Genomic DNA, 576,716 nt, shown 5'->3' with positions numbered 1-576,716 from the left:
ATGCCTGACACTGGAACAAACTCTGATGCCTAGAAACTGCCTCTACGTGCCTGCTGTGTGCCAGTGGACATTAGTTCACAGACTCTATGTCTAGTCCTAGAAAAGAGCAAGAGTCTGGTAGCACCTTAAGGACTAATAAAATTTATGGCAGGATATGAGCATTTGTGAGTCACTGTTATCTGAAGAATAAATACAAAAGAATTTATATAACATTATGACCAAAGATAGAGATGCAGTTAAAAACCTGTTGTACCAGGTGAATATCCCTTATCAGAAATTTCTGTTTTATCAAAAGGCATTATACATACCACTCTAGTCTCCCTGTTCATATGACTCCTAATTAACCAAAGTTCACTAGATTATAGTAGGCCAGCTGATCATGTAAATTTATATTACAGAAGCATTGTGGAGAAGGCATTAAAAGCAAGTCAAAAGCAGCATTACATCATTTGACGGCTTGCAGACATCTGGTTTATAATGACTTTGTCTCATCTACTAATTATTCATATCTTGCTTTGCAGAACAAACTCCCAAAGAACAGCCTCCAGTATGTGTTCCCTTTCTTTTATTCAAAACAATGTGCTTGATGTAGTAATTGACTTTGGTTTTCTAAGTGATTTCTTGGTTTTGATGAAATGCTATTATGAACCACTTGATGGCAATAAAGCAGTTCAAATAAAAACAGAATGATCAAAAGTCTCATAGGCAAGAGAATTTCATGATGAAAATATTTTTGACATTTAAACTCAGCAGGTGAATCTTAACCTTAAGGAGCCATAAATCATAGTAATACTGGTTAATTTCCATTGGCCAACTCTTAATAAAAAATACTTTTAAAAAACTGCAGACTTCAAAGAATATTGACTACAATGATGTACCTTAGGAAAGAAAAACTGTGTACTTGTCAGAACCATGTTTACATCATCTGAACTATGCAAAATTCAAAATAGATTTTACCTTTAAAACCTTCAATAGCTTTGACAAATCTAAGATGTCACATTATTTCTTAACCAAAATATACATGATTTATTATATGAACTGTGGTCAGGAAAAATCCAGTACTGTTTGACAGATGTAGTGTCATTACGGTTAGATGGGTCTCAGAGAGTATGTTAAAACAGCATTCTATAAAGGTAGACTATTATCCCACCAAATATCATGATGGGCAGCCTTCTCACCCATCCTCAAATTCACCCTGAAATTGGGCCAGTATGTTGGCAAATCTCATGGGTTTTCCTGTTCCAATTCTGATTGCTTGAGTAGGAGTTTGAAATCTCACAGTGTTCCTGATGATGTCACCTGGACCATTATGAGACTCCTACTGCCCTCCCCTTACTTCTCCTTCCCCCAAACCAACTTACTTTCTATTGTTGCATAGGCAGGCAGGAGTGGAATCAGTTGACTGTCCAGTGGATTGAAGAAAAATTATTCTCCCTGGCTTCTCTCCTTTCCTGCAGTATCTCAGATAATGTTTAGACAGTATTTAAGGAGTGCCGGAAAATGTAGATAGATATCTGGCATTACAGATCAGATATCCCTGGGATTTCATTTCCAGGATGCACAGGTTGTACAGTGCCAAAATAGTGTTTAAAATGCTGATGTGAGTTGAAGCACTTCCCATTTTATATTACGTTGCCTTCTCCACTTTGCCTCTCATGGGGGGAAGGAGGATATTATGTAACTACTAATTAATTTTGCAAAAATCAAAGCCAGTTAATTTATACTTACAGAGCTATTGCTATGATCAACACCATGTGATATATCCCTTGACTGATGATAATGATTGATTGATTACTTTATGTGCAGCCAAGGCAGAAAGCTGGAATTTTAGGCCCTGCCATATGGACAAGGGAATCCACCATTATTCAGCATGTCAGCTATGATTGAGCATGTCACCATTATTGAGCACTGTCCCTGTCATGATCTGGCATATCCATGATCTAACATGGCATTTCCCAACCACAACAGAGGACCCTTTCAACATTATCTTAAGGCCCTGGGCATAGCCAAGTGGGCATCATATTTCTGTAGACCCTACAGTAGTGCTGCACAGATGCAGAAAGAACCCATATGCTATTGTTGCTCCCCTTAAATCAATTCTAGAAGATTTTGAGGAAAAAAGGTTATTGCATGGATGACCAGACCACCAGCATGAGTCAATAATAGCCTGGTAATAGCTCAAAAAATATTGATTGCTCAGGTTTTTGTCTAGACCCCAGGGATCTCAAGCAGTTAAGTGACAATATTTCCCGATCCTTACAGTAGGAAATGTATAGAGGAACCTGGCTGGCAAAAAGCTATTCACCACCTTGGATGAGAAAGACAGCTACTGGCAAGTGGCCCTAGATAAAGAGTCTGCCCCTTCAACACCACAGGTGAGAAATATTATGCCTATGGGCTCTCCTTTAGTATTGAATTCCCCAGTGAGACCTTTCAATGGAAAAATCATGAGTGTTTTAGGAAAATCGTAGGCATTAATATAATTGCTGATAGCATGATTATTGAAGCATCCACCAAAGAAGAATACAATGAGGTGCTCCAACAGCTCCTTGAGAGAGCACAAAGAAGGGGAGTCAAGTTCAACAAAGGCAAAATTTGGTGCTCACTGTATAAGTGTATGAGCCATATCTTCTCAAAGGATGGCATGCAACTGTAAGACAGCAAGAGTGGAGGAAATTGCCAAAGGACCTTTCCCTAAAGATAAAAAGGGTCTCCAAAGGGTTCTGAGCATTGGTCCAATATATACCCAGTGAATCCAGTCTAAAAGCACCTCTCAAGGCTCTTTTGTTCAATATCATTTAGCAACGGGGCCTGAACATCAAGTGTCTCTTGATAAACTGGAATCAGGCTGTTATGTATGTGGGCTCAACAGAAGACTTTGGATACTCCCACTGGGCTCATTAAAGCCAGGCAAACTGAGCTTGGGGACCTGGGAAAAAAGGGCTGCAGGATCCAAATCCCTGCGGCCCTAGACCAATCACAAGCCTACACCAGTTTGAATGACCCAGTGATGTGCTAGCGCAGGAATCCAGAGATGTATATAAGTTGGGCCGGTAGGCCCCATCCTCAGTCTTGTATTGTAACCTTTTACTATGTGATTCCTATTAAAGAGCTTGTTATCACTCACTCCGAGACTCTGCCATGCATAGAACCCACTATATTGTATAGGCCATCACAACAGCACCAATGCTACAATATTTGAATCCTGACCACTAGAGGTCAGGCTGATGCATCGAAAAATGGGTTTGGTATGTATCTATTCCAGAAAGGGATACCAATAGTATTTGCATCCTGACCCCTGTCTAAGGCAAACAAAATTATACACAACTAGAAAAAGGGCTTCTGGCAATTGTCTTTGCAATGTCCAAGTTACAGTACTATGCACTTCTGCCCAAGTGGGAATCCAATCTGACCATAAGCTATTACAGTCTATTTTTGCCAAGCTAATGGGAAAGGCCCCAGGAAATTGCAGGGAATGTTATCACAGCTGCAAAAGTATGACATTCAGATTCAGTACAAAAATGGCAAAGACTTGGCCATAGCTGATGCATGCTCAAGGGCCACAATGGACACTGCTCCTCCTAATATGGAACCCTTGACAGAGGAAAGAGTGATGTTTGGCCTGTGAAGCACAATACTCAGGGATCATGTTTAAACTGTTAGGATTACATTGCAGCAAACAAAGAACTGCTAATAAAGACACTACACATAAATGACTGGCTCTGCAAACAGAAGCAGGTCAGGTCTGAGCTCCATCCTGACTGGCCACTCTAAGACAAGGTCAGAATTAAAAATCTCCTATTGATGATAGGTCTCAAAATCATCATTCCATAGGGCACTAGAGAAAGCATGTTGAGACAGCTGCATATATCACACCAAAATTCAAGAAGTCCAAAATGCATGCTAGTGCACTAATGTATTGACCAAGCATGGAAGTAGAGATAGAGCATTGGGGAGGCAACTGCCAGTCATGACAAAGAAGTCTAGCCAGCCAATCTCAGAGAACCTATGATTCTGCTTGATATTTGGAACTGGTGAGGTTGAAGTTAGTGGCTGACATATATGCGATACAGGACACATCAACCTGGTAGCTGTAGACTATTTTCCAAGTTTCCAGAGGTTCTTCACTTGACATACATGACTGCTATGACTGTAGTAGCAAAACTGAAGGCACACTGTGGCATATAAAAAAAAATTGCTTGTGACCATATGCCAGTAAGGTGATGAAAGAATTTGCTACTATCCAGGGGATTGCCTTGATATACTTGAGTCCAGGGTACCCCCAATCAAATGGGCAGGCAGATTTCACTGTTCAAACTATCAAGCACATGATATGGAAGACAAGATGGCATAGATCCTCATCTTGTGCTGTTAAATAAGAGCAATATTCCCAGTACCAGTGGGACATGTTATTAATAGGAAGGCTGTTGAGGAGCACCTTACAGCCATGATGCCTGTCCAGAGAACCACTGGGGTTCCATTCCAGATTTCAAGAAGAAGAAGAGAAGATTGGATTTATACCCCAGCCTTCACTCAGACTAGTTTACAATCTCCTTTCCCTCCCCACAACAGACATCTTGTGAGGTAGGTGGGGATGAGAGAGCTCTCCAAGAACTGCTCAGGGCAGAACAGCTATGAGAGAGTTATGACTGACCCAAGCTTATTCCAGCAGGTGCATGTGGAGGAGTGGTGGATCAAACCCCATTCTCCCAAATAAGAGTTCATGCACTTAATCTCTACAACAAACTGGCTGCCAGTTCAAAGGCAGCAAAAGCATCAGAAAGCCCAGTACAACAGAAACACAACACCAATGGCTTTTCAAGAGGGCGACAGAGTAAGCATACAAACAGCCACAGGATGGATACCAGCATCAGTAATGGAAAAATAAGTGACCCACACTCATATGTGGTGAATATGCCTCAAGGCCACAACTACAGAAAAAACAGAAGGCAGCTTTGGAGAGACTCTTCTTTCCCTGTCAGGAACCCTGTCACAGAAGCTCAAGAGTCTTTATAAATAGACTCTTGCTGTGGCACCACACCCATTAGCAAGGGAACCTCAGCAGGAGCTGGATGCTCCCTCTGCAGTGGCAGAAACAACAGCAGCAATTAAGAAGACAATGAATGGGTTTGAGATTGCCTGAAAAATTCAAGGGCTGTGTTACAGGGTAGCAGTAAAGAGTAATCCCCAACTGTGAGTCAAGTACTAATGACTTCTTTCTCCAAGTTCAGAAGTGCTTGTGATAAGAAGACAGTGTTAGTTTGAAAAGGGGGAATGCAATGTATATATGTATGTATACCTGTAAGTGAGCCTTCAAGAACTAGTTTCTGATTTCATATCTGAGGCCTCACTAGAACAATGGAACAAAACTTTAGCTTAAACGTTGTGGGCAGGAGGCCACTCCCTCTGCCCAGCAGAGACACATAGTGGTGAGGAAGAGGACAGTGAGACCAATTTCTCACTAGGCTTGTTCTGGTCTCAGAGCCCTTTTTCCCCTGGCACTTCTGTCCAATTTAGCACAAGCTGCCGTGAGGCTATAACTTGCCCCGCCTCTTTCCTCTGAAAACTGGTTTCTGCTTGCCATGGGAAAGAGGCAGGGCAAGTCACAGCCCTGCGGCAGCTTGTGCAAAATCGGACAGAAGCACTGGCAGGGAAAGGGCTCTGAGACTGAAACAAGCGTAGTGAGAAATTTGTCTGAGTGTTGCCTCTCTTCTCTGCTCATTGCCTTGATGCTCTTTCTCTACTTGGGTATGGAGGGGAGAGCAGAGAGAGAGAGAGATTTGTTTATATTGTTCTGCACATTTTTATTTCTATTCAGGTTATTGTTGTTATTATTGTTATGCATGTAAGCATATTATTGTTCTTTCAATAAAATTTATTTAAAAGTTTTAAAAAATCACAGTGGGACATTTTAGAAGAAGCTTGCAAAATGTTTGTGTTTGGGAATATGTGTGCGCCTTTAAATTATCAGGATGAAAGCTGTATGGGGAGGGGGTGAGCAGGCAGAGCCACATGGCTATTCCCAGTGACTGTGTGGGAAAGAAAGAGAGCACAGTCCTTCTGCTTGTTTTACATTTGTTTCAGATTTATACCATTGCCCCAGTGAAATCACAAAAGTATGGGCTTGCAAACTGTTTGTTCTTATTCTCTCTCTCTCTCTCTCTCTCTCTCTCTCTCTCTCTCTCTCTCTCTCGTGTGTGTGTGTCCCTTAATAAAGCTATGCTTGGAAATGCTACCAAAGGCTGATATGGGTATATGACAAATTACACTTTAAATTTAGTAGAAGTGCAACTGCTGGGGAATTCTTTGAAGGAAAAAAAGGGGATGAGAAAGTGAAGACTGGATTCAGGAGAACTGTAAGGCTGTATTTTTGTTTATTTTGTTTAGTGAATGGGAAAGTCTCCACCCCCAAAGTCCCCAGCTTTTTCCTGAGTTGGAACAGGCAGCCTTGTCTTCACATCTTTACTTTGTTTTCTTAAAAAACAAACAAACACATAGCTATCAAAAACAGTTTTCTTAATTTGTATAGAGCATTACTATTCCACTTTTCTCTCAAAATGGCTCCAGTGAAAATTGCCATTGTTTTTGTATCTTTTTAAGTCTTCGGTGTAGATACACTTTTAGTACCTGCACAAACCTTATTTTTTATTAGTACTGCAATCAAATGGGTTACCATATATGTAATTCCCCCCTCCTTAGGTCCAAACTTCACATTGTAAAAAAACCAGGAAAAAAGCCACATCCATGGTACAGGAAGTCTAGCCCTCTACCACTACTTTCACCAGCATCCATCAAGTATGGTTGCAGAAAAAGTATTAATGTTCACTTGACGGAAGAGAAGTTGCAAAATTAAAAAAGACACAAACATATAAACAGACAAATTATTCTTGAAATAAAAAACCAGCAACAGCTCCTTTTCAGGCAGATGATTCTAACTTCTGTTGGTGGGGTGAATGGCGCCCGGAGTCACTTCAGATTTATTTTATTTGTTTAGTTAAAATATTTGTATCCCACCTTTCTTTGGAAACTAAACTGAAAGTGGCTTCTCACACACCATCAAGGCTATGAAAACATTCTCATATTCTATTACATGCACAGTTGTTGAAACCTCCTCACCATTTCTAACAGAGAATTTCAAATTTCTGTGGGAGAAGATACAAGTAGCTTCCATTCCATCTGGTGCATGCCTTCCTTGTGTTTTTCTCATACAAAATTATAAAACCACAGACACACCTAGGAAAAAGTTATACCAAACCTAGATTGATATACTACCCAGTTACACATTGGGGAACCTGTCAAGGATTGCAGGAAGCACCTTATTTTTGTCCGCATCTCCTTCCCCATATTATTTCCTCTTTTCCTTCTCCTGGCAATCATCAACTTTCCCTGCTTCCTTCTCTCCTTTCCATCTATCTACCAACCTACCTTTTGTTTGCCCTTCATATAAATAAAATTTTAAATAGTGTGAAGAAAAGCAGGGCATAAATAAAATAATTGTTTACTTCATTTATACCCCATCTTTAAGGTTGCCAGGTCCAACTCAGGAAATATCTGGGGGCTTTGGGGGTTGAGCCAGGAGCAAGGGTGTGATAAGCACAATTGAACTCCAAAGGGAGTTAAGGACATCATATTTTAAGTCACTGTGCTCCTTTTAAATGCCTTCCTTTTGTTGGAAATAATGGTCCAATCTTCTTGAAACTTGGGAATGTTTTGAGGAGAGATACCAGATGCTATGCTGAATACTCACACACATCTTAATATCTCAATTTTTAATCTTGCCTTAATGGCTGTGCTTATTCCAGAGAGCAATTACAAGGAAACTAAATAGTTACATATTTTGTCTGCTACTAGTTCTTTCTATTCCACATGTCCTTCTAGGTTGTGAATTTTCCCATCATCTTTACATGTAGGCTTGGCAGACAATTTCTGAAAGACTGGAGGAGATGAAGACTTATTCATAGTATGGTTTTTACTGTAGTGTTTAGGGGAAATCCCAGATTGTCCTGAAAATCAGTGACATCACTTCCAGTTATGTGGCTGTCAGTGACATTACACTGCAATGGGACACCATTTCATTTCCCCCATTCCCCCCCACTGCCCTATCAAGTGGTAGTAGGTGACCAAGGTAAAGGGAATTATTTCCTCATCACTTACTTTTACTAACCTATTGGCATCTGTGGGACTACTTCAAAGTAAGTAGTTAAAGGATGTTGACTTTAGACTCCCAGTAGCCAAAACAAGCTAAAAATAACAGGAGAGTGTGACAGTGATTATTCTTAGCACAATAGGCTATGTACAAATGGCAGATACTGAATTACAGATGATCTATGTAGATCTCGTTGGCTCTGTGAATGCAAGAGCAGGAAGACAGGATTTTTTTTTACACAAGAATACTGCCACTAGATAATCTATACTTAATTGAACAGTTGGGCCTGCCATTCATAAAAACAGCAAGTTCCTAGAACTGCTTCACAGCAGATTTGTGTTTCTGATGTTTGACATAGCTCATAGACTGTTCTGATCCTTCTGATGTTTATGTTGGTATCTGGAATCCTACTGGCCAAATGTCAGTCTGTATCCTGATTTTTAAACCTGGAGGCTATGATGAATTAGCATTGCCACCAGGAGAAATATTTCGGATAACCAGCTGCTCTGAATGAACCAAGGTTCATTCAGGGGAACTTTATGCTTGTGTGTAAGACTCGAGAGATTTCTCCTCATGTTGCCTGTAATGTCTGTTCATCACATTTAATGTAAACAGGGCTGGATCTACATGTTTTTTGATTGGAGACAAAATAAAAAAATGGCACCCCCACTCAAAAATGGGGGGAGCTGCGGGTGATCAGACTCTCTCCCTCCATTTAAACACCTCAGTGGGGTGTTTAATGGGGGGGGGGGGGAGCTGCCTTGATGCCCCTTATGGAGAGGCAGCAAAGGCAGGAGATCTGACTCCATGGTGGGGTGTTTAAATGGGAGAGGAGCTGTGGGGCTGTCTTTGCTGCCTCTCTGCCTTGTGGAGAAGTGACAATGGCAGGTGATCTGACTACTCTCCCATTTAAAGGCCCTGCTGGCCAACTGGCCAGTGAGGTCTTTAAATAAGGGGGAGCCATGGAGCTGCTTTTGCTACCTCTCTGCAAGGCAATTAGTAGCCGATCTTTCTTCCCCTTCCCACCCTGGGGGCACCCATTAGGCCTCCCTGGTGGCACATGGGCAAGCGCCTACTCTGCCCCAGATATGGCCTTGAATACATGGCCTAGAATAGTTGAAACTTTGAACATTTTCTGTGTTGTTGACTTCACTGCAGGGAGTGCAATGGATTACCACTAACTTAAGCATCAACATGCCAGCCACCTGAGCTGCAGGAGGACCGGTGCATGGCTTGGGAGGCAACTGGGCTGTTTTGTGCATGCCAGTCTGAGGGGAAAAACATCCTGACTTTGGCAGTGACTGTAGGAGCAAAGGGGAAATATTTTGAATTGCTAAAGGGATATTTTATATTTTATTTCTAGAAGCTAAATCCTCAGTAAATCTAGAAGTATTATAATTTTACAAATTAGAAGTTAAGATCACAATTTGGAAGCATCTTTGTTTTGATATTTTTGAATGTACTTTTCTCTCTTCTCCTGCTTTTACATATGTTTGAATATTGGGTAGGCATTGTCCCTAATAATTAAAATTAATTTGAATAGTATTTAAGAGATATGTCTTATTTCTATTGGCTTATAGTAAGTTAGACGAAATTTTAGCCATGTAAAGAATTATTTTAGTGGGGGGGGGGGTTCCTGTTCAAATTTGGTTAAAGCAATTTAGTGGAGGTTATGTCATAATTAAGCATTCTCTCTTTCTTGGGTGATAAACAAGCTTGTATGGTAGATTAAGACTTCTTGTTTTCCTCTCTTCTCTTTATAAGTACTATGGCATTTGGGCATATGTTGTCTCCAAGAATGTTTAATTAATTTTGAATAACTTTTTTAGTGTATGCTTCACTATTATCAATTTATGGTATCCTAGAGATATGCTGCATAACATTGGATATCTGCTTTTCATGTTTTGCTTGAAATTCTCATTACTATAGATAGTCAAAGGTTGTGTTGAGAAGTTACCTTATTTTTGGTAGTAATGAGCTTGTATGACAAACTAAAAATCTTTCCTCACTTTCTCCTTCACATTTTCCTTTTTTCTTGTTTTAATTATTCTGCTTGTTATTTTTCCTTCCTCTTTTAGTTTCCTTCTTCTTATAGGTATTAAGGACAAATGGATATGATCTATAATTTGTTTAACAGAACTGTAAGAAATCATAAAAGGTCACAAAACATTTGTAGAATTTAATAGTAATATTTGGTTAAGGTATGGTAGCTTGCAGGTATAATGAAACTGTAGCGTATATATTTTAATTTTTCTTTGGTATTGTTCCCTCTCTCTGCCTTCTCCCCTTCTGTTTAAACTTAATAAAAAACTTGAAATCTGAAAAAAAAGGGTGAGAACTGGAAGAGTAAGGTTCAGATCCCTCCTCCTACTGAGCCAAGCCTCTGGCATTTGGAAAAGCTGGGGCTGGTTGCTCAGCCTGGCCGACCTCACAGGGTTGGTGACGGGTTGAGGGGGGAGTTCAGTGTGCCTCCTTGAGATTTTCAGAGGTATGACGGGGGAAGAAAGAAAGCAAAGAGTGAAAGACAAATCATAGTCATGCTCAGCTGCTGAGGCTGCTGTATGGGAGTGTGTGCTGGAAAACTTCCTTATCTCTAAAAGAGTTTCATATACAAAAACTAACTACTTTGTATGGAAATGTAAAGTACTCCCCATTTTGTGGTATCCCTTGGGAAAAACCAAGCCTTGTGGATTCCCCAGTAAATCAATTGTTTTCACTGGTAGCAATCAATTGCCTTTTTTTTTTACTTTAAAAAAATTGTTAATTGGGTTGTGTTCTTTATAAAGTTTATATCTCTGGTACCTGACATTACATTTTATGTCACACATGTAGGGTTGTCAGACCCCAAGTTCCAACAAAGGTTTCCCCACTTTTGTGAGCTTCTTTCCACGACTGGCCAGCTGGCTGGTGGGGAAACCCTCCCCAAGCCCCTGTGCCTCTCCTTTTGTCACCCCTGTGCCTCTCCTTTTGTGAGATTTAAAAGGCCTTCCATTTGATCAGGGAGCATGAGGGCCCTGTAAATCTTGCAGGAGGGGAGGGAGAGAGGCAGCAGCTGGCTGCACACCTGAACTGCAAGTGGTGATAACATCTCTTCGAATTTAGGCATGTGCAGCCCCATTCACGGAAAGCATTTAAAGAGTGCTTTTGGCAAATGGGGGCTGGACCTCATGAACTTGCATTCCAAGCGACATCATCACTTGGAATGCAAGCATGCAAAAACCTCACTTGCCAGAAGCATATACAGGGACCCTTTACATGCTTTTGGCAAGTGGGGACCAGACCTCTTGCACTGTATTCCAGGCAACATTACCACTTGAAATTCAGGTGCTGGAAACCTCTGCTAGCCAAACACATGCAAAGGGTCCCTTTATATGGGTTTGGCAAGTGGAGACCAGACCTCACACACCTGTATGGTGCAGCAAACCCCTGCTAGCCAAAAGCATGTAAAGGGTCCCTTTAAGTACTTTTGGTGAGTGGAAGCCAGACCTCACGTGCCTGTATTCCAAGTCAAAGTGCAAAACCCCTGTGTGACAGACTGCAAGGGTTTTAGCTAAGCAGCAAGGAATTAAGAGAGCTGCTAGATCACATGACTAAGCTGTGATGTCAGACTGCTTAGAATTCTGAGGAATGGGGAGGAGCGTGGAAGAATCAGTGAGAGAGTTAGTTGAGAGGGTCAGTCAAAGTGTTCAGACCTAGAGAGTAGATCTGTGAAGAAGAAACCAGTTTGAGGGGAAACTGTTGCTAGAGACCGAATTCTGCTGATTACCTCTAGAGAGAGTGTGTAGTTAAATAAAACGAGCCTCAAACTGGAAAGCTCTTTGGTGTTAAGAGTCACACACACTTCTCAGAGAAAGCTTTTACCCAGTTGAGAAAAAATTAGAAGTCTGGAAAGGCTTGCCAAAGGGCCTGGGTAGAGACAAGAACAGTCTCAGGTCAAGTGAAACTGAGGTAATTCTCATGGTTTATAGAGATTACTGGAAGTCTAGACTAAGAGCATCTTATAAACAACAGGAGATATTAGAAATGGAATAACTTTGTGTGTTCTCAGAGCCACCAACAAAGGACCTGCATAAGTTATACCAGTGTAATGTCTGCCTAAAGTAAATTAAAGTGAAGCATCTTGAACTAAAACAAAAGACCGTCCTGTGTAAATATCCCAACACACACCCCCAACTGTGTTTATGTGAATAAAGATATATTCTGTTTGCTGTTCAAAAACTGTGGTGCCTGAATTTCTGAGGAGAATTTATGAACTAAAGATATGAAACCCCAGAACAGTGTAAGCCCTAAAAGGGTATAAGCCAGCCTGAAGGAGTGTACATTACCAACACATTTTAAAAAACTTTTGTTTTTATTTTGGCAGTGAGCTACCACAATGATATTTAGTTTCATTTATTACAGCAGTGGTACAGTTGAAGGAAAGGAGTGGGGAGATAAAGTGGATGTCACTATAAAAAGGTAATCAGAAAATCAGACAAAGACTGATCAGGTGTGGATTAACATCATATCCCACTTGCCAAAAGCAAGTAAAGCCTCCCTTTACATGCTTTTGTTGAGTGGAGGCCAGACTTCACATGCTGTATTCCAAGCAGCATTGCCTCTTGGAATGCAGGTGCACAAAAAAAAAAAATCACCAAAGGAAAGTAAAGGGTCCATTTACATGCTTTTGGCAAGTGGTGACTGGACCTTTTGTGTCTGAATACCAAGCAGAATCACCGCTTGGAGTTCAGGCTTGTGGCCAGTGGCCACCCTTCTACCTCCCCTACTGCAAGATTTAAAGCTGATCATCAGGCCACATGCTCCCCAGATCAACTGGAGGACTTTGGCAAGAGGGGAAGACATGGTTGGTCTATGTTGGAGGAAGGGTTTAGGTGTGGGGGACATCTGTCAGCATGATGTCATTGTATTGGGGACATCCCCACCCCCTCCAGGAATGCCCCCCAAAGTTCCCCACTGGTGCAAAGCCAGACCTAGCAATATTCATGTCAGATCCAGCCCTCATAACAAATGAGTTCAACACCTAGCCTACTTGTACCCATTGTTGCTAGATACTTCCTATATTCCAGCACTATGGCAAGCCAAGTATGCTTACACTGACAGCAAAAGTCTGGTTCCCATTGTTATTGTGACCTGCCATCCTTTTAAACAAAAGAACATTAGAAGAGCCCTGCTCAGTTAGACATGTAGTCCATCCACCCCAGTGTCCTGTTTCTTGCAGCAGCCAAATAGTTGCCCTAGAGGGCCAACAAACAGTATAGAGACTTCAGCCTTCCACTGATGTTGCCTCCTGGCTTTGGGTTTCAGAGGTTTTGGTGCTTTTGTTCATGGAAGCTCCCTTTACACACCACAGCTAGTAGCCATTGATTGTCTAATCCCCTGTTAAAGGCATCTAGGTGCATGGCCATCACTATAGTGAATGCCACAATGTATTTCCTAGTTAAGTAAAGTATTATCTTTTGTCTGTCCTGAGCCTATTGCAAATCACCTTCATGGAGTGTGCCCCTGTTCTAGTATTATGGAAGAAGTTATACAGGTGAAAGACACAGATTAGAAGGTGGGAGGCACATTAGCATTGCTAAGGAAAGACTGTTATTTAGTTTCTAGTAAGTTTCTAGACAGTCCAGCAGTTCAGCTACCTGGGGTGCATCATCTCCTCAGATGCTAAGATCGACAAGGAGATTGACAACAGGCTGGCAAAGGCAAACCGTGCCTTTGGCCGACTGCACAAAAGAGTGTGGAGCAACAAGCATCTGAAAAAAGGCACAAAGATCAATATTTACAAAGCGGTTGTGATGACAACCCTCATCTACGGCTCCGAATCGTGGGTTTTATACCGTCATCACCTGCGACTCCTTGAGCGCTTTCATCAGCACTGCCTTCGCACCATCCTCAACATCCACTGGAGTGACTTTGTGACCAACACTGAAGTTCTCAAGCGGGCGGAGGTTACCAGCATCGAGGCACTGCTGTTGAAGACGCAGCTGCGCTGGGCAGGGCATATTTCTAGGATGGAAAACCACCGCCTTCCCAAGATTGCCCTGTATGGCGAACTCTCCACCGGCCATCGAAATAGAGGGGCACCAAAGAAGAGGTACAAGGACTCCTTGAAGAAATCCCTTGGCACCTGTCGCATCAACCATCACCAGTGGTCTGACCTAGCCTCAGATCGCAAAGCATGGAAGCACACCATCCACCAGGCTGTTTCTTCTTTTGAGAACGCACGCATAGCTGGTCTTGAGGACAAAAGGAGATTGAGGAAGAATCGCACTGCTACAGCACCAACCCTAAATCAGACTTTTCCCTGCAGCCACTGTGGCCGGACCTGCCTGTCCCGCATTGGTCTTGTCAGCCACCAGCGAGCCTGCAGCAGACGTGGACTATTGCACCCTTCCTAAATCTTTGTTTGCGAAGCCAAGCCGAGAGAAATCCCATTTTCTCACAAAACTCTGTGGTTGATACAGGCTTCCCTTCCTCCATCCAAGCTGTGCTTTATTAACATGGAGGCTTCTTTCAGTTCATTACTCTTTGTCTAGCTTTGCCCTACATTGTAACCAGATACGTTAAATTTTTAAATCCTTAATTCCCTAATCACCTTCTTTTAGAAGTTGTATAATTCATCTAACAGAACTGCATATTAACAACTCTACTGAAGCGAATACAAAAATGTAGCAGGATTATATTGTCAGAGCTAACTAGCAGTGGTGTTTTCCCACCCTTTGTCATCATTTCACTAGAAAGAGCTGTGAAATATTTGCACAGTAAAATATCAACATAATTGCAGTGCAGTACAACATAATGTGCTTATTTCAGTGATATTTCCTACAAACCAAAACCAAAATAAGAAAAACATAAAATGCTGTTTACCTTTGGGGCATTTTATTCCCAGCATTTTCCCCAAGAGTGTAAGCCAAATTGCCCTCAAAAAGAGGTTGGAGAATTTAAAAGGTGGGCAACTATGGCTCAGCGGGATACAGAACCAATGTATACAGATGATGACCTCCAGAAACTCCCTCTTAAATGATGAGGAGACTAATTAAATAAAAATAATTGGTTTTTATTAGAAAAATAGAACACACATACAAGGCAATAAAATCATACAACACTCATACAGACCTAGGAAAATAGACATGAAAATGGATAGGGGTAACACAAAGGTAAAACACAGACAAGGAGATACTTTACCAATCATTGTCTTCATCTGAAGCTCCAATAGCAACAAAAAAAGGGAATGGGATAGCAGGGTATGGCCAGCGTTTCCTGCTATTGGTGGCCCTAAACTGATCAGGTTTAGGGGGTGGATCAGACAGCGGAGTGGCGTAACTGTCCAAAGCACACCAGAGGAAAGGTGTGCTTGACCTTTTAAGGACTACCTGACACCCTCAGGGGGAGCTGGTCAGATGACCTGTGACAAAGGGTCAGGTGGGATGTGACACAGGGTCAGGGGGGCTATGACATGTGGAAAGTGGGATGCTCCAGGATGATGTTTGGAAAGTTATTAAGGGTGAGGGGATTAACATTCCTAGATAAGGTTATCTGAAAGGGTCAATATAGAGCCAAATTATTATCCTAAAGTGACACCCAACAAACATAATGGTGCTGGTCTCCTCTTCTGGAACATCTGTTGTCTTTAACACAGCTGGTATTACACAGTTTTTTGTTTAATGTCTGGCTTAGGATGTCTGGAAGGATGCAGTTTACAACAAACTTGATGGGTTTATGCAAAGTTCGAGGTACACCCTGTGTATGTGGATCTCTCGCTTTGCTCCTATGGCTTCCTAAAGATGCAGGAGGGTGACAGCTGCTGTTGTTAGTCTGAGTAATTGCTTCCCTTGCATCAGGAGGCTGGAACAGCGAGACCGGAGCAGCTATGCTGAAGCCGTGAAGCTGGACAGCTCAAGACAGGTGTGCTTTCCATTTGTGCCATAGCCGGAACTGGAACACGGTATCAGCTGGGAGTCCATGTAGTTGGGATGGTATCCAAGCTGTGTGCTGTCTGCTTGGATGATAGAAACCCCAGAAACAGTTAGCATAGGGCCGGCAAGGCCTATGCCTGGTTCAGACATTTGAGAGTTCTGTGTGCTTAAAGCAGCCTGCCCACTAAGACAGAGATCACAATGTCCGTTTATCGAATTGGAGAGGGCTTTTGCTCACAAGAGTGAGAGGATTCTATTTGCCCTCTTATTGGGGGACACTGAGTCATTTGGCATTTGGATGTGCATTTTACAAATATTCCACAAATAACTGAACATCATGTGTTATATTTAACAGATGAGATTTTTATATATATATTTCTGTGTGGGAGCTGATGAGAGATGATTCAAGGCTGCCATACTCTGACTGGCTTGGTCAGAAGGACATGGTCAGAAAGGCAGGAGACACAGAAGGAAGGGGGATCAGAATCTGATCTGATCTGAATTGTAGAGGGGGGATCAAAATCCCAACCTCAATGACATCATTTTCCAGTGCAACCCAGAAGTAACATCATTGTGTAGGGAAATAATGATCTAGCATTTGCCTAAAATTCTACAGTTAGTTTAGAATGTTGGTCTAAACTCTGGTCATCTTATTTATTTCATACCCCCATATTGAATTTGAGGCTACAAAACTTTAAAATTTTCTCCAGATGGTACCTGACACCACTACAGATTTTCTACGCCAAAAGATCAAAAGATGCCAAATGCTGGAGAGGGTGTGGCTTCCAGGGCTCATTTATTCATTGCTGGTGGGAATGCCCTGTTGTGATGGAATTCTGGAGGAAAATTTTGCCCACTGTTGAACGTATAATTGATCACAAAGTGCCCTTCACCCCCGACTCCATTTTGCTTAACCTTTGGAAAAATGGGGAAATGCCTAAGCATAAACATGAATTGGCTTCAATGCTTATTTTAGCTGCAAAATTATTAATAGCTCACCATTGGAAAGCCCCTGTCTTGCCTTCTAAACGTAATTGGTTTCTAAAAATTTGGGACCTAGTAGTAATGGATAAGCTGGCTACTACCATAAAAAATTCTGAAGCATCCGATAAAGGTCTAGATAAAAACATGTTTGTAGAGAAATGGTTTCACTTTTTTGCTTATGTACAATCTGAACAAAAAACATTGTGTAAATTACCGGATAAGTATTTAACTTTTGCTTTATATTAGAAATACACTCTGCATATTGTATTCATAACAGGATGGCTTGTAAGGTAGATTCTATGGTTATTAGTATTATAGTTGATGTTTGTTGGAATGTATTTTTGTTTTTAATTAATAAAAAGTTTAAACTCCAAAAAAAAAAAAAAACAGAGTTTGAGGTGACTGTAGAATGTCACCCAGCACAATGAAATCACATCTGGATTACCCTGGAAACAATGTCATTTAACACATTGAACTTATCACGTGTTAGCTTTCCTAGGTTACCATTCAGATATACTGCAAATAATACCTTTTGAAGTGCTATGGAAATGTTCTACCATATTGTTTCCTAACTCCCTGGTTTGCTTATAGAATTGCCAGATAGTAAAACTGCTTTTATTTTTAACAGTACAAATGAGATAGATTTCAATGGCTGAAAGTCTCTTCCAGTCCTTCATGAATTTCAGATTATTTCTTTCTCTCTGATACACACATACATCTTGTCTCCTAGGATAGCTTAGTTGATATCCAATAATATGTTTGTACTGGAAGTTTTCAGAATGAAAGTGGAAGACTCATGTTTAAATTTTTAAGTCCATGTTTAAATTAAGTATTTTAAGTCCCCCTCTCTCTCGGCTTGGCTTCGCGAACGAAGATTTAAGAAGGGTGCAATAGTCCACGTCTGCTGCAGGCTCGCTGGTGGCTGACAAGACCAATGCGGGACAGGCAGGTCCGGCCACAGTGGCTGCAGGGAAAAGTCTGATTTAGGGTTGGTGCTGTAGCAATGTGATTCTTCCTCAATCTCCTTTTGTCCTCAAGACCAGCTATGCGTGCGTTCTCAAAAGAAGAAACAGCCTGGTGGATGGTGTGCCTCCATGCTTTGCGATCTGAGGCTAGGTCAGACCACTGGTGATGGTTGATGCGACAGGTGCCAAGGGATTTCTTCAAGGAGTCCTTGTACCTCTTCTTTGGTGCCCCTCTATTTCGATGGCCGGTGGAGAGTTCGCCATACAGGGCAATCTTGGGAAGGCGGTGGTTTTCCATCCTAGAAATATGCCCTGCCCAGCGCAGCTGCGTCTTCAACAGCAGTGCCTCGATGCTGGTAACCTCCGCCCGCTTGAGAACTTCAGTGTTGGTCACAAAGTCACTCCAGTGGATGTTGAGGATGGTGCGAAGGCAGCGCTGATGAAAGCGCTCAAGGAGTCGCAGGTGATGACGGTATAAAACCCACGATTCGGAGCCGTAGATGAGGGTTGTCATCACAACCGCTTTGTAAACATTGATCTTTGTGCCTTTTTTCAGATGCTTGTTGCTCCACACTCTTTTGTGCAGTCGGCCAAAGGCACGGTTTGCCTTTGCCAGCCTGTTGTCAATCTCCTTGTCGATCTTAGCATCTGAGGAGATGATGCACCCCAGGTAGCTGAACTGCTGGACTGTCTTCAGAACTGATTCACCCACAGTGATTCAGGGAGGGTGATAATCTTCCTGGGGTGCAGGCTGGTGGAGAACTTCTGTCTTCTTCAGACTAACTTCTAGGCCGAATAGCTTGGCAGCCTCTGCAAAGCAGGACGTCATATGCTGCAGAGCTGATACCGAGTGGGAGACGAGTGCAGCATCATCAGCAAACAGTAGCTCTCGGATGAGTTTTTCCATCGTCTTGGAGTGGGCCTTTAGTCGCCTCAGGTTGAACAGGCTGCCATCGGTGCGATAGCGGATGTAGACACCATCGTCATCATCTAGATCTACTGCGGCTCTTTGAAGCATCATGCTAAAGAAGATCGTAAAGAGAGTTGGCGCGAGAACGCAGCCTTGCTTTACACCTGTGCCTATTGGGAAGGTCTCCGAGAGGTCGTTGCAGTGTCTGACTTGGCCTCGCTGGTCTTCGTGTAGCTGGATGATCATGCTGAGGAACCTTGGGGGGCATCCTAAACGTTCCAAGATTTGCCATAGGCCTTTCCTGCTAACGGTATCGAAAGCTTTGGTAAGGTCGACAAAAGTCACATATAGACCCTTGTTCTGTTCCCTGCATTTCTCTTGGAGCTGCCTGAGAACAAATACCATGTCGGTGGTGCTCCTGTTAGCTCTGAAGCCGCATTGGCTCTCTGGGAGGAGTTCTTCTGCAATGGTGGGCACCAGTCTGTTCAGGAGTATTCTGGCAAGGATTTTGCCTGCGATGGAGAGCAGGGTTATCCCACGGTAGTTGGAGCAGTCTGACTTTTCCCCTTTGTTCTTGTATAGGGTGATGATGATTGCATCGCGAAAGTCCTGTGGTAATTTGCCTTGTTCCCAGCAGGTGACAAGTACTTTGTGAAGTGAGCTATGTAGTACTGTGCCCCCATGCTTCCAGATCTCTGGTGGAATTCCATCAACTCCTGCTGCCTTGCCACTTTTCAGTTGCTTGATGGCTTTAACAGTCTCTTCTAGAGTGGGGATCTCATCCAACTCTGTTTTCACTGGTTGAAGTGGGGTGAGGTGGATTGCTGAATCTTGAACTACGCGGTTGGCACTGAAGAGAACCTGAAAATACTCCGACCACCGGTTCAATATGGATGCCTTGTCTGTGAGGAGCACTTGGCCATCTGCACTACGCAAGGGACTCTGAGTCTGATATGATGGACCATATACTGCCTTCAGGGCTTCGTAGAACCCTCTTAAATCACCAGTGTCTGCACACAGCTGGGTTCTCTCAGCAAGCTTGGTCCACCACTCGTTCTGAATGTCTCGAAGTTTGCACTGGAGGTTGCTACATACAGCGCGAAAGGTTGCTTTTTTCCCAGGACAGGAGGGCTGAGCAAGATGTGCTTGGTAGGCAGATCTCTTTTTCGCCAGTAAATCTTGGATCTCTTGATTGTTCTCATCAAACCAGTCCTTGTTCTTCCTTGTGGAGAACCCGAGGACTTCTTCAGAGATCTGCAGGACGGTAGTTTTTAGGTGTTCCCAGAGTGCTTCTGGAGAAGGGTCTGTGGGGCAACTGGGGTCCTCAATTCTTGACTGGAGTTTTGCCTGGAAGGCAGCTTTAACTTCGGCTGACTGTAGACTGCCAACCTGAAACTTCCTCTGAGGGATACCTCCTCTCCTGGGTGTGGGTTTAAAGTGAAGACGGAGATTGCAGCGTACAAGACGATGATCCGTATGACATTCTGCACTGGGCATTACTCGGGTGTGTAAGACATCTCAAAGGTCTCTCTGGCGCACCAGAATGTAGTCGATAAGGTGCCAGTGCTTGGACCGTGGGTGCATCCAGGTTGTCTTCAGACTGTTCTTCTGCTGGAAGATAGTGTTGGTGATGGTGAGCTGGTGCTCCATGCAGAATTCTAGCAGGAGGCACCCGTTGTCATTGCAGTTGCCAATGCCGTGTTTGCCAAGTACTCCTTTCCAGACTTAATTTTAAGTCCAAACTAATTGGTTTTATCCTACTTCTAAGGCTTTCTTCCAAAGGATATTTCAAAATAAATGAATCATTAGATGTTACTATGTGTGACCAGAGGCTACTTATATTGTTCTCAACAGTGTAGAAAAATAATGTCAACAAATTCCAGTTGTGTGTTTATTATCAGTATACCAATTTACTGCTGTTTACATGTCTTACCTAATGTGTTGTTCCAGTCTTAGCTGTATTTATTAATCAGTTACTTAGGCATCTTGACTCTTATTTGCTCTTCCTGACAACGAACCCCCGCCACCACCTGTATGCAATATTTGAGGAAATCTGTTCCAATTAATTTGAAGGAGTGTAAATGCTAAATCTCTTAATTCTTGCTGGTACCCAGAATTGAACTTTATTTGAATTGTAGGTGCCACTGGATTCAAATCTCATTCCCACATCTATTTGTTAACTGTTGTATATGTATGCTAATTTACTGCCATTCATGAACCTCTCTTGTTTCCAACCTCAGCTATAATCAATCAGTACTAATGGATCTTGATTCTGTGACCCTTCCTGACAGCAACCCCCCACCGATTCCACCCCCTGTAAGTAAGGCTTGAGAAAACTATTTCAATATATCTGACAAAGCGTGCTTGCACACGAAAGCTTATACCATGAATAAAACTTTGTTGGTCTTAAAAGTGCCACTGGATTTAAACTTTGTTCAGATTCTAACAAAGTGGAATATTTATGACACAGCTATATGTAACACAATCCAAAGTAAGTTTACACAAAAGCAAGCCCTACTGAGCGAGGTTGATAAAACAAACAAGCAACCAGCCTATGGTGCTGTTCGATCCCTCCCAGCAGGTTCCCCACCAGTGTTCATTGGTGTTAGGGGAAATAGGAGGGCATTGCACAAAAAAACCCATGCAAATTGCTAAAAAATGGAAGTGACATTACATACATTCTAGGAATCCCCTCAATCTTTTTTTGGCCATAAATGATATTGTACATCACTTCCTGCATATTCAGCTCCACCATTCTTTAACCAATTGCTTTTCAAGGCTCCACCAATCCCTTTTATGTTCTAGCACAAACAATGGGATTTTTTTTCTTACTAAAACAATGTAAGCTAGTGGAAATGACACAGAGGAAGTGTTCATGTTATTTTTTCTGTTTTCTAATCTATTTATTTAAGAAGCAGCTAGTTTTTCATAAAATCACATAAACCCACCCAGACAAAAATTGAGCTTCTTCTGCCAAAACTAATTTTTACTGTTGCATAAACTGTATCCATCTGCACTTTAGGATAAACTCTGCCACTGATTTCACTGTATGCCTATGTGCCCACAGCCATATTCTAAAAGCATAGAAGTTAGTTCTCTTTTACATCTGGTCACCCCAGATATTGGGTTCATATTTCAGTTGCAGGTTTCTGGGTATTATTATGTCTATCATTCTTCCAAATTGTGTCCAGTGGCTGAGTAGCAATTACACTACATTATTAAAGTCCTAGAGGAAAGAGCATGTCAATTATCAGCTCCAACACTTCTATTTTTACCAAGCATTTCTGGGTGGTGGTGAGTAGCAAAGTTTAAGCAACAGTGAAGGTGGAATTATTTGACACATTTTAGCTGAAAGTGAGGAAATGCCACTAAGCTACATGGAACAGTTTGTAAATCTGTAGCACAGGCTCTGTTTACTGAAATAAGTGTAAGATCTGCTAACACAGGCAATGAGGTTGACAGTGCAACCCTAACAGCACTTTCCTGTGAGTAAACTCCTTTGATTAGAATTGAATGGAATTCAGAGGAGATTTTTTTTAGGATTGCTATCCTAGGACAACATGTAACCAGATTATTGTGCTGCATCTTTTAATAACAATGTGATCCATAGCCATTAGCAGGTCAGAATGCATATGCATATCTCCATGCTTTGAAGATCTTCACCTGGTAATTCTTGCAAAGCAACCTACAGTTAAAAGCATAGAAGCAAGCAGGATATTCGGGAGTCATTTGGCAGAACGTCTGTCCATAGATACAACAAGGACAGGAAACTCATATTCTTTCTTATTAGAAATGACAGTAAAATCTTTTTTATTATGTCTAAAGGGAAGAGACTTCGGATAAGTTGGCAGCAAATATGAATCTATCATCCTCAAATCATTCAATAGGATTTTGTGTGGTTTTGATCGATTTTCTATTATTGAGATCTCCCTGTATGGAATGATGAGAAGCCACTGAGGCATGTTTGGAATGATCAAAAGGATTGCTGTTCGTAATCAGCTTTGTAAAAGTTTTCTTTGGTAGAAAATTCCAAATCAAGTGAAAAAGCATTTTCTGATGAAGAAAGGTGTTTTGTGGACAGGTTTTCAATTTTTTATTTACTTTATATCTCGCTGTCTCTTTACTTTAAACTTATATCCCTAGAATTCATAGGCTGTAATTAGCAAACTGCACTTCTCATTATCAGAGTTCTTTCAGATAACAGTGAATGATAAAAAGGGAGGCAAGCAGAAGTTGTTAACTGGATTAATTAATGTGGATGTCAACCACAGTATTTAAAGATATGCACAGTATGTTCACCAGTATGCAAAAGTATGCAGTCACAGCATGCCATTATTATGAGAGAAGAAAGGTTCCTGGCAGGTGAGATGACAAGCAGGTGTTAGCAAAAAAAAACCCTATGTGTAGCAGTAGGAAAGCTAACAGTGCACAAGCAAAAGGTTTGTCATAACATTTGAAATCTTGGTTGGGAGAAGGAAGAAGGTTAGTTGCCAACTTAATATTCAGAGTTGCATTAACTGATTGGCTAATATCATGTGCCTAAGTGGGATTTCATTATAAAAGTGGCAGCATGTGATGAGCTGTATGGTCCACTGGTATTATTACCAGGAGCAAAAATCCTTAACAGAGATGGTGTTTTCTTTTAAAACAATATCCTCAAAGAAATGGTCTCAGTTGGCATACTTTCCTATTATACCTATACTCAGGCAAGGCCAGTATTGAGGGTGCTTAGCATATAATTGTATTCTGCAAATTGTTTCTTACTTGATCTGCAGTTAATTTAGAATAATTTGCTTGTAATTTGACACATTTTGCTGCTTTACATTGACTGCTATTCTTGTATTATTGCTTTATTTTTGTTAACTGACTAGAATATTTTTTTGTTCAAAAGGTGGCATGTAGATATTAATCAAATAAATAAATGCAATTTGTAAGAAAGGAAGGCCACTTTTCTGCCTCTCCCCTCTCTCTGCAACACCCCCTGAAATAATGGTCCTTTGGATCAGTAAACCCAAACAAACAATTTGGCGGCAAATTAGTATTCTGTTTCAGGAGGGAGAATCAGCAAAAACCCTGTGAGGTAGGTTAGGTTATGAGAGAATGACTGGCCCAAGATTGTGCAGTAAAGTTTATGACAACGGGGGGTGGGGGGGGTGATCTTTTATGTCCTACTCCGAAACTCTAACTTCTACACCACACAGAGAAGTCAGGCCATCTTTGGATACTTAGGTCTGGTGAGTGGTACTGTTAGGCTTCCCAATCCCCAGGTCCCAGCGGGGGATATCCTGGTTTTACAAGTTTCCCCCCACCCCCCAGCCAGCTAGCCGGCGGGGGGAAGCCCCACCCCCCCCCACAGTCCCCACAGCTCTAGATCTCCACAGTTTTAGGGAATAATGGGGAATTGATCTGCGGATATCAGGGGCTCTAGGGGAGCTGTGCTTTGAGGTAGATGCACCAAATTTTCAGTATAGCATCTAGTGCCTCTTCTCAAAATACCTCCCAAGTTTCAAAACGATTGGACCAGGGGGTCCAATTCTACAAGCCCCAAAAGAAGGTGCCCCTATCCTTCATGATTTCCTATGAAAGAAAGGCATTTAAAAAGGTGTGCGGTCCCTTTCTATGTGATGGCCAGAACTCCCTTTGGAGTTCAGTTGTGCATGTCACTGCCTTGATCTTGGCTCCACCCCTAATGTCTCCTGGCTCCACCCCCAAAGTCTCCTGGATCCATCCCCAAAGTCCCCAGATATTTCTTGAATTGGACTTGGCAACCCTGGGTACTGTGAATAGGCACAACAGATTATTCTACAAACCTGAAAAGGGCACCAGGTTTGCAGAAAAATGTGAAATCTTTAAATATATTTTAGGGGGTTTAAAAAATCCAAAAATGATAAAAGGAGTGCATGTAGCTTTAAGCAACAGATGCCCTGAGTGGCCGTTGCTAGGGAACTGGGGGAGGGTGGGGATTGAGGAGGGGAAGGATGTAAAACCATAGACTGTTTCCTCTAAAGCAACCATTTCATCCAGGGAACATAGGGTTGCCAACCTCCAGGTGAGGGCTGGAGATCACTCAGAATTACAACTGTTCTCCATATGATAATCAGTTCCCTTGGAGAAAATGGCTGCTTTGGAGGGTGGATTCTATGACATTATACCCTGCAGAGTTCTCTTCCTTCATCAGTCTTTGATCTTCCAAGGCCCCCAAATCTTCAGGAATTTCCCAACCTGAAGCTGGCAACCTGAAGTGGAACTGAGGTCTGTGGTCGGGAGATCCTTTGAGATTCAAAGTGATCTCAGGTTGGCAACCCTAAAAGGAGAAAAGGAAGCAGGAAAAGGGGAGAGACTGTGAGAGTTTTCAGGAAAGGAAAAAGGAAATAGTGGGGGAGAGGGAAATGAGATACCCCCCACAAGTCTTTGTAGGTTCCCACTTGTTGCCCACTAAATTTTGTAGGTCAATCCACAATAAGATATTCAGTACAAGAGAGAGAGAAAGATTCTTATATAAAATACAGATGCTTATAAGCACTAGATTAAGGCCTAAAAAACCCCAATCCAATAAAACAAAACTATCCATATAGCAATAATTCAGTTGGAAGACAACATATTTGCAACCTTTGCTGGCTACATAGCAAAAGGGTATCAATTGCAATACGGGAACATTTATTATCTGTCAGGTTTTCATTATCTTTGTCCTTTCCAACTATATTTGTCCCTATATCGGTGACTGAATCTTTCCTCCCACCACGAATTTACTTAGATCTAAAGGGCAAATGGGCTTCCTGTCTTATAATGTACCTATTGGAACAGAAGCTATCCATAATAAATTAAGGACAGCGATAAAATTTCTTAAGATTTACCAAATCAATATTGGAGTGCACAGCCACACAGGTAGTAGAATAAATGGCCTTTTAGTTGTGATATATTATGATTTTCCTTGTGTGTGTTTCCCCCCTTTACAGATTGCTCACTGAACTCAAAGACAACAAAAATGGATCTTCTGTGGAAATGCAGTTTGTATATCCACTGTGTAAAAAAATGACCCCCATTAGGAACAAACCTTCTGAGCAAAATCAGCTTTCTGCTCCAGATATATCTGTATGAATTTAAAATATGTTGGAATGTGATCATACCACCAAAGCATTTAAATTTAATGCATATGGAAATGCAGTTTAAAAATACCACTTAACAGCTGAAATAACTACAGAATCTGCAGATTTCACAGCAAACCAATTCAGCAGTCAGAGATAACCTGTTGGACACTCAAGATCAGACCCACGGTCATGATGGCTTGTATCAAGCAACACTGAACAAGCTTACAGTTGCCTCTTGGTCAAAGACTGACTTGCAGCTGATCTGGGAATCAGCTGAGAGTTGGGTTCTGCTTTCCTAGCACTTCCCTGTTTCTTAGCATTGTAGTGCTTGGACACAGGAAAACTCCAGTGAAGAAGAAGTTGGAGTTATACCCCACCCTTCACTACTCAAAGGAATCTCAGTGTGACTTACAATCTCCTTTCCTAAGCTAAGAGAGCTCTGACAGAAACTGCTTTTGAGCAGATCAGCTCTGTGAGAACTTGTGACTGACTCAAGGTCACATCAGCAGGTGCATGTGGAGTAGTGGGGAATAAAACCTAGCTCTCCCATATAAGAGTCTGCACACTTAACCCTTACACCAAACTGGTAAAAGAGAAGCTGCCTCACAGTTGATCAGGGACCAGCTATTGTGACAGCTGGACAAAGGCCCTGCCCTATCACCAATCCCCTGTATGCCATGTTTGATGGTTGTGCAGAACAGCTAACAGCCAATCAGCATCCATGGTATGCTGGAGAAACCAGGTGGTGGGGGGGGGGGAATAGAGGATTGTGAATGCTTAGGAAATAGAGCTTGTGCTTCCAGATTGTTAAATTGAGAAGTTTCCGTTATCAGGAGACTATATAGGTCTCAGATCCTAACTTTTAGGGAAAGCAGATTACCTTAATGTCTTAGAGAGACAGTGTACCCATCTCTGTGCCTAGCTTCTGAGGACAACTGGCTAAAGTTCTGTAGTTCCTAAGAGGACCTCACATACTATTAGAATCTTGAAGTTGTGTAAAAGCCAGAGATTCACCTTAAGAGTTTCAAAAAGCTTGACTGATAACTGCTTTCTGTCTGCTGAAATGTTATAACTGAAGAAGTCCAGCAAATAGTATGCAATACATTTGTAAACAGTTTCACACCTGTTTTCTGAACACTCCTACTCCCACCCCTTTTTTAAGTTTTGAATACAAAGACGGGAGAATGGTATAGTTCCTTTTCTCACTACTCTTCATGATCTGGGAGGGAGGCAGAAGCAATGCTTCTTATATTCCCAGTGTAAAAAGGAGAGAAGAAAGATTGTTTTACCCCTTTTCTCTGCAGCCAGTGATGACAACTTGCAGTGGAGAGAAGTATGTTTCTTCCCCTCATACCACTCTTCTCCACACATATAACTCCTTTTCCAAGTGTAAGATAACTACTTGGGTTGGGAAGAGGAAATGTGAAATCAGCCAGGCTTCTGATCAGTACCACCACCTAGATTTGCTGCATCTCAACTAAGTCTGGGATGAAGAAAAATTTCCAGAGTAGAAAATTAGAAAAACCCAACTACCACCTGAACTCCACAATCAACTGGGAGTCACCTCTACACTCCTGCCACCTGCCAAGGTAAAACTCATCTTAAATATATTTTCCAGTCAGTTCCAGGTAAGTTTACTGTTCTCTGACTCTCTGCAGGTGTTGTCACCCTCATACTGGGATTATTAATCAAGGTCATCCACTTACCTGGCTAATTAGCTCACACAGTTCAGCTTTGGATTTGGTAGGGTAGGGGGAACTCACTATCATCCTCGATGGATACCGCCCAGTGATTGGTAGAGGAGGTTGTGGCTTATAGTTTTCTGTAAGTATAGTCAGAGAGAAGTGTTACCTTTTACCCTTTCCTCCCTATCCCTCTTTGCTGCCAAAAATGTATTATGTCATGAAATCTTTGCTTCAAGAACAACTGTACTGTGTTAAGACTCCTGTAAAAGTAGATAGCTTTATTATTTTTGAGCATTTTACTGCCACTGAACTCTATGCCTTCATACCTTTTCTTGAATTTTTTCAGTTAAGCCTTCTTTTGCTTTGTGGTGTAAGTGGATGTTATTGAGACCATGCCCAGGTACAGCCTGGTTATGTTACTGCACCAAGGCAGTCCCTTGACACCACTTATAAAACCTTTGCTGGATATAGAGCAAAAATTCCCCAGCAGGAGATCATAGACTGTCTCCTAACTGATTCCTCCCGCTGGGAGTCAGTTTACTGTAATTTTTCTGATCTTGCAATTAAATGCCAAAGGGTTATGAACAGCCCATCAATTAATTGGCTGGTTGCTCACCATTGGTGAACAGGATGTGAGATGAACCAGCAGGTGTTCTATCCCTAAAAGCAACCAGTTATCATCTGAAGTTGGATATTATGCATTATCTCCTTTTTGCATTTTGAAAAATACAGCCTTTATGTTTTGAATATATTTTTATTTTAGATAGAGCAATGCTTTTGCTGAACACATGACACAGTAGCTATGTTGAAGAGGTCCCTGGATCTTGTTAAAGGCAAGATAGGAGTACAGTTGAAATGCTCTGATAACATTCAGATTAGACTTGTGCTGTACATTTTACATATGCCTATGAAAACAGTTTGTAAGTTTCAACTGATCCGAAATGCTAGACCGCATTTATGGAAGTATCTTTTAGGAACATACCTTAGCTTTGCACTTATACTGATTTCTCACTAGTGTTACTCTGCCCTCAAGCCTCTGTTTTCCCCCAGCACAAGCAATCAATTTCCTGCCAGTTGCATGGGTGCATTTTGACACACAGCTTCCTCCAGTTCCCCTTGTAGTTTCTTAATCCTTAAAAGACAGCATTACAAAGCCACGAGGCGAACTGGAGGGAGCCGCATGTCAAAATGCACCCATGGAGCAACTGGTGGGAAATTGATCACTTGTGCTGGGGAAAACAAAAGCCTGAATGCAGAGCAATGCTGGTGAGAAATCGACCTGACTGCTGGTTTGGTTCTGAGCCAAATTCAATCTTGCACTGTTGACGATGGTCAACATAATTACTGACAGTGGTTATCATGGTAGTTATTATGGTTATCGACAGTGATTACTATGGCCTGGAACCAGGATATCTCTTTTCTGGTCTGTTTGCCTGACAGAAGCCCTTGTGTGGAGCCTGAACTGAAACTAAGTGGTTGAGGTATATAATTGAACTCTCTGCAGAGACTTAGCTAGCTCTAAATTTACATTCTTTGGAGTGCTAGGCAAAGATATGTTCATTCTCCAAACAATAAGAATATCAGGCCAGTGTCCATCTATTCCAGCATCCTGTCTCACACAGTGGCCAACAAGTTACTCTGGAGAGCATAAAGACTGAAGCTTTCATCTGACACTAACTCCTGCCACTGGTATTTAAAGGGTTATCATCCATGAATCTGTCTAATCCCCTTAATCCCCTTTTACAGTCATCTATGCTTGTGGCCATAGGGTTGCCAGCCTCCAGGTGGTAGCTAGAAATCTCCTGGGATTACAACTGATCCCCAGGAGACAGAAATAAATTCACCTGGAGAAAATGGCTGCTTTGGAAGGTGGGCTCTATAGTATTATACCCCATTGAAGTCCTTTCCCTACCCAAACCCCAGCCAGAGAATTTCCCAACACAGAGCTGGCTACCCTATCTGGTGGTAAATCCCACATTGTAATCACTGACTACAGACATGTTTTCTTTTGTTCTGTCTTGAATCCACTGCCTATTAGGTTTATTGGACTTTCTTGAGTTCTAGTATTTTGGAAGAGGAAGAAAAAGTTCTCTCTGCCCCCTATCTCTACCCCATGAATAATTTTATAAACCCTATTATGTCTCCTTAGTAGGGTTGCCAAGTCCCCCACGGCCTCCGGCAAGAGACTTTTTTCACATGCGTACAGTGCACACAGCACAATGACATCACTTGCAAGTCACATGCCAGCCGCTCAAGGAGCTTCTGGGAAAACTCTATGGTTTCCTCGAACACTCTAGCAATTTGGGAGGAACACTCTAGCAATTTGAGTTTCCCTCCCAAATTGCTAGAGCATCCAGAAATCCATAGAGTTTTCCCAGAAGCTCCTAGAGCAGCCAGCGCACAATGTCACCGGCGTGATGACATCACTTGCAAGTGATGTCATTGCGTCAGCAATGTTGGGAGGGAATCCCACCACTGGCCCACTGTGGGATAGTTGATTGGGAATCTCCAGGGCAGGATCTGGGGATTGGGGATCTCCACGCAGCCCGGGAGCTTGGCAATCCTACTCCTTAGTCATCTCTTTCCTAAAATGAAGAGTCCCAGACTGTTCAGTCTTTCCTCAGAGGAAAGGTGATACAACCCCTTAATCATTATAAACCACCGAAAGATTTAAAAACTTCGCTACCTGATTATTGTTCCAAGTTTTAGTTTTAATACTTGCTCTGTATGCATACATATACAAGTAAACATACATACATAGATACATATACAATTAAAATAAACATAGATGAGAGTGAATTTTGGTCGGTACATCAGGTATACTTTTTTCTGAACACCAGTGCTGGATGGATGGAGTCTGCACAGGCATTCTCCCCCCTCTCTTGACTGAGCATAAGGGTGGGGTAAGCCAATGGTATGCCTTTTTTCTAAAACACCAGAATCTGCTTGTTCACATAAGGCTTGATTTCTGGAAAGCCCTCTATTCAAAATTGATATATTTAGCTATTCCAAGAAGATGGAGTAAGGTTGTACATAGACCCATACTGTTATCCTATTCACCCTGTGTCTAAAAACTAAAGCTATACCATTTGCACCTGGGTATCTGATAGTCCATCTCCTCATATGCAAACTTTGCCTGGCTGTTTCCTGGAGAGGCCTTACACAGCAAGGTTTGCAGTGACCAAGGTTGCAGCCTTCTCAGCGTTGGTGTGGTTGCAACGGAACTCAGTTTTTCTTTAGATATGCCTGGGACCATCTTTGTGTGTAGAGACCACATGTATGTATTGGAGGCTGGGTTGCCAGAACACAGAAAACTCAACTCCATTACTGTAGGGAAGTACATGTATTCTGAATAGGGTTGCCAGGTCTGATTGAGATACTGGTGGAGGATGTTCCGGGAGCAGAAAGTGTTCCCCTTAATGTGTCAATGTCAACAGAAGTGATGTTATGCACCATGCCTACATCATCCAGAAGTGTGTTGTAGGTACATCAGGGATGGCACTCTGGCTTTGGGCATAACTCTATGGTAAAATTGCCCTCAAAGCATAAAGTTTTGCCCAAAGACCAGAGCATTGCCTCCAGTGTACCCACATCACTTTCAGGTTGTGTGACATTGCTGAGGGGGTGGGATTTCTTCCTGCTGGCTAGCTGGCTGGCAGTGGGCAGAAGCCCACAAAATCAAGGGATCCCCCAACCAAGGGAATGACAAGCCTAATTCTGAAGTGGCGCAAAGTGGTAAAAGGAGTTTATTTTTGTATTCCTTTGATTCAACATGATCTCCAAAGCATATGAGGGATTAATAATAATAATAAACTTATTTGTTTTTCTTTAAAACATAAAATGGCAAAGAAGTTCAACTACTCTATGTCTCAAAGGGAGTATAATAGGAATGTGTATAAAGAAAATAATGTATCCATTTAAAAAGCTAAGCTCAAAATAGAATGACTAAAGAAGGAGTATTTTAATAGCATGTTCTACAAATAAATTAAGCCAGTCATGGATTTGATACTGTTTTGTTGAACTCATTGGGATAAAAATCAATGTCAAAAAATATACTTCTACCTGAAGGATTTTTAAAAAAAATTATTTTAGGCAAAGTTTTTAATTACACACAAGGCTAAAAGCCAGCTTAGACCATACATTGCAGACACAGGATTTAACAGTTCATCAACTCTTTCTGAAACTGAGATAAGCCATGGAAAGCTGCCAGTTTGAACAGGGGGAAGGATTGCCATTTTCTGCTTGAAATCTGTTAAACAGCTGAAATGTGACCACTATTACAAAGCACAAAACAATTCTACTTATAACATTACAATTATTTTTCCTCTTAATATGACATTTGTATGAATATACAAATATGGTCTTTTTATACCTAAGTAGGAACTGTGAGGAATTCACTTGTGTTGTTTTTTTGTTTTTGTTTTTTTTTGGGGGGGGGGGGTTAAAAAAACTGAAAGAATATGGCTTCAAATTTTACTGGCTTCCCTAGATATTTTGTATGGAGAATCTCTTTTGTTCAGAATGTAAATTTGACACATTTCAGGAAATGTAGACAACAATGTGGTGGGATTTTGCTAGTTAATACTTTAAATTGACTTTTAGGAAGCTGAAATTGCTTGGAAAAGTTAGATATTTCTTTTGCATTTCATTGCAGATCCCTGTAGGCTCTGTAGGGATATTCTATATGTTATTATTAAGCCTAAATTGAAATCAATAGGCACAGAATCAGTTGGCCCAGAATTACACTGTCAGTGAGTTTAGGGTTGCCAGCTCTTATTTGGGAAATTCTAGGGATTTGAGTGTGATGCCTGAAGAGGCTAAAGTCTGGAGAAGAAAACAGCTTTATACCTAGAATCATGGAGTTGGAAGAGACCTCCAGGGTCATCTAATCCAACCCCCTGCACAATGCAGGAAACTCACAAATACCTTTCCCATAAATTCATAATTACCTGTTTGTAATTATGCTGATATTTATCTCTAATTGTTTTAGTTCTGTAATGTATTGTTGTGACCCACCCTGAGCCCACTTGTGGGAAGGGTGAGATATAAATCTAAGAAAATAAATAAATGAGAATATAATGTCATTCTAGGACATCCATTTCTTTTCCTTAGGTTTACCAAGCTCCAGGCAGGGCCTAGAGCTATCCAGAATTCCATTTGATCTCCAGACTACAGCAATCAGTTCCCCTGGAGGAATCACAGCTATGAAAGGCATACTCTATGTTATCACATCCCTGCTAAACTCCCTCTCCTCCACATACTTTGCTTTTCCAGGCTCTGCCCTCCCAGTCTCCAGGATCTTCCCAAGCCACAATTGGTAGCCTAGTCCTGATTTACCATATAATCTACCCTACAAAATTTCCATTTCCACCAGGAGAAATCTGTTGGTCTGGATAGGGTTGCCAGGTCCTACCTGGCTGCCAGCAGGGGAGCTCTGTTACATGCACTTTGTGTATGCAGCATGATTACATAACCTGGAAGTGATATAATCACACCAGGCACATCATACAAGGACACTCTATCATTTTGGTATAAAACTCTATTGTGCCATAGAGTTTTAAACCAAAATGCTAGAGTGTCCTCATACGATGTGCCAGGTGCAATTACATAATTTCCAGTTGATATAATCATGTCAGGCATGTTGGGCACTGTCAGAACTCTTCAGGGGTAGGGCTCCCCTGCCAGCCAGTCCTATTCAAGTGGGTTGGAGGCCCCAAGATTGGGGGAAAACATGCCCTCAGTGGGAGGTTGAGAACTCTAGGTCTGGAGATAAATTGTAATTCCAGAAGAACTCCAAGCCCCACACAGACATTGGTAACCCTATGAAGTCCTGCCAGAGTTATGTCTTATAGAGTGACATCCATTAGAAGTAATCTGCCCAGTACTGGACAACATCTCCCAGAGTGTTTCTCTGGACTTGTCATCTGCCTCCTTAACATGACCTTTTAAAATCTTCTGTGCCTTTGGAATGAGGTCACAGTTTACAGAAACTGATCTATACTGAAGACTGACCATGCTGCTGCTAGTCTGCTGTTTAATTGATCAGGGATTTTTTTTTGTTTTCACTCTAAATCATTTTCTAAATTAGATAACTGAAACATGAAATACAAATTCAGGGGTGGATTCTATCAGCTTTTCTGTAGTCAAGAAATGAGAGGATCTCTTGTACCTTGGAAAAGGCAGTGCTGGTGATCTTGGGATCCTCATGAACAAAGACCTTTGCAAATGGCACCATTCTTTTTAAAAGCATCTTGGGATCTTCATGGACAAAGACCTTAGCAAGTAGTTGGTGTCACCATTCTTTGTAAAAGCATAACGCAGCTAGAATCCAACCCACAGTAAGTAAGCATTTTTAAATGATTTTGTGAAAAAATCATTAATTTGTTAAATGTTCCCATTTTACACAATGGAGAGTGAAGTATGAGTAAGTTCTGTAGCAAAAGTGATTTGTAGATACAGTGAGAACAGAAGTCTGTGATGAAGCATTTGGCAGCTGTATGAGAAATTGGCTAATAAAATCAAATAATTTTATTCAGTATAAAATCAAGATGACTTGTCCTCTCAGTATGAGATTGAGGAGGATGTCATGAGGAACTGGAAGAAGCCAACTAGATTTCAAAGAAATAGGATGAAAAATGTCTCTGAGTTATAACAGGTTTAAAATAGAACATTCTCTCTTTCATAAACTATAGTTTAAAAAAAAACCCCAACCCTACAGCCTTTCCCCCCTTTTCTTCTTAAATTCCATCATACTAAGAGTATGAGTATGGGAGCCCCACATAAGTTGGTCTTCAAAATGAAAAGAAAACATGTTGTGATTCTTTTTTCAGACTCTGGTACACGGGGATGGAAGAGATCTACCTCTAATATTTAGCTGGTATAACAGAGGCATTTTATATCTGAGCACTATGAAATTTGTAAGCCTTCTTTTTCTCAGCTAATTGATCCTCAGGCAATAAATTGCCTTGATTTGATAAGGAATATAAATATTAGTGCATGCCTGCATTGCCATGAGGTGGCAAGAGTAAGAGAAATGAAATGTCCCACATTTATGAATTAGCATGCATAACTCTGGACTCTGCAACAGATAGATTCTGTTTAATCTTGACTGGCACCCTTTTCAGCTCTTTATGTTTGCCTCACTCCTCTTCCCCCCTGCCCATGAAGTGGCCATCAGTCTGAAACTAGAAAGACTCAGAACTTGCTATCTGACTCTTTTAAATTTGTAGTATTAAAGGTATCTAGTAGTTTTATCTTATATTTGATGTTTTTATTGTTACTACAAATGTGGAGAAGAGAAATCCATATGGAAGGCGTTATGTATTGCATCTCACTGGAGTTTTGTTGCCTGAGTTTGAGACAGGCACTCCTTGCAAACCAGGATCCTGAAGCCTGGAAGAACTGGCCAGTTGGGATGTTAGGCATGTAACAACTTGTAACAAAGGATTCTGGAGTGAACCAATAGGAGTAACTGCAGCCAACTTAAGGGCACGTGTTTAACTCAGTCACAGTGTATATATTGAGTGAGTTGCCTGGGTTGTTTGTGACTGTTTCATCTTTCAATAAAGTGTTCTTTGTTGATTCAGAGCTGGCTGAACTCACTTTATTTCAGAAGGCACAATTTGGATCCATGCAAGCCTCAGAAACAAGAAAGCAAGCACAATTTGTGACAATACATAATGTCTTTACTACTTACATGCTCTTCTCTTAAACCAAAAGGATTTTTAAAAATCCTATCATATTTTTAATAGGCAGGCAGAGGTCAAATGAGAGTTTTATAAACCTTCATTAAAATATGGTTTTTTAAAAATATTTTTTCCCATTGGCAGCACAGGACCAAAATATTTTTGTAAAATATCCTTTATAGAGTGATGAGTAAGAGCTTTTATCAGGAAAATGGAATCTTCTCGTGAATTAATAATGCCATAAAACATGGCTTAGTTGGATCAAAAGAGCATTTTCTTTCAAAAATGTAGTATGCATTGTAAAAGTGATGAGTTATTCCTTATTGATTGACTATTAAGAGGTTGCTGGCAAATCCTGACAGCTGCTGGACAGTCTCAACAATGAAAACCTTCCAAAGTAACTTTTAAGTCCCACATCCCCATATAGTTAATGCTTGTATTCACATGCTGTGGGGAGAAATATTATTGTACTAGTACTGCTTAGAAGGAAAGCCAGGGATACAAGCGGGGGGGGGGGATTTCATTTCCCCTTCCCCCACTATTGCCTATTTCCCTTTCCTGAAAGTCCACACATAGCTTCTCTTCTTTTCTTGCTTCCTGCTGTCTTTCTCAACCACCAGCCAGCTGTCAGATGTTCAGAACCAGGTACTGGCCATCAGAGTTGCCAGGTCTGACTCAGGAAATATCTAGGGACTTTGGGAGTAGAGCCAGGAGACCTTGGGGGTGGTGCCAGGAGCAAGGGTGTGACAAGCATGATTGAACAAAGGGAGTTCTGACTATCAAATTTAAAGAGACTTCATTCCTTTTAAATGCCTTCCCTTCTTTGGAAATAATGGAGCCCCTGCATTTGGGGGTTATAGAATTGGACCCCCTGGTCCAATCTTTTTGAAACTTGGGAGTAGAGGCACCAGATGCTATACTGGAAATTTGGTGCCTCTACCTCAAAAAAAAACAGCCCCCCCCCGGCAGCCCTGAAACTCACAGATCAATTCTCCATTATATCTTATGGGGACAGAGGTGTCAAAATGTGGCTCAGGGGGGTGAATCAGGCCCCCGGAGGGCTACTATCAGGCCCTCGAGCAACTGGCTGTCATCTACTTCCTTCTCCCTATCTCTTGCTTCCTTCCATAACAACTTGCTTTGCAAGACTTGGTCAATTGCACAAGAGCTGCAGAGCAAAACATCTGTTTTCTCCATTGGGCTGGGGAGGAAGGGAAGAAGGCAGAGCTTGTTTTCCCAGGTTCTTTCAATTGCAAAGCCAAGCCACTGAGCCAAGTTTTTCTTCCTTCTATTGGCTGAGGTGCTTCCCCCCCTCATCCCCTGAGGAAAGAAGGAAAGATGCACAACTTCCTTTGCCCAGTTCCCTGGATCCCATGGGAGAAATACAAAGGAAGCACATTTAAGACCAACAAGTGCCAATGTTTTAAGGTTTTTAAATATATATATATTTAATTGTGTTTGTCTGTGTCCTTTATAAAGCTTATATCTCTGCTACCTAATCTTAAATAGTTACACACATGGCCTGGCCCAACATGGCCCAGCCCAACAAGGTTTCGTTTATGTCAGATCCAGCCCTCATAACAAATAAGCTCAACACCCCCACCATATGGTATAATGGAGCACCCAGTGGACATTCAACCCTCCCCCCAACACTTTCTGATAAGCCTGAAGCAGGGGGAGGGCCTCCAAACCAGGGGCTCTCCAGCCCACAACTGGGGATTGGCAACTCTATTAGAACAAACAAGCTGGCCACAAATGTAGCAGTGGAAAAGAATAGACTAGTGACTTCCCTTTTATTATAAGCTGAAACTAAGGAAGAACAGCAGATGTGGGTACTCTGTAACATGACATTGGCTCTGGCTCTACATGATGTCCTATAACAAGAATAATTTGGGCTGTGATTACAGTGCCCTGCATGAATTGCAGCTCCTTTATTCAGATTTTAGTCTACTTGGCAGCAGACAAAACAGAAAACTATTGCATAGCTTTCAGAGGTTCCAACTGATCATACCTAGTTGATGCTCATGCTAGCAGCATTGGTCCTTCAAGAGAGAGAACCAACTGTTTTTGTACTGTTTGTCCTTTCTTGCTTAAAATGGAAGGGTTTTTAATACACTGTTTTGTTGTTCAAACAGTTTCTATTTTAAAGGTATTTTCTAGCCTTCATGTCCCATAAAGCAAAACCCAGATGATTGTAATATGCTTTTAGAGAGTATTATGTGTCTTTAAAAAGGAAATACATTTTATTATGTGTCTTGAGAAATAGCTTTGTGGGAAGATTTATCAGAAGGTGTTTTCTAGGGCTATAATGAAGCACTTTTGTAGACCCAAAGAAACTTTTCACACATGTAACTCCTATGCAGGACAGCTCTGACCATGGTGTAAACATGAACATAAGAAGAATCTGCTGGATCAGTCCAGTGGTGCATCTAGTCCAGCATTCTGTTTCACACATAGGCCCGTCAGGTACCCTAGAGAGCCAACAGCATGGCATAGAGGCCACAGCCTTCCCCTGATACTGCCTCCTACCACTGATATTCAGACATTTACTGCCTCTGTTTATGGAAGTTCCCTTTTCTCACCATGGCTAATATCCATTGATGAACCTCTCATCAATGAACCTGTCTGACCCATATAATGAAAGCCTTCTATGCCTCCAGTTATTACTACATCAACTGGCAGTGACTGGCAGTTTTGTTACTTGTTAAGCAAAAAACTATTTCCTTTAATCTGTCCTGAACCTGTTTCCCATCAATTTGATTTAGTATCTAAGTTCTAGTATTATGGGACAGGGAGAAATGGTTCCTTATATCCACTTTCTCTATTACATGCATGAATCAACATCTTTATCAAGTTTTCAACTGTAATCAAGTTTCAGTCTCAACCAGTTTAGATCCTGTCAGCATATATCTAAAATTAGGATTTTTTGTTCCAGTGTGCATCACTTTACATTTGCGAGCACTGAACTTCTTTAGCCATTGTAATGTACTGAGTGACAAGAAATGTTGAAGACAACATACTTTATTGGCGAGTACATCACAAGAGAGAGAAACGCGGGCTGGGTCCCAATTATATACATGCCCCGGAACAACACTCTGTCTGGCCAGGTCCAATCCTGGCCAGTTAAACTTCCCGCAATAGGTCTTGATTGGCGGAGCATATTAGCGAGCTACATCCGGGGACCAGTGGGTTTCCACTGGTCACCTCTGTAGCATTCGCTGTGTTGTACATGAAGACTTAAATGCAAGACATAACAGCCATGTTGTTGTCCACTCATTCATTTTAAGAATATCCTGCTGTACAACTCCTTGTAGTGGTAGGTAACTATTTTAAATCTATCCTCAATTGAGAGGCATGCTGTTCTAAAGTGTACCTGATTCTGGAACTTTATCTCCGTTTATTTTTTGTATTTATAGCCTGACTTTCTCATTGAGATTCAAGGTGGGTCACATGATATAAAACAATATAATCAAACAAAAAGGAAAGGGCAAAAATTACTTTTATCAAACATTTTAGGAGTCTCAACATATTTTGAAAAAAATGAGATTGACCAATAGAAAAATTTGTATTAGAAAATGTCACTCACTGTACTTGGGTATTTATTTGTAGTTTAATAATCTTAGAGAAACATTTGGATAACTACTTCAATATTAATTGATTAGATAATTATCCTTGTAAATGTATCAGACTTCAGAAAAAGCATACATGAATACTGACTGTTGTGTTTGTGTTTGATAGTATAAGCAAGTATCTTTTAATAAAATCTCTTCATAAATTTAGGCTGACTATGTTAAATTTCCTTAAAAGCTTTTGTTATGTATTGGCTGACTAATGGATGCACATTTACACAATCATTTACCTATATATTTCATTCTATTTAAAACATTTAGTGGTGCGTTTCCACCTAATCTGGATATACAAGAGGTGGTGAACAAAAGAAACATTAAAAACATGTAAACAATTAAAATACAATTAAAATTATAAAATTCAATTGAAATATATCAACAAACTCTGCTGGAAGGAGAGCCAACACCCATTATGGGAGATATGCCAGACAAAACCAAAAAGTCTTCACTGGCAAAAAACACCAACAGAAGGAGACAGACAGATCTCCCTGGGAGAGGCACTCAAAAGTTTCATTGGGGCAAATGAAGCAGGGCCTCCAAAGATGAGTGGTGTGAGTGTATAGATTTGTATGCGGGAAATCCTTAAGGTATTTCAAGGTATACACTTTAAAAATGTTACTTGAAAATGTAACAAGAAGGCATAATATTTGAAACTGTAATCATTTCATGCTAGTAGCAATTCTTGCCCTCTTTTTTTAGGAGCAAAAGACAAGACTTCTGAGCTCTGACATCTAACATGTTCCTTTTCAACTTATTCTTGCTGCTGTGCATGTGGACTAATGTGAATATTATTATGTGTGTTCCTGCCCGGCTCATTGGAGTCTTAAGGACTGAGCTTGGGGGACTCAGGAAAAAATGGGCAGCAGGATCCAAATCCCTGTTGCTCTGCTCCAATCACGGGCCCTCTGCTGGTTTGAATGATCCAATGGCATCCTAGTACGGGAACCTTGAAGTGTATATAGTTGGCCCCGTTAGCCCAGCTGAGCAGTCTTCCAATTCAGCTGTTACCCTTCTGTAATTAATAATGAGAGCTATGATCACTGCAATCGTGTCTCCTCCTTGAATTGAACCCACTATATTATACTTGCTATCAAAGTTTTCATTTTGTAATGAAAAAGTGTAAGCCAAAATGCCCTCAAAATGAGGTAGGGGAATTGACAGGTGGGCACCTGGCTTAAACAGGATCTTTTAATTTATGTATACAGGATACACGTCCAGAAATTATTGTTTAAAATTACCAGGGACACTAATTAAGTAAAAACAATTAAAATTTATTCCAGAAAAATATAGACACACATATAAGATAATAAACTCATAAAACATACATACAGTCCTAAAAAAAATAGAGAGAGATTCAGAGACAACACAAGGATGAACAAATAGGGTGATAATTACCGATCGTAGTCTTCAAGGAAGGCTCCAATGGCGACGAACGAGGACTAGGGGGAGGGGACCCTCAACTGGCCAAGAATCGGGAATGTATCTAGATAGTGGAACTGGGGTACTGCTAGATGCACACCTGTGAGGAGCTAGGTCACAGGTTATAATGACTATCTTGAGCCCTTAGGGGATGGGAGGAACAAGGGCGGATGACAATGATCAGCTGGTACATGACCTCAGAAAAAGGGGGGGCTCTGCAGTGACCATAAGGGCTGGACTTCTACAGTAGCCAATAGCAAGTTAATTGGTGGCACCTAATTGGGTGCCCATAACTGACCAATGAACAATTGGGCCCTGGTTACCTGATTGGACTTTCAGGTAACAATGGGCCAGGTTGGGAGGTTCCAAGATGACCGTTAAGGGAAAGAATGAGAAAAATTGTTAAGATGGGGGGGTACTTAAGTCTATCAAACTTATCTAAAAAGGTGACAATAGATGGCCAAATTGCTACCTAGGTAACACCCGATCTATACAATACCGGTTAATTTTTTTCTGATGTTTTAAATTTTATATCTGGTTTTTAAAATTGAGTTTTATTGTATCTTATTGTATTAAGGCATGAGGTATTCTGTTTTTCTCTCTCTCTCTTCTTGTTTCTTTTGTTTTATTGCTGAATCTGGTTGTTTGATGCTATGGCAATATGTGCTAATGCAATAAATTGAATTGACAATAGAACTTGGCTCTGGGTGAAGATGTTCTTCCTCCTCTTCAATCTTCTATTGGCACCAGTCTTTATCTTGAGTTCCATTGGACAAAGGCTTAGGCGATCTGACAGGATCCACGCCTAAGATAAGCTTGATGGCTCTTATGCATAGGTGACATCTGTTGAGTACGTGAGCCTGTCGCTTCAATGTAATGGAGTCTGGCATGGCAGGAAGGTAGTTGCTTGTGGTGTTAGCCTCCCAAAGTGGATTCTGTGGTCAAGGATGAAAACTGTTTGCCCGGACAGTTCCTGGCTGCACAACTTCTTCCGCTCCAATGGCCACGATGGAGTTCGCATGGAGCGATTGGAAACCTATCTGTTCTCCTGGCTAGCACTCTTCCGGAGGCATGGAGTGCTGCTGCAACATTATAGCTGTTAGTACTCATAAGTCCCTTCCAGTTTGGTATACAGAACCCATGTTATCTGGCAGATGTGTGTGAGTTGAGTCTCCAGACACCCTGGCAACCCAGCGGGTGACTACGATGTTCTGGAAATAGGGGTATTTTCCTCACAAAAGCTACTGTCCTGTGTTTGGAACTGAATGAGAGGACTATAATATAGGAAGCATTACATGAACAGAAAAGAAGTGGAGATTGGATTTATACCTCACTCTTCACTCGAAGCCTCAGAGTGGATTACAGTCTTCTTCGTGTCGGTCCCCTCAACAGACACCTTGTTAGGTAGGTGGAGCTGAGAGGAGGCACAACTCTGGGAGAACTCATGACTGTCTCAAGGTCACATCAGCTGGCGCATGTGGATGAGTGGAAAATCAAACCTGGTCCACACTCCTAACCACTACAACAAACTAGCTTCCCATCCCTATTTAGGAATCATTCGAAGACAATTCTTACACCAAAGGTACCAAGACTGGATAGCCTTCAACGTCAGTTATACTTGTTCTTTGTGTTATTCAACAAGCATGTAACCTAATGGTATTAACTAATCAAACTGAAAGGGATCTATTTCTGCTTAGGTGCTATAAGATACCATATCTTTCTGCATTTTGTGACTGTGTTTTATGATTTCTATCCATATTTTATTGAACAATAGCACAGATAATAATCTTTATGGGAGAAGAGGGAGAAAATGATCTAAATTAGGAACAGGTTAGGGTTCGCAAGGAGGCCTCTTTTCTTCTCCTTGGAATCTTCTGACCTCTTACCACTTTAGCAATAAGACTTCTGCTCTTCACTTGGATCCTTCTTTTTTATACCTTTCTCTTAATTCTAAATATGGTACAACATGACAAAAAGCAGTTTCACTCCCATACTGTGAATAGTGTTATGGGTGATAGTCTATCTTTACCAATTCATAACACAAATTCCAGGTTCAAAAATATATTTCCAATAAGTACTTCTGATCATTATACTTGCAAATTTTTAAGCTAGTGAGAAATGCACAGTTATCTTTAATGGTATAAAACATTATTAACATTCCAACAGGGACTGAAATGCAGTGCTTCAAAAGTGCACCCAGCTGCTTTATTGAGCTCCCTAATGGATATAATCATTCGATAATTAACTCACAGACTTCTTTTAAGGTTTAAATAATTAACATTTGTACCATATTTTGAAGATAAAGGAGATGTGAAACTTCCATATTAGTACCATTTGTAATTTATGCACAAGTAAAAAATTCCAACATGATAGATTGTTAGAAATGATAAATGATGGCATTAATAATCTGTTATCCAGAATTATGGAAAAGGTAGCAGAAATACAACAGACTTTATCAAGTTGAAAGGAATGCAAAATTGAAGTTGAAATCTAAAAGCCAAATTCCTCTGGATGTTTCATCTTTTATTACAGATTATTGTGCCCAGCAAAAGTGTCATTTCATCATGGGGGCATGCCCGAAAAGGCATCATACTGTTATTCATACTTAAAATAGAGTTGAATCTGTGTTAGATTTGTTCTTTAGTTTATGTTCCACCACCTTTTTTTGCCCACAATCATTCAGCAAGTGTCTAGAATCTCCATAAAACCATATTGTAAAATTCTGTGAACTGTAAAGGTTTCTTATACATTGAGCACAGACTAGGAAGCATTGATTATTATTACTGAGATCCGACACTCTAGCCACTTTCTAAGCTGGAAAAAGGAACACATACATATCAAGGTTTATATGTCGAAACTCAGAATATATTCAGCATAAACAGACTTCCCAATTCCTGTATTATTAATTTTGCTGCAGTTATAGCAGACATTAAAAGGCCCACCAGATCTAACTACATTCTTATGGACTTTGCAATAGTAACTATGGTAGGCTTCCCAACCCCGCCCCCCCCCCCCCGCCCTGGCGGGGGATCCTCGAATTTGCAGTCTCCTCCCCTGCTCTCCAAAAATCCGGAAGCGGGGGGGGGGGGGAGAACACGCATGTAGGCATCATGTAGTTGTAGAGCTCCTGATCCGTTTGTAAAATGTGTGCCTTTAAGGCTGTGCAGGAAACAGGAAGGGCTTCACTGGAAAGGGTCAGTAATAGTTTCCATGGAAAAGGGCCCCTCCCTTTCTTTTGCTTTCATTTTCACAGCAAGTAGAGTTCTGCAGGAAGAAGATCTAGTAAGTATTTGTGTGTGTGAGAGAGAGGGAGGGGGCAGGGGATTCCCTGGTTTGGAGGCCCTCCCCCCCTTTAGAAAGTGTGGGGGGAGGGAAATGTCTACTGGGCACTCTATTATTCCCTATGGAGAATGATTCCCATAGGGAATGATAGGGAATTGATCCGTGGGTATTGGGGGCTCTGGGGGGAGGCTATGTTTTGAGGTAGAGGCACCAGATTTTTAATATAGCATCTAGTGCCTCTCCCCAAAATACCCCCCAAGTTTCAAAATGATTGGACCAGAGGGTCCAATTCTATGAGCCCCAAAAGATGGTGCCCCTATCCTTAATTATTTCCTATGGAAGAAAGGCATTTTAAAAGGTGTGCTGTCCCTTTAAATGTGATGGCCAGAACTCCCTTGGAGTTCAATTATGCTTGTCACACCCTTATTCCTGGCTCCACCCCCAATGTCTCCTGGCTTCACCCCCAAAGTCTTGTGGCTCCACCCCCAAAGTCCTGAGATTTTTCTTTAATTGGATTTGGCAACCCTAAACTATGGATGTAATTAGATTCTTCCAGGTTGAGACGGCAGCAGGTGGAAGGATATTATGACCCTCTGCATGCAGAAATGTAATTGGCAATACATTCTTCCAACAAGCAATGGCAAGTTGATGGCTAATTTTCATTCTGTGAAATTATGAATCTCAAAGGAATATTTCTATGACATTTCATTATATGAGAAAATGTATAATAAAAATAAACATGATTAATTTCAATTCTCATAGTTTAGGAAAAATATTTTACAGAATAATCACAAACAATCTATAAAAATGGCAATAGAATAACAAGTGCAATAAGAAGACGCTGCTTTCTTTCCTCCCCAGTTTTTTTATTTACACATACACAGTAATGCAATTGGAAAGCAAATTCTTCCCATGTCTAATTTTCTATTTCAAAATAGCAATTTTTTTCTGGTGCAGGAAATTAATAATAACCAAGTATCACACAGTAGGAGTCTAATTCTCCACCTCTTTCTTTAAAGTTAATTGCCCAGCATGAGCCAGGGTAGCAGACTATAGTGGTCTGATTACTCACAGCTGAAATTGTTGTCTTATGAAACTTAGAGCAACCTGTTCAAACCTGAAAGTACTTTTAGGCTCAGTATTAAAAAGAAAAAGTTCCGTAAAGCCATATATATTTTAATTGTATAAACCATCTCTATGGACAAATTGAGAGAAGTGGATCATAAAATTAAAACAATACTTAGAGGTTGAAATGATAGCTAGTTTAGAAATATAGTCTTCTTGGAATGCTAAAGTACATAAAAGTAAATACTTGGCCTTTTCATTAATTTTTACAGTCCTTACTTGGAGAACTGGAAGGTTTCCACAGAGAATGCTTTTTGTATTAGGAAATTTAAAAGTAACAGTTGACATCCATAGAATTTTAGAAATGACTTCCACGTGTATAAACCTCAGTGAAAGTTAGTTAAATTTTGTCCATCAGAGGTTTTCACCCAACACTGTGTGAGCTGAATTTTAGGCTGTAAGTACATATGACTAATGTAGCTGTCAAGTCACAGTGGACTTAATCCCAGCAAGGACTTTCAAGGCAAGTGAGAAGCAAAGGTGGTTGGCTATTGCCTTCCTCTGCTTAGTCTTCCCTGGTGCTTAACTTCTGAGAATGGATAACCCTGCTTAACTTCTGAGAATGGATGAGATTGAGGTACACCATGCCACCTTCTGTGACGCACCGCAGTTTTTATTACCTGAACAAAACTGTCACCCCAATCCTCCCCATGCAAGTCAGTTTAAATGTTCAGGTACAATGGCCATCACTGAGGGACAGCCCCTTCCCAGTCTCTTTCCCCTCCCTGTCTGGCCAGTCTGAATAGCTCCTATTCTTAGAAGCTGAGGGTGCTTGATGATCTACCCTAAATTATGAGCAATAGTTCACACTAATCCTGCTACCTTAGTAAGGGCCTCAGTCATCTCCAAGACCAGATAACTAAGCACTGGCCCAACTAGAACAATGTGAAGCAGATGAAAATAAGTTTTTGTTAGAGTCAATTAGATAGAAATTCCAAAATTCCTGCTTGGCCCCAAAGTAGTATCTTGTCTGATCCAAGCATTGAAAATAGTCACATTTAGACATCCACACAGTAAACAGTCTGGTTTATTAACATCTCAGAAAGACTTCCACAAAGTCTATACACTAAGCTGAGAAGAACAGGCAGCCTGCTGCCAAGGCAACACTCAGCTAATAAATACTTTACACCTGTGCTGAAAGACTGTTTCTGTTAACTGGACATTACCTCACAGGTTAAAAAAAAAGTTTATGTTAAAGCCAATTAGACAGAAATTCAAAAATTCCTGCTTGGCCTCAAATTGACTTACTATGCCTTTAAATAGAGGATGGGGAGATAATATGCAGTTTGTGTCTCAAGCAAAACCTGTCCCACTTCATCCTCTCATTGGTCACTTATGAGGCCACATGGCTCACCACCCCACACCTCAGTGTCTCCTTTCCTTATGAGGAGGAGCAAAAACATTACCATGCCATTATTATTTTTATTCCTGACCTTTAAAGTTAGTGTTCTACTATTAAAAGTTTTATGTTGTATTTTTTTTATTTTTATAACTTTTTTCATTGTGAATCATTTCCTAGGAAATACCATGTACATTTAATTAATAAGCAAACCATTCATTTCTTACAAGGCTCTACTGCAAATATGTCTGTTGTTGTAGGAAACTTCATTGGTCATGGAAGAGAAGTTTGCTACTCAAGTATACCCAGATCTTGAGCAACCGCAGAAAGGACACACAATTGTGCAAAAGTATATATGGACAGTAGCAACACAGAAGAATTTGGAGAGCTCTCACTTCTGAAACATTTAAAATTTATTTTATTTTATTGATTTACAAAATTTATATTCCATTTTTCTGCCCTCATCAGGGCTACCAAGCCAGCTAACATTAAAAACATACACAATAAAACCATATACATTTAAAACCATTAAAACCAAACAAACCCCCCCTGCATCATTGTAAGAATTAAAATCAAAGCTAAAATACACATATAAAAATAACAAAACAGGGAGGGAGGAGTCTTCACCTGCTGGTAGAAGATGGCAACAGAAGGGGACAGACAATTCTCCCAGGGGACAGGCATTCAGAGTTTTGTGCCATGACTGAGAAGGCATTCTCTCATGTTCCCACCTGCCTAATTTCAGAAGATGGGGTACCTAAAGCAGGTCCTCAGAAGATGAGCATAGGGGTCATGTAGGTTCATAGGAAAATCCTTCAAGTAAATTTGTTCCAAGCACTATAGGGCTTTAAAGGTCAACAGCAGCATCTTGAATTGTGCCAGGACACAGATTGGGATACAGTATGGATGGGCCAAAACTGGAGTGATATAGTCCCTACAACCCATTCTAAAGAGCATTCTGGTTGCAGCATTCTGCACTGAATTGAGTTTACAAACTCTTTTCAAGTGCATTGCACGTAATCTAATTTAGATGCAACCACAGTGGCCAGATCACTTCTGCCCAGGAAAGACCACAGCTGACTAACCAGTCAAAGCTGGTAGAGTTTACTCCTGGCCACAGATGTCACCGAATTATCCAGCACTAGGCCTTGGTGCAAGAGCACCCCCAAACTACAGACCTGTTTCTTCAAAGAAATTGCAGACTCATCCAGAATGAAGAATGGCACAAACAGGCATAAGAAAAGGCCTGCGTGGTTAACAAACAAAGTAATGGAAGCTGTAAAAGGTAAGAAGGACTCCTTTAAGCGGTGGAAAACCAGTCCAAGTGAGATTAGTAAAAGGGAACACAGGCTGTGGCAAATCAAATGCAAGACTGTGATCAGGCAGGCAAAAAGGGAATATGAGGAGCATATTGCAAAAAACATAAAGACCAACAATAAAAATTTCTTCAAATATATAAGAAGTAGGAAACCAGCCAGGGAAGCAGTGGGGCCCTTGGATGACCATGGGGTAAAAGGATTACTGAAGGATAGGGAAATGGCTGAGAAGCTGAATGAATATTTTGCCTCCATCTTCACTGTGGAAGATTTATTTATATTTACATTTATATCCCGCCCTCCCCGCCTAGGCGGCTCAGGGCGGCTAACAACATTTCACATATTTAACAAAGGATAAATTTGTTAAAGATGAGAACTTTTTGCCCGCCCCAGAACCACTAATTTTGGAAGGGGTGTTGAAAGACTTGAGTCAGATTGAGGTGACAAAAGAGGAGGTCCTACAACTGATAGACAACTTAAAAACTAATAAGTCACCGGGTCCGGATGGCATACATCTGAGAGTTCTGAAAAAACTCAAAGTTGAACTTGTGGATCTTCTAACAAAAATCTGTAATCTTTCATTGAAATCTGCCTCCGTTCCTGAGGACTGGAAGGTAGCAAATGTCACCCCCATCTTTAAAAAGGGTTCCAGAGGAGATCCGGGAAATTACAGGCCAGTCAGTCTGACTTCAATACCGGGAAAGTTGGTAGAAACTATTATCAAGGACAGAATGATCCTGAAAGATTCTACAAACCCTAAGGACAGAATGAGTAGGCACATTGATGAACACGGGTTATTGAGGAAGACTCAGCATGGGTTCTGTAAGGGAAGATCTTGCCTCACTAACCTGTTACATTTCTTTGAGGGGGCAAACAAACATGTGGACAAAGGAGACCTGATAGATGTTGTTTACCTTGACTTCCAGAAAGCTTTTGATAAAGTTCCTCATCAAAGGCTCCTTAGAAAGCTTGAGAGTCATGGAGTAAAAGGACAGGTCCTCTTGTGGATCAAAAACTGGCTGAGTAATAGGAAGCAGAGAGTGAGTATAAATGGGCAGTCTTCGCAGTGGAGGACGGTAAGCAGTGGGCTGCCGCAGGGCTCGGTACTGAGTCCCATGCTCTTTAACTTGTTCATAAATGATTTAGAGTTGGGAGTGAGCAGTGAAGTGGCCAAGTTTGCGGATGACACTAAATTATTCAGGGTGGTGAGAACCAGAAAGGATTGTGAGGAACTCCAAAGGGATCTGTTGAGGCTGGGTGAGTGGGCGTCAACGTGGCAGATGCGGTTCAATGTGGCCAAGTGCAAAGTAATGCACATTAGGGCCAAGAATCCCAGCTACAAATACAAGTTGATGGGGTGTGAACTGGCAGAGACTGACCAAGAGAGAGATCTTGGGGTTGTGGTAGATAACTCACTGAAAATGTCAAGACAGTGTTCGTTTGCAATAAAAAAGGCCAACGCCATGCTGGGAATTATTAGGAAGGGAATTGAAAACAAATCAGCCAGTATCATAATGCCCCTGTATAAATCGATGGTGCGGTCTCATTTGGAGTACTGTATGCAGTTCTGGTTGCCGCACTTCAAAAAGGATATTATAGCATTGGAGAAAGTCCAGAAAAGGGCAACGAGAATGATTAAAGGGCTGGAACACTTTCCCTATGAAGAAAGGTTGAAACGCTTGGGGCTCTTTAGCTTGGAGAAACGTCGACTGCAGGGTGACATGATAGAGGTTTACAAGATAATGCATGGGATGGAGAAAGTAGAGAAAGAAGTTCTTTTCTCCCTTTCTCACAATACAAGAACTCGTGGGCATTCGATGAAATTGCTGACCAGACAGGTTAAAACGGATAAAAGGAAGTACTTCTTCACCCAAAGGGTGATTAACATGTGGAATTCACTGCCACAGGAGGTGGTGGCGGCCACAAGCATAGCCACCTTCAAGTGGGGTTTAGATAAAAATATGGAGCACAGGTCCATCAGTGGCTATTAGCCACAGTGTGTGTGTATATATAAAATTTTTGCCACTGTGTGACACAGAGTGTTGGACTGGATGGGCCATTGGCCTGATCCAACATGGCTTTTCTTATGTTCTTATGGCTACAAGTTCAGGGTCAGACTTTCTACTCACTAGTAGAACTTAGTATCTTGTTGAGATTAAGCTTCAGTTTATTAACCCACATCCACTCCAAAAGGTTGCAATGCAAGAAGTTGTCCAGGCACCATCTATCCAATGCAAGAAGTTGTCAAGCTACCATTCATTCAGTCATCTTGGATAATAATTACTCAGATTCCCAGAGTCTACAACTTGTTTCAAGCCTGTGTTGTGTTATTGTTAAGTCTTATTAATTGTATTTATTGTTGTTATTTTATTGCTCTGACCTGCCCTGAGCCTATTTGTGGAGAGGGCAGAATATACATCCAAAGATAAAAAATAAAAGAGTAAAATTGAGCTAGGAGTAATTTGTAGATTGATAACTATCTAGCCCAGATTTGTAGATGACTTCACTCATGTGTTTCATGCAGATACTGAAAAGCATGGGGAATGATGGAGCCTTGCAGGAACCCACAAGCCAAGACCAAGGGGTTGAGCAGCAGTCCGTTTGCCAAACTTTTGAAACCCACTCTTCAAGTAGGATTGGAATAATCAAAAAATGGTGCCTCCTAGTCCCAGCTGGGAAAAACAGTCCAGAAAGATATCATGATTGATGGTATCAAAAGGTCAGGAGAGGTCCAGGAGTCATTCTTCCTACCTTATGGTGCAGTCATTCACCAGGGGTATCAGTGCTGTTTCAGTCCCATAACCAGGTCTGAAACCAGACTGGAAAGGATCCAAACAATGAACTCCATTTAGGAATGCAACAAATTGTCCAGCCAGCATCCACCCAATGCAAAGTTGTCCAGCCAATATCCATTCAATCATCTTTCAGGGGTCATTTTGTAGAAAAAGAGGTGCAGGATCTCATTAGCACAACTCATTTGCATATGCCACACCCTGACATCAGGGGGTGTGGCACATGCAAATTAGTGATGCTAATGAGAAGAGAGAAAGCAAATAGATGGGGGAAGGAGGAAAGGAAGGGAGGGGGAGGGGGAAAAAAGAGAGAAAGTAACAAAGAAAATGAATAGGTGGGAGGGACGCAGAAAGCAAAGAAAAGGAAAAAGACCAAGAAAGAAGATGAGGGGGAGGGAGGGAGGGAGAAACTGCCCTACAAGAGAAGCTGGGACAGGATCTCTGTGCAGAGGGAGTTCTCTCCTTGCTGCATGAAGCCATGCTTACGGCTTCCCTTGCCAGGCAGTTTAAGCTGTCCAGGAAGAGAAGCCACACCTGGGATCTGCGTGCAGCAGAGAGGTCTCTCCCCACTGCACACAGACCCCACCTGGAGGCTTCTCTTGGAGAAGCTGGGCAATGCAGCTGGTGCAGGGCCAGGTTCTCTTCCAGAGCACTGCTCCCGGGAGCTCCATCTCCAAATGAGGTCTGATTTTGCTTTAAAAATATACATTTAAGACTGGATGATAATTACTCAGATTTCCTGGATCTACAACCTGTTTCAAGCCTGGGGCCACCATAGCCAGTTTCAAGACTTCAAGACCTGTTTCAAGGCTTCACAACCACCCCCTCTCTCAAGAGTCATTAACTTCCCTTAGGTTGAAGTGTTCTTTCTTCATCACATTTATATAATAAAAAGGTTCTCTTTGGGCCGACTCAGAGATGGCTCTGAAGTCGGCCAAAAAAATCCCTGTAGACGGCAACATCTGCCGCCTGTCCCCATCCTGCACTCACTCCATCCTCCAGGCCGCTCCACTCGGCTCAAAAAGCTACCACTTTGGAAGTGGTAGCAAATTTTTGGGCCAGCTGCCAGGCGTCTCAACGTCATCCGGAAGGGGAAGGGCGTATAGGAGATAACTTGGCAGTGTGGAAGCGCCAAGCCATCCCACGTTGCTTCCGGCTTTTTTTTCTTTGTACCCAGTGGGAGCGCTTCTGTGCAGGAGCTCACCACCCATTAAGGAAAAAACATAGCGGCAACTTCTGAGGCACCTTCCTGTGTGGGGGTGCCCATCCGCCTCACAAATGGGATGGGCCGCCTCAATGGGGGTCCTGTGGAGGCTCCAAGATGGCTCTTTTTGAGTCGTCCTGATTCGGAACGCCTCCAAACCACCCCAGAATGCCCGTCTGTTCTCAGCCAACGATTTCTCCTCTCAGCCCCAAATTGGTGCAATGGGCAAGGGACAATGTTTATATTAGGAACAACATCAGTGGAGGCAATGATGCCATGCTGTAAACTCACTTTTTTTTTCTGATTGTTCTCCAACATACCATTTTCTTGGTTGCCAGGCAACATGTATTACTAGGCATTTACTTGAAGCATCAGTGCATAGCAGATTTCCTAAGTTTGGAGTTTAAAACAACCAGAGAATGAACTATGGCTGTTAATGGCCAGCAATTAGAAGATGAGTTGGGGGTACATCAGACTGTAATTTATAAAAGCCATTTGTCAACAAAATTATCCACCATTATATATAAAATTCAATAGGTTTTAGTGCTTTACCTTATTTATGTGATGTTATAGCTAATCAGTCTCAAAAACTATCTTTCCATAGTGCAAGATATAGTTTTTAAAAAAGTGAAATGGAGATAGCAAACTATGAATCATGCTTTATTCTCAGGCTTAATCTACAGTGTTGCATGCCAGTGTCAATTTGGAGCATATCTGAAGTCCCTTCATCTTTGTTGGTTAATCTACTGTACATACTGAAATTAGTCTATGTTATTAATGGTTTGGTGCTTGATTGTACTGTATGGAAATGGGGGGTTCTTGTTTCATCTCATGTTTATGTATTTATTTGCTTCATTTATAATCTATCTTTATCTCCAACTTCAATGGAAAACTAAAGAGTCTTACATAATTCTCTCCTCCTCCATTTTATTCTCACAACAACCCTGTGAGGTACGCTAAAAGTATGTGGCTGGCCCAAGGTCACCCAACAAGATTCCATTACAGACTGGGGATTCAGACCTGGGTTTCCCAGATCCTAGTCACTCTTAGATACTCTAACCACTACACCACAGTGGGTCTCATCTAGAAAAATGATTTGGGCAAAATTATATCAGAAATTAGCGAACCATATCTTCACTGTGTTTCCTCTGACCAGAGATTAAACATGGAAGGGTGAATTCTCTTTACCAGTGACCAGAAGCCTTGGGGGCCTGGCTGGGCTGAAAACCTGTTTTTATTTCTTTATATCCTTGAAAATGTTGTGTATGAATAGGACTATAGCTCATGGGACAGTGGCTTTACACTCACTGTCCTGTCATGGAATTCCTTAGGCTCCTCGGACAAATGGTAGATAAAAATGTGATAAAATATTAGCAATTGTTATGGACTTGAATATGAATAGATTAGTGGCAGGAGGGGGGTTAGGGTTAAGGTTAGGGTTATTTCAGTACATGTTATTTCCATACATGTGAAGAGACACAAACATGTATCAAAGACTAAACTAGGATTTCCCCCCTCAGTAACTAATTCTGTCTCCCAGTCTTAGAAGAGAACAGGGCTTTTTTTTTAGCAGGAATCAACAGGAACACAGTTCTGGCTGGCTTGGCATCAGGGGATGTGGCCTAAAATGCAAGTGCTGGGCTTTTCCTACAAAACAATGGTGAAACAATGGTGATGTCAGGGGGTGTGGCCTAACATGCAAATGAGTTCCTGCTGGGCTTTTTCTTTTAAAAAAGCCCTGGAAACTACCATTTTAAAAAAGGATCGGCCCCTTTCCAGCCAAGCCAGCATCGCCGGCATTCAGACTAGGGGCTGTGATTGCTTACCCAGAAGGAGGAGGTGGCTGCAGGAGGTCCCAGGCATCCGGGTCTTCCTTCTGGGCGCAGCGTCGGGACTATGTAAGCCCCGGCCCTACCCAGAAACACGCAGTTCACTTTTGGCACTCTGTGCTCCAGGGTTTGTACGGGATTTGGCCAGGGATATGTTCTTCCTCTTTTGAGGCTGTGCTGTTTCACGCCGCCTCTTTGGTGGCCTTTTTTTGGGCCTTGCGCATCAGTGAGTTGGTGGTGCAGTCCAAGACTGACAGCTCTGGCCGAGCACTGCGCGCTAGGGATATAAAAATTGCTCATGGGCAGATTTGCTTGACAGTTCGGCAGTCCAAGACGGACCAGCTTCAGAAGGGGATGAACATTACAATTGATCAGTGTGCGTTGCCTGAATTGTGCCTGGTTAGGGCTGTGGAGCACTACGTGCGGCTCAGGGGAGAGGGTGAGGGCCCCTTTTTTAGGCATCAGGAAGGTCCCCCTCTTACCAAATATCAATTTTGGGCCATGACGAGTAAGGCCCTGGCAGAGTTGGGGTTAAGGGGCGTCAAGTTTGGAATGCATTCGTTTCGGATTGGGGCCGCCTCCACAGCAGCGATGTTGGGTTACACCCCCTCCACCATACAACGTATTGGACGGTGGCGGTCGGCAGCTTTTAAATCCTATGTGCGTCCGTTGGTCACTTAGGAGGGTTTCTTGGTGTTTCAACTGTGTTGTTGCCTGTTGGCATATTTCTGGGTTGTTGACAATTTTCTGTTTTTCAGGTGCTGTGGCTCATAGGGAGAGGTGTCATATCCTCATCTGCGGGCACAGTATGGTGTTCTGGGCTGCCCATCAAGCTAGGAGGTCTCCAGTGGGCACCCAGCTGGGCCTCAGCAAGTGGGCAACAGTGGAGTGGCTGGGTCGCTGGGCCTGCACTGGCCAGCGATCATGCCATTATTGTTCAGAGAGAGGCGGGCGCCTCCTCCTCACATCCTGGTCATTCACCTGGGTGGTAATGTCTTGGGATTTATGCAAGGAAACGCCCTCTCGTTGCAGGCACTGGCCGATCTTCGGGAAATCAAGCAAAGATGGCCAGGTGTTGTCCTTGTATGGTCGGCAATATTGCCACGCAGGGTTTGGAGGTCTGCCCTTTCCCCTGGGGGGATTGAGCGTGCCAGGCATAAGGCCAACCGGGCCTTGCAGAAGGACATGGAGAAAGGGTTGGGGATTTTCCTCCCACATCCGGCCATACGAGTCCAGGATGTTGACTCGTATAGGCCAGATGGGCTTCATCTTTCGGAGCTGGGGAACCAGGCCTTTTTAGAGGAGCTGCAGCAGGGGTTGCGGTCAGCTCTGGGCCGTCCGGTGGGGCGCTAATGCCTAAGCAGAGGCTTTGCATTGGCGGTGGCTGGAGGATGTATTGGCCACAGTGTTTTCAGGGGAGCACCTATGGCTCAGCACCAGGTGTGCGGGTGGTCTGTATGAACCGCAGATGGGCTGTACAGCTCAGTGCGGGGAATGCAGATCACAAGGAAGCCTCACCTGGGCAGATCTTTTTCATGGGGAATTGATGCTGGCCCAGGTGGAGGATGGCTTTGGGCCTGGCCGCTCAGCACCAGCAAGAATACATCAGCTTGTGCTGGGGGCAGGGTGGCTCGCCCTCCCAGGACAAGGCGGGGTCAGGGGGTTGACCCCAGGACTTGTCCTGTTAGGCAATACCCCTGCCAGTTATAAGTTTCTCAAGTTTGTTTCAATAAAGTGGCCCGGTTTTATACCCAACTTATTGTGTCAGCCTCTTCATTCCGACTGGGTGAGCAAAAAGGAGTACTGTCGAGTAATGACATTTCCAACATGAAAACAGCATATACATTCCCATTTCTAAAACTAAACGTGATTCCAGAAAATTGATTCTGCCATTATTAGAAAGAGAAAACAGCCAGCTCTTCATATAAATCATGAACGAGAGGAACATTGCACTGTACTTTATACAGCCTTGTTAACAGGCAGATTTTGAGGAAGAATGTGGTTATACCTGAATGGATAAGTAATGCAGGAAAAATAATGGGACTCAATAATATCTCCATTAGCTGAAAAATAAAATTTACTAAGGAATTAGATTTTTTTTCAATTGCCTAAATAATTTTAATTTTGAGTGTTTAAATATTAAAAGCCCTGCCTACCCTGTTTTAAGTCTGACTACAGATTTGAAGGAAAGGTCTTAGCAAATAAAAGCTTTTGAATGTATACTTTGCTGTTTTTATTGGTATGTTTCTGACATTAGCAAACCCTATACATTAAAATACATATAGACAATAATGGGCAGCAGGGATATAAATGTTTACCTTGGCAGTGAGGACATCTGATTCCATTCACTTATTTGACTGCCCAATAGGAGATATGGCATCCCCACTTAGAAAGGAAAGTAGGCCACCTTGCTGGCCCTGATGTGGCAAAAAGACAGGATGTAAATGAATAAAATTCCCTTTGCAACATAAATCAGTTAATTTTTTTAATGTCACAGCAAGACAACAAAGGGGGAAAACTGTGTAAAGAGAATGTAGATCAATGTTTCTTTTATATCCATTAATATGTCCATGTTCTTGATGATAAGATAAAATATAATCTACATAAGACATTTCAACACAGAAGAAAATTAGTAAAGCAGAGAAAGATGGCAAATGGAACAACATCTACCAAAAAAGAGATTAATTTTGATGAAGATATTCAAATTATAACTGAGACATCAGAAAAATCCCTTTGCCAACAAATCAAAACTTTAACTGCTGAACTTAAAAAAGAAAATAGGGTATTACTAACTCAACTATAGCAAGATATACAAAAAAAAGGGCTGAGATTTCAACTGGACTGGAAGAAATAAGCCAAAAGATTCGAGAACACAAACAAGAGATTCAAAAAATTAAGACAAAGCAAAAAGAATTTGAAGGAAAGCAAGTTTGAAGTAGTACAACAACATTAAGAACACTCCCTAAGTTCTGGTCTGAGTCTGGCAGCAGCCAATGGTCTCTTTCTCCACTCCAAGATGTAAAATAGATTTTAATTCCTTTTTATTTTATTTGAATTGCTGAAAACTTTTATCTTCCTCCTTTCTACTTTGGAACTGCTCTTCTTCTACAATGTAGCTTGTAAAAAAAACAAGGTTTTTCTCCATCTAATGGAATAATTAGTTGGTGTCTGCAGTGTGTTGAATGGCTGAGTGCCAAAAGGACTTCTTCAGAATCAACTCAAGATATACAAGGCCAGGGGTTTTTTTCAGCAGGAATGCACAGGAATGCAGTTCCAGCTGGCTTGGTGTCAGGGGGTGTAGCCTAGTATGCAAATAGTTCCTGCTGGGTTTTTTCTACTAAAAAGCCCTATGTGAAACAATGGTGATGTCAGGGGGTGTGGCCCAATATGCAAATTAGTTCCTGCTGGGCTTTTTCTGCAAAAAAAAGCCCTGCATAAGGAAAATAACCTACCAAGAGACATACTGGTCTTTCACCCACAAAAAAAAAATCAAAAGACAGAATTCTATCACAACACAAGAAGGAACCTCTCAAAAATGAAGATAAAAAAATGCAAATCATTCAAGATCTTCCACCAGATACAATCAAGTACAGGAAAGAATCTGGAAATCTGACACAAATGCTTGAACAGAAAAGAAAGGGGGAAAAGAAAGACACAAAGACAAAATGAATGAGCTCAAAATAATCTTAATGTATTAAACTTGCCATTCAAATGATCTAGAATTTTTAACCAACTGAAAAAATTTACTGCAGATATCTTGTGCATACTGTCAGACTTTGGAACTTCAAATGAAAACATGAAACATTTTGTTTCAAAATTAATCCATTTATTTGAGAACTAGTGGTCTAAGATAGAAGCAGATTGAGTTTGATACATTCCAAGGCTGTGCCTGGTATTTTGTAGAGTACATGAAAGCAAAACAATAAAACCATTCTCACACCTCGAGAGACAGTTGCCAGTTCCCATACTCCCTTATCTCTTTCCCAAGGAGGGAACCCCACTGGTTACCTTGGGGCATACCAGCTTCAAAGGCTCAAGGCATTTGTTGGCGCCAAGTAAAGAATTCCTCCCCTTGCGGTTAGTGACTGTCCCTTTCTGTTTGAAGTGCAGATCTTTATTCTCAGGGTTAGTAATAGTGTACAAGATGGCATTAATTAGGGCAAGGGAATACATCTACTCATGGCATAGTTAGGTATGAGTTACAATGTCTGACATATACAAGAACCACATATAAAGATGAAGCATGAATATCTCTTCAACTGTAAAAGATTAGCAAAGTTTATACTGCCTCTGCCTACACTAAGAAAAAAGCGCAGCAACTTATGTTAACAATCAAAGTTCAGAAATCCCTAAAGAATTAAAAGATCAGAATGGAAGATACCTTATTCTGAAGATCGGACTACCAGAATGACATATCTGGATAGCAACATCAATATATGCACCAAATGATAACAAAAGTAAATTCTATGAAAACTTCTATCAAACACTATTAGATTTTTATGAAGGTGAAATCCTGATCTTGGGAGATATGAATGGAGTTCTTGATTCTAAAAAAGGCAGATCAAAAAATGTTTGGTGGAAAATTATCAAAGAATGTATTCAAATTTATGAAGATATTAGAATTGGAGAATATTAAGAAGCCCATAAGGCCTATATTAGGGAAACTTAACTGGAGATAGATTCCATGAAAAAAAACCCAGACAAAATAAAGGCATTGGATCAAGAACATAAAAGTACTTATAATAAGAACAAGATAAAAGAGATCAAACATTAAAAAAACCTAGATCTACTAGAAGTTGAAGAAATGCAGAAAAAGTTAATATATTAAAGACAAAAGCACTTCGGATTTACAAACAAAACAGGAAGATACTTAACTAATAGTTTAAGAAAAGAAAGGGGAAAGAGGAGGATACCAGGAATCAGAAAAGGAAGCTAAGTACTTTATTCAGAACAAGGAATGATGGATCAAATAAAAACCTTTCTTACAAAAAAAGAATTCACAAATGAGGATGAAATGGAAAATATTTACAGGAGTCCTCATTTAAAAAATTTACACCAGAACACAGAAAAATATTAAATCATGTGATAACAGTACTGGAAATTAATTAAGCTATCAAAAAAAAATACAGATAAGGCTCCTGATCCAGATGGTCTTATAGCAACATACTATAAATCCTTTGGAGATATTTTAACAATATTGCTCCAAAAAATAATGAATGAGATACAAGAAAAAAAAACAGCTACCACTAACATAGCAACTGGCCAATAATAATCTAATACACAAAGAAGGGAATGATCTGCTACTACTATAGTCTTATAGACCAATTTAATTACTAAACATAGATTACAATATTTTTGCAATAATCATGGCTGAGAAACTAAGAAAATGTATTTCAGAATTAATTTATGAAGATCAAACAGAATTTCTTCAAAAAATATATATGAAGGACAACATCAGATATCTCTAAAACACAATCAAATATTCTAGTAGGAAAGATCAAAAAACAGTGTTTATGTTTTTGGATGCTGAAAAGGATTTTGATAATGTGCTTTGGCCTTTCCTGTTTAAAGTTTATTAAACATGGATTATGGGGGGGAAATTAAATTGGATTAAAAGTATTTATACCCATCAATATGCTAGAATCCTAATGAATGGTTCCTTATCAGGAAAAATTGAGATCGCAAAAGGAACTCTACAAGGATGCCCAAGATCACTGTTGTTATTTATTCTAGCAATAATGGCCAATTCTAGAAATAATGACCAATAAAATCAGACAAGATAATAGGATTACTGGAATAAAGGAAAATAAAGAAGAAGATGCAAAGTTATGCAGATAATATTGTTATAACAGCGACTTCATGCCTCTTTGAGATAAATCATGGAACAAATAACTAGCTTTGGAACTTATTCTGAATACAAACTGAACAAAAAGAAAACCAAGATAATCTTGTTAAATACAACCAATGAAGAACAAGAAGAAATACAGGAACTTGTAACCAATAGAGATGCCTTGTAACCAAAAAATCAATAAATATTTGGACATCAACATTAGAGGACAAAATAAAAATGTGTATAAAGATAATTACCAAAAAGTATGGACAAATGTCATTGAAAATCTGCAAAGATGAGACAAACTGCAAATTTTGTGGATAGACAGAATCACTGCCATCAAAATGAATGTCTTACCAAAACTGACTTTTTTGTTTCAAGTGCTGCCAACTGATATAGAGGAAAACGTTTTTTAAAAAATCTCAGAGTACTATAAACAACTTCATATGGAATGGGAAAAAACCAAGAGTAAGGTTTAAAATGATGCAAATGAGAAAAAGACAGGAGGTTCGGCAGTACCATATATTAGGCTATATTGTCAGGCAGCAGCACTAGTTTAAATATCAGAATGGATCATAAATCCAGATGAGAGGAATATTAAATTGGAAATAGCAGATACTAAGGAAGGAATTCACAATTACTTATAGATCAAGAAGTCCTTAAAAGCTATTCAAAATCACAATGGTAGTCATACAATGAGAGAAAGATTGCTGAGTTTCAATGCAAAAAGAATAAGCCTCTCCAATGACATCTCCAATCAATGTCTATTGTGATGCAAGTACGAGGGGAAAAAATTATTACCTAACACATGATCACATGATGACATGGAAGAATAAAATCTTGGCAAGATATACAAAGTAAAGGAAAGAATATCCAATGACTGACATATCATCAAATGGCATTGAAATATAAATAGTAAAATATAAAGAATAGTAAAAGAAGGAGGTTATCTATGACAGAAACTGGCTTATAAACGAATAATCACATCTATTAGAAGAAAAATACAAAATGCTATTACAATACAACACAGAAACAGAACAAGTGAAGGCCTGTAAGATCAAATGGATGGAGAACTTTGGAGAGAATATTACTATGAGTCAATGGGAAAACTTATGGATAAAACAAATCAAGTTCACTTAATCCCAACCACTAAGGGAGAATTGGTATAAAATGTTCTTTATATGGTTCATCACACCCAAAGAAACTGCAAAAGCAAACAAGAGTTACAATGCCAGGTGTTGGAAATGCAAGAGTACAGATTCAACCTTCTATCATACATGGTGATCTTGCAACATTATATTATAAAGAGATACAAAATATATTAAAAGTTAACTTCCCGATGAATCCCCCCAAAATATGCTTTTAAATATATTACCCTCTAATGTACCAAAAATTCATAATGAACTATTTAAATATATGGTGACAGTGGCAAGAATGGTATACACATCTAAATGGAAAGCTGAAATATGCCCAGAGTTGATTGATTGGAAAAATAAATAAACTGACTTTATGACAATGGCAAAGCTGACATCTTACTAGCATAACAAACCAGAATCTGAGTTTCAAGAAAAATGGAATGTATTTTTTGCATATATTGATCAAAATTAGACTAGAAAGCTTTAAAATAAGAATAAAATTATAAAGCACAAAAGGATTAAGAGACAGAACTGAGCAACTTATGTTTATAATGTTTATGCTTACAATGACCTAAGGTCAAAAACGTTAGGAATAAAAATGCAATTATATGCAGATCAGACCAAAACAAATGTATATAAATAATTTATATTTAGCAACATAAGATCTGCTTAATAATTTTACAGAAAGAAAAATGCAGGGCTTTTTTTGTGCAGGAACACACAGGAATGCAGTTCTGGCTGGCTTGGTGCCAGGGAGTGTGGCCTAATATCCAAATAAGTTCCTGCTGGGCTTTTTCTAAAAAAAAACACAAAATCCTGGAAAAATGTTATTAGTCACAATTTATTAGACATAAAAATAAAATATATACATATATTAAAAAGAAGGCAAATAGTGGCATGCTATTATTCCATGTTATATTTATGTGAATGCTGTGGTTTATCACAGATATTAGATGGTTTTCTGTATGACACTATTTGCCTCCACTGCATTCACATAAATATAACATGGAATAATAGCATCTGTGCCGATGCTCAGTGTGCTTAGAAAGCAGCGAGATAGCCGCCTGAATTTATGTATTGGTTTAAATTAGCATCTCAGGGAGAGAGATTGCTCTAAGGCTGGATCCCTTTCTAGTGCCAATACATGGGAAATATGTGTTGTTCACAAAGTAGGTGAGCAGATGAGGCTCTTACAGGCATAGCTATCCTTTTGCCAGAAAAGCTTTTTGTCTTCGCCAGCTGGTAAAATACAAGCTGACCCAGTTTTTTCATGAAGAGGAATATATTACTTAAAAATAAAACCAGCTTCAGCACTCTCATGTATAGTAACTGGTCTGAAAAACCAGCTCTGTGACTATCTTGTTGATAGTCTCATTACCATTTCATTGATATAAAATATTGCTTCCATCCTATGCTTGAATGCTGATGAAACTATTCTAACAATTTTCTTTCAGATTTCATGGCCTCTTGTTGCACTTTCCAAACACTGCAGTCTGTATCAAAGCATGTTTGTGTTATAATAGGAAAGCTATTCTCAGTGATGACAACCATGAAAAGAAGGAGCAGGTGTATATAAGAGCATTACAGGAAAACAGAACTTGCTTGAAAAACAATCAGAGGCAGCATTTCTTCTTCAATGTAGTAGCAAAACCAACAAAATGTACAAAATGCAAAAGACATTTGTCTAAATGAAATAAAAAGTTAGCCCGAAGCAATCTGTGCCCTTTTAGCTTGTTGCACAATCCACAAGGGTAAGATATCTTTAAATGATTTAATGATTTTTAATGTCTGAATGATGACATTTAAGACCTGCAATATCATTCACGCAGCTGCTGAAGAAAAAAAATCTAAATGATTAATTCAGACTGGAACTTTGCCATGGCAAAGGCCAAGGAATCTTAGGTTCTTGACTGGCCCACAGTTCCCCACAGACTTTAAATGTTAGCTCTTTGTATAGAACATGAACTGTCCCAGAGTACACTTTGTACTTTACTCTAGCATAGTACTGAGAATGTAGTACTAGATGTAGATGCTATGACTAATCTTCAAAATGTAAATGTCCATTTCATCATTTGTATTTCTGGTGGGATGAAGCAAGAAACTGTAGTTTTAACATCTAGCAAAAAAGTTTGTAACAAATCTCTGAAACGCATGGATTTAAATGCTTCTCGGGCTTGCTTTTTCAAGTTGTTTACAAAAAATATTTCAGATCAAATGCCATCACCTCCAAGAAATGAAAATAAATTCTAGGAGAAAAATATTCCCTCAGCAAGTGATACTCACTCAGTGGCTTGGGAGCACTGCCTGACTCTTTGAAGAATCTTCGGCTATTCGGAACACCGTTCCCCAATGTGGCACCCATGCACTGTTCCAGGAAGTGGATAAGGTCCTTGCCCACTGAGTCTTGTAGTTGACAGGTAGTTTCCACCTTCAATAAACACCTTTAAATGCTAAATAGTTTGAAATGTTTATTGTTGTTATGGTTATGTTGCACCCCACCCTGAGCCCGTTCATGGGAAGGGCGGGCTAAAAATCAAATCAATCAAATAAAATAATAAAAAGGGATTAGATAGATTCATGGAAGATAAATCTATCAATGCCGTCTAACCATGGTGACTGAGGGCAACTTCCACATTCAGAGGCACTAATCCTTTAAGTCAGGAGATAACATCAGGGGAAGATGTCAACCAGGGGTCGTTTTGTAGAAAAATAAGTGGTGGAGATCATCCAGGAATTGTTATGTAGCTGCACCTACTATTCAATGGACAAGGAGGTGGAACTCTCGGAGGAGGTGGAACTCTCAGAAAGGTTCAGGAGCTGTGCTCCTGTGAGCTCCCACTGAATCCGAAGCCTGATGTCAACTTCTATGCCCTATTGTTTGCCATCCAGAGGAACTGGTTGGCCATTGTGTGAGACAGGATGCTGGGCTAGATGGACTGTTGGTCTGATCCAGCAGGGTTCTTTTTTTGTTCTTGTGTTAGTAGCTCCTGTGGAAGGAATGGGTAAGCTGCAAGTCTCCTTGAGCTGTAGGCCTCAAGCTAGGGATAGAAGTACGTAAATATGGTTCTTTTGGTTGACGGCGACTGCAAATGCAGCTCTCTGTGTTAGCCATAGAGTCAGCACCATTGTCCTAAATGGTTTGCTTTGCACATTAAAATGAAGCATACCTACACACACCCCACTTCATCATAATCATACAATATTGAAACAAATATAATTTCAGGACACAGATTTTCATGGCCAACCTGCAGATGTTATTTGGGGCTCTGTGATCAGATCAACTCACTTGCAAATTATCTGTTAAAACAGTCATGGTGAAGGGAGGAAATAAGAATTGGAGTTGTGAAGTTGGGAGGAGAGTTTAGTGTGCAAGCCTAAAAACATTACTAGGAGTAAATGCCATTTCAGAAAATGAACATTTAAGAAAATAGTGCTAACTTCTGAATAGTCCTAATTAGGATTGCTCTGTTACTCCTTCTGTCCTATACCATTTCCCTGATCAAAGTTTATTCTACTGGACTGATTTAAGCTCCAGTAAAGAAAAAGACTGACAAAATAGTTGTAAAACATTTTATAAGTCTATACTATTCTGATGGAGCAGTCTAGGGCCAACATATCTATGGGACCATCTTATCCAGTATGTGCCTGGGACAGCCTTGTGTTCCACTGGTAACAACACTCTGGTGATCCATGGCCCTAGAGAGGTCCAACTGTCCTCAACAAAGGTCAGGGCCTTCTTGGTCCTGCCCCTGATCTGGTGGAACTCTCTACCAGATGACATCAGGGCCCTGCAGAATCTTATGCAATTCCGCAGGGTTTTTTAAAGGCAGAGATGTTCTACCAGGCTTTTGGTTGAGGGCAGCAATAGTTTATTATCAAACTGGCGCCTCTCCTTTTTTCCTGTCCACCCAGATACTTCATAAATTTCCTTCTCTCCCCAGCAAGTTGCCCTGGTAGTCCAGGATTTAAAGAAAGCCTGAGTTCTTACAAAATTAGCTAATTTGTGTATTGTTATTAATGTTATGTATTTTAATTATGTGATCTGAAGAGAAACCAGAGATTGTTATGCCATTAAAGGTTTGGGATGGGTGTTTTAATTATGTTGTAAACTACCCAGAGTCTGGCCCACACTGGGATGGGGTGATGATGATGACAACAATGATGCTATCTCTGATGCTGCATCTCAAACCTTAATCAATGCTAAGATGGACACAATACTAAGATGTCATCAATGCTAAGATGGACATAACACAAGAGCAGATTTCCAAATAGACAGCATATAAATAGTCTAAATAATAATCCAATCCAGGATTGGATAGTCTAAATAATACATCTAAATGTTGATCATGTGAGCTGGTGAATATCAATAAGGAGTGTATAGGAGACCTTCATGGTGAACTGTGCCACCAGGTGACACCCTGTTTTAATAGTGGAAACTGCAGTCAAATTGCAACCAATTTATGGAGACCACATGGGGTTTTTAAGACAAGAGGCACTTGGAGGTGGTTTGCCATTGCCTGCTTCTGCTTGGCAACCCTAAACTTCCTTGGTGTTCTCCCATTCAAATACTAACCACGGCTGACTCTGCTTAGCTTTTAAAATATGATAAGACTGGGCTAGCCTGCTCAATCCAGCAGCAGCGACACTATTAGGAACAAACCACATTTTTGTGGTTGGGTTCATGGTTCATGGCTGACCCACAAACAGATATTAGCTGGGAGGTTGTTTTGTGAACCAAACTGGTTCATATCAATTTGTTACCCCTGCTCTCTGACACTTTTTGTGGGAAACAGAACTTGCTTTCTGCGATTCTCAAACTGCTTTAAAATTCATGGAAGTTCATGATAGCTCTTTTGTTTGTGAACATTGCTACATAAACCACACAAACTGACCAAAATTTTGGTGATTTAGGTGATTTTAACTACCCGCAGATTGATTGGGTCAATATGTTTTCTGGTTGAGAGAAAGAGATTGAGTTTCTTGATGCTCTTAATAACTGTGCTATGGAGCAGATGGTCTCAGAACCTACCAGGGGTGGGGCGATCCTGGATTTGGTCCTAAGTAATGCCCAAGACTTGGTGAGAGATGTAAAAGTGATTGCGCCGCTTGGGAGCAGTGACCATAATGTTATTGATTTCACCGTTTGTATAAATAGGGAGTTGTCCAAAAAGACCGCCACAACCACGTTTAACTTTAAAAGGGGTAAATACACTGAGATGAGGAGGCATGTGAGGAGGAAACTGAAAGGAAAGGTACATACGGTCAAAACCCTTGGGGAAACTTGGACACTATTTAAAACTATAATCCTAGAAGCTCAGATAAAATACATACCACAAGTTAGGAAAGGCACAAACAGGCATAAGAAAAGGCCTGCATGGTTAACAAACAAAGTAATGGAAGCTGTAAAAGGTAAGAAGGACTGCTTTAAGCGGTGGAAAACCAGTCCAAGTGAGATTAGTAAAAGGGAACACAGGCTGTGGCAAATCAAATGCAAGACTGTGATCAGGCAGGCAAAAAGGGACTATGAGGAGCATATTGCAAAAAACATAAAGACCAACAATAAAAATTTCTTCAAATATATTAGAAGTAGGAAACCAACCAGGGAGGCAGTGGGGCCCTAGGATGACCATGGGGTAAAAGGATTACTGAAGGAGAATAGGGAAATGGCTGAGAAGGTAAATGAATTTTTTGCCTCCGTCTTCACTGTGGAAGACGAGAACTTTTTGCCCGCCCCAGAACCACTAATTTTGGAAGGGGTGTTGAAAGACCTGAGTCAGATTGAGGTGACAAAAAAGGAGGTCATACAACTGATAGACAAATTAAAAACTAATAAGTCACCGGGTTCGGATGGCATACATCCGAGAGTTCTGAAAGAACTCAAAGTTGAACTTGTGGATCTTCTAACAAAAATCTGTAATCTTTCATTGAAATCTGCCTCCGTTCCTGAGGACTGCAAGGTAGCAAATGTCACCCCCATCTTTAAAAAGGGTTCCAGAGGAGATCCAGGAAATTACAGGCCAGTCAGTCTGACTTCAATACCGGGAAAGTTGGTAGAAAGCATTATCAAGGACAGAATGAGTAGGCACATTGATGAACACGGGTTATTGAAGAAGACTCAGCATGGGTTCTGCAAGGGAAGATCTTGCCTCACTAACCTGTTACATTTCTTTGAGGGGGTGAACAAACATGTGGACAAAGGAGACCCAATAGATGTTGTTTGCCTTGACTTCCAGAAAGCTTTTGATAAAGTTCCTCATCAAAGGCTCCTTAGAAAGCTTGAGAGTCATGGAGTAAAAGGACAGGTCCTCTTGTGGATCAAAAACTGGCTGAGTAATAGGAAGCAGAGAGTGAGTATAAATGGGCAGTCTTCGCAGTGGAGGACGGTAAGCAGTGGGGTGCTGCAGGGCTCGGTACTGGGTCCCATGCTTTTTAACTTGTTCATAAATGATTTAGAGTTGGGAGTGAGCAGTGAAGTGGCCAAGTTTGCAGATGACACTAAATTGTTCAGGGTGGTGAGAACCAGAGAGGATTGTGAGGAACTCCAAAGGGATCTGTTGAGGCTGGGTGAGTGGGCGTCAACGTGGCAGATGCAGTTCAATGTGGCCAAGTGCAAAGTAATGCACATTGGGGCCAAGAATCCCAGCTACAAATACAAGTTGATGGGGTGTGAACTGGCAGAGACTGACCCAAGAGAAAGATCTTGGGGTCGTGGTAGATAACTCACTGAAAATGTCAAGACAGTGTTCGTTTGCAATAAAAAAGGCCAACGCCATGCTGGGAATTATTAGGAAGGGAATTGAAAACAAATCAGCCAGTATCATAATGCCCCTGTATAAATCGATGGTGCGGTCTCATTTGGAGTACTGTGTGCAGTTCTGGTCGCCGCACCTCAAAAAGGATATTATAGCATTGGAGAAAGTCCAGAGAAGGGCAACTAGAATGATTAAAGGGCTGGAGCACTTTCCCTATGAAGAAAGGTTGAAACGCTTGGGACTCTTTAGCTTGGAGAAACGTCGACTGCAGGGTGACATGATAGTGCATGGGATGGAGAAAGTAGAGAAAGAAGTACTTTTCTCCCTTTCTCACAATACAAGAACTCGTGGGCATTCGATGAAATTGCTGAGCAGACAAGTTAAAATGGATAAAAGGAAGTACTTCTTCACCCAAAGGGTGATTAACATGTGGAATTCACTGCCACAGGAGGTGGTGGCAGCCACAAGCATAGCCACCTTCAAGAGGGGTTTAGATAAAAATATGGAGCACAGGTCCATCAGTGGCTATTAGCCACAGTGTGTGTGTATATATAAAAAATTTTGCCACTGTGTGACACCGGGTGTTGGACTGGATGGGCTGTTGGCCTGATCCAACATGGCTTCTCTTATGTTCTTAAAATTTGTCATAAAGTTTTTGTTTGTGAATTGATTTCTGCCCATCCCTAGACACTATGTTTTACTAGCTATCAAAGGAACAGGAAAAAGATTTAACAGATGAAAGAAAAGGAATCAATGACAATAATATCCACCTTAAACTAGACTTCCTTTATTTACATCTAATTCTGAAACTAGAGAGAGAATGAAAATATCCACACATTGAGGCCAGTTTCAGACAGGGTGGTTTTTCTACAAACCCGAGAAAAGTCCAGGTCTGAAGAAAGCTGAAATATTTTTTTAAAAAAATTACATTGTGGGTCTAAAGCCTGAAAAATAATAGAAGCAACATCTTTAGCTTTAAGAGCTGAATGGCTATTGGAACATCACAAGACTATGTTCTGAGTCAGCTACAGCAGGGGTATCAAACTCATTTGTTATGAGGGCCAGATCTGACATAAATGAGACCTTGGTGGGACAGGTCAAGTGAGCCATAAATGTAATGCCAGGTAGGGGAGATATAAACTTTATAAAAGACACAGACAAACAGAAAGATTTTTAAAAGTTTAAAATATAACAGCAGGAACTCATTTGCACATTAGATCGCCCCCCCCCTAATGTCACCATTGTTTTGCAAAAAAGCCCAGCAAGAACTCATTTGTATATTAGGCCACATCCCCTGACACCAAGCCAGCTGGAACTGTGTTCCTGTGTGTTACTGCTCAAAAAAGCCATCTTTGTCATCATCGTTGTGGCCATCATCATCATCATCCTGTTTCATTGCATCATTCCTCTGGTCTGGCAACAGAGGAGAAAACATCAAAATCAGTGTTAAGAAAAGATACTATCAGTTACCTCCATACTTGGAAGGGGATGTGACAACAAAGTCATATAATTACTTTTAGCAACACTCTGAGATATTTATTTCCCTGTTTTTTCCCAGAACTGAATCTAAATTATAATGATCTTATGAACTTAGCTTGTTTGCATCTGTTAAAACATTTCATTATATTGTATGCTTATATGCTAATTTGCTGTTCAAACTCTACCTTATAAATATATGGACAGGCAAGTCTGATTTCATCCTGTTTGACAAAGTGTGCATGCGCACAAAACCTCACTGCCTGAATAAAATTTTGTTGGTCTTGAAGGTGCTATTGGACTCTAATTCTAAAGCCATGTTATCCTGGGTCTGTCTCAGATTTTAAGTATGGTCTAATGATAATCCATGGTTTCCCAAGGTGCCAGCACCAAATAAGCAGTTTCAGATTTAAGCAAGCAGTTTGAGCAGAAGGTTTGATAACCAGAACTCTCTCTTTTTTTGCCCCTAGATAAAATTAAGAAAGCTCAGAAGTCAGATCAAACTTCCCATAAACATCTGAGAAGTAATTTCCAAATAGTCTTCATCAGGGTTGGCAAACTGCAGCTCAGGAGCCACATGCAGCTCTTTCACACATTTTGTGTGGCTCCCAGAGGTCAAGGAGGAACTTAATGCAGGCCTATTCTCAATAAGTATGCTTAGCATCAGGACCTCAGTCAGCCTCTGAGCACTGACCCATAGGTAGGTGACAAGAGCTGAGGGAGCCACGGGAAGGAGGGACAGAATTAAAGAGGGCTGTGCAGGATTCCCCCTTAGTTTCATTGCTCTTGTAGGGGCAAAGAGAGATGCATAATGATGCATATGGTGGTCAGTGATTTATAAAGTACATGTGTGTTTCCTTCTCCCAATGGTGCAAAAAAAAATATTCCCTAACCTTTCCCTATGCTGGTCTTATGGGGACTGTTATTCTCAGCTTTTTTTTTTTAAGTCTCCTTTTAGCATGGTCGTGTTGTAAAGTACATACATATGTATTTTATCTTTCTGTTAAAATAATGTATTAAAAGTTTTAATAAAGATGTTTGTGTAATATTTGTTCAAGTCTTGTGGCTTTCAAGCATCTGAAGTTCATTCTATGTGGCTCTTACATTAAACAAGGTTGGCCAACCCTGTTCTACATAAAACAGAAAGGTTCAGTAAAAGTTCTACGTGTACTGCTTGCAATCTTAGCTTAAATAAATGCTGCATGAAAGATGAAAATTTGAAAGCCAACAGAGGACACAGTAGGGGATTAATCAAAGGGGGAAAATCATTCCCTTCTCAGATTTAGTGATCAGCATAATTAAAATGTTTTTTTTTAATCCCATTTAGAAAGGAAGCTAGGTCAAGATGCCCAGGAAAATCTTGAAGCCTTCATGTACAGAAGAGGCTTCTATAGAGGATTAACAGCAACAGCACTACTTGGCAATCATCTTGTAAATACCCCTGGGATTTGATACTTCTTTCACAAGGAAGGATCGATGTATCTGTGTGTACTCCCTAAAAATAATGTTATGTTCTTCCAGTTCCCTTAGTAATGAGAAGTTCCAGATCTGATGCTGCACGATTAGTGTCCTTCGCACAGGAAAGAATCTCAATAATGTAAGGGGTCTTTATTCTGTTTGCTTTGTTTTTAAATAAACAAGCAGAACTAATTAGAAGCAATAAGAAACAGGCAATGGACACCCAAGGCAGCAATGTGCGCAACCTCTCCAGGCTGCCCCCCCTGCCCTACTTTCCAATCAGCCCCAGCTAGAATTTGTCAAATGTCCATCTCTTTTTGTCTCTATGCCCATCATTGAAGATTCAGTCAGTGAAAAATTATTATTAACAACAACAATAATTTGATTTATAACCTGCCCTCCTCTATGTGCCAGGGCTCAGGGTGGGAAGCAACACTTCCAATATACAACTTCAAATTAAAACAATCTAACAATGCAACACAACTGCATACAGATGGCACATGCAGTCATAGGTGTAAACTACACAGGGGCTCTGACGCTTGAGCCCTTACTGGATTTTCCCAGTGGGGGCTAAGCCCCCTTCGGGCAACCAACATAGGACTTCATGGCTTCCAATTTAAATTTTCAAAGAGGAGAGATCATTATCTTCAAAGGCATGAATGGAGTGGGCTGCAAAGAAGTTAGTGGTGTTAATGACTTTACAACCCCAGATTCTTAGAAATGCTAATTGAACTAAAACTTTGTTTATCTTAAAGGTGTTACTGGACTCAAACTTTGTTCAACTAGTTAATGATTGGGAGGGGGGGGAGGAATAACACTGTATTGCTCTGTTGCATACATATTGCTATAGTATTTGGGGGCTCTTTTGGCAGATAGATATTTTGTGTCTTCTTCAAGCCTGTGATTGTTTATATTCATTTAAGTGGATGCTGAACCAGATCCTTTTGAAAATTAATGACCCTAGCAAGCCTTTTTTTTCTTCTTAAAATGACTACACTCTTAAAGACTTGGTCAAGTAGGTGTGTATTGACAATTGTTCACCACCTAGGCATAGGGTTGCCAATCCCCAGTTGGGGGCAGGGGATCCCTCAGTTTGGAGGCCCTCCCCCTGCTTCAGGGTCATCAGAAAACAGTGGGGGGAAGGGAAATGTCTGCTGGACACTCCATTATTCCCTATGGAGATCAATTCTCATAGGGTATAATGGTGAATTGATCTGTGGGTAACTGGAGCTCTGGAGGGACTGGTTTAGAGGCACCAAATTTTCAGCATAGCATCTTCAAAATACCATCTAAGTTTCAGAACTACTGGACCAGGGGATCCAGTTCTATGAGCACATGATATGTATATTTGCAGATCTTAAAGTGACTATTCTAAAAGTGAATTTCAAAAACAGGACACAGCAAGAGACCTCTGAGATACCACTATAACCACTGGACAACTCCCACCTTTTCCTGGATTTGGCCTGGTCCATGGGCATTGATGGGCGGGTGCTCCCTAAATTTATGAGAAGGGAGCTTCTCCATAAATTCATAGGTAGTGATAGTGGAGGACCCTCCCTGTGATATCACTGGCTCTTCCCTATGATGTCACTGGATCAAATGCCTCTGACTGGACCCCAGCCCCCCCACCCCGGGAAACTGAAAAGTCTACGCCCCTGCATGCAGTACAAATTAGTGTCAATTCCCAGTGGGTTGAGGAGGAAAGAGGGGGAAGCCGGGCTAGATGGAACCTGTTGCTGTACTCAACCATAGGCCTGGTGAAACATTTCTGTCTTGCAGGCCCTGTGAAACTCCATTAAGTCTCACAGGGCAGGAATGTCATTCGGCAAACAGTTCCACCAGGGTGGCACCAGGGCCAAAAAAGCCCTAGCTCTGGTTGAGGACAACTGGATATATTTTGGCCCAGGGATCACCAGCGAATTCTTCTTGCCTGAGCATAGGCTTCCCAATCCCCAGGTCCCAGCGGGGGATCCCCAGTTTTACAGGCTTCCCCCTGCCCCCAGCCAGCTGGCCGGCAGAAGAAGCCCCATCCCCACAGCCACCATGCAGTTCTAGATCTTTGGCAGGTTTAGAAATCTGCAAACAGGTCTGTTTCAAAATGTGTGTGTCTGTGTGCCTTTAAAGTTGAGCAGGAAGTACTTTGTGGGAAGGGTCAGCAATACAGTCCCTTGGTTTGTTTTGCTTTCGTATCAGAGGAACTCTGTGTGTGCGTGTGTGTGTGTGTGTGTGTGTGAGAGAGAGAGAGAGAGAGAGAGAGAGCAGCGTAGTCCCTGTTCTCTTTGGATGTCCTTGTGGAGGAACCAACCGGTAAGTGTGTGTGTGTGTGAGAGAGAGAGGGTTGCCAGTCCCCAGGTTTGGAGGCCCTCCTCCCCCCACGCCCACCTTAGGGTTATCAGAAAGTAGCGGGGGGGGGGGGAAATGTCTACTGGGCAATTATTCCCTATGGAGAATGATTCCCATAGGGAATAATGGGGAATTGATCTACGGGTATCGAGGTCTCGGGGGGGGCTGTTTTTTGAGGTAGAGGCACCAAATTTTCAGTATAGCATCTACTGCCTCTCCCCAAAGTACCCCCCAAGTTTCAAAATGATTGGACCAGGGGTTCAAATTCTATGAGCCTCAAAAGAAGGTGCCCCTATCCTTCATTATTTCCTGTGGAAGGAAGGCATTTAAAAGGTGTGTGATCCCTTTAAATGTGATGAACAGAACTCCCTTGGAGTTCAATTATGCTTGTCACACCCTTGCTCCTGGCTCCACCCCAATGTCTCCTGGCTCCACCCCCAAAGTCCCCAGATATTTCTTGAATTGGACTTGGCAACCCTACCTAAGCATAATGCTCTTTTTGGGATGTACCAGGAGAGGCAGTCCCATAGATACCTAGCCCCAAGATTGTTTAGGGCCTTAAAAGTTAATACCAGAACCTAGAACCTGATCCAATATTCAACCTGGAGCCAGTGCAGCTGACAAAGCACTGGATGAATAAGTGCTGTCAAAGCAGTTCCTTTAGGAACTTACACCACTGCATTCTAGACCAGTTGTAGTTTCTGCGTCAGTCTAAAGGGTAGTCCTGAGTAGGGCGAGTTACACTAGTCCAGAGGAGGTCAAACTGTGGTTCATGAGCCACATGTGGCTCTTTCACACACATTGTGTGGCTCTAGGAACCCCACCAACTCCATCGGCAAACTTTGAGAAGGCATTTGTCTCTCTAAATCACTTCTCCAAGCCAAGCCAGTGGCAGCTTGGGGAATGAATTTAAAATTAAAGTTGCTTTCTTTCTACCTCTCTCCCCCTCCCCCATTTATTTTCCTTCCTCCTTGTCCTGTCCTGTGGTTCTCAAACATCTGATGTTCATGTTTTTCAGCTCTCAAACATCTGCTGTTTATTTTATGTGGATCTTACATTAAGCAAATTTGGACACTCCTGCACTAGTCAACCTGGAGATGTAGGAAGTTTATTTTCTGTCTAACCAGGAAGTTTCTTTTGAAAACTCCCTGACCACTCAATTATAGCCAGCCAAACCCAACATCAAATTCTTTCCAAAATAATGCCTAGACAACTTCACAAGCAATGCTGCAACCTCTCTCTCACACACCATAGCTCAGAAAGCCTGCCAAGCCCAAGTCCTGTTCCATTCTAGAATTAGGGTTGCCAGCCCCCAAGTGGAAGCTGAAGTTCCTGCAGAATTCCAATTGATTTCTAGAGTACAGAGATCTGTTAACAACAACAACCTTTAATGGCATACCACAGCATCACAAACAGGCAAAGAAATACTAGTAATCATTAACACTTGTTAATACTGTCTCTCCGCTTGGAGGCCAGATACAAAAATTCAGCCATCTTTTCCATAGTCACTACATGACAATTAGAAAGTAGAAAAGGTATATTTTGCTCATCAGGTTGATTTTCTTGGTTTCTCAATAAAGACTCCAGATACAAAGTTTGGAGATCACAATAAGTACAGTGCAGGAAGATATGATCCAAGCTTTCTATTTCATTGGCAGCTTGGCTTCATTTTGGGCTGGAGCTCCCAGGAGTGGAGTTCTGCAAGCTCTAAATTTTATTGTGCTCTTCTTTCTTACTCTCTCCCCCAAATACTAGCTTCTGGGCTCCATTGTTCAACCCCCTGTGAGAATTTTGTTGAACTCTAAGATATGACAAACTTTCTAATATTATCCTCCACAAAAAATGGGAAAATAACCAAAACATATAAAGCAGACAGATGGAAATCTTCATCATGCCACTGTAGCCACATAGGAGAAAGTAATTTAAAAAGTATGATGGGTGCAAGGTTTTATTATGGCAATTATAATTCAGGAAGCATTTTAAAGTAGATGCTGAGCTGATATAATTTAGTACACCTTCCGATGAGGTCAGGGATGTGTGGCATATGCAAATAAATTAATGCAAAAAAGTTGTGCTAATGAGTTCCAGCACCTCTTTTTCTATGAAATGACCCCTGCCACAAGCACATAATCTATCAATGTGATTTTATGAAACCTCTCAAACAATACGGCCAAAGGTAACATATTAAAACAGGCTAACATAAAGGCTCTTTGATAATACAGAGCAGTTAAACAAGGAAATATTCTGCTATAGATTCTTGGGGAGAAATCCCTGCCCTCAAGGGACAGCATCTGCCTGAGGTGCAGATAATCAGCTCTTGGTGTTCAATATCCAACAGTCTTTGTTTAATCAAACCAAAGGATGATCTTTCTGGCAGGAGGAGTAATTCCCCAAAACTAACCCCTATTCGAGCAATCTTTCCCTATATAGAGAGAAACCAAGCAGAGGACTGAGACTCGGCAAGCATTTGCAAAATAAGAGAACTGGGACTAGTACTGAAGTGTAATCTGAGCCAAAATTTGATTGTTATAATCCAAGCTTTCATCTTCAGGAGTCTTTGATTAGTCTCCAGACAAATTGCTGCACAGGGCACACAGAGGGGAAGATCTAGTACAGTTTACCTGGGACAAATAGCAACTTCATAGGGTGAGTTCTATGGTGTCATATCCTGAATTCTTTCCCCTCAACAAACTCCACCATCTCAAGGCACCACCACCAAATCTCCAGGAATTGCCCAAACCAGAATAGGCAACCCATTCTGGATTAAAGTTCTTAAATATCTCCTGAAATACTGTCAGAAAAATCCAGCCTCCTTCTACTTAGATCCTCTTTCTACTTTTTACTTAGATGTCTGGATAGATTTTTTTTAAGGGCATAATAGTTCAATATTTCTTTTCCTTGTATATTTTGAATCACTATTTCTTATCATTTTTAATAATTTCTTATCCTGATGGGAATAAATCAAAATCTGAATTATAACTGGGAGCTGCAAATACAAATGCAAGATAGGAAATGCAGGTTATTTCTCAAAATAAGGAAGAAATAACAATTGCATGTTAAAAATATTCAATTGATGCATTTTTACTCCAATATAGCACACTAGTTATTAATATTACTTTTTTGGAACAAAGATAATGCTTAATAAGAACCAGAGACCACCAGGACTTATTTCTGGTGAAAGGTCACAGGCTAGAATGACATGAACTTGAAGGTATGATAATATTAGTCTGCTTTACAGTTGTAAGGGCTTCTAAGAACAATAAAGATTTTTCTTCAGCTATTTTTCTAGTGCTGCATGAACTTTGGATGCCAGGTGAAAACATAATTTATTTAGCCAGACTGTTGGTTAATTTCTGCAGTTGCATACAGCCTAAGAATTTATACTCCACTGATTTTATATATTTTAATACTACATATTTTGATTCCATCTCTGCATGTATGCTGTAAGAACATAAGAACATAAGAGAAGCCATGTTAGATCAGGCCAATGGCCCATCCAGTCCAACATTCTGTGTCACACAGCGGCCAAATATATATATACACACACACACACACACACACACACACACACACTGTGGCTAATAGCCACTGATGGACCTCTGCTCCATATTTTTATCTAACCCCCTCTTGAAGGTGGCCATGCTTGTGGCCGCCACCACCTCCTGTGGCAGTGAATTCCACATGTTAATCACCCTTTGGGTGAAGAAGTACTTTCTTTTATCCGTTTTAACCTGTCTGCTCAGCAATTTCATCGAATGCCCACGAGTTCTCGTATTGTGAGAAAGGGAGAAAAGTACTTCTTTCTCTACTTTCTCCATCCCATGCATTATCTTGTAAACCTCTATCATGTCACCCCTCAGTCGACATTTCTCCAAGCTAAAGAGCCCTAAGCGTTTCAACCTTTCTTCATAGGGAAGGTGTTCCAGCCCTTTAATCATTCTAGTTGCCCTTTTCTGAACTTTCTCCAATGCTATAATATCCTTTTTGAGGTGCGGCGACCAGAACTGCACACAGTACTCCAAATGAGACCGCACCATCGATTTATACAGGGGCATTATGATACTGGCTGATTTGTTTTCAATTCCCTTCCTAATAATTCCCAGCATGGCATTGGCCTTTTTATTGCAAATGCACACTGTCTTGACATTTTCAGAGAATTATCTACCACGACCCCAAGATCTCTCTCTTGGTCAGTCTCTGCCAGTTCACACCCCATCAACTTGTATTTGTAGCTGGGATTCTTGGCCCCAATGTGCATTACTTTGCACTTGGCCACATTGAACCGCATCTGCCACGTTGACGCTCACTCACCCAGCCTCAACAGATCCCTTTGGAGTTCCTCACAATCCTCTCTGGTTCTCACCACCCTGAACAATTTAGTGTCATCCGCAAATTTGGCCACTTCACTGCTCACTCCCAACTCTAAATCATTTATGAACAAGTAAAAGAGCATAGGACCCAGTACCGAGCCCTGCAGCACCCCACTGCTTACCGTCCTCCACTGCGAAGACTGCCCATTTATACTCACTCTCTGCTTCCTATTACTCAGCCAGTTTTTGATCCACAAGAGGACCTGTCCTTTTACTCCATGACTCTCAAGCTTTCTAAGGAGTCTTTGATGAGGAACTTTATCAAAAGCTTTCTGGAAGTCAAGGTAAACAACATCTATCGGGTCTCCTTTGTCCACAAGTTTGTTTACTCCCTCAAAGAAATGTAACAGGTTAGTGAGGCAAGATCTTCCCTTACAGAACCCATGCTGAGTCTTCCTCAATAACCCGTGTTCATCAATGTGCCTACTCATTCTGTCCTTGATAATGGTTTCTACCAACTTTCCCGGTATTGAAGTCAGACTGACTGGCCTGTAATTTCCTGGATCCCCTCTGGAACCCTTTTTAAAGATGGGGGTGACATTTGCTACCTTTCAGTCCTCAGGAACAGAGGCAGATTTCAATGAAAGATTACAGATTTTTGTTAGAAGATCCACAAGTTCAACTTTGAGTTCTTTCAGAACTCTCGGATGTATGCCATCTGGACCCGGTGACTTATTAATTTTTAATTTGTCTATTAGTTGTAGGACCTCCTCTTTTGTCACCTCAATCTGACTCAGGTCTTTCAACACCCCTTCCAATATTAGTGGTTCTGGGGCGGGCAAACACTTCTCATCTTCCACGGTGAAGACGGAGGCAAAAAATGCATTCAGCTTCTCAGCCATTTCCCCATCCTCCTTCAGTAATCCTTTTACCCAATGGTCATCCAAGGGCCCCACTGCTTCCCTGGCTGGTTTCCTACTTCTAATATATTTGAAGAAATTTTTATTGTTGGTCTTTATGTTTTTTGCAATATGCTCCTCATAGTCCCTTTTTGCCTGCCTGATCACAGTCTTGCATTTGATTTGCCACTGCCTGTGTTCCCTTTTATTAATCTCACTTGGACTGGTTTTCCACCGCTTAAAGGAGTCCTTCTTACCTTTTACAGCTTCCATTACTTTGTTTGTTAACCACGCTGGCCTCTTCTTATACCTGTTTGTGCCTTTCCTAACTTGTGGTATGTATTTTATCTGAGCTTCTAGGATTATAGTTTTAAATAGTCTCCAAGCTTCCCCAAGGGTTTTGACCGTATTTACCTTTCCTTTCAGTTTCCTCCTCACATGCCTCCTCATCTCAGAGAATTTACCCCTTTTAAAGTTAAATGTGGTTGTGACGGTCTTTTTGGACAACTCCCTATTTATACAAACGGTGAAATCAATAACATTATGGTCACTGTTCCCAAGCGGCGCAATCACTTTTACGTCTCTCACCAAGTCTTGGGCATTACTTAGGACCAGATCCAGGATCGCCCCACCTCTGGTAGGTTCTGAGACCATCTGCTCCATAGCACAGTCATTGAGAGCATCAAGAAACTCAATCTCTTTCTCTCGACCAGAACACATATTGACCCAATCAATCTGCGGGTAGTTAAAATCACCTATTACGACACAGTTTTTACGTTTAGCCGCTATCTTTAAGTCTTCCATCATATTATAATCGTCCTCTCTCTTTTGATTTGGTGGGCGATAACAAACTCCCATAGTTATATTTCCTTTTGGGCCCTCTATTTCAACCCAAAGCATTTCTAAAAGGGAATCTAATTCTCTGACCTCAGTCTTACTGGACCGTATATCCTCTCTGACATACAGAGCCACCCCACCTCCAACCCTTCCCTCCCTATCCTTCCGATATAACTTATATCCAGGAATCACCGTGTCCCACTGATTCTCCTCATTCCACCAAGTTTCTGAAATTCCCACAATGTCTATGTTTTCTCCCAACACTAAACATTCCAATTCACCAATTTTACTTCGGACACTTCTAGCATTTGCATACAAACATTTATAATTTCCCAGGCAAGCTAGGCCCACCACCTCTGTCCTGCCGCCTCGAGACTCTGGCAGACAGTCCATACTGTTTGTCACCATCACAGTGGACAACTGTATTTTGTTTTGAATTCCTAATTTTGGTGGCTGCTTCCTACTGACAGCAGTAGTCAGGGCCAGTTCTCTGCCCTGCTCACCCAAACAGCTGTTTGATGTAACACAGTAAAATGCCCAAGCCCCCTTTGATGTTCACAAGTAAGTTGGGGGGGGGGGAGTAAAAAGATATATCATGGATGTGATGATTGAATCTAGTCCATGCTCCCCCTGGTGATTCTGACCATTCAATACAAAACTTGTCTCTAGTTCAACAGTTTCTTGACCACATTAGATAACAGAATATTATAAGAACAGGATCTAATGTATGGAAGTGGCTTCATGTATATAAATTAGGGGACCATGAGAAAATCATGAGGGAGGCATAAATTATTTGGAAATACATACTACTATCATATCACCCTTTATTTTACCCTACCACTTAAACTGAGTTTCAAAATTCCAAAGGCAATGAGAATATTTAGTAGATACCATGCTGTACTGTGTTTGGGGTGATCCTCATTTTGGAAGTTCCATGCCTTGGGTGCACAGTGGCCATATTCCAATCACTGGATGTACATTTCCTAGTAGAACAAATAGTAGCTTCTCAAGGCCCAGGGCTGGCAGGTCTCCTGCTATGGTAGGAGGCCTCCCATCTATAGCCCTTAGAAGAATTTTAACAAATAAACAGTGGCTTGGAAGTGATGTAGAATAGCTCTAGGAACCACCAGAATCTCTATGGCTTTCTCCGGAAATGATGTAGTGGCATAGCCAATGTCACACACTGCTCCCTATGTCCCTGTCCCCAGCCTTCCTGCTGGTTGCCAGGACTATTTCAGTTCACAAACAGGGCTTGCCACAATCATAACATGACCTACCACATGCCTAGGATGCACAGAAGGCCTAGTGCACAGAAGACAATGTCCTTGGAATTGATGTCAATCTCTGGAGTCTTAATTTGGCCCAAGGAGCCCAAAGAACCACATCTGTGAGTGGAAGGCTCCTTGGCCAAAGCGAGACTTCAAACTTATCTGGCAGAGTGGCAGGATACAGCACTAGCTGGGATGGATTTAGTAGGTTAAGGCAAAAATTCATATTTTCAATATTACTCCGTTAGCTGTCTAATTGGATTTGGCAGAATCTGTGTTTTATAAAATCAATAAAAAGAGAGATGTAATGCTTTACTCTGACAGTTTGTATAGAGGCCAGGAGATTCAACAGGTTTCTCCACCCCCACCCACCCCAGTAACCCGACCCCCTCAGTTCACCAAAAGATATTCTTTCACGCACAACAAGAACAAGACTTGCAAAAACCAGATGCAAACAGAGGACAGTAATGCGCCTCCAGTGATTATATACATTCCCCCCACCACCACCATCCTGAGGAAGTCAGATTGATGTCTGTCATTGGAAATCAGACTTGCCTGTCAGCCTCAGACTGTCACTATTTGTCCCTCGATGGCTGGAAATACCCTACCCATACCCACTTTTCAGTGCCACTTTTCTTTGCCAAGCGTGTTCAAGAGGTTTTGAACCAGGCAGAAAGTTCAAAGACTTCCTGGTCTGAACATGTGACTTTCAAACCAAACTGTCTAAACCTCGAACAAGGTAAAGTCCAGGCCAGATTTTGTTTGGTGTTTGAGTCTGTGCCCATTCCTAAAAGAAAGGTATGCTGCCCTTGCTAATCATTTAGAACAATTACCAGTAAATCAATGTAAAAGAACAACTTGCTTCCCCTCAGTATAAAGATATTTACTCCTTCTTACTCTCATTTAATGCTAGGATAATAGACATATCTTCTTATATGTGCAGAAGACTTGAAAGTAATGGAAAAAATTATTTGTTGTGATTAACTTTTTGTTTCATTTCCTACTGTACTTTTGCATGCTGATGGCGAAGATGATTCATTACTAGACTTGAATATTCAGCTCTGCTTAACAAAATTAACATTAGCATGGTACATGGCATAATGATGGTTCATCTAGGCAATTTGGAAACAACATTAGACCAACCAATCAGATTGTTCTGATTTCTTGTTAATAATGCTCATGTGAAAAATTCTGTTCTTTCATTGAATTTGGTTTGCCTTACTAGAGATTATCTTGCAGTTCTTCAAGTCATTGGCTTTACTGACAAAGGCATAAGTAGAGAAGTCCTAAAGCAAGTGCAGCTTACATTGAAGTCATTCCAATATAGCTGGCAACCAATGGAAGTCTGAGGACAGCATAATCAGTAATGGCATGGTATCACTTCCAGAGAAAGCCCAGAAGTAATGCCATGCCTCTCTAGGAATCACCAGAATCTCTTAGCTACTTTATCTGCCACTCAGCCATAAGGCGGCAACTAACAGGAACATATATTACACTTTAACAGGCCAACACACAGAAATGGAAGCATATTTTGTCTACTTTTGTTAATTTAGCAGTATTTTCACAGTGACTGAATAGTCCCAAATATAACTGAGTATGTTATTGTAACTACAAACACAATCTTATTATTATACTATAAGTCATGCTTGTAGATTTTAACACAGGCAGTTAAAGTTATTTTTCCAATTACAGTCTATATCTTTCCAATATAGATTTGAGGTCAATGCATTTTAGTCTATTAAAATCTGTAGAAAAATTCTTCCTCAAATGCCTAAAGAAATGGACATAAAGCCTTTTCTGTTTAGAACATTGTGATGTGCACAATAGTAAACAATGTCCCCAAAGTGCAGTTTTTTCATGTAAAGAAAAAGCACTTGGGGCATAAAACAAGCCCCAAGTAACAACTGATTTTTGCAGTTTGAATAGTCTTTTTTATCTAGAAAATGCAGATAGCTGTGGCTGGAGCAGTTTTTTTAGCTTCAGGCAATACAGGCATATTAGGGGTAACAAAATACCCCATGAGATTTTTCCCAAGAACACTGATCCAGAGTAGGGTTGCCAAGTCCAATTCAAGAAATATCTGGGGACTTTGGGGGTGGAGCCAGGAGACTTTGGGGGTGGAGCCAGGAGACATTGGGGCGGAGCCAAGAACAAGGGTGTGACAAGCATAATTGAACTCCAAGAGAGTTCTGGCCATCACATTTAAAGGGACAGCACACTTTTTAAAATGTCTTCCTTCTATAGGAAATAACAAAGAATAGGGGCACCTTCTTTTGGGGCTCATAGAATTGGACCCCCTGGTCCAATCGTTTTGAAACTTGGAGGGTACTTTGGGGAGAGGCACTAGATACTATATTGAAAATTTGGTGCCTCTACCTCAAAAAACAGCTCCCCCAGAGCCCCCAAAACCTCCAGATTAATTCCCCATTATACCCTATGAGAATTGATCTCCACATAGGGAATAATGAAGACGTTTCCCTCTCCTCCTCCCTCCCCCCCCCTTTCTGGCAACTGAAGCGAGGGACTGGCCTTTCTACTCACGAGTTGCTGCCAGCTTCTTTACAGCAGCAGTCACACCATCCCAAAGTGGAGCCTTGCAATCAAGCCTCCGGAGGTGCAAAGGCACATGGTCCTTTGCAGGCGGGGCTTCTCTCCTCCCCCCCCCCAGCCAGCTGACTGGGCGCGGGAAGCAGCTTGCGAAAAGGAAGAACGGCTGCTGCAACGGGGCTGGGTGGGAAGGGAAGGGAGGAGGAGAAGCATCGGGCATTGGAGTCCGTCAAGACCCGCCTGTGTTCGGCAGCCACCTCCACCCGCTCGCTGGCGAGCCAGCCTCCCTTCTCAAGATTCCCTTGCCAGGCTCAGCACCTCCTCCCCGGACGACACAAATGCTCCTTGGTGCCATTCCCCCCTCCTCCCCCCGCTTCCAGAGTTATGGAAAGCGGGAAAAGAGGCTGAAAATCCAGTATTCTCCCGCCAGGGCGGGAGGCTTGGGAAGCCTAATCCAGAGAAGCATTGGTAAATATTCTGGAGAGGTACAGCTTGTCCATCACTTCATAGAAAGATGTATTGAAAACCTTCTTCAGAACTAATAATTAAATATGTAACTAGTAATTAAATATTGTGTGTGTGAAAAGTTTACCAAGGCTTTGCATTTGAAACAGCTTCTAAGAATCGTGAGTTGTGAAATGCAAGGACTTCAGCCAATAAAAACATGCACACATGGGATTTAAATAAATAAATAATTACAAGGATTTGGCTTGGGATGTAAAATGTGTCAGTTTTTTCACTCCATTCCTTTTCCTTTACACTAGTGAGTACTTTTAATATTCCAAATATATGGCTTACAAATGCTATGGAAAAAAGAACGTTTTTATAGAAAATTTGACTAATCCCAGCCTAGGATACAGACAATGAGAAGAATGTAATTGTTTTTACCAGCATGCATTTCTGCATTATCCACTTGCCGTTAATTCACAAAACTTTCTTGGAGTTCTGATTGCAGTATAATTTCCTTATGCACCTCTGTGGCTACTCTAGCACATTTATTTCTGGAGTGATAGTGGTTTGTAGATTATTGAAGTAGCATACTTAGGGTATTATTTAGGTTACTTTTAATAAGGCCCGTGGTAAAGAAAAATACAATGGGCTAGAGAAAGAGGCTCTGGGTGAGTGGCCCCCACCCTTGCTGTCTTTCACCCAACCAAGTGAAGGCATGCACTTCCCCCCACACACACACCTGAAGGGGAGCTGATGTCTATCATCTGGAGAGCAGTTGTAATTCAGAATTCAATCTCCAGCCCTCACCTGGAGATTGAAAACAGAAAAGCACGGTGATCTAATAACGAATGCAATAAATAACAATTACAACAAATTTGTCAAAATTTTAAATACAGTGACATCTCATATATACTCCATTTTACAGGGTAAGGTAATTTTTGTCAAACTATCTTCAGCATCTAAACACATATAAACCTTCATAAGAAAATTAATTCCATTAATAAAGTGCTTTAGTGCAAATAAGTGCTTGTATATTAAAGTGTCATAGCTCAATCTGAAAGTCCATTTCCAGAAGGCTCCACAAGATCCACCTCCGACGAAGCCCAAAGCCGGATGATGTTTGCCACACCATTTCAAATTTCTTTGTCAAAGAGGGGAGTCTGAAGTCCTTCCAAAATTTTCACTGCACAATATTAATCGATATTACAACATGCATCACAGTCCCAAAACAAGAATTAAAATTAGCAACATTATTTTACAGCCAATGCACCTCCAGATATGACTCCAAAAACTCATACCACAAACAGTTCCTTTCAAGGGCGTATTACCGCAACTAATCCAACAATCCATACCATTTTTAAAGATACAATTCCCAAATTACAACCACCTGCTACAAAATCTAAAAGGGACTAGGAAATTACCATACTGCCTAAACATTAGTAATCATTTACAAAAAACATTTACAAAAAACAAGAAAAGTAAATACAATTACATATTTAGCCCCTTTGGCGCTAGTGTTTGTAAGCGAAAAATCCAGAATGTTTCCTCACACAACAAACATTTTTTTAGCATAATCATTATGGCGTGCTGTGTACTTATATTGTACAATGAACTGCATCTAATCTATATGATGATTGGTTTCTAAATAAATAATTTAATTTGTAGTTCACATAATTAATTAAAATATCTCATTTTAATAATTGCAAGTCCTCTTTTGTTGTGTACAACTTTTTGTGTGGATATGGTAAAATTTACATGGAAAAAACAACCCATCCTATTCAAACTCGGGCGGCTGAACACCGGTCACGAATTAAAATGAAAAATCTCAAAGCCCCTCTTACAATTCATTATTTAGAAGACCTTTTGAGAATTGTAACCTATCTGTAAATGAAGAATTGAAATATTGCCGTGCTCTGATAAAATTGAGAAAAGCTGCTCAAAGATTCTAGTGAAACGAGGGAATACAAAGTACAAACTCATCACTGTGTTATGCAGTGTACATTTTACATAATTGGAATTGGAACTATCCAGAAATACTGCAGGGTCTTCTCAAGAGCAAGCAGACCGAGGATTCCTCTTGTTTATGGAAGGACGGATGATCTACGTGGGACTATGCATTATAAATGTTGAGTCCTTCCTTTATTTTCACTTTAGGTGTTCTGTTTATCAGAATATGCTGGTATATTAGGTTGAAGAGAATGTTTAGAGTATTATAATAGTATTTTATATAAATATTTCTAAGTTTGTTTATTTAATTGGAGGCTGGTCATCACAGAACCTTAGGGTAAATTTTTGCCACTCACCTGGAGATTAGCAACAATGGTTCTCCAGACAGAAATGGCTAATTTTGAGAGTGGATTCTATGCCATGGTACCTCTCCAGGCCCCACCCACCAAATCTCCAGGAATTTCCCAACCTGGAGTTGGCAACTGCTAATTTACATTGGCTGTTGTGACAGACTCAGGAATTTAGCCTGAGTAGATGGGGGAACAGGCTTGCAGCAATTGGCTGGAACGTTGCCCTAGCAACGAAAAAGTAACAAAATGAGGCTTGCTTAGCAGTGGAACACCAGTGGAGGTGAAAAGCGGTGGGCAGATAACGCAACAATTGATCTGTCTGCTTAACTATCAACCAAACTCTCAAATAATAAGTCAGTTCTTATATGATGAGTAGCCAGGTTTGAAATCCCACTGAACTCACCTGTTTAGGATGATAGTATTAAATCCACAAAGCATCATAGCTCTTAACCTCCATTTCCTCCCACCAAAATCCCAGGTCTTCCAAAGAGACATATCTTGATTTCTGTGGTTAGAACTTGTTAGGATTTTAGACATCCTTTACTTCTATGTGTTTTGTAAAGTTTGGAAGCTGGAAATTGAATATATGTTTTCTGTGGTCATTTTCAGGTAGCCTTAAAAGTTCTTTGTCAAGTCTCATAATTAAAGAAGCAAATATATAAAAATAGCATGAAAATGTATTTATAGACAGAATCCATGCTATAGTGTATGTGAATTAGATCTGATCAGTTTATGATTTGTCCACAAGTAGAAGCTGGTGAAGGAAATCAGTGATTCTGCTTTAACTTTCTTTATTTGCATAAATGCAAAATACTTCCATTCCAGCTCAGAACTATTTTAAACCTGTTGATGCAAATGATTACACAAGTGATTGAGCAATGAGGAAGCAATTTCAATGAACAGATTCATTTGCTCAATCAAAAGTATAACAGGTGTACTTTATGGTAAGACTTAAATATGCACATCATGGGAGTTATTTTTATTTAGATTAGATTTTGCAGCCATACATTTCTAGTAATATTTTTAAATATTTCACAAATATTTCAGTTGGCAAAATACAGTTCCTACGTGTTCCAGCCCCTATCCTGCCACTTTATGTGGGTTATATAAATTAATCCCTCCCAAATTTGTTGGGTATTAAGTGGCACACAACACCCCAGCAGAGATTTGATCTGCTGCTGAAAGATCTGAGATTATGGTTTCTTGACATTAACAAAGACTAACAAATATGCTTCCTGTGCAACAAAAAGTTGGCAAGACCTGTGACTTGGATACTGATTTCCTCTTCCACTTGCAGAAGACACTTCTGCCCTTAAAAGAAGAGAGACCATTTAGGGCAACTAACAATGTGATGCAATTCTGTCTGGATCTCGATAAATAAATATAATTCTGCAATCATTATATGTATTAAAGGTTATAATAGCAAAACATGTTATATAACCCCTGCCCCAGAGTACTAACTCAAAAAGAAGTTCAGAAGCCCTTTCAGCAAATTCTTTCAACTGCTTCTGAACATATAATAAATGATATCCGGTATCAGGTGTTCATAGGAGCTGTAGTGACTTGAACAATCTTGAGAGCACATTTTCATTGCATAGTGTCCGAGAAGTGTACATATCTGAAGCTGGCAATCCAGAAAAACTTCCTGTTGTAAACATACCGGTGGATTGGTAGCTATGTTTATTCAGAAGTCATTGAGTGAGTTCGGTGAGTTTAGTCATTGTTTGGTGAGTTTAGTCAATGCATACAGGAGGATATTCAGATTTTTCATATCTAAAAAATGATTGGATTAGTTGCAACTTTCTGCTCATGACAGAGATAAGAATATTGGGATGTGAAACATATTTGTTTCAAACAAGACACTGTCCTTTGGTAAGACATATACCCCCAAGGCAATGTAATGCCAGTTTTCTTACAGTATATTCTTTTATTGCTATTATTAGTATTATTTGGCACACAATATTCCAGCAGAGATCTGATATACTGCTGAAAGATCTGAGGTTATGATTACATAAGATTAACAAATTGATTAATTGCTTGATTTTAAGCAGTACCCATTGGGTTCAGTCCAGGTGCTCAAATTATTCAGGAAGCAAAGCAATTCCATAATGCTTAAACATAAAGATTTTCTAGTAGACTTCACTGGATATAATTATGGAAAAAGTGGAAAATCTAATCTACTCATATTTAATATTGTTTATTAGTATCTAGAACATATGAAAGATCAAAAAACACTTCTCTACCTATTGTGTATCAAATGCAAGCTCAGACAGATGCCAAATGTTTCTTCAGTCTTGACTAGATGGTGCAATATTGCATTATAGGCAAGGCTGACTGCCAATAATAACAGGATTGTCATTAGTCTATGTTGTACAGTGTCAGATTCTATTATTTGTAATGGCAGTGGGGTGGGGACTGAGCTACAAAAACAGATTAACTCCTCACCTGTATCATGCTTCACAGGTTTGCAACAGAATTCAATGCAAATTGCCTTTCAATGCATAATCTACTAAAATAGACAAAGCTGTTGACCTGCCTTCCTTTTTTTCACCTTTCCTAACACCATCCCAAGGTAAGCCTTGTAGAAAGCCAGTTTGGTGTAGTGGTTAAGAGCACAGACTCTAATCTGGGAGAACTGAGTCTGATTCCCCACTCCTACACATGCAGCCAGCTGAGTGACCTTTGGTCAGTCACAAGTATTCTCAGAGCTGTTCTTGAAAGAAAAGTTCTTGAAAGAGCTCTCTCAGTCCCACCTACTGCAGAATATCTGTAGTGGGGAAAGGAAGGGAAGGTGATTGTAAGGTGCTTTGAGACTCCAAGGGAAGGGTGGGGTATAAATCCAGTCTTCTTCTAGTTCTCAGAGGTTTCTCTCTTATTTCTATATTTAGGACTTTTCAAATCTCACCTTTCCCATGTTCAAGGTAGCTCACAAAATCTGTAAAACATAATATTTAACCATTTAATTAAACAAACTTTTAAAAACTTCTTACCCTTACAACAGTATTACATTCAGCTCCTATATTCCCAGAATTAGGATGCAAGGCACCCAGCTCTATTTGGATGACAGTAGGCAAATTTGTTTACAAATCGTAACAAAGTATAATTTTTCTCCCTTATTCTTCCTAGATAGCCGAGCAGAGAAAAGCTGTATTACAGATGATAAAGCAGGCATCTTCTCTATAATCTGCTCCTCTGTATTCAAACATTTATATACCACTTTCCCACCCAAACATGGTCCCCAAGGTGGTGAACATCAAGGCATTAATATAATAATAAAAATAATAGATTTTATTTATATCCCGCCCTCCCCGCCTAGGCGGCTCAGGGCGGCTAACAACATTTCACAGTTAACATAAATAGATAAACTTTAAATTTAACAGTTAAAAATTGAACATAAAAACAAGTTAAATATTAAATATTTAGAATATTAAAGCAGCATTTAAAATGTATGTATAAATATTTCACAATACAATACAGAAAAACACAAACACAGTCAGGGTGAAGGGTCAACAGAAATTTACCGAGGGTGCACCAAAGGAGACAAAAAGCCTTCAACTACTGGCAGAAGGCAAGGACAGAGGGAGGCAGATTAATTTCTCAGGGGAAGGAATTCCAAAGTTTAAGTGCCATGACTAAGACATTTTCCTGGGTTGCCATCTGTCTAGCCTCAGACAGAGGGAGCACTTAAACAAAGGCTTCTGAAGATAATTGAAGTGGATGGGTAGATTCATATGGAAAAGGTGGCCCTTAAGGTATGCTGGCCCCAAGCCATATAGCGCATTAAAGGTGAATATCAACACCTTGATTTGGGCCCAGAACTAAATTGGGAGCAAGTGCAGATGGACCAAAATGGAAATGATACAGTAGGAGAAGATAAAGATGGTAAAATGATCTTTCAAAGTTAAGTGTAAGTCAAAGTTATCCAAAACCTGCATTTTAGCCTCAGGTACCCCTTTCATTCAGGCATACTTGCTTTTAATTACTATAATGACAACTGCAATATGTAAGTGCATGGACACCCCTAAGACTGGGATCTGTTGAAGGATTTTTTCTGGTTTAAGAAATATGGTAACCGATAAGAGTTGTCTGCTTTTCATCTAAGATTCCATACTCAACCATTTCTAATATTTGAATTGAGTCAACTTGTGAAAATGAACTGCCTTTGTCATTTTATTGATGTTTGTTCAGTTCAAAGGGGTTTTCTGTTTGGGATCTCTAATTTATGCAAACGATTTCTGCCTTCACAGCACTTTCTATGTGTTCATTTGGTTTTGCCCTGGCTAAGAAAACTTCAGACCCTGTGGAGCAGAACAAAGGAACAAGAATCAATTTCATTTTCTAAAAACAGCCCAAATCCTGAAGGTTGTGGTTCATTTGAAAACAGCATTTTGTCCACAGTTTGTCCTTCCTGGATCTGTAATTTGCTTGTGCTTTTGTCTTCTAACCTTCCATTAATAGAACTGGGAAAGAGAAGTAGCAGAAAACCACACAGCCAGCCTGAAATAATTCACCAAACCACTGACACAGACAATGACTTTACAAAAAACAGAAAGCAGCTATGTCAGAGTATGCAATAGATGTGTGCATTCATTTACTAACAAATGAAAGAAGGTTATTGTTGTTATTGACAAAAAAATTAATAGAAAAAGCTAGTACCATTTGTTAATATTCATTATTCTGGGGCTTATATATCTAGTTTAGAGAGTTCATTCCAAGTCCAGTGTGAGAAGCAACTCATAAAGAGCCAGGGGCTAATGAACTGACAAAATATTGCAGTTCATCACATCTTACAATCTTCTTCCTGAGAAAAATAAGGAAAGGCAACTGGTTGTGAGCTGGGACGTCTGATTTAAGTGGAGACAGTGAGGTTTGCAGATAGAGGAAGAGGGGAAAGAGAAGCGATTGGGGTGCTGTAGTTGAAGATTGGGTTGCTCCCAATTGGCAACACTACAGAAAAAGCGAGGACTGGAATACTTTACTTGGGGCAACTAAAAATTTTAGAAACAGCTGAGTATTTTGATTAAAAAAATGAATGGATGTCCAAAGAGACAAGAGAAATACAACCTCTTTCCTGAGGTTTATGATATTGTGTGGCTAGGGAAGGACCAGAAAACACCCCCCCCCTTTGGGGGTTTAGGGGTCTGGCAGGATCAACCTTTGGGTTGGATGACCCGGAGTGGGAGCATGCAGACTGTCCTTTGGGGCTTACCTGGGGGGTTCATTCAGATGAGACATGCATCTCGTGGACGGACCCTCTGGGCTTGCCTGCTTGCTGAGCTGGCCTGGTGGGAGCTGCGACATACAGCTTCAGCCAGGGGCTGGGTTGCTCAACTGTTGTATGGCAGGAGAGGTGTCTGTTGAGACCCTTGGCCCTGACCAGGCTGCAGTTTTGGTTAGCCCTTGCCATTTATTTCTTAAATAAAGTTGCCCTTAGTTATATCCAATACCCAGTTTCTGACTCTTTATTCCAACTTGGGGGGCAAATACGACCTCCTTCCTGAGGCTTAAAAATGCAAGCTTCTGCGTCTGCTCTGCCATGGTTGCCTATATTTCTTGGGGACTCAGATATGTTTCTGTGCCTGCTTGCCTTCTTGGGGTGCCGAATGCCTACCTTTGCAAGCTCTGAAAGCAAGAAGTTTACTTGTCTATAAAACCTGCATCAATCTGAAATACCGTAGATGGGATCAGTTCTGTGATCCTGAAAAATTTCATTTAAATTCCCAATTGTATTTTGCCTTTAATTCATGGTGAAGCAGAGACACTTTATTCTATTAACCTAAATTTGGCAGGAAGAGTCCCATCGGTGAGTAGTACATTCAGTGAAAATATCATGATAGCTGGATGAAAAACTATGAAGTTAAATCCTTACTGGGTACATTTGCATTGGACTAAGGGGCAGGGAGAGGGGATAAATTCAATAATAAATAATGAATTTGTTGAAATTCAGAAATGTTCTTTAAAATAATATGTTTCTTCGCTGGTTAGGAGAATTACTATATTCCCATAGATTTACTAGAATAACGGAAGGACATTGTTAGTGTTGTGTTCCCACTGAATTATCTGCTCTCACTTAATCTGCAAATACACTGTACTGGAATACTGGTCAGGCACTGTGAGTGTAGCTACTAAAACAGATGGATGGATGGATGGATGGATGGATGGATGGATGGATGGATGGATGGATGGATGGATGGATGGATGGATGATAGACAGACAAATACATAATGTATACACACCTTACAAATGAAACAGTGTGTGTATGCTAAAGTATCACATGAAAAGCCATTGCCCCAAAAACGCATTTGAGAATGTCATATTATTCGCTCTGTGTGTTAGTTTTCTAAATTGAATCACAAATATTGTGTATTTTCTTGCACTTGCCTGGGAACCGTAGGTTAGTTCAGCATGCACCAAAATGAGGAATATTGCTGATTGGTGAATACCAGAACAAAAGCACTTGGAAGTTGGCAGATTTTAAACAATGCATGATAGTGCCCATGACAATCCTGGGACAGATATAATCCCAGCAAACCAGTAACTTGTGAATGTGCACCAATAGCTGCCATGCTAAATGCAAATGCAAAGCAACTCATATTTTGAATTTTAAACAGGTCACTAATGTGAGTATATTGTGCTTAAATGAAGAGAAAATGAGCATTGTAAAGAGGGTAGATTTGATTTCTAAGCACATTTTTATGAAGCTTGCAGCATCGGTGGCTTCACCTGACTCACTTCATATCAAATAATAGCATAAACAATTCATACCAAATAATAGCTTAATGCAAGTTACTCAGGAATGGTCTCTTAAATGTCATTAAGCAGAGTTTTAGTCCTGCTTCCCCTACTTTTATGTACTTGCACACCATTCTAATGTAACCTTGAAAGATTGCTCTCTGAGTGCTTTGAATAGGACTATCACTATGAGATTGACTGAAGTGGTACCTGATGGACAGAAGAACATTAATGGCTGTAACTATTTCTTCAGTGGAATCCAATTGTCAGGAGATGGTCTCAGGACATGAGAACTCATCAGAGCTTGGAGAAGCTGATCACCTCCTCCCAGCTGAGGAAGCTGGCAGATGTATCTGTTTGTTGGGGGGTGGGGCAGAGGAATAAGAAGGTACTTGGATGGTATGACATATGTAGGTACAGGGCCAACACAAGTAGAGGCAAGGTAGACCAAGCAGACTGCCTCCTCTCCATGCTGATTTCTGCATTCTCTTGCTTTGCCTCCACCTACACACTTTCACCTGTTGTGGACGCTGCATCCAGTGCATGTACACTTCATACACATGTAGGCTTCATCCCTGTTATCCAAAGGAATATGCATATGTGTGTAGGCTGAGAGTGGGGCCCGCACACATGGTCATTAACAGAATGTGAGGTTAATGTTCTCTCTCTCTCACACACACACACACACACACACACACAAAATGTATTTTTGTTGTTGTTCAGCTACACAGTTGAGTTCGACTCTTTGTGACCCCATGGACAAAGTCACACCAGGTGCTCCTGTCTTCCACCATCCTCCAAAGTCTGCAATGTATATTGCCCTGCAAATAATAGGTTGCAAGTAATAGCAAGATGCTACAAGTCTGAAACTTCAGTACATAATGATAGATCCCAGTAGGCAGCCACGTTGGTCTGAAGCAATAGAACAAAGCAGTAGACAAGTGCACCTTTAAGACCAACGAAGTTTTATTCAGAATGTAAGTTTTAAGAGCATACGAAAGCTTACATTCTGAATAAAACTTAGTTGGTCTTAAAGGTGTACTTGTCTACTGCTTTGTTTCAGTACATAATGAATGTCCACCAATGCTATACTTTCCAACATTGATCCACAAAACAATATGCCTGCAATTGTGCAACAAGGCCTTTTGAAGATATTTTGAACAAGCTTTTTAAAAGTCCATTGTGAAAACTGAGAAACAGATAGTTGAAAGATGCCGTCTCCTCTCCATCCTTGTTGCCAGGCATGGCCTACAAATGAAGTCTGTTCTACTATCTCTCAGAGATTAGTCTCTCATGGAATGCACAAGGGAGTATCCAGAGCTTCTGTTCCTATTGCAAAGCTTGGCTTAGGACCTCCAATCCTGTTTCCCTGTCTGATTCTTAGGGTACCATGAAAGGGATGGATATACCCAAGAGTGCAAAATGCATACTGTGCCAGAGGTTTTTAGACTCTGATACTCACTCATTACATCACTGGAATGCTATGAACAAGGCTACTGTAGACTAGCATAAGATGGTTCGGTGTTTCCAATATCGGGAGTTTTACAGAATTAGACTGTTAATCCTTTTGACTTAATTTATATTAACTACATTCTTGGCAATGATAACTATCTAAAATAGTTTCAAAGTTTGATCTTATTAGCAAATAGTTTACACAGCAGTTATATACCTAAAGATGGCGACTAGACCACTTGCTAAATTGACTCTGACCAAATTTGAAATAAAACAATCTCACGTTCTTTCCCCGCCTCCCACTTTGATCACTGACTCTGGGAATGTGCAGAATGTCTTTTTCCAGCCTTCTCCCACATTCATAGGATGAAGTAGAGTTATGAACACTGCCTCAGCAAATGCTGGAAATTTTTGAGGGCAGTGTCTGGGGAAAGTAGAGTTTGGGAGGATATGACATCACTTCCAGGTGAGGATCAAGGAGTTTCTTTTAAGCTCTATGTTCTCCCCATAGGGACATGAGGAAATTCCTAGAGCATCGCTATGGAGGCCATTTTCCAGCCATACTTTCTGTGTCCCAAAGGAATGGGATTACGGTCAGGGGGGTGGACAAATAAACAGGCAAGAGTGAGTCCCAGCATCTGTTTCTGTTGAAAATGAGCACTGTGTGTGAATACAGTAGAAAATAAAGTCCAGATGAAGCATGCATAATATATTATTATGTATATGCAATATATTGCACACTGTCAGAATATAGCACATGACCTTTCACAAAATATAAACACTTTGGCTTGAATTCACCAGAGCTTTTCTATGGGCAAAGGATGTCTGTCTGTGGCGCATGAATTTCTTGCCTTTCCCTTCTCACTCCAGCCCAAAGCATCCCCCAAATAGGGTTGCCAAGTCCAATTCAAAAAATATCTGGGGACTTTGGGGGTGGAGCCAGGAGACATTAGGGGTGGAGCCAAGATCAAGGCTGTGACAAGCATCATTGAACTCCAAAGGGAGTTCTGGCCATCACATTTAAAGGGACGGCACACCTTTTCAATTCCTTCCTTCCATAGGAAATAATGAAGGATAGGGGCACCTTCTTTTGAGGCTCATAGAATTGGACCTCTTGGTACAATCTTTTTGAAACTTGGGAGGTATTTTGGGGAGAGGCACTAGATGCTATACTGAAAATTTGGTGCCTCTACCCCAAAAAACAGCTCCCCCAGAGCCCCAGATACCCGCAGATCAATTCTCCATGATTTTCTATGGGAATAAATCTCCATAGGGAATAATAGAGTTCCCAGCAGACATTTCCCTCCCCTCCCCCCACTTTCTGACGACCCTGAAGCGGGGGGAGGGTCTCCAAACCGGGGGATCCCCTGCCCCCACCTGGGGATTGGCAACCCTACCCCAAAAAGATTATTCTTCAGGTCTATTTCCAGAAGAATTTAAAGGATAATTGGAGTTACAGCGTGGGGAGGGAAGGAGTGTGAAAGTGAGAAATATTTTCAGCCATAAAAATACTCTGATGGATCCAAGCAATTAAAACATTTATTGAGAATCCATACCAACAATTATGACATCTGAAAGTGGAAAATATTATAACAGAGCACTCCTATGGGGATTTACAGATAAGGGAACTTAGCTCACTCTGCCTGAACACATTAAAGAGTACACATGAAAAACCTGATGTTGGAGTGGACGTGAGGGACAGCTAGCCAAACCAAACGTCCTATCAGAGAAAAGTAAATTCATGCAACCAGCATTTAGTAGAACTATTGTGCAAACTATATGATGAGGTAAATAACAGGAAGGTCATTTGAAAATATTGAAAACAAGTGGGAAACCACAAGGACTGTCTTGCAGGGATCACTTCATTTTCCCCTATATCCCCTGCATCACACTATTTCCTCTTTCTTCCTGGAAGTCCCCTTCCTTTTTCTGTACTTCCTTCCCAGTCACCTACCAACCTTTTATCTACCTCTATAGTCTTCAGCTTTGTTTATTATTTATTTCATTTATATCCCACAGTCAGTCCTACAGAGACCCAAAACAGCTTACATAATTCTCTTTTCCTCCTTTTTATTCTCACAACAGCTCTGTGAGGTAGGTTAGGATGAGTGTGTGAGACTGACTAAAGGTCACCCAGGAAGCTTCCATGCCAGATTTGAACCTGGCTCTCCCAGACCCTAAACAAGCACTCAAACTACTCCACCATTCTGGCTTCAACTCTTCCCTCCTTCAGGCAGCCTCTCCTTAGGAAAAGTCTGGCGACACTGCAGAAACTATGCCCAGGTAAGTGTTGTTGTGATCACTGCTAGGCCCAGCCAAGTTATGCAAGTTGTATAAAGGCTGCTGTTAAGCACAAGTGAATTGTCCTCCAGCAGCTGCTACCACAGCTGGGGAGACATGGAAAATGCATAGTAGCAATTTGCCAAGTAGGTGCTGCTATCTTTCATCACAGTGAGTCCCTAGCCCTTTCTTTCTTTTCCTCTTTCTCTGTTGCTCTCTCTCCCCTCATGTCTACTGTCATGCCTTCTCCCTTTCGGCTTCCCCCAGGCATCACTTTTCCATTCTTCAGTAGCAGCAGTGGCTCACCTGGCTCTTTGTCTCTGCCCCCACAACAACTTTGCCACCTTGGTGACACTGGTGGCTCACTCCACAGTCCAGCAGGGTCACTGCTTATGTGATGGCAGCACCTCACCTAGCCCCTGGAATCTTTGCTGCCTGAGCTAGTAGCTTGGCTGGACTCCTCAATGCCTTAGTAGCTTGCCTGGCCATTCACTAAGAAGCCCAATTTTTTCACTGCTTGCCTACCTACCTGAACAGATTTACCACCTCAGTAGTACCTCACTTTTCCTTCCCCAGCCTTTTCACTACCTTGGCTGGCAGTTCACCCAGCCTCTTTACCACCTTGGCAACTTGTCTAACAGCTCAAGTAGCTGTCCTGCATCTTGGCTGACACAGTGGTGGCAGCTCACATCCCGACCCAGCAACTTCACTTCCTTGGCAGCAGCTCACTCAAATACCCGCCCCCAGCACATTCACCACCTTGACAGCAGCAACTCCTTCCCCACCTGCTGTGACTGAACCCAGAGCAACACCTAGATGCTGGCATGCCTACAGGATGGGGGAAGTATTATTCTTGGAGGGGGGTGGATTTAAACTATCCAGTTTTTTTTTTTTTAGTTTAAGATTTTCCTGCAAACTTAGGCATCCTCCAGATTTACAGAACAATCTGCATACTGTCAGTGTGGGCCCAATTCACATATCTAGAGATATGCAGGTTGGCTTTTAAATATATAGATATTGAGGATCACAAAGATCTGCTAATCAAATCAGATAAAGGGCCATATAATCAGAGATAATTGTTTTAAAAAATCCTTTTTTGAACTGAGAACAGAGAATGCCTTCAGGAAAATAAGCAATTAAATATACAATAGCAATATACATAGTTCTCGTATTAAACTCTGATTATTATTATTGAAAGATAATGGAAATAAAAACTTAAATTATTTAGGTAAAGGTGGTCCCTTGTGCAAGCACCGAGTTGTTACTGACATAAGGTGATGTCACATCAGGGCATATTTTTGGCAGACTTTTATCTGGTGGTTAGGCAGCTCTCTTTGATACACACACACCTTTTCCACCTTAGCAACACATGGTTATGTTGTCATGCTAATAAAATGTAAACCTGCTTTGTGCCTTTCTGTTTGCATGTTATAATTGTAAATTGCCTGTGCTCATGTGGGACTTTACTAGAATAAGTCCTTTCTATTTGGATGATTATATGTGAAGATCCACACAATAGTGTGACATAATGTGGAATTCTCCATTTTTCAGGATTGAGGGGAAGAACCGGCTAAAGTTGTTTTGGATACATTGTAAAGCAATTCCAAAAGTCAAGGATGTTATTGGTTATGTGGGAAGCACATTCATCTAGTAAATTCTCAAGACAAGCAAAGGTCTAATCCGTTACCAACAGAAAATCAGTGCACTTCATTTCCAAGAATATGTATTTAGGATTGAGCTGTAAGTGATAATTGATGAGTTATGTTTATGTGCGCATAGAAGAAAAGGATGCAAATAATGTGCCTGTGTTTGCAGACTGTGTATTCTTTGGACCTTTTCTATTAGAGGTAAGCTCATATGTAGTATATCTGTGAATAAATTGTATGTTCACCTTGCACATATTAGAATTTTCAGGTTCTGTCAGTGCCATCCAAAGTAGAGTTTCATCCATCTAAGCCTGTTGAACTGTAACACTATCTTAAGGATGCCTCTGTCTAGGATGCCACTGTAAGTCGTAAGAATACTTTCCTGGGAGTAAGCCCTATTAAATAAAATAGGACTTCTGAGTAGACTTGCTTAGGAGTGTTTCCTCTGTCTGTTAATGTTTTAAAAGTGTGCATGCCTAGTTTTAGAAGATTTACAGTGCAATCGTAAGACAACTTTCATAGGAGCAAGCCCCATTGAATATACCTTAGTAGAATTCAGAGTAGACCTGCTTAGGATTGCTCTGTTAAAGCCCAGTCCTACAAATGCTTACTTTAAAATAACTCAATCTGGCTTTAATAAATTAATTTTTCCATATGCCTGAATAATATTATAGTCAGAGGGAAGGTGTTCATATATCTCTGAACAGTACCTGTGAGAGCAGTTTGGGTGGCACTGGCACACTCAGCTCAGTTCTTTTTATAAGTTTAATGTTGCAGGGATGCTTGGAAGCCTTTATCCAGAATCTCCTGTCTCAGTACCGGTTATGATAATTCCCTGTTTAGAGTTTGTTGTTGGATCATAACAAACTGTGGCAAGTCCTTAAATAGATGGGAGTACTAGACCACCTCACATGTCTCCTGAGAAACCTGTATAAGGGTCAAGAAGCAACTGTCAGAACGGGATATGGAACAACGGATTGATTTAAAATAGGAAAAGGAGTTCGACAAGGATGTATATTGTCACCCTGCTTATTTAATTTATATGCAGAGTACATCATGCAGACTGCTGGCCTGGATGAAGCACAAGCCAGAATTAAGACTGCCAGGAAAAACATCAACCTCAGATTTGCAGATGATACCACTATAATGGCAGAAAGTGAGGAGGACCTAAAGAACCTCTTGCTGAGGGTGAAAGAGGAGAGACAAAACTAGGTTTGAAACTCAACATCAAAAAAACTAAGATCATGGCATCCGGCCCCATCACACCTTGGCAAATAGAAGGGGAAGACATGGAAGTAGTGACAGACTTCACATTTCTGGGATCCAAGATCACTGCAGATGGTGACTGTAGCCATGAAATTAAAAGATGTTTGCTCCTTGGGAGGACAGCTAAGGCAAACCTGTTCAGTATAGTAAAAATTAGAGACATCACCCTGCCAACAAAAGACAGTATAGTCAAAGCGATGGTATTCCCAGTAGTAATGTATGGCTGTGAAAGCTGGACCATAAGGAAGGCCGAGCGCAGAAGATGCTTTTGAGATCTGGTGCTGGAGAAGAATCTTGAGAGTCCCTTGGACTGCAAGAAGATCAAATCAGTTAGTCCTAAGGGAAACTAAAGACTGTTCCCTGGAAGGTCAGATGCTGAAGCTGAAGCTCAAATACTTTGGCCACCAAATGAGAAGGGAGCACTCCCTGGAGAAGATCCTGATGCTGGGAAAGACAGAAGGCAAAAGAAGGGGATGGCAAAAGATGAGATGGCTGGACAGCGTTACTGATGTAACTAACACAAATTTGAGCAGACTTTGGAGGATGGTGAAAGACAGGAGGGCCTGGCGTGACTTTGTCCATGGGGTCACAACGAGTCGGACTCGACTGTGCGACTGAACAACAGCAACAACAAAGAGAAAGGCACTCTGCACATGCCCATAACATTATTGTTACAATGGCATTGGGACTGAAAGAAGAAGATGATACTGGATTTATATCCCACCCTCCACTCTGAAGAGTCTCAGAGCGGCTCACAATCTCCTTTACCTTTCTCCCCCACAACAGACACCCTGTGAGGTGGGTGGGGCTGGAGAGGGCTCACACAGCAGCTGCCCTTTCAAGGACAACCTCTGCCAGAGCTATGGCTGACCCAAGGCCATGCTAGCAGGTGCAGGTGGAGGAGTGGGGAATCAAACCCGGTTCTCCCAGATAAGAGTCCACACTCTTAACCACTACACCAAACTGGCTCTCCAGGTTCCAGGAAACCAACCTTAGCAACATTGCTCCACACAACCCGGAATGTGGTGTGTTCTCTCACCATATATATACCTTGGAGGTTCTGGTTACTAAACAGTGAGGGGAAAGCCTTCTACAGGTGCTCAGCAACACTTCACAGGGCTAACACTTAAAGCTCATTCTGACGCGCGGCGAGGGGTTTATGAGGAAAGGGCTAACTCGCCCCGATTTTCCCCATGCGGCGACCGGGCTGTAGCTAACCCTTGGCAAACCTCCCCCACCTCTCCACCCTGCTGGAGAAAGGCCGCCTCAAATCTGCCGCCTCTTTCTGTGGCTGTGGACCTTGTGCTGGTTTCCCTCCAGGGAGCAGGTGTGTTTCCGTCAAAACATTAAACAGTTCACAGCGGTTGTCTTTTGTCCCGTGAGGAGAACAGAGCTCGCGGGCGTCTGTGCCGGTGTTTACACCCCCCCCCCGCCCCCCCCCCCGCGCGGGTGCCCGCGCGCTCCACGCTGTGTGGAAACTGCTGCTGTTCGATTTACACAAGGCATCCATCCGCCCGCAGACACACACACGCGCACCCCAACACCCTCTCGCCGCCGCCAGCGCCACCACATCACATGCAGGCGCGGGGAGATTACGGCGGGGCTGGAGGAGCAGTTCCTCGCCTTGCTCAGTGGGCAAGCCTCGAGCGCTCACCGCGCTGACTGACGGAGAGGATGGCTTCCCCCTTGCCTTGCCTCCCCCAGCCGCCGCCGCCGCCTCTCCCTCCTCCTCCATCCCACAGGAGATGGTGGTGATTGGGAGTCAGGAATCGAGGATAGGGGAAGGCTGGCGGGGAAGCATCAGCCAGGGGCAAGAGCGAACGAGGAGCAACCGAAACAAACCCCGTCGTTTGTCAACAGCTCCTTTGCAAAGGAAACCTGAGAGCAGCCCCTGAAAGACAGCAGAGGATTCCGGAGCCTTTGTGCTTCCCTCGCCGGGGCTTATGCTGAACGTGGTCTATCCGAGTAAGGTAAGGGGGGGGGGGGGCGTTTTTCGACGGTGTTGTGGTGGAGTCCTTTTCTTTTAAACAAAACAAAAACCACGAACTGAATCACCATTGCTTCTGAGGTTTCAAAGGGGCATCTGGCTTTAAGTGGACTCGGAGTGCAGGGATGAGCTTTAAGATATTATTTATAAGCAAGGGGGCGTGCGGGTCTCTCTCTCTCGTATAATGCGCAGAAAAGTGCTTTTCGGAGGCCGAGGCTGTTTCCATGCCTAGAACTGGTTTTATGAATAACCACAGCCTTCTGAATGAGTGTTGTGGATGGGGAGATTTATAATGCAACATGCTCACTTGAACAAATTATGGCATACATATTTATGCCTTTGGAACTGTCAAAAACAGCATTACAGTCCCTAACAGTCAACAGAGGGATGCATTTGAAAACATAGAGCTTTTTTCCACCCCTGCCTCGATTACAGTAATCTGAGGATATAAAAGCTTGAACCACTAGCTGATTTTTCCCCACCCCCATCCCAGTTAAGTCAAGGTGTCTGTTTTTAAAGAGGTGTTATCAGAAGAGTTACATTCACCTTCAAATGTATAAGATACATGCACATCTAGAGTTGGTATAGTTGTTTGAAGCAATGCACATGCTTGTGTTGACACCTGTTCCTGGAGCAGCTTTTATATAAACATATCCAAGATGCCAAGCTGACTGATATATTTAAATGCTGGGTACAAGCAAGTCCATGTATACAGCTTATGTACATCCTGGCCATATTTATAGCACCTCTTGGTTTTCATTCAGATCAAGTTACATAACGATTAAGGTAAAAATAAACTGTGTATTTACAGTTACTGTGTTACTTGGGGCATTTTAACTTATCACCCCAACTCCAGATACCACGTTTGCGATAACATGAGTAAATATTGGTTGTTGCTGAATCCCCCCTGAGTGTACTTTCTAAAGGCAGCATTAATGTTGTCAAGTGACAGTCGTGCCACTGTGCAAACAACCACAGCCGTCAAGCTCTTACTACTAAGAGAAAAAAGATTTCACTCAATAATCCTATCCCGTAATGCTGAAAAGCTTGCCAGCGTCGGTTTAAAAGAAGGAAAACAGCAACAGAGCTGGGTAGGCTTGGGAAGAGTGAGACCTGCAGGACACGCAAGGGAACTTTGCTGTGACAAGAGGTGGACTTTTATCCAAGTTTGTTCAAATTTTCAGAATTCCTGCTGTGCTGCTTGGTGCAAGTCAACAAGGAAAGTCTGTCCAAAACATCTGCTCCAAGCATGGCCCACTCCTGTGCACACTGCATTTGGCTTGTTCACTAAGAGACAGCTAAGTAAAACCATGTGGCCAGATAGTGATGACTGGGAAGATTGGTGTAATTGTAACTCTGACTTTTTAAAAAACTGAAACATCTAGAAAATGTTTTATCAGAAAAGTGAGATGAAACCTAAAACAATTATAGCAAAGCCACTTCCTGCTTTTCTTAAACTAATCCCCTGAGGGTTTCTTCCCCTGCTTCTGGTATGTGTTTCACTACTTTATTAAATGTTTTATAAAGACAACAGTGTTTCCCAGTTCAAGTACCCTTATTACTATATGAATGAAACTGCCCTTGTGTCTTAACATTTTCACATTCAGATCAGGAGGGAAATGGTGTTCAAATTGTATTTCTGCTTCTGAGCGCCTTTCCATTAGGTTACACATTTTAAACCTCTTTTGGCTGGATGCTGCCTAGACATGTATTTATTTATGTTTGCGCTGTTTTTACAAGTTTAATTTACATATTGTGACTTGGCATTCAAAAAGCTTGGAAGAAGAATCTTGTTGAGTGCTAAGTAGTTGTCTTTTGGCCTGTTACTTTAGCATCTTCAATGTGAAGCATACTGAGCAAGCATGCACTCATCCCCACAGCAATAATATTGTGCAAACTTTTCAGACGGGGCAATGGTATATTCTTGCTTTCATTTCCTTCATTGGGGAAGAATACATCTCAATTTAAATGTAGTCAAGAGTTAGGAGAAGACATAAAGTTCTTGAAAAATGATGAAGCTTTGGGGTGCTACAGTTGTCTGATACAGTTCTCCTTAAACCTTTTTTAAAAAGCAATTCTTATGTTATCTATCTGGAGGAAATAAGCAAAAACCAACAACCAGTCTGTGTAGCTATTAACTATTTACTAAATACATGTATCTGTGTAAGTTTATGTACCCCATGTGGCCTACGAACTCAGTAAAATACTTCCTTATAAAAATACTTCCTTATAAAAATAAAAACAAAAGAGATATAAATATATAAAGCTGGACTGATTAGTAGACACACTTGCACCCTTCTGCTACATGATATTCATAACAGACTTGCTTAATTGCCTGATATATATTGAGATGATTTAACATTGATGCTTCATCCAGCACTTTTTGCAGTTTTGAAACAGGAATCACATTGAAAATGCCATTCTTTTTTTTAATAGCCACATATATTGTAGTGATTACTGCAATATTTAAGCTTCTGGAACTTTAATCACATCCGACATTTAAGAGTCAAGGGCCTTACGAAGGTCACTTGTAAACAAACCCCACTTTCTTGGTTCCTTCTATTAAACTTGACAAGCACTTCCAAACTGTTGTAGCCATGACTTTTTTTGTAGAAAAAAACCAGAAAGAACTCATTTGCATATTAGGCCACACCCCTGACACCAAGCCAGCCAAGAACTGTGTTCCTGTGCATTCCTGCTCAAAAAAAATCCCTGGTTGTAGCTATGGGGGCCAAATACAATTGCAGAGCTGTAGCTAACTGGAAAGTGAAAGATTCAGTTGGATTCACAATCCTCTACACTGAAGAGCTATGGGATTCCTAAGCATACCTTTAAAAAGTGTTGTTTTTGACTATATTAGTTTCAAAAGCTTAGTCAGGCCTCTTTTATATGTTGATAAAGAAACTCACATTGCATCACTTCAAAACTTCCTGGAAATGGAATTTATTCAGAGGGGATTTTAGCTCCATATCTCATAATCTTTCCTGCCTCACAGTAGTGATGAAAGCCTGGCGTATATGTAGCCCAGTATCATTCTTAAGAATTGCTTTTTGAAAGTCAGCTAATGGAGACTCTAAATACTATTCATAAAGAATTCCATTAAGAACATAAGAGCCCTTCTGGATTTTACCAGTGTTCCACCAGTCCAGCTTCCTGTCTCACACAGCAGCCATTCAGTTACACTGGAGGCCTTCTCCAGATGTTGTCTCCTGGCCCTGCTATTAATAGATTTATTACCTCTGAGTGTAGCCCTCTAGTCATCATGCCTAGTATCCACTGAGTCTCCCTTTTAAAGCCTTCGATGTCTGGTGCCATCATTACATCTTCTGGCAGCAAATTTCACCTTTTAATCACTTGTTGAGTAAAGAAATATTTCCGTTTGTCCATACTGACATACAGACTGTAATAATTATTTCAGGGTAAAAGCAAATCTATACTGCCAGTAGCCACAGTGTGATATAGCAACATAGTGGTCTGTTCCACTGCAAACAGCAGTGATAAATTCACTGCCTGAGTACATGGAAAATAATAATGTTGGGGGCAAAGCAAGATCCCCTTGATGAACAGATTTTGAATGAATAGATAGCTTTTTAATTAGAGAACATTTAATTCCATTGCACATACACATACCATCCAGTCTGACGTGGAACAGACCAGCAGCAGAAATAATGATATATAGAATTTGGATGCTGGTTGTATGTTGTCTGTAAAGTTTCAGCTTCCCATATTTTTTACAGGCCAGCCAAGTTTTTTAATGACTAATGGTTTTATTGCCTTGTTATTGCTGCTAATAATTCACATAGTATTTCCAACCTAAACAGCATGATCCAACTGTCAAGCTCATTAGACCTATTTTAAATGTCTTCCACTGAAATCCTGGACTTAAAAGTGTATCATGCCCTCAGGGCCAGCCCTGCCACTAGGCAAACTAGAAGATTGCCTAGGGCACCAGCATTCTGGGAGTACCGAATTGAGCTCTCCCAAGTGACTCTGATGTTTTCAGTGTGGGGATGGGCACCAGAAGTTAGCCATGCTTAGGGTGCCCGACAGTCTAGGGCTGGCCTTGCATGCCTATGGCTGAAGCACATAAACTGACGAGATGGGCATGGATGAAAGCCAGATGCATGTCGGATTTTATGCGGTTGTCCAAACATCAGCATCTGGCAATGGTCATTGGCTCGTTCATGTCCCGAACTGCCATGAGTGAGACGCAGACTTTTTTGATAGTACATTAAATCCGGAATAAGAATGCTTCCGACGACTCCCGCACATACTTTTTATGTTTGAACACTTCATTGTAGCCGACTCGTTGCAAGCGCACTTCCGCTTCCCTGCGAGAGCCCACTCCAAATGATATCATTGTGCCAGCAATTATTGACTCAGCCTTCCAACCTTCTGAGGTTGGTAAAATATGTACCCAGCTTGCTGGTGGGGGGGGGGGGAAGTATAGATGACTGGGGAAGGCAATGGCAAACCACCCTATAAAAGGTCTGCCATGAAAACTTTGTGAAAGCAGCTTCACCCCAGAGTAGAAAACGACTGGTGCTTGCACAGGGGACCTTTCCTAAATGGGGGGGAGGCAGATCGCCCACCTTTGCTGTCTCCCTACCAGGGGAGGAAGATGACCAACCTTTGCCGTCTCCCCGCCAGGCGGAGAGACAGCAAAGAGAGTTGCCATCAGCTGCCTTTGGGGGGGGGCGGGTTCCTGCTAGGAGGGACAGGACTCCTCGCTCTCTTTTCCAACCTGAAGCCCCACTCTATGTCCTCCATTAAGAAGAGCCTGGTTACCAGAGACCAATTACAATTTTGGGGCTCCCCTGGAGAAATAGCCACATGCACACAGACTGCTTCCTCCTAAGCTGGGGGCCCCTCTGACACTAGCATGTCCTAGACAGTGGGAGATCTAGGTGGTAAAACGACTGAGAACCAGCTTCCAAAGTTAAAAATATATATATTTATTGAAAAGAAAATATTTACAAGCATCCTTAAGTACAGCACTGGATCAGCAAATGAATTTTAAAAGAAAACTGGTCATAAACACAATTCCCTTTCTCTCTTCTAGACATACCCTAACTGATGTTAAATAGGGCAGGCAGTAATAATCTTAAAAAGTCACAGAGTTCCTGTCTAAATCCCATTACCTGGTAGACCACATGGTCAGAAGAAGATAGCTGACTGCTTGCAGACTAGAGCACAATGTCCTCTTTTAGCCAAACATCCCAAGGAAAAGAACTTTTCTTAACCCAATCTCCACCCGCTTTATATCACTCCTCCGCCCCCTTGATCTGGTCTGCCCAACTCACAGGTGAATCCTGGAAGCCATCCTGGAAAGCATTCTGGGAAATCTGCAGGAATCACCTGGAGATTTCCTAGCATCAAATTCCTTCATTGGTTTTCCTACCAGGTCCATTAGGGCATGTATAGTAGGTCATTGAATTGGCTCCCTGCCTCTTCCAGAGAGAGAGAGAACCCACACTTTTAAAATGTGCATCCCAGAACCCAGGGGGAGAGGCATTTCTCCACACTTCCCTCTCCAAAGATTCTGTGGAGGGACATCCTTGTACAAAGGTTGCTATGAAGCAGAATCCAACAGATCGTTTATGAAAAACGTACAGCTAGCATATTACACATCAAAGAGTACACCTACCAGTCATTTTATATATATTCCTATATGGAAATGCGTCCACCCTAAGAGTTCATGTCCTTCTTGGAAAAGAAGTCTGCAACCACACTGTTGTGCCCTGCAATATGTTCAGTCTTTATATTGAACTCTTCAGTCTTCCAAGACCACCTCTGAAGTTTAGGGTTTGGATTCTTCACAGTTTGCAGCCAGTGATGATGAAGAAGATATTGGATTTATACCCTGCCCTTCACTCTGAATGTCAAGAGTCTCAGAGTGGCTTACAATCTCCTTTACCTTCCTCCCCCATAACAGACACTCTGTGGGGTAAGTGGGACTGAGAGAGCTCTCACAGAAGCTACCCTTTCAAGGACAGCTCTGTGAAAACTATGGCTGACCAAAGCCATTCCAGCAGCTACAAGTGGAGGAGTGAGGAATTAAACCTGGTTCTCACAGATAAGAGTCCATGCACTTAACTACTACACCAAACTGGATGAATAGTCTGTTAAGAGGGTGACCTCTTGCCCCCACAACCAAGGTCTACATGTGTCCCATTTCCATAACATCACTGAACCCAGAAAAAGTCCCATCCTGACTCTTGGTCTTTAGAGGTCCCCAACTCTGGGATGCCTTTACCTTGTCCCTCATTGGTTGCATGTTCCCTCTACCCATTCCGTATCTCCTGAAAACCACCTCTGGGATTCCAAACAGCCATTTTCCTAGCTTGATGCTGCCTCCTGGATGGCTCTTAGCACTTTTGCTAACTGCCCCCAGTACAAACCCAAATCTCTGCAAAAAGCCCTGATGCAATCCATGTAATCCAGAGCAAATTCTGACCTGCTATTCCACACATCATTTGCCAGCTTCAGAAACACTAACCTCAGACAAACCCTCTGGGTGATGAAGGCAGATTTAACTCTGGCTTCTTCCTCCATTTCCAGTTGTCAACAGCCCTTACCATCCATTCTGTAAAGCAGCCTCCTGACAGGCAAGTGATACCCTGCATCTACCCAGGCCTCACCAAATCCACTTCCCCTGGTTTCTTCCTGGAACTCATCTCCCATTGTTGTACAACAGAAAAGATTCTCTCTCTGCCCTGAACTGACCCACTTGCTAGACATTTCTAGCATCCTTGCTAGTCAGTTCAGAACACTGAGCCATGACAACTACTGAACTTCCACCTGGCTCTCCACCTCAACCTTCCTTCTCTGTTGTGCTCAGCACTACCATTCCCCTGTCAAGATCAGGCTTCCATCTATTCATATGAACCTCCTTGGTTCTTTCCCCTAAGCTTTTCAAAGAGACAACACATCTAATACTGCCTATCCAATCCAAAAGCACATGAGGCTCTCCCTATACAGCTAGCAGCCTGCAAGTGCATAAAGACTGAAAATCATTTTGCTACCTAGCTGAAAAGTCAGATACCTATCTGTTTTATCATGCCAGCCATGTGATTCACTTTGGCCTCAGGCAGACCCTCTCTAACACTCACCATCTTTTTCAGCCACTCTGTAAAGTACATTATACAATCTACCATGACTCCCAAGCCTTAAGAATCATTTCTTCCCATCTCTCCCTTCCATGATCCAGCAGCCCCCTGCCAGTCCTCCCAAACTCTCCCAGAATAGGGCGAGACTGCACAGGCACCCTGACCTTGCAGCCACTCTAGCCCACTCCCTCGCAAGTCACATCAGACTCACAACAGTTTCCCCCATCCAGTGTTAACTTGGACCCATGAGAATCCAACAGAAGCCTCAGCCTGGGCTCTATGATCCCACCACTACCACCCCCAATGAGGCAGAATGTGCCAGCTCTGGCCTGCTGGCCACATTCTGCCTTGCCCTCCAGAGGGACTTTTCCTTCTCTTAGGATAGCCTGCCGCCACCACTTGATCAATATAGAAATTTTTCCCGCTGAAGGGATCAGGATCTTCACCTGTCCTTCCACACTTAGAGGCCTTGCCTCAATGTCTCCCACTAGTCCAGTGCCTGGTTACCTTGGGGACAGATTAATGCCTTGTGTACCCCTGGAGGAATAGCCAGTTGCTAACTGCTTGCCTTCCCCTTTAAAATAGCATGTCTGCAACACTGGGGGTCTATGTCTTACAGAGAATCACTTCCAGAATAAAAAGTTTAAAATATTTATGTAAAATAAAATGTTTACAAAAAGAAAAGAAAATGTTTACAAACATACTTCTAGCACCACACCAGGTTGAAACAAGGTAGAACAAAAAAAAAAAATGGGCAGAATGCAAATCTTCCATCCCTCTCTCTAAAACATGCCCTAACTAGATGCTAAAATTAGGACAGGCTCTTTATCATAGGTGTCCTAATTCTTTACAGATCCTCCATTACCTTGAGGGTTAGTCCAGCTCTCTAGCCCAACCAAATGGTGCAAAAATGGCTGCCTGCTCCCATCCTCAGACAAGAGGTCTGTTCAGCTCAGCATCCCAAGGAGAAGAGAGACCACAGTTTTAACAATCCTGTGTCTCTTCACCCTTGAACCTTGGTCTGCCCAGGTCAAAACTTCTTTTCCTGTTGTCTCCAGGAAGGTCCTTGCTGCAACCTGTCTACAAAAAGCCCTCCTAGCCTTTATGTTCCCTGCTTGTAGAAGAGGACTGGTGAATGGACCCATCCCCTTGTCTCTAGCAAGAGCCATTAACATTTCATAAAATATGCATCTGGAAGGCCATTGGCTACTTCCTCCTTCCCAGCCTGTAGAAAAAAAACTTTGAAAACTCCAACTTGCTGTATGCAAGTCTCTCTCCAGGAGAAAATGCATTTCTCCACAGTGCCCTAAATGGTTTACAATATTTCCTTCTTTATTCCAAGAATGCCAGGATTCACTACACTGCATTCCAGAACTGAAAGATGCCCTGCACCAACAGAAGGAACTTGTGCATACACCATTCCACAAGACCCCCAGCATTCCTTGGGTCAAAAGAGCCCTGGAGCTGAGGCAGTTTATGGTCCCCTGATGTGGAAGTGTGATGTGTTGGTTAAAAGGTTAGCCTAGGACATGGCTTCAAATCCGCACTCAGCTGTGAAGCTCACTGCTTTACACTAGGGCTAGGTATACACGGGCAGCTTGGGTTGGCAGCCTCCCAGCTCAGGAAAAAGCTGGCATAGTTAGTGGTGCCCTGCGGTGATCAGACAGCGCATACCCCACTGCCAGAAGAGGGACAGGCTGCCTGTGCCCCAGAGGAGCAGTCACAAAGCTTGTGCGCTTGGGAGGTGCTTCCCTGGAGCTCCCTGGCCATTCAGATGGCCAGGAAAGGCAACAGGGAAGCAGCTCAGAGATTTGTCACTAGTTAGTAACGGTGGCTTTATGGAATAGCATAGAGGCACTCGAGGACAAGGTAAGGGTGAGTGCCAGCCGGGGCCCAGATGTGTGTGTTTTAATCTGGTTGTGAAGAGTGCCTGTGCTGGCCCAGATTGGCCATCTGAATTCAGCCAGTGCCTGTTTCTCTCCCTCCCCCCCTCTCCTCCCCCCACAGAGTTGTAGTGGGCATGGCTTTTTTGAGCAAGAATGCACAGGAATGCAATTCTGGTTGGCTTGACATCAGGGGGTGTGGTCTAATATGCAAATGAGTTCCTGCTAGGCTTTTCTACAAAAAAAATCCTAGTAATGAGTATAAGAAAGGAACAGAGGCCCATGTATGCATTGAAGCTTCTTGGAAATGTGAGATAGATGGAAATTCCCTCTGCTCATAGAAGGAACTCTTTGAATCTATTAGTACATTGCCCAAAGGCTACCCAAGCAACTTCAAGACTGCAGATTTGGGTCTTTCACATTCAGAGTTATTGACTCTATTGATTGTGCCAAATTGATGCAAATTATTTTTAAAGGAAGTTATGCATTATCAGTTTTTAACATGTGAACATATAAAGCAGACGATTGCTCCATCAAGGTCAGTATTATCTGCTCAGACTGGCAGCATCTCTCCATACTTTCAGATAAAAGATTTTCACACCACCTATTACCGGATGCTTTTTTAACTAGAGATAGCGGGGATTGAATTTGGAACCTTCTGTATGCCAAGCAAATGCTGTACAACTGAGCCATAACTCCACCTATGCATGTTGTTCATACCTACTGATGTTATATTTGTTGTAGGGGGAATAAAAAGGCCTTTGTGGTCCAGTGACATTAGGGGTGCCAGCTCTGAGATGGGAAATACCAGGAGATTTGGAGGGTGAAGTCTGAGGAGGGTAGGGTTTGAGGAAGGGAGGGACTGCAACAGAGTCCACCTTCCAAAGCAACCATTTTCTTCATTTGAACTGATCTCTTCACTGGGATATCAGTTATAATCCCAGAAGATCTCTAGCTACCACCTGGAGTAGGCTTCCCAACCCTCCCGCCCTGGCGGGGGACCCCAGGATTTCCACCCTCTTCCCCCGCTCCCCCAAAAAACGGAAGCGGGGGGAGGGGTGGAAACGGCGCCGGGGAGCAAGGCCAGCCGCCGCATCCCGGAGCTGGTGAGGCCGCCATGCCGTGCTGCTGCTCCCCCCTCCCCTCCCACCGCAGCTGCTCCTCCGAGATGGGCCCAGGCTGAGCCCATCTCAGAGCAGCAGCCAAGAGGCGGCAGCAGCGCAGGGGAGGGTGAGGCAGGCCAGGAACATGGTGAGCCGCGAATCCGGGCCCTTCTAGGACCCAGACTCGCCCGCCCCCGGCCTGCCTCCACCCCCCCCTCCGCTTTCACCCCAGAGGCGGAGCGGGCGAGGCAGCAGCGGCGCGGCGGCCTCTTCTCCGCTCGCCGTGGCTGCTCCTCCGAGATGGGCTCAGGCTGAGCCCATCTCGGAGGAGCAGCCACAGCGAGCGGAGAAGAGGCCGCCGCGCCACTGCCGCCTCTTCTCCGCTCGCCGTGGCTGCTCCTCCGAGATGAGCTCAGCCTGAGCCCATCTCGGAGGAGCAGCCACGGCGAGCGGAGAAGAGGCGTCAGCTGCGCAGCGGCGTCGCACGCTCAGAGACGGGGTGGCTCGCCGTTTCCCCCCCTCCCCCTAGCTCCACCCCATTGTCTCCTGGCTCCACCCCCAAAGTCCCCAGATATTTGGGGGGTTGGACTTGGGAACCCAAACCTGGAGGTTGGTATTTTTTTTTTAATTTCCATAGATTTATAGGCCACCCTTTCCCATAGTGGGCTCAGGGCAGCTTCCAACACAATAAAACAATCAAATCAATTAAAACAGTTTAAAATTAAGACAATTAAGCTCACATTAGGTGGGGCGGCAAAGATGGTATTAACAGATCGATTCTTAGGTAAACCTAAGTGATGCCTATGGTTACTTATAAATCCACTTGTCTAGATTTGAAAAAGTTACAAGTTTCTTAGTCCAGCCTAACAGGATTCTCATGCTAATATAGCCCCAGAGTTCCTTGGATTTAAGGTTGGATACAAATAAATACATGCAAGGTCCTGATACAAAGTGGGGTTTTTTGTTTTTTTGTTTTTTTATAAGCATTTTGATTGACTTCAATATCCTTTAACTGTTGACCCTAAAACAGAATGCTGTCTTCAAAATTAAGGGTTTTTTTAAAAAAAAATCTAGCACATACATCTTGTTTTCCCCTCTGACAGGGATCTTCTGTCAATGAAAAGTACAATAGATAAGCAGTTATTTAGCAAGTGTCTCTGTCTAACGTTCCATCTGTTGAATGTCTGCCCATATTATTACCAACCCTGCCAAGCAACTCCCACCATATCTTTCCTAAGGTTAAAAAGCTAAAAGTAGTCCCTTGTGCAAGCACCAGTCATTTCTGACTCTGGGGTGACGCTGTATCACAGTGTTTTCACAGCAGACTTTTTAACGGGGTGGTTTGCCATTGCCTTCCCCAGTCATCTACACTTTACCCCCAGCAAGCTGAGTACTCATTTTACCAACCTCGGAAGGATAAAAGGCTGAGTCAACTTTGAGCCAGCTACCTGAACCCAGCTTCCACTAGGATCGAACTCAGGTTGTGAGCAGAGCTTGGACTGCAGTACTACAGTTTAACACTCTGGTTACACACCTATAATTCCTCTTTACCATCTTTGTTTCATATCTTCCCATTATTTAACCTTTGCCTAATGTAAATAAATGGTGTATATTTTTATATTTTCATTCATTTAGATTATACTACTGAATATGTTTGTCAAGCAAAGATATTAGCTCCATATTTTAAATCTGGCTTGAAGAATTATTCTGTTCTGTAGTATTAATTACTTTGCTTGAAAATATTGGTAAGGAAGTTACCAAGGAGTTCAACAAAAGCAAATGGAGTGTAGGACTAGGATCTGAGAAACCTGGGTTTGAATCCTATTCTACCATGGAAGCTTGCTGGGTGACCTTGGACCAGTCATATATTCTCAACCAAACTGCTTCACAGGGTTATTGTGAAAGACAAGATGGAGAAGGAGATAATGTTGTAAGCTACTTTGGGTCACAATTGTGGAGAAAAGAGAGGGTACAAATGAAGTAAGCTGATGTTTCGTAGTACTTTCTAATGACTTTGTCCAACAGTTTTCCTTTTTGTATTAGTTTACTTTTGATTGAGCTTGTAGTCTTGCAAAGGTTTCAGAAGAATTTATGTTGTATTTTGTTTTAATACAAGAAGCCAAATTCTTAGAAATCATATCTTAGTTACCAACAAAATTGCTTGTGAAATATCAGTGATAGTGAATTTGGCATGAACAAAATATACTTATAAAATCAGATGGCAAAATATTAGAAATATTAGAAGAAAAGATTAGAAGTTCTCTGCTTGAAGCAGGAGGTACTCTAGATCCAGTGTTAAGGGTTTTTTGTTGGCTACTATATTGAAGTAGGTTTGCCAGGTTTTTTCAAAAAGGTCTTTGAATGAAGATTTATGGTATCCCTGCATTTTATGTACCCAAATATGCATGCTATTAGATTTTGTGGTGCTTTTAAGGAGAAGATGGGTAATACCTGGAGAATTTAAAGTTGGACCCTGAGAAAGGTGGAGTTTGCGGAGGGGAGGGGCTTCAGTGGGGTGTATTGCCATAAAGTCCACTTTCCAAAGTAGTCATTTTCTCCAGGTGAACTGATCTGTGTTGCCTGGATATCAGTTGTAATCCCAGGACCAGGGGCCATTTTGTATGACCCAGATACAGGGGGTCATTTTGTAGGAAAAGAGGTGGTGGAGCTCATCCTGGGATTGTTATGCAGCTGCACATACTATTCAATGAACCAGGAGGTGGAACTCTCAGAAAGGTTCAGGAGCTGCACTTCTGTGAGCTCCCATTGAATCTGAGGCCTGCTCAGGACATCTCCAGCTACCACCTGGGGGTTGGCAACCTGATTTCCCTAGCAGAAATAATTTAGTCTGGTATAGTGATATCCTGGTACCCGGTGAGCCTTTATGTTGGTAAAGCACTGACACCCTAAAGGTGAGACGTTGACACAGCAGAGGGAGGAGCAGAGTACGAATCCCATGCTTCTTCAGACCCCATTCTCATCTGTTTTGGTGACATAATGTTGTAGTAAATCAAGATGTATGAAAGTCCCAGAAGATTGCCTCCTACCTCTTCCTTCACTGCCTCACAGTCACAATGGAGGCTTCATTTCTAGCTAAGTTTGCAGTCATTCATGACAGACTAAAATACAGGCCCATAGCTACGAGGGGGCCTGTGAGGGCACAGCCCCCAGGCTTCTGCCCAAGGCCCCCCGACTCCAGGGCCCCAAGCAGCCCCTGAGTCCTCTGAAATGTCCGAGGGGCTGTCTCCAGCCCCACGAGTGATTTGCATGGTGGAGAATTCGCTCACGGGGCAGGCAGCAGAAGCAATTGCGGCTCATGGGGGCCCTTTAACTGGGGGTGAGAGCGGCAGGGAGAATCGCTCTCACCACCGGCCTCCATTCTCGCCACTAAAATAGCATGCGGGGTAGGGGAGAAGCAGCCCCTGGCATCAGTTAAAGGGCCTGCGCAGATCAGCTCGGGCCCCGTGCGCTATTTTAGTGTCAGCTAGGGAAGAAAGGCTGGTAAGAGAGTGGCTCTTGCTGCTGCCCTCCCTTCCCTGCCACTAAAATAGTGTGTGGGGATGGGGGCAGAAGCAGCCTCTGGCACAAAGGGACCACTGATCAGCTGATCGGCGGTCCCTTTAACTGGTGTGGGAGGCTGGGCCTTCTTCTGCCTCTGACCCTACACACTATTTTAGTGACATGGAAGGGAGAGCAGCGGCAAGAGCAGCAGGGAAGGAGAGGAAAGGTTGTGTGGGGTGCTGGGGGGTGTGAGTGCCCCCCAACAAATTTAAATGCCCCCGATCTTCCATATTCTGGCTACGGCCCTGCTAAAATAACTACATAAGACTGATTCTGGGATCTCATGTATCAAGCTGTACAGCGTGAGCCTCTTTTCACATATTCACAGAAGTACACTTTGAATGAACAAAAAAAAATGCCAAGGCTTATAAGAAAGTAGGAAAAGCATAATTGCAAACATGTCTTCCCAGAGCCCTCACAGGTGATGTGCCTCAGAATTTGGATGCAAAGAGCCTCCAGGAATCTCAACTCACTATTGCCACTGGGTCTGCAAGGACAAGGCATCCCACAGAGGTAAGTTAGGAAAAAGGAGCCTGTACATCAAAGTGGAGGTCCTAAGCACCCTCCATACCTGACCCAAGGTGCACTCAAACATTTACAAGTTCTTCACCTCCACTCTTGCAATATAGATTGGTTTGCAATCCTTTTTTACTTTATGGGTTGTGGTTGTATAACATATAGGCAACACAATGTAAGTTTTCAGGTTGCAGACAGAGGAGGTCTGTTTCTCATAAACACCATACAGTTAAAACTCCTACCATGCGCCAATCTAGGCAGTAGCAAACAATCGGAATTGCTAGTGGAAGCTTAACAGTCTATCTGACAATCAGACTGTCATTCTTTCTTGCAGGATCAAAGCCCAGGTATATGGAACCATATGAAAAGAAGCTATAGACAGAATTGTAGTTCAGCTTCCTACATGGGAGAGGTGAGTATTGTCCAGAGGACCACAGTATCTCTCCCCAGACATAGAATTTATAGGAAGTACTAGTGGGGAAATGAGGATCAGGGTTGTGGGATGAAATGATACGTATCTATTCTCAATTGCAGGTACTGTGTTTTCCAGCTTCTGTACTTTTACTCATCACACTTCCAAATCTTTGTTCTCTTTCCAGGCAACATGGTGATTCTCTAACACTTAGGAATGTATCCTATCTTCATTCCATGTAGACTACCAGTGAAGGATGCAACAGCAGCCACAGGGAGAAGTTGAAATCCAGTGGTACATTTCTGTAGTTGCCATGTTGATTCTCTTCTGTGCCCTTCCAACACATAGCAATATCTAGCATGGCAATGCAATGCTATGGAAATCTTCCAACATTAACATGCTGTCTGCCATGCACAGGGACCCTGAGAAAAAAGAAAGATGGCAACCCCATTTCTATGTGTTGGTAGCAGAACTCATTCTATTGATCTTGTTAAATAAAAGTAAAACTCAGTTGCGTTTCTGCACCGTGTTACTCAGCTTAGATGTTTACTTTATGGGGGGATACATGCTGAGAGAGATCCTAACTAGCCATCAGGACCTTAACATTCTGTATGGAGTTCTAAGAAATCAGTGTTCTACATTTCTTAATAAAACAAGCAGTGCTGCCACCATGATGTGTGCACAGGAAGCTGGTGTTAAGGATTGCCAACACAGGTTATCAATCAAAAGAACATGGTCTAGATTTTGCAGAGATGAGATGAATAAAGTATGCAAAGATTGGGTCAATGCTGAATCAATTGGTCTCAATGGTCATTGCACAAATCCCATTTACTAGCTATTCCTCTGCACTGTCTAAGGTGCGAGTATGGCTGTTTCCAGTTCTTTCTCCTTCAAGGCCATGTTTAAAGTATAAATAGATATAGCTGAACTTTTCAGGTTGTTGTTGTTCTTATTGTATAGTATTGTGTGTAGTATAGCCCAGAGATCCTAAGATTGTCTGAGAGGGAAAATTTCTAGTTCTTTTAGCCTTATGCACCAGTAGGTGGTGAGCTAAACTTGTTTTTAAGGCAAGAGACATTTCAGAGGTCCTCTGCATTGCCTGCCTTTGCATCATGACCCTGGAATTCCTTGGAGTTCACCCTTCCAAGTACTAGCCAAGGCTGACCCTGCTTTTAGCTTCCCAGAACTGGGAAGGTCAAGCTAGCCTCTTTGGGCGCTGTGCATCATTGCCTGGGAAAGGGAGTGCAGGTTAGAGTTTATTTCTCATAGGAGCATTCCTTCCAAGTCACCCAGCAGGCAGTTTCTCTGAGCATCCTTTAATAGGTTCTATTCTTCCTTGTGGCCATCTCCCTTACAAAAAGGGTATTCTTCTTCAGCTCTATTGACTTGGCACAGGGATGGGCAAGGAATGCGAAAATGGTGGTTCATATCATTTTGTGCTTCATTGGATTGCCCAAATCGTTGGTTCATTTTGTTTCATGTTTTTTATTATTTTGTTTCATGTTTTTTTTATGATTTCCCAAACAATTTGTGGTTTATTGATTTGTTTAATTTGGAAAGGCGAAGAACAGCCTTTCCAGGAGAGGCGAGCTACAGCCCCCCCCCCCAAAAAAAACCAGGTCTCCTCAATAAACTGTTCTCCTAGGAGCTGGTGAAAGAAAGGGAAGTTGCCCTGCAGCTTTCAGTTGGTTTTATCCCCAGGAAGCTTGGAAAGCAACTAGATGCTGCAGCTCTGCTCTCCCAGCCCTTGTGCTTCTGTTCAGTTTCCTGTAAAAATGACTAGAAGTCACAGGGAGAGTGGAGCTGTTGCTTCTAGTCAGTATCACTGGAAACTGACCAGAAGTGTACATGCCAGTGCCAGGCTGCCTGGAAAAATGAACCAAACATGAACCAAACAAATGAACCAAAGACTGGTTTGTTTCGTGTTCAGATGTGGTGGGATAAGAGGAGCCAGTTTGTAACGAACCAAAAATTGGCTATTTTTAGCACAAATCATGATTCGTGTTTCACTTTATGCCTATCCCTAGTTTGGCACCAAGATGGCCTTTGTTATCCAGAGAATTCAGCTGAAAGCCTGTGTGGATGCTGCATGCAACAGCTGGACTTGAGCCTTTCTATTGGAAATCTGTGGATGCATTCACACACACTAAATAACGCACTTTGCCACTGGATTTTCATTGTGTAAGAATAGTAAAATCCACTTGCAAACAGTTGCCATGTGAAAGCACCTTATGTCTCATCTAAGGTAGTGTACTATGGTTTGGAATTTCATTCTTTCCTTCCTTTACTGTCCCTGCTTGTTTGCCTGGGAAAAGAGCACTTGCTGGCAGAGTATCTGTAATCAGCTTTTCAGGATCCTGACTTCTCCTTGTAGGGAACCCCGGAGTTAAGTATCAGTTTCTGCTCATGCCATCAAAGAGGCCCCTACAGGAATAAAAGCTCTTTCTGGCTGTGTGTGTTGTATATGAAGGATGTGTACTGGGTTGGGTCGTATGGTGGCAACATTCAGCTTCTGTGTATTGGTCACTTCAGTTCTTGTCAAGGCATGATTTAGCAATTTCTTGATGAATGGGCAATGGTGGGATGACCAAGGATGCTCAGAAGTGTGTTCCTATATACTTGTGATCCTATATTGAAATTTGTGTCCACAGATTGTGGTGGAGTTGCATTTACTGCTGGTTCAGTCTAAGAAGCAACTAGATTAGTTGTGTAGATGACTGGGAAAGGCAATGGCAAACCACCCCATAAAAAGTTTGCCGTGAAAATGTCATGATGTGACATCACCCATAGGTTGGTAACAGCCCAGTGCTTGCTTAGGGGACTACCTTTACCTTTTTAGATTAGTTGTAACATAATTAGGGTTTGTAGAATCTTTCGGGCTCAAGCACCGTGTTCTACTGGAGAAAGTTTTCCTTCCAGACGTTTCGTTCTCAGCTGCGGAGAACATCCTCAGTGGCGTTGCAGCTGGAGCAGGCACTCTGACCTTCTTGGCTGCTGTGCATCACTCAATGATCACTCAATGCACAGCAGCCAAGAAGGTCAGAGCGCCTGCTCCGGCTGCAACGCCACTGAGGATGTTCTCCGCAGCTGAGAACGAAACGTCTGGAAGGAAAACTTTCTCCAGTAGAACACGGTGCTTGAGCCCGAAAGATTTTACAAACCCTAATGATGTTACCAGCCGTGAAAACCTGAAATCTTTGATAGTTGTAACATAGATCAACCATACTGGAATTATTGGATTATACTGCTGGTCTCATTGGTTTCAGTGAGATTTAAGCATGTATTCCTCTAGTATGTACCCATAAAATGTTGTAGAAATTTATTCATGATAGGTCCTCAGATTTTTAAAAATTGTGCCTATGTACTATATAGGACAGATATATTTTATTATCAGTAGTGTAACCTCTACATAAGAGGCTTGTAGCAGCAACAGCAGTGAGCATGCTCAATTTATCAGCAGCAATAACATGTCACACATCCAGTGTGGATGTGTTAAGGGTTGCAGTAATGTACAGATATGTAAAATTTGGTCTCTAAAATGTTAAGATTTGCCTGAATATGTGCATTGCTTCATTGTAAGGTTTTCTATTTTATCCAGTCATCAGCCTTATTACTTTAAAGGTGCATAACAGGCAGAAATTAAGCAAATACACCTTTGATGCCACCATCTTCAGACTAGCAACACCTCACCTGTTGTTCTTGCCTGTCATACAGCTGTTAAAAGCATCTGGGCCTCTGTTATTAAAACTGCTAAAACTTTTTTCACCAAGATATTTGAAGGAGGAGAACTCTCTAGGTCTTGGAAGCATATTGTTAAATGAATTACAATGTTTTGTTGTTGTTCATTTATTCATACATGGTAGATAACTAGTACAATGTATTTGGTACTTTGCAGACTGCTATATCTAAAAAAAAGTGCAGGCCTTTGTCCTAAGAAGCTTACCATTTTACAACCCTTAATTAACATAGTCCTACAACACTGAAAGCATAATAATAATAATAATAAATAATATAATAAATTTTATTTATACCCCGCCCTCCCCGCCGAGGCAGGCTCAGGGCGGCTTACAGGACACGGCAAAAGCCGTGTTAAAACAATAAAAGCATGTATGATTTAAAAGATGGGAAGATGGTTCATATGCTAAAGAAAGGGTACATTAGAACTGATTTTTGGCATGATAGCCCACAGTTGTCAGAAGAAGAGACAAATATTAGTAATGAGCTGTGACAGAGAACCAGTTAGCCAAGCAACAAAGAACATTCTACAGCTTTACAAAATCTGACTCACTGTTGTGACAGCATCTAAAACGAGATTACAGCACACCCAATAAATTAAAAACACAAAAATGTCATAGTAGTCCTGTGAGCAAAATGAGAAATAAGACAAAAACTCAAAGAGAAAAAAACTTTACATGTAAGGTAGTGAGTGTATTTTCATATGGCATATTGTCTGCATTTGGGCACATGTACAAAAAAGGATTACAGAAGAAAAATCTGTAGACTTGGTTCAGTGGTGGAGCATATGTTTTGCTTTCAGGTGCAGTCCCTGGCATCTCCATTTAAAGGGATCAGGTAGTAAGTGATGTGAAAGACCTTAGCCAAAACCCTGGAGAGCAGCTGTTGGTCAGAGTGGAGAACAGTGCCCTTCACAGAGCAAAGATCGAATTCTATGTAAGGTAGCATCATGTGTTCCAAGACCTGAAGACTGAGCAATATGATAGCATTTTAATACTTCTGAAAGTGAAAGAAATGCCAAACAAATAAGTGTTATTACTATTTTATATGAATTTATAGTGGAAAAGTTGCCTTTTAAAAAGCTGAGATGAGACAACTCTAGGGGATGTTTTGAGCTAATTTTGGTGGCGGGGGGAAGGATTTCGCATTTTATAGAAGCTGTAGGCTCAGTGTAGGAACAATGTTGGAGATGCAGTCTAATCATCATCTAGTTACCAGTTCTGTGATGTTGTTGTTCAGTTGCACAGTCGAGTCCGACTCTATGCGACCTCATGGACAAAGTCACGCCAGGCCCTCCTGTCTTTCACCATCCTCCAAAGTCTGCTCTGTGTTTGTTACATCAGTAACGCTGTCCAGCCATCTCATCTTTTGCCATCCCCTTCTTTTGCCTTCTGTCTTTCCCAGCATCAGGATCTTCTCCAGGGAGTGCTCCCTTCTCATTTGGTGGCCAAAGTATTTGAGCTTCAGCTTCAGCATCTGACCTTCCAGGGAACAGTCTAAGTTTCCCTTAGGACTGACTGATTTGATCTTCTTGCAGTCCAAGGAATTCTCAAGATTCTTCTCCAGCACCACATCTCAAAAGCTTCTATTCTTCTGCGCTCGGCCTTCCTTATGGTCCACCTCTCACAGCCATACATTACTACTGGGAATACCATCGTTTTGACTATATGGACTTTTGTTGGCAGGGTGATGTCTCTATTTTTTATTATACTGCCCAAGTTTGCCATAGCTGTCCTCCCAAGGAGCAAACGTCTTTTAATTTCATGGCTACAGTCACCATCTGCAGTGATCTTGGATCCCAGAAATGTGAAGTCTGTCTCTACTTCCATGTCTCCCGCCTCTATTTGCCAAGGTGTGATGGGGCCGGATGCCATGATCTTAGTTTTTTTGATGTTGAGTTTCAAGCCTAGTTTTGTACTCTCCTCTTTCACCCTCAACAAGAGGCTCTTTAGATCCTCCTCACTTTCTGCCATTAGAGTGGTATCATCTGCATATCTGAGGTTGTTGATGTTTTTCCCAGCAGTCTTAATTCCGGCTTGTGCTTCATCCAGGCCAGCTTTCTGCATTATGTACTCTGCATGTAAATTAAATAAGCAGGGTGACAATATACATCCTTGTCGAACTCCTTTTCCTATTCTAAACCAGTCAGTTGTTCCATATCCCATTCTGACAGTTGCTTCTTGACCCTTATACAGGTTTCTCAGGAGACATGTGAGATGGTCTGGTACTCCCATCTCTTTAAGGACTCGCCACAGTTTGTTGTGATCCACATAATCAAAGGCTTTAGCGTAGTCAATGAAAGAGAAGTAGACATTTTTCTGATACTCCTGTGCTTTCTCCATAATCCAGCAAATGTTGGCAATTGATCTCTAGTTCCTCTACCCCTCCAAAACCCAGTTTGAACTTCTGGTAGTTCCCGATCTACATACTGCTGAAGCCTAGCTTGTAGGATCTTTTACATGACCTTGCTGGCATGTGAAATGAGTGCAATGGTGTGATAGTTTGAACATTCTTTGGCGCTACCCTTCTTTGGGATTGGAATATAAACTGACCTTTTCCAGTCCTGTGGCTACTGTTGCGTTTTCCAAATCTGTTGTCATAATGTGTGCATCACTTTAAAGTTCTGTGATGTGACCAGTAAAAAGATATCCAACAAACCTGAGTGTGCTGTAGGATTTCAGTTCTTATTGTTTTGAACTCATCTGTGACCCCAGTTTCAGCCTCACATTCACCTTGGAAGAAAAAGCATCACCCTGAAAAAATCACAGATTCACTTGATTAGTCAGTTCCCAGTAGAATGGAAGAGCAGAATCTGTTGAAAAGTATTGGGTTGGAGGTGATATGTCTGAAGCATTTGTATATAATGATATTTCCATGAGACATTATTTAATGCTTCAGGAGAAAAAAAAGGATTTTAATAGGTGTTTCAAAGGAAAAGAGAATAGAAATGAACAGCATGGTAGCTATGGGTTTCTGTGACAGTTATCTTCATAACTTTCTGTTGGCCATAAAAGGCCAGGAAGGAATTTTACAGTATAATGCTGAGTACAAAGTATGAAAAGTATAATCTTTGTGGCTCATGACCTAGCAATTATTATGTAGTTTTATACAGCTGCTAATTATATTTGTATTTGATCACACATACTAAGAAGATAAATGAGTTTTACAGTACCCTTTTATTTCTCAATCTGTCCACAAAAGTTTAATGAATTTATCTGTTCTTCTAGAGAGAAATATTAGATAAATGTGATTAAAGCATTTTCATTTTATTTCCTTGTGGTTATTATTGATTAATTGATGGCAATCCTTGAGTATGCCTTAGAGGGATGAAATTTGTTTCTTCACATGATGAAGCAGAAGAGGCTTATCAAAGGAACAGAAACATTATTAAATCATTGCCTCTAGTAGTAAAGTTCACGGTTGAGTGTCTGTTGCAAATGGAGGTACATATATGCAAGGAAGGAATTTCTGCATATAATACTTGCCAGAAAAAAAATACTTAGCAAATTTTTAAAAAGATCCACCAATAGCCTATTAAAGGTGGAACATTCTGACCTCTAAAATGCTCTGAATGTTCAGTTAAAGAAAAGCAAAGTAAAATAGGAATGAGAGAGAGGTAAATGGGTGTGAGCCTCTAAAGCTACTATCTGTACAAAGAACACACTCAAGTGACCTTATTTACTGATCAACCTAGCTTAAATGTGGTTACCTGCAGCATTTCCTGAACTATGAATCAGAGAATTTTCATGATCATTTTTTAAAAACCCTGTATATAACTGGGTCAAGTATACCATTAGAGGTCTATCACAAAGTAAGTGAAATGTCCATGAACAAAACTGAAATGGTTTGCTTTAACCCATTGTGGTCTCAGAGTCTGTTTGAAAGGCAAATGGTGCAGCATCCTTACAGAAACTAAGTAGGTCTGGGGCTAGTCAGTGCTGCATGGGATACTTCCTGGGAACAGTATAGTAACAGCTTAGAGTTCTGTGATAGAAGAAAGGTGAGATATAAATGGAACAGATTTTTTTAAAAGCCTTCTTCATGCTATTGAAACATTCTGCATTTACTATAATGCTGTCTCGCCATACATTATTCTAAACTGAACTTTTCTATCTTTCAGCTTCAGAAATGGATGAAACTTTCTGAAGAGGGCCCAACCTGACTTTTTACCTAAATTCATTCACCTAAAAACTCTGGCTTTGTTGCTGCGCCCTTTTCAGGATGGCCGAAAAGGCTCCTCCAGGGATAAACAAAAAGTCTTCTAGGTCTACTCAGTCCCTGCCACCAGAACCGGTCGAGATAATCAGGAGCAAATCATGTTCAAGGAGAGTCAAAATCAATGTTGGTGGACTCAACCATGAAGTTCTATGGAGGACTTTAGATAGACTTCCACGGACACGATTAGGGAAACTCAGAGACTGCAATACTCATGAATCCTTACTAGAAGTATGTGATGATTATGATCTCAATGACAATGAATATTTCTTTGATCGACACCCTGGTGCTTTCACGTCTATTTTGAATTTCTACAGGACGGGAAAACTACATATGATGGAGGAAATGTGTGCCCTCTCTTTTGGCCAGGAGCTAGATTACTGGGGGATTGATGAAATATATTTAGAATCTTGTTGCCAGGCAAGATACCATCAGAAGAAAGAACAAATGAATGAAGAATTAAGGCGAGAGGCTGAGACTATGAGAGAAAGAGAAGGGGAAGAGTTTGATAATACCTGCTGCCCAGATAAAAGGAAAAAACTGTGGGACTTGCTGGAGAAACCCAACTCCTCTGTGGCTGCAAAGGTAGGATAAAGGATAAAAAAAATCATACTGTGAGTTTCTGTTGCCTGTACATCAAAAATTAAGCTGAAAACATTTATTATAGACTTTGCAGATTTTTCCTTTGTGAGGGAAAAAAGTGCAGGTCTCAATCCAGACTAGTTGTACAGAGTTTCAAGCATTTTGTGGGGCCCTGTGTTGTACATTAAGCTACCTCTTAACATGAAGAATCTTTGGATATTGCCTTTGGTGCAGTGTGAACAGCTGTGGCCACATAGTGTATGGGGAAGTTGATGTAAGGACTTTGGATCCTGATTATTATTGATTCATGTTGTAATTCTATACAAAATTACTCCAGCCTATTGAAAGTGCTGTAAGACTGGCTAATGTTCATGCCTGACACACACATTTTTAGTTGCTTTTGTTTCTACCCATATATTTATTTATTTAGTTGAGAAATGGTGTGTGAACAGAAGATGTGTTTTTTATAAGTTGTCTACTTATGCTTCTGTTTTATCCCTGTGGTTAATAACAAAATTCCCACTGTTAGCATGAGTAAGTTTAGCATCTGGTTGACATTGTATTTTGTCAGAAACTAAACAAAGCTAGAACTTGTGACTTGACTTGGGTGCCTTTCCCAAACAGCTTGAAAACCCAATTGACAAAGTTGTTCTGAGAAACTTTCTATACAAAGCTGTTTATGGTTTTTAAAATTTTTGTGCTGTCTCTGTCTCTCTCTCTCTGTCTCTCTTTCTCTCTTTATATTTGTTCATAGAGTGCTATGTGTGAAACATAGTAGGCAAACTGGTTTCAGTTAGTAACTAGGTAACATATGTCAAGTTTTAATAATTGAGAGCAATGGGGTTTTTTGTAGAAAAAGCCCAGCAGGAGCTCATTTGCATATTAGGCCACAATGCCTGGCCTGGGAGCATGTGGCTGCTGCATGGCAGGTCGGGCCAGCTGGAGCCTTGGCCAGTCCAGGTGGAGCTCTGCTCCTGTGGGCTCCTGCAGAAAAAAAAAGCCCTGATTGAGAGAGTGGTGGCCAAGCAGCTCCAGGGTTTCTTGGAGGACACATTGGCCCCAGATCTATTCCAGTCTGGTTTCTACCTTGGCCACAGGATAGACTGTGCTGGTCACCCTCAAGAATAATTTCCGCAGGCAGCTGGATCAAGGCAGGTTGCTGCTACTGTTGCTGTTAGATCTGGCGGCAACATTTGACACCATCGACCATGATCAGTTGGCCCACCAGTAGGATTCCATGATCTGTTGGCCCACCAGTAGGATTCCATGATCTGTTGGCCCATGAAGTAGGAATCTGTGAAGTAGCCTTGAAGTGGCTTACTTCATTCCTCCAGGGTTGGGGACAGGGAGTGTAGTTTGGAGGCAGCACCCTTTGGTGTGTGAGATCCTGTAAGGGGCCATCCTCTCCTCTAAATTTTTAACATCTATATGTGACCTCTCACTGAGCTGGTGTGAAATTTATGGCTGGGTTGTCACCAGTACGCTGATGACACCCAGCTATAGCTGATGATGGACAGTTGGCCAGCCACTGGCCCACCTAATTTGGCTGCAGGATTGGAAGCTGTGGCTGGATGATTGAGCAGAGCTGGCTGAGACTGAATCCATCAATGATGGAGATCCTGTGGTGGGGGGCAGGTTGATCCAAGGTTGTAGTGCCAACTTCCAACTCTGGATGGTGTGCCACTAGCACTGGCATTGACTGTTAAGAGTCTGAGTGTGCTCCTGGATTCCCCCTTATCTGTGGAGACCCAGGTAGCGAACATTACCAGGCTGACATTCTTCCAACTGTGCCAAATCAGGCACACCCTCTCTAGCCCTGACCTTGCCACAATAATTCACGAAACCTCAAGACTGGATTATTGCAACTCACTCTGTGTAGAGCAACCCTTGAAGGTGACCCAGAAACTGCAGCTTGTCCAGAACACAGCAGCAAGGGTACTGACAGGTAAATCCGCTTCAGGTTTTTGGTTCTGACGTTTAAGGCCCTTAATGGTCTGGGACCAGTGTACCTCTGGGACTGCCACTCTTGGTATGTCTCCTGTACAGCCTTGTGCTTAGATCAAAACCTGCTGGTGGTGCCTGGCCCAAAAGATATCTGGCTGTCTTTACTAGGAACCTGGTGGGACTCTCTTCCTGGTGATATCCACCCCTTGCAGGACCTTGCTCAGTTCTGCAGGGCATGTAAAACTGAGATGTTCCACCAGGCCTATGGTATTGAACAATGGGGTGGAAGAAAGGGGAAGCATGAAAGCCATAGCAGTTGGTCTGTTCCAGCATGAGATAATTAGATGTACCTTGATGCTGGCACTAGAACATATGAACTGCTCCCTCTAGGGTTGCCAGCTCCAATTCAGGAAATATCTGGGGACTTTAGGGGTGGAGCCAGGAGACTTTAGGGCTGGATTTAGGAGCAAGGCTGTGATAACCACAACTGAACTCCATTCTGACCATCAATTTTAAATGCCTTCCCTCTATTGGAAAAAATGGGGGCACCTTCTTTTGAAACTCATAGAATTGGACCCCTGGTCCAATGTTTTTGAAACTTGGGAGGTTTTTTTAAGGAGACCACCAGATGCTATGCTGGAAATTTGGTGCCATTGCCTCAAAAAACAGCCTCCCGCAGAGCCACAGATACCCACAGGCCAGTCTCCATAGGTATAATGGAGTGCCCAGCAGACATTCCCCCCCCCCTTTCTGATAACTCTGAAGCAGGGAATCCCCTGCCCACAACTGGGTATACACAAAAACAAACACTGTGATGTACTGATTAAGAACATTTATAAAACTTAAAAAAAATTCTTAGAAATCTTTTGTATGCATTATAAAGAAGTACAACTTTACAATTTTACAAAGTAAAGTCCATCCAATGAGAACCGGGATGTAGGCTCATTTCATCAAAAGTCTTCCTCAAACTTTTCTTCAAAGTTATTGGGTACTTGTTACAATTCAGTGTTAGTATTCGAAGCAAGCCAGGTCTTAACCTCTTCTCTAAACGGTTGCAAAAGCCTTCTGAATTTTGATGGCAAAATGCTTTCAATCCATGTATTAATTTAGGAGCAAGCCAGTCCTGAACCTCTTCTCTAACCAGATGCAGAAGGCCTGACTTGGTCCCAATATTAACACTGAATTGTAAAAAGAGGCTGATATAATAACAAGAGGCAGATTTAAATTACTATATCCCAAACTGGGAACTTCCTGTAAACAAAATGTGTTTTTATTCTAAATTTAAAACCTAATGTTTGTTGCAGTTGGTTCACAAAAAAAGTTGTGTTATTGATGTTATAGATGTCCCTAAATTATGTACTAATCTGGCAGCAATTGTCATGATCAGGGTAAATTGAAAAAATGCCATGATTATGGGACTTAATCTGTACTCATGTACAGGGCACATTCACCATGGTATCTGCCATACTGGATATGTGAACATGTGATGAACATGTGATGAAGACGTCTTCTCTGAATGGTCTTATTAACTAATAGTGAAATCATATTAGATGTTGTTAGCCGCCCTGAGCCACCTCGGCGGGGAGGGCAGGATACAAATAAAATTTATTATTATTATTATTATTATTATTATTATTATTATTATTATTATTATTATTATTATTATTATTATTATTATTATTATTATTATTATTATTATTTGTAGAATTATTCCAGTCTCAATCTACTGAAACCAAAAAGCTTAGACTGGAGTAATTTTGCATAAGATTGCTCATAGATGAGTAGGGTTATAAATAATCACTTCAGCTCTTTGCACAAAGGCAGGATTATTTATCCCTTCCCAATAATCATTCTGGATAATCTGGTCTAAAGAGTGTAATTGTCAATGCTGATATGCTACAAAACAGTACTGTCAAAGCAAATAATTTGAAATACTTCAAGATAGGTGATAGTATATAAAATGTAAGCTTTCTAAAATAGATTATTGCTGCTTTAATAATTAAAGGTAAAGGTAGTCCCTTGTATGAGCACCAGTCGTTTCTGACTCTGGGGTGACGTCGCATCATGTTTTCACAGCAGACTTTTTATGGGGTGGTTTGCCCAGTCATCTACACTTTACCTCCACCAACCTCGGAAGGATGGAAGGTTGAGTCAACCTTGAGCCGGTTACCTGAACCCAGCTTCCTTCGGGATCAAACTCAGGTCGTGAGCAGAGCTTGGACTGCAATACTGCAGCTTATACCCTCTGTGCTACAGGGCTATAATTAAGAGGCTATTAATATTATTACATCATTATTTTTGTAAATTATGTTTTCCTCATGTATGAAAAATTCCATAATGTCAGTGATTTTGCAGGTTCAAACAGAAGGAGAAATATGACTCTTCATTTCCTCATAATGTATTGGGAACATTAGGTTTAAATCTTGCTATATTTAGAACTTAAAGGGATGAGAATCTCAAGAGAGTTATGTTTTGCAGAAGGGTGTTGAGGTACCTGCTACTGTTAAAATACTTATATGTATAACATAGGGTGGAATTTATATTGACCTGCAGTCCCAGGACTTAAAAAAAAAAAAACTTGATAACAAAACCCCTAGAGAACTATTGCAATATTATAGTTTTTTACTCCCTTCATTCAGGGCTGGCCCAAGACTGTCTAGCACCCTAAACAAGGGTAACTTTTTGCAAACCCCTCCCCCCACACTGATAATATCACCAAGTCACAAGAGGACATCCAATTTGGGAACCCCATAAGGCTGGCGCTCTAGGCAGTCACCTAGTTTGCCTAATGGCAGAGCTGGAACTCCCCTCCCTGTTTGAAGTTCCCATAATGTTAAATTAATATTATGGAATAATCAAGTCCATTGCTTGTTTTGTAGGTTGTTGGCATCATACATATACTCGGGTGGCTAATTTTTAAAAAGAGTCTCCGGACATTATCTGTCTTAAAATCAAGCCATCTGACATAAACCTTGCCTGATAACTTATAACCTATTATGATGGGCTGTTGTTTTTTTCTCATTGAAGGAATAAAAAATATAAACACATTAAAGCGGTCAGGTCAGACTCAGGAAATATCTGGGGTCTTTGAGAGTGGAGCCAAGAGCAAGGTTGTGACAAGCACGATTGAACTCCTTCTAAATGCCTTCCCTTCATTGGAAATAATGAAGGATAGGGGTACCTTCTTTGGGGTAGGGTTGCCAAGTCCCCTGTGGCCTCCAGTACCATACAGTCTTCCTCCCAAATTGCCAGAGCGTCCCGGAAAACCATAGAGTTTCCCCAGAAATGCTTAGAGTAACTGGCACGCGCCGGCATGATGATGTCACTTGCAAGTGACATCGTCATGACATTGGGAAGGGATCCCCCCGCTGGCCCACTGTGGGCCAGCAGGTTGGGAACCTCCAGGGTGGAAAAACTCCTGTCCCACCTGGGAGCTTGACAGCCTACTTTTGGGGCTCATAGAACTGGACCCCCTGGTCCAATCTTTTTGAAACTAGGGGGGGGGGTTGAACAGAGGCTCCAGATGCTATGCTGAAAATTTGGTGCCTCTGCATCAAAAAACAGCCTCACCCAGAGCCCCAGATAGATTCAGTCTCCATAGAGTATAATAGAGTCTCCCCCCCCCTCCGCGCTTTCTGATAACCCTGAAGCAGAGGGAGGGTCTCCAGACCAGGGGGTCCCCTTCCCCCAGCTGGGGATTAGCAACCCTAGATCACATTCTCAGAGAAGCTAATTTTATTATTATTATGTGTACAATTCCATAGATGAATCCTGGAAGTGAATATAGCACTGAACATAGCAGGAATCTTGATTAGCCAAGATTATAGGATTGCCAAACTCCAGCTGGGAGCCAAACAATTACAACTGAATTCAACTGATATGCAGTCTACAGAGATCAATGATTTTGCGGGTTCAAACAGAAGGAGAAATACAACTCTTCATTTTCTCATAAAGTGTTGGGGGGAAATGGCAGCTGCTGAACCCCTCCTCTCTCCAAACTCTGCCCTACCCAGGCTCCTCCCTGGATCCCATGGAAAAGAAACCGGAAGCTGCAACTAGTGCAGAACGCAGCGGCCAGGCTACTATTAGGACTCCCGAAATGGGAGCATATACAGCCGGGGCTGCGTGAACTGCACTGGCTGCCAGTTACATACCGGGTCCGCTACAAAGTGCTGGTTATCACCTTTAAAGCCCTATATGGCCGAGGACCTGCCTACCTGAGGGACCGTCTCTCCCCATATGAGCCCCAAAGAGCACTGAGGTCAGCAGGGAAGAACATGCTGACTATCCCAGGGCCAAGGGAGGCAAAATTACAGAGCACCCGGGCACGAGCCTTCTCTGTTACAGCCCCGTGTCTCTGGAATCAGCTCCCAGAGGAGGTGCGGGCCCTGCGGAATCTGGACCAATTCCGCAGGGCCTGTAAGACCATTCTTTTCAAGCAGGCCTTTGTAGACCGCTGACAAGATGGCTGTTCAACCCACCAAACGATTTATCTAGTGATCTCTGCCATTATATAAATGCACAGAATAACATCAGGAACATCACCGCCGCCGTTAAATTAAACTATGGAATGGCTTAGACAACCGGAACTGGTTTTAGATATTGTTGTTTTAAATTATTGTATAATTTAAATGCTGTTTTAAACTTACTATATATTGTATAATTTTATTGAACTTGTTGTTAGCCGCCCTGAGCATGCCTAGGCGGGGAGGGCGGGATACAAATAAAATGTATTATTATTATATTATTATTATAAAGATCTCTACACATATAAGGGAGGAAGGATATAGAGGAGCTAGAATGTGTTCAGAGAAGAGCAACAAAGATGGTGAGGGGTCTGGAGACCAGGCTGGACTGGATCTACATGGTTTTTTGAGGGGGGGGGCAAAATAAAAAAATGGTGCTCCCTTATGGGCTATTCTATTTTATGATCCCATACAATGGGCTCCATACCCAATTTGGCGCCCCCCTCTGTTGGCGTCTGGGGCAAGCACCCCCTCTTCCCCCCCTAGATCCGGCCCTGAGATCAGGTCCTATGAGGAAAGGTTGAAGAAGCTGGATATGTTTAGCTTGGAGAGGAGATGACTGAGAGGTGATATGCTCACCATCTTCAAGTACTTGAATGGCTGTCATGTAGAGGATGATGCAGAATTGTTTTCTGTTGCTCCAGAAGGTCAGACCACAACCAATGGTTGAAATGCAATCAAAATAGTTTCTTGCTAAACATTAGGAAGAACTTTCTGACAGTTAGAGCAGTTCCTCAGTGGAGCAGGCTTCTTCGGGAGGTGGTGGGCTCTCCTTCCTTGGAGGTTTCTAAACAGAGATCTAATAGCAATGCTGATTCTGTGAATTAGGCAGATCATGAGAAGGAGGAAAGGGCTGCATCAATGCTTAGTTCTTGTGGCCCTTTCTTATATGCCCAGGTTAATGCTGGTGGCGGGGGTGGGGGAGTCAGTCAGCAATTTTTCTCCATGCCAGTTTGGCCAGGGATCCTGGAGGTTTTTGCCATCTTTTGGGCATGAAGCAGGGGTCACTGGGATATATATGTGTGGGTTAGAGAGGTATTTGCAAATTTCCTGCATTGTGCAGGGGGTTGGACTAGATTACCCTGGAGGTCCCTTCAAACTCTATGATTCTATTGTTTTAATTGAACCCAATATTTACCTGCCAAACCTTCAATGGCAGTGAGTCACAGAATGGAATATCTCTAACTGATCTAAGCAAGCAGGCATGTTCATGTTTGAGAAAGATGGTTTTCTTTCTCATGAGAAAGCATGCAAGGCAAATTCTTGTCCTTTTTCCCATGATAATTCAAAATACATTTGTTAAGCTTAGCTGTCTCAATGCTCTCCTTCAGAATTTCCCACAGAAAGAAAAAGAGAACAGTACAAGTTAGAAAGAACGTGTGATTTAAAGTGAGTGATTTGGGCTTTTTTTCTGGGGGAACACAGTGGAACAAAGTTCTAGAACCTCTTTGTGGAAACAAAATTCTAAAAAAAATGTTTAAAAGTTAATGAGGGTCACCTGTATGTTTCTCCATTTCCCTTTTGAGAGCTCTGGCACCTTTTTTTCCAGAAGAAAAAGTCCTGAATAATAACATTGAGGAGAGATGCTTTGGAAAACAGCCTGCTACTTTCTGACAACACACTCTGAGATATAATTCCTCCCACTGAAAACTTAGGGACAAAGGAACAAATTCTGAAACCCAGGGTGATAATGTCTCCCAAATCCTCTTCAAACAAGTTTTCACTATCTCAATTCATAAGGCGTAATAGAACCTCTACTCAGCTACCTCTGAGACTGAAGCTAAGTTCAGTGTTGTTTACCCTTAATTGTTAAAACATAATGGGAAAAGTATTTTTAATATCAGGAAATGCATGTGAAGTTAGAGTTTTCCCACAGATAATATATTAAGAAATGCAGTACAGCTGCAGATGTTAATTGATTTCATTTTAAAAGGTTCTGCATGTGGTCTAGTGAATCAATAAAATATTATTTACTTTCAGTGGTTTCTGAATAGGTGTCATATAATAAATGATTCTGCATTATTTTCAGATGATGTAATGATGAAAAAAATAATCTCAGTATTTGAACTGTTCTCCTTTGGAAGAATTTTAATGGCTTGGTGAATTATAATAAGGCTTCTTTCTGAGTTACACATAGAGCAACTGGCTACTGCCTTCTAACAATGTTAATGAATTCTGATGTTTGAATAAAACAAGTGAAACACCCACTAAAAGTAACCTGTAAGTTGCTGACAGTTCCTCATAGCTCAAACACTTAGTGAAGATAACACCAGAGACAGAGAGCCAAACTCAGACAATCTATCAATGGTTTCCAACAGCTGCAAAGCGAATATCTCCGTTCATAAAATTCAGAGAGGAAAGCGATCTTTCCTGTCGTGAGCTATGAAAGAGGACTCCGTTGGATTAGCAATGCTTTATGAATAAAGCAACAGACTTGCCCCACTGTCATTAAACTGGAAAATATTAATAGGTATCATTGTGTATAATCTTATTTCTCATGGCAAGCAATGGTACATGCTTGGAGGACTATAAAGCGCTTGATACAAGAGTTTCTTGATGCAAGACACTACAATCTTTGACTTAGTTTTGTAGCCTTGGCCAGACAGCAAATAGTTCAGCAAGCTACATTTGCTTGGTGAGTCACAAATTGTGCAGTTTTGTCATTGGAGAATCAATCATGTTGGATTTAAAAGATTTGCATTTCTCACCCTTGATAATTTCTAACTAGGGATTAATAGTTATTTTATGATGCTGCAGGAGTTCCTGGAGACAGTATGGTGTCCATGTATATATTTCCATCTCAGGCTCTGTTCAGCATCTTCCTGGGAACTTTGCCTAGGAAATCAATGACATCTACATCCCATTATAGATGTACAAAGCCCCCCTGCTCTCCAAAAACATCCAAGTGTAAGCAGCCCATTTAAAAATTGTTGGTTGTGATAGTTGATTTTATACCCTGCCCTTCACTACCCAAAGGAGTCTCAGAGCAACTTATAATAGCCTTCCCTTCCTCTCCCCACAACAGACACCCTGTGAGGTAGGAGGGGGTGAGAGAGCTCTGAGAGAACTGTGACTGACTCAAAGTCACCCAGCTGGCTTTATGTGGAGGAGTGGAGAATCAAACCCAGTTCTCCAGATTATTAGTCTGCCGCTATTAACCACTACACCAAACTAGCTATAATGATAATCATTATAAGTGCTACTTGAATCTATTTATTCACTCATCCATGAATTATAGAGAAGTATTAATAGCTAGCTGGTAAATTAAGTGCTTAAGGTTACCAAAAGTTCACTCTATGCAATACATAGAAGGGAGCTGTTTCATTCTACAGCTTCCTTGGCATTACTCCTGCCCATACACTGTGTGACATGATCTGTAACACATCTAAACTGGAATATTTTGCTTAAATTGATGCTAGTCTCTTGTAATCAACAGATCTTAAACAACACTAAAACCAAATGCTTTAACTTAATTGTATTGTGGATTGACCCATTAGTAGTTTATGGTTTTGTGATCAAAATTTGTTGTGTGTATCAATCAGATCTGCACATCATCCAGCGAGAATTTGCAAAATAAAAATGCATGTTAATGTTCTCCAGAGTGAACCATAGTATGTGCATTGCCTGGCTAAACGTTCTGTAGCATAACACCTTATAAAATGGAATATAGAAATATAGTGAATCCATATAGAAATATGGTGAATCCATATAATATCCTTCTGTGCTGAGTTGGCATGCTGATCTCTGACTTATCTCCATGATGATGTAATACTACACTTAGACTGGTAAATCCCTGGAGAGTGTGTAGCTGTCTGTACAAGCTTGTGTATGTTGTTTATAACAGCAAATTAATGACATTTGTGAATTGTCAGTCCTGTTCCATGGATGTTTTTATTACTGAATATACTTCTTGCTATTATACATTCCACACTCATGTGGTATATTAAATAAACAACAAAGCTATAGGAGACAAGGATATCCTATCAGAAAGATCTGTTTGAAAGGATAATACTGTCTGTTACTTGGTTGGGAATAGGGGTGTGCATTCAGTTATATCTGGGCCAAACACACACGCACACACACACACACACACACACACACACACACACACACACACACACATATATATATATATATATATATATATATATATATATATATATATATATATATATATATATATATATATATATATATAAAGACCATCTTAGTATTTTCTGGATATATCCAGGTCTCTGGATGGTACCTGGGATTTTCCATAATACTAGGAAATGGATCCTGAACAATCTGGAAAATATTCAGGATTTACTAGAAATATCAGGATCCAGCATTTTAAGGCTGTTTTTCCCCCTCTTTATTTTTCTGGCATCTCTGTGTCTTCCCAGAACTTGGTATCTGTTTGCCAGATTGATTTCATTTTGATTCTGTACTTTTAAACTGGTTTTGTTAGTCTTGCTGCATTATATTCTTTGAATGAGTTGTTTACTGCTTGGGTTAGCTCTTTGTGGTAGATTCTTATGTTTTAAACAATTTTATTGATAACATATGGTAATAATTTCCATTAATAACTTCTTTTCATTTATCCCATATGCTTCTTTCTAATCACCCCTCCCCCTGTTACTTGACCCCCGCCAGTGTTATTTACTCAAAATACTAACATTAAAAGGTACCCTTAATTCCTAAGAACTAAAATTAATATTCTTCTTTCTTCTAAAGTTTAATCATTATCAAAAATTGTCCAATGTTCTTCTACTTTCCACTCATCTTCTACATAACTTCTAAATTTTTTCCACTCCCTTTTAAAATCTTCTAAATCGTAATCTCTTAAAGTTCTTGTTAATTTGTCCATCTCACTCCATGTCATAACTTTTAAAATCCAATCCCATTTTTCTGGTATTTTTTCTTGCTTCCATAACTGCGCATATAGTGCCCTAGTAGCTGAAAGCAAGTACTAAATTATAGTTCTATCTTCTTTTAGAAATTTTTCCATTTGTAATCCTAAGAGAAAAGTCTCTGCAGCTTTCTTGAATTCATATCCCAAGATCCTAGAAATTTCTTGTTGGATCATCTGCCAATATTTTTTCGCTCTTTCACAAGTCCACCACATATGGTAGAAAGAACCTTCATGTTTTCTACATTTCCAACATCTGTCCGGAATCTTGTTATTCATCTTTGCCAATTTTTAGGAGTCATATGCTTTCCACTCGTCTTCTACATAACTTCTAAATTTTTTCCACTCCCTTTTAAAATCATCTAAATCATAGTCTCTTAAAGTTCTTGTTAATTTGTCCATCTCACTCCATGTCATAACTTTTAAAATCCAATCCCATGTTTCCCATTACATCATTTTAAAACAGTTCTCTTTAATACACTGACATGTTGAAAGTTTCATAGAGTTCTTCCATAAATATTCCCATGTATCCATCTGTATTTCTTTATTTACATTTATTGCCCATTTAATCATTTGAGATTTCACTACTTCATCTTCTGTAGACCATTTTAAAAGTAACTTATAAGTTTTTGAAATTAATTTTTCATTATCTCCAAGCAGGACTTTTTCCATTTCTGTTTGCTCTTGTCTTATCCTTCAGTTTTAATATCGTTTTCCACCAAACTCTTTATTTGTTGCATTTGAAACCAGTCGTATTTGTTATTCAACTCCACAGCAGTTTTCAATTCTATTTTGCCACTTTGTATTTTTAATAATTGATTGTATGACAGCCATTTTTCCTCACCTGTCTCAGCTGTTATTTTTATCACTTCTGCTGGCACTATCCATAATGGTTTTCTTTCATCACCATATTTCTTATACTTCATCCAGGTATTCAACGTTATTTCTTATATAATGGTGAGAGAAAAAACTATCCATCTTTTTCTTCCCATAATACATATAAGCGTGCCAGCCGAATTTATTTCCATGACCTTCCAACGCTAAAAGTTTTTTATTCAACATTGTCACCCAATCTTTTATCCACACTAAACAAACTGCTTCATGATATAATCTTAAATCTGGTAATTGTAATCCTCCTCTTTCTTTCGCATCTATTAAAACTTTCATTTTAATCCTTGGCTTCTTCCCAGCCCATACAAATTCCGAAATCTTCCTTTGCCATTTGTTAAATTGTTTACTGTCTTTCACGATCAGAATAGTTTGAAACAAATACATTATTCTCGGCAAAATATTCATCTTAATTGCAGCTATCTTCCAAGCAATGACAAGTTAAGCTTATTCCATTTTATCATATCTTCATCCATTTTACGGCATAGCTTTTCATAGTTATTTTTGAACAGGTCAATACTCTTCATTGTTATTTCCACACCCAAATATTTTACTTTAGAGGTAACTTCACATTCTGTTAGTCTCTGCAACTCCTTTTGTTTGTTTCATTGCATATTTTTACATTAAAAAATTGATTTTTCTTTATTAACATAAAATCCCACCAGTTCTGCATATTCTTGTATTTTAGCTAACAACAAAGGTGTTACTTGTGTAGGATTTTCATTTATAAACATTATATCATCTGCAAATGCTCTATATTTGTAAAGAAATCCTTTAACTTTCAACCCTTCTATTTCTTTATCATCTTGTATTTGAATCAATAAAATTTCAAGAGTCATTATAAACAACAAAGGTGAAAGTGGACAACCTTGTCTTGTACCTTTGCTAATTATCTTTTCATCTGTAAGATCTGCATTTATGCATAACCTTGCACGTTGTTCAGTATATATTGCCTTTATCATTCTTGTAACATTTTCCCCCAACTCTATTTTCTCCATTACTGCAAACATAAAGTCCCAGTTCAAATTATCAAAAGCTTTCTCTGCATCCGCAAAGAATAATGCAACTTCCTTTTCTGGATGTCTTTCATAATATTCTACAATATTTACAACAGTTTTAATATTGTCTCTTATTTGCCTTTTAGGGAGAAATCCCGCTTGGTCTTCCTTTATGAAATTTATCAAATATTGATAAATATCAAATATATATCTTATAGTCATTATTTAGTAATGATATTGGTCTATAGTTCTTCACATTCGTGACATCTCTATCTTCCTTAGGAATCAAAGAAATTACAGCTTCCTTCCATGTATTTGGTATTTTCCCTTTTATTCTTATCATATTCATCAATTTTTGAAGTTTCGGTACTAATTCTTTAAAAATTTGAAAAATTTTTCTGTATATCCATCTGGCCCAGGTGCTTTTCCAATTTTCATTGCATTAATCGCTGCTTCAATTTCTATTTTTTCAATTGGATCATTCAATTTTTTTTTCATATATTCAGTTAAGGGTGCTATTTTAATCTTTTGCAAATACGCTTCCATCCTTTCCTTCTTTACTTTAACACCTTTAAATAATTTAGCATAGTACTTGAAAAATTCTCTCTTTATTCCTTCTTGATCTACTATCTCTCTTCCATCAGCCACAATTTTATTAATAATTTTACTTCCTCTCTTTTTCTTCAGTTGCCAAGCCAAATATTTTCCAGGTTTATTCGCTCCATCAAAGGACTTCTGTTGTAATTTTTTCAAATTCCATTCCAATTCCTTATTTAACAAATGTCTCATTTGTGCTTGTAGTATTGTAATCTCTCTTATAATTTTCTTTTTCCCTGACCTTTTCCTCCATTCCCCTTCTTTTCTAGAAATATCAGGATCCAGCATTTTAAGGCTGTTTTTCCCCTCTTTATTTTTCTGGCATCTCTGTGTCTTCCCAGAACTTGGTATCTGTTTGCCAGGTTGATTTCATTTTGATTCTGTACTTTTAAACTGGTTTTGTTAGTCTTGCTGCATTATATTCTTTGAATGAGTTGTTTACTGCTTGGGTTTGCTCTTTGTGGTAGATTCTTGAGTTCACATTGCCTATGATTCTTGGGATGTTCATTGGCTCAGATTTTCGCATTTTACATATATTAGGCTTGCGCAGCAGTCCTATTAAGTTTGGCTTGGAAAATTACATGGCTTGACATTAGTTTAGAGTCTCATTTGTTGTGTTAAGCTTGCCACATTGTTCCACAGTTCTGCTGGGATTCCCTTGTTCTTTGGATTGTTAATTATGTTTGCTTTGAGAGGCTTTTGGCCAGGGGTTGCTTTGCTTGTTCTTGTGTCTTTGGCTATTCTTTGTCCTGGAGAAAGCATGGAATCCCCCCCCCCTGCCCAAATAGCAAACAATGGAGGATCGCTGGGGGCACCTTGTTCAGGAGCTATAGAACTAGACCTCTTGGTCCAATACATTTGAAATGTGGGAACTATTTAAAGGATGGACACTGGCAGCTACACTGCCGTTCAGGTGCAATTTTCTCCCAAAAAAAAGCCCCTCTAGCCCTCAGGGGAATAATGGAGTAAAATGATATTGGAATCCCAAAAAGATCCTGCATCCAAATATCAAATCAGTATTTGGAAACCAGAAAACCAGGGGTATTGATATTTTTTTGTTCCCTGATATCCAGATTGGGGGGGGGGGGAACCTGGGGGGGGGGGCAGTTTGAGCCTCACATCTCTGGTTGGGAAACTACTGTCATGCAAAAAGTTGAAGCAAATAGAGGTTGTATAGGGCCAGTGCTTTCGCAACTTGCAACTAGAAAGCTGATAATTTTGTCTGTTTATGCAGCACATGTGTTATTTAAATGCCAAGATGATACTGCAGAAGTTGCCTAAAGAGCATCATTAGTTCATTTCAGCTGAGAGTCTAGCCATCATGAACTTCTAAATTGAAATTGCTCAGCTAGAAATACGTTGTATTCCATATTGGGAAATAATATCAAATGGATATCAGTTGAACCTGATTGTTATAGCAAATTCAAGTACTTATAGGGTTGCCAACTCTGAGTTAGAAAATTACTGGAAATCTGGCGGTAGAGGCTGGGGCAGATGGAGTTTGGGGAGGAGAAGGAGCTTTGCAAGAATGTCTTGCTATAGAATTCACCCTCCAAAGCTGTCATTTTCTCCAGGGGGAAAGGAATTACAAGGATCCCCAGTGTGGCACCAGTGGACACCATGTTACCAACCAAGAACTTCCTGGTGCCTTCCAAGTGTTTTTTAAAAAGTGGGCAGGGTAAGGTAAGGCTTCTGTCAGGCAGGGCTTCTGATTGGTGGTTGGAGTTCTGATTGGCTGAGCAGATTAAACAAAATTGCTTTGGCAGCAGCTCCCACCTCAGCACCAGTATATTTATTGCATGACTGAAGGTAAGCTACATATAAACAAGAAAATGTGTTTAAACTCTATTCATTTTAAAAGGCATCCTGTTAAGCAGAGTTTCAACCCAAATTTTAAATAATTACTATTTTAGTTACATGTGGCCTCACTCCCTGCAATTTTGTGATTGGCAGCTCTATTGTAATTGACTCCACTACCAATTGCAACCATTTTGTGTTTGCACCCACCACTCTATCAGAATTCTAAAGATGTCCGCAGACTCAAAAAGGTTTGGGATACCTGCTGTATGGCATCACATCCCTACTGGGCTAAGACTCCTAGATCTGCTATAGTATAGGACAAACTTGTGCAAAAACGATCTAGGAGTCTTAGTACATACAATGAACATGGGTCAGCAGTGTGATACGGTAGCCAAAAAGGCAAATGCAATTTGGGGCTGTATCAACAGTAGTGTTTAGATCAAGCGAAGTGATGTCATTGCTTTACTCTACTCTCATTAGATCTTACCTAGACTATTGTAATCACTTTTAGGCACCACAATTTAAGATGAATATAGACCAACTAGAACAGGTCCAGAGGAGGGAGATGAAAATGGTGAGGGGTCTGGAGACCAAGTCCTATGAGGAAAGGCTGAAGGAGATGGGTTTGTTCTGGATAGGAGATGACTGAGAGGTGATGTGATCACCATCCTCAGGTTCTTGAAGGAGTGCCATATAGAGGATGGTGAGGAGCTGTTTTCTGTTGCCCCAGAAGGGTGGACCAGAACCTATGGGCTGAAATTAAATCAAAAGAGTTTTTGGTTAAACATTAGGAAGAACTTCCTGACAGTTAGAGCAGTTCCTTGGTGGAACAGGTTATTGGGAGGTGGTGGGCTCTCCTTCTTTGGAGGTTTTGAAACATTGACTAGATAGCCATCTGACAGCAATGCTGATTCTGTGAATTAGGCAGATCATGAGAAGGGAAGGGTTGCATCAGTGTTTATTTCTTGTGGTTCTTTCTTACATATCTATGGATCACCACTTTGGGGTCAGGCAGCAATTTTTCTCCCTGCCAGTTTGGCCAGGGATCCTGGAGGTTTTTTGTCGTCTTCTCGGCATGGAGCAGAGGTCACTGGTGTTTGTGTAGGGAGGAGATACTTGTGAATTTTCTGCATTGTGCAGAGGGTTGGACTAGATGACCCCCTGGGGTCCTTTCCAATTCTATGATTCTGTGAGCTCCCTCCCTTCCTCATACTCTGTCTTAGTCACCACCTCCAAACCACCAAAGGAAGTTTCCAAGCCAGAGTTATCAATCCTAGTTAATCAAGGGACATTTTTATTCTGAAGAATACTGCTCCCAGCTTCTCCTTGCTTAGCTTTTCTGAGATCTAAAATTTTCTATGATTACCTTACAATAAAACCTAAAGGAACATCAAAAGATGAGTAACTGATGTGATTTCTTAGCTTACAGTGTCAAAACTCATTGACTGACTTCTTTGCTGAAGTTGTAGTTGGTTACTGATTGAAAGCAGATAAACCTTATGCTTTAAAAGGCAATATATCAGATCTGAACATCTTCAGGTATTGAAAAAAGTGTGGCTGAAGATCAAGTGTGAAACCATGGGTGACAACAGACAGGCAGTTTGGGGTGGTTGGGAGGCATCCCAAGCTGGGCCGGCTAAAAAGAGTCATCCCGAAGCCTCCACATGCTCCCCAGCAAAGCACCTGCATCCTGTCTGCCAGGTGGCCAGGTGCTTCCAGAGGCGGAGGTGCCTCAGAAGCCAGACAGCTCTTTCCTCCTCCAACAAGTTAAGTGCTCAAGCGCTCATGCGCTCAAGTGCTCCCAACATTTTTTAAGGAGAAAAAAAGGAAGAAACGTCATGGGGCAGCTTGGCTCTTTCACACAGTCAAGTCGCCCCGCATTAACCCTGCCACTTTCAGACACTGACCGGGCAACTGGATGTCGGCTCAGAAATTTGCTTGCACTTCAGAAGTGGCAGCTTTTTAAGCTGCCCTGTGGAGGCTGGAGGATGGGGTGAGTCCAGGAGAGGGATGGGTGGCAGATGTTTGTGTGTGGAAGGAATTTTTGTATCGATTTAAGAGCCATCTCTGAGTCAGCCCAAAGTACCGGTCTGTAATCACCCCATGATTCCATTGTAGTTAATGAGAATTTTGCGGCTGGCTACATTCAGACAAATACCTTTATGCAACATATGTCATGAATGGTTTTGTACCTTGTTGAACTAATGCATAAACACTCCACTCACCTAAAACCTATGTGGATTATCTAAGATATTATGTTCTTTTTTGCGTGAGGAAAACAAAATACCAGCCTAAACAAGGGAAAGTTCTTCATGAAATGTATCTTAGAATTAATCCTCCTACGGTGGTGAGTTTCACTGCAGAAGGACAGTGCCACTATTTATTCAGTGTTTTAACTTATCTTTCATTGTCTCCCAATTGATGCAACCACAAAGGCTTGACAGAGCTTAAAATAGCAGAGGTATAGGACATGCCAGAACTCTCCCAAGGGCAGCCAAGTAACAATAATACAGTTCCGGATGTCAACAGTCAAATTCAGGATGCTCCTCTGGAAGGGAGCTGTCATTCCTTGCAGTACAATGTGCACTTCAACTTAGCTTTGTTTACTGTAATATTGTCCTCATAAGAATTTTAGAGTATTTTAAATATATTGCCATATAGGAAGAAAATGGCCCTTTAAAATGATCCTTAGCTTTGTGTTTTAGAGGGTTTTTTGTCTGACTCTGTAGGAAGCTGTTTTTTCTGATTCCATTCTATAGCAGCCAACAGAAAATGTTGTCTGCTTTAGAGAACAGTGATAAACTGTTGTGGACACAAAAATGGTTTGCTGGGAATATGTTGATCTTTCATTCCTTTTGATTTCTGTCTTTATATCCATTCCTGACTTGTGTTATTGCAGACTCACAAGAGCAGCAGATTAGTCTGTTATTTTTGTTGAACAGGACATATTTTTTTTTAGAGCATTGTTATGTCATCTTTTCTTAAATGAATTTATTAGACTGATCAATCAACTTTGTTTTAATGATGGAGTGGGGATTATAAATAAGCAGCAGAACATCTGTTTTGCATGCAAAAGGTCCCAGGTTCAATTTCTGACATCTCAAGTTAAGGGGTCAGATGGCAGGTGCTGTAAATACCTCTACCTGAGATGGTAGAGAACGTCTGCCAATCAGAGTTGACAATGATTACCTTTACCAAATCATTATAAGAAAGATGCATATTTCACATGACATACCTTGTTCTGCTGGAAAATAATTCATTTACTTATTCATTTACATCATTTATATCCCAACTTTCTCTCCAATGTGGCTGCAAGGCACCTTACATTATTCCTGTCTCCTCCAGTTTATCTTCACAACAACACTGTGAGGAAGTAAGGTTGAGTGTGTTTGACTGGCCCAAAGACATCCAACAAACTCCATGGCAGAGTGGGGATTTGAACCTGGGTCACCCAGATGCTAGTCTAACACTCTAACCATTGCAGCACACTGGCTGTCAATGATACTTTGGTATGTACAGAGGTGTCAAACTCATTTGTTACAAGGGATGGATCTGACATAAAGGTCACTTTGTTGGGCCAGGCCATGTGTGCCATAAAATGTAACACAAGGTATTAGAGATATAAACTTTATAAAGGTGATTTCAGATGTCAAATGGCAATAGTAGGTAAATGACAATAGCAATCTTGATTGAATTAGGTGTGATTTGCAGAGGAGTAGTAGTCGTGGAGATACCAGTGTTGGTAATGAGACAGGAAACCCAGGTCTCAGTTCCATCCAGGAGGATTCAGTTCAGAAGAATCCAAAGAATAAATGAACCTTGTCTGACATTAGAAACTCACATTCAGTTGCTGACCAAAGAGTAGCAGTGCTCTTACAAAAGAATTTCAAAGGAAGTTTAGAAAGAGAGACTCAGCATATACAAGTTCTTGGGCTTTCCTGAAGTAATTATCAAAATCTGAGATCTTTGATAGGTGAGGTTGGTCTGTCTAATTCCCGTTATCATGCTAGGAATTTCCCAGAAAACAGTGGTTCAAATCTCATTGAATTATTGCTAAACAGACCCAAGTTATGTTCTCATAAAATCTTACAGTAACCACAAAAATCACCAAAGACTATACTTCTTTATGTAGAGCTTTTAGTTATTTATTTTTAGGGTTTTTGATTGGTCATATGAAATTTTAAAATTTTGAAATGTTGAATAGAAAGCTTGGATAAGACTTTCAAGAAACAGTCGAGAAAATAATTTCAGATGTTTTAGGATGCAAGACCTCAGTGAGACTGCACGTTTCTGATATTTATAGCATGTCTTTACAAAGGATTGCCAGAGACATATGAAACATAGTTAACAATTCTGAGTGCAGGCTACAACGTATCTTTTCCAGCTATGTACAGCAGTGACATGGTCAGTATCCTTGTCTGAGCCCATCTTTGTTTAGACAGCAGTAAATGCTGAAAACAGGTGCAACAGCTATAAGCTGTAAGTGATATAAACATCTATTGTACCACATAACCCATGCATTCCGCACTATCATTATATAAGCTCAGACACTAGACCTAACTATGATAATGTTGTACTACTTGTAATTATGTATATTCTTCAGCTTTAAATAACTAGGTGATGTGGAAAGTTACTTACTGCTATGCCTCAATTTGTCAACAGCCCTCTTATACGACACCTTAATCTGGCTTTCAAAGGTGTACTGTCCCTGAACAAAGAATTTTCATTTAGCTGTCGCAGCTAATAGTTATAGATAGGTTGTAATGCCAATGTAGTTTTTGAACCATCTGAAGAGGCATCCATTCTGAAGGCTATTGCCAGTTTCTGTAAAGTGACTTCCAAACTGTTGATTTGTTCTTGAAATAGCAAAAGGCATTTCAGGTTGCCCAGAAAATCTACATTGTTGTTGCTATCTTTTTTCACTTGAGATGCAGGCTCCCACTTATATGCCACACACCATTCTTGAAAGTCCTTGACTCTTAGGAGCACCTTTTGGGGTGGTCTAGTGGTAGGTAAGATGGGAGTGGAGCAAAGCTTATGGATCTTAGGAACCAACCATTGTACAGTCTGAAAAAGTATTTCCTTTTTCTGGTTCTGAACCTACTGCCAACTGGTAAATCAAAGATCTGTCATTATGGAGTGGGGAAGGGGGGGAAATCCTTGAGTTAGATCCTACAATACATCTATATAAGGAGTGTGCATCTTTCCTGTGTTGCCCTCTCACCAGCAGTCATTCCTGTCCCCGGGAAAGTTTAATGGAATGGTTGTGAGACCCACATAATCTAATCTCAATAACTTTTGACATTCTGGCCCTGTTCAGACAGCGTGTTGAGTCCATGTTAAACTGACCAGGTTCTGTTCCAAATATCTTTGTTCCGGATAGTATCGATCAGACTGCCATACTGCAATTCGAATCACTCTGCGGTGAAATCGTCTTCTGCCATCCATACGACGGCACCATGCAGGGTTTTTTTCACCACTATTATGCACATATGCACATTATGCGCATACGCACGCATGCACACATAGGTTAAACAATATGTGGTTATGCGCATATTGCTAAGTAGTAAAAATAAATGGTGACCGTAAACCAGATGTCTGAGGCTCCTTTTGCTCTGGGACTGCCTTCAGACATCCGGAAGTTGGTTAATATCGCAGCAGAACTATCTAGATGGAGAAAACTACAAGGTGAAACTGAAGATCTTAAAAAACACTGCAGAGGAGCAGGTAACAGAATAATCCGGTTCTGAGAAGGATTGGTGGTGGTGGGGGGGGGCTACCATGAGTTAATACCAGGAGGCAGATGTTGCTGTCTGATCAGCCACTTTAAATCCGGAAGGAAACAGCAGTGACATCTGATTACACTGTGCGTCTGAACAGGGCCTCTGAATCATATAGATTTAGGGTTGCCAAGTCCAATTCAAGAAATATCTGGGGACTTTGGGGGTGGAGCCAGGAGACATTGGGGGTGGAGCCAGGAGCAAGGTTGTGACAAGCACAATTGAACTCCAAGGCGAGTTCTGGCCATCACATTTCAAGGGACTGAACACCTTTTAAATGCCTTTCTTCCATAGGAAATAATGAAGGATTTGGAGCTCATAGAATTGGACCCCCTGGTCCAATCTTTTTGAAACTTGGGAGGTATTTTGGGGAGAGGCACTAGATGCTATACTGAAAATTTGGTGCCTTTATCTCAAAAAACAGCCCCCCCAGAGCCCCTGATACCCACGGATCAATTCCCCATCATTCCCTATGAGAATCGTTTATGGAGGTGCATGATGGCTCTGGGGGCGGGGCTTCCCCCGCTGGCCAGCTGGCTGGGGGAGGGGGGAAGCCTGTAAAGCCGGGGGATCCCCCTCTGGGACCTGGGGATTGGGAAGTCTATATAATTGCCCAGATCACATTGATATTTCCAGTGCCCATGAGCCTTGTTCACTGAGCCCACTGGTGCTGGTATAAATTCCAAATTCATGTGTTTTAAATATAGTCCTACTACTAAATTGTACCAACATTCATCAATTTCTTCTTCTCTTCAAAGAAATCTGTGGTATACTAGAGATTTTAGATCTCAGTCCAACTCTGTCACCCACATCACATCATCTCAATCCATACTGTCTCATTTTCTGCCTTTCAAATTAGTTAATTATTTTATAATAATAATATAATAATTTTTTTATTTATACCCACCCTTCCTGTCATATTTCAGCTTAGAAAGCTTTCAGTTACCCTTGCATTTTCATTGGCCTAGCTCCAAATTTGCAGTCCATTATGAATCATACATGCTCATGCCATAGCCCTCTGTAAAGGCACTTACCAACATTCCCACATGTTCCATAATTTACCGTTTGAAGAACTTTGGAAACAATGGACACTTTAATAATTAATGGAACTGATTTCATCTCTCTTGTATAGATATTCTGATGATGTACTGAAATGTTCTCATAATATTTGAATAAGCTGCTTAATATTTTTGTACGTAAGCAGAATGGACTGCTTTGTATGTAAGTGGAATGGCCTTGAATATAGCAAAATGGTCATGACACACTAATTTCTATTATAATATTTGTTGGTGGTATTAGTGACAACTGTAGAAAGGATAAGCAACCTTAAATATTCCTCCCCCTTTTACCTATAGATCAGCACTGCTCTTTAAACAGAGGCAGGTTTGGATGGATCAACATTTTCCTTTCCCTTTTAGCCACATTTGCCTTTAGTTCAACATCAACAGTTTGTTTGATGGGGTATGGAATTGAAAACAGAAGACTGTTCTTGACGGAGACCATTGATACAGTGCACTCCTGATCAAATAAGAACATAAGAACATAAGAGAAGCCATGTTGGATCAGGCCAACGGCCCATCAAGTCCAACACCCTGTGTCACACAGTGGCAAAAAATTTTATATACACACATACACTGTGGCTAATAGCCACTGATGGACCTGTGCTCCATATTTTTATCTAAACCCCTCTTGAAAGTGGCTATACTTGTGGCCGCCACCACCTCCTGTGGCAGTGAATTCCACATGTTAATCACCCTTTGGGTAAAGAAGTACTTCCTTTTATCCGTTTTAACCTGACTGCTCAGCAATTTCATCGAATGCCCATGAGTTCTTGTATTGTAAGAAAGGGAGAAAAGTACTTCTTTCTTTACTTTCTCCTTCCTATAAATTATCTTGTAAAAATCTCTATCATGTCACCCCGCAGTCGATGTTTCTCCAAGCTACTACTACTACTCTCAGGCAATATTAAAATATTAAAATAATGGTATTATATTAAAATAAGGCAGGGCTTTTTCTTTTTATCAGGAACACAGTTCCGTCTGGCTTAGCATCTGGGTATAGCCTATAATGCAAATAAATTCCTGTTGGATGTTTTCTACTAAAAAGTCCTGTGTGAAACAATGGTGATGTCAGGGAGTGTGGCCTCATATGCAAATGAGTTCCTGCTGGGCTTCTTCTACAAAAAAGAAAGTTCTGAGCCAAAGTGTTTTCAAATAAACTGTACATTAGAACATAAGAGAAGCCATGTTGGATCAAGCCAATGGCCCATCCAGTCCAACACTCTGTCCAATATATATATATATATATACACACACACACACACACTGTGGCTAATAGCCACTGATGGACCTCTGCTCCATATTTTTATCTAACCCCTCTTGAAGCTGTCTATGCTTGTAGCCGCCACCACCTCCTGTGGCAGTGAATTCCACATGTTAATCACCCTTTGGGTAAAGAAGTACTTCCTTTTATCCGTTTTAACCTGACTGCTCAGCAATTTCATCGAATGCCCATGAGTTCTTGTATTGTAAGAAAGGGAGAAAAGTACTTCTTTCTTTACTTTCTCCTTCCTATAAATTATCTTGTAAAAATCTCTATCATGTCACCCCGCAGTCGATGTTTCTCCAAGCTAAAGAGCCCCAAGCATTTTAACCTTTCTTCATAGGAAAAGTGTTCCAACACTTTAATCATTCTAGTTGCCCTTTTCTGGACTTTTTCCGATGCTGTAATATCCTTTTTGAGGTGCGGTGACCAGAATTGCACACAGTATTCCAAATGTAGCCTGACTACCATAGTTTTAACTCCAATAAACTGGCTGACTGAAACAATTCCTATTATAATATTTGTTGATGAATGGGAAACAAACATGGAGGACAAAGATGTCTATTTGTGTGTTTCTTTCTTTCTTTTGCTTCCAGCCTTTTTAGAGATGTATCCTCCCTCAGGGCTTTTTCTGGAAAGAGATTCCACATCTGAAAGTTGTACTGTTCAGGCATCAAAGTCTTCAGAGAGTTAAATCAAGCTGAGAGGCAAAATGCAGCCTGAAGGAGATTCTGTTGAAAATAAATGACAAAGTCATCATTCTTCTTACTATCTCTTTTCATTTATACACATACATTTCCTCCTGAAAAAATATAGAAATTACTAGAAAACCTATAAGCCAGCCAGCCTTACACATATTATTTATAAATTAGGTTATGAATCATAACAGAGGGAAAAGACTTTGTCTTTTTAAATCTCTGTGTGTGCTTGTGTGAGTGTGTGTGTGTAGTTGCTCCCCAGGAGACCCTGTGACAATCGATTTGAATGCAGCAATTTACATATTAATGAATTCTTATTCAGAGGTACTGACTTATTGCAAAAGAAAAATAAGTGGATGGGAGGGAAGGAAGTGTTTTCCTTTGCAAAGCAAATAATGTGCACAACACACATTAAAGAAACATAATGAGATGTCTACAACCACAAAAGAGCAATAATAAGATTTCTCTCTCATTATACAAGCTCTATGGTTTGCCTGTGTATATCTCAGGACTTATCTGTTGGGAAATGTCAGTCTGCAAAAAGGGTTTTCGTCTTTTAATGCTTCACTAGTGAAGGTTATTGATGATGATGAAACTTGGGCTCTGCATATCCAAATCAAGGAAAAATTTGAAAGACAGCCTGATGAGACTTCTTTCTAGCAAGACCCCTTACTATAATAGGAACAACTGTAGGTTTTAGCTGATGTCTAGCTGAGAGGGGATGATATACTTTTTCAGCAGAAGAGGAAGGCAATTCTGTTCAATGATAACAGACATTTTAGCATTTATTGTTTGATCACTTTCACAGATAAGGGGGGTTTCATGAGTTTAAGGGTGATATATCAAAACAGTGTCAGAACTTAAGAACTCCAGGCAGATCCCATACTTAGTTTCCAAGCTAGGATTTTATTAGAGAGAACTAAGAACTGTTAGATACAAGGTACAAGATAACAGTGATGGCGAGAGCCAGCACTGGCCCAGTTTTATATAGTAAAACAAACAACCCACAAAGCTTTAATTCACACCGTTACAGGCACATCTGTCTTCCCACCAGTGCTATCAGCAAAGACGTTGCCTCCTTACTCTGAAGGCCACACGATTCGGCTTCAAAGGGTGTCAGTGTGAGAAAGTACAGAGATACAACATTATTCAGTCTACAGCCCCCAAATACTTTGGATACCATCGGGGCAGGGTTAACTACTCCTCAGGCACTTCAGGTTAAGAAAGGTTACAATATGGGGTCGGTCTGGTTCAACGCTCAGGTCCACTCTATGCATACTTGCCAACCATCAATTATACTGGTTCTACATTAAGCTAGCAATAATGAAGTTACAAGTTCTGACATACTGCCCCCCCTAAGCGCCCTCCCCCGGGGGGTGGCGGCTTGGGCTTGTGCGGGTACAGCAGGTGAAACTTTTTTAACAATTGCGGCGCAGCTACGTTCTGAGACTCGACCCATTCATCACAGCTCGGGGGGAAGTGCTTCCACCTGATTAAGTAATACAGTTTCCCCCGTTTGACTTTGGAGTCCAGGATTTCGTGGACTTCATGGTGACTCTGACCCCTCACTGTCGTCGGAGGGGGCGGCGGAGCCCTGGGATGGAAGGACGTGGCACCAGGGTCTTTCCGGAGTAAGCTGCAATGAAAAACAGGATGGATTTTGCTTAGAGACTTGGGCAGCTCTAGTTCTGCAGTCACCTTATTGATTACTCGTTTGATCCTAAAAGGCCCAAGAAACTTCAACGCAAGTTTGCGGCAGGGCTGAGGAAGGGGGAGGTTTTTTGTGGACAAAAAGACAGTGTCTCCCACTCTCAATTCCCATTCAGGAGAGTGTTTTTTATCAAACTGTTTTTTGTAAGCCTTTTTCGCTTCCTCCAGGTTCTCCTGAATTCCCTTCCAGCTCTCCCGAAGGCCTTCCCACCATTGTTGGCACGAGGTGGGTTCTGAGGGGGTGGCAGGGAGGGGAAGCGTTGGGAAAGGCTTGCCCTCATAGCCATTTATGATTTGGAAAGGAGAGGTTTTAGTAGAGCTGTGAAGGCTGTTGTTGTAGCCGTATTCAGCGAATGGGAGTAGGTCCACCCAGTTGGACTGTTGGAAGTTAATGAAACAGCGGAGGTACTGTTCTAGAAGGCTATTAACCCTCTCCGTCTGTCCGTCCGACTGGGGGTGGTAGGCTGAGCTGAGGCCCTGCTCAATACCCGCAAGTTTGCAAAACTCCCGCCAGAAGTTGGCAACGAACTGCGTCCCGCGGTCGCTAATGACCTTGTCTGGGAACGAGTGTAGGCGTACAATGTGTGTAAAGAAAAGTTGGGCAAGTTTTTTAGCCGTGGGGAGCTGCTTGCAGGGGATGAAGTGGGCTTGTTTGGAGAATGTATCGACCACTACCAAAACAACAGTTTTGCCCTGCGACGGCGGGAGCTCCACAATGAAATCCATAGACACTACCGACCAAGGCCGGGTGGCTGTCGGGAGGGGCACTAGGTGGCCGGGAGGTTTACCCCCTCTTCGTTTAGCCATCAGACAGGTGGGACATGAGAGGACAAATTCGGAGACGTCTCTTTTGAGCCTAGGCCACCAAAACTGTCGGGTAAGGAGGTTGAGGGTTTTGACAAACAGTTTCTGTTCAGGAGATTTACTGCATCTAATAAATGGAATGGAGTGAATGGTTTTTTAAAAAAATTAATTAAAAAAAAGAGAATGATGAAACCTCCCTTTGTGGATCCGGTAACTTTCTCTTACTTCAGTTCATCTATGCCAGGGTTCCCCCCCAAAAAAAAAAAAATAACAAGGAAAAGGAAAATTAATAATATAGGTTTCCTCATATCACCCAGCTTTATTGACCTTTCAGAGGAAAATCTCTGGTATGTCTTCCCGCCAGTACCACCTAATTTTTGCCATTTGCAATTGGTAATTCTTTACTAGCATATAATGGAGCACATATGCAAATAGATATACAGCTCCAGTAGGCAAAGCACATTCATACAAGAACTGGCAAATTACACAGATTCAGTTGAACAAATGTTGGTTGCTTCCTAGTGGCTGAATGAATAACAACACCATGCAATTTAGCAAGAGCAGATAGGGCTGCTGCTTCTTTGACCAAAAAGATTTATTTACTTATTTACTTACTTTATACCCTAGTTTTTTCTCCAGGTGTGACCCAGCACAGATTATATTGTTCTTGTCTCTTCCATTTCATCATCACAGAATGCAGATTTCAATCTGGCTGCCCCACATCCTAGTCTGACACTGAGGATTCCACAATGTGGTACCCATGGATGTCATGATACCTGCCAGTACTTCCCTGGTACCTGCTGAGTTTTTTTATAAAGTGGGACATTGTATGGCAGGGCTTGTTATTGGCTGGCCTCATTCAAATGAAAGGGCTTTCCATGACTACAATACCAATTGTAGCCACCTGAGAGGTAAGCACCAGGAGTTTTGTTAGTCAAAGTGCAGTTCCATTCCCCCTTCAGGCTTTCCTTCTTTTTATTCCCTCTTATCTTTTCCCCTCCATTCCTATTGGACTTTCCTTCATTTATCTTTATTCCCCAGGTTTTCTCCCTTCCCTTTATTCTCCCTTCCCACCCAGGATTTCCTTGGTTTCTTTTCATCATACCAGGGATGCCATGCATGGTGACATTGCCCTGCCCCTCCACTCCCAGAAAGCTCCCATCCCACCCCCAGCTGGTGAAAGCCTGGGACCTGACAGGCTTAGTTTGCAGTAGGAGAGAAATGACAATCCAGACAGGAAAGAATTGTAGGACTTAGAATACACGGGAGTCTTGCAATACTTTAAATTTAATTCATGGGGTTTTGCCATTATTTGTTTCTGCCAGTCCAGCAGAATTTTTTTTGTACAGAAATTGGCAGCATCTGAAATTGTTTATTGATTGTTTTATGGTTTTACTGTTGAATTTTTACTGTTTTATTGTGTTTGTGATCGGCACTGAGCCCATTGCGGGGAAAGGCGGACTATAAATCTACTTAAATAAATAAATAAATAATAAAATAAATGGGAAGTTCAGTTTTGGCAACATGCTCATTTTTACTGTGGATGTTCTTCCCATCCATGATAATTTTAGTTTAGACAACTTTGCCAAGTCTTCTTTTATTTTTGCCCTTAAACAGTGTTTTATTTTGTCCAGACAGTTGTATACCTAAATACTTAACTGTCTTTAATGTTATTTCACATCCTGTAATTCTCTTAACAGTATCTTCTTCCCGTTTTTGTAATTATTTTAGGTTTTTCCAGTTAATTCTGTATCCTGAAAAGGACCCAAACTTCCCAATTTGTTCTATTACATATGGCAATGAAGTATGGGGGTCCTTAATTGTTAAGACAACATCATCTGCATATTTTCTAAGTTTAAATTCTTCCCCATCAACTTTCAGTCATACAATGTTTGGAACTTGTCTTATCTTGAAGACCAACACCTCTGTTGAAAGTATAAATAGGAGTGGAGATAACGGGCACCCTTGACATGCACCTTTTTCTATTTCAAAACTGTCTGTTAATAGTCTATTTATTATAATCTTTGCCTCTTTTGAATAAATGCCTTGTATCCAGTTCATGAATTCGAAACCACAGTTCAGGAGTTGTAGCATTTTTTGAAGAAAGGACCATAACAAATTGTCAAAAGCTTTCTCAGCAAACAAAAAATAATAATAAAGACCATTTTTGCATTAACCTTGCTCCTCGGGGCAGCCTGTGATTTGCTGCATGGCAGCGTAAACCTGTTTTTTCAGGTTTACGCTGCCGTGCAGCAAATCACAGGTTGCCCTGGCGCAAAATGGTGGCATGGAGCAGCTGGTGCATAATTGCTAGCTTGCTCCAGAGAGAAACAGAAGCCTGGCCCAGAACAACACTGGAACAAGGATAGTGCAAAAATGGTCAAACATTCTTAGGAAGTTTTCTTCCTTTGGTTCTTTCAGAACTATCTTTTTTGGGATCTAGGACCCCACTCATGTCTCCAACTATCATAATATCTCCTTGAAAAAAAGTCTAATTTTTGCTTCTTAAACCAATTGAAAATCTTAGATCATTTTAAGGGGGGATTAAGTCCATTTATGTTCAGCAATATTATCTTTAATTTGTTCGTTCTATCAATATACTGCAACTTGGTCTCATTTGTCTTGTTCCTTATTTTTTTAAAATCTTTTTCTTTGGATTTTTCAAAGTCCTTAGAACTTTCAGGATCTTCCTGAGTATCCACCATTTTTTAGCTTGTTCAACTGTTGAAATTAGTCTTTTGCCCTTCAGGAGTGAAACTTCTAAGGCACATGGAGTTCTCCAACAGTATCTTATTTCTTTTTCTTGCAGAATTTGCTGTAGAAAATAAAAATGTTTTTGCTGGCAATTTTAAGGGGTGTGACTTTCTGTTTTTTCAATATAGTATCTCAACTTTTTGTGTGTAAATTTAATCAGGATATCATGAGGTAATCTGTTCCTTGATACAAATCTTGAGTGAATTCTACGTATCTGGTCAATGTCTAGGATCTGTATGTAGTCTTGCAGTACTTTGTGGAAACAATCTTCCAGATTTGATTTGCCAAATTTTTCATCAGCTCTTCTGAATTGCAGATTGTTGACTCTCTTTTGGACCTCTAAGATCTCAATTCTCTGATCTGTATTCAGGTGGATATCTTGAGCTTCTTGATGTAGTTCCAGGTCTTTAAGCTTCCTTAACTTTCTCAATGGCTTGAGAATTTTCTTGCAGTTTATTCTGGATATCTGTTAATCCTGCTTTGAGATTTCTTTTTTAATCCTTTGATCAGTGTGTTCCTCACATTGTTTTATTGAATACTTAAGTCTTGCATTTGTTTGGTCAATGATTCTGAAATTTTTATCATACATCTAACACATCTTTATCTTCATCTCTTATCTTTCAGTCTTGTTGACATTCTTAATTTTCTGAGTACTCTTCTCCTTCTAAATGTTTTATACAGTTTTTTCATCAATCACCACCAATAGATCTCAGCCAAAGCTTATTAGTAGTAGTATTCAGTGCAATCAAGAAATCTTCTGTTTCAGTTAACCATATCCCCAGTACACAATCAAAATATTTCAACAATATTTCAACAGTTCCGGTGTAATCAACAGGTATATCTTAATTCATAATATCCTAGCTTCAATTGAGTATTAAAAATCAGTATTTCAGGTTATTTCAAAATGCTTCCAAATACTTCATAAATGCAATCAATTAACAAAATATCAAAATATGTTAACTGGAGGAAAGGGAAGAGTTTATTCCACAAAAATATATAGGCAATCAGAAAGCAAGAACAAAAAAAAATATTTTATTGCTAATGTTAGTAATATGTTCTTATTAAGAGGGGATTGGATAAAAATATGGAGCAGAGGTCCATCAGTTGCTATTAGCCACACTATATATATATATATGTGTGTGTGTGTGTATACACACACTCATATATTGGCAACTATGTGACACAGATTCTTGGACTGGATGGGCCATTGGCCTGATCCAACATGGCTTCTCTTATGTTCTTCTTATGTTCTTATATTGATCTATTAGTAAATTAGTGCATTTAGCACCTACTACTACTAAGCATAAAAAGGTATGTAGTAATTAGTGGCTATTATTTAGTATTGTTATTTAAGTGATAAGAGTCTTATTTAGTCTGTCAGTTCTTTAGATGTTTTTGTATTGTTTCATGTTAACTTCACCAATTCATGAGGCCAGAAACCATAAGTTCCAGAAAGGACTGGGCAGGAATTGTACAAAATAAGGAAAGGGCAGTAGAATAATCAAAGTAAAATTAGGATGGCTCAGAATTGATATACTTACCGTTATGCTCAATTTGATAGTATGTATTGGTTAAATCAGAGGTGAGGAACCTTTTTTCTGCCAAGGGCCATATGGATATTTATAACATCATTCACGGGTCATACAAAATTATAGGGGTCCCAAATCCCCCGCCTGGGCGGGGGTCCCCCGATTTGGGGCCTTCTCCCCCCGCTCGCCAAAAACCCAGAAAGCGGGAGGAAAGGCGGCCCTTCCCACCCAGCCGCGATCCCAGCAGCTTCTCCCCACCTTTGAGGGCAGCCCGGCCAGCAGCTCCAGAGGTGGTGGCGCCGCCGGGCACGCCTCACTTCTGGCTGGCTGCCCGCTGCAGCTGCTTCCAAAAGCGTGGCCGGAGTTAGAGGCGAGCTGCAGCACTTCCCTGGGGCCCTGCCTCCTGCCTTGCCCTTGCCTTTGGTGGCTGAAGGAGCATCTGTGAGGCGTTGCAGGCGCTGTCGGGGAAGGGAAGGCGCGCGGGGGAAGGCGTTGCAGGCGCTGTTGGGGAAGGCGCGCGGGGGAAGGCGTTGCAGGTGCTGTTGGGGAAGGCACGCGGGGACCAAGCGGCGGCCTCCCTGCAGCCTTCGCCGCTCAGGCAGGCCGGGGGGCAGGGACCGGAGAGATCCAAGGCCCCGGGAGTGGAGCAGAGTCCAGCTGGGAAGGCGGCGCTCAGCTGGGCTGGCCGGAAGGCTCTTATGGCGCCGCAGAGGGAAGGCGCGGTGGTCAGTTCTACATCTACACTGGGGAGAAGGTGGCCTCAAGGAGCTGAGCGCCGATCAGCGTCTTCCCTAGTCCCTGATCGGTTTGGCAGCTCCTGTGCCCAGGAGAGCAGAGAAGGAAGCCGCTGAGGGGGGGGCCGCACCCCCCCCACCTTCACACCACCCCCTTAGCCAGGCCTCTGGAGGGAGGCCCGGAAAAGGCCACGGAAGGGGCGCCTTTTTTCCGAGAGCGCGCAGAGCGCACGCCCCACAGAAGAGCTCTGGCAGCTGCAGCCAAAGAAGAGCCGAGCGCTCCCCTTCCCCGCTGCTCCTTTTCGGGGCCTTGAGCCTGCTGCCTTCCACCGCTGGGCCCAGCAGCCCCCCAGCCTCCAACATCAGCTCCGCCCCGACGGTGGTGGTGACCTTGGCTGCGGTGCTGCCCGAGCGCAACGTGCGCTGCGTGTGGGCCTGGCCGTGTGTAAAACCTGCCCTGCGCTTCTGCGCTTGGCCCTGGGGCGCTGAAGCCCTAGCTGCTCCGCAAAGGCCTCGCCCTCCGCATTGTCTTCGCCTCTGCCGACCACCACGGGGACTGCTCCTACAAAGAAGCCGAGCAGAAGGCCCTGAAGCCGCGGGCCTCCCGCGATCCCGACGCGCTGCTGGGCCTTGGCTGCAACTCCCCCACCTTCGTCGCCGGGCACAAGGCCTCGCAGTGGTGCCTGCCGCTTCTAAACACAGGCGACTACTACCAGGAGCCTGGGTTCAAGACCCTTGTGTACTCCGGGCCGTCGGGGCGGGAGCTCAACGTCTTCCTGACCCTCCTGCACCGCCGCTTCAACTGGGCTGCCTGCGCCACCTTGGCCTCCAGCGGCGAGGCCCTGCATTTCCACCGCTATCACGCCCTGTTGCGCATTCAAGGGCGGTGGCTGGGTGCCCCCAACTTCTTCATCAGCGGAGGAGTGCATGATCGCCCCCAGGACACTGTTGAGTTCATCCGAGCCCATGGACGAGGTGAGTCCGGCCAGACCAGGGCTGGATTATCAATTAGGCCAAGTAGGCACCGGTTTATGGGATTCTGTGCCTTTAAGGGCCCCGGGCCAGCTTTTCCTCCATTTCCCAAGTGCAGCCAGTAACTGAATCGCTCTTTGCCCGACTGGAGATGTGGGGGGGGGGAGGCTGTTTTTTGAGGTAGAGGCACCAAATTTTCAGTATAGCATCTAGTGCCTCTCCCCAAAATACACCCCAAGTTTCATAAAGATTGGACCAGGGGGTCCAGTTCTATGAACCTCAAAAGAAGGTGCCCCTATCCTTCATTATTTCCTATGGAAAGAAGACATTGAAAAGGTGTGCCGTCCCTTTAAATGGGATGGCCAGAACTCCCTTTGGAGTTCAATTATGCTTGTCACAGCCTTGATCTTGGCTCCACCCCTAATGTCTCCTGGCTCCACCCCCAAAGTCTCCTGGCTCCACCCCCAAAGTCCCCAGATATTTCTTGAATTGGACTTGGCAACCCTACAAAATTATCATCTTAAAAAACAGGGCTCTGCCAAGGGCGAATGATTCAGGCCAGCAAAATTAATGCAAATAATTGTTTTTCTATTTGAAGTTATGTGGGGAGAGCCTAATCTGGCACACACACACACACACACACACACATGGCCTGCCGCCCTAGGCAAATGCATAGGTCCAGGGCCCAGCAGGAACTCAGTAGCATATTAGACCACATTCCCTAATATTAGCATATTAGGTTACACACTCATTAGCATATTAGGCCACACCATCTGGGATAATCAATAAATAAACGGGAATAAAGGGGCACAAAGAAATGGGAGGAAGAAATTGAAAGAAAGGCAAATAACGAAATGAGGGGGAAACTTACCTGAACTGTGATAGTAACATTTCCAGGCCCTGCAGCAATTCTGGCCAGCCAGCCAGCCAGGCCCCAGGGAGGCTGCTGCACAGTATATCTGGGCCCTTTGATCCCTGCCTTGCCCTGGGGAGGCTGCTGCACAGCACAGCTGGGCTCCACAATCCTCGCTGGCCAGCCACTCTCCACCTCTAGCCAAGGTCTGGCCTCTTGGGAATGATGTGCCAAGTCTCACCCCTCGACTGGAGTCTCTCCTCTCAGCACTTCTGGTGTCTCAGACCCACATCCGCTCCCTCAACCACCTCACTAGATCTTCAGAGTTGTCTATAGGTGTCTGTGACCGGTCAGGTCTTGACTGACTCACACTTGTTCCTCACACACACAGCCCTCTTGGCTGGTTTTGTCGAGCTTGCAGCCTCTGGAAGTCTTTCCCGCCACTGTCTCAAGCTCCTTCACAGGATCAGCTGCCCTCTCAGCCTCGGTCAGGCACGAACTGACCCACTCAGTCTCTGTCAGGCCCCAACACTGACAGACTTCTGACAGGCACCAACTCTGTCAGACACCAACTGACTGAATGACTGCCTCAGCAGTTTCTGTCACTCAACCACTTTCCCTCCCTGAGAGCTCCGAGCACTTTGCCCCCACCCTCAGGTCACCTGACGCAGGCCCTGTGGGTCTTCAGTTTCTGGTTAACCCCTAGCTTTCCGTCATAGGGATAGAGAAGGTAGAGAAAGAAGTACTTTTCTCCCTTTATCACAATACGAGAACTTATGGACATTCAATGAAATTGCTGAGCAGTTGGGTTAGAATGGATAAAAGGAAGTACTTCTTCACCCAAAGGGTGATTAACACATGGAATTCACTGCCACAGGAGATGGTGGGGGCTTCAAGCATAGTCAGCTTCAAGAGGGGATTGGATAAGCATATGGAGCAGAGGTCCATCAGTAGCTATTAGGCACAGCTTATCGTTGGAACTCTGTGTCTGGGGCAGTGATGCTCTGTATTTTTGATGCTTGGGGGGCACAGTGGAAGGGCTTCTAGTGTCCTGGCCTCACTGGTGGACTTCCTGATGGGGTTTTTTGGCCACTGTGTGACACAGAGTGTTGGACTGGATGGGCCATTGGCCTGATCCAACATGGCTTCTCTTATGTTCATAATCTACATCGCAGGGTTGTTGTGAGGAAAAATGGGAAGAAAGAGTATAAAAGAAATAAAATAACAGAAAACAGAAGTTTGCTTCTCTTAAATCGTGTTTGAGAAATTGCATCTTTAACTCACCAAGCTTAGGGCTGTCAGGCCTCCTATTAGCAGCCTTTCTATGCTCACTATTACTCTGAGTGGCAGCAGGAGAACTTTTTTTTTTTTTAAAGTGATGTTGGCTATATTGTAAATTCATATCTGAGGGGGACTATGACACAGACTTGTTATAAGAATTGGCAAAAACTCTGATTTTACCTAGAGCTATTCCTACAGCTACCCTACACTACTAACAGGTTTTCCCCAGCAGTGTTGTCATGACACAACCAGTGTCTCTCACCCCCGTTTCCCTGCACCAACCTCCCACTGCTTGCCAGCCTGGCAACCTTATCCACAATGCTTCATGTAGCTGTTCAGAATAGAAAGCCATATGGTATGTGTCTCATTGTTTGTTCAGTCACAATATCATAATCACTTTTACGTTGTGTTATGTGCTTCTGATCTCTAAGGCTGTGTAATTCCAAATCAGAATCTCAGCACAGTCAGTTGAGAAGCACATGCTGCTTCTTCATTAAAGAAGAACCCCAAGAATACTGGCCACATGTTCATGACCTGACTCTTCACATTGTCTCCAGTACAAAGCTTCAGCTTTGAAATGCATTCAACCTTTGTATAATACTTTCATTATACCTGAAGCCCTTTATCACAATGAGTGTACATAGAGCCCAAAGATATTATCATGAAACAATATATTGTATGTTTTCCTTGCACATGTTTCTTCTTTTCTATGGATTCCCCTTCCCCCCCCCCAATAGATTCAGCCTGCAAATGAAAGGAGAACTCATATAAAAATACAATAAAATATCTGTTCTGCAGCAGGGCTTTTTTTGAGCAGGAATGCACAGGAATGCATGGCATTGTATCAGGAGGCATGTCCTAATATGCAAATGAGTTCCTGATGGGCTTTTTCTACAAAACAAGCCCTGTTTGCAGGTGAGTGAATTTGGCACCACTCCAGATCAGCAAAGTAAGAGTTTAGCTGCTCTTTCCCACCTAAACTGAGTTTTAAATTCAGATAATCCTAGCTGTCATTTGGGGATTGGGGGTGAGCAACAAACTCCACAAACTAATCACTGACTTTGCATACACAAGTGAAGATTACATGGTGCAGGGTGCATTTTGAAAGCACTGTTCAAATGCAAACCCACAATTGTTGGGTTGGGGTTTGTTTGTTTTTGTTGAACCACAAAATATTCTTTTAAGTGTATCGCATAATGGATTAGGAACAGCTAAATGAGTTTTCATAAAATGGTTCTCCTTACAGCCTAAATGTACTTTGGCATTAGCTATGCTGTAAATGTAGGCTAGCATCAGACAACTGGTGCTTTTGAGGGAAATGGAAAAGCTCATTTTTAATCGGTGCAGCAGTGACTCATATGAAAGTTCTTAAAATAACGATAATGATTATCTTCTATCCAATCATAAGGAGATATTTAGTTCACTTGCAAAATTTGGGTGCAAAAAAGAAAAAAGGAAGGTGGCAGCTGGCTGGGGTTTGTTGTGACAAGAAATGTTTCTCATGCCAAGATTTAATTTGTATCCAATAGCTGTGGCAGAATAATAGCTCTTTAAAAATGCTAATGAGAAATGTCTCAAGCACATTCCATTTGTGAATGAGAATACTCCTTCTGTGAGTTGTAAGCAAGTTGTCATTAAGCCTTACTGCCAAGTTTCTTGAATAAAACTGTCCTTTTGATCACACTATTTTGCTTACTCTTTAATTCTTTTACCCTCATAATAGTTTCTTCAAAGCATGTTAGTAGTTCAGTTTTAGATTGGTGTGACAGACTGCACTTGTTATAAAAGCTTAGAAGTTCATGTTATAAAAGCTTAGAAGTTCATGTTATAAAAGCTTAGAAGTTCAGGTTCAAGAGCAAGTTAGTTACTGCTCAGATTCAGAGCGCAGTGCAGCCTAGTGTAGCAGTTAGATGAGCATGCTGCCTCCGGGAGAGGAGGAGGAAGAGGGGAAGACAGTTCTGCTGCTCCCCACAACTGCCTCTCCTTCTGGACAGGGCCTTACCCCTGTTGGGAGGAAATGCTCTTCCAAAAACTTAAAACTCAGAAACAAACAGCAGGAAAATTATCCAATTTGATTGTTCTTGTTGTTCAGTCGCACAGTTGGGTCTGTCTCTTTGTGACAGCTTGGACAAAGTCATGTCAGGCCCTCCTGTCTTCCACCATCCTCCGAAGTCTGCTGAAATTCGTGTTAGTTACGTCAGTAATACTGTCCAGCCATCTCATCTTTTACCGTCCCCTTCTTCTTTTGCCTTCTGTCTTTCCCAGCATCAGGATCTTCTCCAGTGAGTGCTCCCTTCTCATTTAGTGGCCAAAGTATTTGAGCTTCAGCTTCAAATACTTTGGCCACCAAATGAGAAGGAAGCACTCACTGGAGAAGAATTTGACTAGCAACATATAAAATCCACATTCCAAACTGATCAACAGAACCCTAGCTACTGTGTGGTACTAAACAGAGGAAGTGTTGGTGGAGCTTGGCAGAATTCTGCACAAAAAATAAATAAGTACAGTGCCCCCCCCCCCCGAATTGTTCTTGCCATTCTTATCAAAAAACCTCCCCCCAAATATAATTGGAAGAAGAGATAAAGAAATGTTATTTCTTTACATAAAGTGAATCTCATGTATGTCATATTGGTGTTGTCTTTCTGCTTCACAGGGGTAAAAGGGAACAACAATACCAGTGATGAAAGGCAGCTGCAGCTCTTGAAGGTCCTCCTATGAGCCAATGACAGTACAGGCTCTAAAGTGCCAACAGAGGAAAGCTTGGGTGCCCAACCCACCCTTTCCTCACTTTCTGAAGCTTTCAGAAGTGGCACTGTGTGTGTGTGTGTGTGTGTGTGTGTGTGTGTGTGTACTGGTCTTGCCAAGTCTGTCAGGCTGCCTTGGTACTGGCTTACCAGATTGGTTTGGCTTGGATTCTCTGGCATGATATTGGTTCTGTTGGACTTGCTACATTAGCCCTGGATTCTACTTGGCTTCTGTGATTTGACTTTGGTTCTGTTGCCCTTGTAACAGTGTCCTTTACTTAATTGTTTTGACTTGAATTCTTCGGCTTGAAGTTGGTTGTGTTGGGTTTCTACATTCTGGTCTGACATTGGTTTTGTTGGGCTTATTCACTTTGCTTGCACTTGAAGGCTTTGGACTAGTGGTTGCTCTTGTGTGTTTGGCTGTTGGCTTCTTTGAAATAGAGAAAGCATGGAATCACCCCCATAGGAAGCAATGGAGACAAGTAGGATGGCTGGGGTCACTTTGTTCAGGGGCTCATAGAACTGGATCTCTTTATACAAGTCACTTGAAACTCTGGGAATATTCAGTGGGCATGCAGGACTACGTTCCTTGAAATTGAAAAACAGACAATCCAGTTTCCTGGAAACAGTCCACCCTTTGGGAATAAGGGAACCAAAAATTTCAGAATCCCCCCCAAAAAGCCTGGATCAGAATTCCAAAATGATGAGGAGACCTGATTATTCCAGAATACTGATTTCCACCTCCAAGGTGCACACTCCTAGTTGTGAGTATTTTTCTGGAGAACCAACCACTAAATACTTTGAATAATAATAAATTAGGAATTGGATAATCTACTTTAGTTTAATCATTCAGATTTTCAATAGCACTTTTCAATTGGTTTTATTCATGTGTATTTTTCAAGGTTGTGTTATGAATCAAGTAAAGATCTGACAGCATAAATGCTAAATAAGTTCTCTAAGGACAAACCTCTAAAGCACAAATATATGCCTTTGAGAAATTATTTTCTTAATGACCATTCCTTTAGATGCAGCAAAGCAGAAATTATCTATATTCAGTGAACAGAGTGAGCATCCATCCATCATCCTATTTCTCAAATCATTCCTTTATTACCAGGAAATAGTGACAAAAGTAGTATATAACAATGTTAATCAGTATGTAACAAAGCATGGCAAACTTGCACCAAACCCTTGCCATTAATAAAGTATATTCAGCAGCCCCTTCCACAGCTGTACCAAGCATAAACTGAGGGAGAATATGCAGGATGGCATAATATTTATTTATTATATAATTTATATCTATGGTTGACTACTTGGAGTTGGGAAATTACTGGAGCCTTGGGGCAGAGCCTAGGGTGGACATATAGGGCGTTTTCGCACTCACCTTCAGCCGGCGCGACCCCCCTCTTCACCGCGCAGGATCTGCGCGGATTTCGCACTAATTGCCGCGGAGCAGCCGGAAGAGCCGGAAACTCCCGGCGCAAAAGCTGCTCAAACGGAAACCGCCAAAAAAGGAGAGGGACCTCAGCAGGGTACAATGCCATAAAGGCCACCCTCCAAATCTGCAATTTTCTCCTGTGGAACTGATCTCTGTAGTTTGAAAATCAGTTTTTATTTTTGGGAGAATTTCACCCCCTACCAAGACTTCGGCTACTGTATATGCTGCCTTTGTCAGTAATGAGGACCCAAGGTGGCTTATTTTGTTCTCCCCTCCTCATTCCATTGATATATTTATGTTTTAAAATATTGTTTTTGTTTTGTTTTTACTTCTTTTATACCCCACTTTTCTCAGTAAGAACTCAAAGTGGCATACAACTGGAGATGTGAAAGTCCAGGAAAAGAAACCAAGGAAAGGCTTTTTTCCTGAAGACTTTTTTCAGTTTTTCTTACAGAAAAAAACATCATCTAGGGGAGCACTGCAGAAAAAACCCTCCTATATAATGTTTTGTCTTTAGGTTAAGTGAAATGCTTCTTAATACAAGGGTTTTCTCACTCAAAAATGTGCCATAAATAAGTCCTCACACATTTGCAGTTTTTCCTGGAAGTGACATCATCATGCTGGCACGGAGTACTAAGATTCCACCCAAACACTATGATTTTATCATCAGAACATAAGAGAAGCCATGTTGGACCAGGTCAATGGCCTATACAGTCCAATACTCTGTCACAAAGTGACCAATGAAAAACCAGGTGCTATCAGGAAGTCTGCCAGTGGGGCCAGGACACTAGAAGCTCTCCCACTGTTGCCCGCCCCCCCCCCCCGGCAAGCACCAAGAATACAAAGCATTACTTGCCCCAGACAGAGTTCCATCTACACTTTGTGGATAAAAGCCTCTGATGGACCTCTCCTCCATATGTTTATTCAATCCCGTCTTGAAGCCATCAATGCTTGTGGCATCCACCATCTCCTGTGGCAGTGAATTTCATGAGTTAATCACTCTTTGGGTGAAGAAGTACTTCCTTTTATCCATTCTAACCCAACAGCTCAGCAATTTCATTGAGTACTCATGAGTTCCTGTATTGTGAGAAAGGGAGAAAAGTACTTCTTTCTCTGCCTTCTCTATCCCATGCATAATCTTGTAAACCTCTATCATGTCACCCCTTTGTTGTCATTTCTCCATGCTAAAGAGCCCCAAGTGCTTTAAACTTTCTTCATAGGAAAAGTGTTCCAACCCTTTAATCATTCTAGTTGCTCTTTTCTGCATTTTTCTCAATGCTATATTTTTTTGAGGTGTGGTGACCAGAATTGTACACAGTATTCCATTACTGATTTATACACGGGCATTATGATACTGGCTGATTTGTTTTCAATTCCCTTACTAATAATCCCCAGCACAGTGCTGGCCTTTTTTATTGCACTGTCTTTACATTTTCATTGAGTTATCTACCATGACTCCAAGTCCTCTCTTTTGGTTAGTTGCTGCCAGTTCAGACTCCATCAACATGTATTTATAGTTAGGATTTTTGGCCCCAATATGCATTACTTTGCACTTGGCCGCATTGAACCTCATTTGCCACGTTTACGCCCACTCACCCAACCTCGACAGATCCCTTTGGAATGCCTCACGATTCTTCTTGGTTTTTACCCTTAGTGTCATCATATCTGCAAACATAGCCAGTTCACTGCTTACTCCCAACTCCAAATCATTAATGAAAAAAGCATCAGATCCAGTACTGAGCCCTGTGGTACTCTACTGCTTACCACCCTCCACTGTGAAAATTGCCCATTTATACTCACTCTGTTTCCTATTAATTAGCCAGTTTTTGATCCACAAGAGGACTTTTACCCCATGACTCTTGAGTTTATTTAGGAGCCTTTGATGAAGAACTTTATCAAAAGCTTGTTGGAAGTCAAAGTAAACAGTATTTATTGAGTCCCACTTGTCCACATGTTTCTTTACCCCCTCAAAGAACTCTTAAGAGGTTAGTGAGACAAGATCTTCCCTTACAAAACCCATGCTGAGTCTTCCTCAATAGCTTTTGTTCATCAATGTGCCTACTAATTCTCTTTTTTATTTATTTTATTTTTATTTACTTTAAATTTATATCCCACCCTCTCCTCAAGTGGACTGATTTTAATAATGGTTTCCACCAACGTTCCCGGTATTGATGTCAGACTGACTGGCCTGTAATTTCACAGATCTCCTCTGGAACCCTTTTTAAAAATGGGGGTGATATTAGCTACTTTCCAGAGGCAGATTTTAAGGAAAGATTACATATTTTTGTCAGGAGATCCCCAAGTTCATGTTTGAGTTCTTTCAGAACTCTTGGGTGTATGCCACCTGGACCTGGTGATTTATCAGTTTTTAGATTGTCTATCAGTTGTAGGACCTCCTCTCTCATCACCTCAATCTGACTCAGGTATTTCAACACCCCTCCTGAAATCAGTAGTTCTGGAGTGAGCAAGCACTTCTCATCTTCTACAGTGAAGTCAGAGGTAAAAAATGCATTCAGCTTCTCAGTCATTTCTCTATTGTCCTTCAGTAATCCTTTTACCCATGGTCATCCAAGAGCCCCACTGCCTCCCTGGCTGGTTTCCTGCTTCTAATGTTTTTGAAGAAATTTTTATTGTTGATCTTTATGTTTTTTGCAATATGCTCCTCATAGTCCTTTTTTGCCTGCCTGATTACAGACTTGCATTTTATTTACTACAGCCTGTATTCCTTTTTATACCATTCAGGCTTTTTACTATACCCATTTGTGCCTTTCCTAACCTGCTGTATATGTTTTATCTGAGCTTCCAGGATGGTAGTTTTTTATAGTCTCAAAGCTTCCCTAAGGATTTTGAGCCTTTCTACCTTTCCTTTCAGTTTCATCTTCACAGAGAAGTTCCCCTTTTAAGTTAAAAGTGGTTGTGTTGGTCTTTTTGGGCAACTCTATTTATACAAACGTTGAACTCAATAACATGGTCACTGTTCCCAAGCAGTGCAATCATTTTACATCTCTCACCAGATCTTGGGCATTATTTAGGACCAAGTCCAGGATTGCCTCTCACCTGGTAGGTTCTGTGACCATCTGCTCCATAGCACAGTAGTTGAGAGTGTCTAGAAACTCAGTCCCTTTCTCCCAAGTTGAACACATATTGACCCAATCAATATGTGGGTAGTTAAAATCACCTATTACAACACAGTTATTTCGTCTAGCCACTATCTTCAATAGACACTGCAATGTCTATTTTGTCTTTTCTCTGCCACTCTACTAAGCAGCTGCAAACCCCTGGGGATTCAGGGTGATAGGTCTCCTGTTACTGCATCCCCCTGGCTACTGGTAGGGGATGGGAAGTTGGGTTGCCAGTTCCAGGTGGGGAATCTTAAAGATTTGAAGGTGGAACTTGGGAAATACAGGAACCTCAGTGGGGTACAATGCCAAAGAGTCCACCTTCCAAAGCATCCATTTTCTCCAAGGGAACTCATCTCTGTAATCTCAAAATAAGCTGTAATTGCAGGGAATCTCCAAATCCCATCTGGTGGCTGGCATCCCTACCATATTTGCAGGAGACCTTGTTCCCTTAAGTGCATATTTATCTGCATATGTAGGTTTTGAAAGCCTGGCATTGAGTGTAGTCCATTTACTTTGCTGCAGGATTTCTATATCTATTATTTGTACCCTTCACATTTACTCAGTGCATTGTTAGGTATTATACCAGCTAAAAGGATTAGTTGTTTTGAAAAACAAATATAACAATTGTAAACTAGACATCAGATTCTAAAGGTATGGTTTATGTAGAGACAGACTGAATTTTTATGTAATGAGATTGTCATGTGATACTTTATTTTTTTCCCTCCATGCACTTTTCATTTGAAAGTGTCTTTTTGGGAACTCTTTTTGAACAGCCAATGAACATTTCTGTAATACTAGAGTCTGTAAATGATGACAACAAAGCTGGTTCATTTTGAGGCTTGCACACTCCCACTCTGCTCTGTCATGCACTGGCCAAGATTCAACACTTCCTGGTTTAATATATCTTCAATCTAGCCATAATTTATTGTGATAACCATATATGGGTTTGTTTCCAGACCAAAACTGGGATTAAACTGTGGTTTAGAATTAAGGTTGCCAGACTCCCTGGTCTTTGGGGTTCCAATCCGCCAGTCCCTAGCTGGCTGATGAGGGAAACCCCACTCCCAAACAGGGGCATACACGATAATGCCACTCAGATGTAATGTCATTGCACCACCAGCACTGCAAAATGAAGCTCTGGGTTTTGATCAAATTCTGTGATTTTGTAGCAAAAAAAAAAAATAGAGTTTTTGCCCAAAATCTAGAATGTCACATGCAACATCAGTGATGCAATGACATCACTTTCAAGTGACATAATTGTTCTGCACACAAAAAGTACACACAGCAGAAGACTCCCAGATTGGGTCCAGGATTCCTACACCAGCAGTGAGGTAGGACCTGGCAACCCTATTTAGAATTGCGGTTTGCAAACAAGGTAAAAAAACTCAGTTGAAGCACTTGACATCCAACTTCAGAATAACCTAGAAAGTCTTCCATCTTGATTCTGCACATAAGGCGCAGAGTGAAGACATGCAAAGGGCCAAAAATAAATCAGGCTCAATCTAATCATTGTCAGCGAAGGTTCATTGAAGTTCCCAAAATAAGCAGACTTAGTTATTTGAAACAAAGTTGCGTTTATTGTATTCTCCAAAGTTACTTCAGCATGAAAGACATTGGAACTGATGGCTAGCAGTTCGAGTCATTGGTATTTAACATTATACATCAAAGCATTCACAACTATCCCCAATTCCCAAAACAAAGGCAGTCTTTGCATGTGAGACATTTCACACGGGTCCCCCTTATCTTCTACAGTTGGTGGTTACATTTCCCGGCAGCAATGTCCTTGCTGCCTCTAGGGGGGAGGTGTGAATCTGCCATGCACTTTCTACTTCAAAGACTGGCTAACAAGCTTTGATATTCCTGGGAAGCTACTCTTGGGCTAGCCCCTACTTGGCCCCCCCCTCTACTACTCTACTAGTATGGGTTACTAGTATGGGTGTCTGGAATGCTCCTGCGTCCTGCTCGCAGTTCCCCAGGCGCTCTCCGGGCGCCTCCCGGCTTCCCAGATGGCCGGGAGTCACCTCAGAGGCGCTGCAGCGAAAAGGTACCACTTTGAAAGTGCTATCTTTTTGAGTCTGCTCCCGGCCAGCATGGGACGGGACTGGGGCGGGACAGGGACGGCAGGCAGATGTGCGCATGTGGACGCGCTTTTTTGGTCCACCTGCCGCCCGTCTGTTCTCACCCAATTTGTCTCAAATGAATCTTAGAGTAAAATTCTGAATGAGATTATTCATGAATGGACAGTGGTGCAGTGGAATTTAAATGGGGATAGTGCTATAATTTTTAAGATGTGTGTAACCTCAAGTGAGGTTTGTGTTATGCTTTACATGCTTGTTATATAAAAGCAGTTTGTGAATATGTGTAAGCAAGTTGCAGTCTTTATTTATTAATCTGCCTCTTAAGAGATTTTTAGCCTTCATTGTAGATGCTGCCTAAGTCACTTCTATATACATCTAGCATGATAAATCCTGTCTGATGTTGGGTTGAGATAACAGGTAATAAAATAGAAAACATAAACTTGCTGAGCAATGCAGCTATAGCAACCATTAGAAAGCCCATGTATTCAATCTTCTTTCAGATGGCTGCCAAAAGCTGAGGAAAAGACAGTATGAGGGAAATCCATGTTTACAGCCAAGTTTAGATTGTTTAAACACTTAAACATATTTGTTAAAGAACATGAACATAAGACCCTTACGTTTTGCAGTGTTACTGTGTATACCATGCTGCAGGGATCTGCATATGTGGTCACCAGTACTACTGCAGGTTTTTCTCAGAGTTTTCTTTTATATGTAGAAGTAAACACAGCTTTTGAAAATGTAAAATATATGTTAGAATGCCAACATTTGAAAATTAACCCATGAAATATCAAAAGTAAGTAAAAGTCAGTTCAGCCTGTTATTGTCAATAGATAGTCTTCCCATTCCACTGAAGGACAAGAAACCCTGCTCATGAATTTAAGCTTTTTGAGGAACATGTATTAGTCATTTTCTTTTACACAAGCAGGGGTTATTTTTATTTATATGAGTAGAACTGTGGGATCATGGTTTCTGACTTTAACTTCTGTTCATATTAATATCTAAAAGCATGACTAGGGTTGCCAATCCCCAGGTGGGGGCAGGGGATCCTCCGGTTTGGAGACCCTTCCCCCCACGTCACGGTCGTCAGAAAGCGGGGGGAGGGGAGGGAAATGTCTGCTGGGAACTCTATTGTTCCCTATGGAGATTTATTCCCATAGAAAATCATGGAGAATGCATCTGTGGTATCTGGGGCTTGGGGGGGGTGTTTTTTTGGGTAGAGGCACCAAATTTTCCATATAGCATCTAGTGCCTCTCCCCAAAATATCCCCCAAGTTTCAAAAAGATTGGACCAGGTGCCCAATTCTAGAGCCCCAAAAGAAGGTGCCCCTATCCATTATTTCCTATGGAAGGAAGGAATTGAAACGGTGTGCCGTTCCTTTAAATGTGATGGCCAGAACTCCCTTTGGAGTTCAATTATGCTTGTCACAGCCTTGATCTTGGCTCCACCCCTAATGTCTCCTGGCTGCACCCCCAAAGTCCCCAGATATTTCTTGAATTGGACTCGGCAACCCTAAGCATGACTGTTTTCCTAATGTCTACTGGTGATAATTTTATACTGACATTAGAACCATTTGGTGCCCAACATGGCTTATATCCAATTAAAAATTAAAATATACAAATATGCAGTATTAATTTTTAAAAAGTAGATGAGGCTTGGGGAGGGGCGTGGCAACAGCTGGGTAAATCCCTTTCTCCAGAGTCCAGTCAGTCATCTCTGAACTAAATTTTACCTTCCCTGTAGTTACTTCAGAAGGTCAAGGAAGACTTTTTTGTATGGGCAAAAGAGGACAGCAAATTCAGGCTCAGAAGCCAAACAGCAAACTGCCTCTGAGTCCACTTTTTCCATCCATACTGTGATCTCTTTGGAAACAAGTTTCTCCTCTCTCAGCCAATAAAAGTAACCCCTCACCCTGTTTACCTGGGTGCTTTGTATTAGGCTGCCAAATTCCCCTCTCAGAGTCCAAAAGATTGGAGGAAACTGGCATTGTACAACACCATGACATCACTTCCAGTTACAGACCCAGAGGTGATGTCATGGTATCAGGTAACACTCTAAGAATTTCCCAAATAAGTAAAAACCATAGAGAGTAGGTAAATCACTGGCCCCATAATATTAATTCTGGATCCAAAACTAGAAGACATGTTTTCACGTTTGCATGACTGGGTTTTTTTCACTCTATTTTCAGTTATTTTTAAAGATCTCTGCATTATCATTGTTTCCAGGGGTTGCCAGCTGGAAACATATATAGATATAGATATTCTACGTAACTTACATACATGCTACATTTACATCAAAGGGTATTATACACACAGTAAGCTGATTTACTAATACACTGGAAAAGTGCTTTTTAAAAAACAGTAAAACCAGCAGGAAATAAAATAATTCTGGAGAATCCTGGAGAATAGAAAAGCTTAATATGAACATATGAAGCTGCCTTATACTGAATCAGACCCTTGGTCCATCAAAGTCAGTATTGTCTTCTCAGACTGGCAGCGGCTCTCCAGGGTCTCAGGCTGAGGTTTTTCACACCTATTTGCCTTTTTTGGAGATGCCAGGGATTGAACCTGGGACCTTCTGCTTCCCAAGCAGATGCTCTACCACTGAGCCACCGTCCCTCCACCGTGTTCTCCATTTGCATCTTTGATGATATGGTTGTACTTCTAAAATAAAATCCAACTCATGAAACTCATCCACACCTTTTTCATGTAAATGCACTTGAGCTGGATGAAAACTCTGCTATTTTAACCATTTATTAGCTCATAGCTGTGTCATTTAAAGCACTGTAACCAGGGCTTTTTTAGCAGGAATGCACAGGAATGCAGTTTTGGCTGGCTTGGTGTCAGGGGATGTGCCAATGAGTTCCTGCTGGGCTTTTTCTACAAAAATCCCTGTGCAAAACAATGGTGATGTCAAGGGGTGTGTGTAGGGTTGCCAAGTCCAATTCAAGAAATATCTGGAACTTTGGGGGTGGAGCCAGGAGACATGGGGCGGAGCCAGGAGCAAGGGTGTAACAAGCATAATTGAACTTCAAGGGAGTTCTGGCCATCACATTTAAAGGGACCATACATCTTTTAAATCCCTTCCCTCCATAGGAAATAATGAAAGACAGGGGCACCTTCTTTTGGGGCTCATAGAATTAGACCCCCTGGTCCAATCTTTTTGAAACTTGGGGAGTATTTTGGAGAGAGGTACTGGATGCTATGCTGCAAATCTGGTGCCTTAACCTCAAAAAACAGCCCCCCCCAGAGCCCCAGATACCCACGGATCAATTTTCCATTATTTCCTATGAGAATAAGTCTCCATAGGGAATAATAGCGTTCCCTCCCCTCCCCCGCATTTTCTCTCTCTCACTCACACACATGCTTAACTGTCTCTGGTGCAGCCGTGCTGGTCTGAAGCAGTAGAACAAAGCAGGAGTCTCTGGTGCCTCCACAACCAGGTCTGGAAAGTACAGGGGCTACATTGCTTTTTACACACACACACTCACTTGTGGAAAGGAAAGCAAAACAAACAGAGGGGCTGCACTCTCACGTGGTCTGCTGTTGCTAACCCTTCCCCATGAAGTACTTCCTGCTCCAATTTAAAGGCACACAAACATTTTAAAACTGTACCTGTTTTCAGGTCCTGCCCAAGATTTAGCTGGCCAGCTGGCTGGGGAAAGCCTGTAAGGCCCAGGAATCCCCCGCTGGGACCTGGGGATTGGGAAGCCTAAGGGGAAGGGAAGGGGCAAAGAGAAGCTGCTGCGATGGGGCTGAGTGGTAGGGCTGCCAATCCCCAGGTGGGGGCAGGGGATTTCCCGGTTTGGAGGCGCTGCTCCCGCTTCAGGGTCATCAGAAAGGGGGGAGGGAATGTCTGTTGGACACACCATTATTCCCTATGCAGACCCATCCCCATTGGGAATAATGGAAAATTGAACTGCGGATATGGGGGGGGGCTGTTTTTTTCAGCGAGTGGCACCAAATTTGCAGCATCGCATCCAATGCCTCTCTTCAAAAGACCCTCCAAGTTTCCAAAGGATTGGACCAGAGGGTCCAATTCTATGAGCCGCCAAAGAAGGTGCCCCTATCCTTTATTATAGTGGAGGGAAGGCATTTAAAAGGTGTGCAGTTCCTTGAAGCATGATGGCCAGCGCTCCCTTTGGAGTTCAATGATGCTTGCTTCACAACCTTGCTTCTAGTGCCATTTCCAAAGTCTCCTGGTTCCACCCCCAAAGTCCCCAGATATTTCTTGAATTGGACTTGGCAACCCTACTGAGTGGGAAGGGAAGGGGCAAGGAGAAGCTGCTGCCATCAGGGTGGGAAGGGAAGGGGTGAGTTGAAGCTGCTGCCATCGGGGCTGGGTGGGAGGGGAAGGGGCGAGTGGAAGCTGCTGCCATGGGGGCTGTGATGGAAGGGAAAGGGTGAGTTGAAGCTGCTGCCATCGGGGCTGGGTGGGAGGGGAAGGGGCGAGTTGAAGCTGCTGCCATGGGGGCTGGGACGGAAGGGAAGGGGTGAGTTGAAGCTGCTGCCATCGAGCTGGGTGGGAAGGGAAGGGGCGAGCTGAAGCTGCTTCCATCGGGCTAGGTGGGAAGGGAAAGGGCGAGGAGAAGCTGCTGCCATCGGGGTTGGGTGGGAGGGGAAGGGGCGAGTTGAAGCTGCTGCCATTGGGGCTGGGATGGAAAGGAAGGGGTGAGTTGAAGCTGCTGCCATTGGGGCTTGGTGGGAGGGGAAGGGGTGAGTTGAAGCTGCTGCCATCCGGGCTGGGTAGGAAGGGAAGGGGCGAGTTGAAACTGCTGCCATCGGGCTGGGTGGGAAGGGAAGGGGTGAGCTGAAGCTGCTTCCATCAGGCTGGGTGGGAAGGGAACGGGCGAGGAGAAGCTGCTGCCATTGGGGCTGGGATGGAAGGGAAGGGGTGAGTTGAAGCTGCTGCCATCAGGGCTGGATGGGAAGGGAAGGGGCGAGTTGAAGCTGCTGCCATCGGGGCTGGGTGGGAGGGGAAGGGGCAAGTTGAAGCTGCTGCCATCGGGGCTGGGTGGGAAGGGAAGGGCGAGTTGAAGCTGCTGCCATAGGGGCTGGGACAGAAGGGAAGGGGCAAGTTGAAGCTGCTGCCATCGTGGCTGGGTGGGAAAGGAAGGGGCGAGTTGAAGCTGCTGCCATCGTGCCATTGGGGCTGGGTGGGAAGGGAAGGGGCAAGCTGAAGCTGCTGCCATGGGGACTGGGACGGAAGGGAAGGGGCGAGTTGAAGCTGCTGCTATCGGGGCTGGGTGGGAAGGGAAGGGCGAGTTGAAGCTGCTGCCATGGGGGCTGGGACAGAAGGGAAGGGGCAAGTTGAAGCTGCTGCCATCGTGGCTGGGTGGGAAGGGAAGGGGTGAGTTGAAGCTGCTGCCATCGGGGCTGGGTGGGGTGGGAAGGGAAGGGCCGCTTCTGGATTTTGGCAAGCAGGGAGGAGACTCCAAATCAGGGGGTCCCTCGCCTGGGGCGGGGGTTTGGGAAGCCTAGGTGTGTGGCCTAATATGTAAATGAGTTCCTGCTGGGCTTCCTCTACAAAAAAGCCCTGACTGTAACAAATAATTCACAGATATTTAATTCACTGGAATTATTGGCAATGGAGGCTCATCCAGTAGGGCAGCACACCCACCAATTTAGACTGTTTTCCTTCTTGCCCCCTTACTATCATTACCAGACAATCAAGTCAGTCTTTGTCTTGGTTTAACTTAGCACTGTAATTGTTTCCCCTCCCGTATGTTTGCTCAAAGAAACCACGTCTTCAGTCTGTAATCCTATACACACTTGCTTTAGAGAAGATCCCATTAAATGTCAGAGCTTCTGATTAAGCATACATAGAATTTTACTAGTAGTGATAAATTAAAAGCTCTCTTCACATAGTTTTAATCACCTGCTAGCATGGCCTTGGGTCAGCCATAGCTTTGGCAGAGGTTGTCCTTGAAAGGGCAGCTGCTGTGAGAGCCCTCTCCAGCCCCACCCACCTCACAGGGTGTCTGTTGTGGGGGAGGAAGGTAAAGGAGATTGTGAGCCGCTCTGAGACTCTTCGGAGTGGAGGGCGGAATATAAATCCAATATCTTCTCTACTCAGATGCACCAAACCTGCTTAAATGGGTGTTCCCCATAGGAATCAGTGTTCCCCTTTAGTACAATTGGAGAATTGTTTCTAGAATATCTTCTAGGTATGGTTGTCTTCATTTGTAGTATTACAGAGGAAGATGGAACTAAATCAGAATTAGAATGCGCTACCATTGACCACCTTTGTTGAATCATCTGAAAATGTGTTCCAATATTGTCCAAACAAACACACTCCAGACAATTATTGATTGATTGTTTAAAGCAATATATTACTAGGTAGTGTCATGAGCCTTGACGAGGAGGAGCTGGAAGGGTTAACAGACCTGGAAGAGTTGCCAGCCAGTTCCTTGGCTGAACAAACAGCAGCTGGCCCATCAATCAGTCTCCAGGCACCAGTGTCAGCTGTTGACAATCAATCTCCTCCAAGCTCTCCTCCTCCCATCTCAAGAGTTCAAAGCAGGCTCCGGAAAGAACTCTCAGAGTGAAGACATGAGGCACACCGATGCTTCAGATCTCTCAGCCCTGAGTTCTAGCAGAGTCACTGCCACTCAGGGAGCAGGCTGAGAGAGACTCCCATATAGCTCCCACCCAGGACCTGGTAACCTTGTGGAAGCAACAAGTTTATTCTCTGGCTTGCATCCACACCCCTTCCTGATTCCTGATCCTGATCTGCTTGATTTCCTTGGCACCCTGACCTTTTGGCTTTTGGACAGTGACTTCTGATTCTGGTTTGTGATTCTGCATTGGTGAGTTGGCTCCTGCTTGACTTCCTGGACTTTGACCTTGGACTGGCTTTGGACTCCTGCCTGCCTGCACCCTGAGAACATGACAGATTGCTTCCACCCACACACTCACTCCACAAGATGAATGAGGAGGCAAGCGGAGGCTCTGGGCAGCTAGCAGCCTTGCTCACTCAGGTACAGCACCTCACTCAAATGGTGGCTCACCTGCAACAGCAGCAGCCCCACACAAGTGCCCGGTGCTTCCCCCAGAGAAATTCACTGGGAAGGTGGAGGAGTTTCCTGCGTTCCTGGCACAGTGCAAACTGTATATTGAATTATGTGCCAAAGACTTCCCCAACAACAAGACCAAGGTATGCTTCATTGTCAGCCTCTTAAAGGGGCAGGCAGCTAAATGGGCTTGCTTCTAGCCCCATCGCCCCTGCTGACTGACTACCAGGGCTTTCTGGATTATATGGTGGTAGCCTTTGCTAACCCCCAGCAAGCAGCCACCGCCAGTTGGAAGATCCAGACCCTGAAGCAGGATAGGGACTCGGTTTCCAAGTACTCCACCGAGTTCAAGCTTCTGACCCAAGACCTGGCCTGGAATGAGGCTGCCCTCATGGACCAGCATATGTAGGGGCTGGCTGACGAAGTCCTTGATGAGCTGGCACGAGTAGACTGACCAGCCATGCTGCAAGGCCTAATCACGCTGTGTCTCCGCATCGATGGCTGCCTGGAAAGCCACTGCCAAGCGCAAAGCAGCACCCATCCCTCTCAGCTGCCCTGCCACCTAGTGACGGTGACAACCCCGATGCACACCAGTCCCAAGACTGACGACCCTGAACCCATGCAACTCAGGGCTGCATGGCCGTGGCTCACCCCCGAGGAAAAAGCACGGCGTCACTCACAGAATCTCTGCCTGTACTGTGGAGGGGAGGGGCACTTCTCCAGCTGCCCCACCAAGCACACCCAGCCCAGTATCGTGCCACCACCGCCAGTAAAAGACTAGCCCCAAGTCTGAGTGGACCCCCTGACTTGGGGCACCTAGCTGGGTCCCCTGAGTCCTATGTTACCGGTCAAGACCCATTCCTCGTACCGGTCACACTCGGCTTGCCAGATGGGCGCTGGCTGTTCGTCTACGCCATGGTCGATTCCAGGGCCGCCCGCTGCTTTGTCAACATGGCTTTTGTGAAGCGACGCCAGATCCCGGTGCAGGACAAAGACACCCTGACCCTGGTCAAGGCCACCGACAGGCACCTCCTCCACTTCGGTGACCCAGGAGACCCACCCAGTCACACTCCAGATCCAACACCATCATGAGCAAGTACAATTCGATGTTGCTCGCATGCCCCGCTTTCCCCTCATTCTGGGACTCTCCTGGCTCATAAAGCACAACCCCCTCGTGGACTGGGCACAGGGAAAGCTGAGCTTCAAGAACCCTTGTCCTCAACAGACCTGTTCGGCTACCCTGGTCACCGCCACCCCGGCTGCTGGTCCTCTACTTCCCCCAGCCTACACAAACTTTGCTCCCCCTGCACCGGCCTTATGATTGCACCATCAATTTGGTACCAGGGGCACTCCTGCCTATGAGGTTGCTCTACCCCATGTCCAAACCGGAGCTAGCAGCCCTGCAGGAATTCCTCACCAAAAACCTGGAACGGCCATCCATGTCCCCGCTGTCCACCCCTGTTCTCTTTGTCAAGAAGAAAGGCAGCAAGCTCCAGCCCTGCAATGACTACCGGGCCCTGAACAAAATCACCGTCTGGGACTGCTACCCTTTGCCACTGATGCCAGAACTACTGGATCACCTTAAGGGGGCCCAGGTCTATACCAAGCTGGACCTCCGGGGTGCGTACAGCTTGGTGCGGATTCGCGCAGGAGACGAATGGAAGACGGCTTTCGGGACCCACTATGGCCAGCATGAGTATCTCGTGATGCCCTTCGGCCTGATCAACACCCCCTGCTGTCTTCCAAAGGCTGATGAACGACATCTTCTGCGACCTGCTCGACCACTTTGTGATCATCTATTTAGATGACATTTTAATTTATTCCCAAAGCCCCGCCCAGCACGCAGGGTACGTCCACCAGGTCCTGCAACGCCTGCGCAAGCATGGTCTCTATGGCAAGCTAGAGAAGTGTGCCTTTGACTTAACAGCAGTCGAGTTCCTGGGCCACATCGTCTCACCCCATGGGACTCGGATGAACCTGAACAAAGTCAAGGCGGTCCTGACCTGGCAGACGCTGTGGAACCGCAAGGACGTACAGCGGTTCCTTGGCTTTTCCAATTATTACCGCCAGTTCATCCTGCCTATGCCAACGTAACCACGCCTCTGACCCAGCTCCTCCGGCCCAAAGAGCCCTTTCACTGGACTCCAGAGGCAGACCATGACAATCAATCTCCTCCAAGCTCTCCTCCTCCCAGCTCAAGAGTTGGAAGCAACAAGCCTATTCTCTGGCTTGCATCCACGCTCCTTCCTGATTCCTGATCCTGACCTGCTTGATTTCCTTGGCATCCTGACCTTTTGGCTCTTGGACATTGACTTCTGATTCCAGTTTGTGATTCTGCATTGGTGACTTGGCCACTGCTTGACTTCCTGGACTTTGACCTTGGACTGGCTTTGGACTCCTGCCTGCCTGCACCCTGGGAACACGACAGGTAAAAGCCTTTCATCTCAACCTGATTAGCAGACTGTTTACTTGGAGAACCCCTATGTTAACAAATGTCCTAAATGATATGGTCAGTCGTATGGTCAGTTTTTTTCAATGACCTGTCTTAATTTTGGCTATTGTAAAAACAAGAATGGAATCACAGGCTGAATTTGTTGTTCCATCTATTGTTCATTTCCTTATTCACAAATTGTAAGGGAACTCTTCAACTGGAACCAAAATCAAATAGTGTTTTCTTCCAAGACAATTTCCCATAGCTCTCCTCAGCTTTACTGACACTGGCATTATTTATCCAGTTGGTATGAAGATTACCCAGTCATCTCTGATAGCCGATCAACATAAAGTGCATTTCCCTACACGTGTTCATATATCTTTAGTGGATGGTGCTAGCCCAGACAGCAGGAGATGAAGCTAATTAGTAGAAGTGGAGTTCTGAGAAAGCACTCATGGGAAATGTCAAGAAGTCATTCATGCCCTGCAAAATCACTGTAGCTCAGCTTGTTACCTGGGCCAGTGTCTAACAATGCTGCCAAAATCAGTCTCTGTGACAGCTAGTGAGTGTTGGTGCCTCAGTAAGGGCTTTGTACAAGATTTCTTTCTTTTAGTAAGGCAATGATAGCTTTTTGGTTGTGCTTTTTAGTCCTGTTAGTGCTTTTGTTTTGATGACTTCAGAGAAGATCTGTTTATTGGATGCTTTTAAGGTTGTGAAACACTTTTGTAAGAAAGCAAAGGATAAGATGTAAGCCGAAATGCCCTCAAAACGAGGTTGGGGAATTAGTCAGGTGGGCACCTGGCTCACTAGGAATCTTTTCCCAATGTCTACAAGATTAACCAACCAGAGAGTGATGTTTAAATAATAGGGATGCTAATTTAGTAAAACCAATTATAATTTATTGAGAAAAATATAGTCTTCCATACAAGATAAAAATACACATACAATCACACATACAGTCCTAGGATGGATGGATGGATGGATGGATGGATGGATGGATAGATAGATAGATAGATAGATAGATAGATAGATAGATAGATAGATAGATAGATAGATAGATAGATAGATAGATAGATAGATAGATAGATAGATAGATAGATAGATAGATAGATAGATGAACATAAAAGGTAGACACACAGGGTAATATTTACCTATCGTAGTCTTCGAGGAAGGCTCCAATGGGCGACGAGTGAGGAAGGGGGTAAGGGACCCGAAACTGATCAGGAATCTGGGATGGATCTATGCAGCGGAAGGTGGGATACTGATAGAAGCACACCTGTGGGTAGCTAGTCCACAGGTTATAAGGACTCTCTTGAGCCCTCAGGGGATGGGAGGGAGGAGAGAGGGGAGGCTCTGCAGTGACCATAAGGGCTGGACTACTGCAGTAGCCAATAGAAAGTTCCTTGGTGGCACCTAATTGGGTACCTGCTCTTGACCAATGAACTTGCCTGGATCCTGTATACCTGAGAGAACTTTCAGATTGAAACAGGCCCTGGGGCGGCTCCAAAGTGACAGTTGGGAAGAAGAATAGAAGTGACTACTGGGTGGGGGACACTTAAGATTAGATGGGCTTATCTAAAAAGGTGACAATAGAGAATCAAATATTGGCCTAAGTATCACCCAGATTAGACAAAAGACTTGGCTCTGGCAGGAGATGGTCTTCCTCTTTTTCTATCTTCTTCTGGGTATGAGTCTTTGTCCAGGGTTCCGTTGGACAAAGGAAACGACAGTTGAGTTGATGGTCCATTCATTGGGCAGATGGGTTGCTTGCAGGCCAAAGGTGACATCTGGTGTGTACGTGAGCCTTCTATTACGATGAAATGGAGTCAAGCCTGGCGGGAAGATGGCTACGTGTGGTGTTAGCTTTCCACGGTGGATTCCATGGTCAGTGCTTCATAACCATTCGCCTGGATAGCTCCTTGGTGGCGCAGCCTCTTCCGCTCCATGGCTGGCATACGCGACAACAGGAAGACGTCCATTGTGCTAGCAGGCACTCTGTTCCAGTTTAGAGTGCCTGTATAACTTGTGGCTGCTTGTACACATAAGTCCCTTATGTCCCTGGATAGGTTTGCCCACACTCTCTGGCCAGACGTGTGCGAGCTCACTTCTCCAGGCACCCTGGCAACCATACTGGTGACTACGATGTTCGGAAAGGTGGCTTTTCCTCACAAAGAAGTTAGAGGCTATATACCTTGTCCTTACCTCCAGATGTTTCGGCAGCATTTTTAAAGGATACATTTTCATTGCAGCCACTCTCATGAACAAAGGATGAATAGTAGTTGAAATATTGAAAAGTTAACATCTTGCAGAATTATTTACTTGAAAGAAACCAAAATGATCCAGGAAAAGCTTACAGGAAATCTCCCTTGTCACATGACACAGTAGCTTGTGCATTTTTGGACAGCTGCCATTTTCTTTGGGGTTAGACAGAAAAGCAGATGGAATGACAGTTACTCTTCTATTTCCATCTCTCCTGTGTCCCTGGTAAAATACTGGATTAAGGTTGACAAGAATAGAGAACAAATTCAAGATGAAAGAGCACATGTAGGCATTTTTAACACTTCTGTATGGCAATCAAAATCCCTGGATAATATTTCAGATGGGAATGTAAGAGGTTTAAAACAATAAGTTTTAAAGTAGGTTTATTTTTAATTTAAAGTATCTGTGGAATGGTGCTGTGCCATATCTTGCTTGTGAAACTGGTGTTTTATGTGCCTTGTCAGTGCTTAGGTACCTGCCATAGTTGCAGCTGTTTCCAGTCACTTATTTCCCCTACAGTACTTCATCCCAGCAGTAGTCAAGAAGATTGACTGTATAGTACCACAATCAGATCTGCTTATGTAGCACCATCACTGAGGACAAATGAAGAAGTTTTATCCTCACTGGTTGGGTGGAAGGACTTTGAACCCTCACAGCCAAGACAACTATACAACTCTTTGCCCATTTTTGCAACATAGCACCAAAGATTAGAAGCATGGATTGATTGCCTTGGCAATACATTTATTAATTGTAAGCCATCTCAAGCCATCTCTTGGCAAGCCATTTATTAATTGTAAGCCATCTCAAGTTTCTGGAGAGGTGGAATATCATTTTTCTAAATAATTTTTTAAAAATCCTTGTTTTACCATGTTGAAGTATGGCCAATGTAATTGCCCTTTCAGTGAATCATATTCTTTCCTCCCTCACCCAACAACATAGCAGGCCCATACCTTTGCCTCCTTTCTGAACCCTCCCAAAAATTCTTGCAATGTTTTTAACAAAGGGTAAAACATTTTCGCAAATAGTTTTCCTTATTTCAGCTCAACTCAGTTAAACTCTGTGCTAATGTGGTACATTAGATATAGGTACAGTACAGTACTACTGAGCTCTTCACAAGTGGAATTGATGAAAATATATGCCCCCTTATGGTGACAAATTCCAGAATCTATTTTACCAAATCATGAAAAGTGCTGCACCACATTGTGGAACTTCTGTCTTGGCATAGTAGTTCACAGGAAGCTGCAACAATTTCAGGAGCCATTGTTTCCTCATGTGATATGTGAAACAAGATCTTTGGCAGATAGCTTGTGCCAAATATGTGTTCTAAACCAGTTGCTGAAAAGGGGCACTATGATGCCCTGAGAATGGGACTTACTGCTGAGTAAAGATGGGTGACTGGACTGCCAATCAGTCTTAAACAGAGAAAGTAAGTTATATGGCTCCCACGTTCCTGATGGGAGCAGGGAATCATTCATCATCAGGTCTCATTGCTTCTTGGAATAGTGGAGTAATGCAATCTTTTGTACTTAGCAAAATTCTTACTAGAAGTGACAAAAAGGAAGTTATAGGAATAATCAGAAAAAGTATGGTTTTACCATATAATTTCTAGCAGTCCCTAGAGCTACATCTTTTCACTTCCAGTGAGAACTTCTAGTAAGTACATGATTCTGTATTTTTTTTTTTTAAATCTCATGGCACTGCACCTCTTCCAGCCCTGCCACAACCCAGCCATTTGCCAGTTATTGCCTGGCAACCCTATCATGGTGAAATCCATGACATTTATTTACAGTTTTCTTGTTTAATATCATCATGTAAAATTTCATCTTGGAAGGATATTCTTGATAGAAGTTTGTGTTGGTTTTCATTTCTAAAATTTCTAAAATACTGAAATATTTATAACTTTTAAATATTAATAACTTTTAAATTAGTGATTTGATTTTAATATGTATTAGCTATTAAGCATATGTTGTAACTTATTAGAAATTTAGGGAATCTGCTAACAAATTAAAATATTTATACATAGACTAGTGAAATTCCTTTGTTTATTCAGCCTTATATAAATATTGTTTACTGAATTTAAATCATTAAATCGGTAGGAGAAAATAACCATTAATATACTTAAAACAACAAAAAAGCCCTCTGACTATTGAGGAGAATCTTTCATTTTGAATTCTTACATAGTGTAGAATAAGATCCAGTTGGGTAGCCATGTTGGTCTGAATGCAATAGAATAAAGTTAGAGTCCAGGGGCACCTTTAAGACTCTTCTTCAGATAAAATGAGATGAGGAAAAAGCCATTCACTTACAGCCAGGGTTGAAAAGCAAATTAGCATATAACATGATGACATTTTGAGACAAAACAGGAACAACAAGCCAAGTGTACAGGGTCAACAGCTGAATGGATCCAATTAAGGGGGAACAAGGGTTGAATCAATAAATATGTCAGAATAGGAGATAAGAAGATCCCTGGGAATGGAAATCAATGATAGCAATGTTTACAGGGGAAAAAAGCAAATTAAAAAAAAAATCAACAGCTAGTTGCATATTCAGCTTTGCTCACCTTGCTAGTGATAAAATTGTGGCATGTATACAAGGTAGGGTTGCCAATCCCCAGGTGGGGGCAGGGGATCCCCCGGTTTGGAGACCCTCCCCCTGCTTCAGGGTCATCAGAAAGCAGGGGGAGGGGAGGGGAGGGAAATGTCTACTGGGAACTCTGTTATTCCCTATGGAGATTTATTCCCATAGAAAATCATGGAGAATTGATCTGCGGGTATCTGGGGCTCTGGGGGGGGCTGTTTTTTGGGGTAGAGGCACCAAATTTTCAGTACAGCATCTAGTGCCTCTCTCCAAAATATCCCTCAAGTTTCAAAACGATTGGACCAGGGGGTCCAATTCTATGAGCCCCAAAAGAAGGTGCCCCTATCCTTTATTACTTCCTATGGAAGGAAGGCATTTGAAAAGGTGTGCCGTCCCTTTAAATGTGATGGCTAGGACTCCCTTTGGAGTTCAATGATGCTTTCCACAGCCTTGATCTTAGCTCAACCCCCAATGTCTCCTGGCTCCACCCCCAAAGTCTCCTGGCTCCACCCCCAAAGTCCCCAGATATTTCTTAAATTGGACTTGGCAACCCTAATACAAGGTAGGAATATTATAACTGTTTAGTGGTACTGGAGTTATTATAGCTGCAAGTATCAGTGCATAGCAGTATCCTTGCAGAATTGAATTTCCAGCATGCAGCACCAATCAGAGCCAGCTCCACCTTCCATATTGTGCCACTCCCTGTACCTTTTTGTTTCCAGCAGCAGGTCTAGCACTGCACCAAACTGAGAAACTTGTAAGAGAACACTTCATCCTTCCAGGACATTCAGTGGGTGCCCTCAAAGTAGGTGTTTTATTGCAAAGAAACTTCATGAACAGAATGGAAAGGAAAATTGCTGAATTACAAATTATTACAAAGCTTGGAACAAACACCTCAACAGGGATATTGAGTATTCTCACCAAATAGAGCTATACATCCACTGTATTTCTTTTTGTATTCATATATTGTAATACTATGCAACATATTAGCGAGATCTCTCTGACAGAGCACCTCTAAGAAAAAAAAGTTTGTTTAACCCATGTTTGAGAAGAGACAAATGGAGCATGATAACAGGCTGTTTACAATTAAGAAATCTAATGACAGACTCTGACAATCATGGACACAGTCTCCAATTCTACCATATTTATGTCCTTGTGATGTCTCCCCCCACCCCCGACCATTGACCTAACAGGTGATAGCATGAAGGTAGGGTCAGTCAGATGTTTGCTCTTAACACTCCATAATTAAGATGGATACATTGACACATCTGTTGTCAATTCTGACACTGTTATTTGCCTCACTGTTTTCCCCTAGACTTTATTTATTTCTTTTATTCTATTTGTATTCCGACCTGCAACTGGGCTCAGTGTGGGTTCAATCATAAAATTCACAATATTAAACAGAAATTAACAAGTTAAAATACATATAAAATCAGAAAGTTAATATTAACACTAAACTGATGTCACAACAGATGGACAGTCAGTTGGGTCCACTCGGATTGAGGTCACTGGAGGGGAGACCTAAGTGGATGCCCACTGTCTCAACTTAAAGGCTTAATTAAATCTAAACAATTATGACTGTATAATTTTAGCTGGTTATTCCTGTTTGCATCTGTTAAAACATTTCATTATATTGTATGCTTGTATGCTAATTTGCTGTTCAACCTCTGCCTTATATATGGACTAGTATGTTTCATTCCAGTTTGTCTGAGGAAGTGTGCATGCACAGGAGAGCTCACACCCTGAATAAAACTTTGTGGGTCTTAAAGGTGCCAATGGACTCTAACTGCCCAGCAGGTTGATCAGGCAAAGATGGATGGATTTACCATGAAACTGAAAACCAGAATGCAGATGTTGCATTAGAATCTCTCTCACAATGCTGGTTCTCACATTCTTCCTGTAAACGTCTTTCATTGGTGGTAGCCAAGATATAAAGAATGATGCTGGGATCTCTTCCTAAGAAACTGCACATTCTGCTTTGTTTGGTATTTGAGTTGCAGTGTAGTATGAGGGGGGGAGAATTCTGATGCACCACTCACTTAATCTGGCACCTTGTACCTGTGTTGTAACTCCCACTTGACTATGTACACTCTGTGTATGCTTTTATTCATCAATGGACTGCACAGCAGAAGGAAGCAGTTCTGCTGGCTTTCCCAGGGAAAGAAGTACACAGGTCCCAATCTCTTTCAGTACTGGAAATGCATCAAAGATGCAGGGGATCACAGCCTTCCACATATCTCCTCGGATGGCTTCAGAGTACAACAGTAGAAGATAGATTAAAGCAGGGGTGTCAAACTCATTTGTTATGAAGGCCCGATATGGCATAAATGACACCTTGTCGGGCCCAGCCATGTGTGTCATAAAATGTAATGCCAAGTAACAGAGATATAAAACTTATAAAGGACACAAACACAATTAAGGAATTAGCACTCTTACAATATTTTGTTTATTTAACAGTCTCCGATAACTGATGCCTCTTGCTCGGAATTATTGCATCAAAATCTGGTGTTGTTCAAGTGTGTATCTGTAAGTTGCAAATGTACTTTTGGTTTATTGACATTCATTATAGAAATCTCACGGTCAATGATTTGAGCCTAAGACATGGAGGAAAAAATGAAATGGCTAGGCATTTCAAGCTTTTGTACATAAGTTGCTCCATGTGCTGGTCCGCCAATGGAGAAAATAGAGGCTTTGCTCTGTAGCTCCTGTGCAATTGAACAAGCCTGGCAAAGCAAGCTTTGGACACCCCCATATTAAAGAGTATCTAAGTACCCCTCATTTTTAATAGGAAAAGGACAGGCAGTGACACTTGTTCTGTAGCTGATTCTCAGCTGAAAATCAGTTCCAAAGTACACATGTTGCCAGAGCTCAGGAACTGAATATTGAAGTGCATTATTGGCCCTGAAAACCAGCAATCAGGAAAGGAGGTAATTAGGACTGGGTCATGTGCTGGGGATGGAGGTTAAATCTTTCCCACACTCTAGTACCATGATTTAAACATACACACACAATGCAAACTATGTAGGCCAATTTGGGCCCCTATTAGGGAGAAAGGTGGGTGTAAATTAAATAAATATTGCTATGTTACAATGCTTTATTTGCTTCTAACTGAAGAAATACCAATAAAGGTCATCAAATTGAATTGAATTGAAATTAAATAGACATGCATTACGCAGGTACCTTTCTATTTTTCCTATCAAGGCTTGAAGCGCTGGTGGCTCATTTCTGATTAGAGGTTAACCTTCACTTGCCCATCATCATCACTACCCTGATAACTGGCCTTCTTGTTCTCAAGAGCCACTGAGAAGGTTATAAATTAAATTTATATTCACAAAACTCACATACAGCTTGGCCCCATTCGATCTTTTTTCTCCTTCATCCAGTGATTCTTCTCACTTACATGTATTTGCAGTACCCCAAAAGTATGGCAGGCCTGAGTTTTAAGAAAATAACAACAGAGCCAAGGCATGACTGAGAAGGATCTTTTCAGATAATCTAAACTAATTTTCCATACCACATCCAAAAGTTCAACTGAAATTTAAGTTTGTGTGATAGCCCACCAATCTGTATACATCAGCCCTGCTGTCAGCTAGCACATATTTTTAAAAAATCAGACTGTGAATATTGATTCAGGACTGATTCACTCATTCCATTTTCCATGCATAGGAATCTTGCAGGTGATCCTCTGCCTGGATTAACATGGAAAGATAATATATGAGCTTTTTTACAATCAGCTTGTTAGAAGCAATTCATACACCATTTATAACACATCATGGGCATTCTAGCTACATCTCACCAATTTTAGGAAAAGCTGACTAACAATCTGAATAGATAATAAAATCACTTGACCTGTTTTCATAGGGAGTATAGCTCTTGAGGTTATAGCAGAAGGGCTGTTCCCTCATTTTGTTACCTAGTTAGGATTTTGGGGGCTCCTCTCTGCCATAGACTAGCTGGTTGGCAGGGAACACTCCTCTCCAGAGGGACCAGCCAGGGGGATCTCTCCAGAGGGACCAGGGGGTCCAATTCTATGAGCCCCAAAAGTAGGTGCCCCTGTCCTTCATTATTTCCATCGAAGGAAGGGAAGGCATTTAAAAGGTGTGCACTCCCTTTAAATGTGATGGCCAAAACTCCCTTTGGAGTTCAATAATGCTTGTCACAACCTTGCTCCTGGCTCCACTCCCAATGTCTCCTAGCTTCATCCCCAAAGTCTCCTGGCTTCACCCCCAAAGTCCCCAGATATTTCTTGGACTTGGCAACCCTAAGTCTCATTGACCCTTAGCCTTCTTGGATGTTCAAAGCAGCCAAGGGGGCTAGTCATGTGTATGACAGAAATATTTGATGTCTTGCTGGGATGGGTGGGATAACTTAAGGAGCCCACAATATAGCTACTCTGGAAAAAAAAAACCTTCTTGTGATGCCTCTGATGCAACAACTATTAGCTGGTTTTAAATATTTTGTTCTTAGGCAGGGTGATAGAGTATGCCATAATTCTTCAGGTCCAGGCTTCAAAGCTGGTTTTGGCACTGCAATGGCCTTGGAGAACATAGTTGGTGATCTGTTGTGTCTCACAGAATAAACTGGTTCTTTCCCTGAATGATTTTTATTAGCATTCAGTAGCATCAATCATTACATGCTTTTGGATCACCTAACTGGAATGGGATTGGAAAGTACCACAAATCATTGGTTCTGATCTTTCCTAAAGCATAGCATCCAAAAGGTTTTGTAAATAAAGTTTTGATTGACCCAAAGTTCTTATCTTGTTAGATTCTGCAAGTTTCCATTCTTCCTGCCCTGTTCAATATTTAGACAAAAGCCCTGAGGAAAGTCGTAAATAGGCTGTCACCAGTATGTAGATGGCATCCATCTCTACCTCTCTTTTTCATCAGATCTTATGGATAACCAGTGCCTGAGATAACATAGTAAGACATACATCCCAGTTCACTAAATGAAGACCAGTACATCACGGGTAACAGTCAAATCACAGGCAGTGTGAAGGGGCACAAGGTCAGTTTATCCTTCATACAGATGGACTGTGTAGCCCTGGTGCTCTAACTACAGAAGTCCTCAAGTGGGAACATTCAGCTATGCCCGCCTTCATCCCTGAAGATTTGATCCCTGTTCCAGACAGCCACACTAGCAAGGGAGCAGACCAAAGCATATTATAGTTGCTTAGCAACCTCAGGACATAATCTTCAATACAGTGATCAAGAAATGACCTGCAAGAACACAACTGCGAGAAGAAAAGTCTTGAATGAGATGCATATTACTTGAAAGTGGGCATCTGCAATCAAGTATTGTGTTTCAGTTGTATTTTTCTGTGATGCAGCACTCAGTTGTAGAACATCATTAGTTGCATATGTATCACTAGAAATTGCATGATTTTTGTGGAAAGCAATGGGAAGTAAGTAAACATAAAGGAAAATGCACTGGATTTGAAGGCATTTGCACCTTTTGCCCGCCTTCAGATTAATTCAAAGCATATTATAGCCACTGGCAGAAAAGTGAAATTGTTTTTTATTCTGTGGTGATGCAGTGAAGACAGAGCTACCAGTGATGCTTACAAACATGGCAATGGCTGGGAGTTGACAGCTTCTTAAATGATTGCTATGAGTTTGTTCTGTTTCTAGTCACTGTTGCCTTATGGTCAAAATGTGCAGTCTGTCACTAACAGATTCTTCAGACTGCCTGCAATCTAGCTTTGCAAAAGATTCCAGCTAAACCCATATGTCAACACTATGAAACTCATAAAGCTTAAAAAAAAACCCAAGAAAATCAATAAAAAGTCATTACATCTACCAGCACTTTGTCATCTATTAAGTATCAGCCATCCGCTATGTAAGTCTGACTTTTGCTACATCATCCCTTCACCCACATACACAGTAAATGCACATAGTGACTTTGCACTATGTCTTAAGCGATACTATTCAGTCTCTAAATTAACATCATTTCAAAGACCTTCCTAGACAATTGGTAAATATATTTGTGACAGAGGATCCAGATGTGTTTCTGCCTGCTAGTGCAGTGGCTATGGCAACACTCATTTTCTAGTATATAAATTGCAGCATTTTCCCACATGAAAATGCATTGACTGCCCCCTATATTAACATTGGACCTGCATTGCAGAATGTGCATGCAAATGTGTAATGTACATACACTTATCTGCAAATGTCTGCAGTTTCTTTCTCCAAAGTTGCATCATCATGCATTGTCATACCTTGTAGCATCGTAACATTTTTTAAATGAGAAAAAGATGAGGAGCATTACTAAGGTATCTTCATTCATACATACAGCATCTCTGGGTGGAAAAATTCCTAGAAATTTGGGGTAGAGACTGGGAAGTGCAAGATTTGGGAAGGGAAGGACCTCAGTGGGGTATAATACCTTAGAATCTGGCCTTGAAAGCAACAATTTTCTTTGGGGGTACTGTTCTCTGTAGCTGGTAATTCTGGGAGAATTTCAGTCCTCACCAGGAAGCTGGCAACCCTAAGCAAATCTCTAATTATATTCTCTCCCCCCCCCCCCTTTTAATAAAGTTCGGGGTTGTGCTCTTCCCTTTGCAAAAACATTGGCGTTGATTTCTTGTGTGTTTAAATATAATAGTTTCAGTAAACAGGCAATCTCCCATTAAGATCAGTGTCATTCCTTTAGCAATGCTAACCTCTACCCAACCTTCATAGGGGCAAGATATTGCTGCACTCATGTTGGATCAGGACTGCAGCTACTATAGAATTTTCTGGAAAGCCCTATGACTGTGGATTGGGTAAACTGTGATAATTATGTATTTAAAATGCACATATTATGCTTTGTTGCTAGGGGCTTTCTCCTTTTGCTCATAGGATTTTTTTTCCAGTTCATCATAAAAATAAACTCAAAGCTGAAAAAAGGATTTCTGCAGCTGTTGCATTTGTTCACTACAGTCCCCAGTGTAGAAATTATGAGTTGATATATTCCTACACCATTCTTCAGATGATGATGTAATCTTTTTAAGTGTATGCTGTCTGATTTTAGTTGAGCTGCAGCAAAACGGAACATGCACCATGTCCTCTTTCTGCAAGGAGAAAACAAAGCAACAGGGCAAGTACATCTCAGGCAAACTTTTTGCTGACCCAAGGGACCCATGACATCGAGCAGTGCAAAAAGGAGCTCTCATTTCCTTTAGCTAAGGCTTCTCCTCTCTCTGGATTAATTGCTAGATACAGATTATTCCTCTCAAACACAGCTGTGCCCAAGTTAAATTCTGAGAAACAGCTGGGCTTACTAATAACTAATACATTACTGAATACGTACACCTATGTAGATTTAGGAGTAGTGACAAAATGTCAGCATATTGGTTGAACACCTTCTTAAAACCTTCCTTGCATTAACAGGTATTGACACCCTTTGAAATTTGTTATCTGGTAGGAAAAATAGAGTGTTGTATAGTATGGCCTGTATTCAGTTGAAGATTGGGGAACCAACCAAGAAAAGGCACAGTTCCAGTTCTGAGTTTAGTCCATTAAGTTCAGTTATCAATTAGTATGAATATGTATGTTGTGGGACTGATTAATGATTTTTAAAAACCCTAACATTTAACCTGACCTGACCTGACAAGCCCAGGCCAATCTTGTCAGTTCTCAGAAGCTAAGGAGGGTTGGCCCTCATTAATATTTGGATGGGAGACCACCAAAGGTCACTAGGCAGAGGCAAGCAATGCAAACCACCGCTGATCATCTCTTGCCCTGAAAATCCTATGGTGTCACTGTAAGTCAGCTGTGACTTGACAGCACTTTCCACCACCACCATTTAACTTAATCTAACACAAAACTGTTCCAAGCTCCATTTTAAGCGCTAAACCTTGTAGTCACATAGCTTGTGATCAGTTTTGATCATTAAAGTTGGCATAGTATTAACCTATATAAAAGTTACCCATTAATGTGAGTTGATGACATTATAAGTAAAAGTAAAACTAACAGGTGTAAAGGACCCAAAAAAGTGCTTCATTCCAGTAATCTAAAAGTAGGAGCAAAACATATTCTTTGAGGGAACAGAAGCCACAGAGGTGGCTGATCTGGCAGATAAGGTGCTTTTCCTTGCTAAATTAAGCTGAGCAGGGGACTCAGAAGACATGAATACTGTAAGTGGCTATAATCTGCTTTGATGGGTTTAGAAAGTCAACAGCCCAAAATAATACAAGAGATCATTAAACATCAATGTGCAGGAGTTGGTGTCATCAAGATGTCTGATGACATGTGCGGGGTGTCCTGAAGTAGTCACTATCCCCTGGGTCATGAAACCTGAGGCTGCATATCGACAAAGGAGCAAAGCTTGTGCAATCTGGACAGGCTTAGGCACACACAAAGATTTTGCTTGTCATTTGGAAGAGCAATGTCAATGAAGCCAGCCCAGAACAACGCTACTGCTCTAGTTGTTTCAGTGGGCATGTTGATACAAAACCTGACAGACTTGTTTGATGCTCCTTGAAACCAATATTTTTAGGATTAAAGGGACCCTTTTATGACTGCAGCTTTCTTCACATGTTTTTGGCAATTCAAATAAAATGAACTCAGCCACATCAAGATGTATCAACAAAAGCTATGTACTGTTTTCATTTAAATTAGTAGTTATGTTTTTCATATCTGCCATTGGATTGTAAAATGCATTTACTTTGGCTATGCTTTGTATTAGCTTCAGAAGCAATGGTCTATTTTCTTTTCCATATTAACAAACTTAACAAATGATGCATTTCACACTAAAATGTGTTCTTGGTATTTTTATGACTAGTTCTTATCTATCTAAGGCTCCTGTGTGTTTCATATTCAGTTACATTTGTATGAATTGATCTCCTGGTCCTTTTTAGTGCTAACTAATCAGTTGGGAAATCCGTTTAACCCTTTTCCTGTGAACTATTTGTCTGACATCAAATAGCATGCAAGAGCTTATTATAAATTTGATACTACCTTTGTCGTATTGTATCCACGGTGGTTTACGATTCAAAATAAAACCTACCTTGTAAGAGCAAGCAAATTCAGGTTCTGTCATTGTGATAGCTTATCTAATAATTCATTGATGACCTGATAGAATGACTGCTATGTTATGTCACCAATATGGCTAGGAATACAGGAGAACAGTTGCTGATCTTGACTATAAAACACTGTGTGGGGAATTACTGGAAGGTGGCACAGTATAGCCCAAACATGTCACATCTTGGAAGCTAAGCAGGGATGGTACTTGGATGAGAAGCTACCAATGCACTGGCAAACAACCTCTGCTTCCCACTTGCCTTGAAAGTCTCTTCCTGGGGTTGCCATAAGTCACTTTCAACTCTTACTTATGTACATATGGGGAATTACTGAACAACTTCATTAAACATGTACATTATCAGAAGGTACATTGAAAGAGCAATATGAAACACTAAGTGTAGGGAATTATCGGAAGGTGGCATTGTATAGCCTGATAAAGTCAGATCTTGGAAGCTAAACAGAATTGGTACTTGGATGGGAAACCATCAATGCAATGACCGGTTGGTTGTGACTTGATGGCTTTTATGTACATATGGGGAATAAATTAACTGCAAATAACTAGAAAGCACATAAAACTCACACCAGCATATATAAAACTAGCAAGAACAAACAAAACAGAAGATTGCCCCCCTAGTCGGAATAAAGAGGCTGACACAGAATGTTGGGGAAACGGGCCACTTTATTTAATTAACACAATTAACACGGCAAGGGCAACCTGCGGTGGGACAAGCCCTGGGGTCTTCCTCAGAACCCGCCAAGTCCCACGAAGGGCGAGTCACCCTGCCCCCAGCACGAGCCATAAGATTCTGGCTAATGCCAGGCCGGCCAGGCCAAAACCCTCCCCTAAACTTCTGCCCCGATACCCAGAAGGAGGCGAATTTAGGAGGAGGCATCAATACGATCCGCATTATACAGCATTGAGCCGTAAAGCCCATCTGCCGCTCCTGCGTATCGACTGCACGAACAGGTGCAGCTGCCTGGGTGCTCACCTGCAAGGTATAAACCCCTTGCACCTTCTGCCAAGTGACCAAATGAAACCCCACCCTTTAACTGATATCCACACCACTGTTGGTAGTACAAGGTAGGCGAAAAAACACCCCACCACAGGCCAATCAGGTGAGATGAAAAATTCCTACCTGGCCCCTAATAAGACGACCGGTCAAACCTGTACTACCCAGGGTGGGCGGGTGGGCCGAGAGCGGCAACGCGCCTGATTTGGGAGGGCGGGGCCGAGGCTATAACAGCCCCGACGCTCCGCCCACTGCCACTCCCGGATGGAGGGAAGCTCGGACGCAGCCTCCCCTCCTTCCAGGGAGGCAAAAGGCGGCCCCGTGGCGCGCAGCCGCTTTGCGGCGCGGCCTTTGCAGGGCCGAATTGCCCCCCTAGTCGGAATAAAGAGGCTGACACAGAATGTTGGGGAAACGGGCCACTTTATTTAATTAACACAATTAACACGGCAAGGGCAACCTGCGGTGGGACAAGCCCTGGGGTCTTCCTCAGAACCCGCCAAGTCCCACGAAGGGCGAGTCACCCTGCCCCCAGCACGAGCCATAAGATTCTGGCTAATGCCAGGCCGGCCAGGCCAAAACCCTCCCCTAAACTTCTGCCCCGATACCCAGAAGGAGGCGAATTTAGGAGGAGGCATCAATACGATCCGCATTATACAGCATTGAGCCGTAAAGCCCATCTGCCGCTCCTGCGTATCAACTGCACAAACAGGTGCAGCTGCCTGGGTGCTCACCTGCAAGGTATAAACCCCTTGCACCTTCTGCCACCGCCAATGCCAAGCCTCTGCTTAGGCAATGGCGCCCCACCGAGCAGCCAAGGCCGCTCCCCTTGCCAAATGGCCCAATTCCCCAGATCGGCAGATACATCACATCTAGCCGGCACTGCACCCCCCTGCCCTTCCTGCCCGGAGGAAGGTGCCCAGACCTTCGCCAAGGCCGCCACAGGGCCAAATTCGCCTTTCGGAGGAAGGTGCCCAGACCTTCGCCAAGGCCGCCACAGGGCCAAATTCGCCTTTCGTCGGGCCCACTCGACCCCGACGGGTCCCGAGTGTCCAGCCAGACCAGTGTAATAGGCGCCCGGTAAGTCGGACTCCAGGCCACCCCGCACGGTGGCCCGGAGCTCCGCCACTGGTTTTGCTACCAAACAGGGGGGGGCTGCCCCCACCAACCCCAATCATTCCCCAAGGGGAATGCAAACAGAGGAAGGTACCCAGACCATCCCCACAGAGGCCACCACAGAGCCAGGTAAGGCTTCCGCCTGGCACACTCGACCCCAACCGGGCCCAAGCAGACAGCCAGACCCTCAAGTGGTGGCCCGTTACGTCGGACTCCAGGCCACCACCACACGATGGCCCGGAGCTCCACCACCGGCTTAAACAAAACGGGGGGGCCCTCCCACCCCGATCATTCCCGCCAAGGGGAATGCGAACACAGGAAGGTACCCAGACCAACCCCCAAGGCCACCACAGGGCCAAATAACGCTTTCGTCTGGCCCGCTCGACCCAACCAGGCCCAAGCAGCCAGCCAGACCTCCCAATAATTGACGGCCGGAGGGGTAGGACTCAGGGTCCCCCCTGCACGATACCTCAGGGCTCAGCTACCGCTTTAGTAACAGTAGAAGCTGCGGCCAACTCCACCCTAGGCGCCCCAGCGTTCCGCCACCAGCAGCACCCACAGCACCAAGGCTGTCGCTGACGATCTCCTTGCATAATGGGCCGCCCCAAAATCATACAGACCATAAACGAACAGCCCACCTTGGCGGGACACCCACCTAATGATGGTCGGACCTGGAAAGCCCCCTGGTGCAGCAGTGGACGAGGCCCCCCATTTGGTAAATGGTGCCAATCCTATACCCAGTCCATCCATGCTTAGCCGGGGCCAGACCCATGGCCACCCGAAATGACTTAACGCGGAGGGGGTGACTCTGTACCATCCCCCCTCCAGCACATAGCGTTGACGCTTACACCTAACACACCGGCCCCGCTCAGGGACAAATAAACAACAAGCGCCCAATAACCACTGATCCGGTAGATAGGCCTACCGGCAGCCCAAATCTTACGAAATTTGACAACGCCATGTGACGTCCAGGCCGCCAATCGTTCCGGGCAGCCAAACGGCCTCTACCCGAAGAATGTCACAAACAGCAGTAGGCGCGACTGCAGAAAATCGTGCCGTCACCTGGCCTGAGCCATATCAGGCAAACCCGGTTAAACCTCCTAGTATGAACGGCGAGGAGGCTCGCCATGTGCAGCCTGCACACCCAGCTCATGCAACAACCTTTCGACCACTTGGGACTCTAAATCCCCGACTGGATTTGAACGCTAATCGTCTTGCAAGAAGCCACGGTGGCCAACTATGTCAGATAAGCCTAACCTTCAGGCCCAATATTATTCTAAAGCGCACAGAACGACATACAACCACCGCAACATTGGGCCGGCTATACCGGCAGCGCCTCTGTCTCCACGTCCTACCTTGACGAGTGACAAGCTCGGCACCTTCCGTGTACCTGGGGACAAGGTAACACAAATGCCCGGCCACTATCGCCTGGCGAGCTACAATGACTCCCCAGGAATTAGATACAGCATAAAATCTGTCTTCAACCACCGCCATAATGCTCGACCCTTCAGACCCGATTACCCACAATGGCAGCTGGGTCACACCAGGCCGGCACTGCGCCCCCGTGCCCTTCCTGCCAGGAGAAAGAAAGGTGCCCGGACCTTCGCCAAGGCCGCCACAGGGCCAAATGCGCCTTCCGACAAGCCAGCTCGACCCCGCCGGGTCCCGAGCGTCCAGCCAGGCCAGGTGAATCGGACCCCAGGCCACCCCCACACAATGGCCTGGAGCTCCGTCACCGGCTTCAAACAAAAATTGGGGGGGGGGGGAGGCTGTCCCTCCCACCCCGCACATTCCCACTGAGGTGAATGCGACAAAGGAAAAGTGCCCAGGCCGACCATCCAGGCCGCCGCAGGGGAGGTAACGCTTCCGCTGGCCCCCCGACCCAACCATGCCCAAGCAGCCAGCCAGACCTGCTAATACTTGATGGCCAGAGGGGAAGACTCCAGGCCACCTCCACGCGATGGTCCAGAGCTCAACTATCACCTTCAGTAAAGGCGGGAGCTGCGGTCCGCTCATGAAAATGGTTGCTGGCCCAATACCAAGTCAACTTAACCCGGGCCAGACCCATAACCGCCCGAAATGACTTAAAGAGAAGAAGGGGTGACTCTGCACACTCCCCCTTCAGACCATAGAGTTGACGCTTACACCGGCACCCCCGCTCTGGGACGATTAAGCAACAAATGCCCAAATGCTCCGGTGGGTCGCCATACCTGCAGCCCAATTCTTCCAAATTTGACGTCGCCATGTGGTGCCCAGACCACAAAACGCTCCGGGCAGCCAAATTGGCCTCTGCCCGAAGGCTGCCGAAAACAGAATTCGGTGTGACCCAGAAGATCGTGCCGACTCCTGGCCTGATCCGTCTCCGGCAACCCGGTCTGCCATCCTAGCATGGACGGCGAGGGGGCTCACCACGTGCATCGTGTGCACCCAGCTCGCGTAACCAACCTTTCGACCACTTAGGACTCCAAATCCCCGACTGGATTTAAAACACAGTCATTTTGCTAAGAAGATAAGGCGACCCACTGCGCCGTATAATCTTCACCTTTAGGCCCCATATCCTTCAGATGAGCCCAGAACGACATACAGACCATAGCAACATTGACCGACTATCACAAAGTCCCATAGGGACATGAGAGAAACCATGCTAGCACAGACCAATGGCCCGTCCAAACCATCACTCTGTGTCGCCTAAGAACATAAGTGAAACCACTCTGGGGCAGACCAATGGCCCCTCCAATCCATCACTCTGTGCCACACAAGAACATAAGAGAAACCATGCTGGATCAGACCAATGGCCCATCTAATCCATCACTCTGTGTCACACAAGAGCATAAGAGAAACCATGCTGAATCAGACAAATGGACCATCCAAACCATCACTCTGTGTCACATAAGAACATAAGCGAAACCATGCTGGAACAGACCAAAGGCCCGTCCGATCCATCACGCTGTGTCACACAAGAACATAAGAGAAACCATGCTGAAACAAACCAATGGCCCATCCAATCCATCACTCTGTGTCACATAAGAACATAAGCGAAACCATGCTGGATCAGGCCAATGGCCCATCCAATCCATCACTCTGTGTCACACAAGAACATAAGAGAAACTGTGCTGGATCAGACAAATGGCCCAACCAATCCATCGCTCAGCGTCACATAAGAACGTAAGCGAACCCATGCTGGATCAGACGATGGCCCGTCCAACCAGCACTCTGTGTCACCTAAGAACATGAGCGAAACCATGCTGGGTCAGACAAATGGCCCATCCAAACCATCCCTCTGTATCCCAGGAGAACATAAGCGAAACCATGCTGGATCAGACCAATGGCCCATCCACTCCATCACTCTGCGTCACACAGGAACATAAGAGAAACCCTGCTGGATCAGACCGATGGCCCATCCAATCCATCACTCAGCATCACATAGGAACCCAAGCGAAACCATGCTGGATCAGACCAATGGCCCCTCCAAACCATCGCTCTGCGTCACATAAAAACAAAAGCGAAACCCTGTTGGATCAGACCAATGGCCCATCCAATCCGTCACTCTGTGTCACACAAGAACATAAGAAAAACCATGCTGGATCAGACCAATGGCCCCTCCAATCCCTCACCCAGCGTCACATAAGAACGTAAGAGAAACCATGCTGGATCAGACCAATGGCCCATCCAATCTATCCCTCAGCGTCACATAAGAGAAACCATGCTGGATCATACCAATGGCCCATCCAAACCATCACTCTGTTTCACATAAGAATATAAGCGAAGCCATGCTGGATCAGGCAAATGGCCCATCCAATCCATCCCTCTATGTCACAGAAAACTAAGAGACTTCATGTTGGACCAGGCCGCCAGCCCATCCCGTACGACGCCCCGTGTCACAGAACAGAAGAGGAGCCATGTTGGATCAGGCAGACAGCCCGCCCAGTTAAACTCTGTGCCACACTGTGGCCACAAATTCCACATATACACGCCCACTGTGGCCAACAGCCACCGATGAACTCGTGCTCCATATTGCGATTAAACCCCAGTAGCCAGGAACATTCAGCCTGGCTATGGCACCCAGGAGGGTCCGGCCCCTTCCCCCACTAAACTCCCTTTCCCCCAAATTATACACACCTGCAAAGGGAGGGAGGTGGTATTGGTGGTGGGGGGGAGAACCGTTGAAGGAGGGAGGTGGGGGGAGGAACCGTCCCCGACGAGTCGCGGCTCGAAACCGCGGCTACTTGCCTGAGACAATGAGGGGGGAGAAGGGGAGAGGGTAAAACCTCGGCCGACCCCCCTGCAAGCCGACCGCCGATTCAGAGGCCCCCGGCCTTCAGGCCAGAAGCCTCGCCGTCTGCTCCCGCGGGAGCGCGCTGACCCGACCGCTGCGGCCGTCGCGGGGCCGACCAGACCGGCGCGGCCCGCCTCCGCTCCCGGCCTGAGACGCCAGGCAGAAACCCTGTAGCCTGCTCACCCGGGAGCTCGCCAGCCCGACCGCGCCACGGCCGCCGCAGGGCTGGCCGGCCCGACGCGGCCCCACTCCGCTCACGGCCTAAGCCGCCAGGCCGTCCGCCGGTCGGTCTGCTCGCCCAGGAGCTGCCGGCCCGGCCGCGCCGCTGCAGACGCAGAGCCGGCCAGCCCGGCGCGGCCCTCCTCCGCTCTCGGCCTACGAAGCCATGAAACATCCGCCCAGGCCGAGAGCAGCAACGCGCCTGATTTGGGAGGGCGGGGCCGAGGCTATAACAGCCCCGACGCTCCGCCCACTGCCACTCCCGGATGGAGGGAAGCTCGGGCGCAGCCTCCCCTCCTTCCAGGGAGGCAAAAGGCGGCCCCGTGGCGCGCAGCCGCTTTGCGGCGCGGCCTTTGCGGGGCCGAATTCTCAGTGGAAGGTATTCTAGTTACTGTAGATATTCATCCCTATTACTCTTCCAGAAAGTCTGAACCCACCCTCCAAGGTGTCCAGTGTTCCCAATGAGAGAGAAGGTATGAGGCTGGTAGGAGAGCAGAGGATGCCACATCAGTCTAAATAGTGCTTCAGTGAAGGAATGGGATGTAGAAAGGAAGATGAGGAAGAACTTTTAAAAAGCAGAGCAGAACGTTTCATGTGTCACCTAGTCTAGAAGTCCAATGCAGTTGGAAAAGTTTGAAGTAGGGGTGGGGTGACCAGCGGGGAGAGTAAGAGAGTCTCAGTCTAGTGATTTCAATCATCACTAATCATGGCCTAAATTTTGGCAAGCCATCAGAAAGCCAAATAATAGAGCCATTGTAGGGTGGCAAATCCTCAGTTGGAGGCAGGGGATCCCCTGGTTTGGAGGCCCTCCCTCCATTTCAGGGTTATCAGAAAGCAGGGGAGGTGGAGGGAAATGTCTGCTGGGCACTCCATTATACCCTATGTAGACTGATTTCCATAGGATATAATGGAGAATTGATCCATGGATATCTGGGCTCTGGGGGTGTTGTTTTTTGAGGTAGAGGAACCAAATTTTCAGCAGCATCCAGTGCCTTTCCTCAAAACACCCTCCAAGTTTTAAAAAGATTGGACCACGGAGTCCAGTTCTTTGAGCCTCAAAAGAAGGTGCTCCTACCCTTCATTATTTTCAAATGGAGGGAAGTCATTTAAAAGGTAAGCAGTCCCTTTAAATGTGATGGCCAGTTCAATCATGCTTGTCACACCCTTGCTCCTGGGTCAACCCCCAAAGTCTCCTGGCTTCACCCCTAAAGCCCCCAGGTATTTCTTGAGTCAGACCTGGCTACCCTAAGCCATTGAGAGGGGAATGTCTAAACCTCCAGGGGAACCTACCTACTTCCTCATGAGTATCCTGATTGCCTGATCTTAATGTGTCAGCTTCAATATCAAATATGAAGTCTTTGCTTCAGTCTGAGACAGTATGGCCTAAGAAATAATGGAGGCAACCACCAGGTAGGGCCTAGATATCTCCTGGAATTATAAGTGATCTCTAGACTACAAAGATCAGTTCCACTGGAGGAAATTGCTGCTTTGGAGGATAGACTCTGTGGCATTATGCATTACTGAAGTCCCTCCTCTCCTCTCCCTGGGCTCCATCCCCAAATTTCCAGGAATTTCCCAACTCAGAGTTGACAACCCTAACTATGCAAGGGATGGAGAAAGTAGAGAAAGAAGTACTTTTCTCCCTTTCTCACAATACAAGAACTTGTGGGCATTCAATGAAATTGCTTAGCAGATGGGTTAGAACAGGTAAAAGGAAGTACTTCTTCACCCAAAGGGTGATTAACATGTGGAATTCACTGCCACAGAAGGTGGTGGTGGCTACAAGCATAGCCAGCTTCAAGAGGGGATTGAATAAACATATGGAGCAAAGGTCTATCAAGTGTCTATTAGCCACAGTGTATTATTGGAACTCTCTGTCTGGGGCAGTGATGCTCTGTATTCTTGGTGCTTTGGGGTTGAGGGGCAAAGTGGAAGAGCTTCTAGCCCCACTTGTGAACCTCCTGATAGCACTTGTGGGGGGGTTTTGGCCATTGTGTGACACAGAGTGTTGGACTGGATGGGCCATTGGCCTGATCCAACATGGCTTCTCTTATGTTCTTAACTAGAGGTGAGCCAAAAGCATGGCTCTTGACCCAGGGCTGCTGTGGGCGGGTTACATCCCCAGGGAGGGAATTCCATAATTATGGTGCCACAACTGAGAAGGCTCTTTCTCAGGCTACAACACACGTATGATCAGGGCACCTATGGTGGATCTCTAAAACTGCACTCACCTTGGTCTGGGGCAGGCTTCCATTTCCACACAGAGCAAGCTGGCGATTTCGCACCAGTTGCTCTGTGCCATCATTTTGCACAGGGCAAACCTGTGACTTGCCCTGCCGCAGTGTAAACCTGTTTTTTCAGGTTTGCACTGTGGCAGGGTAAATCGCAGGTTTTCCCCGTGCAAAATGGCGGCGCGGAGCAACTGGTGCGAAATCGCCAGCTTGCTCCACACAGAAACAGAAGGCTGCCCCAGACCAAGGTGAGTCTGGAATCAGCCTGAAACCCACCTCTAGCAACCACTGCCACTTGCTTATCCACAGGAGGCCTAGGTCCAGTAGCACCACCAAACAGTTAACCAGAATAGGAGATACTTCAAGTAGTTGCATGAATGCATTTTGTATTTGAGCTATAGGCAATTATAAAATCTCTGTAAACGATTCTGGAACAAGCCTTTGTATAAAGGAGGCTAGAGGCAACAGTTTTTATATGGCTTCTATAAGGGGTCTACTTCAATCTCACACTGCAAATGGTACCAACCTGATTCTATCAGTGAAGTTACCCTGGGACAAAGTGAAAAGGAAACTGCTCAGTACATAGATTGCTTTACAGTAGGCCATATGAAACAAAGAAAAGTGGATGGCATATTATAGGCTGTGATCACACATGCTAAATAATGCCGTTTCAATCCACTTTCAATGCATTTTGAAACTGGGTTTTGCCAGTTCACATAGTAAAATCCAGTTGGAAAATGCACTGAAAGTGAATTGAAACTGCATTATTTAGCATTTGTGATCACAGTCTATGGGTAACAATTTACTCTTGTCCTTTGTTGGTTCAAATTTTCTTTCAGGGATCAGACTTGAAAATATATTCTTAATTTAGAAAGTCATGTTGCAGTAAGATTTGAAAATACTTCATTCTTAGCAAACTGAGATAGTTTGGCTTATTTATTCAAGTGAGATTTTCAGATTTCCAGCCTAGTTTAATCACAGAAAACCCAGCTGTCTTGGCTGATCTGCAGAAGAGTTTTCTCTCCCTCCCCCTTCCATTTATAAATACTTAATCTGTTTAAGTCCTATGTCATAATGAAGATTATATAGATATGTGCTTGGAACATGACAGCCAGTGATCTTATTCCGAACCAGTGAATGATGTAAAGAATGGCATTTGCTTCCATAAGGAATAAGATTGCCTTCTTGGGTTATCCAACCATCCTGGTTCACTGTTGTGCTTATGCTGATAATTTTATGTTTATATAAGCAAAAGCAACATGAAATGAAATGGCATGACATAACGCACTCTGTAAGCAATAGAGGAAAAGGCATACTCACTAGAAGAGGAATGTTTCTGGAAGTGGGGCTCAAGCAGCATGACCAACTAACTACTCCACTAGTTTCTTATCCTGTGACCTAGTAACCTTTGCACTGTGACAAAATTACTTTAGCTTAGATTGGTTAGGGGTTTTTAATATGTATTTTGAAGATGCATACTAAGTTTTGTTGGCTGAATTTATAATAAAAAGTGATTGGGAAAGGACTGAAGTGCAGTATATCTTTTAAATGAATGGTCCCAGTTTAACAGAACCCTTTTAGGTTCTTTGGGGATGAGAAACATGGGTTAGTAATTAAAAATTGACAGTTGGGTGGTAGTACACTTTCACACAAGCTGTATAATACACTTTCAAAATGCTAAGGCTGAAGGATATGGAGTGATGAATGCTGGGGTGTAGAACAGAGGATGTTTTACCATTAAAAGACTGTTCAGAGCAGAAAAGAATGCAATGAACAGTTTGGAGGTTGTTTCTCTTCTTTGGGGAGAAAGGAAAGTATAAATAAAATAAATAAATAATACTTGATACACTTTTTGATGCTATAAAGTCCATAGTATATTATGACTCTCAGCAACACTGCTGTCACAGTATTAGGCAGGCTTGCCAATTCCCAGGTCTGGGCAGAGGATTCCCCCACTTTTGTAGGATCCTATCCCACCAGGCAGAGTGTGTTGTGTCATGGCATTTCATTTCAAGCTGCTTTTGCCTATATAAACATAAAATTATCAGCATAAGCACAACAGTAAACAAGGATGGTTGGATGACCCAAGAAGGCAACCTTATTCCTTATGGAAGCAAATGCCAATCTTTACATCATTCACTGCTTTGGAATAAGATCACTAGTGTCATGTTCCAAGCACATATCTATATAATCGTCATTAAGAGCCCTGAAAATGTTTTGTATATGTGTTTAGTTGTTTGGATACTAAGGAAGAAGACATTGGATTTATATTCCGCCCTGCACCCTGAATCTAAGTCTCAGAGTGGCTCACAATCTCTTTTATTTTCCTCCCCCACAACAAACACCCTGTGAGGTTGGTGGGGCTGAGAGGGCTCTCATAGAAGCTGCCCTTTCATGGACAAGCTCTGCAAAAGCTATAGCTGACCCAAGGCCATTCCAGCAGCTGTAAGTGGGGAAACAAACCTAGTTCTCCCAGATCAGAGTCCACGCACTTAACCGCTACACCAAACTGGCTCTCTTGGGAGGGGGGAGCTCTCCTAGGGTTGCCAAGTCCTCTCATTGCTTCAGCAGGTATTTTTTTTTGGGGGGGGGTGTCCCGGGGTAGGTGGGGATGTTGCACAATTTTGCATGAAGCACTGATGTCACCTGGAAGTGATATCATCACATCAGCAACGTTGCTGTGATTTTTTTGAGCAAAACTCTATGGTAAATTCATCCCCAAACAATAAAGTTTTGCCCAAAAACAGAGCACTGGTCTATTGATTTCTAGTTTGATGATGAATATAGTCTGAGTAAACAATGGTTCATGCTATCCCCAGTAATAAGTGGAGCATTCATGTAATGTCTAATTACTTGGCTCCTCCTCAAGATTAAGCTTCTATTCTGTACATACACAAAGTTGAATCGCCTAGCATTTTAAATTAGGATGTCCCAGTTGCTCATTCACAGTCATTTAAAATGTCTCCTGAACTACCACCACTGCTGTTAGTCATTTTTATTGGTGTCCAAGAAGTGATCTTAGCTAATCACAATAATACAATGAACATAATAGCATAGGGTTGCCAAGTCCCCCACGGCTTCTGGCTAGGGACTTTTTTTGCGCAATGTGGGCTGGCAGGTTGGGAACCTCCAAAGCAGGAGAATTCTTGCCTGGCCTGGGGGCTTGGCAGTCCTATAATAGCATCATGACACCTCACCATCAATACCATTTGACTATGCACTGACAGCACACAATAAAAACTCTAGATGAGTGAATGCTTTTGTCCCTTTTTGTAGTGTTGTTAAAAAAAATTTACAAAACTTTTGTGTCAGCTGTATTGGATTCATATCTCACCAGTTAATATTAGGACTGTACACTGAGACAAGTTTCGCACCAGACTAATCCTGGTTTAGCCCTGTCCCCAGACTGGCATTCTGCACTGGAATCATAGAATCAGATAAACCAATTCTATGACTCTATAATTTTAGTGTAGAATGTCAGCTTGGGGACAGAGATAAACCAGGATTAAAGGTCTGGTACGAAATTGGTCTGCCTTTATTTCTTCTTGTGTCTGTGCCCATAATTTTCACTTTCCAACTATACCCTTCACAGTCCCACCCTCCTATCTTGTTCTCTTAAGTGGTTCTAATAATTTTCCTTCTGCTTCAAATATCATGTTAGAACACATTGCAGATGCTGGCTATCTTCCTTTTATCAAGACCTTTTTCTAAACTCATCTTTCCTCTGAAGCATTTGGCTTAATGCTTTAGTCTTGACCCATAAACTAAAATGAACCCTAAGTATTTGTAAATGCAGGTTCATATATTCATTCAATTATTTTTGTCTTTTCCTTCCTTTTCATTGTTATATTTGATATTGTGGAAATTCATCAGGGCAGGTACTCTTTTGCTTATGTTACACAGCAAAAGCTGTGCACAAAATGCACAAAGCTTTCCATTGCTCCTATTACTGCTGTGTGGGGGAAATGCTAGGATTTTGGGCCAGTGAGAATAAAAAAGAATATTAAAGATTAACTGTTGTCAACCACTGGAGGAATACCTGGATTTCTTTGCTATCTATTCCAGCACAGCAGTTGTGTGGTCATTCCCCCCACCCCCGTTCTTGGATCTGTTTTGATGGGATTTTGAGAAATTAGCTGTCCATTTAATCTGTAAACTCAGTTGCTTGGCTGTTTCATCTAGGGCTTTTTTTGTAGCAGGAACTTCTTTGCATATTAGACCACACTCCCCTCCAAGCCAATCCTCCAAGAGCTTACATTAGGCCCTGTAATAAGAGCCCTGTAAACTCTTGGAGGATTGGATACATCAGGGGTGTGTGGCCTAATATTCAAAGAAGTTCTTGCTACAAAAAAAGCCTGGGTTGCATCACAAAGTAATGTATTTTGCATGCATAGTTTCTTCACCATTTTATTTTGAGGACTTTCCCCCCATCCTGAATCTGTGTAGGTATGGTGTATATTGAGATGTATCTTCTCCTCTGTCAGTTCACCTTGTGTACACATGAACTGAACAGACTGAGAATCTGGGGGCCAACAATTTCATATACTTAGCTTTAAAACTGGGGAAAATAATTTCCTGTAAACAACAAATCTTTTCAAAAAGCTTTATTGTAGCTCTAAAAGCCATTCACAATCTTTCCTGAAGACATTTCTGTAAACATACAAACTGATGTGCATGGCAAAAAATACATTTAGCATACAAAAAGTTAATATGCCAACTGGAGCTATTAAATTCAAGAACAAATACACCTGCTGCCCTTCCCTTCAAATCTCATCTTATTTCTGTTGTTTGACCCCTCAGTTTTATACTATAATATTAATTATTACCTAATTACTCCTGTTGAGAGTATAAATCAGCAATTTCAGCAACTACCTAAAATCATTTGCCAAACTGTAAAATGTTAAAATTATTATCCATAGGTTGGATGCTTTTGCTGATCTGGACTATCACTATAGACTTCACTCAAAGGGTGATTAACATGTGGAATTCACTGCCACAAGAGGTGGTGGTGGCTGCAAGCATAGCCAGCTTCAAGAGGGGAAGGGCTTCTAGCCCCGCTTGTGAACCTCTTGATGGCACTTGGGGTTTTTTTTTGGCCACTGTGTGACACAGAGTGTTGGACTAGATGGGCCATTGGCCTGATCCAACATGGCTTCTCTTATGTTCTTATGAAATTTAAAAGCCAAAAATACCTTTATGTCAGACTATTAATCAATGTGCCAGACACTGTAACATTCATGAAACAAAACACCTGAAACAAAACCATTTTTGGAATCCCCCCAGATACTGGCCAGCTGACCAGCGGTGGGAAACCCTTCCCCAACAGTCCTCCATGGCCCCACAGTCACCATGTGTGCCTGCCCTGCAAGCCACAAATTCACCCACTCCCCCCCCCAAAAAAAAACCATTTTAAAGGAAGATTCCTTTAAATCAGGGGTGTTGAACTCATTTGTTATGAGGGCCAGATCTGATATAATTGAGTCCTTGAGGGGTCGAGCCATGTCGGGTCAGGCCATGTGTTTGCCTATTTAAGATTAAGTAGCAAACATATAATTTTTATAAAGAACACAGACAAACACAAATATATATTTTAATAAACTTAAAACATGCTTAAAATGTTAGCACTCATTGGTCTTAAGGATGCTTTCTTTGTATTTCTCCCATAGGATCCAGGAAACTAGACAAAGGAACTCTGGCTCTTTTCTTCCTTCCCCAGGGGACTGTGGGGGGGGGGGGGAGGAACCTCACCCAATGGAGAAAATAGAGGTTTTGCTCTGTAGTTTCTGAGCAATTGAGCAAGCCTTGCAAAGCAATCTGTTATGCAGAAGGTAGCAAGAGAGAGAGGGAGAAGGAAGCAGATGACAGCCAGTTGCTCAGGGGCCTGATAGGAGCCCTCCAGGGGCCTGATTCGGCCCCTGAACTGCATGTTTGACACCCCTGCTTTAAATGGTTAATGGAAAGCAGAGGAGTGTGTGCATCCTCAACACAATGTTGTCATTCTGCATGACATTGTCATGCCAGGGATGGTCCCACCCCCTCCCAGCATGCCCCCAAAGGCCTCCCCCCCACTGGGAAGAAGATGGGACATAACAATATTCTGCATTAGTCATTGTGAAGGGTTATTTCACGCCAATATTCAACTGACAGAAGAGGAAAGCTAGCTGATTCTAAAGACTTGATCAGGGTACAGGTCATATATCAAGTAGTAAGACAAGGAGGTAATACAGCAAAAGAATTGAACAATACTTTTTTTTTTAAGTAGAGTCTTGGGAATCAGGCCTACACACTTTCATATCTATGCGTGAAATCTTACACAGTGCATGGAGAATGTACACCTACTACTCCATTACTTAAGCAGTATTGACAACCTAGTTAGTATAGGAACTGGCTCACAAACAGGATCAGTGAGTGATAGTATAAAAGCAGCAGCCAAAAATGTTCAGCCGCATTGAATAGAAAGATGTATAGAGCAAATTTTCCTGGTAACATTGGCAGATTGTGAAAAAGGCTGTCAAGGGAAAATCCCTTGGATAGGCAATTTACTGCAAATTTAAAATATATTAAAATGTGCATGAATACCACAGAAATAAATAAGAGCCAGATATGTCCTCTAAAATAATAGTGGAGATTACCTGCAAAAGCTTTATGGGCCTGAATTTCCTCAGGGGTCATAGAATCATAGAGTTGGAAGGGACCTTCAGGGCCATCTAGTTCAACCCCCTGTGCAATGCAGGAAACTCCCAAATACCTCCCCCTAAATTCACAGGATCTTCATTGCTGTCAGATGGCCATCTAGGTCTGTGTGTATATACCAAGCCTCTATCCTTCATTATTATCACATCGAGGAAATACATTTTAAAGGTATGTGGTCCCTTTAAATGTGATGGCCAGAATTCCTTTTGGAGTTCAATCATGCTTGTCACAGCTAGTTCCCAGTTTCACCCCCAAAGTCTCCTGGGTCTACCCCCAAAGTCCACAGATATTTCTTGAGTTGGACCTGGCAACCCTAAAACCAGATGATTTTTGTGATAAATTTAGGTTCATGACTAGGTTTGTCCTCATCCCTAGTTGTAAACATCCTGTATAGCTTTGTACCATTAAAACACCTAAGCTGATTTTTAGTGTTGTTCTTTCTAGCTGAGCTGCTATGTAACATTCAGTAGCAATTGCTGATTATAAAAGTGTACTAGTGTGTGATATCCTGTTGCAATTCAAAGCCTCCCGGAACCAACCCTGTTGATCAGACAAGCTATGCTAGTTGCAGCAGTTTGCCATCACAGTAAGTAGTACTTGCACTATAGTAAATTGTGACCAAATCAGAAAGCTCATTGCAGGAGCCTCTTGTATTCTGAATAATGGCCACAAACAAAGTGAGGCCACTGGGAATAGCAAGTGCTTTCAACAAAGATTTCAAGGCTGCAGGTTGTAGATTATTGCCTTAGGTACAGTATTTAGATGCCAAGTTTTTCAGCAGAGGTACTGTCAACGCAATTGGCATAAAAGGCTTTAAAACAATGATAATATATTATGTTTCTGCATCAAAGCTAATAAAAATGCTAAAGCATACTATCCAACAACAAGAAGCCAGGATCATTCGGCACATCCAAAACCCAAAGCCTCTGAAAGCTAGTCTGCAAATTGCCAGGTTTTTGCCTCTTTCCATAACATTCTGAGCTTTCAGGATGGGTAGCTGTGTTAATCTGTACCAGCAGAAAAGAGAAAGGGTCTAGTAGCACCTTAAAGACTAACAACATTTTTGGCATGTATGAGCTTTTTTGAGAGCCACTGCTCATTTCTTCAGGGAAGGAATTCCATAAGGAACCACAACAATAAGGTAGCAAATGGTTACCTTAAGTATTCAACACATTGGCCATTTTCGCACTAGCGTTTACTCCAGCGTAGCACCCCATTTACCTCCGGATCTTTTCCTGGTTTTCCCACCTGTTGCTCCGGCGCTGCGGTTTGCTCCGGCGCTGCAGGGGTTTCACGCCGGAGTATCTAGATCCACCTCCTTCCGGAGTTTTTGAAAACCTCCGGATCCACTCCGCGGAGTTTTCTGTGTGAAATCCATCCACGCCGGATCGACTGCTGTGTGAGCGGCACCCTCTCCCTTTCCGTCCTCCCACCCCATCCACCCCCTTGGCCAATCATCAGCCTTTCGCGGCGCTTCCCCAAAGTGCCGGCACGGCCATTTTTTTTTTAAACTTCACAGTTTTGCGTAATAGCGATATTTCGAAATTACAAATAGAAAAAAAAAACCTCCTGGAATAGCCTCAATTGCCACTTCAATTGGTTTCGTTAGAATTTTTTTTATTATTATTGACTTTAGTTGCGTTATTTCGCTGTTGCGTTATCTCGATAATGCGAAAACGACCATTGTTGGGGGGGGGGGAATCTAGTGCCGGTGCGGGCCAAAGCGTTCATGTGTGTGTGTTTTAAAAAGGGAATGCCTCCCTCAGCTGTGCCACCAGGATTTCTGGACCTGCACAAAATCGCCATGTATAAAATGGGAAGTTGGAGTCCTGCATTCTTCTCCCTGGCTACATTCCGCTCGGTTAGAAAATAGACGCGAGCTCGCTCTTCACACGCGCCACAGAAGGGGAAGGAGAGAATGGGGCGGGGGGGGAGCTCTGGCAGCAGGAATCAGTCAGGTCCCCGTTGCAAGCACCAGCCGGGGAGGGGAAAGAGAGCGGAGGAAATTTGGGGGGGGGGGAAATCTAGTGCTTCAGAATTTGGGGGGGGAATCTAGTGCTAGGATTCTCCACTGTGAATGCTTCTGTTAATACATAAAGGGCTGTGGAGGATTCTACAGCTGCAGCCAATCCATAAGCAGCAGCAGCACACGTGATGCGGTTTGTCCACGAAAAGAAGGGGAGGGAACAGCTCGATGTTACGTTAGTACGTTAGTACGTCATTACGCAACCAGACTTGCGCTTAAAAAAAAAATGATTGACAGGGCATCGAACTCAAGTCGATGCCAGTGGGAAAACGATTTGAGCCGGGGCTTCAGGGAAGGCGACTCCGCAAAGAGTCACTAGTGGGAAAACGAGAAAAATGATCCGGACATAATTGCGCCGCGGAATAAGGGGAGCAAACGCTAAGTGCGAAAACGACCATTATTCCCATGAAAAGACAATGAGCAGCCCTGTTTAGGACCTTCCTCAGATATTACGACCTTGGGGTCTTAGATACTTATCACTTAGAGCAGGGGTGTCAAACTCATTTGTTATGAGGGATGGATCTGACATAAATGAGACCTTGTTTGGCTGGGCCATGTTGGGCCAGGTCATGTGTGTACCTATACAAGATTAGGTAACAGAGATATAAATTTTATAAAGAACACAAACACACACACACACACACACACACACACACATATATATATATATATATATATATATATATATATATATATATATATATATATATATATATATATATATATATAACATGCTTAAAACGTTAGCACTCATTGGTCTTAAAGATGCTTTCTTTGCATTTCTCCCATATATATATATATATATATATATATATATATATATATATATATATATATATATATATATATATATATATATATATATATATATATATATATATAACATGCTTAAAACGTTAGCACTCATTGGTCTTAAAGATGCTTTCTTTGCATTTCTCCCATGGGATCCAGGGAACTGGGCAAAGGAAGCTCTGGCTCCTTCCTTCCTTCCCCAGGGGAATGGGGGGGGAGTCTCAACCAATAGAAGGAAGAGAGGCTTGGCTCAGTGGCAATTGAAGCAGCCTGGCAAAGCAAACTATTCCACCCCCCCCTCCTCTCCAAGGGAGGAGCCTCAGCCAATGGAGAAAATAGAGGCTTTGCTCTGTAGCTCCTGTGCAATTGAGCAAGCCTTGCAAAGCAAGCTGTTATGCAAATGGAAGCAAGATATAGGAAGAAGGAAGCAGATGACAGCCAGTTGCTCGGGGGCCTGATAGGAACCCTCTGGGGGCCTAATTTGGCCCCCAAACTTCCTGTTTGACACTTTTGACTTAGAGCATATGTACAATTCAGTTTTTATTCCTGAGCTGTGTATTGTGATCCTGTTGGAGTTTGATCTAATGGAGGATTTGTATGAGTAGAAGGCACTTTTGCTAGTACAGGAGCGGAGGTCTGCAATTTAAAATCTAAAATCTAGTTTATTTTTCATTCCATTGCAGAAAGTTCTTGTGGTTGTTTTCAGGTCAAAAAATTAGTTTACTGAAGTGTTGTTTTATGGTGTATTTTGAAGTACTATTTTTAACAATGTTAACCATGATTTCCTTTTCATTATCATTTCAAGTCCTTTTAATGTATTATTTGGGGCTCTTCAGTTAAAAATGTTTCTTCCTTGATCGTGCTAGCAAAAGAGCACTGTGTAGTCTAGTTTATAATGCTTACATACACACAACACACCTTTCCCTTGAATCTCCTTAACACCCTAGCTCCCTTCCTCTTTTTTAAAAACACCACCCACACAGTTTTGTGCAGATGGAGAGATGTGACAGATTAGCAAACTCTAGGCTTTTTTTGCAACATTTTAAATCCATTCCAGTCCTCCCCCCACTTCATAGTCTCTTGATCTACAGTCATGTTCAAACAGAATGAACTACTTAACAAGACATCTGTTCATAGCACGTGGTCGCTTTCAGCCCCATGTTTGACCCTTTCAGTGTTTTGTAGTTATTTCTTCCAAGCAAAGATACCAATGCTAATCATAGCTAGTCAGCTCATATTCTTCTGATTTACATCGTCTAGGTTGTGACAGGCTTAAGTGAAATATCATGTTAGCAGTTATGTCAATGTCTTTGCTTTTCTGTGAATAACTAATATCAACAATTAGTAAAACAGAAATAATTATGGCTGAACGAAATAGACAAAATAGGTAAGGAGAGGTTATAAGCTTTCAGACCTTATCTTTGTATGCACACACATATGAGGGCTGGAGAGGACAAAAATAATAACAATATTTGTCTTTTTTATTCCTTTAAGATCAATATTGCAACAAACACCAAAAGACATTCAGGTTATATGGCATTTTCAACTGAAACACCAGCTGTATGACATTCAGGCTGTGTGGCATTTGCAGCTGAACTGTAAGCCACGTTTGTACACATCTCTACCAATACTCCATCTAAGCTGTGGAGTCTTGTGGGCAAAAATTCTGCTTCATGAACTACTGGCATTAAAATTGTGAGCTGCTGCATAAATTAGTTTAATCTGGGGCCATTTTTCCTGAGCTAAGACAAAAATGTGTGAGCTGGAGGCTTAAAAACTGTGAGCTAGCTCACACTAACTCAGCTTTGAGGGAACACTGATCTTCACAAATAAGATGCACGCCTTGTCAAGTCTCAACTAGGAAGAATGTTCACCAAGAAACCCAGCTGTATATCTTATGCATTTTTTCCCATGGAGTATGCTGAACATCCGGAACAATGGATTTGAGCAACAACATTGTGACTTTGGAAACCATCTTGATTGGGAATCCATTCTTTGTGTTAAATAGTACACTGTCAGACTTCCTTTTCAGATGTTATGATCATGCATACTGGAAAACTGCCAACTACACAGAGACCCTCCTGATATGTGCAGTCACTGTGTTGTTTTACAGGGGCAATATTCTGATTGTCATCGACGGTACATGCACTCCAGACATAATAAAAATTAAAACTTTTGTGTAGCCAGTACAGAGGCCATGAACATGAGTCACAGATTGCCCCTTTCAGGCAACATGGCAATTGTGTATATCAGAAGATTGAAGGTAGCATGCACTGCCAATACAAATAGCTAGTATATTTCACTTATTGAATAATACAGTTTTCAAAAAACTTTCTAGACTGCCTTGTGATAGAACCTGCACTTGTCAACATCTGTAACTCAGGGCTTTTTTTTTGGAGCAAGAACGCACAGGAACGCAGTTCCGGCTGGCTTGGCATCAGGGTGTGTGGCCTAATATGAAAATGAGTTCCTGCTGGGCTTTTTCTACAAAAAAGGCCCTGCTGTAACCTATCATCCCTTTTTAGAATATTTTCACTACTGCTCCTAACTGGAGAGCCAGTTTGGTGCAGTGGTTAAGTGTGCGGACTCTTATCTGGGAGAACCTGGTTTGATTCCCCACTCCTCCACTTGCACCTGCTGGAATGGCCTTGGGTCAGCCATAGCTCTGGCAGAGGTTGTCCTTGAAAGGGCAGCTGCTGTGAGAGCCCTCTCAGCCCCACCCACCTCACAGGGTGTCTGTTGTGGGGGAGGAAGGTAAAGGAGATTGTGAGCCGCTCTGAGACTCTTCGGAGTGGAGGGCGGGATATAAATCCAATATCTTCTTCATCTTCTTCCTATCCTGGTTCAAAGCTAAGGAGTGCATATTCACAATATATATCATTATGAGAGCAGATTCAGTAAAACAGGTCACACAGTTCATGTGGATATCCATCACATTATGATATGATATGATATTGACACACTATCGGCCGGTCTCGAATTTACCCTTTTTGGGTAAACTCATTGAGAGGGCAGTGGCGTTGCAACTACAGAGTTTCCTGGAGGATGCTTCCGTCCTTGACTCCCATCAGTCGGGCTTCCGCCCGGGTCATGGGACGGAGACAGTGCTGGTCGCCCTGGTGGATGATCTCCAGCGGCATCTGGACCGAGGCGGCTCGGCGGTACTGATGTTGTTAGACCTGTCGGCAGCGTTCGACACGGTCGACCATCGGTTGCTGACTTGCCGTCTTGCCGACGTGGGGATTCAGGGGTTGGCTTTACAATGGCTTACCTCTTTCCTCAAAGGTCGGGGACAAAGAGTGGCGATTGGGGGTGAATTGTCCCAGAGATACCCGCTGGATTGCGGGGTCCCTCAGGGAGCAGTTCTATCCCCGATGTTGTTTAACATCTATATGCGCCCTCTTACCCAGATTGCCTGGAGATATGGGCTGGGCTGCCACCAGTACGCTGATGACACCCAGCTCTATCTACTTATGGACGGCCGGCCTGCCTGTGTCCCAGAAAACCTGGACCTGGCATTGCAGGCCGTGTCTAGATGGCTCAGGCTGAGCGGGCTGAAGCTAAATCCGACGAAGACAGAGGTCCTTTGCCTGGGTCGCCGTGGTCCAGGGAGGGAGATTCCCTTACCGGCCCTCGACAGTGTGCCTCTGTCAGCGGCGCACAGGGTTAGGAGCCTGGGGGTGCTAGTGGAGCCTACCCTAATTATGGAGGCCCAGATAGCAGCCACTGCCAAGTCCGCATTTTTTCATCTTAGGCGGGCAAGGCAGTTGGCCCCTTTCCTTGAGGGCGACGACCTGGCAACAGTGATCCATGCAACGGTCACCTCGAGGCTGGATTACTGCAATGCCCTCTACATGGGGCTGCCCTTGTGCCGAACCCGGAAGTTGCAGCTAGTGCAGAATGCCGCTGCCCGGCTGTTGTTAGGAGCACATCCAGCCGGGGCTTCGGGGACTGCACTGGCTGCCGATAACACACCGAGTTCGGTACAAGGTGCTGGTTATGACCTTTAAAGCCCTTTATGGTCTGGGACCTGCCTACCTTAGGGACCGTCTCTCCCCACATGTCCCCCAGAGAGTGCTGAGGTCGGGGTCTCAGAACCTCCTTACAATCCCTGGGCCAAAGGAGGCCCGTCTGAAAGCGACCAGGGACAGGGCCTTCTCGATTGCAGCTCCCTGTTGGTGGAATCAGCTCCCGGAGGAGGTGAGGGCCCTGCGGAACCTTGAACAGTTCCGCAGGGCCTGTAAAACAACCCTCTTCCGGTTGGCATATAATTAACTGTGAGCAGAATGCCTGAATATTAAATCTTAAACATCAGATTACTGAATATTGGAAATTTGAAGGACTGATTTAAGGAATAGTAGCATAGTGTATATCGATCTGAGTTTTATGTATTTTTAGGTTTTTATGTATTTTATTGTATAATTTTAATCGTATTTAAATCGACCTCTGTTAGCTTTTATTGTTGTAAGCCGCCCTGAGCCCACCTCGGTGGGGTAGGGCGGGATATAAATCGAATAAAGTAAAGTATATGAATAGATGTACACAGACATTGTTATTTCCACTAGTTTATCATAGTTTTAGCTTACTTTTTGTATCATAGCTTTGAATCTAGGCATCTATTAGGGTTTATCTAAAAAAAAATGTGTGGATACATTAGATGATAATGTTGCTGTTCACACAGTATGTGGCTTCTGTACATGATCACGAGGCACTGATTCTAGGGAGTAGCTTCAGATGTCCTCAGGTGTCAAGTACAAAACTCTACCTATGGCCCTTTGTCCTGGTTCCCCAGGGCTGATCAGACCTTAGGGCAGAGCTCTGGGCCTTGTGGGTTTGCATGAAGCACTAAATAGAAAGTCCTGAGCAAGAATCCTTTAAATCAGGGGTGTCAAATGTCCATCCCGCAGACCTAATGCAACCCCCACAGGACTCCAATCAGGCCCACCAGCAGCTGGCCATTGTCCGCTTCCTTCTCTCTCGTCGGCTTCCATTAGTCACTATTTTTATTTGTCCCTTGTGAAGGGGCAGCCAAGCCAAGCAGCCTCTCCTCCCTTTTTCCTTCAAAGATGGCGGTTCTGTGGTTGGGGGGAGCAGGGTTGGAGTTGGAGTGTAGACGGCACCCACCATCAAGATTTTAGGAGTAACACTGGACACCTCTCTTTCACTGGAGGCCCAGGTCACACATATTGCCAAAGTGAAATTTGTTCATCTCCACCAAGCCTGGTAACTAGCTCCCCTCTTATCTTGCTCGGACCTAGCCATGGTTATCCATGCGATGGTCACCTCCAGATTAGACTACTGTAACTCATTCTAAACTGGCCTACCCCTGAGTCTGACCTGAAAGCTTCAACAGGTCCAAGATGCGGTAGCTTGAGCCCTGATGGGAACGCCACTGTGCTGCACCAGCTACAGTGGCTTCCAGAATACTGGGTCAGATTCAAGGTTCTGGTCATGAACTTTAAGGCCTTGAGTGGTCTGGGACTGATGTATCTTCAAAACCACCTCCTCCACTATGTCCCTGAAGGGTGTTACGCTCTACTGGTCAGAACTTGCTGGTGATCCCTGGCCCTAAAGTGGTCCGGTTGTACTCGAAAAGGGCCAGGACTTTTTTAGTCCTGACGCCAACTTGGTGGAGCGCTCTGCCAGAAGACACCAGAGCCCTGCAGGATCTTTTATAGATTTGCAGGGCCTGTAAGGAAGATTTTCTGTCAAGACTTTGCATAAGGACAGCAATGGTTGCTATGCTGGCACCTTTCTCCCTGTCCCCCATTGGGGGGATTCCAGCACCCAGATGTAATGCCATACTGGGAATTATTAGGAAGGGAATTGAGAACAAATCAGCCGGTATCATAATGCCCCTGTATAAATCGATGGTGCGGTCTTATTTGGAATACTGTGTACAGTTCTAGTCACCACACCTCAAAAAGGATAGTATAACATTGGAAAAAGTCCAGAAAAGGGCAACTAGAACGATGAAAGGTTTGGAACACTCTCCCTATGAATTAAGGTTAAAATGCTTGGGGCTCTTTAGCTTGGAGAAACGTCAACTGTGGAGTGATGATAGAGATTTACAAGATTATGCATGGGATGGAGAAAGTAGAGAAAGAAGTACTTTTCTCACAATACAAGAACTCATGCGCATTCAATGAAATTGCTGAGCAGTCAGGTTAGAACAGATAAAAGGAAGTACTTCTTCACCCAAAGGGTGATTAACATGTGGAATTCACTGCCACAGGAGGTGGCGGCGGCTACAAGCATAGCCAGCTTCAAGAGGGGATTAGATAAACATGTGGAGCAGAGGTCCATCAGTGGCTATTAGCCACAGCAAATTGTTGGAACTGTCCGGGGCAGTGATGCTCTGTATTCTTGGTGCTTGGGGGGGGGGGCAAAGTGGAAGTGCTTCTAGCCCCACTTGTGAACCTCCTGATGGCATTGGGGGGGGGGGGTGGCTATTGTGTGACACAGAGTGTTGGACTGGATGGGCCATTGACCTGATCCAACATGACTTCTCTTATGTTCTTATGTCAACTGGGAATCTGAACAATAGCACTTTAAGTAAGACACCATTGGGGTTTATAATTAATTTTTATTGTAACTGGTTTTATTGATTCAAATGTATGTATTTTATTCTTGTGTTGTACATCGCCCAGAGCCTGATACTAGCTGGGATAGGGCAATCCATTAAGTTGAATAAGATAAATAAATAAATAAATTTCTGGAGATCTGGAGGGTGGAGCTTCGGGAAGGACTACTTTGGGGTATATTGCCATAGAATACCCCCACCAAAGCAGCCATTTTCTCCAGGAGAACTGATCTATGTCATCTGAAAATCCATTGTAATTACAGGAAATCTCCAGAACCCTACTGGAGGCTGGTAATCTTATCTCACCTTTGTCATCTAAAGTGTTTATTGTTCTTCTAGCTACTTTCCTATTCATGATTTATTTTTTAAAAAAATGTTAGTTGTTTTTATGCCTTTAGAAAAACGTTCCTCAAATTTTATCTTTGCTCTCCATATCATCAGCTTATAATTCTTTTACCTAGTTTTTTGCATTTGTTTTTCTCATTTTGCCTGTTTGTTTTTCTCTCTTGCCTGTTATGGCTTCCTTGAGTGTGCAGTTTACCTCTATCCTTTTGCCCTTCTTTCAGTTACAGTTTAACTAATCTCTCATTTTTGAGAAATTTCTTTGAAAGAGATAGGGTTGCCAAGTCCAATTCAAGAAATATCTGGGGACTTTGGGGGTGGAGCCAGGAGACTTTGGGGGTGGAGCCAGGAGACATTGGGGGCGGAGCCAGGAACAAGGGTATGACAAGCATAATTGAACTCCAAGATGGACAATTATGCCACTGATGGACCTCTGCTCCATATTTTTATCCAATCCCCTCTTAAAGCTGGTGATAAGTCCTCAAGTGACATGTGGATCCACCCCCCAATGCAAATCTGCATTCTGCCATGGTCCTGCATCTGGCTGAAATCCCAAAGGCTTTGATGACCAACCCTTTCCTATTGGCAGCTCTTTACTCAAAGGCTGCCGGGGGGGGGGGGGGGGAGCCTGCAATTTGCGGACGCTAAAGCGGGGAAGCCAAAGCCCAGCGACTGGCGCCCTAGAAAAAGGCTGATGTTTCCCCAGGAGCAGGCATTGCTAAGCGGCAGGCGAGCGGAAAAGGCCGGCGCGTTGAAGGGAGCCAGGCCTGGGAGTGGGAGGGAAGCTGAGGAGAAGCTGCTGGCGATTCCGGCCGGGCGAAAGCAGGCGGGCGCGTGTGAGTGGCAGAAGCGAGGAGGGAGGCGCTAGCGGGAGAGCCGAGCGAAGAGCCCTCGAGCCAATCCGGCCTGTCTGGAGCACCAGCCAGCACGAGAGGGAACGGGGCAGGGAGAAAAGTTGGGCCCTCTTGGCCTCCCTTTGGGCGCCGCCGGGGGTTCCTTCTCCTCTTCCTCAGCCAGGCCTTCTCCCTTCGCTTCCTCCTTCCCCACCTCATCACGCGATCCCCCCTTCCCTGTCGCCGCTCAGCGCCCGCTCTGCCAGGGGTTTCCTGAAGTGGCTCTGCTGCAGCCCCTGGTAGGAAGCGAGGGCACAGGGGGTGGTAATGCGGCTGGAGCCGTCGATGCCTGCGGAGTGGCTGCGGGCGCCAAGCGCGGCCAGCAGCAACGGAGCAGGGGCTTCCCCCTCTGGTCAGCTGACGCGGCGGCGGCGCGGGAAGCAGTTCCCCCCACCCCCCACCCCCGCCTCCAAATGTTGGTGCGGCCCTGGTGTTGCTGCGGCGGCGGCGGCCCGGCACTGTGAGGGGGAAGCATCGTCCCCCCTCCCGCTTCCGAATATTTGCAGACCGGGGGAGGAGGCTCAAAATCCAGTGTTCTCCCGCCAGGGCGGGAGATTTGGGACGCCTAGAAAGAGATCAGTTGGAGACAGCAGTTTAAACATTGGTCTGTGTACAGCCTCCTTTGTGATATTGGCTTGGCTTATTGTTGTTCCTAATGAGTATAAATTTCAAACCAATTTAAAATCTAATGGTAAAATTTTGGCAGGACAACTGGATCAGATCCAGAATTGAGCTTTTAAAATTATAATTCCCATGTTGAATCCAAGAAGATGACAATCATGAAAATGTTCAGAATTTGGAAGGGGTTGGGAATAAAACAATGCATGTGCTGTAACTATTAGCTCTATTCTGTCTCAGAAACAGATTGTGCAGGTTTCAACTACTTAGCAACTCTGTTTGTTACAAATAATTAATAAGCCTATTTCCTGTGAAAAGTTTTATATCAGCAGGTGGGCTGGCTTCCATGGTGCATTCTACTAAATATCACATCCTTAAGCACATAATTACTTTTTATTCTGCCAGGTCTATAATGACAGGGTGAACAGTAAGAACTCTGGGTCTAGGCCAGATATGAGAATATTTTGGGAGCAAGATCATTTAGAAGCACTTAAATTGAAAATAAAACTGTTCATCATGAACGAAGGCCCTACCTGCTCTTGGCTTAGAAGTATCTTGTTTGTTGTTAGTCACTTTTCCGACTGTGATGTCCAAGCAGGAGAAAGGCAACATACAAAAATAGTCCCTCAGTTGTAAGAAAATTGCTTTTCTGACTGGTTTCCAGCCTAATAGACAAGTATGTGGTAATAGATGTATGGGATACAGAGCAAGAAGTATGATGTGCAAAGATTGTGTCTGTTCATCCTTGCGTCTCCCTTATGAGTGGGGGTATCTCTCTTCTTCATTGAGAGATGTCCTGTTTATGTTTGCTTTCTTATTATCTGTTTGGTCTTCCAGTGAAAAAATATATCATACTTACATATTGATTCAATTATATAGATTTTACACAATTTTCAAAAAAAAAAAGACACAAACACCACAAACTATATCACAGCAGATACAACATACAAAATATTCCATACAAAGAATGTCAAATCCCATAATTTATACAAAAATATGTTATCACACAGGCAAATTATGCACAGCACTCATAATATTATAAAGAAGTCCATTCATAAAAAACATATCAAATCATTGGTCACATTCAGTCCATATGGAGAAATGCAATTCCACTGGTGTATCCAGTATGCCTCTTTTTGCAGCAGGATCTTGTGCACGTCTTCATTTCTGTCTGTTTGTTCATATATGTATAAGGTGAAAAAACAAAAATCTTCACAGTCATGATTCTTTTGCATAAAATGGCTGACCATAGGAGCTTCAACCACATGGTTCCTAAGTCTGCTCCTGTGTGCCAGAATACGTACTCTAAGGGCTTGAGTAGTGCTGCAAACATACCTTAGGCCACACCCACAGATGATCAAATACACAACACAGCGGGTAGCACATTCAGAGTAATGATTTAGAGCAAATGGTCTAGTCTTTTCAGCAAAATAATACTCTTTGACATTCATAGATAAATGACAAATTGCACACCTTTTACAAGCAAAGTGCCCTTTAAGAGTATGATTGACCGATTGGTATTCTCTAGATCTTACCAATTTTAGGGATAGATCTTAGGGATAAATTGGTAAGGTCTAGAGAAGAGGGTTGGTGGTGTTTGAATGTCCTTCTGATATTTTTGTATAATATTTTCTTTTGTTAGTGGTCCCAGATCTGATGAAGACTGGAAAGAAACAAGTACTTAATCGATTGGCTTGTCACCACACTACTTTGGGATTTGAATATACATGTTTTGGACATTTGAACTGATTTCTATATACTTCTTAATAAATTGGTCACTAGCTTTCACTTTTTGTTGTGTTATTCATTATAGTGACCTCTCTCGGATTGCATTCTAATCCTCAGATGAGGGCTGGAGATCACTCAGAATTACAACTGCTCTCCAGATAGCAGAGATCAGCTCCCCTTGAGGTGGGGGAGGGGGCTGAATGCTTTCACTAGGGTGGGTGGGAAGACAGCAAGGGGGGCAGTCACCTAGAGACCTTTAGTGATACCTTTCCAGGTTGGTGGGAAATTCCTAAGCTATCACTACAGGCCTCTGAGGGAAAGGTCTTTTTCTCCTGTGGAACCACTGTTGCCAATGTCCAGATGAGGGATGGAGATCACTCAGAATTACAACTGCTCTCCAGATGGCAGTTATCAGCTCCCCTTAAGGTGAGGGGACTCACCCAGAGGCCTTTAGTGATACCTTTCCAGGTTGGTGAAAAATTCCTGGCAGTTCTGTGGTGGACTTTGAGGAGGGCATAGGAGTTGGGGCTTCAGAGTGAGATCTGCCAGACCCAGGTTCTTGCTCTGGAAGTTGACTGGGTATTTTCAGACTAGTTACACTCTTCCAGCTTAACCTGCCTCACAGGGCTATTGTTCAGATCAAAGAAAAATAGAGGAGAATGATGTAAGTTGCTTTGCTCCCCCTGCCCCATTATGGAGAAAGACTGTCCTTTTCCTATGTAAAGGCTGCAGGGAGGGGGAATATCATCTGACCAATATCAGCCATTTAAAAGATGGATCCAACAGTACAACTATAAAGAGCTGATGAACAGCAAGTGTGATTCCATGCTTTATGCAAATTATCCATTACATTACCTTTATAGCTATAAGGCAGGAGTGTCAAATGTGTGCCTCACAGGCCATATCCAGCCCCCAGAGGGTTCCTAATAGGCCTGCCAGCAACTCAGGTGTGTTCACACTACACTACATAATGCATTTTGCAACAGAGTTTTTATGGTGTAAGAATAGCAAAAATCCAGTTGCAAAATGCATTATGTAGTGTAGTATGAATGCATCCATTGTCTCAGCTTCTTTTGCCCTCTCTCTTGCTTTCTTATGCGCTACATTTGTTTCATGAGGCTTACTCAGTCGCACAGGAGCTACAGAGCAAACCCTCTGTTTTCTGCATTGGCCGAGGCTCCTCACTTGGGGAGGAAGGGCTTGCTTTACCAGGCTCTCTCAGCAGAGCTACTGAGCCAAACCTCTTTTCCTTCTATTAGCTGAGGTTCCTTCCCCTCCTTGTTTCCTGAGGAAGGAGGGAAAGAGCCAGTTCTCTTGATCCCATGGGAGAGATACAAAGAAAGCACCTTTAAAACCAACCAAATTTTATTCCATGGGGGGGACTGGGGGGGATGCTGGGGAGGGCAGAAAGAGACTGTGTGTCGGTGTATGCCCAGACCAAATTCACCCAGGACATTTCCTTTGCACATGGAGAATTTGAACATCTACTTCCCAAATTATAGGCTGATACTGACCACTATATATTGCTATGTCTCTATTGTTGCACTGTCTTACAGGAGTTGTAGTTATTTTTTCAGGGAAGACTATAGTTTTGTAAACAAACACATAGCCCTCAGTCTGTGTCATGGTGCCTTCACATCTTCTTGACCAGTACATGAAGCATACAAAAGTTCACAATGCCATTTCATGTTTTCCTCTGGGTATTAGGCATAAAGCATTGACCTTGAGATTTCTGTAATGAATGTCAACAAAACAAAAGTAGGTTTGAAACTTACAGATACATACCTTAATAGCATACTCAAGATTGCTACAGCACAGACATTGTCTCCAGATTTTGATGCAATAATTCAGAGCAAGAGGTGTCAGTTATCAGACTGTTAAATAAAAAAATATTGCAATAGTGCTAATCTTTTAAGCATAGAATCATAAAATCATAGAATTGGAAGGGAACTCCAGGGTCATCTAGTCCAACCCTCTGCACAATGCAGGAAACTCACAAATACCTCCCCCTAAATTCACAGGATCCTCATTGCTGTCAGATGTCCATCTAGCCTCAGTTTAAAAAACTCCAAGGAAGGAGAGCCCATCACGTCCTGTTAAAGCCTGTACAACTGAGGAACTGCTCTAACGGTCAGGAAGTTCTTCCTAATGTTAAGCAGGAAACTCTTTTGATTTAATTTTGACTTATTGGTTCTGGTCCTACCTTCAGGGCCACAGAAAACAATTTCACACCATCCTCTATATGACAGTACTTGAAGATGGTGATCATATCACCTCTCAGCCGCCTCCTCTCCAGGCTAAACATGTCCAGCTTCTTCAACCATTCTTCATAGGACTTGGTCTCCAGATCCCTCACCATCTTTGTTGCCCTCCTCTGGACCTGTTCCAGCTTGTCTGTATCCTTCTTAAAATGTGGTGCCCAAAACTGAACACAATACTCCAGGTGAGGTCTTACCAGAGCAGAGTAAAAAAACACCACCACTTCACGTGATCTGGACATTATACTTCTGTTGATACAGCCCAAAATTGCATTTGCCTTTTTAGCTACCACATCACACTGTTGACTCATATTCAGTGTATGGTCCATTAAGACCCCTAGATCCTTTTTGCACATACTACTGCTAAGACACCGCTTGGGAGCAGTGACTGTAACGTTATTGATTTCACCATTTGTATAAATAGGGAGTTGCCCCAGAAGACCATCACAAGCACATTTAACTTTAAAAGGGCTAAACTCTGAGATGAGGAGGCATGTGAAAAGGAAACTGAAAGGAAAGGTAAATACAGTCAAAACCCTTGGGGAAGCTTGGAGGCTATTTAAAACTACAATCCTAGAAGCTCAGATAAAATATATACCACAAGTTAGGAAAGGCACAAACAGGTATAAGAAAAGGCCTGCCTGGCTAACAAACAAAGTAATGGAAACTGTAAAAGGTAAGAAGGACTCCTTTAAGTGGTGAAAAGCTAGTCCAAGTGAGATTAATAAAAGGGAACACAGGCTGTGGCAAATCAAATGCAAGACTGTGATCAGGCAGGCAAAAGGGGACTATGAGGAGCATATTGCAAAAAACATAAAGACCAACAATAAAAATTTCTTCAAATATATTAGAATCAGGAAACCAGCCAGGAAGGCAGTGGGGCCCTTGGATGACCAAGGGGTCAAAGGATTACTGAAGGAGGATAGGGAAATGACTGAGAAGCTGAATGCATTTTTTGCCCCCGTCTTCAACTGTGGAAGATGAGAAGTGTTTGCCCGCTCCAGAACCACTAATTTTGGAAGGGGTGTTGAAAGACCTGAGTCAAATTGAGGTGACAAGAGAGGAGGTCCTATAACTGATTGACAAATTAAAAACTAAGGTACCAGGTCTGGATGGCATACATCCAAGAGTTCTGAAAGAACTCAAAGTTGAACTTGTGGATCTCTGGACAAAAATTTGTAATCTTTCATTGAAATCTGCCTCCGTCCCTGAGGACTGGAAGGTCGCAAATGTCACCCTCATCTTTAAAAAGGGCTCCAGAGGAGATCCAGGAAATTACAGGCCAGTCAGTCTGACTTCAATACCGGGAAAGTTGGTAGAAAGCATTATCAAGGACAGAATGAGTAGGCACATTGATGAACACAAGTTATTGAGGAATACTCAGCATGGGTTCTGTAAGGGAAGATCTTGCCTCACTAACCTGTTACAGTTCTTTGAGTGGGTGAAAAAACATGTGGACAAAGGGGACCCAATAGATGTTGTTTACCTTGACTCCCAGAAAGCTTTTGATAAAATTCCTCATCAAAAGCTCCTTAGTAAGCTTGAGAGTCATGGAGTAAAAGGACAGGTCCTCTTGTGGATCAAAAACTGGCTAATTAATAGGAAGCAAAGAGTGAGTATAAATGGGCAGTCTTCACAGTAGAGGATGGTAAGCAGTGGGGTGCCGCAGGGCTCAGTACTGGGTCCCATGCTCTTTAACTTGTTCATTAATGATCTGGAGTTGGGAGTAAGCAGTGAAGTGGCCAAGTTTGCAGATAACACTAAATTGTTCAGGGTGGTGAGAACCAGAGAGGATTGTGAGGCACTACAAAGGGATCTGTTGAGGCTGGGTGAGTGGGCGTCAACGTGGCAGATGAGGTTCAATGTGGCCAAGTGCAAAGTAATGCACATTGGGGCCAAGAATCCCAGCTACAAATACAAGTTGATGTGTTGTAAACTGGCAGAGACTGACGTGGGGTCATGGTAGATAATTCACTGAAAATGTCAAGACAGTGTGCAATTGCAATAAAAAAGGCCAACACCATGCTGGGAATTATTAGGAAGGGAATTGAAAATAAATCAGCAAATATCATAATGCCCCTGTATAAATCGATGGTGCGGTCTCATTTGGAATACTGTGTACAATTCTGGTCACCACACCTCAAAAAGGATATTATAGCATTGCAAAAAGTCCAGAAAAGGGCAACTAGAATGATTAAAGGGTTGGAACACTTCCTCTATGAAGAAAGGTTAAAAAGCTTGGGGCTCTTTAGCTTGGAGAAACGTCGACTGCAGGGTGACATGATAGAGGTTTACAAGATTATGCATGGGATGGAGAAAGTAGAGAAAGAAGTACTATTTTCCCTTTCTCACACTACAAGAACTCGCGGGCATTCAATGAAATTGCTGAGCAGTCAAGTTAAAACAGATAAAAGGAAGTACTTCTTCACCCAAAGGGTGATTAACATGTTGAATTCACTGCCACAGGATGTGGTGGCAGCTACAAGCATAGCCAGCTTTAAGAGGGGATTGGATAAAAATATGGAGCAGAGATGCATCAGTAGCCAATATATGTGTGTGTATGTGTGTGTGTGTGTATATATATATATATATATATATATATATATATATATATATATATATATATATATATACACACACATACATACATACACACACACACACATACATATATTGGCCACTGTGTGACGCAGAGTGTTGGACTGGATGGGCCATTGGCCTGATCCAACATGACTTCTCTTATGTTCTTATGTTCTGATGACAAGTCTCCCCCATCCTATAGCCATGCATTGGATTTTTCATACCTAAATGCATAACTTTACATTTATTCCTGTTAAAATAACAAAATATTGTTTTTAACCCAGTTTTCCAGCCTGTCAACATCATCCTGTATCCTTTGTCTGTCTTCTACTGTATTTGCAACCCCTCCCAATTTAGTATCATCTGCAAATTTAATAAGCATTCTCTCTATTCCTTCATCCAAATCATTTATAAAGACGTTGAACAAAACAGGCCCCAGGACAGATCCTTGAGGCACTCCACTTGCCACTTCTCTCCAAGAAGACGAGGAACCATTCACAAGCACTCTTTGGGTGAGATCTGTCAACCAGTTACAGATCCACTTAACAGTAACAGGATCCAAACCACATTTGACCAACTTGTCAATAAGGAAGGTATGTGGAACCTTATCAAAAAGCCTTACTGAAATCAAGATAAACTATGTCTACAGCATTCCCCTGATTCAGCAAGGTAGTCCCTTTCTCAAAAAAAAGAGATCAGGTTAGTCTGACATGACTTGTTCTTGAGAAAACCATGCTGGCTCTTAGTGATCATAGCCATCCTTTCTAAATGTTCCTGAACTGACTACTTGATGATTTGTTCTAAAACTTTTCCGGGCATCGATGTCAAGCTGACAAGTCTAGAGTTACCCGGATCCTCCTTTTCTCCCTTCTTGAAGATGGGGACAACATTCGCCCGCCTCCAATCTTCCGGCACCTCTCCTGTTCTCCAAGAATTCTCCTTCCTAAATGCATAACTTTACATTTATCCCTGTTAAAATTCATTTTATTAGTTTTAGCCCAGTTTTCCATCATGTTTTATTTTAAGTTTTTAAAGTATTTTGAATTGTGTTTGTGTCCTTTATAAAGTTTTTATCTCTGCTATCTGACATTACACTTTATGATGCACATGACCTGGCCTAACAAGATCTCATTTATGTCAGATCTGAGCCTCATAACAAATGAGTTTGACACCCCACTGTAAGGGATACTGCCTATTCTCCATTAAATGAGATGAGTTAGTTAGTGCATGGACTGGGGAAAGCCAGTTGCATGCTGCAAAGACCAAAGTGTAACCTGCAACAGGGGTGGTCTTTCTACATGAGCAGAAACACCCCCAACATCCCAGGAAACCTCTGAACTTCTTGGTACTGCACCTTAGAAAAGCCAGTCCTGACATGAAAGGTGGTTTGCCAGGAGACTAGGAGACAGCATTAAGCATGCAAAAGAGAGATATTGGCTCAATAACAGGGCTGCCACTGCTGCCATACCATTCCATACAGCCCTTCCTCTTCCTCTCTCCTTCTCCAGGACCGACTCGTCCACTAGGCAAACTAGGTGGTTGCCTAGGGCACCAGAAGGGAAGAGGTGCCAAACTGGGCTTCCTCCCCTCCCAGTGCTCAAGACAACTGCCTCCCTCCCCCCCTGCCACCAGCGCCCACCCACCACACTCCCACCCACCCCCCCAGAAGCTTGCCCTGCCACCGCAGCCAGTTCCCTCCCACCCGCCCCCAAAGTGTGCCCTACTGCCGCTGCAGCCAGCTTCCTCTCACTCCCTGAAGCATGCCCTGCTGCTACTGCAGCCAGTTCCCTCCCTCCCACACCCTCGAAGCTTGCCCTGCCGCCACCAGCCAGCTCCCTCCTGCCCCCCTGAAGCTCACCCTGCTGCCACCACATCCAGCTCCCTCCTGCCTGCCTCCCTAAAGCTCACCCTGCTGCCACCAGCCAGCTCCTTCCCCCCCCCAAATCTCCCCCTGCTGCCATTCAGCCAGCTCCCGCCCAGCCCCCGAGAAGCTTGCCGTGAAGACCCCAAGCCATACCAGCTTCGATGTCTGCACATGTTTTGAAGAGACCTTTGGAAGAAGTTTCTTCCCCCTCCTTTCCAGAAGGGAGGGGGGAGAAACTTCCTCCAGAGGTCTCTTCAAAACATGTGCAGACCTTGAAGCCAGTATGGCTGGGGTTCCTTGCAGTGAGCGTGGGGTGGGGGGAAGCGAGCAGAGCATGGGGGGGGGTGCTTGCCTGAGGCACCATGCACCCTTGTGCCAGCGCTGTCCTTCTCTATGGAACAACAGCTGGGCAATCTGTCTATGCCCCCAAGGCTCAAGCAATCATGGCCAAGAAGCTGCCTATTGTCTGTCATCGAACCAGACAAAGGATTACGCATCTGTCCCATCTCCTCTGGTATGAATGGATCGTGATTGTAATCCATTTTTCTTAGGGTTGCCAGGTCCAACAGAAAAAATCTGGGGACTTTGGGGGTGGAGCCAGGAGACTTTCCCATTCCCTCATAGTGTTTGCGGCATCCTATTTAAGTATGTATGTGGAACAAAAAACAGGCAACCTGAGCCATTAAAATAATTTCTATCCGGAGTTTTATATAAAAACAAAATGCACCTTTATGAAAACATTCATCCTTTCTATGGCAAGGCAGCAAAGATGTAAAATAGACTTTTTAAATGACTCCACCACTGTACCTCTACTCCCCTACTTTTGAAAGGTTTATTCCTAGTTTGCTAACTCTTGCAGAACAGCCAGTGTCTCCTAGTCAGACTCATTGTAGTGAATGTGCTGGCACAGCTCAGAGGTATTAGATAAATTATCAGCAAGTAAAGTAGCTTGGTTACCTTTAATCTGTGCTGAAATTAGAGAACTATTTTGAGCACAGTTTCCATTATGTAGTATGGAAGCCCAAGAACTATTGGGCAAGTATCACTTTATCATCTAATTAAGTATAATCCCTTAATTTTGCTTCCGTCACAGGAAAAGGGTTATTCGCTTCATGCCTGTTGTGAGTTTTCTGTCAAGATAAGTGGAATTGTATATTCATCATTTACTACCCTGGCGACAAGGATCTGGCTTCTGAAGCAGCCTCCCTCTTGGTATTGTTTCCAATAACTGAGGGGTTTTTTTTGTTCTGCTCTGGTAATTAATGTTGCATAGAACCAGCATTATAATGAGAACAAATGTTTGTACACAAAACATGGCTGTGCTCTTTCATGCTGGGATCTAAATTTAGGACTGTCACTATTTTAAGTACTTAAGTATTGTTTTAAATGAAACCAGGAATGCAGAAGAGCCTCAAGGCCAACTGTGCAAATACCAAGTTCACTGTGTTGTGAGAGGGATGTCATAGAATTGAGTCTGATGGTAGAAAGTGCCATTATGGTGCAGCAAACTTATGGTGACTCTTTAGGGTCTTCAAGACAGAGGTGGTTTGCCATTGCTCACCTCTGCATAGCAATCTTGGACTTCAATTGGTGGTCTCCCATCAAAGTACTGACCAGGATTGACCCTGCTTAGCTTTCAAGATCAGATGAGATTGAGCTAGGCTGGGCCAGCCAGGTCAGGATGAATCAAGCCTAAACTCTTATTTGTGTTCTCTACTGACATCACATGATATTAGACTATTTCTGTTTTGTATCAGTGAATGGAAAACCTTGGGCAAGCAAGACCTGATCAGTTCTAATCTGAAAATAAGCAATATAAGAGGCCCGCAATGTAAACTTCATCAGAAAAAGACTCTTCCTTGACAGCTGGAAAAAAAGCAAGAACAAAAACAATGGCTTGGTTCAGATGAGAAAAATTTTAGGGGAAATCATAAAACAGTCTTTGAACATTTAGAAAAGATGGCTGTGATTAATAAGAACTAGCATGAGTTTCTCAAGAACAAGTCATGTCAAACTAACCGGATCTCTTTTTTTGAGAAAGTTGCTACCTTGCTGGATCCAGGAGAAGAAGAAGAATTGCAGATTTATACCCCGCCCTTCTCCCTGAATCAGAGACTAAGAGCGGCTTACAATCTCCTATACCTTCTCCCCCCACAACAGACACCCTGTAAGGTGGGTGGGGCTGAGAGGACTCTCACAGCAGCTGCCCTTTCAAGGACAACCTCTGCCAGAGCTATAGCTGACCCAAGGCCATTCCAGCAGGTGCAAGTGGAGGTGTGGGGAATCAAACCCAGTTATCCCAGATAACAGTCCACGCACTTAACCACTACACCAAACTGGCTCCATATCCTCCCCTTCCCCAAGCCCCTCCCTCCACAGGTTGCACCTCCAAAATATCCAGGTATTTCCCATCCCAGAGCTGGCAACTTTAGTTCCATCTCTAAGCTGTGGAACACAAACTGCTGTGTTGCACTGCAAAACCCACCAAAAACTCCTAGACTGGACCCCACATCACCAAAAACACAGTCAGGAATGGCAGTGTAGTAAGTAGAACTGCCAACTCCAAGTTGGGAAATTTCTGGAGATTGGGGGATACAACTTGGGGAGAACAAAGTTTGGGAAGGGGAGCTCAGCAGGGTATAATGTCCAATCTCCAAAACAGCTATTTCCTCTAGGGGAACTGATCTCTGTCATATGGAGATCAGTTATAATTTCAGATGCCCAGTCCCCAACTCGAGGTTGGTAGCCCTTATAGTAAGTCATATTGCTATTTCCTGGCACACCAACACTTCCTTTTCACCACTTTATTATATTATTCAGGATGTGGAAAACAAATTGTACTAATATAAATTATAGCAAATACTTTTAACATCATTCACATCATGTAATGAGAGATTTTCCCCACTGGGTATGATCCATGCCATGAAAAGTTTAAACTGCTTGTTTCCATATATTAGGCCTTTGTTAAAGAAGAAAGACATTTTTCTCCCAGCCAGCAACCTTGCTCTCACCTCTCATTCAACCAGCAGCTGGGAGAAACTTGAAGTTCTGTGGTACATTTGCATTGACAATTTACTCATTGGGCCACCCACAGAATGTGACAAACATTGTCACAGTTTAAGCTACATATATGGTTATGCAAGCAAGTAGTAAATCTCAGTCTGAAGTTTTTTAAAAAATGGAGATTACAGCGGTTCAAGTGTGGTATTCATTAAATCTCTTTTAGGTCTGATGGTTCCCTAACAGTCTCATGCAAGCTCACTGTGACTGGCACAGTCCAAATAATGGCAGCCCCCTTAATAATGCAGTGGAGTTTACATTTATATCAACATGAGTACAAAATAAAGCAAATATTGAAGTAAAGCCCCTGAATAATTAATTAATACCCCCGATAATAATAATAATAATAATAATAATAATAATAATAATTGTCATATCAAGTAAAAATATGCTTTGTCTTCAAACAAATGGGTCTGTTCTAAAACTGCCATTAGAAACTGACTCTACTGCCCAGTAGGTGTGAGCTCCAACTGTAAGATTAGATAAGGGAACAGCCTCCTACAGGCAACTTGCTGTATATAGATAAAGGGGGCCACGTCATGGAAATATACTAGAAGGAGGGACCTTTGAAATCAGATAAGCCTGTGTGCCTGCCTGCTTGTTTTCTGTGTGAATAAAATGGTCTGTATGTAGAATGATTTTAACTCAGTGATTTTGGGGGCCCATGCCCGACTGGGTTCTGCTTATGGTACCATAAAAGTAAACCTCGCTTCAAACCAGTAGAATGATTTTAATTCAGTCATTTTGGGGGCCCAAGCCCAACTGGGTTCTGCTTATGGTACCATAAAAGTTAACCTTGCTTCAAACCAGTAAGTCTGTGCGGACCTCATTATTTCTCTGCTTCATTTTGGTGCGATTGGCCGGGAAATGAATGGGGGTAAGGATATTTCCTTCCCCTTGGCTGGTTGTATAGCCATCCGCCTTCCACCCTCATGGCGGGAAGACCGGACTAGGCGTCACAGTCACATTTTTTATCGAGTCTGGCTCTCTCTGGCCCAGTGGGAGAAGGTGTCCGGTTTCCCAAACCAAGATCCCGTGCCTGGTTGAACCGACGTGTCCAGGGAATCGGAAGATCTTCAGGACTGTGAGTATGAGCTGTCTGGGAAATCTGATTACCTTTCCTTAGGAGAGAAGAGGGATCTGATCACCCCTTAAGCTCTGTCTATTAGGCTCTGCTTTGGAGCTGAAGCACAGAAGCTAGGATCTGGAAGGATTTCTGTGGTGTGTGTGAATGAGAGGAGACGAAGCCTCTAAGCGAGATGGATTTTCTCTTGTGCAGTTCCCAGTAGGGTGACCTCACTGGGTCACAAGAGAGAGGGAGTGAAAACCCCCAGGGCTCTCTGGCTGCCAGACCCCTTAGTGGCAGCTCCTGTTTTCTGTTTTCCCTAGAAGTGTCTTGTCTAAACGACTGGTGCCATGGGGAACTTAAAAGCCAGAATTCTGGGGAATGTCAGAGAATGGTAGTTCTACATGGGCAGGCAAGGTTCCTTCATCCCTAAACCTCCCCCCCAAGAAAAATCTAACTTTTAAATTTGAATGTCTCTTAGAATAGAGAAACCTGGCTTTGTAAGGTAACAAAGACCTCTCTCCCCTTAACAAAATAAAGAAACAGAAAAGCAACGATTTGGACTAAAATTAGATGAGGCCAGTTCTCAAGGGTGAGGCTTGGAGATCTCCTGGAATCACAAAACAAAGTTCCAAGCTGCAGACTCAGTTTTCTCTGCAGGGTAATGGAAGTTTGGTGTGAGTGAGAGCTCAGAGCCTGGTTCCCTTGGGATCTCATCTTTCTTTAGACTTCCATTCTAGATCTCTAGCAATCTGTCCTGCCTGGATATGGCAATGCCATTCAGGAAATAAAACTAACTGCAGAAAATTTGGCCTTGCCCAAAAGATCAGGTCTCTGTTAATGTGACCAAGTCTGCCACCTGTCTGGCCAAGGTGGGTCAGCAGACTTGCCAACTGATAGTCCAACAAAGGTCTAAAGTCTGGTATTTCCCCCAGAAACAGCAGGAAGGTAGGTTGCCACCAGACTGGATAAATCCTTTAGCACAGAGGTCCCAGTCAAGCCTCTGCCTATTAGGAATACTCTAGAGAAAACCAAGCCACACCACTGCAGCAAGGGGTTCCCCAAGTCACAAATTGGTAGTAGGCACTTCCAAAGGCTAGTGGGTAAGTTTGGCTTGGATTGTTGTGGCCCTGAAAGCAAATAACCACAAAAATAATCTTAAAGAAAGTTTATTTTACAAAATAGACATGAAAGCATTGGTTTTAGTGAGCCATACAAAATAACAAAGTTGTTCAATATAACTAGCTAACTGGGTATAAATTCAGAGAGCTAGATATTATCATACAGAGTCCAACTGTCCAGATGGAATCCAATGGTTTCCCCCGAATGGAATCACGTCAGGAGGCTGTTCAGCATAATAGGCTCTAGTCTCAGTTAGGCTAGGCAAAGAAATGCATTCATGATGTTATTTTTATGCCTCCCAGACCCTCGTGGTGTAGCCAATTAAGGCTATTCAGCTATCTCAGCACTAAAATTCAGTTGGTGCATGGCTACTGCATTACAGTTAGCCCAAAGCAACTTAGGTTCAGCCCTCTTAAAATGCAGCCAGGATGCAAACTAAACAAATACAATTCATTGCCATGATTGAGAGAGAGATTCAGAGAGTTGTACCTTTATTTTCACTTTTAAAATGCCAGAACCAAATACCTCAGAGAAAGAGAGATTAAACTAGTTTTGTTAAATATTTACTGCTTCAGTTCTATAAATTTCAGGCTCAAGGAAAGGCCTCTGAGCATGTACAGACAGTGCCTAAGATCAGCCCAAATTGGAGTCTGGCCTAGAGAAGTTAAAGATTGCAAATTTGCAGTCCTTCTGCCCTTCCCCCATTAGGAAAGGAATGCTAATTCTCTCCTCCTTACTCAATCTGAAATCTTTAACAAAACCAGAAAAGGCAAAAGGAATAATAATTTTTTTTTTGAGAATGCAGTACTCTGAGACATTAAGAAGGAAAGAAAATTTTCACTTCAAGTCTCTTAGAGTGAGTATAAATGGGCAGTCTTCGCAGTGGAGGATGGTAAGCAGTGGGGTGCCGCAGGGCTCAGTACTGGGTCCCATGCTCTTTAACTTGTTCATAAATGATTTGGAGTTGGGAGTGAGCAGTGAAGTAGCCAAGTTTGCAGATGACACAAAATTATTCAGGGGGTTAGAATCAGAGAGGATTGTGAGGCACTCCAAAGGGATCTGTTGAGGCTGGGTGAGTGGGCGTATTCATGGCAGATGAGGTTCAGTGTGGCCAAGCGCAAAGTAATGCACATTGGGGCCAAGAATCCCAACTACAAATACAAGTTGATGGGGTGTGAACTGGCAGAGACTGACCAAGAGAGAGATCTTGGGGTCATGGTACATAACCCATGCCTTGTTAGCCACCCTGAGCCCACCTTTGGCGGGGGAGGGCGGGATACAAAAATAAATTTATTATTATTATTATAACTCACTGAAAATGTCAAGACAGTGTGCAATTGCAATAAAAAAGGCCAACGCCATGATGGGAATTATTAGGAAGGGAATTGAAAACAAATTAGTCAGTATCATAATGCCCCTTTATAAATCGATGGTGCGGTCTCATTTGGAATACTGTGTGCAATTCTGGTCACCGCACCTCAAAAAGGATATTATAGCATTGGGAAAAGTCCAGAAAAGGGCAACTAGAATGATTAAAGGGTTGGAACACTTTCCCTATGAAGAAAGGTTAAAACGCTTGGGGCTCTTTAGCTTGGAGAAACGTCAACTGCGGGATGACATGATAGAGGTTTACAAGATTATGCATGGGATGGAGAAAGTAGAGAAAGAGGTCCTTTTCTCCCTTTATCACAATACAAGAACTCGTGGACATTCGATGAAATTGCTGAGCGGTCAGGTTAAAACGGATAAAAGGAAGTACTTCTTCACCCAAAGGGTGATTAATATGTGGAATTCACTGCCACAGGAGGTGGTGGAGGCTACAAGCATAGATAGCTTCAAGAGGGGGTTGGATAAAAATATGGAGCAGAGGTCCATCAGTGGCTATTAGCCACAGTGTGTATATAAGACGCACGTGACCATAAGACGCACCTAGTTTTTAGAGGAGGAAAACAGGGGGGGGGGGAATACTTGCGTGCAGTGAGCCTGCCGGCTGGGCTTTGATTGTAAGGAGTTGCCTTATTTGCATTGATGAGGATGAGCCAGCCCCTATCCTTCATTATTTCCAATGGATGGGAAGGCATTTAAAAGTTGTGTGGTCTCTTTCAATGTGATGGCCAGAACTCCTTTCGAGTCCAATGATGCTTGTCACAACCTTGCTCCTGGCTCCACCACCAAAGTCTCCTGGCTCCACCCCCAAATATTTATTGGATTGACTTAGCGACCCTCTTAAGGACGCTTTTCCCCATCAAGAACATATGGAGGGAGGAACCAGAAGCGACCCTAATTTTGACCTCCTCCCTCCCCAAAATATCAGCACGACTTCAGAGCCACCCTTGCAAAAAGGCCAAGAGAGAGCAAGCCCCCTCCTGCAGTGCATCACGGGAAGCAGGGGTTTAACCTCGCGGCCCCCTTATTCTACACCTCCCTCCTAGGGTCACCAAGTCCAATTTAAGCCATCTTCCGCATGGCCTCCTTCCTCGGGGGGGCGATCCGCTGCCCGTGCCTTCCAGCGCCAAAAAGCCCGGGTGAGGGCAGGGGGAAGGCGCTCCAGGAGGGCAGATGGTGGGCACCAGGGCCGAGCCCCCCCGATGGCTGCTCCCGGCCCGAGCTCTTGGCCCCGGCGGCAGCGGCAGAGGGAGGCAATGGTGACTTCCAGGCCGGCTCCAGCACCCGCCGGGGCTTGTTGCGCGCAGCGGGGTTGCTGCTGCGGCTGCTGCTGCAGCCATCTTCCACACGGCCTCTTTTCTGGAGGGGGATCCACTGCCTGCACCTCCCAGCGCTAAGAAGCCCGGGCGGGGGCGGGGGCGAGGCGCTCCAGGAGGGCAGATGGCGGGCACCAGGGCCGAGCCCTGCGACAGCTGCTCCGGGTTCGAGTCCTTGGCCCTGGTGGCAGTGGCGGGGGGAGGTGGCAGTGGCTTCCGGGCTGGCTCCAGCACTCGGCAGGGCTTGTTGTGCGCGGTGGGGCTGCTGCCGCGGCTGCTGCTGCAGCCATCTTCCGCACAGCCTCCTTCCTCAGGGCGTGGAAAGCGAAGGCGCCTCCCCTTCCTCCTCCTCCTGCTGCTGCCGCTCGCCGGATGGGCGACAGGGCAGCTTGAGGCAGCCGGCGGGCCTGACTTTTTTGCAGTATTCGCTCCATAAGACGCACACACTTTCCCTCCCACTTTTTCTTGGGGGGGGGGGAATACATATATATATATATATATATATATATATATATATATATATATATATATATATATATATATATATATATATATATATATATATATATATATATATATACACACACACACACACACACATTTTTTTTTTGCTACTGTGTGACGCAGAGTGTTGGACTGGATGGGCCATTGGCCTGATCCAACATGGCTTCTCTTATGTTCTCTTAAAGCACAAGCAACCAGGTGTCTTTAGAGAAAGAGACCCATTTTCTTTTATAAATCAGATCCATAACTAGCCAGGGAAGAAGAAATTTGGTCATTTGAAAATCTTAACTATGTGACTAAATTGATGGAAAACTCCAGGTATCATCTTTTTCACATGCAAATAAGGAAACACCCAGAGCTTGAATTTTCTCCTCTCACAATCAGAAAGAAAATCTTGTCTCTGATACAAAACTAATCCAGTCTCCTTAAGAGATGTAAACTGTCAACATCTTTGCAAAGAGTCGAAGTTTTCTCTTTTGCAAAGAACTTTTGTCCTAGCATCTTTCACTGGATTTTGGCTAGGAAAACTTTTGCAGACCCTCTTTAGCTGTTTTAGGAAAGAAAAGACACTTAGCCAAATTTAGTCTTAATTGTAGAAATAAGAAGAGTAAAATCTGAGCCCCCCACCAGGCAAATATCTTATCACCTTCCCCGTCTTGTGTTTAAAAGTTGCTTAACCTGAAAAAAACCTGTATCCTGGAAAATTTATCAAGGTCAGATAAGAGAATACTGGGATTAACTGCCCAGCAAGGTTTTTTATCTTCTCTTTCTATCTTTTGTTAAACCAATTTTCTCTCTCCCAGCCTTAGAGAGAGAAGGCTCTTTTATATATATGCCCCATGGTATCTAAGGGGGGAGGCACAATTGAGATATTTTTCTGAATTTTCATCTTCTCCTGATTTTGGGTCTAAAGGTACAAATTCAAACTTTTGAAATTATGCAAGAATGTCTCCACAAACAAAATGAGTAGTTCTAGAAGACCACTCCCAGCCAGGAAGATGCCTGGAGGGAAGATGTGCATATGTTGAAAGAAGCAAGCCAGTTTGAAAGCTCCTTGGCTTGCTCAAAACACTACTTTGTTTTGCAAGGTTGCCAGTCTCCAGGTGGAACCTGGAGATCACTCCCAAAAATATAATGTAATGCCCAGAACATTAAGGCCAGTGCCTCTGGGAAAGAAAGTGTCCAAGAAAATGGACTGCACGCCTTGTAATCTTCAAATTTAATTCAAATATTCAGAAATCTCCAGCTTGGAGCTGGCATCCCAAAGTTCCACTTACAGCTAATCCTTCTCTGCTAGAGAAAAGGCACTGCCTGTAAACTGCCCAGAGGCTAAGAGTTCTCCTAGATTAGAAGCTTTTCCTCTGATAATTTTTTTTTTTTTGCTTTACCTTCTGAGTCTGAAAATATTTTTCTAGGGGCTGTTATCAGATTCCCCTGTACTTGGATTTTGTAGTTTTAATTTTAAGGGGAACACTTTTAAGATATTCAGCTTGTGATCTCTTTTGTTTTAAAGAAATGGTGCACCTAATAGAAGATCTTTTGTTAATTTTTTTTTAATCTCAGACAATGGGTTAAAAGTTTATATTTGCAATTTTGGGTTTACATGGAACACCTTTTTTTGCTAAAGCAATACAGTATCAAACCTTTTGGAAATTTTATTTCTCTTGTGATTTTTGTTAAGTACATCTCAAACCAGGAACATGTCTTCAAGTGTTACATCTAACACAGTTTTCTATCTTACTTTCAACTGCTTCCCAATTTTTCATTCATTTAAATCTGAAAATTCCTTTTGTTGTTGGTACTGAATTTTTATTTTCTGAAAAGAACAGTGTTTTAAAATTCTACCTCACAAATTTTGGTTCCTACAAGACCTCTTTTGATTTGAAGTTATAGCATGTGTTATAGAAGAACATCTGTACCCTTCCTTGGGTAAAACTACCCTCTCATTGTGCATCTTCTCTCTTAAGTCTTCAGAAACTAATACTTTGTTTTACCAGTGACCCAGTTATTCTCAGTGTCATGTTTCTCATAGAAATACCTTTTCTAGATTTGTTGGTAATTCACTAGGCAGAATTCCTGAAAACTCTTGGTCTTCAGTAGAAATCTGGACTTTAATAATGTTCTGCATTCCTCAAATGCATTTGCTTTCTTAATGTCATTTATAGTTATGTTCCATCTATGAACTGTGCATATCAAACTTCCCATTTAGTTATTTGGTGAACCTCTTACCTGTGGAAAGAGGCATCTACATGTTTATCTATCTTATTTTATGCTTTTGTCTATAGTATCTTGTTAGAGCTTGACCTTTTCTGAGTGTTTTGTTTAGAAAATCCTTTCTATGTTTCATGTTCTTACCATGGTAGGACTCCAATTCTGCTTGATTTTGTATTTCAATCCAGTCTCCAGTCCTGGCCAGGCTTGCTACTGGATAACACATTTCCATTTGTTTGTTTTAAGTTTCTGCCTCTCCGTTATTTCAACCTTCTTCGTCAAGGTGCATGTTTTAGCACCCTGCTTTATGCATCAGTTTTGAATTATATCTTTGCACTGCCCCACACATCTCCTTGGCTGTGCAAGCTGCTTACTAGGTTTTCTCCTAAATTCATATGTATATATTGTATGCTTATTATAAGTAGATTTAAGAATTGTTTTGTGTGTGTGTCAAGGTGTATTAACCAGAATTTGCTTTCCAGGATTGTTTTGTTATATATAAAGGAAACCCGGACCTGCAATTCAAGTTTAGTGCATGCTCATCATTATATAGTAGTTTTAAGAATTGCTGGTATGTCTGCTAAGAATTGTTTGTTTTTTAAGTTTTTCTTATTTTTGACAATTTCATATATTCCAAAGTTATAGCAAAAGCTTTTCTTCCCTTTTTGTGACCATTTTCATAATCCAGGGGAACTCCAACCCTGGTAATCTCTTCTTGGAGCTCCAATTTTGTGCATAGTTTCATGTTTTCTTTTTTTTAAGATTCATATCTGTTGCAACAAAGTAAAAAGCTTCTCATGAACCTCTAGGTGCACGCTTTCTATATGGATGTGCACTAGCCTGAATCATGAGAAGTGATGCATAGGTTTACATTGTAGATTTGTGTTCTGCATAATGTATGGTGTATGAAATCTGCCCTTTAACATTGGAAGGGTAGAAACCTTGTCAAACTGAAACTCCATGTGAGGAGGAGGAAGTCTCCAGTCCAAAGCAAGGGTGATAGTTTAGGTAATGTGTGCAACCCTATCTCAACAGCGTTGGACTCAAGTTAAGGCAATTTGTGGACATCTAAGGAATGTATCTCTAGCCTCCTCTTTCCTCTACCTCCTCCTCAATATCATCCCAAATTTCAGTGATAGTTAGTCTTCAGTACCAAGACACATAGTTCTCTTTTTCCCGATTGGATTGTTTTTAAAATTTTAACGCATGTATAGCCTATTTTTGGTAGTTGACAATCCTAAGCACTTTCCCTTTGTCCCAACTGTGTCTCAACCCTGGTTGTTTGAAGTCTCATCGGCAGCGCATCATGAAATGTGGCACACACCCTGCAAGGATTGAGCGGTGCCAAAGGGGGGGAATTGATACCAGAGTGCTGCCGAATAAAGAGGGTAGCCTTAAAAGACATGGGGGGCCCTCTCAAGCTAGTCTGTGTGCCCAGAAAGGCCCCATGATGGAGACCAGGAAAACTTCATATTGGAAGGCTGGGCTGCATAGCCAAGGCATGCCTCTGAGTGACCTTCCCCCCCACACACATCTTCTCTAGATGGAAAAATACAGGGATGTGCCAGTGTGAATGGATAATCCCATCACTGTCTCTCCTCCTCCTGTGACCCATCTTTACCCCATCTCTGTCAATATACTATTTCGTTACCCCATTGTAGTGTCATTTCAGTCTTTCCTGGGAATGTCGAAACCAAATTGTCACCTAGCTGCCCTTCCTGAGTGGTCATACAGAAATTAATTTGTTTAATGATGATGATGGTCAGTCTCCTTCAGACTAAATAAGTTTTCAGAAGACTGAAAGGGGGGAATGAAGGAGAGCCCCTGAATAAATAATTAATACCTCCAATAATAATAATATTTGTCATATCGAACAAAAAATATGCTTTGTCTTCAAACAAAGGGGTCTGTTGTAAAACTGCCATTAGAAACTGACTACTGCCCAGTCGGTGTCAGCTCCAGCTGTAAAATTAGATAAGGGAACAGCCTTCTATAGGTGCCTTGCTGTATATAGATAAAGAGGGCTACGTCATGGAAATATACTAGAAGGAGTTCTGTGAAGGCGGGACCTTTGAAATCAGATAAGCTGTGCCTGCCTGCTTGTTTTCTGTGTGAATAAAACGGTCTGTATGTAGAATGATTTTAACTCAGTCATTTTGGGGGCCCATGCCCGACTGGGTTCTGCTTATGGTACCATAAAAGTAAACCTCGCTTCAAACCTGTAAGTCTGTGTGGATCTTGTTATTTCTCTGCTTCAATATCTTTAGTAGTCTTTTCAATAGATGCCAAAATAATGAGTCACTCTTTTGGAATACTTTTTATTTTGCATGCTTGAAATAAGGCATGCAAATAATTTAACAGATTGTTATCTGTGCTTGCATGTGCTTTCCATGCACTAGAAGAAAAAAATTATCTGGTGCATTAGCTGCATCTGGGCTAAGTGTATAAGGTTTTTTTCCCCCCTACTGAAGCTGCTTTTATACATGGAACCATATCATTAATACACAATCCTAAACAGGGTTGTACCTTTCTAAGTGGATATAGAAATGTGTTGACTTTGCGGAGGACTGTCTGATAGACATTATTAGAATGTATGTTTATAGTAGCCATCCTTAGCTCAGTGAAGCTTTCAGATAAGATAGAATGTTTCTTGTGCTTATAATAAGCTATGTAATGCAAACATTCTTTATTGCATGGTTTGCACCAATATCTATTAGTGACAGATGCAGTCTTTTGAATCTTCTTATGGAAGAAATGAAGAGTTTATTCACATACCAGGTCACATACATATGCAGAAAATTCTAATGTCTACAGGCATTCTGTGACATAATTTGAATATTATACAGTTTGGAATTTCTTCTTACTTTCATGCTGGAGAAATGGTGTCTTTTTATAACAGGATTCTCAACAGAACGATAAAGTAAACAAAGAAGCCAAATTAGATAGCTCCTTTCTACATTTGTTAATAGTAGTCTAGCACAGTCATGTAAGATTTGATGGGGCACACAAGAAGAAGACGACTGCAGATTTAAACCCCACCCTTCTCTCTGAATCAGAGACTCAGAGCAGCTTACAATGTCCTATATCTTTTTCCCCCACAACAGACACCCTGTGAGGTGGGTGGGGCTGAGAGGGCTCTCACAGCAGCTGCCCTTTCAAGGACAACCTCTGCCAGAGCTATGGCTGACCCAAGGACATTTAAGCAGCTGTAAGTGGAGGAGTGGGGAATCAAACCCTGTTCTCCCAGATAAGAGTCCACACACTTAACCACTACACCAAACTGGCTCTCCATTTGATATCATATTCAACAGATGTGACAACCAAACTACACAGACACATGACGGAGTATGGGAAAAGTTAAATGCTGTGACACTGAAAATCTTGTCATTTTTCCATTTGCTACCACTGTTTTCATATGACCAGAGCCCAATGGAACAAAGTGATGTCTTAAGCTATCTATATTTGTACTGTATTGCCTTTTAGCAGAAGTCACAGAACAATTAGTGAGCTTCTGTTCTCTTAATTACATCTAGCAGTATTGAAAGTTTGGGGCAGGGATTACAGTTTCTGGTGTTTATCATTTTGTCTTCACAACTCAATATATTGTGCGTCTTCACCTTTAGTCAACTGAGGAAAAGTGTAGGAACAAATAATAACCATTTATGATACAGGGAATCATTGGAATGCAACAAGGGTGGGTTGAGGATTATGGCTACCTTTCTTCTTTTTCTTCTCAGGTAGGCATGAATAGAATGAGAGAAGGCCAAGATTGAGAGAGCTCTGTTAATAAGTAATTAACATAAAATTTAACACTAAGTAGGGTTAGTACATGGAAGGGAGACCACTAAAGATGACTCCACAGAGGAAGGCAATGGCAAACCACCTCTGTTTCTCACTTGCCTTGAAACCCCTTGATGACATTTTACACACAATAAAGTGCCCTCCTTGCAGCTGTGATTCAAGATTCCCTCCTCTTGCTTCAGTTTCCTGCACTTGAAACTTGTTTTCAGGAATTCCCAACTCTCTAATTTATGGGCTTCAAAGACTTGCACACAGAAAGACTACAAAGAAAATGAACTACATTTCAACAGTAGTAAAAATATGATCTTTCATAGAGTGGATTTTGCAATTCATGTTTAAATGTCGCTATCACTCTCTACTCCATCATCTTTCTTTTTCTTTTAATCTCACATTTGCTGCTTCCCCTGAGGTTTGCATGTCTTGTATCAAGAGTTCTTGTGAGGGTGTATTGCAGTGGATTTGATTACTTTTAAATTGTTTTACTGAACCATTACACAAGGCTACAACTTGCTAGCCTTTTTCTACCAAAGATCCTGCACTTTATAGAATAACCAGGCTGAAATTAATCTGTAGTTTTCCCTTTCTGTATCTTTATGCTAGGAAAAAGCTTCAGTTTCTGTCCTGAAGCTGTCAAAGTAAAACCACTTAACCTGTACAAGTCCTAGTTCTGCCTGTTAGATCAGGAAGCTTCCACTAAATGTATGTGGGGGGGAATAACATTATTAAGCAGCAACATGAGAATACTAAATAGACTATGATACCGTATCTTCAACATATGCTTAGGGTTGCCAAGTACCATAGAGTTTTACAGCAAATCCTAGAGCGTCCCCAGTGCAACGTGCCCAGTGTGATTATGTCACTTGCAGGTGATGTCATCATGCAGGGCATGTTGTGTGACAATGGGCGCAGTTATGCCCCCAGTGGTCTGCTCCGTTCAGGCAGTTGGACCCCCAAACCAGGGGATCTCCCAGCCCCCGTGAATGTTTGGCAGCCCTACATATGCTTCAGTGTAAATCCTATTAGAATCAATGTAACTTCTGAGTATATATGTTTAGTATCAAAACACGTATGAGGAACTAGGGCTGCCAGGTCCCCTCTGCCCATCAATGGGGGATGGAGGAGAAGGGTTGCCACATCCAGAGTGGGAAACTCCTGGAGATTTGAGGATGGAGCCTGTAAAGGACAGAAACCTCAGTGAGGTACAATGCCATAGAGTCCACCCTCCAAAGTATCAATTTTCTCCAGGGGAATTGTTTTTTCACTGAAATACAGAAACCAATCACAGTCCATTTGAACCCATATGAGATGCACAGTTCCTTGCAGGCTGAGATCAATAGGAAGGTCCTTGTAATCTCTATATTAACAGTGTTTTAGATCAGTGGTTCCCAACCTTTTTGGCACCAGGGACCGGTTTCATGGAAGACAATTTTTCCACGGACCAGGGAGGGAAGGTGGCACTTTGGGTTTTGCGGCCCATGTCTCCATCCCTGCCCTCCTGTGTGGGGGTCTTTAAATGGGGGGAGACTGGGGCTGATTCTGCTGTCTCTGCTGCACTGATGCACCATCCCACCACTCTCAGTCTCCTGAATTTGTGACCAGGAAAGCTGAGAGCATCATGCATGTGCAGCCTGGTTGCTAACAGGCCACGGACCGGTACTGGTCCATGACCCAGGGGTTGGGGACTCCTGTTTTAGATAAATCTAAGCTGGTGCAATAGGCTTGCTAATCCCAAGGTCTCAGCAGGCTCCTTCCTGCCCCCAGTCAGCTGGCCAGCAGGGAAGCCCCACCCTCACAGCTAGGGTGGCCAGACCGTCCCGGGCACCCGGGAAAGTCCCGGTTCTGCCCCCCAATTCCCGGCTCCCGGGCTGGCTATACCGGGACCATTAGAGGTCCCGGTTTAGCCAGCCAGAGAGCCGGTGGGCCGCGCGCGCGGGCGGGGAAGGCGGCGAGTGAGGGAGCGTCCCTGCGCGTGCGCAGGGCGATTGTGGCGGGCTCTGCGCATGCGCGGGGACGCTCCCTCCCTCACTCGCCGCCATCCCCGCCTGCGCGCGGGGCCTGGCAGCGGTGGCGGAGGCCGGGGAGGCGGCGGAGAGGCCGGTGCTGGTCGCTGGAGGCCCTCCAGCGACCAGCGCCAGCCTCTCTGCCACCTCCCCAGGCTCCGCCACCACCGCCGGGCCCCGCGCGCGGGCCTCCAGTGCAGGCGGAGGCCAGGGAGGCGGCGGAGAGGCCGGCGCTGGTCGCTGGAGGCCCTCCAGCGACCAGCGCCGGCCTCTCCGCCGCCTCCCCGGCCTCCACCACCGCCACCGGGCCCTGCACGCGGGCCTCCTCTGCATCGTTGTGGGACCCAGGGGGCCGGCGCAGCGGTCGAGATGCAGGACAGGAACCCGGAAGTGACCGACAGGCTGCTTCAGCGGGCTGCTGCGCTGGCCCCCTGGGTCCCCCAACGATGGGACCGATGCCACAGGGACGGGCTCGAAACACTCTATAACCCCTCAAAAGAACAGCAGTCTAGCTCGCTTCCCCCGAGCCCTGCCACCATAAGCCTCAAGGGGGTTCATTTTGCGGCATCTCCCGGCGGGAGGGTGGCACCCGCACGGGACACATATCAAATGAAAGAGGGGGCGCAGGGCTATCAGAAACAGCTGGCGGAGGGAGTCGGGAGACCACCCCACTGGGGGATCCACACCCCAAAAGTGATGAAGGTGGCGCAGATAGAGCCAACAGAGCAAACAGGACAAAATAAATAGGCTGCATTATGCAGCACAGTCTCACTGGAATCTCACTGGAATCTGACTAGCTTCTCAGCGTGGAACCCGTTCTCTCTAGTCTTCTCACTTTGAAAAAAGTAAAAAAAGAGTTTTATTTAACTTTATTTCCCCCTTTCCCTCTCTATAAATAATCTTGGTGTTTCCGGCGGTGATATTTGGGGGATTTTTGGGGACGTCACAGGAAGTGCTGTGAAGTCACTTCCTCTTTCCGGCAGTGGCATTTGGGGAAAATGATGTCACAGGAAGTGATGTCACTTCCTGCTTCCGACAGGTGTCGTGGGGGAAATGATGTCACAGGAAGTGATGTCACTTCCTGTTTCCGGCAGGTGGTGCGGGGGAAATGATGTCACTGGAAGTGATGTCACTTCCTGTTTCCGGCGGTGGCATGACGTCACCGGAAGTGACGTCACTTCCTGTTTCCGGCGGCGTGGGTGCTCCGTGTGCGCACACACACATTCCTTCCCCCCTCAAGGTGTCCCTTGCTGGCCTGCAGAAATTATGGCCACCCTACAGCTACCATGTGCCTTTCCACTTTCGAAGGCTTACGAAGACACTTGGAAAGGTTTACTTTATAAACGGTGTGTCTGTGCCTTTAAATCTGTAGAGGTCAAGCTGAATGGGGACGGGTTGAGCCAGCAGAACAACATGGCTGCTCCCAGTAGCTGTGAAAGCAGTCCAGACCCTCCATTTATTTTGCAATCTTTTCAGAATTAGTTTGCATAGTAAAGGGTAAACTAGAATCTTTGGTTTCCCTGTGTTAGGCTGAAAAACTTGGAACTTCAGTAATTCATGAGTAGATTGCCCCAGTTAGACCACACAAGTGTGGGACTGCAAACTGTTTATTTTGATTTCTCTCTCTCTCTCAGAGAGAGTGTGTACAGGGGATGTGCAGCTGCTTGGGAGTGAGCAAATGAAGACTGTATTCAGCGGAACTGCACTGCTGTACTTTTACTTATTTATTTCTGGGAATGCGAAAGTTTCCTGGCTCCACACCCAAAGTCTCCTTGCTCCTTACCCAAAGTCTCCTAGTTCCACCCCCAAAGTCCCCAGATATTTTCTGAGTTAGACTTGGCAACCCTGTGATACAACAAGTACTTGAGTCAATTAAAGCCAATTGGGTGGTACACCCACATATCAAGGAAGCCCCCAAGAATTCCCACAGAATGTGGCTGGGGAATGTTTTAAGTTCTCAAGGGGTGGTGTGTTTGTTTATAGCAACATAAAACATAAGTCCAGTGGCACTAGGGTTGCCATTTCTGAGTTGGGAAATACCTGGAGATTTGGGAGGAGGATCCTGAGGAAGATAGAATTTGGAGAGAGGAGGGACATCAATGAGGTGTGATGCTACAAAGCTCACCTTCTAAAGTAAAACTCTGTCGGTCAAAGGTGCCACTGGACTCAAACTTTGTTCTCAGTCTATCTTAGTTATATGACAGACTGATCTATGCCTCAGCATGTAAAATTGCAGTAAAACTGCATTTGAACTAGGATTACAAAAACTAGGAACAATGCAAAAATCAGGCATTATATATTATAAGCACAGCAGCAAATGGAATTACAAAAGTAGAAAACAATGTTGTAAAGGCACACAATACATACAATAAGCAATTTTCCTTTATAAAATCTCTCTCTTGAAGTATTTTATTAACCTACAACTCTATTCCCTGTATAAGAATGTACTCTTGAACAATGCTGTTTTGCCTAGTTTGCAGAATGACAGAGCAGAATGATCAGTCCATTCCACAAGGCGAGAAGTATAGCAGATAATATTGATCTTACCTGTTTGCAGGTGGAACCTTCAGAAAGTATTGCTAAGATCATAATAGGTTGCCAGACCCCTTGGTGGAGGTGGGGATTCCCCACTTCCAGGCCCTGCTTCCCTGCTGCCAATCAGCTGACCAGTGGGGGGGGGGAGAACTTACCCCAAAAAAGAGAACCATCAAATGTGCACTGGCATGCCTACATCACTGCCCATGTGACCTGGAATGACATAATTACATTTGGGATGTCGAGGTGACACTCTGGTATTTGGGCAAAAACTCTATGATAGAAGCCAAATTTATTATAGAGTTTTTGTCCAAATACCAGATCATCACCCTGATGTCTTTGACATGATGATGTCACTTTCAGGTCACGTTATATGTTGACTGGGCCTCCCAGCTCTCAGTAAGTCCCCCCATCCCCCACCAGTTGTCAGGAGGAACCTGGCAACCCTCGATCATGAGCACAGCTGTCAGGACATAGCATATCAGGAGAGGTGATGGTGCAGAGAAGATCCAAGGCTATGATAAGCTTTGTTTGTGATAACCAGGGATGGAATTCTAGCAGGAGCTCCTTTGCATATTAGGCCACACACCCCTGATGTAGCCGGTCCCCGAGAGCTTACAAAAAAGAGCCTTGTAAGCTCCAGGAGAATTGGCTACATCGGGGAGGTGTGGCCTAATATGCAAAGCAGTTCCTGCTAGAATTCCACCCCTGGTGATAATTAATAGTAATAGTAATACCTTTTATTTATATCCCACCCTCCCCATCGAGGCAGGCTCAGGGTGGCTGACAACATCAATCAATATAACAAATGATACAGTACTTTAACAGTAGGTAACAATTAATTAAAATTCTAAAAACAGTAAAACAATAAAATTAATATCTTGGTGCTATTCTGACAGATAACAAAATCATTTAAGCAGTCTCTCAGTGTTTAGTCGGTGAAGGCTTCACTAAAGAGGAAGGTCTTGCAGGCCCTGTGGAAACGGTCAAAGTCCCGCAGGGCCCACACTTCCTCTGGGAGCTGGTTCCACAGGTGTGGGGCCACAACAGAGAAGGCCCGAGTGCGGGTACTCTGCAGTTTTGCTTCCTTCGGCCCAGGGATAGTCAACAGGTCTTTCCCTGCTGACCTCAATGCTCTCTGGGGTTCATATGGGGAAAGACGGTCCCTCAGGTAGGCAGGTCCTCGGCCATATAGGGCTTTAAAGGTAATGACCAGCACTTTGTAACGAATCCGGTGTATAACAGGCAGCCAGTGCAGTCCGCGCAGCCCTGGCTGTATGTGCTCCCGTTTTGGGAGCCCCAATAACAGCCTAGCCGTCGCGTTTTGCACCAGCTGCAGCTTCCGGATTCGGCACAGAGGCAGCCCCAATTATTTCAAACATAATTATTACCTTGAACTGAACCTGGTAACTTTGGTATAAAAGGAGTAAATGCAGAATGGGTGAAATATGCAACTCAGGGACAAACAATGTCAGGAGTTCTGAAAGAGAGATCCCAAGTAGCTTTTTTCCTTTTAAGAAGCAGATTTTGAGAGACCACAACTGGATCAGGATTGTGGTGCAAGCTTTAAATCTTTTTCTTCAGTCCATTTTCCTAGCCTGAGATGACTTCATACTGCTTCTATTTGCTCTATTTGAACACACACACACACTTCAGCATACTCATGGCTGGCAGGAGGAAGTAGGTGAGGTAGGGAGCCACCTTGGGCACCATTTCACCTACAGGGCACCGTCAGCCGCCCTCTCCCACCACTCCACCACTCTTGGTTTCCTGGGAAGCTGAGATTGGTGGGACTGCACGCCAGTGTGTGCTCTCCTCCAAGCCTGGCTTCCTAGCTGTGCTCGGAGGAAAGTGGTCTCACTCTGAGCTGAGTGGATGAAAGAAGCGGTGTGGCCTCACTCCCAGCTTCCTCCTCTGCAAGAGGAGACAGCCTTGGAGCAAGGCACAGCAGCACCATGGCCCCTTTCATCTACCCAGCACCCAGGCAGATAAAGGAGGTGGCACAGGCTCACTTCCAGCTCCCCCCCCCCCTGCAAGGGGAGACAGCCTCAGAGCTAGGCACAGCAATCCCACCACCCCTTTTGCCCGCCTGTACTTGGCTGGAGTCGACTGAAGACTGGAGAACAAGGCCAAACATGATCTAACCCTGGTTAAATGGAGCAAAAATTGTTCTGATCCTACTCTAGTTGTCATCTTATGTACCAAAGACAATTCAGAATTTGTCGTCCATAAGTATTTTCCAGGCAAGGTGAAAGGACAGATATATCAGATTTTTACTCTTAAAAAAACTTTTGATGAACACTAAAGCTTGATTCTTAGAAGTTGTCCTATCAATTTGCTCTGCCATAGATTTTAGAACAGATTTAATTGTCCAATTAAAAATCCTTCTTTTTTAATATAACAAAGCTTCACAATTATCTGTTGGCAATTAAGAATTATATGAAAGAATAATTTCAAACATTGAACAAATGTGAGGAAATAACAATCTGTTCACAGTCAGTTTGTGTGTGCACAAAGTGGTGGATATTCTCCCAAATTAATGAGTTCCCATAAATAATGTGTGTAGCTCTTGCAGAGATTTGCAGTGCAAGGCTTGCTACAGTTAATTGCTCAACTCTGCTTGATAATAATTATTCAGTAATTTCTTACGATACCTGAGCGTAGAACTGAACATTTGCCATTGTTTACTCTACTGTTGTCATCACTATTCACTGTTATTAAACTAAGATACTCAGGCAGGCTTGGCATTTGGAGAATTTCCTGGTAATTTAAAGGATGTCATTAGGGTTTGGGGGTGGTAGACAAAACATTTCACATAGTCTGTGGTGCACCATGGCATGCAGAGCTGATTGCCTAGTTCTCTGGGATATGGCCTTGTTGCTGAAATTCACTGTCCAAATGATTCTTAGTGAGAATACTGAAACTTGATGATTTCTATGATATATTTATGTCATTTATTTTATTTTCTGTTATTTAAAACATTTTAATATAATCTTGTCATCCAGTTCAGTGTTTTCAAGATGGTGAGCAGTAAAAAACATTAAAACCAAGTTTTTAAAATACATAATATAGAAACAATTAAAAACAACAATTAATCTAAATACATGCACAATTAACATGCATACATGGGAAGGAGGATCAGTCAGGGAATACCAGGCAAAATTCATGTCTGTCTCCTGCTGGCAGAAGATAGAAGAGGAGAGATGGATCTCCCTGGGGATGGAAATTCATAATTTTGGGATTCTTATCTATAGACAGCTTTTAAAACATGAAAATCAGTTCAAAGAATTGTAAGAGGAAGAAAATAGTCACTGAAGCAGTTGTACAAGAGAAGTGCTCAAAAATTCACACAATGCTATGATAACCAGTTTCTCCAAGAGTTCTTATGACATGGCACAAACTCTTGCATAAGTGAAAAAAAAAGTTTTAAAATTTAGTTTCACTTTCTAAAATACAATATTCCACCATGATGTGTAAAATATAACAGCTCTTTTGGATACAATCGTAGTCTTCATTGTCATTTACAGATTTCAAACACTGATTTTTTTCCAATTTAATCAGAAACATGTTCCTTTAAAAGATGGACACTTATATTACTAAACATGTATGAAATATAATCTTTGAGGAGTAACATATATCTGTTTCTCTGACCCTGGCCCCTTTTGAAGGACTCCTTGTGTGCTGCTATCCTTGCCCACTATCTTATTACCCTAGGGTTGCCAGGTCCAACTCAGGAAATATGTGGGGACTGTGAGGATGGAGCAAGGAGACTTTCCCATTCCCTAAATATATAAATAAAAATACAGCAGTGCAGTTCCCCTGAATACAGTCTTCATTTCCACTTCCTCTTTTTTTGCCTACCCTGTCAGCTGCACTTCCACCAAATGAAAGTGAAATTTGTCATACTCTCACAAGTCCCCTTGTCAGTCTTTGGAAGCATTTCCAAACATAGCTTTTTTTAAAGGACCATGTGCACACACTCAGCAGCCAAAATAAACAGAGTTTGCAAGCCCACAATTTTGTGATGTCACTGGGGCAATTTACTCATGGGAGTTGCTGAATGTAACAATCTGCTGTGTTTCAACCAGCTTTTTCAAACACAGGAACACAAACAGAAAGAAGCCTAGGGGGTGTTTTCCTCCATCCCATAATCAGGTTCTAGCTAACTCTTTCCTATCCATTTTACTATAAAAACGCTTTCTGAAGAGAGTGCTCTCTGCCCTTCTCACAGCTTCACACACTCATCGCTCTGCCTGCTCACACTGCCCCCTGCTTTCCTGCTGCTGCGATTTAAAGGCACACACATGTTCCAAAACATGAACAGTTGCAAGAATCTTTTAAGCCTGCTGAGGTTTAAAGGCTCATGGTGGCTGTTGGGGCAGGACTTTCCCCCATTGGTTAGCTGGCTGGTAGTGGGGGAAGCCTGCAAAACTGGGGTGTCCCCTGCTGGGACCTGGGACTGGCAAGCCTATATTACCCTGCAGAGCTTTTTTTGTAGCTGGAACGCCTTTGTATTTTAGGCTACAACCCCCCCCCCATCCCGATGTAGCCAATCCTCCAAGCGCTTACAGGGCTCTTCTTACAGGACCTATTGTATGCTCTTGGTGGATTGGCTACATTGGAGGGGTGTTGCTTAATATGCAAAAGAGTTCCTACTACAAAAAAAGTCCTGTTACCCTGATATGGGCTTGGTCAGGGATAGAACAGAAACAAATGGTATTATTCTCCCCAGCAGGACACTTGGTTCACATAAGAATAAAATTGTTAAATATGAGTTAGTGTGTTCTGTGTCTAGGAAATATACCTCTTATGCCAATGTCTTGAATATAATTCTGTCCACTACTCTTCTGACTACAATATATTACTCGGACTATAATCCTGTACACAGTGACTCAAAAGAAAGGTTTGATCTAAAGTGACCATGTCTGAGGCCACACAGCTGCTTTCATGTGTAGAAATCCAATTTAAATAGATGCTGTGCAAATGCAAAGTGCCAGTCCCATGGGAGAGTGCTTTTGCCTCAGCCAGAGACAGATTTAAATCAGACCAAAGTCCCATTGAACAAAGTGGAACTTATTTGCATATTTTCCAACTGCTCTTTCAAATTCTCCTCCTGCTCAAGAACCTCCTAGAGTTAGTATCAGCATACAAAGGAGCTCCTAAATTTTCAGCTCAGCTCCTAAACTTTCATAGTCCAAAATCATGTATTTTAACAATATGGGTGACCTTTGTGCTACTGACAAGCTCAATTTCCACTCCAGTTTCCTGCTTTTCTACAGCATGGCTAAATTGACCTATGCCTGTATTTTATGGTTGCCAGTTCCCTAGTTTGGATTATCAGAAAGAGGGGGGGATGTCTGCTGGGCGGTCCATTATACCCTATGGAGACCGGTTTCCATAGGGTATAATGGAGACTCAATCTGTGGGTATCTGGAGCTTGGGGGGGAGGGTCTGTTTTTTTAGTTAGAGCCACCAAATTTTCAGCATAGCATGTGGTGCCTCTCTTCAACCCTTCCTCCAAGTTTCAAAAAGATTGGACCAGGGGGTCAAAGTCCCCCCAAAAGTGCCCCATTCTCCATTATTTCCAATTGAGCGAAAGCATTTAAAAGGTGTGCAGTCTCTTTAAATGGAATGGTCAGGACTCCCTTTGGAGTTCAATTGTGCTTGTCACACCCTTGCTCCTGACTCCAACCTCAAAGTCTCCTGGCTCCACCCCCAAAGTCCCCAATCCTACTGCTGTTGGCCTCTTTGCTCAGTATTTTTAAATGACTTAATCCAGTGCCAACTGTTATGGAAAGTAAGTCAGAAAGCCTTCAAGTGGCCTTCTCTGCTGTGCTAATTCAACTTCTGGATTATGAATTAGATTTATCCAGTAAAAGCCTTTATTGCATTTTTCATTTGCTTTTATTTTTTTATGAGAATTCAGGCTGTGTGCATGTTTCCTACAAATGCTTCCCTCCCCTTCATCCCTGGTGGTGTATTAGCGAAACAAGTCAGAACAGAATTATATTTGTGGCAATGTGGAAGAGAGGAGTTGAGCAGGGCTCAGATATTATAATTAAATTAAGAACTCCAAAGAAAAGGAAATCTGAATCTGTGTTGCTTTTTAGTAGGGTTGCCAAGTCCAATTCAAGAAATATCTGGGGACTTTGGGGGTGGAGCCAGGAGACATTGGGGGCAGAGCCAGGAGCAAGGGTGTGATAAGCAGAAATGAACTCCAAGGGAGTTCTGACCATCACATTTAAAGGGACAGCACACCTTTTAAAATGCCTTCCTTCCATAGAAAATAATGAAAGATAGGGGCACCTTATTTTGGGGCTCGTAGAATTGGACCCCCTGGTCCAATCCTTTTGAAACTTGGGGGGTATTTTGGGGAGAGGCACTAGATGCTATACTGAAAATTTGGCACCCCTACCTCAAAAAACAGCCCCCCCAGAGCCCCGGATCTCCACAGATCAATTCCCCATAATTCCCTATGGGAATTGTTCATGGAGGTGCATAATGGCTGTGGGGGAGGGGCTTCCCCCGCCGGCCAGCTGGCTGGGGGAGGGGGGAAGCCTGTAAAACCGGGGGATCCCCCGCTGGGACCTGGGGATTGGGAAGCCTACTTTTTAGGGTAATTCAAAATATTCTCTATCCTTGAAAGGACAATTCACCAGTATCTGTTGTAAGTTAATAATATTTTATTCTTTGAATGCAACCGTTGAATAAAATGAAAATGAAACAGCCATCCACCTTGGTTCAGGAAAGTATATTTTCTTCCAGCCTAGACATTATTGTATGTTTTAACACAAACTCAGAACAGCTGCCTTTTAAAGAATTAATTCAAATAACTTTGATGAAGGTTAAACTTGCCATAAACTCTCATGCTCCATGGCTCTTTGGGACCTACTCCAATTCCACAGGGCCTGTAAAACAGAGCTCTTTCACCAGGCTTTCAGCTGAGGCAGCGGACATCACTTATCATTGGCCTCCCCCCTTTCAGTCCATCTCAGTGCTGTAGGACCTGCTGGACCTGGACAATAGGCGATGCCTGTAAGGCAGAATTTTTCATTTTTAGCTTCCAATGTTTAGTCTGTAATTTTAGATTGTATATATTTTAATTTGGTTTTAACTGTTGATTGTCTTCTATATGATGTAACCCGCCTAGGGGTCCCAACCCTCCCGCCCTGGCGGGGGACCCCAGGATTTCCACCCTCTTCCCCCGCTCCCCAAAAAAGCGGAAGCGGGGGGAGGGGGGAAATGGCGAGCCGTCCCATCCCGAAGGGTGCGAGGCCGCCGCGCCGCTGCCGCCCCCTCCCCGCCCAGTGAGGCCGTAGGCAGCGGGCCCGCCAGCGCCCAGCAGCAGGAGGAGGAGGCGACGGCAGCAGAGGAGCTGTCAGCAAAGCGGGCGCAGGCCTCGGGCATGACGTGGTGGCAAGAGCGCAGGTCGATGAGGGAGAGGCGAGGGCAGCGGCGGAAAAGGGGCAGACACTGATCTGTCAGCCGGTTGCACCCTGCGAGGAAAGGACGGAGCAGATGAGTCAAAAGTCTGTGACAGTCATGTAGTGGCAACTGTGATTCACCTCAGAGGGCCCTGTGTTATGTGGAAGGAGATGGTAAGCTCAGCATGAGGGAAGCCCCCGTCCCTCTCCACACAGGCTATCTAAGGCAGGGGTGTCGAACTCATGAGGGCTGAATTTGGCATAAATGAGACCTTGGCGGCGTTGGCGCAGCAGAGGGGCAGCAGGAGCGCGGCGAGGAGAACGGGAGCGCCGGAGCAGCGGAGGCGGCGGAACCAGGCGCGGCCCAGGGCGGTGAGGGACCTCTTGAAGGGGTGCAGCACAGCCCCGCCAGCACCAGCGCGGCAGCGCCAGAGGCCGAGGAGGAGGCCCCGAGCCCCCGGCCCCGCTCTCCATGCCCGCGCCACCGCCCTGCTTCACCTAGGCCTCCAGCCTCAGGCGGCCGTGGAGGGGCAGGGAGGACGAGCGGGAGGAGGAGGGAGGGACAGCTGCTAGTGCGGCTGCGGTGCGGGAACCTGCGGCTGCGGCGCTTGTCACAGCCCTGATATTGGCTCCACCCCTAACATCTCCTGGCTCCACCCCTAACATCTCCTGGCTCCACCCCCAAAGTCTCCTGGCTCCACCCCCAAAGTCCCCAGCTATTTCTTCAATTGGACTTGGCAACCCTAAACCCGCCCTAGCCTGTTCTACAGGAAGGTCAGCCTATAAATCAAATGAAATGAAATAAATAAAACAAATAACAAAACTGATATTCAGCTGCCAGAGATCAGCTCCTCTGGAGAAAATGGCTGCTTTGAAAGGTGGACTCTATGGCCTTGTACCATGCTGAGGCTCGTCCCCTCCCCAAACCCCACCCTCTCCTGGATCTACCCCCAAAGTCTCCAGGTATTTTCCAACACAGACCTGGCAATCCTAGTACAATTTTTCCCATCATATAATTAACAGCCAGTTATATTATACCCTTGTTTGTGATGTGTGCACTTCTGTCAGAACTATTCTGAAATGTTAACAGTAGTTAATTGAAAACCCAAATATTATGGCTCATTTGAAAAGGTAAAAGACTAGAAACTACATGATTGTCAAAAATAGCTTATAAGAACTAAAACTAAAATCAAAACATAAGAAGGTTCTGTTTTACATATTAGGAGGAAAGCCCTTTGCAGTCAGAATATCCTTGAGCACTCATTTTAATCTCATGGGAAAACATGCATTCTAAGAGAGTCTTAAGGAGATTTAAAGGGAGAGAGGAAGATTCAAAGCAAATTACTCAAGGGGTTCCTGATTTGTCTCCTCTACCAGCACACTCAATCCAGGCTGATTTAAAGTATTATGTTTCAACTGAATCCTGTGTATATTTGACGTTGCATTAGTTTTTGAAAAACTAGGCCAGATTTTCCCTTGCAGCAAGTATTAGTTCACACTTTGATATCTAAGAGTATAGTCTCTGGATGCATGTCCTGAATCTGATTCTAGTGTCCTTTATTCTGCTGTAGTACTCTCTTCTGTACATGAATAGTCTCTTCTGTACATAAGAGTGTATAAGTTTCATTATTTCAGCTGAATGCTGTTGCAGTATGTCAGTATTACCAAACTGATTTTATGTCTCTTAGGTGTTGATGAGAAATGATGTTTCTCATTAGAAACGTGAATGATTCCAGTGCTGTCAAATATGATCATCACAATTTCTTTAGGAATTTTGTAAACTCTGTGTTACATTTTCTGCACTCTTTTTCCTTGAGTGCCATCTGCCATTTTCAGACTTTGATTTACATTTAAAATGCATTGTTATCTGTAAAACATAATGAATGCCTTATCCTTTTTTACTTTAGCTGCCAATGGCAAGAGCTATATATTGCTAAGAATGGACAAAAAAATTGTTCAGATTCATCTCAAATATCAACGCCTGGCCTTCTTTCAGTACAATAATTCTAGACTGTGAGTAAGACTCCCCTGGCACTTGTGCTGACCAGTGGAATGCTCAGCACACAGGGTCAGTTCTCTCCCCAAGAGCCCAAGGTGAATCCCTGAGAAGCTGGCAATGCCACTTGGGCTTGGCTTTCTCTGTGTGTGTCGGGCCACAGAAAAGTTTATTTTTTCTTCTTCCATTTGCTTGCTGGCAAATCAACAGTTCAAGAGGTAGACCTTGCAGATCTGGTGCACTCAAGCCCAACAGGTTGCCTATCCCTTAGGGTGGCCATAATTTCTGCAGGCCAGCCAGGGACACCTTGAGGGGGGAAGGAATGTGTGTGATGTCACTTCCGGTAATGTCATGCCACCACCGGAAACAGGAAGTGACATCACTTCCTGTGACATCATTTCCCCCGCGCCACCTGCCGGAAACAGGAAGTGACATCACTTCCTGTGACATCATTTCCCCCGCGCCACCTGCTGGAAGCAGGAAGTGTCATCACTTCCTGTGACATCATTTCCCCCCAAATGACATCATTTCCCCCAAATGTCATTGCCGGAAAGAGGAAGTGACTTCACAGCACTTCCTGTGACGTCCCCAAAAATCCCCCAAATATCACCGCCGGAAACACCAAGATTATTTATAGAGAGGGAAAGGGGGAAATAAAGTTAAATAAAACTCTTTTTTTACTTTTTTCAAAGTGAGAAGACTAGAGAGAACGGGTTCCACGCTGAGAAGCCAGTCAGATTCCAGTGAGATTCCAGTGAGACTGTGCTGCATAATGCGGCCTATTTATTTTGTCCTGTTTGCTCTGTTGGCTCTATCTGCGCCACCTTCATCACTTTCGGGGTGTGGATCCCCCAGTGGGGTGGTCTCCCGACTCCCTCTGCCAGCTGTTTCTGATAGCCCTGCGCCCCCTCTTTCATTTGATATGTGTCCCGTGTGGGTGCCACCCTCCCGCCGGGAGATGCCGCAAAATGAGCCCCCTTGAGGCTTATGGCGGCAGGGCTCGGGGGAAGCGAGCTAGACTGCTGTTCTTTTGAGGGGTTATAGAGTGTTTCGAGCCTGTCCCTGTGGCATTGGTCCCATCGTTGTGGGACCCAGGGGGCCGGCGCAGCGGCACGCCGAAGCAGCCTGTCACTAATAACACAAGTCGAGATGCAGGACAGGAACCCGGAAGTGACCAACAGGGGGATCCACACCCCGAAAGTGATGAAGGTGGCGCAGATAGAGCCAACAGAGCAAACAGGACAAAATAAATAGGCTGCATTATGCAGCACAGTTGAGAAAGTGCCTTATCCCATATACTGATGAAGTAAATACAGGATCTGAGAACAAAATTGTACCAGAAGACACAAACACAAAGCTCCCTTACACTGAATCAGTGCTTGGGTCCACCAAAGTCAGTATTGTCTACTCCAGGGGTGGCCAGAGTTGCTTAACAAAAGAGCAACACAGAATAAAGGTCAGATGTTTGAGAGCCGCAAGACATGAACATCGGATATTTGAGAGCCACGGAAGGAAGGAAGGAAGGAAGGAAGGAAGGAAGGAAGGAAGGAAGGAAGGAAGGAAGGAAGGAAGGAAGGAAGGAAGGAAGGAAGGAAGGAGGGAGGGAGGGAAGGAAGGGAGGAGGGAGGGAGGGAAAGAGGGAAGGAAGAAAGGAGGGAAGGAAGGAAGGCCGCCCCCCTGCCAGCCGCCCCCCCCCCGCAAAATGTGTAGATTATTTATGTCTTGAGAATATGCACTCACATACATATTCAATGACCCCTCAAACACTAACAATACTATAAATAGGCTTCCCAAGCCCCAGGTCCCAGAGGGAGATCCCCTGGTTTTACAGGCTCCCCCCCTCCCCCAGCCAGCTGGCCAGCAGGGGAGGCCCCGCCCCCAGAGCCATCATGCACCTCCATGAACGATTCCCATAGGGATTGATGGGGAATTGAACCGCGGGTATCGGGGGCTCTGGGGGGGCTGTTTTTTGAGATAGAGGCACCAAATTTTCAGAATAGTATCTAGTGCCTCTCCCCAAAATACCTACCAAGTTTCAAAAAGATTGGACCAGGGGGTCCAATTCTGTGAGCCCCAAAAGAAGGTGCCCCTATCCTTCATTATTTCCTATGGAAGGAATGCATTTAAAAAATTGTGCAGTCCCTTTAAATGTGATGGCCAAGACTCCCTTGAAGTTCAGTTATGCTTGTCACACCCTTGTTCTTGGCTCCGCCCCAATGTCTCCTGGCTCCACCCCCAAAGTCCCCAGATATTTCTTAAATTGGACTTGGCAACCCTAAATATAAAATGGACAGTTTGGTGAAAATCTATGAAGAAATGCCATCCCCCCCCCCTTCCACCAGTGAAATTGCTGAGGGGTTGGATTTTGCCCATTACTACTGGTAACAAACAATAAATATGGAAAGTTCATTTTCCTTAGAATTTAAGTGTATCATCACTCCAGCTTAGGTTGGAAGTAGGCATTTCAAGACTTATTAAAACCATTTCTGTTCCTCCCTTCCATTCTAAAATGTATCCCCAGGGTATGTTACAGCAGATTTTTAGCAATATAAATATCAAACAATAATATCACATACACACAAAAATCCATGCTTCCTAAGAAAGCAACAGCCCAAAAAAACAAATCTAAGAAGCTGCGCAGAATTCTAACTGGGTACAATTTTTAAAGATCACTTATGCAAAATATTAATAGTAATAATAATTAGATCTGTGTTTGACACACAGAGAGAAACAGACTTCTTTGAAGATGGTAGTGATGCTTCTGAAGTCCCATTGCAGTTTTTGCTTTCTCCTTGTTTCACTGACTTGCCCTTTGCTGAACAAACAGATGGGCAGACTCCATCTGCTCAAGGAAAAGAAACTATTGCCAGAAACTACCAGGAGCTGAATCAGCTTAGAGACAGACTGAAGCTCCAAAGAGCAGGGAGATTCTATCAGAGATGGATGAATGGGCACCAGGGGGCCAGATGCTGAAAGAGAGTGTTGTACTCTAAATGTCATGGACAGTCCTGGCCACCAGAAAAGAAGCTTCTCAGGGGAATCAGACTTTAGATAAAACTGGTAGAGCTAAAAGTGAACAAAAGCAATTTGTACAGTTGTTTGTATACTCTTCAAAATATGAGTTACTTTCTAAATAGATAAATACCTTACTTTTATGGAAATATCACCTCAACATGGGAATTTCTTTCATGTTAGCAATTAACAAGGTTATTAACATTTCCCCATATAACAATAGTGCATTTGCATTAATATTTATGAATGTATTAATATGTATGTATAATGCATTTGCATTCATATATATATATATAATTTATCTCTTTTACAGTTATACTAGTGGTGGACCCAACATAAGGAGATTGAGACCAGCAACTGAACTCTGACATTTTTTGCTAGGAAATAACCTTTACTTCACTGACAGAAAAGTAAAGACAAATATAGAACAAAGCCGTTCACTATCATCAAACAGGCAGTTCAGTATTAGAAAATATTTTCTTTCTTTTTATGTACTGTATTAGAAATACCAATTTTAAATCTGAGGTTGGGTATTTTGGCATTTGAACAGAACCAAATTCTCTGACTTTTTCAACAAGAATGACACATGACTAGATTAGGCATTCTGAAGGATCATTTATACAAGATGACATTTCATGTTAGATTTGTTATCATCTGTGTACCTCATTCACCTTGCAAATTGCCTTCAGAAACTGCACAGTGGCATGTATCTTGGACTAAATCCTCACTCAGCCACTCACCTCACTCAGCCAAACTGGATTACCTTGGTTCAGGTGGATAGTGGTGTTGATCTGAAGAGGTAGAACAAAGTTTGAGTCCAGTGGCACCTTTACTTTAAGACCAACACTTCTTCAGATACAATGAACTGGAAATTACCAATACATACAGGTATACCATCCACTTAGGTAGAGGGTGAGCAGTAAATTAGCATATAGTATAATGAATGCTTACCATTTGTATCTGAAGAAGTATGTGTGCACACGAAAGTTCATACCCTGAATAAAACTATGTTGGTATTAATGGTTCCACTACACTTAAACTATGTTCTGGATTACCTTGAAGCAGTAACACTCTCAGTCTACTCTAAATCACAGAGTTGTTTGTGAGGATAAAGTGAGGAAGGGAAAATCATGTATGCCACCCTGAGCTCCTTGGAAGAAGTTCCCCCTTGTGAATTTTTGCTTATGAAGGCATACCATTGGTGACAACTGTCACAAGGAGCAATTTAAAGCTATCTTCTTGAGTTGTTGGCTTGTCCTCAGTCTTCTGACAATCAGTCTTCCCCCAGAAAGAGAAATTAGAATTCAGTTGTGACTCTTTCCATACTGCTGTTTGTTGTTTGGAAATCATGTATTCTTATATCTGCATTTCTTCCACACAGTATTGTAATCTTACTTCCAACCACAGTGGGTCAGTAATAGTACTGCCAAGCCATATGGAGGAGTGCAATGAAACTGATACTCTTTGGGAACCTGCCAGACATTTCTGGAAATGTTGATAAATACTGGCAACCCCTTTTCAAAGAAGCATGCAAATGATCACCTACTTATTCTCCGAATAGATGTTTCCCACTAGCTAAGTTTGGATGGCGGTGGATACAGAATACTAAAGCCAGTTTTGTTTGTTTAATGGAGACTTGCATTCTTTTTTTCATAAGAAAAGGATTTGCCTGGTTTAGGGGGTTTGTGCTGTGTCTTGAAACCATTTAACAAGAAATAAAAAGTACATCTAAATAGCTTTCTAGTTGTTTTCAGCACTTTTCTTGCAGTTGTATTGTTACATCCCCCCCCCTCCCCGCCCTGGTCTGCTATGTCTGCAGCAGAACCATATCTTCATTTGACCCAAAGAAGAAACGGTGATCAGTTGATCAATTTACTAACTAGACAACATTGTTCTGTGAACCATCCTAGAAATTGTTGTAATTAGGCATGCTGAAAACTTTGTGAGGAATATGCTCACTGGGCTAACTTACTGTGTCCCAGCTCCTGGATTACAAGCAAGGTGAGCTCCTGATTGGATCACTTCATTGTTCCCTGACAATGTTTGTCTCAAACATAGTACTGTGTCAAGCAGCTGCACAGAAGTAGAACACCTTCATTACCAGACAAGAGGCGCATATTCCCTGGGTCATGATGAAGTCATTAAAGTGAGTAATTTGGTGTAAAGATAAGTATGGAATTGGCCACAGTTCTGCCTATGAAGTCAGATGCATCCTTTACATGGGACATTGGCTAGCTTATATTGTTTTGCTTGTTGTACATGTGTATTCAGTGGCATCTATCTGGTTAGCGATTGCAAGAACTGATGGCAAAATTACCTAAATTCATGGTCAGTCAACGCTTTGAGATGTAAGTAGTCTCAGTTTTAAAAATCTCAAAAGTTATTTTTTTTCTTGTGTGCCATTTAAAATGGGAGGTGCTAGTTGCAAGAAGCAGTAAAATGGGGGAGGTGGCAATTGCAAGAAAGCTGTCTGTTTATGTATAGGAAATGGATCTGTAGAAAACCAGTCCTATCTATGTAATCTGTAATATATCCAGGATAGTAACTCAAGTATAAAAAATTAGTTGAGGTAGTTCTGCTCCTAAGAATGAGCTAAGAATGTAGTATTGGGTGGCTTCTTCTCTGCTCCACTGCACTGACCTGTGGCTTACCTGACCTGTGGCTGACCTGTGGCTGACCTGTGGCTTACCTGACCTGTGGCTGACCTGTGGTTCAAATGCTTTGTAACATCTGTATGTAGACTGGCAAGAGATTGTCTATCAATATGTAGCATGGCATTATCAATATGCTGCTAACAAAAACACTCCCCCCCCCCCCATTTTCATCTGATCTAGCAAGCAGTTCATTGAGTCAGCATCTAACTTAGTTATGGACTTGAGAAATGAGATTGATAGACTCCAAATAGAGCCTGGAGAACTCTTGGAATTACCACTGTTCTTCATATTACAGAGATCAGTTTCCCTACAGAAAATAACTGCTTTATCTCTAGGAATTTCCCATTTCAGAGTTGTCAGCCTTGTGGATAAAGGAGAATAAATTCAGGTTGAATCCAGCCTAGGCAGAAGTGTTTATGACTGAGGGGCATGTAATGCCTGTGGGTTGCATCTTTTTCTGGATGGGCTCATGCTCCCCTGGAATAGTTTGTATCTTGGATGTAATCCAAGACTACTACTTTGTTGCTCAACCCACAGGTAGCAGCAGTAACGAGATCCACTTGCCAGCCCTCTTCACAAACTTGGAATTGTCATGTTCCAGTGATATCTCAGTTTTAATGCATATGGTGTTGTTGTGGTTAACCTTTCAGTTGTGTCCGACTCTTGGCAATTCTATGGGCCAGCTCTCTCCATGTTTTCCTATCTTGTACTGTTTCTTTGCGCTGTTCCATGCACAGGCTGATATCAACTTTTATACTGTCTAGCCACCATGTTCTTTGGTGGCCTGGTTTACTTTTGCCACTAACCAATCCAAACATAATTGTTTTTCTAGTGGGTTTTTCCACATGACATGACTGAAATAAATCAATTTTGTGATTTATAAATCAATTCTGTGATTTTTCCTTCCAATGGCATGTCTTGTTTTTTGCTCACCAATACTTGCTTGTTTGTCACCTTTGTTGTCCATAGAATGCCTTACAAGGCAGTGCAGCCATTGGTGTTGATTCAGAATTCCGAGGCTTACTTTTGTAGCTGCAGGATCTATATTACATCTGTTCTTTCTCTTCTGCACTGGTTGCCAATTGACTTATAGGACCAATGCTTCCACCATAACCTTTTTGCTAGTTGCTTTCAGTAGTGACTCTTTGGAACTCCCTAGCTTACAACATTACTTCTACTCTTGCCATTATTAAATTAAAACTTGCCTGTGTGCTTTTTCTAGCGGTGGCTAGCTGGTTTTGATTTTATATTGGTGTTACTGCTGAGTTTCTTCTGAATTTGGATTATTAGCTTTCTATTTTGTTCTTGTTGATTTGTATATCACATATGTATTTTAATATTAAAGTATTTTTCAAATACATTTTAATTTTTTACTATTGCCACGTGTGAATCTTATGTGTAGAACGTGGCTATTTTGCTTTCCACTTCTGGTATGCATCATTACTTAACGATTTAGTAAGTTGTTACTGTCTGGCAGACCACTTTCTTGTAAGCTGAGAGTAGTTTTATAGTTCTGGAAAATTGACTGCTGTTTCATCCAAGAAAGGAAATGATAGGAGAGGGTTTCTGATATCCTAGAATCTCTCTTGTGTTTTTGGAATGTGATACCATCAGAGCATGGAAAGTTGATAGCCCTTCAACTGAGACAGGAGGTTGTTGGTTTGAATGAATAAAGATGGAGTTCACTGGGAAAACCCTTAAGGAGGCAGCACATCTCTCTCTCTCTCTCTCTCTCTCTCTCTCTCTCTCTCCCCCTCCCTCTCAGAAATCAGTTGTAAAGTTAGGTTGTGTTACTGCTTTTGGGAGTCTGCTTCTTTCTGATAGGCTATGAATATTTATTTATGAATAAAATAAACATAACATTTATGGTGTTCCTTCTTTAACAGAAAACAATACTCTGTAGCACTGGCCATAGAACATCCCTCTGCTCAGTCAGCTGAGCATGTGATAAATTTGTTGTGCTTCCCTATCAACTTCATTAGGGAGAAGAGGGCCGGCCCTAGACTGTATGAAACCATAGGCAAGACTAATTTCTGGCACCCCCCGCACTGATAACATCAATGAGATACATGGGGGTGCCCAGTTCGCTGCCCCTAGAAGGCCAGCACCCTAGGCAGTTGCCTAGTTTGCCTAGTTGGAGAACCAGCCCTGAATGGGGGAAATATTTAAAAAATGAAAATTTGGGCAGCGTGTAGGATTGCCAATCCCCAGGTCCCAGCAGGGGTTCTTCTGCTTTCCTAGGCACCTTCCTGCCCCCAGTCAGCTGGCCGGTAGGGGGAAGCCCCACCCCCAGAGGACCATGTGCCAAATTTTCAGTATAGTATCTAGTGCTTCTCCCCAAAGTACCCCCCAAGTTTCAAAATGATTGGACGAGGGGGTCCAATTCTATGAGACCCAAAAGAATGTTCCCCTATCCTTCATTATTTCCTGTGGAAGGAAGATGTTTAAAAAGGTGTGCTGTCCCTTTAAATGTGATGGCCAGAACTCCCTTGGAGTTCAGTTGTGTTTGTCACACCCTTGTTCCTGGCTCCACCCCAATGTCTCCTGGCTCCACCCCCAAAGTCTCCAGATATTTCTTGATTTGGACTTGGCAACCCTTGCAGTGTGAGAGGCAGAAACCCCTTGAGATATAGGAGTAATGGAAGGGCTACCTAGAGAAAAGGAAGAGTAAGGAGTCTGACATGTAGATCAGAGAGGCATTGTGGGGGGGATTCTGTGCATAGGTGACTCCTAATGCAGCCTGACTTTTTTTTCTTCTAATAGATTTGTCTGAGAAGGCATCCTCACAGTTAACACAACTAGACACCATTGAAGATTTGAGAACTGTGACACTGTTGATAGTGTGGGCTATTGCAATAGCTAGAAAGCATATCATCCCAATGTATTTGCTATTCCTTCTCTTAATGCTGTGTTTAGCATGTCTCGGGCTTGATCTATTATTTGTTACAAGAGGGTGATGAGAAAGCTGTCTAAGGACAATTATTGTTTGTCTCTGTGAAATAAGGATATCTCCCAGCATGTGTCCTCCTAAAGATACTATTGCAACTTGCTTGTTCAGTGATAAAGTTGTGAAAGCACAGTCCTATTGTAATGATGAGAAAAGGGCAGCCGGGAAGTCTTGTCATTTGCCCTTAATTTTGTGGACGCTAACCTATAATTTATGTTGATTAACATGTATCCACTTATTTTCTTCTTTTGTTAAACACCACTGAATTAGAACCCCAATTCTAGCAAGCAAAAAGATACCTACTTATGTTACTTTCTCATGGGTAAACTTGAAAGGTCAAGGGGAGTACCCTTTTTAAAAAAAAAAATAAATCTGATTTTTAGTCTTTCATTGCAGCCTACTGAGGGTGACCTTTGATAGAATTATCCAGAAGTAGTGGTAGGGCAAGAATGTGGCTGTAGCCATTCTGGGAAGAGGATTATTATTATTGAAAAATATACTGAATGAAAACTAGACTTGACTAAGTGCCAGTATATTAGAACACAGTCACCTCTCTCAGACAGGTGTAATGTTGAGGCCTTATCACATTGGTATCCCTATGATTATCAGCAGTTTAAAGATGGTCAGCATTCACCAGCAAAATAGTACTGAGCCTTATAACCATTAAAGTAATAGACCTGATCCAGCTAAAGTTGGTTATTGACAGTCCATTCTTAAAACTTAAAGCCACTTTGAATAACCCTAGGAATACTGAGTGGGATTCTGAGCAGGCTTTGGGATGTCCCTATGAGTAAGAAATGTAGTATACATTAGTAATTAGACTTGCCAGTCCCCAAATCCCAGCAGGGGATCCTCCAGTTTTGCAGGCTCCTCCCCACCACCAGCCAGCTGGCCATGGGAGGAAGCACCATCCCAACAGGCACCATCTGCCTTTATACCTCCAGAGCCTTAGAAGAAGCTTGGAAGCTTAGAAGCTTGGAAACTTGTAAGGCATGTGCCTTTAAATCTCTGTAGAAGCAAGGCTGGATGGGGGGGCAAGCCAGTTTCTCTGTTTGTTTTACATTCCTTTCAGAAGTCATTTGCATAGTAAAGGGTAAACTTCTTCAGACTAACTACCTGTGTTACTCTGAAGAAGTTGGTGGAAATACAGCAGATGGTTACATTCAGCAGTTCCTGTGAGTAAATTGCCCTGGTGAGATCACAAAAGTGTGTGCTTGCAAACGACATTTATTTTGGTTGCTTTGTGAGTGTGTGTGGGTGTTTTTACTTGCATTTAGTAGAAGTGCAGCCAGCTTCTGGGGAACAAGGAAATGAAGACTGTATTCAGGGGAACTGCACTGCTGTATTTTTATTTATTTATTTATTTTAGGGAATGGGAAAGTCTACTGGCTCAGCCTCCAAAGTCCCCAGGTATTTTCTGAGCTGGACCTAGCAACCCTATTAATAATGTTTGTTTATTTGTTTGTTTTGATAAGTCTTGGTCATGGCTAACTAACCATACTGAAGAAGGACAATATCTAGTCTCTGATATTGAAAATAGCACTCACAAACATGACTTGTTGGACTTCCTCTCTGGAAGTCAGTTTTTTTCCGTTAACAGTATCTGAAGTCCAGTTCAGAGCAAGCTTAACAATGTTGGGTTTAATAAATGTAAATATATCTGAACAGAGCACAGTATGAAAAGGATACGCCATACTAGATGTCCGTAAATCAGGGGAAATGGTTTTATTGCCACACAGAAACAATTTCAAGTGACCCATATCATCCATGTCTTGTGAGGTAAATTTTAGGGACACTCTCCACAGAGGGGAAAGGCACTTTTTATGTCTGGTTGAAAGAGTCACTTCTGACTTGACAGCTTCGAAGATAAAAGGGTACTAATGTTGGTGATATATTATCTTAAATATAATGAATTAGAATAAGAGGAGCCTTCGAGACCTTTTCCTACCTTCACAACCTTGAAAGCTTGCAAACAGAAGTAACTGCTGCCAGGTAATGAATCTGATAGGGTTGCCAAGTCCAATTCAAGAAATCTCTGGGGACTTTGGGGATGGAGCCAGGAAACTTTGGGGGTGGGGCCAGGAGACATGGGGGCGGAGCCAGGAGTAAGGGTGTGACAAACATAATTGAACTCCAAGAGAGTTCTGGCCATCACATTTAAAGGAACAGCACATCTTTTAAAATGCCTTCCTTCCATAGAAAATAATGAAGGATAGGGGCACCTTCTTTTGGGGCTCATAGAATTGGACCCCCTGGCCCAATCCTTTTGAAACTTGGGAGGTATTTTGGGGCGAGGCACTAGATGCTATACTGAAAATTTGGCGCCTCTATCTCAAAAAACAGCCCCCCCAGAGCCCCCAATACCCGCAGCTCAATTCCCCATCATTCCCTATGGGACTCGTTCATGGAGGTGCATAATGGCTTTGGGGGCGGGGCTTCCCCCGCCGGCCAGCTGGCTGGGGGAGGGGGGAAGCCTGTAAAACCGGGGGATCCCCCGCTGGGCCCTGGGGATTGGGAAGCCTAGAATCTGAGTAAGTGGAATGTGACTCAAAAAAGCATATGCCACAGTAAATTTGTCCCATAATAAACTTAAAGAACCACAACCAGATAGTTTTGCTATATTTCTCTGCTTTATCACTTCTGCAGTTGGCTACAGGTTTTTCCTTTGGTTTTTATCCCTGCAGTAATTAGGTATGGCAGATGCAGCCAAGAAGATTCATTCTAGTCCTGTAAAGCTGTTGACTCTGACTTGACTCTTCAGCCTGGACTGCTCATAGATTTATTCCTTTCTTGAAGACACCTATTGAATTTCCTGGCCCCCTCCCTCCCCCTCTCTGTTGAACCCATATGACTGCCTACAGGCCAGCAGCCTTTACACTAAGCCACTGATTTTTTTTTTAAGGTAGTGTAAGAAACATCTTTTGAGTTACTTTTATCAGAATGCTAGCAATAAAAGGTTAAAGTGTGACTGAAGTGGCTGTTTTGGATCTCTTTTTAAAAAAATGTATTTATGATAAAATAATAATTTAAAGCAGATTATTGTTGGTGTATCATTTTTAGTTAGAATCTTAGAATAGATGATACTATATTTAATTTGTAATGGAACAATATTGTACAGGGGAGTGCAGAGAGAAAGTGTGTTCCCTCTTCTCAAATTCTTATATCATTGGCAAGTCTGTTGACTGTTTAGCTTGCCCTCAGCAGAAAAGAGACCTGCATTTGAAATGAATGAAATAAATCTCACTTATAGCTTTTGGTGAAACTTATAGTCCAATTCCATCCTTCAGGCTCACAGAGTGACTCAAAAGAAATCTTATCAGTCCCCTTTTCACAAACGTCACCTTTCTTCTTGTGCAATCTGAAGACCACACCCAATGTAAAAGGAAACATAATGAAGTTCAAGTTTATTATACTTAGGCTATATACTTCAACTATTAACCACTATAAACAATCTCTAAAATGTCTTTGTGAAGTCTAATGTGGTAAAAGTTTCTGTAGCTAGTCACAGATTTTAGTTAGTACTGTTAAATTGTTAGAGCAAGGGTAACCAAACTTGCTTAACACAAGAGCCACATAGAATAAACATCAAATGTTTGAGAACTGGAAGGAAGGAAATAGATGGGGATGGAGGAGGAAAGAAGAGATGGAAAGAAAGCAACTTTAACCTTACATGCATTCTCCAAGCTGCCAGCTGCCTTGACTTGGAGAAGTGATTTAAAGAGACAAATGCTATCTCCAAGCCAGCCAACAGTGTGATGGGAGCTTTGAGAGCCACACAATATTTGTGAAAGAGCCACATGTGGCTTCCAAACTGCAGTTTGGCCACCCCTGGATTAAAGTGTCAGACTAGGAATGATGTGGGGGATCCAAGTTCCAATCCCCATTCTACCAGGGAAGCTTGTTGGTGACCTTGGGCCAGTCACATACTCTCAGCCTAAAGTACCTCGCAGGGCTGTTTGAAGTATAAAATGGAGCAAAGAACAATGGAAGCAACTTAGGGTCCCCTTTAGGGAGAAAGGGTATAAAACAAGAAAAATAAATATAACTAACATAAAACTCTGCTTCAAATCTTCCAGCCTAGAATTGGCAACTATAGCACTGATAAGGTAGGAGTCAGCAGCTGATATGTAGTGTAAGAAGAAGACTGCAGATTTATACTCAAAGACTCAGAGCAGTTTATAATCTCCTATATCTTCTTCCCCCCCACACAACCCTGTGAGGTGGGTGGGACTGAGGCTGCCCTTTCAAGGACAACTTCTGCGATAGCTATGGTTAACCTAAGGCCATTACAGCAGGTGCAGGTGGAGCAGTGGGGAATCAAACCCAGTTCTCCCAAATAAGAGTCCACACACTTAACCATTTAAACAGTGGGTTGAATTTTGGACTTCCTGCAAATCCTGCCTGTGTACTGAGAAATGCCTTGAGTCTTTGACAGAGGATATATTTATTTCCTGTGTCTGCACTTTGGATAATTTCTTATACTGGCTGAAATTCATGTTTGATTTGAAAAACCCTTTCTTGTGTTTTGTATCAGAGATGTTAGATTATACTAAAAGATCTCCTGGGTTCCAATGTGACATTTATTTCATTTATTTATTTAGAAAATGTGCTACTTTTTCAGAAGCTGCTGAAGATGGTTAATATCCTTAGATTTCAGTCCCAATTTTGGTAGGATTGCAGATAAATTCAAGGAGATTATTGCCTTTCAATCAAGAGCATACCTTGATTACTAAAAGCATATGATGCAGGAATACTAGCACTCAAGATGTTGAAAGGATGTAGGAAAAACAGGTAGTTTATTGGCTTCTTGAAAGCTAAAAGATACAGGCTGCTCAATATAGGCTTCTTGTGAAGAGAAATACTATTACTAACTGGAGATTATTGGAAGAGGCTATCCCAGGCTAAGGAACCAGAAGCCTTCTGCAAGATTGCTTCTCCAGAGTTGCATATAATCTTATTAGCATACATTCAGTTCTTGGTAGTGTATGCAAAGGATGTGCCACCTTCAAAGACACTCAAAGGACAGAGAAAGGACTACTGTGTAAACAGTAGCACAATGGACATATTCATTATTAATGTAACTCTCTTTTGGCAAATGCATATAGATATCTGAGAGAACAATGCTTGGAATTAGAGTCTGTGAAAAAGACTATATAGTTTGCATTACATTTTTAGAAATGTATGCTGTTTTGTCAAGAACATCTAATTAGGCAAGGCAGGATTTTTTTAAAAAGTCTGTTTTACCTTCAAAGATAAACAGAATATAAATAAATAGAATAGTGTAGTTTAACACTTGTACAACAGTCATAAATGCCAGGAATAATAGAAATAAATGCATGCATGCCCAATTTAATATCCCAGTTTTTGAACCTGTTTGTAAAGATGGCTTTAAATAATTTGGATGTAATGATAAACATCTAAGTTATATGATTGACATCTTGTTGCTGATTTTCAAGTGCCTTGACAGAAAATAAGTATTGATGCCATTTAAGGTAAATGGCAGCATGCCCCAATGTTTATTCTAACATGTAACTGTCCCAAGGTATGGTACATTTCTTATTTCGAAATATAACTCTGTTATAAGTGATCACAACAAACGTTCTTGAAAACATATACTGCTCTACAAAAAAAGCCCAGCAGGAACTCATTTGCATATTAGGCCATGCCCCCTGACATCACCATTGTTTCACACAGGGCTTTTTTCCAGAAAAAGCCAGCAGGAACTTGTTTGCATATTAGGCCACACTCTCTGACAGCAAGACAGCCAGAATTGAAATCCTGTGCATTCCTGCTCAAAAAAAGTGCCCTGCTGTTGTAGGTTTTTTAATATATCTCATAGCAAGATTTTAGACCTTGCTACGATTCTTTCACTTTTCTTGCCTACTGAATTTTTAGATGACACCTATGGAAACAGCAGCAAAGGAATCCTTTCTGAAATCGTTGTGGTGAATTTTGAACATCACTGCATCTGTAAGGAAGTGTCTTAATCTTTCCTACTTTTAATCAGTGGTAGTGATATTTGTTTGAGTAGTTCTGATGCAGCCATGCTCTCTAAAGCAGGGGTGTCAAAACATAAGGCCCAGGGGCTGGAACTGGCCCATCTAGGGTTCTTATCCTTCCCATTAGCAATTTGTGCAAGGGGGGAAACAGAAGGCTGCTTTTGGGGGGCGGGAAGGATCCACTCTGGTTGTGGCTTCACCATGGTGGAACAACCTTGTCTGCAACAGTCAAGCAGAACCCATTTGCTTCAGCAGGAGCCTCACTGGTAAATTGGGAGCCATCATATTTGTACTGGCTCAGGGTTCCAGAGTAAGGCTGCACACTTCTCCACTCAGCCTACAGATCCAGGGATGCTGTTAGATGGCTGTGGGGATTGACACTTGCAGTTGGGGTGTACAGACAGTCTTCTGCCGGGGCCTGCTAGTGGCTGGTGCCAACACATTTGCATCCCCATGTGGTGGCTGTGCTTTAATAATAATAATAATAATAATAATAATAATAATAATAATAAATTTTATTTGTACCCCGCCCTCCCCTGCCGAAGCAGGCTCAGGGCGGCTAACAATACGGTGACCAATGGTGCACCAACAATAAAACAGTTACATTAGAAACATTAAACATTAATTGACCTTAAAAACCTGATTAACTAAAACATATTATAACGCTATCCTTGACGCTCTTCTAGTTGATGCTGATGGCGGATTTTCTTCTTATCAGTATAATTCAGTTATTCATAAGCTAATTTAAAAAGGGTGGTCTTGCAGGCCCTGAGGAACTGATCAAGGTTCCGCGGGGCCCGCACCTCCTCTGGAAGTTGGTTCCAGAGATATGGGGCTGCGGCCGAAAAGGCCCGAGAGCGAGTGTTCTGTAGTTTGATTTGTCTTGGCCCAGGGGTAGTCAGTCTGTTCTTTCCTACTGACCTCAGTGCTCTCTGGGGTTCATACGGGGAGAGACGGTCCTTCAGGTAGGCTGGTCCTCGGCCATATAGGGCTTTAAAGGTGATAACCAGCACTTTGTACTGGACCCGGTATACAATCGGTAACCAGTGCAGTTCGCGTAGCCCCGGCCGTTTCTTCTATGCCAGGGGTGGCCAAACTTGCTTAACTGAAGAGCCACATAGAATAAAGATCAGATGTTTGTAGGCTTCCCAATCCCCAGGTCCCATCGGGGGATCCCCCGATTTTACAGGCTTTCCCCCACCCCCAGAGTCACCATGTATCTCTAGAACTCCAGCAGGTTTAGAAACCTGCAAACAGGTCCATTTTTAAAATGTGCGCCTTTGAAGTTGAGTAGGAAGCAGGAAGCGCTTCATGGGGAAGGGTCAGCAACAGACCCTCCATTTGTTTTGCTTTTGTTTTCAGAGCAAGTAAAGTTGTGGAGGAACCAGACCCAGTAAGTGTGTGTGTGAGAGAGAGAGGGGGGGAGGGGGCAGGGGATTCTCCAATTTGGAGGTCCTTTCCCCGCTTTAGAAAGTGGGAGGGCGGAATGTCTATTGGGCACTCTATTATTCCCTATGGAGAATGATTCCCATAGGGAATAATGGGGAATTGATCCGCGGGTATCTGGGGCTCTGGGGGGGATGTTCTTTGAGGTAGAGGCACCAGATTTGCAGCATAGCATCTGATGCCTTTCCTCAAAACACCCTCCACGTTTCAAAAGGATTTGACCAGGGGGTCCAATTCTTTGAGCCCCCAAAGAAGGTGCCCCTATCCTTCATTATTTCTAATGGAGGGAAGGCATTGAAAAGGTGTGCAGCCCCTTTCAATGTGATGGCCAGAATTCCCTTTGGGGTTCAGTTGTACTTGTTCCAACCTTGCTCATGACTCCACTCCCAATGTCTCCTGGCCCCACCCCCAAAGTCTCCTGGCTCCACCCCCAAAGTCCCCAGATATTTCTTGAATTGGACTTGGCAACTCTAGACATTTGAGAGCCACAAGACACAAACATCATATATTTGAGAGCCATAAGATAGTGAAGGAAGGAAGGAAGGTGGGGGAGAGAGAGGTGGAAAGAAAGCAACTTTAACTTTAAATGTATTCTTCAAGCTGCTGGCTTGGAGAGGTGATTTAAAGAGACAAATGCCTTCTCTAAGCCAGCCAACAAGGTCGTGGGGGCTTTCAGAGCCACACAATATGTGCAAAAGAGCCACATGTGGCTTCTGAGCCACAATTTGGCCACCCCTGCTCCACACATCAGCTGCCTAGTTCTGCCAATAAGCACACGTCAGTCGCTGGGCCTCCCTCCCCATGGACCACCCAACAGCCTTTAGCCATAGACAGCTGCCGCCTTGTGGGGGTAGTGCAGGTGATCTCCAGTTATACTGGTTACTGGGTGGCCTGGGGCCTCTACCACATGCATGGCCTTGTGTGCATGGTACCTACTTCCCCATCAGATGATCTGGCAATCTTTGGTTTAGGCAGCTGCCACCATAAGGAGGTGTTGCAGTTTCCTAATGATCTCTGGTTTAAACCCTCAACATCAATCCCCCACAGATGGCCTTGACTAAAGGTGGCCACTGCCACATGGGCATCTCCAGCTTTCCTTGGCCTGGCTCTTGCCATGAACATGGCCTTAGACCTGAGCCACTGCCCCCCTTCTGCAGACAGGGCTTAGTTGCACTCATCTTCCTAGTCCCCTTCCATGGTGGCTCGGGAGCATTGGGGAGCTTGCAACACTCAGCAGCTTTGCACTTTTAACCTGGGACCTGGGCTCACAGCTTTGGTGGCAGGACTGGGGTGGGGAAGGGGTTGCCCCTCCTCCAGGCATTGTGGGATCATCTACTTAGCACTGCATCACTGGCTCTCCAGTTCCCCCATGCAGTTTTTCTTCTGCATCTCCTCCAGCCCTTGGGGCCTTGCAGTAAAGACGCAACAACTCAAAGTTTACCAGCTTCTTTCCTTTATAAAGGTTATATCTCCAGTACCTGGCATTACACTACCCAGCCTGACAAAGACACATTTATGTCAGAACAGGCCCTCAAAAAAGAGTTTAACACCTCCAAAGTTATGTTGAGTAGAATCACATGGGTAGAATGACAGAACAGGTGAGGTGCTAGAAGACTGCAGGTGGGCAAATGTCGCCCTCATCTTCAAGAAGAGAGAAAGGAGGATTCAGGCAACTATGAACCACCAGCTTGAGATCTATGCCTTAAAAGATTTTAGAGCAAATTCTCAAATAGTTCATTCTTGAGCATTTAAAATGGATTGCTGTGATTACTAGTAGCTGACACTGGTTCCTCAAGTCAGACTAACCTTATCTCCTTTTTTGAGAGAGCAATTACCTTGTTGGATCAGGGGAATGCTGTGGACATAGTTTATCTTGGCTTCAGAAAGGCTTTGAGAAGGCTCCACACAATACCTTTGTATGTAAATATGTAACTGGTTGACAGATTGTAACCACTGAGTGCTTGTTAATGGTTCCTCATCCTCTTGGAGAGCAATGACAAATAGAGTGCCTCAGGGATCTTTCTTGGGCCCTGTGTTGTTTAACATGTTTATAAATAACTTGGATGAAGGAATAGAGAGGCTATGCAGATGATACTACATTGTGAGGGGGAGCAAGTACAGCAGAAGACAGTCAGGACACAGGGATGATCTTGACAGGCTGGAAAACAGGGCTAAAACCAACAGAATGAATTTTAACCAAGATGGATATAAAGTTCTGCATTTAGGTTTTGTTGTTGTTCAGTCGCACAGTCGAGTCCGACTCTTTGCGACCCCATGGACAAAATCACACCAGGTCCTCCTGTCTTCCACCATCCTCTGAAGTCTGCTCAAAGTCATGTTTGTTACAAAGCAACACTGTCCAGCCATCTCATCTTTTGCCATCCCCTTCTTCTTTTGCCTTCTGCCTTCCCAGCATCAGGATCTTTTCCAGGGAGTGCTTCCTTCTCATTTGGTGGCCAAAGTATTTGAGCTTCAGCTTCAGCATCTGACCTTCCAGGGAACAGTCTGGGTTGATTTCTCTTAGGACTGTCTGATTTGATCTTCTTGCAGTCCAAGGGACTCTCAAGATTCTTCTCCAGCACCACAGCTCAAAATCATCTATTCTTCTGAACTTGGCCTTCCTTATGGTCCAGCTCTCACAGCCATACATTACTACTGGGAATACCATCGCTTTGACTATATGGACTTTTGTTGGGTGATGTCTCTACTTTTTATTATGCTGCCCAGGTTCGCCATAGCTGTCCTCCCAAGGAGCAAACGTCTTTTAATTTCATGGCTACAGTCACCATCTGCAGTGATCTTGGATCCCAGAAATGTGAAGTCTGTCACTACTTCCATGTCTTCCCCTTCTATTTGCCGAGGTATGATGGGGCAGGATGCCATGATCTTAGTTTTTTTGATGTTGAGTTTCAAGCCTACTTTTGTGCTCTCCTCTTTCATCCTCAGCAAGAGGTTCTTTAGGTCCTCTTCACTTTCTGCCATTAGAGTGGTATCATCTACATATCTGAGGTTGTTGATGTTTTTCCCAGTAATCTTAATTACGGCTTCTGCTTTATTCAGGCCAGCGTTCCGCATGATGTACTCTGCATATAAATTAAATAAGCAAGGTGACAACATACATCCTTGTCAAACTCCTTTTCCTATTCTAAACCAATCAGTTGTTCCGTATCCCATTCTGACAGTTGCTTCTTGACCCTTATACAGGTTTCTCAGGAGACATGTGAGGTGGTCTGGTACTCCCATCTTTTTAAGGACTTGCCACATTTTGTTGTGATTCACGCAATCAAAGGCTTTAGCGTAGTCAATGAAACAGAAATAGACATTTTTCTGATACTCCTGTGCTTTCTCCATAATCCATCAAATGTTGCCAATTTGATCTCTCTACCTACCTCTCTGAAACGCAGCTTGAACTTCTGGTAGTTCCCGATCTACACACCGCTGAAGCCTAGCTTGTAGGATCTTTAACATGACCTTGCAGGCTTGTGAAATGAGTGCAATGGTGCAGTAGTTTGAAAATTCTTTGGCATTACCCTTCTTTGGGATTGGAATATAAACTGACCTTTTCCAGTCCTATGCCCACTGTTGCATTTTCCAAATTTGTTGACATAATGTGTGCATCACTTTAACAGCATCATCTTTTAGGACTTTGAATAGCTCAACTGGGATACCGTCATCTCCACTCGCTTTGTTGTTAGTAATGCTTTCTAAGGTCCATTTGACTTCACACTCCAGGATGTCTGGCTGGAGGTCAGCTATTTCACCATCATGGTTATCAAGGACATTGAGATCCTTCTTGTATAATTCTTCTGTGTATTCTTGTCATCTCTTCTTGATCTTTTCTGCTTCTTTTAGGTCCCTACCGTTTTTGTCCTTTATCATGGCCATCTTTGCATGAAATGTTCCCTTGATTTCTCCAATTTTCTTGAAGAGATCTCTTAGAATCATAGAATCATAGAGTTGGAAGAGACCTCTAGGGTCATCTAGTCCAACCCCCTCCACAATGCAGGAAACTCACAAACACTTCCCCCTAAATTCACAGGATCTTTATTGCTGTCAGATGGCCATCTAGCTTCTGTTTAAAAATTTCCAAGGAAGGAGAGCCCACCACCTCCCGAGGAAGCCTGTTCCACTGAGGAATCGCTCTAACGGTCAGGAATTTCTTCCTAATGTTGAGCCGGAAACTCTTTTGATTTAATTTCAACCCATTGGTTCTGGTTCTACCTTCCGGGACCAAAAAAAACAATTCTACACTATCCTCTATATGACAGCTCTTCAAGTACTTGAAGATGGTGATCATATCACCTCTCAGCCGCCTCCTCTCCTTTTCGCACATACTACTGCTAAGACAAGTCTACCCCATCCTATAATCATGCATTGAATTTTTCCTACCTAAATGCAGAACTTTACATTTATCTCTGTTAAAATTTATTTTATTGATTTTATCTTAGCTTTCCAGCCTGTCGAGGTCATCCTATATCCTGTTCCTGTCTTCTTCTGTGTTTGCAACCCCTCCCAATTTAGTATCATCTGCAAATTTAATAAGCATTCCCTCTATTCCTTCATCCAAATCATTGATAAAGATGTTGAACAAAACAGGTCCCAGGACAGATCCTTGAGGTACTCCGCTTGTCACTTCTCTCCAAGAGGATGAGGAACCATTCACAAGCACTCTTTGGGTGCGATCTGTCAACCAGTTACAGATCCACTTCACAGTAACAGGACCCAAACCACATTTTACCAACTTGTCAACAAGGATAGTATGTGGAACTTTATCAAAAGCCTTACTGAAATCAAGATAAATGATGTCTACAGCATTCCCCTGATCCAGCAAGGAAGTCACTTTCTCAAAAAAAGAGATCAGGTTAGTCTGACATGACTTGTTCTTGAGAAAACCATGCCGACTCTTAGTAATCACATCCATTCTTTCTAAATGTTCCAGGACTGACTGACTGATGATTTGTTCTAAAGCTTTTCCAGGTATAGACATCTTGTCCTTCCCATTCTGTTATTTTCCTCTATTGCTTTGCATTGTTCCTTCAGGAAGGCCTCCTTATCTCTCCTTGCCGTTCTCTGAAAATCTGCATTCAGTTGGGTGAATTTTTCCTTTTCACCTTGGCCTTTCGCTTTCCTTCTTTCCTCAGCTATTTGTAAAGACAGTCACTTTACTTTCTTGCATTTCTTTTTCTTTGGGATGGTGCTGATTTCTGCCTTCTGTACAATGTCATGAACCTCTGTCCATAGTTCTTCAGGCACTTTATCAACTCTAGTTCCTTAAACCTATTCTTCACCTCCACTGTCTATTCATAAAGGATGTGATCAGTGTCAAACCTGAATGGCCTAATGACTTCCCCAGTTTTCTTTGGTTTAAGCCTGAATTTTGCAATGAGTAGCTCATGATCTGAGCCGCAGTCAGCTCCATGTCTTGTTTTTGCTTCTCCATCTTTGACTGCAGAGTATATAATCAACCTAATTTCTGTGTTGCCCATAAGGTGATGTCCATGTGTAGAGTCGCTTTTTAGGTTGTTGGAAGAGGGTTTTCGTTATGACCAATTTGTTTTCTTGACAAAACTCTATTAGTCTTTGTATTTAGGTAGGAAGAATCAAAAGCATAATTATAGGATGAGGGAGATGTCTTGGCAGTAGTACTTGCAAAAAAGATATATGGATCTTAGAAGACCATACACTAAATATAATTCAGCAGTGTGATACAGTAGCCAAAAAGGCAAATGTGACTTTGGACTGCGTCAACAGAACGCAGAAATATAGGGCGTTTTCGCACTTACCTTAAGCTGGAGCGACGTCCCTCTTCACCGTGCAGCATCTGCACGGTTTTTGCACTAATTGCTGCGGAGCACCTGGAAGAGCCGCAAAGTCCCTCGGCTTTTGTGGCGCAAATGTAAACTGCCAAAAACCGGTTTACATTTGTGCCGCAAAAGCCGCAGAACTTTGCAGCTCTTCCAGGTGCTCCGCAGCAATTAGTGCGAAAACCGTGCAGAAGCTGCGCAGTGAAGAGGGACGTCGCTCCGGCTTAAGGTAAGTGCGAAAACGCCCATAGTGTCCAGATATCATGAAGTATCACTTTGCTCTGGTTAAACCTCATTTGGAGTATTGTGTTCAGTTTTGAGGCACTGCAGTTTAAGTTGTTGACAAGCTGGAATGTGTCTAGAGAAGGGCAGTGAAGATGGTGTGGGGTCTGGAGACCAAGTTGTATGAAGAAAGGCTGAAGAAGCTGGGTATGTTCAGCCTCAAGAGGAGATGATTGAGATATGATAACTATCTTCAAATACTTGAAGGACAGTCATATAGAGGATGGAGCAGAGTTGTTTTCTGTTGCCCCAGGTTGGACCACAACCAATGGATTTAAATTAAATCAAAAAAGTTTTTGGATAAACATTAGCAAGAACTTTCTGACAGAGTGCTTTCTCAGTGGGGCAGGCTTCCATGGGAGGTGGTGGACTCTCCTTCTTTGGAGGTTTTTAAGAAGAGGTTTAGGACCTAGACTGGAAGGTATATATTTGCAATTTACTACTGACATAAGGCTAGATACATTTATGGCCTTCCAAAAAATTATGTCATTCATTTCCAGATTGGAACATTCCATTTTGGGTCCTACAGGCCTTTTTTGGTAGAACTCATTTGCATATTAGGCCACACCCTATTATCACTATTGTTTCATATAGGACTTTCTTGTAAAAAAAGCCCATCAGGAACTCATGCCTGGGGTCCTATATTAATTGGTTATTGACAGGGCTTTTTTTTTTTGTTTTAGGAAAAGCTTGGCACGAATTTATTTGCATGTTAGACTACACCCCCAATACCAATCCAGCCAGAACTGCTTTCCTATGCGTTCCTGTTTAAAAAAAGAAAGAAAAAGACCTGGTTATTGATTTACAAGTGTTGTATGTTGGAATTTGTTCTATTTGACCTCTGAAGAAGGCCTCTGCAAGCCAAAATTCATCAGGTCATATATGGTTCTTCTATGTGTATTTGTCACTTTGATATTTGGACTAGATGACTCTTGAGACCCCTTCCAACTCTATGTTTCTTTTGACCAGATTTTCTTTTGACTGAATTTCCTGGTTGGATATCTTTCAAAATGTTGCTACAACACAATTCTTTGTCCTACATTGTTTAGTTTAGTCATGCTTATTTGCTTTTGCCTGCAAGCCCTCACTCTCTAATTAAGGAATAGCATTGTTATTTTATATCCTACAGCTTTCTTCTGCTCAGTTTCACTTGTTAGTTTAGCTAATTAAGTGCACTTTCAACCAGAATATTAGTAGTAAAATGAAGACTACATTAACTATAATGATTGTTTTCCTTCCTTTTTTAGATTCCTGAATAGCACTGGAGTTACAATGTGGATTAATTTGGTTGAATATTGAGATTTTGAAAATTCTTAACTGGTGTTGTTAGTTGTTAACCTGGTTTGTTTTACACATACCCCAGCTCACTGTACTAGAGTGCTGTGATTTAATTCAGTTTAGTTACTGTAACTAAATGAGTTTAATTGCATTACTCTAGTTTAAGTGATTTGTGAATTGCAGATGTTGATATACTGGGTTGCCATCTCTAGATTGGGGAATTCTAGGGTTGCCAAGTCCAATTCAAGAAATATCTGGGGACTTTGGGGGTGGAGCCAGAAGACACTGGGGTGGAGCCAGGAGCAAGGGTGTGACAAGCATAATTGAACTCCAAGGGAGTTCTGGCCATCACTTTTAAAGGGGCAGAACCCCTTTATAATGCCTTCTTTCCATAGGAAATAATGAAGGATAGGGGCACCTTTTGGGGGGCTCATAGAATTGGATCCCCTGGTCCAATCATTTCAAAACTTGGGGGGTATTTTGGGAAGAGGCACTAGATGCTATATTGAAAATTTGGTGCTTCTACCTCAAAAAACAGGGGTCCCCAGAGCCCCTGAAAACCACGGATCAATTCCCCATTATTCCCTATGGGAATCATTCTCCATAGGGAATAACAGAGTGCCCAGTAGACATTTCCTTCCCCCCGTCACTTTCTGATGACCCTAAAGCGGGGGGAAGACCTCCAAGCCTGGAGATTGGCAACCCTCTCTCTCTCACACACACACACACACACACTTACTGGGTCTGGTTCCTCCACAAGGGCATCTGAAAAGAACAGGGGCTACGCTGCTCTCTCTCTCTGCTCTGAAACGAAAGCAAAACAAATGGAGGGACTGTGCTGCTGACCCTTCCACATGAAGTACTTCCTGCTTAACTTTAAAGGCACACAAACACACACACATTTTGAAACGGACCCATTTGCAAGTCTCTAAACCTGCCGGAGATCTAGAGATGTATGGTGGCTGTGGGGGCGGGGCTTCCTTCACCGGCTGGCTGGCTGGGGGCAGGGGCGGAAGCCTGTAAAACCGGGGGATTCCCTGCTGGGACCTGGGGATTGGGAAGCCTAGAAAATTCCTAGAGATTTGAGGGGTGGAGGCTAGGGAGGGCAAGGTTAGAGAAGTGAAGGGACCTCAGCAGGGTATAATGTCATAGAGTCTACCCTCTGAAACTGCCATTTTCTCCAGGGGGATTGATCTCTGTAACCTAGATCTAATTCCAGGAGATCTCCAGGAGATTGGTATACTACCTAAATCAGCAGAATAATTTGGCATAGTGCCATCTTCTAAAGACATTTAGAATGCCTGCTTTTAAAAGTTTTAATGCTGTCATTGCTATGTAGGCTAATTCCCATCTCCAAAGTCTTATTTATGCATCTTTAGGTTTGAACTGAAAGAGTTCAATACTATATGATCAAAATTTTATTTTATTTTTTAAATTTGATTTGATTTGATTTATACCCCGCCCTCCCCGCCAAAGCAGGCTCAGGGAGGCTTACAACATAAAATCCCAGAAACAATAAAATTAATAGGTATTTAAAATACACATTCGGCAATAAAATAACAATGATTAAAATAGTTGAAACAATTAAAACAGAAAAACAGACCATTAAGCTGGTGCTATTCTGATGGCGACGGCCTTCTTCCACAGCTCTTAAATACCGGTGCCAGTCAATTGTATCTCAGTTGGAAGAGGACAGTCTTTCAGGCCATGCAGAACTGCACCAGGTTCTGCAAGGCCCTCACCTCATCTGGTAGTTGGTTCCACCAGCAGGGGACTATGATTGAGAAGATCCTGTCTCTCATTTATTTCAATCGGGCCTCCTTCAGCCCAGGGATTACTAACAGATTTTGAGATCCCGATCTAAGTACTCTCTGGGGAACATGTGGGGAGAGACGGTCCCTAAGGTAGGCAGATCCTCAGCCATATAGAGCTTTAAAGGTAATAACCAGCACCTTGTAACGAACCCGGTATACTATTGGCCAGTCCAGTTCCCGGGGTCCCAGCTGAATGTGATCCCACCTGGGAAGCCCCAATAACAGCTGGGTGGCCGCGTTCTGCACTAGCCACAACTTCTGGGTTCGGCACAAGGGCAGCCCCATGTAGAGGGTATTACAGTAGTCAAACCTCGAGGTGACCATTGCATGGATCACTGTTGCCAGGTCGCCGTGCTCCAGGAAGGGGACCAACTGCCTTGCCCACCTAAGATGGAAAAATGCGGATTTAGGAGTGGCTGCTATCTGGGCCTCCATTGTCAAGTTAGGCTCCAGTAGCACCCCCAAACTCTTGACCTTGTGCACCATTGCCAGTGGCGCACCACCAAAGGCCGGTAGGGGGATTTCCCTTTTGGGACCACCACAACTCAAGCAAAGGACCTCTGTCTTCGCTGGATTAAGCTTCAATCTACTCAGCCTAAGCCATGGTTTGTAGTGCCAAGTCCAAATTTTCTGGAACACAGTCAGGCCAGCCGTCCATCAGTAGATAGAGCTGGGTGTCATCAGCATACTGGTGACAACCCAACCCATACCTCTGAGCAAGGGGGCGCATGTAGATGTTGAACAACATCAGGGAGAGCACCGCCCCCTGAGGCACCCCACTATCAAGCGCATGTCTCCGGGACAGTTCACCCCCAATCGCCACCCTTTGTCCCCAACCATCAAGGAAAGAGGAAAGCCATTGCAAGGCCAACCCCTGAATCCCTTCATCGGCAAGACAGCGGGTCAGCAACCGATGGTCGACTGTATCGAATGCTGCCGATAGGTCCAACAACATCAGTACTGCCGAGCCACCTCGATCCAGATGCCGCTGGAGGTTATCCACCAGGGCGACCAGCACCATCTCTGTCCCATGGCTTGGGTGAAAGCCGGACTGGTGGGGGTCTAGAACGGAAGCGTCATCCAGAAAGCTTTGTAACTGCAGCGCCACTGCCCTCTCAATAATTTTACCCCAAAAGGGTAAATTTGAGACAGGCCGGTAATGTGCCAATTCGGCTGGGTCTAATGTCGATTTTTTCAGGAGAGAGCAGACCATAGCCTCTTTAAGAGGTGTTGGAAAATGCCCTTCCACAAGGGATCTATTCACAATATCCCGTATAGGATATCTGAGCTCCCTCTGGCAAGCTTTAATAAGCCAGGAGGGCAAGGGTCCTGATCACAAGTTGTAGGTCGTGCAGTAGAGAGAATCCTGTCAACTTCCTCTAGGCTGAGTGTATTGAAGCAATCCAGAACAAAACCAGAAGACAGGCACGTTTAACAAGGCTGTGAAATTTGCAATTTTAGGAAAAATAGGCTTTCCCTCATAGGTCATCTATCTAAGTCTGAACCTGGCCCTTAGCATGCAGACAAAAATCTGTGTAATTGGGCCAGCATTATATAGGGCAATGGATGCTGATAGAAAAATTCAGAGGATTTCTTAGGCCACCACAGCATTCTTATCATTCAATCTAGTTACCATGGCTTCTAAATAAAGATTGTTTTCAATCATTCTTTTCATAGTTCTGAACAATTTAGTTTTGTCTCAGAGAACGTGCTAGCAAGAAGGTAATGCTGCAGCTGTATAATATAGGAATATTTTCACACAGAGATATATTCAGGAAAATAATCCAGAAGTGGCTCTTGAGTCATAGAATCATAGAGTTGGAAGGGACCTCTAGGGTCATCTAGTCCAACCCCTTGCACAATGCAGGAAACTCACAAACACCTCTCCCCTAAATTCACAGGAATTCACCAATCACCAATCACCATTCACCAATCACCATTGAATTCACCAATCTCCATTTCTCCCTAATAACTGCCTATAACTCCCTAATAACTAACTGCATATAACTGTATATAACTCCCTAATCTGCATATATTAGATTCCCAGTTTCTTACATCACAATTCTACAGATCATAAGATATTTTTAAAAGCATAGAAACCCATTGTATCTAACACACACACACACACAGAGTTCTTGTCTAAAAGAAATACAGTGTAGTCCTGGAGTTGAAACACAGCAGAATGGGGAGGGACCGTGGCTCAGTGGTAGAGCATCTGCTTGGGAAGCAGAAGGTCCCAGGTTCAATCCTCGGCATCTCCAACTAAAAAGGGTCCAGGCAAATAGGCATGAAAAATCTCAGCTTGAGACCCTGGAGAGCTGCTGCCAGTCTGAGTAGACAATACTGACTTTGATGGACCAAGGGTCCGATTCAGTAGAAGGCAGCTTCATATGTTCATATGTTCAATCCCTGAGTATGGAGAGTGGGAAGTGCAGGTGATCAATCCAGCTTTATTAGGTCTTTTTCTCAGATATTCCAGCTGCCCTCTCTAACATCCCTTGCTTTCTAGACAGGGCTTTTTTTGAGCAGGAACTCACAGGAATGCAGTTCCAACTGGCTTGGTGTCTAATATGCAAATGATTTCCTGCTGTGGTTTTTTCCTCAAAAAAGCCCTGTATGAAACAATGACGATGTCACGGGTGTGGCCTAATATGCAAATGAGTTCCTGCTGGGCTTTTCAAAAAAAGAGCCCTGTTTCTAGATATGACTTTTAGGACTGCAGAAATCACAGGAGTACAGGCTGTGCTTCAGTGCTGGAGGGGAATTAACTATCACCTTGGCAGAACACTTTCTTCCTATTGCTAGCTTTCCTTTTCATGTGTGCATAAAAGAGAAACGGTGTTCCCTCTTCTCTTGTTACCTTGCACCAGTTATTACCATGTTCTTAAAACCAGAGAGAGAGAGCACTTAGAAGTTTTCATGAGCCAAAAATCAAGAAGAAAATGGCTCAAGTCTTGTTGAGTTCCACAATTTCATTATGTTAGTGATGTAGTTTCTGGTCAATAGCAGGATTAAAAGTTGTAGGGATGGGCAGAAACCGGCTCATGAACTAAAGTTTGTGATGAATTTTAGGCAGTTAGTGCTTCATGAAGCAAAGTTCATGGCAGGCTGACCGGCATAGGTTTTCCACAAACTTCCATGCTGTTTGTGGAGGTTCATGCCAGTTCAAGAGCAAAAACATCTCCAGACAGACTGTCTCCGCTCAATCAAAATGTTTGCAAAACTTCAAAGTAACAACTTGGAAGGCATGTAGAGGAGCATCCAAGGGAGGTGCCCTGCTCTGTACACTCCTGAACCTGTGGCTGTCAAAATGACCATTTTGATAGGTGCAGACTCAGGAGATGCAGGAGTGTATTGAGTGGATCCTGTGCAAGCTAAAGATATCAAACTCACCGGGGACTTCCCCCAGATGTTCTTCTATATGCCCTCTAAGTTTTGTGTCTCTAGCTTGCACAGGATCCATTCTATACACTCCTAAACCTCCTGAGTGCCAGGGGGCCTTTCTAACATCTCATGAACCAGCTAAATTCATGATAGTCCATGGTTCACAAGCAGGGCATGTCATGAGCCACAACCCAAACCACATTTTCCTGGTTCATACCCATCTCTAAATAATTGTGCTGGTTAGCTAGCTGTATTCAGAAGGAGACAAATAACATTTTAGACACAAATATTATTACCGTAATGGATGAAGGATGATTATGTCATTTGAAATTGAACTGAAGTCTGCACTGAAGTCTTTGTTCTGATATAACTAATTAGGGAATCTGATGTTAGATATAACATTATATTGAAGTGGAAAATTAATATGGTTGTATTTGAATTATTTAAAATCATATCTTTATGACTGGGCTTATTCAAAAAAAGTCTCTCTGGCTGCTTTATAGAATACTCAAAGCCTTGCTGGAAAAAGATCAAGTTGAAGATAATGTAGGATGTTCCCCTAAATCAATGACAAGTACTGTGCGCTACTGAAATATTGATTCTTCATAATACTTTAGCAATTACTTTAAATGACCTCTGCCAGTCTGTTAATATTTACAGTGCTTCACACTACAGTTCTCTCATCAAAAATGACTTGCTGAAAAGAGACTATTTCCAGTAAAGTAGAAGTATAGGTTACATTAATAACCATTTTGCCCCACCATCACTTCTCCTATGTAGATATGCATGTAAGTCAATAACTTCTTTTTATCAAGGCACAATAATTTAGGGCTCTTTCCTAGCTGGCAGTTGTGTTATCTGGCTGATGTGGATCTACTAATTCCACTTATGGTGTTGGTTTCCATGTATGAAATCACTTTGAGCATACTGAAAGTTGGATTGCCAGCTTTGCAACATTAAAAGCAGCCCGATGAGCAAACATTAGCATGTTTCTTTGGAAGTAAATCTTGCTGACCCTAGTAAGTGTGTATGATTTCTGCATTAATCAGTTAATGAAATTTAAATAGTATTAGACAACTTTTACATTAGTTTAACTGAATTAATTCAGCTTTCCCACTTAGGGCAATTAACTTAATAAAGGATTACAGTAATGATTGATTAGTTGGTTGGTTGATAGTAAATAAAAGTATTGATCTGCTCTCTTTCACAAAAGAGCTAGAATGTTGTATAATATAATATTTTACATAGAAACACAGTAAAATGTGTGGAACTTTCTTCTGAATTCATAGAAATCAGATACATCCCTGGTGACCTATCCATTATGTCTAAATCTAGACTTATCATATGTCATCCATTCCTTCAGACATAAGACAATTATTTGTTTCTTAAAACATTTATATCCCACCTTTCCTCATAGTTCAAGGTTGTTTACAATAAAAGTTAAAAATATTTGCAGTAAAAGCCAAAATAAAATAACAAACCACAGATCTCTCTTCCCATGTTAGTATAATCATTAAAATGATAAAAATGTCCCAAACCAAATAATAAATAGAAAAATGTGTTTGCACAAAATATGAAAAAACTACTTGTTAAATAAAATATAGCTCATTAATACAAAGTGATAAACAAGAGAATAAAAAGTTAGGCAATACAGCTATGTTTTTCTCCACTGGCACTTTTTGGACTTTTTCTGTGGCTAATGCATTGGCTGGTTGGTGCAGATGTACTTGCATGGCAGCATTACACTGAGCTACACATTTTTGTAGTATTTTTTGGAGTCATCAGGAAAAATAAATTGGCAACAATTGAACTGGTTTGCAAACTGTGTTCTGTTATGTAGCTTTGACTTCAATGATAGCTGGATGTGTTTTTAATGACATTTAAGAATGCTCAGCAGGCAGTTCTTTGTGCCCTCATGGATTTGATCTCATGCACTAAACTATAGCAATTTGTTGTTACTGAATTGTAAGGGAGAAAAAATGTTTATGAAGTTTATGGCAGACTTTGCCATAGAGTAATTTGGATACTTAAAAGTGTTATCCTTTCTGACTGCTATAAAAATACCTGGCTGTGTAAATGGGGCCTATTTCTTATTAGGTAATTAGTTAATTTTTATTTATGTTGTTTATAGTCTGCCTTTCTCAGTGAGAGTCAAGGTAGATTAGGTTCCTTGACAATGTGTTATAATTCTAATGTATTCACGAATCTATCAAACAGGTTTTGTAGTGTCTATCTTGCATGCTTGCTACCAACCATAATAGCCATGGCTATTGCAGGGAGCTGTCTTATCTGGTAGTTATGGCAATGACTTAGAATAGCAACTGAGGGAATGAATTGTAACCTTGAAGACCCAAGGAAGATGTCTTGCACTTTCACCAAAACCTGGAAACCAGGCCTTTAATTCAGCAGGAGCTCACAGGAGCACAGCTCCTGAATCTTTCTGAGGGTTCCACCTCCTTCTCCCCACCTACCTACCTTGTTCATTGAATAGTAGGTGCAGCTGCATAACAATCCCTGGATGAGCTCCACCACCTACCGTATTTTTCGGACCATAAGACGCACTTCCCCCCCCCCAAAAAAAAAAGTGGGGGGAAAAGTGTGTGCGTCTTATGGTCCGAAGGTACGTACCTTCCGGGGGGGATCTGCTGCTTCTTCCTCCGATCCGGCACTTCCCCTGCGCCTGCCTGCCTGGCTCCATCTTCTTCAGGCAAGTGCTGGGATCACTCCACGTAGCCCCACCGCAAACCCAGCGCTTCACAAGCCTGTGTGCCTGGCTTCAGCTGTGATGTTTAAAGCAAGTGCTGGAATCGGAGGGCGGAGGGAGCGATCCCAGCGCTTGCTTTAAACATCACAGCTGAAGCTAGGCACACAGGCAAGGAGGAAGCACGCTGCCCCCTCCACAGCCGGCGCTTGTGAAGCGCTGGGTTTGTGGTGGGGCCACGTGGAGCATCCCAGCGCTTGCCTGAAGAAGATGGAGCCAGGCAGGCAGGCGCGGGGGAAGCGCCGGATTGGAGGCAGAGGCAGCGGATCGCCCCCCAGGAGGAAGGTGCGTCCTATCCTCCGGAGCGCCTTATGGTGCGAAAAATACAATATTTTTCTACAAAATGACTCCTGCTGGGAACTATAATGGACACTGGGGGGAGCTTAACTTTTATGTGCATTTTTCATTTCCTATAATAATCAATAGTTTTTGTATTCAAACCATTATTGGCAATGGCCTTCTGGAAGAGGGTCATTGCTATGTATCTGATTTCCATTAAACTTTGACCATATTCATATGTGCTTGGATATTTTGGGTCAGTAACCGGCAAAACTTCACAGTGTAATGCAGTCAACAGGACTGGAACATCTGATCAAATAGGATTAGGACTGTAAAAATCCAAAACAGAGTTGAAACAAAGCATAAGTATTAACATGACATGTTAACCAATGCAAAAGTTATATAGCAGAACCATACGTTTAGTATATACTATACATAGCAGCATAGTTTACAGCCCCTATTCCTTTATTAAAGCATCTTTCAGAACCATTCCTTTGTAGTATACCCCATTTCCTATATAAAAATACCCTCCTAAATAATTCAGTTTTGTGTAGTTTGTGAAATGGCAGGACAGTGGGAGCCTTCCTGACTTTGTCAACAAGGGCAATTCCATAAGGTGGGAGTACAACAGAGAATGCACATGTGCAGGCAGTTGTTGACTCTGCCCATTTGTAAGGTGGCAACTGCAGAAGACCTTGTTCAGATGGTGGTGGTATAAGGAGGAGGAGAAGGAGGATTTATACCCCACCCTTAGGGTTGCCAAGTATGGCACAGGGAATCCTCTTCTGATGTCACCAGCAAGTGACGTCATCATGCCGGCGACATCACGCGCCAGCTGCTCTAGGAGCTTCCAGAAAAACTCTGTGGTTTTCCTGGACACTTTAGCAATTTCGGAGGGAAACTCTATGGTACCATAGAGGGAAACTTTCCCTCTTTCCCTCCCAAAACCATAGAGTTTTCTCAGAATCTTTTAGAACGGCCAGCACGTGATGTCACCAGCGTGATGACATCACTTGCAAGTGATGTCACTGTGCCGGTGACATCAGGAGGGGATCCCCCTGTTGGCCCAATGCAGGCTGGTGAGTTGGGGACCTCCTGAGCGGGAGAACCCTCACCTGGCCCAGGAGCTTGGCAAGCCTACCCGCCCTTCAGTTGGAGTCTCACAGTGGCTTAAAATCTCCTTCCCTTTCTCTCCCCATGATACCCTGTGAGGTAGGTGGGGATGAGAGAGCTCTGAGAGAACATGCAACTGGCTGCATGTGAAGGAGCGGGGAATCAAACCTGGTTCTACAGATTAGAGTCTGCTGCTCTTAACCACTACAAAATGCTGTCTCTCTTAGTGATTGTATGAATTAATTACTTCCAAAACATCCTGTCATTAACAGCCTTTTTCAGATTTTCAAACTAAAGGCTGTGGCTTTCTTGATTGAGTCAATCCATATTATGTTGAGTCTTTCTCTTTTCCTGCTACCTTCAGCTTTTCCTAGCATTATTGTCTTTGCCAGCAACTTTTGTTTTCTTCATAATGTGACCAAAGTACAATAGCCTCAGTTTGGTCACTGCAGCTTCTAGGGAGAGTTCAGGCTTGAATTGATCTAGAATCCACTTATGTGTCTTGTTGGCTGTCTATAATTCCCATATAGCTCTCTTCCAACAGCAATCAAAATGAATCAACTTTCTTCCTGTCAGCTTTCTTCATTGTCCAATTTTCATATCTATACATGGTAAAGGGGAATACTATGGCATGAATTAACTTGGTCTTGATCATCAGTGACACATTCCTACACTTTTCTAGCTCCTTCATGGCTGCCCCTTCCAATCTCCTTCCGATTTCTTGGTTGCGATTGCTCTTGTAGTTGATAATGAAGCCAAGGAATAGAAAGTCTTGAACAATTTCAGTTTCTTCATTATCGGCCTTAAAGTTATCTAATTCCTCAGTAGTCATTACTTTTGTCTTCTTCATATTCAGCAGTAATCCTGCTTTAGCACTTTCTGCTTTAACTTTCATCAGCAGTTGTTAGAAGTCTTTATTATTTTCTGCCATTAATGTGGTATCATCTGCAGATATCTCAAATTGTTTCTTCCCCCAGTTTTCACTCCACCTTCATCTATAATCCATCTTTCTTTATGATGTGTTCTGCATACAGAGCAGGTAGATAAAATATGTCTGACACCTTTGGCAACTGGAAACCATTCTGTTGCTCCTGCATTCTGTCCTAACAGTAGCCTCTTGTCTAGGGTATAACTTGTGCATCAAAACAATATGATGATGTAGCACATTCATTTTTATTTCATGATCCACACACTTTGTGTTATCTAGGAAACATAAGTTGATTTTCTTTGGCAATTATGTAATACGCTCCAGTAACCAATGCAAATTTGCAATATGATATCTAGTGCCTTTTCCTTTTCTGAATCTAGCTTGAACATATGCATTTCTCATTCTGTATATGGTAGTCTTTGTTGTAAGATATTCACCATCACTTTACTCTTGTGAGAAATTAATGCAATGGTTTCTGCCGTCTTTGGCATCTCCTTTTTTGAAACTGGAATGTAGATTGAATGTTTCCAGTCTGTGGACCATTGTTGTTATAGAATGATGTATTTTTACTTGGATGTTGTTTGTTGCTTGACCTCTTTTTATTTGTTGGTTGTATACTAAGTTTGTAATGGCCTTTGGCCCTGTGCAATAAATCTGAATACAAATACCGTGTCATTTCTGGGGAGAGCTCAGAGGTAGTATGGGTTGGCTCTGGGGATCACTGCAGATTCTATGGTAAAACCATGGGGTTTCTGGCAGTTTCTAGGACTACCCTAAGTCACTCCTGACTTTTCCCCGGAAGTTAACATATCAATTTAGCCAATATCCTACTTGAGTCTGGGAACTCTGAGAATGTTGGAGCTGCCTGTATTTGAGATGACACTTCAACTGGGAACTTCTCAGCTCTGAACATACCCTCTTAGCTGATAATGCCACATGAAGATTTGCACATCAAATATTTGTCTTAATCGTGTAACAGACTTTTAAAATACTCTATTTTTTCTACTCTTTAATGTGTATATAATGTGTAAATTGATTAAAAATCAGATAAGGTGGTATATACAAACCTATTTATACTTGTAGAGGCACCTGGATATTTTCATTATGTATTTTAAGGAAAGGGTTGTTTATCTAAGCAAAACAGCTGCAAATCAGTTGAGAGGTGCTTGAAGATATTGTACTTTGACCCAGACAACTGCAATGATGTTGTTGAGGTGCTTAAACTTACTTTTAATTTGAGATATGAATAGTTGCTAAACAACCTATAAAATATTTTGATTTCCCACCCTCCACCAGGATCTCTTGTGAACTTTGCAACATATTGATTCCACTTCGTGGATAGAGATCATCCAAAAAAAATCCCAACCATATCCCGGTATTGTACAATAAATCAAAGAGCATTCTTGTAGTGGAGGAAACCTTGCTATATCAAAGGAAGATTCTTCTTTCAGTAAAAAGGAATTATTGTTACCAACCTATCTAAATAGATAAACCATTGGTTCATCAGGGAATATCTTCTCTGGAAGCATAAACCACCAAAGGCATCTTTTCCCAACCATATTTACTTAAAATCTTTTTAGTAAAACCTGTTTTTAATGCTTAAAAGGCATGTGCTCTCACACTGACATATGAAGCTTGCCAACAGCAAAAATAGTACATACAGGTAAAAACTGAGTGATTCAAGAAAGGGTTTGTTGAAGATATAGTTTCTCAGGAGAGACTGAAACATTTGAAGTTTTCTTGGCTGCTAGAGAGGGAAGAAGCTGTCTAACAAAACGTGCAGAGTGGAAGAGACTGTGAAAAAGCAAAGGAGGATCATAGGTGAGTTACCTTTAAAAATCTGCAATGATACATAATTAACACCATTCAAAACTACTGTAGTAATACATATGTGACATTTGTAGCTACTTTGTTTACATTGGAGATTATACAAGTAGTATTTTAAGAAAAAATTCTGCTTTGCAACAATTAAGATAATGCAGAGCTTGAGAAATTGTATACCACAGGCTAAATGTAGAGGCTCTGGCCCTACACAATGCATTAGCTGTGTATCATCTTTCATTCTTGGTCACTTTTACTTCTATATCTAACATCTAAATATTTTGGCAGCATTAAAGCAACATATGCTTTATATGAATAATTCATTGGTTGAAGCATTCCAGATAATTTCTGAGTATATTCAATATTAGTGATGATATATACATCAAACTGATGAGAAAATAAAGAATTTAATGGAAAAACAGCACTGTGCGTCATTGTAGACAGTCATTTTATTTTGTTGCATGTGCATAGATATTAATCAGCTGCTCCAAAGGTTCATATCTGTTGCAAGGAAATTACATTTTCCCAGCATTCAAACAGCATTTTTTCCGCATAAGATACACTTTTTCTGTACTATTGTTTGAAGTCCCAAATGAACGTTGGTTGTATGAGTGTTGGATTTAGGGTTGCTAGCTCCTGGTTAGGAAATACCTGGAGATTTGGAGGTGGAGCCTGGGGAGAGTGGGGTTTGGGCAGTGGAGGGGTATAATTCCATAGAGCAGTGATGTCAAACGTCTGGTTTGCAGGCCACAACCGGCCCATCCAAGGCTTTAATCAGGCCTTTGGGGTTCTTTTATTCCCCTTCCTGTCCTCACCCTTTGATGCTCCAAGGCTACCAAAGTTCCCAGCTCCTTCTTCTTTATCTTTGCAGGCTGGAGCAGGAAACAATTCTGGGCTTGCAAAGCTGCAAAGAAAATGTGGAATGGACTTTCCATTAAGGTCTTTGTGCCCAAGTAGACTACTCTGGGAGTAGTCTTTCAGGGCACAGAGACCTTAAAGGAAAATCTATTCCATGTTTGCTTTGCAGCTTTGTCTGTGCTGCAATGTATTTTAATGGAGTGAAACTCACTTTCACTTTTCAACATTTATATGGCCAGTTAGAAGCTGTTCCTTGCTAGAGTTGTTTGACCTTGCAAATAAAGGGTTGATTCTTTAAGCCATCATGTCTCTGCTGAATGGACCTTAGAACTGGTGCCTAGTAAGTACTCTAATCTGGGAACCCGCATCCAAAGGTGGATATTACACTGAAGAGCCATTGCCATCTAAGTAGACCTGGGGGCAGAGGGAGAAGCTTTCAATGTCCAGCTATTTCATGTTTTCCTAAACCCAGAGCATTTTATATTTTTGGTTTATATATCCCAAAGCTTCCACATGTTCACCTGCAGGCCATCCCCATCCCATCCATGGGTGACATGGGCATGATCAGACAGCTGTCATGCACCATTCCCATTGCTCAGTTTCGGTTTTTTTCCAATACATTTTTAGTGGTCATGCTCACATGCACTCATGCACATGCACTCTGAACAGTTTTTTGTTTTAAAAAAGCCAGATGTGGCTTGGCAGTTTCACACTGCCGAGGTGCCTTGCTTGCCTCCTTCCACTTCCAGATGGTGAGGAGGCGACTGGCATTTGGCTCAAACATTTGCTACCACTTTGGAAGTGGTAGCTTTTTGAGCCGCACTGCAGAGGGCAGAGGACAGGGTGAGGTGGTAGATGTTTGTGTGTGGAAGGATTTTTCTGGTAGATTTCTAAGGCTTCTCTGAGTCAGCCCAAAGTGCCAGTCTGCAAGCAGCCTATCTGTACAAACTAGAGTTGCCAAGTCCCCAGCTTCCCATAGCAGGGGACTTTTGTGAGTGCACAATGCAATGACGTCACCTGGAAGTGATGTCATCAAAATGGTGGCACCCATGTGGGGCCGCTCTAGGCATTTCTGGGAAACCTCTATCCATTCTAGCCATTTGTGAAGTAAAAACTCTATGGTACCTATTGTACCATAGAGTTTTCCCTCCCAAATGGCTAAAGCGTCCAGGGAAACCATAGAGTTTTCCCGGAAATGCCTAGAGCGGCCCCACATGGGGCACCACCATTTTGATGATGTCACTTCTAGGTGACATCATCACGCCAGTGATGTAGGGGTAGGTTCCCCCCGGCAGCCCAATGTGGGCCGGCAGGTTGGGAACTTGGGCGGGGGATTTGCAGCCCTAGTACAAACCTTTATGTTGCCACTGTCTAGCCTGAATTGAAATACAGAACAGGCCCCTGTGATACTCACTAAGGTTTTTTTTAAATGTGCACTGATTAACTTGTAAATAAAGGTTGCAAAATGCAACTTTGGAGTGACAGAATTGGCCAGAATGAGTTTGAGTCCAGTGGCATCTTTAAGACCAACAAAGTATAAGCTTTTGCGTACAAGCACAGTTCCTCAGATACAGTTTTGGCCAGAGACTGTATTGACAGAAATATTCACTTAAATTTGCACTGCTTAGCTTTGATTAACTGACTATCAATTTTAAATCATTCAAACAATGGTGACCTAGACAAATCTTTAAAAATGTATATTGTGTGCTTTAAAAATGATTGTGGAGTCTTTGTCATAAGAATTGAAATTGGCAATATGACAGAGGGAGAATTTCCATTCCATTAGGTGCTTTTAATTGCAGTTATTATGAATGGTCTGAATCTTTCATACCTGAGTTGCTGCATACAGGAAGTTATTTTTAGCATTTGTAGCCCAAAGCGACGGTTGCTACCCTACAGAAACATACTCAGAGAGATACTTTCCATCCTGCAGCTTCAGGCTCTGTAGGTAAATTAAGAGCATTACCTGATATGCCATTATTAAAAGAAATGAACAAATATTGCACAAATAGAAAACGGGTGAGAGAAATGCAGACTGCCTAGACTATTTGCTCAAAAGCACATTAGACAAATTAACAGGATCTGTTTAAAAGAGGAGATAACAGACTAAAGCTTTATGCTGTATTTTGGGAGTTGTGTTCCCCGCAGAATGCATACAAGTAACACGCAATTTGCTCTCTCTGTAAAGTGTTCTCAGTATTTGAAAAAGTTAAATGCTGAAATTGGGGCAGTGACGTGCCTCCCTGGGTGTCAGGCAGTTGGTCTAGGTAACAGTCCCTGCTGGAATGAATTATACACTTTTTACTGTGCAAAGTCTTTAGTTGCTAAATTCCTCTTAGTTCCATGATTCATGGTCAAAATTATAGTGACTTCACCATCTTGAGGCCATTTAAGAACAAGGTTTGTATAACACTATTTTGGCATTAACTGGGAACTGGTATGTCTGCTCATATTCCTTTAGCATTCACTGGTACAGCAAGTAATAAAATGCTGAATATTGGATTATATTTTAAATTCATTTTGTGCCAATATATTTTCTTTTTTTTAAATGAATATGTTTCATTTTGTAACGGCTTACTGCTGCTTTACTTCCTGGATAATAGGGGTTTTATTTGTGTTTCTTACAAATATATTCACCATGTGACTAGGAGAGTATGTATGGTAGTATGCTCCTTACCACTTGACAGGATGGCTTGGATGTCAAGTAACCTTGGATTGTTGGTATACGCTGACATGGGAAATCTCTAGGAAAATAACCAGTGGCTTGTATCCCCAACCATGAAGCTCAGCCAAATTTGAAGCAGAAGATTCTCTTTCAGCAGAAGAAGCATTCCAGCCCTGACCTAGATAATGCAGGCAAGTCTAGTCTCATCAGATCTTAGAAACTAAGCCTGGCCAACCCTGGCAAGTGCTTGGATGGGAGACCTCCTTGGAATACCAGGAACAGGAAGCAGAGGCAGGCTATATCAAGCCACTTCTCTGAACATCCTCCATGCCACAGTAGGGATAACTAGAAGTCATCATTCCAGGCTTACATGCATGCACACTCATGCACGCACACACAGAATACAGAAAATACCCCCCAAAAGAAGGTGGCTCCTTAGGCAAAAAAAAGGTTTCAGATTTGGCTGAAAAAATTAAAATTAGGTGGTATGCTACATTTCAAATACTTGGTCTAATACTAGCACATATCACTCCTTTTCTGAGTATAACCAATGAAAAATGAGCACAAGGAGAAGAGAGGATCATGCTCACTGGGCCTACCCCTAACCTCCACATTTTTAGCTGAATCTGTGTACACAGCTGCCTATGTACAACATAGATAGGTTCTCCGGACAGTTTGGGATGACCAAATAGATGTCAGGACAGCAGATACAATGCCAGCCATACATTCCCACTTGCTTGTATTCTGTCTTTCTTTGTCATAGTCTGAAAAGAGTTATTCAGATGTAGAAAAGTATTTTGTGACTTTTCCTGCTGGCTTTATAAGTAAGACTTGCACCCTGGTAATAAGTAAAGTTCTGATATACAGTAAATATTCTTAAAAACGTGCTAATTTCATCCAATATTGTTGACACCTTTGTATGATGTGCATGTGTGGTTACACTATCTCACCTTACCGAACTGCTTGTTTAGTCAGTGTTAATTAAATGCAATTTTAAGGAGAAAAAGACAAGCACATTTTTGCCTACTATTCTTATTTTTTCCTTTTAAAAAACTTTGCTGTTTCTAACAGGACCAAGAATTAGCTCCCTGCTCTCTACTACTCAGTGGGAATGTTGCCTCATAGGACTTTTCTGTGATATGTTCTGTTTTAAAAATGAGAGACTTGATACAAACCAGCATTCAGATGAAAAGGGTTTTGATTTATTACCAATAAAAGATCACAGTAATTTTCAGGGGAGGGGGTGGAAAAAGCCCAGCAGGAACTCACTAGCATATTAGGCCACAACCCCTGATGCCAAGCCAGCCAGAACTGTGTTCCTGTGCATTCCTAATCAAAAAAAGCTCTAGTAACGACAAAGGCCACTTAGAAAGCAAAACTGCAGAAGACTACAAAGGCCTGGAGTAAACACTGCAATATTGACAGAAGTTGGGCTCACATGTAGTTTTTTTTTTTGCACATCCTGATGTTATTCTTATGATAATGCCAATGTTATGTAACTGCTTCATTTAGTGTTGGATACACAGGGCATGGAGATTAAAATGACTCATGCTATCATTTCATGTCATTGTTTTTTCTTGGTGCAGCCTAAAATATTAGACTTGCAGAAGCCTAGCATTGTGCGAGTGATTATAATAATTTAAAGCTTTCTTCAGCAAAGTTTTGTATGAGCCACTTCACACTTGTAGCCACATTCTATGTAGAGGATGCATTCCAAGTAAACATACAGAGAATTGCAGTTTTATCTAAGTAATTTTCCACGTGTACACTACTGTATATTGTTTTTTGTGTTTTTTTAATGTCATGTAAGCTTCAGTTCTGGTCTCTAGTTCATGGGGAGTATTTTCATCACTTAGTCTCTTCGTTGCAACCATATTCCCTTTTGTGTCTTCCATAAATCCTGTAAGAATACTTATACTTATGCCATATCTTTGGATTATTAAAGTTAATAGTTTGAGCTCTTGATTGCTCCTAAAGTGGCGCTTGATAGCACTATTCAGACCTTCAGATTCACGAAAACAACAATGTTGAGAGAAATCATTTTAATTCCTCTTTATCCAGTTTCTCCCTGAAATCCAGTAATTAGGGATGTGCACAAACTGGCTCACAAACTAAAGTTTATGTGCACAAACTGGCTCACAAACTAAAGTTTATGTGCACAAACTGGCTCACAAACTAAAGTTTGCTGGTTCATGTTTCACAGATTCATGACAGGTCAACAGGCATGAACTTTCCATGAAGTTTCAAGCTGGAGGTTCATTGTGGTTCATGAATGGATACATTTCCAGACAGACTGTCTCCACTCAGTCAAGGTACTTACCAAGTTCAAAGCAAGCTTCAAAGGAAAGGGGAGGTCCAGAAGTTTCCCTGTAAGTCTGGTGTCACTGGCTTGTTCCTGAGGCGTTCCATAGACTCCTGTAACTTCAGCAAAGCAACTTAAAGAAGAATAAAGTCAAACCATAGAATCCCTGCAGTACAAACTGAAGGGGAAACAATTTTTCAAGCCAAGAAGAAGAGGAAGAGGAGGAGATTGGGTTTATCTCCTACCCTTCACTACCCAAAGAAGTCTTGGAGTGGCTTACAATCTCCTTTCTCTTCCCCTTCCCACAGCAGACACCTTGTAAGTAGGTGAAACAGAGAGCTCTTACAGAAACTGCTCTTGAGAGGAACAGCTCTGTGCAAACTTGTGATTAACTCAAGGTCACATAAGCAGGTTCATGTGGAGAAGTGGGGAATCAAAACCGGTTCTCCCAGATAAGAGTCCACACACTTAACCACTATACCATTCTGGCTCTCACAGTACAGCCAGTTCAGTGTACAGAATGCCCAGCAGAATCCAGTACCACCATGGCAATGCAAGCTTTACAGGACTGATCAATCTCAAAGCACAGTGAACTAGAAATCCAAGGGGGAGAATTTTACAAGCTCCATGAAAGAAAATTGTAACATGAACTTTTGAACACAAGTAGAGGTCTTCTCACGCTTGACACTGGGCAGAAAACAGAGGACAATTGGTGTACTGGGAGAATTAATTTTAATTCACTCTGAGACCCCTGAGCATTTAACATACACTTAATCAGAGGATTCTCTAAAATATTTGAATTATGTTCAAACACTGTTGCTGTGGAAAGTATTTAAACTGTAATATTTTAAAGATTCCTCTGATGAAGCATATCCAAAATGCAGTTATCTTAGAGTGAATTAAAACTTGTTCTCCCACTGCACCAATTGTCTTTTGTTTTTCGCTTCATGCTTGGTGCTGTCATTTCTTGCCACACATTCCACAGGAGATACAGCCTGAGACAGAAGCTGTTAGTTTACTTTAAGAACAACGTATGAAAAAAATGCATAACCATCTTTAGAATCTTCTTTCACAAATATCTAACAATTATACTGTGGTCAAGATCAACTGCCCAGACCTGGATGGTCTAGGCTAGTCTGATCTCACCATCTCTTAGATGCTAAGTTGGGTCAGACCTGATTAGTAATTGGATGGGAGGTAGCCCAGGGTGCCTACACAGAGGCAAGCAACAGCAAAGCACTTCTGAACATTTCTTGCCTTGATTTCCCTACAGGGTTGCCATAAGTTAGCTGTGACTTGACAGCATTTTTCACCACCAGCACTATGATCAATTGCTGTACAATTTCTCTGTAGTGAAAAAAGTAATATATTAAGGGACAAAAGAAACTGGGGAAGTTCTCCTGAACAAGCCTCTTTGAAATTAATAGGACTGCAAAGAGGATGGTTCAGTATAGGACACATTATGTGCACCAACTTATTAATGGATTGTACTTTACCTGTAGCATTTTTCTTACATATAAATAACATTACGTATTTAGGTTTGGCTGCTCATAAAAGATCCAGAGTACTGGGGAAAGTTCAGGAAAAATGGGGAATAGAATGCAGTTTTCAGTTCTTAAATTATTTAACGTTTTCTCTTTTAAAGCTCTTATTTACACATCAGCTGATTTGTTCAGATCCTGTTTTCATTACCCAAGTGTAGTAGGAGGGATGCAATCAAAGAGAAAAGATTTCATCATTAAAAGGAGAGAAAAAGAGTTAGATTTAAAAAAAAAATCAGGATTAGAATGCAACTGCAGCCATGAGCAGGAAATGCTTACCAAAGACACAAATAAATGTGTTTTATTATATTCTAGGAGTAAGGTTCGTCGTGAAGAAAAATACAACGGGCTCTAGAAGGAGGTTCTGGGTGAGTGCCCACTATTCTTGCTGTCTTCCCACGCACCCAAGTGAAGGCATTGACTTCTTCTCACCTCAAGGGAGCTGATCTCTTCCATCTTAGAGCAATTGTAAATCTGATCTCCGGTGGTTCCCCAGAAGGAAACGGCATTGTACCTGTCTGAGGTCCTATCCTGCCTCAAACCCCACCCTCTCCAGGCCCCACCCCTTAAATCTCCAGGAATTTGCTAACCTAGAATTGGCAACCTATCTCCATCCCTTTATCTGCCCCTTTGACTTCAGATTTCCATCACCTTCCCCCTTCTTGCATCCTCTCCATAGGAAAATGACAGTCTTACTTCATAGGGAGGGGACCACAGTAGTTTACATCACTCTCCTCTCCCTCCGTGTGATCTGAACAACAACCCTGTGAGGCAGGTTAGGCTGGAAGTCTGTGACTGGTCCAAAATCACCCAGTCAGCTTCCACAGCAAGAACCTGGGTCTGGCAGATCCCACTCTGATGTCCTAACTTGTATGCCCTCTTCAAACTCCACCACAGAAATGCCAGAAATTCCCTACCAACCTGGGAAGGTACCACTAAAGGCCTCTGGGCAAATGCCCCTCCAGTCTTGCTGTCTTCCCACCCACCCAAGTGGAAGGCATTCACTCCCCCCCCCACACACACCTCAAGGGGAGCTGATCTCTGCCACTTATCTGGATAGCAGTTGTAATTCTGAGAGATCTCCAGCCCTCAGTTGGAGATTGGCAACTGTGGTTTTTGGGAGGAAAGACCTCTCCCTCAGAGGTCTATATTGATACCTTAGGAATTTCCCACCAACCTGGAAAGGTACCACTAAAGGCCTCTGGGCGAGTGCCCCCCCCCCAGCCTTACTGTCTTTCTACCCAAGTGAAGGCATTAATTCACACACACCTCAAGGGGAGGTGATCTCTGCCATCTGGAATTTCCTAACCTGGAGTTGGCAACCTGGCAGCCTCTACATGGGAAAAGGACAGTCTTTCTTCACAGTGTGTGTGGGGGGGGGTGGTAATCAAGCACCTGAAAGTTGGCAACAGTGGTTCCCTGGGAAGAAATGGCTGGTAGCATCAAGCAGCTGACAATGTGAAGAAAGCCATTGTAAGCCTCCCTTTTGCTTCCTCTGAAGTGCCCTCCCTACTGTGAATGAACATTCCTTGTCAGTTGAAGATATGAAACTGCTACTGTTTGTGTGGATTAAAGAGAGGAATGTAGACAGACAGAAAAAAATAAAAAGACTGAAAGACAGAGATACAGAGAAAGAATGAGAGAAAAAACAGAAGAGGGAGGTAGAAAAAAGAAGGGGAGAAAGGAGTGAGAGAAAGAAAAATTAGAAGAAGGAAGATAGACAGGGCCCTGAAAAGAGGCAGTACTGATCAGTAAGCCCCCAGCAGAGAACTTTGTCCTTAGAGGTCAGTGGCCTTCTGCTGGGGTTCTTGCCTGTCAGAGCTGGTAGTGGGCAGGTGAGAGAAGAATCAGCCAATAGCATGGCAGAGACTAATTGCGAGAATAGTGGGAAGGCTGCAGTAAGCAGGGGACAGAGAGGCTACCCAATGGTAGTGGGAAGTAGTGACAGAGTGTCTGCCAGTACTTGGTGCAATACAGAGTATCTGCCAGTACTTGGTGCAATACAGTCCCAGTGACTGCAACAAATCAGGATGCTGGAAATTGCCACCATGGCTTTAGTTTTATGACTAAAGGATTACTTGAGTGGTGCATTATTCCTCTTTCTTCAGTTATTCCGTAAATTTGTCCTTTGACAATAAACACATAATTGAAATTTGGTGCTGATGGATAAGAAGAACTTAAATAAACATTCTTTGACACACCAGACTCTTGGGTAGTTCACATGCAATTTTAGCATGGCAGCGATTCATAGCTCAGGCTGCCATTGTGTTGGCATGACAGCATTTCACACATACTTGCATTGTACACATAGGGCCAGTCTAGATTATACGGGCCAGAGATGCCTACCAAAAAGGCCCTGGCCCTAATCAAGGCAAGCCGGATGTCTCTGGGGCTAGGAATCACCAGAAGATGTTGGTTAGCTGACCGTAAAGATCACTGGGGCTTGTATAGGGAGAGGTGGTCCCGAAGATATGCTTTATCCATGATACTTCAGAATTGCATTCATAAAGTATAAGACAGAAGAGGACATATGTATTCAGAAATTGAAATTTGGTTGGGCTGGTGCATCGACAGAACTCATTTGCCCTGATAGTGTCTCTGAATATCTGTACATTTGGAAATGGTTGGCTAGTTCTGTCTTCAGAAATGTTAATTTATCTCAGTCTAACCTGTTTTTCCAGGTTGTTATATGGATTTAATGGGATATATGCTGCTCTGAGTTCCAGAAGGTGTAGAAATAACTATCTATAATGATAAAATTAAATTCTGCATCCAGCCACGTATTACATAAGAGCTTCAGTTCCAACTACAGTATGCAGCAAATAGTCATACCCTCTTGAAATCAGAAAAGCGGTTGTATAAACAAAAACTGATATGCTATTATTTTTCCCGTGTTGATAATTTAAAAGTGTCTGCAGTTACTTGATCATGGTTCTGTCATAATTTCCACAGCCAAACGAGACAAGTCAATATCACTGCTTTTGTCTTTTTCCAAAGTATATCCAACAATTCTATGTCTTTAGAAATAATTGATTTTTGCTATAAGCTTAGAAATTGTGTGGTTTCAAGATTTATTGCAGCAGCTTCAGGCATCTCAACAATCTGAGTGGAAAGTCATTTATCAGTTGATATCACTTCATTGCACGAATGCTTATAAAACAACATCAGATCTTTTTATAGTGGTACATTATCCTGGGAATATTTACATATTTCACAGTGCCCTTGGCCAAGCATTTTGTTAGATCTAGGTAGGTATATCAATGCTGCAGTAACTGCACTTAAAGCTGTATTAGGTGTGTGAATATGTAATACTGAGATGGATCATCATATGCTCCTAGGAGCTGAGAATAAGATTGGGCACGAACTGAACCATAAAGAAAAATTCATCACAAATTTTGAGCTGTTCATGTTTCATGAAAAGAACTTCATGATGGGTCTACCATCATGTACAAATTCTACAAATTTTTATGCATTTCGTGGTTGGAGCAGAAAGCAAAACATCTCAATGCACAGCAGCCAAGAAGGTCTGAGCGCCTGCTCCGGCTGCAACGCCACTGAGGATGTTCTCCGCAGCTGAGAACGAAACGTCTGGAAGGAAAACTTTCTCCAGTAGAACACGGCACTTGATCCCGAAAGATTCTACAAACCCTAATGATGTTACCAGCCGTGAAAACCTGAATTCTTTGATAACATCTGCTTTCTGTTCCCCATGGATGTCACAAAAACAGCTGAGCAGTGGGAAGGCACTCCCCACTGCTCAACTGTTTGGGTCTGTCTTGTGCAATTCCTTTAAAGTTTAAAGGTGACTGCACATGACAACATGAAACAGTTAAGCAGTGGAGAGTGCCTCCCCATTGCTCAGCTGTTTTTCAGGCTTTCTGCAAACCCCGTTAAAAGGGACTGTGGTCTCTTTCAATAGAGTTTGTGGGGCAACAAACCATGAATTGGTTTCATTCATGAACAAACCTCCTGATTTGGTTCATGGTTCAGCCACAAAGCATGAGCCAAAGCACATTTTCCTGGTTTGTGCCCATCTCTAGACAGTCTGTTTTTGTTTTCATTTAATTTCATTGGAGAATGTCAGAGTGTGGCATACTGTATCTCCATGCGCCTACACAATATCCTTAAGCCTAGACAGGGGCGTAGACTTCTCAGTTTCCCAGGGTGGAGGACACAGGGTTGAACCTAGTCCATGCCAACACTTAGTAATTTATATTAATTTAATGTGTGTGTGTGTGTATATGTGTGTATGTATATGTGTGTGTGTATATATACACACACATATTAAATTATATATATATATATATATATATATATATATATATATATATATATATATATATATATATATACACACACACACACACACACACACTTTAAAAAAAGTCATCAACAATTAATCCTGTGGTTTAAAAATATTTTAACTTGTAGTAGTTTGAAACTCAGTCAAAGACAGATGACCTGTGAGAGGAAGGATGCCATGAAATCCTTCACTGAGACAATTGGAGTAAATATTTCATTTGTGTATGAAAGAAAATATTCCTTTCCCCTTTCCTCACAACTTAGGCTGAGTATGTAACTGACCCAAAGTCACACAGTGTGCTTTGTGACTAAGTGGAGATTTGAACTCTAAATCTCCCCAGTCGTAGACCACACTTCACCACTCACATACTGGATACTCAGTCTCCAAATGCATCTCAGAATCCGCAGTAAATACTGGCTTCTCAGACATCCTGACATAAAATCATGAGAGCATTTGTTCAGTTGAAGTAGGATCCAGGACAACAGAATACCCTCACTTTCTATATTTGGAGAGCCAGTTTTATCTCCACTCTCCCCCCTTCCCATGTATAGATGCAGAGCCAAAAAAAAAAAATGCCTGTTCCCTTAACCATCCATTTCTTTTTCTTTAAATCTGGAAGTCTCAAAATATCAAAATCACCCTGACTACCAGCATTTAAGCCTTGTGAATTAAATGCTTCTTTCCCTGCCCCACAACACACATGGCTAAAGACTAGGCTTGCCAATCCCCAGGTCCCAGCGGGAGTTCTTCCGCTTTCCCAGGCTCCTTCCCACCCCCAGTCAGCTGGCTGGCAGGGGGAAGCCCCTCCCCCAGAGGACTATGTGCCTTTCCTCCTCCGGAGGCTTCAGTCTCTGATTGAAAGGCTTCCTCTTGGAATGGGGTGTCTGTGTTACTTTGAAGAAGTTGGCAGCAGCTCGTGAGTAGAGAGGCCACTCCCTCACTTCAGAGTCACCAGAAACAGTGGGGGTGGGGGGTGGAGGAGGGAAACGTCTGCTGAGCACTTCATTATTCCCTATGTGAAGATTGATTCTCATAGGGTATAATGGGGAATTGATCTGAAGATTTCAGGGGCTCTGGGGGAGCTGTTTTTTGAGGTAGAGGCACCCAATTTTCAGTATAGTATCTAGTGCCTCTCCCCAAAGTACCCCCCAAGTTTCAAAACGATTGGACCAGGGGGTCCAATTCTATGAGCCCCAAAAGAAGGTGCCCCTATTCTTCATTATTTCCTATGGAAGGAAGACGTTTAAAAAGGTGTGCTGTCCCTTTAAATGTGATGGCCAGAACTCCCTTGGAGTTCAATTATGCTTGTCACACCCTTGTTCCTGGCTCCACCCCCAATGTCTCCTGGCTCTACCCCCAAAGTCTCATGGCTCCACCCCCAAAGTCCCCAGATATTTCTTGAATTGGACTTGGCAACCCTACTAAAGACAGATATGTCCTCCATTCCTTCTTCTCTAAAGCTGCAAGTTCCAGGACACCAAAATCACCTTAACTTCCAGTATATTGTGCATTATGATGATGCACAACTTAAAAGTAAGGGCTTTAGGCTGAACTTCTAAAAATCCCTAGGAAAAAATAAAGTAAGGCGGTTGGGGGTGCTTCTGTATGGAAGTAAATATTCCAAAGTCTCAGAGAAAGAAAGCAGAATTGGCAGCCTTTGTACAGTTAGAGAAGATACAACTGCACAGTTTAAGCCTAAGCAGCTTCATGATGCTACCTGGCAGTCCAGGGGGACTTGAGCATGGCTGCCCCCTGTAGACAACCCAATGTACTTCAAATATTAAGAAAAAAAATAAGAGACTTTAAATGAACATAAAGTTTTATTCAGATAAAAAGCAAGGCATAAAGGTGAAAGCAGAAAGGGAGGTGGGGAGGGGTGGGGCAGGTAAAACTGGTCATTTCAAAATCCATAAATACAGTATCATTCTTGACTCTATTGCTTCTTTATGATATGGTAAGTTTATCTCCAGTGAGGGAAAGTGGCATGCTGTAGCTTAGTCTTGTTAGATCTTGGATGTTAAGTAGGGTCAGTATTTGGAAGGTGGCCACCAAGGAAGGCTCTACAGGTAGGGTTGCTAGCCCCCCAACCAAGTGGAGGCAGGGGTCCCTCACCACCAGGCACCACTGCACTCTGCTGGCTGGGAGGGGGCTTACCAGGAGAAAGAGGAAGACCCAGAAGATTAGCCATCAGTGGCTATTAGCCACAGTGTGTATATATATAAATTTTGGGGCCACTGTGTGACACAGAGTGTTGGACTGGATGGGCCATTGGCCTGATCCAACATGTCTTCTCTTATGTTCTTATTACACAGATGACATGGCGATGTCACTTCCAGTGCACACAGGAAGTGACATCATCACACCAGCAACATCCAGGTGATGCTCTGATATTTGGACAAAACCTCTGTGGCAGAAACCATTTTTACCAAATACCAGACCATCATTGCAACATCACAGCATAATGATATCACTTCCTGTGTGTGCCAGAAGTGACATGGCCTCATCACTATCAGTGTAACCTGAGCTTCCCTCTATCTCCAGGTAAATCCCCCCACCCCCTGATGATTGCCAACCCTAACTTCAGTGGAAGGCAATTGCAAGCCACCTGTGCTTCTCACTTGCCTTGAAAGCCCTTTGCGTGCATAAATTGACTGTGACTTAATGGCACTTTTACACACACATACAAACACAAAAGTGTCTCCCCTTGCCCATTTATGGAGCTAGATAAGGATTAGATTCAGATGTATGGACAAGCCATCTCTCCTCATATCCCATTATTCTTTCTTACTTCAAATTAGTGCCTATGAGATGTCATGCTAAGCTGCAATTAGACTCATATTTGCTGGGTATAGGCAAGAATATGGCTTATTCCTTGTGTCTGCTCTCTCCTTACACCTCTATTTGTCATTATGAGAAGGATCCTTGGGTTTCTTCACCAGTTTGGTGTAGTGGTTGTGTGCGCAGACTCTTATCTGGGAGAACTAGGTTTGATTCCCCACTCCTCCACTTGCAGCTGCTAGAATGGCCTTGCGTTAGTCATAGCTCTGGCAGAGGTTGTCCTTGAAAGGGCAGCTGCTGTGAGAACCCTCTCAGCCCCACCCACATCACAGAGTATCTGTTGTGGGGGGAGAAGATATAGGAGATTGTAAACCGCTCTGAGTCTCTGATTTAGAGAGTAGGGTGGGGGATATAAATCTACTGTCTTCTTCTTTCCATGCTCTTATTGTACTTCATAAATGACACAATAATTATCTGTGCGATTTAAGTCAAAGTTATATATTTCTGAGCCAATCAACCTCAACAGACTGAAGAAGGGTGTAACTCTGATAAGGTTCGTACTGCAAACACTTCCACCATACTTTGTTTTTACATCTGAGGTCAAGGATCCCACAGGCACATAATAACATTTACAGCTCACACTGGAATAATGACTGTGACCTAGAGAGGAATCTGAAGAAGGTCTAACTCAGAGGGGGGCTAGATCACTCAGAAGTGTCCTTAGTACTGTAATCATAATCATTTACCTAAATAAGAAAGAATGACAGGAGATATACCAAGAATAATGGGTTGGCTGGCACTTCTTTCAGACATAAAAAACAACTTTGTTAGCCTACAAATATGAATCCACTGAAAATATGAGCACAATTAAATATGCTTATTATTTAGTGTACAGGATAAACTTGCTAAATATTGACTTTGAGGCTTCACCCAATAAAGACTGGTGTAAAACTAATTAATTAGCACCATGTGGGTGAATAGAAGCACAGCTTGCTCACTTTCCCAATATCATACCATGCTTTTTGGAAACACTTTGCTGAAGGAAAGCCTCGGCTTACACACTGTTTCTTCTCTTTCTCCCATTCTTCCCTTGTGCATAGCTAGTTGTTGAAGTTTGTCATTATATCCCAAGCACAAAATGAGTGTTGTTCAGTCATAAAAAATTTTTAGAAGAACATATTTATTTATTTAACTGGATTTATATCCTGCCCTCCCCGTTGAAGCAGGCTCAGGGTGGCTCACAACATGTGGCATACAATAAAACATTTACATTAAAAAGCATTAAAACAGTTTAAGAACAATTTGGTGCTAGTGTCAGTACAGGCTAAGATGGAATTCAAGTAGGGTGGCCAGACCGTCCCGGGCACCCGGGAATGTCCCGGTTCTGGCCCCCTATTCCCGCCTCCCGGGCTGGCTATACCAGGACCATTAGAGGTCCCAGTTTAGCCAGCCCCAGAGGCGGTGGGCCGCGCGTGCCGGCGGGGAAGGCGGCGAGTGAGGGAGGGAGCGTCCCTGCGCGTGCGCAGGGATGCTCCCTCCCTCACTCGCCGCCTTCCCCGCCCACGCGCGGGGCCCGGCGGAGGTGGCGGAGGCCGGGGAGGCGGCGGAGAGGCCGGCGCTGGTCCCTGGAGGCCCTCCAGAGACTCTGGAGGGCCTCCAGCGACCAGCGCCGACCAGCGGAGGCCGCGGAGAGGCCGGCGCTGGTCCCTGGAGGCCCTCCAGAGACCAGCGGAGGCCCTCCCCGGCCTCCGCAGCCGCCGCCAGCCCCTCCAGCAGCACCAGCCGCCGGGAGGAGAGGCCACCACCCGCCCTGGATGAAGGTAAGCAGGAAGGGAGGGGGCCGAAAGCGGGGGGGCGGCTAGCGGGAGGGGGCGGCCTTCCTTCCTTCCTTCCTTCCTTCCTTCCTTCCCTCCCTCCCTCCCTCCCTCCTTCCTCCCTTCCTCCCTCCTTCCTTCCCTCCTTCCTTCCTCCCTCCTTCCTTCCTTTCTTCCTTCCTCCCTCCTTCCCTCCCTCCCTCCTCCCTTCCTTCCCTCCCTCCCTCCTCCCTCCCTTCCTTCCCTCCCTCCCTCCTCCCTCCCTCCTTCCTTCCTTCCTTCCTTCCTTCCTTCCTTCCTCCCTCCTTCCCTCCCTCCCTCCTTCCTTCCTTCCTTCCTTCCTTCCTTCCTTCCTTTCTTCCTTCCCTCCTTCCCTCCCTCCCTCCTCCCTTCCTCCCTCCCTCCTTCCTTCCTTCCCTCCCTCCCTCCTTCCTTCCTTCCTTCCTTTCTTCCTTCCCTCCTTCCCTCCCTCCTCCCTTCCTTCCCTCCCTCCTTCCTCCCTCCCTCCCTCCTTCCTTCCTTCCTTCCTTCCTTCCTCCCTCCTTCCCTCCTTCCTTCCCTCCCTCCTTCCTTCCTTCCCTCCTTCCCTCCCTCCTTCCTTCCTTCCTTCCTTCCTTCCTTCCTTTCTTCCTTCCCTCCTTCCCTCCCTCCCTCCTTCCTTCCTTCCCTCCTTCCCTCCCTCCTTCCTTCCTTTCTTCCTTTCTTCCTTCCTTCCCTCCCTCCCTCCCTCCTTCCTTCCTTCCTTCCTTTCTTCCTTCCTTCCCTCTTCCCTCCCTCCCTCCTCCCTTCCTTCCCTCCCTCTTCCCTCCTTCCCTCCTCCCTTCCTTCCCTCCCTCCCTCCTTCCTTCCTTTCTTCCTTCCTTCCCTCCCTCCCTCCCTCCCTCCTCCCTTCCTTCCCTCCCTCCCTCCCTCCCTCCTTCCTTCCCTACCTCCCTCCCTCCTTCCTTCCCTCCCTCCCTCCTTCCTCCCTCCCTGTTTTGGTGGTTTGGTATATGGTTACTTTTTGCATTTATTGGCAATAGCTTGTGTAATACAGCATTTTGACTTTTTTTTTTTTGCCATATAGATAGGGTGATCATTTTCCTATACTACTTGTGCTTTGCGTATTTTTCAAGTGCTTGTGTATTTATGTACATTGTTTTCATTGACTAAGGGAGGTATCTGGTGTTTTCTGGTTGCTGACCTAGCCAGACAGGACAGGAGACCAGCAGAGAATATCTCCCCTGTTTCCTTTCCTTCTTTCCTTCTTTCCTTCTTTCCTTCTTTCCTTCTTTCCTTCCTTCCTTCCTTCCTTCCTTCCTTCCTTCCTTCCTTCCTTCCTTCCTTCCTTCCTTCCTTCCTTCCTTCCTTCCGTGGCTCTCAAATATCCGATGTTCATGTCTTGCAGCTCTCAAACATCTGACCTTTATTCTGTGTTGCTCTTTTGTTAAGCAACTCTGGCCACCCCTGGAGTAGACAATACTGACTTTGGTGGACCCAAGTACTGATTCAGTGTAAGGGAGCTTTGTGTTTGTGTCTTCTGGTGCAATTTTGTTCTCAAATCCTGTATTTACTTCATCAGTATATGGGATAAGGCACTTTCTCAACTGTGCTGCATACTGCAGCCTATTTATTTTGTCCTGTTGGCTCTATCTGCGCCACCTTCATCACTTTCGGGGTGTGGATCCCCCAGTGGGATGGTCTCCCGACTCCCTCCGCCGGCTGTTTCTGATAGCCCTGCGCCCCCTCTTTCATTTGATATGTGTCCCGTGCGGGTGCCACCCTCCCGCCGGGAGATGCCGCAAAATGAGCCCCCTTGAGGCTTATGGCGGCAGGGCTCGGGGGAAGCGAGCTAGACTGCTGTTCTTTTGAGGGGTTATAGAGTGTTTCGAGCCCGTCCCTGTGGCATCAGTCCCATCATTGTGGGGCCCAGGGGGCCGGCGCAGCAGCCCGCTGAAGCAGCCTGTCGGTCACTTCCGGGTTCCTGTCCTGCATCTTGACCTGTGTTATTAGTGACAGGCTGCTTCGGCGTGCCGCTGCGCCGGCCGCCTGGGTCCCACAATGATGGGACCGATGCCACAGGGACGGGCTCGAAACACTCTATAACCCCTCAAAAGAACAGCAGTCTAGCTCGCTTCCCCCAAGCCCTGCCGCCATAAGCCTCAAGGGGGCTCATTTTGCGGCATCTCCCGGCGGGAGGGTGGCACCCGCACGGGACACATATCAAATGAAAGAGGGGGCGCAGGGCTATCAGAAACAGCCGGCGGAGGGAGTCGGGAGACCACCCCACTGGGGGATCCACACCCCGAAAGTGATGAAGGTGGCGCAGATAGAGCCAACAGAGCAAACAGGACAAAATAAATAGGCTGCATTATGCAGCACAATCTCACTGGAATCTCACTGGAATCTGACTGGCTTCTCAGCATGGAACCCGTTCTCTCTAGTCTTCTCACTTTGAAAAAAGTAAAAAAAGAGTTTCATTTAACTTTACTTCCCCCTTTCCCTCTCTATAAATAATCTTGGTGTTTCCGGCGGTGATATTTGGGGGATTTTTGGGGACGTCACAGGAAGTGCTGTGGAGTCACTTCCTGTTTCCGGCAGTGGCATTTGGGGGAAATGATGTCATTTGGGGAAAATGATGTCACAGGAAGTGATGTCACTTCCTGCTTCCGGCAGGTGGCGCGGGAGAAATGATGTCACAGGAAGTTATGTCACTTCCTGCTTCCGGCAGGTGGCGCAGGGGGAATGATGTCACAGGAAGTGATGTCACTTCCTGTTTCCGGCGGTGGCGCGACGTCACTTCCTGTTTCCGGCAGCACATGCGCTCCGCGCGCGCACCCCTACCTTTCCCCCCCCCAAAAGGTGTCCCTGGCTGGCCTTCAGACATTATGGCCACCCTAGATTCAATGATCTTAAGCATCCACTAGATCTAACATCTCAATAATGGAGGTCAGCATCTCAGTTAAATGCTAACTGAAACAGTGTCGTCTTACAAGCCTTGCAGAACTGGGCAAGGTTCTGCAAGGCTCTGACCTCCTTAGGCAGTTGGTTCCACCAGTGCGCAGCAGCAATTAAGAAGGCTCTTTCTCACATTGTTTTCAGTCTTGCCTCCCTCAGCCCAGGGATCTATAACAAGTTCTGTGTTCCTGATCTAAGTATCCTCTGGAGAACATGTGGAGAGAGACAGTCCCTAAAGTAAGCAGGTCATCAGCAATATAGGGCTTTAAAGGTAATAACCAGAACTTGTAGCAGATCCAGTAAACCACTGGCAGCCAGTGCAGCGTCTGCAGCCCAGGCTTATGTGCTTCCGCATGGATTGCCCCAAGAGCAGCCTGGCTGCCGCATTCTGCACTAGATGCAGTTTCTGAATTCAGGACAAGGGTAGCCCCATGTAGAGGGCATTGCAGTAGTCCAATCTTGAGATGACCGTAGCATGGATCACAGTTGCCAAGTCACTGCGCTCAAGGAAGGGAACCAACTGCCTTACCTGCCTAAGATGATAAAATGAGGATTTGGCAGCAGCTGCTATCTGGGCTTCCATTGTTAGGGAAGGCTCCAGTAGCACTCCCAGGCTTTTAACCCTGGGTGCCGTTGTAAGAGGCACTCCGTTGAAAGCTGGTAAGGGGATTTCCATGCCAGGACTGCCGCAACTCAGACAAAGGACCTCTGTCTTCATCAGATTCAGTCTTAGTCAACTCAGTCTACGCCAACCTGCCATGGCTTGCGGCACCAGGTCCAGATTTTCTTGGACACAGTCAGACTGGCCATCCATCAGTAGGTAGAGCTGGGTGTCATCCGCATACTCATGGCAACCCAGCCCATAACTCCGGGCAATCTGGGCAAGGGGGTGCATGTAGATGTTAAACAACATCAAGGGAAGCCCCACTCCCTGAGGCACACCGCAATTAAGTGGATGACTCTGGGATCCCAGTTTCTGGGATGACTATCTCCCAGTTGCCACCCTTTGTACCTGACCTTGAAGGAAAGAGGAAAGCCATTGCAAAGCTAACCCCTGAATCCCTGTGCCGGTGAGGCAGTGGGTTAGTAGCTGATGGTCGTCTGTATCAAATGCAGCCGACAGGTCTAGCAACACCAGTGCTGCCAAACCACCCCGATCCAGATGCCACTGGAGATCTTCTGCAAGAGCAACGAGTACTGTCTCCGTCCCATGGCCTGGGTGGAAGCCAGACTGATGGTGATCTTGGATGGAAGCTTCCTCTAGAAAGCTCTGCAACTGTTGCGCCACTGCCCTCTCAATAATCTTACCCAGAAAGGGTACATTTGACACGGGCCAGCAGTTTGCCAATTCGGCCGGGTCCAATGTTGGTTTTTTCAAGAGAGGGCGGACCATTGCCTCTTTAAGAGTTGATGGGAAAAGCCCTTCAGAGAGGGATCTATTTATGATATCCCATAAAGGATATCATAACTCCATCTGGCAAGCTTTAATCAGCCAGGATTGGCAAGGATCCAGATCACATGTTGTCAAGCATACAGTGGAGAGAATTCTGTCAATTTTCTCCAAGCTGAGTGTTGTAAAACAATCCAAAACTGAACTGGAAGACAGGCATGGAGTCTTGAGTTCACTTACTGGTTCAAATGTGGCAGGGAGGTCGTGACAGAGCGACAAGATCTTATCCATGAAAAAGGTTGCAAAAGCCTCACAGCCAATATCCAGTTCCCTAACATTTGTCCTGCCTTGTGGTAGGGTTGTAAGAGACCGAATCAAACTAAACAACTGTGCTGGGCACGAATTCATGGACACAATCTTAACCGCAAAGTGAGCTTTCTTTGTAGCTTTGACTGCCATCTCAGGACCTCATAAACTCTCTATAGGATGTTCTAGTCACTTCATCCTGAGTACGCCACCACTGCCTCTCTAGCTGTCTGAGCCTTCGTTTCATCAGCCGCAATTCTGGCTTATACCATGGTGCCAGCTTAGAATGAGGGCACAGAGGGCACTGGGGTGCAATCTTGTCAGTGGTCATAGAGAGCTGGTCATGCCAGGACTCCACTATGTCATCTAATGAGTCACCAGAAGGCCAGGGATCCCTTGGAGCCATCTTGGTCCATTTGACTCTGCAGGCAAGCTAAAATACGGTTGTTGCCTAAACAGGTTTGAGGTGAGACATTCATACAGGCCTTCAGGACATAGTGGTCTGACCATGGCAATGCTTCCTCAGTGATCCAGTCCACTAAAATTCCTGCTGCAAAGATCAGATCCAGCATGTACCCAGCTTGGTGAGTGGGTGTTGTTACATGTTGGGAGAGTCCCAGTGTCGCCATGGATGGCACTAGGTTCGCTGCCTGAGTGGAGCTTGCATCATCGGCATGGACATTGAAGTAACCCAGGATCAACAGCCTTGGGTGTTCCAGTGCCCAGCCTGTTATGGCTTCCATCAGGGACAGTAAGGTGCTAGCTGGTGTGTTAGGTGAACGCTACACCAGCCAGATAGCTAAACCCTACCCAACATCCCACGCCAAACCAGCACATTCAGTGCCGTCAATCTCTGGAGACGGGACAGCCCAGAAGGAGTAAGCTTCCTGTATGAATAGGGCCACCCCTCCCCCCCACTGCCCGCTAGTCCATGATTGGTGAAAAACGGAGTACCCAGGGGGAGCTGCTTGGTAGAGAGCTACTGTCTCTCCGTCTTGCACCCAGGTCTCAGTCATGCAGGCCAGATCCATATCCTGCTCAAGCAGGAAGTCCTGAAGGTCTGAGGTCTTGTTTTTTATGGACCTAGTATTGCATAACACCAATGACGGAGGTGAGTACTTCAACCTGGCCCCACTACCTGCTACTGTTGGGATGGGATACATGCCAGAAGGGGGCCAAGCTCCTTCATGTCTCAATTGCCTTCCCTCGCCAGGAGTATTTGCTTGTTTTTTCACGTTCCAGATCTTCCACTAAAACAGAGGAAACATTAATACCCAGGTTTTCAAAAGGGGGTAATCAGAAGCATAAAGAGAGGCAAGCTGGTGTGCTTGCATGATTTAACCTCATTGCCTAGCAAATGAGCCATAGGGGTGTGCACACCCACAAATACACACAAACATACACACACATAGCATCAGGAATGGGGAAGGAGGCAGAGGAAGTGTGGCAAATGGCTGTTTGGTGAATGAGCCCTTTAAAGAGCTATCATTTTCAAATAGAAGACTTGCTGTCTGAACTCTGAATTTTAAAGGGCACATGGGGGCAGGGCATTAGTAGTAGGCCTGGTTTTTTAAAGGAAATAATGGCCCTTCAAAGTTTATAGGGATCGTGCATCACTGAACAGCTGCAAGCCAGGTCATGCTTCCTTTTTTCCTCCCATGTCCTTCCGCACTCCAGTATCTCCTCAAAACACTACCAAAAATCCAGGAGGTAAATTACCATGCCTCCCAAAGTTTTGGGAGTGGTTTGGGCCACTAAGGATATTCCTAAACAGACTTGAAACAGCTAGTTTCACATTTATTTTCAGTCTGGGAAGATCCAAAAGCACTCCTCTAATTAACACACAAGTTCAGGTATAGTAGTTCCAGTTAGGGTTGCCAATCCCCAGTTGGGGGCAGGGGATCCCCTGCTTTAGAGGCCCTCGGGGTTATCCAAAAGCCGGGGAGGAGGGAAATGTCTGCTGGGCACCCCATTATACCCTTTGGATATCAATTCCCATAGGGCAGGGGTGGCCAACGGTAGCTCTCTAGATGTTTTTTGCCTACAACTCCCATCAGCCCCAGCCATTGGCCATGCTCGCTGGGGCTGATGGGAGTTGTAGACAAAAAAATCTGAAGAGCTACTGTTGGCCATCCCTGCCATAGGTTATAATGGAGAATTGATCCATGGGTATCTGGAGTTCTATGAGGGGTGCTGTTTTTTGATGTAGAGGCACCAAATTTTCAGCATAACATCCAGAGCCTCAGCACAAAACATTCCCAAGTTTCAAAAAGACTGGACCAGGGAGTCCAGTTCTATAAATTCCAAAAGCAGGTGCCCCTATCTTTCATTATTTCCAAATAGAGTGAAGGCATTTAAAAGGAATGCAGTCCCTTGAAATGTGATTGCCAGAACTCCCTTTGGAGTTCAGTCATGGTTGTCACACCCTTGCTCCTGGCTCCACCCCCAAAGTCTGCTGGCTCCACCCCCAAAGTCCCCAGATATTTCTTGAGTCAAACTTGGCAATCCAAGTTCCAGTATAGCACAGCTGCTTGTGATATTATACCAGCACTGTGAGCCCACCCATAAAACTGCTAGGCTATTTGTTTGCATTATTTAATATTGTGCCTTGAGTCTCAGCAAGAAAGGTACTCTATACATGAAGTTAATAAATGTATATATAGTAATAACTGTTTTTTTTACAAAACTGCAATTAATAGCCAGAATTGAAGAGCAGAATTGTTGCATTTGCTTCAAACAGGATGTTAATGTATTCTACAGAAGTCACACACTGTGCTACTAAACCTATGAACATCTGTAAAATCTGGAGCAAATTAATAACAAATGATTGTTCTCTCTAAACTCCAGCTGTCTCTATTCTAAAAGCTACTGTGCATTAAATAGTGTATGGTGCCACTATACAACATTGCTGCTGTTGTATACAAGCACTACTGGAAGCAGAACATCCCAGATGCAAACTGTAATTAACCAAGCTGGAATTCAGCCAAGACACCTGAACTCATTCCCCAGTTTCAAAGAGTAGGGATTCAAACATAGCATCAAATTATTTTACACAGAGATGTTTTTATAATTTTGCTTATTCATATTTTCTGGAATCACATATTTAATTAACATGGGAAGTCATAAAAATATCCTTGCTCCTAGTTCCGTAGAAGAAAGACTTTAGGCTTGTACTGATGTTGGGGGAAAAAAATGATAGCATATCCTTTTAATCTGTTTGGATTGTCCACCTGCATGTTGACTTTAGATGTCATGTTCTACCCCCAGGAGCACACAGACTTTGACAGAAGCTGTACATTGATGCAAACCCAGTTGGTCACTTCTCCAACTGATTACAGCAATGAATATAGCTCTACAGACACTATTGCATCTCTGTTGATTTACGCTTTCTAAGGCCTTGCTCAAGTGTCTTCAGCAGGAGGGATGAGGTTCATGGCCAAACTAGACATGCCAGTGGAAAAATACAGCTGCCTCTTAAGCTGTAAATTGTAGCCACACTGAAACTGTTTGGGGCAGTACTAGGGCACAAATGGAGGGGCATTTGACGCTTCTGTTTATTTATTTATTTTCAACAAAAAAGGTAGCATACAGAAGAGTAAAGGGGAAAGAGGAAAATATAAATTCATCAGTAATTTTCAAATATTATGAATAGTTACATACAACAAGAAAAATCAACTGTTCTAATAAAAAATGTGAGAACCAGGGCCTTTTTTTGAGCAGAAATGCACAGGAACACAGTTCCAGCAGGCTTGGCATCAGGGGGTGTGGCCTAAAATGCAAGTGATCCTGCTGGGCTTTTTCTACAAAAAAAAACTCTGTGTGAAACAATGATGATGTCAGGGGTGTGTGGATTAATATGCAAATGAGTTCCTGTTCAGCTTTTTCTACTAACCTCGCCCCTGGTGACAACAGATAGTAAAACATTATTGTTACAATATTTTGAGGTGAATTATCTCTTCATAGGAATAAACAAAGACTTAGTTGCAATATGGGTATTTGACTCTTGTATACAACTCTTGCTCCATTTTTCATGGTCGGAATCACTTCTTAGGACTGGTATGATACAGGCATTAGCAGCAGCCCCTTGGAGGGATTCAGATGGCAAAAATAGCTTTAGGAGAAAATGGGAGCTGGCTCTACACAAGCAGAAGGGGAAGGTTGATTTTACAATAAACGTCACACAAGCATTATTGCTTTAGAAAAGAAATGGATACTCTTTATTATTAGGTAAATCCATACCAAGTAGTAAAGGTAAATGAAATGACATAAAATGTATCCTCATGCCTGCAATTCAAAGCTTTAAAAATGGAGAAGTCTGGTCAAGGAACTACCAGCATCAAGCCAAGTTTAGTCCTAAGACTGATGGCACTTGGCTATCTGTGTAAAACAAATTAAAAATAAATCCTTTCTGTCATGCTTCTGATATAACATTCAAGAAGGAAGTAGTGCATCTCTCCCATAGAAAATGTTAAGTTTCTACCCTAATTTTTATTTCTACATTACACAAAGTAATGTATTATACAATCCGGTTTGGGGAAACAAGCAATTTGCATGAGGTGATCAGAATTTATATTAATTCTGAATGTTTAGTTCAGCAATAAAAGTAATTTGAATTGCATTTCATTTTGTAATAATGGGTTGTATTTCATTTCTTGATAATTATTGGCCATCAAGTGTACAAAAAGTGGAATAAAAGCTAATCATCATTTATATGATCTACTCTAGTACAAAAAATCCCAGAAAATGTAAGCAAGCATTCACAAAATAAATTACTAACCCCAGCCTAACAATCCACATTTAGAAAAAAAAAACCCAGATTATTTATTTTGAAATGAGAATAAATAACAAAAACAAGCAATCTGGATAGCAACTGAGTTTTAAAAAATTAATAAGCACAAATTTCTTCATATTTTCAAAATTCATCTGCAGCCTTTGATACAGTGGAGCATGCCATTTCTTGAGATGTTCTGAGGTAAAAAAAAACATATCAAGAAAACACATCAAGGGATGTGTTTTAGATGGTTTTAATCATTTGTAGGATTGTAGATAGAGTTACCAACCTCCAGGTGGGGCCTGGAGATCTCCTGCTTTTACAATGAATCTCCAGCTGTCAGAGATCTGCTTCCCTGGAGAAAATGGCTACTTTGAAGGGTGGATTCTATGACATTGTACCATGCTGAGGCCCTTCCCCTCTCCAAACCCTGCCCTCTCCTGGATCCACCCCAGAAATCTCCAAATATATTCCAACAGAGACCTGAGAATCCTAATTGTAGATTAATGTTGCCTCCATTGGATGGGGGAATGTGGAGGCAAGCATCCTCCTCTGCCTCTTTATTTGCTTCCTCTTAGAGACTGACTGGCCTCAGATTAGAAAGAGGAGGGGACTGTTATCCTTATCCTCCCCCACGGAAGGTTAGTATCCTTGCAAATAGTATCCCATGCAAATAAATTAGGCCTGATAGGGATGTTCTGAGAGACAGCATAGAAGCTCTGAGAGAGAGCAGAGAATAAGTGATATAAACTGGGGAAGTTGATGAGAATTTCTGAGTTTGTGTGACTGCTGAAAATTCTGAGTTTGTGGTTGCTGGGGAACTGCTGTCTGTTTGGTTTGAGTGGGCTGAAGGTGAAGGTGATTGCAGGTGATTGTTGCTGATTGATTAGGAGTGACTGTGTTCCCCACCCTCTTTGCATTATTAAGCTGAGCCTTGCCGAGCTGCGAGCCTTTGGTGCGAGCCGAAGGGCTCTTGGCCTGTGGCTCTTAAAGACCAGGAACCCAGATCCCTAATTTCCTTGTGCTCCCAATAAGGTAAGTGGACCCTCCAGAAGGGGAGCCACATAAACAAACAGGATTTAAAGGGGACTGAGTATATATTTTAAAAAAGCTGTCATGAAGGTAGAATGCCAGCAGGGGGGTGGGGGCTTTCCAGTGTTTTGCACTGAGCATCACAGGTACAGAAGTCTTAGGTGTGTTCTCGATGCAAGCAGCTCCTGGTCCTCAGGGAACAAGTTCATACCCTTTAGGCCAAGGTGATTGACCTGGAGAAGCAGAGAGAGGCACTCGGGGAAGACTCTCGGGGACGTATTAGATGAGCCCCGCTCCAAACGTGGTAGCCCCGTTGCTGCCAGGGAGCATGAGGGTCGAGAGGGAACAGGGCACCGTGCTGAGGATAAGGGGAATGTGCCCTCAAAAGGGACCTCTTCTTCAGTTGGTGAGCAGGAATCCTTTAACGCCAAGGAACCATCCCTGGGTAGGGAGGGGGGGGGGTCTTAGTAGTTGGTGATTCGATCCTTAGGGAAGTAGACAGCTGGGTGGCAAAACCACATACTAACTATATGGTGACTTGCCTGCCTGGTGCAAAGGTAGCAGACATTACGCGTGTAGTAGATAGGCTGATAGACAGTGCTGGGGAGGAGCCAGTGGTCGTGGTGCATGTTGGCACCAACGATGTGGGGAAATGCAGTTGTGAGGTCCTGGAGGAAAAATTTAGGCTGCTAGGCAGGAGACTTAAGGCCAGGACCTCCAAGGTAGCTTTCTCAGAAGTGCTACCTGTTCCACATGCAGGGCTGGAGAGACAGGCACAAATTAGAAGTCTCAATGTGTGGATGAGACAATGGTGTAAGGAGGAAGGGTTTAAGTTTGTTAGGCACTGGGATGCTTTCTGGAACAAGCGGGAGCTGTACAAAAGAGACGGTCTCCACTTGTCCCCAGATGGAACCAGACTGCTGGAGCTAAAAATCAAAAAGGTGGAAGAGCAATTTTTAAACTAAATCTTGGGGGAAAGATGAAATGTGTCTGGTTCGAGAGGACTCATCTCAAAGAGATGACGGGTTAGCTGTTACTTTTCTACCGGGTAATGGATCAGAGTTGTCCACTGAGATGGTGACAAACAGTATGGAGTGTCTGTCAAAGTCTCAAGGCAGCAGGAGGAAGGTTGCGGGCCTAGCTTGCCTGTGAAATTATAGATGTTTATATACAAATGCTAGAAGTGTTCGAAGTAAAATTGGTGAGTTGGAATGTTTAGTGTTGGGGGAAAACATAGACATTGTGGGAATTTCAGAAACTTGGTGGAATGAGGAGAATCAGTGGGACATGGTGATTCCTGGATATAAGTTATATCGGAAGGATAGGGAGGGAAGGGTCGGAGGTGGGGTGTCACGGCTGGGGCCGGGTCAGGCAAAGTCCAGAGGCAGTCCGAGGTCTGTAGCCAGCAAGCAGGAGCGTCCAAGGTGCCAAATCCAAATCGCTGTGCAAGTATCGCAGGTCCGAGGTCCAGAAGCCGAGGTCAGGGAGTCCAGAAGTCAAAAGCCAAAGTCAGGGAGTCAGGAACCAAAGTCAAGCCGGAGTGGATGCTAGAACGTCAGGGAGATGACTAGTTGCTTCCACAAAGCCTCCTCCCAAAGCCCACAGCTATATAGCCCTCTGCTGGCTGTTGCCCATTTGGGCTAATTGCTGGCTCTGGGAGGCAGCCAGGATCCTGTTACAACTCAAGCATCCTTGCTCTTAGGAGGGCCAGAATCCTCTCAAAACTCAGGACTCAGGGAGCGTCTTGCTTGTGAGCGTGCTGCCCTCCTCCGATCCCTGAGGTCCTGACGGAGGCGGTCATGCACACGAGCCACCCGAGAGGGCGAGGCAGGGGGGCTGGGATCTTCTTCAGCAGGAGGCAGGGGTACTGGTGCAGGTGGCAGGGGTACAGTTTCCTCGGCAGACTCGTCTTCCTCTGCAGGGTCCCCAGCACCCATGACATGGGGTGGCTCTGTATGTCAGGGGTATACAGTCCAGTAAGACTGAGGTCAAAGAATTAGATTCCCTTCTAGAAATGCTTTGGGTTGAAATAGAGGGCCCAAAAGGAAATTTAACTATGGGAGTTTGTTATCGCCCACCAAATCAAAAGATAGAGGACGATTATAATGTGATGGAAGGATTAAAGATAGCGGCTAAACGTAAAAACTGTGTTGTAATAGGTGATTTTAACTACCCGCAGATTTATTGGGTCAATATGTGTTTTGGTCGAGAGAAAGAGATTGAGTTTCTAGATGCTCTCAATGACTGTGCTATGGAGCAGATGGTCTCAGAACCTACCAGGGGTGGGGCGATCCTGGATTTGGTCCTAAGAACATAAGAGAAGCCATGTTAGATCAGGCCAATGGCCCATCCAGTCCAACATTCTGTGTCACGCAGCGGCCAAATATATATATATATATATATATATATATATATATATATATACACACACACACACACTGTGGCTAATAGCCACTGATGGACCTCTGCTCCATATTTTTATCTAACCCCTTTTTGAAGGTGGCTATCCTTGTGGACGCCACCACCTCCTGTGGCAGTGAATTCCACATGTTAATCACCCTTTGGGTGAAGAAGTACTTCCTTTTATCCTTTTTAAGTAATGCCCAAGACTTCGTGAGAGATGTAAAAGTGATCGCACCGCTTGGGAGCAGTGACCATAACATTATTGATTTCACCATTTGTATAAATAGAGAGTTGCCCCAAAAGACCAGCACAACCACGTTTAACTTTAAAAGGGGTAAATTCTCTGAGATAAGGAGGCATGTGAAGAGGAAACTGAAAGGAAAAGTAAATACAGTCAAAACCCTTGGGGAAGCTTGGAGGCTATTTAAAACTACAATTCTAGAAGCTCAGATAAAATATATACCACAAGTTAGGAAAGGCACAAACAGGTATAAGAAAAGACCTGCATGGTTAACAAACAAAGTAATGGAAGCTGTAAAAGGTAAGAAGGACTCCTTTAAGCGGTGGAAAGCTAGTCCAAGTGAGATTAATAAAAGGGAACACAGGCTGTGGCAAATCAAAAGCAAGACTGTGCTCAGGCAGGCAAAAAGGGACTATGAAAAGCATATTGCAAAAAACAAAGATCAACAATAAAAATTTCTTCAAATATATTAGAAGCAGGAAACCAGCCAGGGAGGCAGTGGGGTCCTTGGATGACCAAGGGGTCAAAGGATTACTGAAGGAGGATAGGGAAATGGCTGAGAAGCTGAATGCATTTTTTGCCTCTGTCTTCACTGTGGAAAATGAGAAGTGTTTGCTTGCTCCAGAACCACTTATTTTGGAAGGGGTGTTGAAAGACCTGAGTCAGATTGAGGTGACAAAAGAGGAGGTCCTACAACTGATTGATTAATTAAAAACTAATAAGTCACCAGGTCCGGATGGCATACATCCGAGAGTTCTGAAAGAACTCAAAGTTGAACTTGTGGATCTTCTGACAAAAATATGTAATCTTTCATTGAAATCTGCCTTCGTTCCTGAGGACTGGAAGTTAGCAAATGTCACCCCCATCTTTAAAAAGGGTTCCAGAGGAGATCCAGGAAATTACAGTCCAGTCAGTCTGACTTCAATACCAGGAAAGTTGGTAGAAACCATTATCAAGGACAGAATGAGTAGGCACATTGATGAACACGGGTTATTGAGGAAGACTCAGCATGGGTTCTCCAAGGGAAGATCTTGCCTCACTAATCTGTTACATTTCTTTGAGGGAGTGACCAAACATGTGGACAAAGGAGACCTAATAGATGTTGTTTACCTTGACTTCCAGAAAGCTTTTGATAAAGTTCCTCATCAAAGGCTCCTTAGTAAGCTTGAGAGTCATGGAGTAAAAGGACAGGTCCTCTTGTGGATCAAAAACTGGCTAATTAATAGGAAGTGGAGAGTGAATATAATTGGGCAGTCTTCGCAGTGGAGGACGGTAAGCAGTGGGGTGCCGCAGGGCTCAGTACTGAGTCCCATGCTCTTTAACTTGTTCATAAATGATTTGGAGTTGGGAGTAAGCAATGAAGTGGCCAAGTCTGCAGATGACACTAAATTGTTCAGGGTGGTGAGAACCAGAGAGGATTGTGAGGCTCTCCAACGGGATCTGCTGAGACTGGGTGAGTGGGCATCAACATGGCCGATGAGGTTCAATGTGGCCAAGTGCAAAGTAATGCACATTGGAGCCAAAAATCCCAGCTACAAATACAAATTGATGGGGTGTGAACTGTCAGAGACTGACCAAGAGAGAGATGTTGGGATCGTGGTAGATAACTCACTGAAAATGTCAAGACAGTGTGCGATTGCAATAAAAAAGGCCAACACCATGCTGGGAATTATTAGGAAGGGAATTGAAAACAAATCAGCCAGTATCATAATGCCCCTGTATAAATCGATGGTGCAGTCTCATTTGGAATACTGTGTACAGTTCTGGTCACCACACCTCAAAAAGGATATTAGAGCATTGGGAAAAGTGCAGAAAAGGGCAACTAGAATGATTAAAGGGTTGGAACACTTTCCCTATGAAGAAAGGTTGAAACACTTGGGGCTCTTTAGCTTGTAGAAACATTGACTGCGGGGTGACATGATAGAGGTTTACAAGATTATGCATGGGATGGAGAAAGTAGAGAAAGAAGTACTTTTCTCCCTTTCTCACAATACAAGAACTCGTGGGCATTCGATGAAATTGCTGAGCAGTCGGGTTAAAATGGATAAAAGGAAGTACTTCTTCGCCCAAAGGGTGACTAACATATGGAATTCACGAGCCACAGGAGGTGGTGGTGGCTACAAACACAGCCAGCTTCAAAAGGGTGTTAGATAAAAATATGGAGCAGAGGTCCATCAGTGGCTATTAGCCACAGTGTCTGTGTGTGTGTGTGTGTGTGTGTGTATAATTTTTTTGGCCACTGTGTGACACAGAGTCTTGGACTGGATGGGCCATTGGCCTTATCCAACTTGGCTTCTCTTATGTTCTTATGTCCCTTTCTCTGCCCTGTCTGCTCCTTCATCATCTGGCAAGTACTATCTTTCACTTCTGCTGCTGCTGGGGCTGTTGTCCCCCCCTGCCCCCTTATGCTGTTTCCAGTCCTCCTCAGATGAGGGACAGTGCCCAAGTCTCCTTCTACCATTAGGTAGGTTTGCAGAATTCAAACATCTGTAAGTAATCTTCCACACCAAAAAATGTATAACTTTAGACCTTTCCACATTATTAAAGAATAAAGAAGGACCACACCATTTTTTTCTCTGCTATATAAAAAAAGGTAAATGTAGTCCCCTGTGCAAGCACCAGTCGTTTCCAACTCTGGGGTGACATTGCTTTCACAACGTTTTCACGGCACACTTTTTACGGGGTGGTTTGCCATTGCTTTCCCCAGCCATCTACACTTTCCCTCCAGCAAGCTGGGTACTCATTTTACCAACCTCAGAAGGATGGAAGGCTGAGTCAACCTTGAGCCTGCTACCTGAACTGGGATCGAACTCAGGTTGTGCTGCTCTAAGAAACATCTCCCCAAATGGTTGGTATCCTTAGGCATTGCCCTTTGGCAGCTGCTTGAAAGCTACCAAACAAATTCAGTATCCTAGGCAGGTGTCAAAATGAGGAAGACTCAATTGCTGTCCTGCTTGATATGTTTTTCCACCAGTACTATATATTTAAAAAGAACTCCATTTGTTTTTATTGGGAATCCCATTTTCTGACTTCATCAGGCTTAGTTCCTGTGATGAAATTTTATATTGAAAAATTCAGGCATTTGGTCAATTGGACCAAATGACAAATCCTACCAGATAAATCCAGATAAATGGTGAGGTATGAAAATAAGCCTCATGTTCATGCAGCACATAAAAGGATTCTGCTCTGTACTCCCCTTCCATGTTTGTAGTGCCATACTAAGCAAAGTGCTCCATTCCATGCCATTGACTTCAGTCAGATTAGAAGGTTGAAGTGCGGCTTAAGACTGCTCTGTAATAACATTTTATGCACTGATCATGGCAGCAGCACTTTCTTTATTATATATGGCACCTTCCCTTGGTATACTTTGATTTCTTCCCCCTAAAAGCATCCCTGTGGTGTAGGTTATTCTGAAAGACATTGACAGGCCCCAAATCACCCAGCAATTTTCACTGCTAAGCAGGGACTTGATTCTAGGTCTCCATGGTGTACATCAAATACTTTATCCACTATACCAAACTGGCTTTCTCACAACATGTATTGAAAAAAATCTTTTAAGTATTCTGCAAGAAATGCACACTAACAAAATCAATTTGATATAGAAGTCGTTGTATTGATTTCTGCCAAAAATACTGTTTGCGAAGAAAGAAAGTTCTAGTATCACCACTGTGGGCATATTATATAAAGCTCAGCTCCAGTAGGCTTATATTATAAAGATATTTATCTCTTCAGTATCTGCTGAACCTGCAGCTCAATAGAAATTCAGAGTCTGTGGAAAGTCTACAATATGAAGTCAGGTCATTCAGTCTGCAAAGCAGCTTGGTTAATCTACAAACCAAAGGACAAATATAAAGTTTGTCCTGCCACTTAATCTGATCATTCATTCCTTGCAGTTGATCAATATATCTATTAAATGGAGGTTTAAATGCTTTGTGGAGGTAGTTATCCAGTTCGAAGCAACTTTGCATAAGAAAAGTAAGCACTGTTGGTTTTAGCATCTTTGCTCTAATATTGCAAAGATTTTATGTGAGTAGGGTTGTGGGCATGGGTCTGGAGGCCATGGGAGACTCATGACTGGAGGCCTTGCCAGTGATAAGGATGTTGCTGGCAATGCACTATCCAGCATGACAGGAAGTGACATCAGCACATTGTTGACAATGCTCTGGCATTTGGCCAGAACTCTGTGATCAGCATGATGGGACTCTTGTGATCCCTCCCCTCGTTTTATTCTTCTTTTTCTCCTGTCACCCATCAGAGGAACTTGGCAACTGTATGTGTGGATATTAGAAATAAATACATTGTAACCAATATTTGGATTTGGGTATGAGTTGTTATAGACAAGTAGCATGGAAATTCCTGCAGAGCGGGCTTTCCCCGGCATCAGTAACATTACAAGTTCCAGATCAATTGGAAAAGGTCACTCCAGGGCTGAGCAGAGCTATACTGTGAAAAAACTATATTTTTGGCTTTTTCTTTACACACTGAAACATTTGGTTTTACAGATCAACATGGAGAGTTCACATGCTCCAATGGCTTCCACCTAGATTGATAAGGTATTATCAGAGTTCTAAATCACAGTAGCTTAAGATCAGCAATTTAAAACAATAATGGATGACCACAATAAAGGCAAAAATGGAGTTCAGTAGCAATTTTAAGACCAACAAAGTTTTATTGAGAATGTAAGCTTTCATATGCTTAAAAGCACACTTCATCAGAAAATAATATGGGATGGAATTAGCAGGCCTACATATATAGAGAGTGGGCAGTGAATTTGTTTGCAAAATAGTTAAATCTTTTTAGCTTATTAAAAGTTGAGGTCTGGTAATCATCAGTTTAGGTTGACTGGGCAAACAAAAAAACAACAACAAAGGCAATAAACATCCAAATTAGAGATTGATGTCAATATCATTTAGGTTTCTTAAATGTAAAGAGTAATAAATTTGAGTCTGTTGTAATGTTCCATTGGTCTGCAGATCCACATGATGGGGCCATGTTAGAAATCAGATATATAGATGATACCTAAACTGTTTACCTTATCTCTTGAAAGGAAAATGGTGGCAAACAACTATTATTTAAAATTATAAACTGACATTTTAACTTTTTAAAAAGAAACATTTACACAACACAGAGAACTTCCCAGTCTTCTGATTACAATGATGTGTGTTCCATTTTGTAACACATACATTTGTATGGTCTGGATACAAACACACTATCTGCAGCCAACAATGCTTTAACAGAATCTTCTCTGCTGCACCAGCAGCAGAAACCATCATTTTAGGATAAATTTTATCTCTCCCAAAATAGCACGTAACAATTTTAATTTCCGCATTTGTTTCCAGGCAAAGGCAGAGTCTGGCCAGCATCCCCAATAATAACACAAACAGCTGTTTCAAAAGAGAGGGTATATATTGGACTAGTCACCAAGGAAACCAACTGTCCTACAGTTTCCTAAGAGACTGATCATCTTTGCCTAAAGGATTGGGATTTTAAATTATTTTGGAATTAATCCAGTGTAGTTTTCTTCCAGCTTCATTTCTATAGTTTCTAGTGATTACGTAGCACATTCAGAGTAAAAAAAAAAATGATCAGTTTCTGAAATATATTCATATTTAGAGGTATCAAGTACCATCAAGACTTACAGGAAAAGCCCTTCAACACAATGTGAGATCAGAGAGTAAAAATGCAGTCGAAAGCTCAAACTACACATTATACAAAAGACCATGATTATCTCCCCAATGTCCTCTGAAATAATGTGGCCAGGCTGAGAGGGTGCATAAAAGGTGTGCAGGAGCAGCTGCTGAATCCTTCCACCTCCAGCCTTTTCCCTGCTCAGTCACTCTGTTTATGTTGCTCTCCTGTATCTGTCTGACTAAAAAAATAGTTTGGAGAACCTGATTTTTGAACTCAGAAATGGAAGATAAAGGATTAAGTAGCCTTTTGGTTTTTTGCTTTACTGACTAGCATTTTGTTAAAGAAAGACAAAAGATTCTCAACACTGCACAGAACACACCATTTGGGCCTGTCTCCTTGTTTTTCCTATTCATTCTGGGGTATTAATTGAACATATCTATCACCTTAGATTTTAATAACAGACAATAACCCCATGGCAGTAAAATGGCAGGGACTTTCTACTGATATGAAAATTATGGCTGAATGGTACACAGTTCCTTTTACACATATGCACAGACTTCAGGCTATGCCAAAGCTAGGAATGGTCTACTAGTCACCTCCTAGGCTGCAGTGAGATGGGCAGTTTGACCCAATATTGTTGTTGTTCCCTTACAAGTTAAATGGGCTCATTCACTTAGCCACATCTGGCGATTGTTCTGCAATTCTACTCACCCATCATATGACGAGTTGGATGCAGAGTAAATAGGCACCAGAGCAAGTCTGATGGTTATGGATGTCTGTGCATTCATCCCACCTTTTTGGATCTCTGAATTCCCTTGGTGCATGCTCAAATCAGTTCAGAAATGTGGACCTTTAATTCTGGCTTTGCCATTCTTTTTTTTTTTAACTGGTAGTACATATGCACATGGGCACATGTGTACCCCCCCCCCATTTTTAAAAAATGTTGAAGTTGGGGGGGGGAGTTATAAAAAGAAAAACCAGACTGTGCTCTCCATGGTTGATACGCAGCACTAATCTGAATGGTCAACCACAGAAGAAGCATGCTGTGAGGCTGGATCATGGTGAGAGTCTATTTGAAAGTTTCCATCAAAAAATGTGATGAGGTAATTACTGGCACGCTCAAACTGTGCCAACCTTCATCTGACCACAGTCCTAGGTAGTCCTTTAGCTTTTGAGAGCTGTATTTTTGTTGTTGTTGTTTTAGCATCTTTTCCCCTGTCCTTAACAACTTCTAGTTGCTTTGAAGAATGGCACTGGGTGAATCTGATTTGTCAGCCCATGGAAAGACTGTTTGACCCAAGGAATTTATTTATTCGAAAGGATGTCTTTCTTACATAGCATAAACTGAGGTCCTTAACAACCATAAATGTCTCTGTTCTAACACAGGTTGTGAATTAATTTGCCAGAATGTTCCTTTTTACCTCCACAATTGCTTTATCTTTATCATTTTCAAAATCCACAGTCTGTTTCCTTTCCTCATCTCTGTAACCACCACCACCACCATCATCACTCTCAAGGATACTGTAACCTCAGGCAGAAAATAGCCTTGGTTATTCATTTTGTCTTACTTCATCTGCCTAAACTGTTTATTGTTCTAAGCATATTTTCTATAGATATGTTCTATAGATATAGTTATGTCTGTTGCCAAGATTTTAGAGAGAGATTTATAAAGATCTGCATTCCAAGGTTGAAAAACATTTTTTTTTTTGTAGTGAAGTATCTGAAAGTAGCTTCTGAAAAGGGCTAATGGACATGGCAAGATGAGGAGCTGACAATAAGCTCAGTTCTTTTTACAGAAATGTATTTTTCCCACTCAACTCTTGGGAAATGTTGTCATGGGTTATTTATGTGGATTGGCAAGTTGTCAGAATGATGAGCTTTGGGTTTTTTACCCCCTGTCAACAGTAATATGATTGCTAGGCTTTTCTCAGACAAACTGGTGTTTCCCTGGTATTGGGGTGCCAGAAACGTATAAATGCACTTTATCTACCCAACTTCTTCAAAATTACAATTCAGTTAAACCTTCTATATTTTTCTGTTTTCCAGAGGCTCCAGCACCCTCCTACATTAGTCATTGTTATTGATAAGTCAGTTCAGACAAAGAACTGAGGAGATAATTGATGTCATGAAGACACAAATCATAAAGATGTGGTTTGGAGCCATGGTGACTGATTTTTTGAATGTTCTGATACATCATAAACATGTTGAGGCCCAAGTTACTATGTCTTAGAAAATGTATAAAAATTAAAATAAACAGACAGGGCCAAAATATGGTGAAGGGGAATTATTCAAGTTGCTATGATGTGGTCTGCTGGTGATATTTGAAAATTAACCCCCCCCCCCTTTGAATAATGAAATTGCATATACACATAATTGAATCAGGAAACTTTCTTACACCTGTTCAAGTTATATAGTACACCATACATTTTTAGATCCCTAACTACTTTGAAAGTATATTTTGGGCCATTCTTGCTCCTCCCCTCCATTATTTATTTATTTAAAACATATTTATGCCAAACAAATCAATGTTCCCAAGGCACAGAACCTGAAATCATTAAACATTTTAACATTAAAACAGCATTTTAAATGGGTTGCTAGATCCAATCGTTTTGAATCTTAAGAAGTGTTTTGAAGAGAGCCACCGGATGCTATGCTGAAAATTTGGTGCCTCTACCTCAAAAAACAGCCCCCTTGAGCCCCAGATACCCATGGATTGATTCTCCATTACAGCCTTTAGGAATCAGTCTCCACAGGGTATAATGGAGTGCTCAACAGACATTTCCCTCCCTCCTGCCCCACTTTCTGATAACCCTGAAACCTCTTTCCTGCTTCTTTCTTGCGGCAAGCAGAAACCCATTTTCAGAGGAACTTGCCACAAGAAAGAGGTGGGGCAAGTCGTAGCTCTGCAGCAGCTTGTGTGAAATTGGACAGAGGTGCCAGGGGGAAAGGGCTCCAAGACTAGAAGAAGCCTAGTGAGAAATCGGTCTTACTCTGGGTATTTTTCCCAATGTGTTTTTATAGTTAGATACTTTTTCTTTATGTTTATCACTAAAAGGAATCTTTTCATTTTAAGATTTAGTCCAAAACATACTTGTGTTCCTGCATTTATTACTTGTCCATGAGATTTCAATACACTGATGTTTCTGAAGTGTGTTAATTCTGCAGTAACTAAAGCAGGTGTTTAGTATTCTTTTAGAGTAACTCTGTTATTAATTATATATACAAAACTGAGCTCCTTAGATTTTCACTATCATGCCGCATTCCTTCACCTTTTTTCATTAAATCCACGGGACAGTAATTCTTCATATGCCTTATTGGTATCTGTAGTCTGATAGCTCTGTATGAGCCCAAATATGTGTGTGATTTTAATATTATGGCAACATCATTGTTTGCTGACTAGAAGAAAGGCCAAGGGATCGTCTTAATTACTGGTGGCCTATTTGTTCAGAAATCACAGTCCCATAACATAGGTTTTATTTTTGCAACATCTTATTTCAGTTAATATATTCATTACAGTGGTTAATTTTAATATGTTTTCAGCTGTTTAATCAACATACAACGATTGCCCTAAATTAAGTGTGTATTCATGCAAATTAATTAGCAGAATTACTGAATATCATTGTAAGCATGGGCTACGACCTCAGATGCATGAGAATCATTTCATAATGACTATTTATTTATTTGGATATTTCTCTCTCTCTGCCTGGTCTTATCTACCATCCACAGCAAACTGCATCACCCAATTAAAAACTACACTACTGTATTATGTAGAATTACACAGGATAAACCAATTTATTTCAGTGGGCTTAGACTGGGGTAGTGGTAGAGCATCTGCTTAGGAAGCAGAAGGTCCCAGGTTCAATCCCTGGCATCTCCAAAAAAGGGTCCAGGCAAATAGGTGTGAAAAACCTCAGCTTGAGACCCTGGAGAGCCACTGCCAGTCTGAGAAGACAATACTGACAACCAAGGGTCTGATTCAGTATAAGGCAGCTTCATATGTTCAAGCTTGGCATCTAAAGGCCAGTAACTGTTCATAGGATTGTGCTGTGTTAATAGTATTAGTGTTGATTTATTCAGTTAAATTTGCTAAAGTTCACAGACAAGTTAAAATAATTTTTGAAGCAAAATCATACTGTGTGTTATAGCAGGTATTCTGTTAGAAGAGGCATTGCCATTACTTGAGACAAAAGAAGCAATTCAGCTCAAGGGCAGTCTCAGTGATTCTGAGCCCCTGGGGGGAAAAAGCCGTGGAATTTGGTCCCAGAATTGCACACTGCTGGAGCCAAGTGTAAGCCAAAATGCCCTCAAAACGCGGTTGGGGAATTAGTTCGGTGGGCACTTGGCTCACTCGGAATCTTTTTACCAATGTATACAAGATTAACCAACCAGAGAGTGCTGCTTAAATAATAGGACTCTAATTTAGTAAAACCAATTATAATTTATTGAGAAAAATATAGTCTTCCACACAAGATAAAAACACATATACAATCACACATACAGTCCTAGGAATATAGATAGATCGATAGGGGAACATAAAAAGGTAGACATACAGGGTGATATTACCTATCGTAGTCTTTGAGGAAGGCTCCAATGGGCGACAAGCGAGGGAATGGGAAAGGGACCCAAAACTGATCAGGAATCGGGGATGGATCTATGCAGCGGAAGGTGGGTTACTGATAGAAGCACACCTGTGGGTAGCTAGTCCACAGGTTATAAGGACTCTCTTGAGCCCTCAGGGCATGGGCGGCATCAGGGAGGAGAAAGGGGAGGCTCTGCAATGACCATGAAGGCTGGACATTTGCAGAGCCAATGGCGAGTTCCTTGGTTGCACCTAATTGGGTACCTGCTCTTGACCAATGAACTTCGCCTGGGTCCTGTGTACCTGAGAGAACTTCCAGATTGCGACAGGCCCTGGGGCGGCTCCAAGGTGTCAGTTGGGAAGAAGAATGGAAGAGGCTAAATACTTAAGATTAGATGGGCTTATCTGGGAAGGTGACAATAGGGAATCAAATACTGACCTAGGTATCCCCGGTATAGACAAAAGACTTGGCTTTGACAGGAGATGGTCTTCCTCTTATCCCATCATCTTCTGGGTAGGAGCCTTTGTCCAGGGTTTTGCCAGACAAAGAGGAGCAACAGTTGAACTGTTAATCCATTCATGGGGCAGACGGGTTGCTTGCGGGCTAAAGGTGACATAGGGTGTGTACGTGAGCCTTCCACTATGAGGGAATGAAGTCCAGCCTGGCGGGAAGATGGCTACGAGTGGTGTTAGCGTTACACGGTGGATTCCATGTTCAGCGCTGCATAACCGGTCGCCTGGATAGCTCCGTGGTGGCGCAGCTTCTTCCGCTCCATGGCTGGCCCATGCGGTGACGGGGAAACGTCCGTGTGTGTTAGCAAGCACTCTGTACCGGGTTAGAATGCCTGCATAACTTGTGGCTGCTTGTACACATAAGTCCCTTTAGGTTCCTGGATAGTTTTGCCCACACTCTCTGGCCAGACGTGTGCGAGCTCACTTCTCCAGGCGCCCTGGCAACCCTATTGATGACTATGATGTTCGGGAAAAAGGGGGGTTTTCCTCACACAAGCAAGGAGTGGATCTCACCCTATGTAAAGTGGATGGAAACCATTACTGCTGTCAGAAGCCAGCTGTCCAAGACCCAAAAAAAGCAGATACAAACAGCAGCAGGAGCCCGGTCTTCTTTTCCTTTCTGTGGGGTATATGGGCAGGAGGAGGGCCCAGGGCAGATGCCCTTTTGCTAAGACCATTTCTCATTCATCTTCTAGGATGACAGTTGCCTTCTGCAGCTTCTCTGTGTGTGTGTGTGTGTGTTTTTTTGTGTGTGTGACCTGCTCCTGAATTAATAAAGGGCATTTTAGTCAAATGAAAGGTTTCTAAGAATCTGATTGACTGATTAAACATTTACTGTCTTTGTAAGGGGACTAGTGAAAACTTTGTTGAGTCAGCATGGTGTAGTGGTAGGGTTGCCAAGTCCAATTCAAGAAATATCTGAGGCTTTGGGGGTGGACATATGAAGTTGCCTTATACTGAATCAGACCCTTGGTCCATCAAAGTCAGTATTGTCTACTCAGACTGGCAGCGGCTCTCCAGGGACTCAAGCTGAGGTTTTTCACACCTATTTGCCTGGACCCTTTTTTGGACATGCAGGGATTGAACCTGGGACCTTCTGCTTCCCAAGCAGATGCTCTACCACTGAGCCACCATCCCTCCCCTGGGTGGAGCCAGGACACATTGGGGCGAAGCCAGGATCAAGGGTGTGACAAGCATAACTGAATTCCAAGGGAGTTCTGGCCATCACATTTAAAGGGACAGCACACCTTTTTAAATACCTTCCTAGGAAATAATGAAGAATAGGGGCACCTTCTTTTGGAGCTCATAGAATTGGACCCCCTGGTCCAATCATTTTGAAACTTGGGGAGTATTTTGGAGAGAGGCACTAGATGCTATACTGAAGATTTGGTGCCTCTACCTCAAAAAGCCCCCCCCCCAGAGCCCCTGATACCCACGGATTAATTCCCCATTATTCCCTATGAGAATTGATCTCCACAATGGGAATAATTAAGTGCCCAGCAGACATTTCCTTCCCTCTCCCCCACCACCCTGTTTCTGGTGACTCTGAAGCAAGGGATCGGCATCTCTACTCACGAGTTGCTGCCAACTTTTTCAAAGTAACATAGACACCCCATCCCAAGAGGAAGCCTTTCAATCAGAGACTGAAGCCTCTGGAGGTGGAAAGTCACATGGTGGCTTTGGGGGTGGGGCTTCCCCCCCGCCAGCCAGCTGACTGGGGCGGGAAGGAGCCTGGGAAAGTGGAAGAACCCCCGCTGGGACCTGGGGATTAGCAAGCCTATGTAGTGGTTAAGAGCAGTGAACTCTAATCTGGAGAACCAGGTTTGATTCCCCACTCCTCCTCCACATGAAGCCTGCTGGGTGACCTTGGGTCAATCACAGTTCCCTCAGAACACTTCCAGCCCCACCTACTTCACAAGGTGCCTGTTGTGAGGAAAGGAAGGGAAAAGTGATTGTGAGCCATGTTGAGACTCCTTAGGGTAGAGAAAAGGGAGTTAAAACCGACTCTTCTTCTTTGGAGTACAGAATTAACATATTGCATAGCATGTAAACAAAGAGTATTTTAAACCTTTTTTGTTTCATATGTTTGAGACATAAGGGCCATTTGCTGTTCTTTATGTTTTTTGTGGAATATAACCAGTTAATGGACTCTTGCTCATAAAAACCCTGGGTTTCACAGGATACCAGAATCAGCTCTGAATCTAAAATCTATGGTACAACATAGGCCAGGGTTTTACATTATGTCCTCCCCCTCCTCTTCCTCCTTCTTTCTTCTTGTAAAATTCACCCTGAAGAAGAGTTCTGGAGAACTCAAACGCTCACAATATTATATTTTATTAGGTTCATCCTAATAAAAGGCATTATATGGATTGTATTCATATTATTGTTGTCAATGAACCTTGGTAACATTAGCCTCGATATCACATACATCTGCAAAAAGAAATTGGGCTAGCCCATCTCATATCACAAATTTATGAACAGCTTTGCCTTGATCTCCCAGCGGTCTGCCTATGGGATCAGTGTGGAATTTTCAGGGTCAATACAGATGGCACAATCTGCAGAACAGCAATAACTTTACGAACTCTCTCTCTGAGTAGGTAGACCTCCATATTTCTGTTTAAATGAGGAAATGGATTTAGTTGTATATGGGGCTTCTTCATGTAAGATTTTTTTTTCCCTACAAAAGAAATCCTTGCAACATAAAAGACAGTATAATTGCCCCAATTCAAAGATTCTTTTTATTGTTGTTATCCTTGAGGGGATCAAGCCCTTTATCCCATATAATCTGACAAGCTGAAAAAGCTTCATTTCCTAAAATGAAATAAGAAAATGATGATGAAGAAGAAGAAGCAAAAAAAAAAACATTAAACAAACGATTTATTTATTAATCTCTTCTTTAAAAATCCCTTTAAATTTTCACCTAGGTGGAAGGGCATCTTGCAGCAGTAAAAATAAAGTCAGAAGTCTAAAGCTGAAGTCATATGCATATTTACTTGCAAATAAGCTGCATACATATAGAAATATATATTGTTTCTTTTCTATAAAAATCCTGATAGCAAGCACCAGATTGTCTCACTATAATATAACTTCAAGGCTTTAAAATTCATCATGTAACTTTATTTTATCATTCCTTTCATTTACAGTACAACTGATTGATATTTTCTGTCTAGTACAGGGGAAAAACCAAATTCTTTTCCAGTAAGTAATAAGAATCTCAGGAATTAGGACAACTATATCTTCAGGCAGTTCATAAAATAAAAGTCTATGACATACTGACTCTTAATTATTTTGATTTCAAGTGCATTCCTGTAAATAAACAGCATGGTTTATACTGCTTTTATTTATTCATTTTTCATTTATAGGCTGCCTTTCTCATTAGGACTTGTCAGATTGCAATGGAACTATTCAGTCAATCAGTATGCCAGACAACATGCAATAACATTGTTATGATAATATTTGAATCTGACAAGAGCAAGTCCTAGTAAAACAAAGCTATTTAGCCAACCAACACACAGATTACAATCAGGGGTGTCAAACATACGGCCCAGGGGCCAAATGAGGCCCTCAGAGGGCCCTTATCAGGCCCCCAAGCAACTGGCTATCACCTGATTCCTTCTTCCTTTCTCTTGCTTCCTTTTGCATCACAGCTTGCTTTGCCAGGCTTGCTCAATCACATAGCAGAGCAACTGAGCAAAACCTCTTTTTTCTCCATTGGCTGAGGCTCCTCCCCCTGCTGGTCCCTGGGGAAGGAAAGAAAGAGCCAGAGCTTCCTTTGCCCAGTTCCCTGGATCCCATGGGAGAAATACAAAGAAAGCACCTTTAAGACCAACAAGTGCTAGTGCTTTAAGCATATTTTAACTTTTTTTTAAAAAAAAAAATATTTAATTGTGTTTGTCTTTGTCCTTTTTAAAGTTTATATTTCTGCTACCTGATCTTAAATATGTACACACATAGCCTGGTCCAACATGGCCCAGCCCAACAAGGTCTCATTTATGTCAACTTCGGCCCTCATAAGAGTTTGACACTCCTGGATTACATAATATTATGACAACACTTGAGTCCAAGCAGCAGAGATTCTGAGTAAAACAACACAATGCAGTGGGGCCGGGACGGAACAGCTATAAGAAAAAAATTGTATCCCTTATAGAGGTTACCTCCCAAGCATCACAGCACTACTCTTCTACAAAAATGCTGAACAATTCTTTTTTGTATGTTTTGTGAAACCACAGAAGAGTGGAGGCCTCCCTAATAGCTTCAGGCAGATTGTTCTGTATTGTGGAAGATGCCCGACACAGAGAATGAAGTTGCCAATTTTACCTGTTTACAGGACAGTACCTTCAGGAGGCTTAGCTCTGATGGACAAAGCTGTCACAGTGAAATATAGCAGGAAAGGCAGTCCAGTAAGAGCCAGTTTGGTGTAGTAGTTAAGCGTGTGGACTCTTATCTGGGAGAACCGGGTTTGATTCCCCACTCCTCCACTTGCACCTGCTAGCATGGCCTTGGGTCAGCCATAGCTCTGGCAGAGGTTGTCCTTGAAAGGGCAGCTGCTGTGAGAGCCCTCTCAGCCCCACCCACCTGTTGTGGGGGGAGAAGATATCGGGGATTGTAAGACACTCTGAGTCTCTGATTCAGAGAGAAGGGCAGCGTATGAGTCTGTAATTCTTCTTCATCTTCTAAGTTCAATGGCATGACAGGCTTTGTAGGTGATAGTAACAAAACTGAATTGCACCCAGTTTCTGATTGCTAACCAGCGATCTGCATAGTGGAAATATGTGGATTCTGCTTGGCACCTGATAATAGTACCAAAAGGGAAAGAAAACTAGGAGGTTACAAACCACGAGAAAAACGTGTTCGTAAAGTAATAATAATAACAATATTTAGAAGCTCTCAGAAACGTTCACAAGATATGCACTAGATTCTCAAAGTAAATTTACTAAATGCTTGACAACATTCTGAAGAAAGAATTGACAAATAAAGCATTAAGACATCGCATGTTCAGACACATGTAACATTGTCACAACATACACCTTCATAGGAAAAATACCAAAGAGCACCAATCACGTGAGAGTCCAAAAAGATGTGTTACTCAAAAGTAGTAATGTTGACACACAGACTGTTCCATATAGAAACCAAATAAATGTCCTAAAAATTAATTCAAAACAATTTTGTGTGAAGATAATTCAAACGTGGAAGAGAAGTATAATTGATAACACGTATCCTAGGTAGAATTTATGTGTTTCGATCTGGCTTCCTCTGACCAATATACTTCAAAAATCTGGAACTGAAAACATCCATGTATAAATTGCTAAGAAGAGAAACCAAAGAATTTTACACATAGGTCTGGGCAAAACTCCATTCACCCAATGCTCAAACGCAATCTACAAGCAGTTAGTCAATTTCTCCAAATGGCATTAGCGGTTCTCGAGCAGGAATACCCCCAGCCTATTCCTTAAATACACGCAGGTGATGCTCTACACCATTCTTAAAGGAGCATTCATAATTTGACATAAAGAAATACAGTGGTGTTACAAATCATATTGATGTGAGCAATGTAAACATTTAACTGAAAATATGACTCTTTTTTTTGCAAAACTTCCTTCTCCTGAAAACCTTCAGGAAAACTATTTTTCTTCTGTACATTCTGGTATTCTGTGTTTTTGTTCTCTCTACCTCACAACTGGCTTCCCCCTTCAAGCAATAATGCTGTAAATCACATTACTAGGAAGCAGAAAGGGTGGAAGTTATATGTCTAGTTGAATCATGTAAACTAGATCAGATGTGACAACTTTGAGAAAGCTGCCATTCAGATCTACAAATCAAGAAACAAAAAACTTTCCTTAGAGCTGTTGACTGTCTAAAAACCTTGGTATCTCCAAAAGTAGCCCTTGGAATTGGCTCTTCATTTAATGCCAGTATTTGAAAAAATTTAAAAAGCAAAACAATATATTGCACACTGTGCTATTTAAACAGCAACCTTTAAGCTGTTTAAAAGAGGAGAGAGCAAAGTGCTGGATTAATCTGCTTAGAAGCCAGATGTTCCAAGGACGGCGGAAGAGTCCGAGTTAAGTCGCGTTCAAATGGCTTTCTCAGTGAAGGATTTTTCCCCCCATGGATAAAGCAAATTGCTGGCATTTTTAAAAATATGTTAAAGTTAGGCGCTAGTCTATGGTTAGGCCACCATAGGATGTTCTCTCTGCATATACCTTCTACCACCTAGACCCAACCTAATCATATTTTATTTATTTTATACCCGCCTTTTTCCCTGATGGCGAACCAAAGTGGCTTACATTATTCTCTGCTCCCTGAGAGGCAGGGCCAGTGCTAGGGTTTTTGGTGCCCACTAGCGCCCCCCACCAACTATTTTTTAAAAAAACAGAGAATCATAGGAAAAATGAAAAAACTTGAAACTTTACATTTTTAATTTAGTTTTTTATTTCAAGTTTTTTTTAAAAAAAAAAGTGAGATTAAGCAATAAAAATGGTAAGAATGGTAATGCAATGACATCATAAATCTAAGTGTAGTAGTTAAATAATTGGACTGGGTTTTGGGAGACCCAGGTTTGATATTCCTACTCTGCCATGGTAGTTTTCTGGATAACTTCAGGATAGTCACATACACTCAGCCTAAACTATCTCATAGGGGTATTGTGAAGATAAAATGAAAGAGAGAAAAATGATGTAAGCTGATTTGGGCCTCCACTAGGGAGAAAAACAGATGTATAAATGAAAAATTTAGAAATTGTAATTGGCATTTTCAAAATTTGGTTACTAGATTTTAACGTTTAGTTTAGTTGAGGCAGGCTGGCATCCTCTACTCTTTTGCCTATATCATCGGCTGCCCCCCCCCCAACAGTGATCTGTCATCTGAATCTTTATATTCGGGCCACTGTATGATTACACCTAAAGTTGCACTATGTGCTGCCCGTCTCTGCTATTTAATGTTGTTGTAATGTTATTGTTTTAAATTGTATTTATTGTATTTATTGATTTTATTGTATGTGACTGGTTTTTTATCTGAATGTGATCCGCCCTGAGCCCATCTGGGAAAGGGCGGAATATAAGTGAACCAAATAAATAAATAATCAGCCAGTGGCAATTTATCACCTTTCCTATTTCTGTTTCTATAAAATATCTTTAAAAAACACTTCAGCCCCATCAAAATCTAACCTCCCCACTTCCTTTGCATACTGGTATTATTGCATCCCACACAATCCTGTGATGAGATAACATTTCCTTTTCCAGTATTCGATCCAAAACTGAGCTACATTTAGTTATGGAGCCAGATCGCAAACTCCAACCTAAAACTATTGGCCATATTACCCACTGCAAAAAAATTAAAATAAAAACCCTTTAAAAATTTCCCCTCAAATACCTAAAACTTCCCCCCCCCCAAGGTTTTGTAGAATTTTTGACACATTTTAAAACAACACTGAGGATCAGAGCTATATTTACTGTTCATGCATCCAATTAAGTGGGCTCTGGATCATGAAAGTTTATGTCACCAAAAAATTAGTAGTCTTCAACAAATCTATACTCTATTATGTTCTATTTCAGGGGTGTCAAACATGCAGTTTGGGGGCCGAAACAGGCCCCCGGAGGGCTCCTATCAGGCAACTGGCTGTCATCTGCTTCCTTCTCCCTCTCTCTTGATTCCTTCTGCATCACAGTTTGCTTTGCAAGGCTTGCTCAATTGCTCAGCAGCTACAGAGCAAAACCTCTATTTTCTCCATTGGCTGAGGCTCCTCCCCCCCCTCCCCAAGTCCCCTGAGGAAGCAGGAAAGAGCCAGAGCTTCCTTTGCCCAGTTCCCTGGATCTTATAGGAGAAATACGAAGAAAGCATCTTTAAGACCAATGAATGCTAACATTTTAAGCATGTTTTATGTTTGCCCTCCCCCCTGTCGGAAGAACGAGACAAACCAATGTTTTGGGTAAACAAACAGGGCAACTTTATTCAAACAAGAACACGGCATGGGGCAACCTAACTAGCTGGACAGGCCAAGGGAAACCCCCGACCCTCCCCTGTCTGGCAGGGCAAGCCACCCAGCTCCCGGCAGTAGCCAGTTAGAACCGGCTAATGCCAGGCTGGCAAAGGCCAGGTATAGCCTCCACCGGCCAGGCCCCGCACTCTAGCGCAGCCTGCCAGAGGAGGGAACCCTATAGCGGGCGTTCCAGCAGAGAGCCGTGCAGCCCAGCTGCCGATCCATCCCGCCACATTCCCTGAAACCGGAAATAAACTGAGGGTGCTCACCGGTTACCTACCTAATCAATAAAACTGCCACCACAATACCAAGCCTCAGCTTAGGCACTTGGGCCCACTGGATGGCCTAAAGCCAACCAAAGCCCCAGCCATAGTTCCTGCAAAAAGGCCCTGTTACCCTTCACAGACAGGTGAACTCCGTCCTGCCGATACAGGTCCGCCATCTCAGATTTTATAGCAGGGTGCAGCAAATATATGCCAAGGCCACCAGACAGAGCCTTCCTGATTGCCCTGTTGGCCTTACGCCTGGCCCTCTCGATCCCTGCCGGATCCCAAGCAGCCCTCCAAACCCTGCAGGGCAAGATGGCGGACCACAAAATCAGCACCTCGGGCCACCTGCTCCATATGACCCAAAGGTCCTCGATGGCCTGAAGTGAAAGGGCCCTCCCCTTCAACAGGCCAAGGTCGTTGCCACTGAGGTGGATCACCAGAACATGTGGTGGAGGACCTGTCCTCCCCTGGAATAGTAGTGGCAGGAGCCCGGCCCAGCGGAGGCCCTGCCGGCCCTGCCACTCAACCACAGCCCACTCGCTGAGCCCCAACTGGGTTCCAATTGGCGACCGCCACACCTGGTGGGCTGCCCAAAACACCATGCTGTGGCTGGCGATCAGAATCCTTCGCCTCTCCCGCCGCACCACAGCACCTAAGAAATAAAAAACAGCCAAAATGAACAAACACAAATGGTAACGTCACCCATATCCCAGCCCAATTAAGCATCCAATGGGCAAACATAACTTTTGTAAGCCGAGGATCTCCAACAACCCACCCGTTGAATGACCAATCCAGGATACCCCATAGCAGCAGCTGTAGAAGCCGCTCCAATGTGAAACGAGTGGGTACCAAATCTGACCCCTCCTAGCCCGAGTTTCTCCACGGCCCTAGAAGTGACTGACCAAAACTGATACTTGGTCAGAGGCGACCTGTCCTCATGGCAAAAAAGGGGGCCAACCTCGTCACCCCACGAGGCCATGTTCTGCCTTAATGCAAGTACAGGGCAAATATCTTGCTCACGGCAAATGTCCAAGGTGATCACAACACCCTTCTGTTTCTGATCAGTCTTAGACCTACGTACCCTTATGGATACATGGTCGCCCTCAAAATTTCACATCACCAGCCTGGAGAGCTCGACCTGAAAGATCGTGATGCGAACTGACCACCAGCTCGCTAATTCTGAGCGCCCCAAAGAAGGCCGTTAGTGCTGCAGCATGAAACAATAAAGCCTCAAACGTGGTAGAACAAACTACCCGCCATACAGCATATAGACCCCTTAAAACTGAAGGAGAAAAGGGGTGCCTAGTATCTGGCCAAGGACCCTGCTCATGGGCCCAACCCTCCAACACCTTACAAAGTCGGAAATCCCCAGGGCTATCTGCAAAACCCTTTATCTTGCTGTAAAAAGACAAAGCTGCCAGTTTTGCCCTTATGGATCTAACCACAAGACCCTTACCTTTTAGCTGAACGCAGAACTGCATGAGGTGCGGAGCTGGAATGGGCCAACAAGAACCCAACCCTACCTGATCCCTAAATGCTTGAAACTGCTTGACAAAGCGGTTATAGGACTTCCTGGTACTGGGCGCCAGAGCTAACTGCAGTGCCCGGTTGGCCTCAACTCTCCAAGCTGCCACATTTCCATGGACATCCATGCAGGCAGAGGGTCGGCCTCTGGTCCAAGCTGTCGAAACCGCTCCATCTGCCGGCGAGACAGAGCGTCCGCCACTCCATTGCAAACACCTGGAACATGCTTAGCAAGAAATAAAATATTCAGGCACAGACAACGTAAAGTAAAAGCTCTAACCAGTCCCATTACCGGTGCCGATTTAGAAGTAAGAGTGTTGATAATGTGAACGACGGCCAAGTTGTCACACCAAAAGTGCACGACATGATTGACCAACTCAGCCCCCCATAGCTGAACCGCAACCACTATCAGAAAAAACTCCAAAAATGTAAGGTTGCGGCAAAGTTCACTACCCAACCACTCCTCAGGCAAGCTTTCAGTGCACCAGTGTCCGCGAAAGTACACCCCAAATCCAATAGACCCAGCAGCATCAGAAGTAATCTGGAGATCAGCCTCAATCCTCTTATCCCTGCGCCAAAATGAGATGCCGTTGAATGAAGACAAAAACCGCTCCCAAACCTCCAAATCCTGCCGCATGCCTCTAGTAATCCTGATCCTATGATGGGGCAAACGAAGCCCACCCATGGCGTCACAAAGTCACCATAAAAATGCCCTGCCAGGAGCCACCACTTTGCTGGCAAAGTTAAGGTGGCCGACAATCTGCTGAAGCTCCAGCAACGAAATCTTGCACTGAGCCCTCAAGGCTGCCAATTTCAGCCGCAGGCTCCGGACTTTATCTGAAGGAAGCCGTGAAGCTTGCCTCACAGTGTCCAACTCAATACCCAAAAAAGTCAAAATCCAAGAAGGACCTTCAGTCTTCTCATGAGCCAATGGAACCCCAAGGTCCGCCACCAGCTGCAAAAAGGCCTGGAGCATCCGGGCACACTGCCCTGACCCAGACGGGCCCGTGAACAAAAATCATCCAGATAATGCACTGAATTAGCCGAGCCCGTCCACCTACGCAGGGCCCATTCCAAAAAGGAACTAAAACGCTCGAAGGCCAAGCATGAGATAGAGCAACCCATAGGCAATGCCCTATACATGTAATACTTGCCCTCAAACGAAAAACCCAGGAGCTCGAAGTCATCAGGGTGCACAGGAAGAAGGCGAAATGCCAAGTTAGGAAAGGCCCCAGCAACCAGCAACCATAGGTGGGGGGGATGGGGGGTGGGGAGGGAGGGGTAACAAACCCATGTCACCACCACCAAAGCCTCCCAAAGACCCTGTGCAGTCAAGAAGGCAAACCACGCTGTTTCCGGGCGTTTAAGCCTCAACTCAGATGTGCCGCCGCCGGAATAAGAACGCGCCGCCTCGCTTTTCCCCGACAGAGCCGAATCAGTCCCCGCAGCCAGGCTGTGTCCCGAAGCTCAGACGTAGCAGGCCGCCAACCTGGGAGTGCTGAAGAACGCTCCCGCACCAACAACAAGCCCCGAGCCACACACCCCCTTTAAATCCCCAGATGGGCAAGGGCCGTTTGCCTCTATTCCATCCAGGGAGGCAAACACGGCCCCTGCCTGAAGCCGCCGTATAGCGGCGCGGGCGGGAAGGGGCCACATTATATATATATAAGTATCTGTGATTGCATCAATTGTCCCATCACCATAGTTTTGCCTGACAAAGCATTCTGGGAAACAGTCAGTTTTTACCAGTCTACCGTTGCTTTTGGACTTCCATTATTGGGACTTGAGGAACATGGTGTCCATCTTCAACAATTCTACATCTTCACCGCATCTCATAGAAACGTGGGAGTTGAAATTTAAGCGCTTTCTCTTTAAATATAGAGATACACGCTTCCTACAAGGAGACTATTTTTCTCAGGTCAGAGTGTCTTTGCAACCATGTATGCATGGAAATGATTTGGTGTATTGTAAAAGTATGATTTCATGTTTGTTTCTAATACATAAGCATTGCAGTAACCAGCCGTGAGCTTTTGCTTTTTTGTCCAGGATTTTACAGGGCTTCCTCTTTTGCATTTCGTTCCTCAGAGCAAAACTGGCAAACAAAGGAAGACCATTCCCACCAAGGAGAACTCACATCCAGCCCTGTGTGTGTTGTGTGTGTGTAATGTATATATATACTGATATGCCCAGAACTAAAGCCTTTAGAAGATACTGGAATACCAACAGCCTAAAAACAAAACAAAAACCCAAGGGAAGAGAAACTGGAAAAGCAGATGCTAGCGATCAGTTGTAATAGCAGGTGATCTCCAGCTGACGCATGGAGGTTGGCAGTCCTAGGACTCAGGGTAGAAATGACTAGATTTTAGGTAAGTTAATTAAAAATCAACGGAGGGAGGGGTGGGATGGATTCATGCTTTAGTGGGCTGTGGAAGTGCAGGAATTAGGGTAATGAAAGAGTTGTTTATCCCAACTTGGACCGGAGAGCCGGGAATGCTTTCTTCCCCTTTCAGCACCTGACTTTTGGCTGCCTCTGCTGCTCTGCCTTTCAGCCGAGCCTCTGCTCTTCAGCCAGGAGGAGAAGAAAAGAGCAAACGGGTCAAATGGGGCAATAGCAGCAGCTGAACTCTCACGGCAGGCAATCCTCAGCGTGAGCCCCGAAGCTCTGCCCAAGCCCTAGGCTTGGAAATCTCACCCTGTCCCACCTGGCCATTTTCAAGGACCTTGCAAAGAAAACAATGCAAATTGAAAGCGGCGGTGTGCACCTGCACTCTTCCAAGTGGGAGAGGCAGGCTCCAAAGAGCTCAGGCATGTCCTGACTCACCTCAAAAGCCGTGGGGCGGGGCTTGGGGGAGGCAAGCTGCAAAGGGTGCAGGCATGCCCTGACCCGCTGCTTTTGTCTCCCTAAGGCAAAAGCCGCGGTACAGGAGTGAATTTCGGATGGGGGAAAGAGCCAGTGCGGGGCCTCATCCTCACTCTCAGGCTGCCTTTCCTGCAGAGGAGACAGCCCGGGAGCAAGGCCAAGCTGCTTCTTTCCTCCGCCGGTCTCAGGTGGGAGAAAGAGACAAAGCTGAGCTGGCTGGGTGTGGGGAGGGGGTGCCTAGCAGCGCTCTGTAGGACGTGCTGCACCCAAGGCAGCCACCTACATGGCCTGCTCCCATGGGCCAGGTCTGCTGAGAGGTTGGTTAGGCTGAGAGTGTTGAACTGGTAGTGGTACATGGTCACCCAGCAAGTTTCTATGGCATAGTGGGGATTCACCTTGGTCTCTAGTTCAATATTTGAATCCATTACTAGAGACCATAGTTTGAATCCAAATACTAGAGATCAAAGTTTGAATCCAGTACTAGAAACCACGATTTGAATCCACTATACCAAGCTATTATCAAAACAACTAATGTCTCAAGATTTTAGCTTCAAATGTTCAGGCTATTCTTTAATATTTCACAGGTACTATGTAAATTGAATCTTTTCAACAGCTATCTTAAATAACATATAAACATATGTATTGAATTTTGTTTAGATTTATATTTTTAAAACAGTTTTCTGCAGGTAACGTCTTGTAAGCAATACTATAATATAAATGGTGGGGAAAGGTGAAAGGTGGGGAAAGGTTTGATTATATGCAGTCCCATTCTACCCATGTCCTAATGCAGCATTTCCCATTTGCAGGGTTGCAACCCAGTACTGGGCCGTGGAAGCCTCAATACCAGGTCACAAGAAAAGCCAAAGTTAGGCCCGCCCCCAGCAAAGCATGAGCTCTTTTTCCTTCCTTTCCGTCTCTCTGTTGTGCAGAGAAAAGCTAGGCTTGAAGACTAACATAGGCTGCAAAGCCTAAGCTCCATTTTCCTTCCTTCCATCTCCCAACATCTCTGTGTTGTGCAGATAAAAGCTAGGCTTGAAAACTGTCACAGGCTGCAAAGCCTGAGCTCCGTTTTTCTTCCTTTCCCTGTCTCTGTGTTATGCAGATAAAAGCTAGGCTTGAAGACTGACACTGTCAGTATATCCAGTCTACAGGCCACAGCTAGATCTAGATGATCTAAATGACAGCTGAACAAGCTGGCATTGCTCCAGGTTGCATCAGCCAAGATGATGTAATGGGGTAGTGCTTAGTGACTCAGCACTAAGCTGATTGGGTACTGAATTGTATAAATGTACTATTTGCCTGTGCTGAGTGTGGTGTATGTATAGTGGATGTGCTGGCGGAGCACTTTGTCAGTCTGTATAAATATTGTAAATAAACCTTTTATATAGTTAGCTTAACAGCAACTGTGTACAGTCTTCCTTCTGCAAGTCTTGAAAAGACCCCTCACTAAGCGCAAACAGGGTTGTGGGCCCAGCACACTTCCGCTGCACCAACGCACGCTGAGAAGTGGTGGTCTTCGGACAGAGATGAAGGAAAGCTCCAGCAGTGCGGGAGAAAGCAGCTCGGAGGAAGATAACAGTGAGGCTGAGAACCAGGTGCAGAGCAGCATGGCTCAAACAACAGCTGCGTTCCTGGTTGAGAAGCTCCCGGGAACTACAATGTGTCGGCTGTGTGGATGGAGCACTACCTGAAGAGAGAAGGGCTGTGGGAAGGTATATCAGATCCTTCTATGGCACCCACACACGCAGAGGAGGTCCGTGACCAGAAAGCCCTAGCCACCATAATCCTCAGTGTCGTGGATGACCAGCTGGTACACGTAGCGGGAAAGACGCAGGCCAAGGAAGCCTGGGAAAGTCTGAAAGCCGTGTATGTCCAACAGACTGCTGGCTCTCTAATTGCACTGACACGAAAGATGTATCACAAATGGATGCAGCCGGAGGAGTCGGTGAGAGGCCACCTCAATGCCTTGTCGGTGTGTTTCCAGGAGCTGCAGCAGAGTGGGAAGGTGATTCCTGAGGAGAATAAAGTTTATATTATCCTAAGCTCCCTCCATGAGCGTTTTTCTATGTTGATCATGGCCTTTGAAGCACAAGACACAGATAAGCTCACTCTGAGTTATGTGACCAGGAAGCTCTTGGCAGAGGACCAGTGGCAAAAGGAATGTTGAGAGCTAGCCGCCCACGTAAGTCCCAGCCAGAGGCCGGAGAAAGCCAAAGAACCAGCCGGAGAAGGATTTTCATCCAGCTCAAAACAACCGGAGGAGAGAGCTCTATGTGTGAAGAAATGTTTTTCCTGTGGGTCGGAGAAACACCTAAGAAAAACTGCCCAGAGGTGAAGAAAGGCAGGAAGAAGTCGTCTTATCAGAGACAACAGGTCACGTTGGTGCGAACAGACTTGCCCTTACAGCACGCTCCATGGATTGTAGACTCTGGAGCCATGCAGATATTTTGCCGGGAGAAGGAATTACTTCGGGACATTGTGCCAGCAGGCCTGAAAAATGTCAGACTTGCAGATGGCAGAACAGTAGAAGTACTGTGCATGGGGAGTATCTATTTCCCTGAGCTTGAACACACATTTGAAGGTGTTCTGTGTGTTCCTAGCTTGGAAACGAGTCTGCTGAGCGTTTAGCCAAGCTGTTAGCCAAAGGTAATTTTGAGGATAATGTCTATGTATTAGAGAAAGGTGCAATGGGAGCAAAATTGGTATTGAACAAAAAGCCTCACCACAGGTGTATCCACCTGCTACATAGGCGTTTGAGACATGCAAGCTTTAATACCATAAACAAAACCTGGGCTATCTTAACAGGGGAGAAGGTTATGCCCTGTGATCATATTTAGACTGTAATATATGTAAGCAAGCTAAATCAAAAGCGTATCCTGTGGCAAGGAAAAGTAACAGGATATCAACAAGGCCATTGCAATTAATTCATGCAGATGTAATCGGCCCATTTCCCCCTAGTGTGTCAAAGAATCGGTTGCCCTAATTCTGGTTGATGATAAAAGCCGTTTTGCCTGGGTCTATGCAATGAAAAACAAATCAGATATGTTTAGTACCTTCAAGTATTGGGCAAACAGGGTGCAAAAGAAGCTAAGTTGTAATATTGGTGCTTTACAGACGGACATGAGGGGGGAATTTATCGGCATCAGTTTGAGTCCTGGTTGAGAGAACAAGGGATAGAGCATAGAATAGCCAACGTGTCAGCGCCGTCTGAAAACAGTAGCTGAGCGAAAAGGCGGCATATTACAGACTATGCTGCATGCTATGCTCAAAGACAGTGATTTGAAAATCTCATATTGGTGTGAGGCATTAAAAACCTCCTGTTTTGTAGTGAACAGACTGTGGACACAGGCCATAAATGATATTCCCTACAAAGCACTGTATGGCAAAAATCCCAGTCTAGAGTTCTTAAGGATTTTTTGTATAAAAGCCTGGGTAAACATACCTGTAAACAAAAGGAGAAAAAGTGGAGCCAGAGCTAAAAAGTTATTGTTTCTTGGTTACCAAAATGGTATGAAGGCCTATCGGTTTGCAGATGAATATTATATGTTAAGCTTCAGTTGCTCTGCAGCGTTCTGTGAGGATCAGACTTGGCAGAGAATTCATGCAAATGAAGTGCCTTCTACTGCAATGTTGCCTCTGTCTCAACAAGCAGAGGAGGGGGGTGTAACTATAAAACAAGAAGTGTCTTCACTAAAGGCAATTCAGAGGTCACAGTCCTCTGAGAATGCACAGAGTACAGAACAGAAAATAAGGGTGTCTGACAGATCTAATAAAGGAGTGCCTCCGGTAAGGTACGGTTTTAGTGCTGTTATAAATCATGTGTACTCAAAAGAGCCGCAGAGCTATGAGGAAGTACTAACCTTGGATCGGGAGGAATGGGAGGGATGGATGCTTGCAATGCAAAAGGAATTTAACTCCTTAAACGGAAAAAAAATGTTCACGCCTGCAGCTCTACCAGCTGGTAATCAGTCATTGGTTGTAAATGGTTGTTCAAACTAAAATGACTGACAGATGGGTCCTTTCAGAAAAAGGCTGCCAGGGGTTTTACACAGCTGGAGGGCAGGGACTTTGATGAGAGTTTTGCCCCCACTGTACGAATAGAAACCCTAAAAGCAACATTGTATAAAGCAGGGGTGAGTGGCATGGCAGTGCATCACTTTGATGTCACCACCGCCTATCTAAATGCCGCAATCAAAGAGGAATTGTATTTGCAACAAATCCCTGGGTTTCCTAATGCTATTGATCTACCAGTCCTAAAGATCAACAGAGCACTGTATGGTCTTAAACAGTCAGCAAACAAATGGAATAAGTGTTTGAGCAATGCACTGGAAAATCTGGGTTTTACTCAAAATGTGGCTGATCCTTGCTTATTCTGTCATAAAGTATATGAAAAGGAATGTTATATTCTGTTTCATGTTGATGATCTGTGTTTACTATGCAAAAGTACTAAGCAACTTGAGTGGTTTATTAGAGAAGCTCAAGCTTTGTTCAACATAAAACACCTGAGAGAGATACAACACTATCTCAGTATGGAGGTCACTAAAAGTGCTGAAGGTCATTTCCAATTATGCCAGGAGGAAAAAATCCAGAATCTCTTAAAGGTATATGGGATGGCTGAGGCTAAGATTGTACAGAGTCCTATGACAACTGGTTTCATTAAAGAAGAGGATGATACTGTGCTAGAGAATAAAAGTATGTATCAATCCTTGGTGGGATCTCTGTTATATTTGGCATACTGGACCAGGCCTGACATTTACATGGCTGTACATCTACTGAGTCAAAAGTGTGCAGAGCCACAACAAAAGGACTGGGTTGCAGCCAAACGTGTACTTAGGTACCTCAAAGGAACATCAGGGCACAAACTGGTAATGAGCGCTAACAGTGAGCAGGTTTTGATGGCTTATTGTGATGCAAGTTGGGGGGAAAGACAGGACGGCAGGTCTACCTCTGGGAGTGCAGTATTTATGTTTGGTGCTCTGATCATCTGGAAATCAATAAAGCAAACACACATATCTATGAGCAGTTGTGAGGCAGAATATTCTGCGATAAGCGATACTGTTATACAGATTGAGTGGTTGCAATAGTTATTAAGTGATCTGGGAATAAAGAATTCAACACCTGTAAATAAAGAATTCAACACCTTGGTTGCATCAGCCAAGATGATGTAATGGGGTAGTGCTTAGTGACTCAGCACTAAGCTGATTGGGTACTAAATTGTATAAATATACTATATGCCAGTGCTGAGTGTGGTGTATGTATAGTGGATGTGTTGGCGGAGCACTTTGTCAGTCTGTATAAATATTGTAAATAAACTTTGTATAAAGTTAGCTTAACAGCAACTCTGTACAGTCTTCCTTCTGCAAGTCTCGAGAAGACCCCACACTAAGCGCAAACAGCTTGCAAAGCTACAAAGCCTGAGCTCTGTTTTCCTTCCTTCCATCCCCCAATGTCTCTGTGTTGTGCAGATAAAAGCTAGGCTTGAAGACTGACACAGGCTGCAAAGCCTGAGCCCTGTTTTCCTTGGAGATCTCTATAGAAGAAAAAGACAGGCTTTAATCAGAGAAAAGTCAAGATGCCCAAAACATTCCATGTAATGTACCACAGAATGCATTGAGAGATTTAGGAAGTAGTCATATGGTACATATATGACATGAAAGAATATAAAAGCTTGTGGTTTCTTGGTGCTGGGTAAATGATTCCTGTAGCCCAAAGAATGTGATAGGAAATTTCCTTCCTGCTTCAGAAGGAACAAAGCATTTTTTTCAGAACTAAATTTGTTTGCTATGAAGAATCATGATGAATATTGCAAATGGAAAGGGAGAGGAAGCAACATAATTGTCGTTTGGAAAAGAATGAATGGAATAGCAACATTTTTATTATCCATTGATTCTTGATCTTCCAAGAGCATAATATATTTAAAGCACCTAAGTGATATTTTGCATGCTATAGTTATACACACGTTGCTTTTCTTCAAGGGTCAGAATACTACTAAATTCACTTATATTTATTCTTATTCCAGTTGTTTTTTTTGAAGTCCTCTTATAACTGAGGTATAATGGCATAGCTCAGCAGTTACTGGATAAAGGAAAACTACTTCTGGGAACTGGTCTGCTATACATTTCCAGCATTACAACTTAACTGCAAAAGTTCTGATACTTGGCATATAACAGCCTATAAAGCATACAAAAACATCACAGTTTCTAAGAGCCAGGAGCTTAAACAGAACTATTCGTGTAATCATGGATGTCTGAGTGAATTTCCAAGGGAATAAAAATTAAGCCTGGGATTACTGTGTAACAGCCAAAAAAAAAAAAAGCCTCCAGAAATGAACTCTGGGGCTCATATACTGCACAGTGCAGTTGTGGTGCTCTTTTGAAGATTTTACAGCTTGCTTTGATTTTGCAGTACAGTTACTGACCTTTCTGTGAATGATTTTTATACTCAGCTTTTTACTTTACAGCTAATTTGAACGTACCTGCTCTTGAAATATATATCGGTTTTATAGTTAAACTTTCATGACGTTCCCAATGAATGCCAGGGATTTTAATTTGGTAAATGTGTTGATAAACCTCAGAATACATTTGGATTCATTTCAGAAGTCGCAGTCTGCAGGAAAGGACTAAGTTCTCAAAGAGGTGCCTGTCAGATCATTTCTAGCCTTTCGTGGGGGGAATTATAGTAGGTTTGCCAATCCACAGGTGGAGGCAGGGGATCCCTCGGTTTGGAGGCCCTCCTCCTGCTTCAGGGTTATCAGAAAGCATCAGGGAGGGAAATGTCTGCTAGGCATTGCATTATGCCCTATGGAGATCAGTTCCCATAGGGTATAATGGATAATTAATCTGTGGATATCTGGGGCTTGGGGGGGGTGTTATTTGCGGTAGAGGCTCCAAATTTTCAGCATCCAGTGCCTCTCCTCAAAACACCCCCCAAGTTTCAAAAAGATTTGACCTGGCGGTTCAGTTGTATGAGCCCCAAAAGAATGTGCCCCTATCCTTCATTATTTCCAATTAAGGGAAAGCATTTAAAAGGTGTGTGGTCCCTTTAAATGTGATTGCCAGAAGTTCCTTCAGAGTTAAATTGTGCTTGTCACACCCTTGCTCCTGGCTTCACCTCCAAAGTCCCCAGATATTTCTGGAGTCCAACTTGGCAACCCTAAATTTATAGGTTCCTTCTAGGTGGCAGGAAATGCCTCATTGTGTGAAGGGGTTGGTTTCAGCTACACTGAAGGACATTTTTATTGTGTCTGTTCCTAAACAAACCAATCTTAGAGCCATATAATTGTAATGAATATTAACCAGGGCTTTTTTGTAGCAGGAACTCCTTTGCATATTAGGCCACACCCCCCTGATGTAGCCAATCCTGTAAGAGCTTACGGTAGGTCCTGTACTAAAAGCCCTGTATGCTCTTGGAGGATTCAAGGGGGGGGAACATCAGGGGTGTGTGGCCTAATAAGCAAAGGAGTTCCTGCTACAAAAAAGCCCTTATATTAACCAATCACTAATGGGGTTTTTTAGTACAAACTAGTCCATTTGCATTTATAAAAATCATTTATCTCCCAGCCCAACTCAGGCAAATGTGAAACTTCAGGCAGTATTGGATGATCCGGATTAGCTAAAGATTGATTTCAATTCCTGTTTTAGCCATGGATTGATCCTGACACTTAGGGTTGCCAGCCCCCAGGTGGGGCCTGGAGATTTCCTGCTTTTACAACTGATCTCCAGCTGGCAGAAATCAGCCCCCTGGAGAAAATGGCTGCTTTGAAGAGTGCACCCTATGGCATTCTACTGTGCTGAGGCCCCTGCCCTCCCCAAACCCTGTCCTCTCCTGGATCCAACCCCAAAGTCTACAGGTATTTTCCAACGCAGACCTGGCAACCCTATTCTGATAGGTCACCTGCACGAAATCTCTCAGCACTCTTGATTATTTTATGTTTTTAGACCACCTACCTGATTTTGTTGTTTACCTTGACTTCCAGAAAGCTTTTGATAAAGTTCCTCATCAAAGGCTCCTTAGAAAGCTTGAGAGTCATGGAGTAAAAGGACAGGTCTTCTTGTGGATCAAAAACTGGCTGAGTAATAGGAAGCAGAGAGTGAATATAAATGGGCAGTCTTCGCAGTGGAGGACGGTAAGCAGTGGGGTGCCGCAGGGCTCGGTACTGGGTCCCATGCTCTTTAACTTGTTCATAAATGATTTAGAGTTGGGAGTGAACAGTGAAGTGGCCAAGTTTGCGGATGACACTAAATTGTTCAGGGTGGTGAGAACCAGAGAGGATTGTGAGGAACTCCAAAGTTTCAAGTGTTTCCTACAATGGATACTTAGTTCCAAACAAGTTAATGTGCTTAAATACATCTGCAACTGATTTCTACATCAGCAAACTTTGTCTAAAAATATACCAGAAAGTTAGGCTGGGTGAGTGGGCGTCAACGTGGCAGATGCAGTTCAATGTGGCCAAGTGCAAAGTAATGCACATTGGGGCCAAGAATCCCAGCTACAAATAGAAAGTTAGGCTTTTGCTTGCATTCATCAGGATTCTCACAACCATGTCTCTCCATGTAGTTCCAAATAATGCATTAAAAATGACACCAATTTTTTTAAACTCAGAAGATAGGTTTATTAGAATTAAATTAATCATTTTTAAGGGTTGACAGGATATTATACTAATTTAGCTGTTATAACTCCAGGGGAAAAATAATTTGGCCTAGGGCATTTGCCTGAGTTGGGCTGGGAGATAAATGATTTTTATAAATGCATAGCCCCATATCCTCAATGACAGATATTCTAAAATAATGAACAGTCAGTATACTGATGAGCCTTTACTCTAAATTCCTGGATTATCTCACTTAGCAATTTCATCTAGATAATTAATAGCATGGATAACAGAATGGTACAAGTGTTACAGTGTGAAAACATAACCCCCTCCCCTCTCTGTCAGATCAGAACTATTGAAGCACAGTGGCTCTTACAACCAAATAAGAACATAAGAACATAAGAGAAGCCATGTTGGATCAGGCCAACGGCCCATCCAGTCCAACACTCTGTGTCACACAGTGGCAAAAAAATTTATATATACACACACACTGTGGCTAATAGCCACTGATGGACCTGTGCTCCATATTTTTATCTAAACCCCTCTTGAAGGTGGCTATACTTGTGGCCGCCACCACCTCCTGTGGCAGTGAATTCCACATGTTAATCACCCTTTGGGTGAAGAAGTACTTCCTTTTATCCGTTTTAACCTGTCTGCTCAGCAATTTCATCGAATGCCCACGAGTTCTTGTATTGTGAGAAAGGGAGAAAAGTACCTCTTTCTCTACTTTCTCCATCCCATGCATTATCTTGTAAACCTCTATCATGTCACCCCGCAGTCGACGTTTCTCCAAGCTAAAGAGTCCCAAGCGTTTCAACCTTTCTTCATAGGGAAAGTGCTCCAGCCCTTTAATCATTCTAGTTGCCCTTCTCTGGACTTTCTCCAATGCTATAATATCCTTTTTGAGGTGCGGCGACCAGAACTGCACACAGTACTCCAAATGAGACCGCACCATCGATTTATACAGGGGCATTATGATACTGGCTGATTTGTTTTCAATTCCCTTCCTAATAATTCCCAGCATGGCGTTGGCCTTTTTTATTGTAAAAGTGGGAGATCTCCAGGCACCACTTGAGGCTGACAACCCTATAAGTCAGAGAGTTTCTGAGGTCTACATTCCAACTCATCCACATTCTTGCTTGGGGATTCTTAGGCCAATCTTGGTCTCTCAGCCTCAGTTTTCTATCTGTAAAAATAAAAATAAATTCGGAACTTTATGAGCTGTATGAATAAAATATCCCTGGAGCCTTAAAATTAGGATTTGTGATATAAAATGTTCATTTAAAATACCTCATGTTCCAGTTCAGAATCGCACACATAATTATTTAACAGCTGACCCAAAGTCAACAAATTTGCACACAATACATATAGCCTATATTCAAGTTGTGGCTGGATAAATTCAAAACAAAATTATGTTATAGCCAACAAAAATGCTCTTGCCAACAGGGGCCTTGTCCCAGCTTACCCTTGCCTCAGAGTGTCAGGTTCACTTCCTGCCAAGCTATGATTTATGTTCAGGGAACATGCCTTGTCCCATTCTCTCCCTCCCTCTAGTGCACCATGAGTGAATAAGATGGTTCTGCTGTAACGCAAACCATGCTTGCCCTGTACAGATTACATAGGTATATATAGGATCAACAAGCATAGACTGGAAGCTGGACTTAGAACATGAGCTTCCCCATCTGCTGTTTCATCATTTAGACACAGTGCTTAGCTGTGCATGCTCCTTTCCCGTGATCAGAATGCAATGCTTCTTTTCTGTGCACTGTGCAAATGTGTGTAGAAAAACTTGCATAATTAGGGACAAAGCAGTACAGTCATGGCAGTATTTTCAGGGAATATAGGAGAAGGTTACAAAAATCCTCTCCGCTACACTTGTGGTAGTATTAGGGTTGGCAGCTTTGGGTTGGGAAATATCTGGAGGTTTGGGAGAGGTAGAGCCTGAGGAGGACAGAGTTTGGGTGGGGGAGGGACTCCAATGGGGTATAGTGCCATGAATCCACCTTCCAAAGTGTCCATTTTCTCCAGATGAACTAATCTATCAGTTTTAATAGTGGGAGATCTCCAGCCACCACCTGCAAGATGGCAACCCTAGGTATGGATTCAACCCATAAAACCCAAAATTTCTTTTGCAGTTGTAGAGAGTGCCTCAAAATCAACGTACAAAGCCATTTTTGGTAATCAGGTTTCCCAATTTATTCTACATAGCACCAATAGAAGACTTACTCTCTTGAATACATTGACATTTGAATCAGTTTTGAATATCATTACAATTCTTTAATGAATAGATGCTGACTTTCCACTGGGGACATTGTAGGCTAGCACTAATGTATGCTGTTTAGTTTCTTCCTCATTTTACATCTTCACTGCTTAGTCATCTGATTAACATTTTGTTTTGTTTATTGTAAGGAAATCTGCAATGCATTTCTGAGTTACAGCAGATGGTCAGGGTTGCTGGGCCCATACTACTTTTGTGTAAAAAAAACCTGATTGCAGGGAGATAGAAAAAATTTCTTCCCAACAACATAATTGTTTTCAAATCCTTTTGATCTGTCACGTAACAATAGAGTCAATGCATAATGAATCCAATGCATAATGTTATGGCACTGGGCTTCAAGAAATGCTTAGCATTTCAAAACATTGTTTCAGTGTGCCCACTTCAGGTGCTAGGAAGTTCAAGGTAGCCTTTACAAAGCAAGTTTCCTTTGGCAGAGGTGTTATCTTTGTAATTATTTGCCTACAAAGTTGTTTTCCACATGGGGGCAGACTTTTGCAGTTTCCCTGTGGTTGCTGCAGCTGCCAATACAGTGCAGTGGCAATGGGGATTCCACGTGGCAATTTTCTTTGTAATTTCCCAGTCCAGCAGCTGTGGCCACTCATTATCCCCACCAGGGCTTTTTCAGTTTGTTTTTCAATTGGCCAGTAAATGTCATTATATCATTCTAGCATTACAATAATCTGTTTACCAAATTCTTTTTTCCCCCTGTCTGTTCCTGTGGTGATCACTACATCCACTGGCAGTGAATTCCTATTTTAATCACTCGCTGTGTAAAGAAGTATTTCCTTTTGTCCTTCCTGAATCTACTGCCTATCAATTTCAACTGATGTCCTTAGGCTTCCCAAGCCTCCCGCCCTGGCGGGAGAATACTGGATTTTCAGCCTCTTTTCCCGCTTTCCATAACTCTGGAAGCGGGGGGAGGAGGGGGGAATGGCGCCAAGGAGCATTTGCGTCGTCCGGGGAGGAGGTGCTGAGCCTGGCAAGGGAATCTTGAGAAGGGAGGCTGGCTCACCAGCGAGCGGGTGGACGTGGCTGCCGAACGCAGGCGGGTCTTGACGGACTCCAATGCCCGATGCTTCTCCTCCTCCCTTCCCTTCCCACCCAGCCCCGTTGCAGCAGCCGTTCTTCCTTTTCGCAAGCTGCTTCCCGCGCCCAGTCAGCTGGCTGGGGGGGGGGGAGGAGAGAAGCCCCGCCTGCAAAGGACCATGTGCCTTTGCACCTCCGGAGGCTTGATTGCAAGGCTCCACTTTGGGATGGTGTGACTGCTGCTGTAAAGAAGCTGGCAGCAACTCGTGAGTAGAAAGGCCAGTCCCTCGCTTCAGTTGCCAGAAAGGGGGGGGGGAGGGAGGAGGAGAGGGAAATGTCTTCATTATTCCCTATGTGGAGATCAATTCTCATAGGGTATAATGGGAAATTAATCTGGAGGTTTTGGGGGCTCTGGGGGAGCTGTTTTTTGAGGTAGAGGCACTAAATTTTCAATATAGTATCTAGTGCCTCTCCCCAAAGTACCCTCCAAGTTTCAAAACGATTGGACCAGGGGGTCCAATTCTATGAGCCCCAAAAGAAGGTGCCCCTATTCTTTGTTATTTCCTATAGAAGGAAGACATTTTAAAAAGTGTGCTGTCCCTTTAAATGTGATGGCCAGAACTCTCTTGGAGTTCAATTATGCTTGTCACACCCTTGTTCTTGGCTCCGCCCCAATGTCTCCTGGCTCCACCCCCAAAGTCCCCAGATATTTCTTGAATTGGACTTGGCAACCCTAGATGTCCTTGAGTTCTAGTATTTTGGGAGCGGGAGGAAAAGCTCTCTTTGTCACCTCTCTCCACCCTTTGGATAATTTTGTAAACCTCTATCATGTCCCACCTTGTCTCTTTTTGAAACTCAAAAATCCTAGAGTATTTAGCCTTTGTTTATAGGGAAGGTGCTCCAACCCTCTAATCATCTTGGCTGCTGCCTTCTGAACTTTTTCCAGCTCTGTGATGTCCTTTTGGAGATATAGTGACCAGAACTGTACATGCTATTCCAAATGAGGCCGCACTATATATCTATACAGGGACATTATAATATCAAGTGATTTATGTTAAATCTGTTTCCTAATAGTCCTTAACACTGTGTTTGCCTTTTTCACTGCTGCAGCACACAGGGTTGATACTTTTATCTACTATGACCCCAAGATCTTTTACCCCCTCATTCTCAGCAAGTTTAGTCCCCAATATCCTATACTTGAAGTTGGTATTTTTTTTTTGTCCCAGTGTGCTTCACCTTACATTTACCAACACTGACCACATCTCTGTATGTGGTTGCCTCCTTCTGAAGCAATTACATAGATGGAACTGTATTGTAGATCTTGGCTCACAGAGCAAAGCTATTTTATCCATCTTATTTATTAGTGTATTTACAGAAAAATTGGTAATCAGAAACAAATACTTGTTTCAGAAAATACTATAACTAATTTTGAAAATGTAGGACTGGATCCAACCAGTTTTTTTCCAGGGAAGGAAAGGGTCCCCTTTGATCACCAAAAAAGGCTATGTGTAGGATCACCGGACAAAGGCGATATACTTCCAATAAAGAGGGGAAATGGACAAGATTAAGCTGCTTGGATCCAACCCATATTTTTTATGCATGTAAAAATCAAAAATAATCCTTGTATTTAAATATGCTGTTTAATATCATACAGACACAAAATTCAATTCCCCTACAGACTGTCAGCTGACAAACTGTCACTGAATCTTCTCAGTGGAGTTTCAGTAATCATTTTAGCCATTGAAAACCATGTTAAAGTTCACTTTTGTAGGTTTATGGGTAACTCAGTCATCTTTCATGTGTCTCAGTAATATGTGTTGCCCTGGGTACTGCTTTGTCAGTATTGGCATTTGATTTGTGCATCTCTTCTAATCTTACTGGATTTTATGGGAGGAAGGAGAGATTTAAGGCTGCTGGGCTTCAGTATTTATCTAATTTAAGTAATGCTGGACATATTACAAAACAGCACATTGACTTCCATCTGTCTGCCCTTTCTAATGATCTGTTTCCTAAAAGGAACTTAGAGATTTATTGCACTGGAAATTGTGAAGCATAGAAGCTATGCAGTATCAAGCCAGGATAAATCTCTTTAAATACCAAGTGACAAAATGTAAGTCTGAGCCCAGAATGAATCACTTATTTTGATCTCGAAAGCTTTCTGTATTGGGAAGAAATACAAAATGACTTTTTTTAGCCAAATGTAATCTCACAGAACTGTTCTATTTTGTGATAAATCTTGATGCAGGCCTTTTAACCTTTGAACCTCCACAGTGCTTCTGAAGCAAATTGCAAACCATATTACAATGACTTAACTAACACTTGTTGGTTCGTATAAAAAACTCACTTCTCTACCAGTGAAAGACCATAAACTAAGAGGACTGTGCCAATACTGTAGACAAATATACCAGTACAAATATTTTGTAGCCATGTCTGCCATTATTTTATTCCTGTTTTCATTTACTTCTTCATTTTCTTCAGTGGAAAGGACTGCAGGAAGCGGATACTTTGGATTGATTAATTATCTCATTCCTTCAGCTTCCTTTTCCAGGGTGGAATCCTATCCCCTTTGGACAAACATAATGGGTTGGTCCAGCCATCTTTTTCACTCAATCTCATCCAGTTCTAGTCCTTACTACAGCCCTTCATGACTTTAGTGCATGCAGGTCCATCATTCTCAAGTATAGGCTTTTTTTAGTAGTGACTTCTTTTGTCACAGCAGCCTGATTAGTCCAGTTTGACTTGGGAGCAAAACAGGGTTGTCCATGGTCTGTACTTGGATGGGAGACCACCAAGGAAGACTTAGGGTTGCTATGCAGGTCAGCAACAAACCACCTTTTCTCATCTCAAACCACCTTGAACACCCTATGGTTGGGGTTGCCATGAGTAGGTTGAGACTGAATTTCTTCTTCTTCTTCTTCTTCTTCTTCTTCTTCTTCTTCTTCTTCTTCTTCTTCTTCTTCTTCTTGTCACTGGCTGAAAAGCTGGTTGGATCCAACCAAATGGACCAAATTATGTAAAATCACATTGTGGGTCACTTTAAACTCGTTTAAATTAATAATTAAGTAATAATACAATTAATAATAAATAAATAACATTTTGACTATTACAATTGATCCAGTTATCCATTAGTATCCACAATGAGGATTTCAGAGAGGTATATATGGGCATTCTCCTCATTTTATCCTTACCAAGTCTGGAAGGTAAGTTTGCTTGAAAGACATTGATGGGTCTCATCATTCTATGAGCTCTGAAGTCCAAGCATGCACATGTACCTGGGTCTCCCTGGACCAAGTTCAACACTATCCTCTATGCAAATTAGCTTCTGTTTGTTTACTAAAATCAGAAGGAAAATGGTTGAACAATTACCATCTTCTCCATCACTTTGCTTCAACCTGCTTTCTATTATCAATATTATATATAACTTTCCATTATAAAAATTGTATTGTTGACCTTCCCATGGTTCTTTGCTTGTTTGAAATTAATCATATTAATTCTTTTATATTGTTGTGCCTGATAGACCCAGTATGTAAAATTTTCAAAAGACTTACTGAGACTTTTTAAGCTTCATTACACTGGGCATAAAGCTGTCATATTATTCACAATTCTATAATTTATAAAGTATGCCTGGTTTCATTTTCATGTTCCTTAATTGCATATGAAGAGTTTAGATTAGTTCTGTCAATCCTCTTTGTACTGTTAACTATTTAAATGATATCATTACCAAACTGCTTCTATTGGGGAATACAAATCATGCCCCTTAATCTGAAAGCTAAATCTTAAATATTTAATTCTATTTACCAATATGGTAACATTTTGGAAAATCACTTTGAGATACATAATATTGTTACAGATAACGAATACTGCACTAAGTGTGAATGTGTGATGGTACTTTTCTTGATGTGGGAAATATTTCGCAATCATCCAGAACAGAAGCAGCTTCCAAGAGAGCAAATGTGGCAGTATTAACCCCGTGATTATAACAGGAAGGTTTCAGATGGAAGGAAAGGAGTGGAAAACTAGGCAATTTGGTAGAGCAAGAGGGGAAGGAGCAGGAACCATGGGGGTGGCTTCTCTTCCTCCACTAGACTTTATAGGTCCCTCTTGAAGAAATGTGTTTTAGATACTCTGGCAGTATGACTGTATTTGTAAGTTTAAGCACCATTGGCTGTGGCACAAAGAGTGACTGTTGCTGTTGCAACTAAGGTTGCTAGCTCAGGGTTCAGAAATACCTTGAGATTTTGAGGGTAGAGCCTAAGTCGGGACTTAAATAGGGTATAATGCCATAGAGTCCATAATCCAAAGCAGCCATTTTCTACAAGTGCATTGATCTATGTTGCCTGGAGATCAGATATAACCCCAGGAGACCTCCAGCCATCACCAGAGGTTGACAACCCTAGATTGCATCTGAAACACTACCACTATGTACTTTATTCTAACACCATTGTGTCTATAAAGCAGTAGCTGTGATAAATCTTTATAATCTTTTTAAGAAAGTCAGGTGGGAAGGAGCTACGTGGGCAGCTTGTGCAGTGGGAGAAAAAGGTTAGAATAGCTCTGGCTTAAATATTAGTTCTAGAAATAGGTAATCATATTGTAATAAAGAATTACACACATATAAATATACACATATGTCTTTCTTATGACTCTGGCAACCTTAGATTCATGAGGCACTGGAAAAATAGCTCAGCAAAACTCTGTGTGATTTTTTTTGTGTGAAACAGGTGACTATTTCAGCTCTGATGAGACAAGAGCAAATTCAGAAGACCCACATTTGGATATATTTTCACAGAAACTGTGAAGAACCAGGGTACTGATGTGTGAAAATGATTTTAATTCATACCTTTTGCGAACTATAGTTGTCTGGCCAAACAAACAAAAACCCCTTTTAAGAAAAGAGATTTTTGCCTTTGGCATGCTTAGCTAGGTCTGTTTATTTCAATAGGACACTTAAGCACATACTTAAATCTCTCCTATTGAAAACAATTTGATTTAAGACTGCGTTGTGTGTGTGTACATGTTTGTGTATTAACCAGAAACACAATTTTATGCCCTCAAAAAGGGATCATAAGACTAGATTATAAATAATTAGATGCAAAAGTTGGAGTTTCCAAGGTGAAAAAACTCAAATATCACATTTCCAAAGGCATATGAAAGAATATGTACATGTCCAAAAGAGAGATTTTACTCTTTTTAGGACTTAAATAACTAGTAGTTTATCCCACAGAAAGAACATTGTCACATTAACTTCTGTTCATATATTGCTTTGGGGATTAAGCCATTTGAAATTCAGAAAGTGAAACTCTCTTACTACAGTAATTAACTTTTTCATAGAACATTGCATCCACCTTTGCAGAGTTGCAGAGTTAGAACACAAGAAATAAGTCCATGCCTACTAATGGCTGTTTCATTCTAGAGTAATGATTTGTATTTAGACATTCTTTGCTTTTTGGAAAGCTGGTCTCTGTCAAGGTATTTTAATTAGCTCAGTGTATTTACAAACATTTCAAGATAGCTGAAATGAGCCTTGTTCCAAAGTAAATATGCAGAGGACTAGACTATACATTTACAGTGCAATCCTAAAAACACTTTCCTGAATACACCTAGATAGGATTCTGAGTAGACCTCCTTAAGATTATGTTTTCACAGTGCGGAAGTGGATATTGCAAACAAATAGAGTTGCCAGCCCCCAGGTCCCAGTGGGGGCTTTTCCTCACTGCAGACCAGCTGGTGAATCATTTTATATCATCACTGTATATTCTTTTATTGTGAGCACAGGTTTTTTTCTGTTTGTGTTATTTAACACTTGGCAACAGGGAGCTTGACCAATGGATAACTAGACCTCTGATTAAACTAACGTTAACATACTGCAATTATAAATCATTATGGGGTCCAGCCAGTTAGAGTAACACAATATCAGATAGAATGGATGGTCACTGCAAGCTTTGCCATAAAATATGAAGATAAAAATTAAGAAAGTTGTGCTTTAAATATGGTTGGAAGTATTTATTTGGCTTTGAGAGTCATGGATTATCAAAACTACTGGTAAATGTAAGAAGATGCTGATCTAACCTATAGGTTCTGCACCTGTGACAGTTGGATTTCAGGCTAGGGTTAAAAGCAGACATCACTTAGGGTTGCCAGATCTCAGTTGGAAAATTCCTGGAGATTTGAGGATGGAACCTCAAGGCAGGGACCTCAGTAGGGTACAATGTCATAAAGTCCACACTCCAAATCATCCATTTGCTCCAGAGGAGCTGATCTATGTAGCCTGGAGATGAGCTGTAATTCTGGGGGATCTCCAGGCCCCACCTGGAGGCTGGCATCCCTAAGTGCAGCAGAAAAGAGAGAAAGGAGATCCAACTTAAAATGAAACCCAGCAAAGCAGCACAAGTCCTGCATGTTCTAAAATGGTACGGTCATTAAGCAAACAGATTACTTTTTCAAGCTTGAACCAGTGAAGTAAATAAATTACAGTAATGTAATTCCTATATTAAGGCTAACAAACAAAGCTAAATAGTGAGCAGACTTTGAGTACATGAGATTCTTCATCAGACTGAGCAAGAAAACAGAAAAAGAGGAAAGTGTATACTACAGGTTATGATGTGATTGACAAGCGAACCCCAGTCTGAGCTGGCACTGTGTAATGCCATTGTTATAAAACAGAATGAAATTACATATAGTAATAGTATGCATACTCAATGGGACTTACTCCCAGATAAGTCTGTTTAGCATTATGGCCTGAATTACATTAATTATAGATGCCACAAAAAGATACAATGTTGTAATAAAATATGCCTGATCAAAGAAGGAATAGTTGTTCTCTTTGTGAAGCTACACATGCCAGCAATAATTTACTGTACTACTAACGGGATCACACAAATCTCAAGTTGTAGAAGAGAACAGAAGCAAAGAAAAGTGGCACAGTGGTTGTTCCTAACAAGGAAATATGGAGATTGGTTTTAGGAGTTACAGTGTAATGTCATGTGATTTGTTTTCTTATAATGCTTGGTTTAGATATGAATGATAGAATCTTAGTCCAGAGTACTGTGGTGGCTCTCAGTAGCCTTGGGAATCTTCAAATATGTTAGTCTGCAGCACTAAAATTGCCACACCATCCAGAATAGTCATATAGGTGGAAAGAATGGGATGCTAATTTCAATACAAAACAATATAATCCAAGTGAAGAATCTCAGCACTGCAAACTTCTGTACATCAGTACTTAAACCTGGTTGGAACCTACTGTTGCCAGCTCTGAGTCAGCAAATTTTTGGAGTTTTGGGCATAGAGTAAGTGGATGATGGGATTTGGGGTGGGGAAGGGACCTTCATGGGGTATAATGCCATAGAATCTACCTTCCAAAAGAGCCATTTTCTGAGCAGACCTCTTTACATTCTCTTTACATTCTCTGTATGTCTAGACTATGGAGAAAATGACAGCATTTGAGTGAATTAATTAAGCATATAGAAATTATTGTTGTAAAGAACTTTATTGAAGAATGAACCATTGCTTTTAAAGAAGAAAATGAAAAAGTATTTGCTAGTAATAATATTAAGGGGGAAAGTAATTTTGGCAACAATTTCAGTATGTAAAGAATTGTTTAAAAAGTCATTAATTGCTTAGCTAGTTATTACAGCAATCCACCAACTGCAGAATGTATAATCATTCTGTCATTCAAACTGACCTTTGATATCTTCAACAGTCCAAAAATGCATGACTTAGTTCCTGAAAGCAATTATCATGCCTGGTCATTTTTTCAAAATATTGTTGTGACGCAAATCAAGAGTTTCAGAGAGGCTTGCTGCTTAAAGCATTTATTGGCTTAGGTGGACGAAAACAATTTGGCATAATCCTACAGGGAGTTCCACATTTTCCTGTAGCCCTTACTAGAGTCTGAAACGGTAGGGCTTGGGTGCATTGTCTCAGCTGCCTGTGGCACACATCAACTCTCTCCCCTCGGCCTCTCTTCTTGATATCTCTTTGTCCTTTTCCTCCATGTGACTCCTGGGCAGCTGTCTGTTTTCAAGGGTCAGCCCCTTGCGGCTGGACTTTCAGGATTAAAACAGTGCTTCTATTAGGATTGCCAAATTCAATTCAAGAATTATCTGGGGACTTTGGGATTGGAGCCAGGAAACACTGGGGGTGAAGTCAGAAGCAATGTTGTGACAAACATAATTGAACTCCACACAACCACACAACACACGTGTTGAAGAGAAAATGTGTCTGCCTTGCCTCTCTGAGCAAGGGTTTATTTATCTCTGCATCAGTTGCACCAGAAATAAACCAGTTTACAGCATCAAACAGACAAAAGGACTAAACGGAAGATATACCCCCCCTTTAACATGAGGTCATGTCTGCCTAGTCTACAGAAACTAATAGCAGCTCAGGAATAGATTTATCTGAAGAAGCAGAAATGCGGTTTGAACATGGGTGTAAGGCTCTTGTGTCATCAGAATTATAGGGAAGCAGGTTGGTGTGCTGATCACATGATCCTCCCACATCTTTGTGAGGTACAAGCAAAGCAAACATCATTCCTACTGCCTAATCCCACACTTGACATAGAGGCCAACAATAGCAAAGCACCTCTGAATGTCTGTTGCCTTAAAAAAAACCCCAGGGTTTGCTATAACTGTGACTTGATGGCTCACAAAAAAGTCTCATTGCAGACACATTATGATGCAAGGCAGATATAGACAATATGCTTTGCAATCATATAGAAGGTGATCTGTGGAGTGCAATGTAGCAGATATAGCAGACAAAATGCAACTCCTGGAGAGAGCTGATATGTAGCTACAGGTTTTTGTTTCCTATCCTGACAGTTTAGGAAAGCTCTATATTGAATTATATGCAACCACTGATAAGAAGAAACATAATATCCACTAATTCATGAAATAGGTACGTTAGGTACTGATATGTTAGTTGACTATTCCAACTGAAGTCACTGGGTGTGAGGGGGGGAGATAGTTATAAATTTCCTGAATTGTGCAGGGGGCTGTACTAGATGACCCTGGAGGTCCCTTTCAACTGCCCAAGCTGCAGCCCTTCAAACTGTAGGTAGACACTCAGAGGACTGAATGCTTTTCTGTGTTTTAAAAAATCCATGCAAATAAAAAAAATATTGTCTACTTTGTAATAAGGTTTCCCCTGACATATAAGTTTCATGTATTCAGGGATTGTTTGCTTTTTGTATGTAAGAAGTTCATATTGCATTTAAAGAGGTACATCTTATCCTGGAGCAGGAAACAGACAAAGGGTTGGATGCAACCATCTTTTCCACTGGTGAAAAGGGGAAGGGCGGGACCCTTTGACCACTAAAAAGTCTATGCGGAGGATTATGGGACCTGCATAAGCCAAAGGCATGTGTGATGGGCACTGTCATAAGGCGATTTAGTCTCAGATGATATTAAGGGGGAAAAAACTGGCTAGATCCAACCCACAACCTTAGGCACGTCAAGCTACAGCATAGGAGATTACTACTTCAGTGCTTCAGCACTGTACCTGATATATTGTGGTCAGCAAAAGCACGCACCATATTGAAAGGAACCATACTGGCCCTGCATTTCTGAGGTCTACTCTGTAGACCAGCAAGGTCAGGCTCAGCAGAGATCCCATGCAGCATATGGGGATATTTCACTTATCAGCATAACCTCAACAAAACCCTATGTGGACATGTGGTTTGACAACAGCATTGGAGCATATTTTGAAAGCTGCAGGCTATTTCACTACAGACTAAAAAAATAGATACATCGAACAGATAAGGTTCATGTTGAATAAATCACATTTACAAGATAAGATCTAAAGCAATGTAGGAACACAGCCCAAAAAGTGCATTCCTAATAAATCACATTAACAGTTGCATGAATATGCTATACAATTGCTGGAGCACTAAATATTGATGTAATAATTAAAAAGCTCTCGTTCCATCTAGAAGCTTCAAGTCCTTCTTCTGCTAGCTAAACTTCCCTTGATTCAAATTTCAGGTAGCCATTTTGGCTGCTAGGTGGAAAACAAAGCTAAAAGTTATGTAGCATAAATATATTTATTAATACTGCCTAAAAGTGTTTTTTTTTAAATAGGAAATATAATTTAGGTCTCTCCCTTTCTATCTTTCTGCTTAGCAGAGCTGCTTATTAGTGAGATCATTTGGCAGTGAATCAGCGGCAATATACTAGCTTCAAAGAGGAAAATGTCAGCCTAAGCCTAAACATTTTCTGTTCATCATTTCCCATGCTGTACAGAGATCCAGAGTTGGTGTAAATCATCACAGTGCCACCAGTTTGGAGGGAGCTGATTTACTCTAGCAATCAGTCAGTACAATATAAAGTCTAGTATATATTTCTTCTTCATGGCACACTAAAATGTTATGTCAGAGACCTACCTTTAAAAAATGCCAAGGGCTTATTTCTAAACAACGCTCCTTGACAACACCAAGGTTTACATTTATATCTGGAAATAGTGATGGAGCACATCTTTTGTCATGGCACTGCAAAGTGAAATAGGATCCATGGTGTGGATTTGGCATATGAGCCTCTCCAATTTGTAGCTAAACCTAGGAGCTTCAAGTAAGTCAAATGAAGGAGGGGAGGGGCTGTAGCTCAGTGGTAGAGCATCTGCTTGGTATGCAGAAGGTCCCAATTTCAATCCCCAGTATCTCCAATTAAAAGATCAGCTAGTAGATGATGTGACCCTGGAGAGCTGCTGCCAGTCTGAACAGACAATATTGCCCTTGATGGACCAATGGTCTGATTCAGTATAAGGCAGCTTCATGTGTTTTCATGTGTGAAAGCTATGTGAAGTAGCCCTGCTCTAAGTCCTTCCATGAATTCCTGGAATAAAAACTGTATTTCCTGGCTTCAGATTAATGGACAATGAATGCCCCAGAACAGTGCCACAGTATATATTCCATTTGAGCATACCAGTCACACAAATAAGGCCATCTGTCTATCTCCCCAGTTGACAGGGAAGAAGGAGGAGGAGGAGAAGAAGAAGAAGAAAGAACTGTTCTTGAGAGGACAGCTCTTTTGAGAACTGTGACTGACCCAAGGTCACTCAGCAGGTGCATGTAGAGAAGTAGGGAATAAAATGTTGTTCTCCCAGATCAGAGGCCATTCACTTAACCATTACACCAAACTGACTGGCTCTCAGAAAGCACTGGTGCACTGCTTTAAAAATCTACTGACTGCACTGTCTGTAGATTAAGTGTATTTGAAAATAAATGCTCTTGTGTGCAGTTAAAATGTACCAGCAGCTCCAGATGCTTGAATCTGCCTTCCAAAATGTGATTGGGGGGTGGGGGACAAACAGAATGGATAATACAATGTCAGAATCAGCCTTTAGTTGTCATGGTGATTTGTTTTCTTTGCTTTACAACTGCAGCCTGCTGCTGATTCTTTTTTCTGCCCTTTTTCTACTGCTCTCGCACTGCACACTGCTGGAAACCTTTTGCCCTCCCCTTTTGTTCTCCCTAGCCGGGTTTCTGTTATTCTCGGCATTGTGAGTCCCCTGTGCGCCTTTGCCTGTTTATTCATGCTCCTTTGCTTTCTCTCTCCTGAAGATATTTTGTAATGCTTCTGACTGGTCTCCAACTTCCAATCTGCTGCTTTCTTTTTCTCTCTAATGCAGATTAACATTCTGCAGATTTCTACTTCAGTTTTTAAAAATAAAATCCGACCCAGACTCTTCATTCTGTGAATCATGGGATAGCAGTAGTTTTGCATTGAAGGCCAACTGTCTTATTTTCTGAGGATTTTTTTTTTAAGTAACAAGTAAACAAATCTACACACATCAGAAATAAGTAGCTAAAATGAAAAGTTAGAAGTGTACAGTAATTCATTTTTGACAGTGCTCTAATCCAGCAAGTCTACTGCTAAGACACCAAATGATAAATTCCCTTGGTGCTATTACTAGAGATAATTGGTAACTGTTTAGAGCTGGCTAATAGCTCAGTATGGAACTTTTTAGGGGATTTCGTGGAAGCTGACAAATCTCATGTATAAATATGGGTAATACAATTTTAAAATGTCTTGGAGTCTACCACATACTGCATCTTTAGAAGTAAACAGTGTTAACATTTGGACAATCAACATGTGTGTGCATCTTTCAGGAACACTTGTTTGGGAGCCAGGATTGGCTGTGGATTCCTGTTAAAGGCAAACTCAGTGATAAACCCCAGTCTGCCGCCATACAGTGTGTGAATCAGTTAGCAAAGTCCCCACGCCTTTAACAGTACTTCCTGGGAATGGCTATTCGAATGAAGATAAAGAAAAGCAGATGCAAAAGCAATCTAAACTTGTTCTGGACGAGGGGTGGCCAAGCTTGCTTAATGTAAGAGCCACATATAATAAACGTCAGATATTTGAGACCCACATGAACAAATATTGCACACGTCTTTATTAAAACTCTTAATATAGTTCCATTCACTGGTGTTTCAAATAATTATAAGAAACAAGAGCATATCCTAAAATGTTTCTGGTATTTATGTTGTTCCTAAAGTAATTGTGTAATTGGGTTGATGGATTGTTCATTGAAGGATTTCCACCAGTTGCAAATTCACTGTAGCAAGGAGATTAACAGCAGGCACTAATTACAGACAGTGCTGCAGGTAAAGACCAACATCTAGAAGACAGAACTGAGAAGAAATGTTGTGTTAGCAGAACAAGCAAGCAAGCATTAGAGTTGCCAAGTCCCCTGTGTTCTCCAATGGGGGACTATCGTGTGCGCGCTTTGTGCACGCATAACGCAATGACGTCACCCGGAAGTGATGTCAGCGCACCGGCGATATCGCATGCATTCACTCTGGGCATTTCCAGGAAAACTCTGATTTTCCTGGATTCTCTAGCCGTTTGGGAGAAGGAAGCTCTATGGTACCTATTGTACCATAGAGTTTTCCCTCCCAAATGGCTAGAGCATCTGGGAAAACCATAGAGTTTTCCCGAAATGCCTAGAGTGGCCACTGCATGATGTCACTGCCGTGATGATGTCACTTACAGGTGATGTCATCATGCCAGCGACATGCGGGGTGGTTCCCCCTGCCAGCCCAATGTGGGCCAGTGGGTTGGGAACCTCCCAGGTGGGGAAAACCTTGCCCTAGCAAACACCATTAGTTGTTGAGGGGAAAAGGTGAAGGAGAGAAACTCATTTGTGTGAAATGCAGATAGACTTGGAGACATAAGAACAGGGCTGCCAATCCCCAGGTGGGGGCAGGGGATCCCCCGGTTTGAAGGCCCTTCCCCCACTTCAGGGTCATCAAAAAGTGGAGGGGGAGGGAAATGTCTGCTGGGCACTCCATTATTCCCTAGGGAGATCAATTCCCTTAGGGTATAGTGGAGAATTGATCTGTGGGTATCTGGGACTCAGGGAGGGAGCTGTTTTTTGAGGTAGAAGAAACACCAAATTTTCAGCATAGCATCTGATGCCTCTCCTCAAAACACCCTCCAAGTTTCAAAAAGATTAGACTGGGGGTCTAATTCTATGAACCCCCAAAGAAGGTGCCCCTATCCTTCGTTATTTCCAATGGAGGGAAGGCATTTAAAGGGAACGTGGTCCCTTTAGATGTGATTGTCAGAACTCCCTTTAGAGTTCAATTGTGGTAGCCACACCCTTGCTCCTGGCTTCACCCCCAAAGTCACCAGATATTTCTTGAGTCGGACTTGGCAACCCTACATAAGAAGGAGCTTTGAGGCAGTTACACTCCAAACTAGGGAGCACTGTAACATAGGGTTGCCAGGTCTGTATTGGAAAATACCTGAAGACATTGGGGATGGATCCAGGAGAAGGTCTCAGCATGGTACATTGCCACAGAGTTTACCCTTCAAAACAGCCATGGATGGGTTACCCTTTTCAAGGATTTGAGAACTTTAAAACAAATCTGCCATGGTGGCTTTTAAAAACAAAAGATAGAGCACTATATTTTCAAATTTTCATTTCATTTTTCCTTAATTTTCTCTTATGCCTGCTCCTATTGTTCCACGTAGCTTTATTATAATTTGATAAATAAAATGAGAGCAATTTGTAGTTTTTGTTTTAGTGGTTTATTTGTTAACACTGAAGCTTCAGGGCAGATAAGTCAGCTTGGGAAATGAAATAATTAAAAACTCCATTAAGCCCAGGATTGCCTGGCCTGATCCTGAACAATTTTCTGCAAGTTACTAGCAGTTAAAGGAAACTGTCTCTCCTATTTCCTGCTTTCAATAAGGTTCAGTACACAACACATGTTTTCACCTTGTTGCTTTTGGGTGTGTTCAGATTCACAACAGTGGAGTATATATTCATGTTTGAAATGAAGTATGCAAAGTCATATGTGAGAAAAGCCTTCACAGCTCTGTTTCGGGAATATTAACAGTGGCATTAGGGTTGCCATTCCCCCAATGCGGGTGAGTGTTTCCCTACATTCAAGGCCTCCAATCCACCACCACGGTGCTGGCCAGCAGGGAAGCCCCACCCACAAAGAGCCAAATGGGAAGAATTGAAAGAACTTGTTCACAGTACTTTCATGTGGTTTTTTTGTGTTTTCTTTATTTTGAGGATGCCATCCAATAATAAACTTCAGTCCTTACCAGAAGACTAGAACCATTGGCAGCAGATGAAATAGAGAGACAGTCTCCCTCTCTGTTGCCCACTAGTCTGCTGAGACGCATCAGTAGATTTTTTTTTACAATAGAGGCTTTTCCAAACATTGCACCAAGGTCACATCAGCAATGTGATGTAGCTTCCAGGTACTGGCAGGAACTGACATTGCACCCCCATACCTACTACTGGTTTCCAGCATCTCCCACTGGTTTTCAGCCAAGTGCTGGCAACCCTGAGACCAAAGGAGCTGGAGACATGAAACTCAAGTCAAGCAGCAAGAGGCATACCATAGCGAGGAATAAGCCAAGGATTAAAGCCATGGAGGAATCCTCTCCACCACTGAGTGACCTCGCCTTGCTGCCCTGATGCTTTTCCTAGCTTTCATACAGGAAGCACCCTTTCTCTTTAGCAGCCAAAAGTAAAAGGCCTTTAAAAAGCAGTTCTGTCAGGATCGTAGCACAGCAACATAGGACCCACATAAAGATCCTGAACCATGGGTTGAAAACTACTGTTAAAAAGTCAGATGTACATTCTATAGGCATGCTCCCTTCAGAGAGACACTTCTCTTGTTGCACCCCTACATGTTCCCCATGGTTAATTAAAGATTTCTCCTGCATTTTTTATTCCCTCACCTCTCATTTGTAGAATTGTTAAAAGTTTTGTATTGCAAGAAAATCAGATGCAGACATTCTATTTTGAGGCAGTATCACAGCTTCACACCCGACTCTGCAGATTTAAATAGAGCTCTATTGATGCTCACTAGCAGCTGATCCTTCCAAACAACTGAGTGTCATAACCTTTAAACAACAGTGAACCACAGAGTTGGCAGGACTGTGAAAACCAACATAATTCACCATAATTTAACATTCCCTCCATACATGCAGTCCATGGATACTATAATACTGTTGTTCCAAGCATCATATAACAGAGCTTAGAGACTATCCCTTTTTAACCTTCTCAACCCACTCTTTTTTCAGTTAAAAGCTCATTGAGTTAAAGAGTTAAAAGCGCTTTTCCATTTCAGGCACATGATTTCATCATCACAAATAATTTGCCATTTACTGCATGTGACAATATCTGTACACACAGGATGGCAAGAGGTAATATTAACTGAACATAAGAAGCCACATGCACAAGAGGGGCACAAAGGCAAATCCTTTCCTTTTTGTTACTTTCCACAACTGGCATTCAGAGGAACACTGCCTCTGAATTTGGAGGTGTCATTAATTAATTAATTAATTAATTATTACCTTAAATATCTATCTCGCCCTCTCCACAAGCGGACTCAGGGTGGCTGTCAGTTCAGCCGTTTATATTTATGTCAGGTCTTTGGTGCCCCTCCCGGTCCCCCGGCGTCGCCGTTGCCCCACCCGGGCACTCTGGGGCGTTCCCCGGAGGTCTCAGAAACAGGGGGGTGGGCACTGGGTTACTTCACCGCAGGCCCCCGTTCCCTCCTGGCTGTGCTATGGCTCCTGTCCCTCTCTCTCGCGAGGCAGCCTCTTTGCGCATCAGCCAGCTCTCCTCAGCGACCTCCTCCCTCCCTCCTTTTATGCTTCCCGACCCATCCTCCCCCCCTCCCAGGACATGCCCCTCTCTGGCTCCTCCCCCCTTCAAAGCCCCAGACGCCCAGGAGAGGTGCGTCGGGGCCGGGCTGACTGGGCGTGCCTCGGGCGTCCCAGCCCTCAGCGGCGTGCTGCAAGGGAGCGTCTCGTGCTGCGACGAGCTGAATGGCTCTCCCTCTTGCTCTCCGGCGTCTTGCCCCGGCCAGACCTCACGGACTCGAAGCCGGGCTCGCCGTCTGGGAGGCGTCGCTCGGGTGGCTGCTTTCGCCCCGTCAGTCGAGGTGAGGGGTGGGGCCTCCACAGGGGCTTGGAGAGGTGGGGGGGCTCTTGGGGCGATGCCGGGGGCTTGGAGCGGCTGGCAGGCGCCGGGGGGTCTCCTCCGCGCAGTCCCTGCCCGGGCTGGGCGGGACACACCCCCCCCCGTGTCCCTTGCTTCTCCGCTTCCTCCTCGAAGACCCGGGAGAGGTAGTCGGCCACGCGGTGGTCGGCCCCGGCTTGATGGTGCACTGTGAAAGAAAAGGGGAGAAGAGACATATACCAGCGAAGGACTCGGTCATTGGAGTCCTTCATCCTCGACATCCACAGCAGGGGGGCGTGGTCCACCACCAACCGGAAAGGGTTGTTGGTGAGGTAGAATTTCAATGCCCCGACGGCCCACTTGACCGCCAGGGCCTCCTTTTCTACGGTGGAGTACGCCCGCTCGGCGGGCAGGAGCTTGCGGCTGATGAATAGGACCGGGCGTTCGTCCCCAGGGCCCCCCTGGAGCAGGGCTGCCCCGATACCGGTCCCCGAAGCATCTGTGTGCAACACAAAGGGCTGGGAGAAGTCCGGGTTTCTCAGCACGGGGTCTCGGGAGAGGCTCGTACGCAGTGCCTCAAACGCTGCGTCTTGGGCTGGCCCCCACTGGAGGACGTTCGGGCACGCCTTCCGCAGGCAGTCCGTCAACGGGGTGGCCACTGCCGCAAAGTTGGGGATAAATTTGCTGTAATAGCCCGCGAATCCCAAGAAGCGCCGTAGCTGCTTCTTGGTGCGCGGGCGGGGCTGCTGCTCCAGGGTGACGACCTTCTCTGGCAGGGGTCGGAGTTGGCCTTTCCCTACCAGGAACCCTAGATATTTTAGCTCCTGGAAGCCGAGGCGGCTTTTCCGCGGGTTAGCGTGGAGCCCGGCGGCCTGCAGGGCGTGGAGTACCTGGCGGAGGTGGAGCAGGTGGGCCTCCCAGGTGGGACTGCACACCACGATGTCGTCGATATAGGCCCGAGCGAAACCCTCGCATTGGGCTAGGGCCTTGTCCACCAGCCGCTGGAATGTGGCCGCAGCCCCATTCAAGCCAAAGGGCATGCGCTTGAATTGGAACAAGCCTTGTGGGGTGGCGAAAGCGGTCTTTTCTCTGTCGGCTGGGTGCATGGGCACCTGCCAATAGCCCTTGGTGAGGTCCAGGGCGGAGAGGTACCGGGCCTCCCCCAGCTGGTCGATTAGGATATCGGCCCGCGGCATCGGGTAGGCATCGAATTTGGCCAGTTTGTTCACTTCCCGATAGTCCACACAGAAGCGCACGCTGCCGTCGGGCTTTGGCACCAGGACCACCGGGCTGCGCCACTCACTCTGTGATGGTTCGATGACGTCGAGGCGCAGCATCTCCCTTACCTCCCGGGCGATCACGTCCCAGCGCTTCTGTGGGACGGGCCTCCACCGGGCGCGTGCCACCTGGCCTGCAGGGGTTACTACCCGGTGCTTGACCAGGGTGGTCAGGCCCGGCTGGTCGGAGAATACCGTCGGGCACTCGGCCAGGACCTTCTGCAGCTCCTGTCGTTGGCTGGGGGTGAGAGCGGCGTCCAACACCGGGCCTCCCCCGGCGTCCCCCGCGGTCGTCCAGGGCAGGGTTCCATCCGGGAGCTCGCCCGGATCTTCGGCCACGAGCCCCTGCTCCGGCCGCGCCTCCCACCGCACCCAGGCCTTTAGGCTGTTCACATGGAGGGTCTTCCTTTGGCGAGCCCGAGGCCCGCACTGGACCTCGTACGTCAGGGGACCCAGGACTCGGGTGATTTGGAAGGGTCCCCGCCACGGGTCCCCCTGGCTCTGGCCCATCGCTCCCCTGTGGACCAGGACATCGTCTCCCGCCTGGAACCCGCGGGCCCTAGCGCCCTTGTCATAACGCCTCTTCTGGACCTTCTGGGCCTGTGCGAGGTTCTCCCGGGCCTCCCGCCGCACGTCTTCTAGGCGTCCCTGCAGCTACCTGACATACTCCTCCGGGGCCTCTTCCGGCACTGCTCTGCCTTGCACCCACTGCTCTCCGAGCAGGCCCAGGATGCCCCGGGGTTGCCGCCTGTACAGCAGCTCGAACGGGGAATACCCCAGGGATGCCTGGGGCGTCTCTCGGATGGCAAAGACCAGCGGGTCCACATAGAGGTCCCAGGCAGTGGGGTGGTCATATGCTGTCTTCCTCAGCATGGCCTTCAGGGTCTGGTTCATCCGCTCCACCAGCCCGTCAGTCTGGGGGTGGTGGACGGAGGTGAAGAGCTGCTTGATGTGCAGCGCCTGGCACACCTGCCGCATGAGGCTCGCCGTGAAGGGTGTGCCTCGGTCTGTGAGTATCTCCCGGGGCAACCCCACATGTGCGAAATAGTGCATCAAGGCCCTGGCCACGCCCGTGCTCTTCATGGTGGGCAGGGGGATAGCCTCCGGGTACCGGGTGGCGTAGTCCATGAGGACCAGGATGTAGCGGGCCCCACGAGGGGTGCGGGGTAGGGGCCCGACAAAGTCCATAGCCACTCGTTCGAACGGGACCCCCACTATGGGCAAGGGGGCTAGGGGGGCTTGCGGCTCGGCCCTAGACGCGAGGCGTTGGCAGATACCGCAGGAGCGACAGTAGGCCTGGACCTCCCGGGCTACGGAAGGCCAGAAGAAGTTGGCTAGCACCCGGGTCAGAGTACTCTTCACCCCCTGGTGGCCCGCCCATTGGTGGTCGTGGGCGCCCTTCAGGACCTCGGGCCGGTACCTGTGAGGGACCAACAGCTGCTTCCCGGGGCCCAGCCGCCCTTTTACCTCTCTGAACCACACGCCCTCTTCCCGGATGATTCGAGGGAGGCGCCGGCTCCGGCGCTCGTCTACAACCACCCCGTCTCGGACTGCTTTGTGCCGCCGCAGCGCCTCCAATTCTTCGTCTTCGGCCTGAGCCTCCACGAACTGCGGGTCCGCCGGCCACGCCTCTCGGCCACCCGCCACGGGACGTTCTGCGTTGGACGGGCCCTCCCCGGGGTCGCTGTCCTCTGTCTCCCCAGCGGGGGTGGCGTCATCATAACCGGCCCCGGCAGGCTGGCCTGGTCGGCCGGGGTTGGCTGCTTCCACTACGTCGCCAAAACGCGGAGCGTCCCGCCCGAGCAGTATTGGGTAGGGCAGGCTGCTTACTTTGGCGACCGGCACGCTCCAGTAGCGGCCTAAGTATTTCAGTGGGATGGACACCACCGGGCTTCTTTCGATGTGCCCATGGACGCACCGGATGGCGGCGGTGCGGATGACAGGCAGCGGGGCGGGCACCAAGTGGGCTCGTATCATAGACAGCGAGCTGCCGTTGTCGACCATGGCCTGCAGTTGCCGCCCTCCCAAGGACACCGGGATCGTCCAGGGGGGGGGGCGAGCCCCCGCCTCAGCCGTCTGCCAGGACTCTTCCCAGCTCACGTCGCACTCCATCAGGGGGCACTCGCGTTTGAGATGGCCCCACTGGCCACAGGTGAAGCAGGGCCCTATGTCTCCTGCTGGACGGCGGGCCTCCGGCGGCGGGTGCCCCTCCTTCTCCCCCTCGCGGCCTCCGGGGCGTAGACCAAGTCCGGGTAGCGCCGGGCGTGCTCCGGGCCTCCACCACCCCGGCGTGGCACGGGCCGGCGGCGTCCGCACCCGGCCCCCCCGGTCTCCGGCCCCGGGCGCCCTCCCGGGTGTCGCTCCTGGGGCGGCCCGTCTGCCGGGTGGGGGCAAGCCCTTCCCTGGCTTGCCGCCCTCTGCGCGGAAGGGCAGGCCGCGGTGGTCGGCGGCCTGAAAGTTCTCCCACAGCTCCTGGACCTCGCTGAGACGGGTTGGCTTCCAGCAGGCCACCCAATGGCGGGTACGCGGCGGCAGCACCTGCAGCAGCTGCTCCACAACCACCAGCTCCACGATGCGCCGCCCGTCTCTGGTGGTGGGGTTGAGCCACCGGGTGGCGGCATCCTTGAGGGTCACTATTGCTGAGCGTGGTCGCGTCTCCCCCGTAGGCAGCCAGGAACGTAGCTTCTGGCGGTGGGCCTCAGGCGTGATCTCCAGGCGGTCCAGGATGGCGGCCTTGAGCGCTGTATAGTCCGCCACCTGAGCCCGCTCCAGGGCCTTCATGGCAGCTTGGGCCTCCCCGGTCAGGTAGGGTCCCAAGATAAAGGCCCACTGCTCTCTGGGCCAATGAGCGGCCTCAGCCACTCGCTCAAACGCTTCCAGGTATGCCTCGACATCGTCCTCCGCCCCCAGCTTTGTTAGAGGGGGCCAGGGGCTCCTCCCGGCGCCGAATGGTGTTGGCCCCACCGGCTCCGGGCGGGCGAGGAGCGCCTGGTGAAGATCCCGCACGAGGGTGGCTTGGGCCGCCGTCTGCTGCTGGGTGACCTCCCGTAGGAGCTGCGCCTGGTGGTCTGCGAGCCACTGCCCAAACTGGGCCAAATCCACGGGGGCGGGGTTAGTGTCCATGGCGGCGGTCCGCCCCACATGTATCACGGTGTCCTCACTTGACTCGTCCGTCGACGACTCGCTGGACTCCGGCTCAATGGTTGGGGTCGCCACTCGGCTTGAGTGCCACCCGGGCGGGGCCGGAATATGGGGGCGTGGTCGTCCTAGGCTCGGGAGAGTGCCCGCCTCCTCCACCACGTTGTCAGGTCTTTGGTGCCCCTCCCGGTCCCCCGGCGTCGCCGTTGCCCCACCCGGGCACTCTGGGGCGTTCCCCGGAGGTCTCAGAAACAGGGGGGTGGGCACTGGGTTACTTCACCGCAGGCCCCCGTTCCCTCCTGGCTGTGCTATGGCTCCTGTCCCTCTCTCTCGCGAGGCAGCCTCTTTGCGCATCAGCCAGCTCTCCTCAGCGACCTCCTCCCTCCCTCCTTTTATGCTTCCCGACCCATCCTCCCCCCCTCCCAGGACCTGCCCCTCTCTGGCTCCTCCCCCCTTCAAAGCCCCAGACGCCCAGGAGAGGTGCATCGGGGCCGGGCTGACTGGGCGTGCCTCGGGCGTCCCAGCCCTCAGCGGCGTGCTGCAAGGGAGCGTCTCGTGCTGCGACGAGCTGAATGGCTCTCCCTCTTGCTCTCCGGCGTCTTGCCCCGGCCAGACCTCACGGACTCGAAGCCGGGCTCGCCGTCTGGGAGGCGTCGCTCGGGTGGCTGCTTTCGCCCCGTCAGTCGAGGTGAGGGGTGGGGCCTCCACAGGGGCTTGGAGAGGTGGGGGGGGCTCTTGGGGCGATGCCGGGGGCTTGGAGCGGCTGGCAGGCGCCGGGGGGTCTCCTCCGCGCAGTCCCTGCCCGGGCTGGACGGGACAATTTACAATTGAAAACCAATAAAATACAGTTGCAATTTAAAACATTATGGTTCATAGTAGGGTTGCCAACCTCCAAGTGACACTTGGAGATTTCCAGCTATTACAATTGATATCCAGATGACCAAGATCAGTTCCATGGGGAAAATGGCTGTATTAGAGGGGTGGGTTCTATGATATTATACCCTGCTGAGGTCAATCCCCAAACCCTACTCTCTCCAGGTTCCACTTCTAAAATCTCCAGGTATTTCCTGACCCAGAGCTGGCAGCCCTAGATCATAGTCATTGATGGGTCCCTTCATGAATCTGTCTAATCTATCTAGCCTAGTGGCCAAGCTAAGTAGCTTTTGTGTGAAGCTCATTTCTCTATGTCCCACCTGCCATTTTTATTTTGACCTGTTTATTTAAATATCTATACTCCCCTTTCCTTTCAGCTTAAGGCAGCCTTCAAGTAATAATTAAAACATTACAAATTAAAACCAAATAATATTAAAGATCTTTCCCTCCCAAGCAAAATTTCTCTGCCCTCCCAAAAAGATGCCTGCTATTCATATTCTATCAAAAACCAATATGTCTAAGCCTTGCAGTACCTCCTGAAGATTTCTAATGACTTCACCTCCTCGGGGAGCCAGTTCCAAAGAGTGGGACACCCTGCCAAAGGCTGCTGAAAGATCTAACAGTATCAACAGGGGTGCCTGTTCCATGCCCTCTGCATAGGTCATCAGCAGCATTCCCCCAAACCACTTTGAAATAGGGTTGGTATGTCCTATTTAGGAAACGTCTGGGGACTTTTGAGGGTGGAGACTTTGGGGGCAGAGCCAGGAGCAAGGTTGTGACAAGCACAATTGAACTTCAAAGGGAGTTTTGGCCATCACTTTTAAAGGGACCGTGCTCTTTCCTGCATTGGAAATAATGGAGGATGGGGATACTTTCTTTGGGGGATCATAGAATTGGTCCCCATGGCCCAATCTTTTTGAAATTTAGAGGAGGGAGGTTAGGAGAGGCACCAGATGCTATGCTGAACATTAGGTGCCACTTCCTCAAAAAACAGCTCCCCCAGAGCCCCAGATACCCATGGATTGATTCTCCATTATACACTATGGGGACCAGTTTTCTGATAACCCTGAAGAGGGGAGAGGGCCTCCAAACCACAGGATCTCCTGCCCCTGGAAGGCATGGATTTCTGTATCTCTTTGTCAACATCCATACCTTACACCTGCTCCCACCCTGCATAGCTAGCAAACCTTTGCCTTTTTGTGAAATTATTGACAGTCCAAACTAGCTCAAACTCATCAGATATGGGAAGCTAAGCAGGGTGTGCCCTGGTTAGTACTTGTATGGGAGACATCCAAAGAAGTTCTGGGTTTCTATGCAATAGAAGGTAGTGACAAACCACTTGGTTTTGTCATAAGTAGGCTGCGATTTAACAATATTTTCCATCATATTTCTTTTTACCTGATTTTTTTAAAATCGCAAAAGCCTGCCAGAAGCAAAAGGAAGGCAAAATGGTGAGTGTGAAGGAATTGCCCTTGACTGCACCAGCAATTAAAGGGAAATGGGGAATTGTCCCTATGTGAAAGCAACCTTAATTATGTATTAGATGAAGTACTTTCTTTAATTTATTTTGAACCTATTCCTCATCAACAGCATTGGATGTCCCCAAACTGTAGTATTAAGGAAGAGAGAGAACAGATCTCTCTATCTACTTCCTTCACACCATGCATAATTTTATAAACCTCTATCATGTCTCCCCTTGAGTAGTCTTTTTTCCCCTGTGGTTTTCCCACCATAGGAAGAAGAATGCCTTCCCATTGTTCTGTAAACCATAGAGTTCCTCCTGGCAACCCACAGGGGATGGGGGTGGACTTACCAAGAGAAAGAGGAAGGCCCAGGCCACATCATCAACATTGCACAGGAAGTGATGCCATCATGCTAGTGACATCTGGATGATGCTCTGGTATTCAGGGAAAAACTCTACGGTTAGAAGTCAATTTTAACATAGAGTTTTTGCCAAAATACCAGCGAGTCACTCAGATATTGCTAGCATGGTGATGTTCATGTGCAATACCAGCAACACAGCCTGGGCCTTCCGCTTTCTCTTGGTAAGTCTCCCCCATCTCCTGCTGGTTGCCAGTAGGGACCCAATGGTTTACCCTATGGCTTCCATGTTGAGGTTACTTTAAAGAACTGTATGTGGCAGCTGCGTACACCTTACGAGCAGTGTGCCTGCTTACAATCAATCCCATCTTTTCAATGACGCATACATGGCTATCCCTCATCTGTTTCCAAACTCATCACACAAAGAGCCATTTTTTCTCCATGTCATCTCCATATTCCACGTGTCTCCATATTCCACCCTCCCCCAGAGTACTGCAGCAGGGCAGAGAGCATCTGCAGGATAAGCTTCTGACACAGTTCAACATGTCACAGTTTAGAACTGCCACTCTGCAGCATCTTTAATTGCAAACTATTTCTGGGTCTCTTGATAAGGACTTTGACTGTAGCAGAATGTTATGTTTATACTAGCACTGCCAAATGTTATGTTTATACTAGCACTGCCTAATGCTGTATCTAATAGTAAATTATTTGGGACCAGTGCATATACCAAAAACTGCAGAAGCAACCCACAAACAAGTCTGGGGTCTCAACATACTTCGCAGATTCTCCAGGTCTGCAGGAATTCACTATTCACAAATCAGCTTGCTCAAGGCCTTGAGAATTCAAAGAATGAAAGATCTGGGGAGATGGTGAAATATATTTCCAAATTGTCCCTCTCCTGCCACAAATCCTTGTGGGCTCCCAAAACACATAAAATGAGGAGATGGTCGTTCACTGTTTACTCTGTATAAGAAGTTTATGGGAAAGGGGAGTTAAATATTCCCCATGCCCTATGCTTGCCTACCCTTAGCCTCTGTTGAGCAATAACTTTGGTATCAGTATAGAAAAGAATGAGCAAAGATAGGTCATACAAAGGGTGGAGCATTTAGCACTCCTGCCAGGGATCCCCTTGGGTTATTGCAATCAGACCCTTCCACTGCCAGCTTTATATAAAGGTGGGGGGAAATCATGTTTAATCAGATGGGTCAGCCTAGTTTGGCCTTTAGAAAGGAAAGAATTCAGTAAACATGCTGTGTATTAATCATATTTTCTACTCCAGTACATTTTAATGTTCATCTTTTAATTACAGTGCTTTAGAATAAGAATTAAAAAAATGCTTTCAGAAGTTTTCTTGTTTTATCCTTTTGTCATCATTTGACTATATACATAATGAGCTGCAACGTTTATTCAACAAGGCATTTAGTATATAGCAGATAGCTTTGTATAACCTCTGGGTACAGGAATTCAACAAATACTAGCTCAAGGTCCCTGTCTGAATGATTACGAACTGTTCTCATAAGCTGACAGATTCTGGCAGATAAAAATAAAAGTTATGGTGAAGTCATATCTTTAGAGAAGGCTGCCTACAAACACAATGTGGGAATAAAAAAAATGATTTTTACGACTCATTTTGTTACACATGGCCATTAAGAGGTTAGTTTGTTTTTATATAGTAATTTTATTTTCAAAGCTCCAGTTTAATTAGTGTCTTTTTATTAAAGCTTTACTGAATTATACTGAATGGTGATCTAGAAAATTGTAGATCACAAAATTCTACTTTCAAGTGTACATGTTTTTTGAGATTAAGTGGTGAATGCCAAGGTTTGTTGTAGCAAAGAATGATTCAAGCAGTCAGTCTTCAGGTTGCGGCAGGAGCTGACCTACTAGGGTCTTCTCCTAGCCTTTTATTGAGTAATACAAGATAGTCTCAAGACATTGTCTGAAGTGAAATAGCTGAGTTATACAAAACTCTTTGATCAGAGAATGGTACGTGCTCCAGCACAGACCTAGCAACCCTAAAGCACTTGCACAACAGGAGTGCAATTTCTGCCAATTCCTTCCCTCCATATGCCACATCCCACTGTTTTAATGGTTCATGAACCTTCAGAAATAGTTTGGGGAAAGTTCAGGAAGCTTCTTCCATTAGGATTCAACTCAAATATTACATGGCAAATACTGATGTAGAAGTAGATTTAGTCCCTTAATTCATTTAGAATGGGACTGCAAATCTTGATGTTCTCCTTATAACTATTTATTTTATATAGGAAATTTAATCTAATGTGACAACAACAGATCCACATGTTTAAGCCAAGTAATATATGAAGCCAGGAGTAGAGGATTTGTTTTTCAGGCAAAGGGAACACACAGGTAAAGAGATTGGACTTGCTTATGCCACTGTTTCTCTCTTTCCCTCTCTCTCTCAAACCTTGCTCTTCTCCCAATCAGATTCACTCCCAGAGCTGAAGTCAAGACACAAGCTGCAGGTTGTACTCATGCACTGCTTTTGCCCTAGCTGTCAGGTCTCAGTTTTGTATATGGTGAGGACAGACCCAGATTTCAACAAATGGGTATTGCTTCTTCAGACATAATTTGAGCCACAGTAGAAGTTGTTAAAGAACTGCAAATACAAAAATAAGCAATACTTCCCTGAATTCATTTAACCATTGGTGTAACAGTCAGTATGACAGACCAGTCAGAATGTCAAACTAGGTACAGGGAATACCTGAGTTCAAATCTCCAATTGGCCATGTAAGTTCATTGGGTGCCATGTTGGCCAAATAACACTCTCTCAGCTTAACCTACCTCATAGGGTTCTTGTACGAATAAAATGGTGGAAGAATAAACTATATACACCAGTTGGAGATTTTTTTAAGGAAGAGAAAGTTAAAAATGTTTTATTTAGATAGATGAATAGTAGCAGTAATATCTTTTATACTATTCAAAACCTATGAGTAAGAGGGCATGCCCCCTGGCCCACAGGCAAGAAAGGGAAGGAAGAAAAACTTTATGCCGAATAAGGGTACAGATGAGGTTGAGACAGGCTACTGATTCAGAGGGTCTGAGGGAGGGATCTAAAGGGAATAAATTGCTGCAGAATGATGATGTTTGAGGTATAGGGTACAGATAAAGAACTTCTAAGAAAAGAGAAGAGGCATCAAAGAAAATATAGTCCAGATAAACTGAAATTTTAAAATAAGGTGTGGGAGTTTGAAGCTGGCAAGGAATCAGTGAAAGTGAAAGGGAGTTGTCGTCATAGCAACAGAGGAATAAAATGACCATAGGCATACTTCATATATTGTAATACTGTAAATGCATATCTTCCATTGGATCAATGAATAGCAAGGACCACGGTCAAGTATGGCATGACACATTGATAAACACATATTTGCGCGCACACATTACAGATACACAAACTGTGTTCCATGTGTATAAGTTAAATATAATGGTCCTTAAATGAGACATTTACCTAACAAGGAAGGAAGCCAGTAAAAAGTAGTTGAGTGGTGAGCAGAAAGAAAGAATTTTTGCAGCACAAAGAAAAGATAGATTCTGGTACTGCTGAAAGGGAGTAAGAGACCAGACATAGTCTTATTGTACTGTGTTTCAAAGGAGGCAAAACAGTAGAAATTTATCAGCTTTCACATATTCTACTCAACAGCAGCAGTGAGGCTTGTTACAGACAAGAGTATGCTCCTCTTGATTGTTTGAACGTGAAATGCCTCTTTTGCTGAACATGCCTTAAAGTATATATTCACTTATTTCAGTTTTGTCATTGCAAGGAGACTATAATTGGGCACTTGAATAGTAAAACAGAGACGTCTACTGGATAAAAGGTAGAAACCTCTTTGGATCTAAGACAACTCTGCCTATGAGCTCATTTTTAGTCTAGTAAAATATATTCCTGTTGTTGACAGGCACAAAATAACTCTAGCACATTTAAATCATGTCTAACAATGTTCAGACTTGTTCAGCTGAAACAACAACAAAAAACTGCATCATTTTCAAAGAGAGCAACATTAGGTCTTGACTTTAAAATGAAAAGTATGTAGATTATATGTGCGAAGTATGCACAAAGTACACAAAGACAAGACAACCTGATACAGATTGTATCATTTATTTTACATACATACGTACGTACGTACGTACATACATACATGATAAATGATACAACCTGTACCAGTTACTTTTGTTTTGCCATAATTTGTGCATACTTTGTACACAAATAAACTGTTGTATATTGATGTCAGAATTTTAACACGTGCAAACTTTTCAGGTGAAAGCAAGGTAGAACTGAGCTACACAATCAACAGATTCATTGTATTGTGTAAACTTTGTTAATGTTGTACCACTTTCAATCATGTATTTGTTTATTTACTTTGGATTTATAGGGCAATATATGAAAGCATCCATATGACATGATGCCCAGTCAGATCACAACTCATCCAGTTTCCTTTCCCCTCCTTTATAAGATGGAAAAAAATCAAAACCTCAACAAGAAACTGTGGGATAGCTGAAAGAAGAGAGACTGTGCATTCTCCTTCCACACTGATGGTGGGAAGTGGGCTTGCTGCCACAATCTTTTAAAGGCTTTCTCCTCTTTCTTTGTGGAGTCATGTTGTAGCATTATAGAACAGCTCTGTAGAGAAAAGGGAATTTCTAGGAGGTGGGGGAAGTTGCCAAAATGCTATCATGCAAATACTGAGGCATGGTTGAGAAATGGGGAAAAGCTGTTGGGGGGAGGGGCAGCAGCAAGAAAAGCAAAAATAGGGGTGCCCTAGCAGTTCCATGTACCACTTGCTGCAGCCATAGTGTGGAGTAGCCTGTTTTCAAACCTTGATTGTAGATGCAGCCTGTCATGCAATCTAGTATGACAGGGATAAGGGTTTCTAGCCTCACCTTCTCCCCAACATCCTGATTTTCTAGGATGCACTAATTCAAGCAGTCTGAAGTCTTGCAAGAGTTCTTAGTTACAATAGGAAAGTGGTCCAAATGGCAAAAATATTCCTCAATTTAATGTTAGGTGTGACTATCAGAGACAGAAAATTGAAAGTTCTTGGTTCCTTCTCCATATTTCAAGAATTACATTATCATTTTTCACTTCTGTGACATTGCAAAGACTTGGATCATTGTCCATTTCTTTGTCAGAAGTCCTGTATGTATTTTTTAAAACACAACCAGAGGAATTCAGTATGGCAACATCCTTAATTATTGCAACCTTTCCTATTACATAAGTGATGACTTGGCCTTTTTAAAAATGTTGCACTGAAGAGCAACAAGGACATTGATGGTGCTCTGTAATAAATTGTAAATGATTATAAATAATTATCTCAAGGATTCTTTGTACAGGTACAGGTAAAGTTTATTGTCTATGGCCAAAGGGTGTTATAATCTGAACACATAAAGCAATCTGACACATGCACATACACACACAACAGAATTACAAGTATCAGTGTTAAAATGATCTAACCAAAAGGTACTGATTAAATAAAAAACATTACTCCCTCTCTTTTTCTTGTAGAAAAAAACAATAGGTGTTTGTGCCAGTCAACTTCATCAAAAGGCATTTTCTGTCAACTGAGTCAAAGGCAGCTGTCAAATCTAAAAAAGCCACATACAAAGATTTGGTAGGGCCCTTGATACATTGAAAAGCTAGTTGGAAAAGAGTTTGAAAGTGATCGATGGTACATTGCCCTTTTCTAAAGCCTGCTTGCTCAGGGTAGATAACATGGTTGGAAACCTCCCAATCCTCCAATTTACATAAAAGGTATTTACTGTATAGTTTGGCAGCTATGTCTAGCAAACTTATTGGGTGATAGTTCTGAGGGCCTGCTTTGCTCCCCCTTTTCAACATTGGAATTACAAACATTGATGGTGCTGTATAATAAATTGTAAGTAATTATAAATAATTATCTCAGAGCTTCTTTGTGGTTTTGCATGCTCCACAAACAGATAAGCATCAAAAGGGTCACCATAGCTCAGCAATATTATTGTTCATCAGATCTCAAGCTGCAGAAACTTGGTAATTGGAACAGACCCTATGGAATGGAGAATTTGAAGCCAGACTGAGTATTGTCAAACAGAGAAAGTAGAAAACGAGCAAAATGTCTGCCAGGAAAATTAATTACTAGCAAGTGTGCTTTAAAACATACTTGGACTAGGAAATCTGCTTGGCAGATAATGAGTGATGTCCGTCTGACTTGTTATTCTAGTTTGTTACTTCAGAACTAACATTATGTAGAGAAGACAAATGAGTTCTGATTTATGATAATTTAAACTAAATGGGAACATGGATATTAAAAGAGGAATCAAACTGCGAGAGAGAGAGAGAGACCTCTTTAACAATATTTATGCAAAGCAGAGTCAATTGATTCAGTGGCTAGATTGCTGGTCTGGATAGGCTGCATTTATGGTGCAGTGGCATTTAGGCCATATTGCACTGAATCCTAGAGGCTATTTCAAGTGCCAAGTTCTAGACTTCTACCCTGTTCATTCAATTAAATAACCCAGTTCATAAGAACATAAGAGAAGCCATGTTGGATCACGCCAATGGCCCATCCAGTCCAACATCTTGTGTCACACAGTGGCCAAAAAACACAGGTGCCATCAGGAGGTCCATCAGTGGAGCCAGGACACTAGAAGCCCTCACACTGTTGTCCCTCCCAAGCACCAAGAATACAGAGCATCACTTGTCCCAGACAGAGTTCCAACAATACTCTGTGGCTAATAGCCACGGATGGTCCTCTGCTCCATATGTTTATCCAATCCCCTCTTGCAGTTCTGGTAACAATCCAATAATTGTTTCATGATATGGAAGTCCCAAGTTTAAATCCCTGTTGAGCTGCGTAGGTGGCTAGACAATTTTTGGTCCAGTTGCTGTTTTTTAGTGAAACTATTTATGAATTCCTTGAAAGGAGGTCAGGATACAAATTGAGTAACAGGTAAAATAGGATTACCATCAAGAAATATAAATTATTCTAGCTCATTACCATTTTATCATTTACAGCTAAGTTATTTTTAATTGCAAAAGTTGACCATGTAAAATTCCATGTTTGTGTATGGAAGTAAAACATGCAAAATTCCATATTTATATTATTTTGGTAACAAACTATATTGCAACCTGCAGAAAAAATGAACTAACTTTCTTTTAGTTAGGACTGCTTTACTTATTCTGCCTTTTTAAACAATCTAACAGTTAGTGGAAAGATACTCAATTTATTCCAGTCTTCTTTTCCAATTTTTTTTAAATGCTGGCTTGATTTGAGGGCAAAATTATATAAATGCATTCAGTGACTAGGATATTGTATTATCTATATTCCTGGGTAGTATGATCAGCACTACATTTGTGGACAGCTCAACAAACTTCCAGTTTGCGTTTTTCATTACAAAAATGTAGATGAAAGTTAGGCAACTTTCCAAATCACATAAAATACCATGATTATTCTGGGGGTGTGGGGGTGTTCATCCTTTTAAGGCAGAAGTTTCTAAAGTAGCAACAGAGCAACAAAATAACATTGACTTCTTTAACTTGGCAAACAATTGCACTCTGACATATAAAAATCTCTGCAGTATTATTAATCTTTTCTCACATTTTGAAGTTAGGCAGGTTCCAGAATGAATCTTACAAGTAAGATGACATCCCATCTCATGCATTAGGCATAATTTTTCTTCTAAATTGCTTAGATAATATTGGCTGTGATTCAGTGAAAATTGTGATAATGTCCTTAGATTTTAGACTTTTTCTTTTCCAAACAGGTGTTTTAAAAGTTGATATTTCTTACCTGTCCTTTACTGATCTGTGCCTTTTAGCTATTCATGTGACATTTACCTTTCTAATTTTCTGTTATCAACATCATATCCTATCTCAAAGCCAATTGAAGTCCATGAATATTCCCCCACAGTATTTAGAAGGCTTTAGTTCAGTTCCCTAGTTGCTCAATTAGCAGATTTTTTCCCTGACTCTTTGTTTCTGACATTTCTTGGTCTTCGTTTTTCATTGATCATAGCTATTGATTTGCTGCCTCTTATTCTTCAACAAAATTATTAAAAACATTGGTTGATTTTCTATTTCACTGTAGTGTTAATGATGCATAGCTGATAATATTTATAATCCATCATAATCATGCAAAATAGCTAGGTAAAAACAGATATTTTATGCTTGCTTATAAAAATAAGTAAATAGGCCTTGATGAAATTAACAAAAAGCAGTGTAAATTTTTAAAATATCAGTAAAAGAAGAAGAGTGACGGGCAGCCCAATCCAGACATACATGACGGCCGGCTGCTCGGGCGTGGGCCGATCCATGACGCCACTCGTTGGTTTCCAAAGAGGAGATGTTACACCACGCTTGGAGGGGGAAGAGCGGCCCGATGAGCTAGAGAGAACCCGTCGCCATGGTGATTCCACCCAGGCGCACACCATTGGCCCACTGCCAAGGCGAAGGTGGGGGAGGCGCAGGCTTGCGCAGGACCACGGGATTGGCCAGCCCATTGAACGTGACCGGGCAAGAGGGCGGAAAGCCCACACCTGAGAGACCGTCAATCCCCCCACTCCCTCCCACTGTCAGAGACTCTGCCAATGGCAGGCAGGCAGGCAGAGGCATGCGCAGACAAGCAGGAAGTGCCAAGTGCAGGAGTTCACTGTCCTAGTCAGCGGCTGGAATGTGTGTCTGGGAGCGGCCAGACCAAGTCCGAAAGACACTCCCTGGAGCCCCTCCCCCGGTGTTGCCCTGCTGCCGCCCCCTGCTATGTGCAAGGAACACCTCCCCTGGGGGCCGCAGAACTCAGAGTGCAAGCCGCTGGCCATGCATCCACTTCAGTGCCCCTCCCAAGTGCCCAGCACACAACAGCCCTGTGCAGTCAGGTAGGCTGTCAGCCCATGCAGGCTGAGGGGCAGCACCTCCCCTCCCCTGTCCAGCCACTCAGGGGGCAGCGTGGCGGCTCATAGCCCATTCCCCCCTCAAGAAGCAAGTCTGCCCATCCTCTTAGGCATTCCCTCGGAGAGGCCACTGACAGGGGGGGGTTGCCCCAGGAACGTGCAGCAGATGCCAAGCAGGAGAGACAACAGAGGGCACAGCTCAGACTTTATTTTTCTGGAATAGAGTGCAACAGTCTCCGTGGAGTGCACTTGGCAGTCTCGCCGTGGGCAGGGCTCCATTCCAAGCAGCAGGCAGAAGCAACTGAGGGAGTGGTGGTGATGGTGGAGCAACACACGTGGAAGTCTCTGTGTTGGAGTCCCACCTTCAAAATGGAGACAGAGATCAAGAGCACCTGCAAGGGCGGCAGCTAGAAGAGCAGGTTGAATTTCAGCCAGGTGCTCTCTTAAAGGGACAGTCTCTGACCCACCTCCCCACATCCGGGCAGCTGCCACACACACACACACCTGTGCCCTTCCAGGGGTTGGGAATGCAGCAGAGGGCAGACCAAGGGAAGGTAGCAAGCAAGCAACACAGGGGAGTGGGCTCAGCAAATGCCCCCTGCTGGAGCCCACTGCTGGATTCAAGTGCCAGAGATGCTCTCACACCGAGCGGTCGAGAGCGAGGGGAGGGGCTTGGGGGGATGGTGGAACTTACCTAAACAATGGGTGACAGTCCTCGCATGCAGAGCCTCCAGGAGCCCAGAACCTGTGGAGACCTGGAAATGAGCAGTTAGCCCCAGGGAAGAGACCTCTCTCTCCCCCTTGTAAGTCAAAGATACTGTCAAAGCAACCACGTGGTGAAAACCCGTCACCAGCGTGCCTGCCTGTCCATCCATTAAGTTTGTATGGCCGGGAGCTCACCGGTAGATCTTCCTGCTACGCGAACCTGTCCCTAACAATTGAGTTGTGTGAGGCAGAGTGGGAGTATTTCTAGGAGGGGAGCCACGATTGGGCACCAGGGAGAGGGGATTGGTGAGGCAATCACGCCGCTCCCTAAGGGGTTTGCAAGCTTCTACAGCAGCGGAGGCGACCTTTTTTTCCGTTTCAACGAGTACCTATGGGACACGCCACTATTTTTGCAGGCGTAACGTTGCGCCTTTCAGGAGGGCGTATCATGGGCCAAGCTGCTCAGGAAACCACCTAAGCCTGGCCGTGACCCCAACTCCATCCTCACCTCCACCTGAATGCCAAGCTCCGCTTCACTTCCGCCCACGCTCGGGCGCAGCCCTCAGGCACACTTGGCCGGGCCCCCGCCCACATAACTTCCCTCCACTGTGGCAGTGCCAGTCATACGTCGGCGCAAACCCTTCCTGCACCCACATAGCAGCTCGTCTGCTCCCAAAAGACTTTCCGCCCTCCCCCTCTGGATTGTGCTGTTAAAATCTCCTTTCCCTTCCTGTCCCTGCAGCTGACACCCTGTGAGGTAGGTAGGGACTGAGAGAGCTCTCAAAGAACTGGTCTTGATCAGAACAGCTCTCAGAGAGTTATGACTGACGCAAGTTCACTCCACCTTTGACCCCTGATGTCTGCATGTGGAGGAATGGAGAATCAAACCTGAATCAAACCTAATTCTCCCAGATAAGAGTCCACACACTTAACCACTTCACCAAACTGGCTCCCAGAAAGCTCTGGTGTCCTGCTATAAAAATCCACTTTATTGACTGTGAACAGTTCACCTTCAAAAATGTTAGCTCCGTACAGTTCCAAATCCAGGTAAGAGAGAGAGAAGAGAGGTCCTATATAAGATGAAACAGAATGCAAACAACTACCAAAGAGGCTCAGCATCTAACCAATTAGAAGGTGGGGCCAACCACCAAGTGTACCATAGGCTCAGGGGTCAAAGCAGCTGAGTGGCTGTTTTACCTCACTTAGACAGGACAGCCTCCTGTCCATCACAGGAGCCACCAATTCCAAACTATTTTCTTTGAGCAAGTTGTCCGCATAGACAACTTTTGCTGCATTTCATTTGAATCTCATTATATTCCCTACATGGTGTCAGGTTTAGCTAGTTGTCAGCTTCAATAAACTTCTCGGATGGATTCATTGATAAAGGCTTTATTAAACTGAAGATTAAAGCTAATGCATGGACAGGTCTTGTCAGTACTGTCATATCTCTACTTTTATATGCAAGCAATTAACAATTGATGCTGAGCACCAAGCTACCCTGCCAAAATATCCCTGCTCAAAGTCTGTTCAAACTTTTCCCCATCCAGGTGTCTCCCAGCAAACTATTTTCGGTCCCTTCAAGGCAGCCTGGAGGAGAAACCCTGACAGAGAACATGATTACTATGCCAACCTGATAAGCATCCTGGCTGCAAAAGCAACATTTGTGCACAAAGTTAGTGAGGCTGAGCCCCCCCTCCCCTGCATACAAAGCAGTTAGATATACAGTACAGAAGGAAACTGATACAATGTTGGAACAACCACATACAGCTGAAATCAGACCTTCACATAACCCTAGAACCAGAAGAGTTTGGCTGGAACACTTTCCTGACATTCTGCCCCCTCAAAAACTCATCCCTCTGCCCCGTTTCCCTGGGAATTGCATATGAAACTTTTTCACCAGCTTGGGAACATTCATATGTTCTATGTGGACCTATTCGTTCTGAGATGGGGGGGAATGAACCCATTTCACCAAGTAATATTGAATCCCTCATTTTGAGTCCAGGATATGCTTGACTTCATAATGGGGCTGGCCACCACTCATCAAAGGCAGGGGTACAGGTAGCTGGGGGTTCTAGAGCTTTCTTGAGCAAACTGACATGGAACATGGTGAATATATTTCAGATTGTACTTCCATGGTAATGTCATTGATGAAGTGTAGAAATTTAAAAGGACCTAATACTTCCATTCTAGCTTTTTAGTAGAACCCTCAGGTTTTTAGTGGAGACATAAACTGAGTCACCCATTTTGAGGTCCCAAGGTGGGGGACCTCCTCTTGTCAGGCTGTTATTATAACAGTGTTCAGCAAAAGGCAATAAGCCTACCCAGTTGTCTTGCTGGAAGTTTATATAACAGTGTAGAAACTGTTCTAAGAGCTGATTTACCCACACTGACTGACTATTGGTCTCTGGATGGTATGCAGAACTCAGCCCTTGTTCTGTCTTAGTCAATTTCAGGTACTCTTTCCAAAATTTTGCTATAAACTGGGAACCCCTGTCAGAAATCACGTTGTCAGGGAATGAATGGAGTCTCACCACATGCTGCATGAGCAGTGTGGCCAGTTTTTTTTTTAGCAGTGAGGATTTTACTGCATAGCACAAAATTAGTTTATTTTGAAAAAGTGTCCACAATCACTAAAATTGTGATTTTTCTCTTACTAGAGGGCAAGTCAGTGATGAAATCTATGGAGATCATCACCCATGAGCAGAAGGCAGTTTCCAAGGGGTGCAATAGATCTGGGGACTTTCCCCTTCAGGACAACTGGTTGGTCACTCTATGAAAGAGAATGGTGGATTAGCTGGGCCACTGGTCTGATCCAATTGGACTTTTTAAGAGCACCAATCTGGTGGAAGGTTTAAAGAGGGGTGCCAAAGGGCCTGATCTTGGGTATTGTGTTCTTTAATATTTTTTTCAATAACTTTGATGAAGGAACTTCCTGCATTGAACAGAGATTTAGACTAGATGAACTTTAAACTCTTAAGATCCTCTGAATTTTTATTGCACTACATCTTTTATGTTTTCATTCTTTCTGTTCCCCGTCCATGTAATGATGTGCAAATTGTTCTGCTATAGTGATGATATGAGGAATCAGATTATGTGCATAAGAACAAAGCCACTTTTTAATGTTACTTCAAAACTGGAGACATTCGAACAGAAACTACAAAGATGTAGGGAACTGAATAAATGAGGAGAAATAAGAGTTTTTAAAAGAAATGATTATTCACAAATCACAAAGCCACTTTATCTGGAAAAAATTTAACACTGTACATCATTTTTATCTTGTAACTGGAATGAAACATAATGTTCAAGAGAGATTAAATTTGTATACAGAATGTCTTTATAAAGACAAAGAATTAAATTAAGTAAAAATTTGATCTGACATGAAATGATTCAAGTGAATTGCTGGAGTTCATTTTGTTGCTTTATTTGAATGGCAAAAAGTACTATCCAGAAAGGAGTACTAGTTATAGTTTTGGTGTTTGCTATTTGATATTTTTTTTTTAGGTAAGTTCCATTATTATGAGAGGAATAACAGAGCTACCCTCAATGCATTGCTGCCCCCCACTGTTATTTTATTTTTATTAGATTTGTATCTCACCCTTCCCACAAGCAGGCTCAGGGCAAGTTCCATCAAATGTTAATAACAGTTAAAATCACAGATTAAGCATTCATCGATTAAAACATCTAAACAGTATGCTAATCAGTGCCTCAACATAAACCAACAGATGCAAATAGTCATTTCAGGGCCCTAGGTGAAACAAAATAGTGCTGCTGTTGACTACAATCTATTTCTGAGTCCTTTAAGTTATGGAATTTTTTCTCCTTTTTATATTGATATAGTATACATATTGTTCTTTCCACATAGATATCACCTATGGCAGCATCTCTGTGACGTGTTCTCCGTCCCTTGTGTGCAGTATGTATGAGTTTTTACCGCAAGGAGTGCATCCATCATGTAGATAGAACAAGATGGGTAGCTGTGTTAGTTTGCCTGTAGCAGTAGAAAAGAGGAAGAATCCAGTAGCACCTAAAAGACTAACAAAATTTGTAGTAGGAAGCTTTCATGAAAGCTCATACCCTGCCACAAATTTTGTCCATTATGTAGTAAGTTTTCTCAGTCGTGAAGTAAAAAGCCCAACTGGCAAAATCTTGCCTCCTTATCAGGCCTGTAGCTATGGTGCCAACCCCAAGGTCCCAGCCCCAGCACTTTAACACCAATTTAAGCATCCCAGCCCCATTGCTTACCACCGCTGATTTCCAATTTTATTTCTCACATTCGTTGCCACTGCCATGGCCCTCTCTTGCCCTCTCTTACCAGATGCTTTACTGACGCTCCCAGCCCCTAGAGAAGGGGAGAGTAATTTGGCAATGGCGCTCTCTCTCTCACCGATTCCGCATTAGGCTTGTGCTGGTGTCAGAGCTCTTCCCCCCCACCCCCCAACACTTCTGTCTGATTTCACACAAGCTGCTCCGGGGCTGCAACTCACTCCACGTCTTTCCCACGGCAAGCAAGATCCTCTGAAAACCAGTTTCTGCTTGCCGTGGGAAAGAGGCAAGGCAAGTTGCAGCCCCAGGACAGCTTGTACAAAATCGGACAGAAGTGTTGGGGGAGAAAGAGCTCTGCCGGAACAAGCCTTGTGGGGGATCTCTCTCTTGCTCTCTCTCCCCCCTCCCCTCTCAGTTCCCAATTACTGGGGCTCCCAGTTCTCAGATGTTCCTCAGATGTTGATGCAGAAGTGCAGTGCGCCGTACTTGCTGTTGTGATCCCAGTAGAAGCAGTGCTTCTGCATCATGGCCAGCTACTGGCTGTCACTAACAGTTTGGAGAGTGATGGTTTTAATTTAGAGTATAGATGGCCAAATTCTCTAAAGAACATACACAAAGCTGCCTTATAATGAACCAGACCATTGGTCCATCAAGGTCTGTATTGTCTACTAAGACTGTCAACAGCTCTCTGAGGGCTTGCATAGAGGTTTTTCACATCACCTCCTACCTGACGCTTTTAACTGGAAATGCCAAGGATTGAACCTGGGACCTTCTGCATGCAAAGCAAGTGCTCTACCACTAAGCCATGGATCCTTTCCACATCTCATGTACCATTCTGTGACTCATCAAACTCCAGAACAAAGATAGAGCCACCTAGCAGCAAGGCCTTTCATTACAGAGCACATTTTCTCAGGGACACCATTACATCAAAATATATATTATTTTATATATTTATGATATTTATACCCCATGTGTCTGAACTCATCAGGGCCACCAAAGCAGCTAACAGATTAGAAATATACTTAATAAAAGTATGTCTTAAAAACTACTAAAACCGAACATATAATTAAAACAATTAATACTAAGCTAAAATACATGTATTAAACATAAAAACAAGGATAACAACAGTGTGCCCCAATATTACATACAGTAGCCAGAAGACATTAAATTTAAATATTCAATATCTTTGTTACCAGTTGAACTCTGATTTTCTTCATAGGCAAATTTTTGGATTGAAATTTGATTGAGTCACATTTTGCCTTGAAAGGCTTAGCACAGACTACAATCAAGCCTTGTTTAGATTCCTCAGAAAAATGCACACACTAAATCCCAAACACCTTTTTGAATTTGAAGACTTCAAATCACATTTTTAGAGATTCTGAAATGAAGGGCACAATTAAAATATAGTTGAAGACTTGATTTGGATGGTACAGGGTTATTTCTCAGAAGCACTTTTGGTTTTGGTAATGACATATTTTAAAAAGGAAGTTCAACAAAAGTTCTTAAAAACACGAGATTCTGATATCATCTGTTCTGTTCTGAATTATAGCATCTTTTTAAAGGAAACTTGTGGGGAGGGGAAGAGTATCAACCCCACAAAAGCTACATTTAACTTTGTAGGAAAGATTGAGAAATCCCATTTGAAAATACAGTTTACATCAAAGAATGAAATATGTCAGTCAAGTCTAATTTTTCCATCTCTGTCTTATCCTGTCTCAAAATAAGGGGAAATACAGAGTGAAGCAGAAACAAATCTGTAAGCATGAGCATGAGTTCCCCATGATTATTTTTAAAAAGAACCTTCAGCTGTAGATCAGAAGTGAGGCATCTTGTCTGGGACACTTATATTGTACTGGGATCATGATTTAAAAAAAAAAAAAAACAGGACTGAATTCTTGATTATACTTATGCAGTGTGTGTGTGTGTGTGTGTGTGAGAGAGAGAGAGAGAGAGAGTACTTTTTAGCACTTCTGCATCTGTAGAAGAATATAACCACCAAAAATGCTTTTCAATGGACCATTTCTCAGAAATAGGCACAAATTATTTTCCCCCTTTTTGCTTCACTGAGCCTAAATTGAACTTCAAAGCAGAAAATATTGTACTTAGTCCTTTTAATGGAATACAAAATTATGAAAGTCTTTTTTATGAAAAAATGCATTTCCAAATGCTGTACTTTAGTAAATTTGTTTAGTATAGCTGTATCATTTTCTGAAATTATCTAAAGACTGTCCATTTTCTTTTAACAAATGAACTAAGTGCTAAACCATAAAGTGCTAAAATACATTGAGTTTTTTATTCCAGCTAACACTACTTGCATGCTTGTAAGATAAAGTTCCTTATTGTGTAAATATGTGCAAGCACATGCGCACACACTCATGCCATGGCCATCAACTGCTCTCAAAATGGAATGGGTATGCACTAATAATGTGTGTAAGCTAAAGTTCTTTGTGAATCTCCAAAGACAGACAGATGTTTTACTATCCTGATTCCGCAATAACAGTTACTCTGCCCTTGGGTTTTGTTTTCCCCAGCTCAGCCTTAGGCTTGTCAGTTCCAAGGTCCCAGTGGGGGATCCCCAAGTTTTGCAGGCTCCACTCCACCCCCGCCAGCTGGCCAGCAGGGGGGAGTTCTACCCCAACAGCCAGAATGTGCTTTTAGATCTCTGCAGGTTTAGAAGCTTGCAAACTGCTTGTATTTTAAAATGTGTGTGCGCCTTTACATTTGAGCAGGTAGTGAAAGCTGCATCAGGAGGGGCCAGCAGCAGAGCCACATGTATGTGTAAGAGAGAGAGAGCGCACAGTCCCTGTGCTTGTTTTGCATTCATTTCTGACATCTCTGTATAGGAACCAGAGCCAGTAAGTGTGTGTGTGTGTGTGTGTGAGAGAGAGAGAGAGAGAGAGCACTCTCTGTGCTTGTATACGAACCTGTTTATGAGATGGAGAAAAACTCCACCTCTCTCTCTTTTCATTTGCTGGTGTTCGTCTGAAGTTGGTAGAAATACAGCAGCTCCTGTGAGTGAAGTCCCAGTGAGATCACAAAAGTGTGTGCTTGCAAACTCTGTTTATTTTGGCTGCTTTGTGAGTGTGTGTTCACTTTCATTTACTGGAATCACAACTGCTGGGGGGTGAGAAAATGAAGACTATTCAGGAGAACCGCATTGCTATATTTTTATTTATTTTAGGGAATGGGAAAATTTCCTGGCTCCACCCCCCCCCCCCAAAGTCTCCTGGCTCCACCTCCAAAGTCCCCCAGGTATCTTCTGAGTTGGACCTGGCAACCCTACTCAGCCAATCGATTCCCCACCAGTTTCTGCACAGCCACATTTTGACTCACATTTCCCTCGAATTCCCCCACTGTCTTCCTGATCTTTAAAAAGAAGATAAGGAAGATACAGGTGGAATTGGAGGGAGGCATGAGTCAAAATGCAGCCATGCAGCAACTGGTGGGGAATCAATCAGCTGAGCCAGGGAAAACAGAAACCAGAGGGCAGAGCAATTGCTACTGTGGAATCAGGATAAACAGGAGTCCAGTGGCACCTTAAAAACTAACATTTACTCCAGCATGAGTTTTTGTGAGCTAACAATAAACTATAAAATAGCACTTAAATATGCTAAATACCTGTCCTTGATGTTCAAAACTAGTCTATAGATGGTGTTTACATCAATCATAGGAAACTCAGGAATCATAGTGAAAAGGGCATGATCACTTACAGGGCCCATGTAAAGAGTAATTTACTGGCATTTCAAAGGATCTGGTATGAACTACTTTGGATGCTGGCTGTATAGTCGCAATGTAATGAGACTGAATATAATGCTATGAAACTGTTAGAGTACTGTTTCTGTGGTTGAATTTCAAGCATTCATTATGAATTGCTAACCACAGTTTTGTTTGTTTTTGTTTTACAGATTTTGGCCATTGTATCCATTTTGTTCATTGTACTGTCCACAATTGCATTATCACTCAACACTCTACCTGAGCTTCAAGTAACTGATGAATTTGGACAGCTAAATGACAATCCCCAGCTAGCACATGTAGAAGCCGTGTGTATAGCTTGGTTTACTATGGAGTACCTTTTGCGTTTCCTATCATCTCCAAACAAGTGGAAGTTCTTCAAAGGTCCACTAAATGTGATTGATTTGCTGGCCATTTTGCCATATTATGTCACTATTTTTCTCACCGAATCCAACAAAAGTGTGCTGCAGTTCCAAAATGTCCGCCGTGTGGTTCAAATATTCCGTATCATGAGAATACTAAGAATCCTTAAACTTGCCAGACATTCTACAGGCCTTCAGTCTTTAGGATTTACTCTCAGGAGGAGTTACAATGAATTGGGTTTGTTGATATTATTTTTAGCAATGGGAATTATGATATTTTCCAGTCTTGTGTTTTTTGCTGAGAAGGATGAAGATGCTACAAAGTTTACAAGTATTCCTGCATCATTTTGGTGGGCCACCATCACTATGACAACAGTAGGTTATGGTGACATTTATCCTAAGACTTTACTTGGTAAAATAGTTGGAGGGTTATGCTGTATTGCTGGAGTGCTAGTAATAGCCCTGCCCATTCCTATCATAGTAAATAATTTCTCAGAATTCTACAAAGAACAAAAACGGCAGGAGAAAGCCATTAAAAGAAGAGAGGCACTTGAGCGGGCAAAAAGAAATGGAAGCATTGTCTCAATGAATCTAAAAGATGCCTTTGCTCGCAGCATGGATCTGATAGACGTAGCTGTAGATTCCAGCAAGACTGAAGAAGCAGCCAACCCAAAGCAAACCCCTGATGATAATCACCTGTCTCCAAGTCGGTGGAAATGGGCCAGGAGGACAATATCTGAAACAAGTTCTAATAAATCCTTGGAGAATAAATACCAAGAAGTGAGCCAGAAAGATTCCCATGAAAAGCTAAACAACACTGCAGTATCCTCCAGTCCCCAACACTTGAGTGCTCAAAAACTCGAAATGTTATACAATGAAATTACTAAAACTCAATCTCAGCCTAATCTTAATGCCAATTACCAAAATCCATCAGCAAAACCTTCACTCTGTCAGGAGGAAATAGAAATGGAAGAGGTTACTGGGCCAGAAGAACCGTTAGTATCAGGACCCAGACATGTAATAACAGACATGAGAAGCATTTCTAGCATTGACAGCTTTGCCAGCTGTGCCACTGATTTCACGGAGACAGACCGGTCTCCATTCCCTCCTTACTCTGGGTCTAATCTACAGCTCCGGTTCTCACTCCCAAGTGAATCTATCCATTTAGAAGACCAAAGAGCAAAGAGTTCTCAGCTTTTATCACTCTCCAGAGATAAAATACTTTCCCCCAGAGACATGACTTTTGAATACCCTACTAATGCTGGTACGAACACTGGCTCCCAACCTCTGCTTCAAGGTAATTTCCACTTTGACAGTGCTATGGATAGTCCAAAAAGTTCTCTAAAAGGAAGTAATCCATTAAAATCAAGGTCCCTTAAGGTTAACTTCAAAGAAAACAGAGGCAGTGCTCCACAAACACCACCTAGCACTGCAAGGCCATTGCCAGTGACAGCAACAGCAAGCCTCGTTCAATCTACTCCTCAGCATATCAGCACCATTCTTTTAGAAGAAAATTCACCTCAAGGAGAAAGACCCTTGCTTGGTGCTGATATGTCAGTTCTTTGCCAGGGAGCTTCCAAGACATCATCCCCTCTGTTTCCCAAACAAAAGCTTTTTACTTTCCCTTCCAAGGAGAGGAGAAGCTTCACTGAAATAGACACTGGAGAAGACGATGGCTTCATGGAGATTCCTGGCATAAGACATGAAAAGCAGGAGGACAGCAAGACAAATTGCTTGGGGAATAAACACAAAGATGACAATCATTTAACAGAAGAGCCTCTGGTCAGATCTTCATCTCCCAAAAGCTTGGCTCACAACTGTACTGAAGACATTTATCATGGTGGGGGGGAAGTAAAAGCAGACAATAGCCAAGAAGGACATAAAATGGAAAATCACTTGTTTCCCCCAGAAATCCATACAAATCCTGGTGAAACTGGTTACTGTCCCACACGGGAAACCAGCATGTGACTAGTTATAAGAGCAATAATCACAAAAACTCATTTCTTATTGCAGTTAGTAATGCCTGTGAACTAAAACATGGCAAAGCCTCAAAAGGACATAAAATGTTATTTTTGCATGGCATGAAGAGTTGTTTAGTTTAAGTACTGTTTCATTTAAAAGTGGGAATCTGCTTTTTGTAACAAAAAAGGGGGATCAGGAAAAGTATGACAGAAGAACTTTGAGTAAAATAAAGAGCTCTGTTAGGAGCCTCTCTTCTGCAATGTCTGACATTTTTGATCCTTTCATTTAAGACTGTAGAATGGTTGTTTTTTTAAAAAAAATCTCTTAACTTTTTTCGCTCCTAGTTATAATGAACTTTGGAATTTGCACACAAAAGGAAAAAATGTCAATGCATGTGTTTATAAGGGTATGAAATAAGGTGCTTTGAGCTTGCAAAATGCATATATTTGTAAATAATTTGGGTTTCAGGGAGAGACCTACAGTTATCAAGGGTCTGTGGACAACATGTTTCCTGGAACACAGGCACTTCCTTCACAGTCCGCTGCCTGGAGGATTTGTACAGACTTGTGTTGCAAACTTGCAACTTCTTAAAGCATCTCAACCTATCTTCCTTTCTGTTTGAAAGCTCATTAAACATAAACTACAGCGTTTTACACCTCATTGTGAACTAAATCATCACTTCAGTTATTTTTATTTACACAGTCTTCACTCATGTTGGTTTGGATAAACCCCTGTTATCGATGGCACAGGATTTAATGACCAGAAATTGAAAATTTGCCAAAGTCAAAACAAAAAAAAGGCATTGCACATTATATAACATAATTATTTTGATGGCAATAAAATGTGCCAAATGGTCATGGAAAGTTTTATATTAAAACTTATAGCTGTTTATTGCAGGCATGATCATTCTGTTGATTATTGTTAAAATTTAGAGTATTTACTTATTGTATATTTGTTTCTGATACCACTTTACAAATGCTGTCATTTGGCCCCTGCTTTTCCACCAGTAGACATCCCAGTTATAGTTATTGTTTAATTCAGAACATCAGCATGAAGACTTCCCCATGAATTAAAAGACAAGCATAACTACTAATAATGAAGCCAGAAAAACACTTAGCCCAATGTGGCTGATCATTTCCATATTCCCCAGCTCTCTCCCAGCTTTGAAGGAGGCATGCTGAATTCAGCATCTGCTTTGGATCGATTGACTTTATCCCAGTGTTCATATAATTTTGTAATTAACATATAGCAAATCATGCTATTTGGGACTTCTAGTATGACTTTGTCCTTCATGGCAGCTCTTACTTCATGTACATGCAGTTCTCATTAACAGATGGAAACCCCACCTGCAATGAGATTAACTAGCATGAGAACTGCTGAAACACATATTTTTTGCCAAACATTCATTATTATTCCATTTTCCTGTAAAAAGAAATGTGCTAATGGTTGTATTCTTTATTCATCAACCTAAAAATCTATTCAAATTATTGTGATTTTACACAGTGCAGAAAGCAATCCCTCTATAATTCAATTTACTTCAACAAAATGATTTCTAATGTAGCTAAGTGTGATTCAAAGATTCTCATAAACTTGTTTTTCTTCCAAGGATGATTTCTATTAGAGAACAGCTTTCAGCAAGAAACTGTGGGCTTGATTCTATAGCCCTTAAATTTTCCTTCTGGAAGGATCCCATGGCAGAATGTGAAACAAACATTTTGGACCAAATAACAAGCATAGACAAAAATAATTGGAAGCCAGTAGCTAACAAAGATCTTCCCCACAGCAGCCCCTAAGATTTTTAAAAAGTTGATGCTGAAGTCATGGGACGTGGGTGAACAAAAAGCCAACTGACTCACAGTCTGCAGTGAGGAGGTGTTAACAATGAAAAATTGCATTTGCAGCAGTGGAAGCATCACTGGAGCAATTTCACCTTGTTTCCCTTTCTCACTGCCACTCACTGGGCTATGCAGCTTTTTTCTACGCAAGTCCCACAATCTCCAGTGCCAGGGTTTCAGAGAATTCAGTACATTGTTGTGGGATAGGAAAGCAGGAACAATCCACACCCATAAACACCCTTATAAACTCCCTTTGCTGAATCTAACCTAATGTGTTTTTGTTTAATTCCCTTTTCATATTTGGCTTTATTTTATTTTTAGATATTATTACCTGAACCACTGGGTAAAATGTAACTTTTAAAAATACAATGTCTGGTCATTAAATCTCAAAGTACAAATTTGTTTTTGGTTGTCCAGGAAATTCTGCATGTGATTTAATTTAATTATGTGGCACTCTGCTTAACACTTTAGAATGACGTGTTCTATTTCATGAACCTTCTTTGTTTGTTTAGACTTGATAGCTATTCTTGCTGACTAAATGATAGCCAGCGTTTATGAGACATTGCTCAGCATTTTCTGTACAGTTTTTTGACATTATATACTTTTATTTGCTTTGCCTTTAATATAATAACCATTTGAAGAAGATGAAAAAAAGCTAAACCTTGGCCTTAGATTGAAAATTCATATTCAAGCCATTGATAGCTTGGTCAGTGATTTCAATTAAGTCATGAATTCACTCATAATCTTTACCCAGGGAAATCTGTAACTGACTGGCATGACTGTTTTTGAGCGACAGATATGAATCTCGGTTGCTTATTATGCTCTTTTCATAAGGACCCATGCTTCATGTATTCAGAGCCCTGCTTGTGTATTATATCAAGTAGAATGTTCATGTCCCCATTTTACATATGAAGAACTAAAGATGTGACATGATTACTAGCTTAAGTTTATAACAGAGCTAAAACTTCCATTTCCCATCTCCCCAATGCACGTTCATCATGCTATATTCTGAGTGCCCTTAGCTATGTAATACAGAAAAAGCAAATTGTAAACCTCAATAAAGTGAATCTGTCCTCACATTGAAAATGTTGCCAAGTCACAGTAGACTCATGGTGACCCTATAAGGTTTTCAAGGCAAGAGATGTTCTGAGGTGGTATGCCATTGCCTTCCTCTGCATAGAAACCCTGGACTTCCTTGGTAGTCTCCCATTCAAGTACTAATGAGGAGCTGACCCTGCTGAGCTACTGAGAGCTGACAAGGTTGGAGCAGCCAGGGCCATCCAGGTCACAGTCTTCACATGTGTAGTTAGGATTAAATATGTTTGTGTCACTTTAAAAAGGATAATCAATTCTAGGGAATTATTTGGAAGTAAAAACTAGGCACTGTTATGTTAATGTCTTAAACATGAATGTATTTTCTGACAGGTAAGAAGGCTATTCCAGAACTCCTCCTTTGCATAAGTGTGAAGAAGAAGCATGGTTTGTCACAGTTGGTGAGAAGAGAGTGCAGACCACCTTTGTGCTGCCTTCCTGGGTGTGCAGAGTTGGGTGGGGTGGGCTCACCTGTTTCCCAGACTATTGCCAAGGGAGACAACTGAGCACACCGCAAGGAAAAATAAGTACCAGAAAAGAGGAAGAAGTAGATGGGGATGGGATAAATCCACCCAAATCAACCCACCACTTTGCCCTAACAGAGCCAAATTTGTCCACAATAAGCCAGCCTCTCCTGGATCCTTCCACATTTTTAGAGCTCCAGCCACTTTCTCAGGGGGCTTCTCCAGCTATGCCAGCCTCTCCTGGGGATCAGTTTCTAAAGGGTTCACGCACTCAGCACAGGGCTACAACTACTTAGAGATCCCTCACTGGTTGCTTCAGCAAGCCCAGTCCAAGCCATGAGCCTCCCTTCTAGTTGTATTAACATGGATTTGTATAAAGATATCACCATATATTGCACTTTGCCCTGTATCTACAGTTAGAACTAATGCCTTACTAAAGAGGCATGCCCACCTCAAATATGCCATCAGAACTGATAGCACAGGATGGTATGCACACAACAGTATGCTGTACCTATAGCTTATTTCATTCTATCAGTGTATTCATTAGCTTCTTAGGGGATATAACTACATATTCCCTCTCCCTATTCCTCAAAATGGGAAACAGTCAGCAATGAGTGTTTAGCAGGCTTTTGATATGTATACAGATCGGGTGGAATTCTAGCAGGAGCTCCTTTGCATATTAGGATCTTTTTTGTAAGCTCTTGGAGGACTGGCTACATCAGGAGTGTGTGGCATAATATGCAAAGGAGCTTCTGCTAGAATTCTACCCCTGATACAGATGATGCTTCTGCTGCATCACAACTACATCTTATTTTGTTTTTACTTCAAAAGTAAATTAAAAATAGGATCAGTGTGCAATATTTGGGTTTTTTTTAAAAAAAATCAAGATTTCTCTTACAGGTAGTGCTTCCAATATAATTGACCCTACTGGGTCCTCCCCCCCCCCCCCGCATAATACATAATTTGGAAAACATTTAATCATGTTTTAGAGACAAACTGTAGCAGAACCAATCTGACAGTCCAGCAACAAATGCAGCTGCTTACAGAGAAAGAAAGGCAGAGTACCTGTAAGGCAACAAGGTATACTTAAAGAGAAAGTACACCTGTATTTATTCTGTGGTGCTTGTATTACAAATTCATTATTGCTACAAAGGCCAGTGCTGAGGCTATTGTTTCAGTTCTATGTTGTTTTCACATCAATGGTTCTCTCTCAAAACCCATTCTCATTTGATTGGAACCTTCAGTGAAATTCAAATATTGAAGGGGCATAATCAAGCACAGATGGCTGATTATGGCAGCCATAGGCTTGCGTCAATGTTCATTTTCCCACCACTGCCATTTTTTGCTAAGACCCCCTCTTCCCCTGCAAAGCCACACATCACACTGTGTTCTGGACTACTCTGAATTCAGGCACCAACATATTAGGAGATGGGAGGGAGAGACAGGAAAGTTCTCTTCCCAGAGCTCCCTTTGAGGTCCTTTTGAATGCACCTCTAACTTAAAAAAAAAAAAAACTAGACAGGGATGCATTTCTAGCTATATAAAATACTAAGATGTCAACATTTTCTCCTCAGCAGTTCTAGTCTAGGGCTTTCTTCTCCATTTTTCTAGACACGACACAACTGTACCAGAAGGATTAGTTATGATTAGAATTATAAAGTCCAATGTAAATAAATTTAATATTAAAAGAAATGCAGACCATAAAGGAATCAGTGGTGTGGACAGAACAGTGTGTCAAAACACTGAAGTCAGTGAAGCCAACCCTAAAGTCACAAAACATTTAGAATCAAGGAGGCATTATTATCTCATAAAATTTTGTGGCATCCTACAAACCACTCAGGCACTGAATTTTTTTAATTAAGTAACTTTTCAAGAGCCTTCAAGAGTTCTGGTATTATAGATCATTTCAATCAAGTGACAGCAGAGGAAAATTAAGATCTTTCTTAAATAAAAAAGTAAGAATTCATAGGAACAGTATAATAACACCATTAATAAACTTGATCTGAACACTGGCACTTTTGCATAGCAGCTCCTTGCTCTCTCGTGCAGTTTCTCTCTCTCTTTTTAACCAACGTGCTGAATAAGCTGGAGCATGCACAAAGATATTTAGGTTCAAGCATCTGAAAATGAACAGTTTTGCCTATACCTGAATTCTTAAATAGTCAACATCCCTTAAGAAACAAACAGGAAACATTTATAATATAACCTTAATAAAGGATCCATTCATTTATTATGGTTTCAGGCAAAAAGTAGGTTTTCTGTCTATCTTTCTCAGCTTGGACAATTGCTGGGGGGGGGGGATCCCAAATCCTCAGGTGTTGTACAAAGATTTATAGCTCTGGAGATTCTCAGCAAAGTTATGCAGAGCTTTAGTTATCACATTCTGCACAAGTAAATGACAGTCATGCAGATAAAATGAAACATTTAGGGATCAGTTTTCAGGAAAGAGAGCTCAGCACTTACCCTGATGCATTGAGATCATTGTAAATAACCACCAAATACGTACCATTTCATGTTTATAAGTTATGTTACCTCCTGTATTTGTTTCTTAAATGCAGTAGCATGAACTCAGTTTCATTACGTAACTTCGTTTTCTTCTATGAATACTATAAATGCTGCAGGGGGGAAGCACAACAGTATTTTTTTTATTTATCTTAGGATAGCATTGTGTTCACTTTTACTCCATTTTCAAGGAATGATAGCATTTCATTGTAAATTCTTATACTAAGGCATATCCTCATTTTTTAAAAAAAATACATACTTTCAATAGGAGATCAGTGCATAGGTGGTAAGTCTTCTCTAACCTCAAACACCTGCCTTTACAAAATGCCCCATCTAATATGGGAAAGTATGCTGCTTTTGTTGTATATATACATCTGGGATGGGAGCAGGGCTGGAAAATACAGTGTTCTTATAGGGCATTTTGCAATGGTAACAGCATCAGATGTGCTTCATTGCATTACTATATTTACTAGAAATGTTTGGGTTTCACTTCTTTTCTGTATAGTATACCACTAACTTCCCCCCCTCCGCTGTCCATCTTACACCATTACTAGAATTTCACATATAAATAATATTTGTATCAACATTTCCATATCAGCTGCATTTTAATGTCATGAAAAGGAAAAGGATTTTTTGTTACTAGATTTGGCTAATCAACTAAATATTTCTGCACCAATCTGCATATAAATATGCATGTGATAGTCTGTATTGTACAGTTGTTCAACATCAAAATATTTTGTTTATTTTCTGTCAAATGTCTGTAAAATGAATGGCATTGTTCTCCATTTCAGTCTGCTAGAACAAGCAGGGTAGTAAATAAATGTGTAAATGAATCATCAGTGTCTCATTTCAGTTCTCTGCATGAAACCACTTTGCATTAAACATTACATACATACCAAAATGCTAATTCATAGTTACTTTAGGCATCATTTTTAAAAGAACTTTGCTAGAAGGAATAAGTAGAACAAGAGTCCATGCATTACGTTTATTGTGTTCAAAAGGGTGGCCACGTTAGCAAAAATAAAACAAAGTTCAGTGGCACCTTAAAGACTAAGAACATTTATTTCAAGATGAACTTTCATAAGTCACAGTTTCCTTTAGATATGTGGAGGGAAATTATACTGGGAATCCAATTTAAGAGGAAGACTGCAAGAAGGGGAGAAGGAAGAGTTAACGGTGAGAGTGTATTACACCATGAATCTTTCAAGTATAGATTTCATTTGATAGGAAGATTAGGTATGAATCCCGTCATAAAACTTGAAAGTGTGAACTCTCTGTATGTCTGCAGCAGGACCAGCAGTTACAAATAATGGATGATGAGAAAGTGGCTTGAAAAAGTAATCAAAGTGATATGTTTAAGTTAAAATTAACAGTTGCTAAGTTACAGTCTAGCATAACATTTTAGGTACAGCCAGTCAACATTTTTATAAGTTCTATTTATTGTGCCTTATTTCCACATAAGTATTTTCAGGCAACGGGAATGGAAAACAGGGAAGCTAAATGCTTTAGGCAATTCTCTTCTATAGTCATTCACATTCCTTTCATTTTGGGTTGTCTGCTATCCTTGCTTCCTTCTAGGTAGATTCCTTGTTTGCTAGAGCACTAACAGCCTTTCCTCATTTGAGAGGGAGCTAGATGCTGACAGCATGTTGTTCCATCATCACCATCATATATGTACTTCCTCCTCTTGAACCTATGTGCAAGGTTTATCTGACTCATTCTAAGGTTTCAGATTCTACAGATATGGGTTCTGGGAAGTTCCAGATTACCAGCATGACTCTCAGTTCCTGTAAGAAGAAACAGAAAAGAACTTTCCAAGCACAAAAGTAAAACAAAATAAATATTTCATGCAGGTGGTACCATATTCCACTGCAGAAAGATTGACATTCAAATATATTTTCATCACAAAAATCCCATATTAATAATAATAATAACTTTATTTTTAGACCCATTGACTGGGCCAACTTCTCTTCCCTGTCCACTGCCAGCCTGGCCACATCTTCCCTGGCAAAAAAAACCCCTCCAAAACCCTCCTGTCTCTCCCCAGGTGGCAGCAAGTCTGGCAGGCAGTAGTGGCCAGCCGGAGGAAGCCTGAGCCACATGAAGATGCTGCTTTGTCACCTGGGTAGCTAGTCTGGGAAGTTGCCTTCACTTCCTATTCACTTGTCCCTCCAGGCCCTCCTCAGTGGCTATTCCAAACTTGGTTCTGTCAGTAAAAGGTGGAGGGAGGAAGCCCTTTCCAGGCCCATTTTGTCCTTTGAGGAAGTAGCAGCCCCCTACGACAGCCAGTGTGACGTAGCAGTTAGCATTTCAGAGTAGAGTCTGCCAGACTCAGGTTCTTGCTGTGGAAGTTGACTGGATGATTTTGGACCAGTCACAGACTGGTTGGTGAGGGGGAGACAGCAAGAGTGGGGCGAGTGAATGTCATCAGCGGGGGAGTAGTGGAGTGCCAAGGGCGTGGGGATAGTTCGGAGGAAGAGGTAGTGGGTGGGTAGTAGTTGGAGAGGGGTGGGAAAACACCAAGGGTGGAAAAGAGTGAATGCCTTCAGTTGGGTGGATGGGTGTAAAGACAACAAGGGTGGGGAGTGCCTGACATCTCCAGTTAAGTTATCTTAGCAAGCAGATGCTTGAAAAACCTTTCATTGCCTCAGAGCATGCAGAGCTGCTGCTGGTCAGAGGAGACAGTGTTGAGTGGACCAATGGTCTAATTTGGTATTTTCTTAGGAAGGTTAGTAACTGTTTAATGAAGGATTAACCTTCTCACTGTGAAATTTCAAAGCAAACCCTGAATAAAATAAAATGCAGGCTGCGGTGCAAGCTATGGAAGTCTAATCATATTCTATTCGTATCCAAATTATCCAATAAACAACTAGTATAGAAATCACCTTAATTACATCCCAGTGACAGAACAATGTAAAGAAATCAGAAATTGCTTACAAATACAATTGACAGATTTAAGACAAAATGTCCCAGTTTAATCAAGCAGATATAAAGGGCTGCATTATGCCTTTTTATCACTGGTACAATGGCATTCTTTGAATTATGAGTTGTACTTTTATTTATTCTTATAATATATCCAAAGGCATTCTGCAGAACATGCAATGCTTTTTGGATGAGAGGAACTATAGAATCTACTCTTTGGCTGTCAGCCTCCTTTATGCCATTTCCTATCTCTGTGTGTTAAAAAAAATCTTAATATTTCTGGGATTTAAAATGTCTTCAGTGACGGATGCAACCTTATAATTAGCTTTCTGTTAACTGATATTTATTGTACTTTATCCAAAGTATATGGTGAGAAAGAATGTGATTTCTGTAAATGTTAGGAATACTGAGCTTAAGAATATAAACAATTGGTAGATAAAACATGGAAACAATTGGCAGATAAAAATGAAGTTAAATGGGAATCCATGGGATTGGAAAGAAACCCAGAAATATCAGACAGGTTTCAAACAAACTGATTTCATGGCTTACAAATGTTTGTTTGTTTTGGTAATTCAGTGAACAATATATATTTGAGAAAATTATTACTTCTATAGAGGCAAAAAGTATTGGGATATTTGGTTAATATGGCAGAATTTTGCCAAGTCATAGAAGTGTGATACTGAATAAAGTAAATAAATTTCCCAAGAAGTATATTGCAAAGTAAGGTAAACTTATATTTATTCAAATAGATTCAGTTCACAGTCAGGACACAGTCAAAAGGGGAGAGAGAAGTCTAATCCAAAGAGTACTTTCCCTACAGGGGTGCCAAACATGAGGCCTGGGGACTGAATCAGGTCTCCAAGAAACCGGCTGTCATTTGCCTCCTTCTCCCTCTCTCTTGCTTCTGCATAACAGCTTGTTTTGCAAGACTTGTTCAACTACATAGGAGCTACAGAGCAAAGCCACTGTTTTCTTCATTGACTGAGGCTCCTCCCTTGGGGAGGAAGGGTGGGGAGAGGCAGAGCTCGCTTTGCCGGGCTTTCTCAATAGCACAGCAGAGCTACTGAACCAAACCTCTCTTCCTTCTTTTGGCTGAGGCTCCTCCCCCTCCTGGTCCCCTAGGAAAGGAAGGCAAGAGCCAGAGCTTCCTTTGCCAAGTTCCCTAGATTCCATGGGAGAAATACAAGGAAAGCACCTTTGAAACCAACGAGTGCTAATGTTTTAAGCATGTTTAAGGTTTATTATTTTAAAAATCTTTAATTGTGTTTTTCTGTGTCCTTTATAAAGTTTATATCTCTGCTATCTAATCTTAAGTAGGTACGCACATGGCTTGGCCTGACATGGCCCGGCCCAACAAGGTCTCATTTATGTCAGATCTGGCCCTCATAACAAATGAGTTTGACACCCCTGCCCTATCACAAATGGCCAATTTGTGCAGAAGAATGTGGGCACTGTGTCTGCAGGAAGGACATGCCATTTGAAGGAGTGAGAGGACAAACAAAGAGAGAGTAGAAGGCAGAGGGCAGCTCCCAGGCAGCTCAAAGAGATGCATTTCATTCAAGGAGATTACACTTATACTCAGGGCCTTTTTTTTAGCAGGAGTGCACAGGGAAGTAGTTCCCACTGGCTTGGCATCAGTTCCGGCTGGCTTGGTGTCAGGGTGTGTGCCCTAATATACAAATGAGTTCCTGTTGGGCTTTTTCTACCAAAAAAGCCTGTGTGAAACCATGGTGATGTCAGGGACTATGGCCTAATATGCAAATGAGTTCCTGTTGGGCTTTTTCTACAAAAAAACCCCTGCTTATACTGTAATGTAGCGCACAGCCCACCCCCATTGTCCAGGCATGTTGAGTCACTCACCTCAACAAAAAGGAAAACAAGGGGAAAGGAATATGCTACAAACACAATAGACTAGACCTTGGGTGGCCAAAGGAAGGAAAGCAACTTAACTTTAAATTCTCCATACTTGGTTTGACTTGGAAAAGTGATTTAAAGAGACAAATGTCTTATCCAAGTCAACCAATGGAATGGTGAGGCTTCAAGAGCCACATAATGTGTGTGTGTGAAAGAGCTACATGTGGCTCCCAAGCTGCAGTTTAGCCACCCCTGGAACAGAGTAGTCAGCAGTGTTTGGATTCTGAGTCAGTTTAAGTCCCACTTGAATAAATAAGTAACAAAATATAAAAAGGTCTGCAGAATCAAACCAGAGGTCCAGCCAGCCAACATTTTGTTTAACACAGCAGCTAGCTATTTGTCCTGAAGGGCCAAACAAACATAGAGCATAAAGGTTATGGTCTTCCCTTGGTACTGCTTTCTAGCCCTGGTTTTCAGTCATTTGTTGCCTCTGAATATAATTTCCCTTTAGTTACCATTTCTAATAATGTGTTGTGTTACTGTTACCAGATACTTCCTAATATATGCCCATTGGATGAAGTTTGATGCACCTGCTATTTTGTCTGAGTTTTAGTGATATTAGCTTGTTATTTCATGTGTTATCAATTGACAGCTACTCAAGAGTTTCTAAGAAACAAAAAGACAACGTAGCATTATCAGTCTTCATATAAAATAACAGACAAGCAGATGTGATCTACCTATTACATTTTATTGTATCCTTCCCCCAAGGAACTTAGGGGGGGGGACATGGTTCTCCTCTCCTCTATCTTCAAAACAATCTTCTGAGGCAGTCTAGGCTATAAGATTGTTACTGGTCCAAGGTCACCCAGTGAGGGTCATGGCTGAGTGGGGATTTGAATGGAAATGCTGGTCTGAAATAAAACCACTGTTTCCACACTAGCTCTCTAATCAGGTTGAACAATAAAAAAAATAAAACTCAAAATGCAAACAGAACAAAAGCTTCAGGCAGGTGTCAAGAGGCCTTCATGCTCTACACTTAAAAACATAACAACATAGAGCTGGAAGCAGGGCATGTTTTGTAGAAAGAGACTAGCAGGAACTCATTTGCATATTAGGTCACACCCCCTGACCTTAGCATTGGTTCATGCAGGGTAGAAAAAGCCCAGCAGGAACTCATTTGCATATTAGGCCATACCTTCTGACACCAAGCCATCCGGAACTGTGTTCCTGTGTGTTCTTGCTCAAAAAAAGTCCTGGTTGGAAGGGACCTCAAGGGTCATCTAGTCCAACCCACTGCACAACACAGGAAATTCACAGCTACCTCCCACTCCCCAAGTGACCCTTGCTCTATGCTCAGAGGAAGGCAAACAACAACAACAGGATCCCTGGCTAATCTGGCCTGGAGGAAAATTCCTTCCTGATGCCAAAGTAGTGATCAATATTACCCTGGGCATGTAAGGAGGGACCATGAGAACCAAGCACTGACTCATCACTTCTTGCCCTCCCTTCTCATAGTCTGCCCCCAAATTCACAGAATCAGCATTGCTGTCAGATGACTATCTAGCATCTGTTTAAAAAACCCAAAGAATGAGAACCCACCACTGCCCAAGGAGGCCTTTTCCACTGAGGAACCACACTATCAGGAAATTCTTGCTAATGTTTAGCTAAAAACTCTTTTGATTTCATTTCAATCCATTGGTTTTTGTCCTACCTGGGGCAGCAGAAAACAACTTCACTCCATCCTCTATATACAGCCCTTCAAGTACTTGAATATGGTGATCATATCATCTCTCAAAACAAAGCAGTAGACAAGTGCATCTAAGACCAACTAAGTTTTATTCAGAATGTAAGTTTTTGTATGCTCTTAAGCAGACTTCATCAGACAAATGGGAATGGACGCAGCAATTCTTAATATAAGTATGCAGTGTGGAATCATGGGAATGTTTTTAGCTGATTAAAAGAATCACAAATAGGATCTGTGTTTGTTAGTGTAGGACATAACGGCTGAAAAAACACTAGGTGATAAAAAGCAGACTGCTGTCCTAGGGGTACCATAAATCTAGGTAACATTCTGGCTCTGTTAGTTTAAATAGAGGACATGTTTACTCAAGAGATTATAACATCCATATAATTTGCCATAGGATGGGTTGGTATATGCAATAAGACAAACAGCCAATATCCCCCATTTGAGTATGTCAGTACAACAAAACAAAAAGCAAAAAAACCTAATATTCTGATACACTGTTCTAAAAGAGAAATAATATAAGTTAGCCCTTAGAAAAACAGGGTGCATTATAGTGGAAGGTGGGTTAGTATATGTAATGAGACAAACAGCCCACATACCTCATTTGAGCATGTCAACACAAAAAAACATTATTCTGAAACACTGTTCTAAAAGAGAAATACATTGGAACACTGTGGATGCACAGCTATACTCAGTGAGAGTTGGTTTAGTATATGTAATGAGATAAAAAACCAATATCCCTGTTCAGTCCTGGGGAGGCGTTTGTTCCAAGTTTCATGATAATTTGTAATTCAGCAATTTCTCTCTCCATTCTGTTCTTGAAGTTCCTTTGCAGTAAAACAGCTACTTTGAAGTCACCCATTGAATGCTCAGGAAGGTTAAAGTGTTCTCCAACAGGTTTCTCAGTTCTGTAATTCCTGATGTCAGATTTGTGTCCAGTTGTCCTTTGGCATAGGGTTTGTCCTGTTTGCCCTATATAGAGAACTGTGGGGCATTGTTGGCATTTAATGGCATATATAATGTTGGAAGATGAACAAGTGAATGAGCCTGAGATGGTATAGTTAATGCTGTTAGGTCCAGTGACTGTGTTGTCTGGATGTATGTGGCAGCAAAGTTGGCACTTGGGTTTATTGCAAGCTCTGGTCCTGGTGTTCCTGCTCAGATGTGATGTTGTATTGTTGTGGGTGAGGAGTTGTTTGAGATTGGGGGGCTGTCTGTGTGCAAGGAAAGGTTTACCCCCCCCCCCCAGTGCTTTTGAAAGAGAGCTGTCACTGTCCAATAGAGGTTGTAAGTTGAACTGTAAGATGATACGTTGAACTGTTTTCAGTTGAGAGTTGTGTGTGACCACTAGTGGTGTTTGTTATTGTCTCTTCGGGGTTTGTCTTGTAACAGGTTTTCTCTGGGTATCATTCTGGCTTTGTTAATCTGTTTCTTGACTTCATCAGGTGGGTACAAGGTTTTTTGTAGATCCCTCAGGTGAGAATCTCTGTCAGTAGGATTGGAGCAAATGCGGCTGTAGCGTAGAGCCTGGCTGTATACAATAGATCGTTTGGTATGTTTGGGATGGTAGCTGGTGGCATGGAGGTATGTTTGTCAGTCAGTAGGTTTCCTGTATAAGGTAGTTTCTATGCGTCCCTCGTGTATTTTTACAGTGGTGTAATGTACTTCTTGCATAGACTGGTTCATTGTCAGGTTGATGGTAGAATGAAAGTCATTGAATGCTTGGTGGAATGCATCCAGGACTTCTTTACCATGTGTCCAGACCATAAAGGTGTCATCAATATAACACAGGTATAAGGTAGGTATGAGTGGGTGGGAGTCTAGGAAGCGCTGCTCCAAGTCAGCCATGAAGATGTTAGCATATTGTGGGACCATACGAGTGCTCACGGCTGTACCATAGATCCATAGGAAAAGTTCATTGCCAAACCTGAAGTAGTTATGGGTGAGAACAAAATGGCATAGTTTTGTGGCAAAGTCAGCTGTGTTTTTATCAGAGGTTATATTGTTTACAGCTTGTAATCCATCTTGGTGTGGGATGTTGGTATATAAAGATTCCATGGTAGCTAAGAGAGTGTTCTCTGGAAGGTTGTTCAAAGTTTGTATTTTTTGTATCACCTCTCAGTCATCTCCTCTCCAGGCTAAACATACCTAGCTCCTTCAATCTTTTCTCATAAGATTTGGTTGTCCGAACCCTTGCCATCATTGTTGCCCTCCTCTGGATACATTCAAGCTTGCCAACATCTTTCTTAAATTGCAATGCTCAAAAACTTAACGCGATACTCTAAAATGACGTCTAACCAAAGTAAAGCAAAGTGATACCATCTTTTTATGTGATCTGAACGTTGTATTTCTGTTGTTCTTTTTTTATAAATTTTATTTTAACTGTTTAAGGGGATACAGAATAAAGAAAAGGAATAGGGGCAGGGCTTTTCTGTAGAAAAACCTCAGCATGAACTCATTTGTATATTAGGCTACACCCCCTGACACCAAGCCAGCTGGAACTGTGTTCCTGTGTGTTCCTGCTCAAAAAAAGCCCTGAATAGGGGGAGAAAGAATAAAAGATAAAATTACAAAAATACAATACAGAGGGCAATTTTTGTGGATATAAAGTACAATCCTTGATTAAAATACAAGTTTATGTATAGAAAAACAGAGAGAGGGGCTTAAGAAACTGCTGTAACCTATTTAACTTATTCTATCATTTTCTCAAAATTTTTATCCTACCTTATCAGTCTTATCAATTATATGTTAAAACATGAATAACCTTATAGAAATTTGTTTGTATGTAATTTTAACATAAGTTTGTTGTAATAAAAGTCATACAACATATACTATCCTTAATAATTCATATTGAAACTGTGATATAATATAAACCATTAAAATGTACTACTAGGGCTGTTTATACAAATCATAGAAAACTCGCCAGTTATACACTGTACTTCTGCTGATGAAGCCCAAAATCACATTTGTCTTTTTAGCTATTGCATCACACTGCTGACTTATGTTCAGTGTATAGTCTACTAGAAACATAGAGCTGGAAGGGACATCAAGGGTTATCTAGTCCAATCCCCTGCACAATGCAGGAAATTCACAACTACCTTCCCCTTTTCCCAGCTTCCTTGGAAGGTGAGTTCTCCTTCCTTGGAGGTTTTTCAACAGATGCTAGATGGCCATCTGACAGCAATGCTGAGCCTGTGATTTTAAGGGGAGGTATTTGTGAATTTCCTGCATTTTGCAGGGAGTTGGACTAGATGACCCTGGGGGTGCCTTCTAACTTTATGATTCTATGATTATTTGTTCTAAAACTATTCCAGGTATAAACTTCAAACTGAAAGATCGGTAGTTACCTGGATCCTCCTTTTCCTGTTCTTGAAGACTGGGACATTTGCCTGCTTTCAGTCTTCTGGCCTGTAGGTCTTGACTTATGTCTGGGGACCTTCCTGCTGGGGTGTCTTTCCTTGTGTCTTGAGGTATGATTTATCTACTACTGTTTTGTGTTCCTGTGCTGTACCTTTTCTGAACCTGGATTCTGTTTTTAAACTGAGAATACTTTGATATAAATGTACTGCTAGCCATGAACTACCCGACCTCACAGGTTTGGGGCTCTTGATCAGCTCAAAAGACATATATTCTCATATACTGCATGTGCTGGTCTGGACTTCACTCACTTTCCAGAGTTACCCTCATGTTTTGGATTCTCCAACATGTATTCAACATTTTAACTTAGGGCTAGTCTCATATAGGTGTTATGTACTAGTACTATACTGTACTTTATCCAGGTCCAAACATATGGTTGCCAGCTCAAGGTTGTGAAATACCTGAAGATTTTGGAGGTGGAGCCTGAGGAAGGCAGGGTTTGGGGAGGGTAGCAACTTCAGTGGGGTAAAATGCCATAGAGTCCACCTTCCAAAATGGTCAGTTTCTCCTGGTGAACTGATCTCTGCCACTTTAATATCTGTCATAATCCCAAGAGGTCTCCCAACACCTGGAGGTTGGCAACTCTATAAATTGTCAGTGCAAAAAGGGAGGGTGTTGGGGGGGAGATAAAAAGTTTCCACTAAACAGTCTCCCTTGTTACATGCGAGTTTGCTGCCCTTTACAAGATTGACTTACAAGATTGACTTACAAGACTTACAAGATTGATTTACAAGATAGCTTCCTTAGACCCATTTTTGTCTTTAAAATAATCTTCTACGCCCTGCAAATAGTGAAATCATAATGTAGCAGCCAGTCATCCAGCAATTTGCAGATGCATGCTGCAAACTCTATTCAATCTGGCCCCAATAACAGAAACCATGTTTCAGGTAGGTTACTCTGTAGTACTAGAGCAAAATTTTGAGTCTAGTGGCAACTTAAAGATCAAGCAACACTTCTTAGAGTATAAGCTTTCATCAGTTGAAGGCTCACCTCATCAGATACAAAATGAAGTGAATTTTTATTCATGAAAGATACCTGGATCTTTTAAGGTACAAGTGGATTCAAAATTGTTCTAGTAGAACTATGTTATCTCAAAAAAATAAAATCTGCATCTTAGCCAGGACCAGACCTACATGTTGTTGTTGTTGTTTTTTTGGGGGGGGGGGGGCAAAATTAAAAAATGATGCCCCTTTATGGACCAGTCTATCTTATGATCCCACAGAATACAATGGACTCCATACCCAATTTGGCGCCCCCCCCCCCTGTCGGTGCCTGGGGCCAGCACCCCCCTCTGCCTCCCCCTAGATCTGGCCCTGATCTTAGCAGCAAAACCAAATACCAAGCAATCCACCAACCATAGCTATGCTTTACTGTAATGTTGTCATGCCACTTCTAGTGTAAGCAAGTTACTAAAAAGAATGACTCTTTTATATATATTTTAAAAAATCAAGTTCCCAATGTGCTGTGTTGTACCCCCTGGGAATTCTTCAAACTGCTGAAGGGAAAAAGCTTTATTAAATCCTATTGCTCCCAAGAGATCTCTGCAGAGCAAGTGGAAGAGAGAAAATGTCCCTGTTCTGCTATCAAACCTCATTCCATTGGAATGTAATGAATCCCCACGGAATACATCTGTAGTATAAAGAAAAGTTCACATGGATTTAGAACCATACCAGTGTTGTCACTGTAACTATTCTCTCCAGCAACTGTGTGAATGTTAAAACGGTGCTCAGTGCTGCAGATTAAAATGCAAAATGCTGCATAACATGAGGGACATTTTTGCTAAGCCTGGGTAGTACAAAACAGGTTCCTGGGCCCAGACTAAGGGGTTTTCTGCATGCTTGACTTATTCCCACTTTTCTTAAAAGTCAATCCACTAGCATCAGAATTGCATTGACCACAGGTCTTTCTTATATCTCTCCCCCTTCGACATTTTTCCAGTTGCTTGTTGGTCTATACTCACACAGATGTGCCTTAAAAATCAGGATTTTTGAGTGAGGTTGGTGCTGTCAATGGTGACATCACAGAAGCAACCAACCCCCACCCTTTGTTGTGTGTGCACCATACAAGTATACCAATATACCACTAGAAGAGATGTCAGGCATGTGTATGCCTGAGAATCATCCTACTATCCCTCTGGAAAAAAAATGTGGAGAAATGTCCTCCACTGAAAGGTTTACCTCAATATTTGGACATTTGGGGCAGCAAACTGGTTTTTAAGTTTTCCTGTCAACAAAAGGCTGGCAAATGGAGAGAAGTCGATTGCTCACTCATCTGGTCAATTGCTTTCAAGCAGCTAGTACTCTAGTACAGGCGTAGCCAAAGTTGCTTAACATAGGAGCCACATAGAATAAATGTCAGATATTTGAGAGCTGCAAGACATGAATGTCAAATGTTTGAGATCTGCAAGACATGAATGTCAGATGTTTGAGTGCAGGCAGGCAGGCAGGCAGGAAAATAGATGGGTGAGGGAGAGGTGAAAAGAAAGCAACTTTAACTTTAAATGTATTCTCCAAGCACCAGCTGGCTTGGCAAAGTGATTTAAAGAGACAAATGCCTTGTTGGCCAACAGGGCATTGGGAGCTTTGAAGCAGAAGACTTACACAATATGTGTGAAAGTCACTTGTGGGTCCCGAGCCACACTTTGGCCACCTGCGCTCTAGTAGGCTGAGAACAATGAAGCAGGCCCTCAGGACTGCTCTGCAATAGTCCCCACCAGAATAAAAAGTAATACAAAATAAATATCCTTGCAAATCCATTAAAAATCAAATTTGCATAACCTCCCACCCAAAAAACATAGTTAAGATTTCAAATCACAAGCACGTTTTATATATGGATATCAGGAAACGTCTGTGAGTGTTACAGTTTCCTACAGACTTGCATATGCAAAGGGGATGGGGGCCAAAATCCTTCTTCTCAAGGGAAAAGGTGAGGGGAGGCCTTTTTTGAGCAGGAACACACAGGAATGCAGTTCCTGCTTGCTTTGTGTCAAGAGTGTGTGTTCTGATATGCAAATGAGTTCCCGCTGGGCTTCGTCTACTAAAAAAAGCACTGTGTAAAACGATGGTGACATCAGCGGGTGTTGCCTAATATGCAGAAGAACGAAGAGTGAAAGGAATGAGTGTTCCTGTGCCTTCTGAAAGGGCAAGAAAGCACATTCTTTAGTGGGTTACCTAAAGTCAATATACCGTTTTATTAAATGCAGTGAGCCACTTTGAAGACTTTATGGTTGAAAAGAAGGTTTGATAAATAGGTAAATAAGTGCAGCCATTGAAGAACTGCATGTGAGTTATGTAGCCCCCACAGGAGAAAGTATTACAAGACAACACTGGCTTCTTTAGGGATCAGAGGCACGCGAAACAGGAGTTGCTGCCTAGTAATGGGCTGCAAAACATTTGACTCATTTAGGGATTGGGTTAAAAAAGCTGGATATAAATTGCTCTAGAAGTATTCATGAATCCACCTGATTTTTACACTGAAACAACACAAAACTATGTTTTTATTACATCTCAAATCCTTGTCCAGGGACTGCCCCACGTAGACATATACAGTGCTGCCCCCCGTTGTGCAAAACATTCCATTACCAAATGTAAATCCTAAATATTTTTACATGGATTACATGAAAAGCCACCGTAAAATCAAATCTATGATAGCGTGGATTACATCCGTGATTCGATAGTGAATTGGACAGGTACTCTAAATAAATAACCGTAAAGCACTTACGAGACTCCGTGCAGTTCCAAGCTTTTTGTCCCCCCCCCCCTTTTTTTTCGCGCTACGAGGACAACCTCGAAGAATAACGGAGGAGTCTTTTACACTGATATCTTCGTTCTGTCCCCACAAATTACAATGACCAACGATAAAAAGCCTCTAAACTTCTGCTGAATTAAATTATAGGGCTCAATCACCACTTTTCCTAATTGATGAGAGAGAAAAACGGGATAGGAATGATCCACAATAAATAAATTCTTTCCTGCTTTGTGCTTTTAGTTCCCGTACAACAGAGTTTAAACGGAAACCGGAAGTGAGGACACAGGGAAAACCTTATTTCCTTTTTGCTTCTATAACTGTAGTTCGGGCATTCATTGGTTAATCGGGGTAGGCGTGGCTAAAACGACCTCTGATGACGTGTAGAAGGCATCGGAGTCTGCACGTCGGCGCGCGAGCAGTTTGAAAATGGAAAGACAGGCGGGATTAACGGATAGTGATTGCCTCGTTTCTCCTGTTGCGGCTGAGCCCGACCAGCCGCGCACGGACTCTCCGGTACTCTTTTCTGAGGTGGAAGCGGTGGCTGCCGGATGGATGCTGGATTTTGCCTGCCGCTGTTTGTGTCGCCATTTCTGTGAGGACAATCGTCGGGACTTTGAGAGGAGCTGCGACTTGTTGCTGAGTGAGCGAGTCGTTATTCTCGCGAGGCGTGGCGGGATTTGGGGAAGACCAATGACGTCAAAGTTGCTCCCTCTCTGTTTTGCCCTGTCGTTTTGGCGCGGCTGACCAGGAATCAGATTTTTCTTTCTCAGAACGTCCTCCACTTGTAATCTTAATTGCCCTGGACTCCTGGTAGAAGTGCAGGAGCAAGGGCGCTATTAGAAGCAGGAGAGAGAAGAATGACAAAGTAGGAATCCAGTAGCACCTTTAAGACCAACAAAGTTTTATTCAGAATGTAAGCCAGGGGTGGGGAACCTTTTTTCTACCAAGGGCCATATGGATATTTATAATATCATTCACGGACCATAAAAAGTTATCAGCTTTAAAAACAGTGCTCCACCGAGGGAGAATGATTCAGGCCAGCAAAATTAATGTAAATAATTGTTTTTCTATTTGAAGTCATCTGGGGAGAGCCTAATCTGGCACGCACACACATGGCCTGCTGCCCTAGGCAAATGCATAGGTCCAGGGCTTTTTTGTAGAGAAGCCCAGCATGAATTTAGTAGCATATTAGGCCACACACTCATTAGCATATTAGGCCACACCATCTGGGATAATCAAGTACAAACTGAACTGTGACTAACTTTTCCAGGCCCTGCAGCAATTCTGGCTGGCCAGTCAGACCCCAGGGAGGCTGCCGCACAGTACATTTGGACTGCCACAGGGAGGCTGCCACATGGCTCGGTTCTGTCCATCAATCCCTGAGGGCCGCACCTAGTGACCTCAGTGGCCATATACAGCCCTTGGGACGGAAGTTCCCCACCCTTGATGTAAGCTTTCGTATGCATGCATAAGTTTTCAGACATGGGGTAGAGTGAGCAGAGCTACATATAGCTGATGGGCAGGGGTTTAGAATGCAAAATGGCACAAAGTTAAAATCCAATGGCAAAATAGTGTAATTAACAAATTGAAAGAACATTTGGTCTGGATAGCATTTGCCTACAAAATCAATGAAAGGTAATAAAAGCTGTCTTAATTCCCCCATTGCTAGCAAATAGGGTTAAACTAAGGACACGTTTTTTCTTAAAGACGTTCTTGTCCACCTAATTTACTTTTAAAAACGTAACATGCATTATAAATATTCTAGTTTGCCATAAGGGGAAAAAAGAATACATTAAAATATAGTGAAAACACTATATTGTAATGTATTCTTTTTTCTTATGACAAACTAGAATGATGTTTATAATGCATGTTACGTTTTAAAAAGTAAATTAGGTGGACTAAAACATCTTTAAGAAAAAAATTGTCGTTAGTTTAACCCTACTAGCTAGCAATAGGGCAATTAACAAACAACTTTCATTACCTTTGATTGGTTTCCCACACAAATGTTATCCAAACCAAATGTTCTTTCAATTACACTATTTTGCCATTGGATTTTAACTTTGTACCATTTTGCATTCTAAACCTCTGTCCACCAGCTGTATGTAGTTCTGCTCACTGTGCCTCATTCCTTGTCTGAAGAAGTATGCATGTATACGAAAGCTTACATTCTGAATAAAACTTGGTTAGTCTTAAAGGTGACACTGGACTCCTACTTTGTTCTGTTGCTTCAGACCCACACAGCTTCCCACCTAAATCTCAAAGTAGCTTGTCTTTCAAGGCAGGGTCCCTGGGGATCTGTCACGCAGTGTTCTCTCTCAGCTGATACAACCCCAGTCCATTTCTCCATTTTGTTGATTTCCCTTAAATCTTTTAGTTGGCCAGCAGTAAAATGTCCTGGCCTTTTAACAGGTGGTGCCTTCCATGGCATGGAGATAAGTGATATCAACTGGTATTTATTAAAATTATGCTAAAAGAAACATCAGGGGTGTTAAACTCATTTGTCATGAGGGCCAAACTGACATAAATGAGACCTTGTCGGGCCATGCCATGTATGTCATAAAATGTAACGCCAGGTAGTAGAGATATAAACTTTATAGAGGACACAGACAAACACAAAGATTTTTTTAAAAAACTCAAAATATTAAAACATTAGCACTTGGTCTTAAAGGTGCTTTCTTTGTATCTCTCCCATGTGATCCAGGGAACTGGATAAAGGAAACTGGCTTAATGTATCCCCACTAGCTATATGTAACTGCTCACTGTACCCCGCGTCTGAAGACGTATGCATGCATATAAAAGCTTACATTCTGAATACAACTTTGTTGGTCTTAAAAACTTCCTTCCCCAGGGGACCAGGAGGGAGAGGAGCCTCAGCCAATAGAAGGAAGAGAGGCTTGGCTCAGTAGCTCTGCTGTGTAACAGAGAGCATGGCAAAGCAAGCTCTGCCTCCCCCCTCCCCTTCCCCCCAAGGGAGGAGCCTCAGTCAATAGAAAAAATAGAGGCTTTGCTCTGTAGCTCCTGTGCAGTTGAGCGAGCCTGGCAAAGCAAGCTGTGATGCAGAAGGAAGCAAGAGAGAAGGAGAAGGAAGCAGACAACAGCCAGTTGCTCAAGGGCCTGATTTGGCCCCCAGGCCACATGTTTGACACCCCTGAGATAGATTATTCCCTTTTAAAAGCTGGCAACCCTAATTAGTGCACAGTGAAAAAACAAGAGGAAATATAGATGATGCTGGAGGCGGGGGTCAAGTCAGCAGGGGCAAAGTGCATATGCTCCCTTTAAATGTCGGGTTTGCTACTTTGGTGGATCTCTTGGAACTGCATTTGCTCTTGAATGCCCACTATCAATAGTGGCCTAGATCGCCTATTATAAGCTTAATGTGATACTTAGAAGGCTGCCTGGAATGATTGTAACATCCAGGTTAGGCACCTGCTGTACATAAGACTGATTTTGAAAATTGGAAGCTGAGCCACAAGAAGGGGCATGCTGCAACTTCATTGGTTTCCTGATCAAAATTCTAAGGACCAGGATATTGCAACCCACAAAGAGAGGGATTATTATTACTACTACCCTGTCTCTCTTTCTTAAATACATTAGGGTTTTTTTGTTAGCAGCGTGTTTCTTTGATGGGTGCAGGGGGGGGTTTTGTAGAAAAAGCCCAGCAGAAACTCATTAGCATATTAGACCACACCCCTAATATTAGCATATTAACTTATTAGCATATCAGGCCACACTAACTGGGATGAGCAAGTGCAAGTGGAACTAATGGTAGCTGACTCCCCCGCCCCCCACACAGCTGCCACTCCTCCCTCCCTCCCTTGGTGCAGAAGCTGCAGCTGCTCCCATTGGACTTTTAAAGGAACCCACATATCCAGCAGCAGTCCTTCAGAGGACAACACCCATAACTCAGGCTCCACAGGAAGGAAGGAAGGATCTTACAATCACCAGAAAGAGGGAAAAGAAATAGAAATAAAGGGGGGGGGGGAGAAGGAAAGAAAGAAACTGATCTCTGTAGTCTGGAGATCAGGTGTCATAATGGAAGATCTCCAGGCCTCACCTGGAACATGGCAACCCTGGCTGCTGCCTTAGATACCAACTGTTTCCTCCTGCATGGCTGCCTGTTGCTGACACCATGAAGTGGAGTAGCCCTGAAGTGCTGCCTTGCAATGCCACAGGTGCCACTCAGCTTGGCTTGCTTCAGGGCAGAGTTGCCAGCTCAAAGTTGAGAACTTCCTAGAAATCTGGGGGTGGACCCGAAGAGAACAGACTATCAGCAGGGATGTCCTGCCATATAACCTTCCCTCTGGAGCTGCCATTTCTTCCAGGGGAATGGAACTCTGTAGTCAGAGGGATCAGTTACAATTCTGGGAGAACTCCGGGACTTAGCTGTAGGGTGGCAACCTACCAGGACTATTTCCCCTTCCCAATCCACTCCTGCTTTGAAACAGCCAGCAATGAGGAGGGAAAGGAAGGCTATAACCACAAAACGGGAGAGGACTTGTGTTCCCCCAGGGATTTTCCAGATCCCTTAATTTTCAGGGTGTTTTTTATTTTCTTTTAAAGTAAATTCTCATTCTTTTATATAGCCCGATCTGAGCAGAACGTTGAAGCTAAGCAAGGTTAGTACTTGGAAGGGAGACCACCAAGTAGTGTTCTGCAGTCAACGGCAGAAATGGAAGGGGGGGGGAATGAAGGAGGAGAAACGGAATGGGAGGAATGGAAGGGGGGGAGAACGAAGGAGGAAAGAAATGGAACGAGAGAAGAAATAATAATAAAGGGGGGGAGAAATGGAACAAGGGGGAAATAAATAGAAAAAAGGGGGGATAAATTAAATGAGAGGAGAAAGAATCAAGGGAGGATGAAGAAATGGAACAAGGGGGAAGAAATGGAACAAAGGGGGAAAGAGACTGAAAGGTGGGGGGGGGGAAGGGAAAAGAAAAAGAAACCATATTACTCACCACCACATGCTGTTACACGGCCCTGGGAGGGCTCTGCGTGAGGCAGCTTGGCCCCCCAACAGCAGCAGGCGACCAGAGTGTCTGGAGGCTGCTGCTGAAGTGCAGCTAAGCCCCCCAAACACGGCAGGCAACCCCAGGCGCCTGGAGGCCTTAGCTTGAGTGCGGCTGGGCCCCCTGGCCCTGATAAGCAGTCTGGGTGCCTGAAGGCTGCTGTTCAAGCATGGCTGAACCCCCAATCTGACAGGCAACCTGGGTGCCAGGAGGCCCTGACGCAGCTGGGCCCCCAGAAGATGGCAGGCGACTGGAGCCGGAAAGCCACAGGAGGCAGCTGGAATGGTGTTCCAGTTCAAAAAAAGCCGTGGATAGGTGGTACCTATTTTGTGGAACTCCCTTCCAAGGGAGTTTTGCTGCCTGATTCTACACTTTGTGGAGGGCAAATGGCAAGTTATGATTATTTCTATGGGCATTTGGGAATTTGGTTTGCTTTTTTCTAAAAAATTTCATTTACAGCACTGCCCCTTATACAAGGACATTGTATTAGTACTATGGGCAGTTCTGGGGTTATGAAGATTGGAAGACATAAAAATATTTTAAATGGGAGTCAAATTTAACTTGTCAGCATTATATCTTTGTGCAGATAGTAATGGGCCATACACGCTTTTCACATAGTTAAATTTCCATCTGGAAGTTGTAGGTACCAAACCTTTACAGTCAAACTCAATAAGGGTAACAAATAAGTTTTTTAGCATTCTGCTGGCTTCTTACACCAGAACCCACTACTTTTCTTGGAAGAATAGTGGGTTCTGGTGTAATTTTGAAACAAAATATCTTGCTGTATCCTCTCAACCATCTATCAGCACAACAGTTAGCTAGTCTAGGGCTGAATCATGGCAACTGGTCCAAGGTCACTCAGTGAGCTTTGTGACTTAAGTGGAAATTAGAATCTAGGCCCAGTGACATACCTATTTGTTTGTTTTATTTGATTTATAGCTCGCCCGTCCCCTAAAACAGGCTCAGGGCGGGTTATATCATAGAAACTAACAGTCAAACCATTAAAACCAGATTAAAATTATATAAAATCTAAAATTATGGAACTAAGCATTGAAAGCTAAAAATGATAGATTCAGCCTCACAGGTCCAGCAGGTCCTTCAGCATTAGGATGGAGGGAAGGGGAGAGGCCGATAACAGGTGACGTCCACTGCCTCAACCAAAGACCTGGCGGAAGAGCTCTGTTTTACAGACCCTGCAGAATTGGAGGAGGTCCTGCAGGGCCCAGATCTCCAAGGGGAGCTCATTCCTCCAGACAGGAGCCAGGGCCAAAAAGGCAAGTCGGATATCTCTGGGGCTGGGTACCACCACAAGGTTACCCTATGATGGCATATTCCAGCCTTAACATTGTGGGAAGCTTTATCATATTTTCCTACTGCTTGTGTGTTCCATTGTAATTGCTTCCAGAAATAAAAATAACCCCAGCTTCACTTCTCATGGATCATATATTGGGTTCCATCCATCACTTTGCCTCCTTTCATAAAATGTTAAGCTTTGGCTCCCTCTGGTTTACAACAAACATAAAACAATAGTAGTTAGAGCATTTCCCCTTTTAAAAGAAGTGCATGGACATATGATGAATTTTATCTGACCAGTCATGTTTAGTTCAATTAACCTGGTGTAAGCCCAGGGTTCCTAAATATCCAGATCCTACTAACACTCATTTGGAAGATAATTCTATTGTTTTCAGTACAACTTAATTCTAGGTCGCTTCTCTGGGAATCGCAGCCCAAGGTTACTGGTGTTATTTAAACCACACAGTGGCGCTGTTGGAGCAAAATTCACATAATCATTACTGCTTTTTCTTTTCAGCTATTATCAAAGGGTTACGCAGAACAGAAGCTCAGCAAGTGAAAGCAATATGCATTTGTCAGCTATTGGTTTGCGTTGCAGAAGGAAAATCACTTGGTAAACTTCTAAGTTTCTTAAATTCCCATTGTTACTCTTATATAGTGTTAGTCAAATAGAACTGATGCATGTTTCTCATTGTAAGCTGCTTTGAATTTCTTTGCCAAGATAGAAAGGGAGACAAAGGAAGAGGTAAAAAGACATTTTTAGTCAACCTTAATAGGCAGCCATTATTTGTCACTCTTTGACAGGCCTTTGAAAATGTATGTTGTTAGCCGCCCTGAGTTCGCTTGCGGAGAGGGCGGGATAGAAATTTAAAGTAATAAAATAAAAATAAAAAAATTGAAAGATTAAAAACGGTTATTTGTATCTTGCCACTCCACTCTGCCAAGTCTGAAGTGATCGTCTGGCTGAAGGAGGCTTTCTCCAATAGCCTGATTTTTCTACCATAAGAAGAACCAATTATGTCAAAGGAAAGCTTTTATGCTGGAGGAAAGTTTTGAACTTGGCTGAGCTGGCAGGTGGGATACAAGCTAATATCTTGAAAAAAAATTAGAACCAGTTGTCTCTGATTATCCAGTGTGCTACTTTTAGACTACTTGATGCTGTGGGGAAAACAGGAACAGAGCTCAGAGTATGGGGAAAGGAGTTCTGAACAGGATGCAGTGGGGAAGGACGAACTATATAGAGAGAGCTCAGATATCCTGTGCGGGATATCATGAGTAGATCCCTTATGGAAGGGCGCTTTCCAGCACCTTTCAAAGAGGCGGTGGTCTACCCTCTCCTGAAAAAATCGACACTAGATCCGGCCGAATTGGCACATTATCGGCCGGTCTTGAATTTACCCTTTTGGGGTAAAATTATTGAGAGGGCAGTGGTATTGCAGTTACAGAGCTTTCTGGAGGATGCTTCCGTTCTCGATCCCCACCAGTCTGACTTTTGCCCAGGCCATGGGACGGAGACAGTGCTGGTTGCCCTGGTGGATGACCTCCAGCGGCACCTGGATTGAGGTGGCTTGGCGGTACTGATGCTGTTAGACCTATCAGCAGCATTCGATACGGTTGACCATCGGTTACTGACCTGTCGTCTCGCCGAAGCAGGGATTCAGGGGTTGGCCTTACAATGGCTTTCCTCTTTCCTTGATGGTCCGGGGACAAAGGGTGGCGACTGGGGGTGCACTGTCCCAGAAACACACACTTGATTGCGGGGTGCCTCAGGGGGTGGTGCTCTCCCCGATCCTGTTCAACATCTACATGCGTCCCCTTGCCAGATTGTCTGGAGGTATGGGTTGGGTTGTCACCAGTACGCTGATGACACTCAGCTCTATCTACTGATGGACGGCTGGCCTGACTGTGTCCCAGAAAATCTGGACCTGGTGTTGCAAGCCGTGGCTGGATGGCTTAGGCTGAGTAGATTGAAGCTAAATCCAGAGAAGACAGAGGTCCTTTGCTTGGGTCGTCGTGGTCTGGGAAGGGAAATCCCCCTACCAGCCTTTGACAATGGCGCACAGGGTCAGGAGCTTGGGGGTACTACTGGAGCCTGCCCTGACAATGGAAGCCCAGATAGCAGCCACTGCTAAATCCGCATTTTTTTCATCTTAGGCGGGCGAGGCAGTTGGTTCCCTTCCTGGAGCACGGTGACCTGGCAACAGTGTTCCATGCAGCGGTCACCTTGAGGCTGGATTACTGCAATGCCCTTGTGCCGAACCTGGAAGTTGCAGCTAATGCAGAATGCCGCTGCCCAGCTGTTATTAGGGCTTTTTCTCAGGCGGGAGCACATTGAGCCGGGACTCCGGGAACTTCACTGGCTCCCAGTAGTATACCGGGTTCGTTATAAGGTGCTAGTTATTACCTTTAAAGCCCTATATGGCCTAGGACCTACCTACCTTAGGGACCGTCTCTCCCCACATGTTCCCCAGAGAGAACTGGATCTCAAAACCCCGGGCCGAAGGAGGCCCATCTGAAGTCAACCAGAGATAGGGCCTTTTCAATCACAGCCCCTTGCTGGTGGAACCAGCTACCGGAGGAGGTGAGGGCCTTGTGGAACCTTGGGCAGTTCTGCAAGGCCTGTAAGATTGTCCTCTTCCGGTTGGCATACAACTGACCGGTATTTAAGAACTGCGGAGGAAGGCCGTCAGAATAGCACCAAACTGTTAGACTGCTTTTTTCTGGTTTTATAGTTTTAATTATTGTAAATTATTGAATGTGTTTTAATATTTACTAATTTTATTCTGGTATTTTATGTTGTGAGCCGCCCTGAGCCCGCCTTGGTGGGGAGGACGGGATATAAATCGAATAAATAAATAATAAGTATAGTAAGATGAGCCATATCATAATGTGAAGTGGAAGAGCTAAGATGGAGGACTTCAGATGAAAAATAGGGAAAATTATATTTGAGAAAGAAAGCAAAACGGAAGAAGAAATACTCTTCCGATTGGTGAGAAAGTGTCCATTGACATGTTCATGGTGATTGGAATGTGGTTCTGGATGGGAACATCAAGAAAGGAGAGGGGAGCTGGAAAGCCTCTCATGCCCCTGAATTTAGTTCAGTACCTATGGTGTTGGTATTGGTCCAGTATTGGGATTGTTTGTGCAAGTGGATCAGGACTTTGGAACCTAACTATCATAGATAAAATTTTGGCTGCATCCTAATTGGTGCATCTCTGGATCTGAGATCCTGTTGCATTATACTGAGAAGTTTAGGCTTTGATGGGATCATGTAGCCAATAAAAAGGGAGGGGGTGCTTAACTATGCATAGAAGATTCACTTGGAGTAGGTGTTAATATTGACACCGATACTGATGTTGTCCTTCAGCTGACCAAATGGTTCTCCTTGGGTTGCTTATTATATTATCCTGGAATTGCATATGCTAATGATATTGTACTGACTTTGATTATTTATCTTACAAAACTTGGTCATGCTTTATGCCCTAGAAGGTATGAGGAACACTGGAGCTGCAGAAGAGATTTAATCCATTCCTCTCTGGTGTTTCTGGATTATTAAGTTTTTCCACTGTAGAGAATGCCTTTTATCAGTTCCTTCCCTTGATTAATAGACCTCACATCTGGCATCCTTTGGCCAAACATTCTTCAGATAGCTAATTCCTGCATTCCTTATGTTTTTAAGGTCAGAAGATTTTTGGAAAGTTCTATCACATCTCTGGTATCTTTTTGGGTGCCCCGTAACATACTTTAATGGGGGCCAAGGAGTATGTAATGGTCATGCTACAGAAGCAGCTGCATTCTGAGCTGGTGAAAAATTTAGATCCTCCTCTCCTTAATGCTTCTTAAAGCCAGAGGACTTGAGAAGAGGGCGATACACATCTTCCACTCAGTTCTCTTTGATATATGGGAAAATCAGGAGGAAGGATTGTCAGTCATATTCTTCTTGCCCGCAAGTGCCATCACCAGAAGGAGATTTAGGGCTGCACAAGGGGACCTGCTGTTTCATTTGTGGAACTCAATTTGTGTTTTACTGATATCCTCCGCAAGAAACTTTTTTGAATTAGGGCATTCTGGTAGCAATAATTATGATCCAAAAATACAAATTCTAGAGATAAATGAATTTAGCTCTTGAATTTTTTTTTACTTGTCTCTAAAGCCACAGAAGAATTTTTTCAAGGTCTGTTCATAACCAAAAATTGTCAGTTTGATGGAACAGTTTTTGCATGCAGGTGCTGTTTGGAATCTATAATGTGCTTTTTTTCCTCAAGTATTCTTTTCTACTTCGGTTTGCCCCTTGTCCTTCATCATTTAGTTATCCTGCTTCACACACACCCCAAACTTCAGCCAGAAGCTGGTAGTTGATCTGTCCGTGAGACAGGAAGTAAATGTCTGTGGTGCTTAATATTTAGAACTAGAAATAAGGCCTATTGTGAAGAAAAAAATATAAGGGGCTCTAGAAGGAGGCTGTGGGCAAGTACCCACCACCCTTGCTATCTTCCCACCCACCCAAGGCATTGACTCACCCCCCCCCCCCAAATCAAGGGAAGCTGATCTCTGCCATCTAGAGAGCAATTGTAAATCTAAGTGATCTCCAGTGATTCCCCATGAGGAAATGGCATTGTATCTGTTGGAGGTCCTATCCCTCTTCAAACCCCACCATCTCCAGGCCCCACCCCTTAAATCTCCAGAAATTTCCTAACCTGGAGTTAGCGACCCTATCTCCTTTCCTTTATCTGCCACGCTCATTTCAGCTTTCTATCACTTTCCACTTCCCTGCAGCTTCTACATAGGAAAATGACCGTCTTTCTTCACAGTGGGGGAGGGAAGCAATTTACATCATTCTCCTCTCCCCCCCCCCCGTGTGATCTGAACAACAACCCTGTGAGGCAGGTTAGGCTGGAAGTCTGTGACTGGTCCAAAATCACCTGGTAAGCTTCCACAGCAAGAACCTGGGTCTGGCAGATCCCACTCTGAAGCTCCAACTCATATGTCCTCCCCAAACTTCACCACAGAATCTCCAGAAATTTCCCACCAACCTGGAAAGGTGCCACTAAAGTCCTCTGGGCAAGTGCCCCCCCAGCCGTACTGTTTTCCCACCCACCCAAGTGAAGGCATTCACTTCCCCCCCACCTCAAGGGGAGCTGATATTTGCCATCTATCTGGAAGGCAGTTGTAATTCTGAGAGGTCTCCAGGCCTCACCTGACAATTGGCAACAGTGGTTCCCCAGGAGGAAAGACCTGTAGTGGTACCTTAGGAATTACCCACCAACCTGGAAAGATACCACTAAAGGCCTCTGGGCAAGTGCCCCCCTGTGAGGGAGCTGGTTAGAGCCCACTTGGGAGGGCGACCACTTTAAATTTCTCCCCAGTCACCTTCCCTCAGTCACACTCATAGAAATCCTCTAGGACTCCCAAAATAATAGGCACCAGATGGTTTTAAAATTCAAAACCACAAAAATATTTATTAGATAACAAAAGGCAAGGGAGAGGGATAAAAATAATTTTGATTAAAACTAATCAATAACAAAGAATCAGTTGGTAGCAGAAGGTTGGCAAATATTCAGTTACTGAAAGTAGAGATTTTATTAGGCTGAGGTAAAATATAACAAATAACACTGGCAGAAGATCTTTAAAACACTAACAGGCAGGCTTCAGAATTCAACTGAATTCTACTTCAGGCAGGCTGTGCCTTCTGGGTGCTTAGAATGCTGTTAGTTCAGTTGTAATAGCCCTGTTCTCTGGCTACTTAAATCATAAAAATAACAAACTACAATCACTCCTCACACACACATATAGAACTCCTGACTGGTGCCAGTATATTCTCCCTCACAGACACTCCACTAGCTAACTTCCAGGACTCGCACCCCTCGATACTGATGCGTCTCAGCCCCACAGCTAGTCGTCTGGTCTGAGTCTTGGGTAACTCTGTTGACCACCAGAATCCAGTTCTCCCTTCAGTGTGTCTTTGTGTGATCTAGTTTGAACAAGGAGATTGCCTGATGTGCTGGCAAAATCTCCCTTCAAACTGCCACAAAACTCTTCCCTTCAGACTCCTTCTCTGAAGACCTAACTCAAAGACTCCTCAGCTAAGACTCAAATCCTGAGGTGTTTCACTGCTAAGCAAACCTCATGTTACTTTTTCGTTGCTAGGACAACATTCCAGCCAATAGCTACAAGCCTGTTCCCCAGCTCTCAGGCTAAGTTCCTGAGTCCGTCACATACCCCCAGCCTTGCTGTCTTCCCACCCACTCAAGTGAAGGCATTCACTCCCCTCCACCTCAAGGGGAGCTGATCTCTGCCATCTGGAATTTGCTAACCTAGAGTTGGCAACCCTACAGCCTCTAGATAGGAAAGGGGCAGTCTTTCTTCACAGTGCACGGGATGGAACCAAAGCAGCTTACATCATCCTCATTCCTCTCCCGCCTTTGATCTGAACAACAACCCTGTGAGGCTTCCCTTTCTCAGGCAACCATCCTGGGACAAGGCTGAGGGGAGGAGGGAGAGGAGGGAAAGACAGTAGAGGTGGGATAGCCATGCCCTCTGAGGTGGTCCCAGGTGCCATGGCTATTGCAGTGGCCTTCGGGGGCTGCGTGTGCTGCGAGGCCATCTGCTTGGGCCGTTGATAGGGCCTTTTATGAGGCCGCAGAACCTCTGCAGCCCTTTCTGACAGAGAAAAGCTAAGAGATGTGGCTGTCTCTGAGGTAAGACTGCTTCTGGCAGTTTGTTCAGCATTTCTGGGCCTGAGTAAGAAGGGCAGGGAAGTCAGCCAATGGGAGGCCAGAGACACTAACTGACATGTGATGGACCAGTCATTCTCAAAATATTAGCGAATGGCTATCCTCGATTTGGCCATGGCAATAAGAGAATTATTACTATAGAGTACTGAGCCAATTGCAGGGATCAGGTAGTTGCTTAGAATAAAAGGTCACCTAAATGTTCCAGTGGATTACACCTGTGGTGCCTTGCCAATCCCTAAGTTGTTCTGTCCATATTAGCCATAGTGTGAGTATATTATTTCATGACTGACCAAGATGGTTTTCCACCATTTTACTTTTAAAAAGCAAAGCTACCGTTCATAAAATGATTGTTCTTTTGGTTTTAAGAGATACATGTTTATAGTACATTAAAATTTTATCGTAGCTAAAAATGTTTTTTGACCTGATTTTCTATTCTGATCTACCATTGCAAGTCATGAAAACTAACAAATTTGTTCTGTGGAGTTTGGTTTCTTATTGAACAGCTAGATTCATGTCCAGTAGCACCTTAAAGAGCAACAAGATCTTGGGGATAAAAGATTTTGAGAATCAACACTCCCTGCTTTGTACTAAAACTGCTTTGTAGGATTTACAATTTCTTCTTTCCATATACCTCTCCAAGACTTTTGAATCTGAATCCCAAATGCACATTTGTTGAGCTTATCTCCTAACTCAGCACCAGAAGCAGCTGTTCTACAAAAAGTTGCACAGGTCGTCTTTACTTGGTCTTCAGTGACAGTGTTGTTCATGTTCAAATGCACTCATTTATGTACCCCTTCCCTGCAAAGGACTTGGGACTGAGCTAGGCAACTAGGTACTGGTGAGATACAGTTGGTATTCTGATGGCATTCAGGATAACTATGTCTGCTTTCCTGTTGGTGGAAGTCATATTCTGCTTTATTCTTGTATTCTGCTTTTTGTGTGTAAACTGATATGACTTCAGCAGTTAACAGAACTACAGTTGTCCATTCTAAGCACTTAAAATGCTTATTGTGTCTGAGAGTTTTATTTGGAGAGCTGTTACAAACAGTTGTGCAATCATTTTAACTGTATGAGCTTTGGATAGCAAGGCTTACCTTTAGGATAGTGCTGTCACTGCTGGTGCTAATGCACTACGTAATTGCAAATTTCTTTGTGGGTTTGCTAATTTAAAATATAGCAGAGGAAGGAGTTCACTTCCTTTATGTATGTAGTAATTTGCTGTGTAGCAGTGTTTTTTCCTGCTATAAGAATTGTTGTGACCCCTTCTAAATTTAATTCCTCTTAAGATTCTCATTTTGGGAGTGATCAGACAATTTCGCCTCTGGAAAATGCTCTGTCAGCTTGGACTTCACTTCAGAAAGTACAAAGCATACAAGATAAACTTCATGAAGAAATCAAACACTTAATTCAGATTCAGGTTGGTTTATGACTTTATGTGGTATTGAAGATGCGATGCAAGAGAAAGTCAAAAGTAATAATACAATACGGAAAGTAAAAACTAACACCACCATGCTTTAGTTTCTAAATATGTTATCACTTGATCAGTTAAATCATAGTCTTGTGTCATGGGGTAGGATCTTGGGAAAGGTTATCAAGAAATATTGGTCTTTACATAAAGTTGCTCAGGTAGCTTTCTCCCGTATTTTCTATTATAAATGCTGTATTTTTCATTAGATAACCTCAGTGAACAGGCAATACCTTTTATCAGCCCAGAGCTCAATGGTAACAGACAGACCTGTTTTCCTTTCTTCACTGTAGGCGGTGGCAGTACATATGGAAAAGGGTTATTTTAAGGAAGCGGTAGAAGTCCTAGAAAGGATGTTTCCAGAATCGACCTCAAATGAGGTAATGCTGAATTGTGTTAAGTGCTGATGAATACAAAGATTTAGTAAAGCTCCTATTATAAAGCTAATGAGCCTTCTAGGGGTAAAATGTATCAAACTCTCTTAAATGAGCAGTTATTTTAACTGTATAAGCTTTGGAAAGCAAAGTTTGCTTTTAGGGGATTGTTATTGCTGGTGCTGACATTCTAGAATGTAACTGCAAATCTCTTTGTGGATCTGCTAATTTAAAATACAAAGACACTAATGGTTTTCCTGTAGTGCTCCCACACAAGTGGACACCTGTACAGTATAAGGTCCATAGCCTGATTGCTTCACTAATTTGCAGACCTGGAGTGCAAACCCTAATTTGCAAGTGCCCAACTGAATGGAAGTAAAATTTCATTTTACTTCATTGTCCATATGTTGTTGTGGTAGCTTAGATTTGAAAATTTATTCCACTGCATCTAATGAAATTATTGTTCTAGATCTTAAATGTGTTCTTTCTGAAGCACACCATTTTGTGACACCAGTTGTCCCTTTAATATATTTTATAGACAGGGGTTTTTTTGAGCGGGAACACACAGGAATGCAGGTTTGGCTGGCTTGGCCAGGGCTCTGTCTCAGAAAAAGGCCTCTGGCAGAGGGAAGGCACTAGGCAACCATGCACTCTGTCCTCTCTGCCACCTGCAGCCTCCAATGGGCTTGCAAAGAGCCGCCCATGAGCACCCCCTCCCAGGAGAAGCTAGGCCTGCCGCTGCCCACTCCACTGCATGTGGTTCACTCTCTCTGGCCTTGTTGGGGGCGGGGAGATGCGAAACAAGGGGTCTCATTGGGCTGTATGAGAACACATCCATGAAATGCAGCTGATGACACTGTACTGTTCTGTATCACTATGTGGAAAGTAACTTACTGAATGAGTGATGTCATGGGGTGTGGCCTAATATGCAAATAAGCTGCTGGGCTATATCCAGAAAAAGCCCTGGATATAGAATAAATGTTTATGGCTAATTAAAGGCTATTTTAATGAAGAGATGGCCAACCTTGTAGTGCTTTGACTGGATCTGGACCATAGTCCCTCCACATGCAAGGAAGGATTAGCAAGATGCCAGCTATCACTTGCAAGCAGTCATGTCAGAAAGGTGAACCTCCCTCCTTCATTCCCCCAATATGAAAGAAGACTCCCAGGTTTAGTAGGAGGGGGAATGGTCAGGGTTTGGCTTACACTGCTCCTGAGCAATTAGAAAGCAGGACTATAAACATTCCAAAGACAGGAGACTTGAGTTCTGCTTCTCTACCAGCTGGTAAGCTGACTGATATCCCTTCTGTTAGGCAGCAGACACATTGAATCAGTCTCCCATTCCTTAATCAAAGAGATGCCCACTGACTGGGTGAGCAGTGAGCACAAATGCTTTGGGCATGCTTTCCATAAGGAGACTGGCTGGAGAAAACTGCTCTCTAAAGCTGAAAGAGCTGGCCATAAGTGCATTAATGGACTGTATATATCCCCTTCACTTATTACACATCAGCTCTTAATAACTAGAAAATAGATTGTAATAGTTCTAAAATACTTAAGGCACATAGATAAGTTGCAAAATATTTCTGTTGTTAATATCACTTGGACAGGCCAAAATATATTTCAGGTTTGAAATGGCATATTCCAGTCAATTTAACATTTGCCCATTGTGTTTTCAATTTAACTACATGAATTTTCTGTTTAGCCTTTAAGAATGAAGCTGGCTGCAATAACAAAACAAAAGGACCCCTATCACCAATTTCTCCTGCATTTCAGTTTCAGTCTTCTCACTGAGAAAATCAAATCTTATGTTAGGATGTTCTTGAATGAAGAATCTGACAATTTTCTAATGAAGGTAGGTTAAAAGGAAGGAAAGAGAACTTCCAACAAAAATACCTTATTTTTGAAAGGTTAAGCAAATAGTAAAAGTAGAACAAAATATTGGAGACCCTGAGTTAGATCCAAATCCCATTTTCTGCTACCACCATAACAAGAGTGTGTTTCTGGTTTCCTTTACCCATCACCTCTCATTGCAGACCTGTACTTCCATCTCTCATGCTGCTCCTGAATATACCCTGGCCCTCAGGATCAGCGTTTCAGTGAGCTCAGTGTTTGTTTGTTTACCTTAAATTTATATGCCACCCACTCCACACACAGACTCTGGGCGGCTCACATCATAACACCAGAATAACAATACCTTATGATTTTAAGAGCAAAAACACAACGATTTATAAATTTAAAACTTAAAAATGGTGCTATAAGTAGGCTGCAGCAGGAAAAGCCAAGCAAGAAAGTTCTGATCTTAGTGCAGATGCAGACAGCATTTTGTATCCAGCCCACATATTAAAAACATTCCAGTTGTTTGTGTGTAGGTTAGTTGTTTCAAGTTGTAAATGAGTGAATTTGTTTCTCACTAAAATGCATATATTAAAACTGCAGTGTAGTACTAGTATTTTTTTTAAAATTAGTGTGATGTTATTACTGTTAAGCTGTCCATGTTTAAAACAGCATCACAGCTTTGTTTTACAGGAAGCTACAAAAGAAGCAAAAACTAAAAAATCAGGACAAATGTTAACAGATGTACAATGCAACAGTGAAAGTGAACCAGCTGCAAAAAAATTCTTGGAAAGCATGCAAAGGTCTGCAGTATGTTAAAAGGTTTTAATGTCTTGAAGTGTGTCCCTTGCTTATACAGTCTGTTGCAGCAAGACCGTGTAGAAGCTGGTGGAACTTTGCATCAGTTTATTTCTGGACTATTTAGGTGTGACAACCAAAAGCTGTGTCCAGCCTCTGGAAAGCTCTTACCAACCAGTACCGCTCAGCAATGAACCAGCCAATCAGAGTGAGGAGAAGGGAAACAGATGGTAGAAGCATACAGTTAAATTGCTAGATAGGGGTAGGTAAGTTAGTTACGAAATCAGGACCTGTCTCAAAATTTCTCGCACTGAGGAGGGAATTAAAAGGGTTTTCTTTTGGAGAAGAGATACTCATGTCCATTCTATTAAGTATCAAGCTCTTTGTTAAATGGTTTGGCTGAAAGCCAGGTTTGAAGACAGTTACTGAATTGTTACATATTGTAACTTCTGGGTTTATATTGTACAGTTCTGAGCCCAGTATTGGTGAACCACTAAACTTTTTACCATCTGAGTGAATCAAAATAACCCTTGTCTCAACCTACATTTAACCTACTCAGCACAATATACCAATTTCAAGGAACTCTCAGATGCACTGAATTTTTTAAACATCTTTTAGCACCTTAATGAAATAGAAAGGGACATAAAAATTATCCCAGTATTTTGGCCTTTATCCCACTTCTTTCCTTAGGGAAGAAACATTAACACTAGGCTTTTCTGTTTTAGCATATAGTAGTAGTTAAATACCCTGCAAAACTAAAAAACAGTTCATCTAGAATTTTGGGGCATATGGACAATTTTTTTTCATTTTTTAAAATTCATTTTCTTATAGATTGCAAAAAGAGTCTTGTTCTTTAACTGGCCAAGCATTTTGGAATTTGGGACAGATATGGTGTCCCCATAAAACAAGAATTACAAAATGGAAAGGTCTCCAGAGTAAGTGTTCATATTTGTATATTAATTTTAATATAGATGGGTTAACTATTAAAATACTGAAGATTACATGACAGTATGCTTAGCATATTTGCCTGCCAATTTAAGGAATGCAGCTTAAATATAGTTTAATGTAAATACTAATTGATATAGGTTTTAGATTGTGAAGAACAGTATGCAGATATGGCTATGTTTATCTAGGCTAGCTACTGTTCTGTCTTCAGTTTATGACACAAAATTGGTAGAAACTTTAATTTCTGACTACTGTATGTGAAGACAACCAATCTGCACTGTAACTTGTGCAGATCAGTGGACTTTAAGTGTAAAACTCAAATTCTAAAAGCTTGGCCCACTGAACTCATATGTATTTGTGGCATAATTATACTTTAGTAATCTACAAGCACTGTAAGTGACAAAGCTTACTACCATAGCCAATTTCTGATTGATGACAGATTGGAGTTTGTGGACAAGTCTTGCTGTGTTGTACAAATTGGTTGCATTGGAAGGGGTTGCAATGCATCTGCATCTGATCAAGTACTCTTTCTACCGCAAAATTAAGTAATTATCCTAGTTCATAGAATAGCTCCCTATACACACATGCACACTATTCAATGCCTAGAGCATTTTGACAGACTACTATTAAAAACAGATAGTCTTCTTTTGTTCCAGGTACAAAGGGTGGAGGCATTCATTAGGGAAGAAACAGGAATACTGGTCATTCTGAACCACTCAGTTGACTCAAAAATTCAAATAAGCACTATACAGGACATAAATGGATATTACTTCTTGCATTTTTGTGTCTGAAAATTTGTAGTGCAATAATCGCCCCTCTTCAAAGAGTTGCATAAATTCCAGTGTCATCTATATGGATTCCAGATGTTGGTTGTTGCAATTCATCTGGTTAAATCATCTTGGCACTGAACTGTAATGAAACAACACAAGCTTCTAGTATAATCTCATTAATATGCTGGTATCATAATATTTGTGTTCCTGAATTAGGTAAGAAAGTCTTGCAGAGCATTGAAAATACTCAGGAAGGTGATAGGTGTCTGCCTGCTGGTCAGAAGAAACGAGTATGTATAAGAGTGCAAAATTATTTGAGTGTAATGAAATGAATAGGACTATTATGGATGCCTTATTTAATTTCTGAGTTCTCTTCATATTTGCTTAGACTTTTTAGGTGCTGCTTTACTCCCCGCTATGGACTCAATATAACTTTTAAAAGCAGGAAAAAATAGTTTATACAAAGAAGAAACAAAACATGTAGCACAATTCTGAGGCTGGCCCTGGATTCACTAGGCCAGCTGACTGAGGCTGCAAGCAAAGAGACCTTTTGCTCATGCCTCTGGACACACCCAGGCTTTAATCCCTGCAAATACAAAGGGGACCATAACTACTCTAAGGTTGGCAACAGCCCCATGATTTGCAGTTATGGGCCTATCTGTATTCCTTAGCATGTGACTTTGTGATTCTTTGCCTACTTCATGTTTTGGCTAGTTCTCCTTTTAATCCCTTGAGAAGATTGGTATCTGCCTGCTGGCCAATAGATGCAAAATGTGCTTGAGAACTCAAACTGCTAAAACAAATTATTGTACTTTTTGTGCTGTATGGTCACCACCAGTTACTATAACTAGATAATGGTTATCTTAATTTTTAAAAGAGCATGACTCCCATGAAATAAACAGTTATGGACAAACTTTTAAAAATCTTTCTCCTGTAGTTGGTACAATGTGACCTAGTTGCTACTATGCCATAAATCTACCCACTTAGTGTTGGTCAAAACATTAAGAACTTCCATCTGCATGCAGACTTTTCCCTAGCCAGCTGGCACCTTGTTAACAAAATCAGGCTCAAAAGCACTCACCCTAGCTCCTGCAGCCATTATTCTAGCTTTGCTAAATAGATTTTCAGTGTTGCTTGCCTACCCTGTTCATAAACATGTGACAAATCAAGATCCTGAAAACAAGCAAGCAAAAAAAAGTGTTGATCTTTTGGTTTGCAGAGCTTCCTGCTGAAAGGGAGCCTCTGACTTTCGAAGTGTGACTTGCTGTTCAGAAGTCACCATTAAACATACCACTTTTTAGTTGTCCTGCTAGGCTGTAAGTTCATACAGCTCAGGCCTATCCAAAGACAGACATTGCCTAGCTGCTGCTCAGAGCATGTAGAAAATCAGTCCCAGAGTAGTAGGAAGGACAGAAAGGAGTCATACTTCAGGAAACAATACCAAACCACTTTGTCCTATTGTTGTTCTCCCCTTTGCTCAAAAGCCTTGGTTGTTCTATGGGCAGCCAAGAGGAACTTGGCTGAAGGAGGCTCTGACCCTCTAAGGCTAAGAAGTTGGCAGTTTCTAAGATCTGCCTCCTGCTCAGCAATTACAAAACATTCTTCTTTAAATAAGCATGTACCTGGCTTCTATTTATTCATAATCCTTTTAATGGAATCTGGGGGCACAAAGGAGCATTTTTAGTATTCCAAGCAAACAAAATGTGCTCTTTAATGGTGATAGATACTTATAGAAAATTCTGCATGAAAAATACTGTAAATTACTTTTAACAGCTTTCTAAACAATTCCTCTGTTCAGTGTTATTTCAATAGGCAGACATTATGTCATGCATTGCTACTTTCAGTATCATTGTTTTTACTTAAGTTGTATGTAGATTTTCATCTTCAGTTTTTTTGAAACCCACTCAGATGTTATTCAGTGAGTCATGTGATACCCACTGAGTTGTCAAGTGAATTTTACCTCTTGCTTGATTTCAGGTTGTGTTGTATTGCTTAAAAGATTTTTAGCCTGTCTCTGCCAAAAGGCAGCTGAGATAATTGTATTATTAATAATAATAATGTGATTATCTTGGCAATTTGAAGTTAACTGCCTTAAACATGCTGTGATTTGCAGAAGCAGTTACACTATAACAAGTGGAGAACCAAAAGAAACTTGCAGAGGGTGAACCCCTTCCCCCTCTTTGCTTCCATCCTTCTTCCTCCCCTTATCTGTCAATCTACCCTTCTCTGAAAACCTACCCATTCCCCTCCTTTCTCCCATTCCCTTTATCTCAACTTTCTTCCCTCTTACTCTCAAATATCCCCAAAGCATTGGCACTCCACTACTCCCCCCACCCTTAGCATTTACTTCCCCCCACCCCCGCCACTTGCTGTCTGGGTTGAGAAGGTAGTGGTAACAGGAAGGCCACAGTAGGAACCCAGTGGCAGCAGCTAGCCATAGGGAGGCTGACAGCCAAGAGCTGGTAAGACCATTGGCTGCATATGTGCAGACAATACTTCTCTTTTGGGGGGAATTTAACTCCCCGATGTATTTTTTTTAAGGTTTTGGCTTTTTCTGCATACCTGGCAAGTCCCCTGAATGTGCAGAAAATCTTTTTCCCTCCAAGTGCCCCCAATCTGCAGATTTAGATATTTGCACAGAGGGGCCATGTTGGGAATTGGATATATAGATTTTCAGGTGACAATTTGGTCACCTTGAGGACTGCTATGTACTAGCAACAGGATTAAAGATCTCACCCAAACATTTTATACTTTTATCCTGGTCTTCAAGTAGTTTAGGATAGCATACATGGTTCTCCTCTTCTCCACATCATTCTCACAACAACCCTGTGAGATAAGTTAGATTGAGAGTGACTGGCCCAAGATCCCAGTACTGGATTTCAAGACTGACCCATTGAGCTTCTTGGCAGAGTGGGGATTTGAACCTGAGTCTCCCAGACTACCAGTCTTTTCTTAAATGAAAACTACTTCAGAGTAACGAATAAATTACCACATTTTGTTCTGACCTAGAAACCAAACATGGATTGAGAGCATCAATGAAGCTATGAAGCTAAGCAGCTGAGAGAAAAATGCTACAAATTTAAAGCTTTAAAAATAAAATCATGAAGTCTTTTCCTGGGTCTTCTATGCATGAACTACTGTTATGCCAATAAAGATGGTGGTGGTGATTGTACGCATGAACTACTCTGCAACAGCTAGTGAGCTACTAGTACTTCATGAGCTACCTGTTGGGGATCCCTTGCTCTAACCACTACATCACTCTAACTTCCCGGTGGTGGGGACAACTTTTCTGAAGTGCTACTCTTTTGTAGGATGCAAGCATGCAGTTAACTCACTCTCAAAGCTGACAGGAAATGGTTTACATGTATGTATAATTAAGATTTCACAATTTTTCTTTCTAAAGCGCTGGAGTTTTGAAGAAGACAAGAAACTGAAGGATGGTGTACAGAAGTTTGGAGTAGGAAACTGGACTCAGATTCTTCAGCATTATGGCTTCAACAATCGAACTAATGTAATGCTGAAAGACAGGTGGAGGACTATGGTTCGGTTAGGCATTGCTTAGCTGTCTTTCCAACTTTAACTGCCTAGTATCTGTAAGAAATAAACTAATGTATATTTTCAATGCAAAAAAAATTCTTTTCAATTATTTTAGTACATTCTGTAACCATCTTGGTTCCTGTAAATAGTTTTTAGCATCAATAAAGTAATAATACTGACTGTTGGCTAATGAATCTGCTCAAGGCACGCAGTATCAACTTGAGTCATCTTAAATTAATCTTTTAAGCGTCGGCCACTTACCAGCTCTTAGGAGTATCTCAAGCACAAATTATTACTAGACTGAATAACACTGTGCTACTGAACTTAATGAGATCACTGGAGGAACAAGTTCAGAATCACACTAGGTCTTTCATATTGCTATGTATGAAAAAAGCACAGCATTTGCTCATTTGACATGGATAGCCTGTGACAGCAAAATGACTGTTTTGAGCATGAGAGAGTTTTCAACTCTCCGTTGTTGTAGGAACCTCTACCTATGCAAAAGGTTGTTGGCAAATATTTTGTACTGCTAGTGTAACATCTTGTCTGACTGCAGAGTGGTTTTACTGGACAGGTATATCTCTAGCTTGGCTCCACCAAAAAGCAGCATAGCAATTGCACTTGTGCTGATAACTGGTCTCAGCTGACATCTACAAGTATACAGCCTTTAATATCCAAGCTGAGAATTCCAAAGCTCTCAAGATTAACTGCATTATTTTTTTTTTCTTCTATTAGGCACAGGTTTCAGACAACCAGCTTCAGAGAATCAGTAAGTGTCAAGTTAAAGGAAGTGGGGAGGTAAATTATCCAGGAGTTTCTTCTCCAGTGTTGGGATACTGGCCACCAGCATACTCATTCCTACCAGGGCTGGCTCGCCCACTAGGCAATTGCCTAGGGCACTGACAAGGCAGGGGGTGCCAAATTTGCCCCCCTGCCCCCTAGGCAAATGCCTATTTGCCTCCCCAGCTGCCGCCTCCCTCTCTTCCTCTCTTTTAATGCCTGCAGCTGCAGTACAGCACTGCATTCTGGGGCTCTTGAAAGGCCTCTCCACCACCACCAGTCAGCTGATCGATGGGGGGGGGGCGGTGAGCAGCCAGGCTGTTTTGGGCGCTATGCCCTATAGAGCCAGCCCTGATTCCTACAGACTTGGCTTACTGTTGAGATTATCTGGTCTGTACTGAATGCAGTCTGTACTCACAAATCTTTAAACCATCTATAAATTGGGGTTTTTACATGTAGGTCACCCTAATTCATTTCATGATAAGCAAATAAATCCCTGAAAAGGCTATTTTGTATTTGTCCAAATTTTTTGAAAGGCTTAATTTCAGGTTTAAATGTTCAGAGGAGTAGTAAGGCCCCATCTATCACAGAAATGTTTGAGGAAACCAGTCTGGATGTACATAGCTAGAGCATTACAAATGGCTGCAATGGAAAAGCAGCTTTGAAAACCCCTGCTTTGCAGTGATGAGTCTCAGACGAATACATTATGAAAGCTGCAGTATTTCCAGAGTTACTTGTGTCTTATCCTGAAGTAATTTGGGAAGACCTTAATGGCCAGATGCCACACAGTGACAACGTACTCTTGCTGCACAGCAGCTGTATATGGATGATCAACTTCTGCTCCTCCCATAAAGACTGACCACAGTGAACATATATGAACATATGAAGCTGCCTTATACTGAATCAGACCCTTGGTCCATCAAAGTCAGTATTGTCTTCTTAGACTGGCAGCGGCTCTCCAAGGTCTCAAGCTGAGATTTTTCACACCTATTTGCCTGGACCCTTTTTTGGAGATGCCAGGGATTGAACCTGGGACCTTCTGCTTCCCAAGCAGATGCTCTACCACTGAGCCACCGTCCCTCCAAGTGAAGCTACATCCCTATCATTAGTTCATGTGACAGCTGTTGCAGATGAGCATGTCTGCTGTGGAACTCACTAGCTTCTAAAATGCTTTTGTCTAAATCTCTTCCACTTAAATGCATTGCTGCCAGTGGATTATGTAAAAGTAGAAAATGCCACTGCAGAAATATAACTAATTGTAATATGGTACAGTTGAACTCCATCCTAATTTCTATAGAAAAGAGCACCATGAATAATTCCCAAATCTTGACTTGGCTGTTTTTCAAAAGCAATGCTGAACAGAAATACACAAGCCCAATAGCAGTGTAGTTTCCAGATCAGTTCAATTAAGATATTAAAAGGTATAAATTCAAACTATTATGTAAAAATGAAGCTATGTACAAGAGGGCATGAACATTCTTCCACTTGCTGAACTTTCTTCCATGTTCCATGGCATAAAGGATTGCCAACTGCTTGCCAATGAAGAACTGTGTTCCTAAAAAGAAACAGAAGTTACACTTGCTTCAGGTATTTTCATATCACTGTAGCATCTTTTTTTAAAAAAATCTAAAAACCAATTCAACATTGAATCATGTTATATTTACTATTTTGTGAAAATTACTTATTTGCAAGAAATGTCTGCTCCAGCAGCTGGTGTGATTAGTACTTAACATAAAAGACATACTGTATTTGTTGTATTCTCTTCTCAAAATCACCATAACACATTGCATTTTAGATGCCTTCCAAAATAGTTGTTGATTTTTGCCATAAGACCCTATGAGTATTTATGTTCATTTGCCACCCTTCTTACCCTTACAGAACTGAAGGTGGTTTACAATATAAATAATAACCACAATTTAACACTGCTGTTAAATTGTGGTTATTATTTATATTGCCTTTCTAAACAAAACCATCTTCAACTGCTGCCTATAGACTGAAAGTAAGGAGTCACATGTGCCTCACTGGGGACATTGTTCCATAATCATGGAGCTGCCATTAAAAAGGCTCTCTCATATACCCACCAGATGAGCTTCACTGCTTGGAGGAACAGTTATGAGGGCCTTTCCATGTGATCTTAATTCCCAGGCAAGAATATCTGAGATAAGATGATGCTTCAGATACCCTAGTCCCAAACCAGCTACTATCCTCATATGATGAACTGCACTAAAAAAATCTATATAGCCTCGGTTCTATCATGAATTAGAAAGTGATCCCTCTGTGACTGTACCTGGCTAAAGTGATGGATAGCTGCAGCTATGGGCAGAGATAACAAAGCAAAAGAAAAAAAGGACAGCTACAATTAGGAAAACATTGGAGAATCACTGAAGAAGGGCTACATCTGGAGCTACTGACAGTTTAGCCATCCATGTTTTCTGCTATCAAATCATTTGTTTGTACACAGAAAATAAGGGATTATCTTTTGGCAGTGGTTCACCTAAGAGAAAGGTTTGACCACAACTAAGAACAGATTAAGCCTGAAAGCATATATGAATAAAAATTGTATTAAATTGTTCTGAAAATGTCTAATCTCTTTACAAGTGTGAATAAAATAGATAAAACATTGTGGGTGTTTGCTGGAGACTAAGAATAAGAGATTCAGTTGCTCACCCATCCGCATCACCACCATCTCCAGAACATCTATGTCTGCCAGTATGAATAGCTGGAGGCTGACAAGTTACACACACAGTATATCCTTCTCGCAGATACTGCATCCATCGGGCATATGGGCGATTTTCCAAGGAGCAATGAGGAGACAATGTTTCTGTTCTAAACTCCACACAGTAGTTCCTTTTGGAAGGAAACACTTGTTAGGTAATAAATATATTTATATGATTATAACATAATTTTAGACTATACTGTAAGGCACAGGTATTGAACTCATTTGTTATAAGGGCCAGATATGAATAAAAGAGACCTTGGCAGGCCAGGCAGCAAAGATATAAACTTTATAAAGGGCACAGACAAACACAAAGGTTTTTCTACTTAAAACATTAGCATGCTTGCAATATTTTAAGTGATAACTGACACCTCTTGCTCTGAATTACTACATCAAAAACTGGAGACAATGGGTGTTTTTACACTTACAGTTTGTGACTCTATCACTACATTGAAAACTCACCTTTTACATTCCCTAACGTTCTCACAATTGTTTTGCATTGTTGCTGCCCAAAGCATTTGTTTCGGTGAGATGCGTTTTGTAGCTGCTCCTGCAACGTATTCTCAATGCTAGTTTTGATCTGGTCTTTTCTCTACAGGCGTTTCAAACTTGTAGAAGTTTTCATGCATTTTAAGACTCCTCCAAAAGCCACAAGGTGCAGTAATCGGCATGACAACTGACAGCGCTTGAAATTTTTACATATCATTGCTTGCCTCATCTAGTAATTTAAATTTGTATTGTTTTTGCAGTGTTGACACGATTTCCAAGCAATCGTATACATTTAACTAAGCACTGGTATTCCGGCTGCCCTCCCCCAAATTGAAATGCTTAAATGTAAAAGGAAAATAATTAAAGCATAACAGTGCAGGCGATTTGAAGACTCAAAAACTCTGGATCAAACTGAATGTAAAAACACCCAATGCCTGTGCTGTAGCATCTTAAGTATGCTGTTCAGGTGTGCATCTGTAAGCTGCAAGCCTACTTTTAACATTGACTTTTATTACAGAAGTCTTGTATGTCAAGTCTGCTGTATTTTGGTCAAGCTGCATCTTAACATTGGTTCAGAAGTAAGGGGTTCTGGGTAAAGCCACACTGAACACCGAATGCTGCTAGCTAACTTTCCTCACCCCCTCACCGTCCCTTTGTTGTGTAGCCTGCTTTGAAATGGTGATATGGGAACAAGATAGTAGAGCCTTCTCAGGCAGAGTGTCTGTGGGAGTGTGAAGGCGCCAAGGCCTCAGCTTGGGAACGAAGTAGTAACATCCTGATGTGACTATACACTGCATAGAATGCCCCTCCCTCAAGAATCCTTTTGATCTATACCTTAAATGCTTGGTTAATGTCTATGTACCCCAGTCCTTCAATCTCTATCATGGTCTATAGTTCTGTCTCCAATAAACTAGTAACTTTGTTTCAACCAAAGACTCGTTATTGAATTCAGCCAACTTGACATTTCGAAGGACTCCCTATCCTGGAGTTCAACCTTTCCGGCAACTTGAAAGGCTATGACCGACCAGACTCTGGACAACGGAGAACTCCCAGCCAGAGAGGAGGGGGCCGAGACACCCTGGCACATCCACAGTGCCAGAAGGACCGCGGCCTCCCCCCCCCCAGTTTCAGCTAGTGGTTACCCCCCGGCAATACCAACCGAGGACTTCCACCACGCTGATGGACCAGGCCCCAATCCGCCTGGAGGCGATCATGACCCGCCACACCAAGCGGGTTCAACTGGCCGCCGAGCCGGGCGAGGGAGCCGAAGCGCCCGTGACCCAACTCCCGGGTGGCGGAAGCGAAGGTGCGGAGTGTGGGACGGAGGACCGAAGCCCAAGGACCCGCACGATGAGGACTACGAGATGTTCCAGTCGATGGTCCGCTGTGAGGTCGACGGAGCGATAAAGGACCTCAAAGAAGAGATGCAGACCCTGACCATGCAGCTGGGGAGAGCACTGGGAGTGACCGGGACGCGCCAGCCGCTGGGCCGGCGGGGCCCCGAGGCCGCCCAAGCCAACCGGCGGCAGCAGCCCCTGCGGGAGGCGCGGCTCCCCAAGCTCCGGCGGCACCCCCCACCGCCCCAGAGGGACCCCGGGACCTGAGAGGGGGCTGAGAGCTGGACGCCACCTTCGACGGGGACCCAGAGGAGGTGAATTACTTCACAATTCAGGCGAACAGCTTCATGTATTATTGGGGAGACTTGTTCCCAGACGAGGTCAGCCGAGTGGACTACCTGGGATCGAAGCTGCGGGGCGCAGCCAAAAGATGGTACGTGAGTCTGTGCGAATCCAACAGCCCGATCCTGCACTTTGTGAACACGTTCGTGCAAGCCCTGCTGACCCAGTACGAGGATCCCCTGCAAGAGGCCCGAGCGCTATCGGCGTTACGGAACATGAAGCAGGGGGCCCGATCCATCCGGGAATACGCAGCGGACTTCCAAGCCAACGCTGCCAGGGCCAGGAACTGGAACGAAGTGATGAAGATCGAGCACTTCACCAACGGGCTGAACCCCAGCATCCTGGACCGGGCACTCACCCAAGCCAGTCCGGATATGCTGGTGGGATGGATCCAGCTGGCAGGCGAGGTGGAAACCAACCTAAAGCGAGTGGCGATGCTGCGCCAAGCACTGGCCAGGAAAGGGGCGCCAAAACCCACCCCCGGGAAGGCTGAGCCCCCCAAAGCCAAGAAGCCAACGGCGGCCGCCCCGGCGGGGCCCCGCCGTTGTTTCCAGTGCGGCGACCCAAACCACCTCGCCACCAACTGCCCTCAGCCCCCCGCAGGGAACAATCCACCGCAGGGGCCGGCTAGACAGAGAACCCCGGTTCCCAAGAAGCCCCCCAGCCGCCCTAAGGACGCAGCGAAAAGCAGCGCGCTGATGGTGCAGGAGGAAGAGATTCGGCTCTCCGCAGAGTTGGCTGATCTCGCGTGGGAAGAGGAACCGGCAGGAAACGGATCCGACCTGCTCTGAACGGTGCCAGCCAGCAGGTCGACCGGAAAAAGGCACCACTGACGGTGAGAACTACGGGAAGACTGTACTTTGTAATGGTGAAGCTGTTGAACCCAAAATTGAGGAGGTTCCTGCAGATACGGGCCCTCATAGACTCGGGATGCAACCGAGAACTAATTTCCCCCAAGGTGGTGGAGGCCCTAGGGCTGGAGCGCTCACAGCTGCCCCATCCTATGCTGTTTGAGCAGATGGACGAGTCAGTGATGGGGGGGGGCCTGTACGCAAGAAACGGAACCATGCCCCCTGGGGATCGAGGGCCATTGGGACCAAGAGGTTTTTGTCATTGCCCTGGCATGCGCTTACCCAGTAGTGTTGGGGGTGGGGTGGTTGGAAAAACACGAGCCCCTCATTCGCTGGCGAGCACAGACCATTAGGTTCCCTGACCCAGACTGCAGCAACCACCTATGAAACTCGGCGTGGGGGCCGCAGGCTCCCGCCGCCAAAGAAAGGGCGTACGTCCTGGTAGAGGAAGTGCACCACGTCCCGAGCGCCTACCGCGACCTGATGGAAGTGTTTAGCGAGCGGGAGGCCAATCAACTACCCCCCCCACCGGAACACTGACTGTGCCATAGAGCTAATCCCCGGGAAGAGTCTGCCCCGGGCCAAACTCTACCAGATGGGTTGGGCAGAGAAAAAAGAACTGCGCAAATTCCTAGACCTGAACCTGGAGAGGGGTTTCATTAGACCCGCTACGGCCCCCCACGCGGCCCCCGTGTTGTTCAGGAAGAAAAAGGACGGATCGCTTAGACTTTGCACTGATTTTCACGGGATAAACGCGATCTCAATGTCCAACGCTTACCCCATCCCCCTCATCAAAGACTTGCTGAACACTGTATCGGGGGGGGGGGGAGATTTTTACGAAACTCGATTTGAGAGACGCGTACTTCCGAGTGCACATCAAAGAGGGGGATGAGTGGAAGACGGCATTTAACACTCCAATGGGGCAGTTCGAATATTTGGTCATGCCGTTCGGGTTGCAGGGGCGCCAGGGGTGTTCATGAATTTCATAAATGATGTGTTGAGAAAATTTCTGTATAAGGGGGTGGTGGTGTACCTGGATGACATCATTATTTATTCCCAGGACGAACAATCTCACGTGAGATTGGTAAGGGAGGTACTGAGCACCCTGTTAGAACACCAGTTGTATGCAAAGTTGTCAAAATGCGAGTTCCACCGCACCGAATTAGACTACCTCGGGTTCCGAGTGTCCAGCGAGGGGTTAGCCATGGATCCCACCAAGGTGCAGGCAGTGTTAGAGTGGGCTCCCCCGAGGACACGTAGACAGCTCCAATCATTTCTCGGGTTCGCAAATTTTTACAGGGGGTTCATAGAGGGGTTCGCCCAGATCGCCCTGCCCCTGTCTGAGCTCTTGAAAACAAAGGGGAAAGGCGAGGACGCGAAGCGACCCGGGGCCAGGCTAAACTGGACGCCCCACTGCCAGTCCGCGTTCGACCGGCTCAAGCAACTTTTCACGAGCGAGCCGGTCCTAAGTCACCCCGACGAGCAAAAGGCCTTCGTGGTGCAATGCGACGCTTCCAACGTTGCCGTGGGAGCCATTCGCATGCAGAGAGATGGGGAGGGAAAACTGCGACCCTGCGCCTATATTTCGCGGAAATTCTCAGACGAACAACGCAACTGGTCAGTGTGGGACAAGGAGGCTTTCGCAGTCATGTTTGCGTTAAAAACCTGGAGGTCGTGGCTAGAGGGAGCTAAGGTGCCATTTGAGGTATGGACAGATCACAAAAACCTCGAGGCACTTACAGGAAAAAGGAAACTGAGCGAGAAGCAAATCAGGTGGGCGGGATTCTTCTCCAAATTCGATTTCACCCTAAAACACATCCCGGGGACCCGGAATTTTCTGGCAGATGCTCTGTCCAGACTCCCACAGCACGAGAGCCAGAGGGAGGAGGTGGTTGACTCGCTAATATCCCCCACGCAGGTGGCGGCTATGGTCACTACCCGCTCGCAGAAGAAAAGGGAGCTGGAAGGGATCAGTCGCGATCGCATCGCCTTAGAGACCGAAAGGGAGGGAGGAGGGCGGCCTGAGGGGGTGCAGAAGGGTAAAGATGGGTTGTGGTATAAAGGAGAGAAACTTTACATCCCGACGCCCCTAAGGAGAGAGATCCTGCAACTCTGCCATTCGTCCAAGTTGGCGGGGCATTTTGGCTATGTAAAAACCTTGCACTTAGTAAATCGGCAGTTCTGGTGGCCGTCCCTTAGAAGGGACGTGTCGGAGTTTGTGACAGGCTGCCGAGTGTGCATAATGGCGAAAAAGAGGGGGGGGAAGCCTCCCGGGCTATTACAGCCACTGGAAACGGCCAAACGCCCTTGGGCAATCGTGTCCATGGATTTCATAGTAGAGCTCCCCTCATCGAGGGGGAAAACAGTGATCCTGGTGGTGGTAGACACGTTTTCAAAGCAAGCCCATTTCATCCCTTGCACCCAGCTACCCACCGCGAGGAAACTGGCAGCTTTGTTCTTTGATCACGTGGCAAAACACCACTCAATCCCCGACAAGGTCATTAGCGACCGCGGGCCGCAATTCGTTGCCACCTTTTGGCGGGAGTTCTGTAAATTATTAGGGATGGAGCAGGGGTTGAGTTCAGCTTACCACCCCCAGACTGACGGACAGACAGAGAGAGTGAACGGGGTGCTGGAACAATATTTACGATGCTTCGTGAGCCAAAGCCAGTCCGACTGGGTAGACCTACTCCCGTTTGCAGAATACGCTTACAACAACAGCACTCATAGCTCTACCAAAGCCTCCCCCTTCTCAACTGTCTTTGGGTATGAGGGCAAGCCAATCCCTATGCTGCCAGGGGGGGGGGAGACCCGGGGACATCCTCAGCCTTTGAACAATGGTAGCAGGGCCCCAGCCAATGCTGGCCGGTCATCCAAGAGAACTTGAAAGCGGCCAAGGAGGCTTACAAGAGACAGTATGACAAATCCCATGTGCCAGTTTGGGACTTAAAAGTTGGGGATTCAGTGTTTCTGTCAACAAAAAACCTACCCCTCTCCCAACCTTCCAGGAAGCTAGCTTATAAGTTCCTGGGTCCATTTAAGATCAAACGAGTGATTAACCCAGTGATGGTAGAGTTGGATTTGCCTCCTGCCCTTGGTAAAGTCCACACTGTGTTTCATTGCAGCCTGCTCCGCTGAAGTTCGGAACCGTCCAGTTGGCACCCTCAAGCACCAACAGCCCTCCCCCTCCAAGGGGGAGGTCGGAGCCTACCGGCCCAAGAAGCCCTGGACTGTAAACAGGAACAGCTCCTTCCCCGGGCCCGCGCCGCGGAGGGAGCTTAAGAGGGGCAGTATGTCAAGTCTGCTGTATTTTGGTCAAGCTGCATCTTAACATTGGTTCAGAAGTAAGGGGTTCTGGGTAAAGCCACACTGAACACCGAATGCTGCTAGCTAACTTTCCTCACCCCCTCACCGTCCCTTTGTTCTGTAGCCTGCTTTGAAATGGTGATATGGGAACAAGATAGTAGAGCCTTCTCAGGCAGAGTGTCTGTGGGAGTGTGAAGGCGCCAAGGCCTCAGCTTGGGAACGAAGTAGTAACATCCTGATGTGAATATACACTGCATAGAATGCCCCTCCCTCAAGAATCCTTTTGATCTATACCTTAAATGCTTGGTTAATGTCTATGTACCCCAGTCCTTCAATCTCTATCATGGTCTATAGTTCTGTCTCCAATAAACTAGTAACTTTGTTTCAACCAAAGTCTCATTATTGAATTCAGCCGACTTGACAATACTTTGAGCCTAAGACCCATAGGAAAACATGAAATGGCTGGGAAGTATGAGTTTTTGTACATAAACTGCATCATGTACTGGTTAAAAGATGTGGAGGCACAATAACACAGACTGAGGACTATGTGTTTGTCTTAGAAACTGTAGTCCTCAGAAAAATAACTACAGCTATGTGACAGTGGAAGAATAGAGAGACAACTATGTATAGTGGTCAGTATCAGCCTGCTATCTGGGAAGTCTAAGTTCAAAATCCCCAATCAAAGGAAATAAAAGGGAAATGTGAAAGAAAAATCAAAGGAAATGTGCTGGATGGACTTGGTCTAAACACACACTTAGCCTAATCCTGGTGGTGGTTATTCTTCTGGATCATGAAGGCATGAACGTGAAAACTGGCTCATTTACAATTCCTGTTTACACCCAGAAACCCATCCTCTCAGAGATACAATTATGGCAACCTCTTTGTCTTTTCCTGGGAGCCCCATTCAGCAATCCCCAGCATATAGACTTTCTTCCAGTTAATCTCATCAGCACATTGTTTTAGTGGACAGGAACATCAGCATGCCCCCAGGTAACATGTTAGCCTATATCTAGACTAGCACCATTGTGGGTGTGTTTTGTCTTGTCCTGCTACAGACTTGCACTCTCACACTCTGGGCCACTTTCCATATTCATATCCTCTGCTTCATGGAATCTTGGGACCTCTGAAAATGGTAACTATATTCCCCCAAAATCCCTGCTATATCCCCTTCTCACCTCTGTTTTCTGTTAAGCTTGTGTTTGTTTCCAGTGTGGATCTATTTTCTGTATATGCGGATTACTCTTATTATTTTCTATTAATAAAGCAACCTCTCTTGGTTAAGCAACAGTCTCGTTGATTCTGAGAATTCTCAAAGCAACAATCCTGGTAGACAATTGGTGTAAAGACCCCTGCTTCCACCTCTTGCAAGCCAGTCAAGGAGACTTTCCCTTCCTACAACAAACACCCTGAGAGGTACGTGGAGCTGAGAGAGCTCTAACAGAAACTACTTTTCAGAGGAACAGCTCTGCAAGAACTTGTGACTGGCTCAAGAACACATCAGGTGCATGTGGAGGAGTGAGAAATCAAACCCAGTTATCCCAGATATTCCCCCCAAATATTTGGAGACTCCCCAATTCTGGTAACAGCTACCTGGCTTTACATTTTATGAAACATGTGGCCTGGCCACTTATGTCAGATCTATCCCTCGTAACAAATGAGTCTGACATCCTTGGTTTATATTTCTTAAAAGTTCTAAATCCACTACATGGAGAAGCAGTTTTAAGAGCTTTTGGGATTGCTTGAGAGCCAGCATGATATTGTGGTTAAGAGTGGCAGACTGATCTGGAGAACTGGGTTTGATTCCCAACTCCACATGAAGCCTGCTGGGTAATCTTGGGAGAGTTGCAGTTCTCCCTGAACTCTCTCAGCCTCACCTACCTCACAAGGTGCCTGTTGTGGAGAGGAAGGGAAAGACAAGTGTAAGCCACTTTGAGACTCCTAAAAGTAGAGAAAAGTAGGGTATAAAAGCCTAAGCTGCTGCTGCTGCTGCATTATTAGAAGAGCAAAAGGTATTCTATTTAGGAACATGATCACATACGCTCAGTCAAGCATATCTACAAAGGGTTGTTTTAAGGATAAAGCAGAGATCAATGTAAGCTACTTTCTGATGAGAAAGCTGGGGTGTAATTGAAATAAATAAAATGGTTCTGAGCATCATAAGGTACACCGCATAGAAGAAATGCTGAGTTGTAGAGAAAATCCATGAAATATGTCATGCAACAAATACGAAATACTTCACAGAAGGTTCATAGTACTGGTGTAAACTCCCAACAGCCCAAGCAATATATGAGTATTCTGAATTCCTTACTCCTTTCATCATCATGGTAGTCTGTTCCTAGCAAAAATGGCAGAGTTCTGTTTGGGATTGGATTTATATCCTGCCTTTCACTACCCGGAGGAGTCTCAGAGCGGCTTACAATCGCCTTTCTCTTCCCCTCCCCTCCCCAAAACAGACACCCTGAGAGGTACATAGAGCTGAGAGAGCTTTAACAGAAACTATTTTTCAGAGGAACAGCTCTGTGAGAACTGACTCAAAGTCACATCAGCAGGCGCATGGGGAAGAGTGGGGAATCCAGTTCTCCCAGATAAGAGTCCACACATTATACCAAACTGGCTGCTAAATGAGTTTTGTGGGAAACCTAATTTTGTAGTAACTCACAGTTAGTAAACCTGCAAAGCTGAGATAAAGTCAAAGTAATTTTAATAATGTGAACTTGAAGTAAGATTTCTATAAGCATTTAAATAAAATTCACTGAATATTTCCATTGTTTTCCATCTATGCATAGGTATTGTGGAATGTTGTATGGAATATTTGACCACATGTTTACAGAGACAAGGACGGTTACTGTTACTTAAATAAAAATCTATATTCTCCATGATTTCCTAATTACAATCTTGTTTTGTTAATTTAAAAATTTAATTCCATGAAAAATGTTCCATTACTTCAAGAACTGTCTAATTCAGAATGTGAGATGAGACCTAAAATCAAACAGAGAACAAACAAATGAATGTGTGAGCTACTTAGTAAGTTGTTCCACTTGAAGTTTCCATTTTTTTTTCTGTAGTCACGTACAAAATAATCTTTCCCCTGCACTATCTTGACATGTTAAATCTACTTACCTGGAATCCTCTGTTTCTGAAGACCACCTTGGGTGTACAGCCCGTTTTTTCCTCTCTCTACTATATTCAGAAGTTGTTATGAAAGCAGAAACTATGAAATAAAAGTTTTGTTATGAAAACTAGTTGCATGATGATAAAAACAGATTACATTGATATTATGATTTTTATGTGCTACCTGGAAATTAAGGACTGGAGGCACTGTGAGCAGTTTTATTGGTAGAACATAACTTATCGCCCTCTTCCTGCTGCAGCCTACTGTGATTTTGAAAATTCTAATCCGAGGGGTTGGAGGATCCTTGGGAAAAGTGCTGGGAATTGTCACAATTTCCCTCTTAATTTATGTGTAATATTGCCACAAAGAATTTAATTTCAAACACTTCCCAAATGAATTTGTGCCCAAATTCTAAGGCTTCTTCATTGGACTAGGTGGCCCTGATGATGAGATTCTTATATTTTAAAATCATAAAGACTCCAGGATAATATCAAACAAAATAAAACTTTATTTTTAGAATAAGCGCACCACCAGAAAGCCTGCCTGCCCTGCTGGATGCTGTGTCCACCTGGGCATCAGACTTCCCCAGGCTTAGTTCAGGGGGATTTCAACGTGATGTTGATGACGCAGCATCTCAGCAGGCACGGGACCTGGTGTCTTCCATGGAGACTCAGCCAATTTGTATCAGCTCCCATGCATCAGTCCGGTAGCCAAGATTTCCCACTACAGCATCAAAAGATCTCAGGGGTTTCTGTAATTTAACATTTTATTTTTTTATTTTTTCTGTTTTTGTGCAAATTTGGCATCTGACTCAGGTAGTACAAACATCCTCTTACCCTATACCTGACCCAGTGTATGGATTCTGCATGCCAAGGTCCTGGTTCAAAATTACAATAAGATAAGCAAGTCTTTAAAGAAAAATAGTATCTACATGTACCATGCTCATCTGCACAGTCTTGCCCTTGATGAGTAGTATATTCCAGGCAGCCAGCCTTCTCTTCTAATGGAGGACAAGGGTCACCACCATTTTTTGGTTCCTGCTGTATGATGCGTGTTCGCATTCGGAAGTTAGGTTTGCATTGTTCTGCACAGCCACTCCATTGAGTCCATTCTCCAACAATGCATGGTAGAGCTACAAAGAAATGCAACAAAGTTATCATTTAATAGTAGTATTTTAAAGGAAGACTGTAATTTACAGGAGTTTGTTATTTTTGGAATGGAAGAAGAAGGGAGAGTTTTCAAATATTAGGATAGGCAGTCTTCAGCTAAAAAATATGATCAGAGGAATGGCATAAGAAATAATTTAAAGAGCAACTTATATAGCTGGTGATGTATAAATGTAAATACAATAACTGCATCTCAAACACTTTAAGAACATAAGAGAAGCCATGTTAGATCAGGCCAATGGCCCATCCAATCCAACACTCTGTGTCACACAGTGGCAAAAAATTTTTATATACACACACACACACACACTGTGGCTAATAGCCACTGATGGACCTCTGCTCCATATTTTTATCTAAACCCCTCTCGAAGGTGGCTATGCTTGTGGCTGCCACCACCTCCTGTGGCAGTGAATTCCACATGTTAATCACCCTTTGGGTGAAGAAGTACTTCCTTTTATCCGTTTTAACCTGTCTGCTCAGCAATTTCATCGAATGCCCACGAGTTCTTGTATTGTGAGAAAGGGAGAAAAGTACTTCTTTCTCTATCCCATGCATTATCTTGTAAACCTCTATCATGTCACCCCGCAGTCGACGTTTCTCCAAGCTAAAGAGTCCCAAGCGTTTCAACCTTTCTTCATAGGGAAAGTGTTCCAGCCCTTTAATCATTCTAGTTGCCCTTTTCTGGACTTTCTCCAATGCTATAATATCCTTTTTGAGGTGCGGCGACCAGAACTGCACACAATACTCCAAATGAGACCGCACCATCGATTTATACAGGGGCATTGTGATACTGGCTGATTTGTTTTCAATTCCCTTCCTAATAATTCCCAGCATGGCGTTGGCCTTTTTTATTGCAAACGCACACTGTCTTGACATTTTCAGTGAGTTATCTACCACGACCCCAACATCTCTCTCTTGGTCAGTCTCTGCCAGTTCACACCCCATCAACTTGTATTTGTAGCTGGGATTCTTGGCCCCAATGTGCATTACTTTGCACTTGGCCACACTGAACCGCATCTGCCACGTTGACGCCCACTCACCCAGCCTCAACAGATCCCTTTGGAGTTCCTCACAATCCTCTCTGGTTCTCACCACCCTGAACAATTTAGTGTCATCCGCAAACTTGGCCACTTCACTGCTCACTCCCAACTCTAAATCATTTATGAACAAGTTAAAGAGCATGGGACCCAGTACCAAGCCCTGCGGCACCCCACTGCTTACCGTCCTCCACTGTGAAGACTGCCCATTTATACTCACTCTCTGCTTCCTATTACTCAGCCAGTTTTTGATCCACAAGAGGACCTGTCCTTTTACTCCATGACTCTCAAGCTTTCTAAGGAGCCTTTGATGAGGAACTTTATCAAAAGCTTCCTGGAAGTCAAAATAAACATCTATCGGGTCTCCTTTGTCCACATGTTTGTTCACCCCTTCAAAGAAATGTAACAGGTTAGTGAGGCAAGATCTTCCCTTACAGAACCCATGCTGAGTCTTCCTCAATAACCCGTGTTCATCAATGTGCCTACTCATTCTGCCCTTGATAATGCTTTCTACCAACTTTCCCGGTATTGAAGTCAGACTGACTGGCCTGTAATTTCCCGGATCTCCTCTGGAACCCTTTTTAAAGATGGGGGTGACATTTGCTACCTTCCAGTCCTCAGGAACGAAGGCAGATTTCAATGAAAGATTACAGATTTTTGTTAGAAGATCCACAAGTTCAACTTTGAGTTCTTTCAGAACACTCGGATGTATGCTATCCGGACCCGGTGACTTATTAGTTTTTAATTTGTCTATCAGTTGTAGGACCTCCTTTTTTGTCACCTCAATCTGACTCAGGTCTTTCAACACCCCTTCCATAATTAGTGGTTCTGGGGCGGGCAAAAAGTTCTCATCTTCCACAGTGAAGACAGAGGCAAAAAATTCATTCAGCTTCTCAGACATTTCCCTATCCTCCTTCAGTAATCCTTTTACCCCATGGTCATCCAAGGGCCCCACTGCTTCCCTGGCTGGTTTCCTACTTCTAATATATTTGAAGAAGTTTTTATTGTTGGTCTTTATGTTTTTTGCAATATGCTCCTCATAGTCCCTTTTTGCCTGCCTGATCACAGTCTTGCAATTGATTTGCCACAGCCTGTGTTCCCTTTTACTAATCTCACTTGGACTGGTTTTCCACCGCTTAAAGGAGTCCTTCTTACCTTTTACAGCTTCCATTACTTTGTTTGTTAACCATGCAGGCCTTTTCTTATGCCTGTTTGTGCCTTTCCTAACTTGTGGTATATATTTTATCTGAGCTTCCAGGATTATAGTTTTAAATAGTCTCCAAGCTTCCCCAAGGGTTTTGACCGTATTTACCTTTCCTTTCAGTTTCCTCCTCACATGCCTCCTCATCACAGTGTATTTATCCCTTTTAAAGTTAAACGTGGTTGTGGCGGTCTTTTTGGGCAACTCCCTATTTATACAAACGGTGAAATCAATAACATTATGTTCACTGCTCCCAAGCGGTGCAATCACTTTTACATCTCTCACCAAGTCTTGGGCATTACTTAGGACCAAATCCAGGATCGCCCCACCCCTGGTAGGTTCTGAGACCATCTGCTCCATAGCACAGTCATTGAGAGCATCAAAAACTCAATCTCTTTCTCTCGACCAGAACACACATTGACCCAATCAATCTGCGGGTAGTTAAAATCACCTATTACGATACAGTTTTTACGTTTAGCCGCTATCTTTAAGCCTTCCATCATATTATAATCATCCTCTCTCTTTTGATTTGGTGGGCGATAACAAACTCCCATAGTTAAATTTCCTTTTGGGCCCTCTATTTCAACCCAAAGCATTTCTAAAAGTGAATCTAATTCTCTGACCTCAGTCTTACTGGACCGTATATCCTCTCTGACATACAGAGCCACCCCACCTCCAACCTTTCCCTCCCTATCCTTCCAATATAACTTATATCCAGGAATCACCATGTCCCACTGATTCTCCTCATTCCACCAAGTTTCTGAAATTCCCACAATGTCTATGTTTTCTCCCAACACTAAACATTCCAATTCACCAATTTTACTTCGAACACTTCTAGCATTTGTATACAAACATCTATAATTTCCCAGGCAAACTAGGCCCGCCACCTTCTTCCTGCCGCCTCGAGACTCTGGCAGATAGTCCATACTGTTTGTCACCATCACAGTGGACAACTCTGGTCCGTTACCTGGTAGAAAAATAGCACCCAACCCTTCATCTCTTTGAGACGAGTCCTCCCGAACCAGAGACATTTCATCTCCTGTCGGCTTTCCCCCAAGATTTATTTTCTTACTTTTCGCCTTCCAGAGAGAAATGTGTTGCTCATGAACTAGCTTCAGTATCTACATTGGATCTTGCCTCTTCAACAGACTCATTATATAAAACAAAGCAATTTATTTAACTGAGAAGCTATAAAATTATGTCATCAGCATGTTATATCACTACATTAAAATACACACTGAACAGGTGGCTGTCAATATTATATAGTATAGAGCTGATACAAATATATATACAAGTGGGGACCTACAATACTTGTGGGCAGGGCTTTTTTGTAGCAAGAACTCCTTTGCATATTAGGCCACACATCCCTGATGTAGCCAATCCTCCAAGAGCTTACAGGGTTCTTAGTACAGGGCCTAATGTAAGCTCTTGGAGGATTGACTACATCAGGGGTGTGTGGCCTAATATGCAAAGGAGTTCCTGCTTGTGGAGGCGGGATTCTCCTTATGGCTCGGGTGGGACAGCCTGGCATCCTGTTTTCACTGCTCAGCCCAGCACAGCTACCAGCATCCTCCTCAGCCACAGCCAAGCCCAGCTGCTGATATCCTCTACCACTGCTGCTAAGGCTAGTGTTGCTGCCAGCCAACCTCTGCCACCACAGCCAGGCTGGCACAGCTGCCAGCAGCTACTACTGGGTCGGGCTATAGTGGCTCCATTCTGAACAGGTAAATGTGTCATCGGCACATGTGCAGACGATACTCTTACCAGTTCAGAACCTAGATGCTGTATTTGGGGGAATTTACCTGTTCAGAACAAAGCCCCTGTATTCGGGGGGGGGGGGGATTTAAAACCCCCCATATACTTTAATGTTAATTTCATATTTTTCTTCAAACCCAGGGAGTACCCCAAATTTGCAGAAAAATGTGTTCAGCCTCCATGTGGTCCTAACCCATGAATTTACGTATCAGCAGATAGTGGCCCTGAGTGGCTAATAGTATATAGATATATAAGTTGCTCTTTAAATTATTTCTTATGCCATTCCTCTGATCATGTTTTGTAGCTGAAGACTGCCTATCCTAATATTTGAAAACTCTCCCTTCTTCTTTCATTCCAAAAATAACAAACTCCTGTAAATTACAATCTTCCTTTAAAATACTACTTTCCCCTCTGACACATTTTGGTAATACCAACTGACATATCCAGAGTTCATGTATGATTATGACTACCCTTTTCAATGCACAAAGCAGTAAAAGCAATCAAGACTATAGACATCAATGACATATATGGTATTGCCTGAGACCACCCACAATGAAGTTTTCATCTCCTTGGTCTCTTCCATCCTTAATTACTACCACAGGCCAATAGCAGACTGTTAAATCACCACTAATGGCCATATACTTCTCAAAGGAAAGGTGCAAGTGCTTGTTTTACTTTGGAGTAGCTTTGCAGCAGCAGCATGAGAGACTTAATAATGCAATCCTATACAAAGTTATTTTAATCTAGGTTCACTGACTTCAAAGGGCTTATGCTGGAGCAACTCTATAAAACTACACAGTCACATTGGTTCTCCAAATCCAGCAAGAAAATGAGCAATCAGCCCCTCTACTGAATCTCTGTAAAAACATCTCAGAGGGGGAAATTACCATAAGATGCATGAGTTACAGTTACAGTTACAGTCACTGGCAACTTGGCAAGTGGGTTGGTGCAAAGTTCTGTTTATTATAGAATGAGCCACCAAATGGAATACATATTTGAGAACGTATTAACAATATGGGGGCCTGGAGTCAAAGAGCTAGTAGTGGTTAGAAGGATGGATTCGTATCTTGAATTCCAAGTTCAAATCCCTATTCATCCATCAATCAGTGGGTAAGGTCTGTCTGTCTGTGATATGATATTGGATTGGATTTATATCCCGCCCTATACTCTGAATCTCAGAGTGGTCACAATCTCCTTTACCTTCCCCACCCCCACAACAGACATCCTGTAAGGTTGGTGGGTCTGAGTGAGCTCTTACAGCAGCTGCCCTTTCAAGGACAACTCCTACTAGAGCTATGGCTGACCCAAGGCTATTCCAGCAGCTGCAAATGGAGGAGTGGGGAATCAAATCCAGTTCTCCCAGATAAGAGTCCATGCACTTAACCACTACACCAAACTGGCTCTCTCTGGCTCTCTGTCAAACTGGCTCTCTCTGTCTCTCTCGCTCTCAGCCTAACATGACGATAAAACAGTGAGAAGGAGAAAAACAATGTATATTGCTCTGAGTTTTTTGCAGTAACTTAAGACAGTAAAAAATGATAATTACACATTTACATACCTACAAGTTGATTTACACATCTTCTACATTCTAAAAGTTGATTTCCCCCCTGCATTTTACATGCACTATGCAGCATGCAATTATTTTTTTTTAAACTTTTCACATCCACACCACAAACTTTTTTATTATGAAGCAAAAAAAGCTTTTTTAACTATCCCATACATGCTGAATAAAGCCAAGCATTTATTCCACTGTTCCAAGCCTATTGCTCTGGGATGAACTTTGCTTCATCCCTGCTTCTTTGGATGTCCCCTGAAGTACGACCACAGTTTAGCAACCAACATTTATTCCATGGAAGCAGTGACAAGGGAAGAGGATGCAAAAGAAAAGACACTGGAGGCATGGCATAAGAAAATTAAAGGCATAAATATTAGAAAGAGAGAATCAGTGTTTGGCAAAAGTGGGCCAAACAGGTGCTCTAACCACTCTCCAGCCACTGTTTTATGTAGCACTCATGGGCAAAAATATGCTTTACATAGAAAAGTGATTCCTAAAAGACCTCTTCCAATGATTAGCAGTCATGAAGGGTGCAGGGGGGAATCTGGAAGAAAGAAGTCACTGATAAGATGTAACAGCCAATTTGATGTAGCGGTTAAGTATAAAGACTCTTATCTGGGAGAACCGGGTTTGATTCCACACTTCTTCACATGCAACTGCTGATGTGACCTTGAGTCAGTCACAAGTTCTCACAGAGCTGTTCCGCTCAACAGCAGTTCTGGGAGAGCTCTCTCAGCTCCCCTACCTCACAGGGTGTATGTTGTGGGAAGAGGAAAGGAAATTGTAAGCCACTCTGAGACTCCTTCAGGTAATGAGAGGCAGGGTTTAAATCCAATCTCTTCTTCTTCTTAATCTTTTCCCTCTTTGTTCTCTGCTTCCCATCCTTCCTGATCTTTCCTCACTCCTAACAAGGCTGCTTTCCACTTTCATATGACAGAAGAAACTGAGAGGGGGTGACACCTACTAGGGACAGAGAAATGATGGGCAAGAGAAGGGGTACACACTTCCCTCCCACCAAACTGTTCTGCCCTGCAAATGCTCTCTTAGCTATTGCTGCATTACCATCTGGATTCAAACCTAAAGTGGGAACACCATGTTTGCCTTGCAACTTGTAGTCCCACCCTGAGATTGAGGATTGATTCTGATACAAAATGTTTTCCTGTTTAAGTGATGACAGTTTGAAGTAATCCAGGAGAGTAAATGGACTGAAGAGGCCAGGTGGTGATCAAATCCAACTCTCTCTGCCCTAAGGCAGGATCCTTCCCTGCTGCAACCTCCCTTCCCACCCCACAGACTAATCTGTGTAATCCTGACCACAATGCACCAAACAGAGCAGAAAGCAACTCCGTGCGCCAGACTCAGATGCCTGCAGAGCAGAGAACTCTAAATGATTCGAGCAAATAAATTAAGCTTACATGCGCCAAGAGAATTTAAAAAAAAGAAAAGAATACTGCTTTAAATGAAAAATAAGTGTTCTTTTATTAGTCTTTGAGGCTGTCAGCCTCTAGGGCACACACTGTCATCATACTCTTAAACAGCTGCTCAAAAAGAACTCAAAAAGGAGAAATGGGAAACAATCTTTCTGCAACCTTTTAAACCTTTTTTCAGAAGAGGAGCTCAGCACTGGGAGCACGAAGTCCTTTGACTTTCCACTCCACAGACATCTGCTTTTCTAAAAAAAATACAATTTTAATAAAACATATATACAAAAAACTGAAAATTCTTGAATTAGTCAGTAGGTCATAGTCGCCAGGCACTTCCGTTCCATAGCTATCAACTTTAGTGGCACGGGCAGGCACTTTCAAACATTTTAAAAGCGTGTTATTATACGCAGGATGTTTTATATAACACTAATTGAACAACGGTTACACCGAGCAGCGCACTCTCCTGTGCCGTCGACTAAACGTGCAAAAGAATGCGGTATCTGCATTTCCTTCGGCTGGACGCTGCCTCACAAATAAATGCTCAGTAAAGTCACCCTGACTCACTTCCTTACATTTTTTCATGCTGGAATTGGATTTGCCCTTTCGCAGGAATGAAAAGGGAAAGTCGCCTTGCAAATGCCACAGAAAAGTTGGCATTCCCTTGGACGCACGCACGGAATGCAAACGTGACAAGCGACAACGAATGACGGGGTGAAGACGGGAAGCCGAATCTTGCTGCTTTGGGCCCACCTGCCCACGCAGTCGTAATAAGTGGCAACGAAGCCCCACACGCCCTCAATTCAGCCAAGGAACCACCCCTCACTTCCACCACCACCCGTCTCATGCCACGATTCAGTCCTGGACTGTCATAACCCGTTGGCTCTCGGGGCACGTACAGAGTGTTTTTAACCCCTCGCCTTCTTGGCTTTTCCTCCAACCCAGAGACGTTCAACCCCGCCCCCCAAGCCTGCCCTCTGGGGGCTCCAGCAGCTCCCCTCTACCTGGGCACGCCTGGCCGTAGTCATAGCAGCAGTCGCCGGTCGCCTTGCACGCCTCGTCGCAGAAGCAGGTCCCGTAGGCTCTGCTCAAGCGCCAACCCGACGTGACGCACGTCGAGTCCCGGCCCGGACAGCAGCGCCCTTCTTCCGCGCAGCCCGCCCCGGCACCGGGCCACAGAACCAGCAGCGCCACCAGCCCCAGGACCTCCGGCCTGGCCCCGGCCCCCATCTCCCTGCCGCCAAAGGAAAGCCAAACCACACCGGCTGGAAGGGCAGCCCGGCTCAGGCCCGCCCTCTTGCCCCGCCCCGGCCCTGCAGAGGCGCCCGTCGGACTCTCCGGGCCCCAGGAAATTGGCCGCGGTGCTGCTGCTGCTGCAGCCCCGAAGCGCGAAAAGGCGGCAAAAGCACGCCGCAAATGAGCCGGCCACCTCCTCGGGCAGTTCGCGCCCCGCTGCCTAGCCGAGAGAGTGGGCAGCCGCGGAATGCCGTCGCCCGCTCATCTTCGCCGGACAAGCTCAGGAATGCGCGCGGTTGGCAGCAGACCAGCCGACCGGGAAGAGGGCCAGAGGCCGCGGATTGCTCAGCCTCAGAGGTTGCACAGCTGCGGCGGTTCTTCCCTGCTTCTGCATCGCTGGCCGGATTGCGTTGGGAGGGACTGCCCTAGCAGAGGTGTGTTTGCAAGGAAGAGTTGGCTGCGCCCCTAAGGCAGCGGGTGCTCGCCCTGCCAGAAGACGCACGATGGAATAATAGAACACCCTCCCCCCCCCCCCCCCAGGTGCCTGTGAGCGAGTGCGGAGCCCGTGCTTCCCATCGCGCATTTGGTAGACCTCTGCAAGGTTCAGGTCTACTTCCTTCCCAAGAACCGTGACAGACTACAACACCATTTTACAACTTTTCGATCTTCCTGCCCCAAATAGGTCATTAGAAAATTTTGTTTTAAAAGCCCATGTTGCTCCTAAATGCGTGAAGAATCAGCTTTCTCTAGGATTCCATCTGTCGGTGGCGAAACAATGAGACACAATACAGAGTGTGCAATAATGTGCCAAAACATTCCAAGTCTGGATATTAAAATTGTGCATGACGCATGAAGCACCCACTATCACTGGAAGCCAGAAGCACTACTTTCTCTCTTCATATAAATAGTCAAGCTGTACATTTTATGGACCATCTATGACTTGACCTTCTGTCTTTTTTGGCAAAACTGAAGTGTAGTCCCAGGGGGCTGCAGATGCACTTGCAGTAGTTGGGGAAAGAGCCCCCCTCCTCCCGACTTTTCCCCCTGGCCTTGAGGTTGCTATTTGCCCTGTGAGGAGACTATTTTTTACCCCACAAGGCAAACAGAAGTCTGAGGAATGGAATTTAGGCCTGGAAAACAGTGCAGAGAGAACAGTTAAACATCCTCTTCCCTGTCTGTGAGCTAATACTCGGTCCCCACCCCCCACAGTTCTAGTTTCATTTTTAAGAGTTGGAGCACAGCATCACACACCTTTCATGTAATGCATGGGTGTGGTTTTTGGACTTTATGGACTTCAGCATAAAGTATACTTTTCTGTGTTTTCCCCAGTGCAGCTTACAAAGACTGGTGAACAAATAAACTTTGGCCAGCCCTTTGTGCCAGAAAAAAAAAGATAGTGTACTAAAAATGTAAGTCCTGTTCAGGGGTGTCAAACACATTTGTCATGAGGGCCAGATCTGACATAAATGAAACCTTGAGGGGCCGGGCCATGTCATATGAACATATGAAGCTGCCTTATACTGAATCAGACCTTTGGTCCATCAAAGTCAGTATTGTCTTCTCAGACTGGCAGCGGCTCTCCAGGGTCTGAAGCTGAGGTTTTTCACACCTATTTGCCTGGACCCTTTTTTGAAGATGCCAGGGATTGAACCTGGGACCTTCTGCTTCCCAAGCAGATGCTCTGCCACTGAGCCACCATCCCAGCCTGTCGGGCTGGGCTGAGCCATGTTGGGTCAGGCCATGTGTGTACCTATTTAAGATTAAGTAGCAGAGATATACATTTTATAAAGAACACAGACAAACACAAATATATATATTTTAAAAAACTTAAAACATGCTTAAAACATTAGCACTCATTGATCTTAAGGATGCTTCCTTTATATTTCTCCCATGGGATCCAGGGAACCGGACAAAGGAAGCTCTGGCTCTTTCCTTCCTTCCCCAGGGGACTGGGGGGGGGAGAGCCTCAGCCAATGGAGAAAATAATGGTTTTGCTCTGTAGCCCCTGAGCAATTGAGCAAGCCTTGCAAAGCAAGCTGTGATGCAGAAGGAAGCAAGAGAGAGCGAGAAGGAAGTAGATGACAGCCAGTTGCTCAGGGGCCTGATAGGAGCCCTCCAGGGGCCTGATTCGGCCCCCGAACTGCATGTTTGACACCCCTGCCCTATATGGATGCAATATATAAAGCAAGAGGGCATTGCTGAGAAGCCGAAGCAAAACATGAAATAAAAGGTAAAACTAACATATGTTGCACCAATGGGGAGGGTCAGTGAAATACTACAAGGAAAGGCATTGCATGTTATTATTGCCTTTGTTTTTACTTCTATGTATGTTGCCATCAGTATGCATAGCACTTTGCAGAGCACAAAAAAGGCCCTGCAAGGCCTTGCCTTGCATTGAAGACGTTAGCTCTGACATGTGGGAGGCAACCAAAGGAGACAGAGATGGAAATAAGAATACTTAAGTTTGGGTAGGGAAGGGGTGCAGGGGAAACAATTAAACATCTTCTTCCCTAACTGTGAGGACTTGTGCCAGGGGCTTCACAGAAAAGGTGGGTTCTGAGGAGAGATTTCCAAGAGCTGGCATTATACAGATATTTGAGAGGCAATTCCAAGCAAAGGGGGAAGAAAGAGATAAAGGGCGGAGTCATTTGAGGGAAAAGGAAGCCTCCAGATTGATAACCAAGATTCAAGTCCAATAACACTTTAAAGACCAGCAAGATTTCCAGGGTAGGAACTTTTAAGAGTCAAAGCTCCCTTTGTCAGATGGGAAGGAACTTCTAAGTTTCGATAGTTGGTCTTTCAGGTGCCTCAAACCTTGCTCTTCAACTGCAGACCAATGTGGTTACTCTCTGAAACTATCTCCAGAAAGATGAGGGTGATGGAGCTGGGGAAGGGAAAGACAGGGACTCATCTGCACAGAGGGCTTGGAATGCAAAAACATGGAGTATGTGTTAGATTTGGGAACAGACAGCATCCCGATGTACGGGGTTTGGGAGAAGTATTGCAGCAGGTCAGAATGAGATGAAAGATGACTTACGTCCTGCTGATTGCAGGACAGGACAATGCTGGTGTGCGATGCTGGAAGTCTGCAAGTGTTACTGAGAGGTGCTGCCTGATAAAAATGGAGTACCCCAGTGCAAATAAAGAGAGAGGGTCTCCTACTTCTGTTAAACAAAATGGAGTCCGACCAAAAACAGGCCAAGAAAACACTCCATCTAAACAGGTGGAGTGGACCCAGTAGAGAGCTTGTTTTGGTTGGCGCCTGAAGTATGTCTCTTAACATAGTCTCACCCATTCCCCCTCCGGCACCTCTACCCAAATGGGATGCATAATAACATGGGAACTGCGGGTAAGTACTACTCTCACTCTGATCTTCTGCTACTTGCCAATTGTCTCTTCCTCCAGCCTATCACCTCTACCTTGCTAACTCCAATCAAATGCATATTTTGATTGATCCTACCCTTAAAAGTCTTTGATCCCTTTCCGAGTGTCAGCCAAAAACCGGTAACAAATTATTCAATCGCTCTGAGCTTATCATCCTAGCAAAATGTGTGAAGTTTCCCAACATAGCGATTCGAGATAGCCACCAATGGAACATCAAAGCCCCTTGGTAACTAACGACCCCCATCCATCAAAACCCTATATAGTGTGGGTCAAAACCCCACCTCGGTGTACATTCTGTAGGGCACCATTTGCAGGTTGTACCACCTGTTACTCCTGTAATTGGGTCTATAGGGCGTGTTACGCTGGTCATTCGCGTTCCTCTCTGTGTACTTTCCATTGAATGGACGTCTCCTCTTCTGGATCAGGTGAATATTACGCACTTCAACAACCCTTGAATTCCTCTATCGATAACCTCTGTTTTCTTGGTCTCTTGATTGCTTGTACATATATCTGTGGGTGTGGGTGTAAATCCTCTTGCTACATATCCTAAGTAAACACTATAAAAATACAATTGTTTGGACTATTCTTGGCTGAAAATCCAAACTCCATATTATTGAAAGCAAAGATCCTTGCTCCTAAATTCACTCTACCTTGTCTCTTAGCTAATTTCCCCATCAAAAATAAGTTACTTAAAAGCACTGCCTGTAACACAGGCAAGGAGGCTGGCAGTATTTACTTAGAAAATCTGTATGCCGCCTCTCCAGTGAGCTGTTCAAGATGGCTCACAAAGTAATACCTTACTTTGGTATCTTGGAATACCAAAGCAAATGATCCGTTCCTGAAGAGAAATTAACTTCATTTAGTTTAGAAATATATAAAACCTATTCCCATCTTACCTGGGTACATATTAATGCAGGATGTTTAGGAAACTGAAAGATTAATTGAAGATAAGCAGAGAATAACTCCGCTCAGCCCAAGCTTGTCAGAGCTAAGCAGGCTACAGTCAGTGGCCTGATCCAACATGGCTTCTCTTATGTTCTTATGTTTGACACCCCTGAACTAGACCACTCAGAATGAAGGTGAACAGTGTTATCAGAATCTTTAAATTGAAAGTCCTTGCTCCACAAAGCAACCCTTGTCTTCCTTGGTGGTCTCCCATCTGAGTACATATATGAACATATGAAGCTGCCTTATACTGAATCAGACCCCTGGTCCATCAAAGTCAGTATTGTCTTCTCAGACTGGCAGCGGCTCTCCAGGGTCTCAAGCTGAGGTTTTTCACACCTATTTGCCTGGACCCTTTTTTGGAGATGCCAGGGATTGAACCTGGGACCTTCTGCTTCCCAAGCAGATGCTCTATCACTGAGCCACCGTCCCTCCCAATGTTCCTTTTCCTTTTTCTGAGTGGGTTAGTTGGTCCAGTGAAGGTTTGTTCACCTTCATTCTGAGTGGTCTAGTTCAGGGGTGTCAAACATAAGAACATAAGAGAAGCCATGTTGGATCAGGCCACTGACTGTAGCCTGCTTAGCTCTGACAAGCTTGGGCTGAACGGAGTTATTCTCTGCCCAAATCAACTGCAAGTTGTAATTGAAAAATAAAACTTGCACGTAACACCCACTCTTCTTCTCTGTGTGTGCTTATGCCAAACAGGTGGCCAACATGATCATCTCTGACCCACTGACCAGCTGCTTGAAGGGAAAGGGTGCTGCATTTTTCATGCCTATGTACACACACACACACCCCAATGGGGAATTGCCACTGTCAAAGCTGTATAATGTATCTGTATTAATCATCCGTCAGGAGCTAGGTGCATGACCTATCAGCATCTAGTCAGAGGTGACAATCAAACTGGAGAGTTCCCAGTTCATAGCTCAGTCTCTGATAATGCAATCCAAGCAGCATTATGTCCTAAGTCTCTCAAAGCCATTAGGCTTAGATGGGTGTGAGTGTTGAGGATGGCACTGTTTGCAACTCTGCCCATTCAGCCTTATCTGACTTTGTTCACCAGTGTTTTCATTGCCTTCACTGTTTCCCCCCTGATTTGGTAGGTTCAGGATAGTAGATTCTCTGCAGTCCCGCCAGTCCTGCAACAAATCTGACCTGAATGACCCAGTCTAGCCCAGTCTCATCAGATCTCAGAAGCTACACAGGGTCTGTGCTGGCTAGTATTTGGATGGGAGATCTCCAAGGAATATCAGGGTCCTGATGCAAAGGCAGGCAATGGCAGCCCACTTCTGAACATCGCTTACCTTGAAAATCCTACAGCTGTGACTTGATGACACTTTCCACCACCAGTAGCAAGGACAGTGTAGAATTTAAATCCAGAGAAAGTCCAAATGATGAGAAAATCTAGCATTCTCAAAATGTGAACTAAACGTTTTTGTTGTCATTTCAAGACATCAGTTAAAATCTACTTAGGTGGGACCTACAGATCTTTTCTATAACTATGTTTACATTGAATTTTTTTTTAAATAGGCATAAATGGAAAGCCGTATTTAGCCAGGAAATACTTCTACAATAGGCATTGGCTATATGATTAATAGTCAAATCATCCTGGATTGTGTATCTCAGGTTTAAATTATGGCCATAGCAATATTGAATACCCAATATAAAGATCAGCTAGGTCAACTTCAAAGTATATTTCCCATATATTAGCTGTCAGTATGTAGCATTCTGTGTGCACAAACTCCCCTCCATGTGAGCAAACTTCCTGGAAGGCCTTAACTTGCACAAATACAGATAGTTCAGTCCTGTTTGCTTTTAAGGGATTTAACTGATGGCATCTTAGATGAGAAGATTGAAAAGATTCTGCATTTCATTTTTCTGTCTCTCTTTCAGGCTTGTTTGGACATGCCCACTATTTGCTTTTCCAATAAAAGGGACTTGGGCACTCTCAGGTTTTGAAGTGAGACATCATGAATTGTGTTCATGCAAATGTTTGCTTTTCAGACAGTTCCCCCTTGCAAGGTACACAGAGGGTGTAAATCTATGGAACATCACCACCATCAATGCCCTTCAGCTTTCTTTTTTTGGTTTGGGCTTTGCAGCAAGAAATCCTTCTGACAACTATTAATCCACATCTAAGACCACCTCCTATGCCCAGCCTATCACTTAAAATTGCCTCCCCATGCCCTTCTTCTTCCCCCCCTGCCTGCAGAAGTTTGTTGGGTAGCAACCAGAGGTAGAGTTTTTTCAGTGGTGGCACCTTGCCTTTGAAATTCCCTCCCTCTTGAGCCTCACCGCAGGCCTGATGAACTGTCCCTTAGGCAACAGATCAAACCTCTTCTCTATATCGAAGCTGTTCATTGAGGTGTTATGTGTTATGTGGTTGTTCTTATAGCTTGTTTCTTGGCTGAGAGATGTTTTATGGACACTAATTTAAGCTGCTAAATGGTGTTTTTCGTTTTTTTGCCATGTTTATGTCTGACTTGTTTTAGTACTGAAGACATTCAGTGTACTGCCATCAAAATAAAACCTGTACTACAACAGCACAAGTTCTCAAGATATTTCTATATTCATTTTCCTGCAGCTTTTGAACCTTTAGAAGCTAAATAGTATGCAAATTTCAGCAGATTCTGGTTTTCCCAACCTAAGGTGAAATGATGGAAAGTTTCACTTGATGAATTTTGACTTCTTGTTAATTCTTAAAGGTATAGGATTCCTACTAAACAAAAAATGACAATCCCAACAGATTTACCCAGGTCCAGGGGTGTCAGCATTTTGATCCTTCCAGCTGTCCCTTTGATATCAGTATGTTTTATATCAGATACCAGATGAAGTTATTTACAACCATGCCATGAAAAGCCTGCATTAAAAGGACAGGACATTTTTATCCTGGCCAGTTGTCAACCTTAGGTAGGTTACAGGCTAACCTTGTACTCCTAACCTAGTACATTTTGAAAAAAGGTACTGATCATGACTAACTTGACTAGGCTAGCCCAGTCTCATCAGACCTTGGAAGCAAAGCAGGTTTGGCTAGTAAATTGATGGGAGACCATGTTTCTTGACTGAGAGAGATGGGAGACCTTGTTTCTTTTTTCTAAGCTGTGTCTTGTGAGCAAAAATTCTACTTCGTGAGCTACTGGCATTAAAGTTGTGAGCTACTGCATAGATTAATTTGCTCTGGGGCCTTCCTTCCTGAGCTGAGACAACAATGTGTGAGCCGGAGGCTAAAAAATTGTGAGCTAACTCACACTAACTCAGCCTAGAGGGAACATTGCCTCCAAGGGATACGAGGGTTGTGAGGTGGAGCCAGGCAATGGCAAACCTCCTTTGAATGCCTCTTGCCTTGAAAGCCCTATGGGGTCAACATAAGTCAGCTGTGACTTGGTGACACATTCTACTACCATCACTGATCATGACAACAAAACTGGCTATCATTGAGTCCAATCTCAAAATGTAAGGGGATTCCACAAAGTGTCAAGAGGTTCCAAGCAAGCATTTTTCTGTGATGAAAGCTGTTGCTTCCAAAGTACCTATTATTATTTTTTTTAGAAAATTTCTACACTACCTTTCCAAAGAACCTGTTTAACCAATGAAATGGCAGAAAGGCAGGGTTGGCTCTTTGCTTTTTGGAGAAGAAGCAAGTGGGTGCCAAGTAACACAATGGCAGGCACCATTGTGGCCAACTATACCCTGTTGCAGATAGTGGTCATTAAAATTGCAATACTGGGACAATTTAAGTTCAGTAACACTACTAAGATTTAAGGATATCAATCCCAATGTTTTTTTTCTGCACACTTTTGAAAAAATAGTGATGCATTCCTGGGCAGATTAATGCAAATCAACTGTATCTCATTAGGCTTCATGCTGCAGATTCTCACTGAGAGGAGTAGAGGTTTTCATAATATTTATATGGAATATTTATATAAAACTAGGAGCCCTTCAACACATTCAGCTTTAAGCTTAACATTTCCCAGACATTAGAGGCAGATCACCTAAACCAATTCCCCCTGTTCACACCATAAGTGGAACAGTAAAGAAGCTTTTATAGCATAGTTCCCACTTCAAACTCTGCATTTAAAAAATGCACACTGGCACAGCGAAGTAATTTTATCCATATAGCTAATAGTACTGGCACCAATGGAAATTATTTCCCTTTTTATCCTTAAAAGGAAACCTTGGAAGTTTTAATGCTGAGACCAAAAATAGAGAAAGAAAAGTCTTGCCAAGGTTGTAACCAGCTATTTTCCCCCAGTTTTGGAAAGCACCTTTTCCCCCATAGCTCCTTTTCCTTAAGCACAAGGGGACAGATTCTATGGCCACATACATCCTTGGGAGAAAACTTTCTTAACTCAGTGAGACTTTCTTCTAAGAAAGTGTGCTAAGTAAACAGGCTTCATTATTTTGAAATTATCTCTGTATTATTTATTCCAAAGAAAATGAGAATTCCACGAAATTAACTTCTAGTCCTAGTTTCACCATACATATTCTGTAATTATCCTGTCCTATTACTTCATACTTTGCAACACTTAAGTACAGTGACATCTGACTCCTGAATGATGCCACAAACTGTGAGGTTTTACTGGTGTACAGGTTTTATGCCATCCCTGCAGGCAGATTTGCCATTGCAAATGTTTAAAAATGAGGTGTCCTCATAAATTCTAACAGTGCTTCAAAAGACATGCTTGATACTGCTGAATATGTGATACTAGCCAGGTCTTGAAATTTATCTTCATTAAAAGTGAACTTTTTGTGCAGTCAGCTTTGACAAAAGGAACCTCACACAGCTGGAATGTTACTTCCACCTGCTTCCTAGAAGGCACTGAAAGAGGGAAGAACTCTCTGCTCATGGTACAGAGTGGTGCTTCACAGGGCTTAGTGGAGGGGATTCCCACAGCAACTCCAGGAAAGGATTGCCAGGCAAACGCATGCCTGGGGCCAGATTTGCAGAGATAAATGTCACTGCTACTTGCCTGCTACTAACAACAATAAAAATTGCTATGCAGCACAACCATGATACCTTGCCAAATTTCAGCCAGACTCACAGCAATTCACCAAGTGATGCATTTCTTGACCAGCTTTATTATCAACTTTGCATAGCTTTTGATTTAATTTGTACATGTTGGTGACAACATTCCTGTTGGGACATTTTAAAAAATGAACCCAAGAAGCTGCCTTATACTGAATCAGGCCATTGGTCCATCAAGGTCAGTATTCCTTACTCAGAATGGCAGTGGTTTTCCAGGGTCTCAGGTGGAGGTTTTTTGACATCACATAATGGCCACATGCCATTTAACTATCATGGCTAATAGTCCTTAATAGACCTCTTGTCCATGAATGTGTCCAGTCTCCCTTAAATGTCATGAAAGCTAATGAATATCACTACATCCTTAAGTCAGTTACTGTTGTGATTAAAAGTACAGTTGAGAGGTCTTTCTTGAATCTGTGGCGATGGTGCAAAGTGCTGTCAAGTCACAGCTGAGATGAGAGATGCTCAGCGATAGTTTGCCATTGTCTGCCTATGTTTAAACCCTGGATTTCCTTGGAGGTCTCCCATCCAAATACTAACTAGGGCCAACCCTGCTTAGCTTCCAAGATATTATGAGATCGTGCTAGCCTGGGCCATTCAAGTCAGATTTACCACATGCATTCAAGCAGGACTGCAGATAATCTACTGTCCTGAATCTACTGTCCACAATTTCATTCAGTGCCTCCAACATCAGAGGGAGAAAAAATATATTTCTTGTCACTCTCTTTATCCTTCTACCATGCCCCTAGACTTTTTTCCCCCTAAAGCCCCCAAACTCTTAGCTTTTGTGGGGAGAAAAATAGCACCATTCCCTCCAACATCTTGGTTGACTTTTTTCCACTCCCTGAGAAAAGATTGTGAAATGGTCCTATAAGATCATACACTGCCTCATTGGAACTCTTCAAAATAATGTTGGCCCATACAGTCAGTTGGGCTGCTTAAGCAGTCCCCAGCTTTTCATGGTGGATCAGTTGCAAGTGGGGCCTAATCACATTAGGGTTGCCAATCCCCAGGTGGGGGCAGGGGATTCCCCGGAAACCCTCCCCCCGCTTCAGGGTCGTCAGAAAGTGGGGGGAGGAGAGGGAAATGTCTGCTGAGAACTCTGTTATTCCCTATGGAGATGTATTCCCATAGAAAATCATGGAGATTGATCTGTGGGTATCTGAGGCTCTGGGGGGGCTGTTTTTTGGGATAGAGGCACCAAATTTTCAGTATAGCATCTAGTGCCTCTCCCCAGAATACCCCCCACGTTTCAAAAAGATTGGACCAGGGGGTCCAATTCTATGAGTCCCAAAACAAGGTGCCCCTATCCTTCATTATTTCCTATGGAAGGAAGGGATTGAAAAGGTGTGCCGTCCCTTTAAATGTGATGGCCAGAACTCCCTTTGGAGTTCAATGATGCTTGTCACAGCCTTGATCTTGGCTCCACCCCTAATGTCTCCTGGCTCCACCCCCAAAGTCCCCAGATATTTCTTGAATTGGACTTGGCAACCCTAACTCACATAGGCATTCATATGATACGGCTTTGCTACAAATTCTTATTAAAGTTCATATACACCTTACACTGAGCAGGGGTTGGACTTAGATGGCTTATTAAACCCTTTCCAACTCTAGGGCTGCATCCTCACATCATTGAATATCGTGCTATTGTGCTGTAGCAATCATTTGCCACTGGGTTTTCCTATATGGACAAGACAATCCAGTGCAAATTATTGTTATAAAGGGACAATGAGCAGCTTGCAACAATATATGAATGCAGTCTGGGACTCTGTAGGGTAGGACTGCTAGCTACAGGTTGGGAATCCTGGAGATTTTGTGGGTGGGGCCTGGGGAAGGCAGGATTTGAAGTGTAATGCCATAGAGCCCACCTTCCAAAGCAGCCATTTTCTCCAGGGGAACAGATCTCTGTCATCTGGAGTTCAGTGACAATTTCAGGAAACCTCCAGGCCCCACCTAGATGTTGGCAACCCTACTGTGGGACAATCCTAAACAGATCTACTCACAAGTAAGTCCCATGCTATTCATTGAAACTTACTGCCAGGAAAGTGCATATGACTTGCTGAATGGACTATATAACTCAAGGTGACTCTCATGATCTGCCAACTCTCCTGGGCTGTTAATCCCTCTTTGTTGGCAGAATAAATCATAGTATCAAACCTTAAACCAAACTATTTCAGCAATCAGAGATTAACTAAGAATTACAGCAAATAATAATTTTAAGAGATCCGTAGCATTTAGAATTGGTTAAGAAATCTATATCTAGACTCAGTGCTTCTGAGTTTTACTCTACTGTGGAACCATGGGTACATTTAATTATATTGTATTTACTATTTAAGGATGTTGCAGGATTCACACATTCTCTCTGTGTGTGTAGATATGTATATAAATGTAGCATTCTAGGGCCTGAAGTGCCAAAACACTTCTCTGAAACAGACCTCCTAGTTTGTTTGTTTTTTTCCCATAGGTCAAGGATCAACCTTGGTCATTACTCACCAAAGTGAAAGGTTGTATTAACACCTTTTGTGAAATATGAAATTTACTCAAAATGTCAAGGGATAGTAAATCCTTAACAGCACAAAGAAGCCAAGAACAAATATTATAAAGAGGATTTGCAAAGGAATTCAGACTGAAGAGAGGCACAAGGGATGAAAAAATTTCCTTCTCTCTAGGAAAATACAACTCTTAATCTCCAGCAACGTGTACCACTATCACATGACATGGCAGCCATATTTGCTGTTTACACATAAACAGGGAGTGGGCTACTGGTTTTTATATCAAATAAATGCACAGGTGGGAGAAGGTTACTTTTTCCAACTTTACTCCCTCCTCAGTCCATTATGCAAAGTCCCTTACTCCCAGCCTGTCTTCAGTACTGTAAGAGGACTGGGCTGGTAGAGAAGTAACTGAAGCAACAGGGCATGGGGAGGTAAGCTGGGAGAGAGGATAGAGCTCAACTTCCTTCACCTTGCACATCACTTTTGATATACAAATTAGCCTTCTGCCCTGCTTTTATATGTGAATGGACACAGACACATAAATAAACAACCATTAGTGCCCCACCATATCATGTTTGTCCCCCAGTTTCAATCACAAACAAAGTTTTACCTATAAAAACAGTTGTGACTTTGGCCACTTTATATTAGGGAGCATTTATTCCGATATTAGCATCCCCAAATATTGGCATTTGCAGGCTGGACCCTGTTCTAGGTATTACATAGCTACAGGATAGGGTTCATTGCAAAATGAAGCAGGGCATTCTTAGTGGTGGTGTTCCATATTATCTAAGAGCCCCATGGCACAGAGTGTTAAAGCTGCAGTACTGCAGTCCTAAGCTCTGCTCATGACCTGAGTTCGATCCCCTGTGGAAGCTGGGTTTTCAGTAGCCGGCTCAAGGTTGACTCAGCCTTCCATCCTTCCGAGGTCGGTAAAATGAGTACCCAGTTTGCTGGAGGGAAAGTGTAGATGACTAGGGAAGGCAATGGCAAAGCACCCCGTAAAAAGTCTGCCATGAAAACATTGTGAAAGCAACATCACCCCAGAGTAGGAAACAACTGGTGCTTGCACAGGGGACTTTTCCTTTCCTTTCCATATTATAGTATGTCCTGCTCCAAAAACTCAGACTTGTATGTTTTCCACTGACTTTTTTAGACTGGCTTTTTCATTAAGCTATTTTGATACATTGGGATTACTTGAGATATGATCCAATAGGTGTATGCATTGCTTGTTTTAATTGTATTCAAAATATACACTACATAAATAAACAGCAGAAAAATATTTTGAGGCTGAAAACAATCTTAAGGACAGTTCTACTTAATCAAAAGACAAGGTGCTTTTAGAATGCAGATATTTAGGGAATGTATCCTACTACCACATTTCCCTAAGGATCGGGTGTTCTGTTGGCTCATGCTGTGTCCTTCCTCTCCCAGCCACCATGAATGCAAATGGTTTCTTTGGTGGTAGGATGCAACATCCACTGGTGAAACACACCTTGCATTGAACAGAATGGTAGCTGTGCAGAGTGGATAACTCTTTATCTGCCTTTTGGGTTTTTTCACTGTTTAAAGGAGAACTAGTTATAGTTTTTGTTCCTTGTGAATATCCTTTAAGAATGAACAAAGAAGATGGTAGGGTTTTGTTTTCTCATTTAGCAGAAATGAGGGCCCCAAGCATGGGGGAAACCTTTTTTCTACAAAATTAAAGTACATTCTAGTTAAACACAAAGCCATACATGTATTGCTTTTCCCAATATTTGAAAGTACTTTCATATTAATAGGAAGCAGCAGTTTGATTCACTCCCGGTGTAGTAAGTTGCTCCTGAAACATATGATCGACTGTCCAGTAAGAAGCATCACAGTAGTTCAGCTTCAGTGTTTGAATATAAAAGGGTTTTGTGGACTGAGTATTCAGCTTGTTCTGGATGAAATGTACTCTCTCTGAAGAGACAAGATTATACTTAATTTGGGGGTATATCTGGATCTGGAGGGGCACCTGGATGTTCAGATAAATTCTTTTTATCTGAGGAATCCTTTTTACATGCTCTGAGAGGTTTATCACCTTCACCCTTTCCTTTACATGAAGGATCTGACCATAATTATTTATGCTGTAATTATGTACAGATTGCACCACTGTAGTACACTATACGTGATACTCTGAAATATCTGAAAACTACAGCTGGTTCAAAATTCCACTGCAGGCAGATAGTAGAGGTTAGTAACCTGAAGCATATGTTACATTGGCTGCTAGTAGGTTTCTGAGTCCAATTCGAGGCCCTGGGTTTGATCTTTAAAGTTCTAAATGGGATCAGAATGCCTTAAAGACCATCTCTTGATACAAGACTATCCCTGTACACTGAATTTGTCTTCTTCTAAAACTTGGATCTGTGTGCCACCACCATCAGAAGTGTGGTGCGTGGCAATGCATGATTAGACCTTCTCAATGGTGGCACCAAATAGAATGTCCCCCTAGAGAATATGCTTGTGACTCTCCCACTACCAGTACTTGGGTAGCAGCCACCGTCCTGTGTTATTAAACTTCTGGGCTTAAAGGTGTACAGAATATGATACACATAAATTGTAGATGAGGGCAACTTCTCTGTTTGCTTGTCTGCTTTTGAATATTGACATCCATGAAGACTGAATCAGTTAAAAAAAGATATAAATGTTTTTTTTTAATTAAGTTAACGCCATTCTCTGGATTTAATCATATAAATTTTATCTCTGCTGCAGCTCCCTAGTCTTTTCCCCACTTTCTGCTTTACTCTTTTCCATTTGTACATCTCTTAGCAAGGCCTTGGTAAGGAAAAGATAGTTCAAACCATGATGATGAGCAGAGGGGTTTGCCTGTAGTTTCCAAATAATCCTCATGTGCCTATTTATATAATACAAGAGAAACAGCTTGGAATGTGTCCAACTAGCACTTTGTTGAAGCAGAAAGCCTTGCTATCCTGGGATAGGCACTTCCTAGGGGCATTATGCAAAAACCATGGGGCACAGTTGTCTTACAGTAACTGTTTTTCCTGAGGTCTTTTAGTTTTGCTAAGAGGGAGCACTGGCCCTCTTGAACAAACCATAGCATGGTTAATCCTTTGTTTGGAATTAGCCATTTATGCAACAAGCTTTAATGTCCTGTCAAAATGTACAGCACTCCATCCTAGCACTCCCTCTGTTCTATAATAACACTGGCGGTCTTGGGAGAAGAGGAGGGTGAAGGGAATGTTGTTTTGACAGAGGAGTTGTATCTCATCAGCTGGGAGTACAAATTACCCACCCACTAACATTTCTGTGAGAGTCACCCAAGGAAACAGAGTCCAGAAAGCAGCTAACCTGGGGGTCTCAGCAAAAGCTAAACCAGAGCTCATCTCTCTGTGGGCGATAAGGCATTTCCCCTTGTGCTGCTCCTGTTCTAAGTGTAGCACAGATTGTGCAAAACACTCCCACTTTGTGGGCTGAGGGGTTAGAAAGCTGAGAATTCCAGAAGACTGAGGACATGCTGAAGCCCAATGCGATGCTCTTTTACAATTGCCCTTATTCTTCACATGCAAGAAAAAAAGTTATCTCCTTTGGCTGAGGCCCCTCTGTGGAACTTGACCTCTGAGCCACTAGAAGTAGGAAAACAAGAATATTCACTGTAGTAAAGAGCTTGCTTGCTTCTTACCTTAACACAAAGCCTTTGGATCCAAGCCTGGTATATCTCAATTCTGAAGTAATTATCCTTCTCATCATCTGAGAAAAGAAGGAAAATTGAGCTCAAAACATTTTACATAGAACTTTGATGTTGCAGCCAGAGCTTAACTGTCAAGTAATATCTCTTCGGTGGTTAATTCATTCATGGAGAGATGCCAGTGTGAGAGCCATCCAAACTGGAATCTCCATCCTTTAAAACCTGAATGCCGGCTTTGGCAATAAACCCTTTGTGCACAGTCACAAACACTGCTGCCCCTTAATTTGATTGCTTCACATATGCTTTCAGGTATTTATACCCTGCTTTTCTCCCCAAGGAGGACACAACAACCTTGTGAGGTAAGTTAGACCAAGAGAGAATAATCAGCTCATGTCCACCTAGCAAGATGCCATGGCATAATGAAGATTCAAGCCTGGTATATGAGTTCCGAGTTAAGAGTTTTCAGGCAGGAAGAAAGGTAGTCTTGCTTAAATGTTTGGGGCAACAATTCCATACTCAACAGCAAGCAAAAGAGAATGGGTACAGTTTTAACAAGAACTGGAAACCTTTGGAGTGGCTGTTTCTTCCTATAAAGGAATATGTGTGAAGGTCAGTGATACTTTGAGATTGGTGATCTGAAATGGGCAAAACCATTAATGATAAGGACTTTGTATTTGATATGGAATGGGATGGAAAGCCAAAGTAGGGACTTCAGGACAGACATGTGACATGAACAATGGTAAATAGAGGTCCTGTGGACATTTCAGCATGGGAAGAGGGTGCGGTGCATAGACTGAAGCCTGTCCTTTCCCCGCTCCATGCCATGCTCCCAAGTGGAATCAGGTTCTTGAGTGCTTGAGAGTGTTAGATCCTCAATATAAGGTCTGTCAATAAATTGCGTTGGAGTTCTCTGACCCAACTCAGACACCACATCTAGTTTGGCCCTTAGGTGTTCTCCGCACTGGGAGAGACTTGCATGGTTTCCCTCCTGCTACTAGACTGCCAATACAGTGCAGCAGCAACAGGGTTTTTACAGGACAGATTTTCCCTGCCCTGTCTCCCACAGCAACCACTACCACTACTTTCTAAATCAACAACCACCATATTGTTAGAGATATACCTTCAATGAAAGGACTAGATACCTTTTTTAAAAAATGAAATCTGGGAATATAAAGAACCAAATAGATAGATAGTTGGTGGATGGGGAAGGTTAGCTGTCACAGGGAGTTTGGGCAGGGAAAATTCAACTGATGTGCTGGAGACCAGGAAGAGGATATGGCTCAATAGAAGTGTCTCTGTTTTGCGCACAGAAGATACCAGGTTCAATTCCAGACATTTCCAAATAAAGATCTGGCAGGTGTTGTGAAGGACCTCTGCCTGAGAATCTAAAAGCTAAGCTGAATACTGACTTTGATGGACCAAGCGTCTGATTCAGTATAAGGCAGCTTCATGTGTGATAAAATCCCTGGTTTTGCCAAGACATTTCCTGAAATATTGTAGTAAAGTGGGTTAGGGAAAGGCCACAAGTTGGATAAAACACTATGATACTGTGGGGAAGCCTAGGGGAAAAATCCACTTCCCGATAGCATCCAAGCCAAGGCAAACAACCTATGTGTGACCTCTGTACAGGGCATGAATCATGGCCTTAGCTAAGGGAATGGTAAGGAAGGGCTAGACTTCTGCAGTATTGTAGGGGGAGAAGAAGTATTATTTACACAAATATTTAAAAGGACTACTATAATTAGGAGTAAAGAATGGAGGATTAAAAATAGTTGGTGTGAATATAATTTTGCTTGCTTGTGCACCTTCTCCTTCTCTCATTAAATTTAATAGTGTGTTTCCTCTTCGAAGGCTATTTTAGATGACTGCCAAGAATAATTTCAAGTATAATAAAATTTTGTTTTATACTCTTGAGCCTTGACAAAACCTTAGTTATCAGCATGGCTTGGTGTTTGTTTGTTTAACATTAATAGCAACTTTCCCCAACACATTCATGTGCTTTGTTCTTTACCTCTTCCTCTGTCTGTCTCTCCCTTACCTTTGTAAAACAGACCTCATAAATCTTCTGGAGGAGCAGAATGTGAAAAATGATGAGCTAGATACAAGTTTAGTAATACCGTAGAGACCAACAAGATTTGCAGGGTATGAGCTTTCCCAGGTCAAAGCTCCCATTGTCAAATCTGACAAAGCAGTTCTTTGGTTCTCTGTGGTGCTGATGGACCAACATGGCTACCCTTTGAGATAAGATGGCCAGCCATGGATTTTCCATTGTTCTTAGACACCAAGAGCGCAGATCCCCAGGTACTTCTGTAATTCTCGTGTAAACATCACTGTAGAATGTGGGGTACAAAAGTCATAGGAGACTCATTAACCTGTATCATAGTCACTGACTAATGGTACCTCCATTTCTGCCTTTTCTAAAATAAATAAAAATATAGCAGGAATTAAAAGCAACATCACTGGGCTGTATAAATAAAGAAATGAAGAATTTAACTAATAACAATAATTAAAAAAATAAAAATATAAAAGAAAACACATTGGATCAGGCCAATGGCCCATCCTGGCCAACATTGTGTCACACAATGGCCAAAGCCCTGATGCCATCAGGAGATCCAACAGTGATGCCAGAATTCCAGAAGCTCTCCCTCTGTTGCCACCCAATCACCAAGAATACAGAACATCACTTCCTCAGACATAGTGTTCCATCTATATGTTGTGGCTAATAGCCACTGGTGGACCTCTGCTCGATATGTTTATCCAATCCGCTCTTAAAGCTGTCTGTGCTTGTAGCTGCCACCACTTCCTGCAGCAATGAATTCCACATGTTAATTACTCTTTGAGTGAACATATAGCATTTTAGAACTTTTAGACGGCTTCTGTTTTGCAGTCGAAAAGCAATTTTGTAGGGTACAGCAGCACTGTGTAGTAGTCAAACTAGGATTTGGGAAAACCAGGTCTGAATTTCCACTCTGCCATGGATGCTTGCTGGCTGACCTTGGGACAGTCATGCACTGAAAGCCTAATCTATCTTAGAGAATGTTGTGAGTATAAAAAGGAGGAGGGTTCATACTGAGGAGAAAGGTCAGATATAATGAAATACAATAAATAAATATTATCCTCATCTTGCAGATACTGTAAATATGGGGTGGGGGGGAACAGGACTCAGAAAAAGTATCTTTCTTAAGGCCACTGAATGAGTTCATTGTAGCAGAGGACAGATCTTCCTCATTTGTAGCTCAGTCTCTTGGTCACCTTCCATCCTTCCGAGGTGGGTAAAATGAGTACCCAGCTTGCTGGGGGGAAGTGTAAAAGACTGGGGAAGGCAATGGCAAACCACCTCATAAAAAGTCCTGAAAATGTTGTGAAAGCATTGTGAAAACGTTGTGAAAGCAACGTCACCCCAAAGTTGGAAACGACTGGTGCTTGCACAGGGGACCTTTCCTTCCTTTTTCCTCTTGGTCACTCTGTTGTATCAGTGTAATTCTGAATTTTATTTATTTGTTTGTTTATTACGCTTATATCTTGCCCTATCCCATGATGGGTTCAGGCAGCTAAAAACATAAATAAAATATAATAAATATATAATTAAAATGAGTTACTAAAACAAGATAGTAGCAAAACATACATTGCTCAGGGCAGTCCAATATGCCACCTGTTGGATATCAGCAGGATAGCAAGCATCTATAAATTTACTATGGGCAGGGGAGGCCAAAATGGTAGAGCCATTTGCCGTCTCAGCTCTGTTTTACAGGCCTTCAGCAGGGCCCTGATTTCAACTGGGAGTGTGTTCCAGGCCAGAGCCAGTGCAGAAAAAACCCTGGCCCTGGTTGAGGCTAAGTGGATGTCATTTGGGTCAGAAACTACTAGTCTGTGGAGCACAAGGCACAATGGGGAACATATGGGGAGAGACAGTCCCAAAGGTATTCTGGGTACCAGGCTGTGTAGGGCTTTAAAGGTCAACACCATAACCTTGAAGTGGATCCAGTACTCAGTTGGTAGCCTGTGCAGTTGGCATAGCACTGACTGAATGCGTGCCCACACAGGCAACACAATCAGCAAGTGCAATATCACATTCTGCACTTGCTGGAGTTCTGGGGTCAGGTTTAAGGGTAGCCCCATGTAGAGTGAGTTACAGTAATCCAACTGGAAGTGACCATTGTGTGGGTCACTGTAGCTAAGTCCTGGGAGGAGAGACAGGGAACAAGCTGTCTTGACCTGCCTCAGATGATAAAAGGCAGACCTGGCAATGGTAATGACTTGGGCCTCCATTGAAAGTGAGGCATCCATAATATCTGAGGAAGAATTCTATGAAACTCGCAAACTGAGCCACCTAGTGGGAAGGGCGGGATATAAATTACAAATAAATAAAAAAATAAAATAAAAAACATGTCATAGTATTAAAGAAAACTGTTTTAAGATGATGTATAGATGGTATATGACTCCAAAAAAATTAGCAAAGATGAACAACAAGATGCCAGATAGGTGTTGGAAATGTAAAAAGCACGAAGGTTCTTTCTACCATATGTGGTGGACTTGTGAAAGGGCTAAAATGTTTTGGCAAATGATTCAGCAAGAGATTTCTAAGATTTTGGGATATGAATTCAATAAAGTGGCAGAGACTTTTCTGCTGGGATTACAAATGGAAAAATTTCCAAAAGAAAACAGAACTTTAATATGGTACTTGCTCTCAGCTGCTAGGACATTGTATGCGCAGCTGTGGAAGCAAGAAAAAATACCAGAGAAATGGGATTGGATTACAAAAGTTATGTCATGGAGTGAAATGTTCAAATTAACAAGAAAACTAAGAGACTATGATTTGGAACTTTTTAAGTTGGAGTGGAAGAAATTCAGAAGATACGTAGAAAAAGAGTGGAAAATAAAAGGACATTGGACAATCTTTGATAATGAATAAGGTTTTTAAAATAAGAATATAACTTTTGGGGTGTTTTTTTTTTTAACAGTGAAGGGTACCTTTAATATTTGCTTTCTTTAAGTAAATAACACTGGCGGGGGTCAAGTAATGGGGGGAGGGGTGGGGGAAAAGTAAGATATGGGGTAGAAAGTTTTTTCTTTTATTTTAAGCTTTTATAAGTTGTAGATATAGTTTTGCTACCGTATGTTACTAATAAAATTGTTTATCCACGAAGAAAGTGAGGCATCCAGGATCACCCCAAGACTCCTTGCCCTCAGCACTAGTGTCAGAGGCACCCCACCAGGTGTTGGAAGCCAGATTCCTGATCCCAAACCTCCACAACTCAGATACAGGACTTCTGTCTTCACTGGATTTAATCTCAACCGGCTGTAACCATCCAGCTTTTAGAGGTATTTTCCCATTGAATGCTTATCTTAAGTTATCAGCTCCATGGACTTCAAAATGTGTCCTTCAGTATCCTCAAAATACTTTTGGGAAGTCCACAATGAAGGACTTAAGAGAAATACAGAACCACAAACAAAAAGAGGCACCCAACAAAGAATTTATCAGAGTGTTGCGAACTCCCTGAAAGAGGAATTGAGGGGTACAAAGTATGCACTCAACAAACTCAGAAGGAAATAGTCCCACACTAGCCACATTTGTACCTTGGAAGAAAGCTACAGTTCTTTAGAACATGTGTCAAAGCATATATCTCTCAAAGCATATCTCTTTATGCATGAATTTCAGGAGAATTTCATTTTGTTTAAACAGATGCATTATGAGTCTTTTTCAGTGTTTGATGTGTATTATAAGCAGCAACTCTGCTAAGAGGTCCATGTTTTCCTATACTTGTGTGGGCAATTTGCAATTCAGCTGAAGATCCACATGATCTTTTAACACAACATGAACTAAAACTTTCATCTTTAAAAACAGACACTGGCAGCTATTTTTCTCAGACAATCTACTCTTGCTGAATCATTTCTTTTATAGCATTTTTACTGCACCTCTTCACTTCCATGAAGATAGACAGGTGGTAGCTGGGTTGGTCTGAAGCAGCAGAACAAAGTTTTGAGTCCAATCACCAGTGGCACCTTTAAGACCAACAAAGTTTTATTCAAGGTGTAAGGGTGCTTTTTTCAATACAATTAAATGGAAATTGCCAGCACGTAGAGGGTAGAGAATAGCAGTAAATTAGCATACAGAATTTGAATTTGAATTAGCAGCTAGGCACTTGCATACAGAGACAATTGTGGGAGAATATGCACAACACAAACACTATACTTATGCCTTCAGTTCTTGGGGGGGATCCAATCACCTTTAGCTTCTTGAAGTACTTTAGCCTAATCATAGAATTGGGCCACATTGACAGAATGGACGAACACAGCTCTATCACATCAGCAAATCAGGCCATGTTACAGTATGATTTCGCATATGTGCTAAAAATCATTAAACTTTTTTTTTGCAGAAAAAGCTTTTAAACTTCATTTTAAGTAACTGGAAATCTAGAAGTAAAAGAAACAAATGGCCATTTGTCAAGCTATCCTCTTCTGTCATGATAAAATGTCATGGCCAGTTTGAAGGTAAAATACGTAACTAATACCACCCAGCTCTTGACTGACTTCAAAAATTGCTGCAGGTGTTGTACCAGCAGATGTTCCTGCAAAAAATTACTGGGTTCACCATGCAAAAAAACTGTCATTCACAGAGCCAGCAGCACACTTTAGTTCACACAGAGGTCAGGTAATGTAGCAATTGACTGATTCAGGGGCCTCTGAATGTGTCCTATTGTTCATAGCATGATACAATTTCTCCAACACTGCACAGGCTTGTTTCTAATTAGAAAGACTGCAAAGCAACAGAGGTTGGAAAGAAGAGCAAAGTCATTTCTGGTTTTGTTCTCCCACAATCCATGGTCCTGAAGGACAACACATTATTAGTGTTGCTAGTTTCTTTTTGTCAGCATCATCAATATATCTAATTCTCAATATGACCAAATCGCTAGTTTCTTTTTGTCAGCATCATCAATATATCTAATTCTCAATATGACCAAATCTGTGGATACTTAAATCCAGAGATAGGAGCCATGAATACAAGATGGGTCTTTGGTCTCTAAAAGCTCATAATGGTTTGTGATTCATGAACCAGGCACACTACAAACCAAACCATATTTTCTTGGTTCATGCTCATCCTCACTTTTATCTGTCTTACCATCTCCAGCTACATTATTCATTTCCTTCATTTATACCCTGCCTTTCTCCACAATGAGGACCAAAAGTGGTTAATATAATTCTCTACTGGAAAGCATAGATGAGCTGGTGCTCATCATTGGTTGGTGCCTCATACCCCAGCCCAGCTTGTTTTATAACAGTTCCTTTGTCAGTAGCTCAGTTGAGAAAATACTATTATCCCCACACACTTAAAGGAATTAATACAAAAATACTGTAAAACATATAATGGGGCACAATGGAATTTCAGTATAGCAAAATGAAATTGAACCAAAGATGTCTGTGTGGAATGCTGATTCTTTGGACCTCTTGACAACTGTAAAGACATTTTCCCCTTCCTTGCTGAGAACAATTTGAAGTAAGAAAAAAATTAAAATACATCAAATAATTGTTTTATTTGCCTCAATGTATTTCCTTTTAAAGAAAGATGACAGTCTGCCTTTACAGATGCACAAGTCATTAAAAGAGTAAAGGTGGGACAGAAGAGAGGACCATTTGGAAAGTTCAAGATGGGTAGCTGACCATGTCAGCCTGTTTGTAGCAGCTGAAAAGAACAAGTCCAGTAACCTTGAAAATTAACAAAATTAGTGGCAGGGTGTGAGCTTTCATGAGTCACTGTTAACTTCTTCAGATACAGCTAGAATATGAGTCCATCTGCCCTATAGGCATGGTTGGATTGGGTGCAGGGCCAGCCCTGCCACTAGGCAAACTTGGCAATTGCCTAGCTGCTGGCCTTCTGGGGGTGCTGAACTGGGCGCTGCCCGCATGTTTCTCGGTGATGTTATCAGTGCAGAAGGGAGGCACCAGAAGTTAGCTTTGCCTAGGGAGCCAGACAGACTAGGGCTGGCCCTGATTAGGTGTGATATGCAGAGGAACGGTAAAGGTAGTCCCCTGTGCAAGCACCAGTCATTTCCAACTCTGGGGTAATGTCACATCATGACGTTTTCACAGCAGACTTTTTGTTATTGGGTGGTTTGCCATTGCCTTCCCCAGTCCCCTGCACTTTCCCCCCCAGCAAGCTGGGTACTCATTTTACCAACCTTGGAAAGATGGAAGACTGTCAAACTTGAGCTGGTTAACTGAATCTAGCTTCCGCCAGGATCAAACTCAGGTCGTGAGAGAGGGACAGTAGGCATGAAGAAATCAGAAATCCACACCTACTGCCTCTCTGCATATCATACCTAATCCAATCATGCCTGCTATTGTCATTCAGCTGCTATTGCCATTTGCCTGTTAATGTCATTTGGCATCCGAAATCACTCCACTTTTAGTATATAGGACAGACTCATGTTCTAGCTGTATCTGAAGAAGTGAGCAGTGACTCACAAAAGCTCATATCCTGCCACAAATTTTGTTAGTATTTAAGGTGCTACTGGGCTCTTGCTCTTTTCTATTGCATTAGGAAAAGACCTTAAAGTTTGCTTTCACAGGTGTTTTTTTAATGTCCTTAAAGTAGCCCAAAGCTGAATTGGCAAAAACCCAGTTTTCCTTCCTTCTGTTTTCCAGCCTGTCCTGCTTCACAGTTTGTAGGTGATTCCTTTCAGAATTCAATCAACCAGCCTGTCCACCCTCAGAAATTTCTCCAGCATCCTCCACAGAATTCCCCACACAATACAGAGGCCATGTTTTCTGAAGTCACCTACTTGATTAGCTCTCAGGCATGTCTGTATTAAAGACTTTCAGAAACCATCTTTGTTTTGATATCCTCAGAGGGGTTATACTTTAAAGGGCCTTAAATTAATGTAATGCTCCTGATTATTCAAACTGACATTCCCCTCAAAACCAGCCGTTTTCCTTTGGTTCAGCTTTAGTCACATCAAAACAAAAATTAACTGACTGTTTTCTGTATGGGTATTTGGTTCAGCAGTTAACTAACTGAAAGAGTTTCCTCTTCAATTTATATGAAAAGGTGGCTATTGCTAAGTAGTAAAAGCTGATTCATTCTTCTAGCATGTTTCTTTGAATATGTGTATGATAACTTTGCTGGCGAGCATGTGTGCATAGTTTCCTTCCGCTGTATCTGTTTCTCTCTCTGCATTTTCTGTACTCTACTTCACAAGGGAGATCAGAGAGGCATATATGTTCTCTTCCAGGTATCTCTAGCAAACTAGTATAGAGAAAGTACTATTTGCTTATATTTTACATGCAGCTGAAATATTAATTAAAGTCAGTACTTTTTCTATTATTTGTGACTCTCCTGCTCAATCATAAAAACACTTCAAAAATTATTTAACTATTTTAATATTGACAGTAAGGTTAGCGGTGTTTCTAATAATGAACAATGGATGAGTCACCATGAAGTAATTGTGGGCTGAACACTTTGGGTTTAAAATCCCTGGTAAGAGATTAAATCACCAAATGTGACCACAGAGATAGTCTTTATTAAAGAGTCCCATTAAGATAATGATTTTCCTCACAAGAAAATTTACCTCAGAAAAAATGCTTGTAGGAGCAACAAAGAGTGAAGCAATTTCAACAGCAGTGAAAAAGGAACTGAGGGAGGGGAGGTCCGCTTTTAAAGGAATATTTAGGCATGATGTCCGTGCATGCTCAGAAGCGCTTCTAAGTGGACTGCCTGTATTTTAGAATTTTTAAATTCTATGCAGCCTCTACACAGGCTTGCCCTTGGGACTGATCCGGAAACTCCAGCGAGTGCAGAATGCAACAGCACGATTGCTGACTGAACTCCCTGTATGGGCAGGCAGTTGGCCGTTGCTGCGCAGCCTGCACTGGCTACCAATTGAGTACTGGATCTGTTTCAAGGTTTTAGTATTAACTTTTAAAGCTTTACGTGGCCTAGGACCTGCATACCTACAGGACCGTCTCTCCTTATATGAGCCCCAGAGGCCTCTATGATCAGCCAATCAACATCTTCTGACCACCCCTGGCCCAAAGGACGTCCAGCTTGCCTCGACCGGCCCCAACCTGGTGGAATCAGCTCCCCAAGGAGATACAGGCCCTTCCGGATTTATTGCTATTCCAGAGGACCTGTAAAATGGACCTGTTCCGCCAGGCTTTTGGCTGAGGTGGGCGGGCGTCCTCACACCAGCTAATTGACCTCCCTGCACTGACCACATCCTGTGTTCAGCTTGTGAAGGATGTACATATCTGTGCATGGACGCTGTCTTATTTTAATTTATTTTAATGGTCTAACTGTTTAAATATAATTGTTTTATGATGTGATTTTAATTATTTATTATATTGTAATCCACCCTGAGCCCAACCTGGGAAAGGGAGGACTAGAAATCAGCAAAAATAAAATAAATAATAAAGTTTGAGAATCAATTTCCATGGCCTACCTGCATTTGCACAGTCCCTAGTATGGGGGTGCACAGAAAGACGGCTGATGAATCCATCTTATGGAGGGAGAAAATCTATATATACACCATTGATTTCTGGAAGAATTATACTGTTTTAACAAATTAGTATTTTTCTATCTATTGATTTTTACTGTTGCATCTAATTATGTTGTACACTGCCCTGAGCCCTCCAGGGAGGGCGGATAACAACAGCAATATAGTTAACATTCCCTACTGTACTTGACATTCTATACAAGAAACTCCCTTCACCAGGGCTACAATATATTTGACTGAATATTCCTACCAGTATGTGTACACACACACATATACACAGGAAAAGTTAAATACAAATATAAGCTGTGCCATAGAACCTGTGGTAGAGGATCTGTAGAGAAAATCGTGAAATGCTGTTTGTTTCCTTGCCCCACCTAGTGGCTAATGTGTATAAAATCAACTGGCATGCATGTGAACCAACTACCATATCACATTTTGTCATCTTTTCTCAGAGTATGTCTAATACAAAGATAATACCTGTTATGAACTGAAAGGGTAATGTGAAATGACACAAATCCATTTGGAATGAAATAAGCTATACCTTTTCTTTGTTTTCTCCAGGTATATGTTTATGAAAATAAGAAAGAAAGAAAGAAAGAAAGAAAGAAAGAAAGAAAGAAAGAAAGAAAGAAAGAAAGAAAGAAAGAAAGAAAGAAAGAAAGAAAGAAAGAAAGAAAGAAAGAAAGAAAGAAAGCTGACATTACTGTGTTCTTAAGGTGGAAAATAATTTACAGCCAGGTTTCATGAATTCTTTAATCAGAAATATTTTTAAAAAACACAAAAAACCCCAGGGATGCTGGCCAACTGCTAGCAACTTTTGACCCTGTTTTTTTACTTCTTTGAATCATGGTACTCTTGCAACATGCACATTGATTGGACTCAATTTTAGAGGACGCCAGACACTCCAGAAAAGTGATTTTAAAGGATTTATCCCCAAAAGTGCCATGCCAAACTTGTTGAATTCTTAGCTTTGGTTTGGTAGGTAGGTAGGTAATTTTAGGTTTGTAGGTTAAAGGGAACATAGACTGAATAATAGGAAAACACAGGAGGGGAACTGAATGAATCCAAGCTATTTTACCCAATTCCCCTTTTGTCCCCCACCAGGGAAATATGATTTATTTGCCTTGTCTCCATATACCATTCCTGATTCATGAGTCCTCAGAGCAACAGCTTTTTTTCAACTTTCATAATGAAAGCCATGGTTGCAAGACACTCCCCAGAGCAGGATTAACAGAGAAGTTAAGCATGCTATAGATTATGGAGCAGCCCCTACTAGATGAAATGTTATTGGCTGAAACTGTCCTTGTATGAAGAACTTTGTGAGGTAGGTTTGTGTGCGGTAGTTAAGAGAATGAGGAGTGCTAATACGAAATCCCTAGTTTTATTCATTAAGCAAAACATTGTGAAAGCAAAGTCACCCCAGAGTCAGAAGTGTCTGGTGCTTGCACAGGGGAATACCTTTACCTTTACCCATATTCCAGCCTTCTTCAAAGAAGCTCATTTCAACCTGGACTGCTTCCACACAGTGATGATTCCCCATTGAGCACTCATTGCCACTGTCCCCACAGGGGTATTGTCCGTGTTCTCCTCAGAATCCCTTTGTACCCACAATCCACCTGGGACCACCAGAGGTCTTCTTTCCAGCTCTAAAAAAGAAAGCTGTCGAAGCTGTATCACTATCAGGGCCATCTCTGCCACTAGACAAACTAGGCAATTGCCTAGGGCGCTGGCCTCCCGAGGGTGAAAAATTGGGCACCCCCCCTGTGACTCAGTGACATTATCAGTGCAAGGGTGGGCACCAGAAATTAGCCTTGCCTAGGGTGCCAGACAGTTTAGGGCTGGCCCTGATCATTATAGTGTTATAATGCCATAGCAATATAGCAACTACCAATTTTTTCAAAGCCAGCAAGAATCTGCTGGTAGCAGGACAGGGGGAGAATGATGGACACAAAAGGCTATGGAGGGAAAATTGCATTAATGTGAGCAGGGCACTGCGAAAATCTGTATCTTCCTGTTCATACAGTGATGAACGTAATTTGACTCTGATCTGTCCAGAAAGACAGAAACAAGACAGGTTTTGGAAACACTGCAGAAAATCATTAGAATCCACAAAAGGAAATAACAGAACAACTGGAGAAACACATTGTGTGGATGCTTTGAAAAATCCTGCTCCAATGTAAGAACAAAAGACCTGTGTAGAAGCAGCTGCAGTCTCTGTGGGAAAGGTAGATGGAGAAGATCACGGATCAACTCTCTCTATCCGAAATATATCCCAGAACTACTTGTTTTACTGAAAAATTGTTTCCATTTTTAGATACTACAACCAATGACATCTTATCAACATGACTTACCAAGAACTCATCTCTTTATAATTCTTTACTCATCAACTTTCTTCTGATCTTGATTTTTCTTCTTTTAATTTATTTCTTTTTCTAGGCTTGGGATGGTGCAAGGTTGTATGCCTTATTCATCTGTAGGTTATGAACACTGGCAAGAATGATCAAAATCACAACACTTTACTTGCTACATGACAATTCTTCACAGGAAATTATATTTGTATAGCATATTAGTTTGTTTAGATCACCTGGATACTATAATGCACAGATATACTGTACTTATGTTCCACATGTTCTTTGTTATTTTAATCGCTTTGTAAATGCTTTCAATCATAAATAAACTTCTTTTAAAGGGGAAAAATAAATTAAATAAGTAACAAACAAATAAAGACAGTCCCTGCATGGTTCCAGATAGTTTACATAGTGTCAGGCTCCTACTCCTGTGAGATAGGAGTCCAGGGCAGGCACATTTTCCAGTCTCCTTTCTGCAGCAAAGGACTGAGACTTGTCTGTGGGGGGTGGGGTCAGCTGCACCCCCAAGTCCCTCTCTCTGGCCTTATTAAGTCAGCCGATCCTTTGGCTGACTTAATAAAGCATTGTCTGGGAATGGGCTGACCCTAGACTCCCCTAATGTCCTCTCTTCACGAATAGGCTCATGGTGAGTGAAGGAAATCTGAGCCAATGGCCTTCCTGGCTGGGCCTTCCCCTCTCTTGTGCCACACTCCCCTGAGGTTTTAAGAGACTGCTCCACCAGCCTGTGCAAGATCCAGGAGGCCCCCTCTGGTCTGTTCCCAGGTGTAGTCTGCTACTGGCTGAGATCTGCCTCCCTTCTGAGGCATGCGCTGCACTTGCCAAGCTCTGAGGCTGTTGCAGGCACATTTCCAAAAGTAGTATTACTCTCTCTCCTTTTTTTCACAGCCCCTGGCCAAGCTGCCTGTCTCAGCAGTGCTTGGGTAAGACTGTTTTCCACTGGAGTCCCCGCTGGAGCAGGTGAGCATGGGGCCACCAGTCCTGTACACACGGTCAGACTTGCTTAGGTTCAGCACATCATCATCTGCTTTTTGTCCATTCTCTCAAGCACAAAAAATACAGCTGAAATATAATCTGTACAATATGTGTATTAGTTGGTCTGAAGTCACAATCTCTCCGCTCCCTCCCTGATCTCGGATATAGGGATAACAATACTGGCTTAATTCTTAAACACAGAGAGAGTGTATGTGAAGCATTTTACGAATTTAGAAAATGTGCTATAGAGAGAAAGAGAAGGTCAACAGACCTTTAATTTAGAACAGCAAATATTATAATTTTTGTTATGGCAGTTATTTTGCTCATTGCCACTTTTTCTATGGTGTGTACATTCTTACCAGCAAGTACAAGGGTAACTAGCTGATCCACTGAATGACCTAACACCTTAGTCAGTAGTCATTTTTTAAAAAGGGAAAGTGCTATGAAAATAAAAAAGTGAAAGAAGGAATCTTACTTTTTATGTATTTTGTAAAGATTACCAAAGCCAGGAAATTAATTAAGAACTGGTACTCTGGTGTCTTCATTGCAATGTCAGAAATACTAATTTTCAAACATGTTTTGTATAACTGAGCTATTTTATGTTTAAAACACTCCCTCATAATTTTCAGTAACTTTTCCAGACTGATACTTTTTTTAAAAAACATTTGCTTGGTATTTGTTCATCAAAAGGTACATTATAGCCAGGCCTGCAAAATTTCAGCCACTAAACAGACAATGATAATGTTAGGGTTGCCAGTCCCCAGGGATTCCCTGGTTTGGAGGGCCTCCCCCCACTTCAGGGTTATCAGAAAGCGAGGTGGGGATGTCCACTGGGCACTCCATTATACCCTATGGAGACCAATCCCCATAGGGTATAATGGAGAATCAATCTGTGGGTATCTGGGGTTTGGGGTAGAGGTAGAGGCACCAAATTTTCAGCATAGCATCTGGTGCCTTTCCTCAACCCCCCCCCCCCCCAAATTTCAAAAAGATTGGACCAGGGGTTCAATTCTATGAGCCCCAAAAAGTGTGCCCCATTCTCCAATATTTCCAATGAAGGAAGGAAGAAAGAAAGAAAGAAAGAAAGAAAGAAAGAAAGAAAGAAAGAAAGAAAGAAAGAAAGAAAGAAAGAAAGAAAGAAAGAAAGAAAGAAAGAAAGAAAGATCTGAGACTTCCCCCCCTGCCCCTGATCAATTGGCTTAGTTCCTACTTCATCCCTTCTCTTTTCAAAGCTGGCACAAGATGTGGATAAAAATGTGACACCATTTTACACCCATTGTAATTTAAGAATATTAGGTCAACTTTAAAGTAGTGATGTGTGCCTCTTATTACCAGTAAATTAGACACAGCAGCATCTAGTGTTCTGTAAAGTGTTGCCATTTACATATGTTTGGGCCTTCTAGAGGCATTAGGTTCAGGAAAAGTCTCTGTGGTCTGACAAAATATCCAATCAGTTCCACTGCCACCTTTTTAAAATAAGGGTAAAAGAATCTTGTTTTATTCACTTATATGATATGCTGAGTTTGTCTATAAATCCATGGGAAAAGCTACATTTACTCATGTTTTATTTCTCTTCTGTGCAATATTAAAGAGTCTAATAAGCCAGATTGGTATTTTTTGTTACTTAACCTACTTAATTGAAAACAAAAGGGGAAAAACTCAAAATGCTATCATAAATGTTTATGAAACTGGAGTTCCAAAAGCCTCCAGGTGACAGTCTTGTGGGAGAAAAATCCAGCATCACGGAGGTCAGTGAGTTTAAAGAAACACTCAAAAAGTCATTCACACAGAAGACCACAACATGAGTGAACCTGGCTTTTTTGGTCTGCAGACTGCACCTGAGGGAGAGGGAAAAGCTTGGGAGAAGTCAAGGACAGAAGAGGGTGCTTATGAACTAGGAGAAATCCTTTTATATCTTATAGACTTTCTTTCCCCCTATTTGTACAAACAGGAGGGTGGACAGATGTATATTTGGTTTGTTTGTGAGTTACTCTGCTGAGTTACTTTCCTAAAATGATCTACCCATAATTAGTGACCTGGCTTTAGGGCTTGTCCAAACAGATCATAGACCTTAAGCCTCCTCTGATTTCTTCCCTCAGGTTACTCCTCTGCTGTCAATTATTTTTCACAGTTCTCTCTGTGTAGTTCTTGCTATGGTCTATCTGTAATTATCTGACAAGTTCATTTTGTTTCTGGACAAAAGAATAATTTTTTTTATAAGTGCTAGAACAATGTTTCCATAGTATAATAGGGTACTTTGTTCTTGGCACATTGGTCATTGGTTAGGATATAGTTATGAATGTCCTGTTGCCTAGGAATGTACCAATTCAGATGACACTACAAACTTCCAAAGATATTTTATATTACTGTAGCACAGAACAGCTCTTTGTGATTTCTGAGGCTTGGGATACCAGGAAAGCTGATGTCAGAAAAACATTGTGCTAAGAAAGGATAAAAGAGGGCTCAGGGTTGCCAGGTCCAATTCAAGAAATATCTGGGGACGTTGGGGGTGGAGCCAGGAGACTTTGGGGGTGGAGCCAGGAGCAAAGTTGTGACAACCATAACTGAAATCCAAAGGGAGTTCTGGCCATCACATTTAAAGGGACCATGCTCCTTTTAAATGCCTTTCCTTCATTGAAAATAATGGAAGATAGGGACACCTTCTTTTGGGGCTCATAAAATTGGACCCCCCCCCCCCCCGTCCAATCTTTTTGAAAATTGGAGGGTGTTTTGAGGAGAGGCACCTGTTGCTATGCTGCAAATTTGGTGCCTCTACCTCAAAAACAGCTCCCCCAGATACCCACAGATGAATTCTCCATTATACCCTATAGGAATCGGTCTCCATAGGGGATAATGCCCAGCAGATATTTCCCTTCCCTCCCCTTGCTTTCTGATGACCCTGAAGCAGGGGGAGGGCCTCCAAACTGGGGGAATCCCCTGCCCTAAGAGGGCTACACATTTGTAGCTAGACACTACAAAACAACAAACACAATACTTCTGTAGCATCTGAGAAAGCTTCACAAAAGCTTTGGTCATCATTTCACACATGGATGGGAAAATTCTGGGCTCATTTCCTGCAATATCACCAACAGGATGCAGCAACAGTACCCTGAGATTATTGGCTATCCTGTTTTTGTGCAGATACTATTTTTAACATAACAACCTTTCCTGTTCCTTAACTGAAATGTTGGGTGTTCAATATCCAAAGGAAAAAAAAACCATCTGTGTAACATTACTTTTACTGTTAGTTTCACCTTTATTGATTCAACATTCTAAGGCGCTGACCACTGAAAATCTAGTATGCTGCATTTTCTATCACAGATGTCTTGTTGTGAATGAACCTGTTGTGTTTTACAGTGTGTATCAAAGGTTTTCTCCCTCAGTCTCATCTGTATGAGATGTAGAGGTTGTTACACCAATTGGGAACAGTGACTACAATGCTATTAAGTTCAGTATTCAGGGCAGTGGAAAGTTACCCCTAAAGTAATATTTGATTTCAAAAGAGGGAACTTGAAAAAAATGAGGGGAATAGTAAAAAAGAAGGGGAAACACAAGTGAGTAAAATCCCTATAAGATGCTTAGAAGTTATTTAAAATCAAACTAATTGAACCCCTAATTGAACCACAGGTTAGGAGAGGCACTTCTAAGTCTAAAAGAAAAATGAACTATCATAATATGCTTTTGAGACAAATAGATATTTTTCAGGATTGGGTCTACTTATGATATGGCCACTTTTATGCATACAAAATCAAATTCACTGCAGGTCAGATATATTGTGCTTAATTGTTCCTAAAAAACCCCATGAAAATCAAAGACTCTGTATACAAAACCACTAGCCTGCCAGATGGTACATTTCTGACTGGGGTGCATTTTACCTTGAGTTTCACAGTTATGAAAAACATTCTGTGTTTCTTTTCCAAGAACACAAGCCAGTTTTTGACAAGGAAACAGTGTGCCCCTTTTTGACATTTTCTGTGAGTCTCCCTCCTGTGCCAGTGTGTGCCCCAGAGAATCAGTAGGAAGTTCTTTGAAGTGGAAATAAAATATCCCTTTCGCTTTAGGCTGGGTTCTCAATGAAGCAGTATACTTGTTTCTGGGCTCTAACACTTCAGATGGCAGGTGTGGTATCCTATGACTGAATACTCCTCCATATACAATTCCTGGATGCTACCGAGAAGGGCTCTAGCCTAGCCTATTATCTCCATGCTAATTTTCTCTGAATAGTAATTGGGACTGCAACTTTCAGTCATTTAATCAGATTAATTTTAACTCTTGAAATCAATGATAAAAATATCTCCAATTAATCAGGCAGCAGCTTTTAAAAATGAAAAACAGTACCCAACACCATCTTTAAAGATTTGTTCACTTGTCTTCCTCACACAGGAGAGAATGCCTCTTATAAGAGAACACTTGCTACAACACATAGGTATGTTATCTATTTGAAAAGAACATATGTTTTATGCCTTTGAACTGCTCTAAAAATTCTATTGATTGCAATGGAGCAAGTCTGCTTCTCCAGTCCTGACCCAGCATTATATTTGCCAGGATGGAAAGCCTTTATTCCTGAACAGCCCCTACCAACGTAATGTTGTTGGCATGATCATGGGGGGCAAAGGGAACAAGCAGCTGTCGTTAAGGCCTTGGCTTGCCAGGGATCACACAATGGCTTTAAGGCAGTTTGTTTTCCTGCAGAGGTGCTTGAGGTTGATTCATGGAGGCCAAGACTATCAGTGGCTACTAGCCTTGATGACTAAAGGGAATCTCCATGTCCAAAGGCAGTCAGACTGCAGCTTTACATAAGAACATAAGAGAAGCCATGTTAGATCAGGCCAATGGCCCATCCAGTCCAACACTCTGTGTCACAGTGGCCAAAAAACCCAAGTGCCATCAAGAGGTCCACCAATGGGGCTAGAAGCCCTTCCACTGTGCCCCCACCCCCCCAAGCATAAGAATACAGAGCATCACTGCCCCAGACAGAGAGCTCCAACAATAAGCTGTGGCTAATAGTCACTGATGGACCTCTGTTCCATATGCTTATCCAGTCCCCTCTTGAAGCTGTCTATGCTTGTAGCCACTGCCACCTCCTGTGGCAGTGAATTCCACATGTTAATCACATTTTGGGTGAAGAAGTACTTCCTTTTATCAGTTCTAACCCAACTGCTCAGCAATTTCATTGAATGTCCATGAGTTCTTTTATTGTGAAAAAGGGAGAAAAGTACTTTTTTCTCTACCTTCTCTATCCCATGCATAACCTTGTAAACCTCTATCATGCCACCCCACAGTCAATGTTAAAGCTAAAGAGCCCCAAGCGTTTTAACCTTTCTTCATAGGGAAAGTGTTCCAACCCTTTAATCATTCTAGTTGCCCTTTTCTGCACTTTTTCCAATGTTATAATATCTTTTTTGAGGTGCAGTGACCAGAATTGTACACAGTACTCCAAACGAGGCTACAACATCGATGTATACAGGGGCATTATGATACTGGCTGATTTGTTTTCAATTCCTTTCCTAATAATTCCCAGCATGGTGTTGGCCCTTTTTATTGCAATCACACACTGTCTTGAAATTTTCAGTGAGTTATCTACCACAACCCCAAGATCTCTCTCTTGGTCAGTCTCTGCCAGTTCACAACCCATCAACTTGTATTTGTAGCTGGAATTCTTGGCCCCAATGTACATTACTTTGCACTTGGCCACATAGAACCTCATCTGCCATGTTGACGCCCACTCACCCAGCCTCAACAGATCCCTTTGGAGTGCCTCACAATCCTCTCTGGTTTTCACCACCCTGAACAATTTAGTGTCATCTGCAAACTTAGCCACTTCACTGCTTACTTCCAACTCCAAATAATTAATGAACAAGTTAAAGAGCATGGGACCCAGTACTGAGCCCTGCAGCACCCCACTGCTTACCATCTTCCACTGCGAAAATTGTCCATTTATACTCACTCTCTGCTTCCTATTTATTAGCCAGTTTTTGATCCACAAGAGGAATTGTCCATTTATTCCATGACTCTCGAGCTTACTAAGGCACCTTTGATGAGGAACTTTATCAAAAGCTTTTTGGAAGTCAAAGTAAACAGCATCTATTGAGTCCCCTTTGTCCACATTTTTGTTCACCCCCTCAACGAACTCTAACAGGTAGTGAGACAAGATCTTCCTTTACAGAACCCATGCTGAGTCTTCCTCAATAACTTGTGTTCATCAGTGTGCCTACACATTCTCTGATAGTGGTTTCTACCACCTTTAATTCTATGCTTTGAGTTGGTGGGGAAACGAAGATGGAGAGAAAAGTAGCGATGCATGCACTTAAAAAAAAAAAGCCCTTAGCACTCTTTAATAGCACTGAAGTTTGACTCCAGAGCCATTTCTCTGCTTAGTTCTGTTTGTATTTGGAGGACTTATTCAGATAACCAGGGAAGGCATACCCCTCTGTGATCAGGGTTTGATTTGTGGCAAGAGAGGGCTTCTTCTGACTTAAAGCATGCATGTGCAATGTAGGTGACCTTTCAGAGACACTTTAATTCTCCCTGCTAAGCATAGAGTTTTCACAAATGATGAATTAGAGAGAGAGGGAGCTTCCAGATCAGAACGTCTGTTTTGTCACAACAACAGGCAGACATACGGCAGCTTTCCCTCAAAGGAAAACACAGCGTTGCAGTTGAATCATCAAGGGCAGGGCCAAGGCCAGGCCCCGATTGGTGCGGGAGGGACTGGGCAAGCCTGATCAACCAGGCTAATGGGTCCTCTTTTCCTAATTCGGTCTGCAATGCCACCCCAAGGGTCAGAATGCCGCCCAACCACCAGCGACGCCACCCAAGCACCGCCGACGCTCACTTGCGCTTTCAAGCAGGGCCTGCCCTCTTGATTGTGGCTCCCTTCGTTGCCAAGTAACCGTGAAGTTCGGCTTCCGTGTCTGTATGAGGCCTGCCTTGCTGCGGCACAGACGGCAGCGGCGCCGGGATGTTGCTGTCCTCTTGGGCAGAGACTGCCTTCGCGGGCCATGAATGCCTCCGCCAGCCCGACGGAGGGGCGAGGCGGTGGCTGCTTGGGTGCTACTGACCGTCCTTTGCTTTTCCCCAAGTGAGACCACCATGAGCAGGAGTCCGCAGCGGACCCGCTTAGAGCAACAGGGTGCGTGAGTGGACTGGGCGGGGCGGGGGAAAGAGAGAGATGGGGCTGGGTCAGCAGCAGCAGCATCCGAAAGCTAATGAGATCAGTAAAGGGGAAGGCTGGAGTGTGCCATTCTCTCTACCCGGTTTGCGCATAGGAGTACTCGCCTGCTGCAAGGTAGTACTTGCGAAGGCTTCCAGCACTCTGAAATGCCAAACATATGCTAAATATTCATGCAAGAAGGATGTTGGAGTTCAAGCCTGCCCCCTCAACCCCATAAAGGGCTGATACTCATCAGAAGCACTTGTAGTGTATTTTGCTTGAATAACTCACATGTGCTCCATTACAAATGAGTAGTGGGACCAGGATCTCTTGGAATTACAACTGATCTCCAGACTGCAGAGATCAGGTCCCCTGGAGGAAATGGCAAATGCGGGGATGGACGGTATGGCACCATACGCTGCTGAGGTCCCTCCCCTCCTCAAACTCTTATCTTCCCCAGCATCCACCTCCAATTCTTCTGGAATTTTTCAACCTAGAGTTGGCAACCCTACCAGATAAAGCTTTTGGGCATCTGTTTCTACTGTTAATAGGTACTATATAACCTTGGGAGGGGATGCTAAAAAAGAGAGAGAGAGAGTTGTGCATTTGTAAACCAAACAGTAAGGGTGGGTGTTTGCAGTAGGCCAGTTGTGGCATAATAGTGGCAACTCATTTAGTTATTTTCACAAGCAGTGCTAAGAGTTAATGATTATGTATAGTTGATGATTATGGGACCTAGAGGAGATGCTTGGTCCAAAACCCTTAAAGCAGGAAATGGGTATGATTTCATCCAAGATACAGATGGAGTGCTTTGCAATTACAAATAAGGAGCAGACATGTCAATTTGTGACATGGCTTGGTGGTGGAAAGTGCCATCAAGTCACAGCTGACATAGCAACCTTGTAGGATTTTCAAGACAAGAAATGTTCATGGGTGGTTTGTCATTGCTTTCCTCTGCATCATGGTATTCCTTGGAAGTTTCCTATCTAAATATTAGTCAGGGCCAACCCTGCTTAGCTTTTGAGAACTGAGAGGTTAACTTGGGCTATGCAGGTTGGGTAGCCATGGCTTAGGGAGCATTAATTTAAGAGTTAAAAGAATGAACATGGTGTTGAAGTTCTTTTGGGTGGGCAAACTGGTGGACTTTAATAGCAGAACTAAAGACAGTTTTAGAGTAAAAAAGTAAGATATAAACCAGAACTTGGGTAGTGGTGCAGGGTTTTGAATATTGACACGTTTTGTTAGAACTGTTGGTAGACATTAAAAGGTATAGAAAACAATGTTCTATAAGTAGTCTAGACTGGAGTCAGAAACTAACAATCCCGGGGCCAGATCTGTCTCCTGCTTGTGTGATACCATTCCCAATTTCCAATCCCAGGGACAAAAGATAGATCACAATCACCAGTAGGCAAGTGCTGGTTCTTATCTTTAAAGCCAGTTGAAGGACTGCTTCCACTCATATAATCCAGTTTGCCAGTTAAGATATGCCTTGCAAGCCCTGCTCTCAGTGCCTCTGCCTTTAAAGGTCACAGAGGTGGCAACCAGACAGGGCTTTTTCAGTAGAGGCACCTCCGTTCAGTAATGGCATCTCACTGCCCTTCCCATTGATGCTCTCCTGGTGCCTATGTTGCTTTCTTACAGATGCCAGGCCAAAACATTTCTCTCAGTTTTTCCAATGCTGGATTTTAATTAGTATCTTTTAATGTTTTATATTTATTATTTTTATTTTGTAAGATGCCTTGGGCAGGTTTCTGGAGAGGGAGCATAATTTTTCAATAAAATAATAGAGAGATAAAGAATTCTAGAATTATATGGTGGACAAGAAATAAGCCTTCTAATAGTCTTATCTATCTATATCTAGAGTCTTGTTTTCTGTGTCCTCATTAATTCACAGAGTTTTCAGAACAGTTTTAACTGGCTGTTAATTAAACAAGTGTTTATGGTCATAAAATAAATGGATGGTGGCAGCTCTATGAACATAACTCAGGGTTAATTTATTCTTGCTTGTTATATGATTACAGCAAGATTACAGCATACAGAAAGTATATGCTACAGATAGTTAAAAACAATATTTGGATTTCAGCTGTCATCACTTAGTGAGTCCAGACTTTATTAAGTATATACATTGGAGTAATCTACCTGAATTCTTGTTTATTAATGAAGCAGGCATTCTTTTCTCTTTCACAGGCAAATCATGTTGCTATCAAAATAGCTTGCTTTGGTGCTCCCAGCATTCTTGTGTTTTCCCATTTCTGAACACTAAGTTAATGTTAGAACAAAATAAGGGTCAAGTTGCATCTTTAAGACCAACTTAGTTTTATTCAGAACGTAAGCTTTTGTGTGCTCTGTAAGCACACTTCATCAGACGAGGAATCCGGTACAGTGAGCAAAGCCACATGTAGCTGGTAGTCAGTGACTATGTGTGGTTTTGCTCACTGAACCGGATTCCTCGTCTGATGAAGTGTGCTTAGAGAGCACACGAAAGCTTACGTTCTGAATAAAACTAAGTTGGTCTTAAAGGTGCAACTTGACTCCTATTTTGTTCTACTACTTCAGACCAACACAGCTAACTACTTGGATCTAAGTTAACGTTGATTGTTGATCTTCCAGCAGGAAGATTGTGAAAAGATACATTTTTTAGAAAATAAGTGGTAAATTCTTTGTGCTAAACTAAACCAGTGATGCTCAGATGTGAACAAGAGCTTATCTCCACAACTGACTTCTCTTTCCTGTTAGATGCCAGATTTGATGTTATCATCCTTTGGTTCTGGTATAACACATAAAACATGCTTTTGTGTCATACATATAAAATGCACAATTTATCCAATAAAGTGTTGCCTTCAAACCAATATTCATTCCAAAGTGATTTAACTAGTGCCATAGCATTTATGGGTCTACAGAATTAGAATTTCTCATTAAAATTGGTATGCTTAATATAACCACCATGTGGAAGCCTCTTTCAAGTTGTTTTCCATGGTGTCTCACAAAGGCATTTCAATGTTTAGACCAGATGGCATGAGGAGGGCAGGGAATTAGGGTAAGAACAGAATTTTTTACACATTAAACCAACAACAATTACTTCCAGAATTTAGCAAATTTGATTGGCCAGTAGGCAGATTAGGCATATGCATCAAGTTTCACTCTGCATTGAGGGATGGTGTTCATTCTCGAAAAAAACACATAGGCCCTGTGCAAAAATTCACTTGAGATGATCCCTCTTAATATATACACCTTGCACCATACTGTCTCTTTTATCTTTGTAAACAGGTGTCATATTTTTAAAAATCAGAAAACAGTTCCACAACATTTATTTATTTATTTTAGTATATTTCTATTCCGCCCATTCCCTATAGGGCTCAGGGTGGAGTACAACATATGATAAAATAAAATACAATAAAAACATTTTATAAACAGACAACTCAACAAAAAAACTTTACCATATAATCACATATTGCCCAGCCTGGCCGTCTCACATCATGATATCTCAAAGAGATGGCAGATATTATTTCATTTTATAGCACAGGTGACAGTGCCGATAGGGGAGGCCAACCAGATCCAGAATAGATGCCCGCGGTCTCAACTAAAAGCCTGGTGGAACAGCTCCATTTTGCAGGCCCTACGGAAGGCTAATAAGCCAGATAGGGCCCGGATCTCTGTAGGGAGCTGATTCCACCAGGTCGGGGCCAGGACTGAAAAAGCCCTGGCCCTAGTTGAGGCAAGGTATGCATCTCTTGGGCCGGGGACAGCTAACGGTTGTTGGGAAGCCATATGTAACAACCTCCTGGGCATATATGGAAGGAAACGGTCCCACGGGTATGTTAAATAAATGGCCACATTTTGTATCTGAACAGTTACTTCTTTGTTCATTTGATTGCAGAATCTCAGGCAAACAATGGTAAGCTCCCAGAAATTTCTTGCCTTCCAGAACTGTAAGTATTTTACTGCAGCCTAACCAGTATAAAATTAGCATAGCGACCTTGTAAAAGTATGTTTTAAAATAAAGTCAGGGCCAAAGTGATTTCAACAAGAACCCTACTTGTGCTGTCTTTTAGCCCAGCTGGTATTGGTCCATCCTACGTTAGTCTGCCCCCACCCAAAAAAATTTTCTGCACTTGACTAATTAAGATAATTACCTTACAGCGCAATCCTAAAAATGTTTGCTCAAAGGGAAATCCTACTGACCTTGATGGGCCTTGCTGCTTGGTAAATATGCAGAGGATTGGAGCCTTCTTGTTTTTGTAATTTGGACCACTGGATTCAGAGAATACAGATCTGTGCAACTCATAATGACTGTGTGCTACCATTGTAGTAATGTTAATAAATAAAGGCCGCTAAAATCTCTCCTGACTGCATGTAGTTATATAGTGCTGAAATTGTTTCTTGCCTTTTTGCCTTGCTAACCCACAAATACAGTTTGAGACAGTTGTTCTTTTCCTTTAACCATTATCTTTCTTCCCTGCTTTTAGCACTGTTGACATTTTATTGACATTATAAAGTTTCTCAATCACTTTGCTATTCTTGGACTTATTTCAGATTTTGGGGAGAGAATAGGGTTGCCAAGTCCAATTCAAGAAATATCTGGGGACTTTGGGGGTGGAGCCAGGAGACTTTGGGGGTGGAGCCAGGAGACATTAGGGGTGGAGCCAAGACCAAGGCTGTGACAAGCATAATTGAACTCCAAAGGGAGTTCGGGCCATCACATTTAAAGGAACGGCGCAATGCCTTCTTTCCATAGGAAATAATGAAGGATAGGGGCACCTTCTTTTGGGGCTCATAGAATTGGACCCCCTGACCCAATCGTTATGAAACTTGGGGGGTATTTTGGGGAGAGGCACTAGATGCTATACTGAAACTTTGGTGCCTCTACCCCAAAAAACAGCCCCCCCCAGAGCCCCAGATACCCGCGGATCAATTCTCCATGATTTTCTATGGGAATAAATCTCCATAGGGGATCATGAGTTCCCAGCAGACATTTACCTCCCCTCCTCCCGCTTTCTGATGACCCTGAAGTGGAGGAGGGCCTCCAAACAGGGGGATCCCCTACCCCCACCTGGGGATTGGCAACCCTACCTAAAATGCATCAGGCATCTTGAGACACTCTGATTCGTTCCATATTTCTTCTCCGTTTTATATATATCTTTTAAATCATGCTTTACTTCCAAGAACAGATGGCTCTCCCCTCCCTCTTCAGCCTCCCAAGAACTCTGGGAAGTTGGCAGAGCTGGCAGCTCTGGGTTGAGAACTACCTGGAGATTTAGGGTGTGGAACCTAGTAGGGTTGCCAGTCCCCAGGTGGGGCCTGGAGATCTCCTGCTTTCACAACTGACCTCCAGCTGGCAGAGATCAGCTCCCCAGGAGAAAACGGCTGCTCTGAAGGGTGGACTCGATGACATTGTACTATGCTGAGGCCCCTCTTCTTCCCAAACCCCGCTTTCTCCTGGCTCCACCCCCAAAGGCTCCAGGTATTTTCCAACACAGACCTGGCAACCCTACTTTTCACATTTCCCGGGGCCTCTCGCTCCCCCCTCCACGTGGTTAAGGTCGATGGACAGCCAGAGTGGCACAGCGGTTACGCACCAACCCCTCGCGCTTTTTTCTCACCCGCCGCCGGCCCACCTCTGAGTCCCCCAGTCCCTCCCCGCGCAGACACTCAGCCAGCCAGCCACCCGCTCCCGCTTTCTCTCTCCCTCGCTCGGCTCCTCTCATCCCGAAATGGTTTATTTAACATGCTGTACCAGAAGGAGAAGCCATATTCCCTCTCCCCAGATCTGAAGGGTCGCCGCCGCCGCCGCTAGCAGCCAGGCTGCCGTGCGCCCCAGCCCCTGGACTTGGGGGGTGGCGGGAGGAGAGCGCAGGCGGGTGCGTGGGGGGCACTGGCAGGCCCGTGCTGTGGGGGGCGCCCTGGGACAAGTCCCTGTTGCGTGCCGGCGCTGTCTGCATAAAGAGCTGAGGCGAGACAGCAGAAGCAGCAGGAGGAGCACAATCAATGTGTCTCTCTGCCCCCCCCCCACGGCCCACTTCTTCACTTGCTATCTGAGCTGGACACAGCTAGGTCGGGATGGCCGGCCTGTCTTACCTGCCTGCAGGAGACCCAGCAGAGGGAGCGGGGATGCGGCTTCTTCAGGCCCGGCAGCGTGGTTGCGGCGGCAGGAGGGAGCGGACATGCCCGTAGCACTGCAGACAAAAGAGCCGCCCGCGATTGCAGCTGCCCAGCCTCCCGCTTCCAGACTTTTGGATAGCAAGGGAGGAGGCTGCTAATCCAGGGGTCCCCCGCCAGGGCGGGAGGTTTGGGAAGCCTAGGAGAGAAGGAAATTCATACAGCTCCAGCAGTCTGCTTATGGGATACATTCAGGTTTAAACAGCAAAACTAGATGTTGTCCATACGAAACAGACATCCATTTTGCTTTTAAAAGGATTTTGTCTAAGATACAGTGCCTGAGGTTCAACAAGCATGACTGTGGCTTTCCTTCAACCTAGTTGCTGCAGTCCTCTGCTCCTCCCTTGCTATAAAGGCATGAGATATGGCATAAGGTCTGCTACTGGAAGGGGAAAATAGGCAGAATTCACTATCCACTTCTGCACAAGCATAATACTATTATACAAGGGCAGAATCTGTACCATGGAGAATTAAATCATGTATAACTATGGTTTTTTTCACAGCTTTGCTGGAAAACTCTCGGGTTCTTTGAAAACTTCATTAGAAGTTGGGAGACCGCATCCCCTGAAATAAAATGTACTGATTGTCTCTTAGAATGTACAGCCAGCAGCAAGGTGTCAAAGGATTCCTTGACATACACTCAAAATTTACAAGGAGCAACAATAAGGCCCGGCAAATTTGGCTAGTGCTTTTTATGAACTTGGTACCCCTCTGAAGCACTTCTTTGTAATGTTCAGAAGTTCTCTGGAAGACATGCCAGAGTTCCTCAGCAGACAGGTTCCCTGAACTTCAGACATTTTTTGGAGAGGATTGTTTATAGCTTATACCCTTTCAATATGTACAAACTATGATTGTCCAGAAATATAGGTGCTCTTGGGACATGAAAGACAGGAATGCAGTCTAGGTTCTTTCTTTATCCGTGTATGGACTGAAAATATCTGCAAGTGACAACACGCAAAAACCATTTACTGTTGGGGAATTATGTTTTATGTCTTTGAAAACAGCCAACTGATTGTTTCTCAACGTTCTGAAGAACAAAAATTGCCAACTCTGACATCTGACCACAGATATCTGGACAACAAAGTATTAAGAAAACCCTTTGGGAGTTTTTCCTTCAAGCATAGCTGGAAGAATGCAGTGAAAAAGACAAAAAAGATAAAACAAGGTAGATCTTGTATATATGTAATATTTAGTAAAATAGTGTGTATCTTTCTCCTCTCCTCCACTTTATCTTCCCAACAACCCTGCAAGAGGGGTAGACTGAGAATACCTGACTGACCTAGATCATCCAATGAGTTTCACAAAGTGCATATTTGAACCTAGATATTTCCTGTGAAATTCTGATACTACCTTACAATGTGGCTGCCCAGCACGAAGAACAGAATTCCTGTGTTATACGAATCATTGTAAATGTCAGCTGTATACTTTACTGTGTGTAAGTATGTGCGCTAAAGATGGTCTTTTATCATATTGCTGCACACAGCCAAGGAACTAGCCTCATTGGATGAGCTTTTCTGACCAGCTGAAAAGACCACACCTGTTACCTATTCTGGACATGTTTTGTTGGAAGTGTACCATTGACTTCCATGTGATACTTCTAAGTTAGTGTATTTTAGGTTATAGTTGGGGGTGGCCAAACCTGCTGAATGTAAGAACCACATAGAATAAACATCAGATATTTTGAGATATGAACAAATATTACACACACATTTTAATTAAAACTCTGGATAACTCTGAAACATAAAATAAATATGTATTTTACTTTACAACACAACCATGCTAGAAGGAGTATTTTTGAAAAACAAATGCTGGGAATGACAGTCCCTATAAGACCAGCATAGAGGTGAGGGAATTATTTTTGACACCAGTGGGAGAAGAAAACACACATGTACCAAATAAATCACTGATCACCATTTGAATCATTATACATCTCTCTTAGCTATGAAACTAAGGGGGAACCCTGTGCCACCCTCTTTAATTCCATTGCTCCTTCTAGTCTAATGGGGGAGGCACTTGATAAAAGGTGCAAAGTGTTATCACAGACAAACAAGAAACCCCACGACTGCTGCTTCTGCAGCTGTCCAGAACCTGGCAGGAGACTAGTTAACTCACTTACTTCTGAAGCCCAGTGCAGGAGGGGATGCAGGTCCACAAACCTTCAGGGGACAACAGCATTCAGCCAGCCACAACCCCCAGTTACCAGGCCTGCCCTGGCTGGCCAGGGGAAGGGAGGTAAGCCTCTTCTATCAGTGCCATAGCTTGCTCAGCTAGGCCACAGGGCCTGCCATTGATGACCCCAGGAGTGAGGGCAGCTGTCAACCTCCCCCCAGTACTGCCACATTGTCACACGCTGAGCCAAGGGATACTACTGGTACTTGCCCTCTTGTATTCCTTCCCTCACCACTCTCAATCTCATTACCTTTTTTGGCAGTGACTGCATTTGGGTCATTCTGTCCATCCAGTAGGGAATGGCAGGAATCCTGAATGCATGTCCTGCTGGACTTGGCATAGCCGGCGGCTTCCCTTCCTTACATGCTCACTTTTCTCCCTCAGCTCTTGCACCCTTTCCCTGTTCTAGGTCTCCGAGTGACCTCTGTGATGGAGGAGAAGAGCTTCTAAGCCTGCCTATTTCCCCTGCTTTCCCCACTTCACACACGGTGGAAATAGTTACCTGCCTGTGGGTCAGCGCTCAGAGACTGACTGAGATCCTCATGCTGTGCATGCTTACTTGAGAGTAAGCCTGCATTAAGTTCCTCCTCGACTTTCAGGAGCCATACAATATGCATGAAAGAGCTACAGATTGGCCACCCCTGTAATATAGTGTTGAATTTTATCACTAGAGAGTAGTGATCATCTGCTTTGAATAATTACTTAAAGCAGAATATACCTCCATCTAAATAACTTTACCTAAATTACCTTTTAAAGCAGAATATACCTCTGCATATGGCTTGAGAGAGACCAGTGAAAATACTGCAATGGCAAGTCTTACTCAGGGATCTGAGAGATACCTAGCAATATCAGACCTATCTCCTGTTGTACAGAAGACAAAAGGTGCTACTAATTCAGTCAGGTATATATATTTGTAGTCTGTGTTCTCCTGTGAATAGTTTGAACAATTTCTGTTATCAAAATGCACCACACAGAACATTTTGCAGAAGCAGAATTGCAACCCTAGCATTCCTAATTGGCATGCCCCTGAAGGCTCTATGTATACATGGCATACTTTTTTTTTTTTTTTTGCATACCTTCTTTGCATCTGAAGTCAAGTAGCTGGAAGGATGATACTTTTAGACTACAAGTAATGGTATAGATAGCCACTTACAGAATAAGTAATCACAATAAAATGGATATTATGACATATCCAGATCCAAAGCTGAGTCTGATTCACAGATGCACATTTGCTGTGTGTCTACTCGCTAATCAGATTGTCATTGCTGTCAATGGTGTCAACAATAATGACTTGTTTGGAGGCAAGGGGGAAGAGTTCTGAGCACTATCTGCCCCGCCTGGTGTTGTCAATGTCAACCTTGGCCTTAGTTAAACTTGATGCTGGTGATAAGCTCACTTGCCTGGGCTACCACTCTAGAGTACTAACTGAACCTTCTTCGCTGTGTTGCATGGGTACCAGCCTACCAGGCCAGTTCAGACAAGACACTTAAGAAATTACAAACTCATATTGCCAAGTTCTTTTGCCTTGACAGCGTCACATTTAAATCAGATGCAGTTGATCAGGGTTGAATGTGCGTATGAATTCAGCAAGGTATCTATATGTGTCGTAGTGTAGTTCCTTGTGTGGGTCTCTTGTTAATTTGTTGTGACCATAAGAATTATTTTTAGAACCCTTTAAGTCCAATATAGGCTCTGCAGCATGCAGGCAGCAAAAGAACAAAGCACCTTTGCTTGCCTTGGCAATCCGTTGTCTCAGCCTGAGCTTTGGAAATAATAATACTGAGCTACCTCATACAAAGCATTCTAGGATATTATATATGAAGCTTGATATAAATGTTGAATATTTGTATTAAGAGAACACTCTGTCTTCAACCCCAGACTGGCTTTGGTTTGTTTTCTTCAGTTCAAACTGATTCTTGCTGCTCATCAGTCACCGTCTTGCTTATTGTTTTTGCATGGAATAAAGCTGGAATGGAATGTGTTAGTTTGATTACTGGATCTGTGATCTAGTAAAGTTCAGTTACAGTATAATCCTAAACAGAATTACACCATGGGTTTAGAAGATGTAACTCTGCTTAGGATCACACTGCTAGTAAAAGTAAAATAAAAACAGTATGTTTGTATGCTTACTGATCTTTAAGTATCTCTTAATTCAGTTGGACTTACAATTGCAGTGCCAGTAATTTTTTGTTGTTATTTTCACTTGATATTTCTACAGGAATTCACAAAGGGGTTGGTCCCATAAACTGCTGTACATACAAAGTTATTTTAATCACCCTAGTGCAGCATATGCTAAGAAATGCTTGGTCTGTTTAGGGACCCTGTTTGGGTGGAAAGGCAGCATAGAAATGCTTCAATTAAATATTTGCCTAACTAGACCAGTACTGTCTGCCCTAAACATCAGCAGCTCTCCAAGGTCTGCCTTGCAATTCTTTACCAGTCCTGCTGTTGTTTGACTGGAAATACAATAAATGAATCTGTTTCATGTGTCCTACTATTCAACTATGGTTCATCCAGTGAAAATAATATTTATAGTAAGTGCTAGCATTTTACATTTTGCAGCAATATTGCACATATCAATGTGCCTCTGTCTCCTCTGTTGGGTGAGGTATTCCTTTGTATACTGCAGCTAATATTCAATATGAGTAATTATAATTCACAGAGCCTGATTATTAAAAAACACATATGAGATGAATTTCAGGAATGCTGGCAAGAAAAGAAATATTGATAATGCAATATGGATCATTACCATTTATTTTGCAGTCCTTCTTTGAAATACTGTTTCTTTGTTCAACTATTTTAGCTCTTGCGTTAATGTGGACTGCAGTTATTTGCCACCTTTATGTTTGCTGCCATCTACCTCATCAAAATACTTCGATGGCTTCAACAAAAGCAGGTAAATCTCCACTATATGTAGTAAGTTTAATTCAACTATACTAATTGTAGGCTGTAAAGCTGAGATTCTGAGTTGCTCCCTGTCATGATCCTGGGCCTGTAGGCTCCAGAGAAGTCTGCCTAGGAGTTACTAAAGAAAGCCTACATCTCCCAGGATCCCCTCTGATTGGGTGGCAAGGTTTTGGAGGGAAACTAGCCCAGAATGGGGTGGAATGGGAAAAGAGCTTAAAAAGGCCAAGCACAGACAGGGAGTGTTCTTTCCTGGAGGGGCTGCAGTCTGAGAGGTTCTTTCTGGAAGGCTATGCTGGAGGCAGGCTGTAGTCTAGAGAGCTTGCAGCTGGGAAGCGATCCGTAACCCAAGGGAGGCAGTGAGTTCTGGTATTAGAGGAAGGGAATGTCTATTTCAGGGGTGGCCAACGGTAGCTCTCCAGATGTTTTTTGCCTACAACTCCCATCAGCCCCAGCCATTGGCCGTGCTGGCTGGGGCTAATGGGTTGTAGGCAAAAAACATCTGGAGAGCTACCGTTGGCCACCCCTGGTCTATTTAGTTGCATCAGGGCTTTTGTTTATTTGCACCCACCTTTACTATATATATATTTCACTGTTTTTACCCACTTATTATTTGAGCACTGTAATTAAACCGTTGTTGATATACTGCTTGGGTCCTCACATCTCCTTGGTCATAGTTAAGAGGTATTTATTAATAAGGAAGACAAGGGTGATTGGTAGACCAATCCCAGAGTGGTGGCAGCCAGTGGAAGGCCCTCCTTGGCCTCTGCTGTGTGATGCTCCCAAAGGCTGAGATCGCTACACCCACTAGGAGTGCATGAGCAGGCATGCCTTCCCCACCTACAGAGGGGAGAATGCAGTCTCCTGTTCCTCTTCCGTTCTATGGACAGATGCCTCTTGTCTTTGGCATTTTGACTGAGGTTGTGTATGTACAGCTAGGCTCTTAGCCCAAAAAGAAATTTGTCATGAATATTTCCTTCTATTGGAAGAGTATGTGTTTGGGCCATATCAGTGATATACAGTTTTACCAGAAGCTGATCTTCTGTGAATTTGTGTGGAGGCCTTCCTTCCAGTCCAGGCTGCAGCATTTTTAAAATAAAAATATTTTATTTTTAAAAAATATGTGAAAATGGACTTAATGGATCATAATGAATTTGTAATGTTTAAGTCATGAAAATCACTGCATGATGCTGCTGTTAAAAAAGGATGAAAACCTCACAGATTTATGATCATAGCTGGCCATTTTCATTTCAATTTGTTGGGCATGCTGGGAATTCTTCATCTCCTTTCTTGTGTTTTCACTTGTCATCATTGAGTATAGTATATGATATGAAAAGTGATAAGATACCAGGGAAATCTTTCTACTTCTGTGGATTTGTTTGTATTTTTGATCTTTTGTATTTCTGAACTACACAATCTCTGTAAGAAATGAAATCAAAATGTAGAGTGATGGCACTATGCGCCAGTAGGTTATAGACACCTTATATACAAGTTTAGGGGGATACAGGATGGCAGTCTCCTGAATAATCATGGGGTTGACATCTAATTGTTTAGTAAATAAAGCAGATGGACAGTTAAAAAGCAGTCGAAGCCCAGCAAACAGTGTGGACTGCAAGTAGATTACATGTAGCTAGAAATAGGAACATGTGCACTCTAAGCCATAAAAGCCTTTTTATCATAGCACTTTGTGGAAAAAATATTGTATTTCAGTTACCATAAAACCTGTCACTATAACCTCTCTCCCAATATGAGCACCATCAGTCCTTAAAATCAGTGACTAAGCACTTCCTGGTGGTTCAACTGACCTGAGCCTGCTCCGGCGGGGAGGGCGGGATACAAATAAAAAATTGTTGTTGTTGTTGACTAGGGCCAAGGCTTTTTTTGGCCCTGGCCCTTGCCTAGTAGAATGAGCTCCTTTGCAGGGCCTACAAAACAGAGCTCTTCCGCCAGACCTTCAGCTGAGGCAGTGGACATCATCTTTTATCTGGCCTCCCCCCCCCCCCCCCCCGTGATTAGGATCTGATGGACCTCTGAACTTGATTGATCATGACTGTTGAAACAGAGTCTTAAGCTGGTATTTTACCTATCTATATTGTAAAATCTTAATCTTGTTTTAGCTGTAATTTTAATCCTTTTATTGTTTAATTTTTATTATAACCTTGCAGGAAGGGCAGGATATAAATGGAAGGAACTAAATAAAGTTTCTTCTTATTTCTCCTCTTTAGAGGAGATATAGCTGTAGATAGTATTCAGAGAAGACAGCTATGTACTTGGAAACCAAACTCTATGAAGGCACCTGCAGTGCATGGTGGAGCTGGAGAAGGTGCTGAAAGGTAAGACAGTTTGGATCGTGGTGGCAGTGCAAAGTGCCATCAAGTCACAGCTAACTTATGGCAACCCCACAGGGTTTTCATGGAAAGGGACATTTTGCCATTGGTTTGCCATTGCCTGCCTCCACATTACAACCTGATATTTCTTGGAAGTATTTCATCCAGATACTAGCCTGTGCTTAGCTCCCGAGATCTGATGAGATTGAGCTGCCTGGGCTCTCCAGGCTAGGGCAAGGCAGTTTGGGTGCTACACCTTTATTTCAGAGTACGCTTAAGCTGAAACAGAACAATTGACTTGACCCATGGAAATTAATTCAGTTGATCTGTGGACCTCCTGCGGCAAGCAGCCCAATCTTATGCATGTTTATTTTGAAGCAATTTCCAAGGAGTTAAATGGAGCTAAGCCCTAATAAGTATACATGAGACTGCAGCCTTAGACTTGAACAAAGCACTTACACTAACCACCAGATCTCTTGGACTTTGAACTATGCATTACATTAGAACTTCAGAATTTGCATAGTTTCCAGTTTTCAACTGTCATGGGAGCTGTTTGAGGAAAACAACATCCCTTTGGGCTTGTTTCATTGTTCTTTGGATTCTGTAAAGACTATCCAAAACAATAATTGTAAATAAAAGTCTTAATATTTTCAGGTTCTCATTGCCATCATTAGGTAAAATATCCTGTCCTAGTGTTACTAGTACAAAGGTTTTGATCTTTGTAAGAATATTCCTAGAAATTTACATGGTAATTGTAGTTTTTTGGCAAAATGACAAAATAATGTCCACAGAGTGTGTATCTTCTCTAGAGCTTGCAGGCAAATAATCAATAATTGTAATACCTTATGTTGTTTAATGCATGTAATGTAAATATTATAGGTTGAAGAAGTACAACCGGTGTTCCAGCCTAATTTCATTTTCAGAGGGGTCCAAATTCAAGTCTAGTAAAGGTATACTGCTTGACAAATCTCACTTTCTACCTCATGTCCTTTTTAAAATGCAGCACTTTGAATACAATCTAGTTTGGATAGGTTCTGCTAGCTGCAACAAAGCTTCTTGTATCACAGGAAGGATCCTTCTGTGGTAGAAGAGCACCATTGCTAGCAGAATAGATCCATAGGAGATTCTAATTTAATACTTGCTGAAATCATAGCTGAAAGGGATAACATTTTTAGTAATGCATCTAAACCATTTTCAGAGGTTAATTTGGTTATGTTAGAAAGGAATTTATGCTACCATTTAGACTGGATGATTCATATTAGAACAGCATGAAGTACTTACTAGTATTTGTGATGTATGGAAAATGTATGCCTCTAGGTTTATATTGTTTATAACCATCCACATTGCAAGGCAAAATGAAACTGAACATACAGCAGCTTACCATGATAGAATAAAACAAAGTTTGAGTCCAATGGCATCTTTAAGACCAACAAAGTTTACTTCTGGGTATGCATGCATATAGAAGCTTATACCCAAATTAAGCTTTGTTGGTCTTAAAGGTGCCACTGGACTCAAAACTTTGTCCTGTTGCTTCAGACCAACATGGCTATCACCTGTTGTTTAAATCATGTATGTAACATTTTGCTGTTCTGCAAAATGCTTTTAATAACATACTCATTTTTAAAAGGCAAAAAAAAATTGTTAACCCTGTCAGTCTCCCTTCTAACTGAAATCCTGGCTGGATGTATGAAGTGGGCCTGGAGGAACCGATGCCATGCCTGTGTTGTGAGACTTCAATTCTTTGGCACTCTTACCTTGTGTGGTGCTGCTCAGAACTTCCCAGTTATACATTATGCAGGTCAGAGTGGATTTAGTTCCACACGAGCCTGGTTCCAAGTAGCTCTGGGCATAACCATTATCACTTCTATTATGGAAGAGCCCATTTACATTATCTGGATAGTTGCCACCAAGATATTTGTCAATGTCCCAGTTCAGTGTTCTTGATACTGTTGCTTTCTAGAAATATCCAGGGGAGTTGTCTGTTGATGGCAACTCAAAGGTTGCTTTCCAGTCTAGATGAGAAGGAATTGGAACAGCATGGAACTTTTCCATCTAATTCTAGAGGATTTGGCTCCCTGAAGCTTCCGTAATACCACTGATTCATGGGAACCCTGTTGACAGTGTTTCAGGCAACAGATAAGAAATGGCTTGCCATTACCTTCCTCTGGAACAAGCCATCTTTCTTGCTCAGTTACTGACTACAGTCAGCCCTGCTTAGCTCTCAAGCTGTCCTAAGTTGCTACAGTGTACTTGAGAAAATATAGAACAGCATAATAGCCTGAACAAAACAAACTCCCAGAAGAGCTAAACAAAGGCAATTAAAGTGATAAAGTTTTAACACTTGTATTTGCACAATTTTTTCCACCATAGTTGATTTTTGTTGCTTATTCTACTGTATTTGGTATATTTTGCATAATACTTCTATTCAGTGCATAGTTAAGTAAAATAAAACTGTGAAATAAACACTAGCTGTTTGCGGTCAGTCACATCCTTTGTTCCTTTCCTAGGCTATCACTTCACAGATCCCGTTAGAGGAGCTCCTCCTCAGTATGTCCAGCGGCTTTCTCAACTGGCTGCTCTGGAATGTGAAACCATTCACCAAGAGAAAAAGAGAAAAGTCAGGCGGACCAAGAAACATAGCACAACTTAACAGGCATGGAGCAGGCTCCCTTGCAGCTACTATGTTCCTCTGATACCCACAGAACCTACTTTCAGACAGTATATATTTTGATCAGTGTCTATCGTATTGCCTTAATAATTAATGTAAAATACAAAATCTTTGCTATTAAATATTTTGTATGTTTGTACAGAGGTGCTACCATTTACATGAGTAGATTCACTAAATTTTAGAACCATGCACAAATGTTTCTATTTTTAAACTATGTACTTGGAGCAAGCATACTTTAACCTATGGCAATTCTGGTGAGCTGATCTCAGGATTAGTTCATTGGTTCAGCAGATAGCCCAAACTCCTACTGCACAAGTTTGTAAGATATTTTTTGAGCAGGGATGGGGTGATTGGCACACCAGCATGAATACCTGCCACATAACTATTGGCTGCATGATTCCTTTATTTAGAGCAGGTTGTTGACTGTTTTGTTTGCAACAAAACACATGCAAGAATTTCTTGCATAGGGCTGCCACTTCTGAGAGACTCCTTGCCTTGCAGAGTTGTACTAAGCAGATGAAACATACAGTGGGGCTCTGGGTGAGAGGATAATAGTAAAACGAAAGACAAGGCAGCCCATTGGAAACAATGGGAGCCACAAATGGCACTCTGCCTTGAATGGGGCTCAGTTGAAATATGGCGAAGATGCAATGAACAGATCAAGAACAAGGGTCAAATACAGTCTTTGCCAGTAGAACGAAACTGCAGTCTCTTCCCAGGGGCAAGCTCAGTGAATAAAACTTGCAACTTAGAAGATCTGCTTAGGATTGTCCTCTAGAGTTCCCAGCATAGAATAAGCAAGCAGATGACCCGCAAGGAATTGCAGGGAGCATCTCATTTTCTACCATATCCCTTCATCAGCAGTCCCTATAACCTCTCTCCACACCCAGGCCTACCTTTTATATCTCAGCTTTCCCTCTCCTGATGTCTTCATCCCATTGCCAGACTCCAAGGATTGCTCCTTGACTAGGACGAGGGATGACATTTTCCAGATCTGTATTGCCCTTCAGGTCCACCCTTAGACAAGTCCACATAGATGCAAGCCAGCTTTTACTCAGTGGGCTTATTCCCAGCAACAGGGATTTCTGCCTCATTCTATTTGCAGAAGCCCACATTTTAATTTCTATTTTCTTTTTCTCCTTGATCAGGGACTCAAAGCAGCTTTTCAGTTTTCCCCTTCCTCCACTTAAAACCCCACAACCCTGTGAGGGTAGGTTTGGCTGAGAGATTGACAGGCCTAGTGTCACTAGGCAGGATTCTAGTCAAGTGAGGTCCCAGATCCTAGTTCTACATTGTATCCATTACACCACACCTCACATGCAGAACTGCACACATGAAATCCATGCCAAACCAGTTAGCTAAACTTGGAAATCATTATTAATGGGAATAGCAGAAAGTAGCATTTACTTCAAACCTGATGCATTGCAGAACAATCCAAATAGATACACATGCTGTTCTGCAGGCACCCAACAAATGATTAAGTATTAATTAAAATAATTGAGAGATCAGTTGTATCTGAAACTCATTATATTTCATTGTATCTTAAGAAGTATGTGTGCACACAAAAGCTTATACCTTGAATAAAACTTTGTTGGTCTTAAAGGTGCCACTGGACTGAACCTTTGTTCTGAATTCACTACAGTTCAAGTACTCCTAGTTCAAAACAAAAGTCAAAGGCTATACAATACTTGAGACCAAAATAGCACATAACGATCTGCATACTGTTTTTCCAGAACATTAGACTGTTTAAAAAGAGGAAAGTCTTGAGTCTGATCTTAAGGCTACATTTTCTCCATTGTTGATTGCCAGATTTGCCCAACCTATTCACAAAGCCTGCCTTCAGTTCAAGAGCTATGTAGCCTTAAGAAATCATGTTTTCTTCTCTCTTCTTCCCCTTTAATATCCACCATGATAGACTTCTGCAGAAAACAAAAAATCTTGTAAACTTCAGGTAGTAATAATAAAAGTGGCCTTTGTTGTTTAAAGTACTTAAATTCCATGACTTGTAAAAACTGCGATTCAGTTTAAATAAAAGCAGCATTTTAAAATTGCATGACAAGAACATTTCACAGGAAGACTAAAATTTGTGTCTGAAAGTGTTTTGACTTAATTTCAGCCAGAATTTCCATATAAAACTGTTCTTGAGGGCTGAAATGTATTTGGCTGTGCATCTTGCCTCTAACCCAGGATCAAGTTATCACAGGCAGCTGTTATGCTAACTTGAGACTATTTACTTTTAAGATCAATATAGGCTATGTCACAAAACCTTATGCTGAAGAAGTTACTGTTATACTCCAACATCCCAGGATGTTGTCACATTAATATATAATATGGTGAATTACTTTTTGTATGAAGTCTTTGCTCATGATAGATTTCAATGGAACTTTCTAGACAGAAAATAGGATGTGTCTTAAGCACACTGAACCTGGCAGGACTAGGCAACATCAAATAGGTGGTGTACATTTTGTAGCTTTAAACATTGTACACAACAATGTTTAACTTGGAATAAATAGTACAGCTACTGCAGCAGTCCTCATTCACTGTAAAAATCAATAGCTGTTTGTAGAATTAAGTTTACATGAACACTTGGTTCCAGTGTCAAATTTTGGCCTTCAGCAGCTGGGTAATATTGAAATAAATGAACTGTGTTGCAAAAAATAAACCAGCTGCTATTTCTAGTGAAATAAATAATAGCAAAGCTAGCTCTGCAATTTCAAAGCAATTTTTTAACAGGAACTGAATGATACTGGCCATTTCTACCACTTTGCACTGGCTAAGGAAACCAGCATATAGCATACACAGGAACAAAAAGTAATTCCATCAGCTCAGTCCTTGTCATAACCCTAAATGATATGCCTCTCACCCGCCTCAGTGCTAGGGTATGGAACCACCATTGCTGCTACACATAAGGCAGAGGATTAAGGGTAGCTGTTCCTTTTCCCCCACCACCACTGGTTTAAATCCTTGCATAGCTTTTTTTGTCATGCTCATGCCTACAATTCTGCTAGCACCACATGATTTCCCCTGGAACTGGAAAAATTTTAAGACTACTCTGAATCACTGGCAGCCAGTCAATTCAAGAAGGAAAAGGACAAATGGTTTACAGAGACTGTTTTTATTTGTAAATTCTGGTGAAGGAAGTCTTAGAACCTAGGGAGAAAAAAAAATCAAAGTAAATACTAGGTAGTTTATCAAACATGTTTTATTATCCACTATTTTCTATTATTTCTATTCCTAGTAAGTATGGAGATGAAATTAACTAAAACAGGCTTAAGATATGTCTAACAGAAATTGACTCAAGATCTCAAACTGACTGAACAGTAACATTACCCCCTGTGTAACTGACAGAATTTTAATCCAGGGTTGTAAACATCCAGGTAGTGGTTCTCTTCCCTCCCCTCTAGGCTAGTCATTAAGGTGTGTGGGTAACCTGACCAGCAACAACTTCTGCCTACTACCTTTGTAGGTGTTATTTGCAGAACTGTTGAATTCAAGTCGGTTTAAGTAACTTGCTTCTACAAAGTAAGCACTTAAATTAAAAATACATAAATACGAATCAGACCAGGAAAGCCTTTGCTTCATGATTAACCTGAAGGGAAAAAAATGGAGGCAGGAAATATTCAATGCCTTGCAAAATGGAGGTATAACACTGGGCTTGAACCACAGTATCTCCTTTAACATATCCCATTCTTCTATCAACATTCCAGGCAATTCCCCATTCATGCAAGCTTAAACTGAAAGGTGCTTAGGTTAAATGAAGTAACAAAGAAAGGGACTTTAACCTATCACATTTACTTTCTGAGTCAATGAAGAATGCAATAACTGAGGCCTGCATCACCTTAAAGACAGGCTTTCAGAGCTGCAGATGCTTGTACTCTAGCCTTCAGAAACATCACTAACTTTACGAACTTGTACAGTATTAACATATAATTCCCCACTTCATCATACCATTAATTCATTCTTCTTATAAGTCTGTTAATCTGGTCTTCCCTGTTCCCTGCATCACCACCTTCTACAAAGTGGGTAGTTTTCTTCTTCATTCCACCCCGTGGAGAAGACAGCTTGAATGGCCAGAGGAAGTTGTTTGCTGCCTTGAAGTTTTTGCCAACAGTGTAGATTTCATGGATCAGATCTTCCATGCAAATGATGCCATACTTTTCTAAAATAAATAAAGCAGAATAATTCAAAGTTCAGTGTGCAAACTGGTTAAATCATTCCCTTTGATTCTCATCATCACCCTGCTAGGCTCATTTATCAAGTCACCCAGTCAGCTTTATAGCAAAGGAGAGACTGGAACCAGATTAAAACACTTAACACAATGGCCCTGCTGGAAAATATTAGAGATCATCTGTCACTGACAGAAATCTCAATGATTTCATCACTTAAATTCTCTGCCAGCATCCAAATGAAGTTATGCCAATTCATCCACAAGTATGCTTAAAATGTATGTTAATAAATGTAACACAGACATAACAGATAAAGCAATATTCTCTTATGAATATTCATGCTACTGTTCTGTCTAGTTCTGTAATCCTAGTCCTACTTCAATGTTTATTGGAGGTCTTTACTATCTGATTGTATTACTTTTTATACTTCACCCTGAATCTCAGTGAGAAATGCAGGCTATAAATGAGGGGTGGCCACACTTGCTTACCAGCAACTTTAACTTGGAATACATTCTCCAAGCTGCAGCTAGCTTGGCAAAGTGATTTAAAGAGAGAAATGCCTTCTCCAAGCCTGTCAACAGGGTGATGGGGGCTTCCACACAATATGTGTGAAGGAGCCACGGTTTGGCCACCACTGCTATAAATCAACATAATTTTAATAGCCTCCAATAGCCTCAAACAGCTATTAAGAGAAGGTTGCAAAGAAGTGGGGAAGAGATGTTGCTGTTAAAAAGAGTAATAGTGCATGTATCTCAAATTCTCTTTTTTTCCAGTGAAAAACATAACAGCATGCCTTAAAATGACAGAAAACCTGGAATGTTCTACTTCACCTCTTTAGCTTCCAAAATGTTCCCAGATCTAAAAACCCAGGGCTTGCATATATTTATGCATTTTACTTCATCTCTTTCAGTCAAGGCCCTAAAATAATTCGTTTAAACTGAAAGATTACAAGGAAACACTATGAGGACAAGAACTTTAACAGAACTTGATAAAATATCACATTTTAATACAGCTTCTGCATTTTTATCAACAACTTTGAGGATTCGAGTGGCCAACAACAGCAAACAAATGTTTATTAGCAATAGAAGGTTTATTGTAATAGCAGGTTTATTAGCAATAGAATAATTAACAGGTATTCTCACATTCTGACATGTTACTATGGTTTCCCACGTTAATTCAACCCAGATCAAAGGTTTTGTGAATTTGTTAATTTTACTATTCTGCTATTGGTTTTTAACTTTGTACCACTTGGCATTCCAAACCCCACCAGCTATATGTGGTTCTGCTTACTGTACCTCATTCCTCGTCTGAAGAAGTGTGCATGCACACGAAAGCTTACGTTCTGAATAAAACTAAATTGGTCTTAAAGGTGCAATTGACTCCTATTTTGTTCTACTACTTCAGACCAACACGGCTGTCTATTTGGATCTAGCAGTTAGTGTGTTTCTGGGGAAAGCAGATTCAACTCCCCACTTGGCCATGATTCTCAATAGATCACTTGGGCTAATATCTGCCCTGCCTAACCTACCTTTTAGGGTTGCTGTTATAATAATGGGAGGGGAGAGCCACATACTGAGCTCTTAAGAGTGCCAGAACAAAAAACATATATATAGAATGAGTTCTCTAGCTTGCCATTTGAACTCCACAGCAGTTCCGTCACAGTTGCACTGATACTATTTTCTCTGAGAGAACAAGCCCTGTTGATGCTCATCACAGTACTTCCTACGAAATCTCAAAGCAATTTTAGTAAAAGGTTAAGGCCTCCAGGTAAACAGCAGTACAGCATGGGAGCTAAAGATATTGGACTTCAAACAGACTAACAGAATGATGCGACTGTCAAAGAATTTCCCCTGCAATACACAGCACGATTCAGGATAAGCAACAGGCTAACAGATGCATCTACATTCCAAAAGCAACCAGAATTTAATAAATCATACTAAGCCATGATGACAACTAAAAAATGAGTTGCACTTACTTAGACTTCTCTTAATCAGAGTGTTGTCAGTCAAAGCAATACGCTTTTTGTTGATTTTGCCATAGCCTCGCTTGTAGATCAATTCATGCACAGATTTTAAGTTGGGATAACTGAAACAAAAAGATGAGATACTAACATTAGCTAATTCAATATATTATCAACAAAAATAATCTTCTGTGTTTGTACATTATGCATCTTACACCGAACACTTCAGGTCACTGGCAATTTAAAGCCTGCAATATAACCAGTAATAGATAAATAAGCAAGCAGGTGAGTGTCAGACAATATGAAATCAAGTATCATTCTAGTTTTGGATACCTCTCAGTGTTGCTGATCACTGGGCCCCCCTTCCAGATGCAACCATGAGAGAAACAGTACAGGCAAGTAAATAGCCCTGACTTCTCTCTCACCCATCCAATCAAAAGACCAGTAACCACCATTACATGCTGCAGGTGCCACTTGCTTGCCTGTTCTCCCTCTCTTGACTGTTGTTTCTAGGAACCCTCGGCAGCTGAATGGACAGCGGCATCCAGTAGCTACCATTCCATCTACCCAGGGCCAGCCCTAGGGTGCAAGATGCCCCAGGCAGACTTGCCACCCATCGCCTCCCTCCATGGTGCTCCCCCTCCACTCTTCTTTTATCTGTGGCACTGCAATGTGACACCATGCTCTGCCCCACCCCCACCTGTAGCACTCTCTGAGCACCCTCCACCCAGACGACGCTCAGAGAGTGATACAGAAAATGCACACTGGTCAGAAACCCTTGCAGGTGGCAAAATGTGGGCATTTGCCTATGGCGCCAGGAGGACCCAATGTGGCGCCCTCCCCGGCCCTACATCTACCTGGCAAAGGGGAAGGAAGAACCACCATCAGCAGCTGTAGTGGTGGCAATATGTGTATTGAAGAAGGTGAAGAGGCCTAACCTTTCCAGAGAAACCTAATGCCACCACTGAGAAAGACAGAAGGCTGAGATTGCTGCTCTTGTGGAATGGCAAGCCCTCATCAAATTACAGGTTCTTGAGAGCTGCCCTACTTGACATAAGCCTTGTAAAAGATCATGAAGGGGGGGAAAGGACCCTCAAGAACAAAGGCCCCTTCTAAGAGTTACTAGGAGTAACTGATGGAATTCAAGAATGCTCAAGACAGAAAGGCAGTGGCTGCCATGAAATACACGAAAAATCATTTCTTTTTCCTTACAAGCAGAATCACAAACTGTTTTAAACAAGCATCTAGCAGAATATTAGCTTGACACCATGGTGTAAACAATTTAATACATTTTAAGTAAAACTTCTAAAGTGCACAAGGCAATTCACTTAAAAACAGTTAAAATACCAACCAATAAAATTCAGTAAATTAAAAACAGCAGAATTAAAAAAATAAAACTATGTTCATTTTATTATCTTTGCTTTAAATGTTATTTCTTGTCATTTTACTTTTCTATTATCAGTCATCCTGAATAGTGATGGGCACAAACAGCTCATGAGCCAAAATTCTCCAAAAACTTGGGCCGGTTCAGAGCCCCTGAACCAACATTAAGGCAAGGCACCTTCCCTAAACATTTATTTCTGTTACTGGACTTCTGTTTAGGCCATTTAAACCTAACAGGGGAGCAGTATGGGTCAGCAGCTGATGGGCTGAAATGGCTAGCAGCCATTACATCCTAATAGCTGATGGGCACACCCTGGGTGATACCCCCCCAAGGAGAAAGGGAGAATCAAACTTGCCAGACCAGCTCAGGGGACACCCCAAACTGGATTTTTTACATTAGTGTCATACCTAATCTTGAATGCCCTGCTAAGGAGAAAAATGGAAAGAAACATACATCTTAATAAAAACAAATTAGCAGAACAACTGTTTAGCAACAAGTAAAAAAAACCCCACACCAACAATAGAATTAAAAAACTTAAATATTCATTACATGCAAGCAAATGCCTGAGGAAAAAGTCTGTTTTTAAACTAGCATTGAACATAAGAGAAGCCATGTTAGATCAGGCCAATGGCCCATCCAGTCCAACACTCTGTGTCACACAGTGGCCAAAAAAAATTATATAACACCTCTGCTCCATATTTTTATCTAAACCCCTCTTGAAGGTGGCTATGCTTGTGGCCGCCACCACCTCCTGTGGCAGTGAATTCCACACGTTAATCACCCTTTGGGTGAAGAAGTACTTCCTTTTATCCGTTTTAACCTGTCTGCTCAGCAATTTCATCGAATGCCCACGAGTTCTTGTATTGTGAGAAAGGGAGAAAAGTACTTCTTTCTCTACTTTCTTCATCCCATGCATTATCTTGTAAACCTCTATCATGTCACCCCGCAGTCAACATTTCTCCAAGCTAAAGAGTCCCAAGCGTTTCAACCTTTCTTCATAGGGAAAGTTTTCCAGCCCTTTAATCATTCTAGTTGCCCTTTTCTGGACTTTCTCCAATGCTATAATATAATTTTTGAGGTGCGGCGACCAGAACTGCACACAGCACTCCAAATGAGACCGCACCATCAATTTATACAGGGGCATTATGATACTGGCTGATTTGTTTTCAATTCCCTTCCTAATAATTCCCAGCATGGCGTTGGCCTTTTTTATTGCAAACACACACTGTCTTGACATTTTCAGTGAGTTATCTACCACGACCCCAAGATCTCTCTCTTAGTCTCTGCCAGTTCACACCCCATCAACTTGTATTTGTAGCTGGGATTCTTGGCCCCAATGTGCATTACTTTGCACTTGGCCACATTGAACCTCATCTGCCATGTTGACACCCACTCACCCAGCCTCAACAGATCCCTTTGGAGCCCTATATGGTCGAGGACCTGTCTACCTCAGGGACCGTCTCTCCTCATATGAACCCCAGAGAGCACTGAGGTCAGCCAGGAAAAACCTGCTGACTATCCCCGGACCGAGAGAGGTGAAGTTGCAAAGCACCCGTAACCGGGCCTTCTCCTCTATAGCCCCGAGCCTATGGAACCAACTTCCAGAGGAAATGCGGGCCCTGCGGGACCTAGAACAGTTCCGCAGGGCCTGCAAGACCTTCATCTTCAGACTGGCTTTCCCCGACGAAAAGGGAAATTGCGAAGGAAACCGCCATCAGAAAAAGTAAACATAGCACTAGCACTTTTAAAAATTAATTAATTTAATTTTAAAACTTAACCAGATTTTAATTAAATGCTTATAATGTTTAATGTAATTTTATCCATTTGTATAATTCAATCCTGAACCATGTTGTTAGCCGCCCTGAGCCTGCTCCGGCGGGGAGGGCGGGATACAAATAAAATTTGTTGTTGTTGTTGTTGTTGAGTTCCTCACAATCCTCTCTGGTTTTCACCACCCTGAACAATTTAGTGTCATCCGCAAACTTGGCCACTTAACTGCTCACTCCCAACTCTAAATCATTTATGAACATTGAAAGATCAACATGTTTGGTATCGGGGCATGGTCACACAGAGTATGTTCTGGAAACAAGGCACCATATCAGAAAAAGCCCTATCCTTGGTGCCTACTGATCTTGCCTCCAAAATTATGACTACACAGAACAGAACCTCTCATGAAGACGTGCTGGGCACATATACATGGGAATAGTGTGACACCCAGGTCTCAATCCTTTTAGGGTAGTAAACCCACAAACTAGCATTTTACATTAAACCAAGAACTGGATGACAACCATTCAAGTTTTCCCATATGCAATACTTTCCCTACAAACCGATTCCCACTGGCAATCTTACCACTTCAATTTGAACCAATTAACACTTCTGAACTATCTATGACACAGGCCAATGTGTATATTTTATAGCACTGCTATGAAAGCAGCTTCTCTCTGTTCCACTGTTCTTGTGCACACAAACACTTCCTCTTGCTGCTGAGCAAAACCAATAACTTCTTGTTCAGAAGCAGAAGGCAGAGGCTACCCCACTGCCACAGAACAGGAAAAAGCAGAACAATTTAGTGTATGCACTTGTTATTTAAATGAAAACAATTAAACACAAGATTCAACTTACCCCCATGCAATGTAGGGTTCAACAATCCTCAGCATGTTAATGGATGCTTTGTTGAGTTTCACAAATGTCCCATTGAAAATTTGGCGCAGACGAAGAAGCTGCAGTACCTTTCGAACCTTGGGACTGACTCCATTGATGCTGAAAGATGCAGAAAAATAGGAACATTTTCAGCACATATTAGGCCTTAAGAAAGTACTCCCATTATGGAAATTCAGAGCAAAATATTTTCATTTGATTATATAAAATTAACTGTACTACAATTATCAGCAGGTATTCAGACTAAGTGTAATTTTAAGGATGTTCATATTTGCTGTATAAAATTTTGTTTCACTAACAACTCAACTATGTTCATTTTCACTGAAACCAGTAGAACATTCCTCAATTCAAGAAATCCTGCAGCACGAAAGATATTTTTGCAACCTCCTCTATCCCACTACAGCTTCCTCCAAAGCCACACCTGAAGACAAGGAGACCTTTGGGAACAGTACAAGATGGCAACATGGGAAATTAGAGAAATTCCTACACAAGCTTTTCCATGACCCATAACAGTGGGAATGGGTGATCTCTTCTGAGTCTTCCTTCTGCAAGTCCCCTGCACTGTGTCCCACATACTAGGGACAAGGACATTGCAATGTGTCATTTGTGTTCTATAAGATCCAACCCTGTATTTCTATTGTGGACAATGGGTGTCCCTGTTATCAAACTGGGACCACAGAACTCATGCTTAAGCAGTAGACCAATTCTTCAGGCACAACATTAAACCAATTTTAACTAAAGATGTCCTTGTTCAGGTCCCCTTCCCCATATAAGACACTAAAGATTGTCTCCTACAAGGAGCTACAATCAATGTAAGGGCCTACATATCCCACTTGTTCATCTTACCCTCTGATTCTGATTACAAATGCCAGTTTGGGTTCAGCAGGTACATAGTAATTGCCAGCTTTGCGAGCCATTCGGGCCATGCGAATCTCACGTCGATACATCTGTCTGTATTCTTTGTGGTAAGCCTGAGCTCTTTTATAGATAAGTTTTCGTTCATTCTTTCGCAACTGAAATCAGAACATCACTGTATTAACTCTTTAACCAACCTAGAAAACTTCACACATTGACATCATCGAAGGTGGTATTCAGATATCACAATTCTCTTTTTTGCATGAGGGGAATGTACAAACCCCCTTCCAGACAGGCCACCACCCGTGTGCAGAGTGCAAGTGAAAGCTTGCTGGAAAGATTTCCCTCCCATAAATAGGATATACCATTCGCTGTTTGAGCATCAGTAACTTGTATTTATAGAAAACATATCATAGCAATTTATCAGTTTGTAGGGGGAAAGTTCAATTTTCGCAGCCACCTGCATTCACACATCAAGGCCAACTGAAGCATATTTTTTGTACATTTTTCAACCCCCCCCCCCCAAAACAACCCACCCAAAACCTAGAAAAAATAAGGGGATTAACCCAAAGTCCAGCAACTCAACAAATAATAATAATAATAAAAAGTATGGAGTCTAAGTGAAGGCTTCTCAAACCAGAAAGATCATGCCCCTCACAAACATTTGAAGGTGCCCCTCTGAAAGAAATGTCAACCTTTTTTGCTCAGGTTGGGGGAAATAAAGTTCTACTGATTCAGCCACGGGGTGGGAAATTTCAGCCACAGGTTCTACAAGGGAAAGAGCGATGTTGAGGGTCAGAAGAACACAGTTCTCATTAGGAGAAGATAATGGTAAGTGTACAGGAGTCCCTTCAGTGTGGTACAACAGGTTGGAATAGATGAGAAGTATTTCTTCAATGGTTCATCAATATCTTAGTACTAAAGAAATCATGAGCTTCTCAACATCCATGAAGATGGTACTAAGGTTAAGAAAAATTAGAACTAATGGCAACTACAGGAGATGTAAGTTAGTACAAAGGAAAGGCTATTTCTAGTATATCAGACAACTAGATTTTCAAGCTGCATCACTGCAAACATCTGAGACAGATCAATCCTTTGGGATCAGGCCATCCATACACAATGCAAAAAAGCTGACTCACCAACATTTTAAAAATCCAACTTCAGCAATTTACTGCAGAATATCCCAGAAAAACATGTTAAGTGCCTGCAGGGACCAAATCCTTGATAGTCCACCTAGATCAGCTCATTTCACACCAGGGCCAATCAGTTGCCATGAAGGACTAACAAACAGCACATACAGGCCAAGCACCCCACCTAGAAGTTGTCTCCTACCATTCATGAGATTATTGCCTTAGAATATGGAGGTTCCTATTAGCCATCATGGCTAGTGTAGCCTACAATGGACTATCCCCATGAATCTGTCTAATGCACTTTTAAAGTCATCCATGTTCATGGCCATCAGTATACCCCTGGAAATGAATTCTACAATGACTCATGAAGTAAACAAGATTGCATTGTTCTCATTCTACTGCCCATCAACTTCACTGAGTGCCCCAAGTTCTACTATTTCAAAACAGTGAGAAAGTTATTTTGATCCACTTTCACCACCATATGCAGTTTTATTCCTCAATATTTTTCTCTAAATTGAAGAGCCCCAGATTCTTTTCTCATAATAAAAGAGCTCCAACCTTTTAATCATCTTAGCTCTCTCTTCCATACTTTTCCAATTCCGCAGAATCTCTTTTTAAGGCATGACAACCATAACCTACACAGTATTCCTCATGTGGTCATGCCATGTACCTGTACAAAGACCATTTTAGGACCATGTGTGATACCTCCATGTCACAGGTCTCAAGGCAAGCCACCACTTGTAACAGATCTCATCAAATCTCACCTTCTTCTGAACCAATAGTCTCTTCAGACGTCTGGCCTTTATATCAGCAAAAGCCTTCCTTTTCTTCAAAAGGCTTTCTGGAACTGAAGGCACCTTCTTTTTTGGTCTACAATATGGAGTAAAAAGATAAACTAATGGCATTTTCAGTTTGCCACAAAAAGTACAATAATTGACAAACTACAGCATGTTAATCATATAATTTCTTTCATTCAAATGTTGTTCTACATTTACATATCTATTAAATGGCCTTGCTTAGTTTAACAATGTCTTTAAAAACCTTCCTCTTTTGTGGCAATTCTTTGATGCATTTTTAAACAGTCACTCAAAATATGCTGTGACCGCTGCACTATTAGAAACATGCTTAGGAAACCTGGATCTTAAGATCATGTAGGGGAAGTTTAAAACTTGCCCTTACATTTTAGAAGTTAAAGCAAATCTTTCGCTAATGATATTTTCTAGAGAAAAGCTCATCTTCATATGCATGTATGAAAACACCTGGAAGCATCTGCATCTACGTAGCTGTAGATATCTTCTCCATAAACATGTATGGGGGGGGGGGGGATTGCAAAGCCCGTAATACCAATCCTTGTTACTTAGAGCCAAGCTCGGTAAAATAAAACCAGTTTTAAGAGCCAAATAGAATTCGAGCTTTTCCCATACATTCGTTAATTAATGCCGCCACGGTGCGGATTCCGGAAGGCAAAGCTGGGCCTTAAGTCGCCCTACACAAACAGCAGGACTAAAAATACGCGGAGAAGGGTAACATCTCTAGTTTGTGAACCGCCAGATGCCAACCCTTCCCATTTCCACTTTGTTCGCCTCAGGCGTTGGACAAGGAGCCCACTGCCAGCACCAATCCATGCCCAGTACGCTGCGCTGCAGCAAGGCCATTGCCCAGTTCCCGGCCACATCGCTCTCATCTAAGCCCCCTTCCAAACAGAAAAGGAAAATATCTCCAGACACTCCGAAACTCAGCAGTTAGGCCTGAGAAGCAGAACTGGAGACCGGGAGATTCAAAAGCCGCAGATGGCAACGGATTGACTATGGGAAGAAACCGATACTCACTCTTCACCCGCCATGGTGGCCTCCGGAAAAGAGAGAATCGGCGCATGCGCAGTGAACATAAAGAGTCGATCTCTGCCTCACAGCAAGGGAGTGCTAAGCCCCAGCCCATGCTTTTAGCTCCCTAAATCCTTGCCTGAGCAAAATAGAGGATAGAGTTGACTAGTTGGATGCCAAACATTTGGACTATCGGTCCAGAGGAGTTAGCACGCTGCTAGTAAATAGGAGGATGGTGTCATCCGAAAATCTTTCCTTTAAAAAAAAACTTTTTTTTTTCTTACTGCGTTTTCGTACATGCGTCTGACGAAGTGGGCTTCAGTTCACGAACAATTATGCTATAGAATAAAATAAGCTAGCATAAACTTTCATGTGCCGGAGTCTACTCTGTCAAGATGGAATAGGTTCACATGCAATAAACTCTTGTTAGGCTTTAAGATGCCACAAGACTCTTGTTCATCTTTACAAAACTATCCTAACTCCCTAGGCTGCAGTCGTATGCATGCTTACATGAGAGTAAATCCCACTGAGCTCAGTAGGAGTGAGCAAGCATATTTAGGATTGCACTGTTTATGTGACCAGAGAATTCTCCAAAAGGACAATGAGACAGTAACTGGAGGTATGGACCTACCCGCCATAATATGTAGAGTCTATGGTTTCAGTAATACTGCTTGCATATATTCTCTCTCTCTTTCTCTGTTTATGTGACCAGAGAATTCTACAAAAGGACAATGAGACAGTAACTGGAGGTATGGACCTACCCGCCATAATATGTAGATTCTATGGTTTCAGTAATATTGCTTGCATATATACTCTCTCTCTCTCTCTCTCTCTCTCTCAAATTTTGATACTGTAGGGTTGCCAACCTTCAGCAGGAGCCAAAAGATCTCTCAAAATTACAACTGATCCGCTGAAGAAAATCGTTGATCTGCAGGGTAGATATCTATGGCATTATACCCTGCTAAGATCCCTCCCCTCTCCAAACCCTGGTATTCCCAGGTGCCACCCCCAGAAATTTCCTAACCTGGAGCTGATATCCTCCTTTGCACCCTTCTTACAAGGAGCTCAATAAGGCATAAATGGTTCTTCCTTCCCAAATGTTATTTCCACAACAACCTTGTGAGGTAGGTTAGGCTGGGAAAAATGACTGGCCTAATGTCACCTATAGTGTGGAATATTTAATCAGAAATAAATCCTAGTGAGATTTCTTTCTTGTATAAATGTGTAGTGGCTTACTTGAACTCAGATTTCCTCTGTCTTCAAAATCTGAGGTCTTGAAATCTGAGATTCTGAGGTATACTAACAACCTATTCATAATTAAAATATGGGGGAAGCGGTTTGCCTCTGTAATTCCAGAGAAAATTAATTTTGAGATTATGACAAGAATATGAGTACAGTCCATTTCTCTGAAATTAATTCTACGGTATTTAGGTTTGGCTTATTCCTTTATAATTCTGCTTAGAAATGAGAGATTGCAACTGGATAGCCCTGTGAATATGTCAAAGCAAAGTAAAACAAAACACCAGTGGCACTTTAGATAGTAACATTTATTTCAGTAGATCCAGGTGGGCAGCTGGAAGCAATAGAACAATATTTGAGTCCAGTGGTGGAAATGTGCATGCACACAAAAGGTCATACCTTGAATAAAATTTTGTTGGTCTTAAAGGTGCAGGGTTGCCAACCCCAAGTTGGAGACAGGGAATCCCCTGGTTTGGAGGCTCCCTGGCTTCAGGGTTATCAGAAAGAGGGGGTGGGGAGGAAACATCTGCTGGGCACTCCATTATGCCCTATGGAGACAGCTTCCCAAAGGGTATAATGGAGAATTGATCTGTGGGTATCTGGGACTCAGGATTCTATTTTTGAGGTAGAGGCACCAATTTCTCATCATAGCATCTGGCACCTCTCCTCAACCCGCACCCCCCCTCCCACCCTCAAGTGTCAAAAATATTGGACCAGGGGGTCCAATTCTGTGAGCCCCAAAAGAAGGTGCCCCATCCTCCATTATTTCTAATGGATAGAAGGCATTTAAAAGGAACATGGTCCCTTTCAGTGTGATGGTCCTAACTCCCTTTAAAAATCAATCATGCTTGTGTCACAACTGGCTCCACCCCCAAGATCTCCCGGCTCCACCCATCCCTAGATATTTCAAGAATCAGACCTGGCAATCCTATAAAGATGTCACTGAACTCAAACTTTATTTATTTATTTCAGTATGCTGTTGTTCATTTTTAAGGTGCCACTGGACTTCTGTTTTACTTAGACATGCAGCCATGTGAACTGATTCGTTGTATATAAAAATAAAAATCCAGCAATTGGTACCTTAAACATTGACAAAATTTAATACAGCATAAGCTTTCATGAATCAGACTTTAGTTCATCATATTTCATATAAAAGGTACATAAAAATAAAGTAAAATAAAAATAAGTAAAAGGTACATTAAAAGGCACCACATAAAACATAATGAAGTGGTCAAGAAACTAAACACGGTCTTCGGAAATTAAAATATTAACTCAAAAAACTACAGTTCCCAGAATGCGTTTCCCAACTTACCTAATATAGCTACGGGAAGAAATCCTAAGAAGTGAGTCTCGATAGATTGTGGGACTTGTAGTCTTTGTGCTTTACAGGCTCTCGAGAGGGCACCATTATTACATTACGACCAACCACTAGATACTTGAGGATGCAGTCCACTTTTCTTGCCTTCCTAATCTCTCAGGAACTGGTCAACACAGAAAATACTATTTTTTCATCCAAGCCTTTGAGGCGACGCTTTGAACGATGCCTGATCGGGTTGATTTTTATGCACACATAGCGGGGAATAAGGATCGTGTTTCACACCTATAAAGTGCTCCATAATGGCAGGTGGTGGAAAGGACACCTCCCTTGAAAAGATCTTTCTTTCCCCTCCCCCTCTCTGCGTGTTACGGGTTCCATGCGTCTTTCACACTAGCAAGTCAGTATTCCTAGCCCTTGAAGCCTCAGGGTTTAGGCGCATCCGAAGCATTTGGTCTTCGGGAACAGCGGGCTGTGTGGGCGAAGATGGAGAAAGGCGAGTGGCTGCAATTGCAGAGGCAACCGCGCGCTACCAGCTCCATCCTGTTCAAAAGTGCCACTGATTCCGACAGGAGTTCCTTCCCAAGTACGCGTGCACCGCACTCCAGTTTTTGACAGCCCGCGCCAGCGCTGGCAACAAAGTTGTTGCACTGAGAAAAGAGGAAGGGAAACACTCCCTCTCGCTACCTGGTTTAGAACTGTGTGGGCACAAAACAAACTCTGATTTGTCCAGGCGCCCGCATTCAGAAGTCGCGACAGAGCAGAGCAAGATCCTGGGCTGGGGTTTCTTCGCCAGCTTCTCGCCTTCTGTTCGTTCGTGACGTCTGAATGCAGCTCCGGCTATTCTCTGCTGGGTGGGCCCAGCGGCGCGCCGGGCGTTTCGCGTGCGGCTGGCGTGGCTGGGATGGTCTCTCCATTGAACAAGGGGCGGTGCTGCGGGCGAAGAGGGCGGAAATGTGATGGGGGAAGGCCTAGGAATGCAAAATGGGCGAGAAGGAGGAGGGACAGGTCTGGGAAGCAGGGCTGCTGAGGGGGTTGGGGGCGGGAGAGATGGCGGAGGGGGGGCTGCGTCCCTCTCGCCGGGGCTATATAGAGCCCCGAGCGGTGGGAAAATGCTCACTTTCAGGGGCGAGGTGCTGAGCTGTGGCCCGGCCGCGAGGCAGAAGGGTGCAGATAGGCGCAGGGCGGGAGGCGCGCGGCTCAGGAGCCCCTCAGCCGGGAAGGTGGCCGCGGAGCGCACCTTTGCTCCCCTGAGCCCAGCCTGAGAGAAGGCGGCGGCCGCCGGCAGCTCAGCCCGCTCCCAACGCCCGACGGGGTCTGGGCACAAACTTGTGCTCGGGGGCTCGTTCAACTTGCTGGGTCTGAATTGGGCCGGCGGGTCTTCGGGGTGGGCGGCTAGGTAGCGGGACGCTTGGCTCAGCCCTTCCTGCTCGCCTCGGCTCTCTCTGCCCAGCCCGCCGCCGCCGAGGGCTTCTGGGCACTGAGGAGCAGGAAGCGGCCAGGTTGGCTCCGAAGCTGCTGCAGAGTGGCAGCCAGGTGCCCGCAGGCGGGGGAAGAGGCTTGGCCGCTGGCGGCTTAGGTGCCCGCCGTCGCCTTCCTGGTCCCTCCGAGCGGGGCGCTCCCGTTGCCTCCGGACTGCGCTCCGCCGCCAGTCCAGCGCTCGCCCTCCCCGGCGCCAAGGGAGCCGCGGCCATGAACATCCTCTTGGAGTTCTTCGTGGTTACCTTCAAGGTCCTGTGGGCGTTTGTGGTGGCTGCGGCCAAGTGGTTCATGCGCCCCAAGGAGAAGAGCGTGGCGGGCCAGGTGTGCCTCATCACCGGCGCCGGCAGCGGGCTGGGCCGCCTTTTCGCCCTGGAGTTTGCCCGCCGTCGGGCGCGCTTGGTGCTGTGGGACATCAACACGCAGAGCAACGAGGAGACGGCGGGCATGGTGCGTCACATCTACCGAGAGATCGCCGAAGAAGCCGTCGCCGCCGCCCGGAAAGGTAAGACACCCCCCCCCCCTCCCCGGACTCTCCGCTCGCTCCCGCGCGCCCCGGGGATCTGCCTTACCGGGAAGTCAAACGAAAGGAGGAGAGACCTTAAAATAAAGCGCCGGGAATGTGGGCGATCAGACGTTTCAGCTCCTCTTAATGCGTTGAAACCCCAGGATAAATTGACGTTAAGAAAATGTTCTAGGATTAGCTTTCAAGATCTGCCTTGCTTCAAGAGCTTTAGGAGGTTGTTTTTTTAAAAATATTACAAAATGTTACACTGGTCTAAGCACTAGAGAGGAGCTATCTAGTAGCAGGGCAAAGGTGACCAAGATAGCAGACTTCTCTAAGAGGCTGGGAACGGGACAGATCCTGTCCAACTTTTTCTGCTGCTTTCTGCAGGGTGCCTTTGTACCTGTTGCTTCATATACTAAGGATATCAAAGGAACGATGCAATGCTAAACCGACTTACCCCTTTCAATAGATTAAGATGGGTGTAACATGGTTTAGGATAATGCTGTAAAAGTATTCACATGCTTTTCATATCCTGAAAGGGAACAGAAAGAGGGGCAGACAACAGTCAAGTGCTAAAAATACAAAAAAGATTACCCCCCTCCCCAGTCTGATTGTTGGGTATGTTCTCTGGTTTCCACAAACCAGAAGTGTAGAAAAAGATGTAAATCTCTGCCATAATATAAGATGATCACATATCTGGGGGAAGGTTACTACCTCTGATTTCTAATGTCCTGTTAAGATTGAAATTGAAGAAAATAATTGGGTTTGAAATTATAGTCTGTGGTTATCTAAATTCTTTAAGTTAAATTTTACATCAAGTAGGAACAGTAAGAATTTAGGAAGCTGGAATAAATACACTCAGGCAGGGGGAGAAGTAATGACCAGTATTTCAGTGTCTGATTTTTTATCTGTGTTTTGTGTGTGTGTGTGTATTCTGAGGAGGATTGTAAGAATAACTAGTTTAAAGTGACTAGTGGCTGGCAAAACGTTAAGTGCCCTGTAGATGGTGAAATGGGAATACCTATGAGTGGAAAACTTGTGGAGAAATGAAGACTGATGTTCCTGGTGCCCTGCAGTTTGTTTAGTGTGGAAAGTCTGGGTTGACACACTTATTTAGCATATTATTCAAACAGAGTAAAGCTAGTTTTTAACTTGCTTCATTGTGCTTAGTTTAGATCCTCTGTACCTTTTATACACCAAACCAATTAAGATTTAGTATTCCAATTTTTAACCAGAGTCAAGAGTACTGCCCTGTTCACACTATGTAGAAAAACCCAGAAATTGGTATTTGTTTTCTGAGTTATCATATATAAGATGATCCAGTCTTTGATCTTCAATCCAGATGTTTCATTTGAAGTGGAATGCACTGAATGTTCCATGCTTAGACTAATCTTGCTCTACTATTTGTATTGAGTACCTCTTGTATCATTCACTGGGCATGGGGTTGGATCTTATGTCTTCCTACCCTAAGTTGGATCAGTTGTGTTGGATCCAACCAGTTTTTCCACTGGTGAATTACCAAAAAGTGTATCCTGGGGATCACATGACAAGCATGGACAAAAAGCTTTGTGCAGGGGATTGGACTAGATTACTCTGGAGGTTCCCTTCTAACTCTGTGATTCTGTGATCCTATGCAATGTGGTATTAAGGTGGAATTAGGTGAGATTGAGTAAAAATGTTGGCTGGCTATGACTGAATTTCTCTATTCTGCTTTCTTGAATGGAAAATGGTTTATTCTGATGGAGAAAGACTTAATGGAAGGGAGTCATAGGACTCAAATAGTGTACCCTCTAAACTGTATATGGAGTGGCTGCTCATTAACACAGGAAGCACCACTCAGTAGCAGTCTGGAGCTCCACAGGGTCTTGCATTGCCCATTTTAAGATTGCAGCAATTATATTCTGCTCAGGATGTGAACCGCTCCACTCAGTAGGGGGCAGAATAGAGAGAACATTGGACACAACCCCAATTGTTTATCCCTTTTTGTCTGTAAGTGACATGAATTAGCACAGCTTCTTTCATCCTTTAGAACTAAATAAAAAAAAATCTTATCAAAATGGTTAAATTAATCATTGGTTGCTATTTTCTGAGCTTAAATCTCTAATGAGGTTCTCCCCCCCCCCATTTTGCTTGTCTTGTGTTTCTGTAATCAGCTGGGCATGGAGAAGAGGAAGTGCTACCTCACTACAACCTGCAGGTCCATACGTACACTTGTGATGTGAGCAAAAGGGAGAATGTCTACATGACTGCTGAGAGAGTCCGCAAAGAAGTTGGTGAAGTCTCAGTCCTGGTTAATAATGCTGGCGTGGTCTCTGGACATCATCTCCTGGAATGTCCTGATGAGTTGATCGAGAGGACCATGATGGTTAATTGCCATGCACACTTTTGGGTGAGTATTTCACTTACCTTACTTCCTAGTATGTTCTTTTCATAACAACAAAATCCTTTAATACAGGGGTGGCTGAACTGTGACTTAGGAGCCACATGTGGCTCTTTCACACATATTATGTAGCTCTTTAAGACCCACCACTCTGTCAGCTGGCTTTGAGAAGGCAGTTGTCTCTTTAAATCACATCTCAAAGCCAAGTCAGCCAGTGGAGAATGCATTTAAAATGGCTTTCTTTCCACCTGTCCCTCCTCCCATCTATTCCTTCCTTCCTTCCTTCCTTCCTTCCTTCCTTCCTTCCTTCCTTCCTTCCTTCCTTCCTTCCTTCCTTCCTTCCTTCCTTCCTTCCTTCCTTCCAACATCTGACATTTATTCTGTGTGGTTCTTATGTTAAGCAAGTTTGGCCACCCCTGCTTTAACATAACATTAGTGCAGCACTTTCCTGTTATTGAGACTGGATTTGTTTGTCTGTTGCTAGAATTATGCTTTTGTGCTTTTTATTCTTTTTGTCTTTACTCAGCCACCACCCTCACCCTGAGCCAGAAAACATTAATCACACTTAAGTAAAAATCAATGGGACAGGTTAGTAGCAACGAACATTTCCATGAGACTTGAGCATGACAAATTCTCCCTGGATCAGGGCCACTGAATATTTAGACATTAATGGTTCTTATTGTATAGGTTATAGATATGTGGTCATCATAACTCAAGCTCAGTGCTATCAACTTTTTATAAATTGCCTGTAAATTGAAAGAACTGTTGGCTCTCCTTGTTAATGACTTCATATTTCTGGCTCTTTAGAAATTTCAATCTGGCATTTAATGTGTCACAGAGGAAAAGGGGGGAGAATGGGTACACTTTGCCAGATATGGGGGGAGGGCAGTCTGTGCTGTAAGGTTTTTACTGTAATGTGGTCTATTTATATCATTTCAGAAATAAAATTGATTTTTTTCTTTCAGGGTTTGTGAGATTGTGTGTATAGGATGGGATCATATGTGTGTTCAGAGGGTGGGAAGAGAGTAACAAGGCCCAGGGAATTAATGCTTAAGCTCTGGGATCATCATGACAATAAAGATGAATATGCTTAAGTATGCTTTAAAAGTCCAGCTTGTTATTTAAAAACTGACTAGAAGAAAGGCATATTATAAATTTTGATTCAGGGCAGTGGTACAGCTGTCCTAAGATTAACAGCGGTTTTGTGGCACTAAGAAACTTTTATTCCACCATAAACTTTGGTAGACTAGAACCCATTTCTTCAGATGTAATGAGTGGATCCTCACTAGGCAGAAACTTCATATAAGAGGCATGAAAAAAAATAAACAGGGTCAATTGGCTATGAAATGCAGGACATAGAGGGTAAAATGGAAATTATACAAAATTTAATTCTAATCAAGAAAAATAGTGAGGCCATGCTAAGGTAGTTAACCCTGTAATGGGTGGAGGTCTTAGGTGTTGCCAAGAAATAATCTCCCCCTTCTCACTGAGGCTTTGAACAGGATTCTGGGATTTCTTACACGCTATAGGTGCTGCTGTTTTGGCAGATTCTGGGAATCCTCAATCCATTGCCAGTGCAATCCTAAATTGAGTTACACTCTTCTAAATCCATTAACATCAACTAGCATCTCTTAATTACCATATTACCTTTTTGATTTAGAATTGAATTTTACATATTTTTGTTAAAGTGCCACAAGACTGCTATTTATATTTGCTGCAATTAGGGTTGCCAGGTCCGACTCAAGAAGTATCTGGGGGCTTTGGAGGTGGAGCCAGAAGCAAGGGTGTGACCAGCATAATTGGAGTTCTGGCCATCACATTTAAAGGGGCCACACTCCTTTTAAATGCCTTCCCTCCATTTGGAATAATGAAGGATAGGGACACTTTCTTTAGAGGCTCATAGAATTGGACCCCATGGTCCAATCTTTTTGAAACTGGGGGGAGGTTAGGAGAGACACTGGATGCTATGCTGCAGATTTGGTGCCCCTCTCAAGAAAAGCCCCCCCCCCCCAGAGTCCCAGATACCCACAGATCAATTTTCCATTATACCCTATGGGAATCGGTCTCCACAGGGAATAATGGAGTGCCAAGCAGACATTCCCCCCCCTGCTTTCTGATGACCCTGAAGTGGGGGGAGGGGGGAGGATCCCCTGCCCCCACCTGGGGATTGTGTAACCAGAAAAGAGCTACGCAGATAATAGAGCAGGGAAAAGGATCAGAAAAACCTCCGCGAAAACCAGCCTCCAAAACCATTAATGCACACAAAGTATATGAATAATTATCAAAAAAAAGTTTGTTGCAGTACAAATTCAAAGAATAATACATAAGGAAACCACAAACCCACATCCAAAGTCACTCTGAAACAAATTAATGACCAAAGATTTTAGGAAAGAGGTGCAGGCAGTAGTTCCATTGGTAGAGTTGTCCACAGAGAACAAAAGCTCCAAAAAATGTCTTTCATATAGCAAGGCACAGTAAAGAGAATGCGACACAGTAGTACTTGATTCCACATTTCGCAAAGGCTTCTACCATATGCTTAAGCATATTGGATACAAGTGATTGCTAGCATCAGCATGTAAACTGTTTGAGACTTTCTGTAAGCGCATAGAAGTCTGCGAAACATGGGATCAAGTACTACCGCATCGCGTTCTTTTTACTGTGCCTTGCAGTATGGAAGATAAATTTTTGGGAGCTTTTGTTCTCCGTGGACAACTTTACCAATGTAACTACTGCCTGCACCTCTTTCCTAAAATGTTCGGACATTAATTTGTTTGAGTGACTTTGGATGTGGGTTTGTGGTTTGCTTATGTATTATTCTTTGAATTTGTACTGCAACAAGCTTTTTTTTGATAATTATTCATATTCTTTGTGTGCATTATTGCCTTTGGAGGCTGGTTTTCATGGAAGTTTTTCTGACCCTTTTCCCTGCCCCACCTGGGGATTGGCAGTCCTAGCTGCAATAGACAAACACAACTACCCCTTGGCAGGGCTTTTTTTTATAGCAGGAACTCCTTTGCATATTAGGCCACACACCCCTGATGTAGCCAATCCTCCGAGAGTTTACAGGGCTCTTCTTACAGGGCCTACTGTAAGCTCTTGAAGGATTGGTTGCATCAGGGGTGTGCTGTGCAGCCTAATATGCAAAGGAGTTCCTGCTACAAAAAAAGCCCTGTCCCTTGGGAATAAAACCAGTATTGTTTCTTTTGTCTGATGAGGGGATGTCCACTGTCTCACCCGGGGCTATTGCCCAATACTGCTTCTGAAATCCATTTAACTGTGAATGCTTATGCATGCAAATAAGCTGCTTACCATTCAGAATGGCCCATCCCCTTGAATGTCTGTTGCATTCAACTTGCTTCACCACCACTGATGATATAAAATACCTATATAGACTTAGAGCAAGTATTGCTTTTTTAATATCTTTATTGCAAACAAAACTTTTAGATACGTAGGAACTTAAAAATCCACCAGTTTCAATGCACATAAATGACAGGAACTTATATTATCTATGTTATACTTAAAGGCTTGTTCTGTAAAAATAAATCTAGTGTGTAATTAGAGAAGAAGAAGAAAAATTGGATAGCTTAGTAGATATGTGCTTGTGGCATAATTACAAAGAGTGCTTAGAAATTTTGCAACTTATGACATCATTGCCATTAAAATGTGGGAGGAACCCGGAGCATTCTGCAGCTGTTGCTACAGGCATCTAAATCAACTATTATTTACAACATGGCAAGCACTAAGAAATTTTAAAATTCTGAAGTAACAATGGAAAAACTCTTTTGTAATTTTTTTTGGTACTTTTCTAAGAAATTTTAAGTTCCTCCTTCCTTTGAAGGATTGTTCTGGAGCTGTCATGATGTATAAATCTTTGGTTTGAACTAAACTGGCTCAAGACTACTGTTAGATCCACATTAAGTAAGTCCAGACCTTGTCTTTAAGTCTTGAGTAGTTCCATGCTTAAATGGATGTCCTCTTATGAACTCATTTTACAATGAAATTATTTTCCTTTGTGGATTCTCAAGGTACTCTTTGTTGTCTAGCCAAAGTCACAAAAATTGCTGTTTGTTTCAATATAGATATAGAACAATACAATTGGATAACATCTGAGCTGACCCAAATTACTGTAGACAGTTTTGTTTGTTTCAGTAGAACAACATATGCAGAATATCTTTTAATAACCCTTGTTCATTTTGACTGTGTTAAATTGCTAATTAACATGGTTATCCAGGTACATTGAAATATTATCTCCAAAATTTTTGAATTTTTCATTCTCAGACCAGAAATCTCACTGAAAACTGGAGAAACTAATTGAGACTTGAGAACTACTAATGCTTAGTAGATCAGAGCCAATATTTTTAAGTGTCAGCACTGGGGATCTTGCTGCCACCCAGTCACCTCTACCCCAGTGACTTCTACCCTTTCATTGTTTTTTTTAAATGCCTATTTACGCTTTTCGGTGGCACTAAACTTTGCGAGCATAGTGCTGAAATGTGCCTTAAACATCCATGTATTAACACATTTTATGCTTCTCTTAGGTCAAGGTAACATTTACTTTCACTGTCTTGTGACTTTTGTTTCAATCCCACATACATTCAACAACCAAGAAAATATTGTCTTGGTTAGAAGGAACAACTTTATCTCAAATCTATGAGAACTCTTGGAGCAGGGTATGTGTTGTCTCTTTTGCAAGGTAATACAAAACTTCAAGCAATAACATATTTCTAAGGAGCAAAATGCACAAAATATAAGTTGTGAAAAATATGCTTAGAGGCTCTTATGGATGTTGACATCAAAGCATTGATGCTCCATACCCATTGCATGTGTCAGCCATGTTCCACACTGTGGCTTTTCCAGTCAGCTGACCTCAGTCATCTGGAGCAGTGTCTACTGCTGAGAGTGGCTGGATGTTCCAGTGTTAACCTGCTTTTGCTACAATCAAGCAAAGTAAATACTCTCTGAGGAATAAGAGAACAGCTGTCAGGCAGCCTTCTCAATATGTGCATCTGAGTTGTTTCCAGAACTAACAAGAAGCATTGAGTTTTTTAGGGGAAGTGATTCTAGATAGGATATAACCTGCACAACCGAAAACAACCTGCTCACCTTGTATATTTTACTGTACTTTCTAGCTAAGGTGTAGAATGTTTGCAACCCGATTTTAGAACCATTATAAAGTGAAATTATGACTGATTCTACAATAATCTACCAATGCATTCTTGTAAGCAATAATGTCAAGTTCGCTCTTCTTTGACACAAGATTGTTTGGTTCAGCGGACTGAAACAGTAGGAACAGTTAGTCTCTCTGTCTGTCAATTTATTTGATTAATTAGATTTATTTATTTTATTTGCTTGTAGTGTAATGGTTGCATCTCACTGGGTTTATATGTGGTTTGCTATATCTCATTATTCCAGTGCTATTTTCTTATTATTCCTCTTTTTAAAAAGCAGGCTATCTAGTAAGCTGTAAAGAAATTACCCGCTGTTATAGTCTGTTGATATTTAGAGGCATTCCCTTCATATAGGTGCCCTGAGCCTGCTTTGGCAGGGAGGGCGGGATGCAAATCTAATAAAATAAATATAGTGGGCACCTTACTGGTTTTGTTATGATCCAGAAGATATGCTGTTAAAGTGTTGCAGCACCACCCACATCTTGAAGCTTGAGTTTTCTAGCTTGTTTGGACTCAGCAACCTGGCTTGGCCTTGTTTTAGCAAGTCTACCTGTAATGCCATAGGGAATGGAAGCTGTCAGCAGTGTAGTATAGGCTAAGTGTTATTAGATCTCACAGCAGCGTTCGACACAGTTGACTACAATCTGTTGACTCGTCGCCTTGCCGACGTGAGAATACTTGGGTTGGCCTTACAGTGACCCTCCTCCTTTCTCCATGGATGGGGACAGAGGGTGGCTCAAGGAGAGGACGTGTCCTCAAGACACCCCCTGGTTTGCAGGGTTCCTCAAGGGGCACTCCTCTCCCCAATATTCAACATCTACTTGCATCCCCTTGCCCAGCTTGTACAGAATTTGGGGCTTGGGTGTGTCATCAGTATGCAGATGACACTCAGCTGTATTTGCTGTTGGGTGACCGGTCATCCTCGATTCCGTCATCCTTGGCTTGAGGGTTTGAAGGCTGAGGTGGGCTGACTGCAGCAGAGGTTGAAACTGAACCCCTCAAAGATGGAGGTTCGGTGGCTGGGGTTGGAGCTGGAGTGCAGATTGCCTGCTCTTGACAGGGTACTCTTTTAACACCAGCACCAACAGTCAAGAGCTTGGGAGTGACCTTGGATGCCTCTCTTTCCGTGGAGGCCCAGGTAACACTTATTGCTAAAATGGCATTTTTCCATCTACACCAAGCCAGGCCACTTGCTCCCCTTCTGCCTTGTTTGGACCTAGCCACAGTAATCCATGCAACAGTCACCTCCAGGGTAGACTACAGTAACTTGCTCTATCCTGGCTTGCCATTGACTTTAACACAGAAACTCCAACAGGTCCAGAATGCGGCAGCATGAGTCCTAACAGGAACGCCACGAACAGCACACACTCTTTCCTTTGTTTTAACCATGATGTTGTGTTATGTCTATGGTGCTAATCATGGTTAACTCTACCCAGACAGTGACCAAAGCCAATTCTGGGGAGATGGGGGAGAATTACCACAGAAGAGGGGAAAGGAGCGTTTGAACCCTTTGCACCCTCCCAATCTCTTAGCCATCTAACCTGCTGTTTTATGGAAACATTTAGGCAGAGTTAAAAATAGCTTTGAAATGTCATGTATATACATATGCCATATTTAAACTGCCTTTTTATCCTCTCCAGAGCAAAGCAAGATAGTGCTGGACAGGATTACTATTAGCAGAGACTTCTTTCTGTATATTCAAAAAGAACCCCCTGTATCTTTGTATAACTGCTAGGGGGTTGAGAGGTTTGCTCCATCTGAGTGCAAATGTCTAAATATAGACCAAGGGGATATTAAGCAGAAGAGGTTGGCTTATTAGTATTCTGTAGACGTTTAATGGATGTTTTACTTAACCAATACATTTCAAAAAGACAACTCAGTATTTGAAAATTTATTAAGCCTGGTTTTCCCATGAGTACAATTCTCTCCTTTCCCTTTCTATTTCTGTAAATTTGCAGACAGCTTGCATGATATTCTTGCCCCAGATGCCTCATCAAAATGTATTGATTTGATCCTTGACTTAGTTTGAATTGTTAGTTTTATAGCAGTGCTACAAAGCCTGTGTCTACCGTGCAGTTTTCATGTGAAGGCTTGGAGTAGATCAGTAGAATAGGAAAGATGAACCATGAAAATTGATGTGCATAAAGGAAACTATAATTAAAATAGCAACTAGTATTTTAATAGTTACTAGAATGGGTGACTAATGTTTTCAGATAGGTGGTCAGCTGATTGGCATGTAGAACACAAATGGAAGTCCAAATTTATAATGACCACTTCTGGTTCCCAGATGGAAAATAGGTTTCTGGAATCAACTTCTTTCTCTTGACTCTGTGACTTTAGGATCTTGCTTTCTTTCAAACAAGCTTCTAGCATACAGCAGAAGGAATTTCTATCAGTGAGGGTGGGGTTTCTCTGCCTGCTTCTTCCTGCTACAGCTCAAAACAATACCTGAAATGCTGTTTCTGAGGGGTCTGCCAGTTTCTAGTGGGAGAAAATAATTTTTGGAAATAACTCCTTCTTCTGTTGGAAATAACTTCTCCAATACATCTGACTCAAAGGACATACAGCTTTTTGGGTCAGCATATCACCTTAGTCCCTTTTCCCACACTTATGGTTGCCAACCTCCAGGCAGTGGCTGGAGAGCTCCTACAATTATAACTGATCTCCTGGGTATAAAGATCAATTCCTCTGGGGGGTGGGAAGGTGCTTTTTGGAAGGCAGACTCCATGGCATTATACTCCGCTGATCTTGCTTTTCTCCCCCAACTCTGCCCTGTCCAGACTGCACATCCAAAATCTCAATGATTTTCCCAACCTGGAGCTGGCAACCCTATCCCAAACTGAAATGTTGAAGACTTTCTGCTTTCTTTTGATATACTTGTCATTTTATAAAGTGATTCTATTTCTATTTGTACTTTTCCTGCTAGCAAAAGTTGCATCTGTGTCCCTCTTCTCCTTCTCTCTCTTTTGTTAAAATTTAGCTCTCTGCCTATGATTATATATTAGCTCATTGAATTGCTTTTTACTGAACTGGTCAGGCTGCCTCAGTATTGTCTGCTCCTTGCTGGAAGGTTTCGATATAGGTAGTGTTTGGGGCCTAAGCTTCTTGGCTGCCTATTTCCTCACTTTTTGCTTTTCTTGAATTTTAAAAACTTATGTCTAACTAGAGCTGTCATATGCCTTGCACATTGAGGTCAACATATCCTAAGACTGCTCCAGAAAAATGTGTCCCTGTTCTCTTTACAGAGCAGTTAATAGCATCATCATTGTTCTTTATGTGCCTGGGATAATATGTTGCTCTGTCTCAGACTGAGATGGGATCCCCATATACTTTCTTCTGTAGCTTTTTTTTTTAAGTGCCAGAGACAGAGGGGGGTTATCAGCCTTCTGGAAGTAATGAGATGCTCAATTGAAAGCGGGCAGGGGGGATGTGGTGTTCTGCTTAATGCAGAAGCCACCTATAAAACTTGAGCTCCTTAAAATGAATGTTTAACCACTGCAGCTTCATGTTTCCTGGACATCTGTTATGGCCTGGCTTTCCTATCCTGATTCTGTTGGCTTCTCAGTTTCTGACCTGCCTTCTCACCCTTCTCTTGTCTGTCTAGCATAGATTGTAATCCTCCAGGCAGGAACTGTTTCTTCTCTGTTCTCTGCTTACCTATCATGTTTGTACTAACATTAGTAGCAACATTTATCCATCTAAATTCTTCAAAGATTAGTCTTCTGGGATTCATTCAAGAACAACTTGCTACTATGCATCTGGTTCTGAAAGGGCTAGGTTTACAGATTTATATAAAACTTAGGTAAAACAATTGTGCTGATACATGCAATAGTCAACAGTAGTAATTTTGCATTCTAAGATGCACACACTTTTTCTTTACATGTGGACACATTCAGGCACCTATTTTCTAGAGGCTGAAATACAGTAGGATAAGTATTTAGTATTCTACAAGAGGAGACCCACAATAAAATATTGCATAAAGTGTTGTGGCTTGGTTTAATTTGTAATTGCAGTGTATGTATATACCACCCTTGGCATTCACTCACCCACAACCCTTGCTCTCTTCCCACTCTCCCATCATCTTTTCCCTTCCCCTTCCTTTGCTCCCTCCCCATTTAACAAATTTATTCCACTTTCTTCTCCCTTCCCCTGATCTGTCAGCATTTCTTCACTCTATCTCTTCCCCTTATCTTTTATGGCAATTATTCTACCCCCTAGCTTTGCTTTTTCCCCTACCACCCCATCTCCATCTCTCTCTTCTTCTTCCCCCCTCTCCTTCTCTTACTTATATCTCCATCTGTTTTGCTCTCTTTCTTCTTTCTCTTCTCCTCCCCCCACCAAACCAATACCCCCTTCTCCCCTCTGCTTATTTTGCCTTCTTTGTCTTTCTCTCTCTCAAGCTAATCCCCCTTTTCTCTCTTTCTCTCCCAAGGCAATTGCTCCTCCTTTCTCTTTCTCTCTGGGAGGCAGAGTGTCAGTTTTCTACAGGTTGGGAGACCCTGACCGGGAAGTGTTGGGTGGCATTGGCCTCCCCTCTGACAGCTTCAGCCTTGTCTATCTGGGTGCAGGGAGGCTCTCCTGCTGTGGCTTCAGCAGCTGGCTGCAGGGTGGGGGTTGTTGCCTGGGATAGACCCAGGGCATTCTGCTGGCTGTGGGGAGGCTGCTGGCCACAAGGAGACAGGCCACCAAGAACTTGTAAGACCATTGTATGCACATGCACAGACAACACTTTTCATTTGGGGGGATTTAACCCCCCAATGTATTTTTTAAAGTTTTCAGATTTTGCTGCAAACCTGGCCCAATTGTGCAGGAAAATCTCTCTACCCTCCATGTGCCCCCCATCTGCAGAAATCAGTATTTGCACATAGGGGGCATGTTGAAAATTAGATATATAGACATCACCCCCAATTTGATGGCCATGGATACCTTTCCTGGTGCCCACTAAGTGTTTTTAGTAGGGTTGCCAAGTCCAATTCAAGAAATATCTGGGGACTTTGGGGGTGGAGCCAGGAGACATTGGGGGTGGAGCCAGGAACAAGGGTGTGACAAGCATAATTGAACTCCAAGGGAGTTCTGGCCATCACATTTAAAGGGACAGCACACTTTTTAAAATGTCTTCCTTCCATAGGAAATAATGAAGGATAGGGGCACCTTCTTTTAGGACTCATAGAATTGGACCCCCTGGTCCAATCGTTTTGAAACTTGGGGGGGTACTTTGGGGAGAGGCACTAGATACTATACTGAAAATTTGATGCCTCTACCTCAAAAAACAGCTTCCCCAGAGCCCCTGAAACCTCCAGATCAATTCCCCATTATACCCTATGAGAATCGATCTCCACATAGGGAATAATGAAATGCTCAGCAGACATTCCTCCCCTCCCCTCCCCCCCCCCCCTTTTCTGGCGACTGAAGTGAGGGATTGGCCTCTCTACTCACGAATTTCAGCCAACTTCTTCCAAGTAACACAGATACCCCATCTCAAGAGGAAGCCTTTCCAATCGGAGACTGGAGCCTCCAGAGGGGAAAAAAATCACATGGTGGCTCTGGGGGTGGGAAGGAGACTGGGAAAGCGGAAGAACCCCCACTGGGACCTGGGGATTGGCAAGCCTAGTTTTTAGAAATGTGAGTGGGCCAAATTGGCAGCAATTTGGTGGCTTTGTTCATCACCCTCTATGAGAATTTCAGAAATGCTCACAGACTCAAAAAGTTTACGGATCTTTGCAGTATTTCCGGAAATCTATTTCTCCTTACCTTATTCTCATTGGATAGGATTCTCCTTTTTCTGATCTCTTTCTGTCTTCAACACAAATTTGAATGTAAATTAAAAAGTGGGAAATGGTTTTGGGGAAAGTATTAAGTACCACTTATCTGACCTTCTTATGGAGCCTTGGTTCCTGCTTTGAAAGTTGAAAAGTACAATTGGAAATCATTCTGTGGTTTAATAATAATAATAATAATAATAATAATAAGTTTATTTTTATATCCCGCCCTCCCCCGCCACAGGCAGGCTCAGAGCGGCTCACAGAGTATGGTGAATACCATGTTTACAGTAAAATACAATCATATAAAACAGTTAAAATATAATTGACTTTCATATATAAATTAAGTTAAAAGTTGAATAAACAATTGTGCCAAATAGATTAATAATTAAGGTGCTACCATTCAGAATACATACAAGATGGCTAGATGTCATTTTAGTTGTGTTCCGTCTCAAAAGCGAGCTGAAAGAGGGCGGTTTTACAGGCCCTGCAAAACTGATTCAAGTCTCGCAGGGCTCGCACCTCTTCTGATAGTTGATTCCACCATCGGGGAGCCATTACTGAGAAGGCTTGCTCCCTCGTTGTTTTCAATCTAGCCTCCCTTGGCCCAGGGATTTTTAAAAGATTTTGGGAACTAGATCTCAGTGCTCTCTGAGGAACATATGGGGAGAGGCGGTCCCTAAGGTAGGCAGGTCCTCGGCCATATAGGGCTTTAAAGGTGATAACCAGCACCTTATAATGAACTCGATACACAATTGGCAGCCAGTGCAGCTCCCGCAGCCTAGGCCACACATGTTCCCACCGAGGTAGTCTCACCAGCAGCCTGGCCGCCGCGTTCTGCACTAACTGCAGTTTTCAGGTTCGGTGTAAGGGCAGCCCCATGTAGAGGGCATTACAGTAGTCCAGCCTCGAGGTGACCGTTGCGTGGATCACAGTTGCCAGGTCGCCGCGTTCCAAGAAGGGGGCCAACTGCCTCGCCCTCCTAAGGTGGAAAAAGGCGGATTTAGCAGTGGCAGCTATCTGGGTTTCCATTGACAAGGAAGACTCCAGTAGTACTCCCAAACTTTTGACCCTGCGCACTGGTGTCAGCGGCGCACCGTCAAAGGTTGGTAGGGAGATCTCCCCCCCTGGCCCGCTGCGACCCACGCAGAGGACCTCAGTCTTCGCTGGATTCAGCTTCAGTCCACTCAGCCTGAGCCAGCCCGCCACGGCTTGCAATGCCCGGTCCAGATTCATAGGGACATTGTCAGTCCGGCCGTCCATCAATAGATAGAGCTGGGTGTCATCAGCGTACTGGTGGCAACCCAGCCCATACTCCCGGGCAATCTGGGCAAGGGGGCGCATATAGATGTTAAACAACATCGGAGAGAGAACTGCCCCCTGAGGCACCCCACAATTAAGTAGGTGTCTCTGGGACAGCTCCCCTCCAATTGCCACCCTTTGTCCCCGACCTTCAAGGAAGGAGGGGAGCCATTGTAAGGCAAGCCCCCTAATTCCTGGTTTAAGCCTTATGTTGCATAAAAGGAAATCAGGTGTTTACCACACAGCGGAACCTGTTTTCAGGTTCCATCACTTGAATATTGACATAGCAATTGTAGTCTGTTCCAGGATTCAGATTTATGGTGATACTTCTGAATAGCAAACTGAGCATGATATTCATGTACCTTACTATTGCTATCCCCTTAAAATATGGGTTGCAAGATCAGGATTGGAAAATACCTGGAGATTTGGAGGTAGAGTTAGAGGCGAGTGGGGTTTGGGAAGGGGGGGGACTCCAATGGGATATAATGCCTTACAATTTATCTTCCAAAGTGGCCATTTTCTCCAGGTGAACTAATCTCAGTCACTCGGAAATCTGTTGTAATAGCAGATCTCCAGTTACCATCTGGAGGTTGATCAACAAAGAGAGGTCACTTACAGAGTATAAATGCACAACAAGAGTTATAGTGACCGGATTACTAATGTATTATAATAAACATATACAATAACAATCACATAAAGACTGAAAAGTCAATCCTCAATACACAATTATCATGAAGACTGGAAAACCAATTCCCGAAGTTCCACAATTCCGTCAACGGAGTCCTGAAACAAGTCGACTGTTTCAATTCCTCTTCCAGCATAGGGCGCTCCATAAATAATATTTCAACCAAAGGGCACAGGCTCAGAAAAAATATACACTGAGAGTTTCTGGTGCATCAATTGACTAAATTTGCATTTACACTTGAGGCTGCCTGAAAAACCAGGTACTCTAGCAATATTTGAAGATGTTTTGATTTGTATTTCAGGTACCTTGGTGAAGTTTTGTGTGTATTTATTGGGAAGGTCTAATTTTGTCCTTTGGTTTTGCTTGACTTCCTGTCTCCTGTTTGATACTCTGCATATGGATCATTATACTTTTCTAAGACTTCCCCAAAAGTTAAAGTTCTAATTGTTGTTTTCTTTGGCCTATATCAAAATGGGGAAACAGGGAATAGCTGTAAGTCCTTAGTACAGAGTTTTAAGGTACTGGGGCCTTTCTCACTTGTATTGCTGGACTAATAGTTCAAAAGTTAAGTGTTATGAAAAAGCAATGTCTGCCATTCACAGAGATCCCTAAAGTAATGGTGTAACAAAATAAAAGATGTTCAGTTCTCCTGACTACTTAAGAACAAATGTCTAAACAGGAAAGTGTGTGTGTGTTTATACATATATATAGGCTTTCAAATGAATATTTAAAGCTGAGCTTGTTCATGTGACAATGGATAGATATTTGCATTGTTCATTTATTTATTTCACAACCAAATGGGAAGTGGCAATCAAGAATCTGGATGCTAATCACACAGAGAAGTGAAGACTTCGCACAACTAGAAATTGAATGCATTAGGAAGTAGGCCTTCAGGCTGAGGTGCTAGGTAATTTACAATGAACAAACTGTAATTGCTAGATGAAACTTGGCTGTTTAAATTCTCCTAAAATTTACAAACCTCTTTTTTTTGGGGGGGGGGTATTTATTAGTTGTTCTTTTTTAAAAGTTTGTTTCAATTTCTCTTTTTAACTAGTTCTGTTTGCTGTGTCTAGTAGTAGTAAGGAAGAGGCTCAACATACCTTAGGCATAACTGGTTTATTCATTCAAACAACCAGCCATAGAAAACAGAAACTCCTGCCTACTTCAGCCACTCTCCCAAACTACAATTGCTGAAGAGGTCCAAACAACCCCAACCAAGAGGCACAGTTTCCTCCTATCATACATAACAGTCATGTTTAACTGTGCTGTAACTTACCTGGTATTGTGGATATAAGAAAGTTGTTATCATTTGCTAAGCAGCTTACCAGCAGTCATCTATGAGATTTATAACACTGTCTCAGTCCTTATCCTAGAGGCCCATACTTGATTGGATAACTGATGGAATAAATTTCTGTATAATGGCTTAGACCGTGTATTTTCATATTATGTGATGGAGAATGTATTGTGCACAACAGCAGTAGTTCCTAGCCTTTACCGTTTAGAAACATGGAAGTATAAACATGGAAGTATAAATGGGCAGTCTTCATAGTGGAGGACGGTAAGCAGTGGGGTGCCACAGGGCTCAGTACTGGGTCCCCTGCTTTTTAACTTGTTCATAAATGATTTGGAGTTGGGAGTAAGCAGTGAAGTGGCCAGGTTTGCAGTTGACACTAAATTGTTCAGGGTGGTGAGAAGCAGAGAGGATTGTGAGGCACTCTAAAGGGATCTGTTGAGGCTGGGTGAGTGGGCGTCAACATGGCAGATGAGGTTCAATGTGGCCAAGTGCAAAGTAATGCACATTGGGGCCAAGAATCACAGCTACAAATACAAGTTGATGGGGTGTGAACTGGCAGAGACTGACCAAGAGAGAGATCTTGGGGTCGTGGTAAATAACTCACTGAAAATGTCAAGACAGTGTGCGATTGCAATAAAAAAGGCCAATGCCATGCTGGGAATATTTAGGAAGGGAATTGAAAACAAATCAGTATCATAATGCCCCTGTATAAATCGATGGTACGGTCTCATTTGGAATACTGTGTACAATTCTGGTCACCGCACCTCACAAAGGATATTATAGCATTGGAAAAAGTTTAGAAAAGGGCAACTAGAATGATTAAAGGTTTGGAACACTTTCTCTATGAAGAAAGGTTAAAACGCTTGGGGCTCTTTAGCTTGGAGAAACGTCGACTGCGGGGTGACATGATAGAGGTTTACAAGATTATGCATGGGATAGAGAAAGTAGAGAAAGAAGTCCTTTTCTCCCTTTCTCACAATACAAGAACTCGTGGGCATTCAATGAAATTGCTGAGCACTCAGGTTAAAACGGATAGAAGGAAGTACTTCTTCACCCAAAGGGTGATTAACATGTGGAATTCACTGCTACAGAAGGTGGTGGTGGCTACAAGCATAGCCAGCTTCAAGAGGGGGTTAGATAAAAATATGGAGCAGAGGTCCATCAGTGGCTATTAGCCACAGTGTGTGTATATATATTTGCCACTGTGGGACACAGAGTGTTGGACTAGATGGGTCATTGGCCTGATCCAACATGGCTTCTCTTATGTTCTTATGGAAGTCCATATTTACTTGATATAGTACCCCACTAAAAGAAAACAGAACATGCAGAAATAAATAAATAAATAAAACTGCAAAAGCCTGGTACCCACTTCCCAGTCTCAGTGACCCACTTGTATCAAGACCCATGAATTGGGAAACGCAGTTTTAAAAATGCACTGTTGGGTTGCATAGGACAATGGTGAAATGCAACAGTCTGTTTTATGTAAACTGAATATGCCCTAGAACACTTGGAACTGAATGCAGTGCACAGAATATCTCCATGCAAGCCATTTACAGTGCTTGAAAATCAGTGATGGGCAATGAAAGTGGTAGTGTGTCAGGCTAGGTTCTGAATCTGTTAGGCAGTGACAGTGCAGTCTGGTACCACAAAAATATCTTCGTCATTCTAACCTTTGACTGCTTCTTTGAATAGCAGTTAACGTTCTATGGTAGGCTGTGACAACCAAAACCTGGTGCTTGTTTACTCTTTCCTTCAGCCATTGTTTCAACAACCCGCTACTGTAGGTATAAATGAGAACGGAACCCAGTTCATACCCTAGTCTGTAGAAACTCTGGAAGAATTCTTTAGACAATGCCCACTCATTAGCAAGCGTTTGTTTTCCTTCTTTTCTTTCCATACCCCATATGAGTATTTGGCTATTGGTGTCAAGCTGCTCATTCTACAAAACCCTCTCTTGTCTGTGAGTTCTCTGGAGGGCACATGCTCATCTAGATGTTAGGAAAGTGAAGAGGTCACCATAAGATGTTCTCATTTTGCTTCTCTAGTCCCTGAAGTACAAAAGAAAATGCTGCTGTCATTAAGGGAAATAGCCTTTGTAGTCAAGCTGTTCCTATTGCACAGAGAAGGAGGATAAAGGGGAGTGGTTGTAGTCTGTAGTCTAGATCTTCTCTTGTTTATTAATTCAAAATAATAAATTCCAATTTTTTTGCTAAACATACTGAAGTTAACATTCAGTTAAATTTTAAATTAACTCAAAATGATGACCATGATAAAAGCAAACCTCAAAATGACAGTCCTATAAAACTTTTTAAAAGCAGAGGAATATGAAAAGGCGAAACCTGAATGTCAGTAGGTGATTCAACCTCCCTGAGAAGCTGTGGCACCATCACAGAGGATGCCCTTCATCTGGCTTCCCATGTAGGAGAACTTTGTACTGTTGCATTCACAGAAGGAAGTCTTACTGCTGTTTCTGAAACAAAAATTGAATGATTGGAGAAATGTGAGTTTCCTCCTACAAGTGAATCTCATGAAGCTACTACTGTGTGTAGATAGCAGTATACTTATTTATATTTATATGTTGCCTTACTGTCTGATCAGAGCCACCAAGACAATTTAAACACACATAACACAAATACATCATAAAACCAATTTTCAGCCAAGCTAAGAATGTATGCATAAAGCAGAAAACAGCAAATTTCAACATAAAGCTGAAATGAGGGATGATTGAAAGAAAAACCAGACAATTTCTCCCCCCCCCCCCAAAAAAAAAAAAGTCTTCACCCACTGACAGAAGACAGTGATTGAAATTGATAAATATCCCTGGGGAGCAAGTTCCATAATTTTGGTGCTGTGACTAGGGATGAGCACCAGCTAGCTCATAAACTAAATTTCATCACTAATTTTGGCCTGTTCATGGTTCACAAAGTGATGTTTGCAAACAGAAGAGCCACTGTGAACTTCCATGAATTTTGTTACAGTTTATGCTGTTCATGAAAAAACAGCTGCACAGAAAGCAGGGGTTTAAATGGCTAAGGTGGGGAGTAGAAAGCACGATGTTAAAAGGCTCCAAACTATTTAAACCTCTGCTGTCTGCTCCCTCACCACCCAGCTGTTTTTCATGAAAAGTTGCAGTGAGCAGAAAGCTTGGGGTTACATGGCTTGGAGCCATTTTATTCCCCACTTTCTGCTCCCCATCAAAAGTGGTGGGGAACAGAAAACGGGTTTAAATGGCTCACAAACCAATTCAAACTGGTTCGGATCAGAAATCGGAATATTGGTTCATAGTTCAGCTATGAAGCATGAAGTGAACCACAAAAAAGTGGCTTCTGCCCTTCCCTAGTCATAACAGCAAAAGCCCTCTTTAGTCTCAGATGTTGTCATGGCATGGGAAACCTCATTGATTCCCACAGAAACAGGGTGAGCAGCCATCGTCTTAAAATGGGAAAGAAAAAATGAAAAAGGTAAAAGATATAGCCTCCCCTGCGGCAGTGTCTTGCATCTTATGTTCATCTTTCCCTTTGCCCTCTCTGATTTTTTTTCTTGTTGTGCTCTGTTTCTTTGTAGTACTAGAGAGCCCTTACTCTGATAGAGAAAGACAAGTAGGTTCTTTCTAGAGCACTGTTCCTTTCTCCTTTGCCACTCAACTAGATTTTGCCTGCTGTCGTCTCTAGTCTTACTGGCAATCTTCTCTTCAGTAGACTTTGTGATAAATACTGTGACGGAACCAGCCCGATTCTGCCTTCAGACCCGGTCCCGTCAACTCCCTATTGAGTCGCCAACTCCTGGAGGGAGCTATTTCTCCTTCGGCCACTTGGGCTCGCTGCCACCACCTGCTCAGTCTAGGGGTTCGGATTGAGAGGAACAGGACTCCCAATCCCCCTCTCCAGCTCTGAGGCCAGGCCTCAAGGTCCTCTGCCACCCTGTACTTGGGTATCACAGAGACCACAGCACTTCTTCGTGGAACCCCTGGCGGATTGGCACCTTATCCAACCACAGGCCTTCCCCCTTTCCCCGGGGCCCCCTTCATAAAGTGTAGTCTAAAGCGGTTGGGGATCTATGTGGTACAGGGTTTGACTGCCAGCATTCAAAACAGTAAAAATATTTAATTAGAAGAGGAAAAGAAAAGAAAAGAAAAACAAAACAAAAACAGTTGCATGTAAAAGTTTAGCACAGCACAGCACCCGCACAGCAACCAGAATGACAAATAAAAGGTGGATTTAAACGCATCCTACTGTCCCTGGTCTAATCTTGCCCTGCCTTGTGGGTGACTTACTCGGTCTGACTGCCTGGGGTCCTTTTCCTCTTGAGTAGGCCTCTCCCACAGGCAGGAGCCCACACACTGGTAACCTCTCTCTTTGAGCGCCAGCTGAGGACTGGCCTTTTCCCGCCTAATTCAAATAAAAAACCCAAAAGGCTTTCCCCCTAGAGTTGCTGGTTTAACTCCAGAAGGGAGGAGGGAATGAGGGGAAGGCTAAAGAACTTCCTGCCCCTCTAGGAGGCTTCCCCCCTAGAGTTGATAGTTTAACTCCGGAAGGGAGGGGGGGAGTGAAGGGAAGACTAGGCCACACAGCCTACCTAGTAGTTTCATGTTCCCCTCCAACCAAGCACCAACATTAACCAAGATGGCGTTTCTCCACAAATACTAGGGTTGCCAAGTCCAATTAAAGAAAAATCTGGGGACTTTGGGGGTGGAGCCAGGAGACTTTGGGGGTGGAGCCAAGAACAAGGATGTGACAAGCATAATTGAACTCCAAGGGAGTTCTGGCCATCACATTTAAAGGGACAGCACACCTTTTAAAATTCCTTTCTTCCATAGGAAATAATGAAGTATAGGGGCACCATCTTTTGGGGCTCATAGAATTGGACCCTCTGGTCCAATCGTTTTGAAACTTGGGGGGTATTTTGGGGAGAGGCACTAGATGTTATACTAAAAATTTGGTGCCTCTACCTCAAAAAATAGCCCCCCCCCAGAGCCCCCAATACCAACGGATGAATTCCCTATTATTCCCTATGGGAATCGTTCTCCATAGGGAATAATAGAATGCACAGTAGACATTTCCCTCCCCCCCCCACGCTTTCTAAAAGGGGGGAGGGCCTCCAAACCAGGGAATCCCCTGCCCCCTCCCTCTCTCTCTCACACACACACACACTCTTACCAGATCTTCTTCCGGAGAACTCTTGCTGTGAAATTGAAAGCAAAAGAAAGGGCGGGGCTGTTCTCCCAAGCCCTTCCTGCTCCCTGCCCAGCCTTAAAGGGGCAGACATTTTACAAACGGCTCAGGAGCTCTATAATGAAGCCTACAGGTATGTTCTCCCCCCTCCACCCCCCACCCCCCGCTTCCCACTTCTTGAACACCGGGAGATGAGGCTGCAAACCCAGGGGACTCCCGCCAGAGCGGGAGGGTTGGGAAGCCTAACAAATACAATAAAGATCAGTATTCTCCTGATTATACTCGGGAGTGGTTTTGGATAATGTTTAAGTTTGTAATGCTTTATACAGAACTATAAACCATTGGAAAAAGTTACTGGTTCATTCCAGCTAGGATAAAATAGGCTGCCTTATCCTGCTGTCACATCTAAAATAAATCTAGACTTCATAGAAAAATATTCTGAAAATGCTGAAGGCTAATGTGAAAATGGCTTTCGCTGAGCAATGGTAGGGTTTTGGTGGAAGTGGTTCTCTCCTCATATATATGTTGTGCATGTATCTTTTGGGGGAGGGGGCTTCTTTCTCCATCGCCAAAGTGTTCCAGACTAAAATCCATGTTGAATAAGCACACGTTTCAGCAGATTTAACAGCAAATGTATTCAATTTGTTGGAGAGTAAAACTGTTCCTTGATACACAGCTTGGCATTTTTTTGGCGCAATATGTGGAGATTTGCTGTCCTAAAGAGCTATCAAGCAAGTAGTTACCATGTGCATATCAACTTGAATTGCTTCATAGTTGTTGAACCAGCTGAACTGGTTTCTCTGCACTGTCGGACTGGTACAAAGAAGCTGGTTAATATGGTGAATATTTCTTCATTCTTCCTTTTCCAGTTAACTAGATGATAGTGTTTTGAAAGTAAAGGGCCTATGCTGGATCAAAAACAGTTTGGTGTGTTGTTCCAAGTAGTGCTATGTGAATGGCTGAGTCCTCTATCTGAATATTTGCAGTTGAGAACCTTCATTGCTTTATTTGAACCCTTAAAAAAGAAGACAGAAATTTCAAGATTTCATTTTTTCCCATTGTTGTACTTTAGATCGGCACTTAACCTATAGTTTTGACTCAACTTGTGTTTCATTAACACCTTTGGAAACAGAAATAAATAATTTAAGGCCAATGGTCTGGTGACTTCACTGGGTTTAAGAAAGATGTAACTGTTTAGGATTGTGCTGTACAACTGTGAAATAACAAGAAAATTCCATCTCATGTGTTGATTTCTAAAAAATTATTAGAGCTGTTTGCTCACAAGAAATGGCTAGAGATTTTAAAGGTGATGACCAGGTCTGAAGAGAACACTCCAGTAATCAGGATCTGAATTTTTGAGAATACTGCTTTGTATACTGTATGGATCTAAATCTATACAACTCCATTTATCACCCTCCTTTCCCTTAAGAATTAAAAGTAGTCAACACATGCAGCAGAAATAAATTGTGCCATTTTTCTTAGGTCTGTATCATTCAAAATATCAGTGAGGTTCTAATAAGTTTGAGCACCCAGTGGAAGGTGGGAGCGTGAAATTTCCTCATCCAGAAGAAAGATTCCAGACTTGCCTTCCTGATATGCTAACCTTCTATGCATAGGGAGCTTCCCCCTTTCCCAAGAGATCATTCAAACATATTTGAATGGTACGTCCCACAGAATATTGTGTCATGTGATTCTATTTATCCATATTTTGGCTGTTAGGGCAGAATATGCAGAGAGCATTTTCTGATATAAGTTGTACTATTGCTGGTGCTGAATAGAGTAGACAGCGTTTGGGTTTTCCCAGACAAAACATTTGTATCTAGTTTTTTTTTATCATTCTCTTCAGAATAAATGTTGCAGAACATTGTTTGTTTGCTTGTAGACCAATGTCTTTTGAAGTGTAATAAATTAAGGTTCAGACTAAAAGGAGTACAGCTGTCTTGAATGACTCATATTGTATGATATGGTTCAGGAGATTTAGAGGAAGAGAGATATATAGCAATCTCTAAATTAATTCTGTCTTGTTATAAAATTGATTTTTTTCATATTCTCACTTCATTGTACTATAAATTCCATAAAGCTCTTGGTTTTGTGGAGGAACTTGTAATCTAGACTCATGGTTTGGACATTTTATTGTATATTAAGTGAAGGTTTTTTATTGATAATGCATCTATATTATTTTTTGTAAGCTCAAACATTGGATATGTCTTCAGCCCCCAACTGCTTAATCTTCAGGGGACTTTTCTTGATACTGAATTAAAAATATTGCATAAATCTAGTAAATGGATCTCTGTGATTGAGGTAGCTAAACCTGTGTTGTATCTACAGATGACTGCTCTGGCTTGGAAAATTCCTGGAGATTTGGAATGATGCTTGAGGAGGCAAGGGAGTTTATTAAGGTTGTGATAAAGAAACATATAGAAAACACCTTTATTCCACCCTTAAGTTCCAAAAGATGTTTTACTTTCCTTTCTTTAATGATTCATTTTATCTAAAACTGCCACATCCACAAAGTTGTTTGTTGTACCCAAGACCATTCTGTTCTAAAATAGACTGTTATCTCCTGTAGCCTAGAAAAGCAAATGAGTTCTATGTCTCTGGCATTGGTGACAAAAATGAAGCAAATTCCCATCAGATGATGTTTACAGATGCTTCCAGAAGGACAAACTCAAAACTGGTAGTTTATCATGTCTTCCAATTACACAGAATTGTGTATGGAACTTGGCAGAATCTGACACTTGGCACAGAATCCTGTTAAGTCATAGCTTTTTTTTTTTTAGCCTTTACAGCTGCAAAGATATGCTTGAAAACGTGCAATCAGTATCTGTTAAGAGCTGGATAGGAAATGTTGCACAATTTGTAGAAGTACGAGTTCTTCTCCCATGCCCTTCCTTGAGTTTCCATCATCTCTCCATTGCTTGCTTAGTTCATGAGGATTGGAGGAAGAAGACCTGTACCTTCCTGTCTGCAGAACATTATCCAAGGAAGGCAGAGGGCATCTAGTGGAGTTCCAGCCATCAGGAGGGGCCTGGAGTTCTCCTGGAATTATAACTGATCTCCAGATTAGAGAGATCAGTTTTCCTGGAGAAAAATGGCTACTTTGGAGGATGTCGCATTATATACTGATGAGGTCCCTCCTTTCCCCAAACCCTCTTCTCCTCAGGCTCATCCCCCTTCAAATCTCCAGGAATTTTCCAACACAGAGTTGGCAACCCTACCATTTAGCTGGTTTTTACATCTAAGTATTTGACTTAGCTCATATGCTATATAGATCCTATGCATACAGATCCTATATGCATGGAGAAATGCATAACTTTCCATGCATTATGGAAAGAGTTCTCTACTGCAGAGTATGTTACTGTGGTGCTATGCCCTTTCTGCTTCTTGAAAGATGCTGTTCTGGAATCAGTGTAAGTACTCGGTGCCAGAAGAATACAGTCTGCAGTGAACAGCCAACCTTGCGATGGAGTACAGTACAGCACTGTGCAGCAATGTTAAAGACCCAGGCCTTGCAGGGGGGCATTATAGTGGTTACAGCATCAAGATTATACCAAGGTTCAGATTCCTTCTCAGCTGCAGAGTTTTCTGGATAATCTTGGGCAAATTCTCTCTCCGCCTTACCTACCTCATAGGGGTTTTGTGAGGATAAAATGTAGGGAAGAACCATATCCTGAGTTCCTTGGAGAAGGAACAAGATAGAAATGGATGGATTAATTTACACGTTCTCTTTCCTGTTTTGAAAAGAACTAAATATTCAGAGAAACTTCCGGAAATATTTGGAAATAACAGCATCATTTACAGTACTTGCATAATATGCCTTCTTTTACCATAATTTTTTTACCACAATTTGGTCTAGCTAAATGCCTCCTCTGCAAAAATGTGAAATGTCCATGTTACAAATAACTGGAAGTGAAAATAGCTGGCTTAATTGAAAAAGAAGCAGCAGCAAGGACTATCTTTCTGATAATCAACTTTAGAGGCTAGGCACTGAGAAAGGGGGACCTGTTAATCTTCTATCATCCACCAGCTGCCCAGTGAAAAAACCTTCTTTTGTGTTGTGTTCAATGGTCTGAGTTAGTCATTTAACACCTGCAGGCAAAAACGCAGCACAAGAACATGTGAAAATCGTTAGAGCAAAACTGTTCTGACGTCTCTGATTGGAAAAAGCAAGAGACGCCATAAGAATGGAATTAGATTGAGTCAGCTGTAGTCTTATTGTACATAAACGCTGAACTAAAACTGCTCAGGCCATTCATTACCCAGTGAACAAATTTGTTCAAATGCAATTTTAACCTAAAGTAATATCACTGGCTTGTTAATCTTTGAGCAATTTGGAATTGTGATCTTTAAGGAAACATTTGTAACATTAAAAAAAAAAATGCTGTCACCAGTATAGGTTTGAATGCAGGCATCCTTAATTCTGCAGAACTGACGTGTAAAAACAAAAAATTAAGCCATTTCTGATTTACAGTTGCACTCATTCTGGCAGAAATGCAATTCTAGCACATTGTCACTTCCTGCAAGCATATAGCAGCTGTGAACTGCTGTATAGCAATTATAGATGTCTTAATCTTACAAATGGATTTCTGCAGGTGGAATCCCAGCAAGGTCCATGGAGGCATATCCAGGTGTCATGGGATGAGATTATAGAAGGAGAATTGCTTGTTTTGTTCTCATTTCCGCCTTCTAGCATGCCTGTTGGAATGTTTTTTTAAAAAAAATTACAACTATTAAATAAGTTTGTCTAAATAAAACAAGCTGTTATTATAGACTTCTAAAAGTAATCAACCAAATGTGGATTCTTGACTAGGTTGCCAGGGTATATTCTTGGCTTGCATATAGAGCTTTAGCAACTTCAGGCTCAGTCTCTGGAGATGTACCATATAAATCTTTTAAATAGTCTTGTCTCCCCTGAAAAAATATTTTCCATCTGTCCATGGTTCTAGCCCCCGATTCCAAGGACTACAAGTCTCTGCACTGTTCAGCAATGTAGCTACTTTCTCTTAGTTAGAAATGCAGGAAAAGGACTGAATGATGTACACCTTCCCTTTGTAATCTGCACAGCAAAAGATGCTTTGGCAGAGCCCTCGTTATACTCCACAGCTGCTTACTTCCCTGTAGTAGCCAAGACTGTGGGGGTCCTGGGGGGGAACTGATTGTGACCATCAGAGATGGTTGAAGGACCAGCTGGGCCAGAGCCTCCATAACAAGGGCAGGAGCCTAGGAGCTCATTGCCTATGTCTTTGTAGGAGTGAACCTGTGGATAGGAGTGATCCCTTGTTTAGTTGCCGGCATGGCCTCTGCTAAAAATCAGCCATTGATTAGGATATCTAGGTTATTCTAATGGGAAATGTCAATACATTAAAAAAATGAGATGTTGTTCACTGATGTTGGGTTGCATCTGATACTGTGGAACCACTAATTCTCATCAAAAGCTGATTACTGTACTTGTAGCACAGTGGGAGAGGGACAACTAAGTGACCGTATAGTGTAGTGGTTATGGTATTGAATGAGGACTGGGCAGACCCAGGTTCAAATTCCTGCACAGTTACAATGGTTAGAGGATGACCTTGGGCCAGTCTTAGTTACCCCATAGAATAGGGAAGAACTGTGTATGAAGCCCTTGAAGGAGAGGATGGATAAAAAAAGTGATAGTACTGCTTCAGTAGGAAACAGGAGACAGAAAAGCTGCTCGCAAGCAGAACAATCATCTGAAACCTCAGGAAAGGTAGGGTATGAATGTTGTAATTAACTTAATGAATGAATACAATCTTTTTAAAAGAAAAATCATTGCAAAAGAATGATGTACACCTTTTGGAGTTTTTAGGAAGTTTTGATAAGCATATTAATAATGTGATTTTTCAGAAGTTTTAGATGAAGGCAATGTTACTTCCCCGTGGCACAGAGTGGTAAAGCTGCAGTATTGCAGTCGGAGCCCTCTGCTTACGACCTGAGTTCAATCCCAGCGGAAGCTGATTCAGGTAGCTGGCTCCAGGTTGACTCAGCCTTCTATCCTTCCGAGGTCGGTAAAATGAGTACCCAGCTTGCTGGGGGGAAAGTGTAGATGACTGGGGAAGGCAATGGCAAACCACCCCGTAAAAAGTCTGCTGTGAAAACATTGTGAAAGCAATGTCACCCCAGAGTAAAAAATGACTGATGCTTACACAGGGGACTACCTTTACCTTTAATGTTACTTCACACACCAACCAATATAACCACTATAAGAGGCTGAAGTTCAGTTCAGCCATATTGAGCTAATGGGAGGTTGTTCATATCAGGTGCAGACTTTGTTGTACTCTTGTGCTCCTTCCCTCCTTGCTTTGCATAGCACATCAAGAAGGAACAGAGAAGTCTTGAGCTAACTCCAATTAGTCATAGCATTCAACAGTAGGTATCTTAACTGAGGGAGATTGAGAGCCAGTTTGGTATAGTGGTTAAGAGTAGCAGACTCTAATCTGAAGAACCAGGTTTGATTCCCTACTCTTCCACATGAAGCCAGCTGGGTGACCTTGGATTAGTCACAGCTCTCCCAGAGCCCCATCTACCTCACAGAGTGTCTGTTGTAGGGCGAGGAAACCAACTCTTCATATTCTATCCCAATAGCCAATTTAGAATTCCAGTTTAGGAGGTAAAAAAACTAACTTCAGTTAACCAACCAACTCTTCTTATTCTGTCCCAGTAACCAATTTAGAATTCCAGTTAAGGAGGAAAAAAAACTAACTTCAGTTATTTGGACACTCTGACTAACCGGACTTTTTCAGTCTTGGCCCATAGTGCAAGGCAAGAAGGAACACATGAACCTGGCAATTAACCAGAGTAATTCCCAGTTTGTCCTGATGTGGGAACTGAGCCTTCTGTTAATGTAAACTTCTGCAAACCAGGGTTTGGATTTACTGGAACTTTCATGTGAGCATGCACATTCCCTACCCCTCCCTCTCCCATGGACTCAGGTTATTTCAACACTTCTCCTTTCTCAACAAACTGTTGAATGTGCTGTTACATGTAAGCCAGAACACTGTGGTGTAAAGAAGCCATAGTTTGAATAAACTGTTGCTAACATATAATGGCAAGCTATAATGTTTCATATACTTTCCCAAGTAGTTTGATGATGATGATGAAATACAAAATGAAATGCAGACTGGATGTGATCAAGTGTGATCAAGTTACAACTAATTTACGGTGACCACTCATGCGGTTTTCAAGGCAAGACGTGTTCAGAAATGGTCTTCCATCCAAATACTCACCCTGGGCCAACCCTGCTTAGCTTCTGAGATCTGGTGAGATTGTGCCACCCTGGGCTTTCCAGGTCAGGGAGAAGAGCAAACTTGATAGTTACAAAAGATCTTGAAAAACAAGCTGGAGATTTTAATTGTACTGATATAGATTTATTAATTTTGGCTTCAAGAGCAGATCTTCTAATGGATTAATTATTGCAATTTAACCTATTTATTCTATTGAATGTTAACCTCAGTTTTAATTTGTTTTCAATTCATGTATTGTATTCCCTTCAGCCTGCTGATACCTCTAGTTAATTTCTGTGTTGCCCAATCTAAAAAGATGTAGCATATCTGAAAGTTAACAGAATGCAGTATAATAAAGGCTAGGGAATCCATTATAATAAAGGCTTCTGTAGACAAAGATTTTTTTCAACTTGAAAAGAAGATGAGTGGTAGGATAAAGGAATTATTTAAGGAGGAATAGTATGGTAAAAGTAAATTACAAATTAGATGACCCCTACTCTATGTATAAAAGTAAAAACAATCAGGTAGTAAAACAATCATTTTATTTATTTTGAAAATGTGAATGTGGCTTTTCCAGAGTCCTGCAATAAAGTCACCAACTCCCAACTCTTGATGGTGTACCCTTATCACTGGCACCAATCGTCAGGAGTCTGGGTGTGACCTTGTATGCCACCTTGTCTGTGGAGGCCCAGGTTGCAAAAGTTGCTAAACTGGCATTTTTCTAACTATGCCAGGTTAGACAACTAGCTCCCTACCTGTCTTACCTCGACTTTGCCACAGTAATCCATGTAGTGGTCACTTCCAAGATAGATTATTATAATTTGCTCTGCATGAGCCTTCTCCTGCACTTTACCCAGAAGCTTCAACTGATCCAGAATGTGGCCAAGGGTTGCCAAGTTTCTGCCAGGGTCGGGGATCCCCTGGTTTGGTGGGCCCCAACCTGCCAACAGGGAGGAGGTCACCAGGGAATCCCTGCCCTTCCCAAGAGTCCTGCTACCACACTGCAAATGCAGCATGATGACATCACCCCAAATTGCTAGAGTGTGCCTGAGCAAAACCATAGAGTTTTTCACAATTTCCTAGAGTGTACAGTGCAATGTACCCAGCATGATATGTCACTTCCAGGTGATGTCATTGCACTGCGTGTGCAGAAGAAGAAGATGAAGATATTGGATTTATATCCCGCCCTCCACTCCAAAGAGTCTCAGAGCAGCTCACAATCTCCTTTACCTTCCTCCCCCACAACAAACACCCTGTGAGGTGGGTGGGGCTGGAGAGGGCTCTCACAGCAGCTGCCCTTTCAAGGATAACCTCTGCCAGAGCTACGGCTGACCCAAGGCCATTCCAGCAGGTGCAAGTGGAGGAGTGGGGAATCAAACCCGGTTCTCCCAGATAAGAGTCCAGACACTTAACCACTACACCAAACTGGCTCTCTGTGTGCAGAGCACATACGAGAAAAAAAATCTCTCAACCAGCAGCCAGTGGAGACTTGGCAACCCTAATGTGGCCACATGGGTTCTTACATGTATGGCACATATTCAATCTGTGCTGCACAAGCTGCACTAGCTCCCAGATTAAGTTCAAGGTGTTGGAGGAGGAGGAGGAGGAGGAGGAGGAGGAGGAGAAGAAGAAGAAGAAGAGGAGATTAGATTTATACCCCATCCTTCACTCAGAGTGCTTTACAATCTCCTTTCCTTTCCTCTCCCCACAGCAGACATTCTGTGAGGTAGGTGGGACCATGAGAGCTCTCACAGAACTACTCGTGAGCAGAACAGCTCTGAAATAGTTATGACTGACCCAAGGTCACTCCATCAGCTGCATATGGAGTAACCTTGGGTCAGTCATAACTTTCTCAGGCCCCTAGCAGTCAGGGTCCCACATACCTTTGGGATTGCCTCAATGTGCCTCCAGAAGATCATTACACTCTGGGACTAAGAATCTTTTGGTGGTCTCCAACCCAAGAGAGATCTAGCTGTCCTCAACTAGGGTCTGGACTTTTTGGGCAGGGCTCCTGCCTGGTGGAACACCCATACCTTGCAGGAATTACTGCCTTTCCACAGGGCATGCAAGACATTTGGTTGAGGAAAGAAATGGAACAGTACATGATCTATACTCTCAACTCCTCCCCCATTTCCCCTTGCAACCCTCCCCTCCAGGCAGCTTCTGGAACTAAATTCTTTCCCACCATATTGGAATATGTATTGCTTTATTTTTCATATGCTACTGACATTTTAATCATAGAATCATAGAGTTGGAAGGGACCTCCAGGGTCATCTAGTCCAACCCCCAAACCTTTCATTTTAACTCAAATTTATTTATTGTTCTAGTTTTCTTGTTATCCACCCTGAGCCATGCTCGGAGGAAAGGGTGGCCTATGAAATCTAATTTATAAATAAATAAACATATATAAATAAGTCTACAAGCTATAAAATAATTTGATTTAATTATCTTAGATGTCGGATAACAATTGGTTGAATGTATCAGCTTGACTAAATTTGATCTCTCTTACAGAAAGGCTTCTGTGAGTTATCATTACAGTCTGAGTCAGTGTGGTATAAAGCAGCGGTCCCCAAAACTTTTGGCACCAGGGACCGGTTTTGTGGAAGACAATTTTTCTACAGACCGGTTTGGGGCGGGGGGGCCTTGGTTTCAGGATGATACAATCATGCACTTTATTTCTATTAGTTTGGTATGGTGGTTAAGCGTGCAGACTCTTACCTGCGGGACTGGGTTTGATTTCCCACGCCTCCACTTGCAGCTGCTGGAATGGCCTCAGGTCAGCCATAGCTCTCACAGAGTTGTCCTTGAAAGGGCAGCTTCTGTGAGAGCTCTCTCAGCCCCAACTACCCCACAGGGTGTCTGTTGTGGGGGAGGAAGGTAAAGGAGATTGTGAGCTGTTCTGAGACTCTAAAATTCAGAGTGAAGGGCAGGATATAAATCCAATGTGTTATTATTATTATTATTATTACTACCACTACTACTACATTGTAATATATAATGAAATAATTATACAAGTCACAGCCCAGTTGCTAATAGGCCATGGACTGGTACTGGTCCATGGCCTGGGGATTGGGGACCCCTGGTATAAAGGATAGAGCAGAAGTTCCTGACCTTTAATCCACTACTGCTCTCCCCCTTTCCCCAGATACAACATTATGGTGGTCATGGTTGCAAGTTCATGATTTCTTAATTTTGGGGATTTCCTTGGAAGCCTGTCTGAGAGTCAGACCACATGGTCACAGTTGTGCAAATCCAATGTAATTATCAGGCGTAGGGGAATCTGATTCAGATCAGGACTGCTGTGTGTGGAAATGAGGGTTAAAAGCCTTCCCAACCATGTCTTTTTCCTGACCTGAAACACCCCAGAAGCTTTTCCGCACTGGGAAAAAGCTGTGTAGAGTGATTCAAGTTGGGAAAGCAGCACAGTTTAAACCCCATCCCCCTTTGAGCAATAGTCCTGATCCAGGATGGATCTAAGCAGCCTGATATTTAAGTTGGGGGAAAACTGCTGGGAACTGCAGAAAAACCCATCCCTGGTTTGACCATGACGCTAAATCAAAATTGGTGATCTCAGCCAACTATAGCAAAAATCAGATAAACCAAAACACACCATTTGTTTCTTGTTGCAGTCTTTAAATAGAATATTTGCACTGAAACCACTATGTTAGTTAGATCCAAGCGGGCTGCCGCTGCCTACCAGCTATGTATGGCTTTGCTCACTGTGCTGGATTCCTCGTCTGATGAAGTGTGCTTAAGAGTACACAAAAGCTTACGTTCTAAATAAAAATTGGTTGGTCTTAAAGGTGCAACTTGACTCCTACTCTGTTAGTTATTGTACTTTGAGCTAAAATTAAACAAATCTTGGACCTCTTCAGCAACTGCCTTTTTAAGGTTAAGTTGTTCTAGCAATTAGAGTCTTGGAGAATAATAGACCAAACATGTTTTACAGGGGCTTTTGACTTTTGGTATGATCCTGTCTGCTTTTATCAGACCTGTTTGAATATGCTGCAGCTTTATTTGCTTCAATTCACTCTGGAGAAAATTAAGCTGTACAAAATCCTCCGTGAAAATGCATTTTGACCAACAGAGAATTAAACTAAAGGACAATTAAGACTTAAGTAACATATTCTTATTTTCTTATTCTTATAGACTGCTAAAGCATTCCTTCCAAAAATGCTGGAGTTGAATCATGGGCATATTGTGACTGTTGCAAGTTCCCTTGGCCTGTTCAGTACTGCAGGAGTGGAGGTATGTGAGACTTCTTAAAACTGATCCTTTGCATCAAAGCACTTCATGCTGTTGTCAGATTTGCTGCACAACTGAATGCTTAAAGCCCCATAAGGGAAGGCAGAGAGATTTTTAGGCACTCACAGCTCAAGAGTAATGAATCCAATTTCTTTGGAAAATTTAACGTGCATGTTAATTTAAGTACTGCAATATGTAACATGTCAGTGCTTATGATTTAAGCTTGCTATCTGTGAGACTATCATTGCAGGCAGGGCTTTTTTTGTTAGAAAAAGTCCAGCAGGAATTCATTTGCATATTAGGCCACACCCCCATATGCCAAGCCAGCTGGAACTACATTCCTGTGCATTCCTGCTCAAAAAAAAGCCCTGATTGTAGGAGAGTTTGGATAATATGCAGCTCATTCTGCAATACTCAGCAGAATTATAGAAGTGGGAATCTGAACAATTCTAGCATACTGTCTCTTCTCCCACACCTGCATCACCACTACATGTATACTGCAAAGTACATTTAGAGAGCAATCCTATGCAAGTCTACTTAAATTCCTACTGAAATCCAGTTAGTGGAGCTTACTCACAGGAAAGTGTTCTTAGGCTGGCACTATTGAAAGTGTAGTAGCTTAAGAACTAACAATTCAATGCTATGCATAATTATGCCTGTTTGAGTCCATCAAAATCACAGAATTGCACTGCCAGTGTCACAATAAGGCATGTTTAGCTTACAGACTTCAGAAGGAAAAAAATGTGAGAGGCATGGATATATTGTGGAATGGAGTAACCTTGTATATTCAAGATGGTATAAGGTAGACAATTTTTGTATCTTCTAGTCTATTGTCTCTAGATTAATTTGCCCCAAGCTGTGTCACTACTAGTGACCAGTGGAAACAAAATGTTTAAAGAATTAGTTACCCACCTACGTGTGTTTTTAATTTCTAGCAACTGAAGTCGTGGGGGTTTTTTTGCTTCTCTTTCATGCTGGTGTTTTACGAAGGCACAGTTTAGCAACCGTTTTTTGTTTCTCCCTTTTTATTCCTGCCACAACAGTAATTCATTAGTCAACCTTTGTGTTACATAACATAACAGCCAGTTGTGGTCAAGCAGGACAAAATCTTTGGGTGGGCAAGCAAACTAGATGTTTGTTTAGACCTTGTGAGCCTGACTGCTGGAAATTTAGATGTATAAGAAGGCATTTGTGAGGATCCAGAAGTGGGCAGTTGGGATAAACTTCCCTATTTTAAGGCAGTCTGTTGACAACCTTGTCCAGACCTTTCCTCTTTACTTCCTGTATCATCTGCCTGCACATCTCTCTCTTTTCCTTCCATACATGGTCGCTACATTTGTTACCAGGAAAAAAGAGAACTCTCACTTCAGTGTGCCTTACCCTTCTGGGACATTAACCTATAGCAGTTGTCTTTTCTTATTTTGTTGCAGTAAATTCCTTTAGAGGCAAGACTTCAGATTACAACCAAGATTGTAATTGCACATTACAACCAAGGCAATTGGCAATTATTTGTCTGAAGGTCCCAAGTATAATGTTCTAAAGAACCATGAGTATTTAAGACTTGAGGCTGCAGTCCTAGGAGCACTTACTAGAGAGTAAGCCCCATTAAATTAAATTGGTCTTATTTCTGAGTAAACATGCATGGATTGCACTGTAAGATTAATGGTTTTTCCTTTCTCCCTTAGTATCATGGTTTAGATAGTTTCATACATTATGTTTTATTAAAACTCCTTGAGGCAGGAGTCTCCAGTATTTATCTTGAGACAGTTTGTCAGTTCAGCCAGATGACTTTGCCATAGAAGCAATCTGTTTTTGTATGTGTGCTGCTGCTTGAAATATAGACATTTCAGCAGAAAACCACATCAAAACCATGTTTGTTCTTTGTTATAACTTTTTCCATTTGGATCTAAGAACATAAAAGGATAGTTTCAAATATGTTCCCCTCTTTCTTGTTATACATTCTCACGCTTGCATTCTTTCTTAACAATCTAGGATTATTGTGCCAGTAAATTTGGAGCTGTGGGTTTTCATGAATCTCTAAGCCATGAACTGAAGGCAGCTGAAAAGGATGGCATTAAAACAACCCTGGTCTGCCCTTACCTTGTAGACACTGGAATGTTCAGAGGTTGCAGAATAAGGTAAACAGGCTAGCTAGTTTTTTCTCCATCTCTGCTCTTAGTTAGGGGAAATAGAGAAAAATGCAAATGTGTTAAATGCCATTAGAACCTGCAGTTATAGTCTGTAGCAATACAAGATTTCTTTTCCAATTTACAAGCATACTTAAAGATGTCTATAATTTTTCTCATGTAATAGGGAAGCACAAGTTGCAGTTTTAAATTCTTTTTGACCCCGCATAAACTTCACAGTCATTAGGTGCATCTACATATCTAGAGTGAATTTTCCAATGTTAGGATTTTTTAAAGGCACATCACAACTGAGTTCAGCACTTCTTGAGAGCCATTGATTTTAGAGGGTGAGGTAAATGCATGCTTTGGTCTCTATCTCTTTTGAAATCAATGGGCTTTAAAAATCAACATCATTCCATGTGAATCATGTGTTGTGTCTGCATATATGGGTCTGTGTGAGCTTATTTCTAAAATGAGGTTTTCTTTGTTTTTCAGAAAAGAAATTGAGCCATTCCTTCCACCTTTGAAACCAGACTACTGTGTAAAGCAAGCTATGAGAGCTATACTTACTGATCAGCCTATGATTTGTACACCTCGCTTAATGTATATGGTCACTTTCATGAAAAGGTGACTATTCTGAAAATACTGAATTGGCCTAAAATGTGTGTGTTGTGTCTGATAAACCAGGTTACATTAACACTGGAACTTTCCTCTAGTGTGAGAAGTTTTCCACAAAGGAAAAAAGCTCTTCCATTAGAGACACTGAGTCATGGAAGACTTTGTAGCAGATGCCTCTGTCCTGCTGTCCTGTTCCTAGGGCCTATGCATGACTTCCTTCTTTTATTCATGATACTTAGCTCTTCTATGGTGCAGACCATGCTTCTTTGTCTAAAAACTGGATACTATTCTGATCTCCATACTCTCTGCAGAGAAAATTGACACAGTTAAAAAGTATCCACAACCACTGATTTTTTAGGAAAGGAAAAATTAACCTTCAGGAGCCTCTTTAAAGATACTGGCTGCATTCAGATGTCACAACAAACCTGTTTGTCCATAACTGGCATGAACACAACATCTTCTCATGAGTATGCCTCCTTCCTGCCACCTCCTGGTTCCTCTCCTTGCACACAGAGTACAATTGAAAGCTTCCTAGTTTTTTAAGCCTTCAGTAAAACTCCATAACATCTAAACGCAGGCACCCTGGCAAACTAGAAATTTGTGTCCTGCCCTCAAATCTGTATTCTAAACCATGGTTTAAATTAGGTTTACCATCCTCAAGGTGAGGCATGGCGTTCTCCTAGACTACATAGATCCATTCCCCTGGAGGAAGTGACAGGGTCAAAGAGCAGACTCCCTGACATCACATCCCTGCTGTCCTCCCTCACCTTTTCAGGTCCTACCCCCAAATCTCCAGGAATTTTGCAAACTGGAATTGGCAACCCTAGGTTTCATCCTTTAGTAAACCTGGAAGTTATTGATCATGCTGCATGCACCAGGGGAAGAATGAGGGATGAAGTTCTTGAGTGCTAGAAGAAACGTCTCCACTCATCTCAGACAAACAGGAGTGGTATAAGCTCTGTCCTACTGCACATTGTATCATCAGAGTTGCGGCATTCCTTTGGCGCAAACATCTTCTATGAACAGAAATTGTGTGTTGCACTCTCCTGTTTCTTTCTTGAGGAGTGTGACACAAGCTGCATTAATAATACTTAGCCTTTCTATAGCACTGTCAGTGTGGAAAGTACTATGTTCACATTATCCTTTCATCCTTCCAACAGCCCCATAAAATAAGCCGGTATTATAATGAGAAAGCAGACAGAGGCATCTCTATTATCTGGAAAGCATGATCCTTTAGATACCTCTGCTCTATTGGGCTGCTGTCTTCCCTCCAATGCTGTTTCCAAGCCTTCTCAGCTGGAGGAAGACTGCTTGGGTATCAGCTTAGCTAGAGTGCTGTCAGGAATAAAATGGTGGTGGCATTCCTATTGCATCTGAATGAGCCCTGTGATATACTGGGAGAGAGACAGTTTGGTGTAATGGCTAAGTGTGTGGACTCTTATCTGGGAGAACTGGGTTTGATTCCCCACTCCTCCTCCACTTGCAGTTGCTAGAATGGCCTTGGGTCAGCTATAGCTCTTGTAGGAGTTGTCCTTGAAAGGGCATCTTCTGGGAGAGCTCTCTCAGCCCCCACTACCTCACAGGGTGTCTGTTGTGAGGGGGGGAAGGTAAAGGAGATTGTGACCACTCTGAGACTCTAAGGGTGGTTTCACACAGGAGATTTTCCCCAAGCTAGCTCCGCCTCCCATTTGGATTAAAAGTGCATGATCACACAAGCACTTCTGCTCTCTGAGCCGCACCGGTACTCACCCCGTCTCCAGACACCTCCTACCCGCATCAAAAAGCTACCTGGATTTTCCCCGTAGCATCCCCTGAATCAGATGTAGGTTGCATAATTGGCTGCTGTCTGAATGCCCTAGGGCGACTCATAAGCAGAAGAGCTGTGTGATTGTGCCAAGCCATTTCCAGTAAGATTGGGTGTTTTTCCCCCCTAACCTCTCTCTGAGGTGCGCTGGTGTGCTTCTCCGATTGAACGCACACAAAGGGGCCTTTCCGCAGCGGGTCCATGGTTGAGCCGGGCTAGCAGTGTGAATGGGTAACCACTGACCGCTGCTGGGATCCTGCCACTTCAGCAGCGGCTGTCTGATCGCCAAGAAATGGTTCAAAATGAAGCAGATTTTTTTCGCAACAGGATAAAATCGTGTCAATTTCACAGCGTGAAACCAGCCTGAAATTCAGAGTATAGGGCAGGATATAAATCCAATTTCTTATTCTTATGTGTACCCCTCCCCCCAGACATATGCTATTTTCCCAATCTGAAATGATCTGGAGGAGTCTTATTTTTCCCCACTGGGAAACCTTTCTGTATTTTTTCAATTCAAATCCCCAGTGAGCCAAATAACATTCTGCCAGGGCTGTTTCAGGTCAGGAAAAGGCTGTACCAGGAAGGCTGAAGCCTAGGGATGTACCAGGATTATAAAATGGCTCTGGAGCAAGCCATGGTTAGCGGTCTTCATGTGCTGCAAGCCAGGACAGCAGAGCCACTCAGCTCAGCAGCTCCAACAGGAGGTCTTGGCTCATCCCTTGTCTTCTGCCAGACACTGACAGCAGTGCAGGAGAAGACACACGGAGAGCTAGGCACTTATCCTCACTGTCACTGAAGGGTCTGAGCCAAGTGCACCCTGTGACATTGGCAGAAGTTCTTTAGCTGGATGCACTTTCTTTTCCCCACCAGTGGACCTCTAGTGAAGCTGCCTATGGCTACATTTCTGTGTATGTCTGCCTTTCTTGAAGTTCTTCCTACACACCACAGTTCTGATCTGAATCAGGACCCATATTCCTGAGAATTAGGTTCCTGGTAAGGAACTCACAAATGCATGTGGATTGTGTGCATCTGGGGAGGATTTAGCAAAAAGTGTGACTTGAAGTCACTGTGCTGCATCTGCACTGTACGTAAAGGAGAATTGCTAAAACCTTCAAATCGTCCACCCTGCATTTTACAACTGTAACAGCCTATAAATTTTTTTGTCTTTCAACCTAAATGATTCCATTACTGCTTTGTTATTTCAGGGGTTTGTTTACTTATTCAAGAAATGATCATGACGACAAGGTCAGAGGTTTCAAAAGCAAATAAACAAAAACATGACAATGTCTGTCTCAACCACTACCTTGTTTCTTTTGGCTGTTTTTCTGACTGTGCCTTTTGAAAAGAGGCGTAGCTGTCCCCTTTTACTCTCATTAATTTCAGACTAGTTCAGGCCTTTAAATGTTTGTCTTTGTAAAACGAATGCCTCATCTGTAGATTTTATCAATTACCAGTTACTCAATGTACATCATGTGCTCTTAATCTTTCTTTTCCCCTCTCTTTGTAGCATCCTGCCTTTTGAAGCCGTTGTGTGTATGTATCGATTCTTGGGAGCAGACAAGTGTATGTACCCTTTCATTGCTCAGCGCAAACAGGCTACAAATAACAATGAAGCAAAAAATGGGATTTGACCTCTAACGACGGACTAGCATTTGTAGCAGAATTACGATCAAAACCTACAACTGAATTGTGAAGTGCACTTGCATTTAGCTGATGCAATCATTAAAACCTTTTACTGTGGCATTCTCTTGGATCTTTTACCTGTATAGTGGGCAGAAATATAACTGTTTTTACATACTGTATATAAAGTAACTCAAGTTATTGGAAGTGTGACAGGAAAAATGAATTTTAAAATATAGTGGTTACCTTTGGTCCTTTCAGAATTTTTGCTAAGTGTACAGTAACTTTAGCCATGATACTATTTTGTAGAAATAAACCTATATATGACTTCCTCCTGAGCTGACCATTCAAATATAATTATTTCACAAACTGTTTTAACTTTTCTGTGGTATTAAATTATGCAGTGAATCCTAATGAAATTTAGCACTGCAGTGTTCCAGAGGAGATCACCTAGCCTATGAGCTGAATTGTAAGGTAAATTCTCCTATGTAACATCTGCATGTATTGATTCTAAGTCTCCCTGATTCAGAAGTAATATTGACATTTCAGAAACCTTTCAGAGCAAACCTGTGTAATTAATCTCTTCGCATTGTGTGTGTGTGTAAAATGCCATCAGGTCGCAGCCAACTTGTGGCAACACCATAGGATTTTCAAGGTAAGAGACTAACAGAGGTGGTTTAACCTTGCCTTCCTTTGCATAGTGGCCCTGGAATTCCTTTGTGGTTTCCCTTCCAAATATGAACCAGGGCGAGCCCTGCTTATATTATAAGATCTTATAAGATCGGGCTAGCTTGAGCAATCCTGGTCAGGGCCTCCTCCCATTACTAAGATACAATTCATGACATTAGAACAAAGTAGGAGTCAAGTGGCACCTTTAAGACCAACAAAGTTTTATTCGGAATGTAAGCTTTTGTGTGTGCATGCACACTTCTTCAGACGAGGAATCAAGTACAGTGAGCAGAGCTACATATAGCTGGTAGGCAGTGGTTTAGAATGCATTAGAATTTTGCATTCTAAACCACTGCCTACCAGCTATAAGTAGCTCTGCTCACTGTATCTCATTCCTTTCTCTGAAGAAGTGTGCAGAAAGCTTACATTCTGAATAAAACTTTGTAGGTCTTAAAGGTACAACTTGACTCCTACTTTGTTCTACTGCTTCAGACCAACATGGCTGCCCACTTGGATCTAATTCATGGCATTAAACCTATAAACGTTAAGCTGTCAACTTGTGTTTTGGGACGACAGTCCAATCCTGTGTATATTTACTTGAAGTTCCCTTGAATCGACAGTTTGCTCCCACATATTCGTAAGATCACAGTGTAAAAAAAAAGGACATTTAAAAACTCTTTCCCCCCCCCCCCTGCCCCAATTCACCTTCCAGCACTGTGTAATATATTTTGTTCTCTAAGCTCTGGCCTAAAACTCAAAGCAATGGAGTTAGGAGAAGAACAACTGCAAGTCATGGTTTTTGTGCCAACTAATTCTAGAGCTAAAACAATGCTGAATGCAACTTGAATGTTGGAGGACAGAAAGGTGTAAAAACTTTTTTTTAAAATGTATTCACATTGTAGAACAGGAAGACATTTTTACAATTTTTTTGTAAAAAGAATTTTGTGCCTTCAAATTGGTAATCTGTATTAGTGGAATATTGTAAAGGTGAACTACCTCTATATCTAAATGTACACCATCTACTTGTAAATTACTATAAAATGAATCCTGTGATGACTTTTTTTAGAATGTCATGTTAAATAGTGACCAACCTTTGTGGTGATTAAAGTAAGCCACTTTGTTCTTTAAACAGTGACTTGTATGTGTTATAAATGCTGGTAAATTAGTAAGAACCATATCAGTACTGAGAAGCACAACCTCACATTGGTGCATCCCCAACACTGGTACAGAGCTAGGGTAGCTAGCTGGTATCCTATGCTTTCTCAGCAGAGATATCTGAAAAAAAGTCCCAGCTCCAAGGAGCATTAGAGTACATTGTGACACCAGCCACACTCTCCAGTCACAGAACAACATATTGCTATCATGTCAGTCATGCATGGAAACAGCCAACCAATACACTTTGATACTAGCACAATTTCCTGATATTCTCACAGGACACAGGAAGAGGCAAGATGTAACACAGCACCCTCTAGTCTGTGGAGGACAGTAGCAAGCCGAATAGGATTCCCCATAATTATGCCTTCTTCTGGAACTCTAGAGGTACGGGTTCGCATCCTCTCTTGCATTTCCCTGGGCAGAAGAACCTCAGATGAAAAGTTGAGGGCTTTTCACCAAAAAGGTTCAGGCTCCCAAGAAACTGGCAATGACCTGAGAGGAAGCTTTTTGCAAGGCAAGGAGTGACATAAACATTAGAGCAGCAAAAAGAGAACTCTATATTCACAGCTGTATATTCACAGAAGGCATTTCTGTTATCTCCCTCAAGAGTTCACTGGGAGAACATATTCATGAAGGAAACATTGGCCTTGAAATCAGACTTATAAATCAGGTCAGAAAAAAATGCAGGAAAGGCATAGCACTAGGGAACAGCACATGCTCAGCATGGCTAATGTTCTTTGTTAGTCCTACATGTGACTAGCAACCAGACAGCCTGGGAAGTAGACCAAAGCACAGCTATGGTTTTGCATGATCAGATCATTTCAGTAGGCACGGGGAACTCATATTGATTGGCTACATCACACTCCAGGCATTTTGCTTAGCTCATTCTCCCATAGCCATCTTGTTGCTGCATCCATGAGGTTTGTTACCAGTAATCACTGCTATTCATCTCAGCAACACTTGTTCATCTTTTCTCACTGTCATCGTTTATCATACCCAGGAGAGATTTGGGAGACTGTGGACCTGTAGGAACCTGTCCTTCCTTTGCTGGAGCATAACTGCAAATATTAGGTAATTAACCCTTTCCCACTATGAGTCCTAAATTAAGTAGGACAAGAGGTGGGCCTAGATCCTTGTTAAAACCCCAATAAAACAGAGAGCTGAGAAACAATACAGACATTTACTAAATAGTATCAATCATGGAGTTCTGAAGGCAATTCAGTTGAATGGTGGTGTTGCCATTCCTTGGTGCTATATCTTTGCAAACTGGATTGGAAAGCAGCAGAAC

General features: G+C 42.8%; 6 protein-coding genes across 7 annotated transcripts; 4 read left to right on the top strand and 2 right to left on the bottom strand.

The window, feature by feature from the left end:
• Positions 1-100,081: 100,081 nt before the first annotated feature.
• On the top strand, positions 100,082-399,223 carry KCNB2 (potassium voltage-gated channel subfamily B member 2). The gene is made up of 4 exons (XM_060243643.1): positions 100,082-100,257; positions 114,781-114,858; positions 122,714-123,393; positions 396,166-399,223. The coding sequence occupies exons 3-4, from the start codon at positions 122,815-122,817 to the stop codon at positions 398,320-398,322; spliced, it is 2,736 nt and encodes a 911-aa protein (XP_060099626.1). The 5' UTR covers positions 100,082-100,257; positions 114,781-114,858; positions 122,714-122,814; the 3' UTR covers positions 398,323-399,223.
• A 19,011-nt stretch (positions 399,224-418,234) lies between these two features.
• TERF1 (telomeric repeat binding factor 1) lies at positions 418,235-440,827 on the top strand. Of its 2 annotated transcripts, XM_060243641.1 has the most exons (9): positions 418,235-418,533; positions 424,710-424,805; positions 432,213-432,343; positions 432,685-432,771; positions 434,468-434,617; positions 435,292-435,401; positions 436,228-436,331; positions 437,328-437,401; positions 440,515-440,827. In XM_060243641.1, exons 1-9 carry the CDS (start codon positions 418,320-418,322, stop codon positions 440,671-440,673), a joined length of 1,125 nt encoding a protein of 374 aa, XP_060099624.1. In that variant the 5' UTR covers positions 418,235-418,319; the 3' UTR covers positions 440,674-440,827. The 2 variants fall into 2 exon arrangements, with proteins under 2 accessions (XP_060099624.1, XP_060099625.1); XM_060243642.1 differs by lacking the exon at positions 432,685-432,771 and having other exon boundaries at positions 418,299-418,533.
• Positions 440,828-442,814: 1,987 nt separating this feature from the next.
• On the bottom strand, positions 442,815-463,062 carry SBSPON (somatomedin B and thrombospondin type 1 domain containing). The gene is made up of 5 exons (XM_060242956.1): positions 462,721-463,062; positions 454,519-454,713; positions 453,590-453,680; positions 444,096-444,275; positions 442,815-442,983 (listed from the first exon to the last, which is right to left on the bottom strand). The coding sequence occupies exons 1-5, from the start codon at positions 462,944-462,946 to the stop codon at positions 442,866-442,868; spliced, it is 810 nt and encodes a 269-aa protein (XP_060098939.1). The 5' UTR covers positions 462,947-463,062; the 3' UTR covers positions 442,815-442,865.
• A 49,864-nt stretch (positions 463,063-512,926) lies between these two features.
• On the top strand, positions 512,927-515,831 carry C7H8orf89 (chromosome 7 C8orf89 homolog). The gene is made up of 3 exons (XM_060242955.1): positions 512,927-513,012; positions 513,886-513,956; positions 515,514-515,831. Exons 1-3 carry the CDS (start codon positions 512,966-512,968, stop codon positions 515,654-515,656), a joined length of 261 nt encoding a protein of 86 aa, XP_060098938.1. The 5' UTR covers positions 512,927-512,965; the 3' UTR covers positions 515,657-515,831.
• A 3,027-nt stretch (positions 515,832-518,858) lies between these two features.
• On the bottom strand, positions 518,859-529,845 carry RPL7 (ribosomal protein L7). The gene is made up of 6 exons (XM_060243639.1): positions 529,657-529,845; positions 528,592-528,697; positions 526,689-526,855; positions 525,807-525,944; positions 521,816-521,925; positions 518,859-519,833 (listed from the first exon to the last, which is right to left on the bottom strand). Exons 1-6 carry the CDS (start codon positions 529,713-529,715, stop codon positions 519,625-519,627), a joined length of 789 nt encoding a protein of 262 aa, XP_060099622.1. The 5' UTR covers positions 529,716-529,845; the 3' UTR covers positions 518,859-519,624.
• A 3,442-nt stretch (positions 529,846-533,287) lies between these two features.
• On the top strand, positions 533,288-575,402 carry RDH10 (retinol dehydrogenase 10). Its single transcript, XM_060243638.1, has 6 exons — positions 533,288-534,188; positions 536,345-536,580; positions 567,341-567,439; positions 569,429-569,574; positions 570,058-570,189; positions 573,492-575,402. The coding sequence occupies exons 1-6, from the start codon at positions 533,897-533,899 to the stop codon at positions 573,613-573,615; spliced, it is 1,029 nt and encodes a 342-aa protein (XP_060099621.1). The 5' UTR covers positions 533,288-533,896; the 3' UTR covers positions 573,616-575,402.
• Positions 575,403-576,716: the final 1,314 nt, after the last annotated feature.

Source organism: Heteronotia binoei, chromosome 7, assembly GCF_032191835.1.
Source record: "Heteronotia binoei isolate CCM8104 ecotype False Entrance Well chromosome 7, APGP_CSIRO_Hbin_v1, whole genome shotgun sequence".
NCBI lineage: Eukaryota > Metazoa > Chordata > Lepidosauria > Squamata > Gekkonidae > Heteronotia > Heteronotia binoei.
The sequence above is the reverse complement of the archived record's forward strand: the minus strand, read 5'-3'. Positions and strand labels throughout refer to the sequence as shown.

Excerpts from the sequence above, each read along its gene's own strand:
- C7H8orf89 (XM_060242955.1), top strand. The coding sequence starts at position 512,966 with ATGAAGGCACCTGCAGTGCATGGTGGAGCTGGAGAAGGTGCTGAAAG. Across the intron at positions 513,013-513,885 it reads GCTGGAGAAGGTGCTGAAAG|GTTGAAGAAGTACAACCGGT; the intron begins GTAAGACAGTTT and ends TAAATATTATAG. Across the intron at positions 513,957-515,513 it reads CAAATTCAAGTCTAGTAAAG|GCTATCACTTCACAGATCCC; the intron begins GTATACTGCTTG and ends TTCCTTTCCTAG.
- KCNB2 (XM_060243643.1), top strand. The coding sequence starts at position 122,815 with ATGGCCGAAAAGGCTCCTCCAGGGATAAACAAAAAGTCTTCTAGGTCT. Across the intron at positions 123,394-396,165 it reads ACTCCTCTGTGGCTGCAAAG|ATTTTGGCCATTGTATCCAT; the intron begins GTAGGATAAAGG and ends TTTGTTTTACAG.
- SBSPON (XM_060242956.1), bottom strand. The coding sequence starts at position 462,946 with ATGGGGGCCGGGGCCAGGCCGGAGGTCCTGGGGCTGGTGGCGCTGCTG. Across the intron at positions 454,714-462,720 it reads CTACGGCCAGGCGTGCCCAG|CTCTACCATGCATTGTTGGA; the intron begins GTAGAGGGGAGC and ends ATTTCTTTGTAG. Across the intron at positions 442,984-444,095 it reads GATGGTGGTGATGCGGATGG|GAACACAGTTCTTCATTGGC; the intron begins GTGAGCAACTGA and ends GTTTCTTTTTAG.
- RDH10 (XM_060243638.1), top strand. The coding sequence starts at position 533,897 with ATGAACATCCTCTTGGAGTTCTTCGTGGTTACCTTCAAGGTCCTGTGG. Across the intron at positions 536,581-567,340 it reads ATTGCCATGCACACTTTTGG|ACTGCTAAAGCATTCCTTCC; the intron begins GTGAGTATTTCA and ends TTATTCTTATAG. Across the intron at positions 570,190-573,491 it reads ATGGTCACTTTCATGAAAAG|CATCCTGCCTTTTGAAGCCG; the intron begins GTGACTATTCTG and ends CTCTCTTTGTAG.
- TERF1 (XM_060243641.1), top strand. The coding sequence starts at position 418,320 with ATGGAAAGACAGGCGGGATTAACGGATAGTGATTGCCTCGTTTCTCCT. Across the intron at positions 432,344-432,684 it reads AACACTTAATTCAGATTCAG|GCGGTGGCAGTACATATGGA; the intron begins GTTGGTTTATGA and ends TCTTCACTGTAG. Across the intron at positions 435,402-436,227 it reads TTCTTGGAAAGCATGCAAAG|ATTGCAAAAAGAGTCTTGTT; the intron begins GTCTGCAGTATG and ends ATTTTCTTATAG.
- RPL7 (XM_060243639.1), bottom strand. The coding sequence starts at position 529,715 with ATGTTCACTGCGCATGCGCCGATTCTCTCTTTTCCGGAGGCCACCATG. Across the intron at positions 528,698-529,656 it reads GCCACCATGGCGGGTGAAGA|ACCAAAAAAGAAGGTGCCTT; the intron begins GTGAGTATCGGT and ends TCCATATTGTAG. Across the intron at positions 525,945-526,688 it reads TTTGTAATCAGAATCAGAGG|CATCAATGGAGTCAGTCCCA; the intron begins GTAAGATGAACA and ends TGCATCTTTCAG.